General features: G+C 40.3%; 1 protein-coding gene, 5 long non-coding RNA genes and 2 pseudogenes across 19 annotated transcripts, besides 10 other annotated features; 5 read left to right on the top strand and 3 right to left on the bottom strand.

Moving 5' to 3' along the window:
* Positions 1 to 1,195: 1,195 nt before the first annotated feature.
* On the bottom strand, positions 1,196 to 36,479 carry ONECUT1 (one cut homeobox 1). 2 transcript variants are annotated; one of them, NR_073510.2, is made up of 2 exons: positions 26,739 to 27,027; positions 1,196 to 3,990 (listed from the first exon to the last, which is right to left on the bottom strand). NR_073510.2 is itself a non-coding variant. In NM_004498.4 (2 exons), the coding sequence occupies exons 1-2, from the start codon at positions 36,025 to 36,027 to the stop codon at positions 3,698 to 3,700; spliced, it is 1,398 nt and encodes a 465-aa protein (NP_004489.1). In that variant the 5' UTR covers positions 36,028 to 36,479; the 3' UTR covers positions 1,196 to 3,697. The 2 variants fall into 2 exon arrangements, 1 of the variants encoding a protein (NP_004489.1); NM_004498.4 differs by lacking the exon at positions 26,739 to 27,027 and adding an exon at positions 34,923 to 36,479.
* Positions 26,621 to 26,670: an enhancer, noted in NCBI's record as "active region_9437". NCBI's record gives its function as "activates an Ori minimal core promoter by ATAC-STARR-seq in GM12878 lymphoblastoid cells {active_cell/tissue: GM12878}" and the evidence as "EXISTENCE:reporter gene assay evidence [ECO:0000049][PMID:35858748]".
* Positions 36,475 to 36,769: an enhancer, noted in NCBI's record as "tiled region #217; HepG2 Activating non-DNase unmatched - State 4:PromP, and K562 Activating non-DNase unmatched - State 4:PromP". NCBI's record gives its function as "activates a minimal TATA promoter and a strong SV40 promoter by Sharpr-MPRA in HepG2 and K562 cells {active_cell/tissue: HepG2 | K562}" and the evidence as "EXISTENCE:reporter gene assay evidence [ECO:0000049][PMID:27701403]".
* Positions 36,517 to 36,586: a silencer, noted in NCBI's record as "silent region_6451". NCBI's record gives its function as "represses an Ori minimal core promoter by ATAC-STARR-seq in GM12878 lymphoblastoid cells {active_cell/tissue: GM12878}" and the evidence as "EXISTENCE:reporter gene assay evidence [ECO:0000049][PMID:35858748]".
* LOC105370824 (uncharacterized) lies at positions 36,573 to 41,549 on the top strand. Its single transcript, XR_001751550.2, has 2 exons — positions 36,573 to 38,832; positions 40,494 to 41,549. It is a non-coding gene; the product is annotated as an uncharacterized LOC105370824 (long non-coding RNA).
* Positions 36,766 to 37,534: an enhancer, noted in NCBI's record as "H3K4me1 hESC enhancer chr15:53082820-53083588 (GRCh37/hg19 assembly coordinates)". NCBI's record gives its function as "activates a minimal SCP1, AML or CMV promoter by ChIP-STARR-seq in naive H9 embryonic stem cells {active_cell/tissue: H9 hESC(naive)}" and the evidence as "EXISTENCE:reporter gene assay evidence [ECO:0000049][PMID:30033119]".
* Positions 37,535 to 38,302: an enhancer, noted in NCBI's record as "H3K4me1 hESC enhancer chr15:53083589-53084356 (GRCh37/hg19 assembly coordinates)". NCBI's record gives its function as "activates a minimal SCP1, AML or CMV promoter by ChIP-STARR-seq in naive H9 embryonic stem cells {active_cell/tissue: H9 hESC(naive)}" and the evidence as "EXISTENCE:reporter gene assay evidence [ECO:0000049][PMID:30033119]".
* Positions 40,559 to 41,256: an enhancer, noted in NCBI's record as "H3K27ac-H3K4me1 hESC enhancer chr15:53086613-53087310 (GRCh37/hg19 assembly coordinates)". NCBI's record gives its function as "activates a minimal SCP1, AML or CMV promoter by ChIP-STARR-seq in primed H9 embryonic stem cells {active_cell/tissue: H9 hESC(primed)}" and the evidence as "EXISTENCE:reporter gene assay evidence [ECO:0000049][PMID:30033119]".
* Positions 41,257 to 41,952: an enhancer, noted in NCBI's record as "H3K27ac-H3K4me1 hESC enhancer chr15:53087311-53088006 (GRCh37/hg19 assembly coordinates)". NCBI's record gives its function as "activates a minimal SCP1, AML or CMV promoter by ChIP-STARR-seq in naive H9 embryonic stem cells {active_cell/tissue: H9 hESC(naive)}" and the evidence as "EXISTENCE:reporter gene assay evidence [ECO:0000049][PMID:30033119]".
* LOC101928499 (uncharacterized) lies at positions 46,309 to 52,582 on the bottom strand. 6 transcript variants are annotated; one of them, NR_187813.1, is made up of 4 exons: positions 52,222 to 52,582; positions 50,637 to 50,938; positions 50,352 to 50,440; positions 46,309 to 47,060 (listed from the first exon to the last, which is right to left on the bottom strand). It is a non-coding gene; the product is annotated as an uncharacterized LOC101928499 (long non-coding RNA). The 6 variants fall into 6 exon arrangements; NR_187814.1 differs by having other exon boundaries at positions 46,309 to 49,990; positions 51,928 to 52,582; NR_187812.1 differs by lacking the exon at positions 52,222 to 52,582 and adding an exon at positions 51,812 to 51,888 and having other exon boundaries at positions 46,309 to 49,990.
* LOC107983981 (uncharacterized) lies at positions 49,895 to 467,797 on the top strand. 7 transcript variants are annotated; one of them, XR_004837530.2, is made up of 6 exons: positions 49,895 to 49,965; positions 50,660 to 50,767; positions 162,515 to 162,582; positions 217,546 to 217,681; positions 221,843 to 221,992; positions 439,771 to 440,204. It is a non-coding gene; the product is annotated as an uncharacterized LOC107983981 (long non-coding RNA). The 7 variants fall into 7 exon arrangements; XR_932257.3 differs by lacking the exon at positions 49,895 to 49,965 and adding an exon at positions 467,569 to 467,797 and having other exon boundaries at positions 50,642 to 50,767; positions 439,771 to 439,986; XR_004837531.2 differs by lacking the exons at positions 49,895 to 49,965; positions 439,771 to 440,204 and adding an exon at positions 467,569 to 467,797 and having other exon boundaries at positions 50,642 to 50,767.
* Positions 131,662 to 132,685, top strand: RPSAP55 (ribosomal protein SA pseudogene 55; annotated as a pseudogene).
* On the bottom strand, positions 183,086 to 184,724 carry EEF1A1P22 (eukaryotic translation elongation factor 1 alpha 1 pseudogene 22; annotated as a pseudogene).
* Positions 281,035 to 281,329: a silencer, noted in NCBI's record as "tiled region #2235; K562 Repressive non-DNase unmatched - State 24:Quies". NCBI's record gives its function as "represses a minimal TATA promoter and a strong SV40 promoter by Sharpr-MPRA in K562 cells {active_cell/tissue: K562}" and the evidence as "EXISTENCE:reporter gene assay evidence [ECO:0000049][PMID:27701403]".
* Positions 328,983 to 350,001, top strand: LOC105370823 (uncharacterized). Of its 2 annotated transcripts, XR_932261.3 has the most exons (4): positions 328,983 to 329,213; positions 346,873 to 346,986; positions 347,661 to 347,937; positions 349,680 to 350,001. It is a non-coding gene; the product is annotated as an uncharacterized LOC105370823 (long non-coding RNA). The 2 variants fall into 2 exon arrangements; XR_932262.3 differs by lacking the exons at positions 328,983 to 329,213; positions 349,680 to 350,001 and adding an exon at positions 335,000 to 335,111 and having other exon boundaries at positions 347,661 to 347,791.
* LINC02490 (long intergenic non-protein coding RNA 2490) lies at positions 362,508 to 375,841 on the top strand. The gene is made up of 3 exons (NR_147181.1): positions 362,508 to 362,601; positions 364,362 to 364,408; positions 375,382 to 375,841. It is a non-coding gene; the product is annotated as a long intergenic non-protein coding RNA 2490 (long non-coding RNA).
* Positions 449,635 to 449,929: an enhancer, noted in NCBI's record as "tiled region #13260; K562 Activating DNase matched - State 10:DNaseD". NCBI's record gives its function as "activates a minimal TATA promoter and a strong SV40 promoter by Sharpr-MPRA in K562 cells {active_cell/tissue: K562}" and the evidence as "EXISTENCE:reporter gene assay evidence [ECO:0000049][PMID:27701403]".
* Positions 449,635 to 449,929: a silencer, noted in NCBI's record as "tiled region #13260; HepG2 Repressive non-DNase unmatched - State 23:Low". NCBI's record gives its function as "weakly represses a minimal TATA promoter and a strong SV40 promoter by Sharpr-MPRA in HepG2 cells {active_cell/tissue: HepG2}" and the evidence as "EXISTENCE:reporter gene assay evidence [ECO:0000049][PMID:27701403]".
* Positions 467,798 to 523,017: the final 55,220 nt, after the last annotated feature.

Below are 523,017 nucleotides of genomic sequence, written 5' to 3' on the forward strand. Positions count from 1 at the left end.
ACATGTTCATTTAGGACTTCTGGATTTCCCACACATTTTCTTTGGTCTTTGGAGTCTATTCCAGCTGCATCCAGGGACTGGAATACTCAATTCCTGACATCCAGAGCTCTTTTACCTGAACATTTACTGAAGTCTGGGGTTTTGGGGTGTCCAGACGTCACAACTCCCTGCCCTCTACAGGAAAGCTTCCAGTGATGAGAGGACCTGAATGTCTTATGGCCAGAAACAGACTAACTTCCATTCTACCAAAAAAAAAAAAAAAAAAAAAAAAAAAAAAAAAAAAAAAAAAAAGGATTACTTTAAGTGCAGTTTTGGAATAAACACATGTACAAATAAAAGAGTAAGATAGATACCTTTTTCTGGTGAATTTTGCAAAAGAATTGAGAAATGATGGGTGAACAAATGGCACATGACCTGCTCTGTGGAATGTAGATTAAAAAACTCAAGCCAGAAATTAATGTTACACTAAATAGGAATGGAAGCATTGTGTTTTTTTTCTACATGCCAGTTCAGGAGCAAGTAAAGAATCAGTCATACATGATGTAATAAGTGTATTGCTTGTGAGAAGCTGAGTTTGTCCATCACGATTTCTAAAAAGCAAAGGGTGTGAGTATGCTCAAACAGTCGAGTAAAAAAATTGCTTTTCAGGCTCTGATTTGTGCATCTGTTTATGAGAAAATATATCTCTAAGCCCTGAAATTGCATAATGGGTGCAAATTCAATGCTGGTATGAAAATTATCTTTGGTGTTAGCAAATAGGATAACTGGGTAGTTTCTTAAAAAACCATTATGGTAGGATACTGAAAATGAAGCAATATTCTGTGAGACTGTGCCTACACAGTACCAAAATAATTGGTCAAAAATGTAACATGAGCCAGGCGCAGTGGCTCATGCCTGTAATCCCAGCACTTTCGGAGGCCGAGGCGGGTGGATTACCTGAGGTCAGGAGTTCAAGACCAGCCTGGCCAACATGGTGAAACCCTGTCTCTACTAAAAATACAAAAATTAGCTGGGCGTGGTGGCGCCTGTAATCCCAACTACTTGGGAGGCTGAGGCAGGAGAATCACTTGAACCCAGGAAGTGCAGGTTGCAGTGAGCTGAGATTGCACCACTGCACTCCAGCCTGGGTGACAGAGTGAGACTCTCTCAAAAAAAAAAAAAAAAAAAAAAAAAGGGTAACATGTAGTTGGATTGATTTTGGGGGTAATATATACTAGCAACAAATAAAAAACATGGTTGTCTGAATTCTGCTATTCTTTTCTTGGGGTATTGAATTTGGTAAGATTGTGTGTAGACACAGCTTGAATTTCCCTGCATTTAGAATTATCACGTTTTAAATAAATAAGGCTTTCCTCCCTCCTAAATTATAAATACATTATGTAGCTGTATCCCCGGCTCCCTCCATCCCTGGAGAGAGAGAAAATGTTAATCAGTTTTTTCCTTTTTGTTTATGTCATTGACAAGATTCTATTTTTTAGTAAATCTTGAAGGGTGGCCATTTAAATGGTCTCTTTCAATAGCTGAACTATAATTGTGCCATATTTAGAAGGGAAATTTTTAAGCTGGAGTTGTGGGTGAAATTAAAAACAAAAAACAAAACATGTCAAGGCAAATGAAGTATTTCATCAAAAGAGAAGTATATGTTGGTTTCCTCTTCTCATTCGACAGCAGACATGAAGGAGACACAGATAGATGGCTTGTTGGTTTTGCTTTACCTCTCTAGTTGCCTGCCTGTTACAGACCTAGACAAGGTGCTGAGATTTGATGCTAAGGAGTTATGTTTTGTGTCAAGATGGTTCAGTTTTGTTCTTTGGCATTTTTAATGAATCTCAATAAAACAACTTATCATTAGGATAACATTTAATTTCATAGTTCTAAGTAGGGGTGGTAATTAACTTACAGTATCCAATTCTTTACCTAATGGCATAAGGGGCATCCACTTAGATAAGTTACAGTCCAACTGAATTCAGAGAGAATTTTTCTGGGAATCAAGTGATTCACTGGGGTACCACTAATACGACTTCATTTTTTTTTTGACTTTGACTTCTACAGCTCTGGTTAAGTGATTTGGACAAATAGAAATTTAAAATTTTGTATTTGTAAGCTCAGGTCTAGTTTTTAATCTGTCCCTGTTAGAGAGCAAAATCTATATTATAAAATTTCCAGCTAAATGCAGTAGCAAGAAAGAAGGCAGAATGCTTTGGAGGCTATTCTTAGTTCCATAAATTGATTAATACCAATAGATCAAAAGTCTTGTCGTCCACCAGAACACTGGCTTTTTTCTATACAGTTCCACCAATTCCACCATTTCTCAGTTGCACCTGCTGTTTTGTTGACGTCCAAGTCATAAAATTTCTGGGATTGGCAATAAGTTAATTTGATAACTTTTTAGGATAGTTATAAGTACTGAATAGCTCATTTGAATAATAATGTTGTTTTTTTAAACTTTATTTGTATTTGTAAAGTATTTAAAAGAGGTTTTTGGTGCCAGATGCATAAAGCAAATATAAGTCAATTAATCTAAGGATAGTTCTTTATTTAGTGACCTTTTACTAAAAAGCATTACTTTGAACAAATTTTCTAATTTAGTTACCCTCCCTGTTAAATTTAGTTTTCTAGTGTAAAAATGGGGTACTACTTTGGAAAGATCCTCAGGTTTTCTCAGCTAGGAACAGATTATGGAACCATGTCTATCTCTCTACTTAAGTGACATTTATGGATCCTGAAAAGGAGTGTGCCATCTGGATGTACACGTGTACTGCATCGACCTCTCTGCCATGATATTAATTGCTTCCCTGAAGCTACATTCTTTCTTGCCAGTTCTGAAAACTCATATTTCAAATGCTTCAAGAGTCATAAATAATAGTCATGATTCTATGTGGCATGTGTATTACAGCTAGATCAGTTCATACGTATAACTTTTCATAGTATCTTGTGTAAAAATAGCTTTGGTTATTAAAATCATTGCAATAAAATACCTGCACTATAATATTAAGTGTGTTCTTTGGTACCTAGGTGATTTTTTTAATGGATGGACTCATGTTTCATTTCTTAAAAAATATCTGAACATTCCTTAACAAACAAAGAGAATGCACTGGTTTAGGTGTCATTCAAATTTTCTTTGCTGGGTTTGAATCTGCATTTAGGTTGCGGGCCTGGCAGGTTCAAACGTTAGGCTAGACGAGCAAAATCACACTCCTAATCCAATGAACTCAGACAACCCCATACCATGTTGGTTGCACTCCTATAGAACAACCATTTCTGAAGACCAGCTCTGCCTAAGTCTGTAACCACTGGTGGTGGTAGTACTGAGACACCATACACCTTCGTGGCATGGTAGAACAGATGAGAAAGTTCGATCTTAAAAGATGTCCGCTCAATGGCTCAAAATCACTATGCTCCAAACCACTAAACAGCCAAGCACAGCGAGGATGGTCATGGATTGAAGGTGTGAGATCCAGTGGTGTTTTCCTGCTCATCATTTGTCTTGCCAAGTCGCCGCCCTGCTGAAGTGTGTGTCTCCAAACAAAGTCAGAATGCAGGTGAGCTAAGTCTTTGGTTTCTTTGGACTATAAATAACGCTTTTTTTTCTTCAAATATTTCTAAGTATAAACCTGCTATCTTGAGGTCCTGGTCTTTTAAAAATTTTTTTTAATTTAAAGCTTTTCCACCGAGGTTTTAGTTTGTGGTTCTTCCTTCATGCTTTGGTACAAGTGCTTGATGAAGAAGATGAGTTGCCTGAATTGGAGCTGCCCTCGTCCTGCCACTTGTCCAGACTCCTCCTTCTTGCGTTCATGAAGAAGTTGCTGACAGTGCTCAGCTCCAACCCCAGCTGCTGGGAAATGGTGATTTGCAATTCTTTGGATGGACGCTTATTTTCCTTGAATATTGCATGTAGAGTTCGACGCTGGACATCTGTGAAGACCAACCTGGGCTTTTTGGGTGTGTTGCCTCTATCCTTCCCATGTTCTTGTTCTTTCCTTTTGCATGCTGTGAAGAAACACAGAAGATGTTAGAACAAATGGTCTAGGGGAGAATCATGAGTAGAAAGACAGAGCTCATAAAATTTGTTAGCCATTCCTCATGGCCTGCTTTCTGTTTGCTGACCTCTGCTTTAAGCACCATTGGAGGCTGGGAGGAAAGTGTAATAGCAGAATGGAGAATTGGGATACAGGTGAAGTTCTGTGAGGCCTGGGCATGGGTTGTGGCTTTGATGAGTATTTGCTCTTTGTCCTGGGTAAGTCAGTTAACTCCATCTGGGCTTCAGATTCCTCACCTGTAGAATGTAAGTTTCTGGCTAAATGAACTTAATCAGTTTGAACCTTTATTTCTTCATCCTCAAAATGCATATAAGAATACCTACCTTGCCGTGTTGTGGTATGAAATAGTGTATGCAAAAGTTTATGCTAACTTTACAAATGCAACACCTTGTCAGCAAGAAGTGGTTGTAGCCCTCAAAGGGTTTATAGTCTGCTGCCAGTAGAATATTAAGAGCCTAATCAGAGTCTAAAAACATAGTAGAAAGGAATTGCATTTGTTTCCCTTCTGATCTTTTTTATTTTCCAGGAAAATCTGTATATAAGAAAGTTAAGTATATAGTTTTTTTTATCATGGCCATCAAACAGTCTTCCACTGATTTTCTAGTGGAACCGGGAACTGTGGAGGTGTGAACCGCTCTTCTTCGACATTGAGACTAAACCTGCCAAGTTAGCCATGTTCATCTCTGGGGTCTCTCTGTGCCTCCTTTTTGCAAGCCATGCTCTTGGAGTCCCCCTCATCACTTACTTGGTCTCCCACTAAGGGGCCCATTCCCTGCGCTTGCATGTCTGGTCCTGTATTATGAAGCTGCTTTTTGGCTGATGGAGTTATTCTAATGTATCATCCCAATGGAGCCCTCAGACCCCAGGGTTTGGCGCCAGATCAGGGTCTCTCCTGATTTTAGATGCCATAAGTCTCTTTCCACCCTAATGAGGCTCACTAGTTTCCACCTGCTAGAGGACTATCAAGGCTGCATTGGTAACAATGCACACTGCCCCTCCACCCAATCTCCACCATCAATCAATCCTCACAACCATCCACAAATAACCATACAACCCAAGTAAAAATAGTGCTCTGATATGTGAATGCAGCCTTAAGAAAAGGCTCCTATGCCCTCACTGCAATCAGATTGCTGCCTCTTAGCCCCCTATGTAGGCGTTCTAGAGCAGCCACTGCCACCTTTATATCTGGCTGGCTGTACTCTCATCATGACCATAGTGGAAGATGGACGGGGCATGCTTCGTGATGGAGGGAGGGATTGCCATTCTTCCATAGCACATCCCTCCCATTGCTGTCCTACCTGTTGCTGCCTTCCGCTTCACTGTATGCCTCTGTGTATTCCAGGTTCTCAATTCCTTACCTGATGGTTCACCAGCTCTGGCTAGATTCAGCCTCTGTGCTCTCCTCAGCCTGCCCCTCCCTTTCATTTCCAGCTGGGTAGATCCTGGACTTCAGAGTTCCTGTAAAACTTCAGGTGCCATTGGTACAAATTAGCTCAGCAACAGATCAGCTGCAGAGCTCATAGGATGAAAGCTGGAGAGGCCTCAAGGCTTTAGAGTCCAATCCAGAAGGCTCCAATTTTTTAAAACAATGTGCTACTTAGTAAAAAAAGTTCTGAGTGTATATTCCCTTATATTATTTATTTATAAATCATATACATGTGTTAGTATACTACTATATTGTGCACATTATAAAACATACACAATACAAAGACATTTTTTTGAGACAGGATCTCACCCTGTTGCCCAGGCTGGATACAGTGGTGCAATCTTGGCACACTGCAACCTCTGCCTCCGTGGGCTCAAGCGATCCTCTCACCTCAGCCTCTGGAGTAGCTGGCACTACAGGTGCGTGCTGCCACAACCTGGCTAATTTTTTTGAATTTTTTTTTTTTATAGAGATGGGGTCTCACCATGTTTCCTAGGCTGGTCTTGAGCTCCTGGGCTCAAGCAGTCTGCCCACCTTGGCCTCCCATTAGAGGTGTGAGCCACTGCCCCCAGCCCACAATACTAAAATTTTTAAAGGGATACAATAAAAATAAATAGACATGGAATTCTCTTCTAGAGATGCATCTGCTTGCCAGGCTCTGGAGTGTATTCACCCTACTTACGGGGCCACTGGTCCAACCATTAGTAAATATAAGAGTGATAATTTCAGAATGGACATGAAGGGAGGGCTCAGTCATGAAAGAGAGATTTGTAGGCAAGGCAGGCCTTATGGCCTTTTGTAACATGTCCTGTAGGTCACTTGCTATGCCTCTTGCCCACCATGAGGGGCGGCATCAACCTAACGGGCAGTATTATTAAATGTCCAACTCCCTCAGAGCCTCGAGTTATAGACATCCTGAGCCAGGTGAGAGTCTCCAAATAGAGTTCTTCCTCCCAGAGGCCTACAGCCCTCACCGGGCACCTAGATTAAGTCCCAGAAAAAAATGACTAAAGTCAACTCCAGTTGGTTTGAGTCAGCCCGTGTGGACACAGCCTCATACAATACTGATGCAGATGGCTGATTCATTGACTTAAAAATGAATACAACACAGGTTTTGCTCTTAAGGATGCCAGATTTAAGTAAATAACTGCACATAAGCAATTAACTACAAGAGTATAAAAAGAGTGTACAGAGTCTACTGCTTGAAGATATTCAGGAAGGAATTACAGAGAAGGCACTCAGATGGGCCCTAAAGGATAAATGGAGGCTTTCTAGTGAGAGGAGTGGGAAAGCTCATTCCCTGCAGAGGGAGCAGCATTGTGAAGGATTGATAAGTATTAGTAGATTGGTATTTGTGAGGCAAGAGGGCACACAAGAAGGAAAGGCTGTGGGAGATGGCTTCGTGCATAGACAGAGTTCAGATATGAATCATCTCATAGGTAAGGAGGAGGTAGGGGGAGGCATGAGTAAGGGTGTAGTGTGATTACATTTGGGCTTAGAAAAACCCCTCTGGTGGAGTTGTGGAGGGAGAACTGGAAAGCAGCAAGATTAGGGACAAGAATGCTACAGTGGGTGCTGTGGTCTACTACCCAGATCCCCCTTCAGGACTGTGCACTTGTTCCTCCAGCTGCTGGAAGGGTTGGTGACAGGTGGCTCTCGAATTGCCCTTGGCCAAAGGTTATGCCACTCTGGGGTGGGGTGGGGGTTTGCCCATATCTAGTGGGGGTGGGTGGGGGGCTGTAGGAGATGGGGGTATGAAAGGTGGTGGTCTAGGAGAGTGGAAATGTGTTGGTTTAAGGACCCTCACCCCAATCCCTTGCATCAAGTGAGACAACTCTAAAGAGTCATCTGGTTCAAGAGCACTCCATATAATTGGATGAGGCTATTTTTGCACCTACATTGTTGTTCAACTCCTCCTTCTGTCCAGTCTTACTTCCTTCACCACCCCCAGGGGGATTATTTGCCATAACATGCTCCGAAAACCTTTCTGAATGCACATCTCAGAAACTCATAATCTGCTTTGCAGAGAACTGTACCTAAAATACAAGTCAGAAAACCACCGTAGGGCCAGGCACAGTTTCTCACGCCTGTAATCCCAGCAGTTTGGGAGGGCGAAGCAGGCAGATTACTTGAGGTCAGGAGTTCGAGACCAACCTGGCCAACATGGTGAAACCCTGTCTCTACTAAACATACAAAAATTAGCAGGGCATGGTGGCAGGTGCCTGTAATCCCAGCTACTTGGGAGGCTGAGGCAGGAGAATTGCTTGAACCCAGGATGCAGAAGTTGTAGTCAGCTGATATTGCAACACTATACCACAGCCTGGGCAAGAGAGCAAGATTCCATTTCAGAAAAAGAAAAGAAAACCACTGTAATGAGGACCCAAAATTAGACAATGGCAGAATCGGAGAAGAACTTCTTGGGCGGTCAAATCAAGAAGACTTCTTGACTACTTGGCTAAGAAGGTATAGTCTGGAACATCTGCCAGGTTTCTGGTTGGATGATAGTAATGGGGCCATTAGGAAATGCAGATGGAGAAATGAGTTTTATGAGGATAGTAACCACTTCTCTATGGAACAAATTGCATTGGATGTGTTTGCTGGACATTCTGTTAAAGGTCTCCATTAGGTGGTTGTACAGCAGACAGCAGGATGTATGGGATCTGGAGTTCAGGGGAGAGATCTGGGCTAGAAATATAGACTTGGAAGTCATTAGGTCTCTAGATGGTAAATTACACAGAACACTCACTCATGGGAAAGTAAATAACTGAGCATTGGGTACAGACTTGACTTATTTATCATTCAAAAGGCAGAGCTAAGGGAAATCAGAAAGAGATATTCATCTTCCATCTAGCCAGATTGTATGTTTGAATGACTTCAGTCTGGTCCTTGGCATTTGGCAGGACTGTCTGCTGAAGCTACCCCTGAGCCAGCATTTCCCAAATGGCATCAGAAGAATGATACTCTCTCAAACAGGGGTTCCTTGAAAAGATGGTTTGCAGATTAAGGACATTTAAAAAAATCTATTATATATTGCCTCTTCCTCAAGATTCATAACATATGTAAGCACAGCTAATTCTGTTTCTCAAATTTGTTTGACCCCAGAACCCTTTTTGGTGGAGACTGTCGATTAATGTCTTATACAATATTAATGTTGGGGAAATGCAGTTTGGAAGTTCCTGCCCTGGGACCTCAAGCACTGTAGACGTTACAATACCAGAACCTGGGGAAGTGAGATTCTCTTGGAGCAGGGACCCTGGCTGACTTGCTCTGTATCTCCAGGACGCCCTGGCCTAGGGCCTGGTTGTAAGGGCAGATCAGTATCCACGTGGGTATGGGGCAGGGGTATGTCTGCGAATAAGTAGATGTGATTAGATCTGGAGGAAATGCTGCCAAAGCTGGAGGTGCTGAAAAAGAAAGCAGAGATATCAGTAAAATGGAGAGTAGACTAAAGCTTACTGAGAGTCACCGATGACCAGGGGAGGCTAAGTGGAGCAACCCACAGAAACAAGTCATACTTCTAGAAGCTTTCACCAGACTATAGCTGTGAGAGCTGAAATTTCCACGGAATTGATTTCAGAGTAGAGATTACCCATTGTAAGGTAGGAAACCCCCAATTGGAGGTTATGAGAGTCGACAGGAATGTGCAAGATAGACAGAGAGAGAGAGAGAGAGAATGAAAAAGGAGTATGACAAGAAGTAGTGCTGCTTAGGGAAGAGCAACACACATGTTTTATGTGAATGTAATATTTTTATGTAGGGGTACAGTTTCCATTAAAAATAGAGAAATACTTGTCAGTTAACTGGATTAAGTGGAAGGAGATGGCCATTGTTGGTGAAAGGTAGTACTAATGATGAAGATCTGTTAGGAGTCACCTCCATGAGGGTGGGCAAGCAGACAGCTCTATAGGATTCACTGGCAAAGTATATCAGACAAATGACTTTGATGTTTATGGGTGAGGTCACCCAAAGTGAGTACCATGGAGGAGGTAGAAGTAGGCATGAAAGATGGTAAAAGTCAGAGCATGACTTTGTGTGCCACGGGAATAAAAGATTATGAAGAAAAAAAAAACAGAGCATGAGGGTGTGGGCAAAGGACAGAGACTTCTAGTTCAGGCATGCCTGGGGACTGCTTTGCCTATAGTGGGCAAGGCAGAGCCAAGTGGGTTTCAAGAAATGTAACTTTGCAGGAGGTTGAAAGGTATTTTGTGAACAATGAGTTGTGAGGTCAAGTTGGTTTGGGAAATGCTGAATTAATTAATGATTAACCAAATTTCTTTAATGCAGGACTTTTCAGAGCTTTAATATGTTACTGAGCATCAACACTTTCTAGCTTACAGGCTCTCCCAAACTTATTTGATCAAAGAACTCTTTATTCAGGGAATTTCTCTTAGGAATGGTGATCCTTAGAACAGTTTCTCAGAGTGTGGTTGGCAGACCTGTGCTGGTCTGTGAACCACTACTGACCTGCAACGAGGTCAGTAAAAAATATTGAGAATAAGCAATTAGAAATGTTTATGGCAGTTTGACATTGCTGCAACATTCAAATGTGTGATTATTTCTCTAGTAATATATTTTTTATTGTATTATCAAAATTATTCATTCAGGACAGATGGAAGTTAGAAACAAACCAACAAGCTAGTCCTTCACTACCTAGAGTTTAAGAAGCCCTGTCTTAGAACACACTTTCTAAAACATAGTATATAGTAACATCTTAGGATCAGTTGTCACTCAAGCATTTGTATACTAACTTATATCCATTTTCCTGACTTAATGATACAAAGGACTTTAGAACATATAAAGTGCTGATTGGATTATGCAAAAGTCTGCCAAGAATTTGTCTGGGAATATGTGGGCATACATATATTGGCCTGGGAGGCATTAATAAAGCCAAATGAACTTATGATACAGCTTCTTAAATGAGCCTGGACTCTTGAAGACACAAGCTCTGGCCCAGCTCCGTGGATATGCACCTGCAAATACCATCAATATTATGAATTTGGGGATTATGTTTCCAACACATGAAATTTGGGGGACACATTCAAACCAGAGCAAATATATTGTCTTACTAATTCTTAGTACCATTTTGTGAGGTGAGAGAAGCCATCGTATTCCATTTTGCAGCTGGGGACACTAAGCTCAAAGAAGGTGAAGGACTTGGTCAAGATCACACATCTATCAGTGGCCACAGAGCTGGGCTTGAGCTGTGTGCTGGCAGCTTATCCACTCATATGTGGCTTGCTCTCTGTGAGTCCTTAGACTCTAGACAAGTATTTTCTCCCTCGAAATAGCTGCCCTAGAATATGTTGTCCTAACATCATCGCAGAGAAAGTGGACTAGAGAGCAGTAAAGGGGAAAGGCTGAGATGTCCAGGACACCATGAAACTGCCTTGACATCTAAGGACAGCTTGGCATTGTCATAAGGGCCTGCTGGAGATGCAGCATCTTCACCCTAAAGGCTGATGTAGATGCTGAAAACTGCAACCCCTCAGTAGCATGCAGGGCCAAGTGTTCTCACACAGGTAAGTCTGTGACGTCCGAGTCACGCAAGGGGTGTCTTGCCTGGATTTAGAAGAGAAACGTCCAGGCGGCCCTCAGCCCCTTTGCTGCTCCAATGCCTCTGGGTCAGATGGGGGTGCACTGGTAAGGCAAGACACATCCTGAAGTTCTCAAGAGCCAGCCCAGGGCTGCTACCCAGATTCCTGATGGGCTTGGCCATGGCATCCCTGCAAACCCTGCTCAGGAGAGCTTGGGGCTTCAGGGGTAGGGAACAACAATATCAAAAAGCATGTGGGCCAGAATATGAAAATCCACAGGGATAGAAAGCACACTGGTGGTTACTTATGGCTGAAGGGGTAGTGGTGGGAAATGGGAGTGACTAATAGGTATGGTTCTTCTTTTTTGGGGAGATGATGAAAATGTTCTAAAATTGACTGTGGTTGCAAAGCTCTGTGACTAACTGGATGACTTTAAATGGGTTGAATTCTATGGTATGTGAATTACATCTCTATCAAGTTGTAAGAGCAGCGGCAGCCAGCCATGCACACAGGGTGAGCCCTCTGCTCTCACCCCTACCTGCCACTGAGAGAGACCCTTTTCTGGTCTGTGGCAAAGGACAAGAGGTAGTCAGCTGTTCATGTGCATTGAGCCCTGAAGACCCTCTCTTGTCAGCTGAAGCTGTTTTTCAAAGTAAACTCTTAGAGACAATATATGTGGATGAGCGAGCACACAAATAAACAGATTTCAGTAAAACGCAGTGGGGGTAGGGAGAGACAAATGAAGGGGAAACTATGCAAGCAAACATGGCAGGACTGTTCCTGAGCCTGTATTCCAGGCCAGTACCTACACTGTGGAGATTAAAGAGCCTTTGGATTGACCGAGACCATCAGGATTAGAGCTCAGACTCCAGGAGTCCTAGGTCAGAATGTTATCTGCCTTGCCTTGAGTGATCTTACTGTGCAGTGTATATTTTTATAAGCTGTGTCCCCAGTTGTTTGGGTGATAAAGGAGCTCTTAAGTGGCAAATTCAGAGGGCACAGCCCAGTGTGCCATTTGAAAAGCAACACGAGTGAGCTCTAATTGATACGGCCAAGGAAATCCTTTGCATGGGAAGCAAAGTCCTGCACAGATTGTCTGGAAACTGATGGCCAGCAGAGGGAGGTGGAGCCCAAACAACCTACTGGACATGAGCTGTGTTTGCTGTGTCTCTGTGAGTAGCCAGAGCAACTATGGAAACTCTTTTGGTCACACACATGGAAAGCCTAATAAGAACATGCAGAGAGCAGACATTCCCAGTGGGGAATAATCACCGTAACTCACCCTTGTGTCTTGCTTTATAGTGCTTAAAACACCTCCATAAAACCTTATCATGTGATCCCCACAAAACTCAGGTGAGGTAGAAATAGGTATTCTTCCTTTTTTTTTTTTTTTGTAGGTGAAACCCTGTCAGAGAGGTTAGGCAGCTTGCCTGCGGGCTGGTTAGTAGGGGACTTGGGCCTCCAGCTTCACTGGACCCTGGAAGCAGAGGGCAGCACCAGTGAAACATCATGGAAACTTTCCCCAGGATGGTGAAATGGGGGCAAGAGCTGAGGGAACGGGTGAAGTGGAGCTCAGAGAACTTGCACCCAAGGTGAACAGAACAGCAGCAGTTGGTCAGCCAAGCAGCAGGCCAGTTGTCAGCCAGATCCGTCTTGATGTGGCTGAAAGGACTGCAGTTTGGCCTTCCAGGAAAGTGGGCTGGATGGAAGTTGAGACAAAGGGAGTTCTGGCAGCATAGCAGACAGCACACCCATGCTGGCCTGGGAAAGGGACTGGAGTAGTCCCATGTCAGGAAGGATGCAGGGGAGCATGGGATAGTTGTCTCCTTGTGTGTATCAGCTTTGAGAAGAAGCTGAAGGAAGCAGCTCACCCAATGGAAAAGGAAAGAGCGGGAGCAGAGGGCCTTGGCAAAGCCAGGTCGGGAAAGTCATTGGAGCCTCTCCCTGCCCCCGGTCTGCTTCTCTAGCAGAGCTGTCCAGGACAGAATCCTGCCATCCCATAGTCTGCTGCCTGGAGTCCTTCCTGAGTCAGTGAATAAAACATGGTGATGGACCTGTCTTCTCCAGGTGAAGCTCCACAGCTGCATCCCAGGAGAGATGGGAACCCTGGACAAGGTTGCCTGGGCCTGGGAGGGGTGGACAGCATCTCCTGAGCTAAGCCCCATTCATGAGTCACCTTACCAGGCCTCACAATAAGGGCGTGAGGGAGACACTGTTATTCTCTCTCTAGTTGACGAATGAGCAGCCTGAATCTCGGTGAGGTTAAGAGACTGGCCCAAGTCACCCCAACAGCAAAATGGTACAGCTGGGATTTGAGCCAGCACAGGGCCCCATGACAGCACTGGAGGACATCGGGAGGTACACCTCCCGCTCCTCTGCAGGCACAGACTATGGGGAAACAGAGAACCATACCAGCTTTCGCTTTCTTTGACCCCACAAACAGCTATTTTGGTGTGATTCTAGACTATCTCAGTTCTTCTCTCCACAAGGTTTGTCTTCTCTCCCTTGTTCTGTTTTCCCTGTGATAGAGGCTAAACCTGAACTAGAATGGTAGCTGAGAATTCTCGTTGAAAGAATGCATTTCGTACCCAATGATACTGGCATCGTCCTCTCGCTGGTCATTCACGCGCATGTGCACACACTTTCCTGAGCACAGCCTCATCAGTTTTTATACTCACAGGAAGAGACACCCATCAACCTGACCCTTCCCTCCATGAAGCTCTCCCCCTGTACTGCAGCTTCAAAGGAACTGGTGGGAAGAGAGAAGCTGCGGCCTTGCGCCTGCTAGTTTGGTCAGTAGCAAAGGGCAATAGGTCTCTTTTCTGGAAGTTTGGCTCAAGAATTTTGATTTCTATCAGTATATGAAGAGATATCTGCACTGCCATGTTCATTGCAGCACTATTCACAATAGGCAAGATGTGGCATCAATCTAAGTGTCCATCAACAGGTGAACGGATAAAGAAAATGTGGTAGATATACATATATACATATTATTCAGCCATAAAAAGAATGAAATCTTGTCATTTGCAGCAACACGGTTGGAACTGGACGGTATTACGTTCAGTGAAATAAGCCAGGCACAGAAAGGTAAATATTGCATGTTCTCACTCACGCGTAGGATCTAAAAAAATTGAACTCATGGAGATGGAGAGTCGAATGATGGTTACCAGAGGCTGGGAAGGGTAGTGGGGAGTGGGGGATAAAGAGGGGATGCTTAATGGGTACAAAAATACAATTAGATAGAATGCATAAGACCCAGTGTTAGGTGGCACTATAGGGTGACTACAGTTAATTATAATTTATTGTATATTTCAAAATCGCTAAAAGAGTAGAATTGGGATGTTCCTAACATGAAGAAATGATAAATGCTTGAAGTGATGGATACCCTAGTTACCCTGATTTTATCATTACACATTGTCTGCTTGTATCAAAATATCACATGTACCCCACAAATATATACAACTATTATGTATCCATAATTAAAAATTAAAACTAAAAAAGGATTTTTCTAAATTCTTTTAGAATTCTAAATTCCTAAACTTCTGTTATTGGCTGATCAGTTGGAGTTTTATTCCATCAGTATCCCTCACTTAAAAAAGACTCTCAATAGTTTGCCTCCAATAATTGGAGTGATATAGATGCTCTAGTTATTATGATGATTCCACAAAACAGTCAAAACAAAAAGCACATCTGATGAATTACATGCTTATTTTTACCTCATATATGCCTATTGTGAATTGTAAGTCTTAGCTTATCGACCTCATTTTTCTAATTAATAGATGTATATGTTACTTTATAGTATTTATAGTAATTGAGAGTTATAAAACAGAATTTCTTTAAAAAACCTACAATCTTGAGTTTTCACTAAGTCATCAGACATTTTCTCTAATTAATTTCAAATTAGTGAAGTTTTCCTTGTTTGCTTTTTTGGAAAGTTGTCTGTAGAATCAAACTGTAAATGCTATTCTTCCAATGACATGCATGATACAATTAGTTTCACAAGGGTCTCCCAAAAGCCCAAGATGAAAGCCCTTGGCGGCTACTCTACCATGATATTCAAGGACCTTGACACCCTGACCTCAACCACATTTCCCATGTCACTTCCTACTACTACTGCCCACTCAATACCAATCATTCCTGCCACACTGCTCAGAAGTCATTCCTAGATATGAACCTCCACATCCCTACTACTTTGCTCAAGATGTCTCCTACATCCAGAATGTCCTTCCTTTTCTCTTTTCCATACAAAAAGATCCCTGTGCAATGAAGGTCAACCTCAAGCATCTTCTTTTCTGCTAAGCCTTCTCCATCCCCTCTCCCATCCAGGGAGAGTTGTTGTCTTTTGTGCCCACAGAGCACCTTCCCCACAGTATAATTAGTTAGTTACCTACCCATCTCTCTCACACAGTCTGTAATACTAGAACATGGATTATTTCCTTGGCATACTCAGCACCCTTGTTGGGAAAGCAAGTTGGATGTGGCTCCATAGAAAATAGAGATGCAAGAGACACAAGTCTTTTAAGTTTTGAAAATGTGTGCATAGAATGAAGTTCCATGAGATAGCCTTAATCCCTTTACTGGATAGTGATTTTTGCAGTAGTTTAATGGCACCATGGGGAGATTTCTGAAATGTTATATCAGAAACATATGGGGATATATATGGGGAATATATGGGGATATAGCTGAAATGTCACTGACTGGGAAGTCAGTAAAGGTTGGCTGAGTCCTTGGTATTGCCACCACTCCTATAACTGGGTCTGAAGTGAGCTCAGGGACAGGTAAGGAGCAGACTAGAGCAACAGAGCTGGAGAAGCAGAAGGCACAGGGGAAACTAATTTGGGGTGGAACATTGAAATTAGTTGGGAGTAGGTAATCACCTCCCTTTACCAAGGTTAGGTGCCCAGGAGGGGCCACTGAGTACCAGAGGGCAGAGGTGTACTGTCTGCATCCGTCCTTGCTAAGTTTGGGTGGTGACTGGTCCATATTTGCCTTAGAGAGGAGATAAGGATCAGATTTATGGATAATGTCAGCAAATATCCAGAGAGTCTGTGTGGTAGAAACCTTAACAATAAATTAATGAGATGACTCCAGCAGAAGAGTCTTGAAGAAATTCAAATTCAAGGGATGAAAGACTCAAAGAATGCTTTATAAATAAGGTGAAATGATATCCCATTTTGTTTCTTTTTCTTCTGGCAACTGCCAAGCCATTGGGCTTTTTGAGTAGGACCTCTGGCTATTATAGAGCCCTGGATCCATGGGTTAGGGTATCATTTCTCTCTCCTGGGCTTCAGGGCTGGCCTGCATTCTGCAGTGGGAGAGACTGGAAGGACCCTCAGAAGTTCTTAGTCTTCTCTGCAAATGGGAACCACTGAGAAACTTTAAAAGCACTCGTGCCTGGGATCCATCTCCAGAGATACTGATTTATTCAGTCTCGCAGAGGCCTAAGCCTGGGATTTTTGAAAGCTCCCTCGGTGATTCTAATACTTAGCCAAGGCTGAGAACCACTCCTCTAAATCAGTCTTCTCAAACTTAAATCACCTGGACATCTTGTTAAGACGAAGATTCTGATTCGGCAAGCCAGGGTAGACTCTGAGATTCTGACCATCTAACAAGCTCCCAGGTGATGTCTAGCTGCTGGTCCGGGACTGCACTCTGAGTAACAAGGGCTGAGAGTCCCGAGCGTGAACTCCAGTAAAGGTGTGGCCCAAATACATCAACATCGCCTGGGAGCACAAAGGGGCGGCTTGTTCACAATGCACATTTTGGAACCTCATCCTATACCTACTGTCTCTGAGAGTGAGATTCACAAGCCGATATTTTGTTTTTTAATTAATTTTTTAACGTGGAAAAAAATGAACTTTAATATGGCTTAAAAATACCACAAATCAAATCCAAAGACAAAAATTGAGAAGCAGTTGTAAAATACACAATAATTTCTTTATACAAATCACTCAGAAATAAAAGAACATCCAGGGCAAAGGATATGAACTCTGTGTCAGTTTATGAGAGAGAGAGAGAGAGAACATTTATTTTAATTTTTTGTCTGAGCTTGGCAAAGATTTAAAACCTTACTAATCCTCAATGTTGACAAGAATAAGGAGCAATAGGCACTTTTGATGGGAACATCAATTGGAACAACTGTTCTGAAAGATGATCTGCATTTATATCAATATTAAAATATATTTACTTTTGATCTAGTAATTAACACTTCTAGGAATTTATTCTAAGGCTATATTCAGGCAAGTGCTCAAAAATATAAGTACACATATTCATCATAGATCCTTTTATAGTAGTGAAAACTATAGGGAGTTAATCAATGAATTATGGTAAATTTGTGTGTGCAAAGACTTGCTTACCTATGACTACATCCCCAGAATCTAGCTCAGTGCTTGGTCTATATATGAACATTTATTGAATAAATGAACAAATAAATATAGTAGAAAATTCTATAGCCATTAAGAATGATGATGTAGATGTATATTTATTGCAGTGGAAAACTATTCATCCGATCTTACAAAAAGGACAAGCAGATGACAAAACTGCATAGATAGAATCATCTCATTTTTGCATAAAAAGCAAGTGTGTGTGTGTGTGTGTGTGTGTGTGTGTGTGTGTCTGTGTATATATCTATGGAAAAAAGTTTAGAAGAATGTATACCAACATATAAATTGTGTTTCTTCCTAAATGGTGAGATTATAGATGTTGTTTGCATTCTTATTTATATCTTTAAGTAATGTCTGTTTTTTTTTACAATGAGCATGTATTAACAGATGTAATTTTGATAATCACTAAATTTTTTTTTTTCATTTTTGTTCCATAGGTTATTGAGGTACAGGTGGTGTTTGGTTACATGAGTAAGTTCTTTAGTGGTGATTTGTGAGATTTTGGTGCACCCATCACAGGCAGATATTTTAAACAAGCTTCTCAGTAATTTGGATGCCCAATAAATTGGAGAGCCACTTGCTCCTAGGACAGTATTTTAGACCTTTCCAAGCTCAAGAGAATTACTCCATACTTTGGCAAAAACACAGGCTGACTAAATCAGAATCTTAAGAGTGGCCTGGGAATCTGTGCTTTGAGAAGAATACCAGGTAATTCCTGTGAGTTCAGGTCCAGGAAAGCCTGCTTTGTGGGATCTTTCTGTGGGACTGGGCCCAGGTAACCCTCCTCTCTCCCCACAGTGAACTTGTACTTGTAAAACCCAGCTGCATTGATTGTCATAGACAACCTGGCAGAGGAAAAAAAAGCGAGATGTGGCCGGGTGCGGTGGCTCACGCCTGTAATCCCAGCACTTTGGGAGGCCGAGGCGGGTGGATCATGAGGTCAGGAGATCGAGACCATCCTGGCTAACACAGTGAAACCCCGTCTCTACTAAAAATACAAAAAATTAGCTGGGCGTTGTGGCACACACCTGTAGTCCCAGCTACTTGGGAGGCTGAGGCAGGAGAATCGCTTGAACCCGGGATGCAGAGGTTGCAGTGAGCCAAGATCGTGCCACTGCACTCCAGCCTGGGCGACAGAGCGAGACTCCATCTAAAAAAAAAAAAAAAAAGCGAGATGTGTGTGAAGTTTGTTCACGGAGTTCATTGGAGGCAGAGGGTTTTGTTCTGTGATTATGATGAAAGAGGAAGTTGGGTGAGAATGGAGGAAAAGATCAGAGTAATGGCTGTGAGCTTTTTAGCGCTAATTGACAGGGCCTCCTTCATCTTGACTTGTCTGAATTTACTGCCAAGTGCCTAACATGGAAGGGAGGGAGCTGTGGGACTGAAGGGCATCCCTGTGGGCAAGTAAGTGTATCTCATGCCCAGAAAGAGGAAGAACAAGGTTTTTGTGCCACTCCTTATTATCCACCGGGCTGGCTCCAAGAGATGAACTAAAGAACTGGAGGGTTTTTGTTGTTTTTGTTTTAATTTCTGCAGCTCCACACCCATGCTGTGACAGGAACCCTATTAGTTTGTACTGGGCTTGTTTTAGGGTTGTTACATTTAGAGGATGTTTAAAGTGTTATTTTATATAATAAGACGTGGCATGAGTGCACACACACATACGCATATAACAAACCCAAGCTGCATATTTTGGCGTGTGCTTATCAAGCTGTAACATGCATTAGAATCACTTCCAGGGCTTGTTAAAACGTGACAAGCCAGAGTTTCTAGCCAGAGTTTCTGATTCCATAGGATTTCTAACAAGCTCCCAAGTGATGCTGGGGCGTGGGTATGGCAGGTGGGGTGGGGAGAGAGAACTGCAAATGAATCTTAACTAAAACATTTTTAAGCAGGTTTGTTTATTTTATGGGTATGGGCAAAGCAATTTTGAAATGATTTTAGATGTATTACAGGATTGAGCAAATGAGTAAATGTGTGTGTGAGAGAGACAGAGAGAGAGAAAGAGAGAGAGAGAGAGGTAGATTACTGGGTACCAGAGTTCCCACTGTGCAGGAAAAGACATATAAATAGGGAATGGGGGAAGGCAGGGAAAAATCCTCTGAGGATATATTGCAATTGGAGGTGGAGGTACTGGTATGAACTAATGATTTTAGAAATACGTACATGAGCACGTATATAAGCATGTTTATGCGTACATGGATATTATGTATGTATGATGTGTATACACATATTTGTATGTGTGTGTAAATAAATGTATATGTATCTGTTTCCTGGCTTTGTCTGAGAGGGTAGAAAACCAAAAGTCACCCTAAAGCCATGAGCACACTTAGTGCCTAGGCTGTCTTGGACTCTAACATGTTTCCCCACCAGGATAAACCAGGGCTCATCAAAGAAGTGGCACATTCTAGGATTGGGGCAGAATATGTACCAAATGAGCTTGGAACATCTTATGATGCCAGAAAGTTAAAAAAAAATGTAAGCATTGTCATAGGGACACAGGAGTCAGAGGGAAAGGGCTCTCGTCAGTGAAATCTGGGACAATTTGAGCACCAAAATAGTTAAGTACAGTAATGAATTGTAAGCCACTGGAAAAAAAAGGAATGCCTGAGTCCACTCCAATCATAAATGGATAATGAGAGAGAAGGAAGGCTCTTGCAAATATCCTCTCTCTCTATCTATATGTTGAATAAATGAATGCTATTCATGATATATTTGGGAAAGGACAGGGATGATGGAATTACCAGAGATTTTTTATTGTCTCCATTATTCTTTTATGTGTTTTCAAATACTCCACCATAAATTTAATAATGGGATTTTTTAGTTTGAAAAGTTACAAAGTAGTAGTATGTACCATCCCATAGGGAAAAGATTGGAAGGATACACACACACACACACACACACACACACACACACACACACACAGAGGGTTATCTGTGTGGGGTGCTGTGGGTGATTCTTTTATTTTTTTTCTTTATTAGTGTTTTACCCTGCAGCTCCAGCTCAAAGGATGTATATAATACTAATAATTTGCAACAAGAAATGAAGTTATTTATTTATTTATTTATTTATTTTTTGAGACAGAGTTTCGCTCTTGTTGCCCAAGCTGGAGTGCAATGGCTTGATCTTGGCTCATTGCAACCTCCGCCTCCAGGGTTCAAGTGATTCTCCTGCCTCAGCCTCCCAAATAGCTGGGACTACAGGCAAGCGCCACCATGCCCAGCTAATTTTGTATTTTTAGTAGAGACGGGGTTTCACCATGTTGCTTAGGCTGGTCTTGAAATCCTGACCTCACGTGATCCTCCCACCTCGCCCTCCCAAAGTGCTGGGATAACAGGCGTGAGCCACCGCACCTGGCCAGAAGTTACCTTTTAAAAAAGCATTGAAATTAAAACATAAATTAAGAAATAAGATACAAGGTGCTTGAACATGGTAAGTATCAAACAAATGTTAAAAAAAATTTACTAAGGCTATGTCATGACAAAAGCAGAATTCAAAAAAGTATATATAAGCGGTACAATAATTAACTTTTTGGAAAAAATCTCCACCCTTGTGTTGAGGGTAGTGCTCCAAAATGATATTGTAGTTGTGTCTGAGTGTATTTATTACTTTAAAAGAGGAAACTGTATGGTAGATATAATGTTTTATAAGCTTGCATTTTGAACATCTTTCACACATTGAATTGTCTTTCATAAAAGAGCTAGAATAAGAGGTTGAGGTGGGCAGATCACCTGAGGTCAGGAGTTCAAGACCAGCCTGGCTAACATGGCGAAACTCTGTCTCTACTGAAAATACAAATTGTAGCCTGGTGCAGTGGTACACACCTGTAATCCCAGCTACTCGGGAGGCTGAGGCAGGAGAATCACTTGAACCCAGGAGGCGGAGGTTGTAGTGAGCTGAGATTGCGCCACTGCACTCCAGCCTGGGTGACAGAGCAAGACTGTCTAAAAAAAAAAAAAAAGAGCTAGAATAAGCTAGAATAAGGGGACCACCACTGAAGCACTTGGGAGCATTTTCAACCTACGCAGAGGGGTGGTCACCCTGTACTACTTCTCTTTTAATTTCATTACTCAGATAATTGCACTGGGCAGCATCTTCTAGGGAGGCAATTTTCTGGCCAAATAATTAAAAGAAGTAAGAGCCATTTAGTACTTTCCCTAGAAAGTTATCTTTTGGGAGATGGGAGAGGCCCTTGATTATTTTTAAAGAGGAACACACACACACACACACACACACACACACACACACACACTCTTAAAGAGCCATAGACTATCTCTTAAGAATATACAAGAAACTGGTAACAGGGGTTTCTTCTAAGGGAGGGGGACTTGGGGACTTAGGGAATATGATTGGGAGGAAAACTTGTTTTTTTCTGTATACATTTTCATGCTGTTCAAATTAAAATAATGATGTGCATTTAGTATATGTTCAAAATATTTATTAATTAAAAACAATTCTTTAAAAAAGTCTGTTGCTTATGGAACAACTGTGAAAATAACTAGATCGGAGGAAAGTAAAATGTGTTTTCTTATGAAAATATGCTTGCCATTAAACTGATTAGTTTCCATCACAGATAGATTTGTAAGTGACTCAAACCAAGACTTTCCAACATTTGTCTGCCCCACCTACATGTCTGTGCTTCTGTCTACTCTGCTGTTCTCTTTGTTTATAGATAGACAGCTCTTGAGCTACCATTACTGGGGAGTTACTTTTGTTTCTCTAACAGCAGGGATGGATTTGGGCTAACCCCTTCCACTGGTTCTTCAGGGCTCCTTGTACCCAGGGAAGTGGCTGGATGGAATGTGAGTAACCATCACTGCCCACCAACACCGGGAAGTGAAAACTGGACCCAAAGGACCCACAATCTTCACCTCATTAGCATCGTGCTCACATCATGTCTCTCTCAGTAAGTAACAGGTTCCGGTGAGGCAGAAACAATCTAACTGATTGGATGCCTCAAATCTGTACAGAAGCCAGAGAGCCCACCTATCGTAGGAATGTATTTGAGAGGGTGAACTATTCTGAAACATTCCATCTTTATATTGACATCCACATAACCACTCTGCAGCTAAAGGTATATCCAAGCACCCAGCTTCCCATGCCAGAAGCAAGGAGCCTGTTCCATTTCCATTTTCACTCTCCACCATGTCTACTCGACTTTAGAAATAGCTCTCAAATTTTGCCACCCATTTTCTCCACCTTTGCTGACAATGACATATAATCAGACCCTCAGAATCTATTGCCACTTCTAGCTAGTCCCTTGCGACTTTTCCTCCCATTATCTTCCTCTCCAGCATGCTTTCAAAAGCACAAATCTGACCATTTCATTCCACAACAGGTCACAACTTCCTTTGGGCTGCACCAACACACCAGGTCCTTTGTCATCTCCTTTCAGTCTCCTTTCCAGTTTTCCTGGCTGCTCCCACAGAACTTTATTTCTACCCAGATCAGAGACTTTGTCGGTATTTATTTTCCTGCATGCTTCCTCCCTGTGAGCTCCTTCAGGATACAATAAACACCTCATTCCTCTTTCGTGCCCCTGTACTCAGCCTAGTGCCTGGCACATAGGAGGCACCCGATCAGTGTTTGGGCGAATGAAGGAAAACAGACCTTTTGAGTGATGTAACATGGCCATCAGTGGTGCTTCTCAGACTTTAATGGACACAAGAATTTCCTGGGGGTCTTGCTGAAATGCAGATTCAGGTTCAGTAGGTGTGGGGTGGAACCTGAGGGTCTACAGTTCTTACAAGTTCCCAGGTGAGGTCGATGTTGCTGTTTAGGGAGCCACACTTTGAGTAGTGAGGACCTATAGAACATTAATAACTTTTTTAGATGGAGGAGCATGTTGAATCAATTATTCCTCTAAGGATCTTGAAGTTTTGAGTGAACTTTTGATTTCAAAAAGATCAAAAGAAGTAAAAGATTTTATAAACACACACAAACACACAGTTATACAGAGTAAGCTACAGAGCTATAGGTTATTCCAGAAGTAAGTAGGAAAAGGGAGTAAAAATAAGAGTCATCTACCCTTAAATTCTCAATACCATTATTCTAATTTGCCACTTGAATTTATATTAGAATCACCGGGGAAACTTTTTAAGCAGCACATATTCTCCCCCCTTCTCTCCCTCCAATCTGATTTGCTCTTCTAGAGGAATAGGACACCCTCAGTCCATGGCTCCCTACCACTGAAAACCACAGCTTTGGAGAATGCTTTTGTAATTGATGGCAATGTTTTGTGTCACTCAGCTGTGCTGGGAAAGAAACAAGCTTTTAGCTTCATAGTAATTCTGATCTAAGAGCTCTTCTACAAAAGGAGTTTAGCCAGGGCCCCCACGCATGCTGTTGTTCCCTCTTCCTGGAAACTTCTTCCTCCATTTCTGTCCCAAGTCCTACTCATCCTCCAGATCTTCAAAATTGTCCCTTCATCACACCTTAAACTCCTCCTTCCTGGAAAACACACACACACACACACACACACACACACACACACACACAAAAAAACATGTAAAGTTATTTGTTCTCTTCCCTGCTAGACTGTGAGTTCCAAAGAAAAATTGTGTTGTACATTCCATTCCCGGTCCTGAGCACGGAACTTGCTACAGCAGGTGCTCAAATGAGTGAAAAAATTAACTCTTTTTTCCATATTTAATGAAATTCCCTCTTTTACTTATTTTATCCTCCCGTCCAAAAATGGCTGAATGTAATTCCTATGAGAGCTGATATTTAGTATGGGGCTAGAACCTGCTTAAATGACAATAGAGTATGTCTTGAGGTTTGTTTGGTCTGAATTGCTTGGGTTGAGGAATCAGACAAAAACAATGTTTCTACCTCCTCAATGTTAAAAATAAATAATAATCACTGCCTACCAAACAATATGTATCATATATGTAAGATATGAAGCACAAAAACAAAATGAACATCTATGAGTCCACCACTCAATAAAAGAACTAGAACATTAGTTGCCTTGTGAAGCTACAGGGTGTTCTTGCCTCTTATCTCCCTGCCTTCCCCTATCCTCTAAATTTATGTTTATTACTCATTTTTTTAAAAATAGTTTTTATATATCATGATTTATTTATGCATTCCTTGTCAGTGAACGTTTAGGCTTTTTCAGTTTTTCTGCTCTTAGGAACAATGCTGCCAAGAACAGTCTTTGCATGTCTCTAAGAGCATTTATGAATTTACCTATAATATATGCCAAAGGGTAGAATTGCTAGATATATGTAGGTCCAGGTTGAGAAGATGATGCCAAGTCATTGACACTATGTTTTTGTAGTGAAGGTGCCAATTTACTTTCGTTTCCACCAGTAGTGGCTAAGAGTTCCTAATGACCCATATCCTTGCTAACAGCTTGTCTTACTAGAACACAAGCAATGGAATCTCAAGCTGCAGCACTTTGGGGCCAGAAGGCAGAGCTCCTGCCTGGATAGGTTATTTCCTCCTGACCACCTGACAAGGGACTGGCCCCCTGAGGCTTACACTTTGTTGAGACCTGAAACTGCAGACAGAGCACTAAACTTAGAAGAGACTAGGGCCCCAACTAAGCTTCCCCATGGATAGATACATAGTCATCATAGAAGGCAATCAATCATAGAATGTGACACCTGGAAGGGACCCTAAAGCCAAATCCTTCATTCTACATTTATTGAGACTGAGGCCCAGAAAGGTTAAATTACTTGACAATGTCTAAGAGCTAATTACTACAGAAATCTTCCTCTGGGGCACTTTATTCTTAATCCAGAGAGGGTTTTCTTTTTTTTTTTTTTGTAACTGAAGATGGTGTAATACGATCCATTACATTAATAATGACTGTAAATATTCAAATAACTGACTAGTTTATTTAATTAATTAATTTATTTTGAGCTGGAGTCTCGCTGTCGCCCAGGCTGGAGTGCAGTGGTGTGATCTAGGCTCACTGCAACCTCCGCCTCCCAGGTTCAAGTGATTCCCCTACCTCAGCCTCCCGAGTAGCTGGGACTACAGGTGCAGGCCACCACACCCGGCTAATATTTTTTTTTTGTATTTTAGTACAGACAGGGTTTCACCCTGTTGGCCAGGATGGTCTCGATCTCCTGACCTTGTGATCTGCCCGCCTCGGCCTCCCAAAGTGCTGGGACTACAGGCGTGAGCCACCGTGCCTGGCCGACCAGTTTATTTAAAAAAAAAACTTGTTTAACTTAAGTGGCATGAATTTGATAACTTTCATTTCTTTGGTTATAAAGACGGGTGATATTATTCGATGGGATAAAGAAACCAAAATTATAGTTTCAATATGCAAATTTAACTCTCCTAAGAGACACTGGTCTCCTGGGGGATAAACAGTCCCCAATTATCTGATTGATCATTCTTGTCCTTGGATCATTCCCCATACCCACCAGGCAAATACTAGGTGCCTCCTTAAAAAGCCATTTTTGTAAGGAAAACTTTAAATTCATTAAATTTAAAATCATCTTCCCCTTAGGAGCACTCATAATTAGGCTATACTAAGACTCTGGGAACGATCTATGGAGATATGGCAAACTAGCCTCCGTGACTTGACGGTTTCTAATCCACATGCGAATGTGGAAAAATGCCAAAAAGAGACCAATCTTCAGCAGAGGTACTTAGCGCTCTCCAGAGTATGCATAATAACCGAGTGTGGTATATAAGTCTAGGGCAGAGGCATCTGTCTCCATCCATCAGACAGTAAATGTGGAGCTGGGGAGGAAAAGGAGTGCTTCCTAACAGGATGGGTGTTGGTGTGAACAAAGGGGGCTTTTGAAGCCTGTAGTGGAAATTTTCCTTCTGGAGCTGTGTCCTTCAGGAATTCTCTTCCTCCCTATCCCTTCCCATCTGCCTGGTCCTCTCTACACCAAGTCCTCTTTTACCATTTAAACAAATCTTTTGGTTTAACAACGTCTGCAGGCAGATGCTAAAAGCTTTCTGTGAGGCAGCCCTTTTTTAATGTCAGGATGAAACTCAGGAGCTGTTTATTACTCTGGGGTGGGGGGCTTGGAGGGAAAGAACACCAAGTAATTTTGTGCAGGAATGCTGACCAAACAGTACTGAGGTACTTCTGGTTCCAGTTTTCCTCCTAGCAGTCATTTTAATCAGCACTTCCCCCTTTTAATGAGCTGGTAGTGCCATTACATAATCACCCAGCTCACTGGATTAATGATGAAAAGAGGAACTGATTTTTCCAGTTGCATCATTTGAAGTAAATGTTAACTTTCTTTCTGAGTCCTTAGTTAACCGCATTAGTGTGACAAATATGTCTTTGTCTAGCATAAGTAATTAGAATTTAATCACTTTAACTGCATCTTAATTACCCCAAATGAATTGAAAGGACATTTAATAGCAAAGATTAAATTGCCTTAATGAACGATTTTTGTGACTCCATCAATACTCGAATCGCTTTAGCCACTCCTCTCACGCACTTCAGTCGCAGAATCTGCAGCGAGCACAGAGGTCACTAGGTGGCGCGCTTCGCTCGTTTGTTTATTTAATTTTCCCCATTGATCTGTTTTAGAAGACAACAGGAAAGAAAGCAAAAAGCACATAGTTTATTGCGTTCCTTCGATAACCTCTCTTTGGGACTATGAGATCATCACCAGATGTGAAAACGAAAGCAGTGATTTCAGAAACCGTCGATTCTGAATATCCCGTGGCGGCATATGCAAAGGAAGATGAGAAACACATGGTGACTGGAAACATGCAGTGTTTGACAGAAATTGCAAGATGCCCTCTAGACAACTCCCAGCCTATATACTCTGTTTTGGTCAATTTATTACTTTTTAGTGCAGAGCCCTAAAATTTGAGTTACAGGCAATCTTTGAAATAGCAAGGCAGGCACTGATGTGGAGCCAAGAAGTGTAATTGCTGTCCAAGTGCAGATCAGAATGCCAATGCCTGAAGGTATGGGAAGATCTGAGCCCTTGGGCCCCCCTCAAGGCAAGGGACCGAATGGACCAGCCCCACCCACAGGCACATCTAATGAGATAGGTCTTGTCCATCAATAATTGTTTAAGTGAACAAAGGGATGGGAGGCTGGGGTTTCACATCTACTTCTGGCACTTCCTCACATTTTCTGGCTGCTTCTTCAAAAAAGAGTAATAAAAAATCTCTTTTACAAGTCTTGAGTATAAAAGAAATAAGTTTTCATAAGTGACTCTTTTTGAGAGTCCCAAAGGAAAGACACACTTTCTCTAATTTCAAGAGCTTATTATGTAGAGACTTTTGAATCAGTTATTTCCACATTCTGACTCCACTAACCTGGTGCACCTGTCCTGGCAACAGAAGCATGGGATGGAGGATAAAATGTTCTGGGCTTTGGACTGGGAAAGCTGAGCTCAGGGCATCACTGTTTTCCAGTGGTGTTATCACAAGTAAATTATTTAACCTCACTGAAGAGAGCAACAGGGAAAAAAGTGGTAAATACCACTTAGACTAATGGTTCCCAAACTTGGCTGCACATCAAAATCACCTGGGAGTTTATAAAAATCCAATGCCCATGTCACGTCCTGTACCAATTACATCAAAATATCTGAAGCTGCAGCTAGGCATCAGTTTTTTTAAAGGTCTCTAAGTGATTCCAATGTATAGCAAGATTTGGGAACCACTGGTATAAATGTTGAGTCTTCAATGAGAACATCTATGTTCCGATCACAGTACCCAACAAATAGAATGTGCACAAAAAACTTAAGCTTCTTCCTTATCAGTTACTATGACAAATGAGATTGGTTGTACTTTAGGGTCTAGTTCTGTCCAGCTGTTGTCTTATTAAATTGCCTCATCTAAAAGAGAAGAAAATTTCTTTTTTTCTTCAACTTTTATTTTGAGTTCCAGGGTACATGTGCAGGATGTGCAGGTTTTTTACACACGTAAACATGTGCCGTGGTGGTTTGCTGCACAGATCAACCCATCATCTTGGTACTAAGCCCAGCATCTATTAGCTATTAAGAAAAGAAAATTTCTAGAAATTAATTTGTTACAATTTTATGATACCGTAACATCTCTTGGAAGAGACATATGTGGATGCTTCTATAGCAAGACCCTGTGATAAGTAATTTTTATGTTTGTATCAAAATAATCAGATTGTCTTGTGATTGGTCTAGTCACCTAGCCCAATCTTATTATCTCAGGAGGAAATTAAACTTCGTTAGTATTAACATACTTGTATTAAAATAAGAACCTATACAAACCTATTGATAGAAGGTAGGAATTTATGATTGTGCACTAAATCCATTCACATAAGAAATATTTTTCTTTTTACTGGACTCTATGAGACTGACATTTTTTATGTAGAAATAATGTGGCTTTCTTCTCCCAAAGATGCTTATCCATCTTATTCAAATAGAGACACAATGAGAGTATTATTTAATAAATATTTGTTAAATGTTTTCTCCAGCATTATAAGAAATGCACCCTCTAACAACCACAACTTCAGTAACACCTTCCTTCTGTTGCTACCCTAGGTTGGGGGCCATTCAATTTTACCAAGAGTGTGGAAATTCTGCTGTTTTAATGGGGACTGAAAGGAAACTAGTCATTTCTCATTCAAACCATCAAGGCTCCTAGATTGATTTAAAATATTAAGTCGGTGTTTAAATATTCCAATAAATGGACTTTACAAAGAGCACAAGCAATGTCACTTGAGGAACAAGGCCTCAAGCTGAGGAGCAGGATATTGGAGAGCCTCCTTCTTAATTACCCACCTTTATTAGACTTGAGGATTTTCTGTCTTACAAGAAAATCAGAAATAAATTTTATTGGTATGCTCTGTAAGAACGATTTCTTCTGATAACTTGGGGTAGCAGCATTTGTTTGATTAGCTGAATTTGCCATGAATGTGGAAATAATGACATCAAAACAGCTCGTGTAACAACCTCCTTAAAGACCTCGTAGATTAGAGATGACTATAGATTTTCCCCAGCGCGGATCAAAGGGACTGAATTGAACGTTTTAGCTTAATGATCCAACCCCTGTCACACCCACAGGGACGCGAATTCCGATTTTATAAGCAGGTGTGCACGTGCACTCAGATACTCACACAAAGCCGCGTGGAGGGACGAAAAGATCAACCACCCGATCGACGAGGATAGGTTTGATCTTTTCGATTACCTCAGTGTGCCAGTGTATATTCCCGGCTGGGCCTAGCGCCCTAAGAAACTTCGGAACTTTAGCTGTTAATTTTTGTTTTCTTACTATGACTTCCCAAAGACATTCTATCTGCCTACCGGGGCGAAGAGAAATGGGACCAGGCGTCAGGGCGGTGGGACCCTGTCCAGGGTCCTGACTCCGCGCCAGGGCTCCAGACCAGTCGGCCTCCGAAGGCCCTTTCACCCACCCCACACAAGAGGAAACAAAGACTTCTCAGCTCAAGGCCTCAGGGCTGCCTCCTGACTCCGGTCAGTTTGCAGGAAGAGGAAACAACAAAACAAAGGAACCGCCAATCCGCCGGGTATTATATCCCTCAGCTCCAACCTCCGACTTCGGACCGCCAGGGTCACCTTCTCTACGCTGACCCCGCTTTTCTTAAATGAAAACACGCCAACAAAAGCATACTTCGGATACAAAATCCAAGTACGCATCTTTTTTGGGGAGGTTAGAGCTGAGGTGTACTTCGGAAGATGAGAATTTTGTTTTCATGAATTGGGTAACACCCAGGCATTGTTAGGTACCCCGACAGACCCTCTAGATATCCTTCTCTTCCTCCTTCACACTTTCTTCCTATCAAAATAGTTATTGTTTTGAAATTCACTAGAACAACGACGTTCTAAAAACAAAGGCGCAGCAAGCATCCCTTTCTTCGCTGCCGCGGGCTGAACCACGGACGCTCGCGGGTCGCCCAGCCCCGACGGCCCGCAGGGGGCGCGCGCCGCAGCCGCAGCACAGCCCGGCTACCCCCAGAAAGGGAGCCGAATGGAGGGAAGCAGGGAGCGCGGAGGGCTCGAGGCTTGCAGATAAGGAGAGGCGCATCCTGGGATTTGGGTCCTCTGCTGCTACAACACAACCGTGCTATTGTTGGCACTGTCCGACCCAAGTGTCGGTGGTAAGCGGCGATGTCGGGGCTGGGTCTCTAGCAACCGCTGTGCCCTGGGTCAGGCTGGTCGCCCCAGCTACCGGGATCCCTCTCCGGATGCTTCCAGGGCGATAGGTGCTGCACCCATTGACGGGATAGCCGCATACCTCCGAACAGGTAGTGGAGTTCGTCTCTGGCAGGCATCCTAGCTGCGCTGACACCAAGGTCGCCACACAATAGCCATCAGCCCCCCTTAAGCCCCAGAAGTAGGTTTCCCCTGCCCCAGCCATAGCGGTTCCAGTCGTCGCCACGAGCCCACTTCTTATCCCCAAGCGCACCTCCCTCTCCTCACCCGGGTTTATGCCCGTTACACAGAGAGAACTACACAGGGGGAACTATGGTCCTACACCCTCGAGGGGACAGACACCGGCCGTGAGACAGGCACCACGCAGAGCCTTCTGGTGACTGTCCGCAGGAGCGAGACCTTTTTTGGTTTTGCAGTCGGCTAGGTGTGTGTGTGTGAGGGTCCCCAGTTGACTACCGGGATGCACTGCCACTTTTCGGCCTGGCGGGCTCTGGGACTCCTTGGTCTCCGTAGGAGGCCATCCTAGGCCTTCGGAGGAGGCGCTCCCAGCTGGCGGCGCCCCTCGCCCCGGGCTCAGAGGCGGACACGGTCGGTCGCGCCCTGCTGGCCCTTTGTTCGCGCCGCAGCGGGCTGGGAGCAGCTGCGCGACACCAGACCCACAGCGCCAAGACGCGAAGCGCGAGGAAACCGCTGCGCTTGACTCCTTCTCCCCCAACTCTTGGACCCAGGAACGCTTCCAGCTCCTGCGTCCCACACGCCCAGTCCTGGCTTCTCTCCCGGCCCAGAAGTCTTCAAGGATTGAAGGGCTCTGCCTAGGGCCCCGCACTCCTGCCTGACTCCCATGGCCCAGAAAAGCAGGGGGACATTTGAAATGTCACCCCGGGATAAATATTAACAAAAAAGCAAATGGACTTGTGCAGGGGCCAGTTATCAATCAACCAGGCCGCAAGGCCACTCAGGGCAAACACAGCCCAGGTTGGGCTGGGCGAGACTTTCTCATGGCCGCCCCCCGACCGAACCCCTCCCCCCTTGGCTCAGGTCCTTCTTAGGTCGTTCTGGGGCAAACACCGGACGGGAAGGGGGCGCCGCCAACTCCCCCGCGGGGTTTGGAGGTTTCCTCGCCTCCAAGTCCCGCAGGGCAGGGTCGGAGTGCCCAACACCCACCCCCGCCCGAACCTCGGGCCTGCGCGCCGCCTTCCCCTGGGTCCGCGGTGCTGCGCTTGCTGTTGGGTGTGTGTCGCTGTCTCTTTCCGAGCCGGCAGCTCCTGCTGTGTGGCCGAAGCCCTCTGGAATCTTTAATTGGAAACTAATCTTGGTCTTGATAGACGCCCACGTCAGAGGCGCGCCACCCACCCACACCCCCCGCCTCATCCCGGAGGAGACGCGGCGAGAACCCTGTCGCTCTGCTCTTTAATGGGGCAGCAGCAAGTAGTACATGGAGGGAACATATATTGATTTTTAAAAGGTAGTTAATTTGGTGGGAATTTCCTCCTGTCGCCCTTCTTCCACCAGCCGCTGTTATTTCGTGACCGGAAGGCGCCTCCCCAAACACAGCGCCACGTGCAAGAGGGTTTTGACCCTCTGCAACAGGCTGCCGGCAACTGGAGGACAGAGGGGCGTGGAGAAGCCACCACTCTCCCGCTGCGGAGCGAAGGAACCGAGCTCAGTGAGCCCTGACCTCGCAAGGTGGTTGGAACGAGACTGGGGAGGGTCTCTGAGCGCAACAGCAAGGAAAGCTGCCAGGGGCACCTCCCCATATGGGAGCTGGTAGTGGGGGGCAGGCACTAATGTCCCGTAGGAACGGCCAAGGCGCTCTGCAATCCATTTTAAGGCTCATGCACTTGGCCCGTTAGAGATCATTTGGAAAGTTCAGAAAATAACCCCACTCTTTTTAAAATATGAAAATGTTAATGAGATGGCTCCTTCTTCAGTAACTTAAAAATAGGTTGTGAAGAGACTGTTCCTGGTTCCTTGCAGGAGACCCTCCTGGACCAACACAGAATCCTCAGTCCTAGCCCTTTCCACCATCCCTTTTAAGTTAAGGAAACAAAAATGTAATAGACATGCTTCCTCAGGGTCTCAGGACACAGAGTCGGCTTGGTGTTTGGTGCCAAATGCCTGCCCTGCTGGACTCTCCAGTGTTTCACTTTTTCGAGGAAAAGGCCATGGGCCTAGGGCCGAGGGCTGCATGGACCTCTACAGGTTGCTGGGTGCCCAGGCAGGCGCTCCTTCGATAGCCTCCTGGGTGCCACAAGCACCTGCCAGGCACCATGTTTGCGCCTCCAGCGTGCGGGTCCCAGCACTCAGGCTCCCTCCCCCTCCACAGTGCCGTCCCCTGAGCTCGGCTATGTAGCTCTCCACGCTTGGAGGTCAGAGGGCGCTCCTGCGGCCAGGTTTCCATGGCTCAGAGGTCGTCTCTGAACAGAACGTGTCAGTCTGTCCTTCCAGGGGGCGACAGCAGGCAGTGGGGGGAGGAGGGATATTGAAGTCCAGAGCAAGAGCCTCCAGGGGGCGGGGGTGGGGGATGGGGACCGAGTTTTCCCGGAGGGGTAGCCTTCTCCATTTCTATCTTCTTCCCACATTCCCCCGCTCCACTCTTTGGCTTCAGCGGGCACTGCCTGGGTAAGAGGCCCTGAAGCCTGGCTCTGGGGTGGTGTGGGTGTGTGAAAAGGCACTACCTTGGGCTCTGGAGAGACGGAGCAGTCAGGACGAGGAGCAGCCCCTTCGCCCACTCCCTCCGGAACCTCAGTTGCTCGCGGGCAGCCCACGGGTGGAGATATGGTGCCGGTAGCACAAGAGCTAGAGAGTGGAAAACCGGGGGCCAGCGATTCGCTGGGGCGCCCAGCGAGCCTCTTCTCCCCTGACTGGTTCCCGGGCGCAGGCTGCAGGAACCTGCATGAGGACTTTGCCTGGGGCGAACGAAGGCAGAGCTGGGCTGGAAAACCTGGCAGGGCAGAGTCTCAGCCAGCGCGGTGCTTTGGGACCGGTGGCCTGCAGCGCCCAAACCCAAAGAACGCTTTGGGTCGCTTCGGGGCACGAATCGCAGGCTGGTCGGCACCTGCCACCCCCAGCTTCTCATTGGCAGGCACGAGTTGGAGGAGGGGGCTTTGGCCTCACGCTTTGATTTTAGACTGTGAAACGGCTCAGTGCCCCCGGCTCAGAGCGGATTGACTGTCTCTCGTTCTCCAGGGACGAATTAATGGAGAACGATCAGTTAATTAACAAACCCTCATTCCGGCTTTTACCTTTTCTCTTCGCCAAGGCTCAGGCCTGGGCGCTGGGCTGAGATGGAGGTGGAGGTGGGGGGTGGGGGAGTGGGGGGGGAGGGGGCATGGACCAGGAGTCAATCAACTTGGCAACCGCCGGCCGGATCTCATCAAACCCAGGCCACCCTCCGCTGTCCTTAGCTCTACCTCCCCTCATGTTCTCTACCCTCAAGGGTCGCCGAATCCTCCTGAAATCCCCGGTGGGGTTCGGGCTGGGCTCAGCTTTCTTCTCTGCCTATCCGCGGTCTCGGGGAGCCAGGCGCGGTGTCTGCGCTGCGCCAAGGAGAGCTTCCAGCTGAACTCAGAAACACCTGGGGCTTGGGGTTTCGGGCAGGAGACCTCTGCTCCTAGACTTGGGGGTCATTTACACACTCTCATCCCCAAACCCCCCTCCCGCACGGGGATTCAGACGAAAATCGCGAAGAGGAATAATAAAACAAAATGCAAAGTCCTCAGGGAGTCGGCAGCGGAGTCGGTCCCAGGACATGGCTATTGCTTTGCAGCTCTCACTGGGACCTTGGGACGGTCAGCCTCCCTCTCCTTTCCACAGCCAATTCCATGCGCAGAGAGCGTCCTAACCCTTACAACTCGTCTGTGCTACACACCCACCGCCCAATGGCTCTGAAACTTTTTGCCCATACTCTTAGATTGAGGTCACCCCAGCCAGCGCCAAAAGAATGAGCGCGGGAGGGGGTCACAGCAGCCAGTTCGGCCAAACATCGACGCTGCTCCGGCACGCTCCAGCCCAGCGCCTGGGATGTGTCAGAGGTACCTGCGAGGAACATTTGCGTGCGATTCCACGCACGCGTTGCATCCCTCTTCCCAAACCCGGATCGCTGAACTGAGAGGTGGCGCAGAGTGTCTCACCAGGTGCGGGGATTTCTCTCCGCCTCAGGCCGTACGAGCTTCCCTCGCTGTCCCTGAGCGCAAATGAGCCTCTTCAGTCGCCGAGGCCCGGCCGCTTAGCTCTCGGAGCCTTCCACAGCCCAACACCCTGAGCCCTGGAGTAGGCAATTTGCTCCCACAGCCCTGTGCTGGCCCTTCCAGGCACAGGGAGTCCCCCTTCTAGGGGTAGGGGCGGGCGGGATGAAGCGCACCCAGCCCTCTCTCCTACCCTTCCTCCTTTGGTCCCTTCGGCTTTCGTGTACCTTATCTCCCGCGCGCCCAGCTCCTTGGCCGGCTCACCTGCTAAGCGGAGCGCGGACATGCGCTGGAACTCCGGCTCCTGCAGCCACTTCCACATCCTCCGGAAGGTCTCCCGGCCGGATTTGAGTTTGCTCCAGGGTTTGGGGTTGCGCAGCAGGTCCGAGAGGGTCCCCTGGGAGCGGCAGAGCACCCTCTGCGCGAAGATGGCCTGTGGGATGCTGTAGCGCTTGAGCTCGGTGGTGATACGCTGCGCCACCTCTTTGGTATTGATCTCTTCCATCTGCCCTGAATTACTTCCATTGCTGACCTGCGCGCCGGTCACCGAAGGGTTGGGCTCCCGGGCTGTGCCCAGGAGTTGCCCGTGGCCCTGGGCGTTCAGGTGGGCGTGGGGATGGTGCGGAGGAAGGCCGTTGATGGGCACCATGCCGGCCGAGGTGGGCGTGAGGTGCTGCTCCCCGTGGCGGCCGAGCATGGCCGGGTGGTGGGCTTCGAAGCCGTTGGGGGTGAGCATCTTGTCGGTGGGCATGGCGGCCCCCGGGTGGGCATAGTGGGGGAGCCCTTGCTGGGAGTTGTGGATGCTGCCCAGACCGGAGCTGGAGAGGGGCGAGAGGCTCTGGCCCATGCCGGCCACGTCCTTGTGGTAGGGGGTATAGAGGTTATTCATGGAGGCCAGCCCGCGCTCATCCCGCATGAGCGTGAAGCTACCGCTCACGTTGCCCGCCAGGCGCTGGTGGTGGTGCGGGTGGTGGTGGTGATGGTGGTGGTGGTGATGGTGGGGGAACTTGTCCGAGACTGTGGAGATGGGAGGCAGCGGCTGCAGAGGGGTCAAGGTGGTGTAGGTGGTGGGCATGCTCATACCTGGGGGAGTCTCGCAGGCCATGGTCATGGTGGGATGCAGGGGGCCGGCCAGGCTGTGCTCAGGGGCCCGGTGGTGGTGGTGGTAATCTCCGCCGCCGCTGCCGCCGTCCAGCAGGGACGCCATGCCCATGGAGCGCGGGTGCGCGGGGGGCAGGTGGCTGCCGCGGTGCGCCACGGAGCTGCGCGCGTGGGGGCTGCCGCCCAGCAGGTCGGCAGGGGCGGGCACCGGCTCATGGCTCACCCCGTGCAGCTCGCCGATCGCTTCCATGGTCAGCTGCGCGTTCATCGTGATCCGGGCGAGCAGGCGGCGGACACAACATCGATGTGGCCAGGCAGAGGCGGCGAGGGGCGCACGGAGTCCGGTCTTCACATCGGCTGCTGGCGACTGTTGCCTTCCTTCCTCTCACTGTGGGGCTCTGTCTCTCTCTCTCTCTCTCTCCGTGTGTGTGTGTCCGTGTGTGCGTGTGCGTGTGTGTGTGTGTGTGTGTCTCGCCTTCCCTCTTACCCCCCACCTTCCCCTCTGCGTCCTCGGCTTTTTTTTTTTTAATATTAATTTCCAAAGAGGATCCGCGCCGTTGGGAGAGCGCAGTGCCCCAGCCCGCCCGCCTCGGCCACCTCTCGCCCCTCTCTTTCTTAAAATTCTGAGGTCTCCGGCTCCCCTGCCGCGGCCCGCGCGCCTGCCGCGTCTGCTGCCTGCCCGCCCCGCTGGCCAGCTTGAGCCATGGCTCTGTTACTGTTACAGACTCTGTGGCCGCGGTTCGGTAGCCGCCGCCGCCGCCGCCGCAGCGGCCCGCCCTCACGCCCGCCAGGCGCAGCGCGCATGCGCGAGGCCCGCCCCCGCCCCCTAGGTCGCGGCGCGCCAGGCCCTTGGCGTCCCGGTACAAATGAAGGAGGGGGCCCAGCGCCTTCCCTGCGGCGCTGGATGGCCAGGGAGCTGCGGGCACGTGCGAAAGATTGGCGCAGAGCGCGACCTGGGGCCGCCGCTGCAATCCCAGGAGACTCGCGCCTGGCTCGCTCGCCTCCCTTGCTTGAGTGGGCTCTGTCCTCCCAGCCCGGGGACGCTCGTGTCGGGCTTCTAGCGGCTGGAGTGCTGTGCTTGGAGACATCGCCCCTCTCTCTCCAGTTGCTGCTTCCCGGTGCAGCTTGCCCGGGGAGCTGGGGACTGTGTCATCACCCCTTCGGCTCTAGCCCACTAAGCTTTATTTCCCGGGGGGCTGCTGGGAGTGCGCTTTCCCACCCTTGAATTCACGGCCTATTGGGGGATGGGGGTTGGGGTGGGGTGGGGTGCAGATTGCTTAAAGGGCTGGGTCCGTTTGGCGGCCGTTGACCCGGCACCCTTCGTCCTCCCAGATACATACTTGCCCACCCTTTCTCATCCATGCCCTGGGGAGAGGAGTAATCAGTGCCAAGAATCCCAGTTCGGGCCATACCTCACTGTCCCCCGCCGCCTGGCTCCTTCTCCCGCTCAGCTCATAATTAAGGCTGTGCGTCCGCTTCGCCGATGACTCGGCCTGTGGAGGGGGGCGAGGGAGAGCGGAGGGAGTGCCCTGGAGGGTACCCATGTTAACTTCCGGGTGCTGGTGGGGCCGTGGAGGCTCGGGCCGTCCCTGCGGTTACTCCCAAGGCCCTCCTGCTAAAGCACCCGGAGGCGGTTGCTTTCCAGAAGTACTGACGCAGACAGGGTGGACGCCGGCGCGCGGGTCTCCGCTTGGCCCCTAGGGACGCCCTTTTCCCGGCGTCCCCGAGAGACGCCTCCAGATTTGAAAATCAATTCAGCTTCGGGAGTAATTTCGCCCTTCCCACAGTCACGCTCCAATCTGGAATCGAACCTGGTCTTTGGGCCTGGTGGGGACGTGTGCGGAGGCCCCCAGTTTGAGACGTACACCCGGCCGCCACATGCCGCGGCTTTCTTTCATTTACAAAAGAAAGAAAAAAAATCCGCAACAAAAGGCAGAGCCGTGTCCGCTTAGGTGCTTTCATCCCTCAGAGAAAGGACAGATGTGCCCATTGTCCAGCCCGTGGCAGTTATGGCCGGGTCAGCGCCGAGCCTCAGCCCCAGGCAAGCGGTGGTTACAATGAGAATAGCCTCTCAGAGCCGGGGTATCTGGACTCAGATATGGAATAAAGTGTGTGTAGCCTGTGCTGGGCCAGACTCAGACTGTAGGTTTGCTTGCTGGGGCACCGAACTGCAGCCCACCCGTGGTGTTTCCACTGCAAATGCTCCCAAGCCCTTAGAGAGGCCAAGGCTGTGGTAGTGGTGGTAGTTGGGTTTCCAAGGCAAAAGTTTGGGCTGGCCAACCCTTTGGGAAAAGTTCCCACCGGCCCAGGCATGAGTAGGCCTATCTCTTTGCCCAGGTCCCTGCTACCACCAGGGCAACATCCTAATCCAGGTAGGTCAAGTTCAGTGGATACAGTCAACGTGACTTCCTTGAAGGCGGCCATGTCCTGGGACTGGTTAATCTAGCTGGTTTTATCACCAGAGGCACTCCCATCCTGTCCAAACAATGCATATGGAGGCCCTGCAAATAATTCATCTCAATGGATTTCATGTCTACTTTCATAATGAACAGTTAGGAATTTAGGAACCCCCAGAGAAGAAAAGATATTTTAGGGAAAATACACTGATGTAAAGGAACTCAGAAAACACGATTAACTCTTTAAACTTGTATCTATATCTACCTATTCATACACGCATACACACAAGCACAAAACATATATTTCCTGCCTAGTATATTACAGTACCTTGGTGGAAAGCTGCATCTTTGGTTTTTAATTGTTTCCATTCTCATTTCCTACAGCATGAGACCAAACAATGGGTTAAAGTAGCAGGGAGTCTTTCAGCTAAACAGTTGTCCCCCCGCCCCCGCCCCAATATTTTAATCCCGCTGAAGTGATTGATTTGCCCTTATGACAACTATCTTCCCAAAAGGCAGTTTGTTAAAAGAAAGAAAGAAGTAAATACCACCAAGTGCACAAATTGTTCATGGTTTTCTCTTTGTGTAGCTAATTAGGAACTTGATCTTGGAAACCCTCCTTCATGAGAGGCACTCAGCTGAGCCTCTGGAGTCCACCTGAATAAGGCTGGCATCAGGTGAGCTCAACTTCCCCTCTCCCCCAAGGGCATTTATGAAAAGGGGGGCTGGCTCTGTGTTGGTCCCTAAAGAAGGAGCCAACGAAAAGACCTGGAGAAGCACCATATGTGTTGGCTTGCTCAGTAATTTTTGATTTTTTTCTAAAACATTAAAATATTGTATGTGCAGGATTTGCTTTGGTTTGCAAATCTCCCTAATCTTTCTTGGCTATTCACACCATTTATCTAACCATTGTTCTCCCGTAATTGACTGAGTTGCAGTGGTTTCTCAGTCAGAAACAACATATTACTGTGTTCTTATTTGACCTCTCAAAATTTTTCTTCTTACTAAGGAAGTGACGGGTAGGAAGAATGCTCTTCTTAGGCCTAGTTAAGGTGAATTTGCATGTGTGGAGGGAGGACGGGCACTAGAGAGATTGTTAACTGCTGGAAGGCTGGGACTACTTTCTGTCGTTTTGTCCCTCTCCTTCTTTCCCCCTTCCAGTGCCCAGAACAGAGCCTGGCACCCATTAGGTACACTATGGGGATTGAAGGAATTAAGAGTCCACAGAGGAGTCCCTGGAAACTTGGTAGGTGTAGGTCAATGTGTGTGATTGAGGAGGAGGACTTATTTTTAGCTGCTTAGATTTTGAGTAGCTGCAGGAAATTTAAAGAAAAAAATAGTGTCAATCACTAGCAGAAAATTACATAATGTATATATGTAAGAAAAAAGGAAATAAGACTATGACTGGATGCTTGTTGCTGACAATATTTTCAGAGTGAAAACAAGGAACTTAGGATGTTTATTTTGTAAATGTCAGGAGAAGAACCTGGGATATGAGATGGACAGGGGCAATCCTTCTTTTGCTAGGTAGGCTAGAGCTTACCACGCTGCCCTACCAGGTTCAGCAAAGAAAAAGCGCAAAGAGAATAAAACCATTCCTCCAAATACTGGCCACATGAGCTTCTCTGAAAACCTTCCATTGGTTTCAGAATTAATGCTTTAATTATTTTTGTGAGTAGTAGAGGCGTAACGTATGGCCCAGTCCCAGTTCTCAGGACCATTCCAAAGAAATGTTTCTAGCTCCTCCGAACCATGAAATGTCTACTTCCCATTTTTTGGACTCACAAAGAGCGAGATCCTGGGTGTCAGGGCAAATTCCTCCACCCAGGGATCCAGGGGGAGGCTGGCTCCTTGGCTAGAGCCCCAGGGCATATTCACTGGCATTTCTGATGCCTGTAGCTAGTCTAACATTAAACTTGTGGGGAGGAACCATTTCTTTGGTATCTGGCTACAGTAGAGCACTAGATAGCTGGAGAGTGAAAGACTTGGTCCTGGGTGCTTCCTGGCAAGCTCTCCTGTTCCACTTCTAGAGAAATTTTATTCAGAAAATTGCTGCAGGCTTAGAGTAGAACACCAAGAAATTCAGAATGGGGTGGCCTGGTGACTCACTATTGAAAACCATTAAAAAAAAATCACTCAATGACTTCTCTCCACTCTCTGGGGACCAAGGAAGTGGTAACTAATTATGGTAGCCCCTTGCTTCAATCTTTGATACTCTGTTTAGCGTATCATTTTATTCATATGTTCGGTAACATTTTTCTTTCTCAAATTACAGTTTTTGCCCAAGAAAATATTTTTAAATTGGGCTTTTTTTTTTTTTTTTTTTTTTTTTTTGCAGTTTCCTCTGTTTTATCTACTTCTTGCCCTTCCATATCCCAAAGAGAAGATGCTCTGTCAAAGGGCTGTCAGCTGGTGCCATCCGCAACTAACTCCACGTTCTGGGAGTTGCCGAGGGCTGCCTGGGCGGCCATCCCAGGACACCAGACCACTCGGCTCGTATCTCTGGTTACTTCCTGCGCTGGGGAAAAAAGAACACGCTTGCTCTCCTGGGTCCTCGGGTAAACTACAGGCGGCTTCTCCTGGGTTGGAATCCGTTTTGGCGGTCGCCTAATTCCGCGAGGGCTTTTTCACGGCTTCAAGCCAAGAGCGCTGAAGGGAGGAAAGGTATACTGATGCCGTAGGGCTGAGGGAGGGATTCCAGGCTCCTGGGGTGTTCTTCTGCAGCAGGACCCCTCGCTGGCCGCTGCCAGCCCACTTCCGGAGGAGTTGGCCTCGTCTAGCCAACAGTTCAGTGGGATTTCTTTCTTGGACATAACTTCATATCATTGAAATAGTCTACAAAAGACACCAGCTCAAGCCGCGAGGGCGTTGAATTGTCCGGATTTGGGGTGGCGGTTAATGCTCCTCTTCTGGTGCCTCCCCCGCTGGGGCCCTGCATTCCATTAGCCCCGCGCTGGGGTAGAGATGCCAAGTTTAGGGGCTGGAGAGGACAAGGGGAAGGACGAGAGAACTCTTGCACCGACGGATGTAGTTCCAAGCGACCCGAAATGAGGAAAACCCAGAAGGGGCGGACGGAGGGCAAAGTCGGCCCAGGACGATCTTCAGGCGCACCATTCTCTCGCCCTGGAGGGACAGGGAAGGGCGGAAGCGGAGGGTGGCTGTCCAGCCGGGAGCCTCTGATCCACGGGGCTTGGACCAGCCACCCCACCCGAGGGCGGCTGAGGACTGGGCGGCCGAGCTCGCGGCCCACTTAGCTAATGCCGGGTAATGCCGACCCCGGCCCAAGAGCAGCAGCTGCACTTGGGAAGGAAAACTCTTTAAACAAATCATTTTGGTGTCTAATCAATTAGTGTTTGCGCAGTCAAGTACCGTAGATTTAACAGAATAATCGTTACTGCCCTTGTCTTTATTTGACCCGCAGACACCTAGAAGATTTAAAAATGAAACGCCGGTGTTCCGGGCTCCCCACCCGTTGCCTTCGACTCCCTCCGGGGCCTGCTAGGCCAGGTCGGGGCTTTTGCTTTCTCCAGGCCTAATCTCCTCTTTGCCTCCCTCTTCAACCCTCCTTCCCCTTCACACTTTTCCACACTTTACCTTGTTTTCTTGCCCTTCCAGCCCTGTCGGCCTTCCGAGTCTCGATCTCCTCATCCCCCCGTTCTTTACCCCCGTGGCTGGCACGAGAAACGGCTTCTGATTGTGGGACACCCAGGATTCTGGGCGAGCGCACCTGCCTTTTGGCCTGAGAGCCATCTGGGTGTAGAATTAGGGACTCGCCAAGCGCCCAGTTGTCTTTTCCCTGGACCCTCACTCTCTTACCCCTTCCTGAACCAGCCCAAGACCCGAGGGGTCCTATGCGAGCTCTTTGGCTTCTGTGGAGCTTGGAAAAGACTTTTACCTGCGGGCGGGGTCTGCCTGAGTCTCTCCCGGTAAATGCAGTGACCCACGGCGCAGGACGGGGGTTGAGAGGAAAAGCTGAGAGTATAGCCTTGGTCCCTAAAACCCGTTTGCAGGGCGGGGAATTGGGTCTAACGGCGGGAGGGAGGATGTTGTGGGGGGAATTCGTGGGGGGCTTCCCAGCTGACTGTTGTGTGGTGACTGCACTCTCTGATGCATGCTTCTCTGGGCCAGGTTATCTCCCAAGGTCCAGGGGTGCAGCTAGGAGGTTCTCCAGGCGCTTCTGAATTGCTGCTCCTGCACCTCCCTCCTCACCCGGAGTCTTTTTCAGGCCTAACAGGTGTGGACGCCTGTGTATGTGTAGACAGTCTGGTTCTGCGCCATGCCTGGCCCTCATGCCACCAACGCTGGGTTTCAGGAGCCCCACCAGCCCTGAATCGAGGCTCCACAGGGTTGGAAGGATGCTTACCAGGGCCAAGAGACCTCGAGGTGGGGCTGCGGGGCAGATGGACCGGTGGGGTGAGGAAGTTTGGGCCACCCGAGTGGCCAAGAACACCTCCACTCCTTAATTCCGCTAATCATTTAGCTCAGCAGGGAGGATGAGGTTGGAGGCTGATGCACCCGGGTAGTGGGTTGGTTAAATAAGAGGCTGTAATTCTAAAAGGGGGAGAGGGAGATGAGCTGGAGGTAAAGCTGCGTCTTCCTTTCCACATTTGGGGCTCTGGCTGCCTCAAATTGAGCCTGGAATGTTTATACGCCCCCAGAACTGCCTCGCAGTCCCTGGTCTCCATCAACCACCTGAGAAACTTCGCTCTCAACAATAGATGATTATAATGTACTTGACTAATGCCTGTATTTTCCTGTTTAACATACATTAATCTGAGTAACAAAAAAAATCAATATTGCTAACAACATTGCAAACAAATCCTGGTCTCTCTCACACAAAAACCTCCTCCGATTTTCAGTCACTCCTACCTCCTTGAATTTTGTTATTCACCTTTAGTCTACTGGCAGTCCTTGGCTAGTCTAGAATCCAATCCTGGCTGGCTGTCAACAGCCCTTATCTAAAACTCCTGATTTTTTTTCTTTCTCTTTGTCTTTCTTTCTTCCTTTCTTCGTTTCTTTCCTTTTCTTTCTTTTCTTTTTTCTTTTCTTTTCCTTCCTTCCTTTCTTTCTCTCTCTCTTTCTTTCATTTTTTTTTCAGCCGTGAGTGGAATCTGGGACCCTTCAAATGCCATCCTCCTTTCAATTGGGCCATTTGAAGACCTCGAGTTTACCTCAAACTTCATCCCTTCCAGCACCAGCAAATGCCCAAAGTCACTGGCCAATGACTTATGCTTTTGTTGTTTTCCTTCCCTAACAATCTCCCTTGTGTGACAGCCACCAGCACCTCCCTAGGGCAAGAGACCCCACGCTCTGCTCTCACGTAGCTGCCACCTGCAGCTAATCTCAGCTGGCAGTTGTTGAGTTTATGATTCTTATTTTGATTATTTTTAAAAATTGGTGTTTTCCACCTGGAAGGAACAAACCGGAAGGACTGGCTAATGAAGGAACTTAGGTTTGCAAAACACCGTGAATAATTTAGTATTGTATTTCAAGGAAAAAAATAGCTTTCTTAAATCATCCCCGCAATATAAATTGCAGACTTACAGTATGGTCCTGGTAAGTCTAAATTTTTAAAGGAGCAATATTCAAAGAGACATAGATGTCTGTATTAATTATTTATTCGCTGGTGCCTTCCTTCGTTTCTAACTTATTATTAATTAGGCGCCTCTAGTCTTTCGCAGAGCGCTCCACTGAGCCGGTTGCAGCTTTAAATATGAATTAAAAGCAAATCCAAGCTACTGTAATGCGAAAATTATTCCGTGTCTTGCATGGCAGAGATGAATAGCTGCGTGGATCAATACCGTGAAACTCGGCTCCCAACGACAGGGTTATTGATAGCTTATATTAATGATGTTAATGATGGAAAAAGGAAAACAACGGCCCACCCGACTTAGAAACTTCTTAGCCGCTGAAACCCCGCAATAAAAACGGGAAGGGGGCAGGAATCGGGCTTAAGTGTAATAAGAAAATTATTTATGAAACCGGATAAATGACTTCAGAGCCTTGATGCATTTGAACCTAACGCTCTCGGCTCCTGGCAGCCCCGGCTCCAGCTGGGGAGACCGCGAAAACCCCAAGCCACGGAGAGCTGGGGGGCGGGGGGCGCTCTGCTTGCCTAGGCAGCCTCCGGCTTGCCGCCCCTCTTCCTCCGTCCCCGCCGGAAGAGCCCTCTAGGGCGCTGCTCGCAGAAGCTTTGGAAAGTTGGTGGAATGGGGCAGGGACAGAGTTGGTCCCTGCTGTCCAGGCGGGGACAGAAAGCCGGGTTAGTGGTGCCCAGCGGTCTGGGATTTGGGTTCACTTTCTTCACTGGTTCTCTTGGCACCCGCTCAAATTCTGCGGTCTTGTCGGGGGCCCAGGTCGGGCTCTGCACTGTGGCCTCCTGCCCATCTGGCCAAGGCTTTCGGGATCCCCAAAATGCAAACGGGTGGCTGGTGCCTGAGCAGGAGAGGGAAGGCTTTATATGAAGAGAAATCGTTCTAAACACGGTAGGAAAACTGGAAAAGGCGCTCACCCTCCTCCCCCGTCCCCCGTGCCTCCGTGGGTTCTTTACCAGGCCCGGGGTTTAATTGGGCCTTGGCATAAGGCTCCCAGCAAGCGCGGGACATTCTAGGCTAGCTGTTCCCGGGCTAGAGGAGAGTGAGCGCTCAGGTCTGGGCCCAATTCTCCTGTAATTCGGCACAGGCGCCGCCCCCACTTACCCACTGGCCCCAAATATCGACCCACTCTCGGTTTTCCCCTAGTCAAGGGCCACTGAGAGGGAGGAGGAGAAACAGAGGGGGTGGGGGAGCGAAAGGTTAAATCCTGACCCTGGAGGACCGCGGGAAAGTTCAGAGCCCGAGGGTCAATCTCAGGCCCGAGTTCCCATCCCCCACTGCTGGGGGTAGAGCCGCCAGGTCCCCTCCCCCTAGCTAGGGTCCTGGGCCCTTGGAGGCGAAGCTGAGTGAGGGAGAGGGGCGACCCCTGGCCGCAGTGGGATGGGGCGATGCAATGCTAGGGTAGCCGGTGGTGTCCCGGCCTGGCGGTGTGGTCGGGGGTGCCCTGAGTCCAGTCTTTCTGATTGGTGCGGAAAGTTGAGGAGCTTTTAATTTACACAGGGGCTGTCATTTGCTCAGTGCCTCAGAAGGGAGGAGAGGCCGTCTGGTACTGCAGGCAAAGGCCCAGGTGGTCCACCAGGGCAATTACAATTTCCTAGAAAAGACCGGGTAATTTTGTGTTTTTTATTAGGTCTTTTAAGAGCTGTTTTTCTTCCTTCTCTCCCTCCCGTCTTCCTTTCTCTCTCTCCCTTTTACTCCCTCCCTTCCTTTCTCTCTCATTGGTTCCCTCCCTCCATTCTTTTCTTCCTTCTCTATCACTCCTTTCTTATTTTCTTCTCCCTTCCCCCCTCCCTCCTTTTTTCTTTCTTTTTCTCCACCCCTGTCTTATTCTTTCCTTCTCCCTAGCTTTCTTCTCTCATCCCCTCCCTCCTTCTCTACAGGGGAGCCTGGTGCAGGTCTCTGCACCTCCAGACTTTTATATGAAGGGTGCCAGTCCATTTGGCATGACAAACTAATCCTGTTTCTGAAAAAAAGGAGAAAGAAAGGAGAGTGCCAGGTGAGCCTCAGGATGCAGAGGCGGCACCTAAGCTTCTGGGGCCCTTTCGCTGTAACTGGCCTTTCCTGATGTTTCTCAGTTAGGCTTCAGTCCATAACCTGTGCAGGGTCGTGCCCCTTTCCTGAGCGTGGTACATTTCTGACATCCGTGGAGGTTGCATTCCTCTTGCTAAGTAATATTCCCACGGTGCCATCTGGGCCCCTGACATCAGCAAGATTTGGGGGTTGTTTTTATTTTTATTTATTTGATTTTATTTGGAGAAAAACTTGAGCCTGTCAATCTCAAATGCTGTAACCCCTAAAAGCACCGTCAGAGCCTTAAATCTAGTCTAGGGCACCGGGGCGGCCCATTCAAATCACTGTCTCAGACAAAACCCAAACTTCCTTCCACCCAGGAAAAATCCCTTGTCAGCTATCTGGCTTCAAAGTCCACAACGTGTTTCAGATAAGCACCAGCCTGCATAGACGCAGCCCCGTTGCCACACAGTCTAAAAGAAAACAGCCCTTCTTCAGAAAGGAAACACAACAGCCACTACAAAAAATCACTGGATTCTGGAAAAAAAATCAATATCAAAATTAGATTTATTGTCTGCTTATGTGATTAAAAATGACAAAGTGTTGCCTCTTATTTTCATAAAAAGAGAGAAGGCTGAACAAAATAATTTACTATCGAGTTGTGCTCGTTTCATTTGCCTGGCAAAACCTGGAGGAGGCCTGTAGGGCGTTTGTGGAGTGCAGTGGCAGAACCAGAAGCCCACTGCGCAGGAGTGAGCTCGCTGTCAGAGGATGTGTGTGCTACAGTGTCTGAGAACAATTTCCTAGTCCCCAATATGTGGCCACGCTGGTTCAGCTGAGCAGGTCTCAGTTCTGCCTCGTTCCAGAGAAATACAGGGTGATCTGTCCCTTGCTCACAATTTTTTGATTCAAACCCAGACTCCAGGTCCTGTTCTTCCAAATAACTTTCAAGATGACACTGCTGTATTGGTTTCCGTCACAGTCTTCCTGGTTCGCTTAGCCACCGCCTCCCAGATCCGCATCCAGCCTTCGATCCTGCGAAGAGCTACGCAGTCCGTGTGTGTGTGTGTGTGTGTGTGTGTGTGTGTGTGTGTGTGTGTGTGTGTGTCCGACTGCTTGGCCCAGGCCGGGCTCTCTTTCCTGGGAGGCTCTCAGGGTTTCAGTCTAGGCTGGAATCACTCAAACTGGGTTTCCGAAACCTCTGTGGGCTGGATTCCTCAAGTGTGGCAGGCGGAGAGCGCATTCTAGGAAAACGACTTCATTGGGAACGTGCTGATTACACGGACGATGGGGTTATTTATCTACGTTAAAAACAAAAAAGGAAAAACTAAAAAAATCCGGTGTGTATCTCATCTTACACTCCCCTTCCGTTCCCCAAGCCGAATCAGACTACCCGTGTCTTTCCGCTGCTGCTGCTGCTGCTGCTCTTGGGTTAGGGTCCATGTGCGCAGCCAGGGTTCCTATTCATCCGCTGCCTTCCTCCGGAACAAAGTGGCTCCCCATCGTGCCAGGGGTCTTGGAGCGAGGCCCGCGAGAGTGCAAATAGCTTCACTCACACTTAACAGCACCATTGGAAAAATAACTACCAAGCCGGGTCCCTGAGAGTCCCTAAACGTGCCTTCCGATTTGGAACTGGCGTTGTTTGGCGGGTTGCACACGCCAGGGACTAATTTGTACAGGCGTTAATTGGTCCTCCGTTTGTTCTGAAGCCAAACCCAGAGGGTTCATCTCCTGGTATTGATGCAAATGAAACCCAACCAAACAATCTCCTCCATAGAATCCCCAGGGGGCATGGCTCCTGCAAGGTCGTCCTGGCCTCCCCTTGGGGTCCAGGGCTTAAGGAGAAGCGGATATGGTCCCTTGTTACTTGTAAAGGTGACAGGCCCCGCTGGACGCCAACGCTGGACTAGCAGTGGCCCAAGACCCGCCAGCTCAGCAGCCGCCTGCTGTTAGGCTCGACTTTTGTCTCTCTTCGCCCCCCGTCGTGCGGGGCCAGAACACCCTTGAGTCAGGGCGTCTTTTCCCCAGATGCTGGAAGGGAAGTGGCAAGGGAGCCTGGATCCCAACAGACAGGCCTGACCTGCCCGCCTCTGGGATGGTGAAGGCAGCCAGAGGGTCGGGCGTCGGGTGGCCCCTGCTGTGGGGCAGCTCCAGCTCCTTTCTGCGTCAAGGTAGATTACTCCACTAGCTTCCTGGGGAACAAACCCAGCCTTTCCTATTGCCCTGCGGGCCCCTGTCTAGCCTCGTCTCCCAACCCGCCTCCCTCTGCAGACTCTAGCACCCCGGAGCTGCCGGGCCAAGGGTCAAAGGTCAGGCCTTCTCTAGGCCCAGACTTCCTTTCCGCTTGGGCTGGTGTGAGTGCACGAGTCGCCCAGGCCTATCATTCCCGCTGGACGCCCATTTCCAGAGTGAACAGGCGCATACCCCAGAGCTTAACCTTCGCTTCCCAACTTAGCCGCTCTGCTCTTTGATTATGTGGGGTCTTGATGGGGGTGGAGCAGTTTAATTTAGGAAATTATATCCAGACCATAAAGTGACCTATCTGGACATTTTAGGAGGTTTTTTGTTTGTTTTTGTTTTTGAGATTTTAATGATTTCTCTAAGCTTAAGCAAGTCAAGGTGGCTTTGACCACAGGACTGAGGAGGAGTCTCCCATTGCATCATTTCATTGCCCCAACCTGGCCACAGCTGGAAAGAAGTTGCCAGAAGGGATACAGGAAAAGCAAACGAATGCCCAGCCCTTCAAATAGACAGTTCTGTTCCAAAGGGGCCGACCTATTGCCTGAGTGGGGGCAAGGCTGGGAGAGTAAAAAGCAGATTTCTATGCATGCTCATGTGGCCCAATGTAATGAACACATCTCTATCAATTTCTGGAGGCAGAAGGCTCAATTTATTTTGGTTTTAGTGGTGGAAAGTCCTCAGCCTTAGCTCTGACTGATGACAGAGCAGCCGAGTAGTTAGAATTCTCTCTCCAACGAAAGCGATGGTCAATAGAATTCTCAGTATCAAATGAGCAATAATTTGCTGTGGCTACATGCTGGATAATGAAAGATGTTAGCAGGATCAATAAAAAATGAAAACACTTTTACTTACATCTTGAGTTACTGTTTTAAGAGAGCGAGAGATGTAACAAACCCAAAGCCAGGTTCAGAGCCACCCAACACACCCCTCAAAACCCCAAGGCACACAGTTTTGTCACCACCTGACTGGCCCTTCCAGAATGCCAGGCCTCCACCTTTTCCCTCAGGAGAGTAGATTATTTACATTAAATTAACCCTGTAGAGACCAGTAATAATTTAACTGCCAGGGTTTAAAATTTTTCTTTTGTTTCCTAAAGCCAGGAATACATTTTAAATTGTTTTCCACCAGGATTAAAGGTCACGTAATAGGTTGCAGTTTACCAAAAAAGTGTGCAAGTGTCCCAGAGCTGATCTGTCTGTTGAAATGCCTCAAAATGTGCATCTGACCCAGATGCCTAGGAGGGCAAAAGAATAGATTTAATTCCTTTGGATTTGTTCTGTGTTGCCATTTAATCTGTAAAGTTCAGACCCTAAACTCGATTTTTTCCAGACAAGTTAATTCCCCCATCTTCTTTCATAATCATTTCATCTGTTTAATTTGTTTTCCATTTGGATTGGGTTTATTTGTACTTTCCAGTCTGCTTTTCTCACCACTCAATCCCAAACGTTTTCTTACATATCTGGTTGTTAAGGAACATACTGTGAAACAATCAGAGACACATTCTACATTTTTAAAAGATACCAAGACGTAAAAGACGAGAAAAACATCCCGGGTGCTCTGCATAAACCACACGCAACGAAAAAGCTCACCGCCAGACAGCTTCCAGCACTCGAACCAATACAAGTAAAGCACATTTGCAAATGTGTTTGACTGTTTTTGTAGGTTTAAGAAGACTACGTTTTTCTGACCACTTCAAAAAAACAAACACGAATTCAGCCGCTGCTTTAATAACCTCTGACCAGAGGAGCTGATTTTGCCACCGAGTTATCGGTCAGTGCTGCGAGGTCAGTGGCCTGTGATCATGTTTATAGCAGGTTTGGCTTGGATTTGGTGACACAGCCAGCAAACCTGGGAGATTATGAAACCGTGAACCAGCCCAGGGAAGTGTAGTCAAGTTTCAGTTTGGGCATTTCTCCGGGTGAGGGAATCCGGTGGGCTCCATTTCTACAAGGCTCACAAACGCAGGTGCAGTTCGGCCGCCGCACGCTGCCTGGCGGGAGAAACGCGCACAAACCGCAGACGCGTGCTCCTGTAGTTGCCACTAGCTCGGGGCACGCCCGTGTTATTTACACCCTGCTCGGGGGCCCCCCTCTCATTTGTTACTTTAAACTCATGGGGAGGAACTGTTAGCTGCCGTGGCGGGACTGGCAGGCTGGGAGGGGGGCGCCCCCGCTCGGCTCCCGGGCCGTGACGCGGCCGCTGCCCTCCGCCCCTGGCTTCCACCCTGTTTGCATGGCCACAAGCTCAGCGGTGGACCAGCGTGGCCAGGCCCCCGGAGCCCTTGCCCCGGCCTACCGCCCCTACTTCTTCCCCCTCACCACCCCCCCCAAACGCTTGTGAGACTGGCTTACCCTGGTGGGCGAGTCGCAGCGCATTAGCGGATTTCATGGCAAGTTGCTTCTGTGACATGAGATCAGGTTCGCGTTCGAGGATTTGCCCCCTAGGAGGGAAGGAAAGGAGAGTCAATCTGCATAATTTCAAATGAGAAATAAATAGGGAAACAGGGAACTGAATTTCAAGCCCCCTAATTCCTCCCTCCCCCCGAACCTGTGAGCCACCCCGCACCCCCCACAACACGCCCCGTGCACAGGTAAAAAAAAAAAAAAAAAGTAATCAGCACACGTCGCAGGTGATACCTTTTATTGTGCTCATTTTAAAGACAGGAACAGGATGGCCTCCTGCCCGAAGACTTTCTCTGCAGCCAGGCCCGGGGCAGGAGGGTCAGCTGGGCAGCATCCGGGCCCGCGGATTCCTGCAAGGTCGCGAGGTGAGAGGTGCGGGGAGGATAGACCTCGGGCTCGGCGCACAGGGTCTGGGCCAGACGCACAAGCCCAAATTCCCTCCAGCTTCTTCGGCTCCATCTTTAAGTCCAGGCAAAGATCAATTCCCTCTCTCTCTTGAACACACACATTTGCAGCCATAAATAAACAGCTCCCAGCTAAATCAGGAACCGGAGAGGAGAAAGGGAAAAAGAAAGGAGAAAAGAGAAGGATTGAGAACCCAAGCGCGAGTCTCGCCTCTTCCGGGCGCCGACTGGCTCTTTTTGGTCAGGCCAGCCTCGCATTTGGGGATGCAACTTGCATTTGAATAGCTGCCTGGGCTTGTTATGGACCCGGGAAAGCTCTGAAAGGGAATCACTATGCAAATTGTCCCAGTTACAATCGAAAGGTTCGATCTCCAGGAGCTGCCTGACGGAAGTTGATGTCAGCTATCTATGCATTAGGGTTGCATTACCGCCTTCGTCGGCCTCCTCGCCACCCCCGCTCGCGCCTGCAGGGGAGGCTTTTTTTTTTTTTGCTTATGTTTATATTTTCCCTCAGTAATTAAAAAAAAATAAAAAAAGAAAATAAAAGGCTGAAGGTGGTGGCATAGCTGGCTAGGGCCTGGGAGGCCCACGGGCTGAGAGGGGAGGAGGTGCGGAAGGGCGGGGTTGGGTGGCGGGGGGGGTCGTTCTTTTGCAGCAGGTGTTGATGGTGCGTTTGAAATCAAACATTTAGATTTTTTTTTCGCTTTGCCGGACGAGGCGGCGGCGGCGGCGGCGGGGGGTTGGGGCGGCGATGTCTGCCTCCTCCCGCCCGCTTGATCCTACAATGCCGGCTGCGGATCAATACCCGCTCACTGTAATCCCAGTAATTGTAGGGCTCGCAGCTTTTATTTTAAAGAAATAGGACACTAGGGCGCCGGCAGGCGGCTGAGGCAGAACGGTTGGGCTGCGGTGCCTCCGGGGGCCTTTTGGGGCGCCTTTTACCCCAGAGCTCAGAAAGCTCCGGGCAGCGGGGTGGTGGCGGGATGGCCAGTAGCCAGGGCCCACCTGGCGGCCCGCCGGGATGTGGAGGCCCACTGGGTTCCGGCCCGGCATGGCGCTGGCGAGAAGGCGCCGCTGGGCGCGTAGGGTAGGCAGCACGCGGGATTTAGCCTTTTCCCGACCTGCGCGCGGGCCCTGGCGGGAAGGCCAGGTCCGGGATGGGCGTCTTGGGCTTGGGCGCCGACTGTGGGCGGTCTTGGCCCCAGACCCCGACGCGTGGGGACCCAGGATGCTGGAACTCAGGCCTTCGGCCTAGAAAGACAGAGGTTTTGTCTCCTTTCTGCCGCCTTCCAGGGCCGGAGGCCGGGCCAGGCTCCCGGGTGGCCTAGCTCGGGCCTAGTCTGCGTCTGGCCCTCGGTCTGGGAATTGGCAGGGACGCTAGGACCTGGTGATCTAACGCCCGCGCGGCCTCTTACGCCGGGGTTTCCTCCAGGTGCTCGTTGCCACGCGTTCGCCCGACGCCCGCAGATCCCGTCGCGCCCGCAGGCTAGGCCAGCTCCGCAAGCCGCCTGCTACCTCTGCCGCCCGCCCCTTGCTGGCAGAGTCCGGGCAGGACTGCCGGGGCCTGGGGCCGCAGTCCCCGCGCCGCTGGCCGCCCGCAGCTTCTGGCGCCCCCGAAAATGACCATCTGTCATTCAATTAAGGTTTCAGGGCAGCTGATGGGGGAGCCAGGGTCAGCGACCCCAGGACAAAACGGCCTGCTGCCTCGGATAGGAGAAGTTCAAATGTTAAATGCAGAATATTGTGCCCTCTCCCAGTCCGGGGCCCCACCCGGCCGCAGGTCCGGCCAGTGGACAGCAGTAGGGTGAAGGGCAACGGTCATTAGCACTTAGATTTCAGCTCTGGGCCCAGCTCCTTCTGTTGGGCTATTTTGACCAGAGAACCTTTAACCCTTTCACGCCAGCCCTCCCTCTAGAGAAGGCCAGATTGTCCAAAGGGGGAAAGTAAGAGAGGGAACTTAGATGCACCCATATGAAGAAGGTTCAAAATGTTTTTTGTGCTCACTTCTTCATAGGAATAGCAGACAAAATACCCGCAAATTAGAAAAATGTTAATTATAGCCAAAACAAACGAAAAGTCCTCAGAAAGTTTTAATATTTTTAGTTTTGGGGAAAGGAGTGCATTTATTAAATATGACTGTGAAACTGCTGGGCCAGTGTGGAGAGAGTCTGTAAAATATTCCAGACTTTTCGCCCATAACTGTGTTTACCCAAATGTGTGTGAGTGGTGATGAGACTCTGCTAGCTATAGACAACTCCATTTATGTGCTGGTGATGAAGTCTCCATTGCAGCCAGTCTCATTTACAGTTGAAAATAAGTTAGACAGTTGGCTTTTCCCTTTTGAGACGTTCCTATAATAAAATGAGGTAAAAGTAATTGTAACTAATGGAATTCATAAAGTACATTCATTAAGCATGTACATAATGCCCACAGGCTGTGGGTATTTAGGTATTAATATGCTTGGCTTTTCCACCCCAATCTGAGGAGAAGCAGCCGCACACTTAGCAGTTTTCAGTGGAAGATCCAACTAGTCCTCTTAATTATTAACCAGGAAGCCTAAAAACAGCTATATTAGCAAGATATCATTTTAAGGCTTGGAAATCTAAGTCCTTCAGCAGGCTAGTTAGCAATAGAGGAAGAACTCAGAGCTTCTAGCTTCCAGCGCCTGGTTCTAAACATTAAATCTAGTCCTTACTTTTTGGAAGTAACTATCAAGCAATCAATTAATCAATCAGGCATTCAGCATTGAAGCACCTTAGAAAATTTTTCATTGGATAACAATGAATAATGCATGGCCCTCCAGTATATTGACTGTGGTAAATGGTCTTTAAGGTAAGGTGCTGCAACAAGTACCTTTAAATAAAATCAAATAAAAAGTTTACCACAATCATAATAAATTGTTCAGTCATCTTCTTATTGACCCACATAGTGTCTTTCTTCAGGGGCATTTGGAGTTATTTTTTCCCCCTTACAAACAGACCAGAACAAATTGATGAATTGAGCTTTCGCTATGCTAATTTAGACATTATAAATATTTAATTAACATCCCTAATAGCCAGTCATAGAGCCCCCCCTCCACACTGCTTTACACTCTTCTTAATCTAAAGTAAATGCTTTTCCCATTAATAGCCTGATGCCATATTAGCGCTTCCTCGGTAAAAGGGCCCCATTTAGTCCAAAAGGAGGGAGCATTGAGTAGTCTGCATTAGGTAGGGGTTTATGCCTGTTTGTAAAGGATCCTGGGAGCCGTTACACATCTCTACAAATTCTACCTTTCTTGGTTCTTGCTTAAGTGAAACCATTCTAAGAAGTGGGGGAGCCTCTCAATTTCATTTTTTGAGATACTTTTGAGGTTGTAGTAGAATAAAACTATTTATTTTAGTAAGCCCTAGAAGTGGGTCATAGATAATGGATAACAAATTTCTAACCAGGGACTGTGCTAGTCTTTTCAGCAAAAGTTATGCAGTGAAAATAATTTTGAACCAGGAGTCAAAGGACCTAAGTTCAAATCCTATGGCACCCACTAGCAGTGGGACTCTTGGGCAAGGGATTTAACCCCTCAGAACTTCAGTTTTCTCTTTTAAAATGGAGATAATGTCTATGCCACAGAGTTAAAGATTGAATGGGAGAATGTATGTGAAATTGCTTGGCATATAGTAGAAATAAATATTAGGTTAATTCCTAAATGACTGCCCCAAATTCATGAGTCCTTCTCTCCCCTTATATTTATTCTTGTCATCCTTAAAATACCCTATTATCATAATCTAACATTGCAATAGCACTTTATATTTGCAAGCATTGTTTGTCTTATTAATCCTTTGATTTAGTTTCTATAATGTAAAATAGGGAGAAACTAGAAGACCTAAACTCTGATCAAGAGACAGTTTAAAAACAGATACTGGAACTTAGATGCTCAAAAGCTCTGAGTCATAAACTCTGATGACTGAAATGTCCTTCCACAACAGTCCTTGTGTGGTTTAGAAAGATTCCAGAAGCTGCATTATATTTCCCTGGGGGTAGGAATCAGGTCAGAACGGAGAGTTCAAGAAATTAGAAGCTCTCCAGGCTGATCTAACTCTGGAACTAGAATCTGCAGATGCTGAACATTAAATAGCTGAAAAAAGGAAAAGAAGCTTCAGACAATTTAAATGTAAAACATTGGAATGATAAGCCAGTTTATTCTGAGAATATTTCTCTATCTGAGAAAAATGGACTTAACTTGTGGGATATTGCTGGTTATAGAGAGAGTAGAAACTCTGAGTTATTCTTTTTGTTTGCCAGTACAAAATAAATACCACTTAATGTAATATACACATTAATACTGACAAGAGAGATATTTATCTAGATAAATAATCCTAGTAAAATCACATATTTTGATTTTTGGTGGAAATCAAATTTTTCTTTTCCTTTTTGGTTAGCGGTGGAAAGGCCCAGATAGAAAAAATAATGGGAAAAGGGCAAGAAATTGGCTGGAACTATTTCCTAAGTAGCAGGGAGTGGCAGGAGGTGTGAGCTGACAGACAGCAGAGACTGTCCTTGGATAGCCACCCTCTCTTTCATGCTCTGCTCTTCTACTCTCCCTCTGTCATTTTCTCTTTCTAAGATGTGCTGATCTGTTGAATAGGAAGGGAAACATTTTTGCACCCTCCCCCAACATTTTGCTTGACATACCTATGGGGAAAGTTTTCGACAAGTGCTTCCCAGGGGTGTGTCCCACAGTGTCACTCCCTGAGAACACCATCAATTTGTTCTACAGGAATGATTGGTGTGGGCCCAGAGAACTCTCATTATCTACTTCTTGGGCTTTCCATGTGAAGACAAGGGGCCTCTTGGAGTTAGACTATGGAAAACTGCCCTGAAGCTCTTGGAAACAAGGTAGAAAGTGATTTGCAGAATGAAAAACTTTGTTTCTTAGCTATTCACTGCCCACTATGTGCTGGGCTCCTTGCTGGGTATACAGGGGTTCAGAGAAAGTAAGAAATAGGACCTTTTCTGTATCTGAGGGAAGTGACAGACATTTAGATGGCATTTCAGAGATCCGAGGAAAGCTGGGAGAGAGGGTGGGGAGCTGCCAGGGACAGGGAGTTTGTCACCAAAGGCTTTACCTAGGAGGATGAGATGGAGCTGGGCAGGTGAGAATGATTGTAGAGGAAGAACATAGAGAAAAACAGAATGAATAAAGTGCCCAGCCTGGCAGACATGAGGGTAATAGCTCCAAGAGAAAGTCAGCTGGGGCCTGGGAAGGGCCTATTGCCAAGTTGGGTTTTGATTTTCTCATTTACCCAACAGGGAACCAATAGAAGTTTTTAAGCAGGTAAATAAGGTAATAGGATTTATTGCTTAGGAAAAGAACTGGTTTAAGAGTGAGGAGAGTGGGGACAGGGAGGTCAGTAGAAACACAAGAGCAACACACACAAACAAAGCTGGTGTTCATGTTGTTGGTGTATAAAGCGTTAGTTCATTAAATAATTTTCCAGATATCCATTTTTTCTTAAGTACAAAAATCGAAGTATCAAATTTATTTGAGGAGAATAAGTGTGATGTTTTTCTATTTACTATTATTGTTGTTTAATTTTCCCTTCTATTACCATAAGCACCCCATCATTTTGCCTCTGAATTTTGTTGTTCTCTGTTGAAGTTGATTGGCTTGTTGTGAGTGGACAACCATTGTCTTAGAACTGAGGTTCTGCCTGTGTCTGAAGCTTGTTCTCAGTGGCTATGTGCACGGGTCACATTTGAACAAAACACACGGCAACTCAAAAAGCCTTGAAGAACAATGCGAATCCTCACTCTGTCTTCTTTTTTTTTCTATGTTTATTTTTAGAGATGAGGTTTCATTTTGTCCCAGGCAGGAGTGCAGTGGTGCGATCACAGCTCATTGCCACCTCGAATTCCTGGGCCCAGTGAATCCTGCCTCAGCCTTCCAAGTAGCTGGGACTACAGGCACACTCTATCATGCCTGGCTAATTTTTTTTTCCACAACATTTTGGTTGTGAGAACTCACCACCTGGCCCAGGCTGGTCTTTAACTGGGCTCAGGTGATCCTCTCGCCTCGGCCTCCTAAAGTGCTGGGATTACAGGTGTGAGCCACTGCACCTGGCCCACTTTGTCTTCTTGAAAGTGTTTTAAAACCTGCACTGCCCTTTCTTATATGACACTCTACACAATAAACTTCCCAAAGTTCATATTTAGATGTCTGTTCTTTCTTGCAAGTTTCCCTGTGTTGCTAAACAAGCTCTTCTCACCTCTCTGAGAGTCCTTTTCAGCTATCCTGCTCTTCCGTTGGCTTTCTTCTTCTTTGCTCCCTTGCTGTTCACATACCATCAGGTGTAGAAGCCCATTTCCCCAGGGCAGTCCTGTGGGAGTGTCTCCTTCACCAGCTGGATTTCTTAAGCATCCCTGCTAGAATTTTGGGGGGAAAAGCCTCTTTCTTCTTATACTGGGGGAATATAATACTCGCACCCACAAAAGAGCAGAGAACATTGAACTGCTAAGAGGTTTGATAGACTGTGTGTGGTGAGAATTCAGAGAGGAGAAGATCAACTGGACTAGAGTAATCAGAGAAGGCTTGAGCCAAGATTGGTAGGATTTGGGGAAGTGGGAGGGAGGCCACAGAACATTTTGGTTGTGAGAACTAGCCCACAAAATGAGCAAAGGTACAGGCCTAGGAACTGAAGATTTTCTTTGTGCCTTACACTAGAAAATGAAGTACAGAGTCAAGCAAAACTATAGAGCAGAGTTGGGAGACTCTCAGAAGATCATCTGGTCTGTCTGTCCTTGAAACAGAGAGCTCAAATAGGCAATGATTAATCATTATTTTCAATACCTGTGGATAGCTTATTTATCCCATCCTTAGGGGAATCTGTAATTTCTAAGTAATGAGCAAATGAACTGCCAAGTCAATATCCATATTCCTGTTCTTCCATATTAACAAAACTCCTGTATTGCTGGATGTAGCCATGTGCCCAGATATGCAACTGTTATCTCCTAGTCTCTCTTGCAGAAAGATGTTGTGGTCCATGAGAGGTAAGCAGGTGTCTTGTGAGAATTCCAGAAAAGCACTTTAAAGGAGTATGAAACAGCTGGAATGTATGACTTGGTCCTTGCCCCTTTCTTCATCCTGATATCTGGATCACGGGCTTGATGATTGGAGCTGCAGTGACCATCTTGAAAGTAAGAGATGATTTTCAGGATAAAAGCTATGTGCTAAAGATGGCACAGCAGAAACACAGAAAGAGCTTCATTCCTGATGACCATGGAGCCATCATTTCAGCCCTTGGTGTGTATCTCTTGATTTTTTTCATGAGAGAGATATAAGCCTCTATTTATCTAGGTCTTTTTCCAATGTGTTACTGGAAGTTGAATATATTTCTAAGTGATATAACCCCTACAAACTTTGAAAGTAGATTCTAAATTCTGGCAATCCTGGCAGGAGTGTGTCTATATTATTAATAATTCAATCAAAAGAATATAATATCTCCTCTTTGCTTCATTAGGTATTTTAATATAGTTTTGTGCTTTGAAAAAAAACTTAGGTCAGGCGGGGTGGTTCACGCCTTTAATCTCAACACTTTGGGAGGCCGAGGCAGGTGGATCACCTGAGGTGAGGAGTTCAAGACTAGCCTGGCCATCATGGTGAAACCCCGTCTCTACTAAAAATATAAAAATTAGCCTGGTGTGGTAGCATGTACCTGTAATCCCAGCTACTCAGGAGGTAGGAGAATCGCTTCAACCCGGGAGGCAGAGGTTGCAGTGAGCCGAGATCACGCCACTGCACTCTAGCCTGGGAGACAGAGTGGGACTCCATCTAAAAAAAAAAAAAATAGATTGTAGGGCTAGGGTCTCACTCTGTCACCCAGGCTGGACTGCAATAGCATGATCATAGCTTACTGCAGCCTCAAAGTCATGGGCTCAAGCCCTCCTCCCACCGCAGCCTCCCACATAGCTGAGACTACAGGTATACACCACTGTGCCCAGCTAATTTTTAATTTTTTTTCTGTAGAGACAAAGTCTTCCTATGTTGCCCAGCTGGTTTTGAACTCCTAGCTTCAAGTGATTCTCCCACCTTGGCCTCATAAAGTGCTGGGCTTATAGGCATGAGCCACTGTGCTTGGCCTGTGCTGCGGTTTGAATATGTTCCCTAAATTTCATGTGTTGGAAACTTAATTCCCAATGCAATAGTGTTGTGGTGCAGGTCTAATGGAAGGTGTTAGATAACGAGGGCTCTGCCCTCATAAATGGATTTATGTTGTTATCATGAGAATAAGTTTGTTATAAAATCAAGTTTGTCCCCCCCACCCGTCGCTCCTGCTCTTGCCCTCTCTTGCCCTTCTGCCTTTTGCCAGGAGATGGTGCGGTAAGAAGGCTTTTACCAGATGCCAGTGCCATGCTCTTGGAATTCCCAGTCTCCAGAAGTATGAGCAAAATAAATTTCTGTTATTTAAAAATTACCCAGTCTCAGTTTTCCGATATAGCCGTACAAAAGGGCTAAGACATCACGCCTGAGCATTTACATTTTCAAGTGTATATTCTTAAAATATAAATTGCTTTTTACTTCTTCCTTACATCTGTTAGAGCCTTATAAAACATGTGCATCAGTGGGTTATACTATCAGTGAATTTTACTTTAGGATAGCAAAGGAGACATAAGAAAATTTCTCTTAATAAAGAGGGTATTGGGTGTAATTGGGCTGAGCAGTGCTCTTTAGACCTATGCTACACAAAATGTCTGCTTACCCAGACTGACCCAGGCTGCTCACTAAGGCAGGTCTGCATCCAGGTGGGGGTCAAAGTGATGAAGACTGAAAAGAATGCAACAGTGCTTAGTGGAGAGGGTGCTCTAAATGATCTAGTCCACAAGGCATGCAATTAAGGTTTTCTCTCGCTTTTTTTTTTTTTTTTTTTTTTGGAGACGAAGTCTCACTCTGTCGCCCAGGCTGGAGTGCAGTGGCACGATCTCGGCTCACTGCAAACTCCTCCTCCCCGGTTCAAGTGATTCTCCTGCCTCAGCCTCCTGAGTAGCTGGGATTAGGCGCGCACCACCACGACTGGCTAATTTTTTTTTGTACTTTTGGTAGAGACGGGGTTTCACCATGTTGTCCAGCCTGGTCTCGAACTCCTGACCTTGTGATCTGCCCACCTTGGCCTCCTGAAGTGCTGGGATTACAGGCATGAGCACTGCACCCGGCAAGGTTTTCTCTTGTCCTTGAATTTAATTTATTTATTGCTATGTTCCTTTGAAACTTATAGCATTATTTTGTTCTGTTGTGATATACCCTCTTCTATTTCAGATTTATTGATATAAAATAGTGAAATCCCCAAATCTGTAGAAAGCTGTAGGAAGCTGTGTTCACATGCCTTTTTCTGTTATTGTTGTTCTTATTTCAGTACCAGGGAATTTGGCCTCAAACCATTGACTTTTATTGTCATTACCAAGTGTAGTGACTAGTCGTACATTACAGTGGGCAGTGTCTTATGGCTCATTTGATTAAAAACAAAGTCATCCTCCTAAAAACAATATTGAATACATAAAAATACTGAATATATCCCTTGAAATACACATTCTTTCTCCTTTGTGTTTTAGGAATTCAAAACTCATTGTCACTGCAATTGCAGTGCCTGGAAACAGAATAAAAGCAGAGTAAATAGTATAAGGAGATAGAGAGAAAGACAGTCACATTGAAATAGGAATAGAAATAGAACTAATACTGTAAATCAAAAACAAATTGAACATCTGATGCTTCTTAAACTTGTGTTATAAAATCCATCATTTTAAACAGGATCCAAAGTAAAATTCCAGCAACTTTTGTGGATTGTAGTGAATCTTATAAGTCTTAGATTTTTCTTAGGAAAACTATCGTGAGGAGATGGCTCAGCAGGTGGAGCTCCGGATTTTTACCCCCATTCAAACCAGGGTACTTCTATTTTATAAAATATTTTGGGTATGAATTTCTTTGGGTATATACTTTTTCTCCAAAGCAATAGGAAATCAGTTTAGAACTATTTTGGTTGAACTGAAGTGGGCGTAAGTAATCAGTATTTTCTGCATGTCTGGGTAATTTCGTTCTCCCAATTTTTAGGAATATCTGTGGTTGCTAGCAAGAGAGAAAGTACAGTGAAAATTCTCTTTTACAAAGTAATTTTAGCATCCATACAAAAATAAATCTTGACTCATATTGGTAAAAATATTCCACTCGATTTTCTGAATTTTTATTTTTGTTTTGAATTGTTAAAGATTCTTAATTAGATATTTGACATTAGGAAAAACTAGTGATAGTTTCTTATTGACCCAGGTGGTTTATGTATTTCAAGACCTTCTTTGCCAGAATGACAATGCAAATAAAATTTTTCTCAGTAGAGATAATCCTGAATGGGGAATAATATCACAATTTTCAGGGATATTAGAGGATGACACAGACATTTAAAACATGGTTTAAAAATGAATTCAAGAGATGTAACATTATAGGTTCTTAAGAGTTTTTACAAAATAGGACATATATTTGCTGCTGACTTAATATAACTCTGTAGGATGAATTGTAGCCTGAAATTCCATTAATGCTTAATTCACACTTAAGTTGAGGTAGACATGGCCATTTTATGCATTATGACCTCTCTGCATGTTTCAGTTTTCCAATTGTCAGAAAAGAATGATGTTATCTGCCAGTTTCAAATTTTATCTATGAGGCAAAAATAAAGGAATATAAATGTTAGATTTAAATAAAAGGACAGAGATGGAAGGTATTAGGATAATCATTTCTTTTGGATGTAGGCAGTATGCCACCCTCCTTCTGCTGATTCCAGCAAAGCTGAAATATATTTGCTCAAAATCAATAAATGTGTCTGTTAATTTGATGCTTAAAGCATAGCAGTTGAGGGCTACAGTGGCACAAGACAGGAATGGAGATTTGGCAGAGGCTGGACCAGATGGCATCATGTGGGTCATGATAAAAACATTGGTGTTGTAGTCCAAATGCAATAGAAGCCCTTGAAGACTTTTTTTAAAACTCTTGGTTTATTCATTGAATTATATTTTTCATTGTGAATATGTAACATTAAAAAAATCTGAAATTACTGTATGTTACAATCATCAACGGTTTTAAGATTTTCTTTCTTTTTTTAATTATACTTCAAGTTCTGGGGTACATGTGCAGAATGTGCACGTTTATTACGTAGGTATACATGTGCCATGGTGGTTTGCTGCACCCATCAACCCGTCGTCTACATTAGGTATTTCTCCTAATGGTATCCCTCTCATAGTCCCCTAACCCCTGACAGGCCCTGCTGTATGATGTTCCCCTCTCTGTGTCCATGTGTTCTCATTGTTCACCTCCAACTTATAAGTGAGAACATGTGGTATTTGGTTTTCTGTTCCTGTGTTAGTTTGCTGAGAATGATGGTTTCCAGCTTCATCCATGTCCCTGCAAAGGACATGAATTCATCCTTTTTTATGGCTGCATAGTATTCCATGGTGTATATGTGCCACATTTTCTTTATCCAGTCTATCATTGATGGGCGTTTGGGTTGGTTCCAAGTCTTTGCTATTGTGAATAGTGCTGCAATAAACATACATGTACATGTGTCTTTATAGTAGAATGATTTATAATCCTTTGGGTAAGTATCCAGCAATGGGATTGCTGGATCAAATGGTATTTCTGGTTCTAGATCCTTGAGGAATCTCCACACTATCTTCCACAATGGTTGAACTAATTTACACTCCCACCAACAGTGTAAAAGCATTCCTCCCGGGACACGGTGGCTCATGCCTGTAATCCTGGCATTTTGGGAGGCTGAGGTGGGCTGAGGTTGGGAGTTCGAGACCAGCCTGACCAACATGGACAAACCCTGTCTCTATTAAAAATTCAAAATTAGCCAGCTGTGGTGGTGCATGCCTGTAATCCCAGCTACTCGGGAAGGCTGAGGCAGGAGAATCACTTGAACCCAGGAGGCAGAGGTTGCAGTGAGCCGAGATTGTGCCATTACACTCCAGCCTGAGCAACAAGAGCAAAACTCCATCTCCAAAAAAAAAAAGTGTTCCTATTTCTCCACGTCTTCTCCAGTATCTGTTGTTTCCTGACTTTTTAATTCTCACCATTCTAACTGGTGTGAGATGGTATCTCATTGTGGTTTTGATTTGCATTTCTGTAATGACCAGTGATGATGAGCTTTTTAAAATATGTTTCTTGGCCACACAAATGTCTTCTTTTGAGAACCCCACTTTTTGATGGGGTTATTTGTTTTTTTCTTGTAAATTTGTTTAAGTTCCTTGTAGATTCTGGATATTAGCCCTTTGTCAGATGGATAGATTGCAAAAATTTTCTCCCATTCTGTAGGTTGCCTGTTCACTCTGATGATAGTTTCTTTTGCTGTGCAGAAGCTCTTTAGTTTAATTAGATCCCATTTGTCAGTTTTGGCTTTTGTTGCCATTGCTTTTTGTGTTTTAGTCATGAAGTCTTTGCCCATGCCTATGTCCTGAATGGTATTGCCTAGGTTTTCTTCTATGGTTTTTACGGTTTTAGGTCTTACGTTTAAGTCTTTAATCCATCTTTAATTTTTGTATAAGGTAAGGAATGGGTCCAGTTTCAGTTTTCTGCATATGGCTAGCCAGTTTTCCCAGAACCATTTATTAAATAGGGAATCCTTTCTCCACTGCTTGTGTGTGTCAGGTTTGTCAAAGATCAGATGGTTGTAGATGTGTGGCGTTATTTCTGAGGATCTTGGTTCTGTTCCATTGGTCTATGTATCTGTTTTGGTACCAGTACCATGCTGTTTTGGTAAGTGTAGCCTTGTAGTATAGTTTGAAGTCAGGTAGCATGATGTCTCCAGCTTTAATCTTTTTGCTTAGGATCGTCTTGGCTATATGGGCTCTTTTTTGGTTCCACGTGAAATTTAAAGTAGTTTTTTCTAATTCTGTGAAGAAAGCCAATGGTAGCTTGATGGGGATAGCATTGAATCTGTAAATTACTTTGGGCAGTATGGCCATTTTCACGATATTGATTCTTCCTATCCATGAGCATGGAATGTTTTTCCATTTGTTTGTGCCCTCTCTTATTTCCTTGAGCAGTGATTTGTAGTTCTCCTTGAAGAAATCCTTCACATCCCTTGTTAGTTGGATTCTTAGGTATTTTACTGTCTTTGTAGCAATTGTGAATGGGAGTTCACTCATGATTTGGCTCTCTGTTTGTCTATTATTGGTGTATAGAAATGCCTGTGATTTTTGCACATTGATTTTGTGTTCTTAGACTTTGCTGAAGTTGCTTATCAGCTTAAGGAGATTTTGGGCTGAGACTATGGGGTTTTCTAAATATAGAATCATGTCATCTGCAAACAGAGACAATTTGACTTCCTATTTTCCTAATTGATTTCACTTTATTTCTTTCTCTTGCCCATTGCCCTGGCCAGAACTTCCAATACTGTGTTGAATAGGAGTGGTGAGAGAGGGCATCCTTGTCTTGTGCTGGTTTTCAGAGGAAATGCTTCCAGTTTTTGCCCATTCAGTATGATATTGGCTGTGGGTTTGTCATAAATAGCTCTTATTATTTTGAGATATGTTCCATCAATACCTAGTTTATTGAGAGTTTTTAGCCTGAAGGGGTATTGAATTTTATTGAAGGCCTTTTCTGCATGTATTGAGGTAATCATGTGGTTTTTGTCGTTGGTTCTGTTTATGTGATGGATTACATTTATTGATTTGCGTATGTTGAACCAGCCTTGCATCCTAGGGATGAAGCCAACTTGATCTTGGTGGATAAGCTTTTTGATGTGCTGCTGGATTCGGTTTGCCAGTATTTAACTGAAGATTTTCGCATCAATGATCATCAGGGATATTGGCCTGAAATTTTCTTTTTTTGTTGTGTCTCTGCCAGGTTTTGGTATCAGGATGATGCTGGCCTCATAAAATGAGTTAGGGAGGAGTCCCTCTTACATTGTTTGGAATAGTTTCGGAAGGAATGGTACCAGCTCCTCTTTGTACTCTGGTAGAATTAGGCTGTGAATCCGTCTGGTCCTGGGCTTTTTTTTGGTTGGTAGGCTATTAATTACTGCTTCAATTTCAGAACTTGTTATTGGTCAACTCAGGGATTCGACTTCTTCTTGGTTTAATCTTGGGAAGGTGTATGTGTCCAGGAATTTATCCATTCCTTCTAAATTTTCTAGTTTATTTGTGTAGAGGTGTTTATAGTATTCTCTGATGGTAGTTTGTATTTGTGTTTAAAAAATACTTTTTGGGCTGTTCCCTGGGGAATGAATAGCGGAGGTTCAAGGGTGGGAAGCTTTTAGGGGGCGATTGCAGCTTCACCTGAGGAAGGAAGGTTTGGACTAAGGTAATGGCAGTAGAGAGGCAGAAGAATGGGGATTTTTGGAAAATGATTCAGAAGTGGAACTGATAGCAATTGTTGATGAATTGGAAATGTGGCAGTGAGGGGAAACAATTTAAAAGATAACTATTAGATGGTTGGCTGAAGCCACCAGATGGATGGTGGTGCCATTTTACAGAGATGAGGTGACTGGGGGAGGAGCAGGATATTCTTTTGAGAAAGAGAGGGAGGAGGAAATAGTCTCCATTTCGCATTTTACATTTGAGGAACCTTTTATATGTCCTCATTTCTTCCTATGAGAGATGATAAAAGACAGTGAAACCATCATGGGTCAGTTTAATGCTGTGAAACCAGTGAAATGGATATATTGAATTATGAAATCACAGTGTGGTATACTGTATCTAATTTGTTTTTCTGAAGATCCTACATTGAAGAGGATTTGTTTATTGTTTTTAGGAATTTCGTTGAAATGCTGTAATGTGTCAGTTTGATCAGACTCTTACAGGCAAGAGAGTGGCCTGTACTCAGAAAAACCTAGGAGCATACTTATGTGAGAGGAAATTGCTGCTGGAACATAACTATAGATTTACTCTTCCCGTGGTGACTGTGAAGGAGGCAATACCAATGCACGGTGGCAAAGAGATGGTTTCCCAAAGTCATTTGCTTTCGGTTAAAGATCTTTTATCAGTCAGTAGATTATCTGTTATAACAAACTCTGATAATTCTCATATCCCAGAAATTGCCCTACTTAGTTTTAAAGAAAATCTAAAAGTACTATGAAATATCAGCCCTATCCTGCTATCAATTTGGATAGAATTAGATCTTAAATAGACTCCACTGTAATCATCTTGACTGGCATGTTACAAGAGTTTTCTTCTAGGTGCAGAGTACGCAAAAGTCTCACTAACCCATGCCATTTCGCTTCGAGGGACAGAATATGGAAATGGTGTAATTAATGGCTATACTCAATTTATATTGCTTCTATTAAAAATAATAGAAGCTACAGCAAGAATCTTAATTTTATTTTATAATGCTCCACAATACATTTCAGAGACATGTCTCTAAGGTTATCTGTATTCATTATCTATCTTTTCTATCTATCCATCCATCTATCTTTCTATCTATCCTCTCTGTGTTAGGGTGTCCAACTTGTTCCTGATTTGCCTGGGACTCTCCTAGTTTTAGACCTGAAAGTCTTGAATTCCAGATACCTCCTCAGTCCCCGGTAAGTTGGGATGATTGGTCACCCTGATTTGTGTAAGTGTGTGTGTATGTGTGTAAGTGTATGATCCGATTCAAAGAGGTTTTTAAGAAATGCAGCGGAGAGATGCAGTTTTGTCCACTTTTAACTGAGATTGCTTTTACTGATCTATCCAGGGTGTAGATTTATAATCCTATGATGTTTAATAGATAATTTCACCTAACATCTTTTCAGTGTCTTATATCATCAAATAATTGCTATTCTTTTAGAGACCTTGGGAAGTCTCTTGGAGTTTTTTCCAGCTTTATGATTCTACCTTTCCAAATCTAGTCTATTCAAACCCTGTCATATCTTAATGTCCTTCCTGTCAAGTTTCAGTTACCGAGAAACACCCCTTCCCTTGTAATCACATTTACTTCTCACAAATCTTCACTGCAGACACAGAACTGTTTTCTTGTCTTGTCTAGTTTTTTCTTTTCAATTTTTCACCTTCTTGCCTAAATATTCTGTCTTCCTCCTATAATTGCCCTTCTACTTAGTCATCAGTTATTGTTTTGAATACTCTTATTCTTCAAAAACCCTCCATAATAATAGATACCTTGTGGCATGATTAATTTGAATTATTTATTTGAAATTTGTGGCAGTTGGATTGGGCTTTATATTATCCACCAAAAACATTTTGTCCTGGCCGTGCACGGTGGCTCACGCCTGTAATCCCAGCACTTTGGGAGGCCGAGGCGGGCAGATCAGGAGGTCAGGAGAATGAGACCATCCTGGATAACATGGTGAAACCCCACTTCTACTAAAAATACAAAAAATTAGCCAGGCGTGGTGGCACGTGCCTGTAGTCCCAGCTACTTGGGAGGCTGAGGCAGGAGAATCACTTGAACCCGGGAGGCGGAAGTTGCACTGAGCCAAGATCGCGCCACTGCACTCCAGCCTGGGTGACAGAGGAAGACTCTGTCTCAATAAAACAAAGCAAGACAAAACAAAACAAAAAAACAAAAAAACTCCCATTTTGTCCTTCTAATGAAAAGTGCAAACAAAATGGACAGAGGTGGTAGGAAGATAAACAGAAAGAATGTTTAAGAAATTGAATTGTATATTCAAGTTTTGAAAATCAGTATCATTAATGTTGACAATAATACTGTGTAATATTTATGTGTCTCTGTTAGTGCAGATCCAATGACACATCTTTTTTCCGTTTATTATCTTAGTCTAAATATGTATATGTACATATGTACATAATACACACAAATATATGTGTTACATAATATATATCTATATATATTTGAAAAATACAATTAAAGCTACTTATTTGTAAACAAATCAGAGAAATTTATTTAAAATTAAAACAATAGCTAAAGCTAATATATACACATGTTAAAAACTCAAGGCTTAGTGCAGTGGCTCACGCCTGATATCCCAGCACTTTGGGAGGCTGAGGCGGGTGGATCACTTGAGGTCAGGAGTTCAATACCAGCCTGGCCAACATGGTGAAACCCTGTCTCTACTAAAAGTACAGAAATTAGTTGGGCTTAGTAGCAGGCAACTGTAATCCCCACTACTCAGGAGGCAGGAGAATCCCTTGAATCCAGGAGACAGAGGTTCCAGTGAGCTGAGATCATGCCAATGCACTCCAGCCTGGGTGACACAATAAGACTCCATCTCAAACAACAACAACCACAACAACCACCACAAACCCCCCTCCCCCAAACCTCAAAACATAGTAAAGTATGAAATGAAAAATAAAACTCTTTCTCTGTATATTCCCTCAACCCTAGGAATTACTGTCAGTTTCTCATGTAGTCTTTTAAACATTAAAACATTTTAAAAATTTCCCCATGTGTATGCAGGCATATGCTTTTAAACATTTATACAAATGGAACATGTTACAACCAGTCTTGTGAGTCTTTTTTGTTTGTTTTGTTTGATAACGTATCTTAAAGATATTTCCAGTCCATATCAACTAGATCTACCTAATTTTTGTCAGAACTGTGAAGTATTCAACTGTTTGGATATGCTATGATTTATTTAACTGGACCCCTAATTATGGATTTTTAGTTTTTTCCTGATTGTTTTCTCTATTGGAAACAAAACTGTGACTTATAGTTCTATGTGAGTGTGTGTATATTCTGAGCTGTGGAATTACAGGGTTAGAGTATACACGTTGAAAAAAATGTTAACAGGTTTTTCCAAAACATCCCCACCTGAAATGTACTGATTTATCCTTTCCAACAGTGTATGAGAATGCCCATTGCCCACTTATCATAAAAAAGTATGTATTTTCAGTAATAAAACATTTGATATTCTGGCAAAAATTCCAAGTCAGGTATCGCACTCTTATTTTGATTTTTAATCTTGAAAACTTTCTTTGTGAAGCACTTGCAGCTCCCAGCAAGAGTCACTTCCTCCTCCTCTGGCATTGACTGGAGATTCTTGTACTGAGAACTAGTTTCCTCATTCAACCTTTCCCCAGAATGAGCCACTTGAACAAAAGGTGGTGATTGGTGGGGTGTGGGGGCTGGGTCCTGAGAGGTTGAGTAAGTGGTTTTAGGACACGTAAGCCTCATGATCTTTGGTGAGTCCTTATGGAGAGGAGATGGGTCATACTACTGGGTTCAGGTTGGAAAACTCTGGATTTGTGAAAAAGCAGTGATTTCTTGGAAAAAATAATGGAATATAGAGGTTTATTTCTGTCTGGCCATTGACAAAGTAACTCCCGTTCCTTACAAGCTCATTTGCATGGGGGGCAGCAGCCCAGCATGGTGGTGAGTAGCTGGGATTCTAAAGCCTGGCTGTGTGGGCCTGGGTCTTGGTACCTCTACCTGGCAGCTATGTGAACTTGTGCCTCAGTTTCCTCATTCATAACATGACAAGGTTACTAATCATGGATACATCACAGGGTTGTTATGAGGACCAAACATGTTAATATCTGAGAAGCACTAAGAGCTGTACATGGCACATGGTAAGCCCTAAACAAAGGTTTGTTCAGTGAGATAAATGGGCTAGTTGGTGAGTGGCTTTTCTCTTCGAGCAAGTTTGAGAGTGCACACTTCTAATTTTTTCCTTCTGTTCTTCAGTGACCTTTTGGCTATTTTCAGAATGCTCTCTTTCTAAACTCATTAGCAACAATAAACAGTTGAGTAAAATTGATGAAGTCTAAACATGAATGCCAATGGAGGTGAGCAGCTGGTTTTTGGAGTATTTTATTTGGTTTGCAAAAGAGCCCATAGTAGTATGATATCAGGTGGAGCTCCCTGTGCACCTTTACTTAGGAATAATGCCTTTGGGTTAGCTCCCATTGCACTGCATTGCTAGGTAGAAGCAGATGCATCTTGAATCACTAGGTCCTGTCTCAGGACAGGGCTGGCCTGATTATGGAAGTTATGGAAGGAACTGGGGGCAGATTGGTAGAGGAAAAAACCGGGCCTTTAGTCTGCGATGAGTAGGCGCTTGGACGAAGATAAGGCAAGGCTTCTCTATTGTGCCAGGCACATAGTAGGCCTTCATGGTATTTTTGACTAACTGAACTGAGCTCAGAGGAGCTGCAGAAAATTCCTGTGGTGTTCTGGGCCTGGTCAGTTCAAACCAATTGAGACAGGGGTTACTCAGAGGAAAGGGACTTATTGGTTGGGAGTAAAAAAGGATGCCCTCTTGTCCTTACTTTGGCCACACTCTCCTATATGTCTCTTGTCTCTGTAGATCCTGGCTCTGACTGGTGCCTCCTTATTTGTAAATAAATTATATGTTTTCCAGATTGTACTTGCTTATCAAATGGTGAAGAGTAGAAAGAAGAAAAATCTCATTTTCATTCTTACCATCAAGAGATAGCCATTGTATTACTGGCTGTAGCTAATTCCATTCCATTCCATTCCTTGAAATGATTCCATGTAATCATTTATTCTATATTTTTAAATTGTTATAGAATACTTAAGAGGTACCAAAAGGTATAAGGAATAGTACAGCCAACAATCAGTTACCCACCATCCTGCTAAAGAAATGAAACATTCAGAAGGGAAGCCGTGACAGACTGTAGCTGGAAAATTGGGACACTGCCACCCAAATACTGCACTTTCCCAGTGGTATTAGCAAACAGCACTCCAGGAGATTATATCCCATGCCCGGCTCAGCAGGTCCCACACCCACGGAACCTTGCTCATTGCTAGCACAGTAGTCAGAGATCAAGCTGCGAGGCAGCAGCCTGGCTGGGGGAGGGGTGTCCGCCATTGCTGAGGCTTGAGTAGGTAAACAAAGTGGCCAGGAAGCTCGAACTGGGTGGAGCCCACCTCAGCTCAACGAGGCCTGCCTGCGTCTGTAGATTCCACCTCTGGGGGCAGGGCATAGCTGACAAAAGGTAGCAGAAACTTCTGCAGACTTAAACGTCCATGTCAGACAGCTCTGAAGAGAGCAGTGGTTCTCCCAGCATGGTGTTTGAGCTCTGAGAACGGACAGACTGTCTCCTCAAGTGGGTCCCTGACTCCCACGTAGCCTAACTGGGAGACACCTCCCAGTAGCGGCTGACTGACACTTCATACAGCCAGGTGCCCCTTTGAGACGAAGCTTCCAGGGGAAGGATCAGGTGGCAATATTTGCTGTTGTGCAATATTTGCTGTTCTGCAGCCTCCGCTGGTGATACCCAGGCAAACAGGGTCTGGAGTGGACCTCAAGCAAACTCCAACAGACCTGCAGCTGAGGGACCTGACTGTTAGAAGGAAAACAAACAAACAGAAAGGAATGGCATCAACATCAACAAAAAGGACATCCACACCAAAACCCCATCTGTAGGTCACCATCATCAAAGACCAAAGGTAGATAAAACCACAAAGATGGGGAGAAACCGGAGCAGAAAAGATGAAAATTCTAAAAACCAGAGTGCTTCTTCTCCTCCAAAGGATCGCAGCTCCTCGCCAGCAACAGAACAAAGCTGGATGGAGAATGACTTTGACGAGTTGACAGAAGTAGGCTTCAGAAGGTTGGTAATAACAAACTTCTCTGAGCTAAAGAAGGATGTTCGAACCCATTGCAAGGAAACTAAAAACCTTGAAAAAAGATTAGATGAATAGCTAACTAGAATAAACAGTGTAAAGAAGACCTAAAATGACCTGATGGAGCTGAAAACCTTGGCACGAGAACTACGTGACACATGCACAAGTTTCAGTAGCCGATTCGATCAAGTGGAAGAAAGGTATCAGTGATTGAAGATCAAATTAATGAAATTAAGTGAGAAGAGAAGTTTAGAGAAAAAAGAGTAAAAGTAAACAAATAAAGCCTCCAAGAAATATGGGACTATGTGAAAAGACCAAATCTACGTTTGATTGGTATACCTGAAAGTGACGGGGAGAATGGAACCAAGCCGGAAAAGACTCTTCAGGATATTATCCAGGAGAACTTCTCCAACCTAGCAAGGCAGGCCAACGTTCAAATTCAGGAAATACAGAGAACGCCACAAAGATTCTCCTTGAGAAGAGCAACCCCAAGACACATAATTGTCAGATTCACCAAGGTTGAAATGAAGGAAAAAATGTTAAGGGCAGCCAGAGAGAAAGATCAGGTTACCCACAAAGGGAAGCCCATCAGACTAACAGCGGATCTCTTGGCAGAAACTCTGCAAGCCAGAAGAGAGTGGGGGCCAATATTCAGCATTCTTAAAGAAAAGAATTTTCAACCCAGAATTTCATATCCAGCCAAACTAAGCTTCAGAAGTGAAGGAGAAATAAAATCCTTTACAGACAAGCAAATGCTGAGGGATTTTGTCACCACCAAGCCTGCCTTACAAGAGCTCTTGAAGGAAGCACTAAACATGGAAAGGAACAACCGGTACCAGCCACTGCAAAAACATGCCAAATTGTAAAGACCATGGATGCTAGGAAGAAATGGCATCAACTAACGGGCAAAATAACTAGCTGACATCAAAATGATAGGATCAAATTAACACATAACAATATTAACCTTAAATGTAAATGGGCTAAATGCCCCAATTAAAAGACACAGACTGGCAAATTTGATAAAGAGTCAAGACCCATCAGTGTGCTGTATTCAGGAGACACATCTCACGTGCAGAGACACACATAGGCTCAAAATAAAGGGATGGAGGAAGATCTACTAAGCAAATGGAAAGCAAAAAAAAAAAAAAAAAAAGCAGGGGTTGCAATCTTAGTCTCTGATAAAACAGACCTTAAACCAACAAAGGTCAAAAGAGACAAAGAAGGCCATTACATAATGGTAAAGGGATCAATTCAACAAGAAGAGCTAAGTATTCTAAATATATATGCACCCAATACAGGAGCACCCAGATTCATAAAGCAAGTTCTTAGAGACCTACAAAGAGACTTAGACTCCCACACAATAATAATGGGAGACTTTAACACCCCACTGTCAATATTAGACAGATCAATGAGGCAGAAGGTTAACAAGGATATCCAGGACTTGAACTCAGCTCTGCACCAAGCAGACCTAATAGACATCTACAGAACTCTCCACCACAAATCACCAGAATATACATTCTTCTCAGCACCACATTGCACTTATTCCAAAATTGACCACATAGTTGGAAGTAAAGCTCTCCTCAGCAAATGTAAAAGAACATAAATCATAACAAACTGCCACTCAGACCGCAGTGCAATCAAACTAGAACTCAGGATTAAGAAACTCACTCAAAACCGCTCAACTACCTGGAAACTGAACAACCTGCTCCTGAATGACTACTGGGTAAATAACGAAATGAAGGCAGAAATAAAGATGTTCTTTGAAACCAATGAGAACAAAGACACAATGTACCAGAATCTCTGGGACACATTTAAAGCAGTGTGTAGAGGGAAATTTATAGCACTAAATGCCCACAAGAGAAAGCAGGAAAGATCTAAAGTCGACACCCTAACATCACAATTAAAAGAACTAGAGAAGCAAGAGCAAACACATTCCAAAGCTAGCAGAAGGCAAGAAATAACTAAGATCAGAGCAGAACTGAAGGAGATAGAGAGACACAAAAAACCCTTTAAAAAATCAATGAATCCAGGAGCTGTTTTTTTGAAAAGATCAACAAAATTGTTAGACTGCTAGCAAGACTAATAAAGAAGAAAAGAGAGAAGAATCAAATGGACGCAATAAAAAATGATAAAGGGGGTATCACCACTGATCCCACAGAAATACAAACTACTATCAGAGAATACTATAAACACCTCTATGCAGATAAACTAGAAAATCTAGAAGAAATGGAAAATTCCTGGACACATACACCCTCTCAAGACTAAACCAGGAAGAAGTTGAATCCCTGAATAGACCAATAAGAGGTTCTGAAATTGAGGCAATAATTAATAGCTTACCAACCAAAAAAAGCCCAGGACCAGATGGATTCACAGCCGAATTCTACCGGAGGTACAAAGAGGAGCTGGTACCATTTCTTCTGAAACTATTCCAATCATATGAAAAAGAGGTAATCCTCCCTAACTCATTTTATGAGGCCAGCATCATCCTGATACCAAAGCCTGGCAGAGACACAACAAAAAAAGAGAATTTTAGACCAATATCCCTGATGAACATCAATGCAAAAATCCTCAATAAAATACTGGCAAATCAAATCCCACAGCACATCAAAAAGCTTAACCACGAAGATCAAGTTGGCTTCATCCCTGGGATGCAAGCCTTGTTCCACATACAGGAATCAATAAACGTAATCCATCACATCAACAGAACCAAAGACAAAAACCACATAATTATCTCAATAGATGCAGAAAAGGCCTTTGACAAAATTCAACAGCGCTTCATGCTAAAAACTCTCAATAAATTAGGTATTGATGGGACTTATCTCAAAATAATATGAGCTATATATGACAAACCCACAGCCAATATCATACTGAATGGGCAAAAACTGGAAGCATTCCCTTTGAAAACTGGCACAAGACAGGGATGCCTTCTCTCACCACTCCTATTCAACATAGTGTTGGAAGTTCTGGCCAGGGCAATCAGGCAAGAGAAAGAAATAAAATGTATTCAATTAGGAAAATAGGAAGTCAAATTGTCCCTGTTTGCAGATGACATGATTGTATATTTAGAAAACCCCATAGTCTCAGCCCAAAATCTCCTTAAGCTGATAAGCAACTTCAGCAAAGTCTCAGGATACAAAATCAACGTGCAAAAATCACAAGCATTCCTATACACCAATAATAGGCAAACAGAGAGCCAAATCATGAGTGAACTCCCATTCACAATTGCTACAAAGAGAATAAAATACCTAGGAATCGAACTTACAAGGGATGTGAAGGACCTTTTCAAGGAGAACTACAAACCGCTGCTCAACCAAATAAAAGAGGACACAAACAAATGGAAGAACATTCCGTGCTCATGGATAGGAAGAATCAATATCGTGAAAAGGGCCACACTGCCCAAGGTAATTTATAGATTCAATGGCATCCCCATCAAGCTACCAATGACTTTCTTCACAGAATTGGAAAAAACTAATTTAAAGTTCATTGGAACCAAAAAAGATGCCCCATTGCCAAGGCAATCCTAAGCCAAAAGAATAAAGCTGGAGGCATCACGCTACCTGACTTCAAACTATACTACAAGGCTACAGTAACTGAAACAGCGTGGTACTGGTATCAAAACAGAGATACAGACCAATGGAACAAAACAGAGGCCTCAGAAATAACATCACACATCTACAACAATCTGATGTTTGACAGACCTGACAAAAACAAGAAATGGGGAAAGGATTCCCTATTTAATAAATGGTGCTGGGAAAACTGGCTAGCCATATGCAGAAAGCTGAAACTGGATCCCTTCCTTACACCTTATACAAAAATTAATTCAAGATGGATTAAAGACTTAAATGTTAGACCTAAAACCATAAAAGCCCTAGAAGAAAACCTAGGCAATACCATTCAGGACATAGGCATGGGCAAGGACTTCATGACTAAAACATCAAAAGCAATGGCAACAAGAGCTGAAATAGAGAAATTGGATCTAATTAAACTAAAGAGCTTCTGCACAGCAAAAGAAACTACCATCAGCGTGAACAGGCAACCTACAGAATGGGAGAAAATTTTTGCAATCTACCCATCTGACAAAGGGCTAATATCCAGAATCTATAAAGAACTTAAACAAATTTACAAGAAAAAATCAACCCCATGAAAAATGGGCAAATGATATGAACAGACAGTTCTCAAAAGAAGACATTTATGCAGCCAACAGACACATGAAAAAATGCTCATCATCCCTGGTCATCAGAGAAATGCAAATCAAAACTGCAGTAACATACCATCTCACACCAGTTAGAATGGCAATCATTAAAAAGTCAGGAAACAACAGGTGCTGGAGAGGATGTGGAGAAATAGGAACGCTTTTACACTGTTGGTGGGAGTGTAAACTAGTTCAACCATTGTGGAAGACAGTGTGGCAATTCCTCAAGAATCTAGAACTAGAAATGCCATTTGACCCAGTGATCCAATTACTGGGCATATACCCAAAGGATTATAAATCATGCTACTATAAAGACACATGCATACATATACTTATTATGGCACTATTCACAATAGCAAAGACTTGGAACCAACCCAAATGTCCATCAATGATAGACTGGATTAAGAAAATGTGGCACATATACACCATGGAATACTATGCAGCCATAAAAAAGGATGAGTTCCTGTCCTTTGTAGGGACATGGTTGAAGCCGGAAACCAGCATTCTGAGTAAACTATTGCAAGGACAGAAAACCAAACACCGCATATTCTCACTTATAGGTGGGAATTGAACAGTGAGAACAGTTGGACTGAGGGTGGAGAACATCACACACTGGGGCCTGTCAAGGGGTGGGGGAATGGGGGAGGGATAGCATTAGGAGAGATACCTAATGTAAATGAGGAGTTAATGGGTGCAGCAAACCAACATGTCACATTTATACATATGTAACAAACCTCCACATTGAGCACATGCACCCTAGAACTTAAAGTATAATAATAATAATAATGATAAAAAAGAAATGAAACATTCAGCTATACTACTGAGACTCCCTGTGTCCTCTTTTCCTGTCATGTCTCTCTCTCTCCCTATAAGAGATAAGCATTATGTTACATTTCTTTATATTCTTACTCTACATGCATCTATTACTAATTAGTATAAAGTATTGATTTGTATGTTTTAAAGGTTTACAAAGCTATTTTTTCCTGAATTTACATTTGATGCTCAATATTATGTTTGTAAGATTTAGCCCTGTTGATTTTGCTATAGTTCCTCCATTTTCATTGCTGTATAGTATTCCTTTTTTTTTTTTTTTTGAGACAGCGTCTGGCTCTGTCGCCCAGGCTGGAGTGCAGTGGCGCGATCTCGGCTCACTGCAAGCTCCGCCTCCTGGGTTCACGCCATTCTCCTGCCTCAGCCTCTCAAGTAGCTGGGACTACAGGAGCCCGCCACCGCTCCCGGCTAATTTTTTGTATTTTTAGTAGAGACGGGGTTTCACCGTGTTAGCCAGGATGGTCTCGATCTCCTGACCTCATGATCCACCCGCCTTGGCCTCCCAAAGTGCTGGGATTACAGGCGTGAGCCTTTTTATGACTACCATTTATTCATCTCTTCTCTTATTAATAGAAATTAATAACTAACTGATGAGTTGCTTTTATGATGCACTGTTACAAACAGTAAACTTTTCTGTGGCTGTCCCTTTCCATACATGTAGAAGATTTCCAGTGGGTATACACCCAGAAAAGGAAATTCTTCAAGTTTACTAGATGTTGCCAAATTATGGTTCCAGTTCCATTTATTCCATAGCATCACCAACACTTGGAATTTTCAGACTTTAAATTCTGATGGTGTGAAATTCTGTCTCACTGGAATTTCTATGTGCATTTTCCCTAGTGAGTTGAACCCCTTGTTTTTATGCCTTCATTTTATATAGTTAAAACCATCTTGTATGTACGCTTTGTGTATTTTGTGTATATTTTACACTTACAATTAAAACACAAATATATTCCCTTGTTATGTGCTTTTCACAAGCAATTTCCTTTTCTCTTCTTTTCTTTTTTCTTTCTTTTTTTTGAGATGGAGTCTTGCTCTGTCATCCAGGAGGCTAGAGTGTAGTGGCACAATCTTGGCTTACTACAACTTCTGCCTCCTGGGTCCAAGTGATTCTCGTGCCTCAGCCTCCTGAGTAGCTGGGACTACAGGCACATGTCACCACGACTGGCTAATTTTTGTGTTTTAATAGAGATGGGATTTCACCATGTTAGCCAGGCTAGTCTTGGACTCCTGACCTCAAGTGATCCATCTACCTTGGCTTCCCAAACTGTTGGGATTGCAGGCATGAGGCACTGAGCCTGGCCTTCATAAGCAATTTTCAATGGCTGTATGATGTTCCAACATATGAGTGGAATAAAACATTCTTCTATTACTCGACATTTAGATCCATCCAGGTTTACACTGTTATAACTGAGATGCCGAGAGAATTTAACTAGAAAGCCTTTTATGTATTTTGGATTATTTCCTTAGGTTGACTTTTCAGAAGGTGAATTATTGGGCCAAATAGTATGCACAATTCTAGAGCTCTTCCTATGAATATTGCCAAATTGCTCTTCAAAATGTTTGTAGTGATATTCTTGCCATCTAGCAATAGACAATTAGAACTTGGAATTTGAAGGGCATTGCTGATGTCTTTTCCCAGTTCTGGGAAAAGTGGTTCCAATACTTTCTGTAAGCAATTCAGAGTATATCCTGGACTGGAAGGCACAGAGAAGGGATAGACTCTAAAGAGAAGGGGTAGAGGATGAGATATTACATGGCCTCTTGCCCAGAGGAGAGGTCTGTTCCTCGTCCCTTTTCAGGGAGGACTGACTGCAGGAACCAGGGGCAAGCATGGCTGCTCAGAAGACCCCTTTTTTTCCTCTGTTTTTTTTCTTCTGATGTAGCCCATCTCTGATTTCTTTTCTGTCTTCTTTTAAATTTTCAAGTTAATGATAATTTCCGCAGACCTAAACATATGGGAATCAGAATTCACTTTTTAAGAAATTGAGTCAATTCCATTTTTCCTTGGAAATAAGACAGTATATTATCTGTCATATTATATACAATAATCAAATCTAACAAATATTAGGCACCTGTCATATCCCAGTTTATTCCCTGAGAATACAATGGTGGACAAAATATATTACAATAGTTTATTGTGAGCGAGAATCCTATAGTAGTATATTTATTATACATATACTCTATGATATTCATACTGGTGACAGAAAGTAATAACAGCCATACCTATTATTAGCAATAATACTATAGATTGCTATTATGACTAGCAATGGCTGAGAATATGTTGTTATGAAAAAGTGTTTTTCCGGGCACTGCTGGAAATGAGGTGTTACAGTATAGGAGGGTAATTTTTCCTGAGTTTTCAGATCTTTCATAGCTGAGCTGGTGTGCCAGATTGGTTGCTTATTAAAACTGGCACGGTGCCCTACAGGGCTAATGTGTTAATAATAAGTAGTGCTCCTCTCGGGCACTGGCCCTGCCCCTCATTAATGTCCCCCAGGTTCTGCTGCTGCTGTGTGGGTCTCCATTCTGCCCCCAATGTTCCGCTGAAAGCCTCTAGGAGTGGGGTTTCAGAGACACTCATACATCATAGGTGACTCTTTAAAAAGAGATCTTAGAGATGGGAGGATAATTTAATGTCCATGCATAACATTTGTAGCTCCAGAGGCTATGATAATGATGAAAGCAATGAAGCCCTAGGGTCCCGAGCAGGGTCTTTTCACCTGAGAGGGTGAGGAAGGCGCCTGATTGTCCATGTATGCTGTGGAGGGGGTACTTTTAATTTTTTTGATCTTCCTTTGAATGTTCATATACTTGCTAACAGGTCACAAATGAAAGAAGGATATAGAAGTAGCTAGAGAGCCCTGCGATTCTTTGAGTTGGGATGATAGCATGAGTCCTTTCACCTGTAGGGTGGAAACCAGAAGAGGAATGAAAAGACCTAGGCAAGCTTGGCCACACGGCCCAGCCTGGGAACCTCTTAGCTACAAATATCATGCTCCAATTCTTCATGGAGATGGTTTTCTCAAGCTCTGTCACACCCTGAACTCTAAGAATAATTTTTGTTCCCTTTATGCACACATTCTCAAAAAGGATTTACCTATATAATTTATGCAATTGTAATATTTAATAATATACATTTTGCGATGTTTCAACTTTTGCTATTTGGCAACATTTTCCAATAATAATACAGGGCAAAAAAAAGTATGAGCTCTGAGAGCCTACATTGTTAGTGAACTGATTTTGTTAGGCAACAGAATTTAAAATACTCTTGGATAAAATTTCTCAATAAGGAAAAATCATGTGAGTTGTTAATTTTATAAGTATATTCATTATTATTACTATTAGTGAAACTAATGAATTCCACTTGGCCTTGGATTGCCATATAATTAGAGAAATAAAATTCTCTCTTTGCATGCTGAACTCATTGGCAATGGGTAATTTGACAACTCCAGCCAGCTCTATTATTAATTTCAGGCTTGTTCAATTCAGCTTCAATTAAAATCAAACATTTATTTTATTACTTTCAGTTGAATTGAATTGAATTGTTATCTTTGAATAGGTAATGTGGGTAATATATGCACAAGGTAATATATGCAATGGTAATAAAATTCAAACGTCTAAATGTACACAGAGAGAGGAAGTTTCTGTTCCACCACTGACCCTTCATGTCTGCCCCCTCCTCAGTGGTAACTGCTGTCGTCAGGGTTTTTTTTTTTTTTTTTGTGTGTGTGTCCTTTGAAAGATTTATCAGAGATACATCTACTTATATCTATGTATATCTCGATTCATATGATTTTATTTTGCATGAATGGGAACATAATATTACCCTTTTCTGCCTTTGCTTTTTACTTAATGTAATATTTTGTCCATAATTTCATGTGTTTTCTGGGAATGGTAACTCAAAAATGTGTAAAGCACCTACCACGTGTTGGGTGCTGCCTTGGAAGTAAAGATAAATATGAGAGGCCTCTGTCTCCCTGGGGCCCACGTTGTGGCGGAGGAGAAAGTGTGTACCTGGGTAATTATAAAAAAGATTAGGCTGTAGGTGTGCCATAAGGGAGGTGTAAGCAGAGTTGAAAGCATTAACCTCGGAGGAAGAGATTAATCCTCTTTAGAAGACATGCGAAGTCCTCTTAGAACTGGAAGATTTGAACAGAGTACCAAGTAATTGGTAGGTCTCTGACAGGTGCTGATGTGGGCTGAGGATACCCAGGATGGGAAGGGTTGCATGCTAAATCTGTTCAGGGCGTGGCAACTGTGGGGTGTGGGTGGGACATGAAGTGGGTGGTGATAGTGGGGATGTTGGTGGGAGGATGGGAGTGGGAACAAAACTGGAAAGATGGTTTAACGCTTTGAATGTCAGAGTGAAAGACAAAACTGTGTGCGTGAGTGTGTGTGTGAGTGTGTGAGTGTGTGTGAGTGTGTGTGTTGAATGTGTGTGTGTGTAGTGTAGTGTTTAGAGGCCTGGAGAAGTGGGTGGAGGAGGAGGAGGGAAGGCTTTCCTGTAGGTCAGATGTAGGGGGGGCCTGAATTAGAGCAAGTTTTGTGGGAGAGGAACAAAAGAGATGAATTCCTGAGACATCACAGAGCTAATTTTTCTTATGAATGAGGGTTGGCAGCTTTGTAACATCATTAGCCATTCTAAATCTATTCCCTGATGGACTTGGAGTTTTGAATTCCTAATGAGGACAATCTGACTGACAACCCATTTAGGATAATACACTTTAATAGAAAAGTCAAACACACTTATTTCAACAGAGACATGCAACACCGTTAATTTGCAGAGGAAAAATAACAGTGGGGTGGCATTCTCTGCCATGCAGCTATCATGGACATGGCTGATTGGAAAAGTCACTGAATAATTGTCTATGTGGGATTCTGAATTGGAACAGAGAGCACACTTCTATGTTCAATTGTGCCACTGCTTGCAAAGGTGATTTTACAAGCTAAAGTGCTCGAAAACCTCTAAAGGGCAAAAAATGAAGGGAAATAAAATGCTGCAGTTAACCTCAAGAAAGTATAAATGACATTTTGCAAGCCAACTTCATGAGCCTATCTCCAGCATGACCACCATAGTGATAAATGAACACTACTTGTTTTTCTTCATTATTTTGTAATCTCTCAAAATTCCAAATGGTTCTCTGTTAGGAAATTGTTAGGAAATGGGGAGCTAGACAATTGGTACATGAATTTATTTGCCAAATTCAAATTGACTAGATTCTTAAAACAGTATACTATATTCCTCTTAGCCCACAACAGCTTTTTTTTTTTTTTTTTTTTTTTTTTTAAAGCTAGACCTCTCCTTGCCCTCCAGGGAGAAATACATGTAGCACAGTAAGTGAAATTAATATCCTTTTCTATGTGCCCCTAATAAATAGTTTCTTGCCCTGAGCAAGTGGCTGTTTGCAAGGCCTGTCAAATATTTCAAATTGCCGGCTGGAGAGATGTTCAGGTGAGTGATCCACTGCCTTTGTTTGGCAGAAGCCACATTAAAAGTTCAAAGTGGGTGGTGGGTGAGTTGCAGCAAACATTCCGTGAGTCCTCACTATACTCCAGTTTGGGGATTTTCTTTAACCTGAGAGACATGACTATGTTGAGTAATGACAAGTGGCTGGAACTTGGCAACCTTCATATTCCTTGGAGACCAGGGTGGCCAGAAGTGGTGAAGGGAACGTGTTGAAGTGCACAAGCTGCTGGCTAGATGAGTCTTTGTCCAGCCTCCAAAACAATGCAGAAAACCCTTCTGCAGTTTGCTTTATCCCTGACCTTCCCTGAACACTCCCAGAGTCTGCCATATCTAATTGTTAGAAATAGTGAGTGGATTTCTGCTTCTTTATAACCCACTTGTCCTAGCTTTACCCAAGAGCAGAACCTTAGGGTGCATGAGAATCAACTTGGGTTGCTTTTTCCTTTCCTCTTCTCTTAAATATTTTTATTACAGAAATTTTTAAACATAATACAAAAGCAGAGAAAATTATATTATAAAACTATGTACTCATCATCCACTCTCAACAGTTATCAGCATTTTGAAAACATTACTTTATTGATCTCTTCTGCTTTTTAATAGAGTTATTTAAAGCAAACTTCAGTCATCATATAATTTCATGTGCATATACTTCAGTACACTTCTCTGCCAGATGACAGTTTTTTCTACATATTCACAATGTCATTATCACACATAACAAAATTAACGATAATTCTCTACTATTATCTAGTATGCAATACATACTCACATTGTCCTGATTGCCTTTAAAATGCCTTTTAAAGGTGAATTTGAATCTTGATTCAAACAACATCTATACATTACACGTTGCACTGGATTTCATATTTCTTAAGAGTCTGTTAATCTATGAATGTCTGCTGATCCATTAAAAAATACCATCTATATGTTGAGGAAACCAAATCATTTATCCTGTACAATGTATTGCATTCTGGCTTTGACTGGCTGTTTCGTCATGGTGAATTTTAATTCTTTTGCCTCTATTTCTTGTAAACTGATAATCAGATATGAGAGTTGTTTAGATTTAGTTCCATTATTATTATTATTATTTTTTTGGGAATACACGACAGGTGGTGCTGTGTGTTTCCTAGTGTGTGACAGTGAGAGGTATCCCACTTTTAGTGGTGCTGAAATTGATCTGTGAATTCAAGTGCTGGAGGCCTAAAAGTGCTGATTCCTGGGTCCAGCCTAGAGCTCTGAATCACCATCTCTAAGAGAGCAGTGCAGGTGAATCTGAGACAGGTGACCCATGGACCACCGGTGTCTGAGGAACATTGTTCTTGAGAACCATTCCTTGGTGGAAGAAGTTTTGGAAAATTCTGTGTATGATGATTAATTTTGTGGGTCAACCTGACTGGGCCATGGGTACCCAGATATTTGATCAAGTCTTATTCTCGGTGTGTTTGTGAGGGTGTTTTTGGCTGAGATTAATATCAGAATTGTTAGGCTGAATAAAGCAGATTGTTCTCCCTAATGGGGCTGGGCCTCGTCCAATCAATTGAAGACCTGAATAGAACAAAAAGTCTGAGTAAGAGGGAGCTCTTCCTGTCTGACTGCTTGAGTAGGACATTAATCTTTCCTGGCCTTCAGACTCAATTGAAAAATCAGCTCTTCTTAGGTCTTGAGCCTGATGATTTTTAGACTGGAATCCACACCATTGGCTTCCCTGGTTCTCAGGCCTTTGGACTCAGATTGGAGCTATACCACAGTCTCTCCTGTGCCTCTGGCTTGCTGATTACAGATCCTGGTGCTTCTCGGCTTCCGTAATCACATGAGTCAATTCCTTATAATACATCTCTCTCTCTGTCTATATTTATATATCTATATTTATATCTATATCTATATCCATACCTATATCTATACCTATATTTCTATACCCTGTTTGTTCTTTCTCTAGAGAACCCTGACTAGTCACTGTGCTAAACGGTACAAAACTTTTTTTTTTTTTTTACTGCAGGACTTCTCAGATCCTTTAATATATGCTAATGTGTATTATGATATTCCAAGCAGTAGGATGTTTCATAGTGTTTCCCAAACTACTTTGACCAAGTGATATGATTTGGATGTTTATCCCCTCCAAATCGCCTGTTGAAATGTGATCTCCAATGTTGGAGGTGGTGCCTGGTGGGAAATGTTTGGATCATGGGGGAGGATCCCTCATGAATGGCTTAACACCATCCCCTTGGTGATGAGTGAGTTCTCACTCAGTTACTTCATGCAAGATCTGCTTGTTTAAAAGTGTGGCACTTCCCCATTGGCCCGCTTGCTCCCTCTCTGGCCATGTGACATGCTGGCTCTCCGTCACCTTCTGCCATGATTGTAAGCTTCCTGAGGCCTCACTGGAAGCAGATGCCAGCATTATGCTTCCTGTAAAGCCTGTAGCACCGTGAGCCAATTAAACTTCTTTTTTAAATTTATTATTTTTTTAAATTAAATTTAATTTTAAGATCCAGGATACATGTGCAGGTTTGTTACATAGGTAACTGTGTGTCATGGTTGTTTGCTGTACCTAACAACCCATTACCTAGGTATTAAGCCCCGCATGCATTAGCTATTTATCCTGATGCTCTCCCTTTCCCTGTCCCCCTAACAGGCCCTAGTGTGTGTTGTTCCCCTCCCTGTGTCCATCTGTTCTCATTGTTCAGCTCCCACTTATAAGCGAGAACATGCAGTGTTTGGTTTTCTGTTTTTGTGTTACTTTGCTAAGGATAATGGCTTCCAGTTCCATCCATGTCCCTGCAAAGGACATGATCTCATTCATTTTTATGGCTGCAGAGTATTCCACATAAACCTCTTTTCTTTATAAATCATCCAGCCTCAGGTATTTGTTTATGCAGATGAGCTAGTACACCAAGGAACTCACTGTAATCATGCATTTTGCAGGTCCGGCATTCCATAGGATCTTTTGATAATACAGCTTTGGTATGATATAGAATAAATCTCCTTCCTTTTCCACCCACCAGCCCTTCACATTATTTGAAGGCAGCAGTTTCTGTGCTTGGACTTCTCTTGTTTGGGGTGAATGTCCCCAGTACCTTCAGGTTTTCCTCTTGGGGCTTGCTCTAGCACCTTCTGTTTCCTTTTCTTTCTTGGTGTGTTCTCTGGTTGGTCAGGGGGCCTCTTCCATGGCTATGACTCACCTCTCACATGGTGTGGGGACTCTGAGGAAGTCCTTCTGAAATAGCTGGTGTCCACCTGGCCTAGAAAGAGAAGGACCTCCAGTTGGCCAAGAGGAACTTTCAGTGATTCGAATTTTATACCGCACCCTTTTCAGAGTTGTCTTCATAAGTTCCTGGTGCCACCATTTCTTCTTTAATTTTTTAACAGTGAAGGGAATTTGTTCATGAAATGGAAATTTCAGGCATAGCTTGATCTAGAGCTCACACGATGTGAGCAGGCCCGATGTTTCTCCATTTTTCAGCTCCCCTTCCTGATTCCTTCATTCTCAGGCAGATTCTGTCTGGTGGTTACAAGATGGCTGCAGCTGCCTCCATGGCCATATCCTTTGTCATTCATGTCCAGTAGGAAAGGGCAGGTTCTTCTTCATGTGATACTTCTAATGTTCAGAGACTTCTGACTGCTGAGAGTGTATCTGTATTAAGACAGATAGGCCTTTCCTTTGGTTTATTTCCTGACTGAGTGTATTTCTGAACACACTGACTCTTTCCCATGTGTCAGCACCTAGAGGTGGCTGAGTTTGGTGGGAAACAAGAGAAATGCAACATCAATAAATGGAGAGGACCTCAAATGTTATCTTGGTCAGCCTCTGGTCTTTGGTAGCTCTATAATTTCTCTTCCTTTTTTCAGCTGAGTCTCAGAGAGGTTAGGTAATTTTCTAGAGGTCACACAGACAGTTGTGGGCAGACCTGTATCAGAAGCTCTATTCTGAGAAGGCTGAGACTCCATATCGTAAGGGAAATCCCACTCATGGACTCTATTCCTTGGGCAAATGACCCATGTACTCTAAGGACATGAGCTAGTATAATACTATCTTAATTATGTCTTTATATAGTTATGATTATAATATAGATATATCTTTTGCTGTGTTCATGTAATATGTGATATGAAACAATTCATCTGAAATAATTACAAATTTTTGTAGAAAGAACTTCCTGGGAAATTCAGTTTGTATACTCCTTTGCTGCCCAGCTTAAATTTCCTACCCTGGTATCACATTTTCAATCCTCTGCGGCCCTTGATTATCTTAGGTCCACTCATGCCAACTAGTCAGCAGCTCTGCCTCTCCTTTCCTTGGCAGCTGGGCTAGAACTTGGAGGGGTCAGGATGCACAAATGTTGTCTTGCTACCAGTGAGGGGCCTCCAAGGGCACTTGGCTAGACCAGAGCCATGGCTGTGCTAAGTCAGGCCAACTGAGTCTGTTCAACTTTTCTTTGTAGGAAGTCCCAGCTGTTTCCTCCCCACTGTTTATGGTATGTGTCCAAGAACAATGGGATCTTGTATTTAGAGTTGCTTTCTCTCTCTCTTTCTCTGTTATTCTAAGGTGCTCCTTCAAAAGGGCAAACATTGTTTTAGAGAGGAAGAGAGAGCATGAACTCCTATGTAATTCCATATGGCTGGGCCAGGGGATGGCTGTGGGAGTTGAGGATCAGAGGAAAGCTGACTGTCAAAGGCTCCTGTCCCTAGGATCCCCCAGCATCTGTTCATCTAGAGGATGCTACCTGAGCATTTAGAGATGTAAGGACCTGACATCTTTATCTAGTTTAGCTCCAGAGGCCTGGGCAAAATGATCAAAGTAGTAAAACTTGTCTCTTGCATGCTTCTAGGTCCTGTGGGTGTCTCCCCACCTCTCCTCTACTCACCTTCCCACCAGCCCAGCCATAGACTGTTCTGCTGTTCATGAAATCATGGATAAAACTCAATCACAGGTGATAGTGATGTCATGCTACCATCCCTGGGAAGTTCATGTTTGTAAAGGGGCATCTGGAGAGAGGGAAATGCTTACTACTTGGAATCTGGAGATTTGGACAAAAATTTTGTTAATTGATGAGTTGTTTTTGGACCAAATCTCAAATACTTTGGCCTCGTTTTCTCATCTATCTAGCAAAAAAAGCTAATGAGATGATCTGGATATCTAGAACTTAGTTTTCCATGAATATCTGTATGTATGAAGCAGGCCAGGGAACAGACACTTGAATAGAGGATCTTTCTGGTACTTTCTAAATCAGTCACAATCTATGCATCCTGCTCCATGTTCCTGCCCTGAGAGCTGCCAGGAATCTGAGGGGCTCAGGGTGAGGGCAGGAGCTACCACAGTTGTGATCCGCACCCTCTATCGCTATGAGCTGAGGACCACTAGATGGACTACTCTTTAGCAGGTATAAGGAGCAACTAGAGGAATTCACCAGATGCTGCCAGCTGCATGTGGTATTGTTCTCAGGCCAGGGACAGGCATGCAAACTGCCATTTCATACATATTTAACCTGCATGGGGCTAGGTCATCTGGAAGGAAGGTGACACACTGTTTCTGCCTTCCACCAGATTAAAGGACACAACTTCACCAGTGGAAGCATGAGTGTTCTTGAAAAAGATTTGCCTCTTTAGTGACATCTCCTTTTCTGTCTGGTGGTTTTGGTCTTTTGCATGGCATTGCATCAGTGGGGTCCTGGTGAGTCTTTTGGCTTGACTCCTGGTTTCCTTTGCCTCCTCTGCTGTTTTTAAACTTTTCATAGGTCTGACTTGTTGGATTTTCTCCCTTTTCCTTCCTCTTTCCCTGTTTTCCTTTTTTTTCTCTCTCTCTCTTTTCCCTCTGACTCTCCCTTCTTTTATCTCCCTTTCTTTCTCACTCCCTTCCTTCCTTCCAATACCATTTTATTTGATTCGAACATATTTTACCTACTATGTGAAAAAGGGCAAATAAACCACAGATAAATAGTTAAAATTCAAAGTAATCTGTGCTATTGTAAATTTAAATGCAAAGTGCTTTAAGTTGTATAACTGAGAGTAACTGACTTTGAGTTAAGGTTAGGGGAAATGGTTCACAGAGGATGTGAAATTTCGTGTGGGTCTTGAAGGATATCTAGGAGTTCTCCAAGTGTGTAATGGTGGGAAGAGGTACCCATATGTGTGATGGAGCCAGTGAATCTGGAGAGCAGCAGGAAGTCTAGAGTGACAGACAGGTGAAGGGGTGGGTAAGATAGGAGGGAGAGGTCAAACTCATGTTCTGGAGTTTTGTAAGTGTAAACCGAGGAGTTTAGAATGTTATTCTGGTCAAAAGCTTCCAATGATGTTGCAAACTTTCTAAACAGTTTGCAACATCAGAGCTGAATATACATGATTAGTTCTGAATTTTAGTTAAAATCTCAACATTGCCATCCCCATCAAGCTACCAATGACTTTCTTCACACAATTGGAAAAAACTACTTTAAAGTTCATATGGAACCAAAAAAGAGCCCACTTTGCCAAGTCAATCCTAAGCCAAAAGAACAAAGCTGGAGGCATCATGCTACCTGACTTCAAACTATACTACAAGGCTACAGTAACCAAAACAGCATGGTACTGGTACCAAAACAGAGATATAGACCAATGGAACAGAACACAACCCTCAGAAATAATACCACAGCTCTACAACCATCTGGTCTTTGAAAAACCTGACAAAAACAAGAAATGGGGAAAGGATTCCCTATTTAACAAATGGTGCTGGGAAAACTGGTGAGCCATATGTAGAAAACTGAAACTGGATCCCTTCCTTACACCTTATACAAAAATTAATTCAAGATGGATTAAAAACTTTTTATTTTATTTTATTTTATTTTGAGACGGAGTCTCGCTCAGTCGCCCAGGCTGGAGTGCAGTGGCGCGATCTCGGCTTGCTGCAAGCTCCACCTCCTGGGTTCACGCCATTCTCCTGCCTCAGCCTCCCTAGTAGCTGGGACTATAGGCGCCCGCCACTACACCCGGCTAATTTCTTTTTTTTGGATTTTTAGTAGAGACGGGGTTTCACCGTGTTAGCCAGGATGGTCTCGATCTCCTGACCTCGTGATCCGCCCGTCTCAGCCTCCCAAAGTGCTGGGATTACAGGTGTGAGGCACTGCGCCTGGCAAGATGGATTAAAAACTTAAATGTTAGACCTAAAACTATAAAAACCCTAGAAGAAAACCTAGGCAATACCATTCAGGACATAGGCATAGGCAAGGACTTTATGTCTAAAACACCAAAAGCAATGGCAACAAAAGCCAAAATTGACAAATGGGATATAATTAAATGAAAGAGCTTCTGCACAGCAAAAGAAACTACCATCAGCATGAACAGGCAGCCTACAGAATGGGAGAAAATTTTTGCAATCTACTCATCTGACAAAGGCTAATATCCAGAATCTACAAAGGACTCAAACAAATTTACAAGAAAAAAACAAACAACCCCATCAAAAAGTGGGCAAAGGATATGAACAGACACTTCTCAAAAGAAGACATTTGTGCAGCCAACAGACACATGAAAAAATGCTCATCATCACTGGCCATCAGAGAAATGCAAATCAAAACCACAATGAGATACCATCTTACACCAGTTAGAATGGCAATCATTAAAAAGTCAGGAAACAACAGGTGCTGGAGAGGATGTGGAGAAATAGGAACACTTTTACACTGTTGGTGGGACTGTAAACTAGTTCAACCATTGTGGAAGACACTGTGGTAATTCCTCAAGGATCTAAAACTAGAAATACTAATTGACCCAGCCATCGCATTACTGGGTATATACCCAAAGGATTAGAAATCATGCTGCTATGAAGACACATGCACACGTATGTTTATTGCAGCACTATTCACAATAGCAAAGACTTGGAACCAACCCAAATGTCCATCAATGATAGACTGGATTAAGAAAATGTGGCACATATATACCATGGAATACTATGCAGCCATAAAAAATGATGAGTTCATGTCCTTTGCAGTGACATGGGTGAAACTGGAAACCATCATTCTCAGCAAACTATCACAAGGACAAAAAAACCAAGCACCGCATGTTCTCACTCACAGGTGGGAATTGAACAATGAGAACACCTGGACACAGGAAGGGGAACATCACTCACCGGGGCCTGTCATGGGGTGGGGGGAGGGGGGAGGGAAAGCATTAGGAGATATACCTAATGTGAATGACGAGTTAATGGGTGCAGCACACCCACATGGCACATGTATACATATGTAACAAACCCGCAAGTTGTGCACATGTACCCTAGAACTTAAAGTATAATTAAAAAAACTCAACATTATAGTGTAAAAATAGACAACAAAAATAATGGTAATAGCTAACATTTGTTGTGTATTTGCTATGTGTTAGAGATCCTGTGTTAGCCATTTTATATTCATCAATGCATTTGATTCTTTCCATCACATCACAGTGTGGGAGTGTTATGGGCTGAATTATGTCCACTTCAAATTCATTGGTTGAAGTCTGAACCCCTAGAACCTTAGAATGTAATCGTTTTTGGAGATAAGCTCTTCAAAGAGGTAATTAAGTTAAAATGAGTCTGTTAGGGTGGGCCCTAATCCAATCTGACTGGTGTCAGAAATTTGGATACACAATACACCCGAAGTGTGTGTACACAGAGGAAAGGCCATGTGAGGATGCAAGCCAAGGACAGAGGCCTTCGAATGAAATCAACCTTGCCAACACTTTGAGCTTGGACTTCCAACCTCCAGAACTGTGAGAAGAAACAACTGTTTTTTTAAGCCACCCAGTCTGTGGTATTTTGTTTTGGCAGCCATAGCAAACACAGGGAGGCTGTTATCCCTACTTTGTAGCTGCAGTGACCAAACTATGGAAAGTCATTTCCCCATGATTGCATAGAAACCCACGGCAGAGTTGATATCCGGCCCTAAGTCACTACACTCCAGGGCCTTCTCAGAGTCCCTAAGGGTCCCAGAGACTATGAGGACACCTAAGGCATTAGTCCACTTGGGGTTGTAAAGATGATATGAAGAGGTGGTAGAAGGATGGGCTTGAGGGGCCCATGTAGAAGGCCAGTGGTATTTCCCAGGCCCTGCTTTCATTCAGAAATATGCCACTAACTCATCTCTTTTTCCTATCTTACATTAGTAACATGAAGAAGAAATCCTACAGTTTCTCTCAAGATCAAAGGTGAAAATCTGTAAGTGTATTTTAAAACTCAGGAAATAGTCCATATTAAGATGATCAAAAAAGATTTATGAGGCTGCCTCCCTTGCTATAAATCATGTACTTTATGTTAAAAATGATTATTACCACCACCCACATGGCAGCTGCGCTGAGTGTCACCGTGTCTGCAGCCCATCGGATCACCCCGCCATGAGCCCAGCTTCGCAGAGTGCACAGTTTTGGTTTTCCAGGGTATAACTCAGTGTCAGAAGAGTTTATGTGCTGCTTAAGCCCCTGCAGCCTAGAAATAGGAAACACACTCTAAATGCTGTAATTATATTTTTAGAGTGCTGGGTTTGTGCTAATAAATCAGATCAGAAAGCCTAGCAGGATTGGGACAAGTGCTAAAGACAATAATGTCAGGAATCTGGCCTCCTGCCACCCTGCTCAGCCCAGCAGATCCTAGCAAGGAGGGGATGGGAACCCACACATAGCAGGGGAGCCTAGGATGCAGCATCTGGATGCACGGTCACTGGAGAATTCCATAGGTCTGTCCCTTTTCATGAAGATGAGGGATTGACAAACACCTTCTGCTGACTGTGCTGGGGAAATTGGAAATATGAGGAAGATTTATGAATGAAACCTTCTTTTTAGTTCCCCTTTCTCTGCATCCTCATCCTTTCATTTTATTCCCATTTTTCTTATGAAAATGAATGACAAAAGAATGGGAAGAGAAGACTTTAATATCTGTAAAAATATATGCTGTGTGTGTTGTCAGGAGATCTGGATTTCAGTTCTGACTTTACCACTAACTGGTCATGTGACCTTGGAGAAGTCATTTTTACCTCTCTGGGCCTCTGTTTCTGACTCTATAAAAGCAAGGGGCTAGACTATCTAATTTCTAACATTTGATGATCTTAACTTCTCTAAGCTCTGTGAAAGAATGTTGAAAGAGGTTGAAAGATATCAACTAGCATGCATTGTTGGTGTTAGGGTCAGACCCAAGAGAGTCCTTTGTTTTGACTGGACCTTTCTCCTCTCTGTTTTTTCCGGCTGTGTCCTCCTGGTTCCCACTGGTGGTAAGGACCTTACTGTTGGGCATTCTGTGGATCATGCTTCAAGGCATTTCTCAGTCCTAACCTTGACTGTCAAACCTTACCAGTTCTGTATCTTATTCTCGTGTAGTATACGCAGGTGAAAGAAACAAAATGGACAAATGATTTTATAATAAGTAATAATTAATTTCCCCCAAATGGCATCATTTTTCATGTGCCATAGCTTCTTCAGCCCAATAACCACTTATTGAGCACCCATCATGTGTAAAGCACTGTGCTATTGACTATAGGGATTTAGATAGATAAGATGTGGCTGGGTGCAGTGGCTCACACCTGTAATCCCAGAACTTTGGGAGGCCAAGGCAGATGGATTGCTTGAGCTCAGGAGTCCAAGACCAGCCTGGGCACCATGATAAAACTCTATCTCTACAAAAAATACAAAAATTAGCTGAGTGTGGTGGTGCATGCCTGTAATCCCTGATACTCGGGAGGCTGAGGTAGGAGGATGACTTGAGCCTGGGAGGTGGAGGATGCAGTGAGCTGTATTGTGCCACTGCACTCCAGCCTGGGTGACAGAGCAAGATCTTGTTTTTTAAAAAAAAGAAGATGTGGTCCCTGCTCTCTGGAGGGCACACTCTAGGGAGGGAGGCACACCCCTGATGGTGCTGCAAACAACTCTATGAAGAGAGGAGGAAAACTGTGTTAAATTGGGTCTTGCTGGTTGAAAGGCAGCAGTGCACAGAAGGGAGGGTAGGCTGGTTGTTGGAAACCTATTGGATGAAGGCCAGGGAGAATTCAACGTGTGTTTAAAAGAAAGGCAAGTAGTCTGGGTGGTGAGTAGATGAATTGGGTGTGAGGATGGGATTGGGAGAAGAGGAGCTGCAGTGGAAACAGAGTGACTGGGGCTTTGAATGCCATGCTGAAGAAGCTGGGCTGCCTTCTCTAGGCAGTTGAGAGCCATTGAAGATGGGCTGAGTTCTGGCGAGCTGAAGCTGAGTTCTCCCTAGAATCCGGTGTGTTTAGAGGACTGGAGTTGGGGGTGCAGACCCAGCCATGGTCTATTTTTATGAGGAATCCAGAGTTCTAGACTTCAGAGGGCAGCACGAGCACTGAGAGGACACCCACGATGATACTATAACAAGTGGGATTGGGAGAGGGGACATTGGTAGCCTCATCAGGATAGCCCAGAAGTTTGGTTTTTGGTCACCTTGGAAACTCCTTTGGAGATTCTTGGGATGATTTGGGAGGAAAAAAAGGGGGCTGTAGGTTCTGTACAATGGGTGGGAGTAGAACCGGAGAAATGCTTTTGTGTGAATGTCACTGTCTCACTGGGAAGCAGTTGTAAGAGAAGAGAAGGGGGTGTATTAGTCCGTTTTCACACTGCTATAAAGAACTGCCCGAGACTGTGTAATTTACAAAGGAAGGAGGTTTAATGGACTCACAGTTCAGCACTGCTGGGGAAGCCTCAGAAACTTACAATCCTGGCAGAAGGTGAAGGGTTAGGCAAGGCACCTTCTTCACAAGGCAGCAGGAAGGAGAGGTGAACACAGAAGGAACTACCAAACATTTATAAAACCATCAGATCTTGCGAGAACTCACTCACTATCACGAGAAGAGCATGGGGGAAATCACCCCCATGATTCAATTACCTTCACCAGGTCTCTTCCTTGACACATGGGGATTATGGGGATTGTGGGGATTAAAATTCAAGGTCAGATTTTATGTGGAGACACACCCAAGCCATATCAGGGATGTTCTAAGGGCAGTGAAACAGGGCAGTGGCCCTGGGAGAAAAGGGCACTGATGACTAAGACTTTGTGGAGCCACAGGGATGGGGATGTGGCCCTTTTAGTCACACCTGTGGTGGTGGTGGTGGGGTGGGGTACTTGTTTGGCCTCTGCAGAAGGCTGACACTATGTAGACTTCTTTCTATGCCTTCAAAGTCTCCAAAGGTTGGGGTAGGGGTGTGGGGACAACTCTGGTGAGCTCTTTGTCACTTTTGATTTGCTCAGTAACATCCTAGGAGACACCGTTGATCTTGTACCCTTTTAAATTTTTTCAACTCTTTTAAAGCCCAGGGATTAGCCAATGGGCTGCTTCATGTCACGGAAAGGACTAAGGAAGATCTGGAGGAAGAAAAGCTGGCTTTTCCTCTCTCTCATCTGTTAGACAAACAGATCCTTGCAGCTCGCTTACCTGCCTTGCCCAGGAAACCTGGAGAGTTAGCACAAGGAATGTGGGAAGACCCTTTAGTTCCAGACAATAGCTAGAGGGAGATGCAGATAATGAGCATCAGAAGGCTGAAGGCTTATTCCAGTTGAGGTAGAGTTGCCTTTCACATTTCAGCGCCCCTGATCTTGCATTCTCATGGCAGCCCCCACTCAGATATGCTCAACACATCCACTTAAGTAACTCGATTACTCTCGCAGGCGCTTTTAAATAATGCACCTCCCTTCAGGTGGGGCGCTCAATCATTCAGCAGAGGACCCAGCGTCTCTCCTCTGATATCACTTTACACACAGCTAATGAACACAGGTTCCCAACAAGTGACTGCATCAGTCAATAAAGGACAGCACAATCCTACCTGCCCATGCCACCGCCCAACCCCTCTAGAGCCAATTAGCTTGCTCCTTCCCTGGTGTAGCGGGAATACCTTCCTCATAGTGGTTTTCCTGCTCACACTGGGGCTTTCTTGTTCTCCTTCTTTGCAGAGGGCACAGAAAACACAGGAGGCTGTGGCAGTTCTACTGTCAACTGGACAGGCTAGCGCTGGGAGCTGAGGGCATGATTTGAATTCACTATCCAACTCCAGAGCCTTGATCCAAGCAAAGGGGTGCAGAATGATTTGAGGTGTTGGGCAGATATCCGGACCCCCCACCATTCCTGATGCTCTGAAAAGTGAGGAAGCCACTGAGAGAACAGACTGGTCTGCATCTCAGCCCCTCTCTTTCTAGTCTCATGGCTTTAACTGTCACCTCACAGATATGAATCCAGGAAGAAATGCATGCACCAGTGCAGCTTCTGCTCCTGTCCTTTTTCCTGCCTACTGTGCTGTGAGACCCCAGCTGGTGTGAAGAGACCATGATTGTGCTGGGAGTCAAGATGCACTGACAATCTCTGTTTTTTCTGACTTCAGGCAGGAAAACTCACCAAGATGGCTCTCCTGTGAAATTTCTGCTGTGCCTCTCACTGGGCTGCTGAGGGGACAAATGATAAAATTTCCGTGAAGATACTTTGCAAAAGTAAAGCTCTGCACAGATATATCTTGCTGAATGGTAATGAGAGGAAGTGGAAATGACCGTGGCTGGAAGACAGCAGATTAGAGCCCTGAAGTATTTTCTGCTCAGCTCTTCCACTTACTAGCTTAGGGGTCTTGGGCATGTCACTTCACCTATATGGGACTCCGTGCTCTCATCAAGAAATTGGGGGAATAAAACCTACTTCATAAAGTTGTTTGAGAATTAAAAGAAGCAATAGGTGTGAATATGTAGAAAACTGTGGGATGTTATGCAGATGGAAGGAGTTATTTATCATTGCCTATGTTGATTTAATTGTGGCCTTAATCCAACTCTCCCTGGCCCTTAGGTATTTCCTTTGCACCATATTCTTTTCCACTGGTTTTCATATGGCTTTTTCTTTAGTTTGAAAATTGTCTCTCCTCTGTTTTATATCTTCTCAAGGCAGCAATAAGCTTCCAAGGCACAGCCTGTATGGGCCAGGTATGCATAGGTTCTTCAGTGACAGCTCTTCCATTGAAGGATTTGCATACAGTCAGTGCTTAATGAATGCTGCAGATCTACTGAGGTCACTTGAGAACCCAGGTCTGCCTTCTGAGTGTTACCTTCTTTCTAAGAAAGATGCTAGTGGTTGTCTCAGGAAAGGAAAAAAAGTGTGAGCCCAGGGAGTTATTTTTGATGATTTAACTTTCCTTGATGTTCTTTTTCTTTGATTTAATGAATGAGTCTGGTTCCCTAAGCCAATTGTGGAAGTCAGTCAGTCATCATGAGTTCTCTCTCCCCAGTGAGGGAGTAAACTCCTTAATGACAGGGCCTTGTCGTAACTAATGGAATGAGACTAGAAGAGGTATCTCTTGAGTAAAAGTTATAATCTCCACTTTAGTCTAATACATTATCTTAAACTGAAAGGTGCAATGGGATTAAAATACCATTATTTTCCCAGATTAGAAGTATCAACCCTTTTGAAACTTTAAGGCTACAAATCCATTGCATTTATATAGTTTTGAGCAGGATCAATTTCTATAGGGACTAACAGTGGTGAATCTTGTGATTTTGTGCCTGGTTTAAGATTGCTAACAGCAACTCAGCAATTCTCCACTTCAATTTATTAATTGCTTATGGAGTTCCTATGAGGTGTAAAACACTGTGCTGAGCTTTGTGGGAGACACAAAGAAGGGGGAGAGATGGTCCCTGCACTCAAATTAACTTCCACCTATACAGGGTCTGCATTACAGGGAAGTGAAAGAGCTGAAAGTATGTGTTCATTTGCAATTATTAATGAGTGCTTTCTTTTAGTACTTGAGGGCCTAGAATCAAACTTCATGACTTCACATATCCATGCTTTATTTCTGGGTACCTTGGTACAGAGAGTTATAACTCTCTTCCTGTTTCTTCCACAATAACATTGGTCACAGTAATATTTGGCAAGTTTGCGATTTGGCAAAGGGATCTCTACAATGGCTGACAGCATCACGGTTGTTGAAAAATCATGGACTACAGAGATGACAAGAGTAAAAGGAGGGAGGAATGGTTAGGACCAGGAAGGGAGCAAATGTGGTAGGATCAAAGTACATTTTTTTGGGTTAAAAATAATTGATGTAGTCTTGATCATTTTAAGAAACTTTCTAAGGCTCTGTTGATGGTTTTCTTCCCTGTGCTCTTCCCCACCTCAAATCCATTTCATCAGGTCCCTGGTTGGAGGCTTGTGAATGCTTTCAGATTACTATTAAAAGCTATTAGATCAAGATTTCAATGGTAAATATATTCATGTCCAAAGTTATTTCAAATGTTCCCACAAAGACACAACTTCTTTAATTATGAAAGCCAAATTACTCAAGTCCCTTGAGAGAATTAATAGAAGAAGTGGTGTAGACAAACCACATTCTGAATCCATATTGCAGGCGTTTCCATTTGGATCCAGTACAGGTCGAACATCCCAAATCCTAACATCTAAAATCCTCCTAATGCTCCAAAATCCAAAACTTTCTGATTGCTGCTGCGATGCTCAAAGAGGATGCTCATTGGAGCATTTTTGCTTTTTGATTTTCGAATTTTGAATGCTCAACTGATAAGTATAATACAAATATTCCAAAATCCGAATAAATCTGAAATCCAAAACACTTCCAGTCCTAAGCATTTCAGATAAGGGATACTCAACTTGTAGTAGATCTTCCTCCTTGAGATTAATGGGCAAACAAACTGAATTCCTGCATAGTCAATGGTTAATGCTCTGTGTGTGTGTGTGTGTGTGTGTGTGTGTGTGTATAGAGGAACACACACAAAAGGAGTGTAGAATTGGTGACATGAGTGCACTATTGATGAGCCCTAACACTGCATCTGATTTAACAATGTGATGGTTGGGTATTGTGCATGGGATGAGTGTGAGGTTTTTTAAATTTTATTTTTAAAAATTTAACAAAGCATTAGGATCTGGAAAACAACACAGGACAATTTGACTAGAAAGTTTTCAGTTTGCTATTAACAGGAAACAGATTGAGTAACATATGGATAAATATGTACAAAGCCCAGTATGATTTCCTGCTCTGTCCCCCACCTGATATCTTCAGTGAGAAGACTGGGGGTTGAGTGAAGACCCTGGGAGAGCAACAGTGGTCCAGGCCCAAGTTGCCTCCCCCAACCCTTCTGAGAACTACTTGGCTGGAGACAGGGTAGAGGTTGTGCTTTCAACCTGCTCAGCCTTAAGTCTGAATTAGTATTTTAAAAAAATCTTTAAAATGGATGTTTTCAAGTATACACAAAGGTAGAGAGAGAGTAGCTTAATAACTCCCACTGTACCTATTATCCAGCTTCAACAATTGCCAAATCTTGCCAATTTAATTTCACCCATTACCATGGCCCCCTATTTTCCTGTACTATTTTTGTTTTTGTTGTTGTTAGAGATGGGGTCTGGCTTTGTCGCCCAGGCTGAAGTGCAGTGGTCCATCATAGCTCACTGCAACCTTGAAGTCCTGGGCTCAGGCAGTCCTCCCAGCCCAGCCACCCATGTAGCTGGGACTACAGGCACACGCCACCATGCCAAGCTGGGAGTTAAGTATTTTAAAGAGAATCCAAGACGTCATGTTTTGTCACTTGTCAGTGCTTCAATATTCTAACTGTTAAGAGCTTCAAAAAATGTCACATGCACTTGATGCTGTTATGACATCTAATAAAATTTCCATAATGAATAATGTTATCTAACACCCAGTTCATATTCAGTTTTGCTAATTGTCTCAAGAATGTCTTTTTACAGTTTTTTTTTAAAATGATAATTCAAATAAGCTATACTTTGTACATTTAGTTGATTCTCTTACTTTAATCTACAGTTGGCCCTCGGTAGCCACAGGTTCCAAATCAGCAGATTCCACCAACTATTGATGAAAATATTCAAAACAAAAAACCAATATAAATAACAACAATAAAAAATAATACAAATAAAAACAATTCAATATAACAATGATTTACATAGCTTTTACATTATATTAGGTGTTACAAGTAATTTGGAGATGATTTAGTTCATGGGAGGATGTATGTAGGTTTTATGCAAATACTATGCCATTTTATATAAGGTACTTGAGCATCCAGAGATGTTTGGTATCCACAGAGTGGGTCCTGGAACCAGTCTCTTTATTTGCTTTTTATTCCGTTGATTTGTTGGAGAAACTGTTATTTGTATCCCCAGTGGATTGGAAGCCAGGAGACCCACAGTCAAGGCCCAGCTCTACTAATAATTATCAGTATGATCTTGGGATGTGCAGTTGACCTTTCTGAGTGTCACTTTTCTTATATAAAATATAAGAGAGTTTGACCAGGGGGTCTGTCAGGCCCCTTCCTGAACAGCAAGGGAAACAGGACAGAAATGGCTGAGACACTTTGTATGCGCCAGATGCCCAAACTCTCAACTTCCCACAAGGTAGGTAATGTTTTTGTATTTGAGTCTGTGAAAAACAACCAACGAACCAAATCCAGTCATGTTTGGAAGAAGGCAGACACTACTCACCAGCAGTCTTCTGACTTGAGGCCTACCTCAAAGCAAAGGGAGAAAACCTGGGAGTCTGGAGAAGGGTTGTAAGCATCCTACTGAGTCGTTTTGTCCTCACCCAGGGACAGGACATGCAATGTCTGAAATTTCTTCATCCTTCTATAATTCATCAAGGTTCCAGTGGAGAAGATCCCAGGACCATAGAACACTAGCATGGAAGGGGAACTCAGCAGTAATTTACTTTAACTCCTTATATGATGAACAAACCCTTTCTATAACATTCACCAAAGCACTTCTTGACAACAGGCGTAGCCTCCCTGTGGAGGCAACTCATGGCCTCCTGAGGCAGCCTATTTCAGGCCAGGCTACCCACTAACATGCTCTTCCTTACCTGAGATTTTTCTCCCTGAAACTCCCACTGGGCCTCACTCTGCTCTATGTCTCTTGTCTTTAAGCGATAACTCTTCAAATAATTGAAGACTTAGATTATTCTTGTCTTTTCTGGCCAATGACCTTTAAATATACACACATGGTGCTGTGTTCAATTCCTGACTACTCCTGCTGCTTTCCTGTGGGTGCACCCTATTTGTCAATGCCCCTTGTAAAGTGCAGCTCCCACAACAGGATACAACACTCCAGGTGGATGATCAGCATGGAGCAGGGACTATCATTAAGGTATATGGCCTAAAATCCCTTACAGGATCTTCCTGAAACATTTCTAAGTATGTCTGTGGAAGGAAGAGGGTTTCAGAAAGCAGAAGACAGAGACATAGGGCCTCTAGAATATTAATGCTAGCATCCTTCAACTGGAGAAGTTTTTTGTAGGAAAAAAATCCTATAAGACACTGTAATTATGAATTTGGTTTCCCAAAGACGTTTATATTGGAAAGTCATCTTGAAGATGTTCTTTTAAAATGTGTGGTTATCCCAGACCTTCCTTGTCTAAATGGAATGCCTTGGACTGACCTACATATTCTCCCCGCTTGGAAATTTACCCCCCCAGTCTTCCACCACAGAAAGTTTGGATTATGTGGTTGTGATGATTTTGGATTGGTCAACTTCATGGTTTTGGGTGAAATTCTTCTGGAGTACACAATTTTCTTCTATATTGGAGAGGAATGTGGGTGGAAGCTGGAGTATTGGAGGAGCTCAGAACTGAAAGGTGGCTCTGGGAATGGCTTCAAGAAACCATGGAGTGACTGAGGCTCCAATGAAATAATGGAAGTATCCACAGACAAGCATGATGTTCTCTGAAAATATAAGAAGCACAGTATTGTGAGTTTGATCTTTTTAATGTGGTGGGACAGGTGTAACCAGCATTGCCATATGCTCTAATTCTTACATAGCTCCTACAGTGTGTCCTCTTTGCCCTACTCTAATTGCCTACTCCTAATTGCTAGCTTGGACAAGCTGCCTCAACTTTGAGCCTTGTTTTTCTTGTTGCTACAGAGATGATTTTACTACTAATGTCTAAGTCTGTCTACATGTTTCTTCCTACCCTCCCCCACTCTCGTAGATAGTTCTAGAAGGGTGTCTCCTAGGACCTGATATTCTTTATCACCTTTCTGTGGCCTCCATGTGTGGACCAGGACACCCCTTTAGGGCTCTGTTGCCCTAGAGAGTGGGGAAGGGTCAAGGTATTATTGCCCTTGATCTAAAACCCTGGAGTCAATGTCAGTCTTTACTTAGGCAGTGTGGAACTGCCAGGGTTTCCCTGGTTTGCATCCCATGTCTTCTCATCCTGCCAGCAGTGCCATGGGGCAGAAGGGATATAGAGTAACGTGACCCAAAGGAAGGTTGACATGTACTTGGGTGCACTGCCAAAGCCTGTGTCTCCCAGGAATTGGACTCACTGGGTGATATCCAGAGGTCAGAGCAACCTACAAAGTCCTCCTTTATGAGTGAATGTGGTGGTTTCTCCGGGACCAATGTAGGGAGAACTTCTGCTATGCTAGGACACTCAGTAGCTTCCAATTCAGCCAAGCCAAACCTTCATCATAAATCATCTCTGCCCCGGACATTTGTTTTTTACTCAACAAAGCCATCAGATGCTTACCTGAAATGATGCAAGGAAAGTTTTAGAGGAGCCCTGTGGACTGAGTTCTTTTTTCTCCCCATTCCTTCTCTCTGCCCCTCTGAGATTCCCATTGTTCAGGAAGGGGTTATTATGCAAACCAGGCAACCTCTCTTTCACTCAACAAAGAAACTTAGTAATCTCTGAGGCTGTGTCACCTTGCCAGCAGAAACACTGAATGGCAATAGTACTGAGAGTCAACACTAATAGCCGACACCAAATTAAACTGCCAGACTCGGTGTGATGTAGCTCTGTCACCTCTTGACACCTCTGATGTGAGTACTGGGGCTTCTGCAGGAAATTCATCAGCTGTAGTTCATGATGCATCATCTTTACGTATCTGTCCATCTACATTTGTCAGCAACAGGCAAGCCTCAAATGACTTCAGTGACTGGTATATAGATTACACCACCTCCAGACATAGTAAACAGGGTTTTAACTCTTGGGGCTTCTTCAGCTCTGCCTTCCTTCCTGAGAAGGCCTGGTTACTGGTGTTCCCATTCTCCTTGTGTTTCAGATAGTGACTGACAAAGGCTGAATAAGAAGGTCTCCTTTCTTTTCCCTACTAACCAGTATCTCAAATGTTTCCCTTCATTCCAAGTCAACTATTCTGTGAACACGCATTCTCTCTGATGTGCGTTTCATTGAATGCCATCTAAAAATGTATATTTGCTCATTAATGGCTAGATTTACCATTGTTCTGATGGGGAAGATTAGAAGTTTAGTACAGGCTCATCTTGCTAATCAAACTTGTTTGATTCCCAGTGGAGAATGTCTTTGATTTTTCCGTGCTTTCCAGGCAGATCATTTTAGTATAATACTAGCTGCTAATGGGCCAAGGGCTGGCTGGTTTTCAGAATATTTTCAGACCCTTAAAATTCTCACTGATCATTACCACCTTAGATGTTTATTTTACACGTTTATCAACACCCTCAAGCTCATGTAAGTTAAGTAGGTGCAAATGTGTTTTTTTCCTTGCATGCTTTCCTAGTGTGATTCCAAAAAGAACAGTCCCAAATATATAAAAAGTGGAGAAGGACATGGGAGTCTTCAGCTTTTGGAACCACATTACAAGCTTTAATTTGTGGCAGGGGGAGGGGAGCGAGGGGCGAGGGGCATGTAGGGTTCATTGCAAAGATATTATATTCCTCATGCATTTTTGTAGAACGAAGGCTATACTTGTTCATAAGCTATGCGTGTGTTTATTTCTGTTTTTAAGGATACTGAGCTTCTTTATGGTAAGAATGATGCTTTCTTATCTTTCTTTCCTTGATAATAGAGCACTTGATGCTGTTGCCTTAGTGACTGAGAAATGCTGCCTCATGCTGGCTCATGCAGGCCATTGGCAGGCTGCAGGCTGTGGGTAGTGCTGCCCTGCAGGGTGTTAGCATCATCTGGCAATTGCTTTTATTTGGGGCAGCCAGTCAGTTCTTCACATTCTGGGCCTCTGGCTCATAGTGTGTTTGATGACAACCCTGAGAGGACATCTCTGGTTGCTGTAGTCACCAAAGATGCCACTTCCAGTTAGTGTATTAGGCCTACTCCTGCTATACCTTCACCCCTCCCAAGCCCTTCTTGAGGGTAGGAGGGGTGAGGATATAGCAGCGGGAGGCCTAATACACTAACTGGAAGTGGCAATCCATGTCAGTTAAGTATGGAGAATGCCTGTTTAAACGTCATGAGATAGTCAATTTAGCTCTTGGGTAATCAGCGAGTGTGGTTAGAGGAGGTTGTGGGTATAGATGCAATAAGATTTTCAGAAATTGGCTGAACTTCTGGTGGGTCATGCCTATAATCCAAGCACTATGGGAGGCCGAGGCATGTGGATCACTTGAGGCCAGGAATTCGAGGCCAACATGGCGAAACCCCATCTCTACTAAAAATACAAAAATTAGCTGGGTTTGGTGGTGCATGCCTGTGATCCCAGGTACACAGGAGGCTGAGGCACAAGAATCGCTTGAATTCAGGAGGTGGAGGTTGCAATGAGCTGAGATTGTGCCACTGCACTTTGGCCTGGGTGACAGAGTGAGATCCTGTCTCAAAAAAAAAAAAAAAAAAAAAAAAAAAAAAAATTCCAAGAGTTGATATTTGATAGAGGTGAAGCTGGGAGATGGATACATGAAGTTCATCAGACATTCTCTCTGCTTTTTGTATATGTGTGAAAATTCTCCTAATACAAAGTTGAAAAAATGATCTTAAATTTCTTGAAATGTTGGTTTATGGCTCTGAATTGAAGTGACTGGATGTGACTATTGTTAATGATCTTACATTGTTTAATAGACAAACTCACATCAAGTATCTTTAGTGTTAATTTTACATGGATCTCAAAAAGGATTCAATGCAGGCTCTTTTTTTTTTTTCTTTAATCTTTAGATTTCTCTATCCACAAAACCACTGGTTTTGGTGTCGGATGTAAGCTTAGATCAGCTCCACACTGCCTAAGGGAAGCTTTACATTTGATGTACTTACCTAGGGTATTGTTTGGTACTTCAAGAAAGCCAGACTCCCTCAAACCCTCCCCCTCATCACTCTGGAATTCTCCTGACAATTGTGGCTGTGGAGAAAGGGAGGCAGTGCTCACACGACCCATCCCATCGACACGTACGGTGTTTTTACGCATGCCTCATCCTGCTTGAGTTTTATTCCTGTTCTTCAAAAGGCTCTCTCGATTCAGAATGCAAGACACCCATTACTTTTACTAAGGCTGTTCTACACATCAAGGCAGACCATGGCATGCAAAAAAGGTTTATGGCATAACAGGAAGATTAAATATCTCACACGGTTCAAATTCCAAAAGGGTTTCATGAATTTACGAATATTAAGGAGAGCATGCTTAGGATGAATTCACAGAACGCAGTGTTTGGCTGATTAATATGCAAGACTACAATCCACGATGGAAGAAAAGTGGGAACAAATTCTTGCTTTGATTGTGGTGAGGTCAAGACCCAGCATGTGGAACCAGCGGGAGAGAAAACAGAGAACAAAACGGTGGAAGAAAATGCTTAGAATCTAACTTATGACTCATATCTTAGAAATGTTTGGAAAGAGAACATTTTTGTAAAATGACAGACATCTAGCAATGGCAGAGCCATGGGAATCCCCTTTAATACGAGATGGCTCTGTTTAAATACACATGGAGATGAATATGAAACATGGAGATGGTTAGAGTAAGTCATGGGGTAAGAACAAATTGAGACCAGCCACTCAGGGCCACGTTTCAGGGGCTGTGACTTGAAGTGGCTGAGATAAATACTTAGATCACTCAACTGGGGATTATAATGGGAGTGCTGGCAACCCTCACTAATTAGGATGCTCTCAGGCAGCTCTGTAATAGCTTCGGGGAGCTGCTGTCAGTAAACAGTGTTATATTCGGGGGTTGCTGCATCGGGCGCCTCTCCACACCACAGAGACTTCACTTGCTTTGCTCCTAGCAGTCATCTTGCTCCCAGCTCTTCAACACTCCAAGGAACTCAGTGCCCTTCTCCCAGAGACGCAAAGAATTCTGAGTTTACCTGCAGTCTCCTCCGCAGGCAGAGGGTGAAAGATGACACCTGCAAACACACAACTAATTATAACCCTATTTAGTTCCTGTGGGCGAACCTCTCCGTCCATCCCTTTTGCCCTTTCCCACATTTAATTCCTATCTGGTGAGGAGGAAAGGATTATTTCTGGAAACCAGCCTTTCCCCTCCAGCTCCCCTCAGCCGCCAAACACAGACGAATCATCCTGTGGTAATTAACAATCTCGTCTTTAGGAGTACATTTTATGGTACTCTTGGTCAGGTAAATTCTAAATTAGCTCAGTTAAAATGGGTCATAAGACATAGCGCTGCCGTCCCTATTAGCTCCTGGACCTCCGCCAATGTACCGCACTATTTTGGGAGCTGGGCTTCTGGCAAAAGGAATCATTACCCAGAGATTATGTGCAGGGGGGATCTGTGTGGAGGACACGCAGTAGTGGCACCCTTCCCTCCTGGCTTCACTCGCAAGTTCTGGGGTAATACATGAAGAATTGGAAAGAATTAATTTTGGGAAGGGGAGCATATAGGGGTGCTGAGGGAGAGCTCAGTGAGGTGAGGTCGCTATCCCTGTGGTCACCCAGGCATGGGGCAAGTCTGCTGCTAGGTTTCCTTTTGAGATTCTCAATGGCCCTGAAGAGGATAGAGGGGCTTTGCGAACACCTCCAAGAGGGGTTTACTGCCCCAGGCCATGCATAGGAGGATTTAGTGGAAAGAGGTTGGGGGCCCTAGGATCTTCTTGGAAAGAAATATCTGCCTGCCTTGGGCAAGTCACTTTCCCTTCTCTGGTCCTGTTTTTTCACTTGTCAGTTGAAAGGACTGGGCAAAATGACCTCTGAGAGTCCTTTCCATCTCAAACATCTTGTGACCCTTTCTGCAAATCAGTGGAGTTGTCCTAGGGTGTTTGCCTGACTCTCTGGAGACAACCGTGGGTTTTGTTTAGGACACAGTTGCCTCTGGTTCTGAGAGCCTATCTTTTTAGGATTTCTATTTTACTGGCAACTTTTGATATTCTGAGCTCCAGGGAAACAAGGAATTCAGAACATAATCCATTGTGCTCTGAATGCAAAGAGAAGATTACTTACCTTTAGAAATATATGCAAACAAATTTTTTTGAGGATCTACAGTATGCCAAAGCAGTTTGCTAGGAGCACGTGTATGTGTACTGTGAGGATAAGGGAGGGAATAGGTTACTGCGATTAAACTAGATACCCTCTCTGTCCTTAAGAAGCTTGCAAGCTAAGGAATACTGATGTGGACTCAAAGAATTCAAGAAATATAGAGGGAGGGTTGAGTTTGAGTTGACTATGAAATGTCCAGGAGAAAAAAAAATGAAATTGGAATGAGAGAGACGAGGAGCAACTTTTAAAAACATTGTGGCGGTAGGGTCCTACCTAGATCTAAGATGGAGAACATTTGGGGCACTGGTATCACTAGGGATTCCATAGATTTATGTCCTTTGGGTATAATTTATTAAGCAAGGGAGCCTGAGAAGTGTAATTTTAAGCCTCTCAGACTCTGTGATATATGGCTGGGGAATGGGAGGATGAATGTAGGAAGGGAATTGAAACAGTGCTTCAGCAATAAGGAGTTTAAATTGGATCCACAGGGCAATGAGAAACCACTTTGGGGCACTGAAGTATGGGCTGGCATACTCACCATATCATCATAGCAAACAACTGGCACAGTCAGAAGGTGTGGAGACGTCATCAACGTTACAGTTTAATAAAATGATAAATAGCTCAGATCACAAAAGATGAGATATGCAAAACTTTGTGAAATTTTAAAGGGAGAAAAAACAAAAATCTCATCCACATTGGAATATATACAATATTTATTTAAAAACACTCATATACAGATCCAAAGACACACAGTTAAATTAAAAAGAAAAAATCCCAGCTACCATTTAAACCTCTTTCTGAGGAAAAGGGGAGACCAAATGGCTCCTTTGGGTTCCTTTATAATTATAAATACACCATTTCATAGTGTCTTTTCCCCATTTATTCTTTCCACTTGTGCGGTCACAGTTGTAGTTGCAAAGAGCAAAGTCCACTGTAGTTAGTTTAAGGAAGAAAGGAATTAATATAAAGGATATTCAAAGCAGGGAGAAAGACACTTGGGGGCAGGCTTCTAGGAGGATCACTAAACTGTAGGAACTGGCCTGATGGTTAAGCCCTGAAGCTGTTGAACAGATGCTGGGAAACCCCAATTATTGCACCTGCTGCAGCTACCAGCCCTGCTGCTAGTTTTGTGTCAGAAATACTATCCCGAACTGCCAGAAAAACTCTACCACCAAAATCTGCATGGCTCTGCCATGTCTCTCCCCAGGAACGAGAGGTGTCCCCCTCAGCGCACCTCACATATCACATACTTTCAAGACACAGTGTCACGTTTGTGTGCCTGATTAGCAGAGCCTAAATCGCAGGCCCATGTCCTCCCCGCAAGGGGACTGGGCATTTGCATTTAATTTTGGAGAGGCTGGATTCACAATGTAAGGATTTCCGCAGACAGAGGAAGTCTATTCCAAAGACAATGGGCACTGTGTATGTAGTAGATGTTACTACTCCATCCCAGGTAGCTTCTTGTTTCCAAGTATGTGAAAGAGAAGATTGTGGGCAAGGAAAGAGGACAGGAAACTTCTATTGAGAGGCTCAGTGGTAGATGTTGTGGCTGTGCCACCCATATCCATGTGATATGGTTTTGCTGTGTCCCCACCCAAATCTCATCTTGTAGTTTCCATAATCCCCACATGTGGTCTGAGGGACCTGGTGGGAGGTAATTGAATCACAGGGGTGGTTTCCCCCATCCTATTCTCATGATAGTAAGTAAGTTCTCATGAGATCTGATGGTTTGATAAGGGGTTTTCCCTTTGCTTGGATCTTATTCTTCTCCTTCCAGTCATCATGTAAAGAAAGACGTGTTTGCTTCCCCTTCCACCATGATTGTAAGTTTCCTGAGGCCTCCCCAGCCATGTGGAACTGTGAGTCAATTAAACATCTTTCCTTTATAAATTACCCAGACTCAGGTATGTGCTTATTGGAACTCACCATATTGAGGTGCTGCTGCCACTCCCAGCTGCCACTGTCTGCATAGCTTAGCCTGAGAGAGTACTCTTGGAAGCCAGAGTGGCAGTACTGGGGAAATTAACACTGCTCCTTGCAGCTGTCAATAAATTGCTGACTTGCCCCTTGGGTGGGGTACCCCAGAGGCTCCTGTTTTACACTGTGCCCCAGAGTTCTCCCTGGCTTTAAGCCCTAGTTGTCCACAGTGGTAGCTGGCTTGGTAGCAGACCCTCTAGTGGCTTCCTTCTCTTCCCTGTCTCACTTCCTCACTCACCACTGGTTTTTTCTATATTTCTCAAATACACTACCTGTGCCTTGTCTTGGATCTGCCTCAGGGGGACCCATGGTCAAGCTGACTTACTTTGCCGTAGGTGCTCTCACATTTATTATGAGTAAATTCTTTGAGCATCATCATGCAGTAGTGATTAAAGAGGAAAGCCAGGCTCACTTCCCAGCCTTGGCCTCCACACAAGGCTTCTCCCTCCCTCCCTCCCTCCCTCTGAAGTCTGTGTGGAGTGGGGCTGCTCCCTGGCAGGGCCATGCCCCCAGGTCTTCAGGCTCTGCATCAAAAGCCCTCACAGCTTCCCTTTGCTGCCCCCAGGATATTTCAGGCTGGAGAAAAATCACTCCTAGGACTATCCTTTGCACAAATTGGTGCTGAAATACTTTAAAGGGGTTCAGCTTACCTCTCTCAGAGCTCTTCTCTGCTCTTTTTGAGGTGGCAGGAGATGAAAGAGAGTGAAACAGAACATTTGTGAGCCTCTACAATGCCAAGAAATATAGGCTTTCTGCCTCCTAAGACCAGATTCCCTTGCAACAGAGGGAGGTAATTTCCAGCTTGCTCTACAAGAAGAAATAAAGCAATCATCGTTCCATCAGTTTTCTAGTGTAGAGTTCTTTCAGGTGATTTTGCATCCAGCATTGCTGGTGTCAACAGAGCCTTAGCAGGGCTGAGCTACCTGCAAACCTTTACAAAGGATCTCGGCGGGAGCACTGGCAGGAACTCTTTTCTCAGAGTCTGCATACTCTATCAAGATCAGAACATTTTGTACATGGTTTTGGAACATGGAATGGACCCCTTCAAAGCATGCTCCTATAAGAGTGGCTTGAAAACATGGAGAAAGAAGTGCTCTTTCCAAAGTTGTTCTCTCTCCAGGGCCTGGCTCTTGACTGGCTCCAGCTGCCGACGGCACTCTCACCCCTCCATCGGCAGACGGGCTTCCCACACTCCTGCCCCTTTGCTTTTTCCAGATATAAAAGTCAAACACTCTGAGTGCAGTACCTTTTCTCTGAAAACACTTGACCCACGAGTTCCACAAACACTCTGTTTTCAAGTTGTGGAGAATGGAGGCAAAGAAGAGAGAAGCGATGTCTTTGGAATTATTCGGGGCACGGAGGGAAGGAGAGCTGCCTCAGAAAACGCTCCTTTAAGAATTAGAGAGAAAGGCTTTTATGCCACTTAGTGCTTGAAAAGAAGCACTAGAAGGGGCCAGTGTGGAGGGTGCTTGAGGATGAATTCAACAAATACTGCAGAATATAAAGTTTTTATTTTCTTTCTCTAAATTATCCTTCAGAAAATAGGGAGTTGTTTTATAGCTAGTTAATGACAATTTTTTTTGAATGCCTACTATGTGCTAGGCAATATTCTAGACTAAGGGTCAGCAAACGTTTTCTGCAATGGGTCTGGCAGTAAATATTTCAGGGTTTTTGGAGCATACAGTCTATGTAACAACTGTCTGATTCTGCCATTACAGAGTAAAAGCAGCCATTGACAATAAGTGCTGGGCCTAGCTGTGTTCCAATAAAGCTTCATTTTTAAAAACTTGTCCAGATGCAGTGGCTCATGCCTGTAATCCCAGTACTTTGGGAGGTTGAGGCAGGACGATTGCTTGAGGCCAGGAGTTCGAGACCAGCCTGGACTACATAGCAAGAACTCATCTCAAAAAAAAAAAAAAAAAATTAGCTGAGTGCAGTGGTGCATACCTGCAGTCTTAGCTACTCAGGAGGCTGAGGTGGGAGGATTGTTTGGGCCCAGAAGGTTGGGACTGCAGTGAACTATGATAGCATCACTGTACTCCAGCCTGGGCTCCAGAGCGAGACCCTGTCTCAAAACAAAACAACCTTAATTTACAAATTTGGCCCACAGGTTGTAGTTTGCTAACCCTTGCCGTAGACACTGGGGGATATATTAGTTAATGAAATAAAGCTCCTGCCTTCAAGGAACCTATATTCTGATGTAAGTGCTACTTTAAAATTGGTGTCCTTACCAATAGGTACTGTGGCTTGGGACAAATGATCCAGAGACAGCATTTATCATGGATTAAAAAAAGGACTGGATGGAAATAAAGACAGTGTGCCTTGGAAATTTATGTGAAGTGACCCAGAAAGTGATCTAAAAAGACACAGATGTTAAACATGCTTGGGGGCAGTTTGAGTGAAATGACTGCGAGTAATGTGAGACTAATAAGAAAGAAATATTTCAAAATTGATATTTCTGAATTAATTTTATAGGTATAATTTAGATATGTATGTGAATGAAAATAAAATACTACTGCTCTACGTAAAAAGTTGAGTATTTTATTCACATTCCAGAAATTGTATATTTGAGTTGACCAAAATATTTTTTGGGAGAACTTCTTTTTGGAGAAGTGGGAGGCTTCCTTCTATTTTGTTCTCCAAGCTACCATCATCTCCTCACTCCTTCACCTAGCTTTCTCCCTGCTCCCACGCCTCACAGGCAAATCTTGACAAAGCTGTCAGAGTGATTATTTAAAAATGAGGCCGGGCCCAGTGGCTCACTCCTGTAATCCCAGCGCTTTGGAAGGCTGAGATGGGCAGATCATTTGAAGTCAGGAGTTCAAGACCAGCCTGACCAACATGGTGAAACCCTGTCTCTACTAAAAATACAAAAAAAATTAGCTGGGCATGGTGGCACACACCTGTAATCTCAGCTACTTGGGAGGCTGAGGCAGGAGAATTTCTTGAACCTAGGAGGTGGAGGTTGCAGTGAGCTGAGATCATGCCACTGCATTCTAGCCTGGGTGACAGAGCGAGACTCTGTCTCAAAAAAAAAGGAAGTCAGATCATGTGGCTCTCTTGCTTAGGACACACCAATGGCTTCCTACCACATTTGGAATACCATTGAACATCCTTTCCATGGCCCACAAAGGCCAGCATGCTTAGTCCTTACCTTGCTCTCCAACCCTGTTTCCCACATCTTCTCTTCTCTTCTCCTTCCCTTTGATCCAGCCTCACTTACCTCCTTCTGGTCCTTGACTCAGGGCTTTGAATTTGCTATTCCCTGCCTCTGCATGCTCTGCATGGCTCTCCCTCAGATACACATGTGGCTGGCTTCCTCAGTTCTTCCAGGCCTCTGCTTGAACGCTACCTCCTCAGACAGGCTTCCTTGCTTGTCCTATATAAGGAAGGCCCTAGTCCCTCTCCAGCCCCTTGATCTGCTTCATTTTTCTTCATAGAACTGATTACTCTCTGACTTTATTATATATATGTTTGCACATTTGCCTGTCTCCTTCACTGGAAGGTAAGCTCCATGAGGGCTTTGCCTTTTTTTTTTTATTTAATGCTGAATTCTCAGTGCCTAGAATAGTGCCTTGCATATAGTAGATAGTCAGTATATTAGTCTGTTTTCATGCTGCTGACAAAGACATACCCGAGACTGGGCAATTTACAAAAGAAAGAGAGTTAATGGACTTATAATTCCATGTGGCTTGGAAGGCCCCACATGGCAGCAGATGAGAGAAGAGAGCTTGTGGAGGGAAACTCCCATTTTTAAAACCATCAGAATCTCCTGAGACTTATTCACTATCATGAGAACAGTACAGGAAAGAGCCACCCCTATGATTCAATTACCTCCTACCAGGTTCCTCCCACGACATGTGGGAATTGTGGGAGTTACAATTCAAGGTAAGACCATATCAGTCAATCACTATCTGGTACATGACTATATGATGTCTACTGAGCACCGGTTATGTGCTGGACATTGTTCCTGCTGCTTCTGTGTATGTGCCAACTTCTTTTTTTTTTTTTTTTTTTTTTTGAGATGGAGTCTTGCTCTGTCGCCCAGGCTGGAGTATAGTGGCACAATCTTGGCTCACTGCAACCTCCGCCTCCCGGGTTCAAGCCATTCCCCTGCCTCAGCCTCCCGAGTAGCTGGGACTACAAGCACGCACCACCATGCCTGGCTAATTTTTTTTCTTTTTTGTATTTTAGTAGAGACAGGGTTTCACCGTGTTGGCCAGGCTAGTCTTGAACTCCTGACCTCGTGATCTGCCTGCCTCGGCCTCCCAAAGTGCTGGGATTACAGGCATGAGCCACCAAGCCTGGTCTGTGCCAACTTCTTTTGCGCATGTTATTCCACGTGTGATATAGAATGAATAGATCTCACTTTGGTGCAAATAGATTGCAAACATCATCTAAGTGTATACAATCAATTAATAACATTAACTTTTATTCACTTTAGAAGTCTGTATATTGCTTTACTATGGCCTTCATTTTATCTTTGGTTAAGCCCAGCCTTTCCCAGTATCTCAGAGCTGTTTAGCCTCCTTCTTTCTCCCTAAAGGGTACAAAGAAAACATACGAGTTCTCCCTTTGTTTTCTGTCTTCCATTTGCAGATCTCTTTTTTTCAGCCCTCTCTGTAGAACTGGGATTCCTTTAATACAACTTTTAGGGATTTTCTATCAGTTTGGATGCCCAGAGCATGGTGATTCCATAGTGTCCAAGCCGAGAGTTCTAGTATGACCCTTCCCTTAATCTAAGAAACCCTTTGGATGGCTAAACTATGTTTTCTAAGCAAGGACGTGTTTTTTCTAAGCAAGGAACATTTGCTGTTCCTTTTTGCTTTAAGGCTTACACATATGGCCTGAATCCACTAAATTTTACTTCACAATTTCTTTCAGTATCTATATTGAAGTGTGCTGATCTGGAACACCTACCTGAAAGCTAAGACCTTAGCTATGAATTAACATAGTCACAGTGTTTAAAATGAGCAGATAAGGTCTTCTCTACCCTGAAGAATTGCTGGCTGGGTGACCCAGCTCTTTGCAGAGGTCACACAAGGTAGAGTGACCTTTCCATTCAATGCTCCCTTTTCTCTGCTCCTGTACTCATGCCATCCTTCATCCGGCTCTTCCCACTGGCAGCTCTTCCCATCTTACCATCGACCTTTGCCTTCTCCACGTGTTCACTTTGAATGATCACATGGCTGCTCCATTGTCTTCTCATTTCCAAGTATTGTTTTGTCACCTTTTTAGGCTGTCTCAGGTATTTCATGTGGATGCTCCGTCTTCCAAATGATGTCTCATGCTCTCTGTGTGCATCGGCATTAATCTTGGTGACAATTCCAGTGTCTGTAAAGGATTTCTTTCACCCCATGGGCCAGGCCAGATTCTAACTCTGTGGCCTTCTTTTTCATACGTCTTTGAAAGCTTTCTTTCTGAGAAGCACATTATTTTGAACTCTTTTATTCCTCCTCTAGTGTGAGCTATAATTGTTTGGAATTTCCGATCCAATTTCTTTTTCAGGTACTCTCTGCAACTGGCCTACAGGTGAGGTCATTAGCTCTTTGCACACAGGCACCACTTCTTTCCTGATTTAGCTTCTAGACGATGCATTTTCAGGTTGAAGTAAAACCATTTATGCCAACTTGCTTGTCTCTGGCTTTTGCTATAATTTTCCAAAGGAATATTTGTGCCTTGTATCCTCATCATGATAGAGTGGCTTGGGTGTAAGATGAGGAGACACAACTCTTTGGATTTTAATGTTCACTTGGTCATCGCAATTATTTGCGCTTTTTGAGAAGTAATGTTTTTGGAACTGAATTATCTTCTTAGTAAAGAGAGGGCAGCTCTGGAGTCTAAGTTAATGCACCATTAGAGGGGGCTAAGCTTGCTAAATGAAGATTCTTTCCTTTTAATTTGATTGTTACCCAGGGTCTTCCTTAAAGTATATTTAATGGTTATGAATATTGTAGCAATGGATTTCTTCAGATTTATCATAAAATGGTTGATGCTCCTTGCAAAAAATTAACACATGCAGAAATTTGAAAAGAAGTAGGAATACTAACAATAAATGGCCCATCCATAATTTTACCACCAAGAGGGAAGGCATTTTTTTCTTCTAGTCTTTTTTCTCTTCTGATGACATGGTTCAGTGCAGCCATTTTTATCAAAAGTTGGCAACTCATACAGTGATCTAGGACTATAGCAAAAGCCTTGATAACTTTGCCATTACCTGTTACTTTAAATACATATTTTAATTCAAGTCACTTCTCAGCCTTGTAGATGGAGTAGATATGAACCCTGGAAGGAATCTCATTTCCCTTCCAATCTGACTACTACTAATTGATGTATGAATCTTCCATGTTTTTCCTAGAAAGTGCCATCAAGGTTCTGCTTGCTGGACTCAGACCTTTGTTCCTGTGGTTTCTTTTGCCTGGAATAAATCCTCCCCATCTCTGCAGGTTTAAATTATCCCCCTTTTCAAGCCCCTTAGACTAAAGTCTTACTTGATCCCCTCAACATTGATATTTTTGATTTACCCTTTAATTTATACATTTATTTATTCATTTGAATAGTGCAATACCCTGAGCCTAGAATACCCTATTTCTGAAATCTTGATGGTTACATTTTCTATTTCAAAGATAATAGCAGCTTTTTTATTTTTCAGAGATAGAGATCTTGTATTGTGGGAAATGGAAGGACTATTCTCTCCTCTTTATGCATGGGAGACTCACATTTCAATATGTCTTTGGTTATGCAAATGTAAAGTACAGATCCTAGTCTGGAAAGGAGAGTTTGAAACTATGAGGAAGGAGCCAAATTCAAATGGTGGAAAGTGTTGTACACTGTAGGAGTTGCCTCTCTGCAGGGATTGTTTTGGTACTGACTGGAAGACAAAGGGGAAATTTACTCTTCTAGATGCAGAGAGGGGTTGTCAGGCATTAGTCTCATGGTGGGGAACTTCTGTTCATGGAGGTGGTAAATTGGCTTTGAAACATGGTGGCATGTATGAGAGGAAACTAAGGGAGAGATACCTTCAGAGGCATAACTCTATGGACTCTGGGAGCAGTGGTCTCACACCAAGTTTTGTGGGTTCTCCCTGTGTTGTAACTCCCCTTTGTCCTCCTCAAATTTTCAGTAAGTTCTGTTGAACACCATAGTCTGCCTAAGGCTGTGTATTGGGAAATTAAGGGAGGGTCAGCATCCTCACTGGGGAAGAATTGGGACTGAGAATGCTCAGGTGGACTGGAAAAGCTGGCTAAGCCAAGTGGTGATGCACAGAGGCCTAGCATAGTAATCCAGATCTAGATGTGACAAAAGTGACAGCCAAGATGACCTCTGGGGGGCAAATACATCCCTCAGGTACTTCGAAAATACCTGGGGAGGAAAATCTGGCTAAAGACTTTGCAGGAAGTAGGATACAGTAAAACAAGGAGCCCATACCATTGTTTCTTAGCTTGTGAAGGAAAGGGTAATCCCAGGGCTAGAGAACTGAAGACTGATGGGCTGTACATGGACTCAACAAATATTTGTTGAGCACCTACTCTGTGCCTGGCACAGCGCTAGGTACTGGGGATACAAAGATATCAAAGAAATGCTCTGTCCTGATACAACTCATTATAACATGTACTGGATTTTCTTGGTGGTAGCATGGAAATACAAGGCAAATGTTGTAGTAGAGATGCATACATGACACCAATTGAGTATGAAGAATGGGGTGTCTGACTCTGCCTAAAAGTGTGGAAAAGACAAAGGAACAGCTCCAGGAGGAGGTATAAGTTGAGTGTTAAAGGGTTAATGAGAGTTTAGATAAGATGGGGGAATACATTTCAGGCCAAGAGAAGAACATGAGCTTATAGAGAGGTGTGAAAGAGCATGGGTTTGGGGCCAAGTAGAGTACCTTAGCAGAAAGGAAGGGCAGAAGGACTGGTTAGAATGGGGAACTTGGGGCAGTGTCAGGTGAGAGAAGACAAGGTTTATATGATGAACTGAAGTTTTCGGATTTTATGCACCTGGTGGGGTATGAATGTAAAAAAAAAAAACATGTCAAAGAATTACATGATCAACTATGCCTGTAAAAATAAATTATTCTGTGCCACTGTAAAGGATATGCTAGGTTGGACTCCCTAGAAACAGAGCCTGAGATGGGGATTCTTGTGAAAATGACTAATTGAAGGAGTGTTATTAGGGAAAAAAAAAGAGAGTGAGGGAAGTGGGACAGGGCACGGGCAGAAGCTGGGAAAGGATGTGATTTAAGGAAGAGTCTAGGCTCAGTTGGATCTCAAGAGGAGCTCTGAGTGTGAATTATACCACAGAGACTGTCCTTGCTGCCCCCAAGGGGAGGATGGGGTCCCAGACATCTCCAGGTAAGATGGCTCCACCAGCTGCAGACAGTCCTCCAGAAAAGGGTGTAAGTGTGAGGGGTTAGCAGCCCAAACCTGTAGTGTCTGGGGCATAAATGCATTGAAAGCATCAGCTAATAAAGGGTGCCTGGGCAGGGCTCCAAAAGCGTAGGCTATAGAGGATGAATCAGAATCATCTCACTGGAAGTGGAGGGACTATAAGGAGTTGCCAGGAAAAGCGTGATGTATGGTGATGGAGAGAAGGGGGTAGATTTAAGAGAGATCTGTGAGGTAGAATTGATGGAATTTGGTGATTAGTTTGGATACGACAGTGGTAGGGGAGAGAGGGGATTCCAGGTGCACCTCAGTTTGGGATCTGGGCGGCTGGGTGCCTATTGCCTAGGAACTGTTTTTTCATGTAGGGGTTTAGGTGAGGAATAGATTTGTGAGCAATGTTGTTGAATTTGGATTTGCTTTCCTCAAATTGGGGTTCCTTGCCAAACACCCAGGGACTGATGGTCAGAGGACAGGTAGAAATCCATTGCTGTGGCTCAGAGGAGAGAGCTGAGCTGGAGAGTTTTAGACATCATTGAAGAGTCTGGCAATCAAAGCTGAAGGGTTGACGAGATCACCCAGGGAGAGGAAGACAATATAGACCATGCTTAAGACAACTCCTGTGGTACCTTATACCCAGCAGAAGCTTAGTACATGTTGAATTGAATTGCTTATATTAATAAGGTGCTCTTTCTAGCTCCCAAACCCAGTTCCCCATCAGATGTCACTGACAAAAAAATTAGTGGGCTAAAAATGACATTGATTGTACTTTTTGAAATTGTGACATGGAGATTCATTCAATGAGAGACATCAGTAGACCCTGGGTTTCCTCTTTCTACTCCCAGCCTGAGCTTTCAGCCAGGGGTCTCACCAACCTATCCCCTCTTCTCAGGGCTGGCTATGTGGGATTCCAAAAGGGGTGTGCAGGTGTCCCAGGGACCTTCTTTCTCCAGGCACTTCTGAGTGAACCTGAGATAAGCAAGAGACGCACAAACAGACCTGTAAAAACAGCAGGGCAATACTTTTATCCACACAACACTAGGTGCCTTGCCCCTGGGGATAGTAGGAATGGAGAAATCTCCTTTATTATCAACATCTTTGTGGTCACTCACCTTGTGAATTCCCAGAGGACTTTTGGCACCACCAGGCTGTCCTATGGTAAATCAAATGGGTGTAAGGCAAAAAACATTTGGGCTTCAAATGAACTTGAGGTCCCATATTTTTGAGTTGCCAAGTAAATGTGGAAATGGCAGAAGGGAAAGGCCCTGCCAACACCACATGTTTGGGCTGTGGAGGGGACCGTGGTGACTCAAAAGCCTTCTTTTTCTAGTGTATACCAGACTGCCCCTACTCATTGCCCACCTGAGAAGTGCTGTTGCCTTTAACTTCTAATGGATCAAGTAGTGCTCCTGGAGGGGTGTAATGGGAAAACACACATTCTCGGCATGTTAAATGTTACATGGCTCCACCTCAGGGAGCTGACAGATGGTGATTTATTCCACAAAATATTGACGTGCTCTGCAGAAGTACCCTGTTATTGAGACATTTTGGCAGACCTAGTATTTCCAACTCTGTGCAGCTGAAACATTTTCCATGACATTCCTAAGCTTTGCCACTCTTCTGTGCAAAAATGGCATTTTAAGACTTTATTGAGGTGTCATTTACATATGGTAAATTTGGTGATTCTAAGCATACAGTTTGATGGACTCCCCACATCAAAACACAGAACCACTCCATTACCCTCAAAAATTTCCTTCTTTCTCTTTCACGTCAATCCCCTCCCCTGACCATCAGTCCCAGGCAACCACTGATCTTCTTTCTGTCACTACACTTCCATCTTTTTGAGAATTAAAAATGGAAAATATAAATCCCAGCACTTTGGGAGGCCAAGGTGGGCGGATCACCTGAGGTCAGGAGTTCGAGACTGGCCTGACCAACATGGCAAAACCCCGTCTCTACTAAAAGTACAAAAATTAACCGGGTGTGGTGGCAGGTGCTTGTAATCCCAGCTACTCAGGAGGCTGAGGCAGGAGAATTGCTTGAACATGGGAGGCGGAGATTGCAGTGAGCTGAGATTGCGCCTGTGCACTCCAGCCTAGGCGACAAGAGCCAGTCTCCATCTAAAAAAAAAAAAAGGCAAATATGAAGGAATAACTTATCCTCTGTTCAGTTAGGTAAAATATTAACATGATTAATCTTAAAAAAATCTACAGATGGACAGGATTTTATATGCTTATATGGATTATATCTTTCAAAAAGTAAACAGAGGGAGAATAGCTCATTCAATAGGACATGGCTTTTGGTCACCTGAGGAGCAGTTCTTCCTGTACCCCTAAAGTCAAGTAGACAACTTAGGTTATTATTAGGATAATTCAGATCAAACATATTTAGATCATTTGGCTTTTGTTGATTTTTGTGGATTTGGAATTTCTGGCTGATTAGATTTATTTGCTTAATGAAAGTCGGTGTAATAACTTGTCTTAGGGTTCTCAGGGCCTAGGGAGGGTGATTATTAACCAAATACACAAGCTGGAGATGGAAATATAGTCAGGTCCCAGCTTAGATCTTGAGGGTTGGAATGTCTCTTAGAAACAGCTGCCTGGTTGCATGGCATGGTGGCCGCAGGACCTCTCTTCCTTCCTCATTCACTTGACCCTTTGTCGTGCAATTGACTTGTCTCATTCCCACCCATTCCTGTGTCAGCCATCACCCAGGGTAGGGGGGCATGTGCATAGCAGGATAGGGGGGAAGAAGGAACAGGTAATGAGAAGGTGGCTTTCACTGCTGAGGCTCACTGTTGTGGGCCTCTCAGTTTTCATCCCTTCTCCTGGAAGTTTCTCAGGTTCCCTTTGGTTTTCCACTCCAGGGCTCTGCCCCTGCCCCAGGCTGAGCTCCTGTGGTACAATACCCAGAAAAGTTTAAATCTTGGCACTCTCTTCTCTTTGAGAATGCAGAGATTTTTACTTGTCTTAAATCTAGTGAAGGAGGGTAGGGAGGAGAAGAAAGAATGGATTTGTTATGCATGGTTTTGAGGTAGGCACTGGGCTTCATGCTTTCATATGATATCTCTAAATAAAAATAATCTCTATTTGCACTAGCAATATGAGACAAAGTAGCTACTATTTATTGAGTGCCTAGCACTGTGCTGGGTTTTGTTGCTTTTCTTTGTGGATGGTAAAACAAAACAGAAGGTCAGAAGGTGACTTGCCTGGGGTCACACAGCTGGTAAGTGATGTCTGTTTTCCATCTCTTTCTCAGTGGATCTGGTAGAGTAGAGACCTTGCTTGGAAGCTGTAGAGGGTGGCAATGGAGAGGGCCAATCTCTGGAGTCTAAGGAATTCCAGAAAGAAGGTGATCGGGATTGTCTGCCTGTTTGTGTGAGGATTTGCAGTGACAGTGCGAGGAGGCAGCTATATCTCCTCCACTTTTCGCCCCCTGTGGAACCTGTTTTTGACCCTCACATTCTCTTGACTTCTGTCTCATTCCCTATCCTGGGAGCCAGTGTTTTGGAGCTGGGGGAGGTGAATTTCCAGTCCCATGAGTTGGCAAGTGGGGAAGGGAGTTCCAATCTCACTGCTTCTGAGGACACTATGTTTCTTGGAACACAGTGGAACCCTGACTCAATTTTCCCAGGGCACCCTCCATAGATGTGGTTATTACCGGACTCTCCAGCACTCAGTGTCTGATTTCTGCTCTGTTGGCTTGCACCACGGGGGGTGTTCACACCCCACCTGGGTGTTTGCTTGTACCCTGTTGACTTCATTTGCTATAAATGCAACCTGGATCATGTGAATCCTGAAACATTTCTTACTTTGGTTCCTTTCAATGGCAGAGCTAGATTAACCCAATCTACATGGGGGTGGTGTAGAAAGAGTTACCATCTAACCTGACTCATGTCTGATCATTTCCTGAGTTTGTGAAGCACAACTGATTGCATAGCAATTCTCACCTGTGACTTGGTGCTGCATCAGACTGGGGCTTCTAACATGTTAGAATGACAGGTTGATAGAAGCTGTGTAGGCTGGAAAGCGCTTTGTCCTGCTCTCACGCTTTCCTCTGTGGTATGTCGGAGCTTAGAAATGGGGAGGAGGTAAGACAACCTGCAGAGACGCACAGCCCTGCTAACTATCCCTTCTTGCCCTCCTCTTCCCTTGTGGCACAGATTTTGGGATAATGGAAGGATGGGGGCCTGAACAGTGGAGTGTATGACATGGTTTCTGAATGCTGGGGCACTTGTATTATCTGGCCCTTATGCATTTCCATATATTGGTTTCTCTTGGTTGTAGTTTAGAGAAATTTATCACCAGACTCTTGGAGGCTTCTCTAGCACTCCCTGGGGGCAGCCACTCTTCCAAGTGACTCCTACCCTCTTTCGTTGGTGGGTTCCTGTGCTGGTGCTAGGAACTGGGTGAGGGTGAGGCAAGCAAGATAACAAGCGTGCAAAATTCAAGGGTGTACGCACTTCCAGGGACGTGCAAGTATAGAGTCGGCACTTGCTTGACCCAGAGAATGTGTTCTTTCTTAAATTTTGTATCCTTACTTGCCTCACCATAGGCCCAGCTTTGCTGGGAACTTATAAATCATAGAAATGACCCTCTGAAAAGGCACACATTTCATTGAGACAGGGAGAGGGACCATAGAACTTTACGCCTTTGACAAAGCTGGCCTGTTTCTCTTGTCATTGGCATGGAAAATAAACTGTAATCATCTGTCTCTGGTCTGATTTGAACATATTAGTTTTCCTGAGGGACATGTCAGCAGGTATAACCCACATGCCAGGGACTGGGGAGATAGCAGCAACGATGCTAATTTGAAAATACTTCTGTGGCACTTAGCAGGGTGTGATTTTAATTCATTTTTTGTCCCTTGATAATCATAAAGTGCTTTCAGCCTGTGAATATCCATTTTTGACCAGCATGCTCATACTTCATCTGGGGACCGCATTTAATGGCTGTGTTGATGATGGGGTTCACAGGGGAATTGTGTAAAGTACAGATATTTGCTTTGTGGAGAGAAACACAACTGATACTAACTCACATGGCTATTCTGTAGAGTGAGTTGTAGATCTGACTGCTTGCCTCTATGTGAATGTTGTTTGTGCACACAGAGAGCTAATATTTGCATAGCACTTTAGGTTTGTCCCAGGTTTTATTAACATTGTATCATTTAGTTCTTGAAATAATCCTGTTAAATTCATTGAAGCTGCTTAATATAATGGGAAGTACCTAAGCAATGCCATAATGTTTGAATTCTGCCTTTCCTGTTTAACTGGCTGTGTGACCTTGAATAAGTTACTCTATGGCTGAGCCTCAGTTTCCTCAACTGTAAAATGAAGATAATGATGCCCACCCTATAGGACTGTTTGGAGGATTAAGTGAGTATACACAGTGCCTGAGTGCCTGGCACAGGATACGGTACACAGTGGGAACTCAATAGGTGTTGTTTCTTTCCTTCCCCTGGCCCAAATTGGGGTTCATGCTCTTTTCACTACAGCCCTGCTGTCCTGTCTTGACAGCACTGCAGATGCGTCAGCTCTGTGACAGTGTTGGTGGATGGAGTCACAGAGGGAGAAAACTGGCCATCTCTGAGTGTTGAGGGGCTGATTGTTCTCCTGCAAGCCCGGGTATGGCAAGATGGCCCCTCTCAACTAGACACAAGCTCATCTTGCCAATAACGCAGGGTAAAGGGTGTTACCTGAGATTCTTAGATTGAGGTCCAGAGGGCTTGGGAGGAGAAGTTGGCCAGGCCAGGGCACTCCCCTGAGTTGTACCCTTGGGCACTCTCCCTCCTTCCATCTAGCTAGTGCCTGTGTCAGGCCCACCTAGAGGAGAGACAGATTGGGGTCTTATCGTTTCCTGCAGCCCCCTCATAATTCCTTGTGGTTCATCTCTCTGAGTGGACAGTCTCTATTTTTCTTTCTTCTCCCCCCACCTGTTTCTATCCATCTTCCTGCTTGCTACCTGGTATTAGGGAACTTCCAGCTACTTCCTGAGAGTCTAGGGACTTTGCACTGGTGGTTTGCCACCTACCAGAATTTATAGGAATATGAAGCTAGCTCTATGTTTCTCTTGTCTCATTGCCTCATTTGGGGCTGAGTTAGCAAATTGACAGCTGTCCAGAAAAGACACTGGAGATTCTATTCTTCAAGCCAAAGGAATGTCAAACAGTCAGAACCCTCAGCTCTGTCTCAGGACAATAAGTGTTGATTGCTTAGATTGAAAGAGCTTTTCTCATGCCTTAAGCAGACCAGTCCTGGCTCTGGGACGATTGGGCTTGGAGTCAGAGGATTGGAGTGTCTATCTTGGCTCTGCCATTTGCTAGCTTGGAACAGCCAGTTATCCTATTGAAGTCTCAGTTTTCCTGTTATGTAAAATGGGAAGGTTAACAACAGCCCAACAAGATTTTTTATGTATAAAGAAAACAAGTAGATGAAAAGGCTTTAGCATGGTAGCAGCAGAAGATATAATTATTATGGGCCATTGCCAGCTCCCTCAATCATCTTCATGCTTAAAGGGTGAATTTCAGTCAGATTACTTCCGGTCCACATTTTCCTGGATGCGGAAGTTCTTTCCTGTCTCCAGGAATTCTGATGGAATACGTAGGATCATCTATTACATTCAGCAGGAGAGTGAAAATCTGACCACGGCCACATATGTGCTTCTTACCTCTGCGGGCTGTGCCCTAAGCCAAGGCTCATATCGGGGGCTGGCCATGGGAGCCTGCCTGGAAGTGTGAACATGGCATTCTCTTGGGCTTGCAGGGTCTCTGCAATGGGGGCTGCAGAATGTGGGGCTGGAGTGGATGGACAGACTGTTAGCATAACGAGTTCAGAGAGACATTATGGGTAGTGACAATACCACTGTGAGTCTGGATTTATTCGCTGTAGGTCTGCAGCCCCACCAGCTGCCACTGAGAACCTACTAGGCAGGGCTCTGAAAGGTTTTTATTAATGAATTTGTCCAATGACTGAAGAGCTGCAGGTCATGCTATTCAAAGTGTATTGCTCCAAACTGGTAAAAGCCTAGCTGTCATGGGCAGAGAATCCAGTCAGACCTCTTCTCTCTTCTATGACATCACCTCACTCTTTCCTTCTTATCCTCTCCACTCATGCCATCATCCTCTGGAACTCTCTTCTCCCTCTCTAATGACTGCAGCTGCTCATGGCACCTCGGGGGAGGACATAGGAAGTAGCCTTCTTTGCTGCCAAATCCAACCTCTGGGTTATTTATTATTTCAGAAGATACCTTGCTATTAAAGCACTAAGGCTCATGTTTTCCCTTTTCCTTAAGGAACAAATTCCATCACAGTCAAGGCCACACAATTAGGTGTACAGAAGCAGAGCCAACGCCTGATAAGACGGACCCTTCATTTAGTGAGAGTTCTGACAGCTGCCCGTGATTGCTTCTGCAGCAGCCAGTGCAGCAGTCTGATTTGTCTCTCTCCCTTCCTTTCCCTCCCTCCCTCCCTCCTCCCCTCCCCTTCCTCCATCTCTCTATTTCTCTCTCTCCTTCCCTCAATCCCTCCCTCCGTCTTTTTTCCTACCAGCAGACATCTCTTTTAAGCATTGGAGACAACATTTTTGGAAAAATCTAAATAAATAGCAAGAGGGGATGTCCTTTTCCTTCTGTAAACATAAAATGATTTAAATAAGGGTCTTTTAAGAAGACGAAATGATAAAATAATGCAGTTTTATCCATTATATTACATCTTAAACTGCGCTTGGCGAAAACTACTAGAGTATTTGGAGAAGAAGTCACGATTTTCCTCCATAGTATTAAGTACAATCTTCAGAATACAGGGGTTATTCGTCTTTTTTTTTTTTTTTTTTTTTCATTTTTTTCCCCTCAAGAGTGTTACAGTGCTTATAGCATGGCTAAAACAGCAAAGAACTCTCTGGCTTCCTCTCCCAGGGGGCTGTTTCTAGACCCCACCTTGACCTCTACGTGATTTCCATGGCTGCTCTGAGGCCTTAATGACTGGTCATCCAGGAAAGGGTCAATCAAGTCTCATGCTGTTGTGGGGGTAAAAGGACAAGCTGGGAAGCCATTTGTATCATTTTACAGAGAAAAGGGTTAAAGATGGCAAAGTATGAGGGCTTTTTAAAGACAGCTCCAGGGAACATTAGGACATTAGGGCCTATAAGTATCTGGCCTGGCCAATGACTTGAAACCTCACTAGATACCATCCCTTGTCTCACGACAAAGCCCCGTCTGCAAGCACCCCGTTTAAAGTCATTATCCTGGGCCTTGTATTTTTCATCCACCCTTGCTCTTTGTGTCACCCTATTCCTACGCTTATGCAGCTCCTGACCTTTTCTTAGCTTTCCTTTGCATTTGTGTACCAGTCGATGGATACGGCTTCCCTGGTTTTGACCTTTGGCCCTGCTAGAACTGGGCTTGTCCTCTGGGTCTGCCTCTTGCCGGTGTTTCTAATCACAAGTGGGTCCAAGACTCTGTTAGTGTCTGTCCAGTCTGCCCTGATTTCCCTGACAGGCAGGCTGAACAGTAGTGCCTCCTTCTACTTTGTGTTTATATGTGTGTGTGTGTTTGTGTGTGGTGACAGGTGACCTGCTCATATGAAAGTCTTCAGGGGGTATTTCAACAGTGAACAATATTAGCCTGGGTGACTGCTCTTCCATATTCCAGTTCACCTTCTATTTGTGTTGTGTTTAAGCCATGCACAACACATGGGATGTGTAACTTCTAGCTCTGCCAGTATCATTTTGTCTGGCCATAGTTGCTAGGTGAGATCTAGCTACTCCGACATCAAACTCAACCCAAATCACAGTCTCCTTGAATTTTGTGCCTTCCTCTTAGGATTTCTGCAAGGGGCTCTTGATTAATCAGCGAGGTGTTTGTAAAGCTGAGATCTCTCATTGCAGACGTGACAAGCCATAATTCCTAATAACGGAGCTACCTTTCTCCAGTTGTCTCATCCTGAGTGAAGGGGCTCTGTTGTGATTTATTGCCTTGCTGCAAAAGCTTTGATAAGTGGCCACCAAATGGCTCCTCATTACTCAAAACTCCTCCAATTCTTTAAACTAAAGTCCTATCCAAACCTCACACAAACCACTTGTGTTGTGGGGGAAATGAATCAGGGACCTTCTCACTAAACTATTTTGGCATAAAAAAAATCATAAACGAGAGAGGAGAAAATCTTGTTTGCTAAAGGGCTGCTGGGTGAACTGCCTCTTGGCCTTTCGATAGCATCTTTGAAATGGAAATGGCCAGCTGCCTGACCTTCTGTTCAGTGACCCTTTTTGTACAAAGTCAAATTGCAGCCGCCTCACAGCAGCAATTCACCTATGGACACAAACAGGATTTCCATTTTTTTCTAACCTTTTTTTTTTCCTGGTGCATTTGTTACCGTGAACATTTTTTTACTAGTTACATAAAAGACATCATGCTTAAAAAAAGAGACCCTTTACATCAAAAGGATTGTAACTCATAATGATTTCAAAATACTAGGGAAGTGTCTGTCTTTAATTCTGCACTCTATCCTATTTTAAAAATGTATTGTAATGTGAAAAGGCCTGAGAAAAGACGATATTCTTGAACAGAGTATGGGGTTGTTAATGTCCCTACTCTCTTCTTGATTGGTTGAGGGGAAAAAAGTCTTGATTGTATTAAGAAGGGGGAAATAATCCCCACCTTACTGTGAACAAAAAGAGAAAAAGAAAGGCAAGTTCTGTTTATACGATTATGGTGAATCCCAGTTAATACATAAATACCTTTATGTTCTCTCTGTGGAGCAATTCTAAATTGGAATTAGGAATCTGTTCTAAAAAGGAATTAGAACCTGGCTATACTGCCCTTTCGGACCCTGTTGAAGCTTTTGACACCCCTCCCCACCCCCACCATCCTCCTGCTGGTCCCTCTTCCTTCTCTTTCTGCTCTGATCGGGCAGGGCAGAACATCTTACTGAAGGCCGAGCATCAACACATTGTTTGGCTTGGAGAGTGCTCAGGATGCGTGCCCTACAGACTCTGCTAGGTGTTCAGGTGCTGCTCTCCTTCTGATGCTGCTGCTTTGCTGGGGCTGCAGGCCAGTGTGGAGAGAGAGGCCTGCCTCCCACCCCATAGCTCACACCCCACACGTGGGTGCCTGTTCTTCACGGGATGGATGGGATTGGGCAGATGCTCACTCAGTGGCAAAGGGAAAACGACTCTTTCCTTGCCAAAGAAGCTAGAGACATGGCTCATTAAGTTTTCATGGTAATGGATATTGAGATTCTGATTCACAGAATAACCCTGCAAGGCTGCATGCAGAGAGTGAAAGGGGCAGATTCTGGGGATGGGCAATCTTAAATTTGGATCCTGGCTTGGCCACTTCCTAGTAAGCTGTATGACTGTGGATACATTATTTAATGTCTTGAAGCCTCCTTCTCGTCGTGAGTAAACTGAAGGCTAATACTGTCTCCTGGGGCTGATGTGAAGATGAGATGAAATGATGTATGGGAAATTGCTCAGCCCAGAGCTTGGTGCATAGTCAGCACTCAGCGAACATTTCTTCTTTCTCCTTCCCACTTCACAGGTGAGGAAATGAAGGAAATGGCCAGATTGGGATTTGATCCAAGATTTTCTTTTCTTTTTTTTTTTTCAGACTCCAAGTTCATGGTCTCACAGATTCTCCCTGTGTAAATGGGGATCCAATGATGTTAGTTAGTTACTCCTTATGAAATTTTCATCAAGACTTTAGTTTCAAAGAAGTGCCTTCTGATTTGTTACTGGCTAAAATCAAACAAATAATGATTATAAACATGCAGACAAAAGGAAAAAGTGAAAAAATTCTGTTCTATCACCTGCTTCTTGTGGGGACCATTTCTCTACTGTACTGGGTTCACACCCTATCAAAAAATAATTTAAAAAACCCTGGAACAAATTAAAGAACACTGAAAAATATTCCTTCTTTTCTACTAATCCTTAAGCCTATCACTTTAATCCAACACTTGATCATTTACAAATAGCAATATGCTAGTTGGATATCTAGTCTTATTGAATTCAAACCTGTTTTCATGAGTCACAATCAAAGCATATGTGATCATTTAAATTCTTTTACTAATAACGTATCATAAAAATTTTTTTTACATTGCTGTCTAGGCCTCATAATTTTAATTTTCATGGCTGTGAAATGTCACATTCATTTTTTGTTATCAAACTTACCCATTTTGGCCTTAAATTTGTGTAGGCAATGCAAGCCTAAGGAGAAGTTTAAGAATGCTTGTGTGGTGTGGTGAACACTCCAATTTGCCTTTAGTCATAACTTAAATGATAGTATATAAGTAATCCAGAGTCCCATGTAGGGGGCTGAAGAAACAAAGAATATGAAGTTTGTGCAAAACACAAACTAGAGCAGCAAGTTTAAGCTTTGGGAAGCCCCACTTAATCTTTTCCTTTGCTCTTATTTTTAATTCAGTTTCTTTTTTTAGCTGACTCCAGGCAGAATAGCAATAAAGACTCCTTGCCTACTGTGGTTCATCAGAGGTACCTAGTGTCACAAATTCTGTTTTCATCCTTATAACCCGATATCAAAGGGGCTCAAATACATTGGGCTGTTCCTGATAGAGATCTGAACTTCCAGAGGCCTCTCTGAACTAAATCTATGACCCTCGTGTGACAGGGCCATTGTTACTTGTGGAACACAATCTTTCTGATCCTATGTGAGGGAGCATGTTCCTTGCAGAAAGCAGGTAGGAGTCAAACCTTTTGTGTGCTCTTGCCCTCCATGAAAATCAAATCCTTGTGGCTACTTGAGCTTCTAAACTTCAGGCTTCATGAAGACAAATCACTTGATGAAAGTGAATTCTTATGCGGATCTTTGGAAAGTATCTTTAGAAAGCTGGAAAAAGTTTTCGAATTCCTACAAATATGATTTAATTTTCTAAACTTTATATTTCACTTGCACAGTCAAGTCCTTTGTCCAGTCCTTGGACTAACTAAGGTCCGAATTTATACCAACTTTCTCTTTGGCCTTGTGCCTGGCAGTAGGTACTGTGTGTTTGTTGAATGAGTGTGTGTTTGTTGAATGAATGAATGAAACCTGAAGTCTGAACAGAGGTTAAACTCATGGGTTTGCTAATAACACTTCCATTTACTTTCCATGAGTGATTGTAGATTTTAAAAATGTTGAAAAATGCAAGTGCTAAGAAGTTTTGGGAGTGTATAGATTTAGGTCCTTGTCTTGCAACTAACTCCCATTGTAAACTTGGACAAGTCATTTCACTTCTAAGGGCCTCAACTTTTGTATCTGTAAAATGAGGCCCGCAAAGTGTTAGTGGGTAGGGTGATTATCCAGGTGTCCTTTATCCGAGGTTAGCACCTTGTCTTTCTAGCTTGCTGCATCCCAGTATATCTCCACATGGCCAGAGAGCAGCGTTCTCTTAGGCCTAGCCTTCTACGATTCAAGGACCAATTACTTAGCATCCAGACTCTGTGCAAAAGTAGCAAGAACAAGTGTTCTCAGTGTAGGCATTTGGGTAGGTGTCAGCACTGCTGTGGATTTTATGTGTTTAAGCTGGACTCAGAAGATCCGCTGGAATTCTCTTCTCTTGGTGATCTCAGGGAGGGGGGCTTTTGGGAGTATACGTCGGTTCAAGCATTGGTTAAATATGCAAGCATGACTGATTTTGGACTTCATTATTTCATATTTAGTTTTCATTCTTGCTATTGTATATTTAACTGACTAACCCTTTTACTTGGATCTACAGATTTTCCCCCACAGAAAAACAAAATAAAAAGTATGTGGTCTTCTTTGGTGTTTATTGTCTTAGCAAATGCTACCACTATTCACCCAGAAGGCTACGCCAAAACTCCAGGAGTCATCTTTGACCTTACCCTAAATTCATCACCAAGTCCTCCTCAGTGTAGCCTTTTATATATTTCTGATTTCTCTCTGCTTCTTTCAGGCTCCAAAGTTGCCTCACTAGTCTGAGTCACCATGACTTTTTCCCTAAGCACTATAGTAGCTTCCTAACTGGTCCTCTCCTCTCCACCCTTGTCCTTACTGGTCACTGATACATTTTTGCCATAGGAGATTCAGTTGACGTGTCTTCCAGTTTGGAAATTAATCACATCTCCCATCCTGCTTGATCCTTTGTATGGTCAACCATGGCATTTTGGACAATGACCACAATTCTTAACATCTTCTAAAAGCCTTAAGTGGTGTGGCCCTTGCCTGTCAACACTGTGAGCTCCATGCTTGGTCCTCACGGATCTTCTCTGATGCTCATCTTTTCTTCTTGAGGAGAGAGAGCACTCCCATCTTTGCCCATGTCTCAGCCCAAGTTCTCTCTCTTCAGGGAAGCCTTGCCTGATTCCCCTCAATCTAAATATGTCCCCATGACCTAAGCTTTCATAGGCACATGGGCTTTTCTTCTGAAGAACAGAAGATGAAGAAACTGAGACTTAGAGGATTTAGTTAATGTGTCCAAAGTTAAACAGCTAATAAACAGTGAACCTGAGATCCAAGGTCCCAAGACCAATAATGACAGATCCAGGATTCAGAACTGTATTTGATTCTAAACTCTCTGCTGCTGACTACTATGCCAGAGATGGGAAATAGGTTTTTACCTCACATGGTAATTTTGATGAGCAGTGCTGCCTATAGTGACATGATGAAAAGGATTTCTGAGGTTGCATCCTTGCTCAGTGGAAAAGTATACCATGTTTAATTAGTGATGCCTGTCGCAGGTGAAGGACTGGAGAAGGAAGGTAGACCAGGCAGGTAATTGGCCCATGCAAATGCTATAATGCACAATGTTATAGTGCCCATTTGATTAAAAAAAATCAAGAACAGAACCTCCTTATAGGTCAGAAGCATGAGGAGCAGAACCCAGGACCCCTTAAGAAGGGATGGAGAGCCTGACCATTGGGCTCTTGAAGGATGCTATGTCAAGCAGTTGTGAAAATCACTCCCCATCATCTTTTTTTTTTTTTTTTTTTCCAGACGGAGTCTCGCTCTATACCCCAGGCCTGGAGTGCAATGGCGCAATGTCAGCTCACTGCAACCTCTGCCTCCCGGGTTCAAGTGATTCTCCTGCCTCAGCCTCCCAAGTAGCTGGGATTACAGGTGCCCATCACCACTCCCAGCTAATTTTTGTATTTTTTTAGTAGAGACAGGGTTTCGCCATGTTGGCCAGGGCGGTCTCAAACTCCTGACCTCAGGTGATCCGCCAGCCTCAGCCTCCCAAAGTGCTGGGATTACAGACATAAGCCACTGCACCTGGCCTCCCCATCTCTTTATAGGCCTCTTTACCTCCCTGCTATGAAGAAAGCTTTGATCGACATGTCAATGTGTACTCTTGTAGCAGGAAGCCAGGACTGGCAGAAGCAGATGGTAGAGATAGGAGTTCAGTCCAAACTTTCTCAAGTTCACACCCCCATGATGCCTTTTAACATAGTATATTGGAAAACTCAACTTACTTTCTGCAAAAAGATTCCAGGAAGGTGTGAAGGTGGAGGTTGGTGTGGGGTGAGGATTTTTCTCTCACATGTCAGGATCAGATGTCCAGCTTCTAGCCATGTTCTGAAGTCCACGTGGCTAACATCTCTTTGAAGATCTGGGGTTTGTCTTATACACCTCTGAAGCTGCCCTGTAGTACCCAACACAGGGCTTCACCCATTAGTTCATGGTGGTTGAATCCATTTTACTTGTGGAAGGTCCCAACTTTCCCAAGGCAAAAGGCATTGCCTTATTCTCCATCTAATGAGTTCTTTTCTGTGTCCTTGTCTGGGCACATGGTCTGGCACTGGGTTATTGTGCTGAAGGTTTAAGCAGCTTTCTTGCTACGGCAACATAGAGTTTACTTTCATCTTGGGCAGGAGAGTGCACCAGGCTTATACAAGCATACCAGCTTACCTCAACTCTCAGAAGGCATATGCAATTGGATCTATTTCCCTTCCTGTGGTCCTTGTCTCCTGATTTCCAGAAGAAAGGGACAGAGGCTGTAGCATTTCAGTATTCTGGTTTATGGTTCTGGATTCTGGGTTTCTAGTTGAGGATTCTAGCTGGTGAGTGTTTGAGTTCTTGCCTGTGACTCTTTAAATCCCTTTTGCTTCCACACTGGCATGCTGACTTCTAGTCAATATCCAGGGCAGATATTTTGATTCCATTCCAAATCTGTTTCTCCCTTAGTTTTCCTTTCTTAGTATTATCAGATCAAAAATCTGTTTTTCCTTCAAATTTCCATCAACATCTAGTCCATCAACAAACCTGTCAGTTCTACCTTCAAAACATTCTCCAATTCTGCTCCTGTCTCCCCTACCCCAACCACTGCCATCTCAGTGCTGGATTCCTTGATTTCCTAACTAGACTAACAGTAGCTTCCTCACTTATTTCTCTACTTCTACCTTCAACTGTCTCTATTTCACTTTCATACAGCTTCCAGAATGATCTTTATTAAAAAATACTTAATTTTGCCTTTCTGCACTACTCACAGAGGGGTCAAAATGGCATTGTTCTGGATTCCTGTCGTAACTTAAAGGGAAACTTTCACAATGTCTGGAGCCCTTGATGCCCTGCAAATGAAGGAGGAGGATGTCCTTGCAGCAGGAACCAACTTAGGTGGCACCAATCTTGACTTCCAGATGGAATGGTACATCTGTAAAAGGAAAAGTGATGGCATCCACATCATAAATCTGAAGAGGACCTGGGAGAAGCTTCTGCTGTCAGCTCGTGCCATTGTTGCCATTGAAAACCCTGCTGATGTCAGTGTCATATCCTCCAGGAATACTGGCCAGAGGGCCATGCTGAAGTTTGTTGCTGCCACAGGAGACACTCCAATTGCTGGCTGCTTCACTCCTGGAACTTTCACTAACCAGATCCAGGCAACCTTCTGGGAGCCACGGGTTCTTGTGGTTACTGATCCCAGGGCTGACCACCAGCCTCTCATGGAGGCATCTTATGTTAACCTACCTACCATTGCTCTGTGTAACACAGATTCTCCTTTGCGCTATGTGGACATTGCCATCCCATGCAACAACAAGGGAGCTCACTCAGTGGGTTTGATGTGGTGGATGCTGGCTTGCAAAGTTCTGCACATGTGTGGCACCATTTCCTGTGAACACCTGTGGGAGGTAATGCCTGATCTCTACTTCTACAGAGATCCTGAAGAGACTGAAAAAGAAAAGCAGGCTGCTGTTGAAAAGGCTGTGACCAAGGAGGAATTTCAGGGTGAATGGACTGCTCTAGCTCCTGAGTTCACTGCTACTCAGCCTAAGGTTGCAGGCTGGTCTGAAGGAGTGCAGGCACCCTCTGTGCCTATTCAGAGGTTCCCTACGGAAGACTGGAGTGCTCAGCCTGCCACGGAAGACTGGTCTGCAGCTCCCACTGCTCAGGCCACTGAATGGGTAGGAGCAACCACTGAATGGTCTTAAGCTGTTCTTGCACGGGCTCTTAAGCAACATGGAAATAAGGTTGATGGAAAATAAACATCAGTTTCTAAACAAAAATACTTAATTTTTAGAGAAGTTTTAGGTTCACAGCAAAATTGAGTTAAAGATACTGAAATGTTTCCATTTTACACCCCTCTCGCTTCCCATGCACAGCCTCTACCATTATAAACCTCTTTCACCAGAGCGGTACATTTGTTACAATTGCTTAACATACACTGATGCATTATAATTACCCAAAATCTATAGTTTAAATTAGAGCTCACTCTTGGTGTTGAACATTCTCTGGGCTTTGGCAAATGAATAATGTGATGTGTCCACCACTACCGTGTAATACAGAATTGTTTCACTGCCCTACAAATCTTTTGTGCCCTGCCTACTCATCTCTCCCTCCCCACAATCCCTGGCAACCACTGATCTTATTACTGTTACCATAGTTTTGCCTTTTACAGAATGTCATATGGTTGGAATCATACAACATGTAGCCTTCTCAGGTGGGCTTCTTTCTTTTAGTAATACACAATTAAGTTTCTTCTATGTCTTTTTTCTGGCTTGATAGCTCATTTCTTTTTAGTGCTGAATAATATTCCATCTATTGTCTAAATGTACCACGGTTTATTTATTCATTTACCTACTGAAAGACATCTTGGTTGCTTCCACATTTTGGCAATTATGAATAAAGCTGCTATAAACATATGTGTGCAGGTTTTTGTGTGAACATAGTTTTTCAACTCCTTTGAGTAAATCCTAAGGAATGTTATTGCTGGATCATATAATAAGAATGTGTTTAGTTTTCTAAACAACTGCAAAACTGTCTTTCAAAGTGGTCGTACCATTTTACATTCCCACTAGCAATGAATGAGAGTTTCTGATCGTTAAAAGATACAGAATGATCTTTTAAAAATGTAATACTAATGACTTAGAAATAAAGAGATCATAAAAGACTATTATGAGCAATAATACACCAACAAATTAGATAACTAGGAGAAATAGATACATTCCTAGAAACATACAACTGATCACAACTGAATCAAGAAGAAACAGAAAGTCTAATCAGAGCAGTGACAAATAAGAAGATTTACTCAGTAATGAAAAACTTTTTAATAAAGAAAAACCAGATAGCCTCACAGGTCAATTCTACCAAATATTTAAAGAAGAATTAATGCCAATTCTTTTTATTTTTTAATTTTTATTTATTTATTTAAGACTGGGTTTCACTCCGTCACCCAGGCTGAACTGCAGTGGCATGATCATACCTCACTGTAACCTCAAACTCCTGGGCTCAAGTGATCCTTCTGCCTCAGCCTCTCTAGTAGCTTGGATTACAGGTGTGAGCCACCACATTCAGCCACTAATACCAATAATTTGAAAATCCAAATAATAGAATAAAACATTCCAAATTCTTTTTATGAGGCTAGCATCACCCTGCTAGCAAAGCCAGACAAAGATGCCAGAAGAAAACTACAGGCCAATATACCCGATGAACATGGAAGCAAAAATCCTGAAAAATATTAGCATTTTCAACACAAGCAAATCAATTAATGCATATACCACATCAACAGAATGAAGAATAAAAATCACATTGTCTTCTCAATAGACGCAAAAGAAGCATCTGACAAAATTTAGCACCCTTTCATGATAAACACTATCAGCAAGTTAAGTATAAGACTGTACCTCAACATAAAAAGACCGTGTATGACAAGCCAATAGCTAACATACTCAATGATGAAAAACTGAAAGCTTTTCCTTTAAGATCAGGAACAAGACAAGGATGTCCGCTCTTGCCACTTATATGAGATATAGTACTAAAAGTTATAGCTGGAGCAATTAGACAAGAAAAGGAAATAAAAGGCATCCAAATCAGAGGAGAAGAAATAAAATTATCTTTGTTTGCAGATGGCATGATCTTATATGTAGAAAACCCTAAAGACTCCATAAAAAACTGGTAGAACTAATAAATAAATTCAGTAAAATTTCAGGGTAAAAAAAACAATATACAAAAATTATAGTATTTCTATACACTAACAATGAATTATCCAAAAAGAAATTTAAAAAGCAATCTTATTTACAAGCATAAAAATACTGAGAAATAAACATAACCAAGGAGATGAAAGAGTTGTATGAAGGAAACAATCAACAAAATAAAAAGGCAGCTTATGCAGTGGAAGAATATATTTGTAAAACATATATTTGCTAAAGAGTTAATATTCAAAATATATGAGAAATTCATACAACTCAATAGTGAAAACACAAATAATCTGATTCAAAAATCGGCAAAGGAACTGAATAGACATTTCTCCAAATAAGATATACAAATGATCAACAGGTGTATGAAAAGTTGCTCAACATCAGTAATCATCAGGGAAATGCAATAAAACCACATGAGATATCTACTTCACACCTGTTTTGCTGGCTATTATTAAAAAAAATCCAAAGGATAACAAATGTCATTAAGGATGTAGTGGAAGGGGAACACTTGTACACTGCTGGTGTCAATGTAAGTTGGTACAGCCACTATGGAAAACAGTATCCAGATTTCTCAAAAAATTCAAAATCAGAACTGCCACACGAACCTGCAATCCAACTTTTGGATATATATTCAAAGGAATTGAAATCAGGATCTTGGAAAGCTATCTGCACTCCCATGCTTATTGCAGCATTATTCACAATAGCCAAGATATGAAAACTACTTAAATGTCCATTTTTAGATAAATGGATAAAGAAAATGGTATATACATGCAATAGAATATTATTGAGACGTCAAGAAGAAGGAAACCCCACCATTTGTGACAACATAGATAAACTTGGAGGACATTATGCTAAATGAAATAAACCAAACACAGAAGGGCAAATACTTTATGATCTCACTTATATGATGAATTAAAAATAGCCAAACTCATAGAAGCAGAGCTTGGAATGGTGATTGCCAGAGGCTAGGGGGAGGAGGAAATGAAGAAGTATTAGTCAAAGGGTACAAAGTTTGGTTATACAAGATAAACGTGTCCAAGAGATCTACTGTGTAACATAGTGCATAAAGTTAGTAAGTACTGTATACTTAAAAATTTGCTTCTACCTTCTGGTAGATCTTATGTTAAATGTTCTCATCACAAAGAAATCCTAATAAATAAAGAGGGCAGAAGGAAACTTTTGGAGGTGACGGATAGATTTACAGAAGAGATTTTGGTGGTAGTTTCAGGCGTATATAATTATCTCCAAACTGATCAGGCTATATATATTAAGTATGTACAGATTTTGATATGACAATCATTTTAATCAAGTGGTTTTAAAAAAGTAATACAGTCATGTCACTCTTGTATGTAAGATTCTGCAAACGGCTTCCTATCACACTTAGTATGAAATGAAGTCTATCATATGACCCTAAAAATATGGACTTTTCTATGTCTTTAAACTCTCTTACACCCTCATTCACTACACTCCAATGACACCAGTCTTCTGTCAGTCACTTAAGCGCGCTAAATTCATTCTTGCCTCAGGACTTTTGCACTTGCTACTCCCTCTTCCTGATGTCTGATGTAAAATAACATGCCAACCCCACCATCTCTTTACTCTTTCTTATTGTTCCTCATGGCACTCACCTCTACTTGAAATGACAGCATATACTAACCTGTTTACTTTCTTTCTTATTAGAATGCAAACTCCACAAGGGTAGAGACTGACAATTTCCCCAGGGTCTAGTATGGTGCTGGCATACAATATTTATTGAGTTCATAAGTGGATGGTTTTGCAACCCACATATCATTTTCCTCCTGGAGGGTAATTTGCTCATCTAGGAAATGAGAGGTTGAACTGGATGACATCTCAGGACCTGTTTGGTTCTGAAAACTCTGGGAGCATATGAGGAACTGGCAATTTGTTTTATTTTTTAATTTAACGTTTAAGTTCAGGGCTACAAGAGCAGGTTTGTTATGCAGGTAAACTTTTGTCATGGGGATTTGTTGTACAGATTATTTTGTCACCCTGGTATTAAGCGTAGTGCCTATTAATTATTTTTTCTGATCAATTTGATAGTGAACAAAAGGAGCCTAACTGCATTATGAGAACAGAAAGAATATTTTAATAACCATTCCCCCTTTCTCCCTGTATAATGGCTTTTTCTTTATTAATTTGATTAAAATGTCTTTAAAGTCCAATTGTGTTTCCAGCACGGGGATAAGAAAAACTCTGAGACTAAAAGCAGAGTTTAAGTACTGATGCTGAAGTGATGCAGAATTAAGAAAAGACAGTTGTGAACTGGAATTAGTCTGGAGAGTTTTACAAAGGAGTCAGGTCAACTTTGGGTCTTGAAGGCAGGGTAGGTTTTACATTTGATCTGAGAGTAGGTAAATAGCCATTAATGGTTCTTAAGAAGGGAGTGGTGTGCTAGAAATATAGTATCTGGGAAATTATCTGTAGATGCCCTACCAGAATTGAGATCCTTGACCAGACTTCGAACTACTTAGGGTATAGAGATGTGCTTTTTACACTTTGCATTGAAGCATAGTTTCTAGCATATAGTAGGTCCTAAAAGATTATTCACTGGATGAGATTGGGGAGGATGTTGAATCTGGAAGGGTTATGAGGTAGAAACCCAATGAGGATTGCTTGTTTCACTGGCTTCCACATATTGCCATGCCATGCTGTGATGTGGACAGCTCCAGGATCCTCATTGGCTGGGGAGGATGCTGGAGGTGAGATGGGTCCACATTTCAAATCCTGTAGTTGCAGCTTAGACTGGAATGCAGAGCACCCTGCATTCTTTGAGGGCTTGATGTGATGGAACATGGCCTTGAAGCCAACAGACATGCCCAGCACACAAACTTACTCACATGTTAACCCCCTATCCCGAGTTCATAATTACAACATAATTCAATCTGAAGTTTTCTCCCATAAGGAATTAGTATTCTATTTAGTAGCCACCCAGATTCTAAACAGTGAAAGCTAAACATCAAGAGCTTGATTGAATGACCCACCTGGAATTGTTTATACTTCATTAATGCTTTTCATAAATCATGAGTTTGACAGGTTACTGGCATGGACTTTCCAAATCTCATAATTGTGTTTTGTTTTTCCCTTGCTTCATCAGTTTCCTTTCACAGGCTGACAGCTTAGAAAATGTTACTAGAACTACCAGCTACTGCAGTGACCACTTCTGGTGTGAGCACCTACTGTATTCCCAGAACAGCTGTAGAGGTCTGAGGCTTGGACTGTATGTAGTCTCGGCTTGGCCATATATTAGCTGGGAGTCCTAGGCAGATCTCTGCCATCAGATCTGTAAAAAAAAAAAAAAAAAAAAAAGATAAAATATGTGATGGTAGTTATTTCATAAGACTGTTAAGAATGACATGAGATAATGTAGGTAAAGAATCTGGTGCACTGTCATGCGGTAAGTGCTGAATAAAGCTAGTGATTGTAGTTCTTCTATTGGTAAACCTCAAGAAGATGAGCATCCAGAGGCTGAAGTGATTGCAAATGACCAGCACCTAAATTATAGGAGGACAGCTATTATCTTTAAGTCTGTCTATAATAGGTGAGTTTGAGAAAATAAGATCGTGCATCAATCTAGATCATTATCTGGATTCTTTATCTGACTCGATCATGAAGCCAACCCAAGATTATGGGCTTTAATGGAGGTGTGTAGAGCAGTGGTATTTCCTACCACTAGATTATAATCTCTATAAAAGGTTTATTTTTGCATTCTCAGAACCTAGAATAGTGGCACTCAACACATCAACAGGCTTTTAATAACTCTTTGTTTAAAGGATGAATGGATAGAGAAACAAGGCAAAAGAGAAGGTAATTCCATCATTTATATAATGCTTTTCTATACATATAAGATATAAATATATACTTTACTATATATATATATTTATATACTTATCTATATATGCATATATTTTCTGATTATAAAAGTAACATATACTTTTTGTAAAAAATTAAATGATACCAAAATATATAAAGAAAAAAAAGTCCCTGGAATTCCACCTTCAGAGTTAACTATTGTTATTGAGTTTGGTATCTGTTTTTCTTGATTTAAAAATTGTCTATGCTAATGTATAGGCACTTAACAAAAATGGGCTCATACTCGTTTTTAAATTTAGCTGTATCTTAAGGCCCTTTGTCATCTCACTTCATGTAGATCTACATTTCTAAGGATTGCACAGTTTCTATCATGTGAGTTCATCATGCATTATCTATCCATTCTCCTCTTGATGGAATTTATATTTGTTATAACTTTTTTCACTACACTAATATAATATTTCAAGAAATGTTCATGTACATATATTTGCCTTCTTGGGAAAATAGTTCTATTGGAAAAATCCCTAATAGTGGAATTGCTAAATGAAAAAAATGTGCACATTAAAAATTTCGATGTTATGCTTTGCTTTTACAACTTCTTTGGAATTTGAAAACATTGTTTGTGCCAGCCCTGCAGTGCCCCTACACAGACAACACGATTAGCTCTTTACTTTAGTGCTCTTTCATTTAAACAATAAAAAATGGTACTGAAGGTGGGTTCATGAGATGTTTGTGGATTGCAACTGAAGGTAGTTCTTTTATCTGGCAGCTCAATCTCTCTGACAAAGTAGACAGCTTTATGGGGTGGATACATATGGAGGCATGAGGAAGGAAGAGATGCCCACTTAGGCATCAAAATAAATAAATAAACAAGATGATGAATGAAAGAGCAAATATTTCCCCTATGTGCTCAGCCAAGATGTGGTGACAGGTTTGGACAGCGTGCCAGTATCAGAGTTGGGAAATGGAAAAAGCACGCTCCATTTGTGGGGCAATATCATTATGAATGGAGCCATATCCCCCTCAGCATCCTTTTCCTATGTGCCCCTAACCCTCAGCCCAAGATTGTAAAGTTTTATGTCTGGGAGGATAAACACTTCTGCAAAATAATTACAAAACTGAACAATGGAGACTTCCTTAGTGCAGCGGAGATGGAGGAAGGGCTGGAATCGGGATGGCTTTGTGGTGCTGGCAGGGATTTTCAGGGTGATTTAGTGTGGATTGATCTGCAGTTTATTCTGCAGCCATTGTTTGTAATGTGCTTTACCAGCTCATGTACCCTGAGCCTTAATTGTTCTAAATTAAACTATAGGGACCAGACAGCACACATTTCAATCAGAACGACAAAATATTGCACCAAATCCCACAGGGATACATCAGCCCCTGCTAGGATGGGCTTGTACTCAAGGGAAGAGGGAAAAAAGTGCTCAGGAGAGCATTGGATAAAATTGAATAGGTTCTGTTCTATTTGTATACAAGATAAAACCCAATTGTGCTACCTCAATCTGTGTGTATGTGTATTTGAATAATCAAAGACAATACAATTGTTTGCAATGTGATATTTATCTAAATATTAAGGAAATGTAACCCTGAGTTGAATTGCTCTGTATTTTGTTCATTAGCCTTGAGTTTTACAAATAAGTTGAAATGATACCTGACTTGGGCAATGTTCTGATTTGGCTGGAAAAGCTGCAGGGAATTCTCATGGCTTGTTTAAATACACAGAAGCCCAGTTTCTTCTGGTAAGAGGTTGCTCATTAAAAAAAATTATTCCTTGTCAGGATTTACTATTTTAAGTCAATATGGAGCCTGGGAAATGACCCAAAGCCTGGACAAACAATATAGGCCATGGCATTTCTTATTGACTGTAAGAGAGTGACATAATTTTTCACTTTATCCTCTTCTCAAAATGTCAAAAGAATCATAACTTTTTACATATTACATTCTGTCTCAATTCTGTCTCAATAGCACACACGCAAATATCCAAATGTATATCTAGGCAGCTATACATAGCCAGGAGGGGACCCAAATCAAGAAGTTAAGAGAAAAGAGATTGTGTAAGATCTGAGGAGAACACAAAAATGAATCCAAGCCACTTCTGGGTCACAGAAGTAGCTAATTCTACTCCCCCTATACCCTGCAAACCCAAAGATAACCACTATTAATTTTCCACAGCCTTCCTCTAGCATGTATGTGTTTTATGTAAATGGGATTATACTTTGCATGTTGTCTTGTTCCTTGCTTTTAAGACTTAACAGCATCATTTTCCAACTTAACATACCCATAAGCCCCTTTTCCAGAAGTAACTCTGATGTATTCTTTCTAATAGTTATGTAATATTCCACTCAGTGGATGGCTGATAATTGATATTGCCCTCTATTGATGAGCATTTGGGTTATTTATAACTTTTACTACTATAATTGTTTTATAATTTTATAAACGTTTATTTACAGGATAAATTCTAGCAGTGGTATTAACTGTCAAAAGATGATCACAACATTACATTTCATTCCCCCATCCAGTTATGCTTGTACTACTTATTAAATATACTCTACTTTTTCCACTGGGGGTGAAAAAAAAAGATGCTCACAATTATTATGCTAGATATTTTCAAATAAGTGTACACCAATTTATACATGCCTGGTAAAAATACATGAGAGTTCTTTTTTGCCCACAAAGTCACGTAATTGGAAAAACGGATGCATTTAGGGTGAAATGGAGACTTAAATATCTATATTTACTTTAATATCTTTCTTAGTCATACCTAACCACTGTAATCACTGGTCCTTCCTCTATCATCTATGACCTTCTGTCTTAGGTTTGCCTCAAGCTAATGTCTTCATTACTTTTAAGACTGTATTTTTATATTACCAATAATGGTATCCTCTAAGGTGTTGGACTTAGCTAGTTTCCCTTTGCAGTGTGACCCAGAAGTGGCTTGGATTCATTTTTGGGTTCTCCCCAGATCTTACACCGTCTCTTTTCTCTTAAGTTCTTGATTCGGGTCCCCTCCTGGCTATGTATAGCTCCCTAGGTGAAATCTGTGCCATCCCCTGGAATTCAAGTTGCCATTCACATATCTTCCCACATATCTAAGGGCATTTTGTTCTGTTGATCAACTTCTAATTTTCTTCAGCAAGCACTGATTAATAGCCTATTATGTGCTAGGCACAGTATCCCTGTCTGTGGAGGATCATACACCATTTGGGGATACAAACCTGCAAATATTCCTGTGGATGCAGGAAAAGAGAGAGGCGTTTGCAAGATCTTTTGGGACAAGAAAAGGAAAAATACTTAACTGTGCTCAACCAGGCCAGGGAAGCCTCTCAAAGGAGGTAACAACTGAACTAAGGCTTAACGGGTTACAATGTGTTTATACTCAGTGATTTCACTTCAGTTACATCCTAAAAAAAAGTCTTGAACATGCACACAATAAGACAAGTACACGAATGTTCATTACAGCATTTTTTATAATGTAAAATTTCTCAATATTGACAATAGGAAAATGGATAAATGGGGTATAGTCAGATTACAGAGTCATAATTAGCCCTTAAAATAAATGAACCAGATGTATATGTATCAATATAGATAAATCCTGAAAACATCATGTTAAGTGAAAAACCACACTGCAGAAGAATAAACACAGTATAACATATGCCTTTATATAAACAGAAAATAACACCATGGGTTTGGGAATCTATGCATGCAGAATAAAAGAAAGAAGTTGCTGATAGCAAGAATAAACCCCAGCGTCAGGATAGTGATAATCTGGGGTGAGAGAGGCTGAAGGAGAATGGAATTAGGGAGGAGGAAAAAGAGGTTCTTAATAGTTCCTGTAATGTTTTATTTCCCTAAAAATGATGAAATAAAATATGGCAAAATATTCACATTCATTAGATATGAGTGGTGGGTACATTGCTGTACTTCAAACATACAGAGAATAATACCATTTATTATTCTCTATGCTTGAAGGATTTAACGAAAAATGAACGGGAGTTCTTTAGGTGGATAAACCTGGGTCCTATGTATTTGTTTGAGGGGGCAGTGTGTGGCATTGTGTATTAATTTGAGCAGCACCCTGGGAAAGTTTTTAAATGTGGAGAGAGGGAACATCTCTTTGGGTGACATTCAGTGGCTTTAAGCTTTGTCTTAGGGATTCTGAGCTAGTACAGGGTCTTCACTGCTAGAGTGGGAGGAGAGCATTTAGCAGGTTAAATGTGACTGTATTTGTTCGCATATTCATGTTCAAAGACACCCTTTGAGCAAATATTCTGGGCCTGAAAAAGAGTTTGAAAACATGTGATTTATGCAACCCCTTGCCTAGGGTGGTTGTTTTCATCTTTCATCTTTTTACTTTGCAGAAATAGACTCCACTAAGGCCACCAAGGGTAGGCTTGCACTGGAGGGAATGGTCGCCTCTCTTGCCTTCCTTCTGATCTCTTTCCAGCTTTGACAACTTCTGTTCTCTCTGCATATTCTTTGGTCTCTGAGGTCTCATCTCAAAGTGTCATCAGTGTCTCTGATTTTCACAATTGTAGGATTCCTTTACTTTGCACTCTGGACTCAGCTTGCTTTCCTTTATAGCGGGAAACACAGAATCACCCTCCGCTTCTTGCCATCCTTTCTCTAGAGCTGTCTGCCTCTGTCTGTTTTCTCTGATCTGCAGACTGATCACCTTGCCTCTGGCCTTTCCCTTTACAAACACTCTTGGAAAATAGTTTTCCTCTGGTACCTTTTTCAGCACATGACCACCATCCCAAAACTGAACAATTAAAATACACCCTTAAAATACAATTTCTTTTAAAACATTACCTTTACTAGACCTACTTGTCTACATAATTTCTCCTTCTTTCCTTGATCCTTCATTTCATTCCTTCTCTCAACAACCTTGCTGCCTCCTTTATCTAATATCCAGTAATCTGGCCCATTCAACAGGCAGGTTTTTGCATAGTGTTGACTAAGCCTTCTGTATCTATTGAGGCTGCTAAGCTATACTCCAATATTTGTTACATAATATCCCTACATACAGAAGATATTGAATTAGCAATTTAATTAAATTATCATTTGCAGTTGGCCATTGTACCATTGTGTGCCTTTTGTCCATGTAAATGCAGTCTATTGAAATTGTAATCTTTTTAGTGCGGAAATAGTGGCAGACATGTTTTCACAGTGCCATTTGCTTGTGGGGCTTTAATGAATAGTCCCAAATCGTGGAAATAAGTGTTGTATGTGAAATTTGTAGACCAGCAAAGTTTCACTGCTCTCAGTGAATCCTAAGAATCAGCAAACTCTAGGACAAATTTCTTTTTTAAAAACATTTTTAAAATTTTTATTTTTTGTGGGTATATAATAGGTATATATATTTATGGGGTACATGAGATATTTTGATAAAGGCATATAATGTGTAACAGTCACTTCAGGGTAAATGGGTTATGCATCACCTCAAGGAATTATCCTTTGTGTTATAAAAAGATCTGATTATACTCATTTAGTTATTTAAAAATGTACAATTAAATTACTATCGACTATAGTCACCCTGTTGTGCCATTAAATGCTATATCTTACTCATTTTTTCTAACTATTTTTGTACTGATTAACCATTCCCACTTCTCCACCCACTGTCCCCCCACCCCCAGCACTAGCCTTCCCAGTCTCTGGTAACCATCATTCTACTCTCTATCTCCATGAATTTAATTGTTTTAATTTTTGGCTCCTGCAAATAAGTGAGAACATGAGAAGTTTGTCTTTCTGTGCTTGGCTTATTTCACATATCATAATGACTTCCAGTTCTATCCATGTGTTGCAAATGACAGAATCTTATTCTCTTTTATGGTTGAATAGTACTTCATTGTATATCTGTACCATGCTTTTTAAATCTATTCGTCTGTTGATGGACACTTAGGTGGCTTCCAAATCTCGGGTATTGTGAATAGTGCTACAATAAACATGGGAGTGCAGCTATCTCTTTGATGTACTGATTTCCTTTCTGTTGGGTATATACCTAGCAGTGGGATTGCTGAATCATATGGTAGCTCTGTTTTTAGTCTTTTGAGGAACCTCTGAATTGTTCTCCACGGTGGTTGTTCTAATTTACTTTCCCACCAACAGTGTATGAAGGTTTCCTTTTCTCCATATTCTTGCCAGCATTTGTTATCACCTGTCTTTCGGGTAAAAGCCATTTTAACAAGGGTGAGAAGATATCTCATTGTAGTTTTGGCTTGCATTTCTCTGATGATCAATAATGTAGAGCATCTTTTCATGTACCTATTTACCATTTGTATATCTTCTTTTGAGAAATGTCTATTCAGATTTTTGCTCATTTAAAAATCAAATTATTAGATTTTTTCCTATAGAGCTATTTGAACTCCTTACATATTCTAGGTTATTAATCCCTTGTTAGTTTGAAAATATTTTCTCCTGTGCTGAGGGTCGTCTTTTTACTTTTTTGATTGTTTCCTTTAGTGTGCAGAAGGTATTTAACTTGATGTGATCCCATTTGTTTATTTTTGCTTTGGTTGTCTGTACCTGTGGGGAATACCCACATTCTCAAGAAATCTTTGCCTAGTCCAATGTCCTGGAGAGCCTCCTCAATGTTTTCTTGTAGTAGTTTCATTGTTTGAGGATTTAGACTTAAGCCTTTAATCCATTTTGATTTGACTTTTGTATATGACAAGACAGGAGTCTAGTTTCATTCTTCTGCATATAGATATCTATTCATAGTTTTCCCAGGACCATTTGTTGAAGAGGCCATCCTTTCCCCAATGTATGTTCTTCACATCTTTGTCAAAAATGAGTTCACTGTAATTGTATGGATTTGTTTCTGGGTTCTCTATGCTGTTCAGTTGGTCAATGTGTCTGTTTTTATGCCAATATCATGTTGTCTTGGTTACTATAGCTCTGTAATATAACTATACTAGTTTTGCTCTTTTTGCTCAAGATTTCTTTGGCTATTATGGCTGTTTTGTGGTTCCATATAAATTTTAGATATTTTTTCCATTTCTGCGAAGAATGTTATTGGTATTTTGATAGGGATTGCATTGAAACTGTAGATTGCTTTGGGTAGTATGATTATTTTAACAATATTCCTTCTTCCAATCCATAAACATGGAATACCTTTTCATTTTTTTGTGTCCTCTTCAATTTCTTTCATAAATGTTTTATAGCTTTTATGGTAGGGATCTTTTACTTCTTTGGTTAATTCCTAAGTAATTTTATATTATTTGTAGCTATTATATTAATAAACAGGGATTTTTAAAAATTTCTTTTTCAGATCGTTCACTATTGGCATACAGAAATGCTACTGACTTTTGTATGTTGATTTTGTATCCTGCAACTTTATTGAATTTTTTAATCAGTTCTAATAGTTTTTTTGATAGAGTCTTGAGGTTTTTGTTTCAATTTTCCAAATATAAGATCATACCATTTGCAAACAAGGATAATTTGACTTCTTCTTTTTCAGTTTGGATGCTCTTTATCTCTCTTGTCTAATTGCTCTAGCTATGACTTTCAGTACTATGTTGAATAATAGTGGTGAAAGTGGGCATCTTTGTCTTGTTTCAGATCTTAGAGGAAAGGCTCCCAGTTTTCTCCATTTTTTTGCCACTAGCTGCTGGCTGTCATATATGTCTTTTATTACGTTGAGGTATGTTCCTTCTATACCCAGTTTTTTTAGGCTTTTTTTTTTATCATGAAGTGTTGTTGAATTTTATTAAATGTTTTTTCATCATCAATTGAAATGATCGTATGGTTTTTGTCCTTCATTCTGTTGATGTGATGTATCACATTTGATTGCTTTTTGTATGTTGAACCATCCTTGCATTCCTGGGATAAATCATACTTGGTCATGATGAATGATCTTTTTAGGGTGTTGCTGAATTCTGTTTGCTAGTATTTTGTTGGGGATTTTTGCATCAATGTTCATCAGGGATATTGGGGTGTGGCTTTCTTGTTTGATGTGTCTTTGTCTGGTCTTGGTATCAGGGTAAAACTGGCCTAACAGAATGAGTTTGGAAGCATTCCCTCCTCTGTTTTTCAAAATAGTTTGAGTAGGATTGTTATTAAGTCCTCTGTAAATGTTTGGTAAAATTCAGCAGTGAAGCCACTGGGTCCTGAACTTTCCTTTACAGGGAGACTTTTTATTACAGCTTTGATCTCATTACTTGTTATTGAGCTGCTCAGGTTTTAGTTTTCTTCATGGTTTAATCTAGGTAGGTTGTATATGTCTAGGAATTTATCCATTTCTTCTAGGTTTTCTAATATATTGGTGTATAGTTGCTTTTCATAGCCTCTAATGATCCTTTTAATTTCTGTGGTATCAGTTGTAATGTCTTCCTTTCTATCTCTGATTTTATCTATTTGGGTCTTCTCTCTTTTTTTTTCTTAGTCTGGCTAAAGGTTTGTGAATTTTGTTTTTCTTTTCAAAAACCAACTTTTTATTTCGTTGATCTTTTGTATTATTTTCTTTGTTCCAATTTTATTTATTTCTGCTCTGATCTTTATTATTTCTTTCTTCTACTAATTTTGCGTTTGGTTTGCTCTTGTTTTGCCAGTTCTTTAAGATGCATTTTTAGCTTGTTTATTTGAAGCTTTACCACTTTTTCTGATGCAGGCACTTATAGCTATACATGTCCCTCTGCTTTCAAGGTATCTCATGGATTTTGGTATGTTGCGTTTTCATTATCATTCATTTCAAGGAATCTTTTAATTTCCTTCTTAATTTCTTCATTGGCCCACTGGTCATTCAGGAGCATATTGTTTAATTTCTATGTGTTTGTATAGCTTTCAAAATTTATCTTGTTATTGATTTCTAGTTTTATTCCATCATGGTCAGAGAAGATTGGGGCAAATTTATTTACAGTGGAAATTATGAATGTAAAGTTCCCTTGGCATTGGAGCTGTTTGACCTTATTTCTCCAACTTGAAGCAAGTAAATGTTACTTGGGTTACTTTTAGAAATTTCCAAGCTTTTAGAATTTCCTCATTTAAATCACTGAGGCTACAAAGTATGCATTATGTATGTTTTCATGTTTATTGACTATAACACATGGTGTCTTGACTGCCTAGAATAAATCCCTCATTGACAGGACTGTTTGTCTGGATTAGTAAATTAGGGAATCACCAAACTAACATGGATTTTATCAGGTACCATGTTGAACAAACTTTAAGGCTAGTATGAATTTCTTAGATGTCTTGGTGGTTAAAAAGTTTGTCTATAGGCATACTGTTGTGGCAGTCATGCACATATAAATCCCTCCCTTCTACCCTTCTTCCCTCATTACCTTTCTTTATTCTTATTAAGCAAATAGGTAGAGTTGGGTAGCCTACTCATCCTTTTTTTCATGCCGGTTTTAAGTGGCTGCCTGGCCTAGCTCAAAAAAAGTATGTTATGGGTATAAGAACCTTGATTATAAATTTATTGTTAGTGGATTTGGAAGCCATCTACACATGTAATTCTACTTGACTATATGGAAATAGAGAATGTTTCAGTAATTTCAAATCTATGGCACCAAACACACCTCTCCTCTGCTCACCATTTTATTAAGGTATAATTTATAAATAGAAAATCCATCTTTTTAAGTGTATGGTTCTACAAGTTTTGACAAATGCATACAGTGATGTTACCAACCCTACAATCAAGATATAAAACAGTGTCACATTCCAGAAAATTCCCTTATGCCACTTTAGAGTCAACCCCTCCTCCCACCTTCAGACTCTGGTAAGCAGTGATTTGTTGTTTGACCCCACAGTTTTGCCTTCTCAAGAATGTCATGTAATTGGAATCATACAGTATGCAGTCTTTTGAGTTTGGCTTCTTTCATTTAGCATATTGCATTTGAGATTCATTCATGTTGCTAAGTATATCAGTAGATCTTTCCTTTTTATTACTCTATAGTGTTCCATTGTATGATATATCAGTGTGTCTATCCATTCAGAAGTTGAATTCCCAGTTTATGGTAATTATAAATAAAGCAGCTAAATATATGTTCAAAGATGGTCGAATAGGAACAGCTCCAGTCTGCAGCTCCCAGCGAGATCGACGCAGAAGACAGGTGATTTCTGCATTTCCAACTAAGGTACCTGGTTCATCTCATTGAGACTGGTTGGACAGTAGGTGCAGCCCACGGAGTGCGAGCTGGAGCAGGGCAGGGCATTGCCTCACCCTGGAAGTGCAAAGGGTCAGGGTATTTCCCTTTCCTAGTGAAGGGAAGCCATGAGAGACTGTACCAGGAGGAACGGTACACACCTACCCAAATACTGTGCTTCTCCCATGATCTTCACAACTGGCAGACCAGGAGATTCCCTCTGGTTCCTGGCTCACTGGGTCCCATGCCCACAGAGCCCAGCAAGCTAAGATCTATTGGCTTGAAATTCTTGCTGCTAGTGCAGCAGTCTTAGATAGACCTGGGACACTGGAGCTTGGTGGAGGGAGGGGCGGCTGCCATTGGTGAGGCTTGAGTAGGCAGTTTTATGCCCACAGTGTAAATAAAGCTGCCGGGAAGATTGAACTGGGTAGAGCCCACTGCAACTCAGCAAGGCAGACTGCCTCTCTAGATTCCACTTCTGTGGGCAGGGCATATCTGAACAAAAGGCAGCAGCCCTAGCCAGGGAGTTTATAGATAAAACCCTCATCTCCCTGGGACAGATCACCTGGGGAAAGGGGCAGCTGTGGGCACAGCTTCTGCAGACTTAAATGTCCCTGCCTGACAACTCTGAAGAGAGCAGTGGTTGTCCCAGCATGGCGTTTGAGCTCTGATAATGGACAGGCTACATCCTCAAGTGGGTCCCTGACCCCCCTGTAGACTGACTGGGAGACACCTTCCAGTAGGGGCCAACAGACACCTCATACAGGAGAGCTTTGGCTGGCATCTGGTGGGTGCCCCTCTGGGATGAAGCTTCCAGAGGAAGGATCAGGCAGCAATATTTGCTGTTCTGCAGCCTCAGCTGGTGATACCCAGGCAAACAGGGTCTGGAGTGAACCTCCAGCAAACTCCAACAGATCTGCAGCTAGGGGGGCCTGACTGTTAGAAGGGAAACTAACAAACAGAAAGGAATAGCATCAACATCAACAAAAAGGACATCCCCATCAAAACCCCATCTGTAGGTCACCAACATCAAAGACGAAGGTAGATAAAAACCATAAAGATGGGGAGAAACAAGAGTAGAAAAGCAGAAAATTCCAAAAACCAGAACGCCTCTTGTCCTCTGAAGGATCACAACTCGTTGCTAGCAAGGGAACAAAACTGGACGGAGAATGAGTTTGATGAGTTGACAGAAGTAGGGTTCAGAAGGTGGGTAATAACAAACTCCTCTGAGCTAAAGGAGTATGTTCTAACCCATTGCAAGGAAGCTAAAAACCTTGAGAAAAGGTTAGAGGAATGGCTAACTAGAATAACCAGTGTAGAGAAGAAAATAAATGACCTGATGGAGCTGAAAAACACAGCACGAGAACTTCATGAAGCATACACAAGCTTCAATAGCTGATTTGATTAAGCGAAAGAAAGGATATCAGTGATTGAAGATCAAATTAATGAAATAAAGTGAGAAGACAAGATTAGAGAAAAGAGAGTGAAAAGAAAAGAACAAAGCCTCCAAGAAATATGGGACTATGTGAAAAGACCAAATCTACATTTGATTGGTGTACCAGAAAGTGATGGAGAGAATGGAACCAAGTTAGAAAACACTCTTCAGGATATTATCCAGGAGAACTTCCCCAACCTAGCAGGGCAGGCCAACATTCAAATTCAGGAGATACAGAGAACACCACAAAGATATTCCTCGAGAAGAGCAACCCCAAGACACAAATTGTCAGATTCACCAAGGTTGAATTGAAGGAAAAAATGTTAAGGGCAGCCAGAGAGAAAGGTCAGGTTACCCACAAAGGGAAGCCCATCAGACTAACAGCAGATCTCTTGGCAGAAACCTTACAAGCTAGAAGAGAGTAGGGGCCAATATTCAACATTCCTAAAGAAAAGAATTTTCAACCCAGAATTTCATATCCAGCCAAACTAAGCTTCACTAAGCTTCATAAGTGAAGGATAAATAAAATCCTTTATAGACAAACAAATGCCGAGAGATTTTGTCACCACCAGGCCTGCCTTACAAGAACTCTTGAAGGAAGCACTAAACATGGAAAGGAACAATCGGTACCAGCCACTCTAAAAGCATGCCGAATTGTAAAGACCATCGGTGCTAGGAGGAAACTGCATCAACTAACAGTCAAAATAACCAGCTAACATCATAATGACAGGATCAAATTCACACATAACAATATCAACCTTAACACATAACAATATCAACCTTTAATGTAAATGGGCTAAATGCCCCAATTAAAAGACACAGACTGGCAAATTGGATAGAGTCAAGATCCATCAGTGTGCTGTATTCAGGAGACCCATCTCACGTGCAGAGACACACATAGGCTCAAAATAAAGGGATGGAGGAAGATCTACCAAGCAAATGGAAAGCAAAAAAAAGCAGAGATTGCAATTCTAAAATTGACAACATAATTGGAAGTAAAACACTCCTCAGGAAATGTAAACGAACAGAAATCGCAGCAAACTGTCTCTCAGATCAAATTAGAACTCAGGATTACTAATCTCACTCAAAACTGCACAACTACATGGAAACTGAACAACCTGCTCTTGAATGACTACTGGGTAAGTAACGAAATGAAGGCAGAAATAAAGATGTTATTTGAAACCAATAAGAACAAAGACACAACATACCAGAATCTCTGGGACACATTTAAAGCAGGGGGTAGAGGGAAATTTATAGCACTAAATGCCAACAAGGGAAAGCAGGAAAGATCTAAAATCGACACCCTAACATCACAATTAAAAGAACTAGAGAAGCAAGCGCAAACAAATTCAAAAGCTAGCAGAAGGCAAGAAATAACTAAGATCAGAGGAGAAATGAAGGAGATAGAAAAACAAAAAACCCTTCAAAAAATCAATGAATCCAGGAGCTGGTTTTTTGAAAAGATCAACAAAATTAATAGACCACTAGCAAGACTAATAAAGAAGAAAAGAGAGGAGAATCAAATAGATGCAATAAAAAATGAAAAAGGGGATATCACCACCGATGCCACAGAAATATAAACTACCATCAGAGAATACTATAAACACCTCTATGCAAATAAACTAGAAAATCTATAAGAAATGGATAAATTCCTGGACACACACCCTCCCAAGACTAAACCAGGAAGAAGTTGAATCTCTGAATAGACCAATAAGAGGTTCTGAAATTGAGGCAATAATTAATAGCCTACCGACCAAAAAAAAGTCCAGGACTAGATGGATTCAGAGCTGAATTCTACCAGAGGTACAAAGAAGAACTGGTACCATTTCTTCTCAAACTATTCCAATCAAAAGAAAAAGAGGGAATCCTCCCTAACTCATTTTGTTAGGCCAGCATCATCCTGATAACAAAGCCTGGCAGAGACACAACAAAAAAAAGAGAATTTTAGGCCAATATCCCTGATGAACATCGATGCAAAAATTCTGAATGAAATACTGGCAAACCGAATCTAGCAGCACATCAAAAAGCTTATCCACCACGATAAAGTCTGCTTCATCCCTGGGATGCAAGGCTGGTTCAACATATGAAAATCAATAAACATAATCCAGCATAGAAACAGAACCAACGACAAAAACCTCATGATTATCTCAATAGATGCAGAAAAGGCCTTTGACAAAATTCAACAGCCCTTCATGCTGAAAACTCTCAATAAACTAGGTATTGATGGAATGTATCTCAAAATAATAAGAGCTATTTATGACAAACCCACAGCCAATGTCATACTGAATGGGCAAAAACTGGACGCATTCCCTTTGAAAACCAGCACAAGACAAGGATGCCCACTCTCACCACTCCTATTCAACATAGTATTGGAAGTTCTGGCCAGGGCAATCAGGCAAGAGAAAGAAATAAAGAGTATTCAATTAGGAAAAGAGGAAGTCAAATTGTCTCTGTTTGCAGATGACATGATTGTATATTTAGAAAACCCCATAGTCTCAGCCCAAAATCTCCCTAAGCTGATAAGGAACTTCAGCAAATTCTCAGGATACAAAAATCAATGTACAAAAATCACAAGCATTCTTATACACCAACAACAGACAAACAGAGAGCCAAATCATGAGTGAACTCCCATTCACAATTGCTTCAAAGAGAATAAAATACCTAGGAATCCAACTTACAAAGGATGTGAAGGACATTTTCAAGGAGAACTACAAACCACTGCTCAAGGAAATAAAAGAGGATACAAACAAATGGAAGAACATTCCATGCTCATGGATAGGAAGAATCAATATAGTGAAAATGGCCATACTGCCCAAAGTAATTTATAGATTCAATACTATCCCCATCAAACTACCATTGACTTTCTTCACAGAATTGGAGAAAACTACTTTAAATTTCACATGGAACCCAAAAAGAGTCCATATAGCCAAGACAATCCTAAGCTAAAAGAACAAAGCTGGAGGCATCACACTACCTGACTTCAAACTAACTACAAGATTACTGTAACCAAAACAGCATGGTACTGGTACCAAAACAGAGATATAGATCAATGGAACAGAACAGAGGCCTCAGAAATAACACCACACATCTACAACGATCTGATCTTTGACAAACCTGACAATAACAAGCAATGGGGAAAGGATTCCCTATTTAATAAATGGTGCTGGGAAAACTGGCTAGCCATACGTAGAAAGCTGAAACTGGATCCCTTCCTTACACCTTATACAAAAATCAATTCAAGATGGATTAAAGATTTAAACGTTAGACCTAAAACCATAAAAACCCTAGAAGAAAACCTAGGCATTACCATTCAGGACATAGGCATGGGCAAGGACTTCATGTCCAAAACACCAAAAGCAATGGCAACAAAAGACAAAATTGACAAATGGGATCTAATTAAACTAAAGAGCTTCTGCACAGCAAAAGAAACTACCATCAGAGTGAACAGGCAACCTACAGAATGGGAGAAAATTTTCACAACCTACTCATCTGACAAAGGGCTAATATCCAGAATCTACAATGAACTCAAACAAATTTACAAGAAAAAAACAAACAACCCCATCAAAAAGTGGGCAAAGGACATGAACAGACACTTCTCAAAAGAAGACATTTATGCAGCCAAAAAACACATGAAAAAATGCTCATTATCACTGGCCATCAGAGAAATGCAAATCAAAACCACAATGAGATACCATCTCACACCAGTTAGAATGGCAATCATTAAAAAGTCAGGAAACAAGAGGTGCTGGAGAGGATGTGGAGAAATAGGAACACTTTTACACTGTTGGTGGGACTGTAAAATAGTTCAACCATTGTGGAAGTCAGTGTGGCGATTCCTCAGGGATCTAGAACTGGAAATACCATTTGACCCAGCCATCCCATTACTGGGTATATACCCAAAGGACTATAAATCATGCTGCTATAAAGACACATGCACACGTATGTTTACTGCGGCATTATTCACAATAGCAAAGACTTGGAACCAACCCAAATGTCCAACAATGATAGACTGGATTAAGAAAATGTGGCACATATACACCATGGAATACTATGCAGCCATAAAAAATGATGAGTTCATGTCCTTTGTAGGGACATGGATGAAATTGGAAATCATCATTCTCAGTAAACTATCGCAAGAACAAAAAACCAAACACCGCATATTCTCACTCATAGGTGGGAATTGAACAATGAGATCACATGGACACAGGAAGGGGAATATCACACTCTGGGGACTGTGGTGGGGTCGGGGGAGGGGGGAGGGATAGCATTGGGAGATATACCTAATGCTAGATGACGAGTTAGTGGGTGCAGCGCACCAGCATGGCACATGTATACATATGTAGCTAACCTGCACAATGTGCACATGTACCCTAAAACTTAAAGTATAATTAAAAAAAAGAAAATGTGGCACATATAAACCATGGAATATTATGCAGCCATAAAAAAGGATGAGTTCATGTCCTTTCCAGGGACATGGATGAAGCTGGAAACCATCGTTCTCAGCAAAATATCACAAGGACAGAAAACCAAACACCGCATGTTCTCACTCACAAGTGGGAGTTGAACAATGAGAACACATGGACACAGGGAGGGGAATGTCACACACCAGGGTCTGTTGGAGGGTGGGATGCTGGGGAAGGGATAGCATTCAGAGAAATACCTAATGTAAATGATGAGTTGATGGGTGCAGCAAACCAACATGGCACATGTATACCTATGTAACGAACCTGCATGTTGTGCACATGTACCCCAGAACTTAAAGTATAATAAAAAAAATAAACAAAGCAGCTATAACTATTCAAGTACAGGTTTTTGAGTGACTACATATTATGATATCAAATGGATAGATGAAATGGAGTTGAATTGCTAAGTCATATGGTAAGGTAAGGTATGTTTAACTTTATAAGAAACTGCCAAACTGGTTTCCAAAATGGTTGCTTCCTTTTGCATTTGTACCAGCAATGTATGAGTTCCAGTTATTCTGAATCCTTACCAGTACTTGGCATTATCAATTAGAATTCTTTTCTTTTCTTTTTCTTTTTAGTTATTCTGATAGGCATGTAATGGTATTTCATTGTGATTTTATTTGCATCTCCCTTATGACTAATGATGCTGAGCATCTTTAATGTGCTTATTTGCTACCCATATTTTTTTTGGCTTATTGTTTAAACCTTTTTATTGACGTTTTATTTTAATTGCTTTCTTATTGCTGTTGTTTGATACTTTTATATGTGCTGTATACAAGTCCTAGATCAGATATGTAATTTGCAAGTATTTTCTCCCAGTCTGTGACTTGTTTCATTCTCACCACGTATCTTTAGAAGAATCAAAATACTTGATTTTTAATATGTTCAGTTTATCAATCTTTTTATCTTATGGATTGTGCTTTTGGTGTTGTATCTAAGAAATCTTAGCCTAACCCAAGTTCACAAAGATCTTCTCTCTTGTTTTTTTCCCCAGAAGTTTTATAGTTTTAGGTCCATATTTAGGCCTGATTAATTTTGAATTAATTTTTATACGGGGTGTAAATGTGGATTGTGGTTTACATTTTGTGTATGAGTATCCAAACTGTCCAGCACCATTTGTCAAAAAGATTACTTTTTCTCCATTGTATTGCCTTTGCATCATTGTTAATAATCAATTGCCCATATATTTGTAGATTCTTAATTCTGTTCCAGTGATCTATGTGTTTATCCTTCCATCAGTACTACACTACCTTGATTACTATAGCTTTATCATATATCTTAAAATCAGGTAGTGTGAGTCTTCCAACATTATGCTCTTTTTTGTTTTTCAAAATTATTTTGTCCATTCTAGTTCCTTTGTCTTTCCATTTAAATTTTAGAACTAGCTTGCCAATTTTTACCAAATACCCTACTGAGATTTTTATTGAATGTGTGTTGAATCTAGAGATCAGTTTGAGAAGAATTAACATCTTAACAATATTATGATTTTTAAATCCATAAATACAGTATATCTCTCCATTTATTTAAGTCTCTTTTTATTTCTTTTATCAGTGCTCTGCAGTTTTCAGTGTACAGATCTTGCACAGATTTTTGAGATGTATACTTAAGTATTTCATGTTTTTGGTGCTATTTGAAGTGATATTGCGTCTAAAATTTTGATTTTTAATGGCTCTTTAATATTTTACAGAAATCAATAGCTTTTTTTTGTATACTGATCTTGCTCAACTCACTTATTAGTTCTAGTAGCTTTATTTTTTAATTTAAAAATTTTAAAAAGATTTTTTAGGGCAATTTTGAGTTCACAGCAAAATTGAGTGAAAGGCACCTGAAAGAATCAACAACAAAAAAACCTCCTAGAAGTAATATGATTACAGCAAAATTGCAGACTGCAAGGTTAAAGATGTGTATAAAAGTCAAATGCTTTTCTATATTCAGCAATGAACAAGTGAAATGTGGAATAAAAAACCACAATATCATTTACACGACCACCCGCAAAATGAAGTACTTAGGTTTAAATCTAACAAAATATGTGCAAGATCTGTTTGAGGAAAATGACAAAACGCTAATAAAGAAATAAAAGAAGAACTAAATAAATAAAGAAATATTTCATGTTCATGGATAGGAAGACTCATTATTGTCAAGATGTCAGTTATTCCCAACTCGATCTATAGATTAAGTACAGTCCTAATCAAAATTCTAGCAAGTCACTTTATGGATATTGACAAACTGATTCTAAAGTTTATATGGAGATGCAGAAGGCCTAGAATAGTGAAATCAGTATTGAAGGAGAAAAACAAAGTTTGAAGACCAACACTACCCAACTTCAAGACTTACTGTAAAGGTACAGTAATCAGGACAGTGTGATACTTACTTAATAGTAAGATACAAAACTATAAAAATCCTAGGAAATAACATAAGAGAAAAACTAGATGATCTTGGGTATGGTGATGTCATTTTAGATAAAACACCAAAGGCATGATTCATGAAATAAATAATTGACAAGCTAAAATTTATTAAAATCAAAAACTTATACTCTGTGAAGGAGAATGTTAAGAGAATGAGAAAACAAGCAGTAGACTGGGAGAAAATATATGTAAAAGATAAATTTGATAAAATACTGTTATCCAGAATATACAAATAATTTTTAAAACTCAACATTAAAAAACCAAACAACTCAATTAAAAAATGAGCCAAATAACTTGACAGACACCTCCCCAAAGAAGATATACAGATGGCTATTAAGCAAGTAAAAAGGTGCTCCATATCATACGTCATTTGGAAAATACAGATTAAAATAACCATAAAATGCCACCACATGCCTACTAGGATGGCCAAAATTCAGAACACTTATAGCACCAATGCTGGCAAGGATTCATTGCTGAACTCTCATTTGTTGATTAATTCCTGGTGGGAATGCAAAAATGGCACAGCTATTTTGGAAGATAGTTCGGCAGTTTCTTACAAAACTAAGCGTACTCTTACCATATGATCCAGCAATTATGCTTGGTATTTGCTGAAAGGAGCTGAAAACTTACATCCACACAAAAACCTGCACACAGATGTTTATAGCAGCATTATTTATAATTATCAAAACTTGTAAGCAACCAAAATGTCTAATAGCTTTCTGGCAGATTCTTTGGGGTTCATCTACATTGACAATCATGTTGTCTGTGAGGAGAGAGTTTTATTTTTCCCTTTTGTAATATGTATGTTTTTATTTCTTTCTCTTGTTTTGTTATACTGGCTAGGATTCCAGTATGATATTAAATATGAATAGCGAGAATTGACAATCTTGCTTTAGTCTCAATCTTAATTTAGTCATTTACCATTAAGTATGATGTTAGCTGTAGAGTTTTTTTTAAGATACCATTTATCAGGTTGTAGAAGTTCTCTTCTATTTCTGGTTTTCTTAGTTTTTTTTTTTTTAAATCAGGAACGGGTGTTGGATTTTTTTAAAGGTTTTTTTCTGTATCTAATGAGATGAGTGCATGGTTTTCCTTCTTTGATTTGTTGACATGATAAATTACATTGACTGATTTTCAAATGTTGAATCAGCTTTCCATTCCCTGAGATACATTCTATTTGGTCATGATCTATTCCTCTTTTTACATATTGATAAATTCAATTTGATAGAATGTTGTTGAGAATTTTGGTATCTATTTTACTGAGGAATACTGGTTGGTAGTCCTTTCCTGCTGAATTCCCCATCTGTTCATGTATGCTGTCCACCTTTTACACTTGAGCCTTTAAAACATTAAATGTAATTATTTAGAATTTCATATCAGATAGTTCCAATATCTGGGTCATATCTGAACCAATTCTGTTAGTGGCTTTTTCTTGCTTAAGTTTCTCATAAACGTTTTTCTGGTTTTTTTTTTTCCTTTCTGGTTCTTCATGTGTCTCATAATTTTTGTGTGAAAGCTGGGTATCTTTAGGACATTAAAGGCCTGAGAAAATATATGAATGGCCACAATGGGCACCCTCTTTTATTTTCAGACCTTTAATGTGTGTTTGTGTGTGTGTGTATGCATGTGTTAGTGAGCTAGTTGAATCAGGAATCAGGAGTTGATCAGGGTTTTGTGGTTGCTATGGTTACTCTCAGTGAACCATAGTCTTCAAATTCCTGTAGCATTAATTTGCATTTAGGTGGGGCTAGGCTTCTGGAGTTTTTTTCCCTGTGCTTTCTGTTTATCCTCAGCTTTAGGCTTTCCCTGTGAATCTTTACTTCAGAGAGTTTCTCTTCATGTTCTTGCTTCTCTGCTGTTGTTTGCTACTTGATTCTCGCTAGCCTGGTGTTGGGGAGGTGGAATGGGTAATGTTTTCTGCTTTCATGGTTTGTCCACAGTCTCAGCCAGTCTGAACCTTGTAGGTGAGGCCTTTGGAGTAGGCCTAGGCCTTTCAATGTTAGGGGTTTCTAATGGCTTGGGCTTGCAATATTTTCTTCCTGTCTCCCAGAGATACACGTTTTTTCCTTCCTTTCTTCCAGCTGCAGTGGGTATTCACCTGTGCTGGAGAGTGACTGAGCTTGTTGCCCTTTCTCCAGCAGCTTAAAGTTTTTGCTTCATTGGCAAAATATGGGAAAAGACTCTGGGCAGGACTTCATGCCTTTCTTGCAGTGGCAACTGCTCCCCTTTTCCAGGTCTCCACCACTGAGAGTGGTTTCTCTGGTTTCCCACTCCACTTCCATTCATTTTTGTGAGCACCCTGTGAGGTCTGTGAAGAACTTGTGGTTGGTGTTGACTTCCTTTGTGTCTGTAGCTTCCACGAGTTCTGTGGTTGCTTACTCTCAGCCTTTAGCAATTTGTTAAAAATTTTAGGTGAATTCTTCTTACCAGCTTATATAATACTCAATGTCTGTTCCAGGTAAATCAGTGGTCATGTCCTGTTTCTTCTCGGAGGCACTTGTCTTACCTTAGACTTCAGGCTACCAATTTGCCCTGCAACCTCAGCTCTCTCATGGGTTCAATAAAAATTATAACTCGAGTTATTCTAAACAATACAGTTTGAAATAATTTGATTTTAATAATATAAATAATTATGACTCAAATTATTGAACAATATCTGGAATTACCCTCATTGTAAGGGGATGGGGAAATGTTTCCCCCAGCTTTCTACATCTTAAGTGTAAATTGGAATTCAGTACATATTATTGATGAAACTACATGCCCCATTCTACATAGCACCAAATATAGAACCAATTTTTTTTTTGAGACGGAGTCTCGCTCTGTTGCCATGCTGGAGTGTAGTGGTGCAATCTCAGCTCACTGCAACCTCCGCCTCCAGGGTTCAAGCAATTCTCCTGTCTCAGTCTCCTGAGTAGCTGGGACTACAGGCGCACACCACCATGCCTGGCTAATTTTTGTATTTTTAGTAGAGATGGGGTTTCACCATGTTGTCCAGGCTGATCTCGAACTCCTGAGCTCAGGCAATCCACCTGCCTCAGCCTCTCAAAGTGCTGGGATTACAGGCATGAGCCACAAGCCACCACGCCTGGCCTGCACCAAATGTTTTTAAGAATTTTATGGCCATCTTTTTAAGGTCAAAATTCAACCAATCAACAAATATGGATTAAAGAGCAAGTTTGTGTCTATTAAGGTATCAGGTGGTAGGTTTTAACCTGGAAGCCATTTCCATTGGATTGGAAGTAGTTGCCTGAAATGCTGTGTTGAAAAGATTGTGAGACAAATTTGACTTTTGTACCTAATTGATGAGGTCTGCCATGAGCACAGAGTGGCTGAGAAGGAGCTCTCATGGCATACTTTAGCTTTTCTTGATTAGTCTCTAAGGCAATGGGGAAAGTATGGGAGAAGGGGGTGAGAAGTTTCTTAATCAAAGGAATTTGTTGTCTAGTTGGAGAGGAGTTACATGAGCTGGTAGAACAGTTGGAGGCAGTATGCAATAAAAGTTTAAACTGCACAGGTATTGCAAGGTGATAGATTTGGGGAAGGGAGAGATCCTTGTGGGATTCAGTGATCTTGGAAAGCATGTTCACCCAGGAAGAGAGCTCAGAAGCCCTGCCATAGCCAAGAGAGTGAGGTCAGTTCTGAGACTACTGAGTTCTGCGTGATGGTGCATCTTACAAGTAGAAATGTTCTATGTAGGGGGAAAGACCACAGGAGGAATGCTGGGCTGACATCATCATCAGACAATTGATAATGAAAAGCAATGAGACGACATGAGCTGACTGAGGGAGCAAGTGTATATAAAGGAGAAGGAAAAAGTGAGAACTTGGGTTGGCAGAGTGGGGAGTGATACTCTTAGGAAGCGGAGGAGGAATTGCTGGTGAAGGAGGCAAAGCTATGATGACTGCACAACAGCTGATATCTCAGACACCTACTCATACTTCAAGCCCAAGACAATCCTTCTCTCTGTTGTGGCTTTTCAGATCTTCCTTGGGCAGAATACATTGTTTTCTCCCCTTGGTTCCCCAGCCCTTTGTTCAAACTATGTATGGCACTTATTACATTATATTATAGTTAGTGGTGTGTGTGTGTGTGTGTGTGTGTCTGTGTGTGTGTCTGTGTCAGTGTGTGTGTATTGAACTGTTATTTTGTAAGTCATTTTTGGCTTTGGGCTGTGTCTTATTCACCACTTTTCACCATTGAATCACATTTTTTTGGCACACCATCTATGCTTAAGTAATGCTTGTGAAATTGAATTAAAAATGACATCTGACAAGGGTCAAGTGAAAACGTTTTGGGTTTGACAAGAAGGGAGTGAATGCACTTTCAAGGGAGCAGTTTCAGGACAGTGATAGAGACTGTTCTGAAGTTCTGGTTTTGTTCTAGTTCAATTGTTTTAGGAACCATAGAGATGTGGTTACTGCTTTGAATCATATCAACTCAACCTTTCCACTAAAGCAAAAAATGTTCACATCTATATTGAAAGTGCAGCAATTAAAAATACTAATGGCTTGCAAATTTCTCTTTAATAAAATCCCAGAGAACATAAGATTTTTTGATATGTTATGAGCAATTAGGAAAAATATTTGCAAATGAATACTAATGCATAATTGTGGAAGAAGAGAATGTGCCCTGCTGGTTAGGGTTAAGTGAGATACGGTACAAAGATTAAAATGGTTTCTAGAGGTAATTTAAACCCAAGAATTTTCTCTACTTTATGATGATTTAACCTAAGATAATAGTGTAGTCAGAGGAAACAGAGAGCAACTTTTCAGAACTCCTTCAGCTTCTCACTACACAACAACAAAATGCCACCAGGTAAAGCATTTCTTCTCCTGTATAAAACTAATTCTTCTACCGTTTCCTGGTTTCTGTCCCTGTCGCCTCCTCAGGGACTCACTCTAGTGGTTATTCTCTTTCTTGTGCCTGCAATCTCTCTAGCTTTGTTGGCTTTTTTCTCTCAAGTTCCAGCACACTCATGTTTCTCCCACCTCTAAAACAAAAGCCCAACCGTCTTGGTCTTCAGCTTTCCTCCGTATCTTGTCTTTCTTTGGTCCCCCATCCAGTCAGATTCCTAGAAGTGCTCTAGACGCAATGCCTTCACTTTTTTAAAGCAAGAGAGCTAAGGAGCAGAAGATCTCATCTATTTAGGTGATTTACTTGAGTGAAGACAAGTTACTGGATTAAATAAACCTCTCAGGGATGTTTAAACTTTACAACCTAATATATTTATAAAATTCAATGAGCTATTTGGATAGAAAATGGTTTTTAGGAACAAATCCCAACTTAGGTAGCAACAAGTAGTCATACATATTAAAATATAAAATTTCTAAAAATCAAAACCTTCCTGTTGTTTTGATTTTCTAGTTAGAACATTACACCTAAATTAGGCATTCAGAAGAGACACACCTAATTCAACTGGAAATCATTCTCTAGACATAAAGAGGTGTAACAGAAGTGTTGCTGTTTTAAGACATTTGCAATTACACAATTAAATTAAAGAACTTGAAAAATGGAAGCTCTTATAAGTTAATTGGTGTTGATGGTAGAAGTGTACACAAGGAAAGACATAGAATTTGCATTTGCCAAATTATAGGGTGAAGGTAAGAGGAAGAAGTGAAAGCTGTTTGCTTGGACCACTTTCCAACAAAAACATGTATATGCTTTTTGAGCTTTAAAGAACATCACTTTGTGTTTTTCAGGACCAGAAGTGCTGCCGCCAGGACATGGTCCCAGGAGAGAGCTCCCACGCAGAATATTAGAATTACAGGTGAATTACATGCTGAAACTGGTAGGGCTCTTAACTCATGGTTTCCACTGCATCATCTTCTTTGAGATTTGCTGGGATTCGCTTTCACTTTTCCATGTCTATTAGGAATTTTACCGAAAATAATTTCTCTACTTTTTGCCCAAGTGGTTCAGAAAAATACAACTGGGCTCTTCTCAGAAAATACTTGACTGCTTTTGCTAAAATGTTTCCTGGACTGTAAGATCAGAGCCATTGTGTACAGCTGTGCAGGTTGTACACTGAACATGGCCAAGAAGGTTGAACAACTCCATGATCTAACTACAAAGATCATGTAATTAATACAACACGGTAGCTCAGCAAACGGTGTGCAGTGAAGATTCAAATGGCAGATAGGCTTCTTCGGGGTGGCCTGCTATATATAAGTGTAAAACAAAGTTCAGATCATGATAACTGCTAATAAGATTTTAATTGTCATGTAGAAGTGTTTCAAGAACCCATTATCAACTTGAGGTGGGTGTTCCTTATTAGCTCAAATGAGGAGGACAGGGAATTATCTTCAAAGTCTGACTTTAAATGAGCTGCCAGGTGTCATGGCCATCACCATTTCTTTAGTGATCATTTATTGTGTGCCAAATCCTGTGTTAGGCACGCTGAGATTTCTCACTGCAGTGACACTGTACTAAACCTGTAACAAGTTTGATTGCTTTAAGAACTGGAAAACTGTAGTAGAAGAATGACCAGAAAAATACAAGAATTAGAGTACACTAACTCACGACTGTAATCCTAGCACTTTGGGAGGCCAAAGCAGGAGGATCACTTGAGGCCAGGCGTTTGAGACCAGTCTGGGTTAGGCCGAACTCAAATGCTTGAGAGTTTGACTCCATCTCTACAAAAAAAAAAAAAAAAAAAAAAAAAAGAAAGAAAGAAAAAAGAAAAAAAAAAGTTAGCTGAGTGTGATGGCACATGCCTGTAGTCTTAGCTACTTGGAAGGCTAAGGCAGAAAGATCACTTGAGCCCCGGCATTTGAGGCTGCAGAGAGCTATGATCACACAACTACACTCCAGAGTGAGACCTTATCTCTAAAAACAAAAAAGAAAAAATAAGGAATTATATTAAGATGTAAGAATTGAATTTGAAATAGCTTCATTTATATAAATGGCAATTAGTTTCTTAAGGATTATAATTTCTATTTATCTTTTCCACATGTTCTGAAAAGGCATTAAGCTGCAGTGTAATGCTTTCTATTATCAGTAGGTGCCAAGTTGCTGAGTGAAGTAAAGCGAGCTTCTGTTCCTGTGGATACAGAGGGATGGCTGTGTGACCTCTGGAAGTCCCTTTGGTTAAGCGCTAAGGCTTAATGATTCTTTGGCTCAGGACCAAAGTCACATAATGTTCAGACCATAAGCCTCCAATGTTAGCTTTAAATTTAGCACAGACTTATGTAGTCATTATCATCCTTTCTTTGAGGTCTTAAAGTGCGGGCAATCTTTTTACCTGAGTTATAAGCTAGGAGCTCATGAAGCCCAGTTTAGTATTAGAAAAAGTAAGGCCATCAAATTATTGTGAGGTATCAAATATTTTGTGTGTTGGGCAGTTATCTTTAATACAGAAGAAGCTCAGTTTTCTAAATAGTTAAGCTAATTTTTGAAAGATTTCTTTTTTCTCTGTTGATAGTTCTTGAGTTTAGACTTTGAAGCTGGAGAAAACTGAGTTTGCTTTCTGACTCCACCGCTCATCAGCTTTGTGATGATGATAATAACAAGAATTATAATAATGGCTGACATTTCTAATGAGCTTTTGTGCCAGGACCCGGGATAAGTGTTTCATGTATTATTTAATTTATTGCGCATGATGACCATAAGGTGGGTCCTTTAATTATTCCCATTTTATAGATCAGAAAAAGTAGGCTTACAGCCCACACATAATATGCTACACTGATCCCTGGTTAGAGTACTCTTGCTTCAGTACTTCTGGGTAAGATACAGCTTAAAGCCAAATAGCAGAGCAGTTAAAAGCTCAGACTTTGGATCCAGATTGCCTGGATGGAAATCTTGTCTTAGTTACTTACTAGCTGGGAAAGTTACTTAAATGTTTTGTGCTTCACTTTCCTTATCTGTAAAATGTGGCTAATCAGCATAATAATTTTACCTCTTAAGATAACTGAGAGATTTAACTGAAGTTAAAGTTGTGAAGTGCCAATAATCTAGTATATGAGACGTGTCCAATAAATATTAGCCACTGGTAAAATAGCACTCGGTAAGGCTGAAGAAGATAGCTTCTGGAATTAGCTCCCAGTAGTTTCAAGTGGACTTGGACATTTATTATACTAAACAGTGAATGATTGGTATTGGATGGGTCTGAATTGATGTGGAGGGGTAAAAGTGCACTGTACCCCTGAAGTGGGAGGTGAAAGAAAGCTAAATATCCTTCCTCTTCTATTATCAAAAAGACAAAAACCAACAAATGCAGAGAAAAGGGACTCGGACACCGTTGGTGGGAATGTAAACTAGTATAGCTACTGTGGAGAACGGTATGGAGGTCTTTCAGAAAACTATGAATACAAGTACCATATGATGCAGCAATACCACCACTGGGAACTTATCCAAAGGAAAGGAAATCAGTATATTAGAGAGATAACAGGACCCCCATGTTTATTGCAGTGCTATTTACAATAGCCAGTATATGGAATCAACCTAGGTGTCCAGCAACAGATGAATGAATAAATGAAAATGTGGCATATATACACCATGGAATACTATTCAGCTATAAAAAGTATGAAATCTTGCCATCTGTGGCAACATGGATGGAACTAGAGGACATTATGCTAAGTGAAATAAGCCAGGAACAGACAGTTAAGCACCACATATTTTCACTCATATGTGAAAACTGAAAATGTTGATCTCATAGAAGTAAAAAGTAGAACAGAGGCTACTGGAGGCTGGGAAGGGTAGGGAGAAGGGAGGTTTGGGAGAGATTTGTTAAAGGATACAAAATTACAGCTAGATAGGAAAAGTTCTCGTGTTCCATACCACAGAAGGATGACTATAGTTAACAGTGATATATTACATATTTTCAAATAGCTAGAAGGAGGATATTGAATATTCCCAACACAAAGAAACGACTGATGTTTGAGATGATGGATATACTAATTACCTTAAACTGATCACCATTCATTTTCTGTATCAAAACATCGCTGTGTGCCTCATAAATATGTAAAATTATTATCTGTCAATTAAAAAAAATTTTGGCCTGTTTTTTCTGTTACTGTCCCTCTTGTTCAGGATATCATTTGTCTATTTGCTTGAACTCTCCCTGGGTTGGGTCCATAGGCACCTTGCTCCTGGAAACTGGGGCTTATAGAGGGTGGTCAGGAGAAGGTGTGAGGATGTGAGCAATTGCTTTCCAGGACAGTGTGCTATGGTCATAAGGGTGGAAGGATGAAGTGAGAATCACTCTGTGTCTTCATGAATGGATTCACATTTATTCATTGATAGGGAACGGCCTCAATCACAGTATCTTCTATTCTTTATGAATTGACTTTGTCTTCCAAAGCTTAGAAAGTAGATCTGTCTGGAACGAGAATGCTTTTTTTGCAGGGCCAGGGGAAGTTTGTGGGAGGGAGGGAGTGCATTTCCCTTTCCAGGAAGACCCTGGGCTGCCACTCTTCTTTCCTAGGAGCCTTTTTTGAGGCTCTCCTCTACTCCACGGATCAGGCATTGAAGACTGTCTGCATAGTCGTTTGGCTACTTTGTTTTGGAAAGGAAAGGGACTAATGTGTGCCACCTTTTGTGTCTCTGGAGATAGGAGAGAGGATAAAGACAACATAACCTGGGGGTAAAAAGATACCATTCACAGATTTCAGGATACTTTCTAAGGATGGCCTGGATCCTTCTTTTGTGCATTGATGGGGACCTCTAATAAACTGCAGTCCATTAGAGGTGGCTGCTCAAATGCAGAGTATAGAGCAGGGCTTCTCTACCTCCACATGACTGCCATTTTGGGCAGGATGATTCTTTGTGGTGGGTGTGAGGGACTGTCTTGTGCATTGTGGGATGTTTACCAGCATCTCTGGCCTCGACCCACTAGATGCCAATAGCATTTCCCTTGGTTGTGACAACCAAAAATGCCTCTCCAGACATTGTCAAATATCCCTGGAGGTCTGGGTGAGGGGCAAAATTGCCCCTGCTGCTGAGAATCCCTGGCATGGAGGGAGCAGCAATCCTTGATTACTTGCTCTGAGGTTTCAATGGCTTAGCATGAAATGGGCTAACTGCCTCAGTCTGAACCTGAGAACACATCCAACAAGTTTGTTCATTCAACAGTATTTATTGAGATATTCTACTTTTGGCAAATATATGTTGGTCTCAGTCTAAGCATGTGCATATAAAAATATGTGTGTGTAATGTATGGTGCTCTCTGGGAAGTACCTCATATTCTCAAGGGTAACAGGGGACTACAACTAGAGCTGTCCTACCTGCCTCTTCGGGCTTTGGATTAAATGTGGAAATGTGCCTGATGGAACTTTGCAAACACAAGAACAAACTATGCACAGGTGTTATGCATTGAAGTCAGGGATTGCATCATGGATGCATTCTCTTCAGTTCTGGGTACCACATGGGCAGGTGCCAAGTCTTACCACTTCAGCAAATGCTGATTATGGTGACTTTGCAAGAAAAATAGGACATGATCTTCTTGTAACTTATGACTCCCTACCTTTGCTCCCAGAGCACCTGCCTTCCCAGCCTTGGAGTAAGAATTGGGATATATATAGCAGTTCTCTCTGACAGTGGCTGTAAGCTTCACTGGTCCATGGTGGCTGGTGTGGCTAGGGACTACGATTGCTGACTAGGATTGAGCCTGTGGGTATAAATGAAGGCTCTGGTTGTGGTAGGCACTGTATGCTGCACAGGACCAGATCTGACCTGGGAAGCATCAGTCAAGGGGGCTGCTGCCTGAACTGCATCTAGGGGGAACGTAATTCCAGGGGAGGTGGGGAGGTGGCAGCTAGATGTGGAGGGAGCTGGAAGGTAAGTACAAAATTGTGCTCAGGGTAAGCACAGAGCCACACAATTTAACCATCCATTTGGGTCTAGTAGCTGTGGCAGCTGTGGCAATATTATTCCAAGTTCAGAAAAACAGAGCTTGAGGAAGAGCCAGGCAGAGTGGAGGAGCAAGAAGCTTCTGGCTGGTTTTAGTGAATAGGGACAGAAATCCAAAATGTCTCTTGCAGGGTGCTGCCTGCCTGAGTGTGTCTAGAGGCCTAGAGATGGGCCAGAAAGTCTGGAATAGGAATGGGAGCTGGAGGAAATTTTCTGCTCTGACTATTTTTTTCTTATTTTATTTCTTCTTCTAAAAAAAAAAAAACAGGATACATGTTCAGAATGTGCAGGTTTGTTACATAGGTATACGTGTGCATGGTGATTTGCTTCATGTATTGACCTGTCCTCTAAGTTCCCTCCCCTCAATCCCCACCCCCAACAGGCTCTGGCGTGTGTTTTTCCCCTCTCTGTGTCCATGTGTTCTCAATGTTCAACTCCCACTTACAAGTGAGAACATGCGGTATTTGGTTTTTCTGTTCCTGTGTTACTTTGCTGAGAATGATGGCTTCCAGCTTCATTCATGTTCCTGCAAAGGACATGATCCCATTCTTTTCATGGCTGCATAGTATTCCATGGTGTATATGTACCACATTTTCTTTATCCAATCTATCACTGATGGGCATTTTCGTTGGTTCCAAGTCTTTGCTATTGTAAATAGTGATATAATAAACAAACATGGGCATGTGTCTTTATAGTGCTGTGACTTTTTGATAGTAATACTTAGGGATGAGGCCCTTTATATTCATTCATTCAATCAGTCATTCAACAAACGTTTGAGTGTCTACTCTGTATGAAGCTCAGAGCTGGGAGCCACAGCAGATACAAAGAGGGAAAAGATATAGATGGAGCAGCTGGAAGTCTAGAAAGGAAGGAGCAGCATACCCACAAATCATGACCGTAGGACACAGCAAGTGTCAGGAGTGTCTGGAGGAGGGAGACAAAATACATAAGGCATGGAAGTGGCTCACAATGGGATTAGTAATATTTTTTATTTTTGTCTATTTATTATTTAATTATTTTTTAGAAATAAGGTCTTGTTCAACCACTTAGGCTGGAGTGCAGTAGTACAATCATAGCTCACTGCAGCCTAGACCTCCCAGGCTCAAAAAATCCTCTTGCCTCAGCCTTCTGAGTAGCTAGGACTGCAGGTGGATGCCGCCATACCTAGCTAATTTTTATTTTTTTTGTAGAGATGGGGGTCTCCCTATGTTGCCCAGGCTGGTCTTGAACTCCTGGGCTCAAGCCACCCTCCTGCCTTGGCCTCCCGAAGTGCTGGAACTACAGACATGAGCCACCACGCCCAGCCAGGATTAGTGATTAGTTAAAGTACTTATTGCCTGGGAAAAGCCCAGGAAGATGGACAGTGGGTGAAGGTAGTTAGGTTAACCTACTGAAGCTCAGATCTTGTTCTTGTTTCATTTCTTAAGATAGACGGAGTTTCATGGTTTGAGGGTCCGATTGCTCATAGGTTTTGGTGGTTGGTTATGGCCCTCCAGAAAGCACTGGCTTTCAACAGCCATGGACGGCTTATTGTACGTCTTTTTCAAAGGCCACTTTCTTCCTGGTGGATGTTTTCATCACGGGCATCCCATTCAGGGAAGCCTCTAAAGTGTAGAGGGTGTGGACAGCCTGGGGTTTTTACAGAGACCGACCTGGGTATATTTGAGGATTTTTGTCCCAGCTTACTCCAGTGACACATACTTTCCACACGAACTGCCCAAGAATTGGATTAAACCCTTTCTCTTAGCCCCATTCCTGATAGCATTGGTCTAGACTTCCCCTGCAATCTCTCCACAAAATAACAAAAATATTGACAAAAATAATGGAAACGATGGCAATTAACCTGCCTCTAACCCCTCCCTGCCTTAGGTTGTCACTGCAGCAGATAAAACCTATTTTATGGGAGACCAAACCACTGCCACAATTCCTAAAGTAAAGTTTATTTGCACAGAAAAGGAAAGGCAACTTTTTATTTGTCACCCTGCTGAGAAGAAATATGATTCCTGTCCTCTCACTTCACATTAGCTTTCCTTTTCCCCGCATGTTTTCATCCTATGGTGTCTGATCATTTTACAGAAAGGAGGATTTCTGCTTTTGACCTTACCTCTTGCTCTTGTAACATTCCAATTTTTAGATGGTCAGTCACCATTTGCCAGTTTTTGGGGGTGGGGGTGGGAACATGTTTCGAAGCTTAAGCATACAAGGCTCTTGCCCATTTTTCAAAAAGCGTGCTGGGTAGCTGGTTTCCATGTGATAGTGGCTCCTCGGGAAAGCTATTCTTTCATGCAGCAGCAGCGCTGGCATTGATCAGTGGGAAAGTTCAAGGCGGCAACTCATCAAGCATGCCTTCAATACCAGATTCCAGACAAGGTCTGCAATAAATAAGAGCAGTAACAAAGAATCATATTTCCTTCTTGCACAGAAAATCAGCAATGACATAGTTCTAAATTTCAGGGTTCGGGGATGGTGTCTTCTCCCTGCACTGCAAGTTGAAAGCAGAATGGCTTTTTCCTTTGAGAAGTGACATCCACGTGCATTTTAGCTGTTCTTTCCATAGAAACAGAGTCAAAATATAATTTTGAATATGTGGGTTGACTGGGGATTTTTCAGCTTGTGTATTGATTATTGCTTGAGTTGTTCAAATAGAACCTGTATTGTTAAAAACATGTTTTGAACATATTTTCCCACATTTGTTTTAATTGACTTATCTCCCTTTCTCCTCTAATCCTTTTCCCCCAGTAATAATGTCGAGATTTTCATGTGAACATACAAAAATAACAAAATTTTGCTTTAAGTAGATAGGTGAAAATTTTTTTAAAATGGCAGTGTGATAAAAAAATATACACCCTATGAGTCCCTCACAGATTATTGCTATTGATTTCTTTCCTTGAAACGTGGAAATGTTACCAGATGGGGTGTTAGGAGTAGGTGTGTGGGTGCAAATGCAGTTTATTGCTTGTTGACTAAAAATCAGTGAAAACCTTCACTATTTGTGTGCTTGCATTGCATGCAAAGATGAATTTTAATACCAAACCAGTCCTTATACAAAGCTTCTTGCTATGCAATGTCACATTTTTGGGTCAAATTTATATGTGAAGGAAATAAGCTTTATGACAGACTCAAAACGCAACGATTTCAAGTGCTTGCTCTCTCTGGTTTACTGAAACACTATCGTTTTATGTTAATGCGATCAATGAAATTTACTTATCACAATCAGATTTCTACTGTGTTTTCTCTCTTCCCCACACCCTCCCTGGGCTGCTCCTTAGAGCTTCCTCTGGTCTCCCTCTCAGGGCAGTGTTAATCAAATTGCTGCAGGTTTTCGGAAGCCAGGTGCCTGTGCAGCGCATGGCCACTGGGCCTGACCCCTCAGGGACGCACCCATTAGGAAAAAAGAGGCTGACCTTCTGTCACTTTCCTTCTCCTCCCTTTTAATGATTCCTTCTCTATCCTTTTGAGAAGATCTTTCCAGCCCTTTGACCCCTGTTAGAAGAGGAAGGCTTAAACAGCTAAAACTACCCTCAATATCGAGGCTTGGCAAGGAAAGCTCCAGAGGCCTTTTAGGAAATGCCAAAAGACAGGAGCCTCAGTTTTCAGTGCATTTAGAAGGCAGATCCCAATGCAACACCATTTCCTTCCTCATTTATTTTATAGAAACAGCCAGTTTGTGTTGGCGGGGGTGGGGGGGCGGGGGGGGGGAGCTGGGGGAGCCCCTCCTCCCACCGTCACTTGTCAGCGCCACCAGAATCCCCACGTTCCGGAGAGGCTGACTTTTAATGATAGTCCTTGGACTGTGTGAGAGCTATTGTGCTTTTTGAAAAAGAGCAAGGAGAATGTGTGTCTGGGGTGGGTCGCTAGGCTGCTGCTTTGTGAGCGCCAGACCCGGCTTTAGTTTTCATGGATAAACAACCAGCACTGGGTAGGTCGTGCCCCACCTTGAAATGGTGGGGTGCAGAGTGCTGGATCTCTGCAGGGAGGACAGTTGACAGCCTCTAGTGCCTACCTGTGCTCTCTGTATGACCTTGATTCATAACAACTCAAATGACAGCTAACACTAATATAGGGTGCTCACGTGGGAGCCATTGTTCTGCATAATATGAAATGATAAGATTTGATATGTATACTCAATAATTTAACACACACTACAACTCTGAAGTAGGTACTAGGAAATTGAGGTGAAGGAAAAGAGGTGTAGTTTTACCATGATAAGAAACTTTGTATTAGAAGTTTAGCTGTGCCAGTTACTTGCTCTTTGACGTGAGTAAATTGCTTAATCTTTCTGAGCCTAAATGCTCTCATTTGTAAAAAGGGGATTGTTAATTATGCCCCAAAGGGTTTCCATGAGAATTAAATGGGGCACTGTAGCATCCTAGGACCAAGGATCTCCACCTCCTTTCCATTCTGTCATCTCACCTCCGACCCTTCTCCGGGGACTCATCTTTCTGAGATACTGATGGGAGACAGCAAAAATGGGGTGCTTTTTAGGCACTCTGCACAGAGAAAGGGGGTAATTCTAAAAGGAGTGGCTGACATTCCTCTGTCCAGGAGAAGCTATAGATAATCTCTTATCTGTGTCACAGAACAGAATCCAAGCCTAGTTGCATCAGTCAATTATAGTTGAATTGGGAGTGGCTAAAAGGATTAGGAATTGGACTTCACATTAGAAGGTATTTGCTGCCATCTCCTCTGTAGGAAAAGGAAGAATAAAAGCAGGGTTTAAAGGTTCATGTTCTTGCTCAGATTAATCAAGTAGCCCCTTCCCCTCTTGATTTTATCTTGGAGATGCACATACATGTGTTCACACACAGGATGTGCTCACATGTTTTCTACACTTGTGATAGATTTAGAAGTAATGGTATTTAAAGAGCTTAAAAATATTTTTCCCTGGTTACAAAAGTAATGCTTGTTTATTGTATAGACAAGTATTTGTTTGGACATATAGAAAACTATAAAGATATTAATGTCTTCACCCAGGACACAGAGATAACCACTAAATGCATATTGGTGACTCCAAGTTTTTTCTGTATGCACACACACATACACACACACACACACACACACACACACACTTTAGCTTGTAGCCTACTTACAAATTTTGTTGTTTTTCTTTTAACTTTTATTTTAAGTTCAGGGATACATGTACAGGGTTGTTACATAGGTAAACTTGTGTCCTGGTGGTTTGTTGTACAGATTATTTCACCACTCAGGTATTGTCACTTTCCACCCCAAAACCTAATGGCATAGAACAACAGAATCATGTTTTCATTGTCTGTCATGGTTCTGGAAGTTAACTAGGCTCAGCTAAGTAGTTCTTGCTCAGAGCCTTTCATGCAGTTGCAGTCAGGTGGTAGCTTGGGCTGGTTATCTGAAGGCTGCTTACTCACAAGTCTGCCGTGTAGATCCCGCACTCTATACCCCACCATTTCAAGGTGGGGCACGACACACCCAGTGCTGGTTGTTTGTCCATGAAAACTAAAGGCAGGTCTGGCGCTCACAAAGCAGCAGGCTAGCGACCCATTAGTTATTTTTCTTGATCCCCTCTCTCCTCCCAACCTCCACTGTCTGACAGGCCCCAATGTCTGTTGTTCGCCTCTATGTGTTAATGTGTTCTCATTTAGCTCCCACTTATAAGTGAGAACATGCAGGATTTGGTTTTCTGTACTTTTGAACTAGGTATTATATTCTGAGCATTTCTCTTTATCATTAATGTATTGGTTACCTATTGATGCTCAATAAACCACCCCGAAACCTAATGGCATAGAACAATAGAATCATGGTTTCATTGTCTGTCATGGTTCTGGAAGTTAACTAGGCTCAGCTAAGTAGTTCTTGCTCAGAGCCTTTCATGCAGTTGCAATCAGGTGGTAGCTTGGGCTGGTTATCTGAAGGTTGCTTACTCACAGGTCTGCTGTCTAGTCTGGAAAAGCTTAAACAGCAGAAAGTTGGAACAGCTAAGCTTTTGGACATTTCTTTCTGTGATGTGCTCTCTCCTGCATGGTGGCTTCAGGATGGCCATGTTCCTTACATGACAGCCCAGGTCCAAAAGTGCATGTCTGTAAAGAAAGGCCAGGCTGATGCCAACTCACCTTTTATGTGGTGACCTAGTCTTGGAAGTCACATAGCGTTTCCTTACCACATGCTGTTCACCAAGGCAGTCTCAAAAGCCCACCCAGTTTCAAGGGGAGACATATGTCTCCCTTTGAGACATGGACCTCTCAAGTACTGTGTTAGTTTCCTATCACTGATCTAACATATTACTACAAATTTAAAGCAACAGGGATTTATTATCTTACAGTTTTGAAGGTTAGAAATCTGAAATGGGTTTTACTGGGCCAAATCAAAGTGTTGGCAGGGCTGCCTCCTCTGGAGGCTTGAGAGAGGAATCCATTTCCTTGCTTTTCCAGCTTCTAGAGGCTGCCCTCAGTTCTTGGCTTGTGGCCTCATTCTCCCATCTTTAAGGCCAGCAGCCTTGCATCTTCAAACGTCTCTCTAAATATGAGCTATTAGTTAGCCTGCTACAAATGGGAAATGGCAAGGCTTTGGAAGGGCACATGGGCCAGAAATGTTGCTGCAGTCATTTTTGCAAAGTACAGTCTGCCATAATTAAATATATTCAATGATTGCATAGTATGACTGTCACCATTTGCTTAGCCTTCCTTTATTGTTAATTTTAGGTGTTTCCAATATAAATAACACTATAGGTGTTTCCATTTAGGGTGTTTCAAACATAAAGAACACTATAGTAAACAAACATTGCTATAAATAAATATTTTTGCAAATCCCCAATTATTTCCTTAGAATAAATTAATAAGGATATTATTATATAAAAATATGAATACTTATAGATTGCTAAATCACCCTCCAGAAAGGCAACATTAGTTTTTCAGTAACATTGTATAAAAATATTTATTTTGCTATACCATCATTGATATTGAGTATAATTATTAAAAAACCTTACAGGCTGAATAGGCAGAAAACACCATCTTTTTTTGTAGCTTTATTGAGGTGTTAATTGATATACAAAACTGGATATATATTTAATGTATACAATTTTATGAATTTGAATATGTGCATATACCTGGGCTATCATCACCGTAATCAAGGTAGTAAACATATCTGTCATCTCCAAAAGTTACTTTGTGTCCCAATACTTTTTTGTGATATGAGCAAGAATTTAACATGAGCTCTACCTCTTAGCAAATTTTTAAGTGCACAACATTATATTGTTAACTGCAGGCACTATGTCGTACAGTAGATATCTAGAATTTATTTATTTTGTACAACTGTAACTTTGTACCAATTGAATGACTTCCCATTTCACCTTCACCCTATTCCCTGGAAACCATCACTCTATTTTCAGCTTCTATAAGTTTGACTATTTTAGATACCTCATATAAGTGGAATCATGCAGTATTTGTCCTTCTGTAATAGACTTATCTCACTTTGCATAATGTTTTCCAGGTCTATCCATGTGGCTGCAAATGGTAGGACTTCCTCCCTTTTTAAGGCTGAATAATATTTCATTATATGTGTATACTACATTTTCTTTATCCATTTGTCTGTTGGTGAACATTAGAGTTGTTTTCACACCTTGGGTATTCTGAATAATGTTGCAGTGAACATGGGATTGCAGATATCTCTTTGATATACTGATTTCATTTCGTTTGGATACATACACAGAAGTGGGATTGCTGGATCATACGGTAGTTCTATAGTGGTTGCACCATTTTCCATTCCCTCTGACAAAGTACAAGGATTCCAATTTTTCCACATTCTTGCCAACACTTGTTATCTTTTGTTTTTTTGATAATAGCCATCTTAACATGTGTGCAGTGATATCTCATTGTGGTTTTGATTTCCATTTCCCTGATAATTAATGGTGTTGACACTTTTCCATGTATCTATTGGACATTTGTATGTCTTCTTTGGAGAAATATTTATTCAAGTCAATTTCCTACTTTTTAGTTAGGTTATTATTATTATTTTGCTATTGAGTTGTAGGAGGAGTTCTTTATGTATTTTGAGAATTACCCCTTATTAGGTATATGTATTTTCTCCCATTCCATGGGTTGCCTTTTCACTTAGTTTATTTATTGATTAATTTATTTTTACTGGGAAGAAGAGTTTTAGTTTGCTGTTGTGCCCATTTGTCTGTTTTTGCTTTTGTTGTCTGTGTTTTTGGTATCATTTTCAAAAAATCATTGCCAAGACCAATTTCATGAAGCTTTTCCTGTATTTTTTCTTCTAAAAGTTTTATCGTTTCAGGTTTACATTTAAGTCTTTAACCTATTTTGAGTTGATTGTTGTGTATAGTACAAGTTAAGGAGGGATCCAATTTCATCCTTTTGCCTCTGGGATACAGTTATTCCATCACCATTTGTTAAAGAGTCATTTTCCTCCGTCATGTATTTTTTATTGAACATCAGTTGACAGTATATGCATGGATTTATTTCTGGACTCTCTATTCTGTTTCATTGGTCTGTATGTCTGTATTTATGCCAGTACCCTGCTGTTTGAATTACTGTAGCTTTGTAATATGTCTTTAAGTCCGGAAATATGATGCCTCCAGCTTTGATTATGTTGGTTATTCTGGGCCTTTTGTTTTTTCATATGAATTTTAGGATTTTCTTTTTCTGTTTCTGTAAGAAATGCCATTGGGATTCTCTTGGGAATATAATTGAATCTGTAGATTGCTTTGGATGTTTTTACAATATTAATTCTTCCAATCTATGAACATGAGATTTTTTTTCCATTTCTTTGTCTCTTTTTAAATTTCTTTCATCAATGTATTATAGTTTTCAGTGTACAAGTGTTTCACATCCTTGGTTAAGTTTATTTCTATGTATTTCATTCTTTTAAATGCCATTATAAATGAGACTTTTCTTAATTTTCTTTTGGGTCATTTGTTAGTATGTAAAAATGCAGTTGATTTTTTAAAATCTCAACTTTGTATCCTGCAGCATTACCGAATTCATTTATTAGTTCTAAGAATTTTTCTGTGGAGCCTTTAGGGTTTGCTATATATAGGATCATGTCATCTATAGACAGAGACAATTTTACATCCTTCCTTCCAATTTGGAGGCTTTTAATTTCTTTTTCTTGCCTAATTACTCTGGCTAGGACTTTTAATACTATGTTGAGCAGAAGTAAGAGATGATAGCCTGGGCTTATTCCTGATCTTAGAGGAAAAGCTTTTAGTTTATGGGCTTTTTATATATAGCTTTTATTATAGGAGATACATTCCTTCAATACCTAGTTTGTTGAGTGTTTTTTATCATAAAAAGGTGTTGAATTTTTTCAAATGCTTTTCCTGCATTTATTCAGATGATTGTGTGATTTTTAAAAATCATTCATTATGTTAATGTTGTATATCACATTGATTGATTTGTGTATGCAGAGCTATCCTTGCACCCCAGGGATAAATCTCGCTTGATTATGTTGTATGATCTTTTCTGTGTGCCGTTGAATTTGGTTTGCTAGTATTTTGTTGGGGACCCATCTTGCTTATGTGTGCACATCCTTGATTATTGCTGAAGTTAAACATTTTTTATTATTTATTCATTTTTTGTTTATTGACTATTATTTTTTCTTATTTTTTTCTACAGGGTACTGATATATTTCTTATTTATTTATAGGAACTCTTTATATATAAAATGCATTAAAGCTTTTCATCATTTGGTATAAATGATAGTTATGAAGTTTTATATTTTGAAAGAAAACATCTTTTTCAATGGTGTTTATTTCTTTCTTTTTATGATTAAATATTTTTTCCTTCACATAAGTCAGGTAAATATTTACCTATAATTTTTTCTTGTTGCTTTAAAATTTAACTTTAGACTTCTAGTTATGTAAGTCATATATTTTTATACATATATACCTTATTTTTTTTTTTTACCTAACAGTGTAAACAAATGGATGAGGAAAGAGAGGAGTATAAGCAGTTGATTGGATTTTAGTAGAAATAAATTGACATTCTATTTACTGTCCATCTGATTCAGTCAATTCCCAATTATCTATGGTAAATGAGAGCTAGGAAGAACAAGGGTAAAATATACATCTGTTGATAATCTCTCAACTATATTTCAGGACATGTCTGTGCTCAGAAACATTCTAATGGCATTACATTGAGGGCAGAGCACTTTGGTGTTTCTCCATGGTCACGTCACAGAGATCAGTGATCTTATTGTCTATTTGGATGACCTTGTTTCCATGACAGAGAAAGTCCTCTCATATGGCATAAAAATGAGCTGCTTTTCTCCAGAGGAGTTATGGCTGATGGTGTCTCAGGTGTATATCTTGGCTTGGAGGCCATAATTTCTAACCATTCCTTATTCCTATGGGTAACTTATTCCTATGGGTAAAGCCCTGTCTCTGTGGGAAGTCCTTTAAGAATAAGCCCAGGCACACCACATTGCACTAGAAAGGGTCACTGGAATTGTAGGCTTAACGTATCAAAAATGAACAAAGGTATTACCTCTTCCTGAGAGGATGAAACAGAACAGGTTCAGATCACTGAGGAATATGGTGGGAACAAGGGAACACAGAGTGATTATAGGGTGGTCCAGAAGAGACAGGTGGGCAGGTGCCTGTATTGGTAGGAGTATCCTGCAGGCTGGGTCAGGCCAAAGACAGTGCTACGGTGCAATAAAGCAAACAAAGAAAAAAGATATTACATGCGGAGTGTCCACAGCTTCCCTCCCCTTCATCACCTTCATCATCATCAATTTTGCCAGTTTCTTCTTGGTCCTTTATTATGCAGAACAAGCATAATGGGTGAATACCTATTTTTGAAGGCACCCTAAATGCCAGGCACTTTGCTGGGGAAACAGCAGTGAGCAAAACAGACAACATCCCCCCACCTTAATGTATCTTGCACTCCACCGAGGGGAGATAAAAGGTAAACAAAGAAATAAAATGGATAGCATGTCAGATGCAAATACATGCTACAATTATAGAGAAGGCAGGGAAGGAGGACAGGGAGTAGCAAGTGTGGGATGGGAACATGCTGTTTTCCCTGGCATGGGCTGAAAAGGCCTCACAGCAAAGGTGGCATTTGCATAAAGGCCTGAAGGAGGAACAAGAACGAACCAAGTGGGTATCCAGGTGAAGAGCATTTTAGGGCAGTGCGAGCAACAAGGACCATGAGGCCAACAGCATCTGGCTCATTGAATAGATCCTAGGGCATTGATAGAACAAAAGGATGGAGTGCAGGGAAAGATCAGAAGAAGGGAATCCATGGAGGCTGGATTCCAGAGAATTGTGTGGGGAGTTTAGAGGAAGAGAGAAGAAAGAAATGTTAGAGACAAGTGGGTTAAGGAGAAATGATGGTAAAAGGGATTTTAAAAAGCTTTGCTGTGTCTTATGAGTAAAGTCTTTGAGTGACTTCAGGAAATATTTAAATTGCTTCAAGCAAGACTAGACTGCAAGGTAGCTGAGCACAATATGGGCAGTATGAAGTAATCGAAGAATTTATTATGAGATAATTTTTGGACCAGCAGAGATTGTGGTCAGGAGAGCTGAGGATGTGTATATTTGTAAGGATGAGAGTGTGGTGGTAGGACAGACTGTATGAAAACTGTAGTAGGGAGGGTCAATTCTGGGGTAGAAAATGCTGGCTGGCTTAAGAAGTTATTCCAGTATGGGCTACATGTCAGAATGGTCTTGTGGTGCTTGGTCTTAGCTGATGGACACTTTTATAGTTAAACATTTTTTCATGATTTTCTTTTTTTGTTGTTCATTGAGTAGTCATGATCTTACTGATCTTTTTCTATCGGGTACTTATGTATTTCTTATTGATTTGCATGAACTATTTATATTTAAGATGTGATAAAGCTTTTATTTATCATTTGGCACAAATAATAATACCAAATAGTATCAGGCAACTTAAAGGTGCTGAGCTGTCTGGTGGTGGAGGAGGGATTGGGGGGTAGAGGAGGTCTTGGTGGGGGTTAGGTCTGGCAGTGTGGGATTAGATGGCAAGGTGTGCAGAAGGGAACATGCCTTCCAAAGGACCTGGAAGGTCATTGGCACAGCCTGTAAAACTTGATTTCACTGAACCAATTTTCATCAAGCATTGACAGATGCCTGTCTGGGATGACAAATCCTACCACAGTACCTAGTGCATTGTGGGCGCTCAGTAAATATATATTTTTTTCAATGGGTGAAATCAACATGTATTTGATAGACTAGCTTCTATCTGTTTTTTCCACCACTGGGCACCCCAACCCCCAACCCCTGTATTAGTTTATAACTATGTCCCTTCAATCCATTGCTGCCTTTTGCCACTATGACAATGTTTCCCTATGTTTTCCCTTCCATTAACTAGAGGGCAGCAGAATGGAAAGAATATGAACTTTGGAAAAAATATAAGCTTGGGTTCACATCGTAGCTCTGCAGTTTGGGTGAGTGATCTGTTTTCCTAACTGTAAAATAGAGATAATAATATCCCTGTGGTTAGTTTGATTATAGTTAAGCAAATATTCACTCTCCTCCCCACCTTCCCACACTGGAGAAGTAAATCTTTCCACCCTGTTGATGTTGGGCTTGGCCCTATAACTTGCTTTGGCCTCATGGTGGGTGAGATGTCCTTCCCTGCTTGCACTTGAATCTTGGGCTTAGTTGTGTGATTTGCTTTGACAAAGACTTAAAGAAAAGGCTTAAAGTGTCTTGCTGGAGTTGTGCTTGTCTTCTCGTGCTTCCAATTTTTCGATGAGAATAATAAGTCTGGGTAGCTACTGTGTCCAAGGAGGATGGAGAGAGGCGGAGCAGACCTGAATCCAACTTGCAGCTGAGTCCAGCCAAGCCATTGCTAACCTGCTGATTTATGAGTGAGAAATAAAAATGCTTATTGTTGAATGCCATTGAGTTTTAGGGTGGTTTATTATACAGAATTATTAAACATAACTGACAGATACAATGCCCTGTTCCTTTAGGTTACTCAGTATTAAGTATCCTGCAAGAAGAATACCTAATCCTAAGTAAAGCATTCTGTCTGCTTCCAATTTATCTCAAGGAAAGACTAATTTTTGTTTTACAGCTACAGATAAACTTGTATGATTTGGACCCTTTCCCTCAAATGCTCCTACAATTGAAGATTAGACAATAGCTACGTCTGGTATTTCTATGGCTACCAAGGATATCAAGTTCCATGAAATTTGGCTTACCAAATCCTAAAAGCCTTATCAAAATATTTTCTTTAAAGCTTCTTCTCTCTCCAGATTAATTCCTTATTGGCAAACAATGACTGTACTGTCTGTCTTCTGGTGAGGAGCGTGCTCCCAGGAACTAGATGGCTACAGCTCTTTCTGATATAAACCATTCCAAAATTATTCAGAAAGGGCCTTCCTGGAATATATAATTATGGAATATGGTGAAGATAACTTAAAAACAAGGTTTAGGAGCAGATATCTAAAATTGTTGTCATTTGCCTGCAATGATGCAGTGGGAACTGTGAAGGTTATAGTCTTCCTATCTGGACAATCCCCTCAATGATTTTTTTTCCCCCAGCTACTGCCATTTCCTCTTCCCAGCCTCTAGAGCCGGGAGCACAAGTTGTACAATTACTACCTTTGTAATACTCATATACAGCCCCATTAGCACTTTTTAATGGATGTGCTATACCTGGCAGATTTCTGTTTTCAAGTTTATATTCTTGTCAGCTGAGGCTTCCATAAAAACATCAGAGACTGGGTGGCTTAAACAAGAGAAATTTTTTTTCTCACGGTTCTGGAGGCTGGAAGTCCAAGACCAAGGTGTCAACAGGCTTTGTTCTAGTGAAGTATCTCTTCCTGGCTTGCAGATGGGTGCCTTCTCGCTGTCCTCACAAAGCCCTTCCTCTGTAAGGGTGTGGAGAGAGATTGCTCTTTGGTGTCTCTCCTTATTAGGACACTGATTCTATCAGATCAGGGCCCCACCCTTATGGCCTCATTTTAACTTAATTACCTCCCTAAAGGTCCCATCGTGAAATATAGTCATATTTGGGGTTAGGGCTTTAACATAGAAAGTTTAGGGGTCACAATTCAGTCTATAGCAATATCCAAGAACAGGAAATAGTTAACAAAAAAAAAGAGGACACAGAAGTCAGGGGATGTGGAGTCTTGTGTGGCTTCATGTGCAGTGGCTGCATATGGCTTAGTGTGAGGAATTGTAAAAAGAGGCAGGAAAGGGAAAGGGGTGGTCCCTGCAACACCCGCCAGACTAGCTATGATTTAAAATCTGACTTGGAAGAAAACCATCAGGCATGTCAGTAAGGCTGCCTCTAACCTGTCAAAATTATATGTTTACAGCTCTCTAAAGAGGCTATGAGTTAGACCAGGCAAATGCTGAATGATGGTTCAGCTAGTAACCATTATGGTAGCCATCTGCTTTGTTAGCCATGGCATTTGGCTAATAGAGCATGGGAAACCAAGCAAGAAGGAGCCTTGAGGATGGAGGCAAGAATGGAAAATTCCCTTGATTTCCTAATGTTTTGCTTTGTGATTTTTATTTACTCTTGCCTCGTATATTAATGTACATGTCTCAGTCTTAGAAAGGGCATTTTTAGTCCCCTGGCACTGGTCAAGTCCTCCTGTAGCACTGCATTCTTACAACTAGTTTTCACTTATATTGATGGTAGTGAGATGATTGCTCATGACGCTAGCTGTTTAATGTCTAACTCATCTTCATAAATGTGAGCTCCACAAGGGCAGGTCAATGTGTGTCATTCACTATTCTATCCTCAGTGCTTGCATAATATTGTCCTAGAGGCGGTATTCAGAAACATGTGTTGAATGAATGAACAAATGAAGGAATGAGGAGGAGTAGCCTATTTCCTTCCTCAACATGTGCTTGTGAGTTAATGCATAGAATAGATTGTTAAACCCCACTCTGAAAATCCTTTCTCCACCTTCCTCCATACCAGCATTCCATTTCTAGAAAGCTTAAATTGTTATGAGGTCTGGATGTTTGCCTGGTCTGCCCCTTCGAGGGAAGGCCGATCTGAATATTGATGCATTGCTCTTAGAAATCACTTGCCCTAAATGTACTAAAGGCTTTGTTAGAATGGAAAGAGTATAGGCAGTTGAGCTGGAAGACCTCTGTTGGAATTTATTTTTGTCACTTGGTGTATGTATGAACTTGGACAAGTTAAGCAATCTGTTTCCTTATCTGAGCATGAGTTTGCTATCAGGATAAATGCAATAGCATAGTGAATAGTGCTTTGAGAGCAGTGAAGTCCTTGCAGAAATGTTTGTTATTTTAAGTGGAAGTGGTATAAGTACCTCCTTTCATTGACTAGAACAGGTGTGGGAAGCTCTTATACCAACACCATTATATACTCTTTTTTTTTACTCTCATTAAACTTTTTAAATGGGTCTCAAAATTCTGTGACAAATTTTTGGCCAAGTTGTTTCCATTAAAAAGTACTGATTTTAAAAACTAATAACTTAAAAACTGTCACTCGCAAAAAAGAAAGCCAAAGTGGTCCACAAAACATTCTCCTTTCCTTCTGAATGTTTTACGATGCATCGTTGTCATTAACCAGTCTTTTACTACTAAACTTAAGTGCCCAATTGAAACAAACAGTTATGAGACCATTCTTCCACCACTGATTAAGACTGGGGTGGCAGGTATTAGGGATAATATTCATTTAGCCTTCTGAGCTTTCTAGGCAGACTTGGCTACCTTGCCAGCTCCAGCAGCCTTCTTGTCCACTGCTTTGATGACACCCATGACAACTGTCTGTCTCATATCATGAACAGCAAAGCGATCCAGAGGTGGATAGTCTGAGAAGCTCTTAACACACATGGGCTTTACAGGAACCATGTCAACGATGGCAGCATCACCAGACTTCAAGAATTTAGGGCCATCTTCCAGCTTTTTACCAGAATGGCGATCAATCTTTTCTTCAGCTCAGCAAACTTGCATGCAAGGTGAGCCATGTGGCAATCCAGTACAGGGACGTAGCCAGGGCTGATTAGGCCTGGACGGTTCAGGATAATCATCTGAGCAGTGAAGCCAGCTGCTTCCATTGGTGGGTCATTTTTGCTGTCACCAGCAAAGTTGCCACGACAAAGATCCTTGACAGACACATTCTTGACATTGAAGCCCACATTGTCCCCAGGAAGAGCTTCACTCAAATCTTCATGGTGCCTTTTGACAGATTTTACTTCAGTTGTAATGTTGACTGGAGCAAAGATGACCACCATACCAGGTTTGAGAACACCAGTCTCCACTTGGCCAATAGGAACAGTACCAATACCATCAATTTTGTAGACATCCTGGAGAAGCAGGGCTTGTCAGTTGGACGAGTTGGTGGTAGGATGCAGTCCAGAGCCTCAAGCAGCGTAGGTCCAATGGCGCTGCAGTAGTTACAGGTGAATTTCCATCCCTTGAACCAAGGCATGTTAGCACTTGGCTCCAGCATGTTGCCACCATTCCAATCAGAAATTGGCACAAATGCTACTGTGCCAGGGTTGTAGCCAATTTTCTTAGTGTAAGTGCTGACCTCCTTAAAGATTTCCTCGTATCTCTACTGGCTGTAGTGTGGCTCCGTGGAATTCATTTTGTTAACACCAACAATTAGTTCTTTCACACCCAGTGTGTAAGCCAGAAGGGCAGGCTTTCAGGTCTGCTCATTCTTGGAGATACCAGCCTCAAACTCACCAACACCAGCAGCAACTATCAGGACAGCACAGTCAGCCTGAGATGTCCCTGTAATCATATTTTTGATGAAGTCTCTGTGTCCTGGGACATCAGTGATAGTCACATAGTACCTGCTGGTCTCAAATTTCCACAAGGAGATATGAATGGTGATACCATGTTCACGCTCAGCTTTCAGTTTATCCAAGACCCAGGCATACTTGAAGGAGCCCTTTCCCATCTCAGCAGCCTCCTTCTCAAATTTTCAATGGTTCTTTTGTCAATGCCACTGCATTTGTAGATCAGATGGCCAGCAGTGGTGGACTTGCCCGAACCTATGCGTCCAATGATGACAATGTTGATATAAGTCTTTTCCTCTCCCATTTTGGCTTTTAGGGGTAGTTTTCATGACACCTGTGTTCTGGTGGCAAACCCATTGTGAAAAAGCACTATATACTTTTTACATGGTTTTATTGTATCAGCTAAAGGGCTGCTGATCTACAAATCTCATGAAACTGCCTAATTTGGCCCAGTTTTCAATGACAATAGTGAAACATACTGAATAATGTGGAAAATACATCAATGAAGAATCACACAGATGAATGGAAGTCATTAACTCAATTAAGATGGCCTGCTCTGAGACTATGGTACCACAGCAGTCTAGCTGGATGTATTAATGGCAAAATAAATATTTTCTGCATCTGAAATCTACTGATATCTGTTGTTTTACTAAATATATGATTTTATTTGGGGCTGATCAGAAGGTTTGATTCTTCCTTCTGTAGTAGTGGAATGTCTAATTTAGGAGTTTTGTGCAATGGAACATTCATGAGCTTTGAAGTTACAACTGTGAAGTTTGATCGCTGCTTTTGTGACCCATCAGCGGCCTACTCTCCTTGAGTCTCAGTTTCCTTATCTTTTAAAAGCAGAGAATGATTCTTATCTTTTAGGGATCATTGAAGATCAGATGAGATACACCAGTGCAGAGCTCAGCAAATGATAATTTCCTTCCTTCTCTCCCTTCCTTCCTTTCTTTGTTTCCTTTTCTTTCTTTCTTCTTTCTTTCTTTGTTTCTTTCTTTCTTTCTTTCTTTCTATCTTTCTTTCTTTCTTTCTTTCTTTCTTTCTTTCTTTCTTTCTTTCTTTCTTTCTTTCTTTGTTTCTTTCTTTCTTTCTTTGTTTCTTTCTTTCTTTCTTTCTTTCTTTCTTTCTTTCTCTCTCTCTCTCTCTCTCTTTCTTTCTTTCTTTCCTTTTTGAGACAGGGTCTCACTCCGTTTCTTTCTTTGTGAAGTGCTACAGGTTGTAAAACATTCCCTGAAGTCTCTCAAGTCTATTTTAGGTTTAGCGTATTTAGGACTGGAGTGTGAATTTATTCTGACTCTACTCTATTTCTCTGTTACTCTGTATTGTTGATGAACCAAAAAAATTGCTTTCTGAAGAATGCTTGTTTGAGTTCTGGGGCTAAACAATGAAATATTTCTACTTGTTCAGCAAGGAGTGGAGCCAGAAGGCTAATGTGTGGAAATAAGTGCCCCATGAATGATTCTTATAATTTAGACCAATTAGTGTTCTATGATTATTGTGAAACTGGCAGAATGCAGCACTCAAAAATCACTAGACAGATTAGAGAAGCACAGGCAGGAACGGGACAGAAAGGGGTTAGTGAGAGTTCATGAATGAATAGGAAGTAGATATATTTAATGCATTTAGGTGCCAAAATCCAACAGTAAAAATACATTCTGCAAAAATTCTTTCTAAAGGTGAGGCATTTAGTCAATGGGGTAAAAATGGTCCTTATGCTTTTAATTAGCTTTGATTCTTGCAAATTTTACTATTAGCCTTGAGCAGATCTAAGGAGGTAGACCTTTGAAGTTGCTGTTGAGTTTCTTCTGTTGATGGTGTTGAATTAGAATTCAGGAGGAGCCAATGAAAATAACATGCAAACATTATGGCCATTTATTATCATTATAAAATGTGATAATGTCATTGCTGACTTACAAAGATGATGACCTGAAAGGCCGTGACATTATGACATTACATTTTATCAATAATGAAAAATTGCTGCCTTTGCATGGTGTTTGGTGAGCTCAGGCGACCATAGAAGGAGGCTGTAAGCCTTTTTGTTTATTCTAGACTGAAAACGGAAACAAATCAGCAGTTAGAGATTCATTAGGTCGCCAAAAGAAAAAATGGCATCTTGTCTTACCCTATCCATAGGGAAAGGCGGAGGACCTCACTGACCCAAGGGGTTTAATATTCATTAGCGAGAGGCTTGCTTGCAAGTCACTTAAATGGTGCTGAAGTCTGCCTTAATAACAGGTTTTAAGGCTTGAGGGAAAATGTGCTGCCCAAAGAAGCTATGATGTGTGAGCATCAACAGACAGTGTGCCTTTTTGGGAAGGGACCTGACAGGTGGGCTGTCATTCCACGAATAGGGCACAGCTGATGTTAAGGTGTCAATTAGCTTATTAGCTTGTTGTTCTTAGATGGGAACTAGGAAATAACTTTCATGACTGCTGAAACTATTCATGCACTATTCTTCAACATTTAGAGGACACAATGGAGGTGAAAGAGTCATCCAAGATCATTCTAAACCTCATGTAGCACAGCCATGCTTTTCTGACCATAAGCAGTCATAAATCCGGTACCTGTGGATGAGCTAAAAAAACCTTGAGCCCAAATGCCACGCTGAAAGGTCCACAAAAGCTGTGGCTTTTAAAGCCCCCCTAATAACTCAGGCAGAGATTGAGGCTTTTGTGAGTCTTAGAAAAGATAATTTTCACAAAATATGAGGAAGGGGCAATGTGGTACCTCATCTATCCTGTTTTTTCCCCTTGCATTTATTCTATCAGCTGTAAAGAGTGGGCAACATATATAAAATTCCGAGTCTAGGTCCTAATATAAAAACTTGAAAGGATTGTAAAATCTTTAGATTTGAGGTGTAAAATAGATTTTCTTCCCTTTTCTCTTCTATGCAGGTGTTATGGCAGACACATAAAATACCTATTTATTTGTAGCATTTTATTTCCCTTTCACCTTATGCTTCTGCTTAGGTTTGGGGGAGTTCATGTCAATTTCAGTTTCTTTGGAGGGCAATAAATTGGCCAACCTGGGTTTTGGCTCACGCAAAGGGAACATTTCCATCTACCTCCTCTGGTGCAGTTCCTGAGGTGGATGCATGCGTGTGTGTGTGCACACATGCCCGTGGGCATTGCCCTCTGCCCAGCCTTGAGTACTGTTTTGGAGGTCGTGTTTCTGAGCAGCAGAATACTCTCCCTGTCCTGGTGTTTATCTGACTGCCTACCTCCCTGAGGGAGCTCCAGCTCAGCCTTCCAGCTGAGGCTTGCCCAGTCTGAGTCTGCAGTGCCAGTCACTCTGACCTTTCACTGGTGGACAGCTCTTCTCAAGGCCTCTTGGCTGCGTTGACTCCCACCCATCCTACAAATCTCAGCTGAAGCCTCACCTTGAGCTACTGTAAGAATCACTGCTAGAAATAAACCTTGGGTAGCGCCCTGACCAATCCTCAAACACCTAGGGAAACCCAGAAATTCTTTCCGTGACCTAACAAGAAGCAGTGGTTCTCAAAGTGTGGTCTCTAGATCAGCAGCATCAGCGTTACTTGGGAACTTGCTAGAAAAGCAAAATCAGAAACTCTGATTTAGGGCCCAGCAATCTGTGTTTGAACAGTCACTCCAGGTCATTCCGACGCAAGCTCTAGTTTGAGAGCCACTAGCTGCAGGAAATGTTTGAAGTTTTTTCTTGCCCTCACAGCATTAATGGGGGCAACTCTTAAGTAACATCTATGCATTAAAAATAAATACGTTTCATTTTCTTATTGTTCAATTATGGTTTTCATGTCCTTTTCTTCTAAAAATTCCTGGAAGCAGGGGTAAGGCAGCATTCAGTCTGGCTTGCTTGTTTTGTTTTACTTCAACCAGGTAGGGCCTTGTACAAAGAGAAATGGTTATTTGATATAACATAATTCAAAGAGCCACAAGAGTATCTCTCCTTTCTCGCAGAAAGGTGCTGCCTGATGTTCGATCTTTGACTACGAATCCCCCTGGTTTAAGATAGCATTAGATGAAAAATATCCCTGGGAGGGGTAACATGTTAACCTATCAGTGAAGTATACTTTTATTAAGAATGGGTTTGAGGCAAACCCCTGGTATTCCAGGATTTACTATTCTAAGCTTCGATGATTTGCAAGTAATCTCAAAGATTTATGACATTTAGAAAGTGTACCTTTTGCTGTGGAAACCAATCATATCCCTGGTGGGTGAGCCTAAGAGACGACCCAGAATCTTTATCTTAAGGCAGCTTAAAAAAATCTTTGTCATTTTGCTGTTAAAAAAAAGGAGAGAGTATAAAACGGCATAGGCCTAACGGGGTTGTTATGAGGATTAAATAAATTAATCCATGTGCTCCATTTTACATAGGACCAGATAAGTACATCATATATGTGAGATATGATGATGACAATTGTCTCCTTGTCCCTTTAGAATTAACTCTTGTTATAGTTTACTACTGTCTTATTTGAGAAAATAGAATTTTCAAATTAGCTATTAGATGTATACATTTAAAGAGTCCAGGCTTTGAGGTGGACCCAGATCTTCTCAAAATCCACTGTGGATTCTGACTGGCTGCTAGTTTGAATGGGCAGGTGGCGGACAGGGCAGTCTGGGTACCTGGGGAGTGGGGGAGGCGTGAGGAGTTGCCAGAAGGGAGGGGCAGTACTGAAATAGGCAGTGAAACGAAGGGAGTGTTTGTGCTGAAGAGAAATTTTGCCAGAGTGAGGTAGTATTCCCATTTTTTCCAGGAAGAGCTCAAGTGGTCATTTTCCATGTTATCAGCAAATAGCATTTTGGTAGAAGGCAGCGTCAGATGAGAGGTTTGCGTGAAACCAAGCACAAAGTCCGGAATTACAGGCTGACATTTTTGAAGTAGGGGCCCAAACAATAAATTTTTCTGCACAATGTAGTTAAACACCCGGCTTGCACGGATGTCTTTTTAATAGCCACAGAATTCTTTTAGTGATGCTTAAGGATGGCTTCCTTCCTGGTGGGAGTAGAATCCCAGGATGTCTGCCAAGATGTATTACTTAATGTTCTCTGTTTCTCAAAGGTTCAGTAAGCAAAAGGGGTTATTCTGAGCAAGCTGCTGGGACGATGACAGGAACAAACACCTCGATGTATAAATTTGAGACCTTTAACCTCTTAGCTGTCAAATTTCAATATTTCTGGTCACGATGTTAAATGCACTCCAGTATCTGTTTCAGAGAACTCTGATGGAAAAATAAAAGTTTGCTTTATATTTACACACTGTTAGTAAGTTGTTAAAAGAAGAATAAAGCAAGGTGACTGCTAGCCATATTTTGTATTCACGGCTTTACAGCTTTGGCATAATAAACCAGAACCTGTGTTTTCTCTGTAACTTACAATGCATGCCCCAAATGACTTAGTGTTATTGCCAGCTCTGTATCCCCTACCTTTTAAGAATGATAAACACAGCATATTGACGGTAAAGTTTAAAACCAGGGTTATGAAGGAGGTAGGGAAATAGGGGCTAAAACAGGACTTTTAAGATCTTCCCATTTAAAACCAAATGTGTGGGTGTACATGAAGGACACAGTATGAGTCTGCATAGTTTATCTCTCATTCCTTCTTACAAACATGTGTATAATAACCTAATGCATACTACTGGGATGGAAAATAGGGACTTCATATTCTGTTACATGGAGGCACTATTACCTTTTGACAGTAGTGGTGTGTTTTGTTTTGCCCTGTGCAATTCTGTAGACACATCTTCCATCATAATGACCTTTCTGACAGCGGATGGGTGGGGAAAAAATGGTTTGAGAAAACCATTTTCCTTTCATGCAGCAAGCAATAATTACTTGAAGTGTGTGACAACGATGGAGTGGGCAGGCTTACCCAAGGACCCATATTGGAAACTTCCTTTGATTCTAGCTCTCCTTTTATTCTTTGTCAATACCCTTGTGCAGAATAGAATGTTTAAATTTTCTTTTTAGAAATCTGTGATGCTTGGGAACTCTTTGATTCCGCAGATATTTCACATATCTTTCAGGGATTCTCTAAACCAGACTGACTTGGGTCCAGGCAAGCTCTGTGTATATCCATTGTATGTGTTTCTCTGCCCCGGTGGGCACTGCAGCCACAGCACCATGGAAAGGGCCACCGTGGGCCACTGCAGAGAGAGTGGACAGTGACAAAGGAAGCTGTGCTTCCTGTCAGGACATGCATCAGAGGATTTGAGGAACATGAGTAATGACCATGTGCTGCCTGGGCCCAGGGAACTGAAGATTCCGCATCCATGCATAGTGGAACACTTGCCTATTGGCATAGAAAGGTTCCGTTTCATTATGGAAGTCCATTTTGAATACTGGTAAATTAAACTTTTAGAGCAAAAATCAATATAAAAATATGTCCAAATCTGTGACAGTGGAAATCACCCATGCACATCCTGTATCTCATAGAGAGAACAGTGATGGGGACAAGGTCTGAGGAAGTATCCTTCTTTTGCAGTGCTCATGTTCTCTTTTGAATGTAAACAGTAGTTCCTGATAAGGATATTGAATTAGTTCATTTTCACGCTTCTGATAAAGACATACCCAAGACTGGGTAATTTGTAAAGAAAAAGAGGCTTAGTGGACTCACGGTTCCACATGGCTGGGGAGTCCTCAAAATCATGGTGGAAGGCAAAAGGAAAGTCTTACAAGGTGGCAGGCAAGAGAGAGAATGAGAACCAAGCGAAAGGGGTTTCCCCTTATAAAACCATCATATCTCGTGAGACTTATTTACTACCACCAGAACAGTATGGGGGAAACTGCCGCCATCATTCAATTATCTCCCACTGGGCCTCTCCCACAACACGTGGGAATTATGGAAACTACAAATCAAGATGAGATTTGGGTGGGGACACAGCAAAACCATATCAGATATCATGAGATTAAAGCATGTCCTCTCTTTTCTAACCCATGAAATACTTTTTAGTCAGCACTGCAGTCTGCTTGGTGTGTAACTTCTACCACACAAACGACTTGCCATTCACAATAGTCCATGATACCTTCTCTTCTTATATTAATGTTTCATGGGGACACATTGATAAGACTGAAAACTTCTTGATGGCACAGCCTGCTTATGGTGTCATAAACAGAGCTTCATGTTTCTGTGGATCTCCCAAAGGACTCCTGTCACCTTTTGCTTCAACCCCTGCCTCTGGTTGTCTCTCTGTCCCCACTCAGTGTTTTGCATCCTGAAGCTTCTGTCTTCTATTAGGCTCACATTGCTCCACCCGGCAATACAAGTGCTGTTGCCGAAAGCACTATCAACAGAAGATATTACAAATCAGAGACTTGGACTGATGGTTTTGAGGAATCTAAGGAGAGGAGCATCGCCGCATGGACAAGTATAAGCATTAAGTAAATATGGCCAGTATTACTGACCTGGAATTCTCCAGTATTCTTCACACCAGGAACCTCTCTTTGGCCATTTTTTCTTTCAGCCCCTGCCTACTGCTAGACAACTTCCCATTCGGGTCACTCATCTCCTCACTCCTCTTTTCCCAGGTCCAGGGCTCTCCATCCCCCTGTCTCTTGGGATGCTCCAGACAAATTGGAAAGGAAAAACTCAGTTACTTTGTTAAGTAGAGCAAATTAGCCCTTATTGTCTCCCAATAAGCCTCAGTCAATAAATGTGGACATAAACATTTTCAATACTTGTGGAGGTGATATTTTGAGGCAGGAGAGCATTGTGGTAGAGACCCTGTTCCACTAAGCTGAAAGCTCCTCCTGCCTCTTCAATATCTAAACTATTCCAGCTGAATTTCTCACCTCACTATTTTACTTAGTCAAAGATTTAGGAGTTGCAGCAAAGTGACACTGGACTATCCTGTGAGTTTTTTCTCTTTATGCATGAAGTTTAGCAAAGAAGGGAGTAAGAAGGCATGCTTTCTGAGTTGAAAGGATAAGGAGGAGGTAGACCATTTGACAAGAAGGGATTATTCTGACTTCTAATATATGTGTACATGACCATGAATATACCATGGAATCTCTCTTATCCAACTTCCATTTAACCTACTTCTCTATTCCATCTAAAAAACATACTGACTGGGCTCAAGGCCCAGCATTGAACACCCACAGTCAGGAGGCTACTATCTGGCACCCAGGACACGTGTTACCAGGTGAGTTGATGCTTACAAAACCAGTTGGGTTTGTTCCCAAACTGTTTATGACACTTGTACTTGCTATTGTAATTACATAATTTAATTAAATATTACATAAATTGAGGAAACATGAATATAAAAATGAAAGAAAATTGGTTCTGCTGAAACTAATTTGAATTTTCTGAAAAGGCTGGATAAAATCAAGTCTCTAGAATTTTTGCTATTATATAAGATATGGATGAGATAACTGTAAATAATTGGGAAAAGCTACAAAAGTCTACAAATTAGATGCTTTATCAGTACTTCTAAGTTTTCATTCTGCTTTAAAGAAATGGAAACTGAGAGTTGTTGAGGCATTATATGGGCCTAGTGTACATAAACAAGACTTTACAGAACCCCAATTAGAGGGCCCACACTTAGGCCTTGGCTTTATTTACATCAAAAGATTAACAAATGAATATATGGTTGCGTATGTTTTAAGATGAAATAGCAAAATTTAAGGTAAGAATCTGTTACTATTTTTATTTTATTTCTAACCAACTCTTTCAAATAGTCAATCCACTATGGGGTTACTGTAATGCTGAAAGGGCTTCAACTCTACGTGCACATACATAGAACATTAAATACCAGATATGGGTAGAACCTTGGTGCGCACTTGGCATTAACCCTCAGACCATCTCACCAGAGTATCAGTGGGATTTTTAGACAGGAATATCCAGAGAACTTGTCTTTGTTCTTCTGCTTATGTGTCTTAATGTCTCAGGCTGACCCTGGCCTTGCTCTGCTCCAGATGCCTTTAGCTACATCCCTGGCCCACGTTAAACTGGCCACTCTTGTATCAGAGCTAGCACACCAGTGATGGAGAACACTGAAGTGACTATATTGAAAATTACTCCAAATTTAATCTTTAAGGGACAGACTTTAGGCTTATGCTACACAGGCTTATAAACTGCATTCTTAGCCTCCAAGCTATTTGTGTGCTTAATTGCTACCTGTGAAATCCATACAAATGTAAGAAGTGTGACTTTCCTTGGATGTTAACAAAGAGTTGTTGGTAAATCTCTTCAAGGACTGGGGATGAGGGACTTTATAGATTTTCTTTTATTTCATTAGATGTTTTTTGGGGGGGCAGGTATGATGTGGTTGTTTATTGTGTTTTAAAATTCTTTTTAATATTCATTTTTCCATATGTTATTGGCATACAGGTTCTATTTGGTTACATGAGTAAGTTCTTTAGTGGTGATTTGTGAGATTTTGGTGCACCCAACACCCAAGCAGTATACACTGTACCATATTTGTAGTCCCTCGCCCCCTCCCACTCTTCCCCCCAAGTCCCCAGTGTTCATTGTATCATTCTTGATTAGAAAAGGAAAAGGAAGTATTGAGGAAGAAACTCTGATGGGTGCTTGGGGTAAAGAGGAGACCTCCAGGAGCCTGCTGAAGGCAGCTCAACTGTTTCACATGAGAAGAGAGGAATAGGCTGTTTGTCGCTCTAGGGAGAAAATGGAATAAGAGAAAGGAAGCGGGTGGAGGCCATGAGAGACTGGCTGGTAGGCCGCAAGTTCTCTGATGTGACCCCTTCCTCTGACCCCACCCCAGAATCTCCAGTAAGAAGAACTCACTAAATGCTTGACTTTGAGTGAATTTTGTGTGTATGCGTACACTGGCTTTATGAAAACTTATTTCTGGGCTGAGATTGGCAGTGAAATTTACACAAAGAAAGAACTGAGGAAGCATGTGCTGCTGGTGCATGGAGGCAGTGATGCTTGGCAGAAAGCCATGGGAACTCCAGAAGGCCACAGGGAGAACTCAGGACACCAGGAGGCATGGAACTGAGGTTGGCTCAAGTGTAACTTGCTTTCTGAGGGACAGGGGCATTCTTAGGCACCTGGTATAGAGATGAGCATATACTGACTACTACAGAGATATATATTTTTTAAAGAATAAGTCTTTGGGTGAATGGAGAAAGCTGTCTGGGTCACAGTCCCTCTGTGCTTCAAGTTAGACCTATTATCAGTTAGAAGGCAAATGAATGAAGTTTCAAGGTACGGTTCTAGGGACTGGTGCCAACCTGGTGGAGGAGCCAGTGGTGCCAGCGCAATCTCTCTACCCTCTAAAGGTGTTGTCATCTCCTTGGACTGTTAAGCCAAGGTCAACATGTCCCCAGGGCAGCCTGTCTGGCTGTTCCAGGCACCTTGAAGCACTTCACCAAGTTTTAGATGATAATTTTTCAAATATATATAAAATTGGGATTAGTGTTGGCTTTTCTACATTTAGCAGAATGGCCCAACTTTCTTGATGACTCTTCCCTATTGGCTGGTAAGAAGTGAAGTTAGCACTTTTATTGAAGAACTGACTTCAATTAGCCAAAGTTGAGACATTGTCACCTAGGAGAAGCCTTTTCTAAGGCCATTGAGTGACAGACACTCCAAAGTAGATTCAGGGGTCATAGAGTACTGGGGCTGCAAAGATACTTAGGCGAGGTTTCCTCTTCTGTGCTCCCTGCAGTTTTTGTTCTTATTTCTTTATTGCAATCATCACATCATATTATATGTAATTATCAGAGCCATTTGTCTCAATTTATTGGAAGCCCGTTGAGAACAGTGACCAAATTGTATTCATCTTTTTAATCATCAGTACTTTGGACAGGGGCTTAGACTATGAAACATGCTTATTAAAATGTAGTGGAACGAATAAATGGATAGATGGACATGACCTTATTTTCAGATGAGGACACTAGAACTTTCCCAAGGACACAGAGCGAGTTGGTGGCAGAGTTAGAACCAGAAAACTTCCGATTTTAGCATCTTTCTTATATTTCTCCTTTCAAGAAATTTGCTTGGGTTGGGGTCCATGCCTTCCATGTGCACTGAGTAGCACCTAGTATAATTTAGGATGTTTCTGAAGAGGTAGGACCACTTGTTGCCTAGGCAACTGGAGAAATGTAGGAAGGTGACAATTGTCTGTTGGCAACAATGGCCTCAGCCAAGAATCTGAAAAGTGGCTCTCTTTGCTCATCCCTGAACAACAGCCTTGAGGGAGAAGTGTGTTAAGAGATAAAATGCAGCCAGGCACAGTGGCTCATGCCTGTCATTTCAGAACGTTGGGAGACTGAGGTGGAAGGATTGCTTGAGGCCAGGAGTTTGAGACCAGCCTGGGCAACACAGCACAACCCTGTCTCTAAAACTAAAAATTAAAAAAAAAAGTTACCCAGGCGTGGTGGCACATGGCTGTAGTTCCAGCTACTCAGAATTGAGGCAAGAGGATTGCTTGAGCCTGGAAGTTCAAGGTTACAGTGAGCAATGACTGTATCACTGCACTGAAGCCTGGGTGAGAGAGTAAGACCCTGTCTCTAAAAAATAAAAAATAAAAAGGAAGTTAAATGCTTCTCTAAAGCCGTGAAAATTTCACTCCTTCTCTAAAGCAGTGCAAACTCTGGAACCATTTTTTGACATAGAGAGAGAAATTCCAATGGGGTGAAAGGCAAGGGAGGCAAGAGGCTCTCTTGCCCATGTCTGTCCCACTGGCAGGCTCTGAGGTTGCTGTCAAGGCTGGTTGTCTGAGCTCTTCTAGGTGGGCACCTTGTCCCCCTTATAAGCCATTTTCTCCACAGCAGCCAGAATCATCCATTCAAAACGCAAGTCCAATGTTGTTACACCTCTGTTCAAAACACTGCAATGGCTTGCTCAGCATAAAAGCCAGGGTTTGACAATGGTCCACAAAGCCCTACGTGATCTAGAGGGCAGCCCTGCCTTTACACTGACAATCTCTTCTTCCTGGTGTACTGTTTCCCCAGTTAGATGCATGGTTTTCTTCCTCACTTCCTTTAAGGCTCTACTCAAATATTTCCTTCTCAGATTCTTCCTGGATCACCTTATTTAAAATAGCAGCTGCTCAGTCTGACCACCTTGTTATTCTCTATCTTACTGTATTTTATTTTTATTTAATTCTCTATCTATCTATCTATCTATCTATCTATCTATCCATCCATCCATCTATCTGTCTATCCATCCATCTATCTATCTGGTAGCTTTTCCCACTAGAGTGAAGTTTTATAAGAACAGAGGTTTTTGTCTCTCTTGCCGTGTTGCTAGCACCTGGAACAGTGCCTGATCCACAGCAGTACTTAATGAGTATTTGTTGAATTAATTGAATGATTTAGATTATGTGGGTTCAGGGAATGCAAAATAATTCAATACAGCCGATATTAGTCCATTTTGCTTTGCTGTAAAGGAATATCTGAGGCTGGGTAATTTATAAAGAAAGGAGGTTTATTTGGCTCACCATTCTGCAGGCTGTACTAGAAGCATGATGCCAGCATCTGCATCTGGTGAGGGCTTCAGGGAGCATCCAGTCATGGCATAAAGGGAAGGGGAGCTGGCATATCACATGTGAGAGAGATGCCAAGAGAAAGATACCAGTCTGTTTTAAACAACCAGCTCTTTTGTGAACTTACAGAGCAAGAACTCACCCATTACCATGGGGAGGGCAGCAAGTCATTCATGAAGGATCTGCCTCAATGATCCAAACACATCCCACCAGGCCCCACCTCCAACACTGGGGATCACATTTCAACATGAGATCTGGAGGGGACAAACATCCAAACTATATCAGAGCCTAAGTTTAACATTCATAGTAGGGTACATCTGTGGCAGAGTGCAGCATTAGAAAGTGTAGCTCTCTGCCTACCTCTTAAACTGGCTCCCCTCTGAATATGAGTGAGTGGCATTGAGTAGACTGCTGCATAATTATTGTTGGGTTAAGGCCTCTGTGCAGTCAGTTTTAGAGGTGGATGTCACTGAAAGCAAAGTTGAATGTCAGCTTACCCTTAGTCTTCATAGACCAGCAGCATCTGCAGAAGATGGATGATTTACCTTCTTTTTTATTATAATTTTTTTGTATGTTTTTTGGTCGTTCTGGTACAAAGTGTCAAGTAGCAAATACCACTGCTGACAATTTTCCTATACACTGCATACCAAGATGGGTGGTTGATGGAGAGGACCTGAAGCCCCAGGGATAGCCTGGAGGGAGTGGAAACAAAAGCTGGATGGAAGCAGGTTTGTGAAGAGAAAGTTACTTCACCTCTCTGCCATTCATACCTGATGGAGCTGTAGATGGGAAGGAATTGCCCAAATTCTGTCCTCCTTTCTCATTCCCTGTCTGGTTGTAGTAGACGGTTGCTCAGTTCTTTGCTGGTGGCTTCCACAGCTGTCAGGCCACGTGGCTCATTAAGTGGCTGTAAAAGCTGTTGAGGATCCTTTGGAAGAGAGGGTGGGAAGACTCTGGCAGCTACAGTGCACCCACACCTTACTAGCTTATCCAGACAGACTGAGCTACGGTTTGGGGTCAGACACAAGGAGGCTTCCCTAGCATCATTACACAGGGATAACTGGTGAGTAGGTGCAGGCATTCTCATTGTCCCTTTTGCTTCCATCCCTAAAACCTCTCAAGAGTCTAGTCTTGATATTTATACAAACCTAGTTTCTAGAGCTTTGTTGAGTTCATTATACTGTCACCCATCAGTTAAATTTGGTCTTCATATGAAAACAGGGGGATATTATTAAAGGGTAGCTGAATCAGTATCTTTACACCGTATACATAAGCAGCCAAAAGTCCTATCGTCCAAATTTATTTTAGCAAACCATGAGTCTTCAGTACTTTATGACCACAACATTGGGATGATATATCCCAATCATTGAGGTAATTAAATTAATCCATGAGTTTTTGTTTTATTTACTTATTATATGTGTCTAATACTGTAGTAGGAACTTAGTAAACTTAGTATCCATGAGTATCCTCATTCGGCAAAGAGGTTCTTAGAGCTTCATGAAACTTGCTGTATCCACCTCTGTAATAAGGTTAACTGACATAAGGTTAACCTCTGTCCCTTTGTATAACTGAGAGAATACATGCACCCACATTTGTGCCTTTGTTCTTACCACTTCTTTTTGCAGAGAATGCACTTTCTCTCTCTTTTTCTCTGGCCTCCAACAGAGATATACAAACAGTCATTAAAATTGAATGTTTTTCAAGAGCTAGGTCAAAAACTTCCTCCTCTTGAAAGCTTTTCCCAGCATTTCAAGTTGGTTATCTGAATGAAGATACTAGGACTGGCCCCTCCTCAAGGCCTGCAGGTAATTTAACTATGTGACAAGTTAAAACCTTCAACACACTCTTGGGTGATGACCAAGGCAGGTGTTACCTGTTAGGGTTGTCGCCTGGCCCTACAGGTCAGGCCAATAGGGTTCAAAGTCAGCTGAGTTGTTGGGCATGTAGAGAGACCCAGGGATTCCCATGAGAATGTAGCTTCTTGGAGGTATTCTTAGTACTTCCACACAGAACCGTAATCTTTTGAGCTCTGATAACATTTTGTGTCTCTATCATAAGACATTTCAGCTTCAGGTTAATCTCTTCCCTAGTGGATCAAGACCTCCTTGAGAAGAGGCATAGTTTCTAATGTTCTTCTTCTTTATAGTGTTTTATACATAGTGCACACTCAATGTTTGTCACAATGTGCGTAAATATGGTTGGGATCCAGTGGTCTGCTGAGGTCCCATGGTGTCCCTCTTAGATGGCTGAACACATCTTATGGCCTGGGCTGTGTTAAAAAGACCTGGAAGTGCTAGAGCCATTGTGGAGTTGATTCTGGGTACAGTGCTGAGGCAAGCTTGCGAGGGATGATATTATCTTCCTTTTTAGAAGTCCAGCTTCGGAGGTTGTACCTTTGAGTTTGAAACTGGATTCTGAATAGGAAATGGGGGCCCATCAAGAGTGAAAAAAAATCAATGATCTAATCAAGACTTAGACTCAGGACCATGAAATCAAGATTGGTTCCAAATATAACCTCCAGGCACCTTTAATGAGGTAGTTCCAATATTTTGGACAGATTTAAAGAGACCTTCTATAATAGCTAGAAAAGAATGTTCCATTTCTTTGATGACCCTGGACACCAACTCACTGAAGTTCAGATCTTCCGGGGCCCTTGCTGTTCTCAAATCAGAATTCATCACTTCTTCTGTTCTTCCATACCACTTTGCAGCTCTGTTACAGCCTGCTGTATTTTGCTCCACCTCAATATTCATTTTAGCTCCTGTAATTGTCCCACTTATATGAAGTACTGGAGGAGGACTCAGTCCAACATGGGAAGAAATGACTTAGCCAAGGTCAGGAAGCATCTCAGACCAGAACTCACAGGTCCTTAATTTTGATTCTAGTTTTCTTCTTCTTTTTTTCTGATATGGACTTCCTTGATGCGCTTATTGACTCTGGGTGCTGTTCCCAAGGGTCTTAGGGTTTTAGGTAACGCACGTATAATTCTTTGACTTGTGGCTTTGGATAAACTTCTGGGGTCATGTGTTGAAAGAGGAAGAACAGAGGAGAAACAATGCCTCTTCCTTGGTAATCCCAAATGCCTAAAAAATAAAGGTAAATGACTGAGAAGTCAAATCCTAACTTTGTACAATTCTTGTTTATTTAATTAAAAGTCAGCTATTGAATACCTTACAAATAGGAATGCACTTCGTTAAAAGAACTTGCTGATTTTTCAATGCAGCAAAAGTGGTGTAATATTACATTTGTTGTTTTTATCTGCATCCTGAATAAAATATTTCTTCATGCTTAAGTAGGTTCTGCCCATAGATTTTCAGAGAGGCCTGCTTCTCTGAAAAGGGCTGTTATTTTGTGTGTGGGCTTTGCCCTGTTGATGAACATCTTGTATTCTGTGTTCAACTTTAGAGCAGAATGTATATATTTGTTTTTTGAAGATCTCCCTGGGACAGAATTGCTTCCTGAGCATATGCATTTAGCTGAAAAGATAAATGTGTGGTCAGAGGCCCTTGCCCACCTCTGATTAAGAGTTTTTGTTAATGGTGCTCCAGGTAAGGGTCCTGTGTGCTTCACGAGCTCTTATCACTACTTAAAAACTAACAGTAGTAGTTGTCCATATGGAAAAGGCAGGCTTTGTTGATGAGTACGTTTGAATGAAGATGCATGTTTATCACCCTCTCTCTTTCCCCTTCCTCCTTTAATGGCTCATTGAGGTGTATTAGCCCAGCTCTTCAAGACCACCAATAAAGTTATTCTGGACTCTTCTCTCACCGTGGGCTCCTCTGAACCTTTCTGTGCTTTTCTATGGGCTCGTATAATTGGATCAGACACATTGCAAAGACCTCTTGTCTTTTTTTTTTTTCTGAAATGCAAAATATGTTCATACTCAGATACCTGCCTACATGTATGGGTTGATTAAGCAGCAAACTGGGAGTATGACTGACAGACCACAGGGAGCAAAGCCTACTCCAACACCCCGTTTGGATGCATCAGGTCAGAGCACTCCAGGTAGAATTTGTGGGCTCTCGAATGCACTAAAGATACTCAGGACATCTTCTTTTCCTTCCCCAGTCTCTTTCCAGAGGTGAAATTATACTCAGAGGTAAGATTATAATAGGAAAGTCTTTGGAGAAAGGCCCTCAAAACAATCATTCAGAAGGTTAAACTAAAGTAAGTAGTTCTGAATTCTAATTACTATGATAATAAAACATTTATGAAGTGACTACTTGCTCATGTCAATGTGCTGTGTTATATGTCTTCTAGAAAGACTGCCCGGATCCTTGGAATTTCACATAGCCCATTGCCCTCCTTTCCCCTTCCAGAAAATATCTTTACTCCTTATTATTACAAAGTCGTGATACCATCTTCTTTTATTCTCATAGGTATCGAAACTCTTTGTTGAGACTTGTTTGGTGGTTTGTGTCTGACTTGAATTATTAATTCCTGCAAAGAAAGTTTACCTTAGGACCTCAACTCTGTATTTTAGCAAGAGAATAGATTTAGCTTCCTTGAACTGATGCTTTCTCATGCTGCAGGGCAAGTGCAAATTTGATGGCAAATTACTGAACTATCAGAAAACAAGTTTCTTTGGGAACATTTATCATCACTTCTTTCCCTTGATACAGTCCTAATTCTCTGTATACCTATTGAATTGGAGGCCTGTATTTAACAGCATGTTTCAGATATGTTATGGGGCCTAATGCATTAAGTGTCACGAACAAAAGTTGAAACTAGGCATATACTCATCTGTACAAACAAGGCCTTAAGACCAAGCCCCTGTCTTTTTGGATGTTGCATAGTACTAAAAATTATGACCAAAAAGTAACATTTAATGTGCTCTCTATTAAATACTGGGAGCCAAGTACTGCTCTATGCGCTTTCAATTTGCTAATATCATTTACTCCTCACCACAACTTTATGGTTTAGATGCTATTATTAGCATCCTTCAAGAGAAAGTAAATTGAGATTGATGAAGGTCAATGCCTTGCCCAAAGTTACCCAGACCACGAGTGATGATGCCAGGATTGCAGCCTTGACTGGCTCCAGAGCCCTTGCTCTCAACCACTAGTCAACATAACTCTAGTTTTGCTAGTGTCATTGAAATTACATTATCTATTTCACAGAAATAAAATATGCAAGGGCTGCTTGAAAGTTCTAGATTGGACAGTACAGCATGATGCTTTAAGAGTTCTAGCTTTGGCCCATCTCTACTAAAAATACAAAAAAAAAAAAATTAGCTGGGTGTGGTGGCTGGTGCCTGTCGTCCCAGCTACTGGGGAGGCTGAGGCAGAAGAATGGTGTGAACCCAGGAGGCGGAGCTTGCAGTGAGCCGAGATCGCGCCACTGCCCTCCAGCCTGGGCGACAGAGTGAGACTCCGTCTCCAAAAATAAATAAATAAATAAATAAATAAATAAATAAATAAATAAAATAAAAAATAAGAGTTCTAGCTTTGGGGTCAGGCCAGGTTGATTCCTGTCCTGCCTCTTAGGAGCTAGATGATCTTGGCTAAGTTATGCAAACTCTCTGAGCCTTCATCTGGGAATTGGGAAAAAAATAATAGCACCTGTCTCACAGGGTGTTGCTGAGGTTTAAATGAGGTAATGCATAATGCACACAAACCATTTAGCACACAAGCCCTCACAAAGTAAGTGCTCACTAAATAGTAATTATTATTATTACTAATAGAGCCCTTGGCTTGGAAAGTGAAGATTTAACATTGGGAACAGGACTGAACTCTAAGCTGCCTGTGTAACCTAGGTGGTAGGAAAGGGACATTAGCTTCCTGGCCCCCAGGAAAGCCAAGACTTTCTCAGCAAAAAGCCAAGACAGCCTAAAGGAGAGTTTACAACTGTGGTTCTCAATGCTGGATCCACATAGAATCATGTTGGGAACTTTTAAAACTCTCGATGCCTGGGATCTCTAGGGCTGGGACCATGGCACCAGTATCTGTCAAAGCTTCCCAAGTGAATCCAGTGTGCAAAGTTGAGAGCTATTTCCAGTGACTGAATGATGATTCCAGATGCTCTCTTTCAGAAACAATGTACCCCACACACATGGGGAATGTAGGACTTAGGACAAACATGGGGAATGAGGCCAAACAGGGCTGAAAGTAATAACAATTATAGCTGTTTTAGGTACTCCAAATATAACCTCCAGGAACTTTTAGTCAGGTAGTCCAAATCTCTTGCAAAGATTTTATCCAGTGATACCACTTAGCGATGCTGTGCTCTGGATGGGGAATTCAAATAAAAATAGCTAGATTATTAGTCCCGTTCTATGTTTCCAAGTTTGAATGTATTTTATGACATCTTGGGGCCTCAGTTTCTCTAGTAAAATGAGAATAATAATGCCTGGGCTGCCTAAGCAAGTATTAGCCAAGTTTACTGGGTTTCTACAATGGGGAGGGGATATTTACACTCATCTGGTATCTACTTCCTAGATTCTGCCCCAGGAAGAAGTAGCTAATAAAATGATTGATCCGAGTCTAGGGTTTTTATTGAGCCATGTTTTCTCTGGAGGAGGGAGTTACTGTGTTACAGAGGCAGAAATCTAAGCTTCATCTATTCTTTACTACTTCCTGCTCCCCCGCAGGAAGCACTTAGGTATAGGCTGTGCCTCTGTGAGCCTCTCTGTAGTCCTGACGTCTCTAGTTGACAGGCAGTAACTTAAGCTGGGGGTGCACAGTGTATCCCAACTTTGAGTACTCTGTTTTCCATGTAGCTACTGTTTGTGTCATAGCTTTCCCTGGAGGGAACCAGGGAGGTGGGGTTAATAATAGGATTATCCAAGTGGATAAAGAAAATGTGGTACATATACACCATGGAATACCATGCAGCCATGAAGAAGAATAAGTTCATGTCCTTTTCAGGGACATGGATGAAACTGGAAGCCATCATTCTCAGCAAACTAACACAGGAACAGAAAACCAAACACTTCATGTTCTCACTTATAAGTGGGAATTTAACAATGAGAACACATGGACACAGGGAGGGGAACATCATACACCGGGGCTTGTTAGGGGGTGGGGGCAAGGGGAGGGAGAGCATTAGGACAAATACCTACGCATGTGGGGCTTAAAGCCTAGATGATGGATTGATAGGTGCAGCAAACCACCACGGCACATGTATACCTATGTAACAAACCTGCACATTCTGCACATGTATCCCAGAACTTAAAGTAAAATTAAAAAAAAAAAAAAGGATTATCCTACACCAGCTTGGAACCTATGATATTATTGTACTAGGAGGTGCTTTCTCTCTCTCTATCCCTCTCTCTTGCGTGAGCACATGCATGCTCTCTCTCTCTCTCTTTCTCTCCCTCTCTCTCTGTGTGTGTAGGGGGATAAATATGAAAGAAACAGAGTTTAACAGAGACGAGAAGGCAGGCACAAAAATATTCGTAGTAGAATGTAGGAAGTGATGACAAAACCAGGGGACCAATTAGAGCTTTTAGACTCCAAATCTTCCACTTTCATCAGGCTCAGACAGTATCCCTGTGGCCACAGATGCCTCAAAACTGCCCGGTTTTGTCTCAAACATGGTGCCCTGGAAGGCATCTATTCTGGAGGAACTCTCTGTTAGTGCAGCCTGAGTCTCTTTGTGGAAAGCAGGTTATATGGGAAGGCTCTTGCACATGTAGGAGCATTGTAATGAACAGCCAAAAGAAATAGATTCCCAGACTAAAGATTTCTACAAGGGCCAGATAAGGAATAGAACCGAGTGAAGAGGGTCAGGTGGGGACTGTGTTGTCTTGGGGTGTGCGTGGCCCTATGGATGGGCAGCCACTCCTCCAGCTGTTTGCTGCTGTGTTAGAACATTGAGACCAGGGTAGTCAGATTGTCCACTTTCTCAAGAGAGGCCAGACTTTTATATTTCTTTGTGGTATTCTTTATTTCTAAATGTTTCCAACTGATTCCAGTTTTATGGTACAGACTTCTATACCCATTGATCCGTTGAAGTCTTCCTGTTCTAATGGCTTTTGAAAAGTTTTACCACCTTTTGGCCACCTCCCTTTTTTGGTGAGTGTATAAATGACATTTTTTTTACCCTTACACACACTACATAAGTGTGTTAAAAGAAGTGATATTGTTACATTATGGTTTTAGGCAAAAAAATACTTACTCATGTATCCAACAGCAGATTCAGTCAAAAATATTATAAAGAGAGAATTTGAATTGCATGCTATGTTTGGATAAACTCAAATGTTTTGCTTGTTTATGAATGTCAAGTACCAGAGATGAAGAGGTAGCAGCTTCTCATGACTCTGCAATTGCATGTGTGTGCTATTTCCACATTTTGAAGCACTGTCCTGTTTAGCTTTTATTTTGCCCTGAGGGTGTTTTTCTGTTTATAACTTTATTTTCAAGTGTAGTTTGAGTGCAAAAATAACCATGAGTCCCCAGAAGGTTGAAAAATTGATGAAGAAAATGATGCAGAAAGAAGAAAAAAATGAGTACCATAAATTTTAATCACATTGCATTTTATGTGCAAAACTATATTTATGGACTTTAAAGTTGTTGTTTATTACCTATACATTTATTTTCATTGTTCAATTGGTATAACTTTTTTATAATCTGAGAAAACAGTTTAAGTATCTTGGTTTGGGATGAAATACCTCATAATTTTTCCCATTCAACTGAATGGAAATATTTTTCATTTAATGGTTTTTCTCTTTGCAGACAGTTTTTCAGGAATGAATGGAAGTCCCTCATGAGGGATCAATGTGTTTACCTGTGGGCCAACACAAAGCATGTCTGTGAACTGCATTTGGCCAGCAGGATGCTAGTTTGTGAAATTCAGTGAAGAAATGGCCTCAAAAGTACTGTAAAAATGTTAAAGTGCTGAATGAGAATAAAAGGTCATTATTTTAGCCCCCTTAAGGTCCAGGGAGGGGGTTGTCAGTGGTTATATTCCTTAGGGTCAAGCTGTTTTTCATCCTCATCCCTTTGCCCATGGATTTTCCATCCCTGCCCTCCATAATGCACAGGGACTGGAATCAAATTTGGACTTTCTGTTCATTTCCTGGTGAGGTCAGTCAGCTTCACGAGCCTCTTGGTCAAGCCAGGAACCTGGACATAGGCTTGTTAATTGCCTGGGTACTGTGTGGCAGTGGAAAGGATGGTGACTTGGGAGTCAAGAGGCCAGGGATGGGCTTTGGCTTTGCTGCAGATTCATGATGTGACTTTGAGCTTTGCTGTACTCAACAAATATTTACTATTATTATCATAGTCACTAGCAGTATTTTCATGGCCTTAGGCTAGACTAGAAGACCACAATGTTCTTTTCCAATTCTAATTTTCTGTGGGTCTAGAAACAATCCTATAAACATGCATATATGTTTTCATAGAAGCAGTGCCCTCCAAAGTCGGGCATACTGTTCTTACCACCAGCATCTGTTTATTCATCTATTGATTCGTTCTTTCAACATATATTTATCAGGAGCCTACAGAGTGCCAGGCATTGTTCTAGTCACTGAGGGTTGAGGAATTAGCAAGCAGACAAAATCCTTGCCTTCACGAAGCTTACATTCTTGTGGTTCCATCAGAGATCATATTTCCTCCTTGTTTAATACATTTGACTACCTGGATAAATAAACTCTGATACTTCATAGGGAACCATATAAATGTTAAGGAAATAAGGCATTCTCAATGGCATAAAAGAATCGAAAGGAAGTATTTTGAAAGTTCAACGTGACCCTATTTGAGCTTGCAAGGGAGGGTGATTGGAAGGTCTGAGACATCACCTTTGTGAATTGGTCTGCGCTCTGATAGTGTTTATAAGATGCCACCATTCACAGATGGACCACTAGCATCAGGCCCAAGCAGTATTTTCACATCCAGCCATGTGGTGGCAGACAGAGGAGTCAGGCTGGCGAATAAAACAGTCATGCACGTAACCACATCTGAAGTTGAAACTGGTCATATCACAGAGAAATCAGTAGTGTCTCATTTATGGCCAGTTATATCTTTTCCTTCTCTCTATGTCCGTTCTCTCTCTTTCAGGGAAGCTTGGCAAAACATCTTTCCTTGGTGAAAATAGTCCTTCTTTACTCTTGCCTTGAAGGTGCCCTAAGTTACCTTGGGGGCTTTGCCTTTGAAGTATTTTGGGAGCATTTATCTCCTAGTCCTTGTAGTTCATCTTCTTTCTCCTCTTCTTCTTTTTTTCTTCCTTCCCCTTCTCTTTGCTCTTCCTACTTTTTCTTTCTTCTTTCTCTTTTGTTTATCTCTTCCTGCTTCCCTTCTACTTTGTTCTTCTCTTTCTCCTCCTTCAATTAAATAGAAAATCATTACAAGGATCTGTGATAAATTAATGTCTTCATGGGGATGTAAAGGATAACTTTTCTAAAGACCTCCAGGAAAGCAAAGGCTGCCTTGACATAAAGGGACCTGGGCATCACATCGGCTTTTCTAAATATGAAAAGACCACAGCTGCCTTGAAAAAGAGCTGATAAATGCACCTGTGTTGCTTTAAACAAAGCCAATACCCATTTGAAGCTAAGAAAGGTAAATGCCTCCTAGCCCCTAGAAATCGACAATCATGAGGGCAAAACTGGTCACAGCTGTTGGGGCTGTCTTAATGGCCCATTGTCAAAGGGCCAGACAGCAACAAGAACAACAGCAGCAGCAGCAACAACAACAACCACAACGACAACAATGAAATCACTCAGATTGTCAGGAATTTGAGCAAAAGCTGTAATCGAGAAATGGCAGCCACTTAGTCAAGATCTCTTGGGTGAGATACAATTGAATTTCATCTTTTCTTCTCTCACTGTGGACGTACTATTGCCTTAACAAAGTCTCTCTATAATTTCACTGAGGCCCTCTACCAGAAATGCCCTGGTTAAAGTTATTCCTGCATTTACAGTAAGAATGCTGCTGAGAACATTGTGACTACATCTTGCAGTGCCTCCTATAGAAGTTTCATGTGAAAATTTTCTTTCTTCTTGTTAAGTGCTTTGTGCTTCTTTTAAATAACTATTTTTAGGCACGCTATGTTTTTGATCTATTAGAGAAACAAGCACTATCCATGTTTATGTTTTTTCTTTGGCTTCTAGGATGCTCAGAGCCAAATTTGAGCCTCACCTGTAACAACAACTGTGCGGATCTTCATGGTTTGCATATTTTTTTTGTGTGTGTTTATAACAATATTTATTAAGCATTTGCTATATGACAGATATTGTATCAGTGTGATACATGCATTTTGTCTTTATTTATTTATTTATTTTTTAAATTTTATTATTATTATTTTACTTTAAGTTTTAGGGTACATATGCACAATGTGCAGGTTAGTTACATATGTATACATGTGCCATGCTGGTGTGCTGCACCCATTAACTCGTCATCTAGCATTAGGTATATCTCCTAAAGCTATCCCTCCCCCCTCCCCCCACCCCACAACAGTCCCCAGAGTGTGATGTTCCCCTTCCTGTGTCCATGTGTTCTCATTGTTCAGTTCCCACCTATGAGTGAAAATATGCGGTGTTTGGTTTTTTGTTCTTGCGATAGTTTACTGAGAATGATGATTTCCGATTTCATCCATGTCCTTACAAAGGACATGAACTCATCATTTTTTTATGGCTGCATAGTATTCCCTCCCCATTCTCGGTCTTGCTTTCTCCTCTTATTTGAATTTTAGGTCTGGTCTGAAATTCTTTAACCTTCTTCTTCCCTCATACACGCTGCTATGTTTTCATAAGGGACAGCCTTAAATTTTTTGTGAAATTCCTGTCTTTCCATCCACACTAGTATTATCTGAGCTCAAGTCTCAAGTTCTCATTTCTCTCATAATGGTTTCTGTAGCAGCCTCATATTTGAGCTCCCAGCCTCCTGCCTCATCTTCCCTCCATCTATTCTGCTGCAGTTCCCTACATGGAGCTCAAATAGAAGCATGGTGTGCCCATGCTTGAAACCCTGCCAGGAATCCCTCCTCCCCATCTCTGTGGGCAGACCAAACCATCTATGATCTTCCCTTCCTCAGGACTCTAGTCTTAATATAATCTCCCTTTCATATATGCCATACTTCTATACATTTTGTTGAATGAATAATATATTAATGTAATCATTATAATTTTCACAGCACTAATTTTTATTTACAGTAGCATGGGAATTTGGCAAATTGGTAATAAAGATGAGTACCACGTCCATCTACCTGCAATGAAAGGAAGAAAAGATGGGATTCAAGAATGGGAAGATTGTCAATCTGCTGAAGCCAACTGGTATCAGTCCAGCAATGTAGTCATATCTAGAAGTGAATTTACTACCTTTCAAATCTGGTAACCTAGTATTTTCTAGCTCCGCATCCCAAACTCTTCCACTCTCTCAAAACAGGAGGGAACTAAGAGCATAAATGGCCCCCTACCAACCTAATTTTTTTGATCCCAGCTTCTTCCCTAAACCTCCCTGTCACTTTCTTTCGGGTAGATGCAAGATAGGTTTTACATATTATAGTCCAGGTAGAGTTAAACTTTTTCATATTCTCTGAATTAAGCCCCTAGTGAAATATGACTGACAGGTGATATGGAGGTGTATGGAAGATGCTGTGCTGTATGAGTGTAGACTTTTGGGGAAGAATGTGGGGATTAGTTTTGGCCATGTTGTAAACTATGTCATCGTGAGTGATTTAGGTCTTAGACTTGTGGATAAAATAAGAATGTTACATTGGATTGCCTCAAACTATCCTTCCAGCTCTGATTCTAAATATAATGTTCTTGGAATTAGCAAAGATATCAGATGTCCTTATTCATACATTCATTAGGAAATATTTATTGAACACCTTTGTATGCCAAACATTGTGCAGCCTATGGGATGCAGAGAAGACCCAGAGTTCAAGAAAAAAAATATTTCACCATGAGAGATTGCAGTTTAATTAGGGAGTTACAGAAATGTCCACAGCGCAAGGTGGAAATAGATTGACACCATCAGAGACATGCAGGTCATAGAGATGTGGTGTCAGGGTGAGGGAACCTCAGATATAATTTGGACTCTGCCTCTCAAAATGTGCCCATGAACCAGAAGCTTCAGCCTCACCTGGGTGGAATTTTAAGCCCTGCTTTATACTCACTGAATCAGAATCTGCATTTAAATCAGATGCCCAGGTGATTCATATTCCCATGAAAACTTGAGATGCACGGATCAGTACAACTCCCTCATTTTGCAGGTGAGAAAATAAGCCCTGAAGGATGAAATGACTTGCCTGGTTTGAGTAGAGAGTTAGGACTTAAACCCAGAGCCCCTGATTTTTGGTGGGGTATATCCACACTGTGTCACCACTTATTATGAGGTGCTATGGGATTTCAGAGAAAAGCAGTGAATGGAAACTATCCTTAGTTCACTTACAGCATGTGCCAATAAACTTAAACTTTGAAACTCAAGCCAGGTTGTGGGATCCAGCCTGTTGTACATAGGTCAGATTGTTTTAACTACTGTGTCTCACTAAAAAATCAATGTTGTTTCTCATCCCAACACTCTAAAATGCAGAAATGTTGGCAATCACCAAAGAGGAGAGGAAGCTTCCTGTTCCTGCAAAATAAATTCCCCAACTAGGCTTAATGCTTGATCATAAAATCCATCACCACCAATGGGGAAAAAAATCCAAAGACCTCCAAGCACACACCCTACTGAGAGAGGGTCATGAGAGGCATGTTCCTGCATGTGCAGCCTGTGGAATGGATTCCCTAAAATGATCCTGTAGGCTAAATGGAAGGCATGAAAGCGAAATGAGATTCCAGTTTCTCAGTGAGCTTTTCTATGTTCTAACGTGTGGAAATAGTTTTATCCAGCAATGGTAGAGAATTCACAGGGTTAATGACTAAAGAATGGAGTTCTTGTAATCAATATAGTCCTCTGGCTTTATTGATTAGAATCACCTGCTTATTTTGCAGCTAAGGTTTTTTTTTTTTTTTTTTTTTTTTTTTTTATCCCATTCAAAACAAAGACACCCTAGGGGACCATTAAGTAAATAGGCATTTAAGACTTTTTTCATTGCTAAGAATGTAGTTAATTATTATTAGTGCCTAAAAGTCTCAATTTAGACAGAACACCTGAATGAACATGCTACCGAAATGGTAGTGACATGATTCCTATGAAGGGATGCCAATTTTCAGTTTAGTGAAAAAATGCTGCTTCCTCCTTAGAGTTGTGAGGAGGGTTGTGACTACACATTTAACTCCTGAAAAAAAAAAAAAAAGGCTTGGCAGAGCCCTTCTTTAAAGGAACTAAGGTGGAGTAGTTTTTCCAAATATCGCATGTTCCTGGTGGACGCCATTTTTGTACACACAGGCTATTCACTCCTGAGCCTGTCTAAAGAAATAGATTGACCGTATGGAAACCCGTTAAAGATATCAGGTCAATTTTATTTTATTTTAACAACACATTCATTGTTTTGCTTCAGGAAAACAAATCAAATGCAGACTTATGGTATTCACTGAGTAACATGCTTCTGCTTGTTAGGAAAAATGCTCAGGATTTAATACCACTTAATAATCTGTTTCTTTTCTTTTTGTTTGAAAATTACACAAATCAACCAGCATACATATCTTCACTGAGCACCTATTATGGGTAAGAAGTTGTGCTTAGTGCTTTTGAAACATGATGATAATACTTAGAGCTTATTAGTGTTTTAACATTTACAAAATATTTGATCCTTTTTATATTTGATTCTTATTTTTATATTTGAGCCTCTTGGGGCTCACAGGGCAGGGGACTACTTCCCACATTTTACAGATAAATATGTAAATTTAACAAAGTTCTATAAGGAATCTGAACAGCTCTATGGCAAAAAATACCAAATAATCTGATTGAAAAATGGGCAAAGGACCCGAGTAGGCATTTCTCAAAAGAAGACATACAAATGGCCAACAGGTATATACAAAATGCTCAACATCCCTAATCATTAGGGACATGCAAACCAAAACCACAATGGGATATCATCTTACTCTAGTTAGAATGGCTATTATCAAACAGACAAAAAACCCCACAAAAACCCAGAACACACCAAATGCTGGCAAGGATGCAGAGAAAAGGAACACTCATACACTGTTGGTGGGAGCATAAAGTGGTATAGCCACCATGAACAACAGTATAGAGGCTCCTCAAAAAAAGTAAATAAATAAAAATAGAACTACCATATCATCCAGCAATCCCACTGGGTATTTATCCAAAAGAAAGGAAATCACTATATCAAAGACTTATCTACACTTCCATGTTTATTGAAGCATTATTCACAATAGCCAAGATATGGAACCAATGTAAGTGTCCATTAACAGACGAATGGAAGAAAACGTGGTGTATATACACAGTGGACTACTATTCAGCCATAAAAAATGAAATCCTGTCATTTGCAGCAACATGCATGGAACTGAATGTCCTTATGTTAAGCGAAATAAGCTAGGTACAGAAAGACAAATATTGTATGTTTTCACTTATATGCAGGAGGTAAAAATGTGAATCTCATGGAGGCAGAGGGTAGAATGGTGGTTACCAGGAGCTGGGAAGGGATTGGAGTAGGAGGGATCAAGATATGTTGGTTAAGGTGTACAAAAATACAGTTAGTTGGAAGAAATTATATTATTCAATAGTACAGTAGGGAAGTTATAATTAACAATAACGTTGTATATTTCAAAATAACTAGAAGAGAAAAATTGTAATGTTCCCAAAGCAAAGAAAAATAAGTGTTTTTGAGGTGATGAGTATCTTAAATGCCCTGACTTGATCACTACACATTATATAAAGGTCTGAAAATATATGTACCCCCAAATTAAGTACAACTATTATATATCAATTTAAAAAAGTGCTGTGAAACATAGAGTGGCCATATGGCCCAGAAATTCCACTTCTAAGTACATGCCCAAGAAAACTGAAAACATCCTTGTTCACACAAAAACTGATACATGCCTGCATGCTCATAGAAGCATTATCTATAATAGCCCAACAGTGGAAATGAGCCAAATGACCATCAATGGATGAATGGGTAAATAAATTGTGGTATATGTGTACAATGGGATAATATTTAATAAGGAATAAAGTACTGATACATGCTTTAACATGGATGAACCTTGAAAAGATTATGCTATGTAAAAGAAGCCATACCAGAAAACCACACTTTGTATGATTACATTTATATGAAATGTTCAGAATAGGCAAATCCATAGAGACAGAAAGCAGATAGGTTAGTGATTGCCAGGGGCTGGGAGGGGGAATATGGGAAGTGACTGTTAATAGGTATGGAATTTCTTTTTAGGGGTGATGAAAATGTTTTAGAATTAGGTAGTGGTGATCATTGCACAACCTTGTGAATATACAAAAGCCATTGAATTTTGTACTTTAAAAATGAATTGCATGGTATATTAAGTCTATCTCAATTAAAAATAAAAAAAGTTTTTACCAGTGACTCACTCATGGCAGAAATGGGTATGCTTTTTGAATTCCAAGCCAATGTTCAGATTCAGGTTCAATGTTGGTCCAAGCTTCAATGTCAGGTTCAGGTTTTCTGGTGTCTGACTAATGAACATTTCCTGAATTAAAATGAGGGTATAGTCCTTATCCTCAGGGAACTTGCATATATGAACAAGAAAAGATAAAATGCTGGGTAATAAAGAGTACATTAGAATGAGTGATATGAATGAAGAGTCTTCAAAACCAGCTCTCAAAGTGAGATTTGTGGGATTCAGTGGGTCTGTGTTGTATTCCTGGGACTCTATACTTTTAAAAAGAACTTTAGATGTGGAGGAGACTCATCTGTATCCTGTTGTCTTCTTCTCACCACTTGGGAAAGCTATACTCCCCCAGTCACTTCCAGTTGGGTGCATTGTGTGACTGGTTCTGGCTAGTGGGTCAAGAATGGGAATTACATATGTCACTTCTGGGTTGAAGCATTTAATTGACAGTGCCAGATCATTCAGCATTTTCTTCCATTACTGTGTCAGTCATGGAGGTCCATATATTCCACATAGTTCAGGTATGGAATGGTAGAGTCTTCATTGGCCTGGGTCTCTGAATCATTGCATGAAACAAAATGGTGCTGGTAAGTTTCCCAGACTTGCAGTGGGCTTTGCATTAGTAACAGACTGTGCTGTGTTAAAGCATTGAAATATTGGAGTGTTCGTTGCTGTAGTATAACCTAGCTTATCCTTAACCAGGGGATTCTGATGATCAACCAAATTTGCAAATCAGTGGTAGAAATAACAAATTCTAAAAATTGGGGAATAAGAAAAATCAGGAAAAGCTTAATAAATGAATTTTAGCTGGGCCTTGGGTGATAGTTAAGACTGGGATAGGGAGGAGTAAATAGGAAATTTTGGATGGGAGACATTTATGAATGATATTAAGGAAACACCAAAATAATAGTTCATCTAATTTTTTCCCTCGAAGATGAATTAGGGCTTTTATTTTTTAATATGGTGAGTGGGCAGATGCTTCAACTCCTTATTTTCTAGCTGGTTATACTGGAATAACAACCCATATATAGTATCATGCAATGAATCTTTCAACAAACATTGAATCATTTCAGTGTTTCATTTGTTCTGATGGACAATTGTTCTGAATTCTCCCTGTGGCGGGAATGTAAGCACACGTTTGGTGGAATTAGAAAAGGTTAGCTGATGCAAGACTTGAAAGCCAGGCTGAAGTTCTCCTCCTCTACCACACTGAGAAGAAAAACCAGCATGTTTTCATTGGATATTAATATCCAGGTGATGCATTATTATTTTCATCTTTGAAACAGTAAGCTCTGCTGCCAGCACGCTCTCATTCCACCCAATTGTTCTTGTCCTATTTCTGTGTATTGTTAGCTTCCCTCCCCACATACTCTAACCTTTTAGGATATGAGATCAGTGAGGGGGAGGAAATAGGAACTAATACTTACCCAGTACTAGGTGTGTACCGCACACATGCTTGACCTCTTCTTACCTAATCCCTGAAAAGCACTGTTTTCCCCATTTTTGTGGATGAGAAGGCTGAAGCTAGTAATTAAGGGGCTTGTTCAGAACTAGATAATTAGAAAGTGTGGAGCCAGGACTCCAACTGAGGCCTATATGGTTCTGATGTCCTTTGTATGATACCACAGTGCCCTCAGTGGGCTGCGAGTACTGCAGTTTATTAATCTGTCTTCCTTTGCGCCAAATTACATAGGCTATAGGCTATTTAACTGGAAAGAAAGGGTTCTAGATGTAAATCTTCCCATCTCTCACAATGTATGTGCAATCTTCCTCAAACCAGTCTTATTCTATATAGCAAGAAATTCCTAAAGGAAAGGGGATGCTAGTAAAGCTTGAGTCTGATAATTTCTGAAACTGCTTTTTCATTAAGAGTAAATAAATGAATATGAGACATTCAAACATTAACAAAAAGGCTCTTGCCCTATTTTAGGTCTTGAAGAATTGAGTAATTATGGCACTCTCGTAAGTATACAGAGGATGACTTAGGTGGATCATCAATAGTTTATATCTGGTTGAAAATTTTGGGGCAACAAAAAGTCAGACCAAACAATCTATGTCATACCCCGGGGATCATTCATTTGTTTGCTCATTCCACAAATATTTATGAAGTGCCAAAAATGTGCTAGGCCTGGTTGTACGTGCTACTGATACAGTAAGTAGCTAATAAGGCAAAGTCCTGGCTTTCCTGGCATTTATAGCCTGTTGGGATCAGACAATAAACAAGAAAAAAGTTATTGTCATATGTAGTAGACAGAATCATGGCCCCTAAAGATGTCCACATCCTAATTCCTGGTACTTGTGAATATGTAACCTTACATGGCAAGAGAGATTTGGCAAATGTGATTAAACTAAGGACCTTGAGATGGTGGAGATTATCGAGGATTTTCCCGGTGGACTCAATCTAATCAGAGAGATCCTTAAAGGCAAGAATGTTTCTTGGCTGTGGTTGGAGGGAGATATGACTATGGAAGAATGGTCTGAGAAAGTGAATGTTGCTGGCATTGAAGTTGGAGGAAGGGAGTCATGCACTAAAGAATGTGGATGGGCTCTAGCAGCTGGAAAAAGCCTAGAAAAAGATTCTCCCCTAAGGTCTCCAGAAAGGAACACAGCCCCTGCAGACCTTGATTTTAGCCCAGTGAGACCCGTATCAGACTGCTGAACTACAGAGCTATAAGATCATAAATTTGTGTTGTTTTAAGCCACTAAGAGTGTGGTAATTGTTACAGCAGCCATAGAAAATTAATACATCATACTAATGTATTTTATAAGAGTCATAATTACTCTGAAGAAGGTAATAACAGGAGAAGGAGATAGCTGGCAAGTCTTTGTGGGATGGTGTATTTTCCCCCTCTGATATTGTGTTCAGGGAGGGCAACTTGGAGGAGATGGTAATCAGCAGAAACCTGAATGAGAAGGTGGAAATCTGGAAAGACAGTGTTGGAGGCAGAGGAAATGCCACAGCAGTCATGAGGGAGCTGCCCAGCGTTTTATGCTTGTGATTTAATGCCAAAAGGACTTGGTATGAGTTTATCAGAAACAAGACATTTGTTCGTTCGTTCGTTCATTCATTCATTCATTCATTCATTCAGTATTTTGTTCATTAATCATTTATTCATTCAACAGATGTTTATTGAGTGGCTCTAATGTGCCAGGCGCTATTTCAGGTATTCAGAATATCACAGTAAACAAATCATTTCCACACTAGTCTGTCCCTCAAGGCTTGGTTTCACCTGTATGTAGAATTCTTGATTCCAGAAGAAGGCACCAGATGCTCTTTTCTTTTCTTTTCTTTCTTTTTTTTTTGAGACAGAGTCTCACTCACACTGTCACCTAGTCTGGAGTGCAGTGGCGTGATCTCGGCTCATTGCAACCTCCGGCCTCCCGAGTTCAAGCGATTCTCCTGCCTCAGCCTCAGCTGAGATTACAGGCACCTGCCACCAGGCCCAGCTAATTTTTTTGGATTTTTAGTAGAGACAGAGTTTCACTATATCGGTCAGGCTGGTCTTGAACTCCTGACCTCGTGATCCACCCACCTTGACCTCCCAAAGTGTTGGAATTACAGGTAGAGCCACTACGCCCAGCCCAGATGCTCTTCTATTAAATGTTCTCCTTTGATCCTGGGGAGATCATTGAGACTGTTAAGGTTCATATGAATCTACCCAAAGTGGGTGTGTTTGCCCTTCTAGATACTGGGTAGTGTCTGGGAAGTTCTTAACTCTGAAAATTTCTAAAAGGGACCAGTGCAAGAATAATCTTGTGCAATTAAAAAATTTAAATCCATCTTGTTCCAAAACAGTTACTGTATTGTCATAATAATATTAATAACAATCCATCACACACTTTTAATGTTTTGCATTGGTTTTTGGCACCTAATATGCCAGCATGATTCATCCCTTAGATGACTTGAAGTTTCCTGTAAAGTCGGAAAATACTTTATCTGTGCAGCCTTAGACACACACACACAAAATGAGTATTTCATTCAAACCTTTTGATCCACGCAAATATTTTTTACTTGCCAAATCCCTGAAGTTTTTTTCTTCCTGTTATAGTTAAATTTACTAATTTAGTCAGTGAGAAAGATAAGCAAGAATGTATTGGCGAAGTCACCTATCTCTTCAAACAGCTGATGTTCTCGCAAATCAGAATTGATTTGAATTAAGGTGAATGATAAACGTGCACTGTCAGACCACTCCTGGGAGTCGACAGGGTGAGTTTTCAGGGTGAATTTTCTTTGTCCTCCTGGCCTCAGGCTGACTCTAGGTCTGTCTTTCTCTCCTTACCAAAGCTGACTTTATCTCTCTCTACCTCATTCCCTTCATCCCATTTCCAGCCCCGGCCATTGAGGTGGATGAAAGCTGAGCCTTGCTGCGCCAACTTGAGTCTCGTTCACCCTGAGCAGTCACAGATGGGTCTTGTCTTTTCAGATGCTCCACGAGGCCATTGTCACAATTCCAAGAGCCTGCTGGGTGAGTCTCGGTCTGTGGGGAAACACTTGCAGGGACGTGGACCCCTGAGATTCTGAAATGTGGGCGAGCAACTCTCCACATGTGGAAGTGTTGGCGGGACCCATTCATAGATTCCTGCTGTGTTGAGCAGCAGAAATCGCAAGATATATGGTCTTTTCTTTCACACACTCCCACCCCGCAGCCTGGAATGTTCCCCCTCCCAGCACTAACATTTTTGAATGTTCTGCTGAGCAGCTCTGGGTCATTCTAGGAAGTGAATACAAGAGAATACTCACCTTGAAATCAAGGAACACATTCCCTTGACTCCTGTGGACTCTTCCTCCTCCTTTGCAGATTGCTTCAAGTTCCTTTGCCCCTTGGTCCTATTCTTCCTTCAAATCTCATCTCAGAAATGCCTGGGAAGCCTTTTCTGGCCCATGCCTCTCACTCCAGATGCAAACTGTACCTTAGGCCTCCACATCCTTGGGCACGTCCTCTATCATGGCCCCCACTGGCTGAATCTTGAATTTTTGCTGCATTTGTCTCCCCAGGGATCTCCAGGAAGGCAGAGATCCAGACCCTGACATGTCCTGGGTGCTTAGAAAATGCTTGTTGAATGCACATTCCTCAGGGCCAAAGGTAGAACTGAGCAGAGTATATCCTGGCTTAAGTGATTATAATATATACTTTACATAAATTACCTAAGAATAGTAGAGTCTGGAATTAAGAACGGTGCTAAATTGACATATGTACCTTGTGTGAGTAATGGCTTTTATAATTGACTAGATCATCTAAAAAACAGAAGAAGTACATGTTATACATATTAGCATTTTATAAGCATGTAATTTAAGCTTATAATTCTACGTCAGTCATTGGAATTATGTTATATGTAGAAAATCAAACAGATGTTCAAAGGGGTGACCTGTCACTGTCCAAATTCAGAAAAATGGTAAAGGCTGTTCAAAACCAGCTTATGTGTCAATAAACATTGAAAGAGATATTCTTTTGATATTTAAAAACCAAACAAAATAAAGAGGCCATTCTTCCTAGAGGACAATTTGAGACAGAGTCAGTCAGAAGCAAAGATGAAAAGTCTTGCTTCCTTCTTTATTCCCAGTTGGTACAGAGAGAAGATACTAGGCATTTCTGACTTACGGAATTTCTCCTCTCCCATGGGTTCCTGCATTCATGTTTTCCAAAGCCCAAGGAATTATAGAGGTTTTTCCAGGACCTAAAAGAGAGCCTGACTGCCTGACTGATTAGGACATTCGTTGACCGGTGGACTCACATTGATAAAGCACCTATTATGTGCCAGCCACCTGGGATAAATCTAAAATAACATAAAGTTTCTTCTCTCTAAAACTTAAATGTCTAAAAGATGTTGATTGGGTCAAGAAAAAACCTTAAATGTCATAGAGAGGTGTCTAGTCTTTAAGATCACCAGAAACCACAGATGATACTTGGTATCTCTACGTACCTTTAATAGTCAAACTTAATGGCTATACTTGTAATATTTTCAGGTTTTGGGGACCTGGATTTAATGTTCAGGTAGATTAAAATAATGTGGGTTATTTTTTGTGCATTCTAGGAAACTTCAATTTGCTTTTAAAAGATACACTACTTTAATATTTTTTTTTTGGAATTAGGCAGAATGGAAAACAAATAAATATACACATGAGTTTTGAATGGTCCCAAACTTGGATATAGAGAATAAGCCATTTGGCAGATAGATCTGCTTAAGTGCAAACCATTTCTGCATACTAATTATACGTATAATCAGATATGCATGAAAAGGTACACACACAGATAGTTATTATTGATCATGGATTAAAGGGCCTGAGAGCTGGAAAGGACCTAAGTTCATGCATCCCACCTCCTTCATTTGTAAAACTCACCACTACAAGTAATAATAATAATAATCATAAACTAGCAGTCATTTTCAGCACCTTATGTGATGTCCACCAGGCTATAGTCTCCACAAAGGCAGGAGTCAGCTTTATTTACCGTTATATGCTTAGTGTCTACCTTGGTGCCTACCCATAGTTAGCACTCAGCCACTCACAAGGCACAAATGAATGACATGTGCCAGGCTCTGTACCAGTCACTTCCCATACATCACTCCACTGAACCACCAAAACCGCCCATAGTCAGTATTACAATCTTTATTTTGCAGATGAAGTAACAAAGCCAGGAGAGGTACAGTAATGTGTTCAGGCTAATGGCTTGTTGTTAATGGAAAAGAGCAAAGATGAAAATTCAGATCTCCTGACCTCCTGCTCTAGGAGTCTTTCCATTGACTATCTTACCGTCTCTGTGAGCATGTACTCTGGTGTGTGCTAAAGATCAAACTTGGATTAATGTCTATAAACAAGGTATGATTATCACCAAATTAATTAGTGAAGGTCATATTTACACTTCACCAAGTGTCAACTGGAGTTATTTGAAAGAAGATTGCCTCAATTTATTGCAGTCAGTCATTGTTGCCCCTCCATAATAGGCAGCGAGCTTGAATTTCACAAATCTATGTGAATTGCTATCTTGCATTTCTTAGAAGAGACTGAGCCTCAGTCAGTATTTTTATAGTAGGACAGTTCTGTGGAAGACTCTGGGTGTTACTTAAGCTAATAAATGACTATCCTTCAAAACAGAATTACAGGCAATAACCTAATTAATGAAGGTGGTAACAGAGACTCTTTGTTTACAATGTCCCCATTGCCCAAGTTTGGTCACTGGCTGGACTATCTGTGTCCCCAGTGATTTACGAATCCAAAGGAAAGTGGAGAAAACATAAAATTTATTTTTCCACAATTTGAGGCATGAGCTTCTCTAGCATTTCAGAGCCCTACATTTCTGTGATGGGCTTTGATTCAATCCAGCCTGAATGAAAGACATTTCATCACCCCAGAATGCATTTCTTTATTTGCCTTGGATCTATGATTCTGTCAGTATTGAGAGAAAAGAAAAATCAATGCTGCACTATAAACCTCGGGCCGCCTCTGGCCAACGTGGTCAGCATGGTGTGAGCAAAGGAAATGGCAGGGGAAAAAATTGACCGCTCAGCAAGAGTGTGGCCAGTAACGGACACAGCTCAGGGCTAATAACAGCTTGCAATTACACATGGAAAGCCATAGCGTGTAGGGCATTCAGTGCGAGGGGGATGTAATACAATTTATTGAACCACCGGTTAGAGTTCTGCAGCTTCTCAATAAAAAAAGAGCGTTAGGCCTGTACTCCTTAAAACACAGACTTACATAGTGCCGACAGGTGAAGGAGACTTGGAAAACTGGAAAGACTTGTCTTAGCTGGAGAGCAATCAGAAGATGACTATAGCCTATTTGCATTTAAAATTATGCATCTAAACCGGGCGCAGTGGCTCACGCCTGTAATCCCAGCACTTTGGGAGGCAGAGGCAGGCAGATCACTTGAGGCCAGGAGCTCAAGACTAGCCTGGACAACATGGTGAAACAACGTTTCTACAAAAAAACAAAAAACAAGAAACAAAAAACGAAAATCCCAGCTACTCGGGAGACTGAGGCACAAGAATCACTTGAACCTGGGAGGCGGAGATTGCAGTGAGCTGAGATAGTGCCACTGCACTCCAGCCTGGGTGACAGAACACGACTGTATTTTTTTTTAAATTAGGTATCTATCTATATATTAATCAATCAGATTTGGTGCACACATAGAGTTTTGGCATCTACTTATTCTGTCTCTCTCTCCATAAAATTCCAGTTTAGGGATCTGTGTCTGACCATATCTAAAACCAAGTTAACAGTAATAAACAAACAAATATACAGATGCTGAATATATACATTTTGTGGTAAAACATGCAGAAACTATCCACGCTTGGTACTTCACTAGCAGCTTTGCTGATGCATTCTGCCCTGGTCATCCACTTTCTTAGCTCCCCAGTGAAGAGTCTCTTTTCTTCTGGTCTTTAACAAATAAGGAGTCAGAGAAACAGAAGTAAGAGTGATTAGCATGTTCTGACTAGCCTTTCAAGTCCTCTAAAGATGTCAGAAGAACATGGCTGTGAACACTGAACCTGCTAGTTCCTACCTTAGATGGGACTCATCTTCACTGGGTCGTGAATTCTCTTGCTGGAGAAGTTCCTCTCTGCGTGTAAAAAGATTTTCAGGGTGACTACTTCTCACTAGTTTTTCTATTTTTGCTGTTCTGCAGATAACCCTGTGAGTGTGTCCAGAAACCTCAAAATCATTTTTGGAGACACTGCAGCAGATTTGGTTTTTCTCAGAGCACTTCTGCAGCTGCTGAATGCTTGCAGGCACAGGGGTCTCCTGCTTTTCAGACTTTTCCACTACTCCCTTTTCTGTAAGTAGAAATTGTTGTGAACCAGGTGGAGCAAAGACATACTAGCTAATTGAAATTTTTATGTAAATGATTTTTGTGCACTCATACTGCCAGGGGAGATTTTAGGTAAAAAACACTGAGCAGATCTCAGGCCTTCTGTTGCTGGGTGGTAAAGGAGGTCTTTGTGGCCACGGGAGGGCTGTTTGCTTGGTGATGAGGTAAGCACCCTTTAAACTTTCTTGCTCTTGTGATCTAGCATTTAAATTGATGCCAAATCTGGGAGGGGTAGAATAGTGCTCCAGTAATTACTCGGGGAAGGGTTGGGTCCTTTGAGCTTGGCAAATGTATTTATTACTTAGTTTGGCACATTTACCCAAGGCACAATATTGGCTTGGGCAAGCAGCAGGATTTCAGCACTGGGGTGGAGGGTGAGCACCAGTGAGTTGGCAGAGAGCCATCTTTGAACTCCACATTTGCTCTGGGTGACTAAAGGCCATATGAAATTAATGGAACCAAACTAGGTGACCTGTGAGCTCTCTGTCCCCCTTACGGCAAAGTCAAATGTGGATGGGAAGAGGGCAGAGGGGAGGGAAGTGGAGCTCGCCTTCCCTGTCCCAGAAAGTAGCTGAGCTAGGTTCCTATTGTCCAGTGACACACACAGCCACTCCTCGCTCTCCCCTCCTCAAAAGGAACAAGACCCTTCCTTTCCTTGATTCTGTCCAGTACAATCAGTCTCACCCACCCACCCATACCCTTCTCTTCTAATTTCTCTCTTCTCTGCGGCACAAGACTCGTGGGGGTGTGCACACACACATGCACACATGCACACCCTCACACACAGCCGCTGACCTGGAGGTGTTAGCCACTCTGCAGCTGCTGTTCTTCTCACATTAATCTATAGGAATCAATGGACATTTCATTAGAGTAATCAAGTGCGGATGCATCCTGCATTTATATTCTGTCCCCCCACCCCGCTGCTTTCACAGACTAATTGGTCCTAAAGCCAAGAGTACATGGATATTTTTCCCTACAGATGAATGTCAAGAACAGTTTTTTACTGCTGGTTGAAATACCTATCAATACGGCGTCTGTATAAAAGCCTTTGCCCATCAAAGCCGCAGAGCTGTTGATAATACATTATGCACTCTTGGTTCTAATGCATCTCACTTCCTTTTTTACACCTTACTGCACATCCATGCGCCATTTATGTTTGTCTCATTCAAAGAATTAACCAGCTTTGGGCTGCCTTTGTTTTAATGTTTAGCCCCAGAAGCAATTTTTCCCTCTTTGTGTGTGCTGTCGACCATTACAGGGTGGCTTGCAGTAAGGAGCCAGAAAGGGAAAGTGGCCTGGTGTTCGTTTGGGGGCTGCCTTTTTCAACTCTGTTCTTCCTTTCTCACCATTAAATACACTTTTTCTTTCCAGAATTACGTGCCAGGTGAAGGGTACAGAGAACATCTTTGTTCTGAGTAGACTTTTTTGTGACTGTGGTTGATAAAGCAGACAGACAGAAGAGGTTCCTGTTTCCCTCCTCGGTAAACGTGTGGCCAGGCATGGTAATGGTCTGAGGCTGATGGGAACAGAAAGGTCAAATGGATGAAAAAGCGTCGGCTTTAAAATACGTGTACAACTAGAGGCGGTGACCAAGCTGAGGACTGTGGCCTAGGATAATGACCGCAGGCTCTGTTCATCCCTGACCCCATCCCAACCGTGTCTGCCTGTGGCACAGCCAGGAAAACACTGGGAAAATTAAAGATGGGAATAGGCTCTTGGAGAAATTTGCAGACTTTGCTGACTTCTAGAAAGTGGGGAGATGTTGGATTAGCAGATGAACTATTTTCTAAAGGGTTTTTTTTTTTTTCTAGCAGGGAAGTTGAAGGAAGAGGTGTGGGTGTTCAGATAACAAGCTGGGTTGTCCCTGGGAGTAAATGGAAGGCCAGTGAGGGGAGTGTCAGGGTCAGTCATCTTTACTGCTATGTAGGGAATTGAGAGTAGAAGAAAAAGCCAGAGGGCTGAGTTCTAGTGAATGCCTTTGTTCCACTTAATCATTGTTCTCACTTAACTCTGCTTTCTCTGCAAGGCAAATTTGTGTAACTCGGGAAGGTCATGACTGCCTATTGCATTCTTGCTTTCACAATGAGAGGTCACACGGTACTGTTTCCAGTCATTACAGTAGTAAGCCAAGGAATGTATGATTGATTCCCCTGCAGGGTAGACTCGGAAGTACCTGGGCTTTATCCATGTGTGGCCTTGGGCAAGTCACGGTGTCATCTTGAGCCTCTGTTTCCTCATCTGTAAAACAGTAATAATGTTAATATCCACCCTGAAGACTGTTGCAAAGATTGGAGTTCAAATATTCAGAGCTGTTTTATGAAATGAGAAATACTACATGAATATAAAGCATTATGATTATGATTATAATATAAAGTTTTCCATTGACAATGCAAATATGCTCTTAATAAACATGTATTTATTGTATACCAAGTGCCATATGCCATGCTAGACACCTTTCGATCCACTCTCTTGTTTAATCCTCGCTGGAGCCCTGTACATCACCCACATTTTGCAAATGAGAGGTGAAGTCATCCACCTCCCACCATTTGCCTTCCAATTCTGTGACCCCTCAGGTGCCTCTTCACCACATGCTGGGGTAGTTGCTCCCCACCCTTCCCATCCCTTCTTTGCATGTGGAACCTGGCGGCTGCTGGGGAGGAGGTGCTGTTGATGGACCCACTGGTGAACCCTCGGTCTACAGTGGGATCTCTGCTGTATGCATGTCTGCTCTGGGGGTGGGGTCAGCAGAAGACATATTCTCGTCATCCCAAATGGAAGCTCAAAATCTGCTATTAAGGAAGTTGTGTGCAATAGATGATGGTTAAGTTGGCTATCATGGGCAGCCCTGGTAATTTTTACTAGCAATGCTGTGTCCTTGGGAAATGCAAGTCCAAATCACTTTTCGAGGCCCATCCAGATTGTAATTTGAAGTCTGCACATGCTTTAAATTAAAAGCAAAGAGTGGTTCAGATGGCTAGGGTTGTGGGCTTTCAATTACCACCATGGTTGAGATCAAGAAACTAGCAAGTTTCCAGAAAGCTTTGTTTTTGAGTTTTGGACCCAACAATGCCCTTTGGGTTTGTTTTCAAAGTTATTTGCTATACTATTACAGCATTTGTGGGCTCTACTGATTAGAGCTGGGGCTTTCTTGGGGTCAACACAAAACTGCCTTAGCCATCTGTCCCTCAGATGAGCAAATGTGTATGTCTCTCCTGACATAGCTGCGCATCTTGGGCCTTCTCTTATGCCTTCTTGCGCTGCTCTCATTTCCCAGTCCCTGCAGACTTGGGCCCAGTATTAAGAGCTATGCACAAAGCTACTTCTGCAGATTCTGCAGATCTCATCCTGCCTCCAGCAGAAGGCTATGGTTTGCAGGAGTAGAGGAAAATACTTCTCACTGACTTGATCTTAGTAGGATTGTGAAAATGACAGTGAAGACCAGAAGTGACCTTCTGGTGTGTAAAATCTCAAGCCTTGGATATTCATGGATGTCAGATCCATGGATTAATAAAGAAACAAGGTCTTTGGTGGTCTGTGTCCCAAACTTTCTGAAGTTGATATCTCTGAAGGTAACCAAATTCTCCCTTACCTCATGACACTGGTGGCACCATATAAAGAAGATTCCTAGGTGAAAGATCATGGGGCTGCCCACATGACAGTAGTGATACAGTAGAAACCGAATGGCTTACAGAGTTGGTCAGACAATCATGTGGATCCCTGAACCAGTGGTTCCAAGTGAGATGTGTAATTTTGGGGTGATTATAGATCATAACAAATCCTCACTTTATGCATGAGTAAAATGAAGATAATAATTGTACTTATCTTACGTGGTGTTGTGAGGATTGAGCAAGATTGTATATTGAAGTATTAGCATTGTGTCCAGAATACTGCCTCAGTAAATATTGCCCCTTATTATTATTATTTGTAAGTTTGTATTAAGATTAAATGAGTTACTATGTAAAGCACCTGGAATATCTCCTTGCACACAATAGGCCCTTCTTAACTATTGGGAGTCCCTTACCCCCACCCCAAAAGAAAAGAATGTTAAAAATTCTTACATCTATTTCTGCATGACGTTTCTCCTCCAAATCCTTGTGGTTTGCCCAAGAGGGAAACACAAGACAATTCCTCATATTCACTGACATCTTCTGAGACAGATTTCCCTCCCTGAACTTTATTTTAATGTCTGTGCATTTAGCAATCTTGTTGCACTGTGTACATTACTGAGACAGTTTCTTTGAGGGAAATTGAAGCCAGGGGAAGATTCTGGGAATTGCACAGTGCTTGGTCGCAAGAATTCCAAGGGGCTTTCTACTTCGTTTTACTAGCAAACATCATTGGAACTCAGCTGATTCCTGAAGGCTGTGGGGTTTGTCTAATTTTCTTCAGGAATTGGACTGAAAGTTGCTATGAAATTCTCAATTCAGTGTCTGGCCTGTTCTCCTACGTGCACTGCTAGCATCTTGACTTAGTAATGTGGTGATTCATTTATTCACTAACTCTCTTGAGCAACTATTGTCTGCTGCTATTCAGAAACAAATTCCAATTTGTTACCATGAATATTGGGGAGGAGATGAAAATATGGGAAGATATTTGGAGGATAAAATGTGAGGGGGAAACTCCAGTTCTGGGGGCTCAGAGAGCAAGACAATAAGGTGGAGAGGGTGGCAGCTGGGTGGGGAGCAGGAAAGGGATTTTGCAGGAAGAAATTCTGCAAAGGAGCTATTACAGAGGAGGCAGCAGAGCAGAGAGGCGAAGAGGTGGGAGACAGGAGCACGCCAAATTGCTGGTTGCCAGTGTAAGGGGAAGAAATTGACAATGCAGAGAGCCAAGCCACGTGAGCAGCACCTTCTCCTGTACTTGACCCTATACTGAGCACACATAGTTATTGCTGCCCATGTTACAGGTCTTCTCTGAGCCCTCCATCTTTGCTCCTTATAGTAATAAGCAAAGATAACTTCTAAATGTTAGATCTATTCTTAAACAAGATCACAAATCCTTATAGCAGAAGCTGTTGGTGTCCTGCTCACACCCCCTCCACACTCATGTTCTCAAAAGGCTGATGGCTTCCTACTGCAAGTGTCTGAGGCTGTCTGTGCCTGCAGGAGTGTGCTTTGCTGCCACATAGGAAGGCCAGGAGTGCTGGAGGTTAATATCTTGCTTGTATAGCCCTTGGTCAATGAAGAATGGGAGCTGCTGAACATATATCCCAGCATCCTCACCTTGTATGATGTTCTGGCCCTGAGGAATTTCTCACTATCTCTCAGAAGTCCGCAGTGGGGCTGAGCCCCAGTTACCCTCAGCAGCAGTCTGTTCACTGATGCCGTCTATACACCATTCATCTCCTTCCTGTTTCACTTTCCCTCTCCTCTACCACTGCTTCCTGACTTCTCCCGCCAAATAAACTACTTGTACTCCAATCTTTGTCTTGGGATGTTTTTGGTAACACCAAACAGAAAATAACCCCTATCTTCAAACTTTTGTTCATTCATTCGTTCATTCATTCTTTTGTTCTTGTTTATTGACATCTCACTATGCCAGGCTCTGTGCTACCTGCTGAACTGGGAAAGTTTCGCTTTTTCCTTCTTGTATCCATCCCCCACCTCCATCATCATCACTACTGCCCCACAGGTCCTGGAAGAGAGCCCAGCTCACAGGAAGTGCTCAATAAACACCTGCTAAGTGAAAAGAAATAAATGCCTCTGTGGAAGAGCCCTGCAGACCTTCTGAATTCTGAATTCAGGATTACAGGACTTCAGAATTAGTCGTGTTGTTTTCCCACTGTGTGACCTTGAACAAGATGCTTTGCCTATGTGGATGTCATTTTGCTCATTGAAAAAAAAAAAGAGATGGGGTTTGAATTACATGATTTCTAAAGTTTCATTCAGGTAGGAGTCATGTGTACAGTCATGGAGTATACATGGCCTTTCTCAAATATGTGTGTCGTTGTCCTCTTGAATAGAAATTCTAGTATGTGCTTGTGGCTCTGGCTGAACTCAGATCCTTTATTCTGCAGCAAAATCTATTATAGCAAAGGAAGTAGAAAACATAATCCAATAACATTTGGTTTGTAATCTGAATATTCATATGGCTTTCCTGTGGTGTTACAAATTTCAGTTTTTCTGATTAGGATCATGAACTGGAAGTTCATATAAGCTGAATGCATCACTGGAGCCTCTCTTGCCAGGAAGAATGAAAACAAATCCTGGCTAAAATCCCAGCCATGTTTTTTTATTCTTTGTCCCTAGCAAAGGTGACTGTGGAACAACGAGATGGATTGATGTCCTGGAAAGTGATGAGGGAGATCGGGGCCCAGCTTCACACATCGCAGCCAATGTCCTCCACTCTGACCTGGAGGGCACCACCTTGCAGTGTGAGGGGCCTCAGGCGCCACATCCATTAACTCCTTGGCTTCTCGTTTGAAACTGACAATGAGGTGACATGGGCAACTGTCCACATGGAACAGGACAGAGACCATCAACTCATTCCACATGGGCTACCAGACAGCACCTAGAGGTAATAACATTCTGTCAATAGTGACCTGGGTTGGATTCAAATCAGTGATTTAGGGGTGAAAGGCTCTGGATTCTATTATGAAGTGCCCTTAGCTATCTAAGGGCTGAAAAACCATTCCTTTACCACAGTTAATGATAGAATCTAAAAAGTCAGTCTAGTTTTTTTCCTTCTATTCTCCTTTAAAAATTGAATACAACTTTGGATGATCTAGGAATGACTCAGCCAGTAGAACATGGTGGAGAATATTAGTGAATATGCTTCAATTCAACTAAGTATACTGTGTGGATGTCCATAACACACATCCACATTGCTTTTTTCCTTCCTTTTTCCCCTTCTTCCTTCTTTCCTGCTTTTCTTCCTTAGCATAGAGTTTTCTGAACTGAATATAGGTACAGGTTGTTATTAGAATCAACTTTTTTTAAATTAAGGCCAAATTAATGACTCTCCAACAAGACAAACCTCTGTTTTCAGGGGCTTACTATAGGCTCACCAAGAATAAGGTGACTATTCCATATAGTCAGGCTAATAGAAGAGACAGTACTTCCATGTCGGGGTCCCAAAGATGTTTGGCTCAACCCAGGGTGGGAGAGTTAGACAAACCCTAAACCTGTGGGGTGAAAGCAAAGAGACCATTCCCCACATCTGTGTGTTTATACCATTAGCTAGAATGAAATGTGTGCTTTTCAAACAAAATGCTTCCTAAAGGTCATGGGGTCCATTTTTCTTCCACCAGTTTGCTTTTCTTTCTTCTACTCTGCCTGTTTGAATCTTAACCTTGTAACTAATGACATGGTCTTGGAAATAAATGAACAATTCAGCTAGGACTACTTGGAAATTAAGATAAGATAACTAGAAAAGCTGTGGTTCTCTCTTAGAGACCAGAAACTAGAATGGCGATAATATTTTAAACTGTTCATTAGGGCTTTGTATCTCTTTGTTCTTCAACTGTACAATCCCTTTAATACGAAGATTTGAAAGTCTTTCTGAGACAGGCTTCCACTGCCTTCTGCAAGGTGCTGTGCGGTAAATAGATGGTAATAAACACCCTTACTTTTCTGATGAATTTGATGGAGTTGGGGTGAAAGCTTGCTCTCACTCTCAGCTCTTCATCCTCCTTATTTCTCCAGGATCATGTTTTCATAGGGCTCCCTGATCAAATACTATGCTCAAGATAATTTCTAAGTCAGCCCTCTTTGTGGCTGAAAACCTTCAGCCATGAGGGAATAGTCCTGGGGGCACAGCACTGAGCAGAGAAATTAGCAGCCTCCAACAGGGAAGGATGTTTAGGGGTGTCAGAAAGGCTCATATGATCCTACATCCATCCATGATCAAGGCCTGAAATTCTGTGTAGAACTTCATCCTTTAATATTAATCCCTATTACAATATAGCTGAACCCAAGAGGACTGTCATATATTTTAGTGTGAATGGTCTAACAGGACACAACTGAGGGAGTGGGAATGGGGGTGGGGAAGGAGTAGACAACGAATGAAGGAACTCATCTGGACACCAGCTGAAAAGAGGGGGCAGAGGATAAAATCTCTGGAAACCTCTTTGGCCAAAGAGAAATGTTACCTACTTTGCAGTTTTGCCCAAATAGGCTTAAGGTCAATTGGCCCTGGCCTCATGGTCTGGCACACTAGTGTTTTATGGTTCTCAAGCTACTGCATAGGTACTTGTGGAACACTCCACTGGGTTTCTCTGTCTACTGATTTAACCTAGTTAACAAAGTATTTTACATGTGAAATGCTTGGCTAAAACAGCTCTGTCTGCAAATGTGTAAAGATATTTCAAAGAGCTGAGAAAGACTGAACAGCAGCACTCAGAGAAGCCCTTGAATAATAAAGCATGGCTGTTATTTTGGCAGAGACTGGAGAGAAGGCATTTGTGGTTGGAAGCTGTTTGTAGATGGGAATCCACGGAGGCCATTTGTGTAAGACAAACCTAGAGTGGGGTGCATACCCTTTCCATCCTTTGCTCACTCTCCCTTTCCCTCATTTATATAGTGTGCATAATTCACAAAGCATACACATTCATTATTTTATCTGAGCTACATAGCTTCTGTATAGAAAAATCTGGAGAGATTTAAGAAACAAATAAACATTCCTTCTTGCTTTGTTCATCCCACAAAGAGACCTGATCTATCTGTTCAGAGCCAAATGGATGTAATTAGGTGAAGAATCGCTTTCTCTGTATCTGAGCAAATATGTTTTGCAGTGCACCAATTTCTCAAGGGCAGTGGGCTGGGACGGCCAGTGACTGCTGGGGGATGGCTGCTGACCTTCAGGCCAGGCCGACTTTAATTTGCAGAACACTGCTGGTCCCAGGAGGCTCTTCAGGCCAGGCCACACAATCAACCTGAACCAGCAGCCTGCTGCTGCCCAGCTGCACCCACCACCCTGCAGGACATGAAGATGTAGCTAACTAGACATAGCTGCTGCACAGACTTTGGAATTATGAATTGAGAAATTAAGCATCATCAGAATTCAGCCCTTTATACAGCAACCAAGAAGCCTTGTTGTCTCAGTGGTGCCTCTTTCCAACTGCATTATTTAACAGGAGAGTCTCTGTAGATGTTGCATCTACATTCCAAGTTTTGATTTCATATCCTGTGTGCTTATTTCAAAAAGTGATGCTTAAAGGGAACATGGCAATTAGATCTAAATTATGTGAATGGCCTGAAAAAGAAATACTGGCTTAAAGCAATGATGTTTATCTGGGGTCGCAAAATTTTTGGATATGGGAGACTCCTGCCATCTCTAGATGAGAAAGGAACTGAAATGTTTCCTAGCTGATCTGATTATCACAGTCAACTTAATGACCTGGTCGGGCTGCCACATGATCAGTCCAGTTGATTGCTGCGTAATCGATCGAAATGATAAAAAAAAAAAAAAAGCAGACTGAGTGGGCAGAGACGAATTCAGTTATGGCACCCAGACACTGCCTTTGTGTGTACACTTCCGTGTGTGTGTGTGTGTGTGTGTGTGTGTGTGTTTGCTTGCATGTGAAAAAGTGTGTGTATTCTGGTGCTAAAATGTTCTCAACTCAGAAAAATGAAAGACAGACAGCAATTGAAGACAGTTAAAGCTTGTGTGCCAATTTAAGCCACATAATATTCAGAGAACCTAAATGTCAGGGATAAAAAACTGTAATTGTTGCTATTACATATGGGCAATTGGATTAAATGTCAATAAAATGGTAACCACCACATGTTGTTAGATGGGAATTTGAGGAATAAAATTATCTTGAATGCATACTACGCATAGAAAACAACAGGAATGTAAATGTAAATAAAAGGGCAGTGTATTATTTTTGGATGGGCTGGGTCTCAAACTCAGAAAAAATGATGATATCCTTTGTATCCTTGGTAGTTTATACTTGACTTCCTATAGTATTTATTTATGACACTAAAAAACCCCAAAAACCAAAAACCAAAAACTGTTTATATGTCTGGCTTCCTACTAGATGTTGAGAGTAATTGGGGCCAACAGCAGTGTCTTCTTTTTATTCTTTATAATGATAATAATAGTTAACAGAGCACCTGCTATTGCTAGGCACTCTTCTACAGATAACCCATTTGACTTTCATAACCCTAAGGGATAGACACTATTATTAAGTCCATTACACAGATGAGGAAAATAAGGCACAGAGAGGTTGAACAACTTGCTCAAGATCACAGAGCTTGTTCATGGTAGATCCAGGATTCAGGTGCAGGCAGTCTGGCTCTAGAGTGTTTTGAAACACTCTACTGTCTTATTCTTTGCAATACTTACACTATAAATGGTATGTGCTCCATAATGTTACTGAATGAAGGTGTCAGCCAGTAAAGCTCAGCTTATGCCTTTACAACTATAAACATCAACATATAGGAAGAGTTAAGCAATCTGGTTTTCAGTCTCAGAGTGTGCTCACCTCTAGGGTTATGTGGACAGTCTATGGAGGCCAGAATAACAATTCTGCGGGTATAAACTCATAACACTTGCCTTAAAGGTGTTTAATAAGTAACGGTTACTTTTCTGCTGCTTCTTGTCTTTTTAAATTTGTACTCCACTTTTTAGAGATTTGATGTAGTTTGTAAAACATATACAATAAAATAAAATTAAAAATTAAAATTACACCAAATATGAATACAATAGAATATAAAGAGGAAGGGGAAGGGCACAAACAGGCAGATCTTAGAGTTCTACTAAAATATCATACTTGCCCACTGAAGTTGATACTGAGCTTTCTAGTAGCCAAGGCAAAGAGATATGAGTTACATGTTCACATTGCCTATGAGAGAAAGTACTGAGGGTGGGGAAGGAGGAATACACTTGTTCCTCAGAGAAAACAAAGCTTTTTCTTACTCTGTGTCTTAAAGATAGTTCTCATCCGTATTAACATATGAAGACTATGCAGTGATTAAATAGATAATGTCCTCAATAACTTTATGAAAAAAAGTAATATACTTCAGAAACTTGTTTTCTATAGCATGTCTTTATTTAAGCCAAGGGGAAAGGCCATAGCACAATTCAGTGAATGCAATTCTGTGACAGGCTACGAAGGTAAGAAAGGCAAATTTTAGATAGTGTGGTTTGATCCCAAGATGCAGTCCTGAATAGTTAGATTAATGGTTAAGTGCTCTGTTAATCCAGTAGAGGTGGCACAGTACTAAAAGAGAAGTAAGCCCAATGTCTTATAATTTCGCTTGTCCTAGAGATTTAGTGATTGGACGTTCACAGTTATATGCTTTGGCGGGAGCCTGGTGTGCATGTATTGTGAGTTGCTGATTAAGGAATAATTCTAATGCTTAAAGTTCAGCTGAGCAGACGGTAGATCTATCTCTTCTGTGAACATTAGCTTATTCAAATGCTCACATAACTGGGCAGTCTTCAAATTCTACATGGAGTGCTGTGATGATGATGATTTAGCCAAGAATCTAATTGGAAAGATAAATTACCTATGGACTCTCATTTTGAGTTTACATTGACATATTCACTCTCCCTTTTCAAACAAACATTTTTTGGCCCTTATTTTCAGTGACTATCTTTTCAGGAACAAACACAATTTAAAATGTTTAAAATTTATTTATTTATTTTTCATGTGATTTATAATTGACACATAATAATTGTATATGTTTATAGGGCACAGTGTGACATTTCAATGCATGTGGACATTGTATAATGATCAAATCAGGGCAGCTAGCATGTCCATCACCTCAAACCTTTATCACCTTTTTGTGGTGATAACTTTTAAGATCTTTTTAGAAGCTATTTTGAAATATACAGTACATTGTTATTAGCTATAGTCACTCCACTATGTCATAAACACCAGATATTATCCCTTTGTTGGATGCATGGTTGCAAATATTTTCTCTCATTCTGTAGGTTGTCTCTTAACTCTGTTGATTGTTTCCTTTGTTGTGCAGAAGCTTTTTTGTTTGATGTAATCCCATTTGTCTGTTTTTGCTTTTGTTACCTGTGCTTTGAGGTCCTATCCAAAAACCCTTGCCCAGACCAGTGTAATGAAGCATTTCCCCTGTGTTTTCCTCCAGTTGTTTTATAGTTTTGTGTATTATACTTAGGTCTTTAATGCAAAGGTTTGAGTTGTTTTTGTATAAGATGAGAGATTCTTCTGCATGTGGATATCTAGTTTTCCCAGCATCATTTATTGAAAAGATTGTCTTTTCCACAATATGTGTCCTTGGCACTTTGTTGAAAATAGGTTGGCTGTAAATGCATGGATTTATTTTGGAGTTCCCTATCCTGTTCCATTGGTCTATGTGTCCATGTCTGTTTTAATGCCAGTATCATCCTGTCTTGGTTACTATAGATTTGTGTGTGTGTATGTGTGTGTGTGTATATATATATATATAGACATATATGTATATGTAAATGTATATACATATATAAAGTATATGTAAATGTATATGCAAATATATAAATGTATATGTAAATGTATATACATATATAAATAACATATTTATGTAAATATATATAACATATATTATATAAATGTATATTTATATATTATATATAAATATATGCATTTCTTTTGAGACAGGGCCTTGCTCTGTTGCCTAGGCTGGACAACAGTAGTGCAATCATGGCTCACTGCGGCCTCGACCTCCCAGGCTCAAGTGATACTCCCGCCTCAGCCTCCTGAGTAGATGGGACTGCAGGTGTGTGACACCACATTCAGCTAATATTTTTGTGTATCTTTTGTAGAGATAGGGTTTTGCCATGTTTCCCAGGCTGGCCACAAACTCCTGGGCTCAAGCAATCTGCCTATCTCAACCTCCCAAAGTGCTGGGATTACAGGCCACTGTGAGCCACTGTGCCTAGCCTGTAGTGTATTTTGAAGTCAGGTAGTGTGATGCCTCCAGCTTTGTTCTTTTTGCTCAAGATTTCTATGGCTATTTGGGATCTTCTGTAGTTCCACAAAAATTTTAGAATTGATGTTTCTATTTCTGTGAGGAATGTCGTTAGTATTTTGACAGGGATTGTGTTGAATCTGTAGATTGCTCTGAGTAGTATGGACATTTTAATGATGTTAATTCCTCTAATCCATGAACACAGGATATCTTTCCATTTTTTTGTGTCTTCTTCAATTTCTTTTTTTTAATTTTAAGAAGTTAGTATTTACTCTGATACCAAAACCAGACAAAGAGAGCACACACAAAGAAGGAGAAAACTGCCAACCAATATTCACCATAAAGATGCAAAATCCTTAACAAAATATTAGCAGATAGAATTAGTCAGTATATAAGAATTACACAACATAATGAAGTGGGGTTTATTTCAAGGATGCATAGCTGATTTTTTTCTTTCAGTTTTTATTTTAAATTCAGGGATACTTGCAGTACAGGTTTGTTACATAGGTAATCTTGTGTCATGGGGATTTGTTGTACAGATTATTTTGTCACCAAGGTATTAAGCTGAGCACCCATTAGTTATTTTTCCTGATTTCCTGCCTCCTCCCACCCTTCACCCTCTTCTAGGCCCCAGTGTGTGTTGTTTCCTTCTATGTGTTCATATATTCTCATCACTTAGTTCCCACTTATAAGTGAGAACATGCAGTATTTGGTTTTATGTTGCTGCATTAGTTTGCTAAGGATAATGGCCCCCAGCTCCATCCATGTCTCTGCAAAGTGATGTGATGTCATTCTTTTATATGGCTGCATAGTATTCCGTGGTGTATATGTACCACGTTTTCTTTATCCAGTCTGCCATTGATGGGCATTAGGTTCCATGCCTTTGCTATTATGAATAGTGCTGCAAGGAACATATGCGTGCATGGGTCTTTATGATAGAACAATTTATATTCCTCTGGGTATTTACCCAGTGATATGGTTTGACTCTGTGTCTCCACCCAAATCTCATCTCAAATTGTAATCCCTACATGTTGAGGGAGGGACCTGGTGGGAGGTGATTGGATCATGGAGGCGCTTTCCCCCATGCTGTTCTTGTGCTAGTGATGGAGTTCTCATGAGATGTGGTGGTTTTAAAAGTGGCAGTTTCCCATGTGTTCTCTCTCTCCTGCTGCCTTGTGAAGAAGGTACTTGCTTCTGCTTTACCTTCTTCCATGACTGAAAATTTCCTGAGGCCTCCCCACCCATGGAAAACTGTGAGTTAATTAAACCTCTTTCATTTATGAAATATTCAGTCTCAGGTATTTCTTCATAGCAGTGTGAAAATGGACTAATGCACCCAGTAATGAGATTGATGGGTTGAATGGTATTTCTGTTTTTAGGTCTCGAGGCCTCAATTATCACACGGTCTTCTGCAATGGCTGAACTAATTTACACTCCCACAAACAGTGTATAAGCATTCCTTTTTCTCCACAACCTCTATAGCATCTGTTATTTTTTGACTTTTTAATAATAGCCATTCTGCCTGGTATGAGATGGCATCTCATTGTGGTTTTGATTTGCATTTCTCTAATGATCAGTAATGTTGAGTTTTATTTCACATACTTCTTAGCTGTATGTATGTCTTCTTTTGAGAAGTGCCTGTTCATGTCCTTTGACACTTTTTAATGGGGTTGTTTTTTCTTGTAAATTTGTTTAATTTCCTTATAGATCTTGGATATTAGACCTTTGTTGGATGCATACTTTGTAAACATTTTCTCTCATTCTGTAGGTTGTCTGTTTGCTCTGTTGATAGTTTCTTTTGCTGTGCAGAAGCTCTTTAGTTTAATTAGATCCCAATTTGTCAATTTTTGTTTTTATTGCAATTACTTTTGGTCTTTATCATGAAATCTTTGCCCATGCCTATTTCCTGAATGGTATTGCTTAGATTCCCTTTCAGAGTTTTTATAGTTTAGGGTTTAACATTTAAGTCTTTAATCCATCTTGAGTTAATTTTTGTGTATGTTGTAAGGAAGGGGTCTAGTTACAATCTTCTGCATATTGCTAGCTAGTTATCCCAGCACGATTTATTGAATAGGGGATCCTTTCCCTATTGTTTGTTTTTGTCAGGTTTGTTAAAGATCAGATAGTTGTAGGTGTGCAGTCTTATTTCTGGGTTCTCTATTCTGTTCCATTGATCTATGTGTCAGTTCTTATACTAGTACTATGCTGTTTTGGATACCATAACCCTGTAGATTTGTTTGAAGTCAGATAGCATGATGCCTTCAGCTTTGTCCTTTTTGCTTAGAATTGCCTTGACTATTCAGGCTCTTTTTTGGTTCCATATGAATTTTGAAATAGTTTTTTCTAGTCCTGTGAAGAATGTCAGTGGTAGTTTAATGGGAATAGCATTGAATCTATAAATTGCTTTCTTCAGCAGGGCCATTTTTATGATACTTATTCTTTCTATCCATGAGGATGGAATATTTTTCCATTTGTTTGTGTCATCTCTGATTTCCTGGAGCAGTGGTTTGTAGTTCCTATAGAGATTTTTCACCTCCCTAGTTAGCTGTATTCCTAGGTATTTTATTCTTTTTGTGGCAATTATAAATGGGAGTTTGTTCATGATTTGGCTCTTGGCTTGGCTGTTATTGGTGTATAGGAATGCTGGTGATTTTTGCACATTGATTTTATATCCTGAGACTTTGCTGAAGTTGCTTATCAGCTTAAGAAGCTCTTGGGCTGAGCTGATGAGTTTTTCTAGATATAGGATTATGCCATCATCAAACAGGGTAGTTTGACTTCCTCTTTTCCTATTTGAATGCCCTTTATTTCTTTCTCTTGCCTGATTGCCCTGGCCAGAACTTCCAATACTATGTTGAATAAGAGTGGTGAGATAGGGCATCCTTCTCTTGTGCTGGTTTTCAAGGGGAATGATTCCAGCTTTTGCCCTTTCAGTATGATGTTGGCTGTGGGTTTGTCGTAGATGGGTCTTACTATTTTTAGGTATGTTTCTTCAGTACCTAGTTTATTGAGTTTTTATCATGAAGGGATGTTGAATTTCACTGAAAGCCCTTTCTGAATCTATTGAGATAGTCATGTGGTTTTTGTCTTTAGTTCTGTTTATGTGAGGAATCCCATTTATGGATTTGTATATGTTGAACCATCCTTGCATCCTGGGATGAAGCCTACTTGATTGTGGTGGATAAGCTTTTTGATGTGCTGCTTGATTTGGTTTGCCAGTATTTGGTTGAGGATTTTTGCATCAATATTTATCAAGAATATTGGCCTGAAGTTTTCTTTCTTTATTGTATCTCTGCCAGGTTTTAGTATCTAGATGATGCTGGCCTCATAGAATGAGTTAGGGAGGAGTCCTTTATTTTCATTTGTTTTGGAATAGTTTCAGTAGAAATGGCACCAACACTTATTTGTGTATCTGGTAGATTTATCTGTGAATCCATCTGGTCCTGGGCTTTTTTTGGTTGGTAGGCTATTTATTATTGCCTCAATTTCAGAAATAATTATTGGTCTGTTCAGGGCATCAATTTTTTCCTGGTTCAGTCTTGGGAAGGTGTGTGTTTCCAGGAATTTATCCATTTCTTCTATTTTTTTTAGTTTAGGTGTTCATAATATTCTCTGATGGTTGTTTTGTATTTCTTTGGGGTCAGTGGTAATATCTCCTTTATCATTTCTGATTGTATTTATTTGAATCTTCTATTTCTTCTTTATTAGTCAAGGTAGCGGTCTATTTTATTAAGTTTTTCAAAAAATAAGCTCCTGGATTTGTTAATCTTTTGAATGGCTTTTCACATCTCTATCTCCTTCAGTTTAGCTCTGATCTTGGTTATCTCTTGTCTTCTTCTGGCTTTGGGATTTGTTTACTCTTGGTTCTTTTAATTGTGATGTTAGGTGGTTTAGTTGAAATTTTTCTAGTTTTCGATGTGGGCATTTAGTGCTATAAATTTCCCTCTTAACACTACCTTAGCTGTGTCCCAGAGATTCTGATATGTTGTATCTTTGTTCTCATTAGTTACAGAGAACTTCTTGATTTCTGCCTTAATTTCATTATTTACCCAAAAGTCATTCAGGAGCAGGTTATTCAATTTCCATGTAATTATATGGTTTTGAGTGAGTTTCTTAATCTTGAGTTCTAATTTGATTCTGCTGTGGTCCAAGAGGCTGTTTTGATTTCAGTTCTTTTGCATTTGCTGAGGAATGTTTTACTTCCGATTATGTGATCGATCTTAGAGTAAGTGCCATATGGAAATAAAAAGAATGTATAGTCTACTGTTTTTTGGTGGAAAGTTCTGTAGTATTTATCAGGTTTGTTTGATCCAGTGCTAAGTTCAGGTCCTGAATATCTTTGTTAATTTTCTGTCTCAATGATCTAATATTGTCACTGGGCTGTTAAAGTCTCCCACTATTACTATATGGAAGTCTAAGTCTCTTTGAAGGCCTCTAAGAACTTGCTTTATGAATCTGGGTGCTCCTGAGTTGGGTACATATATAGTTAGTATAGTTAGGTCTTCTTGTTGAATTGAACCCTTTACCATTATGTAATGCCCTTCTTTGTCTTCTTTGATTTTTGTTGATTTAAAGTCTGCTTTGTCAGAAACTGGGATTGCAACCCCTGCTTTTTTCTGTTTTCCATTTGCTTGGTAGATTTTCCTTCATCCCTTTATTTTGAGCCTATGTGTGTCATTGCATGTGAGATGGGTCTCTTGAATACAGCATACCAATGGTTCCTGGTTCTTTATCCAGCTTGCCACTCTGTCTTTTAATTAAGGCACTTAACTCATTTACGTTTAAGGTTAGTATTGATATGTCTGGATTTGATCCTGTCATCCTGATGTTAGCTGGTTAGTTTGAAGACTTGTTTATGTGGTTTCTTTATAGTGTCACTGGTCTGTATACTTCATTGTGTTTTTGTAGTTAGCTGGTAACAATCTTTCCTTTTCACATTATTGGTATCTTCAGCAGGTCTTGTAAGGCAGGTCTGGTGGTAACAAATTCCCTCAGCATTTGCTTGTCTGATAAGAATCTTATTTCTCCTTCACTTATGAAGCTTAGTTTGGTTGCATATGAAATTCTGGGTTGGAAATTATTTTCTTTAAGAATATTGAATATTTGCACCCTATCTTTTCTGTATTGTAGGGTTTCTGCTGAGACATCTGCTGTTAGTCTGATGGGCTTCCCTTTATAGGTGACCTGGACTTTCTCTCTGTCTGCTTTTAACATTTTTTCCTCCATTTCAACCTTAGAGAATCTGATGATTATGTGTCTTGGGGTTGATCTTCTCATGGAGTATATTACTGGGGTTCTCTGCATTTCCTGAATTTGAATGTTGGCCTGATTTGCTAGGTTGGGGAAATTCTCAATGATGATATCCTGAAATATGTTTTCCAAATTCCCCATCTTTCTGAGGTACACCAATCAGTCATAGATTCAGATTATTTTCATCATCCCAAATTTCTTGAAGCTTTTGTTCATTCTTTTTCATTCTTTTTTTTCTATTCTTGTCTGCCTATCTTATTTCAGAAAACCAGTCTTCAAGCTCTGAGATTCGTTCCTCTGCTTAGTCTATTTTGCTATTAATACTTGTGATTGCATTATGAAATTCTTGTAGTGTGTTTTTCAGCTCTGTCAGGTCAGTGACATTTTTCTCTATACTGACTATTTTGTCTGTCAGCTCCTGCAATGTTTTATCATGATTTTTAGCTTCCTTGCTTTGGGTTACAACATACTCTTGTAGCTCAATGGACTTTGTACCTATTCGTATTCTGAATTATACTTTTATCATTTCAGCCATCTCAGCCTCAGCCTGGTTCCAAATTCTTGTTTTGATAATAGCCATTTTTTTTCCACAATGAGATACTATCTTACTCCAGTTTAAGTGGCTATTACAAAAAAGACAGAAGTAACACATTTTGTGTGTTTTCAGAATCTCTATTTCATCATTTTTGCTCTGATTTTTCTTTCCTCCCTTCTACTAGTTTTGGGTTAATTCGTTCTTGCTTTTTTAATTTCTTGAGATGTAACATTAGAGTATTTGTTTGTGATCTTTCTACTTTTTGATGTAGGCATTTATTGTTATAAACTACCCTCATAGAATGCTTTTGCTGTAGGTTTTGGTATGGTGTGGGTTGCAAAGATTTAACTTAAGCCTTATGTTTTCCAGGGTCCTGGATTAAGCAAATGTATCTGAATAAATAGTCTGTGGTGGGGTGAGAGTGGAATGAGGAGAGATGGTTATGGGCTTGGAGCTAGTTACTAATAAAATATGAACTGTATTCAAACAGCCATTGATTCTCTCTATAAGGAACTGCTGGGGCATAATTGGGCCCACCTGTCAATCATTTTGCACATATCCGGTTTGTTAGTTCTAAGTTGAAACCAGTTAAAATCTAGTTCCAAGGAAAAGTAAGTTACATCAGTTTGGTTCTTTTTATAGGAATGACACTTGTATTCTCTATGATAAATCTTTTGCTTGTGCATAATGATTTCAGTCCTCTTCAGAGCAGATCTGGCTATTCCTTGGGGGATCCATAGGCATGAGTTTTATTTTATTTTATTTTATTTTGCATTTTATCCTAAATATTTGACTGCATTTAATTCCAGATCATGATATATCTTTCCTAGGCCTACAGGCATATCTATATTGCTTTCCTAAGAACTTTGAAAGTCCCATATAAAATGAGATGAAACTTTAGGCTACTGACTCAGAGTTTCCTGGAAGACATGCATGTTTCCCACACTCAGGAAGGCCAAAATAAAAGAGATCTCTGCAGAAAGTCACTTAGACTGTCACCAGATAAGACAGTTTCTTCTATATCAATGCATTTTCATGTGCTAACATGTCTAATTAATGTAGGGAATGGCGAGATTGGCTAAATAAATAATTAACTTTGAGGGTAATTATTGAAACAAAAGCACAGTTAGTAAATGGATAATTACTATCTTTTGCTGTGGCCATTAGCTGGCCATATCCTAAAATCTAGATACAAATGACCGTGGTCTTTCTTATTGTAGAAGACATGCTTTTTTTTTTTTTTATGTCAAATTCAAAGGAAAGAAACTTGCAATACAGAGAATTCAGGAAGGTAATATAGAGTGATACATTTTACTAAGATTGTTGAAAGTGTAGGGCTTGAAGTCAACAAAGCTGAATTGGAACCCAAGTGCCACTATTTATTAGCTGTATATCCTTGGATGTATTAATGTTTCTGACTGCATCATCATCTGTCAAGTTAGGATAATTATGTGTGAGGAAAATTTGTGAGGACTAAATGAGATAATGTATGTAATGTGTCCAGTATAACAAATGACATGTAGTAGGCACCCCAAAACTGATGGCAAATGTTATTTCTCATGGCATATTTAAAAGGCACAGTCATATCTCTCACTTGATCTATACTGCATTAAAAGTGCTGAACAGCTATATGAAAAGAATCACCCCCCACCCAACCCTAAATGATTTAATTATTGCTCACTGAACCAGCTCATCTACCTAGATCATTGTCCTGGCTGCCTTGCTCCTGTGACCTGTTGCAGCCTTGAATGTCCTCTGCTGCTAGTCTTACCATGTTTCTTGGATCTGGCAAGTTACATAAGTCTATCCTTTTTTACTGCTGGAAACATCTTACCTTTTGGCTTCTTTTGCTTACTTTCAGCAATCTACCTGCACGGTTCCTCAGTTTCATCACTGCTCCTACCCCTTCCACCCACCTGACATTCATCTCTCCTATGTAAATAATTGGGTAAAGTGTGAAGGGGATATCTCCATGAGTTTTTGTACCTAGTTTCTATACCACTAAATTAGAGAAGTTCACCTTCACAAATGTGGGAGTGGGGAGACTGTATTACCTCTGCCTTATAGGTGTTTGTAAAATTGGTTTAGATTCTGAAAATGATGTTCTCATGGGAAAGTGGATAGCCAGAGAGAATCCTAAAACATTTGTGCTGGAAATTTTCATTTACCTCTCCCCACACCCCTAGATCAACTCTTCACTTTTCTTCAACCTACATTTTACTCCAAAAGGCTGACCTCCATGGGCTGCATCCATCAAGCTCTCTTGCCCTGTGGCTTCTGGTTGAATTTGGCCACTGAAAGATACTAGCAGGAGATAAGAGGGTAGGAGAGAAGGAGCAAGGTTGGAGTATTATTACTCTGCTCCCTCTTTGTTTAGGCCACAGTTTGACAGTCCTTGCTTTTCTCTGTCTCAGGCCACAGCTCCTGTGGAAGCATGGAGACATTCCAAAGCCACAGCTATTGCTCCCATTCTGGAAATGGTGCCTCTTCCTTGATCCTTCAGATCTTGGGGTATTAATAGTCTATCCCCTGGGTGCTTTACCCTGGGTACTGATGGTTTCCCTTAAGTTATCCTGACTCTTGAAAATAGTCCTATTACTAAACTCTTTCAGTTTCTGTGCTTTGATTGATAGAGAAAGGAGTAGTGATTCTCTCAGCAAGGTCAGAGCACCTAAGTGCTCCAGACACAGGGAATATGGGACTTCTGGATATTCCAGGGCAATCAAGAATGAGGAGTTGAGGGAGGGTTTATAAACTGTCCATCAGCTGAACCTTGGCAGGTATAGTTTTGATGGTCAAAGTGCATCCATTGAAGCCTAGATCTTACCAAACAACTGGTTTGGTGGTGAGAACTTCTTGAAATAAATGTTGTGATCTAGTGAAAAAACTGGCTTGATTGCCTAACTGTTCAGTCTTAACTCTAGCCAGAGGAACAGGCCATAGTTACTGGTGTTAGTTTGCATTTGGAGGTGGTATAGTGAAGTCTTCTCAGTGACTGAATTTAGCAAATGACAGTTCATAGTCTTTGAGAGGAAGAGTGAATTCTTGCTCAATAACAGGTTTATGTTTTTTAAAAAATGAATTATTAAATCAGATTCCTATTTTGTTTTTATGGCATTAAAATATTTTTAAATTCATAAAGGAATTCTGAAGAGCCTTCAAAGGGTAGGTAGTCAAAATTTCCTCAGCACTTTGTATGGCTCTGCCAAAGTCTATCCAAATAGACCAATTAAAAAATATTAATTTAAAGCAATGTTTTAGGATGTCATTGACACATTTAGAGTCTCTTGTAATGGAATGTGGATAACTGAAGCCATTATTTGGGTAACTAAAAATATGATTTTTAGGAATTATCCAGGAAATATAATTAAAATAATATTTTTGATTTGAATTTTAAAAATGTTCCATTTAACCACGAAACACTGCTCAAATAAATCAGAGATGACACAAACAAATGCAAAAACATTCCATGCTCATGAATAGGAAGAATCAAAATAGTTAAAATGGCCATATTGCCCAAAGGGATTTATAGATTCAATGCTATTTATATTAAACTACCAAGGACATTCTTCACAGAAGTAGAAGAAGCTGTTTTAAAATTCATATGAAACAAACAAACAAACAAAAGCCTGAATATCCAAGACAATCCTAAGCAAGAGGAACAAAGCTGGAGGCATCATGTTACTTGACTTCAAACTACACTACCGGGCTACAGTAACCAAAACAACATGGTTCTGGTACAAGAACTGATGCATAGACCAATGGAACAGAACAGAGAACCCAGAAATAAGGCCGCATACCTACAACTATCTGATCTTCAGCAAATCTGACAAAAACAAGCAATGGGGAAAGGACTCTCTATGTAATAAATGGTGCTGTGATAACTGGCTAGCTGTATGCAAAAGATTAAAACTGGACCCCTTCCTTACACTACATACAAAAATTAACTCAAGATGGACTAAAGACTTAAATATAAAATGCAAAACCATAAAAGTCCTGGAAGACAATATAGGCAATACCATTCAGGACATAAAGTACGGGCAAAGATTTAATGACAAAGATGCCAAAAGCAATTGCAACAAAGGCAAACATTGACAAATGGGATCTAATTAAGCTAAAGAGCTTCCGTACAGCAAAAGAAACTATTAGCAAAGTAAACGGACAACCTACAGCATGGGAGAAAATTTTTGCAAACTATGCATCTGACAAAGGTCTAATATCTAGCATTTATAAGGAACTTAAACAAATTTACAAGAAAAAAGACAAATAACCTCATTAAGAAGTGGGCAAAGGACATTAACAAGCACTTCTCAAAAGAAGACATACATGCAGCTAACACACATGAAGAAAAGCTCAACACCACTCATCACTAGACAAATAAAATCAAAACCACAATGAGGTACCATCTCACACCAGTCAGAATGGCTATTATTAAAACGTCAAAAAATAACAGATGCTGGTGAGGTTGTGAAGAAAAAGGAATGCTTATACACTGTTGGTGGGACTGTAAACTAGTTCAATCATTGTGGAAGATACTGTGGCAATTCCTAAAAGACCTAAAAACAGAAATACCGTTTGACCCAGCAATCCATTACTGGGTATATACCCAAGGGAATATAAATTATTCTATCACAAAGACACATGCATGGATATGTTCATTGCATCACTATTCACAATAGCAAAGACATGGAACCAACCTAAATGCCCATCAGTGATAGACTGGATAAAGAAAAGGTGGTACATATACACCACGGAATACTATACAGCCATAAAAAAGAATGACAACATGTCCTTTGTGGGAACATGAGTGGAGCTGGAGTTAGGCTTAGCAAACTGACACAGGAACAAAAAATCAAATGCCACATGTTCTTACTTCTAAGTGGGAGATAAATGATGAGAATAGTCGAACACATAGAAGGAAACAACATACAATGGGGCCTAGAAGAGGGTGGAGGGTGGGAGGAGGGAGAGGATCAGGAAAAATAACTAATGAGTACTAGGCTTAATGCCTGGGTGATGAAATAATCTGTACAACAAACCCCCATGACATAAATTTACCTATGTAACAAACCTACACACGTATCCCTGAACTTAAAATAAAAGTTAAATTAAAAAATAAATGAAATGTTCCATTCAACTAGTAACAGAGTGTCATAAATAATTAGGTCCTTTGAAAGTGGTATGATATTTATAACTTAACATTTCATCATTCTAGCCTAAAAGAGCATGAAGATGGCTTCTTGTACTGAACTGAAGTATAATATATATGTATATATAATAGTTGTTATAAATATAAATATGTATATGAGTAATACATCTCTCAGGCACAATGCTAAACTTTTTATGTGCAGTTATCTTAAGCCCAACAATTCTATAAAATAGTTATCATTTCCAGTTTACAGAAAAGGAAACTGGAACTCCAGTAACTTGCCCAAGGCCTTACAGCTGTAAATGACAGAGCCATGACTGAGCCCAAGTCAGCCAAACTCAAAAGTGTTTATGCTTAACAATGGAGCAAGAATGTTTGTATGAAGAGGATTAAAATTGACAGTCAAGTCCTTGGGAAATTTTTCTAAAATCTATTTTATGTTTCTCATAAAGATGTTTTTCATGAAGTCTTCTCTAATTCATAAAGTATAATATTTTGATTAGGATGACTGGAAGGATAGTTCAGATAAGGATACTTGTCCTTATGTTTAATGTATTTTTCATCATTACTCCATTCTAAAAATGAAAAAAAAAAAAGAACTTTGAGAGAAAGCAGGGAAAACAATCAAGTGAAATTTAACACTTCTGATGTATTTTGCATCCAGGCACCTGGGCTGTCTGAAAAATGCATTCTGATGTGAGAAAGAAATTCAACTTACAGCTGAGTTTATAGAAGGTCTGTATTTTTTACATGTCCTTTTTCTTCGGCCACAACAGCAAGTCTGTTTTAAGGGGTCAGCTACATCTTAAACTCTCAAAGTATAGGGTAAGTTGTGGTTTCTCTAGAATTTCCATCGCTGTGACTGATGCATAAAATAACCCATCACGTGTAGTCTTGTGTCACCAGTGTGCAGGGGGAAAGCCAGATGCCATAGATGTGGTTGTCATGGAAACCAGCAGTTGCTCTTGCAAAGGTTTTCAAGTCAATACAAAGTTTCTGTTAAAGTACATGCAATTCTGCAGGTGGAGACGTGATCATAAAGCTTTGGCTTCTCTCTTTGTCCCACAAAATAAGAGCATGAAGTTCTTTTCCTTGCTCACAACTTTCAATAGAAAGAAAGATGCCACGAGAAACCTATAATCCTGGGAAACACGTATATATTTAAAACACGTTTAGGAACAAATGGTATACATGTAAAGTCAGCATCATGGCTAGCAGATAAAAATATTTTTGAAGGAAGGATTCTGGAAGTGGCAGTGGAAAAGACTGACTTTATTCTTTTCCCATTTTATAGACCCATCTCATCTTTGCCTTCAAAAAGATATCAGTGGATGGAAAAGATGAACACATTTGTAACCTGGGATCCTCTAAGAGGCTCTTCAGGGACCTGGTTAGGAGCAAATGGATCTGGTCCCTTTCATCTACTTTGACTTCTCTTGTTCTGTTGTGAGTGTGAGGGGTTGTGAATGTACTAATAGCAAGAGGGCAAGGTTCTCAGAGACACAAGAAATAAGCTGCATCTAAATGCAAATACACTTAGGGCTGGAGTGACATCTAAAAAGCTACCTTGGATAATAGAAACCTTTCATAGAAGGTTTCCAGGCAAAATACACAATAGGGGAAGAAACATATTACTTGTTTTCTTTTTAAAAATCCTCTTAAGAATTTGTGATCAGCCTCCATTTTAGTTCTGAAGTGGTCAGAGCCTCATGAAAGCGGAGAGGAAAGAGCAGTTAGTCTCTTGACTCCTGGCCTAAAGCTGACCACTATTTTCTCTTCAGATGGCCAGGTGGACAGAACCCTGGACTGGGAGGAGATGGAGGACTCAGTTTGCAGGCTCATATCTGATTCCTTATGGCTGTACTTGGACTGGCCTCTTTCCTTTTAAAAAAAACCTAGAGTATTCATTGGCTATTTTTTTTTCTTTTTCTTTGTCTTTTCTTCTTTTCTTTCTTTTTTTTTTTTTTTTTTTTTTTTTTTTTTTTTTTTTTTTTGAGATGGAGTCTTGCTCTGTCACCCAGGCTAGAGTGCAGTGGCACGATCTTGGCTCACTGCAACCTCCACCTCCCAGGTTCAAGTGATTTTTCTGCCTCAGCCTCCCAAGTAGCTGGGACTACAGCCATGTGCCACCATGCCTGGCTAATTTTTTGCATTTTTAGTAGAGATGGGGTTTCACCGTGTTAGGCAAGATGGCCTCGATCTCCTGACCTCATGATCTGCCTGCCTTGGCCTCCCAAAGTGCTGGGATTACAGGTGTGAGCCACCGCACCTGGCCTTCATTGGCTATTTCAATATGGATGTGGGGATACGCCCGTTTAATTGTAGAGAGTCTGTTTCTAAATGATATTGAAAATGTGATAGATGTGTCATGGCTGAGGGAAGGACATCTTTTCTCCACACTTTCACCTTCTCAGGATATGAATGGATGGTAGGACCTAGGAGGTTGGAGGTGTGAGTTGGGCTGTTGCCTCAATTAAAGGAGGCAGCAATATCACCCTGACAAATGAGTGTTTTGGAACTTGTCCTTAAACCTGTCCTCTTTTCTCTATGCCCACTGTCACTGTGTCACCCAGGCCACCATCATCTCTTGCTTGGGTTGCAGCAATAACCTCCTAGGTCATCCCCCGATCCCACTTTTCTCCTCCAAACATTTTTTTTTTTTTAATTGGAGCCAAAGCAACCAAACTTAAAACTAATAAATGCCTTCTCACTGCATTTAGGAAAAAGCTCGGGACCTTCACCGGGCCCTCTAGGCTTTACAATTACTCACCCCTCTGACCTGGCTCTCATGGCTTCCTCCCTGTTTTTGTACTATTCAGCCATCAAGGACTTCTCTGTTTCCCAAACAGAACCATACTCTCTCAGTTTGTGGACCTCAGGGACTCCCAGCTCCCTCTGTCTAGAATGACCTTTCTGCCTTTTTAATCCCCACTCTCCTTCTGGTACCACTTAATCTAGTCGACTTCTACTGATCTTTAGGTGTTTAGTTTAAATGGTAAGCCCTTATTAAGGACTACTCTCCAGGCTAGGTTGGGTCTGGCTGAGTGTCTACAGCACTTTTAAATTCTTTTGGACTTCTCAGTCCACACAGTGTGAAGTCCACACTTCACAGCTGAAGTGGGACTAATTTAAAGTGTATTTTTCCCGGTAGACAGAAAGTTTTTGAGTACAGGTACCATGTCTTGTTTACTTGGAACCTGGTACATCATGAGGTGCTTAACAAATGTTTGCAGACTCTATGACTGGCTGACCATGGAGGCAACATCTGTGATGTTTTGTTGCTGATCTGTGAATCAGCCACCAGGTTGGTTTTCCTCCTCTTTAATCCTTCTCTGGGTATAATGTGTACCCTGATTTTGGGACTTGGCCGGGGCACAATTATACATACGGCAAAGTCAACTTGATGAGCCATCAGAAGGTATACTGGCTTCCCTGTATACCATTTTGCATTGTAGATTTCTGTATCACCAGAAAAACTAGACAACAAGCAAAAGATGCAGTCAAACTTGCTATCTGGAATAGAGTAGGAAAAAAATACACTCCCTTTAATTTACTGCATTTGTTCCTTTAAAAAAATCCATGAATTCAGGCAATCCAGTTCGTGTAGACCCAGTGAGACAGGGATCAATATCTGGTTTTTCAGAGATGAGACTGCATATACTACAGATTCAAAACTAAAAATCCATATAGTCTGCTACAATTCAAGGCAGCCACTGCAGGGCTGTGGGTCACAAAAAGAGCATTCTCCCTGCACCAGTGGCTTGGTTCTTCCTGGGAATGAAAAATGGAAGAGAAGGTGGCCTATTCTTGTTTTCTCTTGGGAAATTGAAGAAAAAGGAAGTTACCTGCAAAACAGGGTTTATTAATCTCAGCCTGAATATGCTCATTTTAGACAAATTGGGAAGAACAGAAATGTATAAAGGAACAGGAAAAAATTTGGTATTATGAAACTATTACTCATAGGCCATTCCTGTTAAACTGTTGGCATACATTCCTTTAATATATTGCACAGTGTTTTACATGGTTGAATTTATACTAGGTCATATTATGGTTTTCCTTAATTATATAAAGTAAGCATTTCTCTCTACACTTAGCCAATCTGAGTTTTAATAGCTGTAAACATTTTTATCGTTTAGGTGTGCCATAAATTTACTCAATCATTCATCTTTTATTGGAACTGTAGGATGTGTCCTGTTTTTTTCACTATCATAAATACAACTGAAATGAATATATAAAATGTGTAGACATTTTGGTCTATAGTTCTGATTACTTCAGTGGGATACATTCCTAGAAATGTTATGGCTGATTTAAAAATATATGAACAATTTTTGAAGGCTCTTGATACACATAAACAAAATGGACTCTAATTTACATTCCATCATTTTTGGGGACTATTTTTGATATTCAGTTTTCCTATCCAGAACACACATATCCATTTATTTAAAAAATTGTCAGTGAAGTTTTATAATGTTCTTCTTATAGGCATATTTTCCTGTAAAATTTTTTTCTATATATTCAACATTTTCCCTGATTTGTGAATGGAATTAAAATTTTTTTTTCTTTTCTAACTGTGAAGCATTGCACATTTATTTTGCTTTTCACTGTAGATTACTTATTGGAAAAGGTTGATAGAGAAGAAAAGGAGGCCTATGGAAATATGCATTGATAAATGGAGCCTCCCTGAAAATTAAGATGGATCTTTCCTCCCACAACACCAAAAACGGGAGAAGTCAGTGGATATTTGACAGCAGAGGGTAGACAGCCAGTCAGGATGCTTGAAAAGGATAGGTGAATCCATGACCAACATCTCTTAGGAACTGACAAAGTAAAAAAGCAGAACCTGAGTGGTGGGAGGATTTATCTCTGGGGAAAAGGAAGGTTCATTTTATCTTGAGGCTGCAGGGAAAGATGGGTGCAAAGATAGATGGGGGAAAAGTTGGTGAGGAAGTGTGCACTGGGTAACCCCAATCCCAGCAAACTAGATCAGTGGCTGAAGGGGTGGAGGAGATTCTGGGACTGAGAGTGAGAGAAAAGTGGAGAATAACCACCATGGGCACTGTGAGGGGAATATCATCACCAAGATCCCCTCACTTCAGCTTCCTAAAGCTTGAATAAAATTGGAGCCTTCCCAGTGCCATCTATTGCTGTGGGTTTACCCCAAAGCCAGCTACAACACAACTGATTTTAATGAAAACAGAACATGGAAGCTGAACAGAAGCCCACATTTAAATGCTACCAGGAATCTGGAGAGAAATAAAAAAAATTCATGCAGTCGTATGAATGCTTTAAATTAGCAGGGGTTAGGCAAGTTGAGCATAACCTGAATTTATCATTTTTCTTTTCTTATGGGGCTATTGGCAGGCAAAAGATGCTTTTTAAATTTCTCCCTGATCATGGGTCTTTCTGAACCTCAAAAATCTTTTAATAAAGTAATATCTGATTAGTGTAAGAGGCTCTCATTGTCTGTGGTGAGTGCCAGTATGCAGTACCTCAATATTTAATCTGTATGGTAACTGGCAATGCTTTATTCATGCTCACCAGTGAGGTTATGAGGATATTGTTAATTGCATAATTTTCTCTTTGTTCAAATATGCACACTTCCGTTTGTTTCAGACTTGGAAAAGAACTTGTTCTTTTTTTCTTTTCTTTCCCTTTCTTATCTTTTTCTTTCTTTATTCTAGCTTTTCCATTTAGGCTCATGTCTAAGAATTAAAATCTAGGGTCCATTAGGCGTCATTTATCTGTGAGATGAATTCTATATTCCATCTATTGATTCTATTGTGGGTGAACATTTAGGGGTTTAGGTAAGCACTAGCTGGTTCCCTAAATAGGACTTACATTATTCCTTTAATACAGAATGAAAACGGAGGGAAATACCTTCATTTGAACAGCTTGGGAGAAAATGCTTTATATATTAAGAGCCGTTGTATGTAATACATGTAGTTTTCTGATAAGTGAAATGAAAATAAGTATTCTCCATGATATTGATCCAATGGAATACACTTAATAATTCCAAGCCCATTTGCCTTTAAATGATGCCTTCTGGGATGTAGATATTTTTCAAACCAGGGATATTTTGTGATTGCAAATAGCAAGTAGATATCTTTTTTGTAGTGAATTTGCCAGAAATGATGAAAAAGTTGTTAAGGGAAGATTGTGGCTCCATTATAGCCCTGAAAAGAATCTTGACAGCCTCTGTCCCTGGTAATATCTGCATCTCAAGGTGTCTTATTTGTATGGATACCTATTATTAGTAAGCTATTTACTAACCAGCCATTTAAAATTGCAAAACCCACTGGTCTTTGCTCAGTTCTTACTGTTAGTTTCTCTATGCATTTGGCTTAAAGCATTTTTCCCATGCTACTTTGACATTGAACTATCTAAATTTACTCCTCCTTTTCTAATCATTTCTTCTTTGTCTCCTTTGATGGTTTCTTCTGTTCTCTAAATGTGAGTGTTCCTCAAGGAATGGGGTGGTATTCTGTCTTTTCCCTTCTTAGTTCTCTGCCTTGGAGAGCTTCTTCATTCTCTTGGTCTCTATCAACATCTCTATTTAGATGCTGATTTCAGAGCTCTCATTTCATAACTCTTGGGAATTTCCATTTGGATTTTCCACCACACCTCAAGCTTCACTTATCTAAAAGCTGTTGTCTTCTATTCCAAAACGGCGTTCCTGCCTATGTTTCTCTTTTATATACCGTCCTTTCGCTCACTTAAATGTCAATCTTGCAGCCACCTTTGGCTTCTCCTTTTCCATAGTCCTTCCATATCTGGCCAGCCACTATTTGTTTTCATTACGCCTCCAAAAATTCTCTATAATCGCTACCAATCTTTTACTCTTCACTCCAACTACCTCTCAAAATTGGCTCTTAAGATCTCATATTTGGATTGTTGCAGTAGTTATACATAATTTACTGAGATAACTTTTTTCTTACTGCTACACGATTTTATCTTTCCCCCATAACAAGATGGCAACCTAGTTTTTCTGTTCTATGCCTCTGGAACTTTTGTGAAGGGGAGTGAATATGGCAAAAAAATATGTCTCCAGACAGCCTCTACCCAACATATTGTTTGCAAAAGCATAAGCTCCTCAAGGAGAATTATTTTGGATCATTCTCGAGGGGAAGTAGGAGGTGAATGATTGAATTTGGGAGGCAGAAGTGGGCCAAGCTAAAGAGGTGGGAAGTTCTTTAGAGAATTCTTTTTGAGACAAGGAAGGGTGTAAGATTTGGTAAGTTCTTTATAGTCAGTAACATTACTGTTCTCCCTTTCGGTGGGGTTACTGGGACTTCTGATGGGTGAGGCTGAGTGATCAATGGGCCAAACTTTAAGAGCTATTGCCTTAGGACCAGCAGTCACTAAAAGGTCCCGCTACCCTTGGTTGCTTATCCTCTAGGAAGCATGCAGCCTTAGACAATGAGCTCATCAGTTGTAACAGTGCACTCTGAAAACTGGAGAGTCCTTCCCTAAATGCTTTGTGTAGGGCATAGTGTGCCCTAGGATTCTGGCTTGACTTCAGGGAGGGAGGATTATCTCAGGTATAAGTTCAGCTGTTGTAATACAGAGACTCTCAATTACAGAGACGCAAACAAGTTAAAAGTTTTTTTCTCTCTCTGTAACAATCTGGAAGTAAGCTAGCGGCCCACCTCTGATAATCAGCCTTGCACCTAAGTCATTTAGGAATCCATGTTTCTTCCATATTAGTATCTTGCCTTCCGCTAGAACAGGATTTTAAAATCTTCTGCCATGACCTTCCTGGATAATCTGGTAAAGTGTGTGGACTCTGTCCCAGAAAAATAGTTTTAAATACATTAAAAAATACATAGGATGATAACAAAGGAAGTAAATAAGAATAAAATACAATTATCACAAAATTTAAAAGACAAATTTGTGATATAATTATCCTTCTTTGTTAATTGTGGTGTGTCTAATAAGTACCACATCTACTGGTGTGTCTAATAGGTACCATAGTTTCGAAATAGTGATGAGCATAAATCATTATTTCATGTAGTATGATATGAAAATAACTATAATTTCTGATAGTGACAAGGCCACAGATATTGTGATTACTGTTGTGGTTTGTTGCCTACATTTATAATTAAAGAAAATGCTGAACTTCAATGAGAGATTGCTAAAAATAAAGACAGAATTTTTCCAATCTAGGTTTCTGGACGCTCTGAATTCTGTTCATGGATGTTCTGCAGATCTGTCAACCCCAGGCTAAGGACCCTGTACTGGAGTATTGAAGCTGGCACACCTCCATGTCCATGTTCCAGTTCTAAGATAGAAGTCCATGGCAAGCAATCTTGTCTTTAGGGAGTTGAAATCACGCCTATAATTTCTTTTTACATCCCATTGGCTTGAACCTAGTCCTATGGCCACATCTTGCTTTAAGAGAAACTGAGTGAGGGGATTTGTAATCAGGTGGCCAGGAGCCCAGCTAAAACTGGGGTTTAGGCCAGGTGCAGTGGCTCATGCCTATAATCCCAGCACTTTGGGAGGCCGAGGCGGGCAGATAATCTGAGGTCAGGAGTTTGAGACCAGCCTGGCCAATATGGTGAAACCCCGTCTTTACTGAAAATACAAAAGAAAAATAGCTGGGCCAGGTGGCGGGCACCTGTAATCCTAGCTACTGGGGAGGCTGAAGCAGGAGAATTGCTTGAACTTGAGAGGAGGAGGTTGCAGTGAGCTGAGATCATGCCATTGCACTCCAGCCTGGGCAACAAGAGAGAAACTCAAAAAACGAACAAACAAAAAAAACCCCAAAACTGAGGGGTTTAATTCCTGAATAGAAGAGGATAAGAAAATACTTAGCCCCCACTCTAGAAATATAGGACTCCCAAAAGTATAATTGAAATCCCATTTCCTACCAGCCAGGCTCAAAAGAGATTGTGTGATTTAGAGAAGATTATTGTGAGGATTAACTAGAGTGTGTTCAAGTGGTTGGTAAGGAGTAAGTGCTCAATAAATATTCACTAAAGATGTCTTGCATGTGACCAGGGTCTGTTAGAGGCATAATAAACTATGGGAGATAATGTATTGAAATTCCTGTGATAAAAGGGGTAAAATATTTATATTTTAATTCATTCATTCATTTGTTTATTCAACAAATATTTATTGAGCTTGAATTATATGCCAGATACTGTTCTAGTTGCTGGAGAAATAACAGTAAACAATATTACGTCCATGCTGTCGGGAATATTTCATTCTACTCAGGAGAAACAGAACAATAAATAAGCAAACAAATAATATGTTAGGAGGCAAAGGATATAAAAAGAGATGTGGTAAAGGTTATGGTAGAAATGCTATGGCAGGCAGAATTCTAAGATGAGCCCCTGTTCCTGGTCACACCCTTTTTATTATCACTCCTCTCACTGCCCTCCACCTTGAGTGTGAAGGGGACCTGAGAATATAATAGAAGGCCACTCTTATGATTAGCTTATATTATATGGCAAAGGTGAATGGATTTTGAAGACGTAATTAAGGCCTCAAATCAGTAGATTTTGAGATAATTAGAAGGGGTATTATCCTAGATAGGCCTGACTTAATCTGGTCAAACCTCTTAAAAGAGGAACTAGGCCCTACTTGAAATTAAAGAGAAATTCCCCTGCTGGCCTTGAAGAAGCAAATAGCTGTATTGTAAACTGCTTATGGAAGGAACCATATTGCAAGGACCTGAGGGTAGACTCTAAGAGCTGACAGCAACTCTCAGCTTTCAGCTAGCAAAAGACCAGGGGTCTAAGTTATATGACCACAGGAAACAAATTTCTCCAAAACCATGAATGGGTTTGCAAGTGGATTCTTTTTCAGCTAAGTCTTCTGATGAAAATGCAACCCAGCCACCATCTTGATTACATCCTTGAGAGACTTTGAGCAGAGAACCCAGCTAAGCTGTGCTGGCCCACAGAAACTGAAAACATAAATGCATATTGTTTTAAGGCACTAAGTTGTTGGTAATTTGTTATATGACACAGAAAACTAATACAGATGCTATTTTAAATAGGATGGCCAGAAAAGGTCTCTCTGATAAGGACCTCAACTGGAGACTTGAAGAAAATGAGGAGAAAGCCATAAGGACATCTAGGGGAAAGAGCAGAAACATGGTCATTCTTGTTGGGTGTGATGAATGGTCCAGGGATGGGCAAGAGTGGAAAAGAAGGCACCGGTTTAACTGAGAGAAGATGGATGCTTGGACAAGGATGTGGTGGAAGAGGGCACCAGATTATGGACATATTTCAAAGGAAGAACCAACACACTTTGCTAAAGGATTAGATTTAGAGTATGAGAAGAAGTTTCAAATGAAAGCTCTGGAATGCAGTTGCCACTTACTGTAATGGGAAGAGTGGGGTAGGGGTGAGCTGGGGTGGGGAGAAGCAGGCCTCAGGGAGAAATAAAGAGTTTGGGTTTTGGGTATGTCAAGTTTGAGATGTCATCCAAGTGAATTTGTCAAAAGGGCAGTTGTAAAATAAGTCTGGAGTTCAGGAGAGAGGCTGGGGATGGAAATGAAAATAGAAAGTACCAGCATATCAATACTATTTAAACTATGAGACTGGAAGATAACCCAAGGTAGAAAAATAATAGAATATTGGGCCTGAAAGTTACCTTAACAGATTGTCATTTTATATATGAAGAACTCTGTTCAAAGAGGTGTATTAGTCCATTTTCATGCTGCTGATAAAGACATACCAGAGACTGAGAAGAAAAAGAGGTTTAATTGGACTTACAGTTCCACATGGCTGGGGAGGCCTCAGAATCATGGCAAGAGGCAAAAGGCACTACTTACTTGGTGTTGGCAAGAGAAAAGGGAGGAAGAAGCAAAAGCAGAAACCCCTGATAAACCCATCAGATCTCTGGAGACTTATTCATTATCACAAGAATAGCACGGGGAAGACTGGCCCCCATGATTCAATTACCTCTCCCCAGGTCCCTCCTGAAACACATGGGAATTCTGGGAGATACAGTTTAAGTTGAGATTTGGGTGGGGACACAGACAAACCATATCATTCCACCCCTGGAATGTCCTCACATTTCAAAACCAGTCATGCCTTCCCAACAGTTCCCCAGAGTCTTAACTCATTTCAGCATTAACTCAAAAGTCCGCAGTCCAACATCTCTGAGACAAGGCAAGTCCCTACCACCTATGGGCCTGTAAAATCAAAAGCAAGTTAGTTACTTCCTAGATACAATGGAGGTTCAGGCATCGGGTAAATACAGCCATTCTAACTAGGAGAAATTGGCCAAAACCAAGGGGCCACAGGCCCCATGCAAGTCTGAAATCCAGCCAGGCAGTCCAATTTTAAAGCTCCAAAATGATCTCCTTTGACTTCAGAAGGCCTTATATCCACGTCATGCTGACACAAGAGGTGGGTTCACATGCTCTTGGGCAGCTCCACCTCTGTGGCTTTGCAGGGTACACCCTCCCTACCAGCTGCATTCATGGGCTGGCATTGAATGTCTGCAGCTTTTCCAGGCACATGGTGCAAGCTGTTGGTTGATCTAGCATTCTGGGGTCTGGAGGACGGTGGCCCTCTTCTCACAGCTCCACTAGGCAGCACCCCACTAGGGACTCTGTGTGGGGGATCCAACCCCACATTTCCCTTCTGCACTGCCCTAGCAGAGGTTCTCCATGAGGGCCCTTCCCCTGCAGCAAACTTTTTTCTAGGCATCCAGGCATTTCCATACATCTTCTGAAATAAAGGCAGAGGTTCCCAAACCTCAATTCTTTACTTCTGTGCACCTGCGGGCTCAAAACCACATGGAAGCTGCCAAGGCTTGGGGCTTCCATCCTCTAAAGCTACAGCCAGAGCTGTATGGTTGGCCCCTTTCAGCCATGGCTGGAGTGGCTGGGACACAGGGCATGAAGTCCCTAGGCTGCACACAGCACGGGGAACCTGGGCCTGGCCCACCAAACCATTTTTCCCTCTTGGGCCTCCCTGCCTATGATGGTGGTGATGGTGGGGCTTCTGTGAAGGACTCACACATGGCCTGGAGACATTTTCCCCATTGTTTTGGGGACTGACATTAGGCTTCTTGCTACTTATGCAAATTTCTGCAGCCGGCTTGAATTTCTCCCAGAAAGTGATTTTTCTTTTCTATCACATAGTCAGACTGAAAATTTTCCAAACTTTTATGCTCTGCTTCCCTTATAAAACTGAATGCCTTTAACAGTACCCAAGTCACCTCTTGAATGCTTTGCTGCTTAGAAATTTCTTCCACCAGATACCGTAAATCATCTTTCACAAGTTCAAAATTCCACAAATCTCTAGGGCAGGGGCAAAATGCCACCAGTCTCTTTGCCAAAACACAACAAGAGTCACCTTTACTCCATTTCGCAACAAGTTCCTCATTTCCACCCAAGACCACCTCAGCCTGGAATTCATTGTCCATATAGCTATCAGGCTTTTGGTCAAAGCCATTCAACAAGCCTCTAGGAAGTTTCAAACTTTCCCACATTTTCCTGTCTTCTGAGCCCTCCAAACTCTTCCAATCTCTGCCTGTTACCCATTCCAAAGTTGCTTCCACATTTTCGGGTATCTTTTCAGCAATGCCCCACTCTACTGGTACCAATTTACTGTATTAGTCCGTTTTCACACTGCTGATCAAGACATACCTGAGACTGGAAAGAAAAAGGGGTTGAATTGGACTTACAGTTCCACATGGCTGGGGAGGCCTCAGAATCATGGTAAGAGGCAAAAGGCACTTCTTACGTGGCAACAGCAAGAGAAAAATGGAGAAGAAGCAAAAGTGGAAATGCCTGATAAACCCATCAGATCTCATGAGTCTTATTCACTATCATGAGAATAGCAAGGGAAAGACCAGTCCCCCATGATTCAATTACCTCTCCCTAGGTCCCTCCTGCAACACATGGGAATTCTGAGAGATACCGTTCAAGCTGAGATTTGGGTGGGAACACAGACAAACCATATCAAGAGGTAAAGTGACATCAGGCATGTACCTAAGGGCACAGGCATAGTTGTTAGCAGAGCTTAACTAAAACCAAGGCTTTTTGATTCCCATCTCAGAAATTATTCTTTCCAAGGATTACAGGTTTGTTTTTTTTGGTTTTGCTTTCCTAGAGTATTTCCCACACTTAGGAAAGTATCTGACAAAGTCAACAACAAGGCAAGGCTCTTTTTCTTTCATGGGGTTGCAAGTCTCAGGTACAGATTTCTGAGACATCTTCACTTCCTTAGGTGTCACCCCACCAGATGTTGATGAGATTTGATGGCTTTGTGAGGCCAGGGCTCATGTAACAAATGCAATGTATGCTGTGATGCCTATAAACCTCACCTCATCAAATTAATAATGAAAAGCCTCCCATCAAAGCCCTCCTTGTGCTCAATAGCCTGTGGCACATTTGGACTCATCAATAGATGTTCAACAATATTACAACTTGTTTAAATCTTGGTAAAGTAGTGTTATGTACTATTGTTATTGACTTCTCTTTTCTAATTACCACCCAAAGGTGACAGATGATATAGCTCTAATGACCACATTCTTGGAGTGAGTGGCTTTGAGTCTCAACTCATTGTGTCTTAGCTGTTCTGAGGAAGGAGACATCCCCCCTCGCAACCAACTGGTGAAACTGGCCATCATATTGGAGCCCAGACAATGTTTGAGGCCCTTAACACGGGTATCTCTGTGACTGGTTTGAGACCAGAAGTTTTGGAATCTGTGTGAATGTGCAGTATGGTCATTGCAGGAATTCTAAGGCATGTGATGCTAACTGCGGCCAGCTTCTGTAACAGTCCACAGCCCAAGTTGGAAGAAAACATACTTTTCTCTGTTTTTTTTTTTTTTTCCTATAACTCAATTTCTCTTTTGAGCCATCATTTTGCTGTGTTAGCAGAAACATAGTCCTCCACCCCTTTCTTGTGATGGAGTCTAAGTTTGTTGGGGGCGGGGACATGGTTTTTTGGTAACCAGGCATAGCAGGGTTGCCTGTAGACTACAACATTGTTCAATAAGTTTATCTCCTAAGATACCCATTTTTTTGGTCTGGTCCTCTGACACTGGTCCCCACCTAGCTGCCCATGAGATTTTCCTCTTTTTAAAATTTTTATTTATTTATTTATTTTAGAGACAGATTTGCTCTTTTGGGTGGGGTGGAGTGCGGTGGCCTGATCATAACTCACTGCAGCCTTGAACTCCTGGACTCAAGTGATTTTTCCCATCTCAGCTTCCGAGTAGTTGAGACTACAGGTCCATGACACTGTGCCTGGCTAATTGAAAAATTTTTGGATGGGAGGAGATGGTATCTTGCTTTGTTGACCAGGCTGGTCTTGAAGTCCTGGCCTCAAGTGATCCTCCTGCCTTAGCCTACTAAAGTGCTGGGATTACGGGCATGAGCCACTGTGCCCAGCTGTCTTTCCTTTCATGGCTTCTGCAAGCCTAGTGGCTCTCCTACCCACCAGGAGAGAAGAATTACCATGCTACTCCCATGCAATGGTAATTCCACTTTTTCTTGCCGTATAGGAACATGGAGATCTCTTTGAAGCTTCCTTGGGTACTGGCTGTCTGGACTCACTGTGCTTCCTGCCCTTTCTGCTACCTGAGCTCTACCCTGGTTTCTACTAAAAAACATTAAATTTCAACACTTTGGGAGCCCCCACACTCCTTAAATCTCACTTCTCTCCAACATTTTAAAAATTCATGCCTAGAGTCCTTTTCAGCTCTCTAGAAGTTTAGGTTTTTGGAGTTCAGAGGTAGGTAGACTCCTTTTTACAAAATTTATTCACAGACAATAAGCATAGAGCACTTTAGCAGCTGAATTTTGTGGAAGAAATGATGGGACAAAAAAATGGAAAAATACCAGGAGATGGAAAAGTGATTTGCTAATACAAAACAATCACACCAAAACATGATAGTAAGAAGTTAGTTAGACTTCCTTTCACCCTTCCAGGTCCCAGAACAGCATTTTAATAATTGGGCACTAGTTCCTGTCCATGTTTGTAGGAATCATGGTCGGTCACTTAGAAGCAGATAAAAATATTTCAAGGAGATAGTGCCTCTTGAGAATCTTCTCTAGTTTCTTCATTGTGTATTTATTATTTGGTAATGACCGAACAGATAAAGTAATAGCTCTCTCTCCCGAATTCCCATTGTGCTTTATTTTCTCTTAACTTCCCTTGTGAAAGACTTGAGTTGTTGAAGGGTAAGATCTGTTTCTGACTTATGTCTCTGTATCCAGCATAATGTATGCTACATAACAGGTACTTAGTATGTTTTTTGATGATGAATTACTAGGGTCCCAAGAAAGAAAATTCAGAAATTAAATTCATTGGTATAAAAGGCTATGACTTTAATTGTGTCATTCATTCAATTATTTAATTTATTTTTTCATCAAATATTTGTGGAACACCTATAATATTTTGGTACCTGTGCTCAATCCTTTAGATAAAAAGATTAGCAAGAAACATACAATCTTTGAGGGGTTCATGCTCTTGGAATTGACCTGTATCTTAACTGACCTGATTAACTGTGTAGAATTCATTATGTATATGTACCACGGTTTAACAAACATCTTATGGACACTTAGGTTGCTTCTAATCTTTAGTTATTGCAAATAATGCTAATATGAATAATCATGCATAAGTATCATTTGATTCAAGTGCATGTATATATGCAGGATAACTTGCCAAATTGCCCTTCATAGGCTACTTTAATCAGTAATATATGAGAATTCACATCTGCTTTTAAATGTCTCAACCTTGGTTTCTGCTACTCATTATTCTAGGGTCTTCCTTAATTTGTTTATCCTAAGATTCAGGGACATATTCTCCTTTCATTTTCAGGACATACATTTGTAATAAAAGAAACCCAAAATTCTATGGATTGGGCACCATTTCCCAAAGTGTGTTCTGTGGAACACTAGTCCTGCAAGATGTTATAGAGTCACATGGTCATATAAATACTATATATTATGTCTGTTTCTTATAGAGTAACAATGCACTTTAGAACAATAAAGAAACTTGCTTAACTGCATTTAATCTTGGTGTTTCCAAAACGTATTTGGGCATCACTTTAAAAACACTTATTAATATTTCTTATAGCATGAACAGACATACATATGCAGATACACGTATGTGTACACACACATGAAAACTTTGAGAAATTTTGGAAGGAATATTTATGCCCTACCCAAAAACTTCAGATATTTTCATAAAGGACCCTCCTTCAAAAAGATTCCCCCAACCCAGTACTATGAAAAAACATGCCAAACAGTTTAGGAAACAGTTGGATTCAAACACCCAGACTATGTGGTATTTACTTCTGAACAATTATTTTTGTGATCAGGGATGTAGCCCCACATGTGTCATTTTATTTTATTTTTTGAATACTTTATTAATTTTTTTAAACTCTTATTTTAGATTCAGGGAGTACATGTGCAGTTGTATGATGCTGAAGTTTGGAATATAAATGATTTCATCACTCAGGTACTGAGCATAGTACCCAATAGTCAGTTTTTCAACCCTTTTCCCTCCCCACCTTCCCACTCTACTAGTCCACAGTTTCTTTTGTTGTCATCTTTATGCCCAGATGTGCCCAATGTTTAGTTCTCACTTGTAGGTGAGAACATGCAGTATTTGGTTTTCTGTTTCTGCTTTAATTTGCTTAGGATAATGGCCTTCACAAAGAACATGATTTCATTCTTTCTTATGGTGCGTAGTATTCCATGGTGTAGATGTACAACACTTTCTTTATCCAATCCAATGTTGATGGACACCTGGGTTGATTGCATGTCTTTGTTATTGTGAATAATGCTGCAATGAATAGATGAATGCATATGTCTTTTTGGTAGAAGGATTTTTTCCTTTTGGACATATACCCAGTAATGGGAATGGTAAGTCTGATAGCAGTTTTGTTTTAAGCTCGTTGAGAAATCTCCAAACTGCTTTCCACAGTGGCTGAACTAATTAGCATTCCCACCATCAGCGCATATATTCCCTTTTCTCTATAGCTTTACCAGCATCTGTTATTTTTTGATTTTTTAAAAATAATAGCCATTCTTACTGGTGTGAGATTGGATCTCATTGTGGTTTTGATTTGCATTTCTCTGTTGATTAGTGATGTGGAGACTTTTTTCGTATGTTGGCTGCTTGTATGTCTTCTTTTGAGAAGTTCCTGCTTATGACTTTTGCCCATTTCAATGGGGTTCTTTGGTTTTTGCTTGTTGATTTCTCTAAGTTCTTGTGGATTCTGGATATTAGACCTTTTTTGGATGTGTAGTTTGCAAATATTTTCCCCATTCTGTAGGTTGTCTGTTTACTCCGTTGATAGTTTCTCTTGCTGTGCAGAAGATCTTTCATTTAATTAGGTCTCACTTGTCAATTTTTGTTTTTGTTGCAATTACTTTTGAGGACTTAGCCATAAAATGTTTGCCAAGGACAATGTACAGAATAGCATTTCCTAGGTTTTCCTGCTAGGACTATTATAGTTTGAGGTCTTATATTTAAGTGTTTAGTCCATCCCAAGTTAATTTTTGTATATGGTGAAAGATAGGTGTCCAGTTTCATTCTTCTTTCTGCATATGGCTAGCCAGCTATACTGGCGCCATTTATTGAATGGGGAGACCTTTCCTGTTGCTTATTTTTGTCAACTTTGGTGAAGATTAGATGGCTGTAGGTGTGCAGCTTTCTTTCTGTGTTCTCTATTTGGTTCTATTGGTTTGTGTATCTATTTTTGTGCCAATACCATGCTGTTTTCTTTTCTGTAGCTTTACAGAATGGTTTGACATTGGATAACGTAATGCCTCCAGCTTTGTTCCTCTGGCTTAGGATTGCTTTGGCTATTTGGGCTCTTTTTTTGGTTTCATATGAATTTCAGAATAGTTTTTTCTGGTTTTATGGAAAATAATATTCATAGTTTGATAGGAATAGCATTGAATCTGTAGGTTGCTTTGGGCAGTATGGCTATTTTAACAATATTGATTTTTCCAGTCCACAAGGATGGAATATTTTCCCATTTGTTCATATCCTCTATGGTTTCTTTCAGCAGTATGTTGTAGGTCTCCTTGTAGGGACATTTCACCTCCTTGGTTGGATATTCCTAGGTATTTTATTTTTTGTGTTGTTATCATAAATGGAATTGTGTTCTTGATTTGGCTCTCAGCTTGAATGTTATTGGTGTATAGAAATGCCACTGATGGGTGGGTGTGGTGGCTCATGCCTGTAACCCCAGCACTTTAGGAGGCCAAGGCAGGCAGATCACTTGAGGTCCGGAGTTCAAGACCAGCCTGGCAAACATGGTGAAACCCCATCTCTACTAAAATACAAAATTTAGCTGGGTGTGGTGGTGGGCGCCTGTAATCCCAGCTAGTTGGGAGGATGAAGCAGGGAGAATTGCTTGAACCCGGGAGGCAGAGGTAGAAGAGAGCCCAGATTGTGCCACTGCACTCCAGCCTGGGTGACAGAGTGAGACTCCATCTCAAAAACCAAAACAAAACAAAAACCAAAACACAAAATGCTACTGATTTTTTTTACATTGGTTTTGTATCCTGAAACTTTTACTGAAGTTGTTTATCAGTTCTGCAAGCCTTTGGCAGAGTCTTCAGGGTTTTCTAGGTATGGAATTATATTGTCTACAAAGAGAGAGTTTGACTTCTTTTCTTATTTGGATGCTTTTCACTTCTTTATCTTGCCTGAATACTCTGGCTAACACTTCTAGTACTATGTTGCATTGGAGTGGTGAGAATGAACGTCTTTGTCTTGTTCCAGTTCTCAAAGGGAATGCTTCTAGTTTTTGTCCATTTGGTATGACATTTTTTTGGATGTGGGTTTGTCATAGAAGACTCCTATTATTTTGAGGTATGCTCCTTTGATGCCTAGTTTGTTGAGGGTTTTTATCATGAAATGATGTTGCATTTTATTGAATGCTATTTCCACATCTATGGAGATGATCCTGTGGTTTTTGTTTTTAATTCTGTTTATGTGGCAAATCACATTTATTGATTTGCATATGTTGAATTAATCTTGCATCCCAGGAAGGCTGTTTGATCATGGTGAATTAACTTTTTGCTGTACCATTGGATTTGGTTCCCTAGTATTTTGTTGAGGATTTTTGTGTCTATGTTCATCAGGGACATTGATGGTAGTTTCCTTTCATTGTATCTTTGCCAGGTTTTGGTATCAGGGTGATGCTGGCTTTGTAGAATGAGTTAGGGAGGAGTCCTTTCTCCTTGGTATTTTGGAATAGTTTCAGAAGAATTGGTACCAGCTCTTCTTTGCACATTTGGTAGAATTTGGCTGTTAATCCTTTTGGTCTGGGATTTTATTTTTTTGGTTGGTAGGTTTTTAATTACTGATTCAATTTTTGAACTTGATATTTGGCTGTTTAGGGTTTCAATTTCCTCTTTATTCAATCATAGGAGGTTGTGTGTTTCCAGGAATTTATTCATTTATTCTAGATTTTCTAGTTTGTGTGCACAGAGACGTTCATATTAGTTTTTCAGTGAACCAACTTTTGGTTTTGTTGATCCTTCGTATGAATTTTTGGGTCTCAATTTTGTTCAGTGCTGCTCTGATTTTAGTTATTTCTTTTCTTCTGCTAACTTTGGGGTTAGTTTGCTCTTTATTTTTTAGTTCCTCTAGGTGTGATGTTAGACCATTAATTTGAAATCGTTCTAACTTTTTAAGGTAAGCATTTAGTGCTATAAACTTTCCTCTTAACACTCTTTTTGCTGTAGCCTAGAGATTTTGGTATATCTGTGTTATCATTAATTTCAAGGTATTTTTAAATTTCTGCCTATATTTTATTGTTTACTCAAAATTCATTTAGCAGAAAGTTGTTTAATTTTCATGTAATTGTGTGGTTTTGAGACATCTTCTTGGTATTGAATTCTATTTTTTCTTCCACTGTGGTCCAAGAGCATGGTTGGTATGTTTTTATTTTTAAATATATATTGAGACTTGTTTTATGGATAAACATGTGGTTGATCTTGGGTTATGTTTTGTGTGAAAATGAGAAGAATATATATCCTGTGATTGATGGGTGGAGTATTCTGTAGATGTCTATTAGGTCTAGTTGGTCAAGTGTCTAATTCAAGTCCAGAATTTCTTTGTTGGTTTTCTGCCTTGATGGTCTGTCTAACACTGGCAGTGGGATGTTGAAGTCCCCCACATTATTGTGTGGTTTTCCGAGTCTTTTAGTAAGTCTAGAATCTGGGTGCTCCAATGTTGGGTGTGTATATATTTAGGATAGTTTTCTCCCTCACTCGAGAGCAGGCATTCCAGTCTCTGGTCTGATATTAAAATGCCTGACGTTCATGCTGCCAGGTCACCAAAGAATGGCTGACTTTGTATGTGCCTGGGCTAAAAATGGTGTCCTGTTCTCCGTCCTGGGTCTGGGAAAATGTCTGCAGCTTTTTCTTGTGTCTTTCCCTTACATTGTCTCCAAGCCTTTCCCCAAATTAGCTCCCACACTTATGGGAAACAAAGTGCTCTCCCTCAGCCTGGGTTGCTCTGATCCCCAGTGGAAATGTGAGTCATAGAGGGAGGCTACTTGCCTCTCTGAGGTACTCAGGCTTCACTCACTTTTATCAGCTAAATGTCACAGGAGCTGTTTGCTGGCGTTCTCCTCCCCAGTATCTGTGGTGCCCATCATGATTCTGGTGGATTCCCATTTTCCTTCTTGAAGTAAAGCTCCAGAGTTTATCTTTATGCACTATCTTGCTGTTTCCAAGTGGCTGAGGCATTCTAATACCTTTTATCTGCATCTGGGAGGGAGAAAAAAACCCTGTCATCATTTTAAATTTTCTTGAATCCAACTGCCTTTTCAACCAACATTTAGTTTTTAATAGTTTCACCTTGTATGTTCTCCTTCATAGGTTTAAGTTCCATTATTTCAGAGGATGACTGTCTTGTTATTTTTCCTTTTCATAGATGCTGGCTTTCTATGTTATATGAAACTTGATTTAAGTTTATGTTTATTCCACCTCTATTTTAAAAAGGATCTCAGTCCTTTGTAGGAGAAAATAAACTTGCTCAATTTCTTCTGTTATCTGACTCTCTGTCCAGATATTCATCCTTTACTTTATCCATCAACAGACATTTATTGAACACAGGTGCTAGGAATTGAGCTAAATGTCACAGGAGACACAAGGTTGAATATACATGGTTTCTGACCTACTTCAGCTGGCATTTTAGCTAAGGAAAATGGATCTGTCTGGCTGAGGCTTAGTGTGGGAAGAGGGCAGGGCTGCTGTGTGTGGTCACACAGAGAGCCTACATAACTTGAGGGGGTAGCTTCGACATAGGTAGGATATATGGTAGCTTCTTATGGAGTAGTGCCCGGTACTAAGGATCTGTACTAGTACACCATTTTAGCACTTTCCTGTTGGGGTTTTTGGCTTAGCTCCAGGAAATCATTTGTAAGTAGAGTTAGAGCGGGAGAAATAGTTTCTGGTCTGAACAACAGAATCTTACATGTAAAGATGGTTGCCATTTATTAAAGTAACTCTGAGCTAGTGAGATGTGCTGGCTATATACCCAGCTTTGAAATGTGACTCAGGATGTTGAATCTTAGCTGTGACTTGGCTCCACACATGAACCATTTGGATAGTGCACCTGGAAGTACAAAATCTTGTTCTGGACTGAAATCAGCTCACTCATTGAAATAAAAAAAATCATAGCCAGAAATCAATAACAAAAATGAAACTATAAAATTCACAAACCTTTGGAAAATGAAGACATATACTTCTAAACAATAACCCATGGCTCAATGAAGAAATCATGATGGAAATTTTAAAATACTTTCAACTGAATGATTTTGGAAATGTTACATATCAAAACTTGTGAAATATAGTAAAAAGCTTTGCTTATAGGGAAATTTATAGCTTTAAGTACATAAGTTAGGAAAAATGGGAGGTTGAAATTAATGAGCTAGGCATCCGTCTTAAGAAGTTGGGAAATAACAGCAAATCAAACCAAAGAAAGCAGAAGAAATGTCATAATGAATGTTAGAGTAGAAAATAATGAAGTTGAAAACAAAAAATAAATGTACAATACATCAATATAGGCAAAAGTTGGTTTTAGAAGAAGCTATTAAAACTGAGAAGTTTCTGGTGAGGCCAAGAGAGGGAGACACACAAACTCACACACACATGCACACACACACACACACAGAAAGAGAGAGAAAGAGAGAGAAACAGAGAGGAATCAATGTCAAGAATAAAAAAGTGATTATCTCAGGTCCTAGATATTGAAATGATAAGAAACTATTATGAATAACTTTATAGCAAAACTTTACAAAATTTAGGGGAAATGAACACATTCTTAAAGAAGTACAATTTTATTAAAAGACATCTGAAGAAAGAGAAAATCTGAATAGTCTTTTAACTGTTAAGAAAATTGAATCTGAAATTAAAGCTTTTCCTACAAACAAAACTCTAGATCAGATCAGATAAGAAATTATATCAGACATTTAGGACCAAAATAACTATCATGTTACACAAAAGAATATTCCAGACACATTTTATATCAAGTATAAAGCCTATCTCACTTATAGGCATAGAGGTATTAAAAAAACCTAATAAAAATGTTACAAATCAAATGTGATTGCTTTAGCCTTTGAAATCAGTGAAATTAACTTAGAGTAAACGAGAAAAAATCGACCATTTCAATAAGTTCAGAAATTGCATTGAATAAAATTTAACATTGGTTCATAATAAGAATTTTTTAGTAAACTGGGAATACAGGAAGATTTTCCTAATGGTAAAAGATATCTATAAAAAGTCTACTATAATTTTATACTTAATGGTTAAATGCTCTTCTTTGGAGATTAGAAATAACAGAAAGATCCTCAGTATCACCACTTCTCTTCAACATTATACTGGAAATGCTATCCAGTGCAAAGAGGCAGAAAAACCAAAAGAAAAAAGGTATATAGATTGGAAGGGAGAAATAAAAGGATTACAAAAAATGATATGATTTTATGAAAAAATTCAAAAGAATGTACAGATAACATTAGTAATACATGACTTTAGTTAATGCATGACTTATAGTATTACTGGTCAATATTGAAATATAAACTGTGAACTTATATACCTGTAATAAACAGCTATGAAATGAATAAAAATACGATTTACAATAGCGTAAAAATATAAATTATCTAGAAACAAATCTAAAACATGATGTTGATATGGTTTGGCTGTATCCACCCCCAAACCTCAATTTGAATTTTATCACCCAGAATTCTTATGTATTGTGGGAGGGACCCAGGAGGAGGTAATTGAATCATGGGAACCAGTCTTTCCCATGCTATTCTCATGATAGTGAATAAGTCTCAAGAGACCTGATGGGCTTATCAGGGGTTTCCGCTTTTGCTTCTTCCTCATTTTCTCTTGCTGCTGCCATGTAAGAAGTAACTTTCACCTCCCGCCATGACTCTGAGGGCTCCCCAGCCACGTGAACTGTAAGTCCAATTAAACCTCTTTTCCTTCCCAGTCTCAGATATGTCTTTATCAGCAGCATGAAAACGGGTTAATGCAGATGTGTAAGACATCTATGCAGAAAACCACAAAGCATACCATAAAACTAAGAATAATATATAAATAACTGGAAGAAAAAATGTATATAGATTTGAAGATTTAATATAAGAAAGATGTTAATGCCGTTCAATCTTACCTTTTCAGTTCAATCCCAATAAACATCCTCATCCCAATAAAAAGCTCATTTTTTTTTTTTGGTGGAAACAACCTGATTCTAAAATTTAAATGAAAATTCAGAGGGTCAAGAATAATTAAGGCATTCTTGAAAAAGGGCAAGTCAGAAGATGATAAGATATAAGCAAATAAAAGTGTGGGCTATAATAGAAAGTTCAGAAATTGACCACAGATAGATGAACATTAAATTTATGACAAAGGTGGCACACCAAAATGGTTGGGAAAGCTCAGGCTTATCAATAAATTATGCTAGGAAAAATGAGTAAAAACATGGAAAACAAGAAACTTGACCCCTTCATCACTCCATAAAAAAAATCAATTCCAGGTAGATGTAAATGTGAGAGGCAAGACAGTAACAGCCTAGAAGATAACTTAGGAGAATATCTTTGTGGTCCAACGTGGAAAAAACACTAACTATAAAAAAAGGGCAAATATGACTACATTAACATTAAGAATTTCTTTTTATCAAAAGAAAGTGAAAAGGCAAAACAGAAAGAAGGAAAGTATTTGCAAGAAATATTACATATTTGAAATCTACTTACAAAGTCTTTGTATTCAAAATGTGAAAAATAAAAAGGAAAAATTAAGAGAAATAACCTATAAGCAAGAGATTTGAATAGGTACTCCCCAAAATATAGAATTCAAATGGCCTAAACATACATGAAAATTTGCCTAACTTCTTTAATAATTAAAATTAAAACCATAAGAAGATACTATTTGCCATCTTCATGAATTGCTATGCTTAATGGGACTGACAAATGCCTAGTGTTGAAGATGTAGAACTAGGTGAACTCACATTCATTGATGTGTAAACTGGTACAACTACTTTGGAAAACAGTAAGGTATTATCTACTAAGGACAGACAAAGATACATGTATTCTTTGACTTAGCAATTACAGTCTTAGATTTATACCCCGCATAAATGGGAACTCATATGTACCAGGAGACATATACGAGAATGTTCATAAAAACATTATTTTAATGGTTGACACAACCCAAATGTCTTATCTAGAATGGATGTATAAATTATGGTATACTCATATAATGAAATACTATACAGCCATGAAAATGAATAAACTACATGTAAGTGCAACAACATGAATTCCTCTTACAAGTACAATGTTGAACAAATGAAGGATTTGAAAGCATATCTGCATTATGACTCTGTTAATGAAGAGTATGAAGAGCAGGCAAGAGTAGGCTGTGGTGTTTGGTGAAGCATTTTTGGAAGTGAGAGTTGGTAAGAAGGTATTGTCATGGAAACCAGGACAGAGGTTGTCTTAGGGGACTATAAAGATTGGTGATTAGGATGAGGCTTTTGAGATTCTGGAAACATTCTGTTTCTTGGCCAAGGAAGTGGGATGTGTATTAGTCAGGGTTCTCTAGAGAGACAGGGCTAATAGAATAGATGTATATACGGAAGGGAGTTTCTTAAGGAGTATTGACTCACATGATCACAAAGTGAAGTTCCACAATAGGCTCTCAGCGAGCTGAGGAGCAAGGAAGCCAGTCTGAATCCCAAAACCTAAAAAGCAGGGAAGCCAACAGTGCAGTTTTCAGTCTGTGGCCAAAGGCCCTAGAGCCCCGGCAAACCACCGGTGTAAGTCCAAGAGTCCAAAAGCTGAAGAGCTTGGAGTCTGATATTTGAGGGCAGGAAGCATCCAGCACAGGAGAAAGATGAAGTCTGGAAGACTCAGCCAGTCTAGTTCTTCCATGTTTCTCTGCCTGCTTTTATCCTAGCTGTGCTGGCAGCTGATTAGATGGTGCCCACCCAGATTGAGGGTGGGTCTACCTCTTCCAGTCCACTGACTCAAATGCTTTGGCAACACCTTCACAGACACACCCAGAAACAATACCTTGTATCCTTCAATCCAGTCAAGTTGACACTCAATATTAACCATCACAGGATGTCACTGTGATAATTGAGAAGTACAGTTTTTTTAATTTTTAATTTTTATGGGTACATAGTAGGTATATATATTTATGGAGTACATGAGATATTTTGATACAGGCATGCAATGACTAATAATGACATCATGGAAAATGGGGTATCTATCCCCTCAAGCATTTATCCTTTGTGTTACAAATAATCCAATTATACTCTCAGTTATTTTAGAATGTATAATTAAATTATTATTCACTATAATCACACTGCTGTGCTATCAAATACTAGGTCTTATTCACTCTTCCTGTTTTTTTTGTACCCAGTAGCCATCCTCACCTCCCCCTGCACTCCCCACTACCCTTCTTGGTTTCTGGTAACCATCCTTCTACTCTCTATTTACATGAGTTCAATTGTTTCGATTTTTAGATCACATAAATAAGTGAGAACATGCAATGTTTGTCTTTCTGTGGTTGGTTTATTTAAAAAAAATAATGATTTCCAGCTCCATCCATGTTGTTGAAAATGACAGGATTTCCTTCTTTCTTATAGATTAATAGAACTCCATTTTGTATATGTACCACATTTTCTTTATCCATTTATCTGTTGATGGACACTTAGGTTGCTTCCAAATCTTGGCGACTATGAACAGTGCTGCAATAAATAGTGGAGTGCAGATATCTCTTTGATATACTGATTTCCTTTCTTTTGGGTATATATCTAGCAGTAGAACTGCTGGATCATATGATAGCTCTATTTTTAGGTTTTTTTTTTTTTTTTTTTTTGAGAAAGCTCCATACTGTTCTCCATAGTGGTTGGAGTAATTTACATTCCCATCAACAGTATATGAGGGTTCTCTTCTTTTCTGTATCCTCTCCAGCATTTGTTATTTCCTGTCTTTTATTTATAAGCCATTTTAGCTGGGGTGAGATGATATCTCATATTAGTTTTGATTTGCATTTCTCTGATGGTAGATGATGTTCAGCATCTTTTCATGTACCTGCTTGTCATTTGTATGTCTTATCTTGAGAAATGTCTATTTAGATCTTTTGCCTATCTTTTGATTGGATTATTAGATTTTTTTTCTATAGAGTTGTTTGAGCTACTTATAAATTCTGGTTATTAATCCCTTGTCATATGGGGTGTTTGCAAATATTTTCTTGCATTTGGTGGGTTATCTCTTCACTTTGTTGCTTGCTTGCTGTGTAGAAGCTTTTTAATTTGATGTGATCCCATTTGTCCATTTTTGCTTTGGTTGCCTGTACTTCTGGGGTATTACTCAAGAAATTTTTGCCCAGACCAATGTCCTTTACAGCTTCTCCAAAGTTTTCTTTTAGTAGTTTCATAGTTTGAGATCTTAGATTTAAAGACCTTTTAGATTGAAAGGCTCTTTTTTGATTTCCATTGGCGTAGAATATCTTTTTCAATCCCTTTATTTTCAGTGCATGTGTTCTTTTTTTTTTTAAATAGGTGAAGTATATTTCTTGTAGGCAACATATCATTGGGTCTCGTTTTTTTCCATCAGTTTAGCCACTCTGTGTCTTTTGATTGGAGAGTTTTGTCCATTTACATTCAATGTTATTGATAAGTAAGGACTTACGCCATTTTGTTATTTATTTTCTGCTTGTTTTGTGGTCCTTTCTTCTTTTTTTCTTTTTCCTGTATTGCTTTTAATGAAGGTGATTTTCTCTGGTGGTATGACTTAATTTCTTGCTTTTTAATTTTTGTACTTTTTTGTGTGTTTTTTGATTTGAGGTTACTGTGAGGCTTGCAAATACTATCCTATAACCCATTATTTTAAACTTATGACAACTTAACACTGATCACATAAACAAACATTCAAAAAGAAAAATAATAAAAACTCTATACTTTAACTTCATCCTCACTTTTTAAACTTTTTGTTGCTTTTCCTTATGTCATATTTTACTGTCTATGTCTTGAAAAGTTGTTGTTATTTTTGATTTGTTTTTTGTGATAGTGCTTTTCTGTGTGCAAATAGTTGTTAAAATTTGCTGTTGCTGTGGGGAGGATGAACGGTGTGGGCTTCTGTTCTGCCATCTTGCCCCACCTCCTGAGATGTGCATTTTAAAATTTTGTGCACTTTCCTTAAAATGATTTAAAAAGAAAAGAAAAATATACATATGCATATCTTTGACCAAAATTTCCACTTTGATTTATGTTATAATACAATCATATATCAGTGAAGTGATGCATTTATAGGATATTGCAACACTGAAATGTAAAAAGATTAGAAGCTACTGAAATGTTCTTTAATAGAGACCAGTTAAATAATTTATGAATAATCCATACAATAAAATATGAAACAGCTGTTAAAAAAGTGAATGACACAGTGCAATGTATACTTATCTGAAAGTCTTTCAATATTAAGTGAACAAAAAAACAGAGTTCAGAATAGTATGGATATACAAAATTTATGTATATGGAAAATGTGTGGCCTATTTCTAAAGTGAATAATAGTAATTTCCTTTGGCTAAAGAACTATGTGACTAGAAGAAAGGAAGAGAAGAAGAATTTTTCAATGAACTTCAAGAGGTGTTTTTGAATTTTTTGCCATAGATATATATTACTTTATTTGAAACTCTTTCAAATAGAAGAAAATACTAAAAAAAAAAAAACCAGAATTACCCCACCAGTCAGATATTTCCCTAAGCGTTTAACATATAAAATACAGGAATTGGTGTTATAGCAATTTTACAGATGTAGACAGTGAGGTTAGAAGGCTAAAAAACTTGCCTAAGATCATTCAGCTAATAAAGAGTGAAGCTGAAATTCAAACCCAAGTCTATATGAAAGGAGATTCAGCCTATTTGAAGAGACACAGCAAGAGAAAGAGAGAGAGAGAGAGAGAGAGAGAGAGAGCGCTTCCTGGCCTTCCTTAGCTCAGTGTGGAGCCATTTTGAAAATCTGCAATACGCCAATGATACCAATGATGCCTCATGTCAAAATTGCATTAAAAGTCATTATGTGTTGTTACAGTTCTTTTGATTCCATTAAAGTCACCCAGTGGTAACTGCCAAGTGAAACAAAATAAAAAGTAGAGATAGAAGCTTAGGAATTAAGGTTTCCTGCAGAAAATTCTAACATATAATAGTATTCACCTCTTTTAAGCTAGCCACCGCTAATTTAGGCCCATTTGTTGGGAAGTGCTTTGATTATATTTTATTTTATGGAGACATAATCTTCTTAATGTTGTAACAATTTCATCTCTTTGATGAAACTTACTATGATTTATTCTATAACTTTATACCCTCATTTTAAACATTTATCAGGGTCTATCTCCCACATCTTCCATGTTCAATGGGTATCAAACAAATCCTAGGCAGTCTGTTTCTAAATGTTACTTGGCTATTCCCCACTTTCTGCATCCCCATTGCCACTCTTCTAATCCAAGCCTTTTGGACCTTTAGCTTTAACTACTGCATTAACATCCTCAATAGGCTTCTTTTTCACTCAATCATTTACCATTCATTCATTTCTTCACTCTCTGTCTTTTGAGCACTTACTATCAACAAGATCTTGGGTAAACAGTGAGAAATAAAGCATAGTCCCCTTTCACAAGGAACTTATGGTTTACTGAAGAAAAACAACCATAAAAGCAGAAAATTACACCACAATATGAAAAGTGCTTTAATAGTAGTATGTACAAGATGTTATGGGAGCCCAAAGGGAGAAATGGAGGATATGCAGTGGAAAGTCATTGGAGGCTTCTCAGAGGAGGTGATGTCTGAATGAAATCTGTGAGGAGTAAGAGTTTTTCACTGGATGTGCAAGAAGAGCAATTGAGAGAGAAGAAATAACTTGAGTCAACTCAGGGAGACATGAAATCACCTTCTCTCCCTTCCCTATCTATGAGTTACAGCACGTAGTCACTTAAGTTATTTTTAATAAAGAGAAATTGGACATGCAGTCTGCTGATAAAACCTTTAATGACGCTCCAATTTCTTCAGAACCAAGAAGAAATTACTTGGTGTCAAAGAACCCTTTCCAGTTTTCCTTCTTACAACTTCCTTGAGATTTGGCAACACCAATTTGGTTAAGTTGGGAATTCTATTTCTTAGAAACCCTTCTTTGTAGGGTTCCCAGTTAGATGTCTGAAGGAAGAACTTGAATGAAATTCGGGAGGTGGGAGAGAAGCAGCAGTTGTTAATTTGGAAGTTTGTCCCAGTCAGATACAGAACCTGATGGGTTCTAGCTGATCATGGCTCTCCTCTTCTCTGTGTCTAACACATCTTCCCAAATGCTGCTCTGCTGACCAGTAGTGGTCTCAAGCCCACTACAAGACTCTTGACTATGAGTGTGCAGAGGTTGTGATCTTTAGAGACCATAGCTTCCTCTAGTCCTGTCCACAAGCTCTTCCTTTGTGGTTTCACTTTGGTGGCTAGATAAATTGGTTTCTTGGATTTCACTGCAAGCTTCAACTTTTCTTCCCTTGCTAGTGCTCTAGGTAGACTGGTTAATGACTTCTCCTCTGATATCCTGACCTTCACTTCCCCAGCTCCTCCCACAGTTGTGTAAGGTCTAATTCCTAAAATAAATCCCTGATTCCTGTAATACTTATGGTGGCTATAAACCCTGATTGATACAGGGAGGTTTCTTTAACAGGTCATGAACATTGATTAGAATGCTCCCTTCCTCTGCTCTCCATTTTTAGCATGGCAAACGCCTGTGTTGTTCACAGGTTCAGTTTAAATGTGTCTTCCATTGTGAAAACTTCTAGAACCTTCCTTTTTGCCAGTTTCACACAAACAGTGGTCCTGAAACACTTTGGATCCCTTTTCTTTATTTCCCACATCTACTATGGTTTGGTGTTTTTTAATCTATTCTCACCACGTATTGTGAACTCTTTCAGGTGGAGGAACATGTTTTACTATCTTTCCTGTCTTTCTTTGTTCTTCCACCCCCTGAGTTGTATAGCACAACACACAGTTCCAGTAATTGATTTGAGCTTATTGACTTGCATAGAACTTTCATACTACTCCTATGTATACATAGGAGTTGCTTCCAAATCTGTAAGGATTTGCAAGACATCTAATAGGAGGATTCATAGTTGAGAATCAGATGATCTTATAGATAAGACATTGGAAAAATGAGGAAGTGGACAGATACACAAAAATCATTTAAACTATTTTATGACATGAAAATAAGACAGTAAAATTAGTACACTAAATAAAGAGAATGCCAATGCCATATTACTCATTATTAGGTGGTTATAAAAGTTACATGACAGTTAATTTAGATTTGCCACTCCTTGGTACTGAAAACTATTTTCAGATTTCTTCTACCATTGTTTTAACACTTAAAAAAATGAATTCATCACTCCTCTTTTATTTCCAGGTAGCAGGCATGCTGAAAGGGCTTTTCTTTGTGTCTTCTCCACTGTTAAAGTATTTAGTGCCTTTTCTGATGACTTAGAGTTGTTGCCTCCCATCTCTCAGGTTCTACTCCTGTTTAGAAATGCAGTGACTTGGATATTAACAACGGAGAAAAATGAGGGAAACAAAAACTAACAAACAGGTAAACCTCAAATCTTTGAGGAAATTTTATTTAACCGGTTCGATCTCACTGAGCAGGCATTTCTCACCTTCTATCCTGATACAGAGATTTAGAAACTCTCTCTGCTCAGCTAGTTTCATGCCAGAGCACGCTCAGCCACCATACTCACATCTCTGTTTCCTGCCTTGCAAAAGTCACAGGAGTGCAGTTCTGAGGCCAGGTTTTACCTTCTTTCCACATCCTAAGGGAGAAAGAAAACATTGCAAAAACTCCAGCTCGTGTTCTGCTGTCTGTTTTGCTCCTTTTCCTATTCCCTACACCACTTTCTCTTTTTCTAATTATCCGCAGTCGGAGAGATTCATAAATCTCATACACTGTAACTGAAAGTGAAATTCTCCCCATTGCTGAAAAGCTGCACAGAAGCAAATCAACAGGTACTGGAATTCTGTATACAGGGAGGCTCACAGCAGGAGAAGTGTATGCTATATTCAATTTTAATATTCTAGTGTTCACAGGTTTGCCTCCATTTGGTATTTTTTTAAAAAAGGAAATAGTAGTTTCTCATAAAATCTTCTTGAAATCCTGCTAGAAATATGGAGAGTATTTATATTAATTGTTTTATTTTAGAAACTTTTTGGCAGTTCTTGCTAATTAACCTGATTGGCTGAGGGAGAAAATTGCTAAGAGACCAATCACATTGCTTTATATTTGAAACCTTGGCTATTTAAAGATAGCTCCCTTGGATTTCATGATAACCAGATCCTGAAATGGTCAGGCATTAGATTTTGAGTGTTTCAACAACTGAATGGGATGGCCCATTGATTGCCCATTCATTGTGACAGCCCAGAGCCCCATGATTGACCAGCATCTGGTTAACTCAGTTGACCTGGATACTCCAGGCCCTGATGATTGCTCCCTGAACCCTAAGGGGAGCTTGGACTGTCAAGAACTAGTCACGTGCCTGTTTTGTTTGCAGAATTGTCATTGTCAGAGAAGAAAATTCATAGTCCACCTTTGTTCTTTCACAGTACCAGGCAGAAAAAACAAAACAAAAACCAAAACCTGACAACACTTTGGAAAATTGGTTCCATTAAAGATATGCTCTATCATATCTACCCTGATGAGCACAATAAAATAAAAATGATTCTGGTGCTATTTACACAGCTGGGTTTATTTGATTTGTAGGTTATTTAAAGGTGCTCTAAATCAGTAGTCTACAAACTGTGGTCCCAGAGCAGAGGCAGCAGCTTTACACAGAAACTTGTTAGAAATGCATTCTTAGGCCCCACTCCAGACCTACTGAATCAGAAACTCTAGGGATGAGGCCTAACAACCTTTGTTTTAATGAGCCTTCCCAATGAGGCTGATGCCTGCTCAAGTTGAGAACCATTGCTCTTAACTGCTGGTATGTGGGGTTTTGTTTAAATGGTGACACCTGGGATCCTAATTCTGCTTGTTCTCTTCTCTCATTCTTTCCTCCTGAGTCTTCCAGTCAGAAGAGTCACTTCTCTCATTCCTTAGTCCCTCAAGGCCTTTTGTAACCTCCGCTCTGGGGGCCTGGGTGGGATGCCTAATGTTGGGATGCACTGGGAACCTTCTAGCCTCGTTAGAATTTAGCAATTAAACCAAAGTGTTCCACCTGGTTTTGTTAAGCAGCACTGGCTGACCTTCTGGGCTGGTCCAGGTACCTGACACTTTGTCCTTCCCTCCCTCTTGCACCCTCCTGCATATAAAGCAAAGCATTGCCATTGTATATCCCAGCATTATATGAGACAGGTAGTGGTTAACCCTCTCAAAGTATTTAGAACAGGACCCTGGCAATTTTAAGCCTTTCATTCTGGAAGAAAATTTTCATTTGTTTTCTGTATGAGTCTGGTGTGCTGGAAGTCCACAACAAACCTAGAATTTTAAAATACTCATTGCATTGAAAGAAGCATGGCCACTTTCTATTCTATATGTGAGATTTAAGGGCTCAGGAAAATGTCAGCTTGCAAAGCTGCCTAAACGTTGCATCTCCTTCTTTTTCAAAGGCTGGGTTGGATGGGGAGAGGTTGGAGATACAGACTTATTGGTCTTAACCAACAAAGTTTACTGAAACCAGATATATCTAAGAAAAACATATTGGTGTGGTGTTTTTTTTTCTTCACTAGAACTGCCCTCGATAAAATGTGGGTGTCATTTGAAAAGGGCATCATTTCCAGTGAATTCTGAAAGTGTCACACAGGGTATTGATTGATCAGTCTTGCCGTCAGCGTGATTGGGGCCAGCGTGGAGCTGCTCCTGTGATCCAATTTTCAAAGCTCACAGACACCTTCACTCTCTGGCAAATAGCATCAGCAAGTGGTCGAACAGAGGGCACCAGAGAGATGGGAGTGGGGTGCAGGAATAGTCTGGCAGAAAGGTGGCAAGAATGAATGATTTTGTATCATGATCAGCTTGTCTAACCACTGTGTGTTGAAAGCTGTAAGTACACCTCAGGTGCATTGGATGGTTAGGAGTCTAATTTGTTTTCTCTAATAAGCAACATTAAGCTGTGAATAAGTCAAAGCAGCTTCTAATCAATGAGAAATACCAATGCCAACATTGGTGAAGTCACTTTAAGATAATATAAGTGTCTTAATTTGTGTTCGCTTTTGCCCTCAAGTTCATATTCATAATATAGACATGGGACAGAAGTACTCCGCCGAACTGTATTTCCTTTATGGTGTGAGCCAAAGTTACATCTAGCCCAAGTGGTCCTTAAAATAACAAATATATAGTCTACACACATGGCTTCTAAGGGTGCCATTCACTTGCTCTAGGATTGTATGTGTGAATAAATGCATGAATGTATATGAGCAGATAAGTCTGCCTTGACCTGTGTCATGAAGAGTTTGGAGGTGGGTTGAGTGACCTTAGGCAAGGGATGATCTCTTTATGGGCCCTCATTTTCCTGTTTTTGAAACGAGGGACTGGACAACAGAAGTTTTAAGAATCATTCAAACTTCGATATTATGTGATGTTTTCCATGGCTTTTACTCAGGGGGAGCAAGAGTGAGGCAGCGGGCAGAGAGTTGGTTTGAGTAGAATGAAGGTGAATGAGTTCTTTCTACTTCCTGAGCAAACAGTTTCCTGGTGTGTGAACTCTGGACTTCTTGATGAGAAAAATAAGCTCCAGGTTTGCAGCTGGAAGGGTCAATTCCAGGGTCTTCCTTGGAGCTTCCTCTAATCAACTCCAGGTTCCCTGGACCTCAGGGCCGGGATTGAAACCAACTCGGGCAATAAGTACTCCTAGGAAGTACAGGCACCTCCATTCTGACCTGAGGGTCCAAAGGCACTTTGCTTCTCCTTAGGACTCCTCCCTGGGACTGTCAGGGCACATCATGGTAGGGAACATGCAAACGTGTTTCTTCCCTCCTTTGTAGCAGAGAATAGCACACTATGAAAAAACCACTCTAATTCTTACATACTCTTTTAACTTATAGGCCTGCCACACTCTCTGCCTATTTAATACTCTATCTTGGGATAATTAGCTGTGCCAAACATGGACAGAGGAAACTCCTTTGTTTCGAATCACATCCTTTCTTCAGTCTGACAGTCTATGCCCAGTCATAGGTGGCTATGTTTTTCCATAGCAAGACCTCACAGAGATACTGGGAGGTTAAATGCAGCACTGAGTTGAAAGCATCAGATCGTATGCAGGATGCTATGTGTGTAACATTTGGTTATTATTTCCAGTGAGCTGAAAATTCCTCAGAGACCAGGACTAGGCCTATTCTTTCCATGCCCTTTGCTTAACACATCATAGGAGCTTGATCGATGTTGGTTGAATAGAGGAATCAGTTGAAAACCTGCCTCTGTGGCTCTTGTAAGTGACTTGTAACTTACTCTTAGAGTAGCTCAGGGAGAAGCATTGGTATTTATTTTTGGTAAGGTCACTTAGTATCCTGGCCAGTTTTGTGGATAATGTATTCATGTGATGCATGGATCTTATGATTGTGACTCTCCATCATAAGTGATTTCCAGGTAGAAAATTCTGTCATTTAGTGTCCTGGCCAGTTTTGTGGATAACGCATTCATGTGATGCTTGGATCTAATGACTGTGACTCCCCATGGTAAGTGATTTCTAGGTAGAAAATTCTGTCCAACTGTTGACTTAACCTTGTTAAAAGTATGCCTAGTTCAACCTTTGTTCTCTTGCTGGGACATCTGGGCTTAAACAGTTCAGCCTTGTTTGTTCTTACAGCCCCACTCTCAGATATATGCAGGTCAATGGACTGGCTTAGCCTGGTGTCCTGCCGCACCCCCCTGGCAGCCTGCGCCATTGGCCAGCACCTCCCTGAAAAGCAGGTGGCTGTGCCATTTTTCTGCACAATCATCCTGTCACAGGGATGAGTGACGTCTACACTGACACCATTCTGGATGACAAAACTGAGGGGCTACTTTACAGAGTGGCCAGTCCAACCAGAAGAAGGGTAAAAGGAATCAAATAATCATTATTCTAGAGAGAGGACTGAGAGCTGGAACTTAGTGATGTCAGGTATTTTGCACATTTATCCAGTGGTTCATTATACTTTGTATGTTATGTAGGAATTAAAAATGATTTTATCTGATTGAATGGAAAAAAATACTAAAGTATAAAGTATAAAAAAGTTTAGTGATGTTTTTCCCCAATTAGTTAATGGCAGTATTGGGTCTAGAATCCAAAGTGTTTAAAGGCACCACCCCCTCTTTCTTTTTTTTTTTTTTTTTTGAGTCGGAGTCTTATTCTGTCGCCAGGGCTGGAATGCAGTGACTCAATCTCGGCTCACAGCAACCTCTGCCTCCCGGGTTCAAGCAATTCTCCTGCCTCAGCCTCCCAAGTAGCTGGGATTACAGGCGCCTGCCACTACGCCCAGCTAATTTTTTGTATTTTAAGTAGAGATGAGGTTTCACCATGTTGGCCAGGCTGCTCTCGAACTCCGGACTTTGTGATTCACCCCCCTCTTAGCATCCCAAAGTGTTGGGATTACAGGTGTGAGCCACCGCATCCAGTCCCCATCCTTTTTTTTTTTTTTTTTTTTTTTTTTTTAACCACACTATAGGCTCCTTTTTGTTTTTTAACCACACTACAGGATCTCAATATATCCAGTCATTGTTGTCCTATTGTTGCTTTGCCTGCTGTCCGGTGCTAAAAATCTTTCTACTGTTTATGGGAAAAAATTCCAATGGCTTTCAAAACCATGTTGCCAAAGCAAACAGCTCAGACCCTTACCTTTTCTCCATAGGTGACTTTTCAGTAAGGAAAATAAAAGTACTAAATGTTATTACACATTTGAGAGCCAGCCCAAATGATTTCAAAGGCAACTTATTCTACTTTTTCCAAGTTTTAAAATTTTATTAGAAATATTATGCATGCAGGTTGAAAGAAGAATATTTGGGTAAGAGAAGAATTGATGATAGTATAATCTCATAATTTCAACCTGACGTTAACTGGCATTTAGAGAACTTCTTGTCACTATATTTTCTCTGGGCTCATTTTCTTCCATCTAGTTATAATTATATTGTTGATAATAGTTGGCAGTTCCCTCCACTTAATATTACAGTAGAGGAGCTTCTCCTTATTATGTTTTCTTTATAGTCTTCTATGACTTATAATAGCTCATTATATTGAGTGAATATATCACAACTTGATCATTCCATATTTTTGAAATTTAGATTGTTTCCCCTTTATTGTGTCTATTTTTATATCCACTGCTGTGAATCTTTTAAAGCATAATTTAAAAAATTATTTAAAATTATTCCTTTAGATTAAATCAAAAGGATATACGTAGTCTACATTTTAAAAACTATTGGTATATCTTGTTTCATTATTTTTCAAAATGGTTTTACCAATTTATACTGCCTACAAGACGTTTATTTCACCTTTTTTATTTTATATTTTTATTTAATTTATATTTTCAAATTTTGTTTCTGTTTTTCCTTACTTCGATTGTTTACCACTGGAATCTTGAGACCAATTAAATTTTTAAAAAGGATTAAATACAGCTAATTAACAAAAACCTGTCACATGCTTATATGATTAAATCAGCAGATGGAAACCTAGGCCACTAGCTTATACTGGTCACGTAAGGTCTCTTAGACAACTAGTGGCTACAAGTAGAATGAGAAGGTGTTTTGAGGTCAGATTAAAATGGGGCTATGTAGCCTCAGAGGACTGAAATCACTCTCTACACTTTTTAGAACACTGAGACTGGATAACAGGCATTTGAGGCAGCCTTGCCCCTCTGTCTTTGGGAAATTTTGCTCTTGGGAGAATGGTTTGTTTAATTTAAACAAAACCAATTATTATTTTTTTTGAGAAAATGTATTTGTGACTAACATGTGACCTGGGTATCCAGTGTCCAGATCAATGCAATATTTTACTCATAAGATACCACAGTCATTGTTCTACCTAATTACTATAAGGAGACAAATGGTTCCTTTCTCTAAAAACTCCAAAGGTAGTGAAGAACTGTGGAATCCAGAGATGTGATTTGTAGATTGTCTGAGATGGTTGAAAGTAACTGCTACTAAGCATAGCCATGTGGTCTCCTTATAAGACACATTAGCTGTGGTTCAATGATTTCTATTGTTGCACCTTATACCTGGTAGATGTGTGGTTGTTTATAAGGATTTTGCGCTTTCTGTTTCTCCCTTAAGGAGGGGATTCGCTTTATAGGCACTTTTCTTAACCTTGCTCTGCAGATTAAAAAGCTTAAGGACCACACAGATTTCACGGCTTCTGAGTGCTCATTCATGAAATTCCAGTAAGGGTGAGTGTGCTGATAAAGGTTGTTTTCCTGAAGAGAAACCAGTGCAATTGCAATGACTTAGAATCGAATTATAAATGATTCAATGCAATCAAATACTGCTTATTCATAAGTAGAGGGTGAGGAGGAACTCTTTTTGTAAATAAGGTGCTCTTCTCCTGCAATGGGATGTGACAGCAAAAATACAATAGGGGAGAGAGTATGTTTGTTCTCCTAACTCCCTTCTCTCTGCTTGGCCATCTTGGATTTAAGGAATGTCTTAAAGGTAAGGGAAAGCAGGGGCTCACTAGCAAACGAGAATGGGCAAGGAATGGGTATTCCCAGTTTGGGGCAAAATGAAAAAAAAAAGAAAAAGGGAAAAGAAAAGACAAGCAGAACTGACTGACCAATGGGAGTTGGGCACATTCATGACAGTAAATTGGGCTCCTGCATGCTCTAATTCCTGCTGCACCCCAGACTGCTAACATGCCTTGGATAAAAAGGAGAAAAGAAAGGAGGGAAAAAAAAATCCATGCGGGAGGTTGTGAGTGAACAGAGTCTGTTCCGAGCTCCCTCCACAGGCAGACACCAATCAATAAATCAATAGGGAATGTTCACTGGCTGTGAAATGGGTAGAGAATCTAGTGTCAAGCTGCTTCAAGATGGATGGACAGCGGGCTTGCTGTCTGCTGAAAGGCCAGAGGTGACTATCACCTTGAGATGAGATCAGTGAGCAGCAGCCTAACAGCCCTTTGAACTCTAAGTCTATGATTGAGGATGTGGGCAGGGCTTAAAACAGTCCCAGTGCGACCCCACAGTGACATCGTCCTCTGCTCTGTGCATCACCCCCAACACTCACACCTCTTGGCAGAGCGGACGGTTTGCCATACAGAGCCTGGCTGCTGTCTGCCCCGGGCCTGCTGTGCCCTGTCATTGAAGTAAAAGCTACAGGAGACTGAATCAGAAATTACTAGATGCCCTAGTGGTGGGAAGCATCGATCAGAAAGGGTAGGGATTTTCTGCACAACAGTCGGATCTTTCCTTTTATATAAAGGGGGTTTAACATAGTACGGACGGTGCTCTCACTGCACAGCACTGTATGTTAACCCTTGCTTTCGTGGACTTAACCTAAGGCTGCCACAGGGGTGGCTATGATCCGTCTCTCTGAAACTCAGAAAAGTGCTTTCTGTTTGAAGGGCCTTTAGGTCAGGCCAGCCTGGCTGTGTGGGGCGGTCACTGCTGCTCTCGTGGCTGTGTGCTGGCTCCATTGGAGCGGTGGGTGGCTTATCTTCAGCTGCTGCTCGGCCAGCATGCTGCAGCATCACTGAGTTTCAATACAGAGAGGGGAACAGCCTGGCTCCAGAGACCCTGCTGTTGAGGCGGGCAGGGGATGGTGTATTCCTTGTCCTCTCTGTGACCCTCAACTTACTCTCACTTTCGAAAAGACGAGGCTCCTCACCTCCTATGACTGAGACCAAATTTTCACTTTGGGTTCAAATGCTGAGCTATGAACCTCCTGCTTAATTCTCAAAATGTGGCTCTGTCCAGAAGATGTAAATGGCTTATCCTAGAGAAAACATAAACAAAAAGTTCTGGGTGATATTTCATTTATCATTCAGATAATTTACCATCATCTGGACACACATATAGTCTGCATGTCTTATTCATTTCTTCAATTCTTTTATTTGATTTCACGTTACTTGCCATTCCTATTGTGTGCTAGGCAATAGGTAAAGAGATGAAGAAAATATGGTCCTAGCCCTTGAAAAATTAGGGGTCCTCAAAAATGATTTATAAAACTTCTGTTTCTCTTATGTCTAGAAGCTCTCATTTATTTCTCTAAAAAGATTTTTTTTTTTGGTCTTTAAAGTTTTTCATTCATTTTTTTTTTGATGGGCAGAAAAGACAATTTGGGGGGTTGGACAGAAAAGTAAAAAGTTATACTAGATAAATGAATAAATGAAGGTTGTGTAATGTATTGGGAAATGCATTGTGGAGGAATTCATTCATTCATTCATTCATTCATTCATTCATTCATTCATGCTTGCATTCACTCATTTATTCCACAAGTGTTTATGGACTATCTGGTGCCTGGAAAGCTGCTGATATTGTATACCTCTGGTGGAGGGCAGACATTCAACACACTGTGCTATAGACAAATGTACAAAGGTATAGAGTACTATGAGGGTGAGTAGGAGGAGTATCTAATTCAGATGGAGATGGAAGTCAGTAAAGGCTTTAACTGGAGAGCTGAAGGAACAGAAGTTAGAGAGGATAAAAGTGAGGACACAGGCTGGGCCTCTCATCTGGTCTTGTTACCAGCAAGATATGTGACCACCAGGCGAGACTCCTGTCTTCCTGAACCTATGCTAACCCACCTGTCAATTAAAGGGGTTGGACTAGGTAATTTATAATATAAAGACCCTCTGGCTCTGAAGTATTATAATTCCTTAAAAGATCCCATTTGCAAGAAGTCTAAGTCCATCAGACCCACTCTTAAGAATGGTTCATATCATTTCCACAGGAACATAGAGTTGTTGGTTGTTGCCATACAGTCTCAGAGGAACTAGTCCTATCTCAAACATTTAGGTAGTGCTATTTACCATGGCTCTTTATCATGGCCCCGCAAATGATGGTCTGGGTCTTGGTCTGAAGAACTCATAGGGCTGTGGAGCGAGACTATAGTAGATTTGATTGTGTGTGATTCACACATAAGGTTTGATCACCACACTTTGATTTCCAGTTAAAAAGACAAGCTAGGGTGCAGTGGCTTGCGCCTGTAATCCCACCTACTCAGGAGGCTGAGGTGGGAGGATCGCTTGAGCCCTGGAGTTTGAGGCTGCAGTTAACTATGATGGCGCCACTGCACCCTAGCCTGGATGACAGACTGAGACCTTGTCTCTAAAAAAAGAGAAAAAAAAAAACACACAGAAAAAAGAGGAAAAAGTAGGAAATAGGCTGCATTTAGAAATACTAACAGGTTTCTCATTTATCAAAAATGTAGTCAGTACCTACTTTGTATCAGGTAGTTTGCTTGGTAGGCAAGGGAGGGAAAATGAATCAGACATCAGACTTGGATTCTGTCTTAATGGAGTTACTTAACTGAATTTAGAAGAAAAATTACATTTACAAATTTAAGTACTTGTAAATATTTGAACGATGTATGCTGAACACAGAGCTGATCCACACAAAGATTTACATAAAGATGTTAAAGTCTTGTTACCTTGTTTCATCTCATTATGGTTACCCATCTCGACTTACTTCCTCTGTAGATGCAGACACACTTGTTCAAGATCAGACCTTAGCATGTAATATTCTTAGTCTGTTCACTTGACATGAAAGGTCAGCTTGCATCTTTAACTAAAATCCTAGTCTCCTGTTCCTACGAAGAGGTCTTATAAAAGAAGTCTTATAAAAGAATTGAAGAAATGAATAAGACATGCAGACTATACACGTGTCCAGATGATGGTAAATTATCTGAATGATAAATGAAATATCGCCAAGGGACAGTTACTCTGCATTGGTCAGGAGGAGCAAGAAGGTGGGAGCTCACAGGTGGAGAAGTACACATATGTGAGAAGCTACTAGAAAAATGCCATTTTGAACTACTATCTGTCTCTTCTGCTTTTCTCCAATCCCAGCTGATACAAGGTGCCACAAACTCCAAATAACTCACAGTCACAACCAGTATTATAGGTGGTGACCTAGAAACCTACAGGCCCCAGGATATGATGATATTAGGAGGTCTATACCAGGGTCTCCTGAGAAGGGTGATAAATGGAGTCACCTTGAAGAAAGTCCCAACTGGCTTTGTGGGAGCTGTTGGTGTGTCTGGGAAGCTCTTTAAACATTGCCTCCTTTTAATTTAAGCTGTCTTTGATGCTGGATATGTTGCTAGAGTTATTCTCCCAAACACAGGCTTTTTGATCGATTTCTTTTTAGTTGCTGCTGATTTAGAAACTGCTTGTAGGTCTATATCTGGATAATCTGAGGTTGCAGATGCCCTGGAAAGGCGGCTCCTAAATTATCACATAATTATCTGGAAAGTCCTCGCCTCTTGGCCTTGCTGAGACTTCCTTCTTGTAATCACCCCAGAAAGGCTGAGTGCTTCAGAATTAGGGGTCTGGCTTTACAGATACTGGGGCTCAAATCCTGACTCCCCACTTTGTAGCACTGTGATCTTGTGAAAGGTAATTTTAATCTTTCTAAATCTCAACTTCCTTACCCAAAAAATGGATTGTTGTAAGAATGTAATGAGATAATCCCTTTCCCAGTCCTTGCAAATAGAAAGTGCTCAAGAGATGTTAACTTTTGTTATTAATAGTAACAATCACAACTTAAGGTTAACACATTGTAGATCACAGAATCCTATATGTAGAAAACTTTAAAAACTCCACAAAAAACCTGTTAGAACTAAGAAATGAATTCAGTAAAGTGTCAGGATACAAAATCAACACACAAAACTCAGTTACTAACCAGCTGAAAAAAATTTAGGAAAAGTCATTTTTACAGTAGCATTAGAAAGAATAAAAGGCTGGGTGCAGTGGCTCATGCCTACAATCCCAGCAATTTGGGAGGTAGAAGCAGGAGGATCACTTGAACCCAGGAGTTCAAGACCAGCTGGACAACAAAGTAAGACCCAACTCTATAAAAAATAAAAAATAACAAAATTTAGCCAAGCGTGGTGGTACTTACTGTAGTCCCAGCTACTTGGGAGGTTGAGGTGAGAGGATCGCATGAGCCTGGGAGGTTGAGGCTGCAGTGAGCCATAATCATGCTCCAGTCTGGGCAACACAGCAAGACTCTATCTCAAAAAAAAAAAAAAAAAAAAAAAAAAAGAAAAAAGAAAAAGAAAGGAAAAAAAATATTTAAGAATAAATTTAACTAAAAAGGTGAAAGACATACATTGAAAACTATGATACATTGATACATGAAATTAAAGCATGTAAAATAAATAAATAAATGAAAAAACACCTCAGGTTTATAGATTGGAAGAATTAGTGTTGTTAAAATGTTCAAACTACCCAGTGATCTATGGATTCAAGACTATCCCCATCAAAATTCCAATGGTGCTTTTTACAGAAATAGAAAAAACAATTTTAAACTTCATATTCAAAGTCATGAAAAACCCAGAATAGCCACAGCAATCTTGAGAAAGAACAAGGCTAGAGGCATCACACTTCCAGATTTCAAAATATATTACAAAGCTAAGTAATTAGAGCAGTATGGCACTGGCATAAAGACAGACATGCAGTTCAAGGGAACAGAACAGAGAACCCAGAACTAAATCCAAGAATATTCTGATCTTTTAGAAGTGTGCCAAGAATATATAGTGGGGAAAAGATAGTCTCTTTAATAAATAGTGCTGGGAAAACTGGGTATCCATATGCAAAAAAACCAAAATTGGATTCCTGCCTTACACCATACACAAAAATTAACTCAAAGTCTATTAAAAACTTCAATGTAAGAAAAAACTGTAAAACTCCTAGAAGAAAACATGGGGTAAAAGTTCATTGATATTGGTCATGGCAATAATTTCTTGGATATGACACTGAAAACACAGGCAATAAAGTAAAAATGGACGAGAGACTACATCAAACTAAAGAGCTTCTGCACAGCAAAGAAAACAGTCAACAAAAATGGAAGAGGAGAAGATATCTGCAAACCACAAGTCTCATAAAGGATAAAATTTCAAAATGTATATGGAGCTCCTACAACTTATAGCAACTTCTCCCCAAACAAACCAAAATAAAAGATCCAATTACAAAAATGAGCAAAGGACCTGAATGGACATTCCTCCAAAGAAGACATACAAATGGCCGACACGTATATGAAAAGATGCTTAACACCATTAATTATCAGGTAAATGCAAATAAAAACTAAAATGAGATATCATCTCTCGCCTGTTAGGATGGTGATTATCAAAAAGACAAAAGATAGAAAGTTGACAAGGATGTGGAGGAAAAGGAACCCTGATACGCTGTTGATGGGAATGTAAATTAGTAGAGTTATAATGGAAAACTGTATGGAGGGCTCTCAAAAAATTAAAAATAGAGCTACCATATGACCCAACAATCCCACTATTGGTTATGTATCCAGAAGAATTGAAGACAGGACCTTGAAGAGATATTTGCACACTCATGTCCGTTGCAGCATTATTCACAATAGCCAAGATATGGAAACAATTCAAGTGTTCATCAACAGATGAATAGACAAGGAAAATGTGGCGTATACATACAATGGAATATTTTTTTGGCCTTAAAAAAGAAGGTAATACTGCCATTGGCAAGAACATGGATGAACCTTCAGGATATTATGCTAAGTGAAATAAGCCAGCCACAGAAGGACAAATACTGCATGACTCCACTTATATGAGCTATCTAAAATAGTCAAACTCGTAGAAGCAGAGAATAGAATGGTGGTTGCCAGGGGCAGAAAGGAGAGAGAAATGGGGAGCTGTTCGGTAGACATAAAATTTCAGTTATGGTACATAAATATGTTCTAGAGATCTGCTGTACAACATAGCGCCTATAGTTAATATGATATGTGCACTTCAAAATTTGTGGAAGGCGAATATTATTTTAATGTTCTTACAACAGTCACACAGAAAAGGACACAAAGAAACTTTGGGAGGTGTTGGATGTGTCTATTGTCTTATATACATTGATTGTGGTGATGGTATCATGGGTGTTTCCATGTATCCAAACTCATCACATTTTACACATTAAAATGTGCAAGTCTGTATATATCAATTATAACTCAAGAGAGCTAGAGAAAAACAAAATAAAGTTAATGGCTCTTATTTTCTCATAATCTAGAGGTAAACAGTATGTACATTTTAGTGAATTTTTTTCTGATAATTTTGTGCATATAACTTTTTTCATAATTTTAGCAGAAATAGGATCATATTACCCCTATAAATCACATTATTTCATGATCGATGTCATTAAACATTGTTTGAAAATTTCAAAAAGATAACGTTTAACAAAACATCTAGTCTAACGTTTAACAAAGCATCTAGTCTAACTTTAGCTATGATTAGATGTGAGATCTAATGAATCTGAGACTTGAGATTCTCATTTGTCCTACCTGTCCCTCCCCAGACCACTCACAGCAACTGGATGATGAAACTGAAGGACTCGTCCGGAGCCTCGGGCGTCACACTCAGATCTCTGCCTTGACCCTTCCTCAGCTCTTTGCACGTGACTCACTCCAGTGCCTTCTTTTACTTCATCATTTTTATATCAGCTTTTCTTAAACACATTCCTTGTTGCCCTACCCTTTTTCATCCCTCTGGGGTTCCAGTGTCATGTATGCTTACTGACTAGTTCCTCTTGATTTCCTGGGGAGTAGAGGAGAATAAATTCCAACAAGTGATTCCCCATTTCCCAGGAGACTACTGCCCTCCTCAGTATGCCCAGCTGGCCCTCATAAGGGGCCTCCTTACCATTTTCTTGAGGAACCATTTCTCCCATGGTCCTGCTCAAGGGCTTGTGCATCAGACTCTGTCACCCTAAAACACCAAAAATTATGATGGGGGTTTGGAAGCAGACCCAACTTCCCATCAGTCAGCCCTTCCCACCTCACTCAGGACTTGAGATCTCTTCCATTTGTCCTTGTCAGACCTCTCCTGTATCCTGAACCTAACACAATGTTCTACCGGCTTGTCAAGTGTCTCCCAGCCCTGGTCTCTCCTGGCTAAGGGGCCTGGGTTCTATGGCATTAGAAGGACAGTTTGCTGAGTCCCGTGTGCCTGATCCACAGCCACATGTAGCTGTCTGACCGTTTATTCATCTTCTGTTTCTCTAAGACTCTTTAAAATTGGTGTTTCAGATGTATTCTTTTCTTCTCAATCCTCACTCCTTCTTGCAAAGCAGGTGACCTCCATAATACCTACAGCAAAAACAGATGATCTCACCGTCCCCATTTCTCTCCATGTGAGAACACTGCAATTGCTCATCTTTCTATCAGCCTTGGAGTTGAGGTGTCTTTCCATTTCTCTGCCTTGGTCTGGGTTGTCTCCTATCCTACCTACTGGGAGATCCATCCCAGTCATCCCACCTCTTCTTTATCCCCAGCCTTCCTCTTCCCACCGCCTCATTCTTGTCTACTTTCTGATCCTCACAGTACTACCCTGAAAACAAAAATCCCCAGAAAACCCAAAGTCCTTGGCTGATGTTTCTGCCTAAGTAGACTTCGCTTTGACATTGCCCCCCTTTTTTTGAGACAGGGTCTCACTGTTTCCCAGGCTGAAGTGTTGTGGCACAATCTTGGCTCACTGCATTTTTGACTTCCTGGGCTTAAGCAATTCTTTCACCTCAGGCTCCCAGGTATCTGGGACTACAGGCATGAGCCTCTGTGCTGGGCTAATTTTTCTATTTTTTTAAAAAAAGTTGCTGTTGAGCTGGGGTCTCACTATCATGCCCAGGCTTGTCTCAGACTCCTGGACTCAAGTGATCCTGCCTCCCTCAGCCTCCCAAGTGCTGAGATTACAGGCCTGAGCCACTGTGCCTGCCCTGAAATTGCTTGTTCTATGAGAGATGTTCTGGATGTTTATCATAACCTAATTTTATCCAGCGGGGGAAAAAGTGAGGCTCCCCATTGCTTCCTCTGGGCCTGCAACCTCCTGTGCTGACACTCAGTCTCTAAGCCCTGTTATTGTTTCTTCATAGACTCTGTCATCTGTCTTTGTCATCTATTTCTGTTTCTCTCCCCTCCCTCTTTGTCCAGGTCTCTATCATCTCAAACATGGGATACTACCTGAGCTTTCTAACCAGTCTCTTCTATTTGAGCCCATGTGATAAGTAGCTGGCAGGTAAACAGCACTTTGGCTGTGCCACACCTCTGCTAAAAAAACAAGGATGACCCTCGATTCCACACAGGACAAAGTCAAAACTCCTAACCTTACACAGGCAGAACCACCTACAATCAGCCCATATCCTATTTCCAGTCACATTTCTTTTAAACCCAAGTCTACTCCAATTACTTGTCCCCGAAACCCACCTAATAATTCCTAGTGTTTATGCCATTATTAATCTCATCTCCCTTTTGAAGTGAATTTTCCTTCCAGTTCACTCATTGAAAGTGCACACATCCTGCTAGACCTGACTCCAGCAACATCTCTTCCTCATGTTCCCTCCTGACCTTACCATCTGGACATAACCTCTCTCTCTTATTGTCATACTTTGTGTCTCTTGAGCATTCTTCCTCCTCCCAAATAAAAAAAAATTATTCACTTTATTAGGGAATTTTAGGTAAAATCTATTTGGGCTAAAAATTCATCATTTCTCTGTATATATCTAGACTCAGCATTTTCTCTCCATTCTTTACCTTTAAAAATTATTTTGAGAATAAATAATACTGTTTATTAGAAAAATTTTTAGAACTACAGATAAGTAAAGACAAAAAAATCTTGAAACACAGAGATGACTGTTGTTAATATTTTGGTGCATAACTTTTCAGTCTTTTTTCATGGCACATATGCTTATTCATTGATCAACTACTAATATTTCTAACCAACTATGTACTGAACACCAGGAATAAAATGACAAATCAGATATACATGCATTTTGTCAGGTTGTGCTCATATTCTATTGTGTATAAATATAAAGGTAGTATAAACTATATAAATGTAATACACATGTATAGATGTATACAAATACATATGCATATACATGCTTATGTATATACATACACATATATTTACAAAAGTGGGATTATGTTACACATTATTTGTAACTTTCTTTTTGTAACTTTCTCCTTGATGTTTTTTTAATCAGCATGTCTTAATATCATAAGTACATACACATCATTATTTTCACCACCTGAACCGTTTTTAAGTATACAGTACAGTAGTGTTAACTATATGCACCTTCTTGTGCAATAGAACTCTAGAACTTTTTTATCTTGCAAAATGGAAACGCTATACTTAGTGAACAACATCTCCCCCTTTTCCTCCCCTCCACCAGCCCTGGCAACTGCCATTCTACCGTTTCCAAAAATTTGACTATTTTGGAAACTTTAAGTGGAATCATGTAATATTTGTGATTTTGTGACTGGCTTATTTCACTTAGCATAATATTCTCTAGATTCGTTAATGGCGCAACATATGACAAAATTTCTTTTATTAGGGTGAATAATATTGCATTTTATGTATATACCACATTTTCTTTATCCATTCATCTGTCTATGGATTCTTGAATTGTTTGCATATCTTAGCTATTGCAAATAATGTTGCAGTGGACACTGTTGTGCAAATATCTCTTCAAGGTCCTATTTTCAATTCCTTTTGATATAAAACCAGATGCAGGATTGTTGGATCATGCAGTAATTTTGTTTTTAAAATTTTCAAGGAACCTCAGTACAGTTTTCTATAGCTGCTGAACAATTTTACATTCCTACTAGCAGTGTACAACAGTTCTAATTTTCTCACATCCTCACTAATATTTTTATTTTCTGTTTTTTGATAATGGCCATTCTAACAGGTTTCAGGTGACATCTCATTGTGGTTTTGATTTGCATTTCCCTGTGATTAGTGATGTTGGATATCTTTTCATATCTTATTGGCCATTTGTGTTTTTGGAGAAATGTCTGTTTGAGTTTTGCCATTTTAAAATAAATTATTTCTGTTGATGTTGTTTGTTGTTGAGTTTTAGGAGTTCTTTATATATTTTCAACATTAACCCCTTTTCAGATATATGGTTTTCAAATATTTTCTCCCATTCCATAGGTTGTCTTTACATTCTGTTCATTGTTTCCTTTCTGCACAGGAGTTTTTAAGCTTGATGTAGTTCCATTTGTCTATTCCTGTTTTTGTTGCCTGTACTTTTGATGCCATATCCAAGAAATCATTGCAAGGACTAATGTCGTGAATCTTTTTTTCTATTTTCTTCTGGGAGTTTTATAGTTTCAGGTGTTTAGGTCTTTAATCTACTTTGAATTAACTTTGTATATGGTGTAAGATGAAGGTCCAACTTCATTTTTTTTTTTTTGCCCATGGATATCCAGGTTTCCCAACATTTGTTGAAGAGACTATTTTTCCCCATTGTGTAACTTTGGCACCTTATTGAAGATTATCTGACCATATATGTGAGGGTTTATTTCTGGGCTCTCTATACTGTTACATTGGTTTATGTTTCTGTCTTTGTGAGCACCATACTGTTTTGATTACTATAGCTCTGTAATAATGTTTCAAAATCAGGAAGTCTGAGCTCCTCAGCTTTGTTTTTCTTTCTCAAGATAACTTTGGCTATTCATGGTCCTTTGAGATTTCACAGAATTTCAAGCCTTTTCTATTTCTGTAAAAAATCATTGGAATTTTGATAGGGATTTCATAGACTATGTATGTGTCTTTCATTTATTTGTGTTTTCTTTTATTTCTTTCAAGACAGTTCTGTAGTTTTCAGTGTACAAGTTATTTGCCTCCTAGGTTAAGTTTACTTCTAATTATTTTATTCTTTTTTATCCTATTGTAAATGTAGTTGTTTTCTTAATTTCCTTTTCATATTGTTTATTGTTAGTGTACAGAAACACAACTTTTTTTTGTGTGTGTTGATTTTGTATCCCACAGCTTCGCTGAATTCATTTATTCTAACAGTTTTTTGGTGGAATCTTACATACAGGGTTTTATACATATAGGGTTATGTCTTCTGTGAAAAGAGATAGTTTTACTTTTTCTTTTCCCGTTTGGATGCCTTTTATTTATTTTATTGCCTAATTAGTCTGGCTAGAACTTTCAGTACTATGTTGAGTAGAAGTGGTGAGAGGTGGTAGGCTTGTTTTGTTCTGATCTTAGAGGGAAATCTTTCAGTTCTCCATGACTGAGTATATGTTAGCTGTGTGATTTTTTCATATATGACCTTCATTATGTTGAGATAATTTCCTTCTATTCCTAGTTTGGTGAGGGTTTTTTTGTTCATGAAATTGTATTGAATTTTTTTGAAATACTTTTTCTGAATCAATTGGGATGATTATGTCATTTTTGTCCTCCATTCTGTAAATGTGGTATACTGCATTGACTGATTTTCATATGTTGAACCATCTTTGCATTCCAGGAGCAAATTCCACTTGGTCATAGTGTATAATTCTTTTAAAATGCTATTGAATTCAATGTGCTATTATTTTGTCAAAGATTTTTACGTCAATATTCACCAGGGATATCGGTCTGTAGTTTTCATTACTCATAGTGTCTTTATCTCATTTTGCTATCAGGATTATGTTGACTTCATATAATGAGCTTAAAAGCATTCCCTCCTCTTTGATTTTATTGGAAGTTTGTGAAATATTGGTATTAATTCTTTTAAAAACATGTGGTAGAAATTTTCAGTGAAGCCAGCTGGTTCTGAGTTTTTCTTTGTTGGGAGGTTTTTAATTCAATATTCTTACTAGTTATAGGTCTGTTCAGATTTTTTTTTTTAGTTTACAATTCAGTCTTGGTAGGTTGTGTGTTTTAGAAATTTATCCATTTCTTGTAGGTTATTCAGTTTGTTGGCATATAATTGTTCATAGCAGTGTCATAGCATCAGTTATGTAGTCTCCTCTTTCATTTCTGATTTTTGTTATTTGAAGCTTTTCTCATTTTTTTCTAGTTGGCTTAGCTAAAGATTTGTCAGTTTTGTGGTCTCTTCAAAAAATCAACTCTTTGTTTTATTGATTTTTTTCTATTCTCGTTTTCATTCATATCTGCTCTAATCTTTATTATTTCCTTCTTTCTGCTAACTTTGGGTTTATTTGTTCTTCTTTTTCTGTTTCTTGAGGTGTGAATACATCATCTTTTTAATGACAGTAGAGTATTCTATGTGGGGATGTGCCAAAATTTATTTACCATATTTTCTATTGATTTAGAGCATTTCTTTAAATGCTAAAAATATGGCCAGCCAAAGCTTCACAAAAGACCTTTCTGAACAAATAAAACAAATTTTAGCTTACTGGCCAGACATGCTTGGCTCATCCATTCTTCCTGTGCAGATTGCTCTCAACTAATCCTGTCCTGATTAGTTGGTGGTCTTAAAGTTGCCCTTTAGCTACCTGGGCTTCTGTGGTGGAGTAAAATAGAATCCCAGTCACTCAAAATGCTCCCTTTATGCCTCATAAAAGGCAGCATTGAATAACATGGCAGGAAGCACCTGCTTCTTTGAGAGAAAAAAGAAGAAATAGCTGAGATAAAATTTATAGGAATTTTTTTTTGAATGGCGAGGGACAGTTGTTTCCCTCACTTCTTCACAGGCTTGGATCTGCCCCCAAGCAAGTGAGATGTTATTATGGGTTCATGTCCATGAATGGTCACATTACCTACCATATACTGAGCACCCACTACACACCAGGCATATTACTGGATACTGCAAAGGACACATAGGTGAATGGGACATAGGCCCTACTCTCCAAGAGCTTGTAATCTAGTAATGGGATTGATTTGGATACATATAAACAAAATGCCAAATAGATTGCCAGTGCTATAATGAAAGGTACAAAGAAGCATGAAGGTTGGTGTGGGGAGAGAGCACATCCTACAGAATGGATCAGGGAAACTGGACAGACCAAGCAGAGGAAAGAATCTCACAGCTTGAAGACTATCTTGCTGAAATAAGATAGGCAGACAAGATTAGAGAAAAAAGAAGGAAAAGAAATGACCAAAATTTCTGAGAAGTATGGCACTATGTAAAAAGACTGAACATATAACTGATTGGGGTAACTGAAAGATGGGGGGAACTGAACTAATTTGGAAAACATACTTCAGGATATCATCCAGGAGAACTTCCCCAACCTAGCAAATCAGGCCAACATTCAAATTCAGGAAATATAGAGAACCCAAGTAATATACTTCATGAGATCAATCCCAAGACACATAATCATCAGATTCTCCAAGGTCGAAATGAAGGAAAAAACGTTAAGGGCAGACAGAGAAAGTCCAGGTCACCTACAAAGGGAAGCCCGTCAGACTAGCAGTGGACCTCTCAGCAGAAACACTACAATCCAGAAGAGATTGGGGGCCAATATTCAACATTCTAAAAAAAAAAGAGAATTTCCAATCCAGAATTTCATATCCAGCCAAATCAAGCTTCATAAGTGAAGGAGAAATAAAATCCTTTTCAGACAAGGAAATGCTGAGGGAATTCATCACCACCAGGCCTGTCTTGCAAGAGCTCCTGAAGGAAGCACTAAATATGGAAACAAAAACTCGTTACTAGCCACTACAAAAACACACTGAAGTACAAAGACCAATGACACTATGAAGCAACTACATCAACAAGTCTGTAAAATAACCAGCTAGCATCATAATGACAGGATCAAATCCACACATAACAATATTAACCTTAAATGTAAATGGGCTAAATGCCCCAATTAAAAGACACAGGATGGCAAGCTGGATAAAGAGTCAATACCCGTTGGTGCTGTAATCAAGAGACCCATCTCACGTGCAAGAATACACATAGGCTCAAAATAAAGGAATGAGGGAAAATTTACTGAGCAAATAGAAAGCAGAAAAAAGCAGGGATTGCAATCCTAGTCTCTGAGAAAATAGACTTTAAATCAATAAATGTCACAAAAAGACAAAGAAAGACATTATGTAATGGTAAAGGGTTCAATTCAACAAGAAGAGCTAACTATCTTAAATATATATGTACCCAATACAAGAACACCCAGATTCATAAAACAAGATCTTATAGACCTACAAAGAGACTTAGGCTCCCACACAATAAAAATGGGAGACTTTAACACCCCACTGTCAATCATTGAGATCATTGAGACCGAAAATTAACAAGGATATTCAGGACTTGAACTCAGCTCTGGGTCAAGTGGACTTGCTAGATATCTACAGAGCTCTCCACCCCAACACAACAGAATATACATTCTTCTCAGGGCCACATGACACTTACTCTAAAATTGATAATATAATTGGAAGTAAAATACTCCTCAACAAATGCAAAAGACCTGAAATCATAATGAACAGTCTCTCACATCACAGCACAATCAAATTAGAACTCAAGATTGAGAAACTCACTCAAAACCACACAACTACATGGAAATTGAACAACCTGCTCCTGAATTGACTTCTGGGTAAATAATAAAATTAAGGCAAAAATTAAGAAGTTCTTTGAAACTAATGAGAACAAAAAGACAACATATCAGAATCTTTGGGATGCAGCTAAAGCAGTGTTAAGAGGGAAATTTGTAGAACTAAGTACCCACATTAAAAAGTTACAAAGATCTCCAAATGACACCTTAACATCACAACTAAAAGTACTAGAGAACCAAGAGCAAACAAACCTCAAAGCCAGCAGAAGTCAAGAAATAACCATCAACTTTTAAAAAAGAATCAATGAATCCAGGAGCTGTTTTTTGAAAAAAATAATGAAATAGATAGACTGCTAGCTATACTAAAAAATAAGAAAAGAGAGAAGAATTAAATAGACACAATAAAAATTGATAAAGGAGAGATTATCACAGACCTCATAGAAATATAAACAGCCATCAGAAACTACTATAAGCACCTCTATGCAAATAAAATAGAAAATCTACAAGAAATGGATAAATTCCCGGACACATACACCCTCCTAAGACTGAACCCAGAAGAAGTTGAATCCTTGAATAGACCAATTACAAGTTCTGAAATTGAGGCAGTAATAAATAGCCTACCTACCAACAAAAGCCCAGGACCAGACAGATTTACAGCTGAATTCTACCAGAGGTTCAAAGAGGAGCTGGTATCATTTCTTCTGAAAATATTCCAAACAATTGAAAAGGAGGGACTCCTCCCTAACTCATTCTATGAGGCCAGCATCATCCTTATACCAAAATCTGGCAAAGATGCAACGAAAAAAGAAAACTTCAAGCCAATATCCCCGATGAACATCAATGCAAAAGTCCTCAATAAAATACTGGCAAACTGAATCCAGCAGCACATCAAAAAGCTTATCCACCACAATCGAGGTGGCTTCATCCCCAGGATGCAAAGCTGGTTTAACGTATGCAAATCAATAAACATAATTCATCACATAAACAGAGCTAAAGACAAAAAACACATAATTACCTCAATAGATGCAGAAAAGGTCTTCAGTACAATTCAACATCCCTTCATTTTAAAAACTCTCAATAAATTAGGTATTGATAGAACATACCTCAAAATAATAAGAGCTATTTATGACAAACCCACAGCCAATATCATACTGAATGGGCAAAAGCTGGAAGCATTCCCCTTGAAAACTGGCACAAGACAAGGATGCCCTCTCTCACCACTCATATTCAACATAGTATTGGAAGTTCTGGCCAGGGCAATCAGGCAAGGGAAGGAAATAAGTCAAATAGGAAGAGAGGAAGACAAACTGTCTCTATTTGCAGATGACATGATCCTATATCTAGAAAACCCCATTGTCTCAGCCCAAAAGCTTTTTAAGCTGATAAACAACTTCAGCAAAATCTCAGGATACAAAATCAATTGTGCAAAACTTACAAGCATTGCTAAACACCAACAATAGACAAGCAGAGAGCCAAATAATGAATGAACTCCCATTCACAATTGCTGCAAAGAGAATAGCATACCTACGAATAAGCTAACAAGGGATGTGGAGGACCTCTTCAAGGAGAACTACAAACCACTGCTCCAGGAAATCAGAGATGACACAAACAGGTAGAAAAGCATTCTATGCTCATGGATAGGAAGAGTCAAATATCATGAAAATGGCCATATTGCCCAACCTAATTTATAGATTCAATACTATTTTCATTAAACTACTAGTGACATTCTTCACAGAATTAGAAAAAAACATTTAAAAATTCATATGGAAGCAAAAAAGAGCCTGACTAGCCAAGACAATCCTAAGCAAAAAGAACAAAGCTGGAGGCATCATGCTACCCAACTTCAAACTATACCACAAGGGTACAGTAACAAAAACAGCGTGGTACCAGTAGAAGAACAGACACATAGACCAATGGAACAGAATAGAGAACTCAGAAATAAGACTGCCTACCTACAACCATCTGATCTTCAACCAACCCTGCACAAACATGCAGTGGGGAAAGTATTTCCTGTTTAATAAATGGTGCCAGGAGAACTGGCTAGCCATATGCAGAAAATTGAAACTGGACCCCTTTCTTACACCATATACAAAAATTAACTCAAGATGGATTAAAAACTTAAATGTTAAACCCTAAACTATAAAAACTCTAGAAGAAAATCTAGGCAATATCATTCAGGACATAGGCATAGGCAAAGATTTCATGATGAAAACACCAAAAGCAATTGCAACAAAAGCAAAAATTGAGATCTAATTAAAAAAAAAGATCTAATGAAACTAAAGAGCTTCTCCACAGCAAAAGTAACTATCATCAGAGTGAACAGAAACCTACAGAATGAGAGAAAATTTTTGCAATCTATGCATCTGACAAAGGTCTAATATCCAGAATCAACAAAGAAGTTAAACAAATTTACAAGAAAAAGAAAACAACCCCATTAAAAAGTGGGCAAAGGCCATGGACAGAAACTTTTAAAAGAAGACATACACATGGCCAATAAACATATATGAAACAAAGCTCAACATCACTGATCATTAGAGAAACGGAAATTGAAACCACAATGAGATACCATCTCACACCAGTCAGAATGGCAATTATTAAAAAGTCAAGAAACAACAGATGCTGGAGAGGTTCCGGAGAAAAAGGAACACTTTTACACTGTTGGTGGGAATGTAAATTAGTTCAACCATTGTAGAAGACAGTGTGGTAATTCCTCAAAGAACTAGAACCAGAAATACCATTTGACCCAGCAATCCCATTACTTGGTATATACCCAAAGGAATATATATCATTCTATCATAAAGATACATGCATGTGTATGTTCATTGCAACACTATTCACCATAGCAAAGACATGGAATCAACTCAAATGCTCATCAATGATAGAATGGATAAAGAAAATGTGGTACATATACACCACAGAATACTATGCAGCCATAAAAAGGAAGGAGATCATGTCCTTTGCAGGGACATGGATGGAGCTGGAAGTCATTATCCTCAGCAAACTAGTGCAGGAACAGAAAACCAAACACCACATGTTCTCTCTTATAAGTGAGAGCTGAACAATGAGAACACATGGACACAGGAAGAGGAACAACACACACTACGGCCTGTTGGGGGAGGCTGGAGGAGGGAGAGCATCAAGATAAATAGCTAATGCATGCTGGGCTTAATATCTAGGTGATGGGTTGATAGGTGCAGCAAACCACCATGGCACACGTTTTCCTATGTAACAGACCTACGCATCCTGAAAATGTATCCCAGAACTTAAAACAATAAAATAAAATAAAATAAAATAAAACCAAAAAAGAAAGATACATTAAAGCAGTCAATTTCTGGTAGAGAGAAATGCATACATAGAACATGAACATGTGACAGAGTTTGGTTAAAATATCAGTGTTGCTAGAGAATAAGCTATGAGAGCTAACTTGTAGGAGATAAATTATGGAAGCAAATAGAGGACCCCATTCACAAGTGCATTCCACAAGAAGTGGATGCTCTAGACAAGTTTGAAAGATGAGTAGTTAGCAGGTGGAGAGGGGGAAAGCATTCCAGGCAGACGGGACATATGCAAAGGCACAGAGAAGGTATGAAGCAGCTTCACCCAGGTCAGGGGAGAATCTATCCTAAGACCATGTCCATATACCTGTGGTTTAAAAAGGCCTGGAACAAAAAATTTGGTAGTTGAATTTTTGAAGAATCAGCTTGCTATTGCATGAGGAATAAAACTGGTACTTCCCCCAAAGCAAATTGACTTAATAAAAAATCTGATTCAATCCAAGTTGTCCATCATTGCCCTGGAGATTCATGTGTTTGACAAATATTGAACACCTCCCCTTTGTCAGGCTCCTCCCCTTCATCAGGCAGTGGAGATATGATGGTGCACCTGGAACCTGTAGTATAGTAGGACAACTTCTGATAATGATAGGTGCTGCGGAGGATAGAAAACAAAATAATGAGTGGGGAGTGGTAGAGCAGAGGTGTCTCTCTGAAGGGACGACGTATGAGCTGAGACCTGAATGATGAATAAAATAGTTGCTGGCCACACAGAAGTCTGTGAGTTGTGTATTCCAGGCAGTGACCACACAGCTACCAAGGCTGTCAGGCCATGGAAGGAGATCTAGATTTTATTCCAGTCTTAGGAGAAGCATTGGAAGGTTTAAGGAAAATGGACTAAAGCTAGATTTGGAGCATGAACTTCCTGTAACATTCTCTACCTCCCAAGAACTTGGGATTCAACTGGAGAGGCAAATCTAGATTTAGCTAGCTAAATCCATTTTTTGCTAAGAAAAACTCAGCCCCTGTTAGAAACAGAATGTTTTGAACATTGTGATGGTCAGGGAATCACTGAGTCTACCATATCTCTCCACTGTGAAAACATTCTGGGATTCACATATACACCCAGTTTTACTCGCAAATAATGGAGTCAAATACTATGTAGTTGGAATTATAGAGAGTCATTCTGGTTTTTCAAACAGTTGGTAACTTCCCAGCTGCAAATAATGGATTTTTGTGAAAGATCTTTTGGCAATGACTTCACATGTTTTCGTTAGCTAATTCAAGTAGTCATCACACTTCCCTGAGCATGTTGAAAGCTTTGAATACCATAATTACCTACTCATTTCAATTACTAGTGCTTCAACAATCAACTACCATGGTAAGGACTTCCAGGGAATGTTAAAAAGAAGGAGCATATATCCAAAGTCCTTTAGGCAACTTGAAGATAGATGTGAATAAATGGGCAACCTGAAGCATGACATTTTATTGACAGCCATTTTGGGGAAATGTGTGAAATATGGCAATTCAATATTGAAAAATTACTTTGGAAAATTCTGAGGAAATGAGTCTTCATGGGTAACATGTGTAACACTTTTGGTTTTGGCCTTCCCCTGCTCATGAAGTACATACAGGATGCACTTATAATGCACTTATAATGTGTTTATCATGCATTGATCTTTCACTACGCAAGTGCAAGTATTTCTTAACAAGGGGGCCTACTGGGAATTTATTAATGAGCTGTATTCACATAAATATTCCAGAATTAGAGATGCTTAATAAATGTATCATAACTAATGACTTAACAAATTAAAAGTGACTTTCATGCTCATTTGAATATGGCACGATGGTTTGTGAACTAAGGAGTCAATCAAATGTAATTTTCTGGTCATTCCAATTACTACAGGTGGTGAATCTTATCAGCTCTATTCCATCTAGGTGGTGGTACCATAAGACAAATGAAGTAGAAGTGTAGACATCAGAATCAGAAAGAAATGGGATTAGACCCCTGTCTCTACCACTTTACTGTTGTGACCTTGGGCAATTACTTTATGTCACCAAGACTTCTTTCTCTTCTGTAATTTGGAGTTGATACTACCTATGTTGTAGGTTAGTTCTGAAGGTAAATTAGCTCAGATGTGTAAGAATGCTAAGCACACAGAGAGCTTGTCATATAGTAAATGCTCAGGAAAGAGAAGCAAGTATTATATGATTTTTACTAACAGACAGCGAAGTACATTTTTCCTGTTAACAAAAATGTAAGTAGGTCCAAGTATCCTGGAGAGTCTGTGAAGTGAGGGTACCAATAGTCTGTGAAGGTATCTACACTTGGGTAAATAGAACACAAGTGTATAAAGCTGGTTCTTATCGAAGTCTCAGGGGACTAGACTATCCCATTTTTTTTCACCCTGCCAGAATGATTGCCATTAGAAAATCTATGTTGATCTTAACAATGAAGCAACTTACTTACAGTATTAAAAAAATGGCCAATCAAATAGCCATTGAATGGATGCTTTGACTGCCACATATATGACGTCAAACCACTGGTTTGTCAATCTCTTTTATGGAACTGACTGATTTTTGTGGGTAGAATTGGCTGCCATCACACAGATGTAACCATCAGCCTAGGTATGTATTTATATAAGAAATGTATATTTAAGCTTCTGCTAGAGGAAAAAATAAAGAGTTGTAGTAAAATGATAGTCATTAAATTCACTCCAAAGGCTTATCAAATAACAGATGAGGCATTGATATTAAGGGAGAAAAAAAGAGAGGGATATGAATTAATAAGTAAAATAGGTCGCTACGATGACAACTATCAGTCTATTGGATTTATATAGATTTTTGAATCCCATAAATCTGTTTACCAATTGTCGTTACTATAAAGAATTGAAAATATTAATCGATTGGTAAGACTATTCTCTATGTTCACGAGTTTCTTCTACAAAAAAAAGCAAACAAATTGACAGGTAATTTTTGTTAATTTTATTCAAGGTCGTATGTTTCTTTATCACTTTTATTTAATGTAGGAATAATGTGAAATAATTTTTGGAAATACAGCAGGCTTGCACCTATCTACAAAAATAAATTACTGCTTAAAGGGCCAGAAGACAAGGTGATATTATGAGTTTAATTTGCTCTGTTATGAAGGGAACTCAAGGGTACTGAGTTATGAAAAACAACGGTTATTTTGAGAAAAATGAAGTCAAACTGGGGATTTTAAACACTTTCTGATGTGTTTAGTATTGGATGTGATCTGCAGTTTGGGGTGGGGGTGGGAGGCTCCGTTGTTCCATTGTCCACTCTATTCACTTTGGGGAAATGCTCTTTTCTCTGACTGTGTTCTGAACATGGACATTTCTCTAGATTGCTTTCTTGGAAATGGCAACAGAAAATGGTAGCAATAATAGGTTTTAAGGTGCTTGGCAGTGAATCATGCCATTTTATAAATTCATCTCCTTACACTTTATTTCCTTGCTGTGAGATAATTTAGACGAATGTCAGCGAGGAAAAAAGAAAGTGATTGGTGATTCCACCTCACCCAATAAAGCAAATTCCTAATTTTCTGTCTTTTATCTTTCGCCATTCTTTTGTGCTCCTCTTTGGCCTTGTCAAAACATATCGTTCAGTTAGAGACTAAAAATATTTTCCCATCGATTGGGGTTATTGATTTTTTTTAATCTGTACTTTGGCTTGAAGAGCGCGGGTGAAGGGTGAAAGTTCACCAGCTTAGTCTGCCGTTTTATCTGGACAGCAAAAGAATGTATTGGCAGCAGATTTGATTTACCTTGTTGGTCAGTTGTAGGCACTTCAGCCACTGAAGACAATCCTCCAGAATGTCCTGCTGCTGCTGTCTTTTTTTTTGTACCCAGGAGCTCTTCAAAGATTCCACCTTCCTATTGATTTTATCTCTCTGTTTCCAAGGCAAGATTTTTTTTTTTTTTTTTCCCCAAAACAAGTTTTAGGAGAAGTTGCGATGCTTTCTGGACTCATGGTAAATAAAACAAGATTGCATGCTTCTGCTGGAGTTTGGCTCCTCTGCCTATTTGGCTGATGGTTTGGGAACATGTTTATACCCCCGGCCACAGCAGAATCTGATGTGACTAGATCAAATTCACTGAGATCTTTTTGTCTCCCTTATCATAGCTGGTCAGACATACGTACTCAGGGCAGTTTTTGAGTCCTAATTTGAGTCCCCAAATGGCACCTACAGCTTCCTAACAAGTGTTAGGCTTGTGAAAGGTGGCACCATAGCTATAGTCAGAGAGGAAGTACAGTGTCATGAGTGAGTGTATGGCTCTGAAGACATACTTTCCAGATAAGTATGAGTGGGTGACATACTTGCCAGCTGGGTGACCCTGGGCAAGTTGTTTAATGTTTTGTGCTTTAGTTTTCTTATCTATAAAATGGGTATATAAAGTGTACCTTTTTCCTCAAGTGGTTGTAGAATCACATAAATAAATACATGTAGAAGTCCTACAATAGGGCCTTGCATACTAGAGGTTTTCAGTACATGTCAGCTATTGTTATGACTATAGACAAGGAAGCTGAAAATTGGAGGAGGGGATAGTTAAAAAACATAGAGATCACACAGAGGAAGAGAGAACAAACTGACCCTCAATATTTGGCCTCCTGGTTGCTGCCACAGTTCTGACCACTTGGCCTCGGCCAGTTGGTTGGTTACTTCTTGTATTGGATGTGGAGGCTCCAGGGTGAAACCTGAGCCTGCTAATGGGTGAGGCTTCTGGACTCTCAACTCATTTCTACATTTTGGTCCCTTCAGTTTTGATGGCTAGACTTGGTCCTTACTTCTAAGATCTGACTCTGAATATACTGGGTGATTCCTGGGACTAGGGCCATTATAGGAGGCAGGAGTCTCTCTGCTTTTCCCAGAGGACAGGCCTGTCTCAGAGAGGAGGCCCTGTGGGTACATAGAACCACCTAAAGAGAATCCGATTTAGAAGTACTGGGCCTGAGTTTTTAACAAGCGTCTCAGGTGACTTGGATGCAGGTGGCCTCAGTTTACACTTTGAGAAACACTGATGCAGTAGAGAGAGCAGAGGCTCTCAATGTGACAGACTTGGGTTTCAATTTGCTTATCAGCTATGTTTATGTGGGCAAGTCATTTAAGCTCCCTGAGCCTCAACTGTAAAATGGACTAATAAATTAACAATATAACTAATGTTCCTAGCACGATCCTTGACATCTAGTCTGTGCTCCCATCCTCTTCCCTGATTCTATTTGTCTTCTTGGAGTCCAGAGAATTTTACACTCTATTGGAATTAATTTGTCTTGACTCCTCCTTCCTCAGCTGTGCATGTTGTTGATTTCCTGTCTGAACTGCAGCTGCTCTTACCATACTCTTGTGAGCACTTTCCTGTTTAGATAAAATTGACCTTACTCCTACAAGCCTTTGCTCTTTCTCTTTAGTTATCTTCCCTAAATGACATGTTGGTGGTATTCTCATATCTGGGTCAATTTTTGTGTGCAGTTTTGCAGAATAGAGTTCTTCGTCCCTTTCCTTGGACTGTAGAATTTTGGGTCTAGTAATGATGAAAACCATATCTCACTTCTGTCTCTAGGTGCAGCTAAGGGATCTCTTTTCTCAGCCCTTGTTTGTTTCCCAGTGTGGGCATTTTCTTGCCTGCTCTATCTACCTTTCTGTTACATATCTAGATGCTCTTGTGATCTGACGGATTGAGGACAAATCAGCTAACCACCCTAAGTTAGTGGGTCTTTTAGCCTATAAGACATAACAGGTTCTATTTTATTTTATTTTTTACCATTACTATTTGGCTAGTTGGTAAGGCTTTTTTTTTTGGTCAACTTTTATTTTAAGTTCCAGGGTACATGTGTGGGATGTCCAAGTTGGTGACATAGGTAAATACAAGGCTACTTTTTTTTTTTTTTTGAGATGGAGTCTTGCTCTGTTGCCCAGGCTGGAGTGCAGTGGCGCGATCTCAGCTCACTGCAAGCTCTGCCTCCTGGGTTCACACCATTCTCCTGCCTTAGCCTCCCGAGTAGCTGGGACTACAGGTGCCCGCCACCACACTCAGCTAATTTTTTGTATTTTTAGTAGAGACAGGGTTTCACCATGTTAGCCAGGATGGTCTCGATCTCCTGACCTCGTGATCCACCCGCCTCGGCCTCCCAAAGTGCTGGGATTACAGGCGTGAGCCACCACGCCTGGCCAAGGCTATGTTTTATATGGAACTGAAGACATTGAGTTCAACTGATATCGAAACAGTTGTTTAGCTTGGTCTCTTTACTGAAACATACAATCAGGTGTGAGAGTAAGGAAATGCCATATCAGCTGTTTAGTCAATTCAGTCCCAATGGTAGTTTTCTATAAACACAGTCTTTAGCTTTAATAGACCTAAAGACCTATTGGCAAAGAAAGAAAGAAGAATCCTGGCCTTCTAAGCAGATACCCATGTGGGAACACCACTAACATGTCAGCTGGGGAAGAAAATGAAAGACAACAAAGTAAAGGCTTCTAGGAATAAGGTCAATGTCACCAAAACAAACAAACTGTCAACTTCCAAAAACCTAATGGAAAACTAGAAAAATGTCCTGGAAATATGTTTACTATAAGGCATGGATAAATGGATATGCTCTTAATTTATTATGAGATATATTAATATTAATATATTAGCAAGGGGGATAGTATTTTCAGTAGGGCATTGGATATAGGGATAACCCTAAATCTGAGATGATTTCATCTTGAGATCTTTAAACAACTACACCTGCAATGATCCTATTTCCAAATAAGGTCACATTGTAAAGTTCTGGATGGATATGAATTTTGGGGAAACACTATTCAACTCATTATAGCACACATGGACAGTAGGCTTGATACAGCTCCAGAAAGTGATGAGAATTCAGAATCTGGGCAGTATGAGACTGTATCTTCTTGATTCTGTCCATTCCATTGTGAGAGTCTTAGAAGCTGGAACTTATGTAAAGTGCCTTCATGGCAGGAACTCTGTAAATATTTTCGGAAAGAGTAAACTAGCAATGGCAGGTCAGGACCAATAGAAGGACCCTCAGGAGGAAGCCATTTTCAGAAGTCTCCACTTCAGTATCAACATATTAAAGAGGATGAGCTGATGAGCTGTGTCATTCAGCAGGGAGAGAACTGGCACAACTGGTCAAACTCATAATAAATTCTGCTAACTGGCAGTAGGTAGCAAGGACACCCAAAATGAATTAATTCAGTCACTGGATTTTAACCCTTTAAAAATAAGATAAATTCCCTATTTAATAAATGGTGCTGGGAAAACTGGCTAGCCATATGTAGAAAACTGAAACTGGATCCCTTCCTTACACCTTATACAAAAATTAATTCAAGATGGATTAAAGACTTAAATGTTAGACCTAAAACCATAGAAACCCTAGAAGAAAACCTAGGCAATACCATTCAGGACATAGGCATGGGCAAGGACTTCATGTCTAAAACACCAAAAGCAATGGCAACACAAGCCAAAATAGACAAATGGGATCTAATCAAACTAAAGAGCTTCTGCACAGCAAAAGAAACTACCATCAGAGTGAACAGGCAACCTATAGAATGGGAGAAAATTTTTGCAATCTACTCATCTTACAAAGGGCCAATATCCAGAATCTACAATGAACTCAAACAAATTTACAAGAAAAAAAAAACAACCCCGTCAACAAGTGGGTGAAGGATATGAACAGACACTTCTCAAAAGAAGACATTTATGCAGCCAAAAGACACATGAAGAAATGCTCATCATCACTGGCCATCAGAGAAATGCCAATCAAAACCACAATGAGATACCATCTCACACCAGTTAGAATGGCGATCACTAAAAAGTCAGGAAACAACAGGTGCTGGAGAGGATGTGGAGAAATAGGAACACTTTTACACTGTTGGTGGGACTGTAAACTAGTTCAACCATTGTGGAAGTCAGTGTGGCGATTCCTCAGGGATCTAGAACTAGAAATACCATTTGACCCAGCCATCCCATTACTGGGTATATACCCAAAGGATTATAAATCATGCTGCTATAAAGACACATGCACACGTATGTTTATTGTGGCACTATTCACAATAGCAAAGACTTGGAACCAACCCAAACGTGCAACAATGATAAACTGGATTAAGAAAATGTGGCACATATACACCATGGAATACTATGCAGCCATAAAAAATGATGAGTTCATGTCCTTTGTAGGGACATGGATGAAGCTGGAAACCATCATTCTCAGCAAACTGTCGGAAGGACAAAAAACCAAACACCGCATGTTCTCACTCATAGGTGGGAATTGAACAATGAGAACACATGGACACAGGAAGGGGAACATCACACACCAGGGCCTGTTGTGGGGTAGGGGGAGGGGGGAGGGATAGCATTAGGAGATATACCTAATGTTAATCATGAGTTAATGGGTGCAGCACACCAACATGGCACATGTATACATTTGTAACAAAACTGCATGTTGTGCACATGTACCCTAAATCTTAAAGTATAATAAAAAAAAAATAAGATCGATTCACCCACGCTGCATGGTTTAAAGACTATAGTCACAAGGTGACAAATAGTCACATAAAGACAGAAGCATTCAGTTCATTTGGGTATGGACCCTCTTACCAGTCTCAGAAAATTGACCTATTTTATTGCATTCTTTTTACAACCAATTTCAGCTGGCTGAATTGAGTATAGTTTTCATTCTGACTTGACTTCTAGCCCATTAAGACAGCCAATCCAATTAGGCTTTCTCCTGCTTTGCCTTCTGACAGAGCATCTGATTGGCTCACAGCTCTTGCTAAGTGACAGGCCTTCCACAACTGTGGGTTATCTTTCTTAAAGAGATCTTATCTCCTGTTCTCTCTTTAAAGTGCCTACACTTTTTTTTTCTGGTTATGTTTTGGCTTGCATTTTAGGGTGTTTCTCTTTCAAATCCTTGAGTTTGGATGCTTGAGTTTAGGACCTGGGCTGCTGGGTTGTTAGGGTGGATATTTCAACACAGTCTTTAGGTTACTAACTGTGGTAGGCTGGATAACGGTCTCCCACAAGATATACCCATCCTGATCCCTGGAGCCTGTGAATGTTAACTTACATGGCAGAAAACGACTTTGCAGGTGTGATAACCTAAGGATCTTGAGATGGGGAGATAATCCAGGAGGGCTCTAGATGCAGTCACATGCATTCTCATAAGAGGGAGATTACACACACACACACACACACACACACACACACACACACACACACCAAGAAAGCCACGTAAAGGAAGCAGAGGGAAGAAGAATCAGAGAAAGAAGATGCTAGGCCACTGGCTTTAAAGACAGAGGAAGGGGTTGGAGCCAAGGTAGGTAGCTCTAGATGCTGGAAAAGGCAGGAAAACAGATTCTCCCCAAGAGCCTCTGGAGGAAGCGCAGGGCTGCTGATACCTTGGTTTCAGCCCAGTGCTTATGGCGTCCAGAACTGTGAGAGAATAAATTCTAGTGCATTAAATTTATGGTGATTCATTACAGCAGTCACAGGGAACAAAAAGACAACCAAGACCATTCCTTCCAGGACTAAATCCCTGGTTCTGAGAAATGGACTGTGCGGTGGATTGGCCCCAGCCATGATATTCTCCAAGTATTTGCCTACACTTGTGTTTTCAAGGATAATTTTATGTGATTTGTTCTGCTTTCAAACTTCCCCTAAGATATTGTCTAAAAATATTTGATGACATTTGAAGTATTAGAGTGAGAGATTTTATAAAAGCACCTATGGAGCAATCCAGTTTCTTTAATCTATTACAACTTTTTATATCAAGGTCACCCAATTCTAAGATTTTTATTGACCCTCATTTTCATTTAGCTATATGGACACTTAGCACATTTCTTACTTGCCCCTCCCTGAAATTCTCTTCTCACTTGGAACTTGGGTAGCCAATGGGGTGGTCCCAGACTGAAGGCTGGAAGGCTCAAGACTCTGAAAGGGCTAGTTTCAACTTGAGTCCCAAGGCAGGATGTTTTGAGGTCCCAGCTCGAGGAAGTCAGGCAGGAGGAGTTTCATTCTACTTGTGGAAGGGTCATCCTTTTTGTTCTATTCAGGAATTCAACTGATTGGATGAGGCTCACCCACAGTGGGGAGAGGAATCTGCTTTACTCAGTCCACCAATTCAAATGCTGATCACCTAAAACACACACACCTACCCCCACCCCACACACACCCAGAATAATGTTTGACTAAATATCTGGACCATATTAAAATCAAATGTCTCAAAATTGTACCAAACTTCCAACACTTAAATGTGCATAATTCTAGCAGTGGTGTTTTCATTGTTCCATGTAAAACTGTGAAGATGTCATTGAATCTGCACCTATTTCTTTTCCTTTTCATAGTTAAAAACCAACTTCTCTTGATTCTTCTTTACAAGTCTCTCTCGCAGCATGCCTGTCCTCCTTGCCTTCCTTTTCATTTCTCCTGCCTGTAGAGTAATCCCAGCCCACAGAACCTAACTATTGTTGCTGCTACCCATCAGATTTCATTTAATAAACACTTGCTCTGTGCTAGGTTCTGTACTAAGCACTTTATATATATTATCTCATTTATTTGCTCCCAAAATCCCTTAAAACAGGTATTAGTATCCCGTATTTTGCAGATGAAAAGCAGGTTTGGAGTGGTTAAGTGATCCGTGCAAGGTTTCCTAGCTGGTAAGTAGCAGTGTGAGGATTAAAACCCAGGCCTATCTGAATCTCCAGCATGCCAAACCCTTTTATACTGCCCCCCATGAACTTCATAAAGTTTCTTCCTACTCACGTTTCACGTGGAGTCATTCCCAGTTCCAATCATTTCTATAATCACTGACAGTAAAATCTGGACACATGGCATTTGTTAGTTTCTTTCTCTTCTTAAAAACTTTCAGTACTTCCCTATTGCACAGAGAAATTCATTCCACTGAAGGCTTCCTTAGAGACTTATCTCCTCACCCCTTCCTTCTTCAGTACTTAACCCCACTGAACTTAATCGATTTTTTTGTACATCCATTCCTTCGCTTACTCTTCCTTCCATCTGGTGCAGGTTTCCCTGTCTACTCCAGTGGATACACTTTAATGCATCCTTCCACATCCAGTTCATATATCTTCAACATGGAAAAATACTCCAGGACCTCCACACTTTCTTTTCCCCAATCACAGAACTAAACCTTGGTCCCATAACTTTGGTGAGCATGTAACTTACTTTATTAAAGTTATTTAGTTATCATCCTGTCTTCCCTGTTAGATTATATTTTTTATTCTGATTATTGACAAGCGGAATTTGACAAGGACAGCAGTAGTATCCTGCTCATCCCCAAATTGCATCTCCAGATCTCCTCCTCACTCCTTGAGGACTAAATCAATCATTTCTCCCATTGCTAGGGTGTTTGCCTCTAGCTGAAGACAGCAGCTTACATTTAGTGACTGGTTGGTGTGGGAATACAAAGGTCTGGCATCGCGCTTCAATATGGGCAACTCTGAAGGACCATCCTAGCTCCGGAGCTCCCTTTGAGATTCATTGAGTCCTTTGTTGTCACCGGAGCACCTTCTTTTCTGCCCAGCCATGCTCCCTTCCCTCCTCCACAGGTGTTGATCTAGACAGCACTTCGAATACACGTTCTGCACACAAATCTTCACTTTATGCTTATCTTCCAGAGAACCTGACCTGCGACAGAGAGCTCCGTGCCTGGCTGCCAGCAGTATCTGAGCTGATTGGCAGAAGGAGGCTGGGGTTTGCTGTTCAGGGTGTAGAATTTTTCTTGTTCTCCTCTGCTTTCACTACAGCACTCTTGCTCACTTCTGCATTAAAAGTTTAGATTTTCTTTGGTCTGTTTTTCCATAGAGTAAACCTCTTGGGGGAATAAAAGAGGGCTGGTTGCTTGTCTGCTTCGGAGGGAGCCAGGGAATCTGAATACCTCTTATACTGTCATTCATCCACTTGTCCTGTTTTCAGTTCTTACTCCGCTTTCTTCCATGACACTAGGAGTTTCTAATTCCCGGGCCTTTCCAAGATGCTCTTGGTGGAACTGGCTTAGTTCTTATTCTTCTCTCTTGGTATTTAGCCATCAAATTATCTCTGTTAATTTTTCCAACTTTCCAACTTCCAAAAATTTTTGCTGTCTCCCACTTGCCATTGTCTTCTTCCCGTTTTCTTTACACTTGAAAGTTTGTAATTCTTTTACTCTCCTTTTGGTGGAATTTCTGGAGGAACCAAAGTTGAGCACAGGTGTATAATGTACCATATTCCTGTAACAGGAGTATGGGAGCTTTACATTTGTTGCTAACTTTGGAGCATTTTGATTTTATTTTAAAAGGAAGGCAGCAGTTTCTTAAACAAATTAAAATGTATGGCATTTTAATTTGAAAGTAAATTCTTATTTATTAAGGGAAAATTTGGAGGCTACATAGAGTGCTAGGTTAAAGTCAGCATAGTTTTTTCACCAGAAGAGTGCGAAGGCACCATGAGCCTCTGTCTTACCCAGGCATATGTAGAATCAGAGTCTTGAGCAGGGACTGAGGCTTCCTGTCGGTATTCCTAAGCATCTAAAGAAAAATAAAACCTTTTACCAGTCATTCAAGTGTTTTGTGTCTGCATGTCAAGAACCATTCAGAAGCTCCAAGTATCTGAATATTTGGTGCCCTATAGACAACATATCTCTGTGACTGTCTAAATTTCCCTAATTTAATTTTGATGTTTGGCCTCACAAAGATGCAGCCAAAGCCTGACCAGCTATATCACTGAATATGTCAATTACAGTGGGATCTGAGGGTTGTAAGTTAAAGATCATGCGTTTTTTTTTTTTTTGTTTGTTTTTGTTTTCCCAGACTGTGTTTGATGACCGCAGTCACATTTTGGTGCATGTTAGCCCATGTTTTGAAAACATAAGAGTGTTTTTGAAAAGATAAGGCCTACTTTCTGAAGAGTGGGCGTGTGTACTAGAGGTGGTCGGCAGTGCTGCAGCCTGTCAGTCAAAATCTGCCGGCAATGTCATTCAAGGTCAGAGACCCAGTGAACCACCAATCAAAGTCAGCAGGGCTGCTCATGTTCACTTGTCAGTGTTGGAAAGAGGTCACACGCTCAGTGGTGTGGCTAGTGTGTGAACAATGAGAGTATTTTAGTGGTCAGAAGCACATTCTGCTACCTACCCCCTGGCAATTTCAGGATGCTTGCCTGGGTTTTTCCTATCCTACAGGGATAGAAGGCAGAGTAGTGGAAAAAGCCAACAGTGATTTTATAACTGAGTTATGAATTCCAAATTCTAAAAGCAAACTTGGTAGCTAATTTGACACATAGCTCTGATTAATATCATTTGCTTAGTATCTCTGTCAGTAAGAAAGGATAACATAAAGAAAAACTAGAAATATAATTTTAGATATCTAAAAGAGATATCACCTTTAAACATTTTTTACTTGTTATTCAGTTTGCTTTCCTGCCTTAGCTACCTATTATCTTGTTTAATTTTCACTAGCAAAAACAAGCTTTGCATTTATGGAAAAAATTGGCAATTTTTAGGATGTGCTAACATCACAGATTAAAGCTTGGAAAATTTCAGTTTGATGGCCTAGAAAACAAAGATGACAAAAACGTTAAGCTCTGCCTTTTGGTAGGATCTTGATGGATTTTCAAAACCGAGCCCTCTCTGGAGGTAAAGGGATAATTCATCATCATCAAGAATATTTGCCATTCAAAGTTATTTAAGCAGCAGGAAATACTGGCGTGGGCAGATGTTCAAAGCTCAATCAGAATGTGTCTCCTTGATGGCAAAACCTCCAAAGGAGTCATGTTTTGCTTATTGATGGTAAAATATGCACATATTTCTGTAGATCAACATGCTCCACATAAACACAGACTATTTGGCTAAACATTCAGAATTCACCTGAATATCATATAGATGTAAATGCAAAAACCTGATTTTATGACTTACATTATTTATTAAAATATGTAACTATAGAGTTTTAAAAGTCCATACAAATAAAAGAACAAATAAAGCAAAGGGTATGTATGCTTGGTGTGAGCACTAGAGGTGGAGGTTTTTAAAATATGTAGAATAGTGAAGGTGAAACGCATATTTAGAGTGGTGTTATGGGGCCTGGGGCTTCAGGGTTGGAAAGGCCTTTAGGACTTTCTGTAATTTTGTGGGTGGTGGCATTAAGGTGCTTGTGGAGGAGGCACACATAGTTAATGTCAGATCCAAGTCCTGGCACTGCTTTGGAGTCCTGACGTCTTTCTCTACCAGGCTTGTGGGAATACAGCCTCTTTTCAGATTCACCTGAAAAGGCTTATGGCAGAAGTAAGTTTTCTGAGGCTGCTTACGAGGTGGGAAAAGGAGGGTTTAGACACTGCAGGAATAGTGGATGTAGTAAGGAAATGCTCAGCAGAGGGCTGGGCCATTCAGGTGAAGGAAGCACTGGGTGGTTTACATGGGAGAACCAGGGGCCTATGGTTGCAGAAGGAGTAGTAACGAAAGAGAGGATGCTCAGAATTATCCAGTGAAGCAAAGCAGTTCTCTTTAAAATGAGCTGTCCCTGCTCTAAATTTTGGATTAGAAGTATTCTTAGCTTTCAGTAGCAACACCTTTATACAGGTGAACTGAGGTTTTGAGGGTGATAGGCTCCAGACATAGAAAGTACCTGATTCCAGCTGCAAGGCTTGGCTGGCTTGTTTGATAGCGGAATATGAGAGTGAGATGTGGAGATGTGAGCAAGGGGATACAGATCATGTTTTCCTTCCCTTTCTCTGACACCCTAATCAACACCTCTAGGCTTGGAGGAAAGATTAAAATCCAAGAAAACAAAAGAGGAGTGATTCAAGCATGACTGGTTTCTTTCACAGATGTGGGGGGCTGGCCAAGAGGCACAAGTCAGCCAATTTTCAGCTCTGACAGCAGCTGAGGTCATCAGCTTCCTAATGGCACCCCTTAAGTCCTCCGAGGCCAGGGTGTCCTTTGAACTCAGTGGTTGTTACACTTCCAAAGCTAAGTGGAGAGGGAGAGAAACCTGCAAATTTTGCTGGCCCCTGAGTACACAATTACCTGGCTATTAAGACCTTAGGCTAAGGATGTAGGATTCTCTTATCTTCTCTGACCTGCAAACCAGTAGTTGTTCCTAGCTGACTTATACATATGTGCACATACAATCACACATATATACACTCAATGAGATAGAAAAAGGGAAGGGTAGCCTAACAAAAAGGGCTTCTAGGATGGCAGAAGGACTTTTCTGAGAAAGGCTAATGCCCTGGTTCAAAGGGTGCTTACAATGGTTAGTGAGGACTGTTGAACTGGGAAGGGTTGTCTGTGGGGGACTTTTGTTATGGCTGGATCTAGATCTAAGGGCTGGGTGAGAGCAAGGAGGCTAAGAAATACAAGTAGTCTTGCAATATGCTTTTGAAGGGTGTTTCAGTTCCTGGGGATTCATTGGTCCAGCATTTGTGGAGCTTCAACTTCAGTGGGGGAGAGAGGAGAGGTGTTGTCTTTACTGTTCTATAACCAAACCATTTGGCACGAGGTTATGATATGGGGAGGGAGTGGGGAAGACAGGCTTGGGAACTCTGTGTCAGTGAGAATTCCCAGCAGAGGCAGTATGGTAAATAAGGAAGGTACTTGGAAAACGTCACTAGGATGGAGCATGGTGCACTATTTAAAAATTATATATAGAAAGCTATGTTACATCAGGCAATAAACTATGACTAGTGAGAAACATGTGAGTAATGTTTAAGATGGTCCTTAAGACAAAGCCTGGAACATTTAAATTATTGTGAATTAAAATTTTCAGGATCCTTAATCTACTGAATGTGTTTTGGCTCAAGTGGTAGGCAGTTCAAATAAGAGATAAGAAATAAAATAGTTCTATCAAACTTCTAATTTTATCCATTTTTTATTTTAATTAATTATCTATATATAGCTGTGACAGCAGATGCAATTTAAACCTTGTCCTATACACAAGATGCATCCTGGACTCACACAGCGAATGTGAGACAAGAAGTCCTACCTGGATGACAATATCTGGATTCTTTTTACCTTTGCCCTCCTGGTCCAGGAGTGCTGAGCTCCCTTCCATTATCTGCCCCCCTATGTTACTGTTGATGGTATGGAAAATAGCAGATGGCGTATTACAGAAGCCACCTATGTCACATTCTGCCTTGGGCAGCATGAGGCTTCCCTTTGCAAGGAGATTGCTATTTCTGAGCTGTGTGATAGTTCCTCCCTCCCAAGCTTTATCTTGTCCAGCCTGAGGCTGTGGCCCTCCTGTTCAGCACAGGCAGTTCAGAGGCATGATTAGAAACTTGCTAGGGAACTGGCTTTTGGATTATGGAATAGCAGAGGATTCAGCAGGTGCTAGTGATCAGATCAGGGAAAGCCTGAGGCAGGGAGCCAGCCTAGAGCAAGTAAACACAAGCAGTTGAGTCAGGGCAGTAACTGATCTGGAGAGTGGCCAGTGGCAAGAAGGACTCAAGTGAGAAGAGACAGCTGGTGCAGGGGTGGGGATTATTTGCCAGATTCCAAGGTGTGAGTCAGGCTGAGGTGGCAGTCAAGACATGGCCAGAGCAGAGAGCCGTTTTGGGTTAGGCATGGAAACAGCCTAGCTAGCTCAGTACCCTGGACAGCTCCTGGGTTCAGGTCTCCTGGCAGCTGCCTCTGCAGCTCCATCCTCCTCGGATTGTTAAAGTGGCTTTATGCCAGACTTCTTGTTTATACACGATAAGGCTTGTCTTCAGAGCATTAGTCTAGAGAGCTCCATCCTAGAAGAAAGTGGCCACATATTCTGGCCTGACAGGTAGCTCTATAATTTGTTTGCCCATTCCTTCCTTCCTTCCTTCATTCAATTATTCAGCAAAATCATTAAATCCTACTATGTGCCAGGGCCTCTCCTGGCTGCAAAGACATAACAATGAAAGAGATGCAGCTTTGCATGGCTGCATCTAACTGTTATTGGGGAAGTCAGATATCTAAACAAATAAATAAAAATTCATATAGTGAGGGCAGTTATAGAGATGCACATAATATATTGTGGGAGCATGCAGAAGTTTCACTTGACCCTGAGAGAGTCATGGATGGCTTCCTGGAGGGGTGATCCCCGAGTAGTGTGTCTTGAAGAATGAGAGGGCTTTAGCCAGAGAGAGGAAGAGAAAGTAGTTGGGAGAGAAGGCAAAGCCATTGCACACAGAGGAGCCAACACAAGCAGAGGCAGAAACAGCATGGAGAAAATGTAAGGTATCTTTGGAGGAAAATGTATAAGATGCGGAAGGTTAAGTGATCTCATCTTGGCGCAGGGAAAATCTGTTTTTATCATTGATGGTGTGTTCACCCTCTCTCTTGGCTCACGTTCAGCCTGATACCAAGACACCAACATTTCATTAGGGACATGTGAAAGCCTTTTAAATCCAGATGAGTTGGTGAGACATACTGAGTCTGCATGGATAGCCCTCATTTGCTCCAACATCAAAAATTAACAGAAACCACTCATGTGAATGTGAGAGCAATTCATGCCTGTCAACAACTCCATTGACTGCTCTAACCACTGGCAGGCCTCTTGGAAGCCCCACTGCCCTATTCTTGGTGTGACAGGGAAGGAACAGGATTTCAGCCAGACTTTGGAGGGAGGTAGGGTTTTTGACTGTGGGTGAAAAGAGGAAAGACAGGCTCCTTAGGGGAAATATATGAATAAAACAAAAATGCAAAGAATACAAAGGATAAGGATAGTGAATTTATTGGACTAGAGTGAAAAAAAAGCTTATCCAGTGCTTCAGAGATAGAGAAAACCAGAAAGGTGGGTTGGAACCAGGTGACCATGAGCCACAAAGGCTAGACAGTGTTGAGGCCATTAATGAGAACCAATTGTTGTGCTGTCCAACCCAACCATTTAATTTTTGGTAATATTATTGCTACTTGTGACATTTCTTTCCTTCTTCTCCAGCACATCACCAGTTTCATTTGTTAATTCACTCATCTATTTACTTACTTAAGCTCCTCTGCATCACTATTTTATTAACATCACAGAAGACTCTTGCAAGGGTGGTAACTTGAGTTTCTGTACTGTATATCTATTTTCTTTCTTTTAAAAAAGTAGCATTATTTTCTTTTGATGATTCTTATACAGAAGTCTGTAGGACGTTCTAATTTGCATATATTCGTTAGCATTAGGGCAGGTCAAATTTGAGACTGTGCATGAGGTCAGAGCTCTCATGAATGGGATTAGTGACCTTATAAAAGAGGTTCAAACCTGGGTGCAGTGGCTCACGCCTGTAATCCTAACACTTTGGGAGGCTAAGTGGGGAGGATCACTTGAGCCCAGGAGTTTGAGACCAGCCTGGGCAACATAATGAGACCCTGTCTCTTAAAAAATAATAATTTGATTAAGTGTTTTTAAACTTAAAAAAAAAATTTGAGACTGTGGATTAGGGCAGAGCTGCAGGCCTTTTCTGTCTGTAGCTTCTCACTTTGCCTCAATTCAGCCCCTGTTATTTGATCTGCTGTCTATGAAGGCAGTGTCATGTACAACGGCTGCAGTCTGAATTCTGGTTTTGCCCCTTACTGGCTTTGGGATCTTGGGCATCACTTCCTGAGCACTGGATTCCTAATCTGAACTTCTGAGGTCATTATGAGACTTAAATGAGATAACGTGTGTTAAGTGCTTAACTCGTCTACTCAGCATATTGTAAGTGCTCAGTAAACAGTTGCTATTTATATTATTATCAGAAATTAGCCATTGAGCCATAGACCAGAACTTAGAGAAACCTTTGAGATGGTTGAGGTAGAGGTGAGCAAGGATTAGACACTGTTAACAAGATCTTCTGATCCCTGGCCCAGAGCTTTCTCTAATCAACACCAAGTCCCCACAGCCTTGTCTGTGGCAAGATTTCAACACAACTATTAATGATGTGGGGAAACTTCCTCTGAAATATACAGACCTCTGTTCTAGAGTAAGTGTGTATTTACAGCATCAAGACAGATCATTAACCCAGTCCTCAAAATTAAAGAGCAAGTACAAATCAAAGTAAACCATTGTAAAACTCCATAAGTGATACAAATGCTTCAATAGGCTTTCATTGAAAAGCTCCCAAATTGTGCTAGTGATTTCATAATTGTCAGAATCAGAAATGAAAGAACACTTGAAAATGTGTTCTGCCTTATTTTATCAGTTAGAGAAGATAAGGAAGTATTTTCCAGTGTTTCCTTCCATAGCCCCTCTCTCTTTCTGTCGATCACCACCCTGTCCCCGCATTTATCTATGTGTCTGTTGGTCTAGCTGTCATCTATCTCCAATCCTTGGCTTAATTCTCCAGAGTATATCTGTCACATACTTTTTCTCATGAGGTTAACTGACCAGGGAAACAGTCATTTAGATTTTTTTTGAAACTATATTGCTGGTTGTTTTCTAGGTAAACTCAGTTCCTGGTCTTGAATGAAGGCTACAAATCCTAAAGCTGAGGCTGGCACAGCTTTGAGAAGTGGGGCATATCCTCAATGGAAGTGAATACTTCCTTCCTTGACCTTGCAGCTTAAGTCTCCATCCCTCAATTTTCATTAACTGCCTGGCCCAGTGGATTTTCCTCGAGATATTAATGTCTTCTCTTCACAACAAGACACCAAGCTCTTGAAGAGCATAGGTCCTGCTTTCTTGATGTCATCAGCATTTCCTGACCCAATGTCTTGTATATGCTGGGGCTCACTACATGGAGATTTGACTTCCATCAGGACACTCAATCATTCTTGTCATAGAGACAAGAACAAGGGCATCCCAAGGCAACCACAAAGGCATTGCATTGCATCTTCAGCCACCAGCCACCCTCGGAGAAGTTCTTCCTCCTTGGAACAGAAGTGTTTATCCCATTAGTATAGGGAGATCATATCTGTCCAGTAGCCTCCTTTCTATGCATCTCTGCTTTTCCTAAGAAACAATTAGATATACATTTATAATGTATATAATGATAGGTCAAATTTATTATGTGCCCCTCTCTCCTTCAGGATGTTTACATTTTAACTGTTGAAATAGATCCCATTAAGTTCAGGCAAAAGGAATGAAATGTCAATTATGGGAATTTCAGGCATCAGTAACAGTATGTGTGAGTGTGTGTGTGTGTGTGTGTTTACGTATTGTGGGAGAGGCAGCTGCACAGGGAAGCCAGGAAATGGGACCTTTCTGGCTTTGGAATTTATGCCAGTAGGTGACCCCTTCCCCTCACAAGATATGCATAAGATTGTCCCTTTTCGGTTATGTTTTTGCTTTCCTTTGGCATTCTCCTCCCTTGCAATGAAAGTTTCTTGACATTTTGCTGGCTAAGAAATGATTAAATGGGAAACATTAAAAAGTGGAGACCCTCTTTAGTATCTGTGATTATTTTTTCTTTCCTGGAACACTAAAGAAGGACTCTAGCCTTTGCTTCTGATTCAGTCCCCTTCCTTAGCCAGCCACAGTCAGCGTTTGACTGTCTTGTTCTTTCTGGGATCATCATGTTTCCTGGGGCAGGTCGAGGAGCACTTGATTATGTCTAAGATAGCAGCTGGCAAAGCACCCTGAGCATAGTCAGTTTATTTTAGAGTTTGAGTTATTTTGTTACCTACTCTGGGCCCTGTCTTCTGGAGGGAGTTCACGATCTCTATTCGCAGACTTGACATTTCCTGCCCTTTCCTTCAGTCCCAGCTCTTCTTTCTGTCATTCGTAACTCTGATTCCAGAGTGACCTACTGTGTTTAGGTTTTTATTCTTGTACACTTCACAGTGACATCTTTTATTTTGATATATAGAATCATCCATCTTTAAAGGATTTCTCTAGTATGCCCTGCATCTTCTGTGGAATAGAATTCTCCAAACCACCTCTTCCCTTCTCTCCATTTAGCCTTCTTACAAAGTCTCTTTCATGGCTTTGTCAGGAACCTTTTGCATTTACCTGACTGCTGACCACATTTTCACCTTATTACTGGATCCTTCTCATTCCTCCTCTCTCCATGGGAGCCATGCTCCTGTCATTCTGAATTATTTGAGGTTCCCTGGAAATACCATGCCCTTTCATGCCTCTGAACAGGTTGTCTGTCTGCCTGACATTCCTTCTAGCTCTCCTTTCTTCCTTTCTTCTGCAGACATAATGTCCCTCCTCATCTGATCCTGCTGGGGCACTGCCCATCACTCTGTGAATTCTTATGCAGCCTGCAAGTCTTAGACAATTGCTCCTCTGGGCTTTTTAGACTCTCTTTATGTCATACTATTTCCTTCACCTATAGGCCCTGGTAGAATATATTTCTACTAGCACTTATCACAGGATATTTTAATTATTTATGTGCCTGTGTGTTTGTAGAGCAAAGACCTTGCCTTCTTCAACTCTGTACCTAAACATCTGACCCATTCAAGTCCCTGAATGCATGCATGCATGCATGTACGAACTAAGGTAACACACAGGCTAAACCTGGCTATCTTGATGGCTTCTTAGTGATGGAGTGAGAATTGTAAGGGAGAAGGAAGCCTTGAGTCCTGGCTCAACTCTCCACGTGAGCTTTTCTCTAGGGCGGGAAGCCAAAGACTCCATGGCTCTCCTGAAGCAGACAATTTGGTAAAAAAAAAAAATAGATTACTCGAAAACACATTGAACAAAGTAACAAATTGGTTAAAATGACTGTGTGAACAAAGCATTAAAATTTCAATTCATTGGGGTTTTACATATTGATATGTTTTTGCATCATGTAGATAATATTACAATATTATACGTAGACTTTAAAGCATTATTATCCATATTCAGGATTTATTCAGGTTTAGGGATCAGTTTTGTGCACCTCGAAGAATTCTTATGACTTTGTGTTGCAGGTTTAAAATCTTACCTGGACACAGCATCATTATGCAATCTAGTGGTTGGAAGCACTGGAACCATTCCTTTTGCTACATTTCTGCTGATAAATTAGATTTGAGCCATAAAGAAGAGTTAAATAATTAAAACATTTCCAAAGCAGTGGGGATATTATGATATTTGATTAAAAAATGAGTTGGAAAATTTTAAATGCCCAAATTTGAAAAATGAACAAAATGTTAAAAATAGATGGGAAAGGCTGGGACCCTGACTGGGCCTCCTTTCTCTCACCCCAAGTGGGACCCAAGGCACTTCCATGAAACTCAAGGGCTCTGGAAAATCCAGTTTGAAAACCAGTGGCCAAAACTTAACTGCCTAATTTTCCAGGTGTAGAAACTAGGGACCAAATAAGACAATAGAGCCATAACTCAAGTAGGTTTTCTTGCTCCTAGGTCAGTGGTAGAAGGAGGAAGCCTGCCTTGACTCCAGACCCATTTTTCTGGAGGGGAAAAAGTGTGGTATCTTTACTTCCCTGGCTGTAAGTAGAGTAGAGGTGGGATTATGTCTGCCCAGGGATTGTTCCTCAGGTCAATTTAAAACTTGCTGGCTAAGTGGTCACTCTATGTTGGGTCACACCATCATGGAGGCAGAGGAATGCCCAGTCATTGGTAAAGTACATCCCTGGGAATCCACACACATGATTCGTGTTCAAGCATCATAACACTGTAAAATCATGAGTCATGTTAACTCTCTGGGCCCTAGGCTCTTCATTTTAAAAATAAAGTGTTGGAGGACATTACCTCTAGTGCCCCTTTAGGTTTGGCATTTGGTGATGTCAGAGGCCATGTAACAGTTCCTGTAGCTGGGTATTCTCTTTATAAAGGGTCCCATTCTACTTCCCTAGCAAAAAGGAATGCATAACCAATCTTCTTAGTTCTGGACTGACTTACATGGAGAGGTGAGACTTCATATTGTTATAAGCAAAATTAAGAGAAGTTGATTAACGAAGGAAGCACGAGTTTTATCTTTTCATCTTAGGCTTGGTATGGACTTCTCTGAAGTGTAAACGATGCCTTCATTCATCATGGTCCAGGGATGAGGCATTGAAGAGGTAAATAAGACTTAGTCCCTGATCTCAAGGAGCCCACATTCTTATGGGAAAGGTATCCTTATAAACAAATATAATCTTTAGAACCAGGATAGAATGTTCATAGAACGGTGATAAAATGACCAAGTACTTCACATGCAGTCTCTCTTCAAATCTTCTCAATGATTACACCCATTTCCTAGGTGAGATAGATGAGAAAACTAAAGCTCAGTGATGTTAGAGACTTTCCCAAGGTCATTATCACTATTGAGAATGGGTTAAATGGGATAGGCTTTAGGCATTGAGGTCCCAGTAAGGAAGATATTGTAAAGCTTTAAGTAGGTGGGCTTGAACTCAGCTGAGGCCACAGGCAAGATGGATAGCCCAAACCTCAATATGCTGCCTTGCCTATATTTCCCTTTTAAAGAGTTCCTGCTACCCTTGAAACATAAGTTTTAAAGGTCCTTCTTCCACATAAATCATTGTGTTGATGTGGGCTGTTATTTATGGAATCAAGAATGAGTGCTTAACCTAAGAATAGCTCATCTATAGACTTACTAGTGGACAATGGGATGGTTTGGCACAAAAGTGATGGCCAGTGGGGATGGTTGAACAATTGGATCTGGTGACTTGGTTTATTTGAACATGAGAAATACAGAAAGGGTTAAATAGTCAGAAGTTAGAAGGAAAGCCAAAGATACAGAGCTAAGCAGACACACTCTATGGGAGAATGTATGCTGTGATTGATAAACGCCTGCTGGCAAGATACCTTGGTCACTAGAGTTGTATTGGATCCTGAATAAACTTCAACTTCCCCAAGCAAGTTCTGATCATTTTGAGCCTTACTGTGTGGCCACATCTACTTGGTCAAGATTCTTATCATCTTTATATACCTACACGTCTCCTTATCCCCAAGATCTTCTTTACCTGAAGCAAACCAAGTGAAATTTAATTCCTTGCAACCAAAACAGTACATTTGAAGTTGGAGTTTAGAATAGGGTCCAGCTTTGGGAAATTTTCCTGAGGAAAAAAGCTAATGGGATTTGATGACCAATTTTATCATTATTGATTATTTTCAAAAGGTAGAGCTATTGGAAAAGAGAAGCCTACTACATTTTACAGCAAATCGCACAAAACCAAATATGAGACATGAGGTTTCAAACCACTCAGAGTCTGAATTTGCAGCAAAATTAAGGCTGTAATAGACTAAAGGAATGTTCAGAGGAATAACAACCAGAAACAACATAAAATAGAAGATACATTACAAGAAATTAAAAGAACTAGTATAGTTTGGGGCAACCACAATTGAACTCTGCAGGAGCTGCCTTTGTTTCTCTGCCTTAACATGTATTTGTTCCTGCAGATTAGTAGCCTCCATTCAGGGAAGAAATGGCCCTGGATCAGTGGTCCATCTTAGGAACCACAGGTGTTGTTGTACACATTCTGTTTACAACCTTAGGGGTGAGTGAAAAACAAAACCTAACCAAGAAAACAGCGACCACAGACCAGAATGAGCTTTGCCAACATTTCCTTCCTAATCATTCCTAAACAACCAGACACATAATGGCATGATAACAAGCACAAAGTTCTAACATCTACGTGGAATGTCAATTTTAAATAAGAGTGAGGACATGGGTGTGTTTGTGCATGTGTATGTGGAAAACAATTTAAAAAATTAATGTGACTAATCTACTCATGTCTTGCATATTCAGTAACCTTCAGAATTCACCTCATTGAAGGGCCACTAGTTTTGAAGAATGTAGATTAATAAGCCTCCTTGCTTAAAAAATGAGCTTCAATATTTGTGCAAATCATAGAGTCAAAAGAAAAAAATCGATGGACTATCGACTACTGGGGATGATCACATTCATTTTGCCCTTTGTGGTTGGTGAAATCCATGCTGCAATTACAGAGACAGGCTGGCAGCAAAGAGCCTCAGTCGGGCTTTCAGCTCCACATTAATCCAAAACTCCCCATTTTAATGCAGATATAGATTGCCACAAGTCAATAGCTGACTACTTGAATTGTGAAGTAGCAGCTCTGCGTGGCACTGGCAAGCGTAAGCTTACAGTATTTGGGAATTTCAAAGCTTTGCTGTGTGAACCAGTGTAGCTGAGGCTCAGGGGGAGGTGTGGTTGTGCTGATGCTGTTGAAAAGATCTGTCTTTGGGATCTAAAACACAGATTATAGCAAATTCAAGGTGGGTGGGTCATAGAATTATAGGAGTATAGAGCTGGAAAAGACCTAGAGGTCACCTGGTCCAGCTCCTTCCTTAAAGATGAGGAAATTGAGGTCCTTGGAGGTTAACTAACTTGCATGTGGTTACACAGCCAGTCAGCAGAAGACTCCGTACTAGAAAAAGAGAGATGTCCTCCTGGATTTTCTACTACTCTGCATAGGTTATGAAAAATCAAAATTTGCTTTCTTTGCTAGATCACACACTTGTGCACATGCAGTAGATACATCACTGAGTAGGTTTTATTTAATTCAGTTTTAGTATTCAATGACCCACGAAATGGGGTGGTAAGGAACTCATTCTCATTACTGGGAGTATGTATGTAGTGAGGCCAGTGTAAAAACTAAATTGTAACATTTTGCAACTGAGGGGAAGGTGAGATCCTGAGAGGCATTAAATGGGACAAAATTTTAAAAAAAATTACTTCGCAAGTGATAAAGCACTATACTCATATTAGGGGTAATGGTTATTTTAAAGTATGCCTTTTTTTGGGGAAGACTTCTATTTCATGCGGTACATGGTTTGTTACTCATATCAAACCAGTCTGTGAATACATAGATAATAAGGATCAGTGTCTCATGTTTCTGTCATCAGGGAATACCACAGTGTTTGGCACACAGCAGATGCTCAGTAAATATATTTGCTGTATGTTGAATGTTATATATCTAAACCCATATCATAAGTTATTGTACTCAAAGTGTGGTTTGTGGTCCAGTAGCATCAATTCCACCTGGGAGTTTGTTAGAAATGCAGGATTTGGGGCCCTGCCCCAGACCTACTGAGGCAGAATCTGCATTTTAACAAGATCTCCGAGTGCCTGACAGTCTCATAAAAGTTTGAGAGGCCTTGCAATAAACTGTGCTGAACCATCTCTATTCATCCAAACCCTATTGCATGAGTTTAGGTGTGGTCTGCATATGGGGTAGCAATTGTGATTGATTGAAATTATCACTGAATGGCCCTGAAATCATCCACAGAAGCAGCAACATTGGACAGGCATGTTGGTTCATGCCTGTAATCCCAGCACTTTGGGAGGCCAAGGCAGGTGGATCATTTGAAGCCAGAAGTTCAAGACCCACCTGGCCAACATGACAAAACCCCCTCTCTATTTAAAATTTAAAAATTAGCTGGGAGTGGTGGAGCACACCTGTAATCCCAGCTTCTTGGGAGGCTGAGTCATGAGAATTGCTTGAACCTGGGAGACAGAGGTTGCAGTGAGCAGAGATCACACCACTGCACTCCAGCCTGGGTGACAGAGCCAGACTGTCTCAAAAAAAAAAAAAAAAAAAAAAAAAAAAAGAAAAAAAAATGGGGCAAGCTTGTCCTGCCAGGAGAGGATGACTGGGACTAACCAACTGAGGAAACACTGTGTTTTCATCTCCCATGTAATTCCCAAATAGGACCTGTGTTTGAGCAGCATGGCACCATTTATATAATTTTTTCTCTCTCTAGCTCATGTAGGATAATTTGAGTTAAGTCCACTTACGATGAAACGCCACTGTTGATGGAAAATATTTTCTCTTGAGTGTCATGCTTCTTAATATTTGGATTTGAATACATTTGCTCGGTTTAACCAGATTCTGTTTCAACTAGTCCCACCGAAACCAGGGTTTTCACTCAGTTATGTTACACTGTACTAGAGTATTATGGCTCTACATGTCTAAACATCTTCAATTGGAATTTTGAAACAGAGCAATGGGGCATGAATCCTGAGCTTTGTCATTTATTTATGACTTGAGAAGCTCTCTGGATACCATGTGTATCTCAAAGGAAACGGAGAGTGGCCTTGGCCTGTGGAGCTCTGACTCTCAATCCCATGCTCCTTTCTGTATGTATCTCTAGGATCTGAGCGGATGCCTGAAGGACCACACCTGAGCTTTGGCAAAGTATTTTATCACTGGGTTTTGCTACCTTGTTTTGTGATGTCACAAGAGAAAACTCAATTTAGGCTGAGGCTGAGCCCAGATCAATATGGAGCTACCTGTGCCCCTGCCCTGTTCTTGCCCTGGGTCATCCTGCACTCAGTGTTGACTTTGTGGCATCTACTGAAATACTTTCAGAAGGCAGATACATGGTTGATGGAGCTGGGGTTGCCTGTCTCACTGACAGAATGGTCAGAATTCAGCCACTTAGAACCAGCAACTAGCCTACTTTTACTTGCTTTAAAAGGAATCAAGACTCTTTGGGCTTCCATGGAAATAAGTGAGTTTGCCCTGTAGAGGAAGCTCTGGAAGGATGGATCAGGAATAAGAAGGGTTCTCCAAGGGCATGTCTGATCTCTGCAGATGCTGCCTTCACATTTAGCCCCCACCCTGGTCCTCTGTCTCTGCCCCCTCTCTGCCAGGCCCTTTTCTTTTTCAGGCTCACTTTGTAAAATCTCCCTCTTCTCTTTCCTTCTCATGCCTACCTCTTTCATTCTCTGATAAAAGACAGAGGAGGTCTGGGCAGGGCATGCTCAGTAGTCGCAGGCAGGTTGTGTATGTAAGGAGGTAGCCACAGCAGTATCTCTCCATGGTGTTTCTCTTGTTTATATGAGCATAATTCACCAGATCAGTAAACATATCAGCTGGAAACCTCTTGCTTTATGACAGAGCAGATCAGTTCAAACCAAATGTTTACTAGAACATATTGCTGGACAGCCTAGTTTGGCTGTGGAGAAAGCTGATTCTGTTCCCCCTGGTGCTGACCAGTTCATCTCAATGCCTTGCTTTTAGACATCCACATACATGCTGAAAAGAGGATAAAAACTGTAGTTAGTTTACCCTGTATTGGCTTTTAACCAACCATGACTCTGTAAGTGGATAACTTGTTTTAGGGAAACAACTTCCCCCAAGCAGAATTTGGACATTATTATTATTATTATTATTATTTTTGACTGAAGCAAAGGCAATGCTACATAATGATGTAGCCACAATTAACTTTTTGGGCTGAAGTTCCCATAAACAAGATCAATATCAATGTCATTATTTATCTCTTTTTTTTCCAGATACCACTCTTGTAAAATTATGACTAAAAAGCAAGCTGTTTAAGATGGAAATACGAGTCTGTTATTTAACTCTTCGCATCCCAAATTCCCATGGTCATGGCCTAAGAATTCTAAAAATGGTCAGGAAAGAGGGGAGCAGGGTGTTAATAGCAGAATTGAAAGGAAAGGAAAGACCAGAGACTTGAAGGAGTTTCTTCATGTCCGCATTACTGGATTGTTGGGAAGGATGATTAATCTGCAGTTGTCTGGGGAAACAATTGGAAGGGACCTTCTCTAGCTCACCACTGGAATATGCATCTCAGGGTGGCAGAGGCTGCAAGGGAAGGTGGGCTTAGGCAGTGGTTTGGGGTCTTGATCTCAAGAACATCATGGGGGAAAGGTATGATGTCCCACATTCACACAGAGTGGAGATACTGTGGACTGTCATATGTACATCCAGTTGTAGTTGGCCCTGCTGGGGTGGGGAGCAAGCAGTGGTACTTCTTGAGGGCTCTAACGAGGGCAGATAATGAGGGTGGGGAGGTAGGGACTCAATGACCTTCAAGCTGCCTCCACAAGCAAAGAAGACTTTTTGACCTAGTGATGAAGTATAGCTTTCTTTCTTCTTTTCACTGAAAATTGGCCTGCTGATCTTAACACAGTAACATTTCAGGATTTAAAAATTTTCCCTCATCCCCTCATCTGGGCCTGAGACATGCAAATAGAATCCAGCAATGTCCCTGCCAGGCTCCTTTTTCAACTCGTAAGTCTAGACAAGTATATATTCTTATGTCTTAAGAATGGACAAATTGAGTAAATTATTATAAACGTGATCTAGTAACATAATAGCTAGCTAGCTAGCACTTATTGAGCACAAACTGTGTGCCAAGCACTTGACATAATAATCATTCTTATAACAACCCTAAAATCTGAGAATTATGCACACATCACATGTAAGTAAACAGAAGCCCTCTGAGATTAAAGAGCTTATTCAAGTAAGTAGCAGGATGGAAATCTGAGCCAATTTCTAACTCCAAAGTGCATGTTCTGAACCAAAAAATAACTGGGAGCAGGGTGATTATGTCCTCAATAAGCAGAGCAATAAGAAATAAAAAGAGAGAAACTTCAGAAAATCTCTATTTTGTATCATCAGTGAAATTTAACAATGGTATTTTCTTTTCTTTTTAAAAATAATTCAACTTTTATTTTAGATTAAGGGGTACACGTGCAAGCTTGTTACATGGGTATATCACATGATGCTGAGGTGTGGGGTGTGAATGATTCCATCACCCAGGTGGTGAGCACAGTACCCAGAAGGTAGTTTTTCAGCCCCTGTGCCCACTCTTTCCACCTGGTCCCAGTAACCCTCAGTGTCTATTGTTCACATCCTTATATGTTCATGTGTACCCAGTGTTTAGCTCTCACTTGTGAGAACATGAGGTATTTGGTTTTCTTTTCCTGCATGAATTTGCTTGGGATAATGGCCTCTAGCTGCATCCATGTTGCTGCAAAGGTCGTATATATTTAATTTTTTTTTTGACAGACTCTCACTCTGTTGCCCAGGCTGGAGTACAATGGTGCGATCTTGGCTCACTGCAACCTCTGCCTCCTGGGTTCAAGAGATTCTCCTGCCTCAGCCTCTTGAGTAGCTGGGATTACAGGCATGAGCCACCACACCTGGCTAATGTGTGTATTTTAAGTAGAGATGGGGATTCACCATGTTGGCCAGGCTGGTCTCAAACTCCTGGCCTCAAGAGATCTGCGCACCTCGGCATCCCAATGTGCCGGGATTGCAGGCATGAGCCACTGCACCTGGCCAAAAGTAATAATTTTATTCTTTTTTATGGCTGTATAGTATTCCGTGGTGTATATGTACCACATTTTCCTTATCCAGTCCACCACTGATGGGCATCTAGGTTGATTCCATGTCTTTGCTATTGTGCATAGTGCTGCAATGAACATAGGGATGCATGTGTCTTTCCAGTAAATAATTTATTTTCCTTCTGGTACGTACCCATTAATGGGATTGCTAGGTCAAATCGTAGTTGTATTTTTAGTTTTTTTTTTTTTTTTGAGAAATCTCCAAACTGCTTTCCACAGTGGCTGAACTAGTTTACATTCCCACCAACAGTGTGTAAGTGTTCCCTTTTCTCTACAGCCTTGACAGCATCTTTTTTTTTCCTTCACTTTGAAATAATAGCCATTCTCACTGGTGTGAGATAGTATCTCATTGTGGTTTTGACTTCCATTTCTCTGGTAATTACTAATGATGTGCACTTTTCCATATGCTTGTTGGCTGCATGTGTGTCTTCTTTCGAGAAGTGTCTGTTCATGTCCTTTGCCCACTTTTTAATGGGGTTATTTGGTTTTTGCTTGTTAATTTGTTTGAGTTCCTTATAGAGTCTAGATATTAGATTTTGTCAGATGCATCGTTTGTAAATATTTTCTCCCATTCTGTAGGTCGTCTGTTTAATCTGTTGATAGTTTCTTTTGCTGTGCAGAAGCTCTTTAGTTTAATTAGGCCCCACTTGTCAATTTTTGTTTTTATTGCAATTGCTTTTGAGGACTTAGCCATAAATCTTCACCAAGACTGACACTGAGAAGGGTATTTCCTGTGTTTTCTTCTAGGATTCTTATAGTTTGAGGTCTTACATTTAAGTTTTTAATTTATCTTGAGTTATTTTTTTTTTGTATGGAGAAAGGTAGGGATCCAGTTTCATTCTTCTGCATATGGATAGCCAGTTATTCCAGCACCATTTATTGAGTCCTTTCTCCATCGCTTATTTTTGTCAATTTTGTTGAAGATCAGATGGCTGAAGGTGTGTAGCTTTCTTTCTGGCTTCTCTATTCTGTTCCATTACTCTATGTGTCTGTTTCATACCAGTACCATGCTGTTTTGGTTACTGTAGCCTTACAGTATAATTTGAAGTCAGGTAATATGATGCCTCTAGCTTTGTTATTTTGGCTTAGGATTGCTTTGGCTATTTGGGCTCATTTTGGTTTCATATGAATTTTAGAACAGTTTTTTTCTAGTTAAGTAGTAAATAGTATTTGTAGTTTGATAGGAAGAGCATTGAATCTGTATGTTGCTTTGGACAGTATGACCATTTTAACAAGGTTGATTCTTCCAATCCATGAGCATGAGATACTTTTCCATTTGATTGTGTTCTCTATGGTTTCTTTCAGCAGTATTTTGTAGTTATCCTTGTAGAGATCTTTTACCTACCTGGTTTGATATATTCCTAGGTATTTTTTTAATATGGCTATTGTAAATGGAACTGTGTTCTTGATTTGGCTCTTGCTTGAATGTTATTTGTATATGGAAATACTACTGATTTTTGTACATTGGTTTTGCATCCTGAAACTTTACTAAAGCCATTTATCAGCTCTGGGAGCCTTTTGGCAGAGTCTTTAGCTTTTCTGGGTATAGAATCTTATAATTGGTGAAGAGACACAATTTAACTTCTTCTTTTCCTATTTGTATGCCTTTTATTTCCTTCTTCTGTCTGCTTGCTGTGGCCAGGACTTGCAACCCTATGTTGAGTAGGAGCAGTGACAGTGGGCATGCTTGTCTTGTTCTATTTCTCAGGGGAAGGATTCCATCTTTTGTCCATTCAGTATGAGTTGGCTGTGGGTTTGTTACACACGGCTCTTATTTTGAGGTACTCCTTTCGATGCTTAGTTTGTTGAGAGTTTTTATCATTAAAGGATGTTGAATTTTATTGAACACTTTTTCCGTGTCTATTGAGATGATCATATAGTTTTTGTTTTTAATTCTGTATTTATGGTGAGTCACATTTATTAATTTGCAATTGTTGAGCCACACTTGCATCCCAGGAATAAAACCTACTTGATCATGGTGAATTAGTTTTTGATGTGCTGCTGATTTACAAGTATTTTGTTGAGGTTTTTTTTGTGTCTATGTTCATCAGGTATCTTGGCCTGGTGTTTTCTTATTTTGTTGTATCTTGGCCAAGTTTTGTTACCATGGTGATGTTGGTTTTGTAGAATGAGTTATGGAGAGGTCCCTCCTCCTCAATTTTTTGGAATAGTTTCAGTCGAATTGGTACCAGTTATTTGTATGCCTGGTAGAATTTGGCTGTGAATCCATCGGGTCTGAGACTTTTTTTTTTTTTTTTTGGTTGGTAGGTTTATATTACTGATTTAATTTCAGAACGTGTTATTGGTCTGTTCAGGGTTTCAGTTTCTTCCTGATTCCATCTTAAGAGGTTGTGTGTTTTCAGGAATGTATTCACTTATTCTAGATTTTTTAGTTTGTGTGCACAGAAGCTTTCATAATAGTCTCTGAGGGTGTTTTGTATTTCTGTGGGATTGGTTGTGGTGTCACCTTGGTCATGTCTGATTGTGCTTATTCAGGCCTTTTTTCTTTTTTTCTTTGTTAAAATAGCTAGTGGTCTATCAATCTTGTTTGTCCTGTCAGAGAACCAGCTTTTGGTTTTATTGATCCCTTATATAGATTTTTTTGGTTTCAATTTTGTTCCATCCTGCTCTGATTTTAGTTATTTCTTTCCTTCTGCTAGCTTTTTGGGTAAGTTTGTTCTCGATTTTCTACTTTGTCTAGGTGTGATGTTAGATTGTTCATTTGAAATCTTTCTCACTTCTTAGTTGTTGTTGTTGTTGTTCTCCTCCTCCTCCTCCTCCTTCTCCTTCTTCTCCTTCTCCTTCTTCTTGTTCTTGTTCTTGTTCTTCTTCTTCTTCTCTTCTCCTTTGTCTCCTTCTTCTCCTTCTTCTTCTTCTTCTTCCTTCTTCTTTTTCTAATGGAGCCTTGCTCTGTCACCTACACTGGAGTACAGTGGTGCAATCTCAGCTCACTGCAACCTCCACCTCCTGGGTTCAAGCAATCCTCCCATCTCAACCTCCTGAGTAGCTAAAATTACAGGTGTGTGCCACCATATCTGGCTAACTTTTTTGTATTTTTAGTAGAGAGGGGGTTTCACCACGTTGGCCAGTCTGGTCTTGAACTCCTGATCTCAAGTGATCTGCCTGCCTCGGCCTCCCAAAGTGCTGGGATTACAAATGTGAGCCAACACGCCTGACCTCAACTTTTTGATGTAGACATTTAGTACTACAAGCATTCCTTCTAACACTGCTTTTGCTGCATCCTAGAGATTTTGGTGAGTTATATCTCTGTTATCATTTATTTCAAATAAATTTTTGATTTCTGCCTTAATTTTATTGTTTACCAAGAAGTCATTCAGGAGCAAGTTGTTTAATTTCTGTATAACTGTGTGGTTTTGACAGAACCTCTTGGTATTGATTTCTATTTTTATTCTCCTGTGGTCCAAAAGTATACTTGATATTATTGTATTTTTTTTGAATTTGTTAAGCCTTTCCTTATTGCTGAGCATTTAGTCAATCTTGGAGTATGTTCTATATACAGTTGAGAAGAATGTATAATCTGTGATTGCTGAGTGGAGTAATCTATAGATGTCTATTAGGTCCAATTGGTTAAGTGTCCAATTTATGTCCAGAATGTTCTTTGTTAGTTTTCTGCCTTAATGATTTGTCTAGCGCTGTTAGTGAGGTGTTGAAGTCACCCACTATTAGTGTGTGGCTGTTTCAGTCTTTCTGAAGGTCCAGAAGTACTTGTTTTATGAATCTGGGTGCTCCAATGTTGAGTGCACATATAATTAGGGTAGTTAAGTCTTCTTGTTGAATTGAACTCTTTATCATTATATATGCCTTTCTTTATTCTTTTTTACTGTGGTTGGTTTAAAGTCTACAGTATCTGATATAAGAATAGCAACCCCTGCTCTTTTTGGTTTTCCATTTGTGGGATAGATCTTTCTCTATCTTTTTACTTTGAGCCTATGGCTGTCATTACATGTGAAATGGATCTCTTGAAGACAGCAGACTGTTGAGTCTTCTTTTTTGTTTTTTTTTTTTTATCGAACTTGCCACTCTGTGCCTTTTAAATGGGGTGTTTAGACTCTTTACACTCAAGTTTAATATTGATATATGAGGTTTTGATCCTATTGTGATGTTGTTAGCTGTTTGTTTTTTATTCTCTATTGTGTAGTTGCTTTATAGGGTCTGTGGACTCCAGCGTGGATGACAGAGCAAGACTCCATCTCAAAAAAAAAAAAATGTGTTTATGTGGTAGCAGGAATCACTCTTTAGTTTCCATGTATAGAATTCCCTTGAAGATCTCTTGCAACACTGGTCTAGTGGTAACAAATTCTCTTAGCACTTACTTGTCTGGAAAAAATTTTATTTATCCTTTGCTTATGAAGCTTAGTTTGGCAGGATATTAAATTCTTGGTTAGAATTTGCATAGACCACCATGCAACCTTTTTGATACAAGCCCTTGAACAAACACTTAAGCTAAATTAAAAAAAAATATATCAATAACTGACAAGATGTGACCTTCTTCTTCTTCTTCTTCTTCTTCTTCTTCTTCTTCTTCTTCTTCTTCTTCTTCTTCTTCTTCTTCTTCTTCCTTCTTCCTTCTTCCTTCTTCATTTTCTAATGGAGCCTTGCTCTGTCACCTAGGCTGGAGATAATACATGAGCGTATTTTAATCCATGAAACCTCTAACTTCTACTGCTATTCACATAGCTTTTATTTATGTTCATAAAAGTTAGTGAACATACCAGAAATAATTCTGTAAACCAGCAGCATCAAATGGAACTTTCCAAAATAAATCGTGTCTACACTGTCTGACAGTGTGACTGCCATCTATATGGAACTGTTGAGCACCCTAAAATGTGGCCAGTGTGACTTATGATCCGACTTTTTAATTGTATTTAACTAGTTAATATGAATTCAAATACCTATTTGTGGCTAGTGGCTACCCTACTGGATAGTGCAGCTCTAAGAGTAGGTACAAAATTAAAAATTGAGGAGGGCAGGTGTGAGGGGAGTAGATACATCTACTAAAAAGGTAGCAACAATACCTTTTACTTACAGAGTCCTTACTCTGTGTTGATACTTGTGCTTCAGCACATACACTTTGCACATATTCTACTGCAGTGGGTGCTGTATCAGTGATTTACATTTTTGTATATATGAGAGTGTGTATGTTAATTTTTGTTTGAGAAATCTTTCCTTATTGTTGGATTAGACAGGAGCAAAAATCACCTTAAACTTGAACTTCCTTGTTTTAAGACTACTTTTTATGGTCTTTTTAGTGAAGTAACTACAGATCAGGTAAGGCCTTATTGTCATGGAAGAAGGCTATACCAAGACTTTTGGTGACTTGAGTGCTTTAAAAGCAATCTGTTTTAACTCTATGCCTATTGATGAGCAGATTCTAAGATTTATGTGGAAATGTAAACCACCTAGAATAGCTAAAACAAATTTGAAAAAAAGGATAACTTGTAGGATTTTCACTTCCCAATTTCAAAACTCACCCTAATGCTGCAGTTATTAAGACAGTATGATACTGGATAAGGATAGATGTAGACCAATGGAACATATTGTGAATCCAGAAATAAATCCTGTATTTAGAATTTAGACTTTTTTGTTTGTTTGTTTTACAAAGGTGTCAATGCAATTCACTGGGAAAAAGTCTCCTCAACAAATGGTGATGGGACAATGGGATATCCATATGTGTGAAAGTGAACTTAGACCCTCACCTTATACATGCCATATACAAAAATGAACTCAAAATGCATCACGAACTTAAAGTAAGAGCTAAAACAATAAAATCTTTGGAAGAAAACATAGAAAAAATATCTTTGTGTCCTTCAGATAGGCAAAGATTTCTTAGATATGACACCAAAAGCACTGTTCATAAAAAATGGATAAACTTGACCTCATTAAATTAAAAATTTTCTCCTTTAAAAAATGCTATTAACAATATGAAAAGACAAGAAATAAATCAGGAGAAAATATTTGCAAAACACATATCTGCAAAACACATAAAGGATTTGTATCCAGAATTTATAAAAAATCATAGTGCTCAAAAATAAGACAAACAGCCCAAACAAAAATGGACAAAATATATGAACAGACATTTCATCAAAGAACATGTATGAATGTCTAGGATGCACATGAAAAGATGCTCAGCATTATTAATCATTAGGGAAATGATTCACACTCAATAGAATGGCTATAAAAATAAGAAGAAAATAACAAATGTTGGTGAGGATGAGAAATAAGAACCCTCATACATTGTTGGTGGGAATGTAAAATTATGCATCCATTGTGGTTACAGTTTGCATTTGTGGTAAGTTAGACATTTTCTTAAAAAGTTAAATATAAAACTATTACATGACTCAGTACTGTTCCTAGGTGTATACCCAAGAGAATTGAAAACATATGTCCATACAAAAGCTTGCACAAGAATGTTCATAGCAGCATTACTGATAAGAATTTCAAACTGGAAAAAGCCTAAATGTCTACCAATCTTGTCAGAATTGTCCAGGTATATATAACTCATATTTAGGGTTCACAATTCATATTTAGAATATGCAAAAAATATTTATTTTAACTCTGCCAGTGTAGCTGTGTATCATTGGGTAAATTACTTAATCTAAATCTCAGTTTCTCCATTTGTAAAATGGGAATAGTAACAGAACTAACTCATTATTGTGAGTATTAAAAGAGTAAATCCTCGGAAAGCCCTTGGAGTAGTTGTTGGCACATAGTAAGTCTTCAGTAACTGTTGGTAGCTGTTTCTCTTTGGGAAAGAGGATCTGGAGTATAGTGTAAAGAGCATTAGCCTAGAAGACTAGTTCTAGGCCCAGTCTGCTCATCAGTAGCTGGGAAAACTTGGGGATACTACTTGTCTTTCTCGGGTCATAGTTTCATCTTTGCAAAATGAAAAGAATGAAGTAGATGATCCCAAGTGACCCTCATGGCTAGGTTACTCTGTGAATTTGTGATAGAAGAGTTAGTCCAGTTGGCTGATTAAAAGAAATTCACGTTAAAAAATGATTGATTTATGTAATCTCAGCACTTTGGGAGGCCAAGGGGGGTGGATCATTTGAGGTCAGGAGTTTGAGACCAGCCTGGCCAACGTGGTGAAACCTTGTCTTTACTAAAAATACAAAAGTTACCTGGGCTTAGTGGTGGGCACCTGTAATTCCAGCTACTCAGGACGCTGAGGCATGAGAATCACTTGAACCTGAGAGGCAAAAAAGTTTGATTTAAATTATCATGATTGTGTTCATTACTCACAATATTGGTACCCCAGAATTGTTCTCACCTATTTATTTTGACAGCACAAACTTGGCCTAACACATGAATTTATCTTCATTTGTTTCTTTTATTCTTCCTTAGCCAACATCAGGTTTTGCTGACCTGCTTGTTTCATGTTCTGATTTTCTGAATTAGGATGAAATTTCGTTACTCTAAACCTGTCTCTCTCCCATATGGGTTACAATAGAATCCACCACTTTAAACAATCCCCAATTGGAATAAGAAAATCCTCATAAACCCTGCCTTCTTAGAGTGTGTACATGGGACCTCATTCTGTAGATTTTCATTACTTCTTGTTGTGTTTTTTTTTATTATTAGTTTTTTAAAAAACAGGAGGAGAAAGAGAAAATTGTTATCATCCCCTTGGGCGTTTCGTAGTTACAGGAATGGAAGTTTAACTATTGGTGGAGACTCCATGGGAATTTGAAATAGTTTTACTACTTATCCAAACTACTTACTATCAGAAAAGATAACCTTTGCCACTGATTTAATAACAGTTGTTCAACTCAATTATGTAAACACTTGGCACTTTTGATTCTTCTGGAATATTATTGAATTTTAAAAATGCCCTTTAGCATACTAAGGATAAAATTTATCCTGTCTGCAAATCTAGAGGGATAATATAATATGAAGATAAAAAATGTTTTAAGAAGCTTTTTTTTGAGATATGTAAACAATCAATTTTCACCTTCAGTTATTAATTGCACATAATTTTGAAAAATAATAAATTTAGCCAAAGTCAAGTCTGCTAGGCTGTTGTATGCTCTGGCTATAGTACTTCATTTTTGTAAAATTTGTTGTTTTCAAAGGTGGAATCTCACTCCATAGGAGTGAATTAAACATTCTGCTATGGTTGCCTGCCACTAGGTGAACTGTGGCATCTGAATTCTTGAGCTAAAATACACTGATGCCCTTAAGGTCCAGATGAGAAGAAGCAGGGCCAAAGTACTGATCCATTCATCTGCATCATTTTCTACAAAATATTAATTTTAAGTTGAAAAAGAGACACAGAGTCATTGCAAAAACAAGAGTTCTAAAAATACTTTTAGAACTTTTGTATAAATTCACTGCTAATCATTTTTTCACAGTAAAAAACAATATTGTTTTAGGTAGTTTTCCTCCATTTCTGAAGAAAGGCCATCCAGTTTGTTCCCAGTGGCCAGGAATGCCCTTTATTCCCTTCTCTTGATTTTGAGAACTCAAGTTGTCTTAATTCTTTTTCCATAAGCCTTGGCATTAGGGCAGACTTGAGGAAGAGAAAACATGAAAAGTTTGGGTTGTCTCTCTTTTTCAAGTGACTTTGAATTTCCCATCTCAAGACACACCTAACTTACTCTTGGTTGGCATTTTTCTTTGCTGTCTGGGTCTGTGTTTAGCTGATTTTCTCTCCTTGTGCCTTATTTCTCTACTGCATAGTCTAGATTGCTGGTTTTTTAAAAATACTTTTTATATTTATTTGACAAGTAAAAATTGTATATATTTATGGTGTACAACATGTTGTTTTTATATATGTAGATAGTGTGGAATGGCCAAATCAGGCTATTTAATACATGCATTACTTCACATACTTATTTATTGCGGTAAGAATACTTAAAATCTACTCTCTTGGTAATTTTCAAATACACACTATATTGTTATTAACTGTAGCCATTATGATGTACAATAGATCTCTTGAACTTATTCCTTCTGTCTAACTGAAATTTTTCTGTTTGTTTGACCAACATCTTCTCAATCTCTCCACCCTCAGTCTCTGGAAATCATCATTTTACTCTCTGTTTCTATGAGTTCAACTTTTTTACACTCTATATATGAGTGAGATCTTGTGGTATCTGTCTTTCTGCGCTTGGCTTATTTCATGTAACATAATGTCCTCTAGGTTCATCTATATTGCCCCAAATGACAGGATTTCCTTCTTTTTTGAGGCTAAATAGTTTTCCACTGTGCATACATGCCACATTTTCTTTATCCATTCATGTGATAATGGACACTTAGGTTGATTTCATGTCTTGGCTATTGTGAATAGTGCTGCAACAAACATGGAAGTGCAGCTATCTCTTTGACATACAGATTTCAATTCCTTTGGCTATCTACCCAAATATGGGGTTGCTTGATCACATGGTAGTTCTATTTTTAATTTTTTTTAGAAGTGCTGCACTGTTTTCCATAATAGATATACTAATTTATATTCCCACTAATAGTGTGCAAGGATTCCCTTTTCTCCACATTCTCACCAACATTTGATATCTTTTGACTTAAAAAAAATTTTTTTTGAGGCAGGGTCTCACTGTCACCTAGGCTGGAGTGCAGTGGCACTATCACAGCTCACTGCAGCTTTGAACACCTGGGCTCAAGTGATCTTCCTGCCTCAGCATCTCAAGTAGCTGGGACTACAGGCACATGCCACCACACTTGGTTAATTATTTTAAGTTTTTTTAGAAATGAGGTTTCGCTATGTTGCCCAGTCAGTCTCAAATTCCTGGGCTCAAGCAATCATCCCACCTTGGCCTCCCAAAGTGCTAGGATTACAGGTGTGAGTCACTGTACCTGGCCTCTTGACTTTTTGATAATGGCCATCTGGACAAGTGTGAGGTTACATCACATTGTAGTTTTGATTTACATTTCTCTAATGATTATATATGTTGAACTATTTTTCCATATAAAGTCATGTGCCACATAATGATATTTCTGTCAACAAAGGACTGCATATACAATAGTGGTTCCATAAGATTATAATGGAACTAAAAAATTCCTAGTGACATAATAGTGCAACATATTACTCGTGTGTTTGGGGTGATGCTGTTGTAAACAACCCACTGCACTGTCAGTCATATAAAAGCATAGCACATATAATTATAGATAGCACACAATATTTGATAATGATAACAAAAACGATTATCTATTATTAAAACTATTATTTGATAATTGTTGATCAATTAGTTGATATTATTGATAATGATAATAAAAACTATGTTTATGTATTTACTATACTTTTATTGTTATTTTAGAGTGTATTCCTTCTACTTATAGAAAAAAAAAGTTAGCTATTAAAACAGTCTCAGGCAGGTCCTTCAAGAGGTAGTCCATAAGAAGGCATTGTTATCATTAGTGACAGCTACAAACATGTTATTTTCCCTGAAGACCTTCCAGTGGGACAAGATGTGGAGGTGGAAGATGATGATATTGATGAGCCTAACCCTATGTAGGTCTAGGCTAATGTGGGTGTTTTTGTCTTAGGTTTTAGCAAAAAAGTTTAAAAAGTAAGAAAATTAAAAATGCTTATAGAATGAAGATATAAAGAAAGAAAATATTTTTACACCTGTACAATGTGTTCATGTTTTAAACTGTTATTACAAAAGAGTCAAAGTTAAAAAATTAAATTTTATAAAAAAGCTATGGTAAGCTAAAGTTAACTTATTTTTGAAGAAAGAAAAATGTTTAAAAAATAAATTTGGGCGCAGTGGCTGATGCCTGTAATCCTAGCAGGCATTACTTTGGGAGGCCGAGGTAGTCAACTCACTTGAGGCCAGGAGATCGAGACCAGCCTGGCCAACATGGTGAAACTCTGTCTCTACTAAAAAAATACAAAAAACAAAAGAAGGAAAAAATAGCTGAACCTGGTGACACACCTGTGAACCCAGTTACTTGGGAGCCTGAGGCACAAGAATCATTTGAACCCTGGAGGTGAAGGTTGCAATGAGCTGAAATCTCACTACTGCATTTCAGCCTGGGCGACAAAGTGAGACTCTGTCTCAAAAAATAAAATAAAATAAATAAATAAATTTAGTGTAGCCTAAGTGCACAGTGTTTATAAAGTCTATAGTAGTATACAGTAATGTTCTAGACCTTCACATTCATTTACCACTCAGTCACTGACCCACCTAGAGCAACTTATTCATGGTAAGTGTTCTATACAGGTATATCATTAAAACATATTTTGTACTGTTTTCTTAATGCACTTTTTCTATATTTAGATATGTTTAGATACACAAATACCACTGTGTTACAGTCTCTAAAGTATTCAGTATAGTACCATGCTGTACAGGTTTATAAACTAGGAGCAATAGTGTATACCATATTGCCTAGGTGTGTGATAGGCTATACCATCTAGATTTGTGTAAACACTCTATAATATTTACACAATGACTAAATCACCTAACAATACATTTCTTAGAATGTATCCCCATTATTAAACAATGCATGACTGGTCCCATTGGCCATTTGTATGTCTTCTTTTCAGAAATGTCTATTCAGGTCCTTTGCCCACTTTTAATTGAATGGTTTTCTTACTATTGATTTGTTTGAGTTCCTTATACATTTTGTATATTAACCCCTTATTAGATGTATGGTTTGCAAAAATACATTCTCCATTCTGTAGGTTGTCTGCTCACTGTTGACTGTTTCCTTTGCAATGCAGAAGCTATTTAGTTTGATGTAATCCCACTAGTGTATTTTTGCTTTTGTTGCCTGTGAGTTCGGGTTCACAGCCAAAAAATTATCTCCCAGATAAATGTCATGGAGCCTTTCCTCTATGTTTTCTTCTGGTTTCTGGTATTATGTTTAAGTATTTAATTCTTTTTGAGTTGATTTTTGTATATGATGTGAGATGAGGGTCTAATTTTATTTTTTTGCATGTGGAAATCCAGTTTTTTAGTGGCGTTTATTGAAGAGGCTGTCCATTCCCCATTGTGTGTTTTTGTTACCTTTGTTGGAAATCAATTGATCATAAATATGTAGATTTATTTCTGAGCTCTGTATTGTTTTCTGTTCATCTGTGTGTCTGTCTTCATGCCAGTACCATGCTGTTTTGATTCCTATAGCTTTGTAGTAGGTTTTTTAAATCAGGTAGTGTGATGCCTCCAGCTTTGTTTTTTTCCTCAAGATTGCTTTGTGTATCTGGGTCTTTTGTGCTTCCATAAAAATTTTTGTTTTTTCTATTTCTGCGTAATACGTCATAGGAACTTTGGAGCTTTGATAGGGATTGCTTTACTAAAGATAGCTTTGGGTAGTATGTGCATTTTAACAATATTAATTCTTCCAATCCATGAACATGGGATGTCTCTCTACTTATTATGTCTTCTTTAATTTCATTTATCAATGTTTTATAGTTTTCAGTGTAGAGATCTTTCACCTCCTTGGGTAAATTTATTTCTAAGTATTTTGTGGTAGCTATTGTAAATAAAATGGTTTTCTTGATTTCTTTTTTGGATAGTTCATTCTTAATGTATTAAAATACAACTGATTTTTGTATGTTGATTTGGTATTCTATAACCTTACCAAATGCATTAGTTCTAACACTTTTCTGGTGGAGTCTTTAGAGTTTTCTATATATAAGATCATGTCTTCCGCAAACAAAGACAATTTAATTTCTTCTTTTGCTATTTGGATGTCATTTTTTTTTCTCTTGTCTAATTGCTCTGGCTTGAGCTTCCAGTACTATGTTGAATAAAAGTGGCAAGAGTGAGCATCCTTGTTTTGTTTTTGATCTTATAGTAAAAGCTTATTTTTTCACTAAAATCTGGATTCTTAAAGTGGCTTGGTCATTATTACTATTATTATTGTTGTTGTAATTTATAAAGCCACAATGTAGGTATGCAACCTGGCCATGCAAGTTCATCTTTTCATCAACTCTAACTTAGACCCATACAGGAAAGGATGTTCTGAGAAATGTAGCTCCTAACCATAACAAAGTTGACATCATGATTGTGGCAAAATGGTCAGACACCAAAATTGTGAGGGAGCAAGAACTACGAGTAAGGAAAGGAACCTGACCAACAAAGACAGGGGAATGCATCATATTTATGAAGCATCAGAGGATCATATTGCCAATGAAAAATGGCAAGAATTGCTGGTCTGCAGAGCCACCTCAGTTCTCAACAACTTGTCAGTTTCAGACCCATATACATTTAATCTCCCCTTTTCTGAAGTATTTAAGTGCATTATCTTGCAAACAAAAGAATCCTCCAACTTGTTCCTAAAATAAAATTGGATTAACAGTAAAGGGTATCCAATTAGCTACTCAAAGATTTGTCCTAATTGGCTAGAAAATGTACAGTCAGGGTCTAGCACAACATGTATTGGCACATTGTCAGTACTCAAAAAGTATTTGTATAGTGCCTGTAGTTCTAGTCACTTGGGAGACTGAGGCAGGAGGATTGCTTGAGCCCAGGAGTTTGAGGTTGCACCTGTGAATAGCCACTGTATTCAGCCTGGGAAACATATGAGACTTCATCTCTTTAACAAAAAGTGTTTGTAGAATGAGTGAATAAGTTAATATAGGCCATGTGCTATTCTGTCAATTTTGGTACACAAATCAATAAAACTGCATATGAGATCCTCAAGTTTTAGATCTTCCACCAGGTTAGATGGGTACTATGAGCTGATTTGTTAGGAATAGTAATTAACTTTGTTGAGTCCTCTTTGATATCCCTTGGTGTCCAGGGGCATGTTTTAGGTGAGATGCCTCATCAGAATTAGATGAGCTGTGTGGCTCCCCTGAGTATTCTGAAAATTGTGGGCAGATATGGTGGTGAATCTAAGGCACTGGTTCATTACTACATAATGAGTAAATTGGAATAGTTGAGCTAACCAATTCAGAGGCATTCTCTAGAATATAGTTAAATTTGAAATGCCATATCAAAGCCTTTTGTTGAGATGGCCTTTTAACTCTAGGTTGATCAGTTCTTTTGTAAATGTAAATTTTTGCTGTTTAATTGAGGATATAGGATGTGAAACCATGTAACACATCTACTCCTAGGTACACATTTTACATATTCTTGCAATGACCTGAAAAGAATGGCCTTTGGCCTTTATATCTCATGTCTTCCTCATTATTATTCTAGTTATATGGGGGTGAGAGGAGTGAAGGATGTTCCTGTCTGTGATAGTGTAGAGAAAGATCTGCTAGCTTCCTTTACTTCTTTTAAGCCTTGGTGAAGACTGGTTGGGCATCTAGGGGAAATGTAATCCCAAATACAAGGCTGAAATAAGAACAATTTCAATTCAAATCCTCAGTGTTAGACCAAAACCAAAATTTGAGTCTATGAGGGTCCAAAGCAAGACCAGCTTAACTCTTCTCACTTAGCTCTTGGCCTGTGAACACAATAGTGAATGGTTTGTAAGGACTAATATTGGACTCCATGAGTTAGGGCTGGTGAAGTAAATTTATTAAGAAAATTTCAGATTCATCTCTCCATTGTGGATATTCTCTCCAAAGACATTCTTAAAATGCCTTTTCTGATTTTTTTTCCTTGCATTTTGATGCCTCATCATAGAATTAAATGTGGCTTGATGTAGAAACCAGACAGACCAGCAACTTTGATGTATTTCCTACAATTCTAAATATGCATTAGGTCTTTTTGAAAATTTGCTATGTTAGAGTGATGGCCCACATTGCACTTATAGTTACCTCAGCTCTCAGGCCGGGCATTTTTCAGGGAGGGGAAAAACTGTGCATGGGATAGTGGGTGAGAGCCCATGGCATGATCAGGGAACACTATGGTTATGGCACTGATAGAGTCAACAATCCCTTATGTCTGTTTTAAAATTGCTTTCATAAGCATTAACTCATTTATCTCTTACAGAATTATAATATAGGGAACATTTAATTACAATTATTTTTTCCAAAGTCAAGTAAACAAAACTTTACATTCAATTAATTACATTTTTTTCGTAAGTATAGTAAATTCCTACAATCATTGAATGTCCTTCCTATTTCTCCCTACTCTTCCTTAGGATTTGTACCATATGTCTAAGTTGTGCATGCCAAGGATAATGGAAACAAGACTGGCGAGGGGAGGCATGGGTAGGACTTAAAAATTCCAGAGGTCTGCAAAGGTTTCTTCTCAGGTAGAGCAAACTGGGTCTGGTGGAGCAAAACTTGGGCTCCATGGGGTGGTGCTGGGGTTGGAGGGAGGGTCTTTTAATTTATCCTTGTTGAGGAAGCCTTTTTATTCTGGATGTTCTTTCTCCTCCAGATGCACCGTAACTTGCTAATGTTTCTTGTAGGGTGAGGTGTCCCAAATTGAACACAACATTGTAGATGTGGCTTGATGTAGAAACCAGAGAGACTATTAGCAACTTTGATGTATTTCTTACAATTCTAAATATGCATTAGGTATTTTTGAAAATTTGCCATGCCAGAGTGATGACCCACATTGCACTTATAGTTACCTCAGCTCTCAGGAAGGGCCTTTTTCAGGGAGGAGAAGGACTGTGCAAAAGATAGTGGGTGAGGGTCCATGGCATGATCAGGGAACACTATGGTTATGGCACTGATAGAATCAACAAGTCCTTTAAGTCTGTTAAAGATTTATTGAGCATGTCTAATGTGAGTCTTTATCTAAGTTACTATAAAAATATTGATTACAAGGGGTAGGCCTAGGTCCCAGAGCATATCATTAAAGATCTCTTTTCTGGCTGATTTTGATTCTGATTAATACTTTGAGAAAATACATTTGTTCAGATATAATTTCTCCTAACTCTGCTCTCATAATCTCGAACTTCTTTTTCTTTATCACAAGGATATATGAAAAACCATCACATATCATGCTGAAATCAAGATAATAATACCCTATACCTGCTTTAAGGCCCAGCAATTCCACTTCTATGTATTTATCCAGGAGAAATAAAAACACGTCTACTAAAAGACTCATACAAGAATGTTTATGGAAACCATATTCACAATAACCCCAAGCTGGAAATGACCCATATGTCCATTAATAAGAGAACAGATCAACAAAATGTGGTATATGCATACAAGGGGATACTCCTCAGGAATAAAAAAGGAACAAACTACTGGTATGTGCAACACAGATGAGTCTTGAAAACATATTGAGTAAAAGAAGCTTTATATAAAAGAGTACCTACTGCATGATTCCATTCATGTGGAGTTCTAGAACAGTTACAACCAACCTATGGTGCAAAAAATTAGAACAGTGACCATCTCTGCGGGTGAGAAAAGGCAACTTTCTAGGATGATGATCATGTTTTCTATCTTGATAGCAGTTTGAGTTAGACAGACGTTATGGACCAAATTGTCTTCCCACAAAATATGTATGTGGAAGCTCTAACTCCCAATGTGACCATGTTTGGAGACAGGGCTTTTAGGAGATAGTTAAATTTATATGAGATTGTAAGAGTGGGGTCCTAATCCAATAGGACTGGTGGCCTTATAAGAAGAGAATCTCTCTCTCTCTCTCTGTCTGTCTTTCTCTCTTTATCTCTCATGAGAACATAGAAGGCAGACACCTGCAAGCCAGAAAGAGAGCTCGCACTAGAAGCTAACCATACTTACTCATGGATCTTGGAATCTGAAGCCTCTAGAACTATGAGAAAATAAATATTGTTGTTTAAGCCACCCAGTCTATGATATTTTGTGATGGCAGCCTGAGCAGACTAATGCAACACATGCATCCATAAACACAACAACGTAGCCAGCACTCTGACCAGTGTACCCAAGCAGTCCCCTGTGCTAGCTTCCAGTTACCACCTTCTAAGGTAAACATGCTCCTGATTTTTAACACCATCAATAATGATACGACTTGCCTGCTTTTGAGTTTCACAGAAATAGAAGCCTAAAGAAAAATACTAAGATAATAATACTATAACTCATTGTTTTGTTTTCAGGAGTGAATGAGGTAACATAGTATACTTGGAAGAGTGCCTGGCAAGTATTGGATGTTGAAATATTGGTTCTCTTCTATGACCTCTTTCTTCTTCCTGGTCACAGCATGTAGCAGGTGGCTTAATAAAGCAAGTTCTGTCTATATGACCTCCATGAAAAGTGAACAGCCCTGCTCACTGCTCACTGACCAGCTGATCTTCCACACACCCGAGTCTCTGAGATGGAGCTAAAACAACTGTATGCCTGGTTGAAATGTCTACTTCCCATTCAGATATTTAGACCTTGGTTAGACACCCACTAAATGAGGCATGTCTGTGCAAAAGCATTCCAAACTGAGCAGATGCAAAGAAATATTATCCTTTAGAACCCATTTGATCCCTTTTTTAAACCCAAGAAAACATAAATGCAACAATAGATCAATTTGACTGTAAATATTATCTAAGTATGTCCTTTAAAAGCCAAAGGAATGTCAGATACAATTTATTTTCCACCAGTGCAAGCTGAGACATTAAGTGGCAATTCTACTTCCATTAGCTAAATCTGGCAAATATGCAACTGTTTAAAGGCATTGTCGATAGCCATTCACGATTAAGTATTTGTACTGATGCCTTATTAAATTACCCTTTTCAAGTAGGCATAATAAACTAGGAGTTCACTGTGCAGATTTTCATGGGGAAAGTCAGATCACTATGGAATTTATTTAGAGAGAATTTAGTGCACTGAGTAATGAAGTAAATGTCAAATGTTTTGACCAAATAAATCTTATCTTCCTTAAAACTTTTTTTTGAGGTCAAGAGACACAGCAAAATAAAAATCCCAGTGATTATAATGGTCATAATTTATAACTTTATTGAAACAACTTTAAAACTTTGATTGTTTTTTAAATAATGAAATCTGTTTTGTTTTTAACTGACAGCATTGCCCTACACAGGGGATTTCTACTCTTCCTTTACAAAGCTGGTTTCTTCCAAACATTAAGATCTCTTACAGGGACTGAATGATAAATGGATGAATGAGGAGGATGATGAAGGGGGAAGGTGATGGAAGAATTAGGACAAGGAGGCTATGCAGGAGATTGGTAAGCAATGAGCTAAGAAGGCTTTGAGACCTATTGAGAGATTCTAAACTCCTGGATGGGCCTATCTGCATTTTGTCTGCAAAGCAATGGTAACTAGAAAATTGGGCTGGGCGTGGTGGCTCACGCGTGTAATCTCAGCACCTTGGGAGGCTGAGGGGGGTGGATCCCCTGAGGTCAGGAATTTGAGACTAGCCTGACCAACATGGTGAAACCCCGTCTGTACTAAAAATACAAAAATTAGATGGGCGTGGTGATGGGCACCTGTAATCCCAGCTACTCAAGATGCTGAGGCAGGAGAATGGCTTGAGCCCAGGAGGCGAAAATTGCAGTGAGCCGAGATCACGCCATTCCCCTCCAGCATGGGTGACAAGAGCTAAACTCCATCTTACAAAACAACAACAACAACAACAACAACAACAACAAAATAAAAATAAAAACAAACTAGAAAATTCTTTATTTAGTAATGCATTGGTCTCTCCTTCAGTCATTTGATATAGTTCTCATCATTGTAATTCTTAAGCATTAATTATGTATTTCTAGTTCTGGTACCATAATAGTTTCTAGGTACAAATTTTTCTACTCCCGTTTTCTTCCTTCCCCATCTATGTACCAAACCTAGAAATGTTTGACACTTGGTTGGCCTTTAATTGCTGCATATGCCCAATACCAAATTTTCTAGCACTGTGCTTTGTTCATGATAAGCATGTTAGTTATTGCTGCTTCAATCTAAATGAAACAAATGAATTAGCAAATTCCTTTTAACTATTACATGTTAGTATAGTTTATACCAACTATTTGGATACATGGCTGAATTTCTCTAGTTTTTATCCAAGTATTTGATGTTACATAATGATAACCTCTGTGACTTGTTTTTTTTTTTTTTTTTTTTTTTTTTTTTTTGCTAAAATTGCCAAGAGGAATACATTTGCTTTCCACTTAGCCATAATATAAAATACAACCTTGGGAATGGCTGCTTTAAAGAAACGTTTCCATAAGATACATCATACTTGACATACTTTAGGGAAGCTTCTTCAAGGAGTTGTGGTTAATATTTTTGTAATGAGAAAAAAGAATCACTTCAATGACCTTTCCTGAAAACTTTTGATTTTCATACATAATTATTTGTTGAAGGTGAAAATATGTTTCTATTTTGAGTTTTTTGAATGCTGATTATAATCTTTAGATTACAATGCTCCTGTGTATTGTATTGATGAAAGATAAACTGAGGCACATACAGATTTTTTTTTTTTTTTAGTGTCCTCCTACACAAGGTAAGAAATTAGCATAGGAATCAGGATGGCTAATGTTAAGACACCAAATAGATACTTTTATTACCTCTGGATTATATATTTATTTTAAAAATCTGTGATTCTTTTGATCCTGTAAAAGTGTGGCCAGGCTTTTACAGAATTTTCTAACTTTTCAATAAATGTTATCTTTATATATGCAAAAATACATGTTTTATTATTCCTTATTCAGAATACCTTAGAGAAGGGAGGTAGTATGTGTTAGAGGAAAGAAGTAAAACATGAAAGATATGGTTTAAGATCTACTTGAGAGAATCACTTACCCTCTCTGGCCTTGGAGGTTTGAAGTAGATAATGTGTTAAGAACAAGTAAGAGTTTCAAAATTTTTTTTTTTATTTTTTTTTATTTTGTGCGTGTGTGTGTGTGTGTGTGTGTGTGTGTGTGTGTGTGTGTGTGTATACATGTGTGTGTGTATTTTAGTCTGTTCTGAGCCCAGGGACACAGACTCAGTAGTCAGGGGCAAGTGCTGAAATGGAAATCAGGATAAACGACAGAGCAGCTGTCCTGGAAGTAACGTCAGTGGACTGTCTTTTAACAATGTGAATCCCTGGGCCCTATCAAGTCAGAATTTTCTAGGAGGGGATGGAAGTGAGGTGGGTCTGTGATTCTAATAAGTGCCTCAGGTGGTTCCAATGGTCACTGAAATTTAAGAACCAGTTCTATTAGATAAATATATTTGTTTCTCTTTCCCTGAAGATAATCGTTTAACAGCCACATTCATACATTTCTTACAGAAAACATGGGCATAATTCCTAGCTCCCTTCAGATTGCTAATGGCTAGAGGGTGCCCAGTATGGAACATGAGGCCAGGCTGGCCAGTGTGACCAGGGACACCATGGACACCTGAGACTTCTTAGCAGGATTTCTTGAAGATTATGATAAGATAACCAACAGGGTAGAGCTTGCCTAGAAGGTGGTGAGCCTGAGGCTTGGGTCTGAGAGAGGATCTTTGAAGAGACAGTGCAGTGCTCCTAGGTATTGTTTCCAACCTGCTTAACAAATTCTTTTTGTGGTTCTTGGAATGTTCAGAGCAACAGACATTGAGGTAATCAGTAATCTCTGAACTAGGTGATTGACAAAATTTAAAAAAAAAGTTACTACAGGAGGGTCCAAATCAGGGCAGCTTCCCAGTTGTTATCCTGCTAGAAACTAGCTACAAATATCAAGAAGGAGCCCCTTATGGTGTGACAGTCTGTGAGAGGCAGCTGTTGGGTAATGAGTAAGATTCTGGGGTTGGGAGCCAGATGCGCAGGGTTCACATTTCTGGCCCAGATTTACAAGCTGTGGAACCCTGAGCAATCACTTCTACTGTAAAATGCAAAGACAGGGCCTATCTTGTAGAGTCATTATGAAAATTAGAAAACTAATACATGTCGAGTGCTTAGAACAGCCCCTGGCACTGTTAGCTGTTACAGTTAACCCTCCCCTGCACATAGTAAAACAGGCAACGTCCTGTGATGTTGGAGCGGAAGGATGTCCAGTCTGCATTCCTGTTGACTAACAATGGGGTCTGAAATTCTTACTATTGATAGATACTCTGGATTAAGACAGCAGCAATTCTAGAATTATTGCATGATTCAGGAGGAGTACATGTTCAATCATTATGCTAGTGATACACCTTGACTTTGTCAGATGAGCTAGACAGGCCCAGAGGGAATTGCCGTTGGATTAGTCCAAGTGTGAGCAATGACATTCAAGCAAGTTTCAGCAGAATGTAGTAGGGTGAGGACCTCTGAGGGCAGTCCAAGGCTACATAAAGCAAGAAGTAATCAGGGGAACATGCTTTTGTTTTGCCTATCCCAGACAGGCTTGCCTATGAGAGAAATTAAAAAACAATGAAATAGATAATTTCACACTTAACCAGCATCTAGGTGGGTTGTGCGTCTTTTGAATACTCATGGTTTTTCTCCCTTAGTTATGGAAGGCTGCTGTCCCTCTGTCTTTATTAGTAGCTCTGTAAAGCGCTAGGCTGAAGTGCTCTATTGATCTCCAGATAGTACAGCCAGACTCCCAGCTGCCCTGACAGTTGCCTCTGCTCAGAGCCCCAGGAGCCGGGTGAACATTTCTGCCTTGGTATTCACTGGGAAGGTCCCTTGTTCGCACAGACACTGTCCAATCCTGCGCAACATGGAGTGAATAAAAAATGGCTTCTGAACAAGAGCTTGCAATTGTGGGAGGAGTGAGTGGAGGGAGGAACAGCGGCCATCTTATCCAAGGGTAAATGAATTTAGGATTTATTTGAACCACTTAGTCTACCTCATGTCTACATGATCTTCTGTCATGCTGAAAGAAACGGATGCTTATTAATTCCAACAATGAGAAGGAGCTTGACTTTAAATTAGAGAATCCACAGAGCCTCTTTTCATTCATTTGGTAGCTTTATTCTATTATTTCAGGCAATGTAATGTTGCATATTATAAGATCTATATCTGTAATTTCTATATTTATGTATTTAAAATTGTAACTTGGTATATTTAGCTGGTTTATGTTACATGCAGCGTTTAAGAGGAATTCTTTTCATTGACATACTATAATGCCCCCCTAATATTCTTCTTATTGATTTTAGTATTTCAGAAGTATTATTCATGGTGACATCTACTGGAAAGCAAATTTCAGTTATATCAATAGATATTATTATAATATAGAAAACATTAATATTTGATGGTGACATAAGTGTGACACAAAGGCAATGAACTCATTAATAAACATACATATATCATTAATAAAGCACTCCAAGGTGGCAACTATGAATTTTCAGCTCTTGTTTCTAAAGTTCACTATTTATTTGCCAAGTATATTTTGCACATTGTCCATTGTTCACCAAAGTCATTCTCAATTAATGAAGCTGATCCCCCTTTAAGGTAACACAAAGCTTGAAAAGAATTATAATGATAATATCAGTATGAAATCCATGAATTTTCTAATAAAGGAAATTTATCAAAACATAACAATGTTTCCTTCTCTTTTTCTTTTTTCTTTTTGTGTGTGTGTTGCTTGGCAACCAACATTGATCTGTTCCAAAAAAAAAAAAAAATCACATGACTTAGGAATTGCTAGTGGCAATATTACTGTGTCATTTTTCTTTCTCATACCAAGCCGATGAAGGTTCTACTAACTGGAACAGCTATTAATTGTTTCTTCTTTCTTTGAACTTTAATTTCCATGTATGCTGTGCATTGAGAATCGTTTTGCTAAAAACTGAGTGGCCTAGGAGAGACGGCCTAAGAGAGCTGAGTGGGAAAGACTTCTTTTTGAGATAAAAGAGAGAAGTATCACATTCAATTTTTATTCATGATTAATCAGGTCAATCTTGTCTTCCCAAAATGTCAATTATGACAAAACCTAAAGTCAGGCAGCCTCCATTTTTCCTCACTTATATTTTGAAATGAGAACTCCAGAACTCTGCTGCTAGCCTCCAGGAGGCTGACGGATGTGTAAGTTCCTGTGTGTTTATTAAAACCATCCTCCTGATCTGATCCTGCATTAATGCACTCCACCTTGGAACTTCCCATCAGCCTGTGGTGTCCCCCTCCTGCATATTCAGTTCAGATTCCTGTATAATGTCACCCTGTCTTGAATGAGGCACTCCGTTCTCAAAGGAAATCTTTGATCTGCAGTCTCCTCCCTTTTGTTCTAAAAGCTACTGCTTACAAAGCATTCAGTATTTTGGAGCTACTCTTCCATTGCTGTCATAGTTTTTTTGTTAGAATTAAACAAATCTCAGACATGGACAATGGGAATTTTGCTGAACTCCAGAAATTGTTTTTATAAGGTGTTTTTCTGTAAAAGAATCAGCCTAGAAGAAATTATGCTTTGCCTGCAGGTTGGAGACAAGTGGCAGCACTGACACGCCAATCAAATGGTCAAAAGTGTGTCACAAGTAAATATAAAATTGTTTCCTTTCCAAATCCTTTGTCTTTTACCTACAGTTACTTGTTTATTTTGAAAGGCTTTGAAATGTATTCCTTGTCTGAGGTATATCCAGTTTCCCATTTCCTCTGTATTACATTCTCATGTTTATGAGAATTGATGCTGTTTTCTCATATTGCTTTTGTGGCTTCTCCCACCCCACCTCGTGTAAGAATCTAACAAGGCAGAAGCTTTGGAGACACTTTACTGGCTAATACCTGACCTCCCTCTCTCACATTACAGCTCCAAGTGACCATTTTCAAGGTAAAAGGTCATCCCCATCCCCATCCCTTTGGAACCAATGTGCATCAACCTTCTAACCTCTGCCTCAGGAGATGATGGCTGTTTGGGCTGCAATCCCTTCATTACAGATGGTCCATATTTTATATTTAGTGTGGGAAGTCAAATTTAGGAAAGCAATTTCTCTTAAAGCTAGGAGTTCCAATAACCCAACATCTTCTATTGGCTTATGAGTGAGTGGGCAGTAATGGGTTTATGGGAAGCGCCCGCTGGTCTGTCTTTTCCAGGGAGGGGATTATTCCTGTCAATCTAAATTTTTAGAATTGGTGGGCTCCCATTGTTTATTATTCAGCAAGCTTTTATTAGATTGTCTCTAAGCACAAGGCAGCAAGTGCAGCATCCTTCTGAGTAGGCTAGCAGGCTGGATCAATATTTCCAGGCATTTAAAATCTTGGATAAAATAGTGCTATGTTTTCATCTCGGCTCCAGAAGAGGAGTCCTGCATGTAGTCTGTCTCAGAAAGAGGGTATAGAAAGACACAGGATGACATTAGCATGGACAATAATGGTCTAATGATGATAGAATTCACGAATAAGATGGTACATTTTTCAAGTGAAGTTACCTTCAAATAATATTTTACTCTTTTGTGACAGTTTAGCCTAAATGTATATAAAAAAATAGTACTACTGGGCGACACGAAAGCATTTTTGTGCTAACTTCAAATGAAATACCACGGGAAGATTATACTAATTTAAAAATTAACAACGTACATGAATTTTTGTCTATTACTACATGTAAACATGAAGTGAGACAGAGACTAGATGAGCTTATTTGTCTGTAGTAGATGAATCAAACCAAGCACAGTGACTTGGGACCAAAGAGAAGCCATGTGACCACAGGGCCTTTGGTTGTGCAAACCTCAGAAGGCCAAACTATCCTAAGGAAATGTGGGTGGGTGACATGAGCCACATGTCAGATATCAGATTTTAAAATCCCTTATCCTGGTTTTCTAGTTAACCTGATTGAAAACTAGGTTGGAGTAGAAGAGACCCTAGGAAGGAAAGTCTCCTGAGACTTAAGTGATGTTAAAATAAACGTGTCCCTCACCTGCTTCCCATCCCCTCCACCAGGAATAAAGGCATATGAGGACACACATGAGGCATGATCCACTCAGGCCATCAGGCTGGTGTGCCCTGAAAACATTTCAATTTAAAAAATGATAATAGGTGATATGGTTTGGCTCTGTGTTCCCACCCAAATCTCATCTCGAATTGTAATCCCTACATGGTAAGGCAGGCACTTGATGGGAGGCGATTGGATCATGGGGGTCATTTCCCCCATGCTGTACTCGTGGTATTGAGGGAGTTCTCACTATCTGATCTGATGGTTAAAAAGTGTGGCACTTTCCTTCGCTCTTTCTCCTGCCGCCTTGTGAAGAAGGTGCTTTGCTTCCCCCTTGCCTTCCACCATGGTTGTAAGTTTCCTGAGGCCTCCCCAGCCATGCAGAACTGTAAGTCAATTAAACCTCTTTCCTTTGTAAATTACCCAGCCTCAGGTAGTTCTTTTCAGCAGTGTGAGAACGGACTAACACAGTAGGTAATGATGGTATGGTAGCTGCTGGTCTTATTATTATTTTTATCACTGTTGAATATTTACTATGTTGTAAGTATTCTCACAATATTTTCTCACAAGTTCTTTTGAGACAAAATATTGTTATTACCTAGTTACTTTACACTCAAGAAGATGAGGGACATGAAGGGAGGTAATATTTATTAACTACCTCTTATGTGGCAGGCAGTGTGATAGAAATTTTCATACGTGTTATTAAATTTTATTCTTAAAACCTTTGTTTAATAAGGTATATAGAGGAACTATAATTACACAGGTGAGGAATTGGAGACTCAGAAAGGTTAAATAATTTGCCCGAGGTCATGAAGCTGGTAGGTGGTAGAACTGGGTTGCAAGTAACCAGGTGTGCTTTGTCCCTGGATTGCATTCTGTTTTCACTTGACAATAACGCCTCTCGGAAAGAGCAAATAACCTCCACATGCAGGGTCTTTGTCTTATCTCTCAGAGGTATTTGTCTCCCCACTGCCTCACATACACTCAGCTCTCAAGATATTTGACCCCAAGAGAATTGGCCAGATAGAGATGTGAGGACGTGTGAGTTGAAGCCCAATGTTATTACTCTCTGGCACATAAAGGGCCACAATGTCTGAGTAACACTGGAATCAGAAGACATGAATAAACAGAGGTCAAGGTGGTGGTTTAATCCCAACGACATGTAAACAAACTCACTTTTAAAAGTTAGTACTATTAACTCGTGGAGTAAAGCTCTTATTCGACAGCAAGTTAAATTTACTTTGTTTTTGGAGAATATTTCATCAAAGAGTTTGTGTCTAAGTCTTGACTATAATTTTGTAATTGGGTGCAGGGAGTTGCAACAATCTTCCTAGGAGCTGAGGAAGAGGATCTAACATGAGAACACAGAAAAGGCAGACCTAACATCACTGTGGATATTTCTTTCCTCCTTTTCCTGCTTGAACAGCCTGAAAAGTTATCACTATTACGATCCTTGTGGGTTCCCATGTGCCTCATTTCTTCACATGTAAAATTGGATAATGCAATTGTAGCATGACCTGTTGATTAAAGAATAACATGCAAACAAAGCAGTAGGAGGAAATGCCTAGGTGTCTGGCAAGAAAAAAGAAACATTGTCCTTTTTGTTCAAATGTTATTTTAAAAGTTCAGGGAAGAAGACGATCAGGATGCTAGTGAAAGCAGGTGGTAAAATGCTGAGGCCACAGCACTTGGTCAACTATTAAACATGAACCCTGTCCTAGTTACCAAGGATTATCTATAGGGACGGAGAGGGAGAGAAATCCAAATGGGGAAAATGTCGTGGGGAATCTGACATCAGGAATGCACTGCTTTTTCTCTGTGATGTTTTTTCTGTCTACGAGAGAGAATGCAGTAGATGCGAAGTTAAATCTTTGGTGACTAAACTCTATTCTGCCTCTCTTGGCAAGAGCATGAAAGCCACCTCTCTTTTACTCCAGTGTGCTAGAGGGAGTCCATGAGAATACAGCAACTCAGAACGAAGTGGGAAATTAATTAGTTAACTAACACCTATCCCTTTGATTAGCTATAAGGAGATATTCAAAGAAGGAACTGACATCCAGCCTCCTGGAGGGCTTTGGTTGGCATGTGTTTACGTGGACACAAGGGCAGCTGGGCATGGGAGCCCATGAGAACAGCACATATATATCTACAGAGTCATAGTGATGAGGCTGTGCCTCCCAGTGACTATGGCATGGACCCTAGAGTTCTGGAGACCTGGCCTGGAATCTTGGCCTTGTCATTTACTTTGGTGAGTTGTCTGAGTCTCAGTTTTCTTAGTAAAAGTTTCCACCTCATAGGGTTTGAGGATTAAGAACTGCATTTAGCCCAGTCCCTAGAACATATTAAAAACTCCGTAAAGGACAGTTACAATAATAATAATAAACTCTTAAGAAAAGATTTAGGGAGAAAGTTAGGTTAAGCATGATGAACAAAAGTTGATGGTGGTCAGAAAATATTTGTGGTGCTGAGGAGTTTGATTCTTTTTAAAGTATTGATGAGTGTTCTGCAAATTTTTGTAATGAGAAAGTCATCACATTTTATGACATAATTTATAGAAAAAGTATTAAAATAACATTGGCATCACTCACCCTTGCTTTTTACACTAGTCTTTGGCAGTTGGGGGAAAGACCAGGGCAAGCCATATTATAAGGCAGCATTTTCTAAAATATACGTTCAGAACACAAGTTTCTTGAGAAATGTTTGTGAGATTCACACTGAACACTATTGTGTTAAAGGCTCTGTGATGTCCCCAAGTAAGTTAATCTGCTTAATTTTGCTAAATTCAGTACTGTATTTTTCAAACTCATTTGGCTCATTTTCTATGTATTAACTGTTAACATCACTGAAACACTTTGAGGAAAGCTGATCTAAGGCAACACTTTTCTCCTGGAGATAATCTGCTAGAATTGTAGGGATAGGGCCAGGCACAGTGGCTCATGCTTGTAATTTCAGCACTTTGGGAGGCTGAGGTGAGCGAATTGCTTGAGCCCAGGAGTTTGAGACCAGCCTGAGAAGCATGGCAAAACCCCATCACTACAAAAAACACAAAAATTAGCCACACGTGGTGGTGTGCTCCTGTAGTTCCAGCTACTCTGGAGGCTGAGGAGGGAGGATCATTGAGCCTAGATAGGTAGAGGTTATAGTGAGCTGTGATCGTGCCACTGCACGATCTACCTCAAAAACAAAACAAAACACTCCAAAACAAAACAAAAATACCTCAAAAACAAAAACAAAACAAAACAAAACCACTGCACCCTACCTCAAAAACAAAACAAAACAAAACAAAAAGAATTGTCGGGATAGAATCCAGGAGAAAATATTAAGTTTTGTAGATGTGGAACTAAAAGCCCCAACCTTAAGTTGCCATAGAAATCTTTGCTAATAACCCTGAAGGAATGCCATGCCAGTTGTCTGCGTTGGGCAAAAGTGAGCAATGCCTATCAGGCACCATTTAGTGAGTACCTACATATTTATTAAATGTTCATGCTTGACAAACACTTCAGGGTACACAAAGTCAAAATTTGACAGTGCCATAAAACCAATTTGACAGTGCCATAAAACTACTTGCTAAATATTGGTGACTCATTTTGCTGAGAGTTAATTACGATTCTGTAAGTAAAAATTAAAAGGCAATGAAGAGTGGACTCCTGTGAGAGGAAGAGAGAAACAGCTCCACCCAACCTCCTAGGTTTTCTCTCTGCCTGGATGTAAGAAGTGCTTATGAAGCACAAGGAATATGATTATTTTGTCATTGAAAAAGGCAGAAAAGGCCTTACTTTTATTTTAGGGATTGACTCTATATTGAGCTAATTCTGACTCAGTGTGCTTTTATCTTCACCCAATTCATACACAAGGTGTCTTGTAAATTAGATTTTTTTCCCAGGAAAATAGGCTTTTAAAAGGTAGTTCATGCCTAAGCTAGACCACAAAAACCCATTTCAACTAAATTTTCCCTGAACTTTCAGGACCCTGCTATCCTAAACCTGATAATAAAAGTGATGATTTTCACCATGTATCTAGTCAACAAATATTTAATGGCTTGCAATGGCCTGAGGTGTAAATACGGAAAATACCTGGTCCTAACTCTCAAGTTGCTTATCTGGTAGACTATATAAGATTTGAACAAATAATTACCAGAAAAGGCAGTTGCTGATACATGAACGGGAAATAAAGTACCCTGGAAGCATTCTGGTAGGGTGGAGAAAGCCTTCTTGGAGGTGGCATTTAAGTTAGCGTCACAGAATGGGTAAGGATCTAACAGGCAGAGAAAAAGGGATAGGAACTTAAGACAGAATGATTTGAAATCCCCTCTTAAAAACAATCCAGCAGGAGCCTGGTAAATGATCTTACTTCTCATGCTCTATAGTTTCCTCATGCTAAGGTCTACAGAGTTGAGATAATTTCCAAGAGTCTGACACAGCAGCTCTTTCCCTTACTAGGGCATGAATAGCAGAACTGCAGTTAACAAGTCTTCATGGTCCCAGAGAGAAATTGATATTTGCTGACTGCATTGTGCTGAAGTAAAATTACAAGAGTGCATTAAAATCCTTTGTAAAGAAGGTTGAAGACATTACAAAAATGCGTGGGCACCTTGGGCATTAATATTTGATTCAATATCTTTTAGTTGCATATGGCATATTTTGATGGAGGAGGCGTGTACAGATATAAATACAAATTGGAGAACCACCAGGGCCACTGCTAGCTGTCTATAAGACTCCTGGCTGGCGGGATCCACTCAGCCTCACCCCATACACAGACTTTCTGAGGCCATATTCTGAAGTAAAAAGAATCAAGGGAGACTTTTTTCTGTCTACTCCATTGTTTATAAATGGAAACTTCCATCCCTCTTCAGGAGGAGCTGGGAACGTCATGCAACAAACAACCATATCACACCACACCCAGTAAGTATTGCTAGAGCACCTGCTAAACATCTACTAAGTCCAAAGTCCTATGTTCAGATACTGACATGGGTGACAAAAAGAAAAGCTTAGTTTCTACTCTTCAGGAGCTCAGAGTCTGGGGGAGGGACAGACACAAATAACCAGTGAACGTGAAAATGGCAAAATAAGTGCTTTGGGAAGAGGCGAGGGAAAAATGAGATCCTGCCAGCTCCCCTTGTATCCGTTTCACTGGAAATGTTTTTCTCTATTTTCACTCATAAACCACCTGCTTGGGACTCCGTTGGCCATCACCAATACATTTTCTTTTTCTCTGTATCTCTTGTCCAGCTCAACCCTGCTAGAGCAACTTCCTTTGCTGATGTGCAAGAGGCTTTCTTTTCACCCCTTCCTATCAGCCAGGGTTCAATTGCAGTCCACAGAGCCCATTCAAGTTTGATTAAGCAGAAAGATATTTATTACAGGGTATTAGGAACTTACAGATTTCTAGGGACAGGTGAGAGAACCAAACATGAATGCCAGACAGCAGAAGTGAGCAGCGAGGAAGAATGCTCAGTTACTCCCTGAGGCTGTTCCAGTGGAAAGTCCACAGCTGCTGCCACCTGTCACTCTACATTCATAAAACTACTACCTGAACACCAGAACCTCTGCTACAGCTGCTGCAGATTAACTCAACACTTTTATGACCAGTGCTTGCCAGAAAAGGCTGTGGCCTTATCAATTTTAATTTTTTAATCCAAAGACTCACAGGGTGCATTTGCTTGGTTGAAGCTAGTCATGTGCAAGGGATGTTTGAAATGGAGGTTTTCAGATTCTTCTTGGGAAAAGCTTAATGAATCATGCGTAAAACTACCAAAATGAGGTTAACAGAATCATTGGGAGCCACAAATGACAGGTCTATTTTATCTATTGTATCATCACTTAGACTATTTGCCCTTAGAAAGTTTGAGCACAGGTTTTAAAAAACATTTAATGATATGCACAGAGGGGCCTGGTAGAGTATACCATTTCAACATTTTACCAGGTGTAATGTTCTGAATGTGTTCCCTTAAATTTATGTGTTGGAAACATAATCCTGAATGTAACAGTGTTGGGGGCTGGGGCAGAATGGGACATGCCTAGGTCATGAGGACTCTGCCCTCATGAAAGGATTAATGCTGCTATAAAAACAGCCTGCAGGAGTGGCTTTGCTCTCTTCTGCTCTTCTGCCCTGTGAGGATGCAGCAAGAAAACCCTCACCAGATGCCAGTGCCTTGATCTTGGACTTCCCAGCCCCCAGAGCTGTGAGAAAATAAATTTATTTTCTTTATAGTAAACAGTTGATTCAGATGAGCAAAGCCCTCTGTGCCTCCAGTCTTCTCCCAACAGTGTGCCTGTCAGCTGCTCAGAATAAATATTTTTCAGTGGGATTGGCTGACTTTTGATCTATACACCTGTCAGAGTCTGATTCATATTTTCTCTGTCAAAATCTCTATTTACATAAATTAATCAACTTAAGTCTATTTTTAGAGGAAGCAGGATTAAAAATTTTGCCATAAATTTCTCATCTTTGAAATTAGGATTAGGTCTAGAGGAAAGTGGATTAATGCATTTTTTTCTTGGAATCAAGATCTAATTTTCTTTCTAACCATCTCCCCTTTTGTTTTTTCGTGTTTTTTTTTTTTTTACAATATAAGTATCTTTACCATATTTTCTTTTTTTCCTCTCTTTCTCCCTTCCTTTCTTACTCACTTTCTTTTTGTCCTCTCCATTTCCTTGCTCTTTCTTTCTTCCCTTCCCTTCTTCCTTCCCTCCCTCCCTCCTTTCTTTTTCTTTCTTTCTTTCTTTTCTTTCTTTCTTTTCTTTTTTCTTTCTTTCTTTCTCTTTTTCTTTTTCTCTCCCTCCCTTCCTTCCTCTTTCTTTCCTTCTTTCTTTCTTTCTCTCTCTCTTTCTTTCTTTTTTTCTTTCTTTCTTTCTCTTTCTTTCTTTCCCTCCCTTCCTCCCTTTCTCCCTTTCTCTCTTTCTGTCTTTCTCTCCTTCACTCTTCCTTTCTTTCTCTCTCTCTCTCTTTCTTTCTTTCTTTATTTATTTCTTTCTTTCTCTTTCTTGCCTGCCTGCCTGCCTGCCTGCCTGCTTTCTTTCTTTCTTTCTTTCTTTCTTTCTTTCTTTCTTTCTTTCTTCCTTCCTTCCTTCCTTCCTTCCTTCCTTCCTTCCTTTCCTTCCTTCCTTCCTTCCTTCCTTCCTTCCTTCCTTCCTTCCTTCCTTCCTTCCTTCCTTCCTTCCTTCCTTCCTTTCCTTCCTTCCTTCCCTTCCTTCCTTCCTTCCTTCCTTCCTTCCTTCCTTCCTTCCTTCTTTCTTTCTTTCTTTCTTTCTTTCTTTCTTTCTTTCTTTCTTTCTTTCTTTCTTTCTTTCTTTCTTTCTTTCCTTCTTTCCTAGCAGTCCTTCTTGGGGTGAAGGTACGGTGGGGAGGATAGTCTTTTAAATCAGCGATTTTTTCAACTGGGATGATTTTGCCTCCCAGAGGACATTTGGCAATATTTGGAGATATTTGTGGTTATTACAATGGGGGAGGGGGGATGCTACTGGCTCCCCCCTGTAGAGGATACTGGGTTGAGGCCAGTGATGGTGCTAAACATTCTGCAATGTACAAGACACCTCCCCACAACAAAAATGATCCAATTCTAAATATCGAGTGTCAGGGTTGAGAAATCGTTCTTTAAATGAAGCTGATTCTATTCTGTGAAGAACATAGTAGTAATTCCTAAGAAACTGAGATGTGTTATATATGTTTAAGATATATTTCTTTCCTTAAAATTTCAGATTTGGGAACCTGGGAAATTAGGTTGAGGGTAAACACACCTAGTAGCTTCTTGTCCAGACAAAATCAAGAGGAGGCAGAGATTGAGAACAGTGGAGAGGGTCTCTTGTAGTAGGGTGACCAATTCCTCCTGGTTTCCCTGGGGCTTTCTAGGTGTTAGCACTGTAAGTGAACATAAAGTGAGCAGAGCTTAGGAGTGTAGAGAGACCTCATGATGTCCTGCTTCTCTCCTCTCTTCCTACCCAGGACTAGATCGCTAGCTGGCCCTTTGATTTAACTCTTCATCTACCATAGTAAGTACAAGTTTTATGTATATAGACTTGTCTCTTTTGACAGCAATGATTATAGTTTCAAATAACAGACAGAAGAACCCATTAAAGCTGTATATGTGGGAAATGTGAAAGACAAAGCTTTCTTTTGATTTATTTTTTCAAAATGTATAAATGGTAGACTATGTGCTAGGAAAAATAGATGTGAATAAATAAAATTATGGTGGAAATTTTTGTCTAGGCATTTTACAGAGTGGGTGAGTTTACATATTCTCTGGGTTACTGTGATAGTTGTGACAGATAGGTTTAAAGAATTAAAGATCAAATTCGTGAAGAGAACAAGGAAGTCTATAAATATCTGGTCTTATTGTAATTGAGATGGTTAACCATAAAGCAATGAAGGGAAACCCATAGAAAACATTTAGTTCACAAGTAGAAAGAATAGTTAAAACTTACAACAGTACAGGCAAGGAACTTAAGATGATAAATATTTTTAGTGCCAGTTCTAATAACTCTGTTTAATTGTAAACCAAAAACCTAGATGCCATCACACATGAGCTGTGAATATTAGTGGCCCAATTTATCTGGGTCACATGACCATGAGCAGACAGTGGAAAAGGGAAAATTGGCATCTAAAATTTATTTCCTTCCTGGGTTACAAAACAGAACTACTAGCCAGGTTGTAACCTAACTAAATTGGTCAGTAAAACCAATCACAGTTTTATAGAGTCTACACTAAAGCTGGGAAAGACACTACAACTCAGCAGAAAATTTACCAACATGCCAGAGTTAAATAAGAAAAAGAACTTGCATGATTCCTACTAGCAACAGCTAACCTTAATAAAATTGGACGTGGCAGTTGAGATGCCCAGGCCACTGGGCTAGATATTACCATGAGCACTTGGGCAGTTTCCACACAGGGCTAAAGTAGGGAGTAGCTGCAGGAGTGGGCCCCATACTCCTCTGGTCCTTGGCCTTTTCAAGACCCTAGCAGCATTACCCAGGCAATGGAAAATTGAGTCCAGTTAATTCAATTGAATCCAAGGTCTTGGACACCACAGACGTGCTGATTCTGTCAATCTTCATTCAATTTTTTGCCTTTATATTTCTCCTGGGTGTCCACCCATTTTCCAAATGGAGATCCTCCTGTCTATTTTTTACACAGTGTTTCTGGCACCTCAGCCTCTTCTTGCAGCACTCCTTCCCCATTCTGGCCCTAACCATCACCTATCTTTCATAGGTCAGAAGATATGATCTATGTCTCATCTGAAGATGTCACTTATCTGTATCCCTCTAAATAGTAAAGTAGATAAATAAAGTATATAAATAAAGTATTTTATAAATAAAATAAAGTATCTAAATAGTAAAGTCTATAAATAAGTATAGACTTCTCCCCCTCTGTGTCTTTTCTCACTTTCTACAGCTTCTTTGATACTATTTCTCTTCATTCCCAAAATATTCTCCCTGCTTTGAAGATCACACCAAGCTTTTTATATTCCTCTGCACGCCCTGTTGCCATTAACTCCTTCCCCTCTGATCTGTCCCATGTGAGTGACATGGGGACTTTTCTCCTCTCCAACTTCCATCATCACCTGAGTGATTTCTTATATCACGTAGACAATATATTTAGCACCCTATTTCCAATTCCTTGATCTCAGTGCCAATGGCCTTCATCTCTAATCCACATCAATGATTCTTATCTACAGCAACATGTTGCCATCATGGGACTGTTCCATACCTGAAATCTCAAGCCCCACAGCCCTTTTCTAGGATGGCGCCTCCCATGTGTACTGCCTTCTCTGTCACCCCAACAGTGCCTGCCTCTCATGCTTCTCGATTACTCAGTTTTCTGACTTCTTTCTGCACCAGCCTAAAATTGCTACTGTTCGTCATAACTTCTCTCTCACCAATACCATCATATCTCTCTACTGCTTATGTTTTTGGCATGCATCTCCTACACACTTCTAGTGGCACAGTCTGTTGAATACTGTTGGAGAAAGTCACAAACTGCATATTTGTGTCAGTACAAGTTCATAACTTCTAATATCCTTTGGGCCTCAAGATCCCTTACCACTTATCTTCCTTCCTTTCTGGTGAGTGCTTCTATTTCCTTTAACAGCTTTGTCTTCTCTGTGATGCCCATCCTAATTTCTCTTGGTGGATGGATCATCCCATTTAGCTACTTTAAAGCATGTACAGAACACAGTGGTGTTTACTTATAAATAAATATCCTTAGTTTCTACTTATTAGAAATTACAGATTATTAATCAGGAACTTCTTAATTTCTTGTCTCCTTGTCTACAAACTTATTTACATCTGTATCATTCTCTGGACCCATAGGAGGCATTACCCTCCCTGCTCTGTTCTTCCTGAGTCACCTGGAGCCTTGCTGTATCAACGATCTACTTTTTCTACTGTGTTTTCAGCTTCCTCTCTTCCTTCCCTTAGCTTAACATGTGATCAAGTTCCTCCATTCTAGCAAAACCAGAACAAAACCTTCCTTGTATTCTACAATGCTTTCAAGTATTTAGACAATCTCTCTTTTCCCTATCATAGCCCATTCTTTTAACATCCTGTTTACTAAACCCCACTGCAACCTAGCCTCAGCCACTGACACCGTTCTCGCTAAGATCACTGTGGGAATAGTCTGTGTTTGTCTTATGTCAGCTTCTCTGCAGTACCTGACACTTGGGAGCCCACTCCTATTTTTAAGGCTCCCACATCCCCTTCTTTACACCAGCAGTGTGATGAGATGATTTGAATAGGCCAAGAAGTGGCCCACGTCTCTGCCTTGCACATGCCATTCACTCTTCTTGGAATGCTTTCCTCACCATTGCCTTCTGTCTTTTCTGCCTAGATGAATTCTCATTTATTCTTCAAATTCTGGCTTAGATGTCACCTCCTCTTGGCAGACTGAATTTCTCTGTATGAACCTCTTGTTACTAAGATAGCCTCCTTAACTGAAGATCTCTTTCTTCAACGTGGACTTCCAAAACAGCCTCTGAGTTATGGAGTCATCTGTTTTAAATCAGAAACAGAAAAAATAGAGGAAATCTTGGATCTTCTTTATTGCTAATAAGGAAAACATTACACATATTTTTCTATTGGCATGCACTGGCAGTGTCAACATAGTCTAGCTAGTCATTTCTCTTTCTACCTGCTCTAACCTTATCTTTTTCCCCAATTTTAATGCATTTTTTGATTGGCATTGACTGGCTAATTAGCATTTACTTCTAGCATGGAGGCTGGCCTGATATAAAAATATTTACAATGTTTAAAACACAAACTGAATTTTATATTTTTTTCAATCTGAGTTATAAGAAGGTCACTGGTTCTTTCCTTAACAAATACAATGACTTTTAAAATACATGGTTTTCCTTGTAGCATGGTACATGCCTATGCTTTGTAGGAGAAGCACAGGATGTGGGTTTAGTTCAAATATAAGCATGTAATTATACTAGGGAAAAAAAGAGAACAATATTCTTTTTTTGAAGGTCAACAATAGACTCAAATATGAATTAATATTCAACACCACTGAATGACATTTCATCAAACACTTTATGTTTGGTTTTAATTTGTAATTTTTCTGAAAAAAGTATTAGCTAAGTAGATGAACTATGATGACACTGAAGTCTTCTCTACAGTTAGAAAGATCTCTTTTGCCAGGGCTCTGGACTGACTCATGTCTTTTCTGTAGCTTATGTGTTAATGGCACTGGTGTCACTGATACTTCTGTGCCCCATCACCATGGAGATTGATGGCAAAAACGATTCTGGCCAATATGGCTTTTAGATGTTGCCTGTCTAGACACAGTCAGGATTACTGGAAACTTGTCTCTTTTTTTAATTTCATGGATACTTTATCCTTTTGCACTTAAACCTTAGTCTCTAAGGGGACAGACAAATCTTTCCAGCTTTGATATTTCACAGGGATGATGGGTTTTGTTTATGTTTTTATAGTTAACTACATTTGGTCCTACTCTTTCCTCCCTATATCCTCATGTGTTAGTGGAATAGGTTTATCCAGTGGCTTTGAAGGATACCCTGAGTATTTTGCACGTTATCATGTGTACTAGGTATAATACTTTTGAAATAGCTCCTTTTAATGCTCTTTTATCAGATGCCTTCATCCATACACTACATCACCATTATGGTTGGGGCAGGAGTATGTAATTTAAATGCAACCTATGAATGGAGGAGGGTAGGACATAGGGATGTTCTATCCTAACTGGAAGAGTGGAGAGAAAGCCCACTGCTCCTGGATCTAGGGAAATGTAGGGAGAATGAGTGGGTCAGAGGCAGAGTGGAGAAGTCAGCATGTTCTGAAGGGGCCCCCTTCAGTGAGGAACACTTATGATTGGCAATGGGATGATGCTGTGTAGACCTAAACCTCCTGTCTCTTCTCTATGGTTAAGGCTTCCTCTATACCCAAACACCATTTTGAAGTAGGAGGAAATCTGAAATACTGAGTCTTTAAACCAAATAAGATGACTGAATCGCCTATAGCAATTTTGTTTACAATGGCCCTTCTGAGTTTACTAGATTGGACCAAAATGAACCACTCTTAACTCTTCTGCCCAAATGTTATGGGCTTGGGAGGAAGATTAGTTCAAACACGAAAACAAAGAAATGATATTTTTCTTTGCACATATAAGTATATTTTGAGTGTGTGTGGCACTCTCTTATACACAGAGAAGGAGACATGCCTCTCTCTCCTGAAAGCATTGGGTTAATGGTCATGAATGTGGGTTAAGTGTATGAGTCAGGAAGGCCTTGCCCCAAGATAACATTGGCTAACACACCCTGAAAATGGAAAATAGTCCTGTGTCCACTAAGGGTGGGGAAAGTGCCTGGTGGAGGCCAGGCCCCTGAGTGGCTTTTCTCTGGGGATTGACTCTGGCTGGGGAGGTTATGGGAGCTTCTCTAGCCATTTCCCTGTCGGGCTGTAAAGCACATTGTGGTTGACTCTCCACCTCTGTTCCACACCAGCTGGTTATTACAGCCCACTATTTTTCAGTCTTATTGTACTATAGTCTTGTAGTATTTTTAGTCTTATTTCCAGTAATTGGTTGAGGAATGGATAAACTTCCACTTATTTGAGCCAATGAAAGAAAAAAAATCTTTCTGGGGCCTTCTTGGAATGACATTCTGGCCTTCAGAGAGAGAAGTGACATATTAGCCTAATGATCTGGATGGTGAAGTGGAGAGATGATAAAATAGGGTTTCAAATGGCAGGGTTGAGTCATTGGATCAACTGACCCAGGAGCCTGCCTCACCTCTAGACTCCCCCTAGAATGAACTAATCTATTTCTTTATAGTTTGACTCTCTTGTAGGTGAGATTCAGTTATTTGTGGTGCCAAGTAAGCTGACTAACACATAGGTCATTGATATTTTTCTCCACAGTAATTATGCAGAGAAACAAACTACTTTGATTACTGCTTTGATGCCAAGTATATATTCCACAGGACATTTTCTAAAAATCTATTTGTAATGCTTCCAAGTAGATAAGGGATTTATTGGCATGGGAATTCTGGACATCTGATTCTGTTCCTGATTTTTTCTAGTAACCAGATGGACAAATATTGATTTCTCTAGATATCCCTTTCCTTAGTAGTGGAATAAAATCCTTAGACACAAATCTCATTGGTTCTTAAAGCTTAGTGTACATTTGAAAAAAATGGGTTGGAAGAGTGCTTAAAATGCAGTTTTTTGGGCCCCTCTTTAAAGAGTCTGATTGATTTTTAACAAGTACAGTACTAGAGATAATTCTAATACAAAGTGTTCAAAGGGCCACAGTGAGGAACTCTGAACTAAAGACACAGTTAAGATCTTTGCACGTTAGCTTGGGGCCTGATTTGTCTTATCCATCAACAATTGTTACCTGTACCATTGCTGTACTTTATTCTTCCCAGTTGTGAAGAAACCATGGATTTTAGCAATGAAATTTTATTGGGATGAATGACCAAATGTAGGGGCTTATAGAATCATCAAGCCGGAAAGAACCACAAGAGGTCAACACAGTTCACCTCCTTGCTTCTGGGACGGACTCCATCAAAAGCGCACAGACAAATTGGTGTCTGCTTCTATTCACAGAGGGCTCAAGAAAGTGATGCCACATCTACCTGGAGTTGTTGGTCATGTAAACTCTTCCTAAGCAGATAGTTCTGGGAATGACATAGTCTGAGGAATCATATATTCTCATTTGATAATTTTCATATTAGCCTTGTATGAGTGTCTGATTATCAAATAATTGAGAAATAAAACATATTTGAAACTAATATTGTCCTGAGTGTAATTTAATCATTCGTGATTCAAAAGGGAATTCTTGACCTCATTAGGAATAATGCTTGAACTGGAAAAATAAGGAGGGCTGGTTAAATTGAAATTCACAATTGATAGAATGCTACCTAATGGAAGTTCTTCCTTATAGCTGGTTTAATGTCTTCCTGCTGCAATTTAAGCTGGTTTTCTCTTACTTTATCCTCTGTGGAGTGGGAATAAACTCTGATTACCATCCCCTCCATAACAATCCTTTATTCTTTTGAAGAGTTATTAACTTCCCCTTCAGACTTCTCTTTTTAAGGCTAAAAAATTTCACTTCTTGTAACCTTTCCTCATATGTTTCATTTTTCAAACATTAATAATTTTCATTATGTATCCTTGGACTCACTCCAAATTTTCCACATCTTTAAGCAGTGATGTTGTAAATAGTACTAAAATAATAGCTCTGGTGGTTGCAGGGTGCAGTTTCCATGCACTTTGTTTGTATGGAGAGACAGCACAGTGTAGGGGATGGCACATGGACTCTGGCATCAGGCTGCTTGGGTTCAAATCCCAATTCTGCCAACTTTGCAGGTTATTTAATCCCTGGGCTTCAGTTTCCTCATCTGTGAAATACGTATAATAACAGTACTTTGCCTCCTAGAGTTTTTAAGAGGATTAAACAAATCAAGTTGCATAAATAACTCACAACAGTGCCTGGTACAGAGCTATTATCATGGAGGGAAAGTCATGGAAAAAAATGCAGAAAGAATATTAGCTTTCTAAAATAGCTAGTTTTATTCATACAGAAGGCAAGTTATATATAAATGGTTTAAGGATCACCAGCTATGGAACAAGAACTTTCTTGTTTGGAGTGAAAACTTTAAATGTTGCCTGTACTGATGGGTCTCAGGAACAAGGAAGGGCAGGATGCCTGGGTTCCAGGCTCTTCTCTGTTACTTGTTAGCTATGTAAATTAAGGAGGTTCCCTGAAATGTTTTGAGACTTAGTGAATGCATCTGTGAAATATGAATAACACAATTCATCCACCTAAATTATATGGTTTTCAGTTTCTTTTAGGTATCTAATATGTAGGTTTCTGATACTAAGTTTTGGTTAAGAGTTGATGGGAGGTTTGGAGAATGAAGCCGTAAATCCTAACAAGTAACAATCTACTGAAAAAGAGAGGAGAAAATGATGAAACATAAATGAATCTCCTTTCTAAATATCAAAATCCAACGGCAGGGCTTGTATCCAGGTTGGTTTTAAAAGCATGATTTCCCATCTTATTTGGAGATAATATGGTGCAGTGGTTTTAGAGTATAGGCACTGGCGTTGAGTTAAATTTAGATTTTTGACTATGGAAAACTTACCTAAGTAAATCAGATTACTTATCTTCCTTTGGCCTCAACTGTCTTATCTTTAAAGTGGTGATATTTATGCCTACTTTGCAGGGTTGGTTTAAGAATATAAACAAGATAATATGTGTGAAGCACTTAGCAGAGTGACGGCACATCTTAAATCCTGAACAAATGGTCCCTTATATGATACCTCTGGTTTTTTTTTTTTTTTTGGTTTTGGGGGCGCGGTTCTAGAATTTAAAATAATTAACTCTTCTTGGCCTTTCTGAACACATGCCTGTCCGAATGTTATGTTTGGGGTACACCCATGAGTGCCTTGGGTTTGGGGCAGTGAAAGTTCAAGTTATTAAGTATGAGCAGGTTGTGGGATGGCAATACCCCCTTTCCAAATTTGAGCACATTTGCTTAGATGAAGTGCTGGCAGGGGTTGGGGGCAGGCCCGGAGGAGAACTGAGGATGGGGAGGCAAAACTTGAAGCCACATATGATAATGCAAACCACATTTCCTGGCTCCACCACTTAGTTCTTTCCCTTGGGAAATTTTTACTGGTATTTTGCCTTACTGCGAGTCTTTGCACTTCCTGTTATGAACTGGTTAAGAAGATAATTATAACGTGGTTATGGGAAACAGTAATGAAATATACCTCACTATACAGCAAGAGAGATTAAGACCTCTGCCATTTGGGAGGACAGTAAAAGAAAGTTATTATTTTTAAATAACATTTATTACTTATTAAATTATAAAGAATTCTGTCTTATTTTAGACATTTTTGAAAAACACAGAAACATAAGGACTATTAAAATGACAACTCTTCCCAACTCTCAGTAATAATTACTGTTCACATTTTGTCATTTTTTTCTTTTCTTAATCTTTTTTTGTGATCGCATATGTATTTATGCATATATTATTATAAATGATGTATAATGTTGAAATATTTTATATACTATTAAATAAAATCTGTATAAATATATACACATATAAATATAAATATGTGTATACATACATAATTTTTCACCCTGTTTTAATGGCATTGTGTGGTAAACATTTCCTCACATAATTACATATTTCTAGAAAGTACATGATATTTCATTTTATGGTTGTCATATGATTTTTGTAACCAGATTGACATTTACATTATTATAATATTTTGATGTTATAAATGAAGCTGCAATGAGAATTCTTTCTCAAAAATTGCTATGAATATCTGTGGTTATTTATTTGGGATAAATTTCTCCTCAAATACATTAAAGTTCCCTACGTGAGGCCAAAGTAACTTCTGGGAAGATGGTAGCATGTTACAGTTTGCTAGCAATGTATGCGAGTTCGTACTTTACTTCATTATCATGAGATTAACAATCATGGTTTTGAATCTTTGTTAGTTTGCTACATTAAAAAATAGTTGAACATTATTTTTGGAAGGTGTATGTGTGTACCCGTGTTGTTTTTTGTTTTAAATAGGTGAATGTGAAAGGATTTTTGGTCTTTTGTATTTCTTTAATTTATTTATTTCTATTATGCCCTATGACCATAAATGAGATGTTTTTACTTATTTTCATATAAAAGTTTATATATTATATACACTTGTATATGAGTGTTTGTGTGTATATGTCCGTTTAAGGTATATTGCCTGTCATACATATTACAAACATTTCCCTGTAGTTTTTTATTTGCATTTGCGTCTTGTTGATGGTATTATTTTGATTTGACTTTTTCAAATTTATTATGTTCAACTCATCAATACTGTTCTTGGTGTTTTTAATGCTTATAAATTCCTAAAATCAATGTATTACTTTATTTTATAAAAAAGATCAATTTTATGGCTTATTTTTATTTGTAAAATAAAAGCCTTTAATCCATCTAGAATTTATTTGGGTGTAGTATACATAATATTGTGCCAATTAATCATCTTTTCTTTTTGCATAAGTCTAAAGATGTTCTTCTTCTTTTGGTAAGAAACAAAGATTTCCCTAAGCCAAGCAAAGGCTACAGAAGCAAAGAAATTTGTCTCTCGTTGGCTGCAGGCCATCTGAGGTGGGACAGAAAGGCTAAGTGACTGGCCCCTGGCTCCAAGGGAGTTTTAATCCATGGGCCAATGTTGGTATAGCAGAGCTGGTCTGCTTCTGTATTAAGAGAAAGGAATTTAGACACTTATGCTCTCAAGGTTCCTAGTAAAGTCATAGAGGCAACAATCTTCTGTTGATTGAATTTTAACTTAATTTAATTTAATTTCCTTGGCAATCACAGATGGTGTCATCCAGCAGCTAGAGGCTAAAAAGGGGCACTCTACAAACCGAATGAAAACATGTTGACTTATAATGAGAAGCACAAGCAAATGGAAGCAAAAGTGTGACAGTCAACAGTGAGTTGCAGCGTGAATTCTCAGGATAGCAAAGGCCTGGACTGCTCACCAAGTGCTTTGTGCAAGTTTGAACAGCCACAGCAATGTCATCTAAAACGACTGTTCTCAGGGTTAGACTCTACTAGGGTGGGTTCAAAAACATTAAACAAAAATGATGAAGGAAAAGTATTAGAGTGTTCTTAAATGAGTAGCATCGGTACGGTTAAAATTATGTTTGATTAGAAATAGACAAATATTTAGCTAGGAGTGGAATTTTATCTCATTCCAAAGCAAGAGGGGAGAAACATCTGGCTTTGTTGATTGTGCTTTGGTGTTATCATTTAATCATATTTATTACAATATATTACCATATTTGATGTTTGATAATTTATGTTGCCCCAAATTACGAGGCTGTCTCTTTCTAATGAAATGATAAGGGTAGGTGATTGGAGTCTCATGTGGAGAGAAGGCACTCATGCCACGGAGAGAGTTTGAGGGGAGGGGTTCTGAATCATCTTAGGCCCTCTGTCTCCAGATATGTTATGCATTCACCCAGTTAACAGCCATTTCCTGTAATCAGTAAAAGCTCCTGATGAAGATGGAATCAAGAGGTTTCTGTTTGTGTTGCTTCTAATCAGCCCACACAACGGATAGGTCAGGGAAGAAGCTATGTTCCCCCGGTGTTGGAAAACAACCCTGAGCTCTCACCCCAGCTGCGGTGGTTATCTTTATTGCAGACCGCAGAAGCTCAGGCCTGGGCCATTTTCTGATGCCACTGATATGATGATACTTTCTTTCTATCAGTCTTTGCTGGAGATTTTGATGTTTCAAGCCATATTCAACAGGATATGAACTCACCATTGTTCATTTTTTTTCCAATTTTGGAGAATAAATGGTATGCTTTCACGAAAATTTGTTAAAACGCAACCCTGATAAGCAAGTGGATCTAAAGGTGGCTGTCAGATATCCCTTTTTAAAATAGAAAACCTGCACTTTGAAATGCTCAAATTGTACTATTTTCTATACCCTTGTAACAGGTCAGGTGCCACAGCTTGATGAACGAGATAGAATCGCACAATGGGATCAAAGGGACAGCCAGCCCAGTTTATTTCCAGAGGAAAAGCTTACCAGGACACAAAGGAGGAAAAAAGACTCGGCTTGAAACCAATTCTTCCCTGAAGTACAAATGTAAGAGAAAAGACATCACCAGGAGCAGTTACGTCTATGGCAATCGTAGCTCTGTAAGCCTGGCCTGCTCACGTGGAAGTAAATTATTTGATGAGCTGGGGAAATATAAGCAGTTTGTGTGGATTAAAAGGAAATCCTCACCCAAACTATATCTTTAAAAATTATCTAGATAATTCAGGTGAAAGCAGGCTTTCTCCCTTGTGAATTATTAAAGTAATTGATTACATCCATCTGCTCCTCGTCAGAGAATTCAAGGGCCAAATGCTTTTTCGGCGTCTCCTTTTCTATCCTTCCCTTTCATGTGACTTACTCTTGTCTGAATCAGGAGTTTCTGTGAATAATCACCGGCCAGCTGTCACCGGTTCTCTTTTCACCTGTTCTCTTTGCAAATCTGAGCAATCCAAACCTGCAGGGGTAACATTCCCCAACTGACTGAGAGTACATAAGTGGTTCTTCAGCTCTGAGATGATCCTATCATTGGCTGCTTTAAAATTTGTGATTAGTCTGCTTTTTGGGCATGTGAAATATAATTGGTGGTGCAGATAAACTTTTATTCACCAGAGAGAGCTTATTACAGAGCTGCTTGTCATGACACGTGGAAACTCAGGAAACTTCTGTGGAGTCTCTGTGTGGCGATTCTGGCCAGAATGGTCGTATGTTTTCAAGATGCTAACTCTAGTTTCCCCAAAGCTGTCTTTTGCCTGCTGGCTTTGGTCCTATTCCACGTGACTGTGGAGTGCCTCAAACTCAAGACAGCAAATGGGAAAGGAACAGGATCTGGCTCCTGGGAATGGCCTGCTACCTGACAAGGTGCCCTGATCAGCTGAGTGCTAAAAACCCCGTGCTGCCCTGTGAGCCTACACGTCGGGTGAATGATCTCCAGCTGGATACATAGGGGGATGCAGGGTTAAAATGGAAGTATTTGTTTCAATTTAATTAAACATTTTAGCCAAAATTCTACGTAAGCTGTGTTATATGTAAACTTGAAACCCAAACCCCTGGTTTCAGTTGCCCCCTCTTATAATTATGAGGTTCATAATCTTGGCCTTGGATAAATCATATAAGTTCTTTGAGCCATAGGTTTTCCATCTGTAAAGTGGGGATAATGGTTCCTGCCAGGCCTCTCTGGGTTGTCATGAAATTTGAATGAGAACCTGAAAGCAATTAGGGAGCTCTAAGCAAGCTGTGTAACTATATGACAAACGGGTGCGTGGTTTAGAATAATAATGTGTATTGAGCACTTACTATGTGTGAGGCATTGGTCTACCTTACATGTAGTCACTCACTTAGTTGTCATCACAACCCCATGAGATGGATACTATGATTGTTTGTTCCACCTTTCATGATGGAGAAAGTAAGGCAGAATGGTTAAGTAACTTGTCTTAGGTGGCCCAGCAGAGAAGTGGCCTGGCTCTGGAGTCTGAGCTCTTAATTTCTGTATACCTATAGCACCTTCTACATCAGCTTTCTAGGAGCAATGTGTATTGGTAAGTGGATACAAGTCCTTGAGAAGTACCAGTCTAGTCCTTGTTTTGGTTAAATTGGCTAATTGACTAATAACAGTAGAGGCCTTCTCTAGCATGGGATACCCAAAGCTTCAATCAGGTAGGACCACTAGGCATGGTAGCTGCTGTCAGGATCAGTATAGCCACCTGAGTGCCACCTCCACCTCCCTCCCAACTTCTTCCCCACTCTTCTGGCTCTGCCAGGAAACTATGGTGCAACACTGTCAGGCTGCATGGGAGGAGGAGAGCACAGACTAGGAACCCCATGGGGTTGTCCTTGAATTAGTCCTTCTTCCTGACTTTCAGGATTCAGCCATGAATACTGCCCCCTGAGGGAGCAGGAACCAGCACATTGTCCTGTACTCCAAGTGGGGTTCATACCCCCTTCCTTTTGTCTTCAGGAATTCTATAGCGATTCTTCCCGATTAAATACATGCCGGTCAATTAGGAGCTTATGGGCTCAAATCCATGAGGCCTGATGATTGACTCTCCTTGGTCCATCTTTCTCAGCAGGAACAGACAAATCATCAGGAATTTGAACATGTGTCTTTTAAACCCACCTTCCTTTGCTGCTTGCTATGCATGATGAAATTTCACATGAGAAATCATGAGATCCTCGCAAGATGCTCTTTGTTTGCCAATGAATTTTGATTTGGTTTTAGAAAAGTGGAAAGTGCAAATAGAATTAGGCTTGAAAATTATTCAAGAATCATTTTAATGCTCCCAGGAGATTGGTCTGCTAACTCACATAGATTTCTGCTCTCTGTCAGAATTTAGCCACTTCAAGGAAGCTTTTGTTTAGAAAGAGGTAAAATCTTTTAGAGAGAGATCACTTGTGAATTATTTGACAATTGCTCGTATTTGCTTAATGTTCTAGAGAGACATAACAGGGTATTTGAGATTTTACATTTTATATAATGTGACTTCTGAAAATGTATTTTGGTTTCCTTTTTGAAAGATTTTTGCCTTTATAAAAATGATAATGAATTATAATAGCTCTAATTATTAGCCACATTCTCTGTTAGACACTTTATACAATCTCTGTTATTCTTCCCAGCAATCTTTGCAATGTAGAGATTATAATTTTATTTTATTTATGATAAAACTTTATGTGTCCTCTCAGAGAGATTAAGTAACTTGCAGAGGATCATAGAGCTGATTGTCAGTTAAGCTGGAATTCAAATCCTAGTCATTGTAACTCTAACCCCACAGCATCTTAGACCTGTTGGCCCCTCAGAAGGAAGGGTGGGCCTAGAACTTCAGTGCTACCCCTTCTCTGACATCACTAGTTACTAAATCTGCAATCAGCCTCAGCCTGTGCTTGGTCAACTGTAGCTAGGAGCAGCCAGGAATCTTAAAGGGCCTCTAGAGAGAATTCCCAAATAGGTTCCTTTCCCTCTGAATTAGTAGATAGGCAGGTCTTTGGCTCATTTGGAGGGTAGGTTAGCAGGGCATAATGGTTAAGTGCTCAGGTCCTGGAGTTAGTCAGACTTGGTTCAACTCTCAGCTTTATCAATCTGGGCAAGTTTCTTATTCTCTTACTATATAGTTTATGAGAGTTAGACAGAGGATTGCAGGTAAAGCATGTAGCTAATGCCTGGCGTGTGGTGGGCTCAATAATGTCATTTATTATTATTGTTCTATGTTGCTGTAGAGGGAGAAAAAGCTCAGACTGTAGGTTTATTCATACTGTTTCCTTGTTTCTTCTATGCACTAAAGTCCCTTAAATAGTTAACCATTGGAAAACTGTGTATTTTAGAAGAAGAAGAAGGTAGATTTTAGCTTAAAAGCATTCATTTCAGACTATATTGCTAACTAATGGCAGAATCAAGAATGAAGACACAGGACTTCAGACTCCATTTCCATGATTCTCTTTACCACACAAAGGCAGGAACCTTCCAGGTGTCTGGCAATACCACCAGTATAATGATAAGAAACATTTATGTTGCACCTATGGTGCTGATCACTTTACACACCTGACCTGACCTAATCCTCATCACAGCCTATGAAGTAGATAGCTCCATGCAGATGAGGAAACTGAGCCTTGGAGAAATTAAACAGCCTCAGGTCCCAAGATACATGAATGTAATCCAGGATCCAAACTGTCTGTCTTTGATACTGAGACTTTACAGTGCAGTACCTGCTGGTGTAATTCCTTCTGGAATCAATAAGCCTATAGATCTGAGTAAGAAACCACCACTGATGTGATCATTGAGACACCACTTAGAGTGAAGCCAGTCCCTTTCTCTCAAAGTGGAGCACATGAAGCTCTGGAGGGAACTGGTCTGTGGGCTGGGGCTCAAGGAATTGCATGGAAATAGGGGGAAACCTATGCTTTTTATATGAAAGCAAATGGATATTGTGGAATAAGATGCTAAATTTACATGAATATTAAAGAATAAACAGGAGGCTTTGACTACATTTTGAGCTTTTAAATTTTGTTTCTGAACCTCCAGAGACTCAAGCTTACTGGCTATTGGTGTCAGGAACACTCCCATGAAAGAGTTTTGGAAATCCTGACTCAGCCAGTCCACAAAGTTCACTTCTTGCTTTGGCAAATGAACACACACAAAAAATCACTGAGCTACGATTGCTTTTTGCAACTCGTTGCAGCAAGAAGCTGTTGGCCATTGATTAGCAATGGGCACATTTTTCACCAAAGGCTTTGCCCTCCCTTTGCTTCGCTAATCCTGTTTGCAAGCATTTCCCCACAGAGATCGCTACTTCCTCATAATGAATAAGCTCGCACTTGTGAGTTCAAACTGGCAAATTGCCACCAGACATTTATTAGCTCTGGATTAATGGATCAAGACTCAAACTTTCTAGTTAAAAGAACAAGACAAGCCCTTAGGATTCAAGACTCTTTAAAAAAATCCTCATTCACTTGGCATTACCATTTCTTGCAGTCCTTCCTCTCCCTTGTAGGGTTCGATTTGTCAGTAAAGCAGTGGAAAGGACTTATTTTTCAGCCATTTTGGATCAGAGAAAATTGTTGATCTTAGTTGTTCATGTTTTCCTGGGACTTTTAAATGGGACTGGTGTTCTGGCAGAAATTACTGGAATATGCTAGGTGGAAGGAGACTAACATTGCCATGACATCATGGGCTCAAAGGGGCAGGTAGAGGCAAGGTTGGGAGGGTGATCCTCCTGGAGAAGAAAAAGACTCAAGGGGCTGTGTGAATTGTCCAAAGACTGCTGGCAGGCTGAGCTGGAGGAAGAAAGGTCACCCTTATTCTTACAGCTACAAAGAGCTGTGCAGAGACTCCTGAGTGGGACCCTGGGAGACAGATTTTGGTTCAGAAAGAAAATGGAATTTCTGGAATAGTCAAAGAGGCTCAGAATTAGAATGGCTACTTCAGAAGGCATTAGCTCTTCATTCTTAGAGGGAAGAGGGTGGGCAGAGAGAGAGAGAGAAAGAGAGAGAGAGACTTGCTTTAGTGAGCATATACTGTGTGCGGAATCTTTCATAGGTTATTTCTTTTCATCTTCTCAACACCATTGTAAACTCCATACTATTGCTCTCATTGTATACAGAAGGGAAAGACTCTCTAAGAGCTGCAGTCAGGGGTGGAGGCTTAGTTCACCTGATTGATCCGAGATAAGCAGGTTCACTGTTAGAGAGGGAGACTGTGTAGCATTTCAGGTTTTCACAATGTACAGGTTAGTTACTAGGGCTAAGTGATGATATTTGGACTTGCCCATTGGCAGCTTAAGTGACACAGAATTGAAGATTGTTCAGTTTGGGATGGTCAAGTAGCTGTAATCCAGGTCATCTCTCTGGATGCTGAAGCCATCAAGAAAGATGCACTGCATTCTGAGACCATAGTTAGAATCATAAGGGAGAAGGTGCAATCACCATGCTGAAGCTTGCAGGATAGGGAGAAGGGGATAGTGCTGGCTGTAGAAAAAATACTGTTGACATTTGGCAAAGAAACAATGATTTGGAAGCTCCCTTAGGAGTTTAATAAAAAGCTGTCTCCTGTCCATTAATATCCTAAACATTAATTGGCTGAGTGTGCAGAACTATAATGCTTACAGTCAATGGGGGATAAAAAAGCAAAGAATATCGCTTCTGTCTTCAAGGGTTCTGCCTTCTGATTTGTTAGACAAGGCAGACATTCATGCAACAAAGGAAGGTTACAAGGGTCTTAAGTTTAGAGGAGACTTTTGCACTTTTGAGCTTGGACTTTGACAGAGATTGACGAGGATGAGGCAGATGGGCACTGAAGGGAAGGATCCTCAAGGATTCTATTCCAGGGAAATGATTCGAGCAATACCACTGAGGGGACAATCAGCAAGATATGCTCAGGTGGTGGTCGGTGAGTTTCCCTGGAATAGAACGGACTGAGTTGGTGCATGATATAATATATGGAGGGTTTTGAACTCTACTCAAATGAAGCTGAACATCTTGAATCAAACCCCAATTCTGTGGCAATGGTCTCCAAATGAGGAAAAAAGATGAAAAGATCTTAGGCATCAGGGTACAATTTGAAGGAAAGTTCATTTTCTCTCTGTTTTCGCTACTACTTTGTAGTAGACAATTTTCTTTTTTTTTTTTTTTATTATACTTTAAGTTTTAGGGTACATGTGCACATTGTGCAGGTTAGTTACATATGTATACATGTGCCATGCTGGTGCGCTGCACCCACTAACTCGTCATCTAGCATTAGGTATATCTCCCGATGCTATCCCTCCCCCCTCCCCCCACCCCACAACAGTCCCCAGAGTGTGATATTCCCCTTCCTGTGTCCATGTGATCTCATTGTTCAATTCCCACCTGTGAGTGAGAATATGCGGTGTTTGGTTTTTTGTTCTTGCGATAGTTTACTGAGAATGATGATTTCCAATTTCATCCATGTCCCTACAAAGGACATGAACTCATCATTTTTTATGGCTGCATAGTATTCCATGGTGTATATGTGCCACATTTTCTTAATCCAGTCTATCATTGTTGGACATTTGGGTTGGTTCCAAGTCTTTGTTATTGTGAATAATGCCGCAATAAACACACGTGTGCATGTGTCTATATAGCAGCATGATTTATAGTCCTTTGGGTATATACCCAGTAATGGGATGGCTGGGTCAAATGGTATTTCCAGTTCTAGATCCCTGAGGAATCGCCACACGGACTTCCACAATGGTTGAAGTAGTTTACAGTCCCACCAACAGTGTAAAAGTGTTCCTATTTCTCCACATCCTCTCCAGCACCTGTTGTTTCCTGACTTTTTAATGATTGCCATTCTAACTGGTGTGAGATGGTATCTCATTGTGGTTTTGATTTGCATTTCTCTGATGGCCAGTGATGATGAGCATTTTTTCATGTGTTTTTTGGCTGCATAAGTGTCTTCTTTTGAGAAGTGTCTGTTCATGTCCTTCGCCCACTTTTTGATGGGGTTGTTTGTTTTTTTCTTGTAAATTTGTTTGAGTTCATTGTAGATTCTGGATATTAGCCCTTTGTCAGATGAGTAGGTTGCAAAAATTTTCTCCCATTTTGTAGGTTGCCTGTTCACTCTGATGGTAGTTTCTTTTGCCGTGCAGAAGCTCTTTAGTTTAATTAGATCCCATTTGTCAATCTTGTCTTTTGTTGCCATTGCTTTTGGTGTTTTGGACATGAAGTCCTTGCCCATGCCTATGTCCTGAATGGTAATGCCTAGGTTTTCTTCTAGGGTTTTTATGGTTTTAGGTCTAACGTTTAAGTCTTTAATCTATCTTGAATTGATTTTTGTATAAAGTATAAGGAAGGGATCCAGTTTCAGCTTTCTACATATGGCTAGCCAGTTTTCCCAGCACCATTTATTAAATAGGGAATCCTTTCCCCATTGCTTGTTTTTCTCAGGTTTTTCAAAGATCAGATAGTTGTAGATATGCGGCGTTATTTCTGAGGGCTCTGCTCTGTTCCATTGATCTATATCTCTGTTTCGGTACCAGTACCATGCTGTTTTGGTTACTGTAGCCTTGTAGTATAGTTTGAAGTCAGGTGGCGTGATGCCTCCAGCTTTGTTCTTTTGGCTTAGGATTGACTTGGCGATGTGGGCTCTTTTTTGGTTCCATATGAACTTTAAAGTAGTTTTTTCCAATTCTGTGAAGAAAGTCATTGGTAGCTTGATGGGGATGGCATTGAATCTGTAAATTACCTTGGGCAGTATGGCCATTTTCACGATATTGATTCTTCCTACCCATGAGCATGGAATGTTCTTCCATTTGTTTGTATCCTCTTTTATTTCCTTGAGCAGTGGTTTGTAGTTCTCCTTGAAGAGGTCCTTCACATCCCTTGTAAGTTGGATTCCTAGGTATTTTATTCTCTTTGAAGCAATTGTGAATGGGAGTTCACTCATGATTTGGCTCTCTGTTTGTCTGTTGCTGGTGTATAAGAATGCTTGTGATTTTTGTACATTGATTTTGTATCCTGAGACTTTGCTGAAGTTGCTTATCAGCTTAAGGAGATTTTGGGCTGAGACAATGGGGTTTTCTAGATATACAATCATGTCATCTGCAAACAGGGACAATTTGACTTCCTCTTTTCCTAATTGAATACCCTTTATTTCCTTCTCCTGCCTAATTGCCCTGGCCAGAACTTCCAACACTATGTTGAATAGGAGTGGTGAGAGAGGGCATCCCTGTCTTGTGCCAGTTTTCAAAGGGAATGCTTCCAGTTTTTGCCCATTCAGTATGATATCGGCTGTGGGTTTGTCATAGATTGCTCCTATTATTTTGAAATACGTCCCATCAATACCTAATTTATTGAGAGTTTTTAGCATGAAGCGTTGTTGAATTTTGTCAAAGGCTTTTTCTGCATCTATTGAGATAATCATGTAGTTTTTGTCTTTGGCTCTGTTTATATGCTGGATTACATTTATTGGTTTGTGTATATTGAACCAGCCTTGCATCCCAGGGATGAAGCCCACTTGATCATGGTGGATAAGCTTTTTGATGTGCTGCTGGATTCGTTTTGCCAGTATTTTATTGAGGATTTTTGCATCAATGTTCATCAAGGATATTGGTCTAAAATTCTCTTTTTTTGTTGTGTCTCTGCCTGGCTTTGGTATCAGAATGATGCTGGCCTCATAAAATGAGTTAGGGAGGATTCCCTCTTTTTCTGTTGATTGGAATAGTTTCAGAAGGAATGGTACCAGTTCCTCCTTGTACCTCTGGTAGAATTCGGCTGTGAATCCATCTGGTCCTGGACTCTTTTTGGTTGGTAAGCTATTGATTATTGCCACAATTTCAGCTCCTGTTATTGGTCTATTCAGAGATTCAACTTCTTCCTGGTTTAGTCTTGGGAGAGTGTATGTGTCCAGGAATTTATCCATTTCTTCTAGATTTTCTATTTTATTTGCATAGAGGTGTTTGTAGTATTCTCTGATGGTAGTTTGTATTTCTGTGGGATTGGTGGTGATATCCCCTTTATCATTTTTTATTGCGTCTATTTGATTCTTCTCTCTTTTTTTCTTGATTAGTCTTGCTAGTGGTCTATCAATTTTGTTGATCCTTTCAAAAAACCAGCTCCTGGATTCATTAATTTTTTGAAGGGTTTTTTGTGTCTCTATTTCCTTCAGTTCTGCTCTGATTTTAGTTATTTCTTGCCTTCTGCTAGCTTTGGAATGTGTTTGCTCTTGCTTTTCTAGTTCTTTTAATTGTGATGTTAGGGTGTCAATTTTGGATCTTTCCTGCTCTCTCTTGTGGGCATTTAGTGCTATAAATTTCCCTCTACACAGTGCTTTGAATGCGTCCCAGAGATTCTGGTATGTTGTGTCTTTGTTCTCGTTGGTTTCAAAGAACATCTTTATTTCTGCCTTCATTTCGTTATGTACCCAGTAGTCATTCAGGAGCAGGTTGTTCAGTTTCCATGTAGTTGAGCAGTTTTGAGTGAGATTCTTAATCCTGAGTTCTAGTTTGATTGCACTGTGGTCTGAGAGATAGTTTGTTATAATTTCTGTTCTTTTACATTTGCTGAGGAGAGCTTTACTTCCAAGTATGTGGTCAATTTTGGAATAGGTGTGGTGTGGTGCTGAAAAAAATGTATATTCTGTTGATTTGGGGTGGAGAGTTCTGTAGATGTCTATTAGGTCCACTTGGTGCAGAGCTGAGTTCAATTCCTGGGTATCCTTGTTGACTTTCTGTCTCGTTGATCTGTCTAATGTTGACAGTGGGGTGTTAAAGTCTCCGATTATTAATGTGTGGGAGTCTAAGTCTCTTTGTAGGTCACTCAGGACTTGCTTTATGAATCTGGGTGCTCCTGTATTGGGTGCATATATATTTAGGATAGTTAGCTCTTCTTGTTGAATTGATCCCTTTACCATTATGTAATGGCCTTCTTTGTCTCTTTTGATCTTTGTTGGTTTAAAGTCTGTTTTATCAGAGACTAGGATTGCAACCCCTGCCTTTTTTTGTTTTTCATTGGCTTGGTAGATCTTCCTCCATACTTTTATTTTGAGCCTATGTGTGTCTCTGCACGTGAGATGGGTTTCCTGAATACAGCACACTGATGGGTCTTGACTCTTTATCCAATTTGCCAGTCTGTGTCTTTTAGTTGGAGCGTTTAGTCCCTTTACATTTAAAGTTAATATTGTTATGTATGAATTTGATCCTGTCATTATGATGTTAGCTGGTTATTCTGCTCGTTAGTTGATGCAGTTTCTTCCTAGTCTCGATGGTCTTTACATTTTGGCATGATTTTGCAGTGGCTGGTACTGGTTGTTCCTTTCCATGTTTAGTGCTTCCTTCGGGAGCTCTTGTAAGGCCGGCCTGGTGGTGACAAAATCTCTCAGCATTTGCTTGTCTGTAAAGGATTTTATTTCTCCTTCACTTATGAAACTTAGTTTGGCTGGATATGAAATTCTGGGTTGAAAATTCTTTCCTTTAAGAATGTTGAATATTGGCCCCCACTCTCTTCTGGCTTGTAGGGTTTCTGCCGAGAGATCCGCTGTTAGTCTGATGGGCTTTCCTTTGAGGGTAACCCGACCTTTCTCTCTGGCTGCCCTTAACATTTTTTCCTTCATTTCAACTTTGGTGAATCTGACAATTATGTGTCTTGGAGTTGCTCTTCTCGAGGAGTATCTTTGTGGCATTCTCTGTATTTCCGGAATCTGAACGTTGGCCTGCCTTGCTAGATTGGGGAAGTTCTCCTGGATAATATCCTGCAGCGTGTTTTCCAACTTGGTTGCATTCTCCCCATCACTTTCAGGTACACCGATCAGACGTAGATTTGGTCTTTTCACATAGTCCCGTATTTCTTGGAGGCTTTGCTCATTTCTTTTTATTCTTTTTTCTCTAAACTTCCCTTCTCGCTTCATTTCATTCATTTCATCTTCCATCACTGATACCCTTTCTTCCAGTTGATCGCATCAGCTCCTGAGGCTTCTGCATTTTTCACGTAGTTCTCCAGCCTTGGTTTTCAGCTCCATCAGCTCCTTTAAGCACTTCTCTGTATTGGTTATTCTAGTTATACATTCTTCTAAATTTTTTTCATAGTTTTAAACTTCTTTGCCTTTGGTTTGAATGTCCTCCCATAGCTCAGAGTAATTTGATCGTCTGAAGCTTTCTTCTCTCAGCTCGTCAAAGTCATTCTCCATCCAGGTTTGTTCCGTTGCTGGTGAGGAACTGCGTTCCTTTGGAGGAGGAGAGGCACTCTGCTTTTTAGAGTTTCCAGTTTTTCTGTTCTGTTTTTTCCCCATCTTTGTGGTTTTATCTACTTTTGGTCTTTGATGATGGTGATGTACAGATGGGTTTTTGGTGTGGATGTCCTTTCTGTTTGTTAGTTTTCTTTCTAACAGAGAGGACCCTCAGCTGCAGGTCTGTTGGAGTACCCTGCCGTGTGAGGTGTCAGTGTGCCTCTGCTGGGGGTTGCCTCCCAGTTAGGCTGCCCGGGGGTCAGGGGTCAGGGACCCACTTGAGGCGGCAGTCTGTCCGTTCTCAGTTCTCCACCTGTGTACTGGGAGAACCACTGCTCTCTTCAAAGCTGTCAGACAGGGACATTTAAGTCTGCAGAGGTTACTGTTGTCTTTTTGTTTGTCTGTGCCCTGCCCCCAGAGGTGGAGCCTACAGAGGCAGGCAGGCCTCCTTGAGCTGTGGTGGGCTCCACCCAGTTGGGGCTTCCTGGCTGCTTTGTTTACCTAATCAAGCCTGGGCAATGGCGGGCGCCCCTCCCCCAGCCTCACTGCCACCTTGCAGTTTGATCTCAGACTGCTGTGCTAGCAATCAGCGAGACTCCGTGGGAGTAGGACCCTCCAAGCCAGGTGCGGGATATAATCTCGTGGTTCGCCATTTTTTAAGCCCGTCGGAAAAGCACAGTATTCGGGTGGGAGTGACCCGATTTTCCAGGTGCTGTCTGTCATCCCTTTCTTTGACTCAGAAGGGGAACTCCCTGACCCCTTGCGCTTCCCAAGTGAGGCAATGCCTCGCCCTGCTTCGGCTCGCGCAAGGTGCACGCACCCACTGACCTGTGCCCACTGTCTGGCACTCCCTAGTGAGATGAACCCGGTACCTCAGATGGAAATGCAGAAATCACCCGTCTTCTGCGTCGCTCACGCTGGGAGCTGTAGACCGGAGCTGTTCCTATTCGGCCATCTTGGCTCCTCCCCCAACAATTTTCAAATCTGTATTGTGGATGCCACATTTCCCTCCCAAACATCGCCAACTAACTATTTCAATCATACCTACTTATATGGTTTGGCTTTGTGTCCCCACCCAAATCTCATCTTGAATTGCAATCCCCAGGTGTTGAGGGAGAGACCTTGTGGGAAGTGATTGAATTATGGGGGCAGTTTCCCTCATGCTGTAGCGAGTAAATTCTCATGAGAGCTGATGGTTTTATAAGAGGTAGTTTTTCCTGTGCTCACACACTCTCTCTCTCACTCTCGCCTGCCACCATGTAAGATGTGTGTGCTTCCCATTCCACCATGATTGTAAGTTTCCTGAGGTCTCCCCAGCCATGTGGAACTGTGAGTCAATTAAACCTATTTTCTTGATAAACTACCCAGTCTCGGGTAGTATCTTTATAGCGATGTGAGAATGGACTTATACACCTATTTTGTGAGTCAAATACCAACATGTTATTTTCCCCAGTAACCACTCCTTCATGATCCTGTTATCTTCAGTGGCATTTCTATGCTCAAATACTCTTTAAAAACAAATTTCCAAACTCCCTTTATTCCTGCTTTTGACATTTAGTGGTTGACTATTGTGCATCAAGGACTGTGTTGGGGAAACAAAGTCAAATAAATCTTGGTACTTTCCCTGGAGGAGCTCACAGAAGAGATGGAAACAATGCAGAAGGTGCACATGGCTACTGTGATCGGAGGTGATAGGAGGCTGCTAGAGGGGCACTTGGAGCTTGGGGTGAGGGAGGCAAAAGATGATACCTGGAGATGGTGGTGAAGAGTTGACTAGGAGGGTCATTTTAAAAAGAGGGAAGTGTTGCTGTAAAGCATAGAGAAGAGAAAAGCAATTGTATTGCTAGAGTGGGAAGCAAGGCAGGGAGTGTTCAGAACTGAGGCAGGCCAGGTAACCCTCACCTAGTGATTCCTGGCTGGATAATATCTACCCATTTTCCCAGACACTCTCTTGACAGAACTGGATACTGTTATCACTGAACACTCACAAAAATACACTCAACCAATTTCTATGCCCATTTTTGCAACATCAAATAATGTCACTGCAAAGAAACTTTTGAATTACATATGCTTCCCATTATTGTTTCAAGATCCTTTGTTGAAATTACCCCTTGGTCCCTACTTTGCATTATCCAGCTGTTAGCATTATTCCAGCTTGGGGAGGACCTCGATGGGGCAGCCCTCGAGTCCCTGAAGCCATGCTTTCAGCATCCACTGCCAGCTCTCACTCAGGATATTGATCATCCTTCCTTTGTGGCATCCCTTTCTCTTCCATCCTTCCAACCCCATGGGAGGCTCCCTTCTTACACTGCTTCTGCTCAGAATGGGCACTGCTCTTGGATTTCATTTTATTGAGAATTGATTTAAGATATCCAAAAGAAAAAACATTTATTTGTTTTCTTTACACTGCAAAAAGAAGTAGCTGTATTATTTATTCAATGTTACTTATGTAATTCACACAGAAAACTCCTTCAGGAAAAGCTTTTCAGGAAAATGTTTGTCTCTCTTAAGTTGTATACTTTCTTTTATCAGACAATGAGACTGTTTATCCTTTACCCTTTAGTTTCCTTCTGGAAGCTCAGACCTAACTTTGATGTTTAACTTCAGTAACTATATTCCCCAAAGTCTTTGATATAAATATTCCCTCCCTATCCCTATACAATGCATTAAAAAATTTAATATTCCCATTTTACACTTTTTATAGTGTCATGCCTCAGGTTGTTTCAGTCATTAATTCATTCAACAAATATTTATTATACTATCTCTATGTTCAGGTCCTATGGTAGATCTAAGGTGGGGCTCTCCACTTAATTTCTGCACAACAGGAAAAAAGCTGCTAAAGTAATTGCAGTTTTGAACTGTGAATTTTAAATCATCATAACTAGGTTCATACACATCTTTATTAATCAAAACAGGAATATTACAATCAATACATTTTTGCCAGCAAGAAATAAGTTTGTTTATTTCTGCAGCATGCAAATTCATGCTTCAGGATCTGATGTACACTTGGAAAGCATTTTCTGCATCCTGCTGGTTGTGGAAGCTTCCATATCCTGCTGGTTGTGGAAGCGTTTTCCCTGCAAAATGTTGTTGATATGCATGAAGAAGTGGTAGTCTGTTGGCGGGAGGTCAAGTGAATATCGTGGATGAAGCAAAACTTAGTAGCCCAATTAGTTCAACTTCTGAAGTGTTGGTTGTGCAATCTGTGGTCGGGCATTGTCCTGTAGAAGAATTGGGTCCTTTCTGTTGACCAATGCTGGCTTTAGGTGTTGCAGTTTCAGGTGCATCTCATCGATTTGCTGAGCATACTTCTCAGATGCAGTGGTTTTGCCGGGATTCAGAAAGCTGTCATGGATCAGACTATCAGCAGACCAGCAAACAGTGACCATGACCTTTTTTTGGTGCAAGTTTGGTTTTGGGAGGTGTTTTCGAGCTTCTTCTCAGTCCAGCCACTGAGCTGGTCATTGCTGATTGTTGTAGAAAGTTCACTTTTCATCACACATTACAATCTGATCAAGAAATGGTTCATGGTTCTGTAGAATAAGAGAAGATGACACTTCAAAATGATGATTTTTTAAAATTTTCAGTCAGCTCATGGGGCACTCACTTATCCTTCTTTTTCACCTTTCCAATTTGCTTCAAATGCCTAACAACTGTAGAATGATTGACGTTGAGTTTTTTGGCAACTTCTTGTGTAGTTGTAAGATCAGCTTCGATGACTGCTCTTAATTGTTCATTGTCAACTTCCGATGGCCGGCCACTACACTCCTCATCTTCAAGACTCTCGTCTCCTTTGCAAAACTTCTTGAACTGGCTGGGCACGGTGGCTCACCCCTGTAATCCAAGCATTTGGGAGGCCAAGGCTGGCGGATCACTTGAGGTCAGGAGCTTGAGACCAGCCTGGCCAATATGGCAAAACCCTGTCTCTATTACAAATACAAAAATTAGCCAGGTGTGGTGGTGCGTGCCTGTAGTCCCAGCTACTTGGGAGGCTGAGGCACGAGAATCACTTGAACCGCAGAGGTGGAGGTTGCAGTGAGTCAAGATCGTGCCTCTGCACTCCAGCTCTGGCCAACAGAGTGAGACTCTATCTCAAAACAAACAAATAAACACTTCTTGAATCACCACTGCACTATATATTCATTAGTAGTTCCTGGGCCAAATACGTTGTTGATGTTGTGAATTGTCTCCACTGCTTTATGTCCCATTTTGAACCTGAATAAGAAAATTGCTTGAATTTGCTTTTTGTCTAGCATCATTTCCATAGTCTAAAATAAACACAAAATAAGCAGTAAGTAATAAGTCATTAGCAAAAAAAAGCAAGAAGTGCTCATTAAAATGACGTATAACACAACCACATTTATTTAAGACTGTATTCCAATATCAAATGGCAAATTCCAACAATGCAAAAACTACAACTACTTTTGCATTCACCTATTATAATCATAATTGTTAACTTCTATTTTGCATCTACTTTGTGATAAACCTAAAACTAAGTATGAAATTAACAATATTTCATTAATTATGTAAACAAGTGAGACCAAAGTATGGTGAGAAGATAGGGGGAATGCTACTAGCTACACAGGATGGCTGGAAAAGCCTTCATTGCAAAGAAGTTATTTGGATGGAGTCCTAAAGGATGAGTATGTGTTTGTCATGTATAGAAACAGGGATGACATGAACAAAGGCATGGAATCACTCCAAGATCTGGTCTGCTTAGGGAACAGGGGGAGGTTTAGTGTAGTTGTGCATGGTTTGCATTAAGGTGACTGGCAAGAGATGACACTGAAGCAAAGGTTTGGAGTCAGAGAGTCCAGTAACTGATAAGCCAAGCTAACGAATGTATCTGTTAGGAGTCATTAGAAATTTTTAAAATGTACATTAATTTTGGAGGGAAGTATTCAGACAGCAATGAAGAGCAGAGGTTGGAGTGGGGAGAAGATAGTGGCAGGCAGTAGATGGGATAGGCCTGGTAAGAAATGATGCTATGGCAATGGGGATGGAAAGAAGGGGAGGGATTCAAATCAATGATTAGGATAAGTATGGTGTATAGAAGATGAGGAGAAGATTGAAGATAACTTCGAGTTTCCCATATACCTTGAAGGTGGTTGGCCCATAATAAGCAGTCAATAAATGCTTGTTGAATAAATACGTGAGATTGACATCATTCACTAGGAAGAGACAGTTTAAGACCGGCCAAGTTTATGGTGTCTTCTAGGTACCTAGCAGAGATATTTAGAAGACAGACTATAAAATGAAAATGATTCCAAAAGTAGTTTGCTCTTATGGACATATCCCTTGTACATAATTTGCATTTTTCTTTTTTCTCTTTCCCTCAATAGTCGTCACACTTCTTGTGGATGAAGATCAGGTCTTAAACTTCTCTTCTCTCTCCCTGAAACAGGCAGGGCAGTGGCTGCTATATAATGTTAGCTAACATTTATTGAGCCCATAGTATGTGCATAGCGCTGTTCTAAGTGTTATATATGTAATAATTCATTTAGTGTTTCCAATAGATCTTTGAGGTAGGTGCTATTGTTACCCCCATTTTAACTGAAGAAATTGAAGTCAGAGAAGTTAAATGGTTTGCCTGAGGTCTTACATGCTGAAGCTAGGATTTGAAGCCAGGCAGTCTTCCGATTTTCCTTGCAATTTTCCCAGCAAGTAGCTGAACTACCTCTGACCCCCAGAACCAGTGAACTAACACGTTGTGAAGTCTGTTGGGGGCCTCCCTGGAATTCTGTTGATTGTACCTCAATGACAAATTTTTGTGAATGCTGCCAAAGACATTTTTGTAGTAAATCAGATGCGAAGGATAAAAGAGCAAAAGCCTCAGAAGTGGGGAAATATATAATTTATTTTGAAAGTATAAATGGAGACATAAAAAGTAATTTCTGAATGAGCAGTTATGCAGGCCTAGGATAAAGTTTATTTGTGTGTTTATTAGAATAATGAGATTTTAAGATCGGAAAAGCCCTAATTATTATAGGCAACATTACCATGTGATTAAGAAAGACACAACGTGGAACGGGAGTATGTGAACGAAAGATGAGCTGGATGTCTAAATAGTTTACTTGTAAGCAGACAGTGAAGGTGAAATAGAATGTATTGATGGCCCACTAAATAAGAGGACTGAACTGGTTCATGCTTCAGTGCATACAGTGAGGGGCACAGGTAAGGTTGGAAAGAACCCACTTTGAGCAACATGAGTACAATATCTGGGACACACTAATATACAATATATTTCTTCTGAATTCCGTGGCATTTGTGAGGCAAGGAAGGCATAACAATTATGCTCAAAATCAGCAGTCAAAAATAGAAATTTAAAAAATTTTCGAATTTTTGTTTAGGAGCTTCTGTAGAAGAAGATGTTTATGTTCTCCAGTGCTGAAAGGACCAGTTTTAGAACCACTGCTTGAAAGTGACAGGAAGCTAAATTTTTAACTCGTTACTGTATACAGAACTTTCTAATACATGGTGCTGTTTAGCAAAGAAGCAAACTATTCCAAGTAATGAGGAAACTGGATTGGAGGACCACTGCCAAAAGTTTTTTGTAATAGACTTTATACTTGAATGTCATCAAGAAAAGGTTCAGAGAGGTTTGTAGTAAGTAGTGTAGCTGAGATTCAAACCCAGACTGGGTGGCTCCATTATTATTTTTCTTAACTGCTGTGCTGTGCTGCTTTTCCAGGTAATTAAAAAGAAAGATCCAAAGTATTAATAAGATGGAATAAGAACTGCAGAAAGCAGTCTTGTATGTGACGTGTACTTGAGCAAAAGTTTTTTTAAAAAGCGCTATGATTTCCACCCCTCATTCTGTGTACCTGATGTTGTTAATCACGTACCAATCTTGTAAAATGTTCCCTAGGGACATATTTAGGGTATCTATATCATAAGTGAAATGCTTGCTTTTGCAGAAAAATGAGTAAATTGGCTAGCTACTGTCTACAATAGTTATGGGCTACATTCTAAAATCTGTTCATAAGTCAAAGCATGAGAATGCATTTCCCACATTAATTTAATTTGCTCAGCAAATATTGAGAACTTTCTACATGCCAAGCAATGTTCTGGGCATCAAGGACCCAACAGGGAACAAAACCAACAAATAACTCTGCTTGTATGGAGCTTAGATTGCAAAGAGACAAGCAATAAATATTACACATAACAAATAAAATATTATAGAGTACATTAGAAGATGGTAGATGACAGGAATGCTGAGGTGGTCAGTGTGGGCTTTACTGAGAACATTACAGGTGAGTGAAGACTTGAGGAAAGAGAAAGAGTAAGGGGCATGCCAGGCAGAGGGAATAGCCAGTGCAGAGGCCCTGAGGTGGAAGCATGCTTGGTGTGTTTGAGAAACACTAAGGAACACAGGGTGGTTGTAGCAGTGTAAATGAAAGGGGAAGTGGTGGGAAATGAAGTCAGAGAGAATTGGGCTCAGATCACTCAGGGTCCTGTATGCCATTTGATGGACAATTTTTACTCTGAGTGAAATGAGGAGCCCTTAAAGGATTTTGAGCAGATAAGTGACATAATCTCTTTCTGGCTGCTATTTTGGGAAGAGACTGTTGGGGACAAGGATAGAAGCAGTTAGGGGGGTTGTTACAGTAATTCAGGAGAGATAATGGTGGCCCCAGCATGAGATGCTAGAAGTAGCCAGATGCTGGATGAAACCAACAGAATTTCCCAATGAACTGGACCTGGGTGTAAGAAAAAAAAGTCAGGGATGATGCTTAGGAGAGACTTTCAGGAGTTTATCTTAAGACATTTTAATTAAAAAATATCTGTTAGGTCAAGTAGGCAGTTGATCATTAAGTCAGAAATTCAGAGGCAGTCTAAAAGTTGTTGGCAATAGAGAGCATCAAAAGATATGGGATTTAATGTTATCCTCAAGAAAGTAAGGGTGGATAGAGGATAGAAAAGACCAAGGTCACTTCAACATTGAAAATGGAGGGAGAACTGAGAAGGAGCCACCGTTATGCTAAAGGAAAACCAAGAATGTAGTATTCTAGAAACCAAGAAGAGGGTAATCAACTGTGTTAAGTAGCAGTGATAGGTCAAATGATAATTGGATTAGTCAACATGGAAGTCATTCGGGACTTTAACAGAATTATGGGGAGAAAATAGTGCATAATGGGAATAGGGCCAGGCAACACTATTTAAGCCTTAATGCATATGCACCACAGCACTGAATTGCTATATTTCTTATGGAAAATATGCTTAGCAATACAATGAACAAGTATTTATTGACCATCTACTGTGTGTTTAACATTCTGAGAAGCACTGCTGAGGGGGTTCACAAGTTGTGTCTCATAATAGACATACAATGGAAACTAGGTGGGGAGGCATGACTTAACTGAAAATAGAAAGCTACAAGAATGTGAAATCTTACCAGTCTGGAGAAGCAAAGAACCCAGCTGTAGCTCTCCCAGGTGTGCAGAGCAATGCACTTAGGAAGATGAGGAAGTCTGAAGATATGTTTTCCCATATTTTTGTTATGCACTTTTTACTCCAAGGAAATATATTTGAGTAGTGAATGGACAAACTTAATAAAAGATTTGGCCTCATGGAGATCTTGTTTGTGTTAGTCACAACCAGTCTGATTCTGTTTTCTTGGTGTGGTGAAGACCATGTGTTATGCTTAGGGGTAGGGCAGTGATTGAGAAGAGTGGAAACACAAAAACTAGGGACAGAGAAGTGTGGCCTACTCACAATGGAGGGCAGGTACCCATGTAGTTTCCCAGCAGGAGAACTTCCTAAGAGGAAGTTCAGGCAGGCATTTGAGGCCATGTTGGGAAGCTCTGGTATTAGGCAAAGGCAAATATTTCTGGAAAGCTGAAGTGATTATAGTAGCACATGAAGCACTTACTATGTAACAGGCACTGTACTATTTCATTCTTTTAATGCATTTAATATTTATGACATTAATCCTATGAAGTAGGTATCATAAATATCCCAATTTTCAGATGGAGAAACTAGGAGATCAGATGACTTGTCCAAGGTCACGAAACTATTAAGTAGTAGAGTCAAAACTCAAACCTAGATGATATGTTTTTATATAATCTGTAGTGTTACCACCATACCATACTTTCTCCTAAGAAACTGATTGTGTTTTGAGTACAACCAACAAAACATTATCACAACATTATTTAAATATTCTAACATATCTTTTTAATACAGGCTTATCTTGTTTTATTGTGTTTTGCTTTCTTGCACTTTGCAGATATTGCATTTTTTACATTTTGAAGGTTTGTGGCAACCCTATGACAAGAAAGCCTATCGACACAATTTTCACAACAGCATGTACACACTTCATATCTCTCTGTCACATTTTGGTAATTTTTGCAATATTTCAGACTTTTTCATTATTATTATTTTCTGTTACAGTGATCTGTGATCAGTGATCTTTGATATTACTATTGCAATTATTTTGCGGCACCACAAATCATGTTCATGTAAGACGATGAGTGAGCTTAACCAATAAATATTGTGAGTGTTATGATTTCACCAACTGACTGTTCCCCTATCTTTCTCCCTATTCCCAGGCTTCTCTTTTCCCTGAGACACAACAATGATATAGGAGTTGAAAAGAAATTACTTATGCAGATAGTGAGGGTAAGGAAGTCCTCGGTAAGATTTTCCCTTTAATGAAAAGCAGCCCCCAAATAATTTCTTTTCTAACAAAGAGCAGCCTGTGAAAGTTACAGACATAGATAAGCAAGCTGGAAGCTGGCATGGGTGAATGCTCGCAGCTGTGCCAATATGAAAAGGGTACTTGGGGCCAAGCATTTTCAACATGGCGGCTCCATCTTCCCTTTTCTTTGTCAACCATGTGTACACTAAGGAACAGACAACATGGTGGTAGCCAGGTAGAGAACTCATCTGCATAATAAAAGATGAGAGTGGTATGGCCAGCTTCTTCACACACTGTACAAATGTCATACCTGGTCTGACCAATCTCTTGGCCCTATATAAATCAGACACCATCTCCTTAAGCTCATCTGTAAAACCCCAGACATTTCACCACAAAACCAGAAAATTCACTTGTGTGCCCCTCTCTCTCTGCAGGAGAGAGACATTCTCTTTTCTCTTTCTTTCACCTATTAAACCTCTGCTCTTAAACTCACTTCTTGTGTGTCTGTGTCCTTGATTTCCCTGGCTTGAGACAACAAACCTTGGATATTTACCACAGACAATGATACCACTTCAACAACATTGAAATTTGGCGAGTTCCAGATGTATTTTGTCATATAAATATTTCATATTTACTTGTCCCTGTTGTTGAACATATATCTATTATTGAACATTTATATTCTTTCCAGTGTTTCAATATTATAAATACTTTTTTTTATATCTCTCTTATTAGTTCTTTAGGAACAATTCCTATATGTTGACTTATTGAGTTGGAGCATGAACATTTTAAAGTCTTTCAATGTATTCAGCCAGACTGCTCTTCAGAAAAATTATGCCCATTTGTTCCCACCAGCAGTCATGACAGCATGTGCTTCCCTGAGCTCTTGCTAACATTTGATATAAAATTGTTATGTCATTCAAATGTGTTAATCTTTTTTAAAAACTTTTTGCTTGTAAAAATCTTCCCTAGCCCAACATCAAATGAATAATAACTTTTTTCATAAAAAAAGAAATTAGGCCAATTAATAACCCTACAATGGCCTCTAAGTGTTCATCAAAGCTAGAAAGGATTAAGCTTATGGAGCAAGATATGTCAAAGCAGAGATAGGCCAAAAGCTAGACCTCTTGTTTTAAATAGTTAGCCAAGTTGTGAATGCAAAGGAAAAGTTCTTGAAGGAAATGAAAAGTGCTACTCCAGTGAGCACATGAATGATATGAAAGCAAAACAGCCTTATTGCCGATATGGGGAAAGTTTTAGTGATCTAGATAAAGATCAAACCAGCTCCAATACTCCCTAAAGCCAAAGCCTAATCCATAGCAAGTGCTTAACTCTCTTCAGTTCTATGAAGGCTGAGAGAGATGAAAAAGTTGCAGATGAAAAGTTTAAAGCTAGCAGAAGTTGGTTCATGAAGTTTAAGGAAATAAGTCATTTCCATAACAAAAACGTGCAAAGTGAAGCAGCAAGTGCTGATGGAGAAGCTTTAACGAGTTATCTAGAAGCTCTAGCTAAGATCACAGATGAAGGTGGCTACACTAAATAATGAATTTTTAATGTAGGCAAAACTGCCTTCTACTTAAAGAGGATGCCATCTAGGACTTTCAGAGCTAGAGAAGTCAATGACAGGCTTCAAAGTTTCAAAGGACTGGCAGAGTCTCTCATTAGAGGCTACTGCAGCTGCTGACTTTAAGTTGAAGCCAATGCTAATTTCTCATTACAAAAATTCTAGGGCCTTTGTGCCAAATCTACTCTGCTTGTCCTCTATAAATAAAACAACAAAGCCTGGGTGACAGCACTGTTTACATCTGTTTACAGCATGGTTTACTGAATATTTTAAGCCCACTTTTGAGACCTACTGCTCAAAAAGATTCCTTTCAAAATATCACTGCCCACTGACAATGCACTTGGTCACCCATGAATTTTGATGGAGATGTACCAAGGAAATTAATGTTTTCATGTCTGCTAACACAGCATCCATTCTGTGGCTCATGGATCAGAGTAATTTCAACGTTTGCCTTATTACTTAAGAAACACATTTTATAAGGCTATAGATAGTGATTCCTCTGATGAATCTGGGCAAAGTAAGTTGAAAACCTGGAGAGAATTCATCATTCTAGGTGCTATTAAGAACATTTGTGATTCAAAGTAGGAGGTCAATATATCAATATTAATAGGATTTTTGATTAAGTTGATTCCAGCCCTCATAGACCACTTTGATGGATTCAAGACTTAAATGGAGGAAGTAATAGCAGATGTGGTAGAAACAGTGAGAGAACTATTAACAGAATGAAAAGTAGAGCCTAAAGATGTAGCTGAATTGCTGCAATATCACGATAAAACTTGAATGAATAAGGAGTTGGTTTTCATGGATGAGCAAAGAAACTGGTTTCTTGAGATGGAATCTACTCCTGGTGAAGATGCTGAGAACCTTGTTGAAGTGACAACAAAATTGCACAGCAAAAGAAACTACCATCAGAGTGAACAGGCAACCTACAGAATGGGAGAAAATTTTTGCAACCTACTCATCTGACAAAGGGCTAAAATCCAGAATCTACAATGAACTCAAACAAATTTACAAGAAAAAAACAACCCCATCAAAAAGTGAGTGAAGGATATGAACAGACACTTCTCAAAAGAAGACATTTATGCAGCCAAAAAACACATGAAAAAATGCTCATCATCACTGGCCATCAGAGAAATGCAAATCAAAACCACAATGAGATACCATCTCACACCAGTTAGAATGGCGATCATTAACAAGTCAGGAAACAACAGGTGCTAGAGAAGATGTGGAGAAATAGGAACACTTTTACACTGTTGGTGGGACTGTAAACTAGTTCAACCATTGTGGAAGTCAGTGTGGTGATTCCTCAGGGATCTAGAACTAGAAATACCATTTGACCCAGCCATCCCATTCCTGGGTATATACCCAAAGGATTATAAATCATGCTGCTGTAAAGACATATGCACACATATGTTTATTGCGGCACTATTCACAATAGCAAAGACTTGGAACCAAGCCAAATGTCCATCAATGATAGACTGGATTAAGCAAAGGTGGCAAATATACAGCATGGAATACTATGCAGCCATAAAAAATGATGAGTTCATGTCCTTTGTAGGGATATGGATGAAGCTGGAAACCATCATTCTCAGCAAACTATCACAAGGACAAAAAACCAAACACCGCATGTTCTCACTCATAGGTGGGAATTGAACAATGAGAACACATAGACACAGGAAGGGGAACATCACACATCAGGGACTGTTGTGGGGTGGGGGAAGGGGGGAGGGATAGCATTAGGAGATATACCTAATGCTAAATGATGAGTTAATGGGTGCAGCACACCAACATGGCACATGTATACATATGTAACAAATCTGCATGTTGTGCACATGTACCCTAAAACTTAAAGTATAATAATAAAATTTAAAAAAAGAATATTACATACACTTAATTGATAAAGCAACAGCAGGGTTTGGCAGGATTTACTCTGATTTTGAAAGATGCTCTACCATAGGTAACATGCTATCAAATAGCATGGCATGGTACAGATAAATATTTCATATTGTATTATATTAAGAAATTTCCACAGCCATCCCAGCCTTCAGCGCCCACCACCCTGAGCAGTCAGCAGCCATCAACATTGAGACAAGATATTCTACCAGCAAAAAAGATTACAACTCGCTGAAGAAGTCTTATATTATCATTAGCGTATTTTAGCAATAAAATATTTTTAATTAAGGCATGTAGATTTCTTATCTAGACATAATGCTATTGCACACTTAACAGACTATAGTATCTTATAAACATACTTTTATATGCACTGAGAAACCGGAAAACTCATGTGACTCACTTTATTTTGGCACTTACTTTATTGCTATGGTCTGAAACCAAACCTGCAATATCTCTGAGGCTGGTCTATAATTTTTTAAATCTTTTTTTGTGAAAAGAGAAACCTGAGGTTTAATGCCCCTCATCTGAGGTCACACAGCAGGTAAGGAGACAGAGTCGATGTTTGAGCCAGTATCAGTCTGGTTCTAAAGCCTGTGATGGGCTTTCTATGCCAGTGGCTGCTGCCAGCAGGAGAACTGATTTTGGAGGAACCAGCTTGCAGACAGCCCAGTCTACAAAGATTAGTGGCTGGGTGTGAAAGACGGAGTCTTTAAAAGCAGACTGATGTGGGCATGAGTCCTTGAATTACTCCTTCATACAGACCCGACCTCGAGCACTTTAACCTCCCTGGGCCTCTGGGAACTCCTTTTTAAAATGGGAACAAAATATCTACATCATAAGGTAATTTTGTATAGGTTAATGAGCCTTAGCACCATGTGCATAGTGAAAGTTTCCTTAATGGTAGTGATGCTCTTATTTTACAGGCAGATTTTCATTGTATTACTGTTAAGGTGTCTACCTCACCCATGTTCCAGACAATACCAGAGTTTCAGAATAAAACCACAGTGTTTTCTGGAACATCTTTCTTTGTAACTGAACTTGATATAGTAATTGCTATACTTTCTTGTGTTTGTGTCCAATAATTTCAAACTTCAAATGCTAAAAATGGAGGCAAATACCACATTCCCTGATAAAGCAAGAGAGAAAAAAGCCTATCAGTTGTTTTGCTTTTCTGAAGGCCTGTTGTGAATTTCAAAATACAGCAAATCATTTTCTGTGGGAGACTCCAAAGTGAAATTGTAATGATTCCTGGCTCAGTGAGTTAAATATCAATTGATCATTTTTGTAACCAGCCTCTAATTGATCAAAAATTGTAGGTTTCAATATCAAAAGGGAATATGATCTCCCTAGCACTAAGCAGTGTTAATTTGGTCCATGTGGGAGACTAGGGAATTGGTAATTCCATGGAGAAAGAATCTACTTCTGGAAGCTGTCTCCGGAAGTTGCACTGGAGTCAATTTGAACAAACAAGGGATTTATGGAAGATGATACTACCTTCTTTTAAAGGACAAAGAGGAAGACCATGTTCTCCCATTGTCATAATATTTACTGAGAGATTCTTTTGTGCTATTCTCAATACAGATTGTTGGACCAAAGCCATAGGGTAAAGATTAGTAGTGTGGACGTTTGCATGGTATGATACCTTCATGAGCTTGGGAAAGTCACTTTATTTTTGAAAACCTCAGTTTCCTCATACATAAAAGTGGTCTCATAACACACTAACAGCCAACATTTAGCAGTTGCATACTTTGTACCAGGAACTTTGCTAAACACTTTTTATGCATTACTTGTATAATTCTCAAGACCCAATGAGATAGTTTTCACCTCCACTTTGGTCATTTCAATCCCACAGTTGATGTTCTTCCTTGTAGTTATTTAACTTCAAGGAGCTCTATGGGAAGAATTGCTTAATCCAGAAAGGGTTCTAGGGACCACAAATGGTAACATCTTCCCATTTTGGTGCATGTCCACAACCCCCTCCGTCTTCACTGTGGTGCTTCTAGTGGATGGGCCTTGGCAGGTTCTAGTCCTTTGCATTTTAGTTTTGCTATTTATGCTGAGACAGTTTATCTTTGACTCAATTTGCATTTGAATGATGGCCCTAGTGCCATTTCTTTTCAATGTGTACCTTTCACATAATCAACAAATGAACTGAATTCTAGAGATTGTAGCTTACATCTCAAATTCTGGTACCTTCTCTCTGCAGTTCAAGAGCTTACATTTTAACTTACAAACTGAGAGTTCTATTTTTCTTTTTTTTTTTTTTTTTATTATACTCTAAGTTTTAGGGTACATGTGCACATTGTGCAGGTTAGTTACATATGTATACGTGTGCCATGCTGGTGCGCTGCACCCACTAATGTGTCATCTAGCATTAGGTATATCTCCCAATGCTATCCCTCCCCCCTCCCCCGACCCCACCACAGTCCCCAGAGTGTGATATTCCCCTTCCTGTGTCCATGTGATCTCATTGTTCAATTCCCACCTATGAGTGAGAATATGCGGTGTTTGGTTTTTTGTTCTTGCGATAGTTTACTGAGAATGATGGTTTCCAATTTCATCCATGTCCCTACAAAGGATATGAACTCATCATTTTTTATGGCTGCATAGTATTCCATGGTGTATATGTGCCACATTTGCTTAATCCAGTCTATCATTGTTGGACATTTGGGTTGGTTCCAAGTCTTTGCTATTGTGAATAGTGCCGCAATAAACATACGTGTGCATGTGTCTTTATAGCAGCATGATTTATAGTCCTTTGGGTATATACCCAGTAATGGGATGGCTGGGTCAAATGGTATTTCTAGTTCTAGATCCCTGAGGAATCGCCACACTGACTTCCACAATGGTTGAACTAGTTTACAGTCCCACCAACAGTGTAAAAGTGTTCCTATTTCTCCACATCCTCTCCAGCACCTGTTGTTTCCTGACTTTTTAATGATTGCCATTCTAACTGGTGTGAGATGATATCTCATAGTGGTTTTGATTTGCATTTCTCTGATGGCCAGTGATGATGAGCATTTCTTCATGTGTTTTTTGGCTGCATAAATGTCTTCTTTTGAGAAGTGTCTGTTCATGTCCTTCGCCCACTTTTTGATGGGGTTGTTTGTTTTTTTCTTGTAAATTTGTTTGAGTTCATTGTAGATTCTGGATATTAGCCCTTTGTCAGATGAGTAGGTTGCGAAAATTTTCTCCCATGTTGTAGGTTGCCTGTTCACTCTGATGGTAGTTTCTTTTGCTGTGCAGAAGCTCTTTAGTTTAATTAGATCCCATTTGTCAATTTTGGCTTTTGTTGCCATTGCTTTTGGTGTTTTGGACATGAAGTCCTTGCCCACGCCTATGTCCTGAATGGTAATGCCTAGGTTTTCTTCTAGGGTTTTTATGGTTTTAGATCTAACGTTTAAATCTTTAATCCATCTTGAATTAATTTTTGTATAAGGTGTAAGGAAGGGATCCAGTTTCAGCTTTCTACATATGGCTAGCCAGTTTTCCCAGCACCATTTATTAAATAGGGAATCCTTTCCCCATTGCTTGTTTTTCTCAGGTTTGTCAAAGATCAGATAGTTGTAGATATGCGGCATTATTTCTGAGGGCTCTGTTCTGTTCCGAGAGTTCTATTTTTCTTAATTAAGATATAGATTTGGTGAAATGTATTCCATTTTCCACAGTTTAAAAGGCTTTGGCTCTTACATTTTATTTCCAGAACCATCACCTTAATCATCTGCATTTCACTATATTTTGAATATTCACTCTTCACGTATTTATCACATGCCTATTGATAAATGAACAGGATCTGGAGCTTAGCAGAATTAGTGATAATAACAGTAATAATAACTAACATCCATTGAGTTCTTGTGGTGACTCACCCTGGGCTCAGTGTTCAACACAAATTATACAGCTTAGTTTAATCCCCATAGCGACCCTCTGAGATTTTGTTATTACCTCCCTTTTACAGATAAGACAGCTGAGGCTCTGAGAGGTGATGTGATGTGTCCAGGTTCATACACACATTCATCCATGTAGGCCTGACTCGAAATACAAGCTCTTGTTTTCTTTTCTCAGTACCAACGCTCCTGGTAGGTCCCCAATCAATTTTTAATTTTCTCTAACTTTCTCTACATTTCCTATGCCTCAGATACACAACAGGGTCTTCATTCTACTCTTCACCATCCCCCACAGTGCCTGTCCCAGCTCCTCTCTATATGTCTTATATACTCTCCCCTCACAGGTATTCCTGATCTTTAAATCTCTCTGTTTTAGCCCTGGATTGGTAGGCTTGAAAATGAGCTTGAGCAGCTCCTGGGGATATCTTTGACCAGGTAAGGAAGCATCTTCTACCCAACCATCTGGTTTGTTTTGATTGTTTTGACTTCTCTTTCCCCTGTCAAACCCCTCCTTCTTTCCCCCACCCCATTGCCCCATCATTAGCTCCATCATCTCTGTGTTCAGGTGAGGGCCTTGCCTTGTGCTTCTCAGCAGATGTCCTTACTCTCACTGCCCCTCACCTGGAAAGCCTTTCCTTTCTCTCCACATCTATGAAAATCGTACCTATTCTTTAGGACCCTCCGAAAATATCAATGTGTTCTAAAGTTTTCCTGGTTCTCTAATTGGGTGAAATTTCCCTTTTCTTTGAGTCATTATGGTGCTTTGTCCACATACAACACCTTATAGTAATGGTACTAATGATGACAAGGAGGAGGAGGATGTGGAAAAGGAGGAGAATGAGAAGGAGGGGGATAAAGAGAAAAAGATGCAGACAAAGAAGAAGGAGGAAAAGGAGAAGGAGGAAGAGGAAGAGGAGGAGGAGGAGGAGACCATGACATGCCATGCACTTCACATGTATTATCTCATTTCTTCTTCACCAACACCTTATGGAATGACGCAATGCTGTCACATTTTACAGATGAGAACATTGAGGCTAGAGAGGTCATGAGTTTGTCCATGTCCTATGCCACTCAGGAGATGGTCCTCTCTGACTACAGGAACTGGGTCATCTTTACCTTAAGTTCTCCTCAGTGCTTCTCACAGTGCCTTGAATCTAGTAGGTTCTCTATGAACATTTTCTAATTGAGTGGAACTGAGATAATTTACCAACTAACTAACAAGCACTATACCTACTACACTTAAGTGGAGGGGTTGTTTTCCATTTTCTTTCTTCTAATCTTTCTCAATGGACTTTCCTGGTGTGGCAGAGACAACGCCACAGGTTCATACAGGAAGACTATGTGTCATATCTCCTGCTTTGAGTGAGGTCACATGATACATTCTGCCTGCGGAATATGGAAGGATGTCCTAGGCCAGGCCTCTAAAACTCCACTAGATTCCTCCCCCACCCAAACCTCATTCTCTGTCTTCCTGAATATAAAACATCCAGCACAGAATCCTGCAGTCTAGACTGAAGAAGCCTGGGTCTCTGACTAACTGCATGAAGCAGATGCCCCCTTTCCAACCCTTTCAACCAACCTGCGCTGGACTAGGCATAAAAGATAGATAATCTTTTATTATGTAAAGAAATTGAGACTTCAGGGTTATTACAGGCACTACCATTACTTGTTCTGATTAATAATTCACTTGATGTGGAATCCAGGCATTGATTCCACACAGTCTCTCACACAGACCTTTAGTTTTGAATGAATCCTCCCAGATCGCAAGTGTGGCCAGGGTGGCTGAGTATCAGCATTCTTGAGGTGACAATCACTAAATATGGTCCCGCAAGGGGTGCCTGTCTTACTATCTCAGATCCTGACCTAGAGAAGAGGCCCAGTGGAAGATTTTCCAAGCTAATGGCATAAAATTTTTCAGATAAAACAAGAGCAGCAACAAAACAGCAAAAAAACTTATTTAAGGCTTTTTCCCTTGTTCACCATTCTGCCCTTGTCTTCCCATATTAGATCTTTTTCTTTCCAAACTGTTTATGATGCTGGAAAATTCTCTATGGCTTCCCTGGATGGCTCCAACATCTAAAGATGTCTCTCACCTCTGGATTTATTACTGGGCCTCTCTGAGTGGGGTCAAAGGGCATCCCAAGCCCCATATTCTGAGCCTCCTCCTTCCCTTATGTGCTCCATAACTCTCCTTTGCCATTTATTGACATTTGAGACACTTGATCTATGACTGCCTTTCATTCCCTCCCCCCTGTATCCATGCCTTGGTTTCCAGGGACAGCAAGAATATATTATTTCAAGAATGAGGACAGGGCCAACTTATTTAGGATCTGTGAGAAAATTACTGTGTAGAATTTTGCATAGACTGACATTGCATTTAAGACTTAGGGTTCAACATAGCACCAAACACATTATTCAGATTGTAGATTCAGGAACTTAAGGCTAGAATTGGAAGTAAAGATCCACACTGTGCTGTTCTCTAACTCTCCGTTTTTTCATCCTCCTGTGAGGTAGGCATTTTCTCCATGTTATGAGGAACCAAGACTCAGAGAATGATTGACCATGATGGGGGTAGAACTGAAGATGGAGCCAGGCATTCTGGCTCTTTCCCCTGCACCAGGCAAGCTTCCCCCTTTTGTAACAGATTATTTCTAAAAAACATAGCATTTATGTAGGGTATAAATTAGAAATGCTTTGAAAAGCAGACTGGACCTGAAATTTCTGAGTTTCTTAGAAAATCAGCCTGGGATCATTGCCAGGAGTGTCTGCAAGCCCATGCTGCTCAGGTGGCTTCTTGCCAGATGCCAGCCCTGCTCATCCAAGGTCACAGCCCTGGTCAGCTACGTGCCAGACCAGAAGGGGCTGCTGTGGATCCGTGGGCCTTGAAGGCTTTGGTTTCTTTATTCTGTTTCCAAATCAACCTTTAATTCTGCAAAATGACTTAGAATATTGACTTTAAAAATCAGCAGCTCCTGGGCTTTAGGGAGCTGTTATGATATCGGGAATAGAATAGCTAGCTCTGTGGTTGCTGAACTCTGATCTTTGGAAGTTGCCTGCCCAAGATGGATTTTCAATTGGTGGAGAGTAAATGAGAAAAAAAAAAAAAGGGCAATAGTGAGTATTCTTGTTAAAGATGTTTGTATTCAATTTAAAGTCCTGCCCTTTATTCCAGAATCATACTTTTCTATTTTTTGATGGTAAAATGATATTGAGGATATGTTATTCTTTTTAAATTCTTAACTGGTAAAATAAAAAGAAACTCAATCTTTATGTATTTAAGAAATAATATAGAGTATTATATAAATACAGTCATGTGCCACATAATATGGACCACATATATGACAATGGTCCCATAAGATTATACTACCATATTTTTACTATGCTTTTTCTATGTTTAGATATGTTTAGATATACAAATACTTACCATTGTCTTATACTTGCCTACAGCTTTCAGTATAGTAATGTGCTGTACAGGTTAATAGCCTAGAATCAATAGGCTATACCCTATAGTCTAGATGTGTAGTAGCTTATACCATGTAGGTTTGTGGAAATACACTCTATGATGTTCACACAATGACAAAATCACATAACAATGTGTTTCTCAGAATGTATTCCTGTCGTTAAGTTATGCATGGCTCTCTCTCTCTTTCTATACATTATAGTACTGGCCCATGTGATGACAAATTTGGAAACTACAACTTTAGCGGATATTTTTCCAGACATAGTAATCTCTGTCATTTGGGGAAGGGGGTTTTCTTTTGGTATGTTATCAGTCTTGGGTAATCTGTCTTTATCTGAGCAAAATTAAAATTTTATCTTTACCTTCATATCAATCAATTCATGTATGGAAAAGCTTTGATCTCTTTTGGCTATAGGGACTAGGGACTTAAGATCTCTTTCTCTTTCTTTCTCTGCATGTGTGTGTGTTTTAGAGGAAAAGAGCTGGCCTCTTAAGGCTAGGCTACAGGAACTGACTCATGGCCATTTTGGTTTCTTGACACGCAGGAATAAATAAATTTGCTTACTGTCAGCCATGTTAATATTGGATTAATTTTACTTTTATACCTAATGCAACATTTTTAGTAAAGTAATTAATAAATTACTATGAGATAAAAAAGCAAGGTTTGGGGTCTGTACTACATTTTACAAAGCAACAATAGTTAACAGTGCTACCTTAATAAATACCCCTCATTAATAAATTAGATCAGATATGTTGAGTTAAATTCAATTATATTTATTTCTAAGTTACGTACATTTTTATGTTAAGAAATGGCTTAGGAATAATTGCTAAGAATCTGTAGGGTTCCAGTCAGGAAGGCACTAATCAGTTCTCTGTTGATTGTTGCAAATTCGAATAATAAAGTTGAGTTGGTGAAGTAGATTCTATAATTACTCACTGTTGTTAAAATAAAACATCACTAACATGCACTTCTTTAAAGCTCACTATGGTCCTTCTCCGTGACATACAGGGACAATCAGGAGCATTTTGGTCTTTATTTATTGGGGCTGCATAATCTAATTATCTCTCATTAGTTCAGAGCTGATTATTTCATTTATCTTTGTAAATGTGACAACAAAAGGCTCACTTTAATTAAGCAGATCAGCAATTAGTTCTTGTTTTATAGGAGTTTTAAACATTCCTGTACTAATAGCAGGCAGCATGATTATAATCAGAAGCCCAGGAAGAATGGTGGCAGAGGACAGTTTGATTTAGAGCCCCATTTAAGTGAAAGCTATGTAGGCAAAGTGGCTCTCCAACCACAAAGATCCAGAAAGGGCTAGCCAAACCAGGGAGCAGACTTGAGAGGGCTAGGCCAAGACCTTCTCACCTCCATTATGATATAGGCAGTGACTTCATTCCTTTTTTTTCAAAAAAATTTATTTATTTGTAATAGTAATTGCTATTATTTATCAATCACCTATTATATCTCAGGCTTTGCATCTATTACTTTAGCTATATTAATTTTCTTAAAATCTCATGGTAGTTCTTTGAGGTAGGTATTATTAATTTATCCCCATTTTACAGATGAGTCAACTGAAGGCCAGAGAGGTTAAGTCATTTGTCCGTGTTTACACAGCTAAGGATTAGAACCCTTATCTGATTTTGCTACTCTGCAAATTGGTTTCTTTTGCTCCATCTCCCTTCTTGCTCTCTCCTTTCTTCTTTTCCCCTCTCCCCATCCCTTTCTTTTTCCTCGCTTCTTTCACTTATCTCCTTGCAATATGCCCGGCACTGTACACTGAGGTGGAGATATTTACATGAGCAAGACATGGCCAGGACTCTCGAGAAAAGTACAATGTTATAGAGGCAGAGACATAAACTACATAACCATAGCAATGCCTGAGACAATGTGAGGACAAAGCTAGATAGAAAGGGCACAATCTAGCATGACTGGCACATTTGGCTGCTAAATCAATATTTATTAGAGTGGCTTGGCCTGGCCCTTCTCATTATTGCACCTTGTGTTTCTCTTCCTTTTCTCCTAATGAGGAACTGCTTCTAACTGCCCAGAACCTTTCTGATTACCTACATGGGTTACACTATGTTTAATGGAAATGGAACTTATCTTTATGCAGAAGGCTGGTGTGATCTATCACAGGCTAACTTGCAGTCTCATTTAGATTTTTAGGAATAGTTAGAGGAAGAATGCGGTAAATATGGATTTTTCAGAAGAAGGGGAAGAAATTGGGAAAACGAAAGAAGACATGGTTGGAAGGAGAGGGAACTTTGTTTCCTTAGAAAGGAGAAGAGAAAGAGTGAGTTGGGGGATTGGAGGATGGGGTCCTGCCTTCCCGGGGGAGGGGCTGGTGACCATCAGTACAGAGGAACAAGCCAATTAGAACTAGGTCATCTTCTCAGCTGAGCGATCAGGCTTGGGGGCTCTAATTAGAGCTAGGGCAACTTCTCAGCTGAGTGATCAGGCTTGGGGGCTCTGGTCCCTTGCCAGATTCTTAAGAGATCTCCTCAGAGAACTGGACAGTGTTGCCACCTCTATCCTATACCTGTCACCACTACCCACCTAGTCCTAAGATTATCAGAACACCTGCTGATATTTTTAATTACCATGTTTTTCAATGTTGGTTTTTGTACTAGGCTCTATGCAAAGCACTTTAAAACACTGTCTTTGCAATATAAATGTAAATATTCAATTATTACGTATTATAATTGTATTGTAAGAAGGTATCATTATCTTCAACGTACCTATGAGAAAACTGAGGCACATTCAGGTAAATTAACTTTCTTGGATTCACATAGTAGTGGTGACTAGACTTGAGCCTATAATCTTAACTTCTATGTAATAATTTCCATATTTCTTTTGGACTTCCTGACCTACCAAGTGTACCTGACCCTCAGAAATTATTAAAAAAGTTAGTTTATTGCTTCTGAAGGTGTTTCTTTATATGTTTAATAAGCCACACATTAGAGACTCTTACTGTAGGCAACAGAGAACCATTGAAGGATCTAGACTAAGGCGTGGCATGATGGAAGGTGTGTTTTACGATGTGTGGAGGATAATTTGGAAAGAAATTACCATGGAGTTAGAGATGTTGGTTAGGATGATATTGCAACAGTCCAGTCACAAGTGGATGCAAGCCTGGTAGCAATGGGAGTTGGGAAAAAAGGCACAGGTGTGAGGAAAATTACAAAGAATAATAAGTTTCAGTGGCTGATAATCATAGGGGGAAAATAAAAGATCCCTGTGCATTGGGGTCTGCACTAACTGAAATACAGGAGTCATATGTGACTGGGTAGATGAACTACAAAAGATGTTGAGTGTGGTGATTGGTCTTTTGCCCAGCCCTAAGAAGTATGAATTCAATGGGGATAGAAACCAGTTTAGAGGGGATTAGGAGGGACTGGATGATGAAGAAGGAGGGAGAGAGCATGTATAACGGTTTTCTGGCCAGGAGGATACAAGTCCATTTCAATAGAGAGCATTTGATTCCTCCCTCAGCCCAACTCCATCTGAGGAGGGACTTAGTAGATAGTCACTTTCCACCTCTTCCTCCTACCGATGAGACTGACATGGAATTTAAGGGTAGGGGCCTGACTTTTTAAATTCATCTCTGCATTCCTAGCACCCAGAGTAGTGCCTAGAGCAGGGTAGGTGCTCAATAAATAATTATTGACTAACTGAATAATTAATGAGCCAGAAACTGAGGCCAGAACTGCTGGTTCTAAGATGATCTCCAGTGGCAGGGGGTGAAGCAAGGGTGGTCAAGGTGCTCCTATAGGGCAGCTAGGAATGACAAAAAACAGGAGACCAAAGCCGAAGGTCAAAGTGCAGAGGTAAATTTTAGCTTTAAGCCTGAGGGGGTGAGCGTTGCAAAGGGGAATGAACAGCAGGGATTCAAAGCAAAGAAATCCCTGTTTAAGAGTGGCATCTGCTGGGGAGCCTCAGGCCCTGGGTGCCCCTTACCAATATAGTAGTTTGGTCAGTTTAAGGGCACAGATTTGGCGACATCAGAGAGGAAGGTGTAGGTGAAGTAGAAGAAATTTAAGATACTGGCTGGAGAGAGGATTATTGAAGATGCAAGACCACAGAGTCACAGTATGTCGCAGGTGGAAAGGATCTTCTATCTTGTGCACAAACACCTTTAAATATTTTAGATAAATAGTCATACAAGGGCTGGGAAGAAATGAGTTGAGGGAACAGGGAGCAGCATTCATTCTGATCTAGAGAAAAGAACAGCTGTTTCTCTGAAAGAGTGGTGGGTGAAAGGATAGGATCCAGACAGAAGTTATTCTGAAGTAGAGAGGAGGAATATTAGAGATTTTATATCAAGAAGCGGAAGTTTCGCCTCTTCCTCAAAATATTAGTTGTTTCCCTCTGCTTTTCTCCTGCACAGGAAGATGGAATGGCATGGGGAACACCCAGACTTGCACTTGCTCCAATTTCCCTCTAACACTATGCAAATAAGAGTGGCCTTCCTGGCAACAGCTTAAACCAAAGGCGCTTACATTCTGAAATGGCAACTTGAAAGGAAAGGAAATCCTAATTGGAAACACTTTTCAAGCTCTTGAACAATAATTCCTTTTCAAAAAAGAGAAAGTTATTTGCTTCCCACAAAACAGAACTTCTACTTAAGTGTGACAATAAATAAAAATTTTTAAAAATACATATAATATAGTGCAGGTAATTTTACCACTTACATACAAAAAAGAAAAGACGAGAAAAAAAGAATAAAGAAAAAAAGTTAAATCCACACAATAATCCTGAGGTTGATTCAAAGTCTTTGTTAATACCAAAACATAAAGACATAGGTAGTGCAAAGGACTGATTTTATGTCCCTGCAAAAACTCAGACAGAAAGCTAGACTTCAGAGTTTACATAAAATGGATAGAAGTAGGTATGTACTTAGACATGTTAAGGACGAAGGCTCCCAGACCAGAAGACTGCAAGTTAGCAGGGTTTTCCCAGTGCTTATTGAGGAGAGTAAGCAACATAAAGGGCAAATGTGTTGATGAGGTGGATGTGGGGTGGATCATCAAACCAGAACTATAAATGCCTACTCTGTGCCAGGAGGTAGATGTTTTAATTAAATCCTCACAACAACCACGTGAAGCCACGCAGAGATTTTAGATGAGATACTAAGTGGTTAAGGAGCTTCCATGAGGTCACATGGCTTCAAAATGGAGGGCCAGCATTTAGCATCTTGGTCTTCTGCTCCCAGAGATCATGCTCTTTCCCCCTCACTGAGCTGCTGGATGTCTCTGTCCATGCGGGTGGCATGGCCTCCAGGGACTTAGGAAATGACGCTGTGGAAATGTGTGCTTGCTTTTCCCACTTGCTTTTTGTTCATTGGGTTACTTTTCCTCTCCAGATTAGTTTTTCAGTTTAATTGGTTTTGGTCTTGGAATTTTTTATAAAACTAGTTATTCTCCCTATTTTGCTTAAGAAAATGTATTCCATTTGATATTTTCTGACCTTACTCTTGGGTGGGGGAATAATAGAGTATTTTACATGGGAATGAATTGTGTTGTCGTAGGTGAATGTGAGGGAGCTCATAAATCAATCGTGATCCCGGGGGACCATGGAGGGCCTCCTGGCCCTGGCCAGTGCTCTTTAGACCTCTTTATGCTAATAAAACAGAGATTTCTCTAGGAAGGGCTCCACCTTTGCAAATGACACTCATAATAAGCTCAGAGCAGTGTTGCAATAATAGGCTGTTTACCTGCTGGTAATTGGTAATTTAGCCAGTGTAAAGGGGCTAATGGTCTATCTTCTCCATTTGGAGAATTAAGAAGTAGAATTTTGTCCAAATAAACTGTATTTGTCTGTGGGAGGCCCTGCAGAGAGCCAAGGATAGGGAGTTTGTCTTCCAAGGGTATCCTTGCTGAAAATACAGATGCGTGAAAACATATAGGGCTAGTCATTTCCAGATTTCTAGACGAGTTACTGAGTTTCTGTGAAGGGACTTTGTCATTTATTTATTTGACCATCTTGGTAAGAGAGAAATGGGGCAATTTATCAAATGGCAAAGAATATATTACTCTGATTCCTTGTCCTAGTAATGATGACACAGACCAATGAGTGCTAGTGGAGGACTAGCATGACCATTTAAGACTTGCTTATTTCAGTCTATATAGAGTTAATGTGGATATTTTGTCATAGGGCCTGGGGTCAGGGAGAGGAGGAAAAGAAAAAAAATGCATTTTTTCTTAACTAAGTGACCACAAATAGGGATCTTGTTAATGTGATGATGACATGTCAACACAATGAAGAATTACAGAGACATTAAAATAACAATGAAACTATACTGAAATAGTTATATGAAAATATACCAAGGGTGTATATGATATGTGCATACAGTGAAAAAAGCAGGACAAAATTGTGTGTGTTCTCTGATGAGATGCATGTAAAGTAGGACGTGCATGTATATGGACAAATACTGGAGGAAAATATACAAACATGAAAATACTTGGGAGAATGTGGGTTTGTAAATCTATGGAACAATGCAAGGGGTCATTTGTATCAGATTCATTTTGGCCAAGGGGACTCAGTGTATGAGTTAATTTGCTTACTACTAGTAAGAACAATTATATTTTTTCTAGTCAGACAGTGTTGGTCTTAACCCATTTATGCCTGAGGTTGCAATTTTTTTTTGAGTTTTTACAATCAGTCCTTGGCGATGACCTTGAGCAGTAAGATATAAATAACTCCCACATGCTTAGTGTTCCAATAATGGAACACTAGGCATAAATTTAATTCATTCTAACAGTAGGATTCCTATAGGCCAATGTAATCACAGAATGATAGAATAATTCAGTGTTTTGAGAGCTCAGCAAAGGGAGCATTCCTTCTACCTAGGCCTCACATAATGTTTTTATGGAAGGAATAGAATTTACACATGGTTCTGATGTAGACTGAATTTTATCAGGTGGAGATGGGGCTGAAGATATTTCAAATGCAGGAAGAGCACTACCGAAGGCCTAGGGTAGAAAACGTGCCGAGTATAAAAATGCACGGAGATGATAAAAAAAAAAATTGGTTTGGTTGAAGTCTGGTCATGAAACAGAATGGGGAGAGGTCTTTAAAAGGTAAATCAGGGACAGGTTATGGATGACCTTGAATGCCTTGCTAAGGACTATATATTCCCCTTGCTTTGCTTCCCTTGCTTTTGTAAAGATCTGGACCATACCTCAAAATGCAAATCACTGAATATCCTTATGTCTTAGCAAACCAGACTCTTCCAGTGCACACACTCTGCCCTGGGATTAAGTACAGTACTTTTGGAAATCGCATTATCTCATTCTATTCACTTTTTTTCAGCACATTTGTGAACTGAGACAGTTCCTGTTATGTGGATTGTGCAGAATCCATTGGTTAGAAAAGGTGTTAGAACATTTGTATTTTCAGCTGGACTAACAGTAATATCTTGGACCAGTCATTTATTTGATCTTGCTTGCTAAAGTGGAGGATAGCACTTTTCTATTAAAAAGTGCTACCTTTTTAATGCTGAGAGGAAGCCTGTTTTCCTAATAGTCACTCAATAAAATCTTTTACTGAATAAATGAATGTCTCTCCCAATTGTGTCTGCGTTAGTTATGAATAATACTTCCAGCAGAAGTATATGAGGCTTTCCATTTCTTACCTTCTAGTTTTTTCAGTCTAATGGGTATAAAGTGGCATTTTTGTCTTAATTTGTATTTCTGTGACTATTAGTAAAGCAGTGCATCTTTTCATATAACAAACATGCGCTTTACCCATTTTTCTAGAGTTCCTTTTTTTTGAGGAGGAGTCTTATTTGTTCTCATTTTCTACTTACTCCAGATATTAATTCTGCATTGGTGATAGACACTGTAAGATTCTTTTAACAGCCACCTGTTAAAATATGTCTATAGTGTGGACAAAAATCCACAATATTGGTGTAGTCGGTCTAGCAATTCTTTCCTTGATGCCTGTGTTTTTTGTTTTGCTGGGTATTCTCCTATATTTTCTTCTATATTCACTATTTTGCATTTATCATTTAGATCTTTACTCATACAGAGTTTATTTTTGTATGTACTCTAAAGCAGTTAGCTAACTTCACGTTTGTCTCTAAGGTTAGGCAAATATTTCAATTCTGTTTACTAAATCATTCACCTGTTCTTCCACTGATCTTTGTTGCCATTTCTATCACATTACAAGTTTCCATAAAGATATGGCTCTATTTCTGAGCTCTCCATTTTTTAAAGATAATTTTTTGTCTTCTTGCAACATACTAATCTAATACTAATATTGTGTAGTTACTCAAATATCTGACAGAATGATGTTCTATCCTTTGCTCTCCTTTTTCAAAAATTTCTTAGCTAGTTGAGGGTCTTTATTTTTCCATGTAAATTTCAGACATTGTTCCATTTCTGTCCATTCCCCCTGTATCTTTTTGGTATTTTGAGTAGAATTATATTACGTTTTTAAATGAATTTAGATTAAATTGACATCTTTATAAGAAGTGGCCCATCTATTAATATGGTATATCTCACTTTATTTAGTTATTTTATCATAAAGGTTTGTGAATTCTTGGTTAATTCCTTGATTCATTACTGTAATGATTGGTTTGACAGCTATTTTCTTTTGCATTTTCTAGTTAGTTACTGCTTACGTAGAAGGAAGCTTTTTTATTTTTATATATTAATCTTGTATCCAGCAACCTGGGTAAGTTTTCTGATTAGTTGTAATAGTTTGTGTATTCTCTTGGGTTTTCTATGTAAATAACCATAACATCTACAAATAAAATTTTTGCTTATTTCCTCCAAAATTTTGTATCACTTATTTCTTTCTCCTATTATTAAGTTGACCAGGAAACAGTAGTATTCAACTGAGCTGTAACTATAATAGCTGACATTGCTGTGTTCTCTCTGGACTTAAAAGGCAGGCATGTAATGTTTCTCAGTTTTGTATGGCTTATTGTTGTTGTTGTGAGGTTTTAAATAGCGTTTAAAATTAAAAATGGTCTCTTCTCTCCTTGGTTTGGTTTTTATTTTAAATCATGAATAGTTGAACAATGTCAAATAATTTTCTACTCTTATGTTTGTATGATTTTTCTTTTCTGATTCATTAACGTAAACTGATAGATTTTTAAAATATTAAACTCAGAAGTAATACATTATATTTAACCATGACATATTACAGAAAACACAGTGTTGGTTTTAGTTAACTAAGTTTTATTTAAGTTTTGGCATCTGTTTTTATAAGAAAAACTGTTCTATAATTTTTTCTTTTTAAGGTGGTTCTTTCCTGATTATAACATAAAGGCATTATTAGTTTCATAAATGACTTATGTAACTTTCTTTTTCTATTTTCTGTAAAAACTTGTATAAGATAAAGATATTTGCTTTGCTACCACATGCCTGTGAAATAATTTGTCAGATCTTTTAAGTAGGGGAGAGGTGGTACAGGGAAGATTATGATGGCTGACTTCAGGCTTTTTATTGGCAATTCCATATGTTTTATGTCTTCCTGTTCTAATGTTGGCATTTTATAATTTTATAGAATTTTATCCATTTCATCCAGGTTTTCAAATTTTCTAGCCTGCATTTGCTAAAAATATTATTCTGTTTCCTTTTTTCATTTCTGAATTTTCCTGCCTCTGTCTTCCCTCTCCCCTTCTTTTCTTTACTATGTCAATCTTGCCAGCATTTTGTCTTATTAGTATTTTTAAGATAACTACTTTTGGGGATTTGCTAATTATCTTTAGTATTTTGTTGTTTTTTTTTCTTGGTTTAATTAATTTTAGCCTTATCTTTAATATTTCATTTTTTTCTTGTTTTTCTGAGTTTATTTTGTTGCGGCATTTTCTAGATTTTTACGTTAAATCTTCTCATTTATTTTCATTTCTTCTAGTTTTCTATATAAACATAATCAAGACTAAATCTCTCATACTATTGCTTTAACTCCAAGCAATACGTTTTGACTTTTATTTTATTTTCATTTTGGCATTTAATGCTTTTATATACCTCATAATTTCTCCTGTAATACCCTCTTTATCCTATGGATTACTTAAAAATATATATTTGGGCTTTCAGACATGTAATATTTTTGCTATGATTTTGTTATAAATGTTTTGTTTTATGGCACTATAGACAAAGAACACATTGTATATGATGCCCATCTTCAGAATTCATTGAAATATTCTTTGTGACTTACCGTATGACCAATTTCTGTGAATTTTTACGTATCTTTTTTTTTTTTTTTTTTTTTTTTTTTTGAGATGGAGTTTCACTCTTGTTGCCTAGGCTGGAGTGCAACGGCACCATCTTGGCTCACTGCAACCTCCGCCTCCTGGGTTAAAGTGATTCTCCTGCCTCAGCCTCCTGAGTAGCTGGGATTACAGGCGCCCATCTCCATGCCCGGCTACTTTTTTGCATTTTTAGTAGAGACGGGGTTTCACCATGTTGGCGAGGCTGGTTTTGAACTCCTGACCTCAGGTGATCCACTCGCCTCGGCCTCCTAAAATGCTGGGATTACAAGCGTGAGCCACTGCTCCTGGCCACATATCCTCTTAATGGAAGTTTATTTTTATGCTTATGGCTATAAAGTTCATATATTTAGATCAAACTTAATCTTTGATCTATCAGTTCCTGACAGGGGCTATTTATAGATTTCTCCCTGTAATTTTATCAGTTGCTTTATCTAGTGGAGGCTATATTATTGAGCCCTGCTATAGACTGAATATTTTTGTCCCTCCTCATCCCTGCAAAAATTCATATGTTGAAATCCTAACCTCCAAGGTGATGATATTAGAAGGTGGGGCCTTTGGGAAGTGATGAGGTCATCAGGGTAAAGCCCTCACAAATGGGATTAATGACCTTATCAAAGAGGCCTGAGAGAGGTCCCTTGCCCTTCGCACCTTGTGTGGACTTAACAAAAAGACTGCCATGTATGAACCAGGAAGTGGGCTCTCACCAGACACTGAATCTGCCATCAGCTTGATTTTGAACTTCTCATCCTCCAGAAATGTGAGAAATAAGTTTATGTTGTTTATAAGCCACCCAGTCTATTTTATTTTGTTATAGTAGCTGGGATTGAGTGAGACAAGTACATATTTATTATGATTGCTAAGTATTCTTGTTATATTATTCCTTTACCATGATTAATTTATTCTTTTTTCGTTATGATGTTTTTTCATATTATTTATTTTGGCTGATATCAAAAATTAGCATTCTGGCTTTCTTTTGGTTTATATTTGCTTAGTGTATTTTTAACTCTATTTTCAACTTTCTTTGTCATTTATGTTTTAAAATGCTTTTTATAGATGATATATCTCTTTAAAATTCAACCTAGGAGTCTTTTGATTGCTGAGTCAGAGTCATTTACATTTATAATAATCATTATGTCTTTGGACAAATGGTTTTATGTTTTCTGTTTACAATGCTTTATTTTGTTTTATTTTTAATTTCTCCCTACATACCCTTTTTTTAAATCATGTAGAGGAGCGGTTGAATTTTATTTTGCTTGTTTGAATTATTCTGTAGACCCATACATTAAGCTCTCTATCTTAGCAATAAGTGTTTATATCAAAATTAAAATTGATTATGTTTTTTTCTTGCTTCACATTTTTTATAGTCTTCTTAACCTCTCTGAGATTATCTATAATGTATATTTTAACTTCTTACTCTGTCCCATTAGTTTTGCTTCTCCTAGTACAAGTTAATCCATCCTTAGGTTATCACTCTTTCATGTTTCTCACGCTTCTTGGATTTTTGTAATGTTTCAATTTTAGCTCATTTTTATCCTCTTGGGATATCACCTCACTTGATTGGTGACGTTCTCCTGTGAGGAGCACCAGAACCTGGGTCTTAGTCTGGGTTCCTTTGAGTGAGTTTAGGGGGTCATGGGTGTGCTTTCGGGAGGAGAACCTTGATTGCTGCCATCTGGATTCATCCACTTCTTGTTTTTCCTCCAGGGATTGCTCTTGTCTTCCAGTAGACCAATGTGAAGGGATGAGGTGGGAAAGTGGGGAGAGGAAACTATACTGCTCCTCAGGCTGCCACATTCACTTTATCATCAAAGAAAAAGAGAGAGTGAGCAGGATCACTACAGTTCAGCGAGTGCATTTGAGCTCATGCAGGTGTAGTTTTTGTTGTTTTGCTTTGTGCAGAGTACTTTTTACAGTCTCTGAACTTCTGAGCTCTTTTTTTTTTTTTTTTTTAAATGTCCTGGACTTGCCCAAAACAAAGTAATGGGATTAGAGCACTGTAGAGCAGAAAAATAATTAGACTGGGAGTCAGAAAAGCTGGGTGCTAGTTTCACATCTGCCGTGGGTGAGCCATTGCATCTCTCTAGAGATTTTCTACAGCAATTAATCTCGGAAGGTACTACACAGATAAGGATCTGTGTTCTGTATATATTCCTCCTTTTCCTCGGCTCATAATTCACAATGCATATGAGCACTAATGAGCCCTAAAGGATAGAAATTTATTGAATTTGTTTAATCTAGGGTTTCCCAAATTTATTTGACCTTGGAATGCTATAACTAAGGACAGCGTGTTCGATCCTGGGCAACAATTGTTGGGAACAAACTTTAGGAAGTGCTGCTTTACAAACTGCATTGTCTCACCTATGACAGGCAGACTATATGAATTGTATATTACCCCTTTTAGCTATTCTGTATCACTTTCTACATGCCCATTCAATGTTCTTTTCTCTTGCCATGTCCTTGTTCCTTCAAATGTCCTAGTTCTACTAAATGCAAGTGGATTAAGGTGTTAATCCCACCCCTTCTATTAATGACATTTTAATTGGCCATGTTTCAGGAAATATTCAAAACCCAACCCAAAGGAGAGCTTTGCTAATAGTGGTAGAATTTCAGACAAGTACTTGATAAACCTTTCTGGATCCGTGGGGCTTTCTTACCGTCCCTCCTATAATGTCATCTATTTAGCTACCTTCTCATAAGATCAGCACAATTTTGCTCCAAGTGAAGAGGCAAGGACTTAGCAGCCTCCACTTACTGATCCTTTCTTTGAACCACTTAGTGAATATAAAAGTTCAACTTTACAGGAGGAGCAGTTGTTATGTCCTCGCCTAGATAATTATTTCTTTATCTCAAATGTCCCCTTTGTATCTTCATGACAATAAAATGGGGAAAATGGATTTTTTTAAAAAAAAGTAATTACACAATTGAACATGAGATAAATACACTTAATAGGCAAGAATTATCTGCTTTGGCTGCTTTCACAGCCCAAATTCACAAAGTAATTCACAACTCATTCACTGGAATCCTGCTTTATCTCCTAACATGGGACTTGAAACGAGACAAACTTAAGCTGCATGCCTTTTCTGTGGAAGACAGCCACGCTGGCTTAGGAGAGATCAGGTGCTCTGATTACCTTACCTGGTGCCACAGCACTGTTGTGAGATCCACCCTCCTTGGGTATGGTATCTCTGACCCTTGGCAACTGAGTGGACCTGGGATCCAATGCTCCTGGGCCCTCTCATGTCAGGTAGATGGAAAGAATCTTAGTAGAGGAACTCTTTGAATCTGATACTTGGGTGAATTGCTTGGCTTTTCTTCATCAGTCAATCAAGCCTCCATCCAAAACCAATGTCTTTAAATATTGACCTGTTACTTGGGAACAGTAAGTTGTCATTGTTATCATTATTATGGTAGAGGAAAATTTTATTCTTCTTGAGGAGTTATCAAGAAGCAGTTTGGCACAGGGATAACAGATAGATGTTGGAGTCAGAAGGGAATGAACCTCTGAAACAGAGATACAACTCAGTACATTAGCTGTGAGCACCACCAATTCACTGCTCTGTTATTATGACTCCACCTCCGTCCATTAAATGCATCTTACTATACCATATTCACTGTACACAGCACAATGATTAAGAAGATAAGCTTTGAAGTAAAACCAATTTGTGTCTTAATCCTCATTCTGTTTCCTGCAGGTTGAGTCCCTCAGGAAACACTGAGACAGAATTTAGCAGGGAAGATATTTATAAAGGAGTGGCTTTGAGATCAATATCATGGAGTAAAGAGGAGAGAGTAAGAGTGGGCAGAGAGAAGTTGCATTGTGGCCAACCTTGGCTAAGCTGTGAGGAGGTTTCTGCAGCTAATATGACCCTTCATAGTGGTCTGGAGTTGTCAAGATGGCCCACAACACATTGGTCCATCGTGGGAGGCACTGTCCTGAGAAGGGCTGTGACCTGAGCTAGGTAGCTCACATCTGAGGCTATCTGCCATCAGCAGAAGGGGAATATATCAAATATTAACCACATCATCATTTTTCTGTTGGAAGAATCTTTAAGCTACAAAACTTTCCTGAAATTCAGTGTGTTTTTAGGTAAAATGGGGATACTACCTATTATGCTAGGGTTATTGTAAGAATGTAATTAATCCTTGATCAGGAATACATTTAAAGTACAAAGTACTTGGTACAGGGTCTGTCACATGGTAGGTACTCAAAAATAATGATGATGATAATGGTGATATTAAATGTATTCTTCTGAAATATTAGATAATGAAACTTGGTCCTTGGTTTCTCCTTTGATCTCAGATTGTTTTGTCATTGTATCTATGTTTTTATGTTAAGTTATCTCAAATTCTTTTTCTGGAAGCAGTCGAGATACAAATCAGTCAATGTAAAATAGTCTTGGTAACAGAGATACAGTAGAATAATACTTGATATACTATATTAAGCATGTTTTTTATTCTCAATAATTATTCTGTATCTCTCCCCTCCCACTCCCACCAAGCAATAGCCAAAGCATTCCTGAACTTACTGCTTCAGGGAAGGGGAGATACAGTTGAACAAAAGCCAAATTATTCTCTTTGAGTTTGAAATGTTTCAGTCCTTGCATAAATAATCTATTTAGGAGGCTAAATGATCATTCAGTGCCCATTTGTTCCAGCCTAGAAAAAAAATAAAGGTTTTTTTGAGTTGGGGGGAAGGAGAGGAGACAGAGTGGAGTTTGGATGCTGACAGATCCTTGGGAAGGGCTTGTATTCTTCCATTCTCCCCATGACTTGGCTGGAGGGAAGGCTCCTCTTTCCCTCCTCCAAGGGGATCCAAGGGGTAAGGGGTAAGGGGTAAGGGATCAAAGAGTAGGTTTTGCTTTGCAGACCTCCCTGTGTGGCCAGCATGGTGTGGTGATGGAAGAATAGAAATGTCTGGGAAGATGGGGCCAGGATAACTTCAAGAGGTTCTGTGCCCTCTAGTGTGGCTGGGGGAGCAGCATAATGTTTTCCCATGAGGCACAGATGTAACTTATAAAGTTAGTGGACCAGAATAGGCATTGTGGATGGGATTAAAGTGAACACAGTAGCATCTGTGTGACCCAGATCTGGACCCTAGATAGAATCAATGGTATCTCAGTGAATGCCACTGTGGGCATAGGGCAACTGATGGTCAGGCAGGTGATTGTTCCCTCCCATCCCACCAGTGCTCAGATACATCCATAGGGACATAAGAGACTGGATGTCCTGATTTGACCTGCTTACCCTGAATAGACTAAGAACAAACCCCACCACTAGCAGCATGGAGCTCCTGGTAGAAGTTAAGTTTAGTTATAGAGAATAGAGAAGTTATATTTTCTCTGAGCCGAAATTTATGGCTTGATATTCATACTCATGGGGTATATTTGTTAAATCAATTTCCTATTTTTAGTTATTTTGCTTATGCTATTTCACTTGAACAACCCTTTGGAACGCATGTATTATTATCTTCATTTTAGAAATACTGAAATGAAGGAGCAGAGGCATTAAGTAATTTTCTCAGTCATAGAAGATAGAGAAAAAATTAAACTCTATTAAATGTAAGATCTGAGATTAAAATTATTTTTCTGCTTACAAGTGTAGGTATCTTTAAAAATAATATTTGTGAGCATTTCTTAAATATCTATTGTGTATTAGACACTTCTGTAAGTACCTTTAATACAATTAATTTATTAAATCCTCATAAAAATGCTACGATAAAAAGATTATATGTCGCCATCACACAGACGAGAAAACTGGGGCATGGAGAAGTCAAGCGACTAATTCAGCACTCTGAGAGTAGAACAAGGCTTTGAACACAAATAGTTTGACTCAAATGCCTACACCTCTAACCGATTTCTACAGCAGCAGACTTTGTTGGTTCCCCATTTTTACCTTTCTAATAGAACTTCAGTTGTGTTCGGGTGTCCATCTTGTTCCAGCTCCATGAGTGGATCCTGACTATTGTAGATCAAACCTGGTGTTCCCATTCTTTGTCCTAGTGATTGGTTTAGAATCCAAGATAAACTCAATTCATTCATGACATTTCACTTGGTAACTCTTATTGGTCTGGAGGTGGGCACACAATCTAGGTAGTCCAATGAGAGTATTAGAAGACGTTTATATTCCAGGAGTGGAAGGAGAGATTCATATCTTTTCCTCGCATAGACATAATGAAGCAGGTTGCTGCAGGTAGCTCTCTTGAGACCGTGAGACAAGCTTCCACAGGAAAGAAGCCAGAGCTGGTAAAATTGCAGGGAAGTAGCCCTGGAGCCCAGCCTTCATCTGCTGTTCTTGCTATATGGAGTTGTAAATCCCTTCATTGTTTATTTCAATTTGAGCAGGACTTTTCACTCCTTGTAGTTGTAATGCCTTTACTCTGCTAGGTGTAATTACAACAATCCTACTACTTTATCACAGTTTAAGGAGGTGCCTATTATAGCAATGAAATTCAATATTATCCTATAGATAGGGTAATTTAACTGCTGTTCTTGCCTCTAGATTATAACAATAATCTCTTATTAACAGAATCTATGAAAGAGAATATTTATTGCAAATAATTACTCCACCACTAAGATGTAAGAAAACAACTTAAATAGTTTAAGTTTCTACATCCATGTGTATGTCTATACTCAATTGGTATTGTCCCTATAAAACATCGTTGAGAGACTGTAACAATTCTAAATCCCTTGCTATGTGGATTACTTGGCTTTTTAGGAGTGTAGCCACTGGACTGAGTTGAAGGAAAGTGAAGAAATGATCTCCTGCATGTGTCTCAGTTTGTGTAATGGGCATCTATTGAATTGCCTATTGAAGACCACTTTCTCTAGGAAATGTCCTTCTTCCTCATCTACTTATTTGAGGAGGTGATACCTTGTTGGTGCAGTAGACTCCACCACCTGGTGACAGTAGTTAGTTGGTTCTGAGGAAGTATCTGCTTAGAAATTTTGGGAGTCATTTTGAAAGAAAGAGACAGAGAGAGAGATAGAGAAAAACAAGCCAGACTTTTTGGAAGGAACATCAATAAGAAATATAATAACCTGATGCTTCTTTAACTTTTTAAAATTTTGAAGTATTTTTGGATTTACACAAAAGTTTCAAAGTCAGTACGTAGAATTCACATATACCCTTCACCCAGCTTCCTCTAATGTTAACATCTTAACATAACTGTAGTACATTTGTTCAAAACTAAGAAATTTAGATATTAATTAAACTACAGATATTCAGATTTTGCCAACTTATCCAATAATGTTCTTTTTCCGTGTCAAGATCCAATCAATCTAGGATACCATATTGCATTCCATCATCATTTCTCCTTAGTCTTCTTCAATCTGTGACAATTTTTTGCTCCTTCTTTCATAATCCTGATACTTTTAAAGAGTACTGGTCAGGTATTTTGTAGAATGCTTCAGCATTCAGGTTTGTGTGATGTTTTTCTCCTGACTTGATTGGGCTTGTAGATTTAGGAGAAGAATTACACAGAAATAAAGTGCCCTTGTCATTGCATCCTCAGCGGGTAGAGGTGATGTATGAAAATATGACTCTTCACTGACCGTGATGATCTGGATCACCTGGTTAAGTAGTATCTGCGAGGTCTCACTACTGCTAAGCTATGAAATTTTCTTTTCCATACTCTATTCATTAAGAGCAAGTCACTAAGTCCAGCCTACTCTCAAGGGAGGGGAATTAAGCTTTAGATCTTGGAGTGAGGCATATCAAAAATGTTGCAAACATATGTTCAAGCCACCACAGTAATTAATACATATTTGGGAAGAGTTACTTTGAGCCTATGTACATATCTTCTCCTGATGGCTCCTGAGCGTCGAGTTTTCATTCCTTCCTAAAGCCTGACTGCCATCTTCTCTGTGCTGGGCATCTTCTGTTCACTCTCCAGGTTTACTCTTCACCCTTCTCCACCCTCATCTTTTCCTCAGAAGACTTTCCCGTATGGCATCAACAGCACTGTGCCCTCTGGCTTCTGGTTGGGGAAGCCTGTGGGGAGGTGCAAGAGAAGGAGGAGAACAGGGTCAGGCCATTTTTTTTTCTGTTCCCTCTGTGAGGAGTCAGCTCAGGTGTTTTGTGTTCCTGAAAGAAAGCAACTCTTTTAATGGGGAAAAGGACTCCCTATTCAGCAAATGGTGCTGGGATAACAGGCTAGCTATATGCAGAAGATTGAAACTGGACTCCTTCCTTACACCATATACAAAAATTAACTCAAGATGAATTAAAGACTTAAATGTTAAACCCAGAACTATAAAAACCCCAGAAGAAAATCTAGGCAATACCATTCAGGACATAAGCACGAGCAAAGATTTCATGACAAAGATGCCAAAAGCAATTGTAACAAAAGCAAAACTTGAGAAATGGGATCTAGTTAAACTAAAGCACTTCTGCACAGCAAAGAAAACTATCAAACTATCAACAGAGTAAACAGACAACCTATTGAATGGAAGAAAATTTTTGCAAGCTATGCATGTGACAAAGGCCTAATATCCAGAATCTATAAGCAACTTAAACAAATTTACAAGAAAAAAAACAATCCCATTAAAAAGTGGACAAAGGACATGAACAGACACTTTTCAAAAGAAGACATATATGTACACAAGAAGCATATGAAAAGAATGCTCAATATCACTGATCATTAGATAAATGTAAATCAAAACCACAATGAGATGCTTTTTAATAATAGCAATGGTCAGAATTGCTATTATTAAAAAGTGAAAATATAAGATGCTGATGAGGCTGCAGAGAAAAAGAAATGCTTATACACAGTTGGTGGGAGTGTAAATTAGTTCAACCATTGTGGAAGACAGTATGACAATTACCTACAGACCTAAAAACAGAAATCCCATTCAATTAAAAAATCCCATTCCTGGGTATATACCTAAAGGAATATAAATCATTCTACCATAAAAACACATCTGGCTGGGCATGGTGGCTCACACCTGTAATTCCAGCACATTGGGAGGCTGAGGTGGGCAGATTACCTGAGGACAGGAGTTCGAGACTAGCCTGGCCAACATGGTGAAACCCCATCTCTACTAAAAATAAAAAAATTAGCTGGGCATGGTGGTGCACGCCTGTAGTCCCAGCTACTCAGGAGGCTGAGGGAGGAGAATTGCTTGAACTCAGGAGGTGGAGGTTGCAGTGAGCTGAAATCATGCCACGGCATTCCAGCCTGGGCAACAGAGCAAGGCTGTTTCAAAGAAGAAAAAAAAAAGACACATGCATGTGTGTGTTCGTTGCACCACTATTCACAATATCAAAGATATGGAAATCAACCTAAAGGCCCATCAATGATAGACTGGATAAAGAAAATGTCGTACATATAATATACACCATGGAATACTATGCAGCCATAAATAAGAATGAGATCCTATCCTTTTCAGGAACATAGATGGAGCTGGAGGCCCTTAGCAAACTAAGGCAGAAACAGAATATCAAATACTGCATGTTCTCACTTATAAGCAAATCCCCATGACACAAGTCTACCTAACAAACCTGCACGTGTAGCCCTGAAATTAAAATAAAAGTTTTAAAAAAAAAGAAACCCAGATATGCATGACTTTCTCTCCTATAGCCTCTGTTGCCTCCTCTCATCCCCTGTGGTGACAGTTCTGCTGCTGCTGGGTTACAGCCCTGCCCTGTCCCTGTAGTTCTGCCTATCCTGCCAACACCTTTGTTGTTAGTCCCTTTGTAAATAGCCTCTCCTTGAATTCTCCTAATTGAGTGTGCCACCTGTTTCCTATTGGGATCTGGACTGATACATTGATCATGACTTCTAAGAGACATACTTCCATTGTCCTTTTAAAAAAAATTTTTTTTTTGCTTAAGTTACTTTAAGTAGGATTTTCATTCCTTGTAACCAAAAGTATGCTGCGTTAGAGATTACAATGCTGCCTTCTTTGTAGCTACAACAATAATAAAAGCTAACTAGCTTTTTAAAATTTTTTAAATTATTTTATATTTTTATTTATTCATTTTATTTGAAAAATAAAAATTGTATATATTTGTGATATACAACATGATATTTTGATATATATGTTTGTTGTGGAATGAATAAATCAAGCTAATTAACATATCTATTACCTCACATATTTATCTTGTTTTTTGTACTGAGAACATTTAAAATCTACTCTCTTAGCAGTTTTCAAGTACAGAATACACTTTAACCAGTTTTTTTGTTTGTTTGTTTTTTTGAGACAAATTCTCATTCTGTCACCCAGGCTGCAGTGCTGTGGCGTGATCTCGGCTCACTGCAACCTCCGCCTCCTGGGTTCAAGCAATTCTCGTGCCTCAGCCTCCTGAGTAGCTAGGATTATAGGTGCCCATCACTGCGCCTGGCTAATTTTTGTATTTTTAGTAGAGACGGGGTTTCACCATGTTGGCCAGACTGGTCTCAAACTCCTGACTTCAGGTGATTCACTCACCTTGGCCTCCCAAAGTGCTGGGATTACCGGCATGAGCCACTGCACCTGGCCCCAGCTTTTTATAACACTGCATTTTATTAAGGCTCTCTTACATCCATGCTCCCACCTGAGACTTGCACTAATCTGAACAGTGTCAATTAGGGATATTTGTGCCTACTTTGCTGATGAGGAAACTGAGGTACAAAGAGATCTAGTGAACTATTTAAGAGCACAGAATTAGCATCTAGTAGGGCAGATACAGAAACCCAGGTCATCTGATGATAATCCTGAGGTCTCAGGGCATGACTGCACCTCCTGCTCTTATGCACATGTTCACCACAGCTGTGTCTGAGTCAGTCACCGTCTACAAGCCATAAATCTGAAGATCACATTTCCATCACTCCCAGAAATGATAGAATTGAAGCCCAAGGCCTAAGGTGGACCAGAGAAAAGGAGCACTAGATTTTATCCTTATAAAGTAATGCCAAGTCTCATTATTACCAGCGACTATTATTTCCCAAAAAGTACCATAAAGAAAACTGAGTTCCTTAAAATATTCCCAGAGTGAAAGTGTTTCTGAAGATCACAATGCACATTGGCATATTTATTAGACACTCAGAAAATCTGCAGCTACTCAGCTTATTTTATTATGTTTAACCTACTTCTTTTTAAACTTCTTTTCACTAGAACCCTTTCGCTGTGTTCATACCTTAGGAAGTACTGGAATAGAACATGAATATTGAATATAAATAAAATTATGTATAAAATATCATACAAGTTTGACTTTTCCTTCTAAGCACCATGAATTTATTACATCCTAAAATGTCATCTGGCCTAGATCTTTCAAACTACCCCCTGCCACTTTGGCAAGACACAGGCAGTAGTGAATTATCTATTTGGCAGTAGTGAATTATTTAATACTTCCCAAATGTATTGGATAACGGCCAACTCGAGACTTGAATTTGGTTCTATGTAGACCTGTTTCCAACATAATAACTTCTAAGTTGCAGAATGTTTTAGAGGTAGACTAGGTTTCTTTTTATCCTTGACTTGACGTTTCACCATTGACCTAGTAAAATTGCCCTTTTCAGAAGGAATTGGTAATGAAATCAGTGCCATCACTCAATTGCATATCCTTCAAAAGGCCAGGGAAAAAAATAAGTAGGAGTGTTCCTATGAGAGAAATTTCAGTGTAATATTTTAGCCACAGCAAGCCAAGGAATTGAACCATTTTTAAACAAAAATCACCATAGAAAAGATGAACTGAAAGAGTCCATGGAACTTTTCTTCAAATTTCAACAACAAAACTGTAAATAACTTCAGAAATTCCAATTTGAGATTTATAAGATTATCATGGAATTAGAGCACGTTTTGTGAAAAAAGCCTAATAGCTCCTGGGCCTTTCTCAGAGCCATCATGGTTGTTCTGCCTAACATGCTACCCAGTCTCAGGTGTGTCTTTATCAGCAGCATAGGAACAGACTAATACAGCATCTAAGGCTAAACACCCCACAATGCACAAGACAGCACCACAGCCAAGAATTATCCAGCTCCAAATGCCAATACTGCTAAGATCCAGAAGCCCTATTCTAGATGGTGTATTGCTCAAATTGGTAACTCTTAAAACGTGCTAGGCCTGAAAACTTACTTGCTAATTAAAACAACTGCATGCTGGTGGTTCCAAGATGGAAGAATAGGAACAGCTCCAGTCTACAGCTCCCAGTGTGAGCGATGCAGAAGACGGATGATTTCTGCATTTCCAACTGAGGTACCAGGTTCATCTCACTAGGGTTTGTCGGACAGTGGATGCAGGACAGTGGGTGCAGCACACCATGCGTGAGCTGAAGCAGGGCGAGGCATTGCCTCACCCAGGAAGTGCAAGGGGTCAGGGAATTCCCTTTCCTAGCCAAGCAAAACTGTGTCAGATGGCATCTGGAAAATCGGGTCACTCCCACCCTAATACTGTGCTTTTCCAATGGTCTTAGCAAACGGCACACCAGGAGATTATATCCCGCACATGGCTCAGAGAGTCCCACGCCCACGGAGCCTCGCTCATTGCTAGCACAGCAGTCGGAGATCGAACTGCAAGGCAGCAGCAAGCCTGGGGGAGGGGCACCCGCCTTTGCTGGGGCTTGAGTAGGTAAACAAAGCAGCCAGGAAGCTTGAACTGGGTGGAGCCCACTGCAGCTCAAGGAGGCCTGCCTGCCTCTGTAGACTCCACCTCTGAGGGCAGGGCATAGCCAAACAAAAGGCAGCAGAAACCTCTGCAGACTTAAATGTCCCTGTCTGACAGCTTTGAAGAGAGTAGTGGTTCTCCCAGCATGGAGTTTGAGATCTGAGAAGTGACAGACTGACTCCTCAAGTGGGTCCCTGACCCCCAAGTAGCCTAACTGGGAGGCACCCTCCAGTAGGATCAGACTGACACCTCACATGGCTGGGTACCCCTCTGAGACGAAGCTTCCAGAGGAACGATCAGGCAGCAACATTTGCTGTTCAGCAATATTCACTGTTCTGCTGCCTCCGCTGCTGATACCCAGGCAAACAGGGTCTGGAGTGGACCTCCAGCAAACTCCAACAGACCTGCAGCTGAGGGTCCTGACTGTTAGAAGGAAAACTAACAAACAGAAAGGACATCCACACCAAAACCCCATCTGTATGTCACCATCATCAAAGACCAAAGATAGATAAAACCACAAAGATGGGGAAAAAACAGGGCAGAAAAACTGAAAATTCTAAAAATCAGAGTGCCTCTCCTCCTCCAAAGGAACACAGCTCCTCACCAGCAATGGAACAAAGCCTGATGGAGAATGACTTTGATGAGTTGAGAGAAGAAGGCTTCAGATGATCAAACTTCTCCGAGCTAAAGGAGGAAGTTCGAACCCATTGCAAAGAAGCTAAAAACCTTGAAAAATGATTAGTCGAATGGCTAACTAGAATAACCAATGTAGAGAAGTCCTTAAATGACCTGGTGGAGCTGAAAACCATGGCACGAGAACTACATGATGAAGGCACAAGCTTCAGTAGCTGATTCGATCAACTCGAAGAAAGGGTATCAGTGATTGAAGATCAAATGAATGAAATGAAGCAAGAACAGAAGTTTAGAGAAAAAAGAATAAAAAGAAATGAACAAAGCCTCCAAGAAATATGGGACTATGTGAAAAGACCAAATCTACATCTGATTGTTGTACCTGAAAGTGACGGGGAGAATGGAATCAAGTTGGAAAACACTCTGCAGGGTATTATCCAGGAGAACTTCCCCAACCTAGCAAGGCAGGCCAATATTCAAATTCAGGAAATACAGAGAACACCACAAAGATACTCCTCGAGAAGAGCAACTCCAAGACACATAATTGTCAGATTCACCAAAGTTGAAATGAAGGAAAAAATGTTAAGGGCAGCCAGAGAGAAAGGTCAGGTTACCCACAAAGGGAAGCCCATCAGACTAACAGCAGATCTCTCAGCAGAAACTCTACAAGCCAGAAGAGAATGGGGGCCAATATTCAACATTCTTAAAGGAAATAATTTTCAACCCAAACATGCCAAATTGTAAAGACCATCGATGCTAGGAAGAAACTGCATCAACTAACGAGCAAAATAACCAGCTAACATCATAATGAGAGGATCAAATTCACACATAAGAATATTAACCTTAAATGTAAATGGGCTAAATTCTCCAATTAAAAGACACAGACTGGCAAATTTGATAAAGAGTCAAGACTCATCAGTGTGCTGTATTCAGAAGACCCATCTCACGTGCAGAGACACACATAGGCTCAAAATAAAGGGATGGAGGAAGATCTACTAAGCAAATGGAAAGCAAAAAAAGGCAGGGGTTGCAATCCTAGTCTCTGACAAAACAGACTTTAAACCAACAAAGATCAAAAGAGACAAAGAAGGCCATTACATAATGGTAAAGGGATCAATTCAACAAGAAGAGCTAACTATCCTAAATATATATGCACCCAATACAGGAGCACCCAGATTCATAAAGCAAGTCCTTAGAGACCTACAAAGGGACTTAGACTCCCACACAATAATAATGGGAGACTTTAACACCCCACTGTCAACATTAGACAGATCAATGAGACAGAAAGTTAACAAGGATATCCAGGAATTGAACTCAGCTCTGCACCAAGCAGACCTAATAGACATCTACAGAACTCTCCACCCCAAATCAACAGAATATACATTCTTCTCAGTACCACATCGCACTTATTCCAAAATTGACCACATAGTTGGAAGTAAAGCACTCCTCAGCAAATGTAAAAGAACAGAAATTATAACAAACTGTCTCTCAGACCACAGTGCAATCAAACTAGAACTCAGGATTAACAAACTCACTCAAAACTGCTCAACTACATGGAAACTGAACAACCTGCTCCTGAATGACTACTGGGTACATAACGAAATGAAGGCAGAAATAAAGATGTTCTTTGAAACCAACGAGAACAAAGACACAACATACCAGAATCTCTGGGACACATTCAAAGCAGTGTGTAGAGGGAAATTTATAGCACTAAATGCCCAGAAGAGAAAGCAGGAAAGATCTAAAATTGACACCCTAACATCACAATTAAAAGAACTAGAGAAGCAAGAGCAAACACATTCAAAAGCTAGCAGAAGGCAAGAAATAACTAAGAGCAGAGCAGAACTGAAGGAGATGGAGAGACACAAAAAACCCTTCAAAAAATCAATGAATCCAAGAGCTGGTTTTTTGAAAAGATCAACAGAATTGATAGACTGCTATCAAGACTAATAAAGAAGAAAAGAGAGAAGAATCAAATGGACGCCATTAAAAATGATAAAGGGGATATCACCACCGATCCCACAGAAATACAAACTACCATCAGAGAATACTATAAACACCTCTACACAAATAAATTAGAAAATCTAGAAGAAATGGATAAATTCCTCGACACATACACCCTCCCAAGACTAAACTAGGAAGAAGTTGAATCTCTGAATAGACCAATAACAGGTTCTGAAATTGAGGCAATAATTAATAGCTTACCAACCAAAAACAGTCCAGGACCAGACGGATTCACAGCCGCATTTCACCAGAGGTACAAGGAGGAGGTGGTACCATTCCTTCTAAAACTATTCCAAGCAATAGAAAAAGAAGGAATCTTCCCTAACTCATTTTAAGAGGCCAGCATCATCCTGATACCAAAGCCTGGCAGAGACACAACAAAAAAAGATAATTTTAGACCAATATCCCTGATGAACATCAATGCAAAAATCCTCAATAAAATACTGGCAAACCAAATCCAGCAGCACATCAAAAAGCTTATCCACCATGATCAAGTGGGCTTCATCCCTGAGATGCAAGCCTTGTTCAACATACGCAAATCAATAAATGCAATCTGGCATATAAACAGAACCAATGACAAAAACCACATGATTATCTCAATAGATGCAGAAAAGGCCTTTGACAAAATTCAACAGCTCTTCATGCTAAGAACTCTCAATAAATTAGGTATTGATGGGCCGTATCTTAAAATAATAAGAGCTATTCATGACAGACCCACAGCCAACATCATACTGAACGGGCAAAAACTGGAAGCATTCCCTTTGAAAGCTGGCACAAGACAGGGATGCCCTCTCTCACCACTCCTATTCAACATAGTGTTGGAAGTTCTGGCCAGGGCAATCAGGCAGGAGAAAGAAAGAAAGGGTATTCAATTAGGAAAAGAGGAAGTCAAATTGTCTCTGTTTGCAGATGACATGATTGTATATCTAGAAAACCCCACTGTCTCAGCCCAAAATCTCCTTAAGCTGATAGGCAACTTCAGCAAAGTCTCAGGATACAAAATCAGCCTGCAAAAATCACAAGCATTCTTATAAACCAATGACAGACAGAGAGCCAAATCATGAGTGAACTCCCATTCACAATTGCTTCAAAGAGAATAAAATACCTAGGAATCAAACTTACAAGGGATGTGAAGGACCTCTTCAAGGAGAACTACAAACTGCTGCTCCACGAAATAAAAGAGGACACAAGCAAATGGAAGAACATTCCATGCTCACGGATAGGAAGAATCAATATCATGAAAATGGCCATACTGCCCAAGGTAATTTATAGATTCAATGCCATCCCCTTCAAGCAACAAATGACTTTCTTCACAGAATTGGAAAAAACTACTTTAAAGTTCATATGGAACCAAAAAAGAGCCCACATTGCCAAGTCAATCCTAAGCCAAAAGAACAAAGCTGGAGGCATCATGCTACCTGACTTCAAACTATACTACAAGGCTACAGTAACCAAAACAGCGTGGTACTGGTACCAAAACAGAGATATAGACCAATGGAACAGAACAGAGCCCTCAGAAATAATACCACACATCTACAACCATCTGATCTTTGACAAAACCTGACAAAAACAAGAAATGGGGAAAGGATTCCCTATTTAATAAATGGTGCGGGGAAAACTGGCTAGCCATATGCAGAAAGCTGAAACTGGATCCCTTCCTTACACCTTATACAAAAATTAATTCAAGATGGATTACAGACTTAAATGTTAGACCTAAAACTATAAAAACCCTAGAAGAAAACCTAGGCAATACCATTCAGGACATAGGCATAGGCAAGGACTTCATGTCTAAAACACCAAAAGCAATGGCAACAAAAGCGAAAACTGAGAAATGGGATCTAATTAAACAAAGAGCTTCTGCACAGCAAAAGAAACTACCATCAGAGTGAACAGGCAACCTACAGAATGGGAGAAAATTTTTGCAATCTACTCATCTGACAAAGGGCTAATATCCAGAATCTACAAAGAACTCAAACAAATTTACAAGAAAAAAACAAACAACCCCATCAAAAAGTGGGCGAAGGATATGAACAGACACTTCTCAAGAGAAGACATTTATGCAGCCAACAGACACATGAAAAAATGCTCATCATCACTGGCCATCAAAGAAATGCAAATCAAAACCACAATGAGATACCATCTCACACCAGTTAGAATGGTGATCATTAAATAGTCTGGAAACAACAGGTGCTGGAGAGGATGTGGAGAAATAGGAACACTTTTACATTGTTGGTAGGACTGTAAACTAGTTCAACCATTGTGGAAGACACTGTGGCGATTCCTCAGGGATGTAGAACTAGAAATACCATTTGACCCAGCAATCCCATTACTGGGTATATACCCAAAGGATTATAAATCATGCTGCTATAAAGACACATGCACACGTATGTTTATTGCGGCACTATTCACAATAACAAAGACTTGGAACCAAGCCAAATGTCCATCAATGATAGACTGGATTAAGCAAATGTGGCACATATACACCATGGAATACTATGCAGCCATAAAAAATGATGAGTTCATGTACCTTGTAGGGACATGGATGAAGCTGGAAACCATCATTCTCAGCAAACTGTTGCAAGGACAAAAAACCAAACACTGCATGTTCTCACTCATAGGTGGGAATTGAACAATGAGAACACTTGGACACAAGAAGGGGAACAGCACACACCAGGGCCTTTTGTGGGGTGGGGGGAGGGAGGAGGGATAGCATTAGGAGATATACCTAATGTAAATGACGAGTTAATGGGTGCAGCACACATGTATACATATGTAACAAACCTGCAGGTTGTGCACATGTACCCTAGAACTTAAAGTATAATAAATATATATATATATATATATATATATATAAAACAACTGCATTTCATTTGAAATGTATAAAGAGAAGGAAGTTGAAATTGTATATGTCTCAAGTTGTGCTGTAAATGTAGCCATGTAAATGAGCATAATTATTACTTTGTGGCACCCTGTTAGTTTTTCACACAGGTAAAATATGCTCTCCTAAGGATATAAAGTAAAAGCCTAGTGTTGTCTGACTGAATTTGTGATGTGCTCATTATGTTGCTCACTACTACTCACTAAATAAAACTAAGTGATGTTCCCAATGCATGGACACTAATAATTTTAGTCTTCAGTTCCCCCATAAAATTAATATTGAGTAATAGTTCCTAGGGAGCCACACACAAGCAGGTGAACGTGTGCTCGCATACACACGCACAAACAATCACCCATAAGAACAGTGCAGCTCCTGCTGTACCTAGATTGTTTGCAGACTAAGAGAAGCAACTGCAGAACAAATTCTGGTTCTCACTCTGCCTCCATAAAAGAGGTCTGGATTAGAGGTGCTCCTCAGTTATTTAGAGCTGGAGCAAACAGAAGGCCTAACTGTGCAGATGAACTTCTCATTCTTTTATATGAGGCAGCAAAATAAACACCTTAACACTTCATGGTTCCCAGAGTGCATTAGTTACTCGGTCCAATATCATTCTAATTCTCCTCGTAGTTCATTGAATTTGAGCCTGTTAGGAGATAAAATGTATCTTTAGCTACTATGTACTTATTCCAATGACTCTTTGGTTGATGGATGACTTTCTGATTTTTTGAAACAATGCCAGCCCAGGGCCTTGTGGTGGCTGTACAGTGCATGAGACCTCTTGTTGTGCTTCGGGGTGCGGGCTGGAAGGGAGGGAGGGAGGAAAAGAGGGAAGGAGGGGGCTCTGCTGTACGAGGTCTGGCTCAGTCATTTTTAAAATCAATACTTGCTCTCCAAGCCTTGGATAATTTAGAGAACATAATTCAGAATTTTCCCTTTCAGCATGTATCCTCCATCAAGGGGGTGTTTTCATCTAGAGTCAGCACAATGCTTGTGTGACCCAGGAATGCACAGATAAGGTTAAAAAGAAAGAAAGAAAAAGTGCATTTTATTCTTTCTCTCTCTCTAAGCATCTTTTGGATCTCGCATATGTGTGTTAGTATGCCTCATTGTGAGTATCTCTACTTAGAACAGAGAATTGAAATCATGGTGGCTCTTGGTATTACTTCATATTTAAAGCTTTTGGTGGGAGGGAGTTTTCCATTATAAACCCTTAGCCTAAGGGATATCAGCCTTAGATAATTTATTCCCAGCAGGTCTAATATAGGATGCAAAACTTTCAGCCGAAGGGCTGTTAAATTCTGCTTTTCACCTCATTTCCAGAAAGTGCCATCTACTGTAGTGTTTTGCTGTAGAGATAAAATTTTGTGTTCCTATGTACAGAAACAACAGCTTCATTTGCTTAAAAACCGGCATGACGCCTATTATTTAATCCTTCAGACTCTATTCACTAGGTTGCTCTAAAAAAGGAGCCCCAGTGGAAAACATCTTGGTCATTTAAGTACAAAGAGCTTGAGATTTTACAGCAATTTTCCAATACTAATTACATTTCATACTATGTATCATATGCATGGCTTGCAAAACTCTATTGATTTTAATGGATACTAGTGCATTGGGAACAGGTTATTTTATGACATCTTATATTAGAGGACCTCTATGAAATACCTAGATCTTAAAATGTGGGCACAAATATACCCTCAATTATCCACAAGTGGATTATCCACTTGCTCTATTACCCACAACATATTTTAAATTAAAGCTGCTGTCATTAGGTGACTCAGTAGCCCTAGGCCAATTTCTATCATAACTTCTCTGTGCAGCCGGAAATGCAAACTCATTTTGATAGCCTTTTCTAATATGATGGGTGGGAATATACTATTGGGGTTGTTGCCAAAAATGTAAGTGTAAAAGACTTTGACATTGTGTTTTGTTTTGGATAACCCTTTCAAATTAGCAAGATTCCTTCCCTCAGCAAGAAAAATCAAGATAGCAATTACAAGCGTGGGCTCATCAACCTGTTGTAAATATAAAGTATCTCAAGAAATAGCTTTGCCTGGTGCTCTCTGTAAATGACTGGCAAAATAATTTGGGCTGAAATGCTACCTGATTTATGAGGTCTCCCTGCATTTGCCATTCATAATTGTTCAAGTCTTCTTCTGGGGAAGCCTTGAGTAGTGAAACAAAATCATGTGCTTTGGAATCAGGAAGATCTGGGCCTGAATTCTGTTTCTACAACTTCTTAGCCGAGCTATCTGGAAAAAGTAGTTAGCCTTGCTGAACTTCACTTTCTTTGTATTTTTAAATAGCCATAACAATATCTATGAAAATAATATAATATATGTAAAATTCATAACTGAGTGTTTGGCAAATATCATGCACTCAACATACGCTTGTTTCTTTCCCTTTTCCTTCCCATATCTATTTTTCATTAGATTCTGAGTTCCTTCAAAGTTGTAGCAATATTTAAGTCATGCTTGACACTATAGTATTTAATAAATTCCCTTAATATTTTGCTCAATTAAAGTCTGAATTTGATTTTTTAAAGTTTTATATCTAAAATAGTTATTTTCAAATTTCCACAAATTGGTTAAAATTATTTTACTGTTCATTTCATAGAAAGAATAAAAGCTGGGTTGATGTTTTCATGTGTAAATATCAGTAATTAGGCATGCGGTTTTCCTTGAGTACACAAATTTATCCTTAAGAATATTCTTAGCAGGCTGGACATGGTGGCTCATGTCTGTAATCCCAGCACTTTGGGAGGCCAAGGCGGGAGGATCACTTGAGGTCAGGAGTTCAAGACCAGCCTGGCCAACATGGTGAAACCCTGTCTCTACTAAAAATACAAAAATTAGCGGGGCGTGGTGGTGCACACCTGTAGTCCCAGCTACTCAGGAGGCTGAGGTAGGACAATTGCTTGAACCCAGGAGGTGGAGGTTGCAGTGAGCTGAGATCGCACCACCACACTCCAGTCTGGGCAACAGAATGAGACCACGTGTCAAAAAAAAAAAAAAAAAAAAAAAAGAAGTATCTTATTAGCGTATATATGGCTGTATTATATGTGTATTATACATGTATGAAGACCAAGTAGCAATGAAGATTAATAGCAGAAAAGACTCCTTAGCAAGTTCATAAATTCTTTTATTGCTTCTAGAGCTATTGTCAAGGCTACATGTTAAAATGAACATTTTGGTGTGATTAACATAACAGGTATTTAAAATGTACAATATTTTACATTTTAAAATTAGGGACATATTTTAAAGTTAATTTTCTGTTGCTATAACAGAATACCTGAAACTGGGTGATTTATAAAGAACAGAAGTTTATTTGGCTCATGGCTTTGGGGGATGGGAGGTCCAAGAGCATGGCACCAGTATGAGGCAAGGGTCATTCCACTGTGGAAGGGTAGAAGGTAGAAGAGTGGAAGATGGAAGATGGATCCAAGTGCTCAAGACAGACAGCAAGAGATGGCCACTTTTTTTTTTTTTTTTTGAGACGACATCTTGCTCTGTCACCCAGGCTGGAGTGCAGTGGCACGATCTCGGCTCACTGCAACCTCCACCTCCCGGGTTCACGGCATTTTCCTGCCTCAGCCTCCTGAGTAGCTGGGACTACAGGCGCCCGCCACCACGCCCAGCTAATTTTTGTATTTTTAGTAGAGACGGGGTTTCACCCTGTCAGCCAGGATGGTCTCGATCTCCTGACCTCGTGATCCGCCCGCCTCCGCCTCCCAAAGTGCTGGGATTACAGGCATGAGCCACCGTGCCCGGCCACTTTTATAACTCACCCACTCCTGTGACAATGAGGACTCAGCCCTCATGACCTAATCACTTCTTAAAGGACTCACTTCTCAACAGTGTTACATTGGGGATTAAATTTCTAACGCATGAATTTTGGGGGGACACATTCAAACCATAGCAGAACACAATACAGCAAATCTTCCACAGACTTATAATTTTAATGTAAGCATAAGTCCTTAGTGAAATGAACAATTTATTAACCCTGGGAAGTTAAAGATTTTTTTCATTGTGTTTTTTAGCCATGAACTACCTCTTTCTCCTTTGATGTGTCCAGTTGAAGTATCATAGTCATTGCTTAGCTATTTAGTTTGTGCCTTCTCTGTCCATGGTACTGAATGGTTCTGGCAGCAGTAATCGAATATTGCAACAAAGCGAAGCCAGGATAATTATGGTTACACTTCTGTGTGTTAGGTGACTGGCAACAAAACAGCAATATTATTCTTTTCAATGTATTTCTTTGTTTAATTTTTGAACCACATGTTAATTTTATTTAAATACTATGATTATAAGAATATATACTTTAAATATAGAAATAGTTTGCCCTTTATTTACACAAGAATACTTTTATTTACAGATCTTTGATGCTAAAAGCAGAATGGACTGAGAGATGCCTTGGACATAAGTGATTTCACATCTGTAACTATATCCTGCAAACATTTGTAGACACATCTTGGGAAAGAAGCACTCATGCTTGCATCTGTTTCCAACATCTGTGCATTTAAGTCAGCAACAAAAGTCACCAGGCATTTGAGCTTTCCCTGCTATAATGTTTCTGATTTACCTTGACAGCGTGAGTAATCCAATCAAAGACAATATTCCTCTTGATTTCAGTAATGAGAGAGACTACACTTATCTGAAACCTGTGTTACATTCATCTCACCAATACAGTACTAATGAAAAGGACAAATAACTGAGTCTCTCTTGGTGGCCTGCATGCAACTGCTTAAATACATAAGTGCATAGCAACAATATGTGAATAACATATAAAAATAAATATGTTCAAGTGCAGCAGGGTGAGTGGGTTTTGTAGGGTCAGTGGCGTGAATGGGGGTTAATTTCTGTTCAGTCAGGTGAGGTACAAATGCATCAACTTTGCTGGAAAATAGTTCCAATTGTGGCTAAATGGTCTAGTTTCCTGCAGGATACAAGCAGCCTATTATTTAGTGTTTTAAAAGGCTTGTTCAAATTTGACCATTTGTATGGGAATCAATACAACAGAGGATGGGGACAAATATCAGAGGTCACACCAAGCACATCATCAAGGGCAGGTCCAAGTGCCCATAATTTCTCCAATAATCCAGGGGACAAAACCCCTTTTGGTCTGGTGGCACAAAGAGCTAGATGGTCTATTTTGCTATGGCAGGCCTCATTTCATTAGAGATAAGATGACTTAGAGTAGGAACCGAGCTTGGAGTCCTTTGACTACCTAATTTTCTTAAGCCATGATTGAGATGAATCAGGAGGAAATCAAACCATTCTTTAGTAAATATGGGCCCACCAGAATAGCTGTATGGAAAAGGCAAGCTGCTACATGTGTTGTATGTAAGTGATGTAGATTGCCTCCAAAATCTGCTGAAATTAGTCAGAAATGTGACAGATACTTAGGTTGTGTAGGTGAGGTGGAGTTATGAATGAATGAGGCAGATATTCCATTGTGGTTTGAGAAGATAACTTCTAGCCCATGTATTTGTACATTTACTTATAATGAGTTTTTTAGTCTTGGGAACATTTGTGTAAAATTATGGTACACACATACACACACACACACACACACACACACACACACACACACACACACAAAAGAAATCTTTCTTTTGACACCTAAGAAAGAGTCCCAAATCACAGATGTTGAATTACTGGAATTTCACTTGGCAAGGCATATGTCTGAATCATTTGAGTCCAAAGATAGGATTAAATTGCTCAAGTTTTCTTTGAACAAAAAGAGAGCCATGATAATTTTACTTATATATTTATGTTTTGCAAACAACAACAACAACAACGACGAAAAACAAATGTAATTTAGTAACACTCTAAAAGGTATGATTTTTTTGGGGTACAAATTACCAGGACTGCCAAGTAACTGCCTCATTCTCCACTTTACCTGTCTTGGGAACCCACTTAACATTTTCAGTGCAATAAGATCTATTAATCTTGACAGACTTCAGTCTGAGTTGATTCTACACCCTAGATCCCTTTGCTTGAACAGGTTTTTGTTTTGGTTTTGGTTCCATGAAGTTTTTTTGGACTTACGCACCAAAGCATCCTTGCACAAATCAGTCCTTCACTTCCTTCCCAGGCATGGATCAGAATGAGTTTTGATACAGTGGGGAATCTTTGGCTAACTCCACTAAGTAGGTGCCATCTTTGAGCTGCAGACCAACAGAAACATGGCCTAGAGAAAATGAGTTCATGGTTTGATCCAGTCTTCAGTCTCTATTACACATGCCTTACAGCTACTGGCAACTGCAAAAGAGAAATCCTGCCCATTTGGTAAAAAATTTACCTGAACATGAATCCACTGTAGGGCCTACCTCTGTGGGCAGTGACAGGAAGAAAGGCAGCCAGACTATCCATTCCTGACAATTCTGTCTACAGATTCCTAGGGACATCTTGCTGGGGAAATTGCTCACCAGTGAATATTTGTTATCAAAGATTTTTAAACAGAAAGAATAAAAAAGCAGGCTGTGAAGTGTTTGCTTGTGTACTGAGATTCATGAGATAGAGAGGCAAGACATGAAAAACGTATTTTGTATCTATATAAGAAGTAACCAGTTTTGTGAGGAACTCTTTGAGGAACTGAGAAGTGAAAAACTCTTCAGTTAGAAAGGTGTTTTATTACATTTGTCTAAAACATCTCTTAGGCACTATAATAACGCACACTGAGTAAGGCTGCCTTTAAAAAAATCTAGAGTTGTCAACTTTTCTTGTCTATTGTAATTTAATGGCATTTAAATTTCTACTTTTATCAAAATTCATCTATAATGATTGTATAGGATCATAACTTAAAATTATTTTAAAGAACCCGGACATTTTCATTTTCTTGGCTTGGAGGATACTTTGCATTTTAGGGATCTCCGTAATTTTTTCCTTAAAAGAATTTGCAGTTCTTTTATTCAAGTAAGAAACACTTCTAAGCCTCTCTATTTTGCACTATAGGAAAAACTGAAATGCATTCTAGTGTCCACCCCACCCTCCCCCACAGCCCGAGTCACTTCGTGGGCCTCATATCTCTTAAACCACCTGCTAATCATAACAATTGCTAATTTGAGCCCTTTTTAGTCACTTCTGGTGACAATGACAATGCCATCTAGTTTGCAATGGCCATGTGGTCAGTCCCCCACCCATCCTAGCAGGCTGCTGCTGTGCCTTTAGCTGGGGTCTCCATTGTTCTCCCGGCCTCTGCTGACCATAAGCAATTCCTTCTTCCCTAATCTCAGGGGATCTGCTTCTTGCACAATGGGGGCAGGGCCATTTGCTTTGTGTGCAAGATAATCTTCCACAGAATTTTTCACGTATGCACACATACACGTTAAAAAAATGACCTCTTTGGATGTGGGAGGATATATATCTATATATAGGTACACACATATTAATACATGCACAGAAACATTTTTGTGTTAGCAATAACGATCTCTTATCAGTCCTGCCTTACACCTAGAGAATTACTTTAAAAATCTGGTAGCCGAGATATTTGCAAGTCTCTCAGTAATATCTTTTAATATTAATTATTTGGGTTTCTTTATGCCTTTTAAAAATTTTGTGATTCTTTTCTTCTTAGACATGATAATGTCTAAGTTCTTCTTCACCTTAAGCGGCTGGAAGCCCCTGCATATCCTGCCCAAGCCTCAGGAAAGCATATTGGGAATGAATGTGAGACGGAGGTAGATGCGTGTCCGTGGCCTGGATGGATGATTGGAATTGAGGAAGAATTGATCATCTAAACTCGGCAGGGCTGCGCTCTACTCGGGAGCGTCTCTTGGCTGAATAGCAGATAAAATTTACTGGATTTCCATGTCTGAACCTTTGCGATCGCACTCTGTACTCCACTTTGATGGATTTAAAGCTGGTCATTATGATACATGGCAAGTTGTAGCAGGAATAAAAGCGGGTCCTTTCAACCAGCCATTTTAATCAGGAAACAGTGTTACTCTGGCATCATTAAAGCTTGCCATATGCCATAGAAAGGGGTGAAACATACACTTGACTTTTAGGGCAGATTAAAAAAAAGTTTGATTTTACGGGGAGGCAGGGAAGAAGCAACCCAATAATATATTTAAAAATATTTATCTGTCTCAGTAAGCAGGGCGAATTTTTAAAAAGCCCCCTTTAGAATTGTGTCTCTCCTTTCCCCTAAAATGTTGAAGCGAATTAAAAAGAAAAAAGCTCCGCTGCGTCATTTCGGTTTTGTTGGGAGCGGCGAGGCTCCGGGGCTGCTGAGCACATCGAGAGCGCCCCCTAGGCGCTGGCACGTGGCTCTGCAGGAGGAAGCCACCGGTCGATCATCCCTGCGTTTGTCAGGCGCCCAAACCCACACACAAAGCCCTGGCACAGGCGGCGACGCGGCCTCTCTCCGCCCCCTGTCTGAGGAGGGACTCGGAAATGTCTCCACTTGTTTCAGAAATTTCCCATCGAGGCAGCACTGGGTACTCTTTTTGTGTGTACTTATGACAAAAATGCTTTGGAGAGTGATGGTGAAATTAAAGTTAAACGTGTAGCAGTCCAGATTGGTGTCCCCATTAAGGCTTAGGGCACAGATTCTGTGCCTCCGGTGCTCTGGGATTTGACTGGCCCTGCCTCATTTAGGTGGGAGCGTCCACTCTGGATATCTTGGTGGGGGCAAGGTTGTCTCTACTCTGCAAAAAGGATGAATGCCTCTTTAGACTTCTAATCTGACACTGAAGGAAGCCACCTGAGAATAAAAAAAAGACACTGAATTTAGAGACCAAAGACTCCAATTTTCACCCTGGCTCTCTTGCTTAAATGCTGTGTGACTTTGGACAAATCACTCCACTTCTCTGAGCTTCAGAGTGGTTGCTCCATAAAAGGAAGGGATTTGATCAGACATTTTCAGTGTTTATGCCCAGTTATAAAGCATGTCTTAACTTTAACACTGAACACGTTTGCTTTAAAGTGTGTCCATCAAGCCAACACAACACTTCATAGAAGTCTCGAAAGATCTAAATTGGTTAAAAAGAACAGAGTGCATTTGTTTTGGGGGGCGATGTGTATTGGCTGCAGCCAGCAAAATGTCAATTCAATGGACTCTGTGGCATCTTCATAACCAACCTGAATTCCTATTTGATGTTAGTTACTCTTCAAAGGTGAGCCAGTTGTCCAAACTGAGCAATGTTCCCCTCATTCTGACCGTCGCTTTCTGGCCACATTGATCCAAATGGTGGTGTTCTCATCGTCTTGATCATCCCCACTGGCTGGCCACCCAATCACTGATGGATAAGTGTTTCTGCATTCACAGGATCACCTGTGGGCGCTTCCCTGGGTTGGCAGCCCCTGGAATCACTTTTCCTTGAGACCAGCTCATCTGCAGGTGCTTGTTTATAAAGGTGCCAGGGAAAGACTTGTTTTTGTGTGAAAGCTGCTCTGATGTGAGCAGTTGAAGGAGATGGACCTATGTTCCTGCCTGAGTAGGGATAACAGGAAAGTTACACAGGGGTAAGGCCTGTGATAGGGGCTGAGGATGCAGACCATAGATATTGGGACGCAGGTGCCAATGTAAGGGCAGAGCCCAATGCCTCAACAAGATGAGCACTCTGGGCTTTTGGAAAAGCCACATAGACACTTACCCACTCAAGGGTGGTAATTTGTGTCTATCAATAATAATGATGGTACTACTGATTACTTTTTCTTTCTCAGTTAAAACTCTGCTCTCTTTAGCCTCTGTGCATTTGACCAAGTAGTTCACTTACCTGAAAACCCTCTTTGAATTTGTCCAGTTGGCAATATCCCAGATTAAAAGCTTCTGTGCCAACCAGGTACTCCGAGCTCCTGAAGCATCCTCTGATATTGCAATATTTTTGTTATGTGATCAGCACTGATAGTTAGCTGGTATACACTGGTGTGGCCCCACAGTTGTTAAAATATCAAAGTGTTTATGTTCTGGCTAGTAAACAGCTACAGCCCAGGCCCAAAGAATGCCTCCCATTTCCCTCCTCCAGCCCTCTCCTAGTCTTCCCAAATTTCAGCAACTCAGCAGTTAAGACTTGCCCATCAGAGACGGGACCTCTGGGACTCAATGTTGTGTCCAGCCTCTGTTGACTGGTTGGTGCCTGAATCTTACAGCCTTTTAATTATAATTATTCTCTTAATTGCTTCCACTATAGAATGTGAGTCTTATTCCCAGTGCCAAAAATATATAGTGTCTGGAACTATGATGGTTGATGGAATGGACTTTTTGAGCATTCTTTTCTGTACCAGATTCCAGGCTAGGGGATTTGCATACATGACAGGAAGTCAGCAGTAGTATTATTCTCCATTTCATTCTCATTGTTGGAGAAGATTCAAGGAAGGATATAATTTCCTGTCCAGTAACCAAATCTTACGTTGCAGAAAGTAAAGTTGAATTGTCCTAGAAGAAGAGGCGCTCCAAAAGGTGAAGGGAAAGAAATAGTTTGACCATGTGTGTGGGTGATTAGGGGTATGCGTTGGGGGGTGAGTAGCAAATGGTCATGCCCTACTGGCATGCAACATCCAAGTGGGGCAGGCTTTCCAATGAGTACTACCTTGATGTTAGAAGGTGGGTGGATGGTGATGATGATTAGACTCTAAGCACTATGGCTTTTGTGGTGAGCAATCTGGGTGTCCTCACTTTGTACAGAGGAAGGAAATCCTACTGCCTTTAACTGTCTTACATGGTTTTGGGCAATGACATTCAGAGGTGATGATGATGGGCCAGGGTTGAAGCTCTGCTTCTGTTTTCTGATGCCACAAACACCCCATATTCTTTTCTAATTCCTTAGAGAGATTGAAGAAAGTGCTCCAAGAATAATAGAGGCTGATTTTTTTTTCCTTTCCACCATAGAGATTAGGGGCTTAGAGCTATATTCAAGATTTGATTTAAAAAATAAAGCAATATGACATCTCTTTTATCAATATAGCAAATTCATGCCAGCACCATGTATTATTTCAAGAAACATGTAATTAGGCTCGAAATCTAGAGCTTTCTTGCAATCATTTTGTTTTGTGCATGTGGGCTTCAGCTTTTATGGCAAGATTTTTGGTTAACTAGTTCTTTAGAGGTAAATTTTAGGTGCACATGGTCCATGCATGTAAAGTTGTCATGTCGTTCTGTATTTTTATATTTTTCTTTTTAAATCTTAAAGCAAATTATTATAAATCCCTTAAGTAACCTCACTTGTTACAGATGTCTCATGAATATCACATCCAAAACCTAGTATCTGATCATGAAACTTGATTTAAAAGCAGCAATTTCTTCGCCATTTCCAGAGAATTACATGTTTAGGGGAAAACAATTTAAACTCAGTGTATTACAGAAGCAAAATAATTCTTTTCAGAACCTTGTGTCAGTCGAGTAGACAATCCTCTTGGTTGGTTGGCTTTTGTTTGGTCCAATTGGACTCAAAATATGAGCATGAGGCTGGGCGTGGTGGCTCACGCCTGTAATCCCAGCACTTTGGGAGGCCGAGGTGGGCAGATCACTTGAGGTCAGGGGTTCCAGACCAGCCTGGCCAACATGGGGAAACCCCGTCTCTACTAAAACTACAAAAATTATCCAGGCGTGGTGGTAGGTGTCTATAATCCCTGTTACTTGGGAGGCTGAGGCAGGAGAGGGAGGGGAAGGTTGGAGTGAGCTGAGATCACAACACTGCACTCCATCCTGGGTGACAGAGTGAGACTCTGTCAAAAGGAAAAAAAAAAAAGCGTGGGTCATGGATATTTGGGGAAGCATGTATGGCTTTAAGTATCATGTTCTCAGAATGGTATTTGGAATTGACAATATCTAGAAAATAAGGTGATAAATTTGGGACAACAAAAACTTTACTTAAATTAATAATACTATATGTCAGAGCGCATAGGAATAATCATGGCGGTTAACTTTATACCCATTTCTCAGATATGGAAACTTATATTCAGGTAGGTTAATTGCTTTTGGATAATGGCACAAGGTTAATGAGAGGAGGGAGGCTGGGACAAAACTGGGCTCCCTATTCTTCTTCTGGTGTAGTGTCACTATACTGAACAGTGTATATAGAAGCCAGGGATCATATTGGGCTGGCAGAAGGGGAAGTGACAAATTGTGGTCAATGTAAGGTCCATGCAAGCCATTGAGCACATTTTCCGGGCATGGGCTCAGGAAGGCAGAAATGTGGGGGATGCAAGACCTAGAACTCATTTCAAACACTAGCTGAATGGTGCTCAGAACACTTGAATTGGCCCAGCATACATGTGATGAAGTGAGCCATACTCATTTCCACACAGGTTCTGTTGCTTCCAGTGAATGCTCATCTCTGTTGCTTGTGTGTTTCTACATTTTCTCATGGGCTCCAGCCATTTCCTCAGATTCTCCACAGAGGGGATTCTAGGCAAGGAAGGAACAGTCTATGTGCAATCCCTGTCCGATGTGAAAGACACAGGGAAGAAACTTGGCCTCGTTAGAGTGCATGGCTGGGGCTGGGGTGCTGCTAGAAGTGCACATGGAGTGGCTACCTGCTCCTCCCTTGTGCTCCTTCTACACATGCTGTTTGTGTCAAAATGGACACAAGTGCAGCATTAGAAGTCAACATGCAGTTACCAGCCCTGGTGTCTGTGAAGGAAGAACTAGGACTCATATTCATCAGCAAATGCAGCTGAATATGGTCACAGCTGTTCTTGGTGTGTCACCTGGCACTTTGGGTTGTAGTTTTATCAACAGAAACAGAAGTTTAGCTACTCAGTGGTAGAACAGAAATTCTGGAGGTCATATGGTGTGGTGAGTGAGGGCACAGTTGTTTTTGGTCACATAGGCCTGCATTCTGGCACATAGTAGCTCTGTGATCTTAGGCAAGTTTCTAAATCTTTTTTTTTTTTTCTCACTTTCCTCCTCTGTAAAATGGGGATAATAGTGACTACATCAGAGAGTTGTTGAGAGGGGAAATGGGAGGATGTATGGAAAGTACTTGGCAATGGGTTTGACATGTAAGTGTTCACCAAAGGGTAGCACCACCATCATCACCATGAGAGTTCAGATTTACTGTGGGACTGGAATTGAGACTAGGAGAAAGGACAAGTTTAAGTCACCCTTAGGTTATGATATTGGTGATTACAGAGAACAAAAAAAGAAAGAACGAAAGGACAAAGGAAGGAAGTAAAGAAGAAAGAAAACAGCCACAAGCTCTTCTCTAATCCTGCCTTCACCTTTTTAGTATATATACATGTATATAATGGTGAGTTCAATCTGTCTTTACATCAGCTGATGCTTTAAGTCATTGTGTTCCCCATTAGGAAAGATGATGGTGGAAATGATTCCGTGGCTGTACTTACTCGAGTATGATTTAATATTTGCTGGGAGGACATATCCACTTTCATCACAGCTTGTATCAGACCAGATATACAAAGACATCCCTCAAAGACCACATAGATAATCTTTTTAGATGTACAAAGCTGCTTTAGAATTCACAGAGCTCCCGGAGAAATAAGCAGAGGAAACATTGCTATCTGCATTTTATGCATGGGAAAATTGATGCTTAGAGAACATAAAGCATGGGAAAGCCCCTAGCAAGTTGCGTAGCTCCCAGCAGATGCTGATTTCCTTCCTCATCATTCTACTGAGAAACGGTGAAGCTGGAATTAGTCCCTGAGTCCACTGGCTGCTGGTCTATGCTCTGTTCACCTCACAGCTGCCTTTCCCAATATCTTAACTTTGGGTTGGAAGAACACTTTTTTGAATGAAAGATCTTCAGACAGAAATCTCTCCTTGTGGTCTGGGGCTGGGAGTGGGTGCTCAAACCCTCTCTAGGCCCTTTGCCTACCCTGGCCCAAGTTATTTGTGGAATGCAGGGTCCCTGATCCTAGCTAAAGCACCGCTGTCTTTACTGTGTGATGATCTATTATCATGCTTTTACTGAGTTTGAAATGGCATCAGACTTGCATGAGATTTCTCACCTGATTGCCAGGTGGTTCAGGAGCTGACAGCCCAGAAATTCCCTGGAAGTACCTGTATTTTGAGAACTGTAGTGTGGGCATTTACAGAGCCTGATGTGAGCTGAGGCTATCCCAAGTGAATGAATGAACTGGATCACTGACTTCACTGCGTGTAGAACAAGTCACTGGTGTTTTCTTCAGTAGATAAGGCTCTTATTTATTCTTATTAATCATTCTCCCTCACCCCCAATTAATGCATCGGACAATGGATTTAGGGGGTTTGTGTCCATATTAAGAGTTCCATTTGTGAAAGAGAAAATATTATAAAACAATATAAACCTTAGAACCCCATATTTGTTTTGTTGCGACAAATTCTAAGTACTTCTCTGCACCTGGAGGTCTGTTGCTGAAAGAAACGGTTATCTAAAAATAGATTTGTTCTTGGAAACTGACTTAGAAGTTCTGTCAGGCTTTCTTTTTGCACAGGTCAGATTTCCACAGCCAGGCAGTTTGCCAGACAAGGCAGCCCTCACTCTTCTCCTCACCCTGTGTTCTCTGTGGCCTTGCTATCCAGATAGCTCCTTTCTTTCTGCACTCCCCTCTGGCCTCTGACCTCCAGATTGTTTCGGGGGAAGCTCCCATTTGGATAGCAAGGTACTGAGGATAAACTGGTGAGGAAGAGGGCGTAGAGCTCTCCACTACTGCTTCATAGCCTCTTAAACAATGCTAGGGGCTGGTTCTTCTTGAGTTCCAAAGGCCACTGCTTCTACCTTTAGCTTTTGAAAGAGAGATGGATCTTTCATTTACTTTTCTGTTTGCAACATAATGCCCATTTATTTACTCATTGGTTCATGTATTGAACATTCACATGTATAGATTTTTCAGCAGCTACTTTATGCCAGGGTCTGAAGACACGAAGTTTTACCAAGGCAAATTTCCTGCATTCCAGGAGCTCATTGTCCAGTGCATTATAGGACTCATTGTTCCTTTCACTGCAGGGAGGAACTATATCATGGAACCTCTTTTCCTATTCTTGGCTTGTATCCCCTCACTCCAAGCTCCCCCATCTCTCACACAGCCAGATCACAGACAGCCTCCTGAACTAAGCCCTTCATTGCCCTTCGTCCATGAAGCTTCTCATGGTCACCCCCACTCGACACCTTCCTCTGGACATCTATCATGTTTTGATTCACATGACTTTTATTTCTACATTTGTCACATATTTATGTATATGTCAATAAATCCAAAACTATAAGCAGGTTTCTATGTAATAGGTACTCAATAAATATTTGTTAAATGTCGAACACATGTTTCTATCTTTTATTTCTCTAAAAGCTGCTTTCAGCTAAAATGAGGGTGAGTGGCTGCCTGAAAAAGACATAGTGGGTCATTTCAAGGTTAGCAAAACAAAAGTCTTGGAAATGAAAGTGTTACAGCCCTTTGGGGCTATGCTGCCAGTCCTATGCACAAAAATAGTAGTGTGTGTTGTGTCGTGGTGCCAGAGAAGGGAAGAGAGTGGGATGGACTTTCCTTCTTCCATATGTAAAACGGTTTGCCCATCTTCTCTGGAGAAAAGATCTAGGTTTACAAATATAATAACAATCCAATTAACCAAGCAGAAAAATATGGTCTTCTGGTAAATATTTAAGCAAAAAAAAAAATCCCTTTTTGTATTATTTCTTTTTGGACAGTTTGCCAAAATGTCCACTTCTGTGGTTTATGAAATACATTAGAGGGGCTATGATGGTAACTAAAGACTTTCAATACATTTGGCTCATCATTTTAAACATTAATTATGAGTGTGCTGTATTATGGGCATAGGTATAAAAGGTATAAGAAATCGCGTCGCATTTATATTGAGCCCAGGCTAAATGTTGTTAGATTTTTAAAAAAGAGAATCTTTGAGAGCATCTTATTTTATGTAAGTGTGATTTTCTAGAAGAATAATGGGTGTTAGCGATAACTGGATTCGTGTCTCAGCTCTTCTCTTTCTGTGGGGCCTTGAATGTCTTCAAGAGTCAGTTTTCTCATATGTAAATGGAAACAATAATAACCACATTTTCCTCCATGGGTTGTCAGATGGATTCAATAAGATACTATACAAAAAGCACATTGCATAGCCTGAGTTATCCAGTTATCTGGAGCTCTACAGACCTATCCAAAGATTAAAAAACTTGAGAGCCAGACCTCGTCAATAAAATGTAGCCCTTGGAAAGGTTCTATAGCTACTCCAAGTAAAACCTACATTGTCTGTGACCCATCTAATGACAATCTTTCATCAGACAGATACATTTGGGATTTTATTCTATTTTTAATATATTTTTATTTTACTTTGAGTTTGGCATACAAGTGCAGAAAGTGTAGGTTTGTTACATACACGTTCTGTGCCATGTACACATAGGTATACGTGTGCCATGGTGGTTTGCTGCACCTATCAACCCGTTATCTAGGTTTTCAGCCCTATGTGCATTAGCTATTTGTCTAATGCTCTCCTTCCCCTTCCCCGCCACCCCCATCAGGCCCCGGTGTGTGGTGTTCCCCTCCCCGTGTCCATGTGTTCTCATTGTTCAACTCCCACTTGAGTGAGAATATACGGTGTTTGATTTTCTCTTCCTGTGTTAGTTTGCTGAGGATGATGGCTTCTAGCTTCATCCATGTCCCTGCAAAGGACATAATCTCATTCCTTTTTATGGCTGCATAGTATTCCATGGTGTATATGTACTACATTTTCTTTATCCAGTCTATCATTGATGGGCATTTGGGTTAGTTCCATGACTTTGCTACTGTAAATAGTGCTGCAATAAACATACATATGCATGTGTCTCTATAGTAGAATGATTTATATTTCTTTGGGTTTTTATTTTTATGACTATATTTTTATTTTGTTTTTATGATCATGTAACAGGTTGAATAGTATACCTCCAAATTGCTCTGTACTCGGAACCTCAAAATGTGACCTTATTTGGGAATAGAGTCTACATAAATATTAGTTATGATAATAATGGTGATGATGAGGATATAGTCTGTATTAGCTTTACACGGTTGCTGTAACAAATTGCCACAGACCAGGTGGCTTAAGGCCACAGAAATGTATTCTTTCACAGTACCAGAGGCCAGAAGTCTGAAATCAAATTGTCAGCAAGGTTAGTTTCTTTTGAAGTCTCTGAGCAAGAAACCAACCCAGACCTCTCTCCTAGCTTCTGATAGTTGCCAGCAATCCTTGGCGTCCTTGGCTTGTGGGTGCATCTCTCTAATCCCTGCCTCCATCTTCCCACGGCAGTCTCCTCTTTGTGTATCACTCTGTTGCTATTGTCTTGTAAGGTCACCAGTTATTGGATTTAGGGCCCACTCTAATCCAGTATCCTCATCTTAATTACATCTTCAAAGACCCTATTTCCACATAAGGTCACATTTTGAGGTTCTCAGTAGAGAGGAATTTTGGGGGACACTGCTACATAGTCATAAAAAACAAAATAAGAATATAGGCATAAAAATAAAATTCTAAACATACCTGTCTGATGAAAGATTCTAATTAGATTGGTCATGACCAATGTAGGTTTTATCTGGAGTAGCTATGGAACCTTTCCAAGGGATGTATTTTGTTGACAAATTCCAGTTTTCAAGTTTTTTTCAATCTTTGGGTAGGTCTGTAGGGCCCTAGAAAACTGGATAATTCATGAGAAAAATCCTGTTTTTCTGCCTCACCCAGTTTATGGTTTAGTCTTATCCTCGCTCATCTCAGTATGAGATGCCATATCTTTATTCAGCACCATCAGAGAAATAGAGGGTTTTGGCCAAAGTCTCTTGTTGGTGAGAGTATCCATGAATCCCCCACTTGTAGCTAGCTCAGGAAGAATTTTCAGTACTGTAAAATTCATGAAACATGGACACACTGATGAATGTAATATGGTCCTGCTTTAATGATTCAGAAGCACATCAAGGTTATGCTTTAAGGCCATAATTTTGAGCAACAGTCTTAACTGCAGTAGAAATATGTGGATGATGGCTAATAGAAAATCTCCATTAACCAACAGCTAGACTGGAAGGGACTAGCTCTTTTTCCCTTCACTTAAAAGTTAATAAATAAGTGAATTGGGATGGCAATTAAGCTCACCCTTTTTGCTTTATACGCCAATATTTCTGTACATGATTGTAGTCTCTGGGTAGGGTTGAGGATGCTGTATCAGAGACCACGAGAGGATTTTCCTGGTGGCACAACTTCAGGGCCAACATTGCCCTGGGAATTTTTTTCTCATTCTCCATGCATCTCCAAAAATGATGCACTCATTCTGGAGAAAAGGATATTATCACCTCTACAGAGATATAAGATGTATTGCTTTAATGCTCATGCAGTTTGGATGGGTTGGGATGCTTAGATAAAATACTATACAAAAATACAAAACAGTGCTCATTGGAATTTCAAATCATCTCCCCTGCACCCTTTTAAACTACTTTATATTTATTGGTTATGTCCTGCTGGGGCCATTAGACCTTTGATTGTATAGTGTTTCCTTTTTACACCTCTATTTTCACGTATTTTTGACATAGGGAGTATGTTTTCAAGCCAGAGGGGATTTTACCTTAAACAAAATGTGAGGGAAAAAACTAGCCACAATTAAAATTAAAGAAGTTAGTGTTTTCAGATAGTATTTTGTACCTCTATAACTTAACATGAGATTTTAAAAAATATAATATTGTTGATTTACACATTATCAGATATTTGTATTAGGATTTGGGACCTAAAACAAGGAAGTGATTAGTCATTCATAGTGGGAAACAAAGTCTATAGAGATGACCAGTTTGGAATAATTAATGTTGTCACAGAGACAAGGCTGCAAACATCTGTGTTCATTCCTAGTATCAACATCATTTTGTTACATAGGTGCTTGCTCTATAGCTTTCCTTACAGCTATTTTTATCTTTTCTTTTTAAATTTTAGCTTTTTATTATCAAGAATATTGGCTTAAGCTAAACAGCCCCAGCATAAATCCAGTGATCTGAGAAATTTTGGGTTGAATTTAACACACCGCAAAGGAAAGGCAGGATATTCTCTTAGGATAGTCTCCACACCTATAGGTTCAAAATTTTCCTTCAGAGCTGCACAGAAAATAAGTAATAGATCTGTTAGAATTGAAGACAGGGTTTCATCTGAAAATGTCTCTATTCTCTATACTTTGAGGGCCCTTAAATTCAAATACAAGGCTTGTGAGGCAAAAAGGCATGCAAACCCAGACTAGTAATAATTTGCCTATGCTTCTAACACCTTTGCCCTAAGTAATCCCACAGAGCTAAACTTACACTCCTTCAAATATAGGAAAAATGAGCTCATTAAATTTTAATCATCAATATGCTGCAACTAATTATAATGTGTCTTGTCTTAACTCATGACTGCTGTATAATAAATTCAATTACTTTGGTTTTCTTTTCTATTCACATAAACTGATCTCCAGTGAAAGGAGAGTTGCAAACTCCCATGAATGAAGGGAATGAGTAACCCTTAATTTTCAAATCGTGACCTCATTAGAGCATGTGTGTATGTGTGTGTGCACGCGTGTGTAAAATTTGTTTTTCTAAGGAGGAGAAAGTCAACACTTTGATAATTAGACACCCCCCTTCTTGGGCCTCGAGGGTGTCCTAATAAAGAAAATTTTATACATTGATGTGCTTCTCATCTCTTCATTTCTTTGTTCTATCATCCTGTTGTTAATAGCACCCTGCAGCAAAAAAAAATGTTTGTGAAGCTAAGAGCTGTCCAGATAAGAGAAAAGGTCATGATCTCCCTCCTGCGTGTTCATCAGCCAACGAACAACAATCTGAAAGTAAGAGGATGTCTGTCAATATGGAGTGGGCAGGCAGCAGCGTGCCATCAAATTGAAGGCAGTGAATGCTCACACAGTTGTACTGGGCTCCAACCTTAACCAAAAATCAATAATCACCAAAGTATTACAATATGAAGTGACTGAATCATGGGAGGCAGTGGTGGAGGGAGAGAACATATGTGTGAAGCTTTGTAAATGCTAAGAATGAGGAACGTGGGCTATTTCTCACCATCTTAAGATTTCTAAGATAAGTGTGTTAGAGACAACTAATTGAATGAAGTAGAGTCAGAGAATCCCAGACACACCCCATTTCATTAATGTACAGTGTGGCAGATTTTTAAAATGAGCTTCCAACTTCTGTAAAATGGAGAAATGAAGTCACTCGCTTCATTTCAGGCTCAAATTTTGAGTCCAAGGAGTAACATTAATTTGTGTATATCTTATTATCATTAACTTAGATAATCGGATAAACAGCAACTGTGTCATAGGACAAATGATATTCTTATGACGAGGTTTCAAAAATATCCTCGTGGCCAGATTTTAAAATAACTGAGTGAAGCGTCATCATTTTTTCCAGATTAGTTCAAACAAAGTCCCTGTCTTTCTTTCCTCTGAGCAGTGAGAAAATGCTCCTCTTCCAAGAAGACTTCTTTGATCCATTGGAGTTAAGGGAAGGATTTCCTCCTCTTTAGGCATAAAAACCAATTGTTTTCAGGCAACAGGGATGAATCTAACAGAAAAAATTGAATAATAAACAATAAACAATGTAAAATTTAAAAGGAAAATAATACAGAACTTCTTTACTTACGTATATTTACTGGCTGCTTCCTATAAGTATGCGTCACTCTCCTGTTTATAACTCATGAATAGTAATTCTTTTGAGAGAGAAAAACTGCGGCAACGAAACCACAAAACACGTTGTTAGGGCAAATGCATTTGGTAATAATGAGAGCTTTGTTTTCCACTTTTCTTTAAAAGTGGAACTTTTTCTCCCTTTATACTAATCCACTTATTTCACTCTTTTCTGTTTTGTCTATCCCTCTATGTATATATGTGTCTATCTATCTACTATTTGCCATCTGTCTACCAATCTATTTATTTATCTACCTACCATCTCTCTATCCTCTATCTATCCATCTATCTACTATCTATCTATCTAATCTATCTATCTATCTATCTATCTATCTATCTATCTATCTATCTATCTATCTATCTATCTATCTATCACCTATCTATTTCTAGTTCCAGCCCCACTGAGAAGTCTGGCACTGAGGTCTTTTCTCTCCCAGCCATATTATAAGCACAATCCTAGGGCCTTATAAGCAAAAGCATCCAGCTCTAAATAAAAAGTCTAAGAACACTGGATGCAATTAAATATTCAAGTTCTGTAAGTTTCAGCTTTATTTGAGCCTGAAAAGTATAGAACCGAGAGAAGGTTGTTTGCTTGTCTTTATGTTTTGATGTGCCTGATCATTCACAGAGTTTAGTCAGTTCACAGAAAAATCCCACCTTGAAATTCTCTTTTAATTATTATCTCTTTTACAGCTCAAGATTCCTGGCATCTCCTTTGGTGACTACCACCCCTCACTCCACACACAAACACACATGTGCAGAGAACAAATATACCTCCAATACACCTTTATCAAAAATATAGAGTAAATAAAAAATCAAGACATGAAGAATGTACCTGCTGGAAATGACTGTTTTTTTTTTATCCTGAATTTCCAAAAGAAACTGCTGATCAATTGTGAAGAATGTGGTTGCAATAAAAGTGAATATTAAGTGGAGGTGCAGTGGGGGCAGGGAGTGAAGACCAACTAAACCACAGTACCTGGTGAGGGTGCAGTTTGGGGCCTCTCTTGGTGGCTGCCCAGTACCCTTTGAAGTGCATATGCTGCATGGATGCATGGGTGCCTGGAGCTCAGCTAGAATGCCAAATCCATTCTCTCCTCTCTCTCCCTTTCTGTTGCAGAGACAGAGGCAAGGGCAAAAATCGTTGCAGCTCTCGTATTATGAACCAGGATGTTTATTGGTGATTTCTCTATAATTTGCAGGGAGAAATAGAATACGATCTAAGAACATTGGATTCAACTAAATATTCAAGCTTTAGGGTTAATAAACTTGAAAAGATTTTATGTAAGAATAATGATGGCTTTATCTTTATTGCACAATACACAGGTTTTTAAAAAATAAAATACTGTCGAGCCTAATTTCTTAGCCTATACTTCGGGACCAAGAGTCTTTCCAAGGTCTGGGGCAAGCTACTTGGTGAGTGCTGGTAAAGGAGTCTACTGCATCCCAAGGCACACTGGGAGCACTGGTGAAGTTGAAGAGTGAAAGGTGCGGGGAATGGAGTTTTCTCTTTCGATTAACAGCTGCTTAAGCAGCCATCTAGAGAAAGCTTTTACAGAAAAATTCAGGTCAACCTATACCAGGTCAACTTCTATGCCTTGAAGAATAAGAATACAGCATTCCCATTCAGCACATAATACAATGCTCTTCACACAGAAATAAATCAATAAATGCTGTTGACTGGTGTCTGACTTTACTTAATGTCTACCCTTTTCGTGCCTCAAACTGCTTTGACAGTATTCATTCACTGAGTTTTTGAGTAACCCTCTCTAACACACAAAATATCTCTCCTTCCTCATAATTACACAAACAAGGCAAAGGAGTCAGGAGACTGGGTTCTTTCTAGGCCTCCACCTATCACTAACATTGGCAGTCATATCACCTCTATGTTGCCACAATTTATTCCCTGTGAAACAGTGTATTTGAACCAAGCAACTTTGAAAGTTAAGATTTCTTCCAGTTCCAAAATTAAATCTTGAACGCTGATGACAATGTTGCTGCAATAAATGCAATAATATCTCTCTGCACTGTTATTGCAGTACCATAGTCATTATTATCATCACCAAGTCCAGTGTTGACTGTGCTTAGCACTTTACATATATGAGCTCACTTAATCCTCACCTGAGGCTTAGGAAGTAGTTACTATTACTACCTGCATTTTACAGACAAGGAAACAGGCAGAGAGAAGCTCAGTAACTTGCTGGAGGTCACACAGCTGTTAGCGACGGGGCTGTTAGTTGTTGTCCATTCAGTTAGATTTCAAACTCTTAAAGTTATGTTTTCTGCTTTTACTATTACCCTGCAGTCCCACTTTCAACATGCCCATGCATGTACACACATACACACATGCATATGCACACACCACACTACACAGCCTTGCCCCTGGGTGATCCTTGGTATATTTCAGATACTTGAACCCATAAAACTCTAAAACTGAAATTAAACCCAATCTATTAATTTATAGGAACAGTGAATTAAATCAGCCACAATATCAATTTATCCTAATATATAACCCATAACAAGAATTTTCTTTGTTTCCCCAAAGTGTTCCAATTTATATAAGTGATGAGATTCCAAATTATATAAGTGACTGGAATTATATAAATGACAAGGTTGATTTTCATGTGTGACAAGTGGAATCAGTATCATTACTTTGTAGTCACACTTCACGTTTTCCTAAATTACTGAATCAGGAGAAGATGAGAACGTCAAATTATTCTCTGAAGGGAACCTCATCTGAGTAGATATTTTATTTTGTTGGAGTCTGATAAGTATTGATTCATGGATTGATGGACGGATTTGAATCTGAGCCTGTATCAGACTTGTTAGAACACACTTCTTACACTTCTTAATTAAACTTTTAGGGAAGCAGAGGAGATTCTTTTTGAATTAATATTAATAATTGATTGTCAGAAAACAAGATTCTTGGAAGCAGGGCTATTTTGGTTTTCTGTGGATTCAGATGTGAATTTAAATATTACCTTCCCCACACCACTGCTCTATTAAAAACATAAGTAAATGGGTCCCAGTGTATTTGGTTTTTATTACTAATCTCAAAGACCATGGCGGTTGCCTTTTTATTCACGTTTACATTAGGGCTAACTCTTCTGGCCTCGCCTGTTCAGATCAATGTTCAGTGTGGGATCAGCAGTGTGGATAGAATTGACCTTCCCTGACCTCTTTTCCCTGGCATAAAGCTCGGAAAATGAAAATCAGAGGAACACTGGGCAGGCTGTTCAGCTTTCAGTAATCATGCAAAGCTAAAGCCTCTTTCTGCTCACTGCTTGAGGATATTAGACTTCAATATGCTGTGGGTCACACTGTCATAAACACTGAATTCTTAGGGAGCAAACAAATTTGGATAATCAGCATCTTAGAGTCCAGTCTACTGGGTACCTGAGAACTACAGCTTGTAGCAAAGAAGAGGTTTAAGAGGAAAAGCAGCAGAGGATCCCAAGACCTATTCTTGAGAAATAAGATAGATCATTCTTTCTCATGAGGGCAGGTGTTCTACTATCTCCTCAAATAGGGAATGGGAGAGGGCAGGGCTGGAAGGAGGCCTAGGGAATAAGACACATGTCTTTTTGAGTCCTGATCAGTTGTCAGAATCCTGTTTTTTTGTTTGTTTTTTACATTTGTCTAAATATAATACATTTTCTTATCCTGTAGGGAAGGCTTACCTGGCACAGATGAATTTTGAAAAACTGCCCCATCAGCAAGTAGGCAAGTTATTACCTTGTTAATTAGGGTCACTGCTCACTAATAATTTAGCCAATAACATGGTATTTTTTTTAACAAGGCATTTATTGCATTTATTTCCTTTGGCTAGAGCTATAATAAATACAGTGAAATTTATTAATTTATGAAGCTTTTATCTAACACAAATGCATTTGCCATGGTCCTAAATTTTCTTCAAGTCTTCGTATTCACATTCTATTGCCGTCATATTTTCTGAGCTCTGGAATAAAAGCTTTCCCCTCCCCAAGTAGGTTCGTCTAGGTATATAGTAATAATACCTAGCTTACAAGATTACTTTAAAAATTAAAGGAGATAATATATAGGAAATTGGCCTAAATACATACAGGAATTTAGTAATGGGGAAAAATAAATTATTCAATACATGGTGTTTAAACCATAGGATAGCCATCTGAAGAAAAATTAAATTTTATCCCTACTTCACTTAAACTTATCTACATTTCACATGGTTTAAATATTTAATCACACACACACACACACACACATACACACAAACACACATATAAGTAAACCATAAATGTAGTAGAGGAAAACATGAGCACCATGTTGGAGTTCGGATGGCCTTTGTAAACATAATCCAAACACTATAACAAAAGGAAAGGTTTGATAACTATTGGCTACAGTAAATTCTTTAAAAATCTATCTGAGAAACAAAATGCCATAAAATGATAAAAGAAAAACTCGGGAAAATATCTGCAACTTACAACACAAAAAACTTATTCTCTTATTACATGAAGATCCCTATAAATCAGTAAGATAAAGACCAACAACTCAAAATAAAAACGGACGAAAAATATGAATAGACAATTCATCAAAAAAGAAAGACAAATGGCTTATAACATGCCAAATCTAATTAATAAAAAGAAAATTGCAAATTAATTGAGTTTTGCAAATGTTACAACTGTTATGTTTACCAGTTGTTAACATTGTGTTATGTAAGCTTGTTAGAAAGCTATATAGATGTATAAATAAAATCTGTATAGATATATAAATATATATGTGTGTATATATAATACAAGAGCCTATAAAATACTATATTACACATTTAGTTGTCATATCTATTTAGTCTCCTTTAATCTAGGAATAATTTCTCAGCCTTTTAAATTTTTTTTGACATTTTTAAATAGCCAAGGCTAATTTCCTTATAGAGTGTCTCACAAAAACCAAGCTGGTATCAGAGAGCTCTCCTTCCCATTCCTGTTCCTTTACTATATTTTTACTTATTTCTGTAGGTACAATTTTATATTTTATGATTTATTTCTCCCTGTGTATCTATAAGAGTAGATAGATAGGTAATTGATAGATATAGATATTTCCATAGTTTGTCTTTTTATATATAGAAAGTTATAGTATACTATACATGCACTCTTCTGTGCTTTGCTTTTTTAACAAATAATATATTCATATCAATTTATAGAGATCATTCTCATCCTTTTGGATGGTTATATAATATGCTATTGTGTAGATGCACCATGGTTTATTCAACCAAAATCTAGTGAGAGGTTTACAGGTTAATTCCAATATTTTGAAGTTACCATAATGCTGTAATAAATAACTTTATGCATATGTTGTTATAGAAGTAGATTTTTAGGGTGAACTATCAATTTTTGAGGCATATTGATAATGCTTTCATCAAGATGCCATTTGTGTATTTCATGATATTTTTATATACTCCAGATACTGTTGGTAACCAGTCTACCTAAATGCCAGAAGTAATAATCAGTCACTAACATGTCAGGCAATATGCTAAGATCATTATAATATCTCTGCTAAAATATTATGGGTGTGTTATTTTATTAGGCCACACAAGCACAAGTAAAGGGCATACCATGCCCTCTTCTTCTTTCAGTTTTTCTATTCGTTTGATATTTGTCAAAAAGTGGGGAGACATGCCTTTTATATGCTTATAAACAAGTGATGGCTACTATTTAAGAATAACACACAACCCAAATAAACTCAAACATTAGGATCTTATGAAAGAGAAATCCAAGTAGGTTGACTCGGTGAAGAAATTTAATATCAAATCTTCCACTGAGAATTTCTCTAAAGCTCTGTAGAGACGCTTTGTATTTTCTGCAGTTTTATGGGAAGCCAGGAAGCTAGAAACACTTTATAAAGTCACCTTGCCCTCTTTGTAAAGCTATCCTACTTTGTAAGTGGTTGGTTTAGGTTGGTTTAAAAACACCAGAAGCAACAAATTCAACATGAATTTCATTTATTTTTGAAAAATTGAGTTTGGCTTTGGAAAATTTTGCTGGCGCTCTGTATATGTCTGTTTTGTAGTGACCCTAAAGAGAGCAGATAAACTGATGACAAGAAGGAATGCAGGCCACCGAGCCTCCTCTGATTCTAACCCTATTTCTCATCTTGCCCTTTCTCACTGCTAGTCTTCTGCATCATTCACTCTCCAGGATTCTGCCTGCTCTTGCCCTGTGGAGGATCTGGGAGTGGAGATATTAGAGGCTCTGGGCAGTAAGTTGGAAGACAGTGCTGCCCACACACACAGCAGGCTCTGGGTGTGGGCTCCACTCCTGTCTTGGCAGTTTCTCAAACTTCTGTAACTTACCCTGTCCACTCTCCTCCTGCTATTCTATAGGATTCCGTCTAGGAACAAAAGCTTACTTACTATCTCATATTCTTCTAAATTTCTTATCTATGCTCACATGAATTCTTATTGTTCCCTTAGGGCTTGGCTTTTGAATCTCAAATACCAAAAACAATCTTCCTTACGCTATGTCATCCTTCCCTCAAGGCAATGCATGCAGACTGTGTGATTGATGGGAAGAATGATAAAGAAGAATCATATCCGAAAATATTAGACATCTCTTCTTGCTCCAAGGCCCTGACTCCTTGTCCCATTATCCTCATCTTCTTCCCTTCCAAACTCAGTTAAAAAAAATCATCTGCCAAAGGAGAATCAAAAGTGATCTCACTTTCAAACTTATTATTTACTAGAGGACTATAAAACAACAGGAGCTTTATGTAAGTGTTTTTTAAGCCTCTTACGTCCATCATCCATCTCTTCTCCTTGGTCATTCCTCATCTCAAAGCCCAAAGCCTGGTCTTTGGAGACAAATAGAGGTGGAACTAAATCCTGGCTTTGCAAGAGAAATAAGATTTCATGCTCAGTTTCAACATCTGTAAAATGGGGATAAAAATACCTATCTGAGAAATTTCTGATTAAGACTCAATAAGATATATTTACAGTGTATAGAACAGCATAGGTGGTCAGTACATTCTCACCTCTGCCTCCTTCCCTCCTTTTGTTCTCTCTCCAAACACATATCTATTGCTTAAATATGATCATTAATAATAATAAGAGAAACAACAATAAAGTCAAAGATAACAAGTCACAATCCCTTAACCATCTTGATGTTTTCATTCCCTAAGTTTCATTTACATCCAGTTCTGAAGGATCTCTATAGTCTTTAGTGAAAAGATAAGCTTTTTGAATAACGTTTCAGATTAAAGCAATCTAAAAACCAAAAAAAATACTCTTTCAGCTTCTGTGAAAGAATATTCACTGTTTTCATTTTTAAATCTTGAGATCAAGGATTTGAGGTAGGGGCTATTAAGGTAAAGATGAGAGGGAAGCAGAGAGAGAAAAAGAGGGATGAAGATAAGATGGGATGGTGTGGATAAAAGAAAGAGAGTTGTAAGCATAAAAGCATGAGGGTTATGGCTTGTCTTGCAAAATAGAACAGATGAAGTATCCTCTCCAAGACAATTTTCTTCTTTTCTTACCCTCTGTGCTAAGATAAATTTTCTTTTCGGATCATGATTATGGATTAATTTATGACTTCCCTTAATTGTCTGAGCAACGCAGGGTTAATGTCCTGGTAAGGACAAGTTCTCTTTTACTTTATGAGAGCAATCACTTAACGAAAATTAGGCTATTACTTTTTATCTCCTTCTCCTTGGCAATGCCTGATAGCATGGGACACTTCTGCAAATTTTCCTCCTCTTGCCTGTGTTAGGGAATAGATCTTTATTTGGCTTTGACACTTTGAAGATTTCCTGATAGTTGATAACAAGATTGAACTCCAGAAATGTCATCTGGTAAATCACATTGAAGCAGTATATCTTCCCAGGGCTGTGAAGGTTCTGTTTTTGAGTGAATGTTGGTTCTAGGAGAAGCTACCACTAGAAGGGAATTTAGAACTAGTAGATACCCAAGGGTTATGGTGCCTTCTGCCATTTCCGAAAACATCGAACTAGTGCTGGGTGGAACATAGTGCTGTTGAAAAGTTTAGTTTGGAGCCATATATGTGCCTGGAATTGGTTCCTGGATCTCCAAGTGCCAGCTGTGTGGGTTAGAGCTTACTCTACTTACCCTTAGCTTCAGTTTCCTCATACATAAGATGGGAATAAATATACTTGCTACTTTGTTGGATTCTATCATAAGTGATTGATTAATTTACAGACAGTTACTGGATTCTACTCTGTATCAGATACTATATTAGTTTTTCAGGGCATAGCTTAGGTTGAGATTGCCAGAAGTAGACCCTGAGACAAGGATTTGTGTGAGAGTGATTTGTAAAGGAATGCCTCCAGGAGAAACCTGTAACAGAACAGTGGAAACAGCAAGGGAGAAGAAGACAAGCAAGGGTGCCATTTCAGGCAAAGACCCATAGAGGGTGGCTTGAAGCTGATCTTGAAGGGGATCGCTGGAAAATAAGTTATGCTGCAGTATTTGTTCCCACCTATGGAAAAGGGATCTGGACTTTCGTACTCCAGTACCAATCAGTCATTGGCTAAGGGCTGTCCCATGGGTGAAGGGTGAACATAAACTCAAGCCCTCCAAAGAGGGTTGCAGACACAGTCTGTTAGAAACAGAAGCATATGGAAGGCAGAGAAGAGAAACCAGGGATGGTAAAGGGGATTCCAGGAAATCCAAATGTTTCCTACTAAGAGATATAATAGTCAAAAGATAAACATGGTCTCTAACCTCATAGATTTTACACTCTTAATGGGGGAAACAGATAAGTAAACGGGCAATGCAGTGCTGTAAGGGCTGCTGTGGAGGAAGGTCAGGGTACTATGGAAGCGCAAGGAAGAAGCACTGGGAAAGGATCAAGGAAGTCTGCCCAAAGGAAGTGATGTGTAGTTGATGAGTAGGACTTACCCCGGCAGAGTGGGAATGAAGGGTCTTCCAGGAAGAAGGACTGCCTGTGTATGGTTCAGAACAGGGAGTATGGCATATTTGAGGAGCTGAAGGAAATACAGTGTTGACTGGAGTGTACAGTGGAGGGTGGGGAAAGAGGAAGCGTTGAGAAATGATGCTGTGGCAGCCAGCAGGATTCTGACAGCGCAGAGCTTGTAAGAGCTGAGTCAGAATTAGAAGAGGCATTGAAAGTTATAGGCTTGGCGTCCCACTAATACTCTACAAATAATATCTAATGGTGGAAATAACAGCTGGTGGGAGAAGTAGTGTCATTAGCAGTATTACTATGACCACTACCTCTACTATTACTACTCCCTTACAACTATTATTATTAAGTTGGGACCAAACTAAAGGCCTAGCTGTGTTACACTGTTTATGTGTTTATTATCTGTCTCTCTAAACAGCCTGTAACTTCCACAGGGTAGGAGTTGTGTGTTTTATCCAATTATTTGCATATTCAGCATAATATATTTGGTAAGTGAATAAAAAATGTTTCTGAGCCCTAGGCATGCCAGAGGTTGGGGTGGGGGTGGGAAGGGAAGGCTAAAGATGAACTAGACAGTCTCCAGGCTCAAGGGTACATTCCTTTATTTACTCAATGGCTATTCATTGAACACAATTTAGTAGTGCGTACTAAACCTTTGTTAGGTGCTGAGGATACAGTTACAAGGGACACAGATCCTTGTCGTCATGCAACTTACCATCTAGCATCATGTTTCTCATTGGGCATGGTTCCACCCCATAGGGAGCATTTGGAAATTTGTGGGGACGTTTTGGGTTGTCACACTATTGGAGGATGCTGTTGGCATTGGGATGGCAGAGAAGAGAGAGACTAGGTGTTCTACAATGTGCAGGACAGGCCCATGCAATGAAGAATTTTTCTTTATCCTGCATGATCTTTCAAACATCTTGGGGAACAGGCGTGTAGGTGACAAAAGCTCTTTGCAATTAATCTACAATCAAACCGGTTAATATATAAACACGAAGTGGCTTTTGTATGATTTTATTTTGTGCTGATTTTTTTTCTGCTGTGAAAAAATCACCTAATGTAGAATTTAGTGTCTTAACCACTTAACATAGCCTAACAAATCTTAACCATATAAACAGTGCACAGTTCAGTAGTGTTAAGTACGTTCACATTTGCTGTACAACAGATCTTTAGAACTTCCTCTTGTAAATCTGAAACTCTGTACGCATTAAACAACATTTCCTTTTTCTTTTTTCCACCCCCTGATGACTACCATTCTACTTTTGGTTTCCATGAATTGGACTATTTTAAATATCTTATTTAAGTGAAGTCATATAGTATTCATCTTTATGTGACTGCCTCATTTCACTTAGCATAATGTCCTCAAGGTTTATCCTTGTCAGAGCATATGTCAGAATTTCTTTCCTCTTTAAGGCTCAATAATATTCTGTTGTGTGCTTCTACTACATTTGGTTTATCCATCCATCCGTAATGGAACTTGAATTGCTTCCACCTCTTGGCTGTTGTGAATGATGCTGCTGTGAGCAATGGTGTGCCCATATCTCTTTGAGAGTCTCTTCCAACTTTTTTGGATATATACCCAGCAGCAGATTTGCTGGATCATATGGTAATTTTATTTTTAACTTTATACTTATTTTTTATCTAAAAAATACAATTGTAAATCAAGGAAAGATTGTGTTTTATTTCCCCAACTTTATCAAGAATTGTTCACCCTTTGCAAAAAATCACGTTGCCAATGGGAATGTCACTCATGGTATTGGAGTCACCAGTTCAATGCATTTAGATGAGTTTGCATTTGTAGCTAGGACATTCACAGCAATTCTATACGTAACATGAAGTTCAGACTAGCTGGTTGTATCTTTTTGCATGTTTGTGCCCAAGCATTTATGTAATAATGTGGATATGTATAATTTTTTTCACAAATTATTTTCTTTTTATTGTTCCCTTATTGTTAGCATTATATTGACTTTTTGAAAATAAATGTATGGTAGGTTATGTAATCTATGAACTTTGTTTTCAGGATGGTAAAAGGGAGCTATAAAATGTTATTTTAAAAAGGAAACATTAGTTTTGATTGGCTTAAATGTTCTAGATTTTTAACATGAACCACATTCTAATGAGAAAGAACTTAAACTGTGATACATATTCACAGCAAAATCTTCAAAACTGCTCTAGTTTTGTAGATCGGGATGGCTGGAGGCAGACAGATATTTCTGTCTACATCTAAAAAGTGGGTCACGAGGCCAGGCGCGGCGGCTCACGCCTGTAATCCCAGCACTTTGGGAGGCCGAGGTGGGTGGATCACAAGGTCATGAGATCGAGACCATCCTGGCTAACACAGTGAAACCCTGTCTCTACTAAAAATACAAAAAATTAGCCAGGCGTGGCGGCGGGCACCTGTAGTCCCAGCTACTCGGGAGGCTGAGGCAGGAGAATGGTGTGAACCTGGGAGGCGGAGCTTGCAGTGAGCCGAGATTGTGCCACTGCACTCCAGCCTGGGCCACAGAGCCAGACTCCGTCTCAAAAAAAAAAAAAAAAAAAAGTGGGGCATGTGTTTGCCTGCGTGAGGTAGGCTCCTTTTCCAACTGTCTTCAGTTTCTGAAACTTCTTTGACTGGACGAAAATGATGGGTCTGCCTCAGTTTTATGTTAAATAAAAATTAATCATCAGCACTTTTTGGGATTCCTTTCTTAATAGGTAAATAACCATTGGACTTAAAGAAGAAGCGTTCACCGTTTTGGAAAATCATACCTCGATGGCTATTCATGGTGTCTGGGTGTGCAAATCGAAATGCCTGTATCAGTCTATATTGGTAACATCACATTCCTGGTGACTCTACCTACAGGTAAAACATCTGCCTACTTCCTCATTAGGTTTCCTAGCATAGTTAACCCAGGGAATTCAGATATTGAAATATGTACTGTTTTATTATAACTTACTTTCCTTTTATTTCTTTTTTATATTACAGTTAGGGCATTATATTGATTTTTAAAAAAATATGTGTGTAGGCAGGTTATATTATCCATTCATTTCATTTCAGGTTAGTAAAAAAAAGGTACTGGAAAATATTTGTCATAAAAAGGAGATTTGGACCTGGTAGGTTTGAGAATCACAGGTCCCATGAATAAATAATTATACCACAACTAATCAATTACATTGTGATGAGTGCTATCCAAGGAAAGCACAGAGTGACATGAGCTTGCAGTTCTATATAGATTCATGACATGCACCCTGAAATAGCGATTTCGGTAAGTCCTTCATCAGCTGCTGTGCCACATAACTGGAACCTTGTCAAGAGGAGCTCCTTGTCCTTGCAAAGGGTGCAGGTGAGGAAAGAGTGTGGCATCCATTTGGAAGGCTAGGTTAGGTAAGGGTCTGGCTGTAGCACTTGAGGTGACAGGGCCTACATAAATGTGGCACTGTGGGGTGTGCAGGACTATAAAACAGGATTCTCGGGCTTGTTCTCTGGATGGTGAAAGAAAACACCACACCCTCAGGAAGACTTCATTTATTCATTCATTTAACAAGTATTTATTAAGTACCCTCTATGTGACAGGCACTTTTGGAGATACTGCAGGGAATAAAACAGGCAAGGATTCCTGTATGTCTGAAGCTTAACTTGCTGTCAGAGCAGCCAGGCAGTAAACAAATAAACAAGTAAGTGTGTAGTATGTCAAATAGTGATAAAGTCTATGGAGAAAGATAAGGCAGCATCAGGGGAATGGGGAGGCTGGAGATGGGATGGGAGGGCTATTTTATATCAGGTGGGCAGGGAAGCATCTTAGACAAGACGGCATGTGAGCAAAAGTGTGGAGTGCTTTCCATTCAGCAAGAGCAAGGCAGGCCAGAATTCTCTTGCATTAGTTCCCCTTCTACCTCTACCCGCTATTGCCGTTCTTCCTGCTACTCCCTGGTGCAGGCTTAGCAACTCACTTCTAGATAAGCACATTTATCTAGGAGTCCTTTGTTCCCCTGCTCTCTCACCCAGTTGTTCCCCCTTACATGTAGCTACTGCCCGTTCCTGCTGGATTGTTCTTCCGGAATCTGGTTGCAAATACATGCCTCTCCAAAACTCTGCATGAGGCCAGGCGTGGTGGCTCACACCTGTAATCCCAGCACTTTGGGAGGCAGAGGCAGGCAGATCACCTGAAGTCAGGAGTTTGAGGCCATCCTGGCCAACACGGTGAAACCCCATCTCTACTAAAAATACAAAAATTAGCTGGGCGTGGTGGTGGCCGTCTGTAATCCCACCTAATTGGGAGGCAGAGGCGGGAGAATCGCTTGAACCCTGGAGGCGGAGCCAAGATCTCGCCACTGCACTCCAGCCTGGGTGATAGAGCCAGACTCCATCTCAGAAAAAAAAAAAAAAATCTGCATGAGATCTTAATCTTTACAAATGAAGTCTAGACTGTGGAGCGTGGCATTCAAAGTCTTTCAGGTGCCGGCCCACACTACTCTTTTCATCTTTCTCTCTGTTGCTGTTGCCTTTAACAGACCCCATTCCCCAGTCAAACCAAATTCCTGCTCATCAAGTCTGACGGTGCTTTCTCATCTTACCTATGTAAATTTTTTCCTTCTCCCATTCCCTCTCCTTAGAACACTCTTCTCCCATGCTCCTTCTTCCCAAATCCTAACCTTCAAGACTCATGCCATTCTATATTCCAGGATAACTTCCCCATTCCCTTGAGAATCTATGCTTTTCTTTTATTTTATGTTGTAATTTCTTCCCTGCTAAAGTGTAACCATGAGTTGAAATAGACAACTGGAGGAAGTAGCAGGGGAGGAAACTCAACCATCTTTGGGAGTGACGCAGGTAACATGAAGGAGAGTCCTAGTGTGTGAGTAGAGGACAATAGGGTGGGATGGGGCCTGTGGAGAACTGCAAGGTATATGCCTATCTAAAGTTACTCACAGAGTCCCCGGGCCATGTTTCTGTAACTTCTGGAATAAGGAGTATAAAATCAGATTGACATGGACTTAAATTCTGGTTGTATTCCTTACTGATGTGCAAATTTTGGCAGGTTATTGAACTCCTTTCCTGCTGTTTCTTCACTGCTGTCCTGGGGGTAATAGCACCCCTTTAAAATGATGAGTGAGGTCTATATAAAGTGCCTGGTGCATAGGAAACATTCCAAATACTATCTGTCTTCCTCTGTGTCTTCCATGATGTCAAGCATAGTATCAGTCACATGGTAGTTCTCCACAACTATTTGCTGAATTAGACTATTCAATACAAGAGAGTAAAGGGTCAAGAACAATTGAGGGAATGTCCTGGTCATAACTGATGAGAGTGTTGAGAGAGAGAATTGAGTGTGTTCTGGAGGGCTGGGGAGGCCTCATGGAGGCAATCAGGCTGCTGCTGGGCTCTAAGACTGGGTAGGGCTTAAATGAACAACTGAGAGGGAGATGGTGGAACATCATGAATGAAGACTCAGAGGTAAGCGAGTGTGAGAAAGAGATCATCCTGGTCCCCACTGGTGGACAATTTTTGAAAACATCAACCTTACTGGTGCACAGAATATAATTAAACCAATTACCAGAGTTCCCTTGCCTTTATCCTGAGAGGTGGGTGCTGGGTGCTCTCCCCTGGGGCATTCACCCATAAAATCCTTGTACAGACCCAAGCATTGCTGTGTGTGTGTGTGTGTGTGTGTGTATCAGCAGGTAGGCTATTTCCTTTAAGTAGCATTTGATGAAGCTGGTAAGTTCTAGGCTTGCTGGTGTAAGGATGTAGTTGGTATAATAATGAGTCATTATTATTGAATAGGCCTATGTAATTAATCTAGGAAAATCATGTCCTGATGTACTATATTACTGAGTAGAGTGAATAGTGAGAGTCTTGTGTCCTAGGGGAATGCAGACTTCTTTCAAAGCATTTTTAAAATGCAGATTTCCTCTGCTCAGATCTGGATTGCTCATTTTTCATCTGTCTGCTTCTCCACTTCAGCTGAGAACAATGCACTTCTTTTCAGTCCAACAAAGAAATAGACATTTAAAGATGGTAGACAAAGAAGGCAATTGCAAATATATATGTGTGTATGTATATACTATATAACATGTGTACGTGCATACATGTACAGATATATTTATAATAAGTTAAACATTTATTTCAAATTCACCCTAAGTTTTTAAAAATAGCATACTCTGAGAAGGAATAAACAATCCATAGATTGTTACCTAAAAGCTGAAAAGTACTATAAGGAGAAAACAAAACAGTACATAAAGGATTTTAAAATATGTGGTGCCTAGCTGGTATGGGAATGATTTGCATAAAATGGAACAGAAAGAGTTTAGGATCACTCATATTTGTTTTAAGCACAAAATCAACAATATATTCTGAAAACAACATGGCTAGTCTATCTTTAAAAAAGTTTCAGGGCCGGGCGCGGTGGCTCACGCCTGTAATCCCAGCACTTTGGGAGGCCGAGGCGGGCGGATCACGAGGTCAGGAGATCGAGACCATCCTGGCTAACACGGTGAAACCCCGTCTCTACTAAAAATACAAAAAATTAGCCGGGCGTGGTGGCGGGCGCCTGTAGTCCCAGCTACTCGGGAGGCTGAGGCAGGTGAATGGCGTGAACCCGGGAGGCGGAGCTTGCAGTGAGCCGAGATCGCGCCACTGCACTCCAGCCTGGGCGACAGAGCGAGACTCCGTCTCAAAAAAAAAAAAAAAAAAAAAAAAAAAAAAAAAAAAAAAAAAGTTTCAGATGAGATGTGAATGGTTTAAATACATGAATTGGGTAAATTTTTTTGCATGAAAAACATTTATTAAGTCAAAATTAGTTGGTTATAGTATTAGTTTAACACTTGAAATTTTTACATATACCTTCCACCTTTATATTCCAAATGACATGAGAACACTTTCCCTATTTTGCTGACATTTCCATTGAGATAGAAATCTCTTTAAAAATAGTTTATGTGAGGTAACATCAAGACTGACATTGTTTTGACTGAATTTTCAGTGAAGATCTTTTAAAAATCCTCATTGTTTCCTGCGAAACAAAAACCTCATCATAATGAACCAAATTGCAATTATTAGAAAGAATGTTCCCCCTCCACAGTGGATTACTTTAATAGACATACCATATTTGGTTTCATTGCTTAATTTAAAGAAAATATCTTTCAGAATTAGCATAAGAACTTGTCATATGATTTATGGTTTAGTATTCAGGATATTTGTTGGATTCTGTGACACTATTCATAGTGTTTGTTACTCATAGACATCAACAATTCGTCACAGAAGAATTCCATCCTGGGAAAGCAGACTTTAAATGAAAAGTGTTTTTCTGAGTCTTCAGATTTCTATACTGCACTTTGAAAGACTGGATAAAATGGACAATGAAAATGTTCACCATCTCTAAGCAGGACATGAAACATAGATGCCAGAAAGTAGATTTCCCCCATCATGCCTCGTATCGAGTTCATTCAAGATGTAATTGGAAAAAATACAACTATTTCAGAACAGACACGAGTGCTTGTCTTGGGAAGGGGGTGTTTTATAATGTTATAGACTTTTTTTCCATTGACACTCCTCATTCTTATCTAATAAAGTACAATGCTACAACTTTTGTAACTCATCGAAATAATTAAAGTGGACACACTGCCATCCCATGAATGTTATATCAACAATTAAGTGTGAAAAATGATGCCGGGTCTGGGAAGTAGGTCCTGCACATTACCATTATTGTGTGCTAATCTGTTTCATTCATGAACTAACCAGAAGCAACAAGAAAAGCTTGAGATTTGAGGCCTGAATTCTGGATTTTCCCTTTTAGGGTAGAACTGACTTTTGGCTGGAGATTCTTTCCACACTGTTCTTAGTGTTCAGCAAAAACAAAAACAAACAAACAAACAAAAAACAAAACTCCTCATTAATCCATGGTGAAAAATTACTAAAAGGAAAAAATCCTGTAGTAGTAAGAGAAGTCTCACTTGGGAAGGATTTTAGCACCAGCCGTCTTCGTAAGCAGCAGAGTGGAAGTGCTTGGGCTTTGATGTTGGAAGGAAGCTTTTTCCTGGCCAAGTTACTCTCTGCACTGCAGCTTCCTCATCTATGAAATGTGACCAAATAAGGCATCCTTCATAGGCTTGTTGAGATTATCAGTTGAGCTATCCCATGACAAGTGCCTGACTATATATTACCATCAAAACATAGTTATTTGAGAACTACCTATATAGGGTACCTGGATCCCACACAATTGAAAGAAATACTGGCTTTGTTCTTGCCACCAGGGCAGCTTGTCTGCTGACACGCTGCATCTTTTGTGTTTTAACAATCTTTTATTGTGCATCAGTTTCACAGCAAAGTATCGCATGAGCCCTTAGAAAGATTGTTGAATGGGAAAATTCATCTTAACAACTAAATCAATGGGTGACTGGAGCACTCAGTGCTTTCTAGGGCATCCAATTTCTCTAGCAAATGTGGATTAGGCACCTAATATGCGCCAGTACACCAGACATGAGCTCAGTTAGAGTGGGGGCTCTAGATGTGGCTAAGACATACTGTGTCTTCTCTCCAGAAAGATTGGGAGACATTTATGTGAGTAAGTAAAGACATTCTTGTGTAATAAGTGTGGTCACCAAGTTGTTATGTGTTGGGAGCACAGACTCTGTCTTAGCACTGAGGAAAGCTTCATGAAGGAGTTGACATTTGAATTGGGCTTGAAGCAGAATTTTAGGGCATGTGCAGAAGCTAGGAGACGCAATGGAGCATTCTGTGTTTGGGAACTTTTTTAGAGTGGCTGAAACAGAAAGTGGTGGAGAATCTCTGGGGCCTGATTATAAAGGGCTCCCTTTGCCCCATCTAGTAGACAGTGTGTGGGAAAACTCTGTGGCAGTGGTGGCGGGAGAGGCTGGAAGCTTACTTACACGGCTTTCAGGAATAGTCAAGCAAGAGAAAATGAGGGCTCAGAGCAAGGCAGAGGCCGGTAGCATTTGCTATAGAGAGTGAAGGAGAGAGGATCCAAAGGTGAAGCTGAGATTTCTAGCTTGAGCTATGGGATGACAATGTTGTCACTTGTTTATCTTGGCTGGCCAGCTACCAATACTCCCAGGTTTTGAGGTCTTGCTACCAACTTGAGCACGTCTCCTGTTTCCTAAATAACTCAAGCAGTCCAAGGATATAATCATTGTTCAGGCTCCTTCAAGTGTCATCAAAAGAAAAGGATGATGGTGGCATGACTCTTGTCATTCTCTAGGTGGGTGCCATGGTTGCCTAGCTAGCTATTCTTTTTGAGCGAGGTCTGTGGATCCCTGAGCATTCCTAAGACCCTTTTGGAGGGTCTGCCAACCGAATACTATTTTCATGACGCTACTAGGATGTAATTTGCTACCTTCACTCTCATTCTCTTCTAGGTGTTTAGCTATGTGGTGACATCATTACTCTGATGGCTAGTGGAATATGTCTTGGGCATTTTTGTGTTTTCCAGAATTTTCTAAGGTAGTAGATTTAGGGTAAATATATGAGCATTTTTAGAGATTAACTCAGTATGTTTTCAATACTTGTACTGTACCCTTAATAGCAGATTATGTCTTATATATTATGTGTAATTTTATTGTCATCCACTAAATCATTAATTGAGGTTTTCCTTCCACCTAAGTGGAAACACAATAAGAAGTACACTTTATTGTCTTCATTTGTAATATTTTAAATGTATGTAATAATATTTGCAATATACATAAAATACACTTTTAAACTTTAAATTTTTTCTGAAACTTATTTTAGAATTTAATATTTTATTCCATAATAAAACAAATTGTGTTTTATCTAATATTTAAAAATATATTACAGGCCAAAAATAAGGGGAGATTAGAAGAATAGCTTTTTCAACCCACAGCCAAACCGTCTGTATATAAAGAAAATGAAAAACATGAAACTGACTATAGAGAATTCTGTGACTCTGGAAGGGAGGAATATGAGTGAAACTGTAAATGGGAAACAAAAGTATGATGACAGCTGTCTTTCCCTTGGCTTTAGTGATATTAATAACTAACCCTATTTTGTTATGGGCAACAGAACATTTGAAATAAAACTATGGTGCCACTTGTGACACCATTTTAAGACCAGTATTTAACAGTTTAAAGAAAAGGAATTGAATATATTAAAGTAAAGATGATAAGGTCTTTAAAAGCAAAACATTTTCAAATGAGGCATCTTTAGGTAAATTAATTATTCCCTTGCATTGGCTTGAAAAGTGCATATAATAGCTAAGAGACTAATTGAGCTATGTGTGTTCAATCTGAATTAATTTGATTTGAATATTGAATTACTTTTGCCTTTCAAATGGATGAATCTAGGTTTGCTTGTATCCATTCAGTTTCAGCATCAATGAATCATCAAAGATGATCATTTATGTGACTACGTGGCAACCAACACAGGTGGGTGCTGAAATAATCAAAAGTATTGAGTAACCTTTTTTGCTCTCATGATTTATCTTGGAAAAACAATGTTGACATATACGACAATGGTGCAAAAATGGTGCAAACATTTTTATGTCTTAGCAACAATGAAAGGAGAGCCACCAAAGTGTCTTGACAGTCATGGTATTCCCTACTGCATATTTGCAAATTTTAAGAAGCCAGATTCACTTAAAAATGTCTTTGCTGGTTTTGGGCCATCACATTTCAGAGATGATGATAATGGGCCAGGGTTGAAACTCTGCCTCTGTCTTCTGATGCCACAAACACCCCATATTCTTTTCTAATTCCTTAGAGAGATTGAAGAAAGTGCTCCAATAATAATAGAGGCTGATTTTTTTCCTTTACACCATAGAGATTAGGGGCATGAGCTATATTCGAGATTTGATTTAAAAAATAAAGCAATATGGCATCTCTGTTATCAATATGGCAAATTCATGCCAGCACCACGTATTATTTCAAGAAACATGTAATTAGGCTCGAAATCTAGAGCTTTCTTGCAATCATTTTGTTTTGTGCATGTGAGCTTCAGCTTTTATGGCAAGATTTTTGGTTAACTCGTTCTTTAGAGGTAAATTTTAGATGCACGTGGTCCATCCATGTAAAGTTGTCATGTCGTTCTGTATTTTTATATTTTTCTTTTTAAATCTTAAAGCAAATTATTATAAATCCCTTAAGTAACCTCACTTGTTACAGATGTCTCATGAATGTCAGATCCAAAACCTAGTATTTGATCATGAAACTTGATTTAAAAGCAGCAATTTCTTCGCCATTTCCGGAGAATTACATGTTTAGGGGAAAATAATTTAAACTCAGTGTATTGCAGAAGCAGAATAATTCTTTTCAGAACCTTGTGTCAGTCAAGTAGACAATCTTCTTGATTGGTAGGCTTTTGTTTGGTCCAACTGGACTCAAAATATGAGCATGAGGCTGGGAGTGGTGGCACACGCCTGTAATCCCAGCACTTTGGGAGGCCGAGGTGGGTAGATCACGAGGTCAGGAGATGAAGACTATCCTGGCTAACACGGTGAAACCCTGACTCTACTAAAAATACAAAAAAATTAGCCGAGTGTGGTGGCAGGCACCTGTAGTCCCAGCTACTCAGGATGCTGAGGCAGGAGAATGGCGTGAACCCGGGAGGCAGAGCTTGCAGTAAGCCGAGATCTCGCCACTGCACTCCAGCCAGGGCGACAGAGCGAGACTCTGTCTCAAAAAAAAAAAAAAAAAAAAAAAAAAAAAAGTCTTTGCCAAAGCTGTAAAAATGGTTAATTTTATTAAATCTTAACCTTTGAGTACATATCTTTTTAACATTCTGTTTGATAAAATTGGAAGAATGCATAAAGCACTTTTGCTGCATTCTGAAGTACTATAGCTGTCTCAAGGAAAGGCATTTGTTTGATTATTTGAGTTGGGAATAGCTAGCCACCTTTTTTATGGAACATCATTTTTACTTGAAAGAATGACAGAGCAGACAAACTATGAGTATTCAGGCTTCAGTACTTGACATACATTTTCTGCAAAATAAATGAAGTGAGCCTGTCACATCAATAAAAGGTATGACGAATGCTATCTTTCCTTTGGCTTCTGTGATGTTAATGTAACTTATTGTGTAATGTGTGACAGAGCATTTTTGAATAGCATTACAGTGCCAGATGTGGTGTCATTTTGAAATCAATCTTTTGGAGCTTAAAGAAAAAAGGAATTGAATACTTTAAGTGTAGATGTGATAAGCTGAAAGTATTTTTTATCCATGAAATGAAATTCAAGTTTTCAAGCAAAGATTAGAATTTTGGGAAATTTGTATCCAACACCATGAACCTGAGAGCCTCCCAATATTTCTGATAAGATAGATGGTGATTTTAAGAAACGTGACTTATTTGAAAATCCAGGTTATTATACATATTGTAAAATTTACTTCTTAAGGTATGCAGTCCAATGAGATTGGGTATATATATATATATATATATAGTCATGTATTCTCCTACACAAATAGGACATAGAATATTTCCATCAATCCATAACGTTTCCAGAAATATTTTTAAATAAATTTATTTTTAGTTACAAAGTTAGAATGGCTGTCATCAAACAGATGAAAGATAACAAGTGTTGGTGAGGATGTGGAGAAAAGAGAAACTTGTATACTTTTGGAGAAAGTCATATTGATACAGTCACTATGGAAACCAGTATAAGAGTTCCTCAAAAAATGAAAAGCAGAATTATCATACAATCCAGTAATCCCACTTATAAGTACATATCCAAAAGAAATGAAACCAGGATGCTGTAGAGGTATCTGCACTCCTGTGCTCTTTGCAGCATTATTCTCAATAGCCAAGATACCGAAACAACGTAAGAGTCCATCAATGAATAAATGGATAAAGAAAATACGGTATATATGCGATGGAACACTATTCAACCTTAAAAAGAGGGGAAATCCTGTCATTTTTGACAACATGGATGAACTTGCAGGTGTTTCTTTAGAATCAATAATCTCCTCCTCCTCCCAGTCCCTGCAAACCACTGATCAGACTATTGTTCTCATATTTTTGCTCTTTCCAGAATATCATAGTATATGGAATCACACAATACATAGCTGTCTGTGTCTGCCTTCTTTCACTTAGCATGTTTTTGAGGGAAATGTGATCTGCTGATATTATATAATAAAATGTGTCAACATTTAATCTGCATAGCTCTGAGAACCAATATTTTCTAAATGCTCAATCACCTATGTTACAAAAGGGGTAAAAGATCCCCTCACAATGCAAGATAAGTCAATAGCCATTAAGGTATTGAGTATGAAAAGTTTATCAATAAGTTTTCAGATCCTACTGCATTACTACTTGTTGAGTGTGAGTGTAGTATCAGAGAAGATTGTTCACAATTATCTGAAAAGCCTTTTCGAATACTTTTCAACTGTATACATATCTGTGTGAGGCCAGGTTTTCTTCATATAATTCAGACAAAATAACACATTAGAACAGAATGGATGCAGAAGCAAATATGAAAATTGAACTGTTTTATACATTAGAGAGATTAGCAAAATTGCAAAACAATATCATACTTCTTGTTAATTATTTTTGTTTTGGAAAATATTTTCATAGACGTGTCATTTGTGTTAATATGTGATGGGCTCATCATGCTATTTTAAGTAAGTCAATAAATACTTCCATGTTTTCTCAATTTCTTCCCAAATACAGAAAATATTTGAAGGTGTAATTCACATAAACAAAAGCTCTTTGTGTTCTCAATAATTTTTCAGAGTGCAAAAGTCCCTGAGACCCAACGTTGAGAACCACTGGCCTAGGTGGATTGGCAGGTGCCCTTGGAGAATAAGAACAGCTGGGTAGGGAAGGAGTTAGGGAGCCAATTGCATATCTGATTCCTTGGCTTATAGTAAGGTCTCAATACATAGTTAAGGGATAAATGAAAGTCAGGCCATAAGCCAATGTAGTCAGGCTAATCAATTCAAGAGAATGAAGTTTCTGAAATGAATAGATGGTTTTATGAAGGGCCCAGCATCCTGGCTCAGAGAGACACCCAGGTTGGTCTATCTGCTGACATAATTGATCTGGAAGAGACTGAGGGTGAGCTAGGATTGGAGCTGTTGGTTGGGTTGAGAGTCTAAGCAAATTCATCAGATATATGCAGAAATATCAAATGCTAGCAGAGGATCAGAGCACAGGGTCTGTGGCAGAGGTGGCCAGGTTCAGGAAGTCCATAGGAAAGGATGGACAGAATTTGTATGGGGAGAGAACAAGGGTGACTTGGCTGAGAAAGATCTGGATTTGATCTGGGTCAAATGGAGGTTTCTTCTAGGGTTGAGATGGCCCCAGATCAAGTCCTACAATGGCAGAATTGGAGTGGGATTTCAGTGAAAGTAGGAAGGGGGAAAACACAGGTTTGTGGTGGTGATAGTGGGGGAGGGAGTGGGCAGTTTGGTCAGGTGTTGTAGAATATTGAACTAGGACTTTGGTCTTTGCATTTCCCTTCTCGCTTTACCTTTAGCCTGAGTCTATAGCATGAATTTCACAGCCTCTAATCTTCACCAGAGGCCAGGAGTTTTGTTGGGGTGGAGACGGTGTGATACTGAACATAGTGTCTTAGCACAAATTAGCTGATCTGTGTCCCAGCTCCTGACTTGCTCTCACATGTACACTTATTGTTCAGTTATAATCCTGAGGTAACTAATTTATTCTGAAACAGATAATTTTTAAAAACATATGCTCAATGTCAGTGTCAAAATCACATTGACATCCTTTTATCCTGAAAATATAATATACTTTTCTCCAAATTTGGGAAAGCTTGAGCTTTTTAATGTGTTTTTTTTAAATCAATGGTTATATTTAAAAATATTAAGCACAGGTTAATCTAGATTCTTTACTTATATTGTATCTGTGGTGACACTGAATTATACAGAATTGTATAGGAATTCTATTCTAATTTCATAATAATTCATGTCCATGTATTCATTATGACAGCATCATAAATTATGTTGAAATGAGTATGGAAAACATATAAGCTGTTAATGCTAGGTATTACTAGAAGTTATATCAAATCTTGCTTGCTACTGAGAGTAAATTGTGACATCAACACCTTATCTTTAATAAACGCAGAAAGCACCCTAACCTGACATTTTTATCTTACAATGTGTGTTGATAAATACAAAACTGGATATTTACTATAGGAAATGCAAGGTATATAATTTGTCAAGAAGAATTTAGCTTTCTTAGCAGGCACATGATTATTTGGTTACCTTCTGCTGTCTGCTTCCTGTCTGCAAAGGGTGGTCCTTTCCCCCCCTCCTCCTGCCTAATATCCTGTGAAGGTGCCAATTACTCTGCTGCTTATCGGTTGCAAATGATGCTTGGTGCAACGGGAACATCAATTATTTGTGAGCAGAGAGCTAAGGCTGCTGGAATCATATTAAAGGATGCTGGAGCCTCCAGTTAATAGACTATGTCAAAAGGCAATGTGTAGACCAAAGAGAGCACATTTCAGAAGTCTATGCCTTGAAGATAAACTTAGGCCAGATTTGCAGACTTTAATGCTATATAGGTTATGTAAGAATTTGCTAATGTTACTGAAGAAAACTTGTAAGACATTTTCCTTTTATCCATGCAGCTTTTCACACTGTGGATTTATTAATACTATGGACTTTTTCTTCTTGAATCTGGTGTGTGTGTGTGTGTGTGTGTGTGTGTGTGCGTGTGTTTGCTTTGTTTCTAAATGGTAGCCAAATACCAGGTGAAGTTAGATGCAAGCTTTCTTTAGGTCCTTTGTCTTCAGCAGTGAGCCCTTAAAGATGAGTTTGTAAACTTACTATGATTATTATTGCCTTATAGTTTCAGGTTGGACTTCTTAACTTTCACTTTTTAAACAGGAGGTTAAAGAGACTAGGTGAGTGTGGAAATGTCAGCACTGGTCAACCTGGCTTGGACAATTTATTTCCAATTCTATGAACAGGGTTTCCAACTGACGAGAAGAGCTCACATTTCTCGCTGTCCTGATATTCATATAAAATAATTCGACCAGCCCACTTAAACTTCCTGATTAGTACTATAAGGATGTTCACACAAAATCGAAAGGATTAGAATATATTCATAAAAATGAAGATGATTCCTTGACAGCAAAATGATAATCCTAAATCTACCCCGAGCCTGTTTTGTGCAGGTAAAGGGAGATGATGAACTTCAGCTTGCAGATGGTTCTCAGTTAGGTAGATGAGGATAACCTGTTGATTTGTTTTTTAAGTAAATTTTATATTTTAGAATAGTTTTATATGTACAGAAAAGCTGCAAAGATAGTACAGAGAGTCCTCATATTCCCTGCACCATGATACCCTATTGTTAACATCTTACATTATCACGGTGCATTTGTCACAACTAGGGAACCAGTATTGGTATGTTACTACCTATTGATTTTTAATTTCACCTGAGTATTTATTATTTGTAAGATACTACTCCAATCCTAGGAATTGCTCCAGTATTCATTTATTATATTTATTTTTCCAAATCCATTATATTTTACACACCAGCTTATTGCCTTTCAAGTTGATCACCCATTTGCTCTTGATGGCACTGTATCATTTGGGATCCCAAGTGCTACCATGTCCTCGTGTTTCTCTCAGCTGCTGGGCCACATGTTGGGATAAAGGTCGGATAGATGCACTGCATGATGTTCAGCTTCAGAATGAGGAGACTGCTCATCAGAAAGGGCACTTTAAAAATCACTCCATTTAATTCACATATTTTACAGAGGAGAAAATGGAGGCCCATTGAGGTGAGGTGACTCACCCAAGGTCACACACTGCTGGTGGTGGGGCCTGGACTGACGCCCAGCCTCTTAACTCCTTTACACTTACTGCCTCTGATAAAATTTTCACAGTGACGCTTTTATTCTATTTATTATTTATACCCTGCCTACTTTAAAAAAGAATTGGAGCCAGCTGCTCTGTGATTTACTTTGCTTTGAGCACAATATAGATCATTGCATCCTGCATGATTTAAGTGAATTTTTTTTTTTTTAAAAAAGCTCTCATCTGTAATTATTTGATAAATAATTCCTACCCCCTCATAGCCACACTATTGATGCCTTGCACATAGTAGGCACTGAGTAAACAGAGCTAAAATGAACAAAAGAATAATGCTTACTTGGATTTATAGAAAAAATTCACAGTGCATGCAGATGAGTACAGCATGGCCAAGTGAGTGGGAAGAAATATGATCTATTCTTGGCTCTGGAAAAAGGGGCCATGAGGGAGATACTGTGGATGAAAGATGATTATTTTGGCTTGTGTTTCCCTTTATACAATTAGATGGGTTGCAAAGGTGGGATGCACATCTGTGGGGCCTCACAAGGTAGAAAGTGTCCCAGGTCCCACGTGTGACTGGGCAAGCTGTTTGCCTTCTCTGAGCTTTCCATTCCTCACCAGTGAGGGCATGAATACCTGTCTCTTGGGGTTGTTGCCACTGTTAAATGATAGCAATAAGAAAGTGTTTTGCAAACTCTAAAATCTGGCATAGGCGTTACTTATTAATCTGTAGGATTATGTAAAAGGAACTCAGCATTTAAGGCAGGTTTTCTATGAAGTATCTTAAACCTTTCCTGTTTTGCAAGTTATCGAAACATCATGAAAATGTTAGAAGAATGAATACTGGGAATTGAAAAGGGAAATAAATAGATATCAGGACAAAATGGTTTTATAACTCAACCCTATGACAGAGAAAGCTGAGTCAAAAATGGCAGGCATTGGGATTTAATACCTGCCTAATAGGGAGAAGAGGAACTGAACCAGGCCAGAGTGTCCTGCTAATAGTTTCTGCTATGCTTTGGCTCAGGTTTTGTCACTCTGTTCTTAGGGTGGGGTGGAGAAATCTTGGCAAGCATGAAGATTCTCTTTAGGTAGGCTGTGGTATATATTAGTAGAAAGCATTACACTCTCACCAACAGTGTAAAAGCATTCCCTTTTCTCTGCAACCAACTGTTGTGGAAAGCAGTATGGTGATTCCTCAAAGAACTAAAAACAACTACCATTCAACCCAGCAATCTCACTACTGGGTATATACTCAAGGTAATATAAATCATTCTATTGCAAAGATACATGCATGCATATGTTCACTGTAGCACTATTCACAATAACAAAGACATGGAATCAACTTAAATGTCCGTCAACAGTAGACTGGATAAACAAAATTTGGTACCTATACACCATAGAATACTATGCAGTCATAAAAAAGAATGAGATCATGTTCTTTGCAGGAACATGGATGGAGCTAGAGGCATTATTCTAAGCAAACTAACTCAGGAACCAAAAACCAAATACTACATGTTCTCATTTATAAGTGGGACCTAAATAATGAGAACACATGGACAGAAAGTAGGTAACAACAGACACTGGGACCTACTTGAAGGAGGAGAGTGGAAGGAGGGGAGGATCAGAAAAAACAAATTGTTGGGTGCTATGCCAAATATCCAGGTGACGAAATAATCATACACCAAACTCCCAAGTCATGAATTTACCTATATTCTGAGCCACAACTGGAGATCAAGATGAAGCTGGCCACATGAGAAGCAACAGTATTTGCACAAAACAGCTGCCAACATACAGTATCCCAAATTGCCCTAATGATCATTGCTCTTACTAACTGGGACTTCGTTCCTTCAATGCTGTGCTGCTCCAGGCAAACTGAGAAGTGAGTGGTCTCGGTTTTGCCTTCCTGCCTGTAACCTCCCTCAATGGACGTATATCTTACGCATGTGGGAGCTTGGCTGCATTGTGGGGCTAGCTTAGCCTGCCACATAAAGACACTCTGACTTCCATGTCATCTCTGTTCTTTCATTTCTCATCCCATCCTTCTTAAATGTGGCCTGGCTGGTATCTCACACTCTTGGGGCCTGCTCCATGCTTCATAGCCCTAAAAGCAAAACCCATGACCATAGAGAAAAAGAGCCAATGGGCTACTATCCTGGGTAATAGAATATTCAGAGAATTGGCCTGGGGGAAAAGCAAAGTTTAATTTTAGACAAGTTGGTATATGTAGGATTTCTATATGGATTTGACCCTCAGTCAAATATAGAATGATGACCAGGAAAGAAGCCTGCCCAGGGGATGTGAATTTTTGAGTGATTTAGTACAAGAGAGATTAGTCTGACTGTGTGACTCCAGAGGGTGAAAGGGAGTACTATATGGCAACCCACGAGATTTTGGATAGGACAGGTTTTGTCTCATGGTTTGATTGATATAATGCACTTAATTTTTACAAATTGATTTTTATTCAAAGACCTGAAAGGGCTTAAAGTTATAAGTTTCAAAATATCTCATTTCATTCCAAAGTGGCAGAAAGAAAAAATATCCTTCTTGGTCAATCACTTCCGCGTATTCATCCTCTTGTCCATTCAACCAACAAATATTGGCTGTGTGTTCACTGCTTGTCAGATACTATTTTAGGAACTTGAGATAAAGCAACAAAATGAAACAGATAGTCACTGACTTCATGGAACTTACACTAATTGGAAGACCCAGATAATCAAGAGCTAGTAGAATAAATAACTAAATATTTGTGCCATGGAGAAATAGATCAGTGTAAGCAGAATAGGCTGGGTTGTGAGTGGGGAGACTGCTTTATGTAGGTGGTCAATGGCGGCTCTCTCCTGGGGTGATATTTATCTGGGAGCTGAATGAAATTAGGGCTGGGATTCTAAAGTTTCCTATTTTCTATTAGCCAGCCGGCTGAGAGCATTCTTACCAGGGCTTATGCCTCTGAGCTCTGAGACATGAAGTCTAAGAACCAGGCTTTCTATCCCTTGATTGGTACTTAGACTCAATGTTGCTCATTTTTCCCCGTTGGAGAAAGGTGGCAGCTTTAGTACTTTGGAGGCAATTGGACTTGGGATAAACCTGCGGCTTCATTTAGAAGAGAAGGACATTTAGTAATGCTGTCTTGTTCGGGAGAGTTACAGAATAAGCAATTTCCTAGAAGGGATATTCTTCTAAATAGCTTATCCCCATAGTTCCTGAATTTAATTTAATAAAATATTTGGAATGAAATTTTCCAAGACCATTTTGTGCATATATCAGACTTCAAAAATAAGTTTTTGAGCATTTACATTTATTTAGAATAGGACATCTTTCACAAAGAATTTGAGCCAGATTGTGCTATACAATAAAATAATCAAAATAAAAAAGAGAAATGTAAAATTCAGAACAAAAACACTGTAAATCTGGAGTAGAAAATCATGATCCCCCCAAAAAAACTAGAATGAAAAGGCCCCTAAGGCCCTTTGTGGCTTTTGTAGGAAGGCTGAAATTTGGTTCTAAGCTTACTGGTAGTCAAAGTGACAGAAAAAAAGGTCAGGTCTATCATTTTTGTCAGAAAGGAAAAATTATACCACATCTTTAAGAAAAGCAAAAATTCCCAGGCACTCATGCTACAAGAAATTTCTCATGGGGATATTTTGAACATGATTTAAATCTTATCCATTAAGTTTATTAGTTTGAATGATACTGCATTTACTAGTTTGAATGATACTGTATTTTACTATTTATTAATAAAATATCATTAAGAACTATTGAAAGGTTTTCTATTGTTTTCCCTGAAATGAAAAAAGACCCAGAATGATATGTTTTGAGTTTCTATATCCTATTCTCGTTGTCTTTCTGTCTTTTTGTCATGTTCAACTTGTTGGCCATGGCCTTGTTGTGCTGTTAATGCCAATGCTTTTCTAGTAGAATATTTTCCTCCTTGACTGATTTTTGGCTTCTGATCTGCCGTGGATAAACAACCTGACAATCATACTTGCAGCGTTGTATTTAGAGTAATAATAAAAAAATAAAAACAAAAACACCATTTACAAGTACTTTATAAATAACAGGTAATGTTCCAATGACTTTACATATTACTTCATGAATCCTGTCTACAATCTCATGAGGGGAAAAAAAATTACTATCCCTATTTTACAGATAAGAACACTGAGACTCGGAATGGTTACCTAACTTGCTCAATATCTCACATCTGTGACTGGGCTAAGAACCAAGGCAGCATGACTGTAGTGCTAGGATGTGAGAAACTCACAGTGGGACAAGCTGGTATCACCCGTCTGTGTTTCTCCAAGCTTTTTCTTATTCTTGCTTCTAGTGTTCTGTATGGCTGTAGTCTTCAACAAGCAGGCTCCTGATCAGTGAGGTGGGTGACTGAACTGTTCAGTATCAGCTAATTAGAAGATTTTCTTTGACAAGAGGAGATGCTGTCTGAGAGGCACTGTACTTCTAAGACCTGGCCCTATCCCGTTGAATTACAATATCTGAATTCTAATCTCCAATCTTCTACTTATTCACTTCTTCAAAGTAGGGGTATTTATCTCTAGACTGTGGTTCTTCCAGCTGTAAAAATTTAAGATTGTAGAGTCTTGTGCAAAGCTGAAATGAGAAAGAAATATAGAAACATTTAAACTACCTTAAGTCCCCTGTTTTTCCATTCTGAATAAGGAATCACCATGAGTTCATTGCAGAGGCTTCTATACGTGGAACCTTATGCAGTTCCAAATAACTAAACGAAACCATTTATTTTTTCAAATGTTCTGCTTGCCATTTCATATATTTTCTATTATGCAAAAATGTCTTTTGTGTATTAATATTTCTTGACCACAATTCTGGTATCCTTTCTGATATTGTCCCCTGCCTGCTCATGCAGAATTGACCAGCAGTTCAAGTGCATAGCAGAATCCTCCGCCTAAATTTAGAAATTGGTAAATCAAACAAACACAGGAGCCTCAAAGTCTGTAGAAGTACAGCTGATAATCTTTTTGGCTTTTAAACAAACGTAAATACTCTAAAACTTGCTCTTAGCAAGTAACTTCCTAATTAGGTTAATGTAATAGCATTTTGTTCTGTTGTATCACATTTCAACTGAAGATCTAGAAGGGATTTTAACAAATGTGAGTGCTTTTTACCTTGGTTCCTGTAGAATAGGAGGTTCATTATGCTCATATGATGATCCGTCACATAATGGCCATTAGAGCTACCGGGTTGGGCGTTGCATCAGTCAGGGTTTTCCAGAGAAACAGAACCAATAGAATACACACAGACACACAGACACACACACACACACACACACACACACACACACACACACACCATACGTATAAGGAAATTTACTATAAGGAACTGGCTCATGTGATTATGGGGGCTGAGAGTCCCACAGTGGCTGTCTGCAAGCTGGAGACCCAGGAAAGCTGAGGTGTATCTTGAGGGCCTGAGAGCCTAAGACCTCATGGGATGGATTCCTATCTGTGTCTGTAGGCCTGAGAACCAGCAGCGCTCAGGGAAGGAGAAGGCTGATGATCAGCTCAAGCAGTCAGGCAGAGAGCAAATTCAACCTTCCTCTGCAGTTTTGTTCGAATTAGGCCCTCAATAGATTGGGTGATACCCACCACATAGAAGAGAGCAATCAGTTTTATTCGATACACAAATTCAAATGCTAATCTCTTCTGGAAATGTCCTCATAGACACAGCCAGAAATAATGTTTAACCAGATAGGCATCCCATGGCCCAATCAAGTTGACATATAAAATTAAACATCACAACAGGATTGAGGGCTTGGAAGACGATCGGCAGGACAATAAATAAAATAGTCTTTTAACCTCTAAAAACCAAATGATTGTGCGAAGAAGGTAGGAAAGCCCAGATTTGCCTGGACTTAACAGGATGAATTCTCTTGCACTTTCTGGGTCAGATCCAGTATTACCTAATAAAAATAACCCAAAGAATGTATCAGTATATGGAGGTTAATTTTCAAACCTTTGAAAGGCTTCTCATCTGTATGCCTGGGGTTCTGTCTTGACCTTAACAGGCACCTGCCTTGAGGATTCAGGCATGTCCATGAATATAGGATGAGCTGGTGGAAGGAGGAATCCAGGTATTCAATTAGAGTAAACTGATATGCAAAGGAGGAAGGGGGTTTTATACAGTGAGGGAGATGAAAGAAAATGAAAAGGGGTAAGAGGGTAAGACTACATGGTGTCTCTCTTTAATATTGATCTACAGTCTGGTCTTAGGTCTCTGGCCTTGTAATAAGGAAAACTACAGGCAGAAATTGAGCAGCTGCTTCCACAGGCAACAGGGTGAGGTGCAGAGGCATCAGGAATGTTGCTTTGGTACTGAATGCTAACAGAGGACTCAGAGTGGGTGAAAAAGTCAACCTCTCCACTTCCACACAAAATACACCTGGAATCTCAAGGGTTGCTGCCTCTGAAAGCACAGAAGACAGTGTCTGCAACATGAAGCATCTGGGTACAGTTTGCAGTGACAGCAATGGGACCCACTTAGTGAACTTCTTACCAGGGACACTGATGGTGAATCAGAGCAGAAAGAGATGTTGGTAGATGTTCTGATTAATTATTGCACACACCTGAGGCACCTCTGGTGACTTTAGACATACTAGGGTGAGTTTTTACAGGAAGCTAAAGTCTCACTTGAATGAAAAGAAGCAAGAGCTGGAGAAACATTTTCCTGTCTGGAGAAACTCAGGACTCACATGGTAAAATTAATAAGTCAGAAAACACTTTTATGGTCATGCTTGGCCTCAGCTTTTTGGTTTATGAATATAGCAAGGCAAGCCTGCTATTAAAATAAGGGCGACTGAATGTGCTAGATTTACTAAAACAGAGCAGCACCAGATTTCTCCCTTGGTACTGGTGGCAGTTGGCCCAATTCCTTGCAGGAAGCAGCCCAACAGGGGCTGGGCATAGGCGGGACATGAAAGGCAAGTCCCACTGTTGCTTGCTCTACCTGCAGTTACCAAATGAAGGTGATTCTCAAGGTTCCACATTGGCATCAGTAAGCTGGGTCATTTACTCTCCAGGAAGTAAATTAGAACGCACCAGAGGGTTTTTATAAAGTCCCTGCCAAGTGTAATCACCGCTCCTTGTGCCTCTAGGTGCTCAGCGTGTCACATTTCCCACTGACATCAGGCATAGGAGAGTGCATTTGAACCTCAGGGATCTGACCAAAGCTTCCCAGGGAATGTCTTTCAAGTTTCCACTTTTATCTTAAAAGTGTTTGTAAAATTTTTATTCTACTTCATGTTATACTTGTTTTCATATAAAGGTATGTCTTAAGTTGGTTACTTTTGAGTCAAACTGATGCTCCAGAAAAATGTCTATTTGGTGCCTTGGCAAAGTCCTCTGCACATCCCCATGTACCTCTGATGATTGAGATACATGCATGTATAGTATTTTTACATATATTTACATATCTATGTAAAATGTATGTACACATGTGTTAAAATATATATGTATTTTTTTTTTTGAAAATGGGAACATCTCAGCAACAGTGCACGGTGGGGCCATTGCTGAAAATATGATTGTATGATTGCTTCATTAATGGGGAAGGGAAGATGCCTCTGGAGACCCCAAAGCAGGTTTCTGGAGGTGGGGCAATGGATGAGGATGGTTGATAGGAACAATCCTGGCTGCCCCGACAGTGGGATGTGTTAGCCATGGGGACTGGACAGTTCCACGGTCCACATAGGAGGATGCCACTGTCAGTCACAGGATTCTAGGAGACCAGCTGCTCAGCTGATAGCTCTTCTGATGAAGTGTGGATAGATGTAGGCACCCAGAGAGCAGGAGCAAACAAGAGGAAACACATGAGGAAAAACAGCCCACTTATGCTTTCTGACTTGTCTAGAAAGGGAGACTATCAGGTATTCATTTGTCTGACAGAAGATCTAGACTCTGACCACATGAATTTGATCTTAAAGTTTTGTTTTGTTTGTTTGTTTTTTCAGTGATGGGAAAGGTGTTTTAAGGATGTGGTGAGGGCCTTGGCGATACAATACGTGAAAAATTAGATTTAATATTTAAAGTTGCTTTAAGAACATTGGAACGGCAATAAAAGAAAAGGAGAATCTCGGCCAGGCGCGGTGGCTCACGCCTGTAATCCCATCACTTTGGGAGGCTGAGGCAGGCAGATCACGAGGTCAGGAGATTGAGATCATCCTGACTATCACAGTGAAACCCCGCCTCTACTAAAACATACAAAAAATTAGCGGGGTGTGGTGGCGGGCACCTGTAGTCCCAGTTACTTGGGAGGTTGAGGCAGGAGAATGGCGTGAACCGGGGAGGCAGAGCTTGCAGTGAGCCGAGATCACACCACTGCACTCCAGCCTGGGCTACAGAGTGAGACTCCGTCTCAAAAAAAAAAAGAAAAGAAAAAGAAAAGGAGAATCTCATGTCCATGTGATGCTACATTATTGCATTTCTTGTCATTATTTTTCTACTGCTTTTTCATGTGTACATGATGTTCATCTGTTTACTAGGGGCAGAGCAACACTTGGAATTAGGCTTTTCTCAGTTAGCTGTACATCATCAATGTTTATTTCTTTGTTTTAGTCCTGAGTTTTTAAATGCAAAAGATGGCACCGTGTCTTCTGAGGTTAGGCCACCTAGGAAGAAGAGTACAGAGTGTTGGAGTGTGTGGTGAAGGAAACCAGGAAAAGGAGGAAGGGCAGGCAGAAAGGGAAGAGAGAGGGGAGAATGTGAGGAATAGTGGGCCATATGGTGCTCTGCAGATGCTCCATACATTTTATATTTCAATTTAAAATTAGTAGTGATGACAGTGATGCATTTTATGTGGCAATTTATAGTTTCCCAGGTGCTTGCATATCCCTTTGGTCCTCATGGGTCCTTGGGGAAAATCAAGGCAGCCATTTCCTTGCAGATAAATTAAAAGGAGTTTATCCTATCTGATATAAATTAGTGATCTCACCCATTAATAAGTTTTTTAAAAAGAATTTTTAAAGAGCTGTATTAGGTTCACAGAAAAATTGAGTGAAAGTTACAAAAATTTCCCATATACCCCTTGCCCCAACACATGCCCAGCCTCCCCAACTATCAACATCCCTTGCCAGAATGGTTCATTTTTTACAACTGATGGACCTACATTGACACATTATCACCACCCAGAATCCATAGGTTACATTAGAGTTCACTATTGGTGTTTTACATTCTATGAGTCTGGACAAATGTATAATGTCATGTATCCACCATTGTAGTTTCATATAGGCTGCTTTCACTGCCTTAAAAATTATCTGTGTTAAATATCATAGCTATTTATTATTATTTATTATAATAAATAAATACCTATTTATTTCTCCTTTTATCCCTCAACCTCTGGCAACCACTCATCTTTTTACTGTCTCCATAGTTTTGCCTTTTAAATAATGTTCTGTTATTAAAATCATACAGTTTGTAGGCTTTTCAGATTGGCTTCCTTCACTTAGCGATGTGCATTTAATTTTCCACCATGTCTTTTCATGGCTTGACAGCTCTTTGATGTTTTTAGCACTGAATAATATTCCATTGTCTGTACGTACCACAGTATTTCCCCATTCACCTACTGAAGGACTTCTTAGTTGCTTCTAGTTTTTGGCAATGATAAATAAAGGTGCTATAAACATCTGTGTACATGTTGAACGAACATAAGTTTTCAACTCCTTTGGGTAAATACTAAAAATTGTGATTGTTAGATCATATGGTTAAGAGTATGTTTAGTTTTGTAAGAAACCACCAAACTGTCCTCCAAGGTGGCTGTGCCATTTTGCATTCCCATCAGCAACGAAGGAGAGTTCTTGTAGCTCTACATCCTTGCCAGCATTTGGTGTTGTCAGTGTTCTGGGTTTTGGCCGTTCTGATAAGTGTGTAGTGGTATTTTGTTGTTTTTAAAATTGGCTCTTAGTGAGATATTAAAAATAAATTTCTGTATTTGTTTAAAAGAGTTATTCACTTTGGTGATTAAGTAAGCTAGAATTAATATAGTTGAGAACTATAATAAAAGAATTTATTGATCTTTACTTATGTTATTAACTCCTTTCATAATCCGAGTTGTGAACTTCTGATTTACGTCAATTTTTAGTTTTCCTTTTCTTCTTAGGTTCCTTCAATGGCTTCCACCTAAGTGTCAATAAAAAAGAAGAAAATGTGCTATTCCAAAATATTTAAAAGCATAAACATATGCTTGTCTTATGATAAATAAAATGAACACTGTTCCCATCCTCATTCAAGAGGGAGTTGGTTTGAAAGGGAGAAATGTACTGATACGGTTTGGCTGTGTCCTGACACAAATCTCATCTTGAATTGTAGCTTCCATAATTCCCTCGTGTTGTGGGAGGGACCCAGTGGGAGATGATTGAATCATGGGGGGTGGATTTCCCCATACTGTTCTCATGGTGGTGAATAAGTCTCACAAGATCTGATGGTTTTATAAGGGGAAACCCCTTTCCCTTGGCTCTCACTCTTCTCTTGTCTGCCACCATGTGAAATGTGCCTTTCACATTCCGCCATGATTGTGAGGCCTCCCCAGCCACATGGAACTGTCAGTCCATTAAGACTCTTTCCTTTGTAAATTGCCTAGTCTAGGGTATGTCTTTATCAGCAGTGTGAAAATGGACTAATACATGTACCTTGTTTCTCTCTGTGTCATTTATTTTAGGAAGGGAGGAAAACATTACCCTCTGAGTTATATATCAAAAGAGGAAACTTAACAGTGTCATCCCCCTTCAATACTAACGCACACCAAACACAGACCTCTCTCTCACACACACACACACACACACACACACACACACACACCACCCTTTGGCATCAGTGGACTAAGGAGATTTGGGTAACAATCTCAGTTATACCACTTGCTATATATTAACATTTAGTAATAAGTTGCAGCCTTCTGGGTTCGTTTTCTCATTGTTACAACTGGGAATAAGCCATCTGCCTCACCAGGTTGTTGTGTGGATTATGTGAAATAATGCACTGGAAACATCTACAGTGGGTCTGAACTCTGGTTGTGCAACCACAAACACTTGTAGAGCTTCAAAATAACAACAACAAGAGCTGATCTGGCTCCCTACAGACTTACTGAATCTCATCATTGTGGGTGGGCTGAAGGCTCAATATTTGACTAAGCTCTGCAGGCGGTTCTGATGCTCAGCCAGAGTGGAGAGTCCTTGGTCTGTAGCACAATGCCTCTCCATCAGGTTTTATCCTTTTTCACTCTCCCTGCAGGGCTCCTCTGACAGGTGCATCTCTTGCCTAGGAGAAAAATATAAAACCAATGCATTCACATAAAAACAATGGGGCACCTGAGATGTTCCACTTTCCTGGAAGGAAAGGAAGGAACCCTATTCTGCTTTTGGGCTCCATGGTTCAGGTAACGTAGACACAAGTCCTGACCTACAGACTCATGCTGCACTTGATGGAGCTCTGAGAGCAGCCTGTTTTCCTCCTGGCTTCTAAGTAGAGTGTTGCTGCCAATCAAACCAAAGCATCTGATTTTCTTGATGGTTTTCAGAAAAAGAGATCCCAAAGCTTCCCTCTATAAACCAACCAATTCTTGGTTTTCCAGCACTTTCCCCTGTGCCAGACTGAGAAACACTTGTCTAAGTTTCTCTGGCTTTTCAAACAGCGAGTCATCCAACCCCCAGTAACTGATAAACTCAAGGGCTTCTTTCATGATCTAAATTCCTTTTTTCTCCCTTCCCCTCTGTCCTTTCTTTTCAGTCACCTCTGATGCAGCCTCTATCAATCAGCTTGTTGGGTTGGCTCTAGCTCTTTTAAGCAGCTCTTAACAAAGCATGGAGGGAAACATCATGACCACAAAAAGTGATGTCATATACGGACACACTGACTTTTTTGTTTTTGTTTTTTTTGGTAACTATAGGGAATGAGGACTTATTTCAAAATTAGAAATGAAGCAAGAGTTCTGTGATTCTTGGCCTCAGTGCCATAAAAGGGTAAAGAATGACTTTTCCAGCAGAGAACTATGTTATCATGAAGGTGAGAGAAGATTAAAAGAAAAATCAACACTACAGTCCTGCCACTCAAGTGTTTGTTGCTGAGGGCATCAAAGATTCCTGCTGCCAATTCTACTTAAGCATTCTCCACAGCTTTGCTCATTCCTCCTCAGAAGCAGACCTTCTCCTCTGCCACTGCTGCCTTTGATACAGGCTTGATTCCTGTCCTTTGCCTGTTGGGGGAGTGAGGAAAAGGGAGGACACCTGTATCTTCCCCAGCAGTGTTCAGAGCACCCCTCACAGAGACCCGACCCCTGGCCTTCTCCCTCTGAAGGAAGGATATAGGGCTTACTTCTGAACACATTTCTGGAAAGGCACATGCAGGGATGTAGATCATCAAACCAGATGGGGACAGGGGAAGAGGATGTGACTTAAGCTGTCCCAGTGGCCTGGATCACAGTGCCTACTGAAGGAACCTGGCCCCAGGAAACAGCTGGGTGAGTGACAATACAGGGGCACCAGGCAGAATGCCCGGTCTGCCCGCGTGGGCTGTGCTAACCCCTGAGACAGACATGGGCTTTCAGAACTGTGAAATACTCCGCCTTTGCCTTCTCAGATGAGACTTACTTCTTTTGTAAAGAGTCAGTTCCCTTTAATATCGGACGGTTCCCAACAACCTCATGACTTCAGCATCATCTCAATTTTACTTAAAATAGATCTAGGCAGGTTTTATTCCTTGCCCAAGTATCCAGAACTAGTAAACAGGGTGAGGGTAGCATTGAAAGCCAACTCTGTCAGACCCCCAAATCAATGTACCTTTCCTTAAAACAAAGTGGAACAGATGTTTTCAATAAAAATCTAAAACTATTAATGTGACTCACCCGTATCTTTAGCCCACATCAGCCTAGAGCTATAATACACAATACAATATATACATTATTACTCTGGCTAAACCTTGACCCAGGATCCATTCAAAGTGCCCCTTCTCCTCTTCCTCTAATTATTTCTAGGCATCCTCAGGAAGTATTTTACTTGCAATCACAAACATCATCTTCTTGGTTCCTATTAGAATCTACATTTTCCTTTTTTTTTTTTTTTTCTTGGGACGGAGTCTCGCTCTGTCGCACAGGCTGGAGTGCAGTGGCGCGATCTTGGCTCACTGCAAGCTCCACCTCCCAGGTTCACACCATTCTCCTGCCTCAGCCTCCGGAGTAGCTGGGACTACAGGCACCCGCCACCACGCCCGGCTAATTTTTTTCTTGTATTTTTAGTTGAGACGGGGTTTCACCGTATTAGCCAGGATGGTCTTGATCTCCCGACCTCGTGATCCACCTGCCTCAGCCTCCCAAAGTGCTGGGATTACAGGTGTGAGCCACCGTGCCCAGCCTACATTTTCCATTCTTACACTGGAGTGGTAACGTCTTTTTCCCAGGCCTTTGGATAACACCTGCCCATTGTGAGGGCGCCACAAATCCATACTGTCCTGGTGCATCCATACCACCATCACTTGATGGAGACAAAATCTTCTTCAGTCCAAACAAGGATAATCCCACTAGATGTCCATGCTGTTGGGCCTTCTCAGGAGGCCAGAGAGCTTGGAGAGGCATCTAATAATTACTAGACAGCGTCTAGTAATCTTCTGCTGATACTGTATGCTGCAAGACAAGCTAGAAAATGACCTATGCTTCCAATAATTGAGGGTGTAAGCAAATATCTCTTTTGGATTATTTTTGCTCCCTTCTTTCTTCTAGCTATCTCTTCCTGGGACTCAGACCCTAGATCATAGATTTAGGGCCAAAGATATATATATATATAAAATATATTTTAAAAGATAACATTTTTTAGAAAACTATGCTTTACAATATTGTCCTAATAAACTAATTTGGGTAGATACTTTAATGGCGTATACCAGGAGACTGCCATAATAATTACAGAAGTTTATGTTTTCCATACTATTACTAGTGTCCTGTGTTTAACTTATATGCATGCGAAGTCAATCTGGTATGTTCAAAAGAAAACACAACCACAGGCTCAGTGAGATGTAGTGGCATATCCGGGAACTAGCAGTCTAGTTCCAGTCTAGGAAATCTGTGTTCTAGGCCTACTTTTGTTACCCACAAGCTAATCGGCATTGGATAGGCCATGGAAGCTCTTTGGTCCTCAGTTTGCTTACCTGTAAAATAGCAGTAATAAGTGTCTACCCTATCTTTCAGGGTTTTATATGGATCAAATGAGAAAAAAGATGTTAAAAATGTTGAACACAAGATTAGGGATATGTCAGATGGGGAACTTTCTGGATCTACCATACCATAGCTATTAGAATTTTCACTCCTGGCCAGGCATGGTGGCTCATGTCTGTAATCCCAGCAGTGTAGGAGACCAAGGTGGGCAGATCACTTGAGGTCAGGAGTTCAAGACCAGCCTTGTGAATATGGTGAAACCCCATATCTACTTAAAAAAATATAAAAATTAGCGTTTGTCATGGTGGCACGCGGCTGTAATCTCAGCTACTCGGGAGGCTGAGGCAGGAGAATCACTTGAGCCTGGGAGGTGGAGGTGGCAGTGAGCTGAGATGGCACCACTGCACTCCAGCCTGGGTGACAGAATGAGACTCTGTCTTAAATTTAAAAAAAAAAAATATATATATATATATATATACACACACACATCTAATTTAAGAAGAGCCAGCTGGGTGCAGTGGCTCACACCTGTAATCTCAACACTTTGGGAGGCCAAGGTAGGTGGATCACCTGAGGTCAGGAGTTCGAGACCAGCCTGGCGAACATGGTGAAACCCTGTCTCTACTAAAAATACAAAAACTAGCTGGGCGTGGTGGTGAGTGCCTGTAATCCCAGCTACTCAAGGGAGGCTGAGGCAGGAGGACTGCTGAAACCTGGGAGGCAGAGGTTGCAGTGAGCTGAGATCGTGCCATTGCACTCCAGACTGGGTGACAACAGCTAGACTCCATCTCAAAAGAAAAAAAAAAAAAAGCCAAAGCTTGAATATGTGAATGCTAGAAGTGACCACAAACCTAATAAGTGACAGGTTAAACTGCAGGGAACAGAATGCAATTTGCTTTCCCTTTAGCCAAAAATTAGGATGTTTGATTCAAACTTCTTGGACTATGGATAATATCAACCTCCCCCTTTCCAAATAATGTGTGACTTATTTTCGTCAATGATTTTCTAATTCTGTGTGTCTTTGTTTTGGCCTGATTTTTAGACTACGTTCTCCTTTTAAAATAATTATCTGGAATGTATTTTTCTGTTTTAAAATGTAAATGAACTCATAATTCTTTCCTTTTAAAAAGAATTTTGAGATGATTCCTTAAGATAATTGAAGGTGCCCTGGCATGACACAACCCTAGGCCTGGAAATGAGTGTGTAAAGCAATGTCTCTGACAATCAACAAGCATCAGTCATGTCTCAAATGAGGACAGACAAAGGGAGAATCAAGTGGAACATAACCATGGAGGCCGGTGTTTAATCCTGTCCGGATCAGTGTGACCATTGGTTTCCACAGGCTGGGCCTGCTGACCCACTGCACTTCTACAGGAACAAATAAAAGGTCCAGCACCACTGCCTTTTAGTGAGAATTTTTTAACGGCTTCTGGGTCTTGAAGGGTTGGAGCAGGATGCCGTGGAAGCCATATTATTCTCTGCTGGCAGGAGAGGCACCCTCTACACAGGACTGTGGCTTAATATGTTATTGTTCAAATTCAGTGTTACTTATTTTCTTTAGTAGCTGCTGAAGTAGCCCTGATACTTCGACACAATTCCCTTGCTTTACCCACCACACCAGGCAGTGTGGGATTCAAATCCTGGCTGAGTGACTTTAGACAAATCCCAAAATCACTGAGTTTCATTTTCTCATCTATAAGAAAGGGTTCATGTGAACCACCTTGCCGTTGTGAATTTAAATGAGATAATCTAAGCAAAGTGTCTTGTCTAGTGCTTGGTTAAGGATAGCCATTTGATGAATGGGAATGACTCTTAGGGGAAGAGCAAGGGTCTAAGAGGCAGGATGTGTGGGGTCTATGTCTAGTTCAACCTCTAAAGAGCTTTGTGAGTTTAGCCAAGTCACTTAGCTGCTCTGGGTTTCAATGTACTCGTCTATCAAATTGTCAACTGGTATTTGATGGTTTTCCTATCTTGGTTGAGATGATGAGGTTGCCTTGTAAATATTAAGAGCTTAATATATATTTGTCAAAGGGTCAAATAGGTGGAGGAAGTATTTTGAAAAGTTAAAACAACTATTCAAATACATATTTCAACACATTTTAAAATAATCAATATGCCTACATCATCAAAAATGTCTAAATTCTAAGGCAATCAAAGAAACACCTGAATTGTACAGATTTTTTTATTTGGAAAATGGTTTCTATTCTAATTATCATGGCATATTAAAAATTATAGGTTTATTGGACAAAACCACACAAAAACTTCATGGAGTTTGTGGATAGCCTTTAGTACATTCCGTTAAGGACACTAAGCTGAATGCCAAGAAGGCTTTTTTTTTTTTTCTCTTAGATCTTTCCTTCTTCCCCTTCCTCCACTCTGAAACAATCATCAATTATCCTTATCCACCGGCACCATCTCATCTAAGTTCATTTTCAAGATGAAGTTTCCTCGTTGGATGGTGGCTGTCCAATCCTCCTTCTGTCCATCACTGACTGCCTCAGAGCTGTCCCCAGATTGACAGTTTGAGAGCGAATCAATAATAATTATCTGGCTGCAGCCATGGCGAGCTGTGTAATTCTGCCACGGGACAGCATTGTGTAAACAGAGCTGCATCGCCAGCTGCAGGTTAAAATATGCAGGCTGAGTTTGTCCATTTAGGTGTGCTGATCATGTGATTACCAGGAGGTAGTGCTTCCTCCCCCACTGCATTAAAACCCTTTCAACTGATACACTCACCTTCGGGACCCTGGCTGCTGGCTAGCGTGGTACTATGTAAAATGCTGTCTTGGGGGGCCTTAGAACATAAATCAGTGATTTAAAAGCACAGCCCTGGCAGAGGAGACACACTGCTTCAGTTCTTTATGTGGACTTTGGGAAGAACCACTGATGGGGAATGTGTAAGCATGGATAGAAGAATGGAATCTTAAATATTTGGGGTCTGTATTTATTACACCTTGCCCTAGGCAAAGAAGAAAATTGCTTTCTAAAATTATTTGTATCTTAGTTTAAAGATCAGAATTAGTTCAATATTAGTATTAGAGGTACAAGTTCATCCTTTTCCACTTGAACAAGAAAATGTTGGCTTTATTGAGATACATATCACTTTATTCTTTTTAAAGCAACTTTAGCATACTTAGGTAGATGTTGCTGGTTGCTGGTGTGGTTACTTTTATGAATAAGCAACATCAGTTCCTTGGTCATATTTATGGCATTTGGATATCGAAGGCAGTGGGATTTCCTTGGTGTTATTTTCTGGGAATCTATATCTATTAAGAAATTAGAAGAGAGGAAGGTCTTGGAAAGAACAGCAATTTTTTTAAGAACCCAGTGAGAGCTGGGCATGTAACCAAAATCTTCCTTTCTTTTCCCTTTTTTCCAGTCAGGCAACCAATCAACCAGATAGTAAACCAAACCATCTGCCTTTTTAAGCTAACTTCTACCTGTAGGACACACATATGGACCAAATCAGAATCTTGTCCTTGGGGAATTCATACACCAGCAAGAGAGATAAGATATGAGAATACTAATTATAGCCCTGAAACCCAGGGGGAAAGTACTAATTGCCAAACAAAATACAGAGAAAGAGGCAAAGGGATTCAGAGACTGGGCAGCAGATTTCCAGCTAGGCGATCATATGTGTAGCCAAACCATCCTGGTATCAAAGCATATATCTGTTATTTTGCAATGAATTAATTAACTGTTAAGAAACCAGGGAGCCAATTAAAAGATTTAGGAAAAATAAAAGAGCGATGAGTTAAAAAAACAAACAAACAGACATAAAAGTACAAGCATTGGGCATAGTGGAAATTATTCTAAATGACCTTTAAAAAGTTTATAAAGATAGAAACACATAATAAAATCTGGGTTTTGGAAGGCAATTAAAAAAAGATATGGTTCCATATAGAAAAATATTCCTTGAGATTTAAAGGTTCTCTGCTGTTGAGTTACAGGACAGACTTATAATTCTATTCTAATTTGTGAAAATAAGACTTTTAATCTATACCTTCTCCATTAAGAATTTTAGATTTCTTGAATTCACAGTGCAGTCTTCCTCTGAACACTTGTAGGCTCTACTGGTTGCATTGTTCATTTGACCACCAGCACTAACTGCCTTGTATATAACTAGAGGATTCTTTCTGGTGAACAAGATGCATTGTTTACAACTGCCAGATAAGTGTGAAAATGGAGGTGCCCACCATAACCATAGTCATAAGGAATATTACCATATTCCTTGAATTCAGCTTGGTAATATACTTCCTAAAAAATTGAGAAAGCCTTTAACTGAGGCTGCTTTCTGGTATCCATAGTTTCTTGGCCAACTATTGGAAAGTTTCATGCAAAATAACTTGTATGCTGGTAAAACAAACAAACAAACAAAACAAAACAAAAAACAAATGAACAAAAAAACCCACAAAGTCAGTTGTGGCTACCATGGCAGTAATAGTAATAATTAGATTATCTGTAGCTCTTTCTGCTTCCCCTCACCCTCAACCCCACTTCTCCTGGCCAAGGGGGAAAAGGGGCAAGTGGCCTGCAGGTGGGAGGAGGGTTGAGGGCTGGAGCTCTAAGGAGTAGATTACTCTGAGCTCTAAGAAAGAGACAGCCAGTGCTGTCTATTCAATCAATTGTGAAGAGAAGAATGGAATACAGAAAATAGTTAATTAGAAAGGTTGGGACAGGGACTCAGTAGGACATAGAAGGAGCAGGTGTCGCCTGTAAGAACTGTTGGGGCAGGCAGCTGGCTCAGGAAGAGGAGTTGGCTTGGGGGTGGTCATAGCAAATAACACAGAAACAGAACCAACATTGGTACTTAATACAAAACAATGACCTGATCCCTGGGCCAGCCTCATGTGTACATGACTCATGCAATCCAACAGGGCCCTGCACTTAGAAGGGCCCCTTGCTTGGTTTAAGGAGCTGTTGTTCCATCTTGAAATTTGTATTAATTTTTCAAGAAGATGCCCCAAAGTTTCATTTTGTGCTGTACTCTCAAAATTATATAGCCAATCCTACCTGATATGGTCTGCATTTGGTATTGCACAAATATGTTTCAGATGGGCAGTGACAAGGGGTATTTGTGATGTTTCAGGAGGGAAAACTGGCTATCTAGGTCAATGATATTTAAAGCCAGTGTCCTCTGGGCCTTGTCTTTCCCATAGAATTGACTACTTTTAAGAATAGGGCCTGCTCCTGAATCATCTCTGTAATTTCCAAAGTATACATCCTGATGCTTGATGCAGAGTTCAATGAATATGTTGATTAGTTGATCAAAGAACCAAATGGAAACTGGTTTATTAATATTATTATCACCATCAGAATTATAAAGCATTGTTTTTCTTTATGTGGTTTTGTGAATATACACTAAGCTTAAAAATGGAAATTGGTTTATTAATATTACTATCACCATCGGAATTATAAAGCATTGTTATTCTTTATGTGGTTTTGCGAATATATAGTAAGCTCAAAAAGAATGTGCTTGCTTTGAATATTTTGCACAGGAGAAAGAAATGAATGCAAGAAAAGCACAGGGAAAACCACATTAAAAAGTGGCAATGTGGTGAAATGATTTTTTCCTGTCTACTCTCAAGAGTTTACACAATATGTTCCATATTCTGTTCTTGAGAGGAAGGGAATGGACTCTTGGGGCCAACAGACAGACCTTGGGTAGCTTATTTCGTGGTTAAAAATCTTCACCTTGTTGTCTGATATCATGGCTTTGAAACCTGGCTCTCCCACTTACTCGCTGTATAAACGGGTATGTTGTTTACCTCTCTGTGCCTCTGTCACTCCATCTGTAAATTGGGAATTATCATTGTGACTACTTCACAGAGTTGTCATACAGATTAATAAGATGATGTATGTTTTTACACTCAATATGGTACCCAAGATGCAGAAAGTATTCAATAAATATTCATCATAATGATGATGATTCTCAATAAATAAATAAATAAATAAATAAATAAATAAATAAATAAATAAGAGGAGCAACAAGTACCTTAGCCACTGAGGTGTTCCTGACGTAGATAGAGAGGAGAGGGTGGAGATGCCTGGTGTTGGGAGAGGCAGACCTGTGCACACAATCTTTCGAATCTTGTTTGGCTACATAAGAATGGGCCATGGTTCTGGACAACTTCCTTACCAAGAGGTAAAGGTCATACAGCCTGTGCTGAACTTATCACCCTGTATGAAAATATCTTTCTGTTTTAGACTCAGTGGCCTTCAGGCATGCATCCAGATTTCTGTATTTGTATTTCAGACTCCACAGGGGAGGGGTTGGGACCCTTCTACTGTAGCATACAGTGAGGTGCATGCAGCCATGCTGCCTGAGACAGCTGCAGAGTGGCTCTGCTGGCCACAGGGAACTGATGCATTGCAAAGGGCTGGATCTTCTACACACTCTCCTCTTGCTGTAAGTAAATGAGATATGATTTGAGCCTGGTGATCATGTTGTCTGTTCTCAGTGACTTCCAGTCATGCACTGGTCTGTTCCCCAGGATGGCATTAACTGCCTTTTTAGCTTGGCCACACTGCCTGGCCACCCAGTGAACAGCAAAACACTTGAATAACTTCAAGGCACAATTCAGGGTCCGTGGGTATTTTCCTCAAACGTCCTCTAGGGCTTGCCCCATGTTCTTTGAAGGATGACATCATAAAACTGAGAAGAACAATTTTCCCTTTTGGAGGCCAGAAGATGAAGCAGGGCTTTGACAACCCTGTAGCAGCAGCGATGGCAGCGTTGTCAGGAACCATGATGACGGCGGCTGAATTAGTGGTGGCAACAGAGAGATGTACTTGTTTCAGCAGCAATGGCATGTACAATATGACCAGCCAGGTGACCTTGGGGAACTTTATGCCAATTCATTGTGCATAATTTTCCTCATCTATAAAATGGAAATAATAAAAGTGCCTACTTAAAAAGTGTTCGAAGCATTAACTGAGTTGAGATGATTAAGTGAGATAATATATATCAAGCAGTGAGCCTAGTGCATTGGGCTCAATGAACAGCAGCCATTATTTGCATTTGCATTTCTGTAAACAGAAGCAAGAACAGTGGTGTGGGGAGCAGTGGAGAATGACAATGGCAGCGTTAACCTCAAAACGTTGGCTCTGCTTAGAGTCTTAGCACTGAAGTTGAAGTTCTGGCCCAAGGTTTTTCTGCAGCCTCGTTCTGTCTCTGATTTGACAATGCCTTCTGCAGTTGAAGTGACCATTTTATTTTGAGGTTTGATAAATAAAACAAATGTGAAGCATAGCTCATTCCTCTGCTCCGAAGAGGAGCAAGAGTCAGAACTGAGAGCAAATCTTGGATCAATTGCTGTGTGACTAAGAAATTTACTGACCTCTCCAAACTCATATTTTTTTCAATATGCAAAGTGGAGATCAATGGCACCTACATTATAGTGTGGTCATAACGATTAAAGGAGAGAATGTAACGCAAAGGCCCTTCCTGTGTTCCAACTAATATAAACATTTTCCTATATTTCATGTTAATTACTATTTTGAAGACAATTGGGCAGCTATTGTTTCCCTCATTTTATAAATGAGGAACTACGTCTAGAGGCATTAATTTTCTCAGAGTCAACCACTAATGAAGGACATAGCTAGGACTTGAAACCCCTTTTTTCCCGAAACTAAACCCTACCCGCTTTTCATTTTTAAAGGCTTGGAACCTTTTCTCTATATTAAATTGTCACCCAAATCCATTACATGAAACTTATCAAAAAGAATCTATTTTCCTGCTTCCTCTCAGCCCTGTAACTAGCCTTCAGGACTCTGAGGAGCATGACTTGCAAACCTTTGCCTTCTGTAGGGAGACTTCCGAGGGACCTGAGTCCTCCATCTACCACCAAATGCGGTCCCAGACTCTCAGGTCAGATGTCAATCTGATCAGGTGGGAGGTTGAACCAGGAGACCCCAAGGGCCTCTGATTCTGGGCCCCATCACCCCGGGGCTCAAGACAACACACACAGGACACATTGGAAGTTGTGAGAATGTATAGCTGTGAGCCCAGCCAATGTAGGCAATGCTGTCTATGGCTCTGGAAAGCCTCTTGTGCTGCTTCTCATTGGTGCTACTTGTGCCTCTTGACCTTCTGGAGTGATTCTTTCTGTTTCTAGTGCAAATGGAGAACCTGGAGAATTATTGCCTAGTAAGCAATCAGAAAAGAAACCAGGGTTCAGAAATAGCTTAGTGCTTCCAAAGATAGTGGGGAAAAAAATCCCAGTCAGGCAAGTAGCTCAAGGTCAGGATGTGGGCATCTAGCATTTCTCGCTGCAGGGATGGAGGCCTGTAGAGTCAGGAAGGTTTTGCATGCTCAGTGGTGGCTTTAGTGATGCTGGTACTGTTAAAGCTGGGACCTTTGCTATAGGCTTATAAAAAGCAGATTTCCTGGCTTCTGAAAATACACCTGCTGTAGGATGTAGGAACCTAATTCAGTATAGAAAAGAGCATTCTCTGAAATCAGCAACCAGAAGTCAGAACACTATGGGGACAGGGTTTTAGGAACAGTCTAATATATGTCCCCCGAAGTTTGCTGGTTTTAATCTAGAGCCAATGCAAATGTTGGGAAGGTGGGAAGCCAGTTCCAGGAGTCTGCACCAGCAGGTTCTAAAGGGACTGTGTTTTAGTGGCTGTGAAGAGGATGGGGGCCAATGCTTACCCCATCTTTCTTAGGTGTAGCCCTTCATGAGGATATAAGAAAACCCTGTGGTTTCTGAGGCTCCACGTGCAGGAGGATGAAGTTGGAGGCAGGGGTCCATGTGGATTCCAGGCAAAATAAGGGGACACCTAACCAGGGGGTGTATTTGAAATATGGGGACCTGGGGGAAGCTGCTGCTCCTCCAGAAAGCCTCAGTAAAGAGTGCCCAGGGAAAACCAGACATTGCCTGTAGATAATCATGTGCATCTCCCAGTGGAGACCACCATACAGCAGAGGCCCCCAGCCTCAAATGGAAACAACCTGAGCAGAGCTGGGATGAGACTGCAGCAAGGGAGGGCCCAGGGTACAACATTCCAGGAGAGGCTCACTCCCAGGACTGGACAAGTGCTTGCACTTGTGCCCCCTTGGTCCTGGCCCTGGGAACCAGAGATTTCTGCCTCTCCCACTCTTCTGCCTGCTCCAGCACAGGGTTGGAGCCTCAGGGAGGAAGATTGGGCCTTGATAGACAACCCATTTCTCTCCTCCATCTTCTTGGAGCCACAGTTCTGGTATATGTAGATTTGAGCTTTAAATTGGATCTGAGCGTGAACTTTCTTGGACTATATATTAATAACAGAAAGGGTCTGAATAATAGTAGAATTGGACTAAGACATGATCAAAGGATTCACAGGAGTCACTATCAAATAAAAAATTTGAGAGGATTGATATTACATGGCTGAAAAGTTGACATTACAAAAAGCAAGTTTATATAAAAAGTTATTAAGGCTCTTCAAGAAAGTGGTTGCATATGACAGTGCTTCTGAAGAGGCAGGAAGAAGAAGGCATAGTAGAAAAGAGGTCAAGGAGGGAGACTTTCTGTTTTCCTCTCCTTAAAGTTAGTGGTCCTGTGGAGAAATTGAATATTCAACAGGCCTAGGTTTCTATCCTGGCTTCATTTACCTATAGCTGTGGAATTTGGATGAAGTGCTCAAGCCTTTGCTTCATAACTTGGAAGTAGCGCTAAGAATCCCTATTCCCACTCTATAGTACCGTTGTGAGCATAAAATGACATAGGATACATAATGCACTTGGCATTATGCTTAGCACCTAGAAGATGGACAACGCATGTTAGCTCTTTCCCTTGTCCTGGCCCCTATTTCAATGAAGAATGGAACTTTTCAGAGTACACATATGAGTGTTGTATGTGTTGGGTGTGTGTACTGGAGAGAAAACTGTCTGAGAGGTAATTCTGGAAAATATGGGACTGGGTGAGGAGGAACTCTAAATTTACGAAGAACACAACATGCTTCCAGTCTGTGTAGGAAAATAATCTGTTTCAAGAAACGTTTGAGCTGAGTGCTTAGGTTTAAGTGTCACTGAAACTATGAAAGCCCTGTGAAGCCTTACAAAAGTCATGTTGGGCACATAAAAGACATGCTACTTTCTTCAGTGGGTAGCAAATCTATGGACCTTAAGAATGGTATATGTGTGAAACTAATAAATAGCTTTCAAGATATATGGGCATAACCACAGAGGTTAGAATTGGAGCTGCTTTTTTTTTTTTTCAAGCTCGTTCTTAAGGAAATTTGTGATACATAGAGTAGAAATAATATCTTAGGAAGTTGACATCATGGAGGTCAACCTCATTTTCCTACCAGGTAGCTGTCAGGGAGATTGTCAAATCCTGGGCCCAGTGTCCCAAGGGAATTGTCCTTTATGATATTTTTGAAAATGTTCATGTGTATAACAAAATTCTAGATTTTCTCTGTGCTTTCCCGATTTCTGGAGGAAAACATTTCCTGCACTGAAACAGTTGCTTTTTGCCCAATCATTTTGTTTACATGAATAAAGAAATTAATTTATCTTGAGGTTTAGATTTGGAATTATCCCATATTTACCTCTGTCAACATTTTCATGGGAGGGAAGAGTAGTTACTATATTGGTCTTTCTTGGAAATCGAACACTCTTCTCATTATCATAATACTGGTATTTATGCTCTGGTATCAATGGATTTTTTTTTGCAGTAGAAATTTCCTTTTAAAGGTCTTTGTTCAGACATTTAAAATCCAGCCATAAATATTTCTCTGAAACTGGGCAGGGGAGGTTTAAATTATAGTCCTTTGAAAAAAAAAGAGAAGTAAAAAATTCCCCCCATCATATTGGAACACCGAAATGAGAGCACATTAGAAATGTATTTTAGGAAAAAAATAAAATATTCATATCAAATAAGGTTTTTGGTCATTTTTCAAAGTAAAGAAATGTGAGATACACATATTACCTCAGACCTAGTTGCAAAATGCATCAAATGTACTATTTATTAAATGTACTATTTCATATTTCATGAAATTAATAATTTTATGTTTTAATCTATCCAGTATTTCCTGGTTTACCAACACTTTACTTACATCATAATGAGTGAAGATAGGTATATTTTATGTAGGTATGTATGTGCAGTGAATTCACATCAAACTCAAAATCGGAAAAACAGGGGATCTAATAAATGCATGAGTGATATCAAAAGCACTCTCTGTACTATTTCTTTCCTAGATATGATTGGCAGTAGGACCTCTTGACTTAGTACATAAACACAGGTTATGGGGAAGAAAAGTGCTGGCATTTTACACAGTTTATCTTCCATTACTGTATTTAATTTTTGAAAGGACATTGGAATCCTTTGGGAATTCTATCACAGCCTGAAATTCTGCTACCAATTACACATTTTATTTCTAGTTGATTTAGTGATAAAATTTAATATGCCTTAAAATAATATTGGAAACTTGCAAGGAGAAGCACCCCTTCATAAATAGAAGAGATATATCCCTGAAAGAGTACGTTTACATCTTTAACTCTTTACAAACACCATTATTATGGTAACTAGATTATATTTGCTATCCTAGAATGTACTAGCAATGTAATTCCAGAGGACAGGGTTGGAGAGACTCTCCTAGGATTGAAGGGTTTGTGCCTGGGTGAGAGGTCATGATGGCTGGAGTAGGAGAAGCAGACTGGTATAGGTGGTAGCTGGGGAGAGAGGACTCTTCTAATGTGTACCTCAGTCTAAAAAGCTTGGAGCCAGTGGGGTTTTCCATGGTCCTACTCAGTAAAGATCTTCCTCCAATCATACATTCATACACACCTTGTGCTTCCAATGTTGGGTACCCCTAGATAAAGAGTAACATGGAAAGGAATGTTTGCAAACATTCATCCATCTACTTGGCTCAGTGAGGTTAAGGACGAAAATACTTCATGTGCAAGTGGACGTTTTTCCAACTGCCAATGAAAACTTCATTCCAGAGCAGACCAAAACACATCAGGGTTCATAACATGGATTTCTCAGCGTTTTTCACTGACTTCTTGGAAATTTTCTCCCTAGTAACCCCAAATGTGTTTCTTTTAACTTCTGTAAGGTTGAACTGAAAACTTTCTTGCACTCTCTTCAAACTCCAAACTCTTTTTCAAATAAATGCCAACACTAACGATCAGTTGTCAAAAGCAAATGGGCATAAACATGTAGATTCCATGATGGGGTTTAGGCATCATACTTTTAAAGGACAACAGGCCTTCTGTAGATGCTGTGTCTTATTTAGGCACCGGCATCTTGACTCTGGCTTTGTTCTTCTAGTTTTTAGTTTGATAAAAATTTACCAGAAAATAAACTATTCAAACATCTGACTAGGTCAACTAGAAAGTATAGCGGATGAACTGTAGAAGACAACACTCAAGAATTTATGACATTTCAGCCTTATTGTAACTTTCCAATTGTTTTAAACACAGTCAATGACTGAAGGCAGGCAGGTTAGTATGCTCAGTTGCTCGTGGTATAATAATTAGAGATGAGGCAGCCACTCTACTGGCCTATAGGAAGACTGTTTCCTACATCTCTTCGATATAATTATCTCACATTTCATAGACTGTAGTCTTTTCATCAGTGCAAGCCTGGTAATCCTGGTTGTAACTCACTGGAGCCTTTTCAAGCAGGAAGGGTGTACTTTAGTGGAAGGATGATTTACTAAGACGATGGTTTAAATCCTATTATGATTACTGGACTCCGATCTTTCTGAAATGCTCATAGCAATGAACTCTTCAAGAATCAACACCTTGGGTCATCAGAAAGTGTGTTCTACCCAAAAGTCTCTCATGGACTTTAAACAACAGACATATTAGTTTGCTGAACAGTCTATCAAAATGTCATATGGGCTCTCCTTTTAATAAATTAAAGTTACTATTTGTTTCTTTTGTGGACTTTTCACTGGGCATTGACTGGAGACCAAGCTGTAGAAACAGAGATGGCCTGCTATCAAATGATCATGCAGATTTGCACTGTGAAATCTCTACCAGAAACAGTGCCTGCAGAAATGACCTCTCAAAAGGCTATTAATCTAAAATATTGTAAAGCATAGTTGTATTTAGCTGCTATTCTTTTCAATTTATATTTAATGAGAATTTACTTCTCACCTTAATAAATAGAATTCAAAATTCATTAGCATAATAGAGACTCTTAACAGTCCTGCAGCGAAGAAATCTATTAAATTCTGTTTATCCCAGTGCTTTCCAATGTTATTGACTAGGGAAGACTTTTAGTACATTTGACTCATATTTAGATTTTAAAGAGATGGATGTTCCACAAAACACAATGTGGTAAGTACCAGTCTAAAGTGATTATTAATTTAAAAAAGTGTCCAATGCCTTCCATCTGAATGTTGTGATACCACTTTTAGCTAAAGTTGAAATCTTAATGAACAGTATACAAATAATTGCACTACAAATCTTCACCAGAACCTTCTAACTTTAAAATTTGGCTCCTACAAAAAACACAAATGAAATAATGTTTAGACAAGGCATGTCTCTATGTATTCTGGTTTGTATCTTGGATAGATTGAACATTTATATCACTGCACTGTGTTTAATAAATGTGTAGATAGGTATGGGCTAGGCAAATCTAGAACTATATAAATATCAATTACTTAATCTTAATAATAATACAATGAGATAAATACTCTCCTAATTTTATAGATGAGGAGCTAAAATATAGAGAGGTTAAATAATTCATCCAAGTCAATGTGGTAAGTGATAAAGCTGGGTTTTGACCCCATGCAGCTGAAAAACAGAGTACATGTTCCTCCCCACTAAGCTGTACTGGTGCTCTTGAGCATTTTCCCCAGATTGATAATGTTCCCACACAGCTCTTCCTCTCTCATACATTCATATTAATCTGGATCTTTGTGATTGGGAGCAGCAAGTCAGCAGTCTTCCAGCAGAAGAGGAAGGAAGTCAGTGAGGTGAACTCAGCATAAGCCTCACACCTTTCATCTTGCTGAAGTTGAATTCTAATATTATGATGGTAACTTTTACCAATATTTCCTTTCTGATTTCCATCACTTTTTTCCTGGAGTTTAAATGTGGATTGTGTTCTGCCTCTTTATCCAATTAGCCAGAGAGGAAGAAAGGCCGAGTAGTTGGGAATAAGACTCAGTGAGCCAAGTTCTAATTCTTGGTCTGCCACTAGTAAGGTGGATGACGTAAGACAAGCCACTTATCCTGTCTGAGCATCAGTTCTCTCATCTGTAATATAAGAAAGTTGAGCTAAGTAGCTTTCAAGACCTGCTCCAACTTATAATTATATACATAGCATGTACTGTCAAACTGTTTTTTTTTTTTCATTAAAGATGATGAGAACTAGAAAGTCACTGAGCAATGTGGCTTTTCCTGTAAGTTTGTGCTCCTTGGAGTGTGTATAGGGAAAAATTCTCATTTCCTTTTTATTCACATACAAAACTTCTGGCCAGCAATTGGGTAGGATTTTTTTCCCCCTGCACCAACCAGTTCTCCAACACCAGCTGGGTATCCTAAAAATTAACTCAATTCTGACACTAACTGCCCAGTGTTAGCACAGAGCCCACTGTTTAAGGAGTTAGTCCTACAAGGCTGCCCCCACTTCAGATGCCAATTGAAAGTGGTGAGTTCCCAGGTTACCCACAACTTCTGCTGGATGTGACTACAAAATATCTGCTTTCACAACCTCCCCTCAGGTTTTCTCATTCACTAGACCAGCTTACAGAACTCAGTAAAGCAGTTTGCTTACTAGATTATTGGTTTATTATAAAAGGATACAGCTAAGAAACAGCCAGATGGAAGCTATGTATAGGACAAGGTATGGGGGAAGGCGCATGGAGCTTCCATGTCCTCTCTAAGCATGCCACCCTGCCAATACCTGTCCGTATTCAGCAACCCAGAAGCTCTCCCAACCCCATAGTTCAAGAATTTTCATGGAGGCTTCATCATATGGGTATGATCACTTATAAATGCAATCTCTTCTCCACTTTCTGGAGGATGGGGGTTGAGGCTGAAAGTTCCAGGCTTCCAATTATGGTCTGGTCCTTCTGGTGATCAACTCCCATCCAGGAGCCCACCAAGAGTCACCTCATTAGAGCAAAAGATGCGTCCAGTACCCCCTTTCTGTTTCTCAAGAAATTATGAGAGCTTTAGGAGTTCTGTGCCATATATTCATTTGCGTGTGTGTGTGTATGGATAATGTCACAAGTAGATTGATGAATTACATGGTTAAGAAAATGCCCTCAATAGGGATACTGTGATTGGGAGGTGACTCTGAAGGTCCTTGCTCCCTCCCTTCTTGCAAATAAGCTTCTCCACAGTGTTGTAACTATTCAAGATAAATACACAATCTAGGATCATGCAAGTTAAATACAAATCTAGGATCCCCCCAAGTTGTGAGCCTATGAATAAAGAACTGTATCTTATTCATCACAATATTGCCAATAGTATTTAGCACAGTGTGCTGCACATAGTAGGATGCAACAATAATGGGTAAGTTAAATTGAACTAAATTGGGAGATTTGCTTGATTAAGCATTTAGTTGGTGATGTCTATTGGGAAGCCAACAGTGTGGGCAGCACAAGCAGCCTGAGGGGTGACATAAAAGAGGGGGTCCTGACTCTTGACATCCTTAGAGTTTGGTAGTCAATTTAATGAAGAGGATATTTATGTCTGATGCAATATTTACTGGACATGTGGTTTGCTCTCATTTTCTCATTAAAAAAAGTCCACCACAAAAGAAATCAAAATCTTGGTAAGGTTGTTGAAAGTTAAAGGAAAAACTATCACTCCAAATATGAAATTAGGATGTTAGGGTGGAATATCGAAACGTTCCCATGGAATAGAGAGCTCAAGACACATGCCCCAGGGTATGACAGGATCTAGTCCCAGAATATTTCTACTCTTCAAGGCAAACAACCCAAAATGATGTACTTCCTCCACCATCTGACATTAATGAGATTTAAGAGGCTATGACTTATTTAATAGCTCTCATAGTAACCAATGAAAAACATCTGGCACCACCTACAGAGAAATAAAACCTTAGCTTCTTGGGCATAGTCCAATAGAACATTTAGTTTAGTCAAAACCTCTGAAAAAAAAAAATGAGATCAGATAATTTTGGAAATAGTGGAAGTATCTCTTTCAAATGAAGAGGAATTAACTGTAAATCTACATTTTCTTACTGAAAATTGGAGTTTATTAGTATAATTCATCAAATTAGGAAGCAAAATTGATTAGAATTATTTGATTGAAACTACATTGATTAAGGAAGTAAACAAAAGCTACAAATCTAATCATGAACAAACAGCATTCCACATGGGAAAATGCTGGATTGGCATTTAGAAAATAGTTGATTTTTATAGCAGTTCTCATTTAATATCCAGAATTATGAAAATTAACTAAACTTTGACTTAAACATATAACACTTGATAAATGTATCTTAATAGTGTCTGAAGAATGCTAGTAGTTTCCTAGGAAAATAAAAATAGGTGAAGTGAAAGTAGAACAATAATCTTGGCCACTTGCTCAGTTTAGATATTTAATTTGAATAATTCAGGCAAGAATCATCCCACTGTGATATCAATAATGCTGTGATTCCCCCACAACACCCCCTGCCATGTGCAGATTTAGCCTTTATGGATGAAGGAATATGAAGCATTTGTTTTTAGAAAATAAAATGCTGCCCTTTTGCTCAAAACATTTTCCCCTGGAGAGCCTCTACAGATCAAACATATTCTTTTTCACAATTGAACCAATCCTTGCAAAAGCTGTGACCACAGTTTTTGATTTATTTTGGCCTGTGATGAAAGGCAAGCACTTTCAAAACGATTCAACCAATGGCTCTCACTAGGGAGAGCACCCCGGGTGGAAACACAAAAAAAACATTTTGAAGAATGGTGCAAATATGTTCTCTGTTAAAATGCACTTTCTGTTGGGATTCTACCATTTGAAAACATTTGCAATGTCTTGCAGAATTTAAAAATATTTACAGTCATTTTGTGCCTAACCGTACTATACAGTCAGCTACTTTCAGGTCTTTGAAATCTACTTAGAGTCATATCTTCCAATTCAGGCTGGAAACTATTCTCATGCAGGCAGAGTTTTGCTCCTTTACTAACATCTATATAGCTATCATGTGCTGTCAGAGATTCTGTCCAAATGCATCCTTTATATGACCACTTGTGCTCCACCTTAGCCCATGATAATAACACCTCGCTTAAACAACTGCAGAGGCTCAGAAAGGATCTTTCTACTTTCACAGTTTCCCTCCTCTAAAGTTTACCTTCCCATGAGAGCCAGGTTTTCAAACTTAAATAATTTCTCATTACTCTCCAACACTTTGCATCACACTTGCAATAAAACTCAAATTCCTCACAAATCCACGCCAAAGGGCATGATTTTGCCTCTGCCTCTCAGACCTCATTTCCACTCTCTTTGCTTACTCTGCTCTACATACTCTGGTCTTCTTTCTGTTTCTTGAAACATGCTAAGCAAGTTTCTGCCTCAACACCTTTTCTGCTCACTCAGCCTGGAGCCCTGTTTCACCAAGAATTCACCTGGCTCATGTCCTCACTTCCTTAGGTTTCTGCTCAATGACACCTCTTCAGAGAAGCGTTTCTCAACCTCCTTGCCACTCTCTAGTCCCTTATCCTGCTTTATTTTTTTCAAGCACATACCACTACTTGAGATACAATTTATTCATCTGTTTTATTGTCTGTCTCCTAAACCAAGATAGAAACCCTTTGAAGGCAGGGACTTTATCTGTTCTGTTTATTACGATATTCACTTCACATAATAGGTTTTGAAAAAATGTTTTCAATGAATGAATTAATGATTCTACCTCTAAGATTTCCTCAATGCTTGTACAGATGGTCCCCAGTTTATGATGGTTGACCTTATTTTTTTTTATTTTATGGTGGTACCAAGTTGATACACATTTAGTAGAAATTGTGCATTGTGTACCCATACAACCATTCTGCTTTTCACTTGCAGTTCAGTATTTGATACATTATGTGAGATATTCAATACTTTATTTTTAAATAGGTTTTTTCTTAGGTGATTTTGCCCAAGTGTAATCTAATGTAAATGTTCTGAGCACATTTAAGGTAGGCTAGGCTAAGCTATGATGTTCGATAGGTAAGGTGTATTAAATGCATTTTGACTTACAATATTTCAAGGGTTTATCAGGATGTAATCTTATTGTAAGTCAAGGAGCATCTGTATTAGTTTTCTAGGGCTGCCGTGACAAAATACCACAAACTGAGTGGCTTAAACGACAGAAATTTATTGTCTCATAATTCTGAAGGCTAGAAGTCCAAGACCAAGGTGTCAATAGGGTTGTTTTCTCCCAAGGGATGTCAGGAAATAATCTATTCCATGCTGTTCTCCCAGCTTCTGGGTATTGACTGGCAATCTTTGGTGTCTCTTGGCTTGCAAGAGCATCACCCCTATCTATTCCTTCATGGTCACATGGCTTTCTCCCTGTGTGCATGTCTCTGTCCAAATTTCCCATTTTTATGAGGTTACCTCTCATATTGGATTAGGGCCCATTCTACTCCTGTGTGACCTCTTCTTAACTTAATTACATCTACAACAACTCTGTTTCCAAATAAGGTCAATTCTGAACTACTGGGTGTTAGGACTTTAATATATGAATATTGAAGGTCAGTATTCTCTAGAGAAACAGAACGAATAGGATATATACACACAGACACACACACACACATCCTCATATATATGTATGTATGAGGAGACTTATTATGTGAATTAGTTGATGTAATTATGGGGCCTAAGAAGTATAATGATATGCCATCTGGAAGCTGGAGAGGCAGGAAATCCAAGAGTATAATTCAGCCTGAGCCTGAAGGCCTGAGAACTAGGAGAGCTGCTGGTATAACTCCCAGCCTGAAGCCAAAGGCCTGAGAACTGGAGTAGAGGTGGTGGTGGTGGTGGTATTAGTCCTGCAGGCCAAAGGCCAGAGAACCAGGGGCTCTGATGTCCAAGGTCAAGAGAAGATAGATGCCCCAGTGCCATTCCTCTGCCTTTTTGTTCTTTTTGTTTTGTTGCCATACATTTTACTTTTACATGCATTGGGTTCTCAATGAATTGAATATGTTGCCCATATTGGTCAGAGCAGATCTTCTTTATTCAATCTACTGATGCAAATGCTAATCTCTTCCAGAAACACCCTTATAGATACATCCAGAAATAATTGTTTTACCAGCTCTCTGAGCATCCCTTAGCTCAGGCAAATTGACACACAAAATTAACCATCACAAGGGGTTACAATTCAACCCCTAATAATACCCCTAGTACTGTGATCTGGCATGAGACTCTAACTATCTGATAATTAACCCTTGCTTTGCAAATGAACTTTGCAGACAGTCTGTGGGTGAATTGGGGATTGTGCTTGTACTTTAGTGTCTCTAGCACCTCAGTTGTTGGAGACAATGATTGGTTTTTCTTCTGACAAGAGTTGTTTATCATCTATGGGGATGGAATTACTCTGATCCAGCCTCACTCAGACACAAGGAGCCCTTTGAACAGGCATGTGCATTTATAAGATTGCTAGTCAATCAGTGACCATGGAAGGAAGCACTAAGAGTCTTCTGCAGATCTACAAGCTGAGGTTCTTTGGCACCAAATTTTAATAGCACAGTAATAGCTTATAATAGAGAGTATATTTGCCCATCTGGGGCTAATTCACAAAAGGCATGTAGCACAATTGCATAGTGTGTATTAAGCACATGTGAGCTGTTATTTGCAGTTTACAAAGGGCCTTCACAGAAATTAATGTGTTTATTCTAAGAAGTTGCTTGGGTGATCATTAATAACTTCATTTGTCACACAGATATGAGCTAGGTATGAGTGCCTTGGGGACAAACACTGAATCTTATTCATGTTTTTAACTCTAGCATATGGTATTTAATAGAAAATTCTTAAATTGAGTAGATAGGTTTCAGTAGGTTAGCTAGTTAGCTAGTTAAAGATAGTGCCAGTAAGGTTATTCTTGGTCATTGTCTGACCATTTGCTTGTGTTCTGCTCCACAACTACTCCAACAATTCCAGTGATTTCTTTGAACAGTGTCTGGGTCATTGTAGGCACTTAAAAACTTGTTAAATAAATTAAATGAATAAGCACTTTTTAAAATAAAGAGGCAGCGTAAAGTGAAATTAGGTACATGAAACTACATAAATACACCATGGATAATTTGGAAAGAGTTCAATATCATGTCCCAGAGATGGTGCATCACCTTCAGGGCAGTAAAAAGCTAGTAAAAGTCTAACTTTGTGAACTATGGAAAATAGCTGGAAAACTTTTTTTTTCACTCAACACAAACTTCTAATGGTCCAGAGATTTTAAGATGAGAACTGTGGATCTTTTCCAACCCCTTTATTTTAACATATGCCATTATATTTTAACATGCCATTATATTTAACATATGACATTATACGGACTTCCTACTTTCTTAATCAATCTGGCAATCTCTTTCTTTTAATTGGGTGTTCAGAGCATTTAAGTTTAGTGTAATTTTTAATATAGTTGGATTTAAATATATAATTTCTTTCTCTTCATTATTTCTTTGTTCCTGTCTGCTTTTGGATTACTATTTTTTATTTTGTTTTGTCTTCATTATTTATTTATTTATTTATTAGTTTTTCTTCTTATAAGTAGTGATTGCCTCGTAAGGTATACAATTGATAACTTTAATTTATCAAGTTCCACTTTTAAATAATGTTATACCAATTCTTGTATAGTGTAAGAGTCTTAAATTAGTATACTTTCAACACCCCCTCCCAACTTTTGTGTTATTGTTGTCATATATTTAACTTATGTATGTTATAAACCTCACAATATATTGTTATTATTTTTGCTTTAGAACATCAATTAACTTTAAGAATGATTAAAATAAGAAAAATCTTTTATATTTATCTTCAGTTTTTACCATCTAGAGCTTTTTATTTCTTTATATAGATTCAAGTTTCTGCCTGGCATCATTCCTTCTTCCTCAAGAACTTCTCTTACATTTTTCTTATAGTGCAGGTCTGCGTGCAATGAATTATCTCATATTTTATTTGTCATAAAAAGTCTTTATTTTTATTTATGAAACCCTCATTTTTCAAAGGCATTTCCATGAAAGATGGTATTCTGGGTTGACAGTTGTTTTTTTTTTCTTTCAATACTTTAAAGATGTTATGTCATTGGCTTTATGGTTATATAACTTCTAATGAGTCTGCTGTAATTATGATTGCATCTCTGTATGTAATGTTCTTTTCTCTTTGACCATCTTCAAGATTTTCTCTTTATCTTTAATTTGCAACAGTTTGAATATGCATTTTTTTGTTGTTTTTATCTTGTTTTGGATTCTCTGGTCTTCTTGGATCTTTAGTTTAATATCTTAATTTTTGGAAAATTATCAGCCAAAAGTTCTCTTCACATATTTCTTCCACCCTGTTCTCTTTCTCTTCCTCTTCTGAGACTCCAGTTATAGATATGTTAGACTGTTTAATATTATTCACAACTCTTGGACTCTTTGTTCTGTCTTTTTCACTCAGTTCTCTCTCTGTGTTTCAGTTGGGCTATTTCCTACTCACCTGTCTTTAAGTTCATTGAGTTTTTCCTCAGTTATGTTCAGTCTACTGTAAGCCTGTTAATACAATTCTTCTTCTTTTTTTTTGTTTCTAGCATCTCTATTTCTCTTTCTTATGGTGACTCTGTTAAAATTCTCCCATATATTCATGTATATTTCCACTAGATTCTTTAAAATATTTATCCCAGTAATTTTAAACTTCTTTTATGATCTAATATTTGGGTGATCTCTGAATTTGGTTCTGTTGATTTCTTTGTCATTCGACAATCAATTGCTTTTCTTGCCTTTTTATGTATCTCATCATTTTTTATTAATTGGTATACATCATTGTAGAACAGTAGAGGCACAGGAAAATATATTTATGCCTGGAAATGGTCTCACCTCTTCTTCTTCCAAAACGTGTGTGTGTGTGTGTGTGTGTGTATGTTGGGGGGGATATTGAGTCAATGTAGTGAGAAGTTCAGCAGGGTTTTGTTGTTGTGATGACCACCTTCAGTGTGCCACAGTCTTCAATCCCACTAGCATTGGGCTGCTGTTGCCTGGTACATAGATTGGAAGCGGGGGAGCCAGAGGGTTTTTTTCAGCACTAGTACTTCATCTTCCACTTTTAGCCATCCCTGCATACCTATATAGCACAGAGGGTAGATCTCCATGCTCCTGCCTCTCCTCCAGTGGTAAGCTGCTGTTGCTTGCTGCTCAGTGTTTGCTAGGTTGATGGTAGAGGGCAGAAGGTTTGCTACTCTCCTGGTCAAGCATTTTAATCAGAGCCTGTGCCTCATGGATTTAGCTTTCTCATCATCTATGTCTTTCCTTCCTGTAGCAGCCAAACTCTGTCTTGTATATGTAGCAGGTTTTATATGATAGAGTGGTTCTTATGTGGGACAGCAGTAAGAGACCTCTGATGATATCAGTATGGCATTCTGGAATCAGGACCCTTTCCTGCTCTTCCTCCTGGAGTAGAGGTGTTTTTTGTTTTTTCCTTCTGATGGATGTTTACCTGTGTCCTGAAAAGACAGGGGTTGTGTCCCCTCCCAGTGGATTATGGCTTTGCCTCATATGAGAAAAGGTTCTGGGTAGAAGAACAGAACAGATCTTATGTATTCCTGCAGTGGCAGCTTATCCCTTCCTGCATACCTGCATAACTGAGGGTGATTTCTTTGGTTTCTCACCCTGTACTCAATCTTATTAGCACTCAATGGAGGGCTATGGAAAATGGCCTGTGAGAGTTAATTCCTTTGTGTTTGGGGGCTCACAAAAATTTTATGTGGTCATACTAGCCCACACTTGGTCTTTAGCATTTGTGAGAATTTCAGCAGATTTCTTTTTACTTCCTTGGACAGTGGTCGGTGCATCTTTCTGCCCTGCTGAGCCTGTCTGCATAGCCTATCTCTTCTTGGGGGTGCCTACTCGCCTTTGCAATTCAGGCTACTTGGTTACTCTGCAGCATCAGCTCTTCCAAGGCTCAAGAAAAGTGGTGGTTTTGTAGTCTACCTGGTGTTTCTTTGCTGTTAGGGTGGGAGTGACACTCCTTTCAGCTTTCTATATCCTAAGCAGTAACAGAACTCCTCTATATCCTTTATTTTACAGAAGCACAGCACAACCATGCAACTCAATCATGTTGCCATTAGAAAGTGACACAACTAAAACTAGAACCTATGTCTTCTGCTTCCTAGTAAGGCTCTAGCGATTATTCTAACACACCTAGGATCTTTCCCTTCCTCCCATCTGAGTTTTTTTCCTCTCTCTCTTTCTCTCTCTGATTCACATCTCATATTTCATGATCAAATTTCCTCCAACGTCAAGCCCTTGGTCTTCTTCCTCTCTGTGTTTTCTGTGTGGGACATTTTAGTCATTCTCACGACCTCAGTTATCATCTCCATACTGATTGCCTAAAACATCCATTTAAATCTTTATTTCTAATCCATACATGATATTTCCACGTGTTAACTAAATATATCTAGATGGCTGTAATTTCACCCTCTCAGATTTAACAGCTACTGAACCAAATATTTAACCTCTTAATTCCCCTGCCTTTCCTACCTCCCAATTTCCAGATCAGTGCCATTTGCTAACCCTATTCTCCTGTCAGTGGTACTAGGGATACCCTCCTTCTCCTGGTGCTTTGGAATCGCAATTTAGGACCCATCTTTTATAATTGACTGCTTATCTATACCTGCAAATCCTTATAATAAAATAACGGCATTTCCCTCTGACCTTGCCTTCTTATCCCTTCTCTCTTCCATGTAGTTTAGGTCCTTTTTGCCTTATTACAGATTATTGCCACAGCATCTTAAATGTATCCATGGCCTATATTCTTTCTTCCGTCCAATTTCTGTTTCCTTACCTTTCCTTCCCTTCCTCCAGTTGCTAAGCATCCACAACATATACAGCTTCCTGAAAGATAGCTTTGTCTCATCACTTTTTGGTTTAAGAATCCGTAATAGCTCAATGTCATTTTGTGGGTAAAATCCCAAAATCTCACATTTCAAAATTCTGGCCCTCTATCTACTCAATATCATGTCTATTAACCTAGTGTCACTTTTTACTCTGCCTATTGGAGTCACTTTAGAGTCTACTTTTCTGAATTCTCCCCAACCTCAACGCTCCATCTCACACACACACACAATGTATGAAGGCGCATAAATACTTACAGAATTATTGCTGACACTCTCAACTACTGAAAACAAACAGCTTTAAATATCCAATTTACTATGTGTGTCTAAATATAGGCATAATGAAGTTTCCTTTTATTGGACTGGCACAGTCATGACAATATGATTCTTTGTCACAGAAATATTCTACAAGTGAATAGTTAGTTTTGGAAAAAATATGCCATAAGGAAGAGCATCTTGATTTTCAGTGAGGAACAGTAAGTGTACTGATTATATTTAGATTTATATTCCTACATTTATTTTATAGCTGATTTAAGAAGCCTTCTCTTAGACATACCAATATGATGTTTAAATGAAAAATAGATGAGGAAAATGATTCCCAGATGGAAGTGCCTCTTTAAAATTTTGTTTTGGTCATTTGAATGAAGATTGTGTACCAAGAAGCAGAATGTCAAAGATTATTTGAAACCTGTCAAAAAGAATTACTGGCTGTTTGAGACTTTCGTTTTCTGGATGACTTAGAGCGGGGTCACTGGGCCTGGTGGTAAATCTTGGCTTGTTTGATAACTTGATTCTTTATATATTATTCCAGATGTCTACTCCTCGGAATTATTTTATATAGGAAGGGATGGGGAGAGAAAAAGCAGTGATGAAACTAGATGGAATTGTTTAGATAGAAAGAATTCCATTTAAGTGTAATTCCCCTGATAGCATTAATTTGGTAGAAACCCTGGTACATGACCTGCTCCTAACCTTATATTGAGCAGTCAAAGATAGCTTTTAAAAAAGCATTGTCAATTCTAAGCTGCAATAGCTCTGTTTGCCACCAACAATGGTACCTCATATCCTGTGTGGAAAGTAACTAATAAGGGCCTGATTGAAGTTTTGACTTCTATTACTTCAGCCATGGTGGAGTCCCCTGAGGATGGGTGGGAAATGCCACTAAGACCTGAGTTGCTCTGTGCCGGATTTCTGAATTTTTACCCTTACAGCAGTATTGCTGCTCAGATTCTAATAACATTTGTGTGTGTCAGTGCTTGTCCCCAATAATGCTCAAGCATTACACAGAAACGGCATGTGGAAGTTCACATTCGTCATTGCAGGACTGTGCTAGCAAACATTGGTAATTCATTTATTCCCTCCTCCCTTTTAATATCCCCTCCCTCCCTTCCTCCCTCCTTCCCACCCTCCGACCTTTTCCTTCCTTCCTTCCTTCCTTCTCTCCCTCCCTCCTTCCATCCTTCTTTCCCTCCTTCCTTCCTTTTTTCATTCCTTCGTCTTCTCTGTCTCTCTTCCTCTCCCGGCTTCCTTTCTTCTTTCCTCCCTTTCAAAAATAGGTATTTTAAAAATAGTATATTTTGCCTTAAATCAGCTGCCCAAACCATGATTAAAAGTTGGTTGTTTTCTTTTTTGGCTGCCTTCATTCTTTCCTCTTTTAAAGCTTCTCTAGAGTATAAAGATGGCCAGATGAGGACAGAGTGGGGGAAATAGTGTAGAGAAGGAAGGAAATGTGGGATAGCAGACAGTAACGCAAAGGTTAATTGAGAGGTGTAACAGCCAAATATGAGAAGGGAAAAGTAAATTGACGTTGTAAAGAAAAAAATAGAAATGATAAACGAGTGAAAGACTTCATCCAATGATTTATGATGAGACCTCTTAATATGCAAACACTTCAGTTTTATTTTCTATACAATGGGAATGCTATTCTTTCTTGGTAAAACACTCTTTGATATCTATGTATTATAGTCAGTTTTCAATAGCAAATCATTAAGCTTTTTTTTTTTTTTTTTAAAAAAACAGATTTCTAATGAATTCCAGTGTCAGTTATTTTCTCTGTATATTGGAAAATATTGATTATTCAAAAATCACCCTGGGCCTTTCTGGCTAGTTCATGATAATACATTTCTCTCTTTGGCCTCTCAGGTTATAAATTTAATAAGTAGACAAATCTTAACAATTGTGCCTTTTGCCGTTTAGCTTTAGCGTGCATGTACATGCTCCAGAAATATGTAAAGCCTTTTGGATTATTAAACTTTTAGAAAATTATTAAAGTATTATTACTATTATATGTATTTCATTACCCTTTATAAGCCAACTTGAAAGGGCAAGGCTTGAACCATCTACCTGTAGGTCCACCTTCTGGTTGACCTTTTGTAAACTGTTTCGTAAGATAGATTCAAAATAAAGGGATGGAAGAAAATTTTAAAAAATTTACCAAGCAGATGGAAAACAAAACAAAGCAAAAAGGCAGAGGTCACAATTCTAGCTTCTGATGAAACAGACTTAAACTAACAAAGATGAAAAAATATAAAGAGACCAGGTGTGGTGGCTCTCACCTGTAATCCCAGCACTTTGGGAGGCCGAGGCGGGTGGGTCATCTGAGGTCAGGAGCTCAAGACCAGCCTGGCCAACATGATGAAACCCTGTCTCTATTAAAAAAAATACAAAAAATTAACCAGGCATGGTGGTGGGTGCCTGTAATCCCAGCTACTCAGGAGGGTGAGGCAGGAGAATCACTTGAACCTGGGAGGCGGAGGTTGCAATGAGTCAAGATCACCGCACTACACTCCAGCCTGGGCAACAAGAGTGAAACTCTGTCTCAATAATAATAATAATAATAATAATATTAAAGATGAAGGGCATTACATAATGATAAAGTGTTCAATTTAACAAGAAGAGCTAACTATCCTAAATATATATGCACCCAATACAGGAGCACCCAGATTCATAAAGCAAGTCTTTAGAGACCTACAAAGAGACTTAGACTCCCACACAATAATAGTGGGAGACATCAACACCCCACTGACAATATTAGACAGATCAAGACAGAAAATTAACAAAGATATTCAGGACCTGAACTCAGCTCTGGATCAAACAGACCTGATAGATGAATACAGAACTCTCCACCCAAAACAACAGAATATACGTTATTTTCATTGCCACATAGCACATACTCTAAAACTGATCACATATGGGAAATAAAACACTCCATAGCAAATGCAAAAGAAATGAAATAATAACAAACAGTCTCATAGACCACAGTACAATCAAATTAGAGCTCAATATTAAGAAATTCACTCAAAATCATACAAC

This window comes from Homo sapiens, chromosome 15 (genome assembly GCF_000001405.40).
Source record: "Homo sapiens chromosome 15, GRCh38.p14 Primary Assembly".
Classification (NCBI taxonomy): Eukaryota; Metazoa; Chordata; class Mammalia; order Primates; family Hominidae; genus Homo; species Homo sapiens.

Coding starts and splice junctions, on each gene's coding strand:
- ONECUT1 (NM_004498.4), bottom strand. CDS start 36,027: ATGAACGCGCAGCTGACCATGGAAGCGATCGGCGAGCTGCACGGGGTG. Junction 3,991..34,922: donor GTCCGCGCTCCGCTTAGCAG/GTGAGCCGGCCA, acceptor GTTTCTTCACAG/CATGCAAAAGGAAAGAACAA.